Source organism: Chiloscyllium punctatum, chromosome 9 (assembly GCF_047496795.1).
Source record: "Chiloscyllium punctatum isolate Juve2018m chromosome 9, sChiPun1.3, whole genome shotgun sequence".
Lineage (NCBI taxonomy): Eukaryota > Metazoa > Chordata > Chondrichthyes > Orectolobiformes > Hemiscylliidae > Chiloscyllium > Chiloscyllium punctatum.
The window spans coordinates 9916420-10493135 of record NC_092747.1 but is presented as its reverse complement, the minus strand read 5'-3'; the positions used below and the strand labels follow the sequence as shown (position 1 = coordinate 10493135).

The window sequence follows — 576716 nt, the reverse complement described above, 5'->3', positions numbered from 1 at the left end:
GAATCATAGCAATGGATCTCTGTTAATTAAGCTGCAACTGAGCCACGGGATGAAGAAGAGCCCTAGTGGTCTTGGGAACTGTAAATCTAAGTTCACTCTCTTCATCTGAGCAATGCCCTACCAACAACGAGTCATGTGGCCATTGATGCTTCAGTATCACTTTAAGAGTGATGTTACTTTAAGAGCTCTGTTTTGCAACTCACCACCAAGTCTTAAACCTACACCAGCTGTTTAGATTAGATTACTTAGATTAGATTATTTACAGTGTGGAAATAGGCCCTTCGGCCCAACAAGTCCACACCGCCCCACCGAAGTGCAACCCACCCATACCCCTACATTTACCCCTTACCTAACACTATGGGCAATTTAGCATGGCCAATTCACCTGACCTGCACATCTTTGGACTGTGGAAGGAAACCGGAGCACCCAGAGGAAACCCACGCAGACACAGGGAGAATGTGCAAACTCCACACAGTCAGTCGCCTGAGGCAGGAATTGAACCTGGGTCTCTAGCGCTGTGAAGCAGCAGTGCTAACCACTGTGCCACCGTGCCGCCCTTAAGGGCAACTAGGGACAAGCAATAAGTACTGGCCCAGCCAGTGATGCCCACATCCAGTGCAATCAACCTGAAAAGGATGATTCAAGGACCAGGATGTCATCAGGCAACCAAATGCATTTTATTGTGTTATCGACTAGACCAGAACCCCTCAAAATATTTTAAGAAGGAAACCTAGACCCTAACCTTTTCTTATTTTAAAGGGAAATGTAAAGTACTGTGTTCCAGATGGAAAGCAACTGATCAAACTACTCAACGTCAAGCAAAATGCAATTTATTTGGGGCGGCAAAGTGGCTCAGTGATTAGCACTGCTGCCTCACAGCACCAGGGATCCAGGTTCAATTCCTACTTTGGGCCATTGCTTGTGTGGAGTTTGCACATTCTCCCCATGTCTGCATGGGTTTGCTCCCATTTCCTCTCACAATCCAAAGATGTGCAAGTCAGGTAAATTGTTAGGTGCATTAGTCAGGGATAAATATAGGGTAGGGGAATGGGTGTGGGTGAGTTACTCTTTGGAATGTCGGTGTGCACTTGTTGGGCCAATTGGTCTGTTTCCACACTGCAGGGAATCTAAACTAAGTTAAAATGCAAACGAAAGAAAGAGAATCATTGAGTAACTTAGTTCTTTTGGAAAACCTTTTAGAATAATAGATATTTAATTAACTGTTCCAATCCAGTGACATCCCATAACCACACCCCTTGGCGAAAAGGCAAATTCAGAAATCAGATTTTCTCACACTCAACCTAGCAACAGAGAGAGAGAAAAAAAAATCAAATGAAACCTCAGACAGAATAGCAGCCAGGAAACATTTACTGCAGCTTCCCTGTTGAGACTCCAACAGCAACTGATGCTGAATCTCAGCACTAAAAAACTAAATACTAGAAATCCTGGTCTGTGAGAGCAAGCCACACCCAGCCAGGATGCTTCAATTGTTCCAACTTTAAAAAATATCCTGAGGTTTTACAAGCTGTTTACTTTACTGGCACTCTGTACCTCTGTCTTAAAACCTCTCTTTAAAAGAAACTAGGAAAACATAATCTCTGAAAAATAGAGCATGGTCATAATTGCATCACCCTGGACTAATGATATGTCTAGAGATCACGCTGTATTGTGTGGACTAGTTATAGCTGCAAATAAACCCACAAGAGATCTTCATGTAAACAGAATCCATGTATCTCACCTTAGTTGCATGTAAATAGAAAAGGAAGATGGTGCATGGTATACAGCCAGGATTGCCTCTTACAAGGTGCGAAGAAGGTAATGATACAGTGTGGAGATAACAGGTAGAAGCAGCTAACAAGGTCCAAAATCAGTCTCAAAGTCAGAAGTTCCAACAAAGCAAAAATCAGAAGAAAATACCAGCTTTTTTCACAAAGCTGTGAGCTGGCCAAACCTGGCCAGGCAGCCAATCGGTTTGAAACCACTCTATTTAAAGTTTAAGGGACCATTAGATGTCAGCTCTATTGTGAATAAAGGGGAAGTACATTTGTATTCAAACAAAGAGCAAAGAGTGAGCTGCAATTGGGAACAGTGCAGAGCCAATAGAAGTTTGAAAACAAATACAGAAAGAAAGACACTAAACATACAAGGCAGATAGAATGGGTGGCACGGTGGCACGGTGGTTAGCACTGCTGCTTCACAGCGCCAGAGACCTGGGTTCAATTCCTGCCTCAGGCGACTCTCTGTGCGGAGTTTGCACATTCTCCCCGTGTCTGCGTGGGTTTCCTCCGGGTGCTCCGGTTTCCTCCCACACTCCAAAGATGTGCAGGTCAGGTGAATTGGCCATGCTAAATTGCCCGTAGTGTTAGGTAAGGGGTGGATGTAGGGGTATGGGTGGGTTGCGCTTCGGCAGGGCAGTGTGGACTTGTTGGGCCGAAGGGCCTGTTTCCACACTGTAAGTAATCTAATCTAAGAACATAGAACACAGAACAGTACAGCGCAGTACAGGCCCTTCGGCCCTCGATGTTGCCCCAACCTGTGAAACCAAGTTGAAGCCTATCTATCCTACACTGTTCCATTTTCATCCATATGTTTATCTAATGACCATTAAAATCCCCTTAAAGTTGGCAAGTCTACTACAATCACAGGCAGGGCATTCCACACCCCTATTATTATTGGGGCGGCATGGTGGCTCAGTGGTTAGCACAGCTGCTTCACAGCACCAGGGACCTGGGTTTGATTCCTGCATCAGGCAACTGTCTCTGTGGAGTCTCCCCATGTCTGCTTGGGTTTCCTCTGGGTGCTTTGGTTTCCTCCCACAAAACTAAAGATGTGCAGGAGAGGTGGATTGGCCATACTAAATTGCCCATAGTGTTAGGTCCATTAGTCAGGGGTAAATATAGAATAGGGGGATGGGTCTTGGTGGGTTACTCTTCGGAGGGTTAGTGTGGACTTGTTGGGCCAAGGGGCTTGTTTCCACACTGTAGGGAATCTAATCTACTCGCTGAGTAACGAAACCAACTCTGACATCTGTCCTATGTCTATCACGCCTCAATTTAAAGCAACGTCCCTTGTGCTAGCCATCACCATCCGAGGAAAAAGGCTCTCACTATCCACCCTATCTAACCCTCTGATTATATGTCTCAATTAAGTCACCTCTCAACTTTCTTCTCTCTAATGAAAACAGCCTCAAGTCCCTCAGCCTTTCTTCATAAGTCCTTACCTCCATACCAGGCAACATCCAAGTAAATCGCCTCTGAACCCCTTTCCAAAGCTTCCACATCCTTCCTGTAATACAGTGACCAGAAATGTACACAACACTCCAAGTCTGGCCGCCCCAGAGATTTGTGCAGCTGCAACATAACCTCGTGGCTCTGAAACTCAGTCCCTCTACCAATAAAAGCTAACATAACCCTATCAACCTGGGTGGCAACTTTCAGGGATCCATGTAACTGGACACCGAGATTAGTTTGCCACTTCTCAGCCCAGTTCTGCAGCTTATCTATGTCCCTCTGTACCTACAACATGCTTTGTCACTATTCACAACTCTACCAATATTAGTGTCACCTGCAAATTTACTACCCATCCTTCTACACCCTCATCCAGATCATTTATAAAAATGACAAACGGCAGTGGCCCCAAAACAGAACCTTGCGACACACCACTGGTAACTGAACTCCAGGGAATTTATCCATTTTCATAATTTCCAGAATTGCTAATTGCTAATTGCTTCCTCCTTGTGAACCTCAATCCCATCTAGTCTAGTAACCTACATCTCATTGTTCTCTTCGACAACACTTTTTTTTTCCATTGTGAATATCGACTAAAAATATTCATTTAGCACTTCTCCTTATCTTTTTGGACTCCACGCACAACTTCCCACTACTATCCTTAATTAGCACTAATCTTATTCCAGTAATGGGGAGAGGGTGAACAGGCTGGGGCTATTTCCCTGGAGCGTCGGAGGCTGAGGGGTGACCTTAAAGAGGTTGACAAGATTATGAGGAGCATGGATAGGATAAATAGACAAAGTCTTTTCCCTGGGGTGGGGGAGTCCAGAAGTAGAGGGAATAGGTTTAGGGTGAGAGGGGAAAGATATAAAAGAGACCTAAGCAGCAACTTTTTCACACAGAGGGTGGTACGGGTATGGAATGAGCTGTCAGAGGAAGTGGTGGAGCTTGGTACAATTGCAACATTTAAGAGGCATTTGGATGGGTATATGAATAGGAAGGGTTTGGAGGGATAGGGATCGGGTGGTGGCAGGTGGGACTAGATTGAGTTGGGATATCTGGTCGGCATGGACGGGTTGGACCGAAGGATCTGTTTCCATGCTGTACACCTCTCTGACTCTATGACTTTTTCTGCCAACAACTTCTCATGTCCCCTCTTGGCTCTTCTTAGTTCTCTTTTTAGGTCTTTCTTGGCTAACCTGTAACTCTCAAGTGCCCTTACTGAGCCTTCATGTCTCATCCCAACATAAGCCTTCTTCTTCTTCCTCTTGACAAGAGATTCATCTTCCTTAGTAAACCACAGCTACCTCACTCAACCACTTCTCCCCTGCCTAACAAGTACATACTTATCAAGGACACACAGTAAATGTTCCTTGAATTGTTTCAATTGCACCCATCCCCTGCAGTTTCCTTCCCCATCCTATGCATCCTAAATCTTGCCTAATCGCATCATAATTGTCTTCCCCCAAGCAATAACTCTTGCCCTGCGGTTTATACCTATCCCTGTCCATCGCTCAAGTAAACATAACCAAATGGGGAGATTCAAGATGGCAGCAGTCTGAGAAGTTGGCTCTGTGCCATACCCTAAACAAGATGGGCTTCTACCCTCACCCCTCCATTAGCCACCTCTAAGAAAAATTATCAGTGTAAAACAAGCCGTACACCCAGAACCTTTTTAATTTGCATTTGGAGGCTTTGGAGCCGAGACGAAGGCAAACAAGGGAAAGGGAGCAAGGGGAGCACAGCAGGCAGGGCATCCTCCTACTTTGTGGGTACGCCTGCAGCAGCTGCTTCGATCCCCGTGGTGGCGCTGCTGAGCTCGGTGGAGCAGCACCTACTCAGCGAGTCTCCATGAAAAAAAATCAAAATGGCGCTAGAACCGCTTTCTGCCATGCTGGTAAAGCATGACCAGAAGATTTGGTCATTAGATCAACGAGCAGAAGCCTTGCTAGATGAGGCAGGCGACTTCATAAATTGAGGTCGGAGAAAAAAACCTACGTGTAGTGGGTCCTCTGGAGCCCGAGGAAGGCAAAAATCTGGCAGAGTTCCTGGAGAAGTGGCTCCTGGAGTTTCTGGGGCTGGAGATCGAGTTGGGCCGGGTGAGTGTGGAGCAGGCCCACGATGCACAGGTCTGGGTCGGATCAGCGACCCTGCCCAGTCCTTGTTCGAATCCAGCGCTACAAAGACAAGCAGTTTATAACTGAAACATCCAGAAGACTAGGACAAAACCTACAGGTTCTGGTATACAAAGATTCAAAAATAATATTTTTTCAGAACTTTTCTGGTGCTGTAATTAGGAAGGTGAAGACTTTTGATGATGTCAAGAAAAAATTAAGAGACTTAAATATTCAATATTCTCTGAGGTACCTGGCAGTACTACGTTTTAATTACAGGGGATCTGTCGATAACTTCGACACAGTGGAAAAAGCAAAAGAATTTGTGAACTTGCTGAAAAAAATGGACTTGGACCAAGGGGGAAAGAGAAAGGGGAAGAGATGTTTGTGGATAATGGCATAATATCTTGTTTTTAATCTTCTCTTTCTTTGTTCTTTTCCCTTTTGTGGTTTCTGTCCTTACAGGCTTGGTATTGCTTTGGTGTAAAATCTGGTTTATTTCATATGATATCCATTTGGCAGTTATCTGTTATTGTACTGTTCTGTTTTTCTGGGTGAAAGAGTGGTTACTTCTTTGGTGTAAAGATGTATGGGGTTGAGATGTAGAGGGGGTGGGGAGGGCATCCATTGTTATTTTGCATGAGTGTAAATAACATGTTTTTTCCCCATTGTCTGGGTTTGGGGTGCAGGCTTAATTAGAAGGTACCAGGACAGCTTTAAGATTGGGAGTGAATGCCCCCTGTGAGCAAGGCGGGAAATCTCTGGAGATCTGTGGGTTTTGTGTTTATATGTGTAAGTTAGGAGTACTGGTTAGTTTTTTTTAGTTTTAGTAGTGTTTGTAGGAATAGTTTTCAGATTTGATAAAGTCTGTGCTTTTTCCACTTGCTACACATTGATTGGGCTTTTTCCTCTCGGGGGACGGCGGGCTGTAGTGTGTGGTCGTGGCTAGCGATCTGTTCAGGTAGTGCATCTGGAATATAAAGGGGAGTCATTTGCCATTAAAAGGAAAAAGGTGCTCTCAAATCTTAAGAAGGAAAGGGTTAGCAAAAAAAAAAGATAAACAGGGGATTACGTCCAAGCCCAAGTACCTCTGGAGAAGGAGCACGCGGTGTCCACCAACACCCTGGAGTTGTGACTGGCCACTTGAGTGTTTCCTTCCCTTCTGGAGAGATTGGAAAAAAGAAAAAAAAAGAAGGAAAGGGTTGACATTACTCTATTGCAAGAGACACATTTAACTGATAGGGGACATTCGAAGTTACAACAGTGGGAGGGAATACGATAGGATATGCTTCTCCTCCTTTATCTCCAAAAGCAGAGAGGTGGCCAAACTGGTACAAAGGAACTTCCCATTTCAGGTGATAGCTGGGGGGATGGTTCATTATTCTCAAGGCTCAGGTGCACGGAGGAGAGTATGGCATCCTGAATGTTTACTGTCCCCCCAGTGCATCCTCTCAAATTTTTAGTTGACTCAATCTCTAAATTAATGGCTCTTGGGGCGTGCCGTATGATTATAGGAGAAGACTTTAATCGTCTCATGGACCATGGGGTAGACCGGATGCCATGGGGTCTGTCGTACACCTCTACAGTCTAGACAGCTAGTGGACTAGTGTGAGGAATTGGGGCTAGTGGATGTGTGGAGGTGTCTCCACCCTAATGGAAGAGATTTTACCTTTTACTCCAACTCACACAAGTGCCACAGAAGAATTGATATGTTCTGTGTTCCATGGTTAGTTTGGACTTGATGTTGGCCTGCAGGATTGGGAACATAACTATTTCGAGCCATGCAGCAGCGTACTTGGATGTTAAGACCAAGGGTAGTGGGGCAGACACATGGCACTGGTGCATGGATCCGTTTCTGTTGAAGGATGGCAACTTTGTACAGTAACATTACAAGAGAGTTGAGGGCTTTTTGGGACATCAATTGGGGTACGGCCAGTAATCCATTGGTGCTTTGGAAGACCACCAAGATGTTTTTAAGAGTTCTGATTATTTCATATTCAACAACGAGAAAGAGGCAGAAATAGAGCAGCTGCAGATGCTTGAGGCCCGGCTGAAGGTACCCAAGTCGGCATATTATCCCAGACCATCCGTGGTCAGGTTACAACGGATCACGGCTCTCCGGGCTCTCCGGGTAGGTACCTGGCTTATTTGGCTAGGACAAAAAGTGCTCCGCAGTCCATTGTGCCTATTAGGGAGAGAACTGGCAATGTCACTCGCAAGATGAAAAAAATTAATGCCAGGTTTCAGGAATCTTATGCAGAGTTATACCGGCCAGAGGGCCATGGGGCTGGAGTAGTGGGAATGGAATCCTTTTTTGAAAATCTGAACCTCTCTGACATAAACACAGATCAGGCCTCCCTTTTAAATGCATCTCTGATGATACAAGAGGTGCAAGAGGCAGTAAGGCAGCTTCAAGGTGGCAAGGCACCTGGTCCAGACAGGCTTCCGAGTGAGTTTCACAAGATGTTTACACAATATGATGACTGAACCACTCCTGGAACTGTGGCATAACCAGGACTGACTTCTGTCCTCTCTTAGGGAGGTCAGTATTGTACAGACCTATCACATCGTTGAATTTAGACTTTAAAACTTTAAAAGGTGCTGGTGCTGAGGTTAGAGAAGGTGCTACCAATTTATTGTAAAAGAGGACCAGATGGGTTTTATCAAGGGCCGTAGCTCCCGCAACGATATCAGGCAGGTATTGAACATCGTGCAAGTATGTCAACAGAGATTGATTCCAGGTTTGGTGGTCTCTCTGGCTTTTGATCGAATGGAATGGTCTTATCTCTTTGATGTTCTTGATCGCTATGGTCTTTGGTGGGGGGATGGTGGTGGTCCTTTGCCAGGTGGGTGGCAGTGTTAGATAGAGACCCCAAAGTGGCAGTTATCACAAATGGTGTCAAACTGAGAAATTTAATTGGGGAGAGGCAGCTGACAGGGATGTCCTCTCTCACCACTGCTATTTACCTTGATAAATGAGGCCATTCGCAAGGACCCTGAAATAGTGGCCCCAAAGGTGGGAATTGGGGAACACAAAATCACTCTTTATGTGGATGATGTCCTTCTGTTTATGGCCAACCTGGAAAAGTCTATACCCCTGTTAATACAAAAATGTAACCAAATTGGCAATTTTTCAGGATACAGGATTAAGTTTGCGAAGTTGGGACTCATGGCTGTGGGGGTATTGGTGGAAGCACCGAAGCTGGTCCTTTTCAGTGGTCTCAGAAAGGGTTCCTCTACCTGGGAATTTTTATTACCCCTATCTTCCATCAGCTGCACAGAGCTAACTTTATACAATTGTTTGAGAGAATAAAACAGGACTTGCAGTGGTGTGAGGGGCTACCCATATCGTGGGGTAGATTAAAATGAATGTTCTTCCTTGGTTATTATATCCCATGAGGACGCTCCCGTTGTTGTTACCCTGACAGGTGCTGCGAGGTTTGCGGGATGGCTTGGATCTTTTATTGAGTGTCGTGAGCACTCCCTAATCAAATGTACCAAGCTGCAATTTCCGAGGGATATGGGGATGTGGACCTCCCAGATTTGAAGAGATACCAAATAGGCGCCTGTTGTCATATGTGGTCGATTTGACACCATTTGTGATAACCGCCACTTTGGGGTCTTCTATATAACAAGGTCGATATGGCTGGATGTTGAGGCATCGTAGGTGAGATGTCCCCTCATCAACTTACTGTTTAAGGACAAGGTGAGATCGGTGTCTGAGTACTATGAGAGCCCAATTATTTTAAATACAGTGAAAGTATGGAGGATGATGCATCAGGGAAAGCGCAATTTGCTGAAGACTTCACGGTTCGCCCATTAGTGGGAGCCAATGAACATCCGAGCATGGGAGGGTAAGGGAATCTCCTCAGGGAATCCTTAGAGTATGGGAAGGTAAGGAAATTTATTTGAAGTAGAGGTCTTGATATCTTTCAACCAAGTAAGTCAGAAATACAGGATTCCTAATAGGAACTTTTTCCAATACTTCCAGGTTAGGGATTATATACAGAAGAAGACCCTGCTCTTGGCTCAGCACTACAAGTCAGATATAGAGAGAAGAGTGCTCTGGTGTGGGGACGCTCTCTTAGTTAGTACCATGTACCATCTGCAGAGGGGGAACGCCTTGGGGAAATATGTAGAGACTCTATGGGATCTGGAATCAGGAGTTAGGGAAGAAATTTTGTTGGAAACATGGGAGGATATATGGGGGAATGTAAAGAAAATTTCAATATGCAATAAAGCACAAGCTATGCAATTGAAGGTCCTTCACAGGGCCCATATGGCACAGGGAGGTTAGCAAAGTTTAAGAAAGGATCTTCTCTGGAATGTCCCAAGTGTAAAATCAGCACCAGCACCCTCACACATTGCTTTTGGACCCGCTACAAGATTCGCAGATCTTGGGGTGCCATAGTGAATGAGCTGAAGAGGATCCTGGGGATGGAGGTTAAGGTGGATCCAGTATCCCTTCTTTTGGGATTACCAAATCTGCCCCCTCTGGGTAAGCACAGGAAGAGGTTATTTAACATTCTTACACACTGTGCTAGGAAGAATATTTTAATGAATTAGATATCAGAAAAACTTCCAGATCTTGCAGTGTGCATAGACTTGTGATGGAGCAGGTCACCCAAGATTATTTGATGAGTATGGTGCACCATGGAACATGACGGCCATATCTAAATTCCATGGACAGATCTATTGGTGGTATTGATTAGGGCCTTTATATAGCTGTGGGGGCCATGCATGGTGATCCGGTGATCCCCGGAGTGGGGGGACAGGGGAGGCCTAGTGAATATGGGTATTATAACTGTCACTCCTGTGGACAGGATCTTCGATGTAGGTGCAGCAAGTGGTGTAGAGTAGCGTAGTGTAATGTATGGTAATTTAATTTTATTGGTTTTAATTTAATTTAATACTATTTTATTTAATTTTAACTTGAGTTAAGTAAGTGAGAGATGACTGTATCTTGAAGATTAGTAATTTGTTTATTATTAACATTACTGAAATATAAAATGCGGTATTATTTCTACTTTTCTACATTTTTTGTACTTTTATAGCTTTTGGATTTTTTTGTTTGTAAAATGGTCAAAAATTGTTTTAATAAATCAATTTTTAAAAAATTAATTTTAGTCATGATCACCAAAGTGCTCACCTACCTCCAAATCTAACACCTGGCCGGGTTCATTACCCAGTACCAAATCCAATGTGACCTCGCACCTTGTTGACTTGCCTACGCACTGTGTTAGGAAACTATCCTGCACACATTGGGTGAAAACTGACCCATCTAAAGTACTTCAACTATAGTATTTCCAGTCAATATTTGGAAAGTTAAAGTCCCGCATAGCAACTACCCTGTTACTCTCACTCCTATCCAGAATCATCTTTGCTATCCTTTCCTCTACATCTCTGGAACTATTCAGAGGCCTATAGAAAACTCCCAACAGGGTAACCTCTCCTTTCCTGTTTCTAACCTCAGTGGATGAATCCTCAAACGTCCTTTCTGCCACCGTAATATTGTCTTTGAGTAACAATGCCACACCTCCCCTCTTTTACCATACTTTCTGTTCTTACTGAAACATCTGAATCCCAAAACCTGCAATAACCATTCCAGTCCCTGCTCTATCCATCTCTCTGAAATGGCCACAGCATCGAAGTCCCATGTACCAACCCATGCTGCAAGGTCACCCACCTTATTCCGGATGCTCCTGGCGTTGAAGTAGACACACTTCAAACCGACCTCTTGCTTGCCAGTGCCTTCTTGCGATCTTGAAATCTTAGTTTCTGACTTCACTATTCTCAACCTCCCGTATATTCAAACTACAATTTCAGTTCCCAACCCCCCCCCCTGCTGAATTAGTTTAAAACCTCACGAAAAGCATTAGCAAATTCCCTTCCTGAATATTGGTACCCCTCTGGTTCAGGTGTAGACCATCCTGTTTGTAGAGGTCCCACTTACCCCAGAATGAGCCCCAATTAGCCAGGAGTCCAAAACCCTCCCTCCTGCACCATCCCTGTAGCCATGTGTTCAACTCCTCTCTCTCCAAACTCCTCGCCTCGCTAGCACATGGCATGGGTAACAAACCAGAGATAACAACACTGTTTGTTCTAGCTCTAAGCTTCTACCCTAGCTCCCTGAATTTCTGCCTTAAATCCCCATCCCTTTTCCTGCCTGTGTCGTTAGTGCCTATGTGAACCACAACTTTGGGCTGCTCCCCCTCCCCCTCAAGGATCCCGAAAGCATGATCTGAAACATAATGAACTCTGGCACCTGGGAGGCAACACACCAAATGTGGGTCTCTCTCATTCTCCTAGAACATCCTATCTATCCCCCTAAATGTGGAGCCCCAATGACTAATGTAAGGTAAAATATAAATAATATATGAATTAGCAAGATAATGCAAAATGCAGTCAACACAACAGAAACATTGCTGAAGGCACATATGGACCTTCCCTATTGTACGATCACTCCAGAAAATGCCTGCACATCAGTTGTATCTGAAAAAGGAAAGTAAAAGCAGAAGGATGAATACCAAATCCCCCAGCATGAACTGGAAGATCTCTGACTTCCTATCTGAATTGACAATATTTGAACAAAGTGTTCCATCTCACTGGAATCTGAACCATATTATTCCCAGAGTCATCACAATAGTTAAAGATTATATTAATTACATGAAGTTAAAAATCACACAACACCAGGTTACAGTCCAACAGGTTTAACTGGAAGCACTGGCTTTCGGAGCGCTGCTCCTTCATCAGGTGATTGTGGCGGAGTGGCGCTCCGAAAGCTAGTGCTTCCAATTAAACCGGTTGGACTATAACCTGGTGTTGTGTGATTTTTAACTTTGTACACCCCAGTCCAACACCAGCATCTCCAAATCTTAATTGTATGAAGTTCAACAATTTACGTAACTCTCAGACCCAGGTGGTCAAAAATACAGACCTGGTTTCTTTACTGAATAAGAATTATTATTTTTATAACTAATTAGATTTTATCTATAACTAAAGTGTATAAACTGTCAGTATATAACACGACAATTTAAAATTCTAATCTCCTAACAAAATCCCTCTTACATACACGTACAAGCAGACAAAAAGGACAGGAATAGGTGGAAAATTGTAAAGATGTATTAATTGCCTTTGTTCCCAGGTTCCGCTGTTGACATGGTCTTTATGATTCCCCTGCTGGCCAATACATTGCTTTGTAGACATCTTTCTCTGAATGGTCCCACTGGTAGGTAAGAGAAACGAGGTGGTTAGTACACTCATAAAAAGTCTCTGACTTATCAGCTCAGAGTCATAATTGAAAAAGACTATTGCAGGAAAGATAAACTGGCTTTCTTCAAGTTTGAAGTTAGTTTGGGATACAAAGAACTGAGAGAATACTCCCCAAGCTGGATCCACAGCAGCTGATAGCATCTCTCCCATCTCCTCTTGTGTAAATGGCTCCCCTCAATAACCAGCACTCCTCAAACATTCCAGAAGATTCCCCCCCCCCGGTCTCTGGAACTGCTCGGACGCCATTAGCCATGTGGCTGGAACAGCTACCATCCCCATGGTGATCGATGACATCACTTCCGCCCCCATCATGGCCACGTCCGCCCCTCACGATTCCTCATGCACCATTACTTGCCATTGATAACTGGTCACTAGTCCATAGACCAACGATTTCTTGTTGCCACCAAAGTCTGTATTTGCACACCCCCTCATCTCTGAATCATCTTTAACTCCAACTTAAATTGCTACTTTTTCAAACAGTTGTTCCCATGATACCTAGCACTGGGTGTCAAGTTATTTGGTTTCAAAACATACACCCACCCTGTCAAACATGGTTTTTAAAACAGCTCATTCTCATTTCAATCCACGATCTTTTTAAAAATGCAAAAACAAACACTGGAGATTATGTAGTACCAATGGAGTGGTTGATGTGAAGAGGAATCAAAGGACCTCTTAAAGATTTGGAAAGTGCAAGAAAATCAGTTTTTGCGGTGAAAATAAATTTTCACCACAACAATCGATTTGTCAGTAAATGCAGCAGCAAGGGCAATTAGATTAGATTCCCTACAGTGTGGAAACAGGCCCTTCAGCCCAACAAGTCCACACCGACCCTCCGAACAGTAACCCACCCCCCTCTGACTAATGTACCTAACACTATGAGCAATTTAACATGGCCAATTCACTTAACCAGCACATCTTTGGACTGTGGGAGGAAACCAGAGCACCCAGAAGAAACCCACGCAGACATGAGGAGAATGTGCAAACTCCACACAGACAGCTACCCGAGGCTGGAATCGAACCTGGGACCCTGGTGCTGTGAGGCAGCAGTGCGAACCACTGTGCCACCATGCCACCCTTTCAAGAGATCATGGCAGCAGGCAGGATATCTGACGCAAGCTCCATTAATGTGATTTTTCTGAGACCGAACTGTCAGAGTGGTGAGTGAAGTTGGTGATTCCTTCAAAGCATTTCAGAAACCTTGTGGGATAAATAGAAAGATTTTCTGCTAGAAGACAGCAGGACATATTGTAAACAGAAACATCAGTTGCAGCTAACTGTATTAATGCTGTAGCCAAGACATTGGAAAGCAAGCAGTTGGGTAAATGTGGTTTGTCCCACCTAGAGCGAGGTTGCACTGCATTCCATGGTTTGTATAAGATGTGAGGTACAAAAGACCCATGCAAGAAACCTGATACAAAAGATGCAGCTATGTACCAACAGCAGCAAAGAGTACATTAGAGACCTAGTGAAATGTAAGCTGCCACACAAATTTCCTGAAGAAGATCTTATGCCCGAAATGTCAATTCTCCTGCTCCTCGGATGCTGCCTGACCGGCTGTGCTTTTCCAGCACCACACTTTCGACTCTGATCTCCAGCATCTGCAGACCTCAATTTCTCCTCAGTCCTCAACGGAGCACACAGTCTCCCATTTGGACCAGAAGGTGATTTTACTCGATCATTTTGGACCAAATGCTACTTTTCTGGGGATTGGGTCCAAATCCGACCAGGGCAGATGGTGAAATTTTATTCCAATAAATTCTGGGTTTAAATCTGCGTTTCTCACACCAGTGCTACATGTGACTCCAGGCCAGAGGGCAGTTGAGAGTCAGCCACGAGCTTTGGCCTGGAGTCACATGTAGCACTGGTGTGAGAAACGCAGATTTAAACCCACAATTTATTGGAATAAAATTTCACCATCTGCCCTGGTAGGATTTGGACCCAAACCTCCAGGCCAAAGCTCGTGGCTGACTCTCACATGCCCTCTGGGCGATTAGGAAGGGAGAACTGAAGCAGCAGGAACCTACACTTAAAGAGGACAGTGGAGGCAATGTTCATCAGGAGCAGTTGTGCAATGAGCTGATTAGCTCACACAATAAACATAGCACTCTCTCAGGGTGGCAAACGTAGTCAATATGTGCATTCAACTGTGGGCACACCTTCCCTCTAAGGTGCCTTCCTTCTAAGGTCCCTGCACCACTTCAGTAGCAGTAGTGCGTACTATCTACAAGGTGCACTGCAGAAATTCTCCAAACATCCTCAGACAGCACCTTCCAAACCCACGACCACTTCCATCTAGAAGGACAAGGGCAGCAGATACATGGGAGCACCACCACCTTCAAGTTCCTCTCCAAGCCACCCACCATCTTGACTTGGAAATATATCGGCGTTCCTTCACTGTCACTGGGTCAAAGTCCTGGAATTCCCTCCTTAAGGCATTGTGGGTCTACCCACAGCAGGTGGACTACAGCAGCTTAAGAAGGCAGCTCAGGCCCATCTTCTCAAGGGGCAACTAGGGATGGGCAATAAATGCTGGCCCAGCCAGCGATGCCCACATCCCACAAATGAATAGAAAAAAGTAAAAGATTCCCATAATACTATTTCAAATGGTACCCAATCAATATTTATCCCTCAACCAATGTTCACAAAGACAGATTGCCTGGTCACCAACACATCATGTTTGTGGGAGCTTGCTATGCACAAACTGGTTGGTGTGTTCCATGCATGAGAACAAAAATGGGCCAAAACTCAGCTGTGGCAGAAATGGCTTTTTGCATCATTCCAGAGCATCATCGAAGACATCAAACACACTCGCTGGTCCAAGGATACTCCTGTGCTCTGAGCAGCCAAAAGCTGGAAGACTTGTATGGGAACGCATCGAAAGCATTGAGACTCTTCACCGACGACTCGTAGAGGCAAAGTCGAGGCTTCAGATGGAGATTTCAAGACAACCCTCGCCAACGACCCACCTTTCCAATGCTTCAAGCACTAACCACTCTAGGTGTGGCAGAATCTGCTGACCGCGCAATGGATTTACTGTCAGTCTCTAAAATCACTGAACCCAGAGTGAAAGAACATTGTCCTCCATCCCAGGCATCTGCACAAGAAAAGACAACATCAATCATGCTTCAAAAAGCACTTCATCAGTTATGAACCTCCATTAGTTACTGAAACTTGAAAGGGTTCAGAAAAGATTTACTAGGATGTGACCAGGGTTGGAGGGTTTGAGCTATAAGGAGAGCCTGAATTGACTGAAGCTATTTTCCCCGGAGCGTCGGAGGCTGAGGGGTGACCTTATAGAGATTTATAAAATCAAGAGGGGCATGGATAGTATGAATAGACAAGGTCTTTTCCCCAGGGTAGGTGAGTCCAAAACTAGAGAGCACAGGTTTAAGATGAGAGGGGAGAGATTTAAAAGGGACCTGAGGGGCAACGTTTTCACGCAGAGGGTGGTGCTTGTATGGAATGAGCTGCCAGAGAAAGTGGTGGAGGCTGGTACAATGGCAACATTTAAAAGGCATCTGGATGGGTATATGAATAGGAAGGGTTTAGAGGGATATGGGCCAAATGCTGGCAAATGGGACAAGATTAATTTAGGATATCTGGTGGGCACGGACGAGTTGGACTGAAGGGTCTGTTTCCATGCTGTCCATCTCTATGACTCTATGACTCTAAGCCCTTACAGGCTGATGCTACATAAATGCAAATCTTTCTTTTTTTGCCACACTGGTGTGCAAACATTGATTATGGATTTTTTTTTCTCAAATTTCCCAGTGTTAAGTAATTCTTCATTAGTCTGTTGCACAAAACAGTAAATTATTATTTTTTTATTAGAGATGGTGCCTCAAGGGTACACGGTGCTTCAATTGTTGGTCATTAAAAAGCTAAAGTGGTTTTTAAATATTTTAAGAGACGTGACAACTTAATAACGAGTTTGACAAATAAGCAGTGGTATACAATTTGAGGTGTTGTAAATCATAGCTCTTTGCTTCATCTGGCCTGCTATAATTATCATTGAGAGTGAAGCTTTTGTTTCCTGAGACTAATGCGGTCACTGGCTACAGGGATTCCAGAAACTTCTAGAACTTGCCTGAATATGTTTTTAAACATTGGCTGTTTCTGCTTCTACTCGGACTGGTTAACATAACATTAAGCAACAGATATCTAATTTGATTGTCAGATCAAGGTTAAAGGCTGGTTCGGGGTCATTCCAACGGAGGAGGTTAAGGGTCAGGTTTGTACAATGGGGTATTGTTGAGGATTACAACAGAGGAACAGGAGGAAGCCATTGAGCCTGCTCTGCATCATCCAATTGGGCTATCATTGACCTTAACTCCATTTACTCTTGGTTTTCCAACTCCTAATCACCTTGACTAACAAAATCTCAATTTTGAAATTTCCAGCTGACTCCCAGACTTTGAGGGGGTTTCCATGATTCCCTGCGCGTAGAGGAACTTCATGACCATCAGCCTTGAATGAAGTTATGCCGCAGGGTCAGGATGGAGAAAGTGAGGACTGCAGATGCTGGAGATCAGAGCTGAAAAATGTGTCGCTGGAAAAGCGCAGCAGGTCAGGCAGCATCCAAGGAGCAGGAGAATTGATGTTTCGGGCATAAACCCTTCTTCAGGAATGAGGAAGGTGTGCCAAGCAGGCTAAGATAAAAGGTAGGGAGGAGGGACTTTGGCAAGGGGCATTGGGAATGCAATAGGTGGAGGGTCAGGATGTCAATATGCCTTCAAGAGACACGGTCTTGATATCATCAATGCGATCTCATACACTATCTTACCTTGGGATCCCTTGAAGCAGGGCACTGGAATTGTGCTCCTCGGTTTTAATCTAGTGATGCAGACGTCACTTGCTGGGCCTACATTTATTGTCCATCCCTAATTGGGTGATTAAGATCCAATCACATTGCTGTGGGTCTGGAGTCACATGTAGGCGAGAGCAGGTAAGAAGGAGTTCAGAGTTCTGAGGTTCTGAGGAAGGGGTCACTTGGCCCAAAATGTTAACTCTGATTTCTCTCCACAGATGCTGTCAGACTTGCTGAGTTTTTCCGGCAATTTGAGTTTCTGGAACAGTTTCTCTGTAATGACTCTGTCGAATCTGTAACCATCTGAAAGATGGAAAAGCAGTTCACCTTCTGAGGTAAAATCCAATAGCTTAACAGGTGATTCAATAGCATGGGCTCTCCTAGCCTTCTGTGCCCAGCATCAAGTTGCTAATCACTCTGAACAAACTCTGGTGCTCAAGACCTGATGCTCATATACCTTACAGTGAATCCTGAAGCAACGTTGAACCTTGTCACATCTGGGTACCACCTCTCCACCCCCCCCCGAAATTAAGGAGAGCGGTAACATGTTGGGAGTGTCTTAAAAGCTTCCCTGCAGTGGCCAAGCCTCCCTGCCAACTCAAGGGAGAAAGTGAGCACTGCAGATACTGGAGATCAGAGTCAAAACGTGCAGTGCTGGAAAAGCACAGCAGATCAGGCAGCATCCAAGGAGCAGGAGAGCCGATCTTTCGAGCATAAGCTCTTCACCAGGAATGGGCCCATTGCTGATGAAGAGCTTGTGCTCAAAACATCAACTCTCCTGCTCCTAGGATGCTGCCTGACTGGCTGTGCTTTCCCAGCGCTGCATGTCTCAGTCAGGGGGAGATCCTGCCTTGGCACCAATCAAAATCGTTCCTGAAAGTACTGCGCATGACGAGAGATTTCGTCAGAGGCACGCAGAGGCCAAGTCAGGAGAATCGGGGACAAAGCACAACTCCCCCTCAAAAGGCAGCCCATCCCCCAACCCTTCAAGCACCAGCTGTCCTGCACATGTTGGAATGTGCAGGCCAAAGAGTGACCCTACCAGCCCATTCCAGAACCCATCAAACCAGAGGGACTGTGGGTCATTCTCCATCTCAAGTGACTGTCTAAGAAGAGGAGACATGTGAGAGCTGACCGCAATAGCATAAACAGAGATAAAAACAGCAACAACTTGCATTCTTATGTCATCGTTAACAATAGTGAAGATGTCCCTGCCCATTCCACAACAGCTTTTCTTCTCAAATAAATTTTGACATTTAACCATCTGAGCGGATATTAAGTCAGATGACCGACAGGTTGATCAAAGTGGTTGATTTTAGAAGCATCTTAAAGGAGGTGTGGGATGTGGGAAGGGGCATCTTAAAGGAGGTATGGGATGTGGAAAGGCATTCCAGAGCTGAGGGCCTAGGCATCTCAAGTCAAAACTACTGGAAGTGCAGCAAAGAAAATGGGCACTCTCGAGGGGCCAGAATTGGAAGGTTATAGCTGGGATGGAAGAGGTTACAAAGATGTGGCAGAGAGAGAGCGATCATTGAGTGGATTTGAAAACAACAGGAGGAGAGTTTACAAAACAATGTCTTGCCAGACAATAGCAAATTACTGTGTTTAAGATAGGTCAGTCTGGTCTGTCGGAATTCCAAGTGTGAATTAGGCTCTTTCCGCGGGGAGAAACATCCTTCAGCCATTCCAAGGACACTTTGAATCATCATGTCAGGAATATTGGCGTTAATAATAACTGTGTTGAAGTCCCCAGTGATTTGTACTGCCCTCCAATTTCAAATAAGTATCCCTCTACATTGATCAAATAAGACCATCGCTGATCTAAAATGATCGCACTGGATGCTATTAACTTGCAGCTTTTTATATTCAGATATTAAACAGAATGAATCAAGCAAAAATGAACAACTCTGCTCAAGTGCAGTCTTATTTGCTGATACATTTAATATTCTAATGTACCAAACATTTAAGCTTCCAATTCGATTGACTCCTATCCCAACGAGATTCCAATATGACACCATCATACACATACCCCTCCACCCCCCAACCTTGTCCTCCATTGCTCAGGAACAAGAGCGTTGTGACAATATTGCTAAACTAACACTCAAGATGCTGAGACTGTTATTCTCATGAGATGTGCATTCAAATTGCAGCTAAGGAAATCTAATTAAATAAACATGATATTAAAATGCTTCCACCGTTAATGGGGTCACTGAGCTGAATATTAGTTTAATTTTGAGCTCGTTGGGAGTTGCGTTTTAGTTTTTTGGAGGGTTTGTCACCACGAGGTTGAGTGAGTTCTGACCAAACTCACCTCATTAATGACCTACCCTACCCCCTTGATGTCTCTTCCATCTGATCTCTGCCCACGTGCTATTCCCAGAATAATGCACTCTTCCCTGGGCACAGGTGCCATCTTTAAGAGCCTGTAGTGCACCCGGACATGTATTCCCAGTCTGGGGCTGCCCTGGCATAAACCCCAGATGCGACAGATAGTGGAGGGAACTTGTGCCTGGAGTCGGAGGAGGTAGGGAATGTTCTTAGTGAATACTTTGCTTTAGTATTCATGACTGAGAGGGATTTTTATGTTTGTGAGGACAGCGTGAAACAGGCTGATGTGCTCAAACAGGTTGATGATAAGATGGAGGATGTGCTGAAAATTTTGAAAAACATATGGATGGATAAGTCCACTGGGCTAGATGGGATATGCCCTAGGTTGCTACAGGAAGTGAGAGAAGAGATTGCTGCGCCTTTGGTGATGACCTTTGCATCCTCACTGTCCAATGGAGTAGTGCCAGATGATTGGAGGGGGGCAAATGTTATTCCCTAGAAAGGGAATAGGGGTAATCCTGGGAATTACCGACCAATCAGTCTTACATTTACGGTAGGTAAATTATTGAAGTGATTCTGAGAGACATGATTTATGATTACTTGGAAAACCATAACTTAATTAGAGATAGTCAGCATGGCTTTGTGACGTGCCTCACAAACTTTATTGAATTCTTTGAGGATGTGACAAAACACGTTGATGAAGGTAGAGCAGTGGATCTGGTGTACATGGATTTTAGCAAGGCATTTGATAGGCTTCCCTGTGGTAGGCTCATTCATAAAATAAGGAAGCATGGGGTATTGGGAAACCTGTCTGTCTGGATACAAAATTGGCTGGCCCAAAGAAGACAGAATATGGTAGTAGATGGAAAGTATTCAGCCTGGAGCTGGGTGACCAGTGGTGTTCCACAGGGATCTGTTCTGGGACCTCTGCTCTTTGTAATTTTTATAAATGACTTGGATGAGGAAGTGACTGGGTGGGTTTGCAGATGACACGAAGTTTAATAGAGTGGTAGACAGTGTGGAGGACAGTTGTAGGTTGCAACAGGACATTGACAGGATGCAGAAGTAGGCTGTTAAATGGTAGATGGAACTCAACCTGGAAAAGTGTGAAGTGATTCATTTTGGAAGGTCAAATTTGAATGCAGAATACAGGGTTAAAGGCAGGATTCTTGGCAGTGTGGAGGAACAGAGGTTTATTGGGGTCCACTTCCATCGATCCCTCAAAGTTGCCACCAAAGTTGCTAGGGTTGTTAAGAAGGCATATGGTGTGTTGGCCTTCATTCACAGAGGAAGTAAGTTTAAGAGCTGTGGGGTTATACTGCAGCTCCATAGAACCTTGGTTAGATCACACATGCAATGCTGTGTTCAGTTCTGGTTGCCTCATTATAGGAAGGATGTGGATGCTTTAGAGAGGGTGCAGAGGAGATTTACCAGGGTGTTGTCTGCACTGGAGGGCATGTCTTATGAAGAAAGTTTGAGGGAGCTAAGGCTTTTCTCATTGGGGCAAAGAAGGATGAGAGGTGACTTGATAGAGGTGTACAAGATGATAAGAGGCATAGATAGAGTGGACAGAGATTTTTTCCCCAGGGCAAAAATATCTATCATGAGGGGCATAATTTTAAGGTGATTGGAGGAAGGTTTAGGGGAGATGTCAGAGGTAGGTTCTTTACTCAGAGAGTGGTGGGTCCGTGGATTGCACTGCCAGCGGTGGGAGTAGAGTCAGATATATTAGGAACATTTAAACGACTCTTGGATAGGCACATTGATGATAGCAAATTGAAGGGTATGTAGGTTAGTCTGATCTTAGAGTAGGATAAAAGGTTGGTACAACATCCGAGGGCCGAAGGGCCTGTACTGTGCTGTACTGTTCCATGTTCTATGAGATATGAGAGGTAAATCTTTTACACAATGCCTTCCAGAGGGGTTGGTGGAGGCAGATAATAATACCAACATTTAAGAGGCATCTTGACAGATACAGGAATAGGCAGGGCATAGAGGGATATGGATTGCGTAGAGGCAAAAGGTTTGCAGTTCAGAAAGACATCATGTGTCAACACAGTCTCTGTGGGCCAAAGGGCCTGTTTCTGTGCTGTACTGTCCTTTACTGTTCTTCTTGTTTAAAGTTGTTTCAGTAATGGCTGCCTACAAGTGAGCATGTGATATTCTCATTCAGTAGATGGCCTCCTTCTTCAAAGACCGCAATTTCCCCCCAGACGTGATCGACGATGCTCTCCACCGCATCTCCTCCACTTCCTGCTCCTCCACCCTTGAGCACCACCCCTCCAATCGCCACCAGGACAGAACCCCACTGGTCCTCACCTACCACCCCACCAACCTCCATATACATTGTATCATCCGTCGTCATTTCCACCACCTCCAAATGGAGCCCACCACCAGGGATATAGTTCCCCCCCCCTCCCCTATCAGCGTTCCGAAAAGACCACTCCCTCCATGACTCTCTCATCAGGTCCACACACCCCACCAACCCAACCTCCGCTCCCGGCACCTTCCCCTGCAACCGCAAGAAATGCAAAACTTGCGCCCACACCTCCCCCCTTACTTCCCTCCAAGGCCCCAAGGGATCCTTCCATATCCACCACAAGTTCACCTGCACCTCCACACACATCATTTACTGCATCCACTGCACCCAATGTGGCCTCCTCTATATTGGGGAGACAGGCCGCCTACTTGCGGAACGTTTCAGAGAACACCTCTGGGACACCCGGACCAACCAACCCAACCATCCTGTGGCTCAACACTTCAACTCCCCCTCCCACTCCACCAAGGACATGCAGGTCCTTGGACTCCTCCATCGCCAGACCATAGCAATACAACGGTTGGAGGAGGAGCGCCTCATCTTCCACCTAGGAACCCTCCAACCACTTAGATTTCCTCAATTTCCTCATTTCCCCTCCCCCCACCTTGTCTCAGTCAAATCCCTCGAACTCAGCACCACCTTTCTAACCTGCAATATTCTTCCTGACCTCTCCGCACCCCCTCCCCCCACCCCCACTCAGGCCTATCACCCTCATCTTGACCTCCTTCCACCTCTTGCATTTCCAACGCCCCTCCCCCAAGACCCTTCCCTACCTTTTATCTTAGCCTGCTGGGCACACTTTCTTCATTCCTGAAGAAGGGCTCATGCCCGAAACGTTGATTCTCCTGCTCCTTGGATACTGCCTGACCTGCTGCGCTTTTCCAGCAACACATTTTCAGCTGAAAGTAGAGGGTGCCAAAGATGGGATGAAACTTTCTTTCGGATTTCAGTTGAGAAACAAAGGACTAAGCAACATTGTGTTCAGATTTTGAAAGTTCCTAAAGTTGAGGACGTTTGAGCAGTTTGAAGGATTGTCCTGTGTGCATGTGCTATTGAGGTACACGGTGAGACAGCACCACATATAATTGAAACTAAAATATCCGTGAATGTTCATCGGAGGACGATGGGTGAATTCAACCTGAACAAAGAGCTCTGGTAGACTCATAAAAGAAGGTTACACACTTATCTGAAAGGGAACACAAGAAGTGATCACAATAAAGTACAGGGTGACTGCCGTACCCATGGGTCCAGTTACTGGGGTTTCAGTTGCTGCAGTTTATCACCGCCCGAGCATATTACATGGAACATTCCAGAACCAGGGACCGGGGGGCTGCTGGGGAGGTAAATGAATGGGTTCATTACTATCCACGGTTTCGAGCTTCCGCGATAGGTCTTGGATCCGCGTGTATCCCCTGTGGTTACGGTGGTCGCTCTGTATATGTTTTCCTGACCACGTTGGAGCTTTTGAGATTGTGTCATAAGACATAGGAGCAGCAGTCGGCCATTCTGCCCATCGGGTCTGTTCCACCATTCAGCACATGGCTGATCTGATAATCCTCAACTCCACTTTCCTAGCTTTACTCACATCCCTTGATTCCATTCCTGATTAAAAATCTATCTCAGCCTTGAATATACTTAACATATCTACCCAATGTTGCCCATAACATCACAGGAGTACACACTTGGCTGAATATGATGAGATTCTAGACTCAAACTACAGTCCTCATGAGAAAGAGGTGATTAGTGCGGCGGTGAATGATCCATAGACCAAGCTTGATCTGAATCTCACCAAGTCAAATGATGTCAGAATGGTACAACTTTGATAGGCTGAAGGCCGTCTTCTGTATTGTCTCATTCCATGACACGGTGCCCCAGTGAGAAAGAGATGACAGAGAGTTGCATTAGATTACTTTACAGTGTGGAAACAGGCCCTTCGGCCCAACAAGTCCACACCGACCCACCGAAGCGCAACCCACCCATACCCCTACATTTACCCCTTACCTAACACTATGGACAATTTACCATGGCCAATTCACCTGATCTACACATCTTTGGACTATGGGAGGAAACCGGAGCAAACCCACGCAGACACAGGGAGAACATGCAAACTCCACACAGACAGTCGCCTGAGGCAGGAATTGAACCCGGGTCTCTGGCGCCGTGAGGCAGCAGTGCTAACAACTGTGCCACCGTGCCGCATTCTCTGGAACAAAGCAGTTACCAAGTGAGGCTGTTGCTAATTACACTCCCGAGTTAAAGAAACCCCCTCTACATATGGAATATGGCACAAACATAGAAGTTTCCTCCTTCTCTGATTTTCCCAATACACTATACTTCCAGTTCCCCAGCAACTAAACAGTCAGCAGGCAATCTGAATGCCCAGGTGCTGTGTATTTTGTGCGGGGAGCAGTGATAGTGGCAAAGTTGAGAATTCTCCTGACCACCAACCCCCAACTGAGAAGGAAGAAAATGAAGATTACAGTGGTGCTGGAAAAGCGCAGCAGGTCAGACAGCATCCGAAGAGCAGTAAAATTGACGTCTCAGGTAAAAGCATCACTTTCCGTTGGCCAACACCGTCACAATCCCATCAACACCAGCTTCCAGCACTGGCCAATGTTGGGACTATGAGTGGCCCATGGACAATCAGAGTCTATAAAGCCTGGACTTCAGAGTAAGTCCAGGGTATGAACTGGGATAACAGGCCTCAGCAGGGTGGGTGGGCTTGGAGAGGATGGAGGGGTCACAACCATCAATGGACGGCGAGAACTCCCTTTCATCCATCCAATGGAAGCCAGCTCCCCCCTGCCCAACACCATCCCATGGAGTAAACATGCCGGGCTATTCCCATGGTGTGGATCTCTCTCTGTAGGTAAAGTGATGACAAGGATGAATTAAGGCTCTCAAGTAACCTAAGGGTGGCTGGGTGCGCTGACAAACCCCTTCACATCAGCCACCAACCCCTCAACCCCCCTCGCCCAACAGAATGGACAATGGTTCTGGGGGCAAGTGGGAAGTCAAAAGTTGCACTTTATCAGTGCATCCCCCTTCAAAAGCTAGCATGCAGAAGCAAAGCCCGAACATTCTCCTACCCTTTTGGTGTATTCCATTTCCAAATTTCACTTTGGAAAGATCTGACTCTAATGTTTGAGTCCTGGACTCCTCAGCTAATGGAAAAAGCTTCTCTCCATCCTATCTGCTCCCCTTATATAGCTTGGGATGTTGGACCAACTTAGCCCCTTAACTTTCCGAAATTCCAGGGAATACAAACCGGGCTCAAGTAATCCCACCTCACACTGGAATCCAGAGTATCACTGGCAAATCCACACAGCAGTCCCTCCGAGACCACAATTCTTCTCCAAGCAACAGGCCTGAGGATCTGTGGGTCACTGAGACACAAGACTCCAATCAGATGGAATGGGAATCGAACCCTGATACTGTTTGTTACTTCATTGTGTGCCATGTTTTGAGCCTGCAGAGCTAACTGCACCCCATTCTATTCCCAGGACTGTGCACAGGAATCCAGGCATGTCCATACCAGGAATTTGTGATTCTGAAGAATGACTACCTCCCAGCAGCACTCGGATCATCCCAATAGTTAATTAGCTCTTTTGATTACTTTCTACAACTGCTCATGTCATCTAAGGGTTGTATAAGAACATCGGAACTAGGAACAGGAATACGACATTCAGCCACTCAAGCCTGCTCCACTATTTAAGACAATGATCTCATCTCAGCTTTGACCCCACTTTTCCGCCATCTCTCCATAACCCTTAAGGTTCTGTCCATCTCCTCCTTAAATTCATTCACAGTTCCAGTTTCCACTGCACTCTGGGGGAGTGAATTCCACAGATTCATGACCGTTTGAGAGACTTAATTCTGTTTTAACTCCACTACCCCTTTCCTAAAGCTTGGCCTATTGCCTGGAATGCTGCACATGAGGAAACATCCTCTCTACATCCACTTTGTTACTTCCCTTTAGCAACTTATACACCTTAATTTTATCAAACTTAAGCCCCTCATCTCTGGAATCAATCGAGTAAACCTCCTCTCAACTGCCTCGAATGCAATTACACACCTCCCCAAGTAAGGAACCAAAATTTCATGCAATACTCCGGGTGTGGTCTCACTAAGTGCCTTGAGCAGTTGAAGCAATAATTCCATACTTTTATATTCTATTTAGCGTCATTGAGCTGCACAGCATGGAAACACACCCTTCAATCCAACTCATCCATGCTGACCAGATATCCAACATGAATCTAGTCCCATTTGCCACCACTTGGTCCATATCCCTCTATACCCTGCCTATTCATATTCCCATCCAGATGCCTTTTAACTGTTGCAATTGTACCAGCTTCCAGTATTTCCTCTGGCAGCTTATTCCATACACACACCACCCTATGTGTGAAGAAGTTGCCCCTTAGGTCTCTTTTATATCTTTCCCCTCTCACTCTCAACCTATGCTCTGTAGTTCTGGACACCCCCACTCTAGGGAAAAGACCTTGTCTATTTATCCTATCCATGCTCCTCATGACTTTATAAACCTCTAAAAGGTTACCCCTCAGTCTCCGTCACTCCAGGGAAAATAACCCCAGCCGATTCAATCTCTCCCAACAACCCTGGCAATATTAAGTTTCACAACATCATTCCCAAAGCAGAGAGACCAGAACTCATTAAGCCACCACTGTCTATTGGTGCTTGATTTGAGGGACAACTAGGGGAGGGAAAGGTGTAGGAAAGCCAGAAGTATTGTCAATGGGTAAATTATAATGCTGCAAACAGGAAAAGATAGTGGCGTAGTGATAATGTCATTGGTGCCAGTAATATGGAAGCCCAGACTCTGGGGGCAGTGATTTAAGCCTCACCCCCTCCACAGCTGTGGGGCTATTCAAATTGAATTAGGAGTAGGAAAATAGTCTTGATGATAGTGACCATGTCAACAGCTGTTTTTAAAAAAGTTCACGAATGGGGCATTCATGAAGGAAAACCTAATGTTCCGGCCTACATGTGACTCCAGACCCACAGCAATATGGTTAACTCTTATCTTCCCTTTGTGCATTAAATGCTGGCCACATGATGCTGACATCCAACATGAATGAATGCAGAAAGAAATTCAGAGGGCAGTTCATGGTCCACTTCCAATGCCACTAATCAATATTTACATTCGTGAGCATGTGCATATTTACATCAATTGAATTCTCTCAGATGCTTGTATGAGATTTACGTACTGCTAGTCAGAATCTTTCAGACAGTAATTATTTAAGCTAGATACTGTTATTGCATTAGTGAGTGTAACACCCTCCTGCCAAGCAACCATTTACACTCGACATGGGAATGACTATTAACAGCAATATCAATTAAAACCAACCAGTTATAATTAGGAAATGAAGTGATGGGGAATAAAGCCATGACACTCACTACGAAAGCAGTAGTTGTCTTGAAATCATCTTCCAAGCCTTTGTGAATTTCTGCAGTGCATCTTGTAGATGAGGCACACTGCTGTTATTAAATGTCGGTGGTGGAGGGAGTGGATGTCTATGGATGTGGTACCAATCAAGCAGGCTGCTTTGTCCTGGATGGTGTCAAGTTTCTTGAGTGTTGTTGGAGCTGCACCCATCCAGGCAAGTGGGGAGTATTCCATCACATTCTTGAGTTTCATCTTGTAGATGATGGACAGACTTTGGGGAGACAGGAGGAGAGTTACTCGTCACAGTATTTCCACCCTGACCTTAAATTTACCTGGACCATCTCTGACATCTCCCTCCCCTTCCTGGACCTCTCCATCTCCATTAATGATGACCGACTTGATACCGACATTTTTTGCAAACCCACCGACTCCACAGCTACCTGGATTACACCTCTTCCCACCCTACCTCTTGCAAAAATGCCATCCCGTATTCCCAATTCCTCTGTCTCCACCATATCTACTCCCAGGAGGACCAGTTCCACCACAGAACACACCAGATGGCCTCCTTCTTTAGAGACCGCAATTTCCCTTTCCACGTGGTTAAAGATGCTCTCCAACGCATTTCATCCACATCCCGCACCTCCGCCCTCAGACCCCACCCCTCCAACCGTAACAAGGACAGAACGCCCCTGGTGCTCACCTTCCACTCTACCAACCTTCGCATAAACCAAATCATCCGCCGACATTTCCTCCACCTCCAAACAGACCCCACCACCAGGGATATATTTCCCTCCCCACCCCTTTCCGTCTTCCACAAAGACCGTTCCCTCCGTGACTACCTGGTCAGGTCCACGCCCCCCAACAACCCACCCTCCCATCCTGGCACCTTCCCCTGCCACTGCAGGAATTGCAAAACCTGCACCCACACCTCCTCCCTCACCTCCATCCAAGGCCCTAAAGGAGCCTTCCACATCCATCAAAGTTTTACCTGCACATCCACCAATATCATTTATTGTATCCGTTGCTCCCAATGCGGTCTCCTCTACATTGGGGAGACTGGACGCCTCCTAGCAGAGCGCTTTAGGGAACATCTCCGGGACACCCACACCAATCAACCACACCACCCTGTGGCCCAACATTTCAACTCTCCCTCCCACTCAGCTGAGGACATGGAGGTCCTGGGCCTCCTTCACCGCCGCTCCCTCACCACCCGACGCCTGAAGGAAGAATGCCTCATCTTCCGCCTCGGAACACTTCAACCCCAGGGCATCAACGTGGACTTCAACAGTTTCCTCATTTCCCCTTCCCCCACCTCACCCTAGTTCCAAACTTCCAGCTCAGCATTGTCCCCATGACTTGTCCTACCTGCCTATCTTCTTTCCCACCTATCCACCCCCCTGCCCCCAACCTATCACCTTCATCCCCTCCCCACTCACTTATTGTACTCTGTGCTACTTTCTCCCCACCCCCACCCTCCTCTAGCTTATCTCTCCACCATTCAGGCTCTCTACCTTTATTTCTGATGAAGGGCTTTTGCCCGAAACGTCGATTTTACTGCTCCTCAGATGCTGCCTGATCTGCTGTGCTCTTCCAGCACCACTAATCCAGAACAGTATTCCTAGCCTCTTGCAGCCACTGTGTTAATATGGCTAGTCCAGTTCAGTTTCTGATCAATGGTAACCCTAGGATGTTTGATAGTCTAACACCCAGTGGCGATATTTGAATGAGACATAGAGCCATAGAGTCACATAGCGTGGAAACAAACCCTTCGGTCCAACTCAAACACGTCGCCCTGACATCCCAATTAATCTCGTCCCATCTGCCAGCATTTGGCCCATATCCCTCTGAACCCTTCCTATTCATGTACCTATACAGATGCCTTTTAAATATTTTAATACTACCAGCTTCCACCACTTCCTCTGGCAGTTTGTTCCATACCACCCTCTGTGTGAAGAAGTTGCCCCTTAAGTCCCTTTTAAATCTTTCCCCTCCAAATTAAGCCTATGCCCTCTAGTTTTGGATTCTCCTACCCTGTGGAAAAAATCTTGACTCTTCACCTTATCTATACAGCATATGATTTTGTACATTTTTGTATGGTCACCCCTCAGCCTCCGACGCTCCAGGGAAAACAGCCCCAGTCTATTCAGTCTCTCCCTATAGCTCAAGCCCTCCAACCCTGGCAACATCCTTGTAAATCTTTTCTGAGCCCTTTCAAGTTTCACAAGTTTCCTATAGCAGGGAAACCACAATTGAACATAGTATTCCAAAAGTGGCCTAACCAACTCATAACATGACCTCCCAACTCCTATACTCAATGCAGTGACCAATAAAGGTGAGCATACCAAAAGCCTTCTTCACTATCCTACCTACCTGTGACCCCACCTTTAAGTAACCATGAACCTGTACTCTAAGGTCTCTTTGTTTGGTGACACTCTCCAGGACCTTACCATTAAGTGTCTAAGTCCTGTCCTGATTTGCCTTTCCAAAATGCATTACCTCACATTTATCTAAATTCAACTCCATCTGCCACCCCTTGGCCCATCAGCCCATCTGATCAAGGCCCTATTGTTCTTGAAGATAATCTTCTTCACTGCCTATTACACCTCCAATTTTGGTGTCACCTGCAAATTTACTAACCATACCTCCTATGAACACATCCAAATCATTTATATAAATGACAAAAAGCGGTGGACCCAACACCAATCCTTGCAGCACACCACTCGTCATGGGCCAATACCCTCTGTCTCCTACTTTTGAGCCAGTGCTGTACCCAAATGGCTAATTCCCCTTGTATTCCATGTGATCTAACCTTGTTAACCAATCTCCCATGCAGAAGCTTATCGAGCACCTTATTGAAGTCCGTATAGACCACATCCACTTCTCCACCTTTATCAATCCTCTTTGTCCCTTCTTCAAAAAATCTGATTAAGTTAGTGAGACATGATTTTGCAATCACAAAGTCATTTTGACTGTCCCTAATCAGTCTTTTCCTTTTCCAATCCATGCAAATCCTATTCCTCAGAATCCCCTCCAACAACTTACCCAATACTGATGTTAAGCTTTCTAAACTACAAACCATTTGTCCTCTGCATTGTGGTATCCATCTATTCCCTGCCTTTTCATATATCTGTCAAAATGTCCACTAAATGTTGCTCCTGTATCTGCCTTCACCACCATCTCTAACAGTGCATTCCAAGCATGAACCACCCTCTGTGTAAAAACCTGCTTCTCACACCTTCTTTAAACTTACTCCCTTTTACCTTAAATCTACATAGGCAGCTAATTACCCTATATACTGGTGTAAAAGTCGATATCATGTAAAGATTGACCCCTTATTTTTTTGGCCAAAAAATCTTGTATTTTCCATATATCTCGTGTAAAAGTCAACCATACTGTCACATTATAAACCGCTTACAAAGGAAACTGCATGTTTCCATTAATCCCCTGAAACAAAATCTCACTCAGTCATTCACACCGATAACTCTATTCATTGCTCTTTGTTTACTATACTGCATCTCTATTCATTCATTCATTTATTCATTCATTCATTCATAACTCCACTTAGCCCATTTGGTTTACGACCACACAGTTTGATTCATTCATTCATTCAGACTGGTACTAAGTTTATCGGTACTTATCACACTTTGTTCACTATACATCCAAAAGTTAATATAGTTAAAAAGTTAATCATTTTAATTGTGCCATTATATCTGAATAAAAGTGAGATATATTAGCTACATATATCTTTAATTCTTTGACAACTTTGTTACTGTTGCTAAGGTTCATGACATACAAGAGCAAATGGGAGGGAAATGGAAGAATTTGGTGGGCAAGTTCAAGATGTTTACACATGCAGAATTTAATTTTAAGTGTGCCATTATACCAGGCCATGACGAGGTTGAACAGTGTGAATTTGCAGGATTTCAATGAATACTTGACAGGTTAAATTTTTGTACTGGTATGTATAAATAAAATTTACTCTCAGTAATTTATTCTTGTTCCTCTTGCTTTTATCCAGTAATTACCTTTACCATAATTCATTGTGTTTTTCTTCTTTACCCGGGATTAGTTGAGCGATCAAATCGACTTCTGCTAATAATGAGGCATTTTGGACTGCAGCATCAATTTCAACCCCTCAAAACTAGTGCCCATGTGATAGTCGACCCTATAAATTGAACCTTTAAAAATAACCTAAATAATTTGACTTTTACACGCGTATATACGGTACCATTTCTACCCTGAGACACTGACTGCGTACTCTATCTTTCCTCTCATAATTTTATAAATGTCTATCAGTTACCCCTCATCCTTCGACATTTAAGTGAAAACAAATCAAGTCTGTTCAACCTCTTCTCATAGTTATTACATTCCAAACCAGGCAACGTCCTGGTAAACTGTTTCTGCATCTTCGTCCATACCCTTCTGGTAATATGGTGATCAGAATTGTACACAACATGCTTCCTCGCCTACTCTAATTCTTTTAGCTATTGACTACATTCTGTCTCATCTTCTGACCTGCCATTTGTCTTTTTACCATTATTCTTACTTTAATCAACCTATTCAAGTATGCTGTGATAAACCTCAGGGCCTTGAACTCAGATCCTCTGCCTCAGAGGCAGGAATGCTGCCACTATGCTGCACAACAAGATGCTTTTTGTTTTATTTTGATGCTATCCTTAATATTTCGAGCTAACCATGGGTGGTGAGTCATCCCCTTCAAATTTGTATTACTTATTGGAATCAATCTATTCTGAAACGTCCCCTTTAATATTTGCCACAGCATCCCTATCGCATCCTTTAACCTTATTTGCCAACTCAGTTTAATCAGTTCTGCTCTCATACCCTCATAATTGACTTTATCTTTTTTTTTAAATGGTCTCAGACTCACTGCTCTCTCCTCAAATGGAATTTAAAATTCAAGGATGTTAGAGGTGCTGTTACTGAGGGTGCCTACACAAAGGCATTATTAATTAATCCTACTACATGGCACAATACTAGATCTCTTCCAGCCTGTTCTCTGGTTAACTCTGCAGCATGATCTTCTAAGAAACAATTCTGAAAACATTTGATGAGCTTTGCAGCTAGGCCACCTTTGCTCACCTGACATTTCCAGTCAATGTGTAGATTAAAACGTCCCAGAGTTATGGTTGTGCATAATAAGCTTGCATTATTTCTTCCTCCACACCCTACCTCACTCTGTGATTACTCTACAGCATTGCCACAAGTGACGTTTTGACTCTACCGCTCTTCATTTCAACTCAACCCTGTTTCCATATCTTGGTGAACTTAGGGTCATCTCTCTTTCTGTTGTGCTAATTCCATCATTAACTGACAGGGCCACACTCACACCTCCATCTTTTCCTACTTCCATGACACTCCTAAATGTTCTGTCCCCTTAATGATTCAGGTCTCAGTGAACATCATCCTGCAGTCACATCTCTGTAATAGCAACCAGACCATATTTATTCACTAAAGACATATTCATTACAGATGCCTCTTTCACTGAGACGGATCACCGCCAGGAGTTCCTCAGTGTAGATATTTTCCTAATCAAATATTATTACATTTCTCTGGACCTAGTAGGACTTGAACTCAGGTCTCCCTCCTCAGAGATAGGGGCACTACCACTGCACAACAAGGGCCCAAACTTCCTGAGGATTTTTTATTTCTTACACCTCTGCAGTTCAGAGGTAGGGACACTGCCACTGTACCAGAACAGGTTGTGGTTTATTATTATTATTATTTTTTCCCTGTGTCTTCTTCACTTAAGTTTTCCCCAAATCACCCGTGATTATATATATTTTTCTGTATACAGTAAGACAGAGAAAAGGAGACACTGATCCTAGGCCCAATTATCCTCAGCTGCTTCACCACCGACCTCACCTCAGTCATAAGGTTAGAAGTAGGAATGTGCGTTGATGCTTTGACAATCTTCAGCACCATCTGGGGTCCCTCAGATACTGAAACAGTCAATGTCCAATCGCAGCAAGACCTGGATGTTATCTAGCTTTGAATTGACATGCGCTGTGAAGACCGACATACCACTTGCTTGCACCTGCATGTTTACTTTCAGCGATGGTGTGTGAGGGACACACAAATCTCACTGCACCTCTCCCTTCCCCTATCTCTTACCATTCAGATAATAATCTGCCTTCCTGTTTTTGCTACCAAAGTAATAACCTTAGATTTATCCACATAATCCATCGTGCATTTGCCCACCCACTCAACTTGTCAAACTCACACTGAAACATCTCCACATCCTCCTTGAAGTTCACCCTCCCATCCATTCTCTCTGTAAACTTGGAGATATTAAACTAAGTTCCCTCATCTGAATCATATTATACAGGAATCTTGATTATCCAAACGACAGGGGCAGAGAGGATTTTGTTCAGATAATTGAATGGCGGCTAACACAGTTTCGTCAAGCATCGAGACCTTGTGATCTTGTCTGGATAACCTGAAATTCGGATAATCGAATGCTGGATAATTGAGGTTCCTCTGTATTTATAGTGAACAGCTGAGATCCAAGCACTGATCCCTTCAGTACCTCAGTGACTGCCTCTCAGAAAAGCACCCATTTATTCCTCATCATGATTTCCTGTCTACCAAACAGTTCTCCATCCACGCCAGAGGATATACCCAATCCTTTAATTTTACAGGCTCATCTTTTATCAAAAGTCTTCTGGAAATCCAAGCCCCCTCAGTAATTCGATTGATTGAAACATTCCAGTCGGTTTCTCAAGCATGGGTTCCTTTTCATAAATCCAACATTCTAACTCTGTCTGATCCTGTCTCTGTTTTCCAAGATGGGAAATCTTTCATAATGGGCGTTTAGCTTTGTCCCCGACAGGCCGCCTACTTGCGGAGCGTTTCAGAGAACACCTCTGGGACACCCGGACCAACCAACCCAACCACCCCGTAGCTCAACACTTCAACACCCCCTCCCACTCCACCAAGGACATGCAGGTCCTTGGACTCCTCCATCGCCAGACCATAGCAACACAACGGTTGGAGGAAGAGCGCCTCATTTTCCACCTAGGAACCCTCCAACCATAAGGGATGAACTCAGATTTCTCCTGTTTCCTCATTTCCCCTCCCCCCACCTTGTCTCAGTCAAATCCCTCAAACTCAGCACCGCCTTCCTAACCTGCAATCTTCTTCCTGACCTCTCCGCCCCCACCCCACTCCGGCCTATCACCCTCACCTTGACCTCCTTCCACATATCGCATTTCCAACGCCCCTCCCCCAAGTCCCTCCTCCCTACCTTTTATCTTAGCCTGCTGGACACACTTTCCTCATTCCTGAAGAAGGGCTTATGCCCGAAACTTCGATTCTCCTGTTCCTTGGATGCTGCCTGACCTGCTGCGCTTTTCCAGCAACACATTTTCAGCTCTGATCTCCAGCATCTGCAGTCCTCACTTTCCCCCCGCTACTAATGTCAGCCTAAGTGATTTCCAATCCCTTGTTTTCTCTCTACCTCCTTTTGTTAAACTCTGGGGTTACATTAGCTACTCTACAGCGTGACATCCTTATACCTTATCCATCATCCACTTAGCATCTACCAAATCTATGTGGCATCCGATCCCTACCCACTTGGCATCCTATCCCACCTGGCACCCTACCCATAGAAAATTAACTTCATACTAACCTTAGGTACTTATCATTTGACAACAGCTGTCAAAGTGACTGTCTGTGGCATTTGATCTTTACATTTCAGAATCAGCAACTGGCTGAAAAAGGGACACAGTTTTGCCTTCCCCAAGTGTTCTGCACTACAAGAGAACACAGGAGAGAGATTCGGAATTTCCAGTCAAAAAGGTGGAGCATTCTCATTTAGTAAAAAAGATGAGGTAGATGCCAATCTAGATGAGATTGCCAATGCTGCCAAAAGTTCAACCCATTTTTTATCTTGTCATTATTGGGATGAGCATAATTAGAAACCACTCATATCAGATAGTCACCAAGAAACTCCGTGGGAAATTCAGCAGAAATGTCTTTGCATTAAAAGCGATGGGGAAGGAGCACCATAGGTAATTGCTGAGATGTATCAAGTAAATGTATTTAAGAGGAAATTAGAGAAGTGTTTTGGAGAGAAGGAAATTCGATGCTACATTTGAATATGAAAATGTTGGATGAAACGCATCAAGAGCTTAAACACCAGTATGACTAGTTGGGCCAAATGGCCTGTTGCTGTGCCTTGTTTCTTCTGTAATGCAGCAAAAAGATGAAATAAATCTCAATGAGACAAGAAATGAGGACAAACTTTAACCACTCATTTCACAATCTGAGTAATATTTTGTCATTTCATCAATTCCATTACTGCATCTGTCACTCTGACCCTTGGGAACCGCTGTTTTCAATTTCTTTCCTGAAAATAACTAGCTTTGCTCATTTTTACATTATTTATAGGCAAATATTAACTTCTAAATTATATTTTCCTTTCTATCAAATTAAACTCAGTGTACTCTATTGGTTTTCAATACGGAATGTCAAGCTCACTCTCTGTCTTTCTCATTCCAGCATTGATGTCCAGTGATGCTACCGAGATAGTTGATTCTCCCATATACCTTTAGCCCTCCAGCACTAAAAGGAAATCCAGAACTAGAGGAATATGGATCGCAAAGATAATTCTAGATAGGAGCAAGAGTAACAGGGTATTGTTATGGGGGCTTTAACTTTCCAAATATTGACTGGAAATATAGTTTGAGTACTTTAGATGGGTCAGTTTTTGTCCAATGTGTGTAGTAGGATGGTTTCTGACACAGTATGTAGACCAGCCAAAAGGAGCGAGGCCACATTGGATTTGGTATGAACCTGGCAAGATGTTAGATTTGGAGGTAGACGAGCACTTTGGTGATCATGACCACAATTCACTTATGCTTACTTTAGCAATGGAAAGGGATAGGTATATACCGCAGAGCAAGAGTTATTGCTGGGGGAAAGGCAATTATGATGTGATTAGACAAGATTTAGGGTGTATAGGATGGGGAAGGAAACTGCAGAGGATGGGCACGATTGAAATGTGGAGTTTACTTGAGGATCAGCATGTCCTTGTTAAGTGTGTACCTGTCAGGCGGGGAGGTAGTTGTCGAGCGAGGGAGCCATAGCTTACTAAGAAGTTGAATCTCTTGTCAAGAGGAAGAAGAAGGATGAGACATGAAGGCTCAGTTCGGATGCTTGAGAGTTACAAGTTAGCCAGGAAAGACCTAAAGAGAGAACTAAGAAGAGCCAGGAGAGGACATGAGAAGTCATTAGCAGATAGGATCAAGGAAAACCCTCAAGCTCTTTCGAGGTATTTCAGGAATAAAAGAATGACTATGGTAAGGTTCGGGCTAATCAAGGATAGTGGTGGGAAGTTGTGCATGGAGTCTGAGGAGATGGGGAAGCACTAAATGAATATTTTTCTTCAGTATTCACACTGGAAAAAGACAATGTTGTTGAGAGCACGGAGATACAGACGACTAGACTAGACGGGATTGAGGTAAAAACAATGACTGCAAGATGCTGGAAACCAGATTCTGGATAAGTGGTGCTGGAAGAGCACAGCAGTTCAGGCAGCATCCAAGGAGCAGCGAAATCAACGTTTCGAGCCTGAAACGTCGATTTCGCTGCTCCTTGGATGCTGCCTGAACTGCTGTGCTCTTCCAGCACCACTAATCCAGAACCTAGACGAGATTGAGGTTCACAAGGAGGAGATGCTAGCATTTCTGGAAAGTGTGAAAATAGATAAGTCTCCTGGGCCGGATGGGATTTATCCTAGGATTCTCTGGGAAGCCTAGGAGGAGATTGTGGAGCCTTTGGCTTTGATCTTTATGTCGCATTGTCTACAGGAATAGTGCCAGAAGACTGGAGGATAGCAAATGTTGCCCCCTGTTCAAGAAGGGGAGTAGAGATTATCCTGGTAATTATAGACCAGTGAGCCTTACTTCAGTTGTTGTTAAAGTGTTGGGAAGGGTTATAAGAGATAGGATTTATAATAAGCTAGAAAGGAATAATTTGATTAGGAAAGTCAACACAGTTTTGTGAAGGGTAGGTTGTGCCTAACTAACCTTATTGAGTTCTTTGCGAAGGTGACCAAACAGGTGGATGAGGGTAAAGCGGTTGATGTGGTGTATATGGATTTCAGTAAGGTGTTTGATAAGGTTCCCCATGGTAGGCTATTGCACAAAATACAGAGGCATGGGATTGAGGGTGACTTAATGGTTTGGATCACAAATTGGCTAGCTGAAAGAGACAGAGGGTGAGGGTTGATGGGAAATGTTCATCCTGGAGTTCAGTTACTAGTGGTGTGCTGCAAGGATCTGTTTTGGGGCCACTGCTGTTTGTCATTTTTATAAATGACCTGGATGAGGGCGTAGAAGGATGGGTCAGTAAATTTGCATATGACACTAAGGTCAGTGACTTGTGGTTAGTACCAAAGGATGCTGCAGGTTACAGAGGGACATAAATAAGCTGCAGAGCTGAGTTGAGAGATGTCAAATGGAGTTTAATGCGGAAAAGTGTGAGGTGATTCATTTCAGAATGAACGACAGGAATAAAGAGTACTGGACTAATGGTAAGTTTCTTGATTTGGAGATGCTGGTGTGGACTGCTATGGACAAAGTTAAAAATCACACAACAGCAGGTTATAGTCCAACAGGTTTATTTGGAAACACTAACTTTTGGAACATTGTCACCTGATGAAGGAGCAGCGCTCCGAGAGCTGGTGCTTCCAAATAAACCCATTGGACTATAACCTGGTGCTGTGTGATTTTTAACTTGGCAAGATTGTTGGTAGTGTAAATGAGCAGAGAGATCTCGGAGTCCATCTACATAGATCCCTGAAAGTTGCAACCCAGGTTGATAGGGTTGTTAAGAAGTTCAAGGAGAAAGTGAGGACTGCAGATGCTGGAGATCAGAGCTGAAAATGTGTTGCTGGAAAAGCGCAGCAGGTCAGGCAGCATCCAAGGAGCAGGAGAATCGACGTTTCGGGCATGAGCCCTTCTTCAGGAATGAGGAAAGTGTGCCAAGCAGGCTAAGATAAAAGGTAGGAAGGGGGGACTTGGGGGAGGGACGTTGGAAATGCGATAGGTGGAAGGAGGTTAAGGTGAGGGTGATAGGCCGGAGTGGGGGTGGGGGCGGAGAGGTCAGGAAGAAGATTGCAGGTTAGGAAGGTGGTGCTGAGTTCGAGGGCTGGGACTGAGACAAGGTGGGGGGAGGGGAAATGAGGAAACTGGAGAAATCCGAATTCATCCCTTGTGGTTGAAGGGCTCCTAGGCGGAAGATGAGGCGCTCTTCCTCCAGCTGTCGTGTTGCTATGGTCTGGCAAAGGAGGAGTCCACCACCAGGGAAATATTTCCCTCCCCTCCCCTATCAGTGTTCCGAAAAGACCACTCCCTCCGTGACTCCCTCGTCAGGTCCACACCGCCCACCAACCCTACCTCCACTCCCAGCACCTTCCCCTGCAACTGCAAGAAATGCAAAACTTGCGCCCACACCTCTCCCCTTACTTCCCTCCAAGGCCCCAAGGGATCCTTCCATATCTGCCACAAATTCACCTGCACCTCCACACACATCATTTACTGCATCCGCTGCACCCATTGTGGCCTCCTCTACATTGGGGAGACAGGTCACCTCCTTGCGGAACGTTTCAGAGAACACCTCTGGAACACCCAGACCAACCAACCCAACCACCTCGTGGCTCAACACTTCAACTCCCCCTCCCACTCCACCAAGGACATGTAGGTCCTTGGACTCCTCCATCACCAGACCATAGCAACACGACGGCTGGAGGAAGAGCGCCTCATCTTCCGCCTAAGAACCCTCCAACCACAAGGGATGAACTCAGATTTCTCCAGTTTCCTCATTTCCCCTCCCCCCACCTTGTCTCAGTCCCAACCCTCGAACTCAGCACCGCCTTCCTAACCTGCAATCTTCTTCCTGACTTCCCCGCTCCCACCCCCACTCCGGCCTATCACCCTCACCTTAACCTCCTTCCACCTATCACATTTCCAACGCCCCTCCCCCAAGTCCCTCCTCCCTACCTTTTATCTTAGCCTGCTTGGCACACTTTCCTCATTCCTGAAGAAGGGCTCATGCCCGAAACATCGATTCTCCTGTTCCTTGGATGCTGCCTGACCTGCTGCGCTTTTCTAGCAACACAGTTTCAGGGTTGTTAAGAAGCCATACAGCGTGTTAGCTTTTATTGGTAGAGGGCTACAAGGTCATGCTGCAGCTGTACAAAGCTCTATTGCAGCCGCACTTGGAGTATTGTGTCCAGTTCTGGTCACTGCATTATAGGAAGGACATGGAAGTTTTGGAAAGGATTCAGAGGTGATTTACGAGGATGTAGCCTGGTATGGAGGGAAGATCTTATGAGAAAAGACTGAGGGACTTGAAGCTATTTTCATTCAAAAGAAGAAAGTTGAGAGGTGACTTAATTGAGATGTATAAGATAATCAGAGGATTAGATAGAGTGATAGCATTTTTCCTCAGATTTTGATGGCTAGCATGAGGGGACATAGCTTTAAATTCAGAGGTGATAGATATAGGACAGATGTCAGAGGTAGTTTCTTTAAGCAAACAGTAGTGAAGGCATGGAACACACTGCCTGCAACAGTAGTCGACTCACCAACTGTAAGGGCATTTGAATAGTCATTAGATAAACATATGGGTGATAATGGAATAGTGTAGCCTAGATGGGTTTCAGATTGGTTTCACAGGTCAGCGCAACATTGAGGGCCGAAGGCCTTGTTCTGCGCTGTAATGTTCTACGTTCTATGGAGGAAGGCAATACCAGAGATACAACGCTGCAGAAATGATGCAAGGCAATAGCAATAACTTCAACTTGGTGTTCTATAGCAGCTCAAAGGTAGGGATAGCCCCCCAAACAGCCTCTCCAAGGTCTGATCAAAACATAATGAAACCAAAACCAAAGAGAGAGGCACAAAGAGAGGGCAGCATTGTGGAGGATATTAGATGATAACTGGATGGTGAAGAGGTGCAAGATTTCGGAAGAAATTGGAGTTTTTTTTTAATTTGTGCGCAGGATCAGGGCGTTGCTGGCTCAAGTCAACATTTATTGCAGATCCCTAATTGCCCAGAGGACAGTTAAGAGTCAACCACATTGCTGTGGGTCTGGAGTCACATGTCGTCCAGACCAGGTAAGGATGGCAGTTTCCTTCCCTGACGGAACTTAGTGAACCAACTGGGTTTTTCCAATCAACAACAGATTCATGATTATCATTAGATGCTTAATTACAGATTTTTTTTATTGAATTCAAATTCCACCACCTGCCATAGTGGGATTCAAAACCAGATCCAGGGAACATTACCTGGGCCTTTGGATCGATAGTCGAGTGATAATGACCACTCGGTCATCACCTCCACTATAACCATATAAGACATCGTATTGTATTTTTATCATATTATATAATGCATCAAGACCATAACTGGATGAAAGAACGGCTGTCACTGGTGAGGTGAACATACAGTATCCACAGTCAACCTATGAATATATTTTTTCTTTATTCATTCATGTGATGTGGACCTTTCCCAGCTCGGCCAGGATTTGTTGACTATCGTTAATTGCCTAAAGTGCAGTTGGATATTGACCATATTGCTGTGAATCTGGAGTCACATGGTGGTGCAGCTTAAACCAGAGTGGGTAAGATCAGCAGATTTCCTTCCCTTAACAAGACATTAGTGAATCTGATGGGGTTTTATCAACAATTGACTGTAGTCACCTGGTCACCATTAACTTGCCTTTAAATTTTGGATTTTCACTCAGTTTGAAGTTCACTAATTGTTGTGCTGGGATTCACACCCCTGAGCTTCAGGGCATTAACTGGTGTGCTGGGATTCCCACCCCTGAGCTTGAGGCATTAACTGGTGTGCTGGGATTCCCCCCCTTGGGCTCAGGGCATTGACTGGTGTGCTGAGAATCTCACTCCTGGGCTTCAGGACATTAACTGGTGTGCTAGGATTTACCCCCTTCGGCTCAGGGCATTGACTGGTGTGCTGGGATTCACACCCCTGGGGTGACGGTATTAACTGGTGTGCTGGGATTCACACCCCTGGGGTGACGGTATTAACTGGTGTGCTGGGATTCTCACTCCTGGGCTTCAGGGCATTAACCGCTATGGTGGATTTACACCCCCTGGACTCAGGGCATTAACTTGGCTTTCTGGATGACCAGCCCAGTGACATTCCCAGCATGCCACTGCATGCATGTAGGGTAAAAACATAGTTGTAATGCACATGTGTGCATGTGCCTTTGTATACAGCCCTATGAGATGGTGTCTTGGTTTTGCAACATTAAAGGTGTCATTATAATTCAAATTATTGTCTATGTGAATCGAAGTGGGTGAGGTGAGAAAAATTGCCTTGACATCAGGTCATATTTGATCAGTTCTGGGGAAGGGTCACTGGACCCAAAACGTTAGCTCTGATTTCTCTTCCCAGATGCTGCCAGACTTGCCGAGCTTTTCCAACAATTTCTGGCTTTGCACAGCATTCGAATAATCATATACCTTCCTATTTTGCTTCCAAAGTGAATAACCTCACATTTATCCACATTAACTGCATCTGCCGTGCGTTCACCCACTCCCTCAGCCTGTCCAAAGTACACTGCAACATCTCTGCATCCTCCTCACAGCTCACCCTTTCAGCCAGCTTTGTGTCATCTGCAAATTTTGCAATAGAACGTTTAATTCCCTCATCTAAATCATTGACATGTTTTGTGAATAGCTGAGACATATTGCCATTGTCCACTGTTGCTGGGTCAAAATCCTAGAACACTGGTTACGCCACTGTTAGAATATTGTGTGCAATTCTGGTCTCCTTCCTATCAGAAAGATGGTGTGAAACTTGAAAGGGTTCAGAAAAGATTTACAAGGATGTTGCCAGGGTTGGAGGATTTGAGCTACAGGGAGAGGCTGAACAGGCTGGGGCTGTTTTCCCTGGAGCATTGGAGGCTGAGGGGTGACATTATAGAGGTTTATAAAATCATGAAGCATAGGATAAATAGACAAGGTGTTTTCCCTAGGATGGAGAGTCCCGAACTAGAGGGCATATGTTTAGGGTGAGAGGGGAAAGATATAAAAGAGGCCTAAGGGGCAACCTTTTCACACAGAGGGCGGTACGTGTATGGAATGAGCTGCCAGAGGAAGTGGTGGAGGCTGGTACAATTGCAACATTTAAATGGCATCTGGATGGGCATATGAATAGGAAGGGTTTAGAGGGCTGTGGGCCAAGTGCTGGCAAATGGGGCTAGATTAGACTATGGCATCTGATTGGCATGGACGAGTTGGATCAAATGTTCTGTTTCCATACTGTACATCTCTATGACTCTATGCCCCTATCTCCCTCCCTAACAGCATCTGGATCTACCAAGTGGACTATAGTGATTCAAGAAGGCAGATCACTACCATCCTTTTTAGGTTGTGCCTATCTCTAACAGACAATAAGTGATGTCCTAGCCTGTGATGCCCACATTTTGGCGTCCCCTACCCTGGGGCAAAGAGCTTTGCTGTTCACCATAGGTATGCCCCCTATGACTTTATGAACGTCTATAAGGTCATCCCTCAGTACCTACGCTCCAGGGAAAACAGCCCCAGCCTGGAAATGAAAAAAGGTAAAAACAAGGACTGCAGATGCTGGAAACCAGATTCTGGATTGGAGCTGTGCTGGAAAAGCACAGCAGGTCAGGCAGCATCCGAGGAACAGGAAAATCGACATTTCGGGCAAAAGCCCTTCATGAGAAATGAAGGCAGTGAGCCTGGTCTCCCTCCATCTGCCATCACAGCCGTTGGTATCAGATGAGTATCTTCCACCTGGATTGCCGTTGAGGACTTGCTTTGCTTGGTTACTCCCCTCCGACCTTGCCATCATGGTGGCCCTGCCAGGGACTGAGAACTCCTGAGAGTATTGTTCTCAGGATCAATGGAATACACAAACCTCTCCATCTCAGCCAGCTGGCACTCCAGGGAAAGGTGTAGAGTAGTAGATTAACACCAAAAAGGTATTATATATTGATGTTGATATAATGATGTTAGAGTCACATGAATAAGGGTAGCATGGTGACTCAGTGCTTAGCACTGCTGCCTCACAGCACCAGGGACCTGGGTTTAAACCCATTCTCAGGTGACTGTGCCGATTTTGCACATTCTCCCTGTGTCTGCATGGGTTTCCTCCAGGTACACTGATTTCCTTCCATAGTCCAAAGATGTGCAGGTTAGGTGGATTGGCCACAATGTTCAGGGGTGTGAAGGCTGGGTGTATTAGCCATGGGAAATACAGGGTTACAAGGATGGAGTAAGGGGATGGGTCTGGGAGGGATGGTCTTCGGAGGGTCAGTGTGGACTTGTTGGGCTGAATGGCCTGCTTCTACACTAGAGACGTTCTAAGATTCAGTTCTATTCTAACCTCATGTGAAAAGATAGTTTATAAAAAGGGCCAAGCTGTCAATAAGATTTGATTTGAATTATTACTGTCACATGTACCGAGATACAGTGAAAAGTATTGTTTTGCATGCTAACTAGACAAATCATACTTTACATAAGTACATCAGGGTAATGGAACAGAATGCAGAATATAGTGTTCCAGCTACAGGGAAGGTACAGAGAAAGATCGATTCTAATACATGAGAGGTCTATTCAAAAGTCTGATAACAGCAGGGAAGAAGCTGTTCTCGAATCCATTGGTCTGTATTTTTCAAGCTTTTGTATCTTCTGCCCAATGGAAGAGTTTGTAAGAGAGTATAACCAGGGTGGGAGGGGTCTCTGATTATGTAGGTTGCTTTCCCAATGGAATCAATGGAAGGAGGGCTGGTTTGTGTGACAGACTGGACAGCACTCACTGTTCTCAGTCATTTCTTACAGCACTGGGAAGAGCAGATGCCATACCAAGCTGTGATGCATCTGGATTGGAAGCTTTCCATGGCGCACATATAAAAGTTGGGCCGAGCTCCCTGTGGACATGCCGAAGTTCCTTAGTCTTCTGAGGAAGTAGATACACTGGCGTGTTGACATATTTGAACCAGGATAGTTTGTTGGTGATCATCATGAACTTGGTGGTCTTGACCATTTCCACCTCAGCACCATGGATGAAGACAGGGCTGTGTCCTCCAATCAGCTTCCTGAAGTCAATGATCAGCTCCTTTGTAAAGAGTTCTTGCATAAAAAGAGCTTGCACTTCAGCAGCTTGGATTGGGGAGACTACAGAGCAAAGCAAACCGAGGTGTTCTCCTGGTCACCTGTTCAATAGTTATCCTTTGACCAAAATCCCGCAGAACATGATCTCGTCATTTACACACCTTTGTTTGTGGGAACTTGCAAATTGACTGCATTTTTCCATCATTACAACAGTGACCATACTTCAAAAGTATTTCACTGGCTGACAAATACACTGGGTGTCCTGAATTTTGGGAAAGGTGTTTTCTGAATTCAGGTCTTTCTTTGTTGGTCCTATCTAACTTAGGAAGAATGGCCATTTTGTTTCAAGGAACTTGCTGGTACTTTGTGAAACCACCAGGGGGAGTGCTCACAGAAGGGAAGAGGAGAATTAGCAAAGTGCTCAAGTACTCTCAGTCTGATAACAAGAAGCCCCATATTTCTAGATAAAATGCAGGACGTAATCTATCCTGTCTGATTAATGTTCATATATTGTGCAGAATTTGAATGTTTTTTTTGTTACAAACACAGACACATTGCTATATAAATCTCTTATAAGGAAAATTGTGTTTCTGTCCTTACTATGACTGTTCACAGTTGTCCTCAGATTTGTGCAAAGAATTCAAAGGCATTAAATATTTACCCAGCAATGTCTTTCTCCCTCTAAGGAATCACATTTCATTGAGCAAAATCTTTTTGCCTTTAATAAAGCCAAAGGACACGAAGAAGAGAATGTTAACGCGTGCATCTGGAAAACAATGCAGGTATCTGGCCAATGTTAGACAGAATAAGTTGTTGGTGGAATAAAAGAAATAATGCAAAATTGGAATCACAAAGAAAGATTATTTTACACGCAACATCAAACCATTTCTGCCTGTCATTTCCGAATGGGAATCGGCATTCGTTTCCAAATGAATATCTATTCAATGAAATGTCACAAATTCTTTATAGTTTTACCACCTGCATTCACACAAGAAACAAAGACAATTCAAAGCAGGAGTTCAATTATGAATCCGAGGGATTAAAGTGAACCAAAGCTTGTATAGCTCATGCCAATTTTTTACATGCCTGAGCATATTACTAATTGCACAGGGTATGAGACAGTGGGGCTAAACAGATTCACACAGAGCAGGGGGCAGTGTGAGTACAATAGCAAACTGCAGTCCTCAGCACAATACAGAGACAACATAGTCAAAAAAACAACTATGCAGGCATCATCAACAATGGCCTGTGCTTACAAAGTGCTTTTAACATTCCACGCTGCTTCACCATCAAACAGAGTTTGACACTGAGACAAAGAAGGAGGTATTAGGACAGGTAACAAAGTGCTTTGTCAAAGCCATAGTTTATAAGGAGCACTGTGAAGGAAGAGGGATGGGAGAGAGGCAGTAGCAATTAGAGATGGAATTCCAGGAGGGCTGTGGATAGGGTGGGGGGAAGGAGTTGGGATGGAAAGGTTTTGAAGGAGCTCAGAGTTACAAAGAGTCTAGTGTTGGTGGAATGCAGAGCTCCCAGACAGCTGCAGCAATGGAGGAGAATATGGAGATAAGGAGAGGCCATGGATGCATTTGGACACAAGGATGAACACTGGGGAAACCAAGAGTAAAGGAGCTCTGAAAGGGCAGCCTTTATTTATTTATTAATTTACTCATGTGATTGCTGACTGGGCCAACATTTATTGCCAATCTCGCGTTGCCCTTGAGAAGCTGGTGATGAACCTTCCTGAACCACTGCAGTCCATGTGCTGTAGGTTGACCCACAATGTCCTCAGGGAGGGAGTTCCAGGTGTGACCCAGCGACGCTAAAAGTACGGATACCTATTTCCAAGTCAGGGTGCTGAGTGGCTTGGAGGGGACCTTGCAGGTGGGTGGTGCTCCCATGTACCTGCTTCCCTCATCCTTCGAGATGAAAGTTGTTGTGGGTTTGGAAGGAGCTGTCTGAGGAGCCTTGGTGAAATTCTGCAGCGCATCTTGCCAGATAGTACATGTTGGTGCTACCAAGCGTTGGTGGCACAGGGAGTGGATGTGGTGCCAATCAAACGGGCAGCTTTATCCATGATGGTGTCAAGCTTTTTGACTGTTGTTGGAGCTGCACCCATCCAGGCAAGTTGTCCCTGTCTTCTGGGTGAGAAAGAAGGAGAGCATCAAACACATGGAGAGACTCTGCCAGACAGGGATAGGCTAGAAATTTATTGTCACATGTACTTTTAATGAAAAATACAGTGAAATGTTTTATCAATCGCCCCAGCACAGCACCTACTTCAATGACAGATGTCAGACATAATAATTTTTTAAAATTAACACTAAGCTCATCACAGCTCAGTTAATGTTGCCTAGGGCTTAGGGAAAGCTGCTTAAATAACAATGGAATACCCTGAAGACACAGCAAGGCTGAGACCGCCATGCCAGGACTACACCAAGAAAGACCACTATTCTGGGACAGGAGAGATGCTGCTAGCCCAGAGTGGCTGCTGCACTGCTGGAGTAGTTGGACACTGAAGGCGAATAGAATCTCCACATGGCACAGACCTCTACGATAGGACAAGACCGGCACACCAGGAAACCATCGCACCGGGAAACCATCACACTGGGAAACTGCCACAGCAGGAAACCATCACACCGGGAAACCGTCACACCTGGACACCGCCAAACCGGGAAACTGTCACACCGGGAAACCACCACTCCAGGAAACCATCACACCAGGAAACCGTCACATCGGGAAACGGTCCCACCAGGAAACCATCACACCAGGACACCATCAAGCCAGGAAACTGTCACACCGGGAAACCGCCACACCGGGAAAACATCACATCAAGAAACCGTCACACCGGGAAACCACCACACCAGGAAATCGTCACACCGGGAAACCGTCACACCTGGAAATCATCACACCAGGAAACTATTACACCAGGAAACCGTCACACGTGGAAACCACCACACCAGGAAACCGTCACACCGGGAAAATGCCACACCAGGAAACTGCCACACCAGGAAACCGTCACACCTGGAAACCACCACACCGGGAAACCGTCACACCTGGAAACTGTCACACCAGGAAACTGTCACATCTGGAAACCGCCACACCAGGAAACCGTCCAACCAGGAAACTGCCACACCGGGAAACCATCACAACGGGAAACTGCCACACCGGGAAACCATCACAACGGGAAACTGCCACACCGGGAAACCGTTACACAAGGAAACTGTCACACCAGGAAACCATCACCCCAGGAAACCGTCACACCGGGAAACTGCCACACCAGGAAACTGTGATACCAGGAAACCGTCAAACCGGGAAACGGTCACATCTGGAAAGTATCACACCGGGAAACCAGCACACATGGAAACCATCACACCAGGAAACTATCACATCAGGAAACCGTCACACCAGGAAACCATCACACCGGGAAACTGTCACACTGAGAAACCGTCACACCCGGAAACCGATACACCGAGAAACTGACACACCTGGGAACCGTCACACCAGGAAACTGTCACACCGGGAAACTGTCACACCAGGAAACTGTCACACGGGGAAACAGCCACACTGAGAAACCATCACACCAGGAAAGCATCACACCAGGAAACCACCATACCAGGAAACTGTTATACCGGGAAACCGTCACACTGGGAAACCATCATACCGGGAAACCACCACACCAGGAAACCATCACATCAGGAAACCGTCACACCAGGAAACCGTCACATCGGGAAATGATCCCACAAGGAAACCATCACACCAGAACACCATCAAGCCAGGAAACCGTCACACCGGGAAACCATCACACCAAGAAACCGTCACACTGGGAAACCAACACACTGGGAAACCGTCACACCAGGAAACCATAACACCGGGAGGCTGTCCAGCCAGGAAACCGTCACACTGGAAACCGCCCCACCGGGAAACTGCCACACCGAGAAGCCGTCACACTGAGAAACCGTCACACCAGGAAACTGTCACACCAGGAAACTGTCACACCAGGAAACCGTCACACCGGGAAACCGTCACAGCAGGAAAACATTACACCAGGAAACAGCCACACCGGGAATCCAGCACACCAGGAAACCGTCACACCAGGAAACCGCCACACCAAGAAACCATCACACTTGGAAACCGTCATACCGGGAAACCATCACACTGAGAAACCGTCACACCAGGCATCCATCACACCAGGAAACTGCCACACCAGGAAACCGCCACACCAAGAAACCATCACACTTGGAAACCGTCATACCGGGAAACCATCACATCTGGAAACCATCACACCAGGAAATCGTCACACTGGGAAACTGTCGCACTGGGAAACCGTCACACTGGGAAACTGTCGCACTGGGAAACTGTCACACTGGGAAACTGTCACACTGGGAAACCGTCACACCGGGTATCCAGCACACCAGAAAACCGTCACACCAGGAAACTGTCACACCGGGAAACCATCACACCAGGAAAGCATCACACCTGGAAACCATCACACCAGGAAACCGCCACATCAGGAAATCATCACACTGAGAAACTGACACACCTGGAAACTGCCACACCTAGAAATTGTCACACCAGGAAACAGCCACACCAGGAAACGATCATACTGGGAAACCACCACATCAGGAAACAGCCGCACTGCGAAACCATCACACCAGGAAACCGTCACACCAGGATACTGTCATACCGGGAAACTGTCATACCAGGAAACTGTCACATCAGAAAACCGCCACACTGAGAAACCACCGCACCGGGAAACTGCCACACCCTGGAAACCATCACACCTGGACACCGTCACACCCAGAAATCGCCACGCCAGGAAGCCTCCACACCAGGAAACCGGCACACCATAACATCACCACACTGGGAAACCGCCACACACACAAACTGCCACACCAGGAAACTGCCATACCAGGAAACCGCCACACCGGGAAACCGCCACACCCACAAACTGCCACACCAGGAAACCACCACACCCGGAAACTGCCACTCCAGGAAACCGCCAGATCGGGAAACTGCCACACCAGGAAACTGCCACACCGGGAAACTGCCACGCTGGGAAACTGCCACACCCAGAAATTGCCACACCAGGAAACTGTGATACTAGGAAACCGTCACACCGGGAAACCATCACACCAGGAAATCGTCACACTGGGAAACTGCCACATTGACAAACCATCACAACCAGAAACCACCACACCAGGAAATTGCCACACCTGGAAAGCGCCACACTGAGAAACTGTCATACCAGGAAACCACCACACCAGGAAAACAGCACACCAAGAAACTATCACCCCTGGAAAGCATCAAACCAGGAAACCGTCACACCGGAAAAATGTCACACCGAGAAACCGTCACACCTGGAAACCATCACACCAGGAAACCGTCGCTCTGGGAAAGCATCACTCCAGGAAACAGCCACACCAGGAAACTGTCACACCGGGAAACCGTCACACCGGGAAACTGCCACAACAGGAAACCGCAACACTGGGAAACCATAACACCAGGAAACCATCACACCGGGAAACTGTCACACCGGGAAACTGCCACAACAGGAAACCGCAACACTGGGAAACCGTCACACCAGGAAACTGTCACACCAGGAAACCGTCACACCGGGAAATCGTCACAGCAGGAAAATATTACACCAGGAAACAGCCATACCGGGAATCCAGCACACCAGGAAACCGTCACACCAGGAAACCGTCACACCTGGAAACCATCACACCAGAAAACCGTCACACTGGGAAACTGTCGCACTGGGAAACCGTCACACTGGGAAACTGCCACATCCGGATAGCATCCCACCTGGAAACCATCATACCTGGAAACCATCACACCAGGAAACCATCACACCAATAAACCATCACACCAGGAAACTGCCACATCGGGAAATCGTCACACTGAGAAACTGCCACACCTGGAAACCGCCACACCTGGAAACCGCCACACCTGGAAATTGTCACACCAGGAAACCGCCATACCAGGAAACTGTCACAACGGGAAACCATCACAGCAGGAAACAACCATACCAGGAAACAGCCACACCAGGAAACGATCATACTGGGAAACCACCACATCAGGAAACAGCCGCACTGCGAAACCGTCACACCAGGAAACCGTCACACCAGGATACTGTCACACCAGGACACTATCATACCGGGAAACCAACACAACAGGAAACTGTCACATCAGGAAACCGCCACACTGAGAAACCACCGCACCGGGAAACTGCCACACCGGGAAACAGTCACACCCTGGAAACCATCACACCTGGACACTGTCACACCCAGAAATCGCCACGCCAGGAAGCCTCCACACCAGGAAACCGGCACACCATAACATCACCACACTGGGAAACCGCCACACACACAAACTGCCACACCAGGAAACTGCCATACCAGGAAACCGCCACACCGGGAAACCGCCACACCCACAAACTGCCACACCAGGAAACCACCACACCCGGAAACTGCCACTCCAGGAAACCGCCAGATCGGGAAACTGCCACACCAGGAAACTGCCACACCGGGAAACTGCCACGCTGGGAAACTGCCACACCCAGAAATTGCCACACCAGGAAACTGTGATACTAGGAAACCGTCACACCGGGAAACCATCACACCAGGAAATCGTCACACTGGGAAACTGCCACATTGACAAACCATCACAACCAGAAACCACCACACCAGGAAATTGCCACACCTGGAAAGCGCCACACTGAGAAACTGTCATACCAGGAAACCACCACACCAGGAAAACAGCACACCAAGAAACTATCACCCCTGGAAAGCATCAAACCAGGAAACCGTCACACCGGAAAAATGTCACACCGAGAAACCGTCACACCTGGAAACCATCACACCAGGAAACCGTCGCTCTGGGAAAGCATCACTCCAGGAAACAGCCACACCAGGAAACTGTCACACCGGGAAACCGTCACACCGGGAAACTGCCACAACAGGAAACCGCAACACTGGGAAACCATAACACCAGGAAACCATCACACCGGGAAACTGTCACACCGGGAAACTGCCACAACAGGAAACCGCAACACTGGGAAACCGTCACACCAGGAAACTGTCACACCAGGAAACCGTCACACCGGGAAATCGTCACAGCAGGAAAATATTACACCAGGAAACAGCCATACCGGGAATCCAGCACACCAGGAAACCGTCACACCAGGAAACCGTCACACCTGGAAACCATCACACCAGAAAACCGTCACACTGGGAAACTGTCGCACTGGGAAACCGTCACACTGGGAAACTGCCACATCCGGATAGCATCCCACCTGGAAACCATCATACCTGGAAACCATCACACCAGGAAACCATCACACCAATAAACCATCACACCAGGAAACTGCCACATCGGGAAATCGTCACACTGAGAAACTGCCACACCTGGAAACCGCCACACCTGGAAACCGCCACACCTGGAAATTGTCACACCAGGAAACCGCCATACCAGGAAACTGTCACAACGGGAAACCATCACAGCAGGAAACAACCATACCAGGAAACAGCCACACCAGGAAACGATCATACTGGGAAACCACCACATCAGGAAACAGCCGCACTGCGAAACCGTCACACCAGGAAACCGTCACACCAGGATACTGTCACACCAGGACACTATCATACCGGGAAACCAACACAACAGGAAACTGTCACATCAGGAAACCGCCACACTGAGAAACCACCGCACCGGGAAACTGCCACACCGGGAAACAGTCACACCCTGGAAACCATCACACCTGGACACTGTCACACCCAGAAATCGCCACGCCAGGAAGCCTCCACACCAGGTAACCGGCACACCATAACATCACCACACTGGGAAACCGCCACACACACAAACTGCCACACCAGGAAACTGCCATACCAGGAAACCGCCACACCGGGAAGCCGCCACACCAGGAAACTGCCACACCTGAAAACCACCACTTCAGGAAACTGCCACGCCAGGAAACTGCCACACTGGGAAACTGCCACACCGGGAAACCCTCACAGCAAGAAACCACCACACCAGGCAACCGCCCCACCGGGAAACCATCACACCGGGAAACCGCCACATCGAGAAACCGTCACACCAGGAAACCATCACACTTGGAAACCATCACACCAGGAAACTGTCACACCAGGAAACCGCCACACCAGCAAACTACCACACCAGGAAACCGTCACACTTGGAAACCGTCACACCGGGAAACCGCCACACCAGGAAACTGCCACACTGGGAAACTGCCACACTGGGAACCTGCCACACCCAGAAATCGCCACACCAGGAAACAGCCACACCAGGAAACCGTCACACCAAGAAACCGTCACACTTGGAAACCGTCACACCGGGAAACCGTCACACCAGGAAACCGTCACACCGGAAATCCGTCACACCGGAAATCCATCACACCAGGAAACCGTCACACCAGGAAACCGCCACACCAGGAAACCACCACACCAGGATACCGCCACACCAGGAAACCACTACACCAGGAAACTGCCACACCGGGAAATCACCACACCAGGAAACAGCCACACCAGGAAACCATCACACTGAGAAACCGTCACACCAGGCATCCATCACACCAGGAAACTGCCACACCAGGAAACGGCCACACCAGGAAACCGCCATTCCAGGAAACCAGCACATCAGGAAACTGCCACACCAGGAAACGGCCACACCCGGAAATCGCCACACCAGGAAACCACCACACTGAGAAACCGTCACACCCGGAAACTGCCACACCAGGAAACCGTCACACCAAGAAACTGCTGCACCGGGAAACCGTCACACCAAGAAACCACCACACCAGGCAACCGCCCCACCAGTAAACCGTCACACCAGGAAACCATTACACTGGAAAACCATCACACTAGAAAACCATCACACCGGGAAGCTGTCACACCGGGAAACTGCCACACTGAGAAACCGCCACACCAGGAAACCGTCACACCGGGAAACCATCACACCGGGAAACCGTCACACTGAGAAACCGTCACACCAGGAAACCGTCACACCGGGAAACCGTCACACTGAGAAACCATCACACCAGGAAACCATTACACTGGAAAACCATCACACTAGAAAACCATCACACCGGGAAGCTGTCACACCGGGAAACTGCCACACTGAGAAACTACCACACCAGGAAACTGCCACACCAGGAAACCACCACACTTGGAAATTGTCACACCGGAAACCGTCACACCCGGAAACCGTCACACCGGGAAATTGTCACACCCGGAAACCATCATTCCAGAAGCCGCCACACTAGGAAACCGTCACACCAGGAAACCGTCACACCGGGAAACCATCACACCGGGAAACCATCACACAAGGAAACCATCACACCTGGAAACCGCCGCACCAGGAAGCTGTCACACCAGGAAACTTTCACACCAGAAAACCGTCACACCGGGAAACTGCCACACCAAGAAACTGTCATACCAGGAAACCGTCACACCGAGAAACTGTCACACCGGGTAACCATCACACCAGGAAGCCGTCACACCAGGAAACTGTCACACTGAGAAACTGCCACACCTGGAAACCGTCACACCGGGAAACCATCACACCAGGAAACCGCCACACCAGGACTCTGCCACACCTGGAAATTGTCACACCAGGAAACCGCCACACCAGGAAACTGTCACAATGGGAAACCGTCACACCAGGAATCCACCACACCAGGAAACAGCCACACCAGGAAACCATCATACTGGGAAACTACCACACCAGGAAACCATCATACTGGGAAACTACCACACCAGGAAACAGCCGCACTGCGAAACCGTCACACCAGGAAATCGTCACACCAGGACACTGTCATACCGGGAAACCAACACGACAGGAAACTGTCACATCAGGAAACCGCAACACTGAGAAACCGCCGCACCGGGAAACTGCCACACCGGAAAACAGTCATACCAGGAAACTGTCACACCCACAAACCGCCACACCAGGAAACTGCCGCACCCAGAAACCGCCACACCAGGAAACCGCCACACCAGGAAACTGCCACACTGGGAAACTGCCACACCGGGAGACCGCCACACCGAGGAACCGTCACAGCAGGAAACCGTCACACTGGGAAGCTGTCACATCAGGAAACCCTCACAGCAAGAAACCACCACACCAGGCAACTGCCCCACCGGGAAACTATCACACCGGGAAACCGCCACACCAGGAAACCATCACACCAGGAAACCGTCACACTGAAAAACTGCCACACTAGGAAACCACCACTCTTGGAAATTGCCACACCCAGAAACCATCACATCCGGAAACCGTCACACCAGGAAATCGTCACACCTGGAAATTGTCACGCCCGGAAATCTTCACACTGGGAAATCGTCACACCCAGAAACTGTCATTGCAGAAGTCGCTACCAGGAAATCGTCACACCGGGAAACCATCACACCGGGAAACCGCCACACCAAGAAACCATCACACCAGGAAACCATCACACCAGACAACCGTCATACCAGGAAGCTGTCACATCGGGAAACCGCCACACTGAGAAACTGCCACACCAGGAAACCATCACACCGGGAAACCACCACACTGGGAAACCATCACACCAGGAAACCGCCACACTGAGAAACTGCCACACCAGGAAACCGTCACACCGGGAAACCACCACACTGGGAAACCATCACAGAGAAACCATCACACCAGGAAACCGTCACACTGAGAAACTGCCACACTTGGAAATTGCCACACCCAAAAACCATCACACCCGGAAACTGCCACACCAGGAAACCGTCTCATCGGGAAATTGTCACACCCAGAAACCATCACACCGGGAAATTGTCACACCCAGAAACCTTCACACCAGGAAGTTGTCACACCCAGAAACTGCCATTCCGGAAGCCGCCACACCAGGAAACTGTCACACCAGGAAACCGTCACACCGGGAACCATCATACCAGGAAACCGCCACACTGAGAAATAGTCACACTGAGAAACCATCACACCGGGAAACCGCCACATCGGGAGGCTGCCACACTAGGAGGGTGCCGCACTGGGCTGAGTTTAACTTGCTCCTCCCATAGGCTCCCAGGCCTAGCTGCAGTCCTGGAGCCTGGGCCTAGCCTGCAAGTCCAAGCTGAGGGGCTGTCCAGCCAGAACCCTTTGCAGACAAAGCACAGGTGTCAAAGGATGTTCATAAACCACCAACAAACCCAACTCATTTAGCACCACATGCCACACGTGTGGCCAAGTCTGCATTTTGTGTAATGGGCCAATCAGTCTACCTAGACCCTGACCGAACCTGAGGGGAAACAAACAGTCCTCATTCCAGATGGACTGGCTGGGAGGAAGGGAAGTCAGCGAGTGCAAGAGCAAATAAACAAATCAGCTGACGCAGGATATTACCAGCATTCTCAACATTTTCACACTTTGAGAAATGTACCCAAGATGAGAGGCGTTGAGAATGAAGTCATGTATGCCTTTTAATGAAATTCAGGCAATTATTGAGAAGATATGAGTAACAATAGACAGGCTGTGAAGGTCAGAGTCATAGAGTCATAGAGATGTACAGCATGGAAACAGACCCTTCTGTCCAACCTGCCCATGCCGACCAGATATCCCAACCCAATCTAATCCCACCTGCTAGCACCCTGCCCATATCCCTCCAAACCCTTCCTATTCATATACCCATTCAGATGCCTCTTAAATGTTGCAATTGTATCAGCCTCCACCACATCCTCTGGCAGCTCATTCCATACACGTACCACCCTCTGAGTGGAAAAGTTGCCCCTTAGGTCTCTTTTATAGCTTTCTCCTCTCACCCTAAACCTATGCCCTCTAGTTCTGGACTCCCGACCCCAGGGAAAAGACTTTGTCTATTTACCCTATCCATGCCCCTCATAATTTTGTAAACCTCTATAAGGTCACCCCTCAGCCTCCAACACTCCAGGGAAAACAGCCCCAGCCTGTTCAACCTCTCCCTATAGCTCAAATTCTCCCACCCTGGCAACGTCCTTGTAAATCTTTTCTGAACCCTTTCACGTTTCACAACATTTTTCTGATAGGAAGGCGACCAGAATTGCACGCAATATTCCACCAGTCACCTAACCAATGTCCTGTACAGCCGCAACATGACCTCCCAACTCCTGTACTTAATACTCTGACCAATAAAGGAAAGCATACCAAACACCTTCTTCACTATCCTATCTACCTGCGACTCCACTTTCAAGGAGCTATGAATCTGCACTCCAAGGTCTCTTTGTTCAGCAACTCTCCCTAGGACCTTACCATTAAGGTTAGAGTGGTGCTGGAAAAGCACAGCAGGTCAGGAAGCATCCAAGGAGCAGGAAAATCAATGTTTCAGGCAAAAGCCCTTCATCAGGAATGCTGCCTGACCTGCTGTGCTTTTCCAGCACTATTCTAATCTTGACTCTGAACTCCAGCATCTGCAGTCCTCACTTTCTCTGGGCTGTGGAGGTCAGCCAGGCAGAAATGATAACAATCAGCCTTTGAAGGAAGTAATAGCTGCCGGAAAGCTGTGAGTAAATGCGATGAAATGGCCAAACCAGAAACTAGATTGACTTTAGCTCCTTTTCAATATACATCTGTGCTTTGAGCCCAATAAAGCAACCACTTAAACAGGTCATTAAAATTCTCCGCACGGTGTTCTGAAAGTAAAGACTGCCATTTAATCATTTTGATAATTTTACAAATCGTGGTTATCCGGGCAACACTCGAGGGACACAGATTTGAATCCGGGGCAAAAGTGAGAACTGCAGATGCTGGAGATCAGAGTCGAGAGTGTGGTGCTGGAAAAGCGCAGCAGGTCAGGCAGCATCCGAGGAGCAGGAGGCTCGAAGTTTCAGGCAAAAGCCCTTCATCAAGAATCCTGACGGGATATATCCTAGGATTATGTGGGAAGCAAGAGAGGAAATTGCAGTACCGTTGGCAATGATCTTCTCGTCTTCCTTGTCAACGGGGGTGGTACCAGGGGACTGGAGAGTAGCGAATGTTGTGCCCCTGTTCAAAAAAGGGAATAGGGATAACCCTGGGAATTACAGGCCAGTTATTTCTGTGGTAGGTAAAGTAATGGAAAGGGTACTGAGGGATAGGATTTATAGAGTATCTGGAAAGACACTGCTTGATTAGGGACAGCCAGCACGGATTTGTGAAGGGTAGGTCTTGCCTTACAAGTCTTATTGAATTCTTCGAGGAGGTGACCAAGCATGTGGATGAGGGTAGAGCAGTGGATGTAGTGTACATGGATTTTAGTAAGGCATTTGATAAGGTTCCCCATGGTAGGCTTATGCGGAAAGTCAGGAGGCATGGGATAGAGGGAAATTTGGCCAATTGGATAGAAAACTGGCTAACCGGTCGAAGTCAGAGAGTGGTGGTAGATGGTAAATATTCAGCCTGGAGCCCAGTTACAAGTGGAGTTCCGCAGGGATCAGTTCATGGTCCTCTGCTGTTTGTAATTTTTATTAATGACTTGGATGAGGGAGTCGAAGGGTGGGTCAGTAAATTTGCAGATGATACAAAGATAGGTGGAGTTGTGGACAGTGAGGAGGGCATTTGTCGTTTGCAAAGGGACTTAGATACGATGCAGAGCTGGGCTGAGGAGTGGCAGATGGAGTTCAACCCTGCCAAGTGTGAGGCTGTCCATTTTGGAAGAGCAAATAAGAATGCGGAATACAGGGTTCATGGTAGGGTTCTTGGTCAGGTGGAGGAACAGAGGGATCTTGGGGTCTATGTACATAGATCTTTGAAAGTTGCCACTCAGGTGGATAGAGTTTGTAAGAAGGCCTATGGAGTATTATCGTTCATTAGCAGAGGGATTGAATTCAGGAGTCGTGAAGTGATGTTGCAGCTGTACAGGACTTTGGTTAGGCTACATTTGGAGTACTGTGCAGTTCTGGTCGCCTAACTTTAGGAAAGATGTGGAAGCTTTGGAGAGGGTGCAGAGAAGATTTACCAGGATGTTGCCTGGAATGGAGAATAGGTCGTTCGAGGATAGGTTGAGAGTTCTCGGCCTTTTCTCGTTGGAACGGCGAAGGATGAGGGGTGACTTGATAGAGGTTTATAAGATGATCAGAGGAATAGATAGAGTAGACAGTCAGAAACTTTTCCCCCGGGTACAACAGAGTGTTACAAGGGGACATAAATTTAAGGTGAAGGGTGGAAGGTATAGGGGAGATGTCAGGGGTGGGTTCTTTACCCAGAGAGTGGTGGGGGCATGGAATGCGCTGCCCGTGGGAGTGGTAGAGTCAGAATCATTGGCGACCTTTAAGCAGCATTTGGATAGGTACATGGATGGGTGCTTAATCTAGGATAGAAGTTCGGCACAACATCGTGGGCCGAAGGGCCTGTTCTGTGCTGTATTGTTCTATGTTCTACGTTCTATACTTCTTTCATACAAGTAAGATATGCTTCCAATGGCTTGACCCCACAGGTTTATTTCAAATCACAAGCTTTCAGAGCCCTTTCATTAGGTGAAGTCAAGTAAATCTTTTGGACTATAACCTGGTATAGTCTGGTATTGTCTGACCTCTGACGTTGTCCACCTCAGTCCAACACTGGCACCTCCACATCATTGATATGGTCCTAGGGAGTGTTGCTGAACAAAGAGACCTTGGAGTGCAGGTTCATAGCTCCTTGAAAGTGGAGTCACAGATGGATAGGATAGTGAAGAAGGCATTTGGTTTGCTTTCCTTTATTGGTCAAAGTATTGAGTACAGGAGTTGGGAGGTCGTGTTATGGCTGCACAGGACATTGATTAGGCCATTGTTGGAATATTGCATGCAATTCTGGTCTCCTTCTTATCAGAAAGATGTTGTGAAACTTGAAAGGGTTCAGAAAAGATTTACAAGGATGTTGCCAGGGTTGGAGAATTGCAGCTACAGGGAGAGGCTAAACAGGCTGGGGCTGTTTTCCCTGGAGTGTCGGAGGCTGAGGGGTGACCTTATAGAGGTTTACAAAATTACCGGCATCTCCAAATCATTACAAAATTATGAGGGGCACGGATAGGTTAGATAGGCAAAGTCTTTTCCCTGGAGCAGGGGATTCCAGAACTAGAGGGCATAGGTTTTGGGTGAGAGGGGAAAGATATAAAAGAGACCTAAGGGGCAACTTTTTCACACAGATGGTGGTACAGGTATGGAATGAGCTGCCAGAGAGTGTGGTGGAGGCTGGTACAATTGCAACATTTAAGAGGCATTTGGATGGGTATATGAAAAGGAAGGGTTTGGTGGGATATGGGCCAGGTGCTGGCAGGTGGGACTAGATTGGGTTGGGATATCTGGTCGGCATGGACAGGTTGGACTGAAGGGTGTGTTTCCATGCTGTACATCTCTATGACTCTATGAATATAGTCTCCAGCAAATGATCAGTATGACACTGGAAAACATCACAGATATGTCATGCTTTCCACATCAGTTTGCAATGAACTCATTAAGAAATGTTTGTGTCTCCAGGGAAAGATACTTATCTCTTGCCTTTAACACATTTAACATCAAACCCAGCTTGTGCTCACTGTTAACCTCTTGTATGCCATCCAACCAACTTAGGATATTTGCACATCTCAATTTGACAATCACAAATTCAGCTGTTAAATAGTCCACATTATTACATCTGATTCACTGTGGCTGTTTTAAACCAAACTTCTGCTTTTTCAGAGTTAATCAGTCAGTTCAGTCCATTTTTGCTGAGCTGCAATGCCTCAGTCTAAATACACAGGCCTTACACAAACACTTTGAAAATCAGTCGCCTTTTTAACTATTAGGCATCATCAAGATTCACAAATTTTCTCCTTCTCCTTTCATTCATTTAACTTAATTTCAGCTAGCCCAGCATATTTTAGGTTGATATCTACATCTTTTAGGGAAATACATCTGCTGTCTTCATCCAGTCTGGTCCACGTGTCACTCCAAACCCAACAACAATGTGGTTGACCCTTGATAGTTCTTTGAAATGGCTGGGAGACCACTCAGTTGTATCAATCACTAAAACGTCTCAGAAGAGAAATGAAACTGAACAGATTGTATGGCATCGATCTAGGCACTGGAAACGATGACGGCAAACACAGCCCTACCAACTCTGTGAAGTTCTCCTTATTCACATCTGGGGTTAGTGCCAAAATTGGGAGGCTGGCTGTCAGACAAGTCAACTGTAAACGTGGAAATGAAATTATACCTGTGACGATGCTGTCATCTTAACAGGGTAATTGTGTCTTTGGTTATTTTTTTAAGAGGGGGTGTAAAGGTAGAGATGCCGAGGCGTCTAGAAAGAGTATAGTTTAACAATGGCAGGGGAGTGGCCAGTTCTCCTGGTTCAGCTTTGTTTCTAGTTTGGTTTAGTTGTAGCAGTCAGAAGATGTTAGAGTGCAGAAGATTCCTGACAGACTTTTCTCTCTGAAATCTCTCCGGATGTTGGTCCCTCCTGCCTATAAGAATTTGTGTTTGATTTTACCTTTTTGACAAGGGGTGTGTTTATGGGATGTTACTGGATTGGAATAGCTCCTTAGTTAAGTTGCTGCATCGGGTCGGTTAAATTTTCCAATTGTTAAGCTTTTCTAAAGTCCGTTTTCTTTTGTTCGTGTTTCAACTGGAGTGTTTAAATAAATTCTGATTTGCTTAAAGCCGAGTGGTTTGACCAGCAGCATCCCACCTGGAATATCCACTTTACAGCTGCCTTTAAAATAAGACAAAGTTAGAGTCTAGGCTACCTCCTTAAAATATTTTGAGGGGATCGGGCCTGGTCCATAACATGGGGGGCGTTTGGAACGCGTTGCCAGCAGAGGTGGTAGAGGCAGGCACGGTAGATTCATTTAAGATGCGTCTGTACAGATGCATGAGTAGGTGGGGAGCAGAGGGATACAAATGCATAGGAATTGACAGACAGGTTTAGACAGTACATTTGATCGGCTCAGGCTTGGAGGGCCGAAGGGCCTGTTCCTGGGCTATAAAATTTTCTTTGATCTCTTTGTTCTATACCTTATGGACAGTGGCCCAAACTTCATCGCCACCGCCCCCAGATTTGATCTGCCCAATCAGGAGGATAGACCCAGCAGAGATGACAGCACAGTTATAGACTATCAGGGAGTTACTCTGGGAGTCTTTAACATAGACTGATAGTATCAGGTCAAAGATCAGCAAGGAAACTTCCTTCTGATGGCTGCCTGCTGTACACCCTCAGTTGATGAATCGGTGTTCCTCCACGTTGAACAGAACATGTTGGAGGAAACACTGAGAGTGGTAAGGACACAGAATGTACTCTGGGTGGGGGATTTCAATGTCTACCATCAAGAGGAGCATTGTTATTAATCAAGCTGGTCAACACCTAAGGGACGTCACTGCTAGTTTGGGTCTGCAGCAGGGGATGAGGAAGCAACAAGAGAGAAAAACATACTTGACCTCATCCTTACCAATCCTTCAGGTGGAGCTGCATCTTCCCGTGACTATATCAGTAAGCCTGACCACCACACGGTCCTTATGGAGACAATGACCTGCCACAATATTGCAAATTTAATCCATTGGTTTCATAGAATCCCTACAGTGTGGAAACAGGCCCTTCTGCCCGACAAGTCCACACTGACCCTCTGAAGAATAACCCCCCCAGACCCATTCTCCTACCCTATATTTACCCCTGACTAATGCAACTAACCTACACATCCCTGAACACCATGGGCAATTTACATGGGCAATTCATCTGCCTGCACATCTTTGGACTGTGGGAGGAAACCCACACAAACACGGGGGAATGTGCAAACTCCACATAGACAGTCACTCGAGGTAGGGATCAAACTCAGGTCCCTGGCGCTGGGAGGCAGCAATACTAACCACTGAGCCACCATGCCAACCCGATTTGTGTGGCATTATCACCATACTACATGGGACGAGCTTCGAATAGGTCTAGCAACTTGAGACTGGGCATTGATGAAGCACAGTGGGCTGTCAACAGCAGCAGAATTGTATTTTATAGAATCCCCACAGTGTGGAAACAGGCCATTCAGCCCTTCGAACAGCATCTGACCCAGACCCACCTCCTACCCTATCCCTGTAATCTTGCATTTACTGTGGCCAATCCACCTAACCTGGACATCTTTGGAGTGTGGGAGGAAACTGGAGCACCCAGAGGAAACCTACACAGACAAGGGGAGTAATGTGCAAACACCACACAGACAGTCGCCCAAGGATGGAATCAAACCCAGATCAGGTCTGGCCATAACATACCTCATAGACAGTAGTGATGACCGCTGAGCCACTGTGCCACCTCTTTGAATTACAGTGTTTATGAATTACAGGACTTAAAATATAATGACTGTGGCAGTGACAAACATGCAATTATTTAACTATGAGCTCCCCAGTCTGTTGAAAGTGCGTTTAAATTTATTTTTATTAAGAAAATTCCTTTCTTCTTAACCGAACCTGTTGCGTGTGCGATTGAAATACTGCACAGTCCAAGAAACGAAGACTTTTCTTGTGTCTTGTGGCTTTAAGTCTAATGGATCAGTGATAATTATTGGGGATATTGATGTATTTGCCTAACTTGCTTTGGTGGGAATCCAAAGCCCCTATATATTGACGCAACAGTGAAAGGTTACCACATGAGTGCATTTCCTGATAAGCAAAGGCAGTAAGAGTGATAACGGAGCCCCTGAAAAACCAAAAGATCCCTCCCAAAAATCAACATGTCACCTTCAAGAAAATCTCAAGAGGAGCCCTCAAACAAAATTCATTATGACCCCTAATGTAGATATGATAAAGGAACTAAGCGCAGGAGTGGGCCATTCGGCCCCTTGACCCTGCTTTGTGATTCCACCACTGAGACTTTAACCACTACTTGAGTTCCAAAGCCTTTCACAGCTGGAGACACATCCTGCACATGTGATCAGCTAGGCACGTGACACTGCATGGGCGTCCCACACAGCCGAACTATCCTGCCATACCCTACTTTCATGCTGTTTACTTTAAGCTGAAGGTGTGATAGCAAAAAGAAAAAAATGCTCACCAGTCAGCTCCAATAAATCTGGGAGAAAGTGAACACTGCACTTACTGGAGAGTCAGAGTCGAAAGGTGTGGTGCTGGAAAACCACAGAAGGTCAGGGGGCATCCAAGAAGCAGGAGAATCGATGTTTCGGGCATAAGCCCTTCATGAGGAATGTGTCCAATAAATCTAGCCGTATCTCTAACTACTTGCCTTGGCACCCTTCTCTAACCCTCTCCTCTAGGTGTTGCTGACTGCCTGTTGTGGAGGTCTCCCTTGCCTACTCCTCTCCTGGACCTTGTCATCTGACTCTCACTGTCTGAACGACTGCTGATTTAAGCAAACAGTATATATCAGCTATAATGGAATCTGTCACATTGGTGTCTTTTTTAACTCTGCCTTAAAGCCTTTCACTTCCTGTGTAACCATCTAGAAACTCTGGATGTCTTCCTTGATTTCACTTAAGAAAGTAGTCTTTTTCGTGCTGGTCTTCATCTGTAATATCCTGGACATTTGTTCAGCCCAGGGCGTAGTTAATCTGTAGAACTCATTGCTCTAGAAGGCTGTGGAGAACAAGTCATTGGGTTCACGGAAGACAGAGATAGATCGATTAGCAAGGGGGATAAAGGGTTATGGGGAGAAGGCGGGAGAATGGGGTTGAGAAACATATGCCATGATTGAATGTGCGAAGTGGGCTAGTTCTGCTCCTCTATCTGATGGACATTTTCTTTTCCTAGAATATTCCTCTTCTCAGCAATTGGCACTTGTTGCTTTTGTAGTGATGATATACAATTAAGTCCAATGTCCCTTGGTGCCACATGCCTTCCAGATATCAAGAGAATTTGGGCAAGTGCATCAAAGTACAGCTATTATACTTTGGCACATGTTTCAAGCCATAGCAACCCTAGGTAGGCCGTGGCATAGTGATACCAGCACTGGGCTAATGGACCAGAGCCCCAGGCAATAGTGCTGGGAACATAGATTCACATCCCATCATGGCAATTCCTGATGTTTCAACTAAATAATTCTCTGGTTGGCAACCATATGGCTGCTGACGTTTGTCATTAAAACGCATCTGATTCTCTAATGTCCTATAGGGAAGGAACTCTGCCATCCTTACCTGGTCTGTCCTACAGGTGACTCTGGAAAGATAGCAATGCGATTGACTCTTAGCTACCCCATGAGTAATAAATTCTGGCTTAAACGCTGACACCCACATCCCATCAGCAAATAAAAATAATCACGTTGGCTGCATCTGAAGCACGTGACTGCTCTTAGTCTGTCACTATGGCTATATACGTGTATCCATCCACAGGTAAAGCATCAGTGGTTGGTCCCTCTTTTTTTGCCCAGAGTTCCTTGCATGAATTGAATTGCTGTAGAGATTAAATCAATGAGTCTGTCTGACTGTTCCATTTCCAAAAGTCACATTCAATCCCTTTGCTGCAGCACTTTTGAAAAGATCAATAGAATTTTGGGGTTGCTGTCTCTCTGACATAAGCTGCAGTCTATCAATTCTGAAGTTAATTTTTACCTGGACTTTGAGACGTTTCCAATTCATGTCTAGTTTTTTCTGATAATTGATGGAAAGACTGGGTGCCTTCATTTTGCAAAGTCTCTTCTTTCCAACATTAACAGAATCCCTACAGTATGGACACAGGACATTCGGCTCACTGAGGCCATGCTGACTCTCTGAGGAGCATCCCACCCAGACTCGCCACACCCAGAACCCTGCACTTCCCATGGTTAATCCACCTAGCTTGCACATCACTGGACACCCCAGGCAATTTAGCATAACCAATGTGGACTGTGGGAGGAAGCCAGAGCACCTGGAGGAAACTCAGACCCAGGGAGAATGTGCAAACTCCACACAGACAGTCACCCAAGGCTGGAATTGAACCTGGATATCTGGCGCTGTGAGGCAGCAGTGTCACAGAGCTATCACACTGCCCTACTCTCGATGACAAGAATGCTTTTCAGAACTCTTTTCTCTTTATTGTCTATCACTTCATCTGAACAACAAAACTGCGTTAGCAATTTTTGAGATTTGTAGCTCAGGATGATGATAAGTCTGTAAGTTAGCTCGCTGAGCTGGAAGGTTTGTTTTCAGACGCTTCATCACCGTACTGGGTCACATCACCAGTGAGAGTCTCCAGTGAAGCGCTGCTGGTATGTCCCACTTCTCTTGGTTTCTTAAGGTGGGTGATGTCATTTCCGGTCCTTTTTTTCAAGGGGAGGGAGATTGGATCTAAATTGATGTGTTTATTGATGGAGTTCTGATTAGAATACCATGCCTCTAAGAATTTGCGTGCGTGTCTTTGCTTCACCTAGGATGCGTGTGTTGTCCCAGTCAAAGTGGTGTCCTTCTTTGTCTGTATGTATAGAAACTTGTGATAGTGGCTCATGTCTTTTGGAGGCCAGTTGGTTTTCATGTATCTTGGTGGCAAGTTTCCTGCTGTTTGTCCGATGTGGTGTTTTTTAACAGTTCTTGCATGGTATCTTGTAAATGACATTAGTTTGCTGGTGGTGTCTATTGGATCCTTTAGGTTCATTAGTCACTGTTTAAGTGTGTTGGTAGGTTTGTGGGCTACCATGATGCCAAGGGGTCTGGGTAGTCTGAAAGTCATTTCTGAAATGTCTTTGATATAAGGTAATGTGGCTCCAGATGTTGGTTGTGTTGTGTCTGCTTGTTTGGGTTTGTTTCTGAGGAATCGGTGGATTGCGTTTATTGGATGCCCATTTTTCTTCATTGTATTTTTCTCATACTTTTTGTAGTTCTTAGGTGCTGCAGCATGATGTAGCTCATGAAATAATGTCTTGATGCAGGTCCATTTGTGGGTGTTGGGATGATTGCTTCTGAAGTTAAGTATTTGGTCTGTGTTTGTTGTTTTTTCTGTAATCGCCGGTTTGAAGCTCTCTGTTAACTGTACGTTCAACTGTCGCATCTAGGAATGGGAGTCTGTTGTCATTCTCCTCCTTTTTTATGAATTTTATGTCTGTCAGGATATTGATTTATGGTGTTGAATGTTTCCTCTAATTTGTTCCATTTTGTGATGACAAAGGTGTCATCTAAGTAGCAGACCCAAAGTTTGGGTTGGCTGGATGGGAGGGCAACTTGTTCAAGTCTCCACCTTACTGCTTCCACTATGAGCCCTGGAATTGGTGATCCCATACGTGCTCCGATGACTTGTTTGTAGGTTTTGCTATTGAATGTGAAGTGGGTGGTGAGGCACAGGTCCACTAGCTTGGGGATGTTGTCTTTGCTGAAGAGGTTGGTGCTGTCTGGTGGTTGTGGTCCTGGTTTTCCTTGTGGTGATGCCAGTGTTTCTTTGGCCAGGTCGATGTTAATTGATGTGAAAAGGGCTGTAACATCAAAGGACACCATTATTTCATCCTCTTCTATGTTGGTGTCTTTAATGATGTTCAGGAATTCTTGGGTGGAGTGAATGGAGTGGTGTGAATCTTCAATTAGGTGGTTTAGTTTTTGGTGGAGCTCTTTGGCTGCTCTGTATGTTGTTGTACCAGGTAGGGAGACTATGGGTCTGAGGGGGGCCCCAGGCTTGTGTACTTTTGGTAATCCATAGAGTGTGGTGTGTTGGTTCCATCTGGTTTCACATTTTGGAAGTCTGTCCTGTTTAATTCTCCTGGGGGGGGGAGTTATTTTAAGTCCTGTTAGAAAGGATGAGATTCTGTTTAGCAGTTGTGGGGGTCAGGTTTTTCGGCACCTGCTGGTAAGTGTCAGTATCTGCAAGCAGAGCAGTTACCTTTCTAAGGTGGTTGGATTTTTAAAAAATAACGGTCATGCATCTCTTGTCTGTAGGTAGGATAATGATGTTTTTGTCTTTTTTAAGATTTTCTAAGGCTTTATTTTCTTGAGCATTAAGTGTGTTTCCACCCTTTCTTGGCCTAACGTAGGTGCAATAGCTTGTCTTTATGGGCTTCTGTGTTTCTTCTGAAAGACTGTTATTTTATAGATTAGATTAGATTACTTACAGTGTGGAAACAGGCCCTTCAGCCCAACAAGTCCACACCGCCCCGCCGAAGCGCAACCCACCCATACCCCTACATCTACCCCTTACCTAACGCTACGGACAATTTAGCATGGCCAATTCACCTGCCCTGCACATCTTTGTGACTGTGGGAGGAAACCAGAGCACCCGGAGGAAACCCACGCAGACACAGGGAGAATGTGCAAACTCCACACAGTCAGTCGCCTGAGGCGGGAACCGAACCCAGGTCTCTGGCGCTGTGAGGCAGCAGTGCTAACCACTGTGCCACCGTGCCGCCCAATATGGATTCAAATGCTGCAAGGAAGTCCTTTCTACTCACATCTCTGTAATTGTAGTTTAATCCTCTGACTAGGACTGCTTTTTCTGTATCTGTTTCTATACATACAGACAAAGAAGGACACCACTTTGACTGGGACAACACACACATCCTAGGGCCGGCGAAACAAAGACATGCCCAAGAATTCTTAGAGGCGTGGCATTCTAACCAGAACTCCATCAATAAACACAGCGATTCAGACTCTGTCTACCTCCCCTTGAAAAGGAAAAAAAATGAACCCAAAATGACATCACCCACCTTTAAGAAAACCAAGACCTCTAAATAGAGAGGCGGGACATACCACCAGTGCTTCACCAGAGAGTCACACTGGTGATGTTACCTAGTGTGGTGACGAAACGTCTGAAACCAAACCTTCCAGCTCAGCGAGCTAACTTACATACTTATTGTTTGCAGTGTTGTAATTCAGTAAGTGTCACTATCTGCTGCTCAATCCAAAGCTAAGTGTTTGCTTTCCATTTATCATTTCAGACCTTAATATCATTTAGAAGGAGAGAGCAATGTTCACTTATTTCTTTTATTGGATCTGCATTTCTCTCCTTTTATTTTTCCATATTTAACTCTTAATTCCCTTTATGCTTGCCAATTCTTGACCCTTTAAAAATTTTAGTCTCGTCAATGCAGATCTCTGCCTGTAGCTGGTATTTGCACCAAATAGACAATAGATGCAGGAGTAGGCCATTCTGCCCTTCGAGCCTGCACCGCCATTCAATATGATCATGGCTGATCATTCCTAATCAGTATCCTGTTCCAGCCTTATCTCCTTACCCCTTGACTCCACTATCTTTAAGAGCTCTATCCAATTCTTTCTTAAATGAATCCAGAGACTGGGCCTCCACTGCCCTCTGGGGCAGAGCATTCCATACAGCCACCACTCTCTGGGTGAAGATGGTGTCATGCATGCTTTTTCGTTTCCTTTATGCATCAATTTAGAGAAAGAAATGATGGAATTGACAGACATCTGGACACAGGTAAGTCTTACTGAATGTAAAAAATATTCCTGCTTTTTTAGCGTTTAAAAGCTGCATTTTATTTCTGGAAACATTTGGAATTATGCGTTTAGGATCATTTAAAACTGCCTTTTTGAAAATGAATGTTAAATTAGCGGTCTCTCCTACATGTTATTTTTAAAGAGACAAAGAAATCCAGAATACCGTTCACTATAAAACGCTCGCCTTTAATTTTACCTGTACTTGTAACTTCAGACTTTTCATTTTTAAGAAAGGTAGTCTTAGAAATTTACTGTATCTTGAAATAACTTATATTGCAATCAAAAAGAAATGAGTTGTTTTTTTTGAGGTCAATGGCCCATCTAAGGTTTGTACAGCTGTCTCTACTCACAAAAAAACTGAGATTGCTGATTATCAGGTTCTCTTTTGTCCAGATAGTCTTCAATAAATTTTCTCAGTATCTGGCACCAAGATATTAGATGGTAGACAGGCAGGAGGCTGGAAGAACACAGCAAGCCAGGCAGCATCAGGAGGTGGAGAAGTCAAAGTTTTGGGTGTAACCCTTTTCCAGGACCAGGGCCGGATGTGGGAGGGGGGGGAGCTGCAGATAAAGGGGGTAGGGTACTGAAGTGGGGATAAGTAAAGACAAGTTCAGGTTATGACCTGGTTGGTCAAGGGGAGGAATGTATCTGGTTGGTGGCTGGGAGGAGTGGAAGGAAGAGGGAGGAGCTAGCAAGAGTTTCAAGGAAAGGGAAAGGAGGTTACTTGAGATTGGAAAACTCGGTATTGAGATTGTAGCCTCCTCACACCCCCCCCCCCCCCAACCAACCCCCCCCCACCCTTCCACACCTCCCAGCCACCAACAGGATTCCTCTCATTGACCAACCAGGTTGTACCCTCTACCTGTCTTCACCTATCCCCACTTCAACACCCCCTCCCTGCCACTCCCTTTATCTGTAGCTCCCCTTATAAGCTACCCCAGTCCTGAAGAAGAGATATCTCCAAAACACTGATTTCTCCACCTCCTGTTCCTGCCTGGCTTGCTGTGCACTTCCAGCCTCCTGCCTGTCTACTTTGGATTCCAATATCTGCAGTATTATTTCTGTCTCTAACCTAGACATTCTGGTCCTTTTGCAGACAACAACCACTGGCAACCACAATGTGGTTTTGTCTCCAGAAGGGTGTTTTACCTGATGCTTATGTCATCCCTCATGAGGTAAGAAACTGGACATGGATATTGTGGTACGAAAGAATCCGACAAATAGGTCTTACAGTTAATTATGACGTACAATTCTTCTCAGGCACCTAAATGTCTGGGCTAATATTAGGCTCATAGGTTACAACAGAGAAGGATGCTTTCAGCAGTGTGTCATGCTTCAATTGATCTCAGATAAAGTAGGACAACTTTATACTCTCAGATCATGTGCTATGATACAATGATAATGACATGAGTTTATCTCTTAAAAGCAAATAAATGTACTACCCTTGGGGTATAACACATCACATGCTGGTAGCTACAAGGAGGAGTGAAAATGTAGGGATTGTTAGATTGGCATGTATAGACAAATTATTCCCCTTCCCACCACCCCTGGCTCTCACCCTGTATCCCAACCACTGCCAACAATCACCCCTGACTCCAGCTCATACATACATGGCTGCCTTCATGGCCACTTCTGGGTCAATGGGTGAAATGTTCCTTATTTATGTTTTTAAGAGTTCATTATTGTGGGCACTCGGTGAATTGCTCTTGCATAGGGCCAGGGCAAACAAGATGGGCCAATTCGCTTCCTTCTGCACTGTAAACATTCTTGATACTATGATTAACTCTGCCAACATTCATACACAGAGGTAACACCACCTGGGTAAAGGACCAATTTGCTATACCACCAGTTGACTGCATCTAACATTTCTCAGTGGCCGGATCAATTCCTCCCTGCAATGTTGATTGATCTTGACTTGGTAACCGCTGCCTACACTGGGGTTTGCAATCTCTGCCTGTGCCAGGAATCTACTACAAGATGATCCAACCCACTACCACACACTATGAGGAGTATCTACCCCTTAAACCACTGACGGTGTTGGGGGAAAACTGTAAGGATGTAGCTGCAAAAGCTCTTTTTCAATCAGGATGTCAGTTCGAGTTTCCCTATGTGACAATGTTATGGCTTTAAGAGGTGTATTTGATCTTTTTTCTTATGAAGAAAGGTTCAGACAGAGGTACAAAGTGGTTTGCTCAAAGCGAATGAAGTACACAGCTTGCGAAACTTTGGCTTTTCTTTTCAAAGTTGGAACAATAGAAGCAGCCTGAATGGGGGCAGGGGGGTCAATCTCTCACAGAACCAGGGGCTTTAGTTTTAATTTGATGCAGTTGTTGGAGTCTTGAAGCTGAATGTGGAAACTTTTATTCCTCTGTCTGTTCTAGCTAAAAGCTGTGGTTCTCTTCCTGCTGCCAGAATTGTGTGTGAGACAATCTATTTCACTGAATTTGCCTTTGCCAAGGGGGTGTTTATAGGATGTTACTATGGTGGAAGAGTTAATTGCTAAAATATAAAAATGATTTTGTTAAGCATTTCAATAGAGTTACAGTTGAACCAATTATTTTATTTTTATTTTGCCTGTATTTTAACTGTAGTGCAAAAATAAAGTGTGTTTTGATTGAAGTCAAGTAGTTTGACCAATTGAATTGTAGCTGGAATGCAATGTCTTACACTTAACTTTAAAATAAGAAAAGGTTAGGGTCTTGGCTATCTTCTTAATATATTTTGAGGGGGTTTGATTTGGTCCATAGCATCTCGCAGAGAGAAAATGGATTGTTGGACCTCAAGGGAACATCAAGAGATTTGCAAACCATAGCAGGAGTCAGAATAAAGGATTCAGAATGGTGGAGGCTGGCAGTAACAAATGAGGAGACTGTGGTATTGTGCATGGCCACGCATTATAATTCGTATTGGCATTCGGGCCAAATTAGTAAGTTGAAAAAAAATCCATTCTTCCAACTCAGAGATGCACCATCACATTTCCCTCACTTCATTACTGCTCCCTAAGTGTGTTCTACCTCATGCACTGACTAATTTATTGAGTGACTATAAAATCACCCCAGCAGTCAATATAAAACGCTGTTTGATTAAGCGAGCCAGATTAAAATGGGGTTCATAAATCAGTTGGCTAACACAACACCATAGGTATTTAAAGCTCTGTCAAGGATGCTTAAGGTCTGTGTGCCCTCATTTGCATAAGATATTACATTCGTGAGATATTCATTAGATCACTTGCTTCAAGTTATCCTCATTGATGCAGTGTGCAGGGAAATGCTGCTGAAAACATACTAAAACCATCATTAATTCAACAAGTACATGGTAAAAAAAATTGAATCAACTTGCATGTGTTATTACCCAAGTCTGGAGTAGATGGGAATTGACCCCGGGCTTCCTGGCTCAGAGGTAGGGACAATACCACTGCATCACAACAAAAGGTAAGTGGTATATGGGCAGGATTTCTCATTACAGAGGATTATATAGAACGTATGGTATATATGACTACTCTAGTCACCTCTCTTTTCTTTCCTCTTGTAACTGACCACAATAACCTTCTGTTCCTTTCCCCCTCTCTTGAAGATTACAGCGTCTTTGGTCTATTTAATTCTGTAGATGATTACATCATTGGTGTAGAAATTTATCGCCTTGTGTAGAGTGGCATGTACAAGTCTGTTCCATTGTACTGTACTATTTTAGTTTGGCGACTGATAAAGGACCAGGAATATGAAGTTAGTCCTGGCACTTGTCCAGGATAATGAAGGGATCTTGCCCGAAACGTCGATTCTCCTGCTCCTCAGACGCTGCCTGACCTGCTGTGCTTTTCCAGCACCACACTCTTGACTCGGAGCTCCACCATCTGCAGTCCTCCCTTTCTCCTGCTTGTCCAGGATAAGTTTGATCATGGAACCAGAATGCCTCTTCTGTTTGGAGATCTGGTGGGTTGTATTTATCAGAGACAACAGTTGTAGATCCACTTTTTGGGGGGGTTGGTGAGCTCATTTGGCTGGATGGCTGGTTTATGACGCCAGCAGAGTGGGTTCAATATCTTCACCAGTTTTGGAGAGGGTACAGACAAGGTTTGCCAGGATTTTGCCTGGTATGGGGATTTTATCTATGAAGAAAGGTTGGATAGATTGGGTCGGTTTTCATTGGAACACGGGAGGTTGAGGGGAAATCTGATACAAATTTATAAGATTGTGACTGGCATGGGTAGAATAGAAAATATAAGACTTTTTCCCAGGATGGAGGGGTCAATTACTAGGAGATACATGTTCAATGTGCAGGGGGGATGTTTAACAGAGATGCGCAATGCAAGTTTTTCCACAAAGGGTGGTGAGTGCCTGGGACGCGCTGCCAGGGGTGGTGGTGGAAGCAGACACAATAGCAGCATTCAGGAAACACCTAGATGGATACATGAATAGGAAGGGAATATCATAGTACCATAGAACTCCTACAGTGTGGAAACAAGCCCATTGGCCCAACAAGTCCACACCGACCCTCTGAAGAGTAACTCACCCAGATCCATTCCCCTGACTTCTGCACCTAACCTACACATCCCTGAACACTATGGGCAATTAGCATGGCCAATTCACCTAACCTGCACATCCTTGGATTGTGGGAGGTAACCGGAGCATCCAGAGGAAACCCACGCAGACTGAGAAGATTGTGCAAACTCCACACAGACAGTGGGCCCAAGGGTGGAATTGAGTCTAGGTTTCTGGTGTAAAGAGGCAGTTGTGCTAACCACTGAGCCACTGGATAGAGGGATACGGATCCTGTAGGTGAAGACAGTTTTAGAATGGATGGGCAAAATGGGTCAGCACAGACTTAGAGGACCAAAGGGTCTCTTCTTGTACTGTATCATTCTTACTGTTCTTTGTTCACCAACTGATCTTAGATTAGATTAGATTCCCGATAGTATGGAAACAGGCCCTTCGGCCCAACAAGTCCACACCGACCCTCCAAAGAGTAACCCATCCATACCCATTTCCCTCTGACTAATGCACCTAACACTATGGGCAATTTAGCATGGCCAATTTACCCTGACCTGCACATCTTTGGGCTGTGGGAGGAAACCGGAGCACCCAGAGGAAACCCACGCAGACACAGGGAAAATGTGCAAACTCCATACAAACAGTTGCCCAAAGCTGGAATCAAACCAGGGACCCTGGCGCTGTGAGGTAGCAGTGCCAACCACAGTGCCATCATGCCACTCCATTGTGTGTTTATTGTGAAGGGCTCTCCTTCTCAACCTCTCCCCTTGCCTGCGGCACTCTCAGGTTAAACCATCACCAGTTGCCTCTATTCTTAATGAGAAAGCAGCTCTATAGTCCAGTAGGACTATGGCGACTTTACCATTATTTGGTTCATCTTTGACCTGAATAGTGCTCATGCTCTTCCTTCTTCGTGCCATCCAAGTCTTCTGTTGGAGCAGCAGGAATGCATTTGAGTGAATGGGGAGTTGAGCCTACAACCTCCTTCCCAATAACAATGCGTAGGGAGCTAAACCATTGTGAATTGGGGTTGAACGCTGACTCAGGAGTGTAAGATGGTCAACATTGCTTTTTGATAGTAACGTCGTTACCATTCACACTCTTGTTTCATCTTCACCATTAATTTGTGGGTATCTAGGTGAGCGAGTTATATGGCCAAAGTTGTGTGATAGTAAATTGCAAGAAACTCACAAATTTTGGCCCATGGCCCAATAAGATAAGGTGTGGGATCCATTAAATGTGAAGATCTCTTGCAACTGCACAATCACTATCTCCAATGAAACTTCCATCCCCTCGGTCCAGCCTTGGCACCAGGATCCACAACAAGATCTGGTAATTTCCATGCAGATAGTCTTTGCATCAAACCTCATTAATCTCAGTCAGAGTCTTGCTAATTCCATAGCATTCAACATAAGAATTAGGAGCAGGACTAGGCAAGTCAGCCCTTTCAGACTGCCCTGCTATTTCATATGATCTTGATGATCTTATCTCGGCCTTAACTTCACCTTCTTGCCTGCCCTCCTTAACCTTTTAATCTGTTACTAATTAAACTCTATTTCCTCCTTAAATTTATTAAGTGTCCCAGCATCCACTACACTTCGGTGCAGTGAATCCCACAGATTCATGGTTCTTTGAGGAAAGTAATTTCTCCTCATCTCTGTTTTAAATCTATCACTTCTTCACCTAAAGCTATGACAAGAGACCAACAAAGATTTGTGGCCTATTTAAATCATGAAGTGAAGACCATAGGTGTTCACAAACCTTTCACAAACCTGTGTCACAGCTAATGCCTCCTTTCTACGATTAGGTCCCTGTGATCAATCTGAGTCGGGAGGTTTAATAAACTTCTCTGCGGTGTTCGTCCCTCTGTATTTGCAAATAATGCATGATTTCCAGTTGTGTTGAAGTCACCTCTGCAATAGGTAAGTGGTGATGATAGTTGATAGTTCTAGTTGAGAAGGAGCAGATAAATTGGACTTAACTTTTCAAATAATCTTTACTGTGCTTCCTGCCAGTGCCAGACCTGGTCTTTCAAATGCAATAACATGGTGGCTCCTTCACAAAAGCTCAGGGAGGTGAGAATAGCCTAATTAAGTTCATGCCATTCTGGTCTCCCTCCTATTGGAAAGATGTGGTGAAACTTAAAAGGGTTCAAAAAAGGTTTACAAGGATGTTGCCAGGGTTGACAGGTTTGATCTATAAAGAGAGGCTGAACAGGTTGGGGCTGTTTTCCCTGGAGCATTGGAGGCTGAGGGGTGATCTTATAGAGGTTTATAAAAGTATGAGGGGCATGGATGGGGTAAATAGGCAAAGTCTTTTCCCTGGGGTCGGGGAGACCAGAACTAGGGGGCATAGGTTTAGGGTGAGAGGAGAAAGATTTAAAAGGGACCGAAGGGACAACTTTTTCACACAGAGGGCTGTGTGTGTATGGAATGAGCTGCCAGAGGAAGTTGTGGAGGCTGGTACAATTACAAGATTAAAAAGGCATCTGGATGGGTATATGAATAGGAAGGGTTTAGAGGGATATAAGCCAAATGTTGGCAAATGGGACTAGATTGGGTTGGGATATCTGGTCGGCATGGATGAGTTGGACTGAAGGGTTTGTTTCCGTACTGTACATCTCTATGACTCTAAGTCAGGGAATGTCTAGTGCTTGATGATGTCCTCAGGAGCCGGCCATTCCTTGATTGGTTGTCCTTTTGGGGATCACCTCTGGTCCTGAATACATGCATCATATGTCCTAAACTCTCAATAGCTGGCTGCAAGGATTGTAGGTTGGTGAGTCTATGCTAAGCTTCATGTAGGTCCTGAAGAAGGGCTGATGCCCGAAACGTCGATTCTCCTGCTCCTTGGATGCTGCCTGACCTGCTGCGCTTTTCCAGCAACACATTTTCAGCTCTGATCTCCAGCATCTGCAGTCCTCACTTTCTCCTCCTTCATGTAGGTGTTGCCATGCAACCAGAACACACATATCATACATCATCTCTGTGACATACAATCAGGTCCAATCCTTCTAGGACATGGACATTGCCACATTTCCTACGACGCCATACACTATTTCATTAGCATCTCATTGTTGGTTGTAACCTCTTGGGTAAAGACAAAGTGGCTGCATTGTTACCAGACAATAGAACTGCTCTCTCGTCAAAGAGAGATAAGTGAGAGTGGTTTAACCTAAGGATTACCACATCTCAGGTGAAGGGAGAGATTGAGAAGACAAATGCTTCATAGTAGTTCCAGCTGGTGGGGATTTGAACCCACCCTGATAGGATTATGCTGTGTTGCACGTAGAACTAACCAAGACTACTTGCCATGCTCTACAAGCCACATATTCTGTCGATGAATAGTTCACATTATGCAAATCCTCAGATGACGAACAAGTTGTTTAGAGTTAATTTACAAGCTTTGACATTTCCGGATCACCTTCCAGGAATGTCGGAAAAGTCTTGGAGACCCCTCAAGTCCCTGCAACAGCCTAGTTTCCCTCCATCCATTTCTCTAATTAAATCCCATCTGCTCTCCAGAGCACCCTCTGGACATAGAAACCTGCTTCAACATCTTTCACAAGATTTTAATTACCTCTCAGGAGGAAACCTTCACCTGATAACATTCAGAGAAACTGTAAGATAGAACATTCACACTGATGGAGACTCATTAGCCACCTTGGGGATTGCAGAAAGACATCGGAAATATTCCCCAATGCATTAAATCTCCATTTAACTCTTTCTGGCTTGTGAAAAAATTAGAACTCTTAAAAAGCTGGGTATAGAATAGATTTCATGAACTTAATTGGCACAGCATTGGCTTTCCATCTCTGGCTAGGTATGGACAATTCCGGAGAGTCAAGGATTGAGGTGAAGTAAACGTGAAGGTTACAATGATTGCATTCCCAGCATCAAGGTCTCTACATTCCTGACTGACGTCAGGAAATTGATGGCAAGAAAATGAGAAATTGCTGGAAAAGCTCAGCAGGTCTGGCAGCATCTGTGGGGATAAAGCAGAGTCAATATTTCGAGTCCAGTAACCCTTGATCAGAACTGAGGGTTCCTGTATGGCAGATTGGTTAAGAAGCTAAAAGTCCATGGGATCCTGAGAAATTTGGCAACCTGGGCCCAATATTGGATTGATGGCAGGGAGCAGAGGGTGACTCAAACCTGTGTTCGGTGATGGGCCACAGGGTTTGTGACCTGGACCTTTGCTGTTTGTCGCATATGTTAACGATTGAGGCATGGATGTAGGAAGTACGATCAGTATATTCACAGATGATACATAAATTGGTGGGGCTGCTATATAGGGAGGAGGAGATAACAGAGTTGTCAGATGGGCTGAACAGTGTCAAATGGAATTTAATCCTGAGAGGTGTGAAATGATGCATATTGGGAGGACTGATAAGGCAAGGGAGTGAGCATTCAATGGTAGGACCCTCAGGAGTACAAAGGGTCAGAGATACCTCAGTGTGCATGTCCATAGATCCTTGAAGGCAACAGGACATTTTAATAAAGTGGCAACTTGGACAGATATTTTTATTAGACTAGATTAGCTACAGTGTGGAAACAACAAGTCTCACCAACTCTCTGAAGAGTAACCTACCCAGACCCATTCCCCTACCCTATATTTACCCTTGACTACTGCACCTAACACTATGGGCGATTTCTCATGGTCAATTCACCTAAACTGCACATCTTTGGATTGTGGGAGGAAACCGGAGCACCTGGAGGAAACCCACACAGACACAAGGAGAATGTGCAAACTCCACACAGACAGTTGCCCAAAGCGGAAATCAAACTCAGGTCCCTGGCGCTGTGAGGCAACAGTGCTAACCACTGAGCCATCGTGCCACCCATTAATCAAGGCATTGAATACAACTGCAAGGAGGTTATAATGGAGCTGTCTACAACTTCAGTTATGTCATCACCTGGAGTATTGTATGCAATTCAGGCTCTGTGTGTTGAGGTGGGTTCATTAAGTATATTCGAGGCAGAGATAGTCATATTTTTAATCAGGAAAGGAATCGAAGGTTATGGAGAAAAGGCAGGAATGTAGAGTTGTGACTTATCAGATTAGCCATGATCTCATTGAATGGCAGAGCAGACTCAAGTAAGATCTGCTTCTGCTCCTACATTTTACAAGTCAGTTACAGTCACCACACTCTAGGACGGAGGTGATTAGATTACTGACAGTGTGGGAACAGGCCCTTCGGCCCAACAAGTCCACACCGACCCACCAAAGCGCACCCATCCACCCCCCTAAACCTAACACTACAGGCAATTTAGCATGGCCAATTCACCTAACCTGCACATTTTTGGACTGTGGGAAGAAACCAGAGCACCCGGAGGAAACCCACGCAGACACGGGGAGAATGTGCAAATTCCACACAGTCAGTTGCCTGAGGCAGGAATTGAACCCAGGTCTCTGGTGCTGTGAGGCAGCAGTGTTAACCACTGTGCCACCGTGCCGCCCACGCAGTAGAGAAGCTGCAGAAGAGATTCACAGGTTATTGTCTGATTGGTGCCAATCAGATATGAAAAGAGACTAGATAGAGAGTCTCGAGAGGTGATGGCTCCATGTTATTATCACTGGGCTGTTCATCCAGAGGCTCAATTAATGTTCTGGAGACTTGGCTTTGAATCCCAATGTGGCAGATTGTGGAATTTGAAATCAATACTTTTCTTAAAATATAGTATTAAAGGTCTATTGATAACCATTAAACCATCATAAATTGTTGTAAAAGCCTATCTAGTTCACTAATGTCCTTTTGGGAAGGAAATCTGCCATCCTTACCTGGTCTATCCTGCATGTGACTCCAGTCCCATAGCAATGTGGCTGATTCTTACCTGCCCTCTCGACAATTAGGGATCGGCAACAAACGCTGGTCTAGCCAGTGATGCCCTCATCCTGGGGTCACGTTCCTTAGATCAGAGAAGGCTGAGGAGGTGATCTGATTAAGGTTACAGAGAGATGAGGAGCACAGATAGTGTAGGTAGCGAGAACCATAATAGAGGACCCATAATGAGGGGACATAGTTTTAATCTAAGCAGCAGAAGATTTAGAACAGTTTTGACAAAAATTTGAGGGTGGTGGGTATCTGGAATTCACTGTCCAAAACAGTGGTAGAGGTGGGAACCCTGAAGGCATTTAATAACTATTTAAAGGAACACTTGAAACGCTATAGCACTCACAGCCAAGGCCAAGTGGTGGAAATGTGATTAGAACAGAGTTTGTTGACAGGCATGGACATGATGGGCTAAATGGCCTTTTTCAGTTCTGTAAAAACACTATGACTCTACGACTCCCTGACACTTAAATCCATCTCTGCCGCAGCTTCCTGCAGTCTTTCTCCATTTGAATTATATTCAGCTTATCTCTCCTTCCTCACAATAACTTCACATTTACCTGCATTATGTTTCATCAACCATGTTTTTGCCGACTCGATTAATCTGTCCCTATCCCTCCACAGATTCTTTGCGTCAAGCTCAGTATTTGTATTCCCACCTGTATCTGTGTCATCTGCAGCTTGACTGTAGGACATTCACATCTGTCATCCAAGTCATGTATATAATGGTGGCCCCAGCACTAATTCCTGTGACAGACCACTAGTTACAGGTTGTCATCCTGAAAATGTTCCTTTTATCCCAACGTTCTATCTTCTATTAGTTAGCTAAAAGTCTATTCATACTAATACAACCCCCAACACCAGGATTCTTAACACTCTACAGTGTCGTGTCTAAGACCTCCCTCTTCACATCACTTCACACCGGTGCCTTCCCCCTTATCAATATCAGAATTAGATGTTCAATTCAATTCATCATGATTTATATGAATCTCACTGCTTACACATTAGGACCCCATCGCCACCTGCCCCCTCATCCCCTCCCCCAACAAAACATTTTGCATCCAATACAGTGTAATTTTGAGGAAGGGTCGCACCAGACTCGAAACATTATTTCTCTCTCCACTGATTCTGCCGCAGTTTTCTCTGGCATTTTCTGTTCCTGTCTCAGAACTCCAGCATCCACAGCACTTCCCTTTCTTTACAATACAGGCGCTGTTGTTTTACAGTAAGATCCCACAAACAGCAACAACAAGAAAAGAAAACAGAGAAATTACCAACTATTTCAGAACATGCATGTATCTCTGACAGAAAGTCTCCCATGCTGATATTTCAATGCCCTTTGTAGTGTAGTGTATGCTTACACTACGCACATTAGACATTAAATAAAGGCCATTCCTAGCCCGTCAAAGGGATGGAAGACATCTTGCAGCGCAGCTTCTATAAGGAGTGAACAATCCCGCTACTGATGTGGTTAAAAGACCATAAGACCATAAGAGATAGGAACAGAAATTAGGCCATTCAGCCCATCAAGTCTGCTCCGCCATTCAATCCTGGCTGACAAGTTTCTCAACCCCATTCTCCCACTTTCTCCCCATAATCCTTGATCCCCTTGACAATCAAGAACCTATCTATCTCCATCTTAAATACAGAGGAACCCAATTATCTGAAGTACAGAGGCAGGGAGTATTTTGTTCGGTTAATAGAATTCTAGATAACCGAGTGCCGAATAACATAGTTCAGACAAGCATCTAGACATTGCATCTTGCTGGATAATCCAATATTTGGATAATTGAATGCCAGGTAATCAAGGTTCCTCTGTATACTCAATGACCTGGCCTCCACAGCCTTCTGTGGCAGTGAGTTACATAGATTCCCCACTCTCCGGCTGAAGAAGTTTCTTCTTATCTCCGTTCTAAAAGGACTTCCCTTTACTCTGAGGCTGTGCCCTTGGGTCTTAGTCTCTCCTACCAATGGAAACATCTTCCCAACATCCATTCCATCCAGGCCATTCAGTATTCAGTAAGTTTCAATTGGATCCCCCCCTCATCCTTCTAAACATCACCAAGTATAGAATCGTAATCCTCAAATGTTCTTCATATGTTAAGCTTTTCATTTCTGGGACCATTCACGTGAACCTCCTCTGAACCCGCTCCAGGGCCAGTATCTCCTTCCTGTGGTATGGTGCCCAAAACTGCGCACAATACTCCATAAAATGACCAGAGCATTACAGAATCTCAGAAGTATATCCCTGCTTTTATGTTCAAGTCCTTTCAAAATAAATATCATCATTTGCTTTCCTAACTACTGACTCAACCTGCAAGTTTACCTTGAGAGAACCTTAGACTAGAACTCCCAAGTCTCTTTGCCCTTCAGACTTCTGAATTTTCTCCCAGTTTAGAAAAATAGTCGATTTTTTTTACCAAAGTGCATGACCTCCCATTTCCCACATTGTATTCCACATCAGGCACTTCTTTGCCCACTCTCCTAACCTGTCTAAATACTTCTACAGCCTCCCTGCCTCCTCAATACTGCCTGTCTCTCTATCTATCTTTGTATCATCTACAGACTTAGCCAGAATGCCCTCGGTTCCTTCATTTAGATCATTAATGTGATCATTAAAGATATGATCACTTACCACAGTACTCTTTAATCAAATACAGTCATGGGACGTTGCTTTCATTGGCTAGTGCCACAAGAACTCATTGTTCATTTCTAATTATCCAAAGGGTCTATGGAATCCATACAGTGTGGAAGCAGGACATTCAGCCCATCAAATCCACACCAAACCTCCAAAGAGCCTCCCATCCAATCCCTGTATTTCCCATGGCTAACCCACCTAGCCTGCACATTCCTGAACACTACAGGTAATTTAGCATGGCCGATGCATCTAACCTGCACATCTTTGGACTGTAGGAGGAAACCAGAGCACCCAGAGAGGACCTACACAGACAGAGGGAGAACATGCAAACTCCACACAGACAGTTGGCTGAGGATGCAATTGAACCCAGGTTGCTAGCACAGTGAGGCAGCAGTGCTAACCACTGAGCTATCGTGCTACCCACATTAACTACATTGTTGTGGCTCTGGAGTTACATACAGGCCAGACGTGATGAGGAAGGCAGATTTCTGCTTCGCACAATGAGATTGATAAAGCAAACAATTTCTATGACACCCATCAGTGACCCCCTGGTCACCATTAGATGAGCATTTTAATGAATTCAATTTGCATCATCCTCCCTGGTGGGATCCAAATCCATATCCTTAGATCATCAGCCTGACTTTCAGGATTATAAATCTGGTGACATTACCATTACACCACTGAATCCCCTTGCGTGGGGGCTGGTTGACTGCCACGTTTCCTAAATTACAATGTAACACAAATTACAATTTGACCACAATTCCTAAAAAAAAAGACTTCATTGCCTGTTAAAGCCTTCTGAGATGCCCTGAGGTTGTGAAGGATGTTACTTAAATGCAAGTTTTAGTCCACAGAAAGCAGAAACATCCTTTCATGACTGACGCAGTTAATGGGCAAGTTAAACCCATGCTCTGTGCTCTTCCTCACATCTGATATAAATTGTAAATGAAAGATTAGACAAGCCCTGACAGGTATAATTCATTTTTACATCCCCTACTGATGCCAACAGGAGCCAGCTCCACAGCTTCCCACACATTCCTGAAATCATTTGGGATCAAGATAAATTACCACCTCTGCCACAGTGAATACACTTCATTTTCAAAATCGCTTCTTCAAAGAACAAAGCACTTCGACTGAAGTATTTGATTTACAGGGTCTGTGAGCATGAATGATTGATGAATGCGAGAGGCTAGCAATCTCCAGATTGCACCTAGTCAAAACATGCAGAAGTATTTACAACGAGCAAATACTCCGACTGTTAATATAACCCCACTGCTTTCGAAAAGCATTAAGATTGTACTCCTAATTATTATTTTTTTCCTTATATTTTAATGATAGAATATTGATCATGTAGTATGTATCCAAAAATTAAGTGCAAAATCCAGGATAACACTCCAGTGCAGTACCTGAGGGGTTGCTGCACTGTCTGAGTCTCAAATCTTTGGCTGCAATATTGAAAAAACACTGAAAGTAATTTATCTCAAAGGGTTTTGTTTGATAGTGATCCTTGAAGTATCGTCTTGCATCCTGCTACATAAAGGCAGCATGTTGTTGATACCAAGCTGTTTAAGATAATTTACAGATTATCCAGAGAGACAAAGATTGTAAACAAAAAATGCAGTAGATCACTATCATTCAGGCAGCATCCGTGGAGAGAGAGCAAGCTAACATTTTGAGTATAAATGACTGTTCACCAGGTCTGACAAAGAGTCAGCTAGGCTCGAAACATTAGCTTGCTCTCTCTCCACCGATGATGTCTGACCAATAATGATTTACAGCATTTTTTGTTCTCAGTATAGATTCCAACATCTACAGTAATTTGCTCCTATAGAGAGATGAAGAGTATTTGTTCTCACAGGGTAAGTTCATATGGTCTAGAATGCATTGCCAGATAGGGATCACTTAGATAGCTCTTTCAAAAAGCCAGCATAAACACAATGGGCCAAATGGACTGTTTCTGTGCTGAATGTTAATTCTGAGAAACATGTTAAATGATGTAGAAGGTCGCAGGTAGGATGAGTAAATACATAGATGACAGAGAAACTTGTGGTGTGGTAAACAGCGAGGAGGAAAACCTTAGACAGCAGCACAAAATAGACAGGCTGGTCAGATGAGCAAATGGAATTTAATTCTGAAAAGTGTGAGGCGACGCACATTGGGAGGACTAACAAAGCAAGGAAGCACACGTTGAATTGTCAAATCCTGGGAAGTACAGAGGATCAGACGGACCTTGGTATGCATGCCCATAGAAGAGGATATGTAGGCAAGATGTTTAGGAAGGCGTAAGGGGCGCTCTGGGTGGAATGCTGTTGGAAGATCAGTATAGGCTTGATGGGCCGAATGGCCTGCTTCCACACTGTAGGGATTCTATTTCTAAAAGAAAAAGTCAGTTGGGCCACAGCTGGAGTACTGTGTGCAGTTCTGGTCAGTGTGTGGTGACCCTCAGGTTAAATCACTACCAGTTGTCTCCCTCCAATGAGAAAGCAGCCCTAAGATTCAATCAGAATATGGTAATGTTCCCTTTTATGATAGGAAGGAGGTGATTTAACTAGAGGGGGATTCACCAGGATGATGTCTGGGCTGGAGTGATTCAGCGATGAAGAGAAACTCAATAGGCTGTTTTTTTTTCTAAGACAAGGAAAGCTGAGGGGGAATCTTACTGAGGGACACAAAATCATGAGGGACACAGAAAGTAAAAAGCTTTTCCCATGAGTGGAGGGGTCAATAACCGGGGGGTCATGTATATAGCTTCCAAAGCATGCAGGTATGTCACAGTGTAACCTTGGCTGTTAATGGTAAATGTTAATTTTAAACTGGCTGTAGTGAAATGCTCAGCACACTCAGATTATTCAGCAATTGCAGAATTGCATCTAATGTTGGACCCTGGTTTGAATTGTGAAACCATGACGGGTCAGTTACTCTTGCTGTGAATAGCCAGTCCAGTCTGTTTGGAAAGCTTTGTTAACTGTTGGAGCTACCACCAGAACCATTATTCACTCAAGGAGCTCAACCTCTGAGAAACTGTGGTCCATGCCCTCAGCACAACCTACTGAGAGACTGATCAATTGATTCTTGCAGCTGTTGCCTGTAAGACATCTGGACGATAAATTCCAAAATTCACAAAACTGTCTTCCATTTTTACCCATGATGTTGCTTCGGTCCATTTCAGTCAAGCCTGAAGTGTTCATTCTGTGCGATCCCTTGTTTTCCGTGTCTACCTTTATTTTCATTGCTTGCTTTTTTTGTTATTCATTGAAGGGATGAAGGCATCACTGGCTAGGCCAGCATTTATTGCTCAGAGGCCAGTTAAGGGTCAACTGCATCGCTGTGGTTCTGGAGTCACAAGAAGGCAGTTTTTTAACTTAAAGGACATCAGTGAACCAGATGGGTTTTCCGACAATTGATTATTCTTAATTCCAAAATTTTATTGAATTCAAATTCCACCATCTGCTGTGGCAGGATTTGAACCCAGGTCGCCAGAACATTTGAAGTTGTTGAAAAAGCTCAGCAGATCTGGCAGCATCTATGAAGAGAAATCAGAGTTAGGGAAATCAGTTTGGCAAAACGGAGACATGAGATAGCTTTGGCAAATAGAATTAAGGAGAATCCAAAGGGTCTTTACAAATATATTAAGGGCAAAAGGATAACTCGGGAGAGAATAGGGCCCCTCAAAGATCAGCAAGGTGGCCTTTGTGTGGAGCCACAGAAAATAGGGGAGATACTAAACGAGTAGTTTGCATCAGTACTTACAATGGAAAAGGATATGGAAGATATAGACTGTAGGGAAACAGATGGTGACATCTTGCAAAATGTCCAGATTACAGAGGAGGAAGTGCTGGATGTCTTGAAATGGGTAAAGGTGGATAAATCCCCAGGACCTGATCAGGTGTACCCTAGAACTCTGGGAAGCTAGAGAAGTGATTGCTGGGCCTCTTGCTGAGATATTTGTAACATCGATAGTCACAGGTGAGGTGCCGGAAGACTGGAGGTTGGCTGATGTGGTGCCACTGTTTAAGAAGGGTGGTAAGGGCAAGCCAGGGAACTATAGACCGGTGAGCCTGACCTCGGCGGTGGGCAAGTTGTTGAAGGGAATCCTGAGGGACAGGATGTACAAGTATTTGGAAAGGCAAGGACTGATTAGGGATAGTCAACATGGCTTTATGCGTGGGAAATCATGTCTCACAAACTTGATTGAGTTTTTTTGAAGATGTAACAAAGAGGATTGATGAGGGCAGAGTGGTGGATGTGATCTATATGGACTGCAGTAAGGCAGTTGACAAGGTTCCCCATGGGAGACTGATTAGCAAGGTTAGATCTCATGGAATACAGGGAGAACTAGACATTTGGATACAGAACTGGCTCAAAGATAGAAGGCAGAGGGTGGTGTTGGAGGGTTGTTTTTCAGATTGGAGGCCTGTGACCAGTGGAGTGCCACAAGGATCGGTGCTGGGTCCTCTACTTTTTGTCATTTATATAAATGATTTGGATGCGAGCATAAGAGGTAGAGTTAGTAAGTTTGCAGATGACTCCAAAATTGGAGGTATAGTGGACAGCGAAGAGAGTTACCTCACATTACAATAGGATCTTGACCAGATGTGCCAATGGGCTGAGAAGTGGCAGATGGAGTTTAATTCAGATAAATGTGAGGTGCTGCATTTTGGGAAAGCAAATCTTAGCAGGACTTATACATTTAATGGTAAGGTCCTAGGGAGTGTTGCTGAACAAAGAGACCTTGGAGTACAGGTTCATAGCTCCTTGAAAGTGGAGTCACAGGTAGATAGGATCGTGAAGAAAGCGTTTGGTATGCTTTCCTTTATTGGTCAGAGTATTGAGTTTAGGAGTTGGGAGGTCATGTTGTGATTGTACAGGACATTGGTTAGGACACTGTTGGAACATTGTGTGCAATTCTGGTCTCCTTCCTATCGGAAAGATGCTGTGAAACTTGAAAGGGTGCAGAAAATATTTACAAGGATGCTGCCAGGGTTGGAGGATCTGAGCTATAGGGAGAGGCTGAACAGGATGGGGCTGCTTTCCCTGGAGGCTGAGGGGTGACCTTATAGAGGTTTACAAAATTATGAGGGGCATGGATAGGGTAAATAGGCAAAACTTTTTCCTGGAGTGGGGGAGTCCAGAACTAGAGGGCATAGGTTTAGGGTGAGAGGGAAAAGATATAAAAGAGACATACGGGGCAACGTTTTCACACAGAGGGTGGTACGTGTATGGAATGAGCTGCCAGAGGAAGTGGTGGAGGCTGGTACAATTGCAACATTTAAAAGGTATTTGGATGGGTATATGAATAGGAAAGGTTTGGAGGGATATGGGCCGGGTGCTGGCAGGTGGGACTAGATTGGGTTGGGATGGTGCAGGAGGGAGGGTTTTGGATTCTTGGATAATTGGGGCTCATTCTGGGGGAGGTGCGACCTCTACAAGTAGGATGGTCTTCATCTGAACCAGAGGGGTATCAATATCCCGGGGGTGGGGGGGGGGGGGGGGGGGGGGGGGTGGAGATGCGCTAAGGCTATTGGAATGGGTTTAAACTAATCCAGCAGGGGGATGGCAACCAAAATTGTAGTTCGAGTATAGAAAAGGTTAAGAGTAGGGAGGTCCAAAATCAAGTTTCAGGCACACAAGATGGCACCGGCAGGCAAGAAGTTAGTTTGAAGTGTGTCTACTTCAACGCCAGGAGCATCCGGAATAATGAACTTGCAGCATGGGTTGGTACCTGGGACTTCGATGTTGTAGCTATTTCAGAGACATGGATAGAGCAGGGACAGGAATGGTTGTTGCAGATTCCAGGATTTAGATGTTTCAGTAAGAACAGAGAAGATGGTAAAAGAGGAGGTGTGGCATTGTTGGTCAAGGACAGTATTACAGTTGTAGAAAGGATGTTTAGGGACTCGTCAACTGAGGTAGTATGGGCTGACATTAGAAACAGGAAAGGAGAGGTTACCCTGTTGGGAGTTTTTTATAGGCCTCCGATTAGTTCCAGAGATATAGAGGAAAGGATAGCAAAGATTATTCTTGATAGGAGTGAGAAAGACAAGGTAGTCGTCATGGGGGACTTCAACTTTCCAAATATTGACTGGGAACACTATAATACGAGTACTGTAGATGGGTTCATCATTTTTATAAACAACCTGGGGAGGGCGTAGCAGGGTGGGTTAGTAAATTTACAGACGACACTAAGGTTGGTGGAGTTGTGGATAGTGACAAAGGATGTTAGAGGTTACAGATACACATAGATAAGCTGCAGAGCTGGGCTGAGAGGTGGCAAATGGAGTTTAATGCGGACAAGTGTGAGGTGATTCACTTTGGTCGGAGTAACCGGAATTCAGAGTACTGGGCTAATGGTAAGATTCTTGGTAGTGTAGATGAGCAGAGAGATCTCAGTGTCCATGTACATAGATCCTTGAAAGTTGCCACCCAGGTTGACAGGGTTGTAAAGAAGGCATACAGTGTTTTAGCTTTTATGAATACAGGGATCGAGTTCCGGAACCATGAGGTTATGCTGCAGCTGTACAAAGCTCTGGTACGGCCACACTTGGAGTATTGTGTATAGTTCTGGTCACCGCATGATAAGAAGGATGTGGAAGCTTTGGAAAGGGTGCAGAGGAGATTTACTAGGATGTTGCCTGGTATGGAGGGAAGGTCTTACAAGGAAAGGCTGAGGGACTTGAGGCTGTTTTTATTAGAGACAAGGTTGAGAGGTGACTTAATAGAGACATATAAGATAATCAGAGGGTTAGATAGGGTGGACAGGGAGAGCCTTTTTCCAAGTATGGTGATGGTGAGCACAAGGGGGCATAGCTTTAAATTGAGGGGTGATAGATAAAGGACAGATGTCAAAGGTAGTTTCTTTACTCAGAGAGTAGTAAGGGTATGGAATGCTTTGCCTGCAACAGTAGCAGATTCACCACCTTTAAGTACATTTAAGTTGTCATTGGACAAGCATATGGACGTACATGGAATAGTGTAGGTTAGATGGACTTCAGATTGATATGACAGGTCGGCGCAACATCGAGGGCCGAAGGGCCTGTACTGCGCTGTAATGTTCTATGTTCTATGTTCTATGTTCTATGGTCCGTATGGACGGGTTGGAATGAAGGGTCTGTTTCCATGCTGTATGTCTCTATGACTCTATAAGCGATGACTGGACCCCAACTGATTTCTCTTCACAGACCTGCTGAGCTTTTCCAGCAACTTCTATTTTTATTTCTGATTTACAGCATCCACAGTTCTTTCCCCAGAACGTTACCTGTGTCTCTGGAGTAACAACTCAGCGATAATACCACTAGGCCATTGCCTCCCCCTCCTCATCCCTTGCTCATCTGGTTCTGGAAGGGCTAAATCTACAAAGCATAATCTGTCCCATGTTAAATTAAGCTTGGACATCTGTGGTCTTCCGATTCATGCTGGGGAACTTAATTGACATCTTTGCGTTTTTCCCTGTCTTTTGTAAATGGTATCAAAGTGTGGGGGGGGGGGAAATTTACAGTAATAAGTCTTTAAAGCTACACTGGTGGGGATTCAGCAACAGCTGCTGTGTAGCTTTTACATTTCTCTGTTCAGCTTTCAGCTGTTTGGTTTTATCTCCCTTTTCCTTTGTGCATGGAACTCTCACACAAAGTTCTCTTGATGTTCCAGCAGGTTCTACAGCCCAATTTAAAAATAGCCAACCACTGAGACAGCCATCTGCTCACAATTTCTATGCTCACTGTTTAACCAGCACCTTATATGTAATGATAAGATTCTCTGGCATCCCAGTGTAAATGTAAGACCATAAGACAGTAAGACATAGGAGTGGAAATAAGGCCATTTGGCCCATTAAGTCCACTCCACCATTCAATCATGGCTGATGGGCATTTCAATGCCACTTACCTGCATTCTCCCCGTAGCCCTTAATTCCTTGCGAAATTAAGAATTTATCAATCTCTGCATTGTATATAACATCCTGGCCTCCGCTGCACTCCGTGGCAATGAACTCCACAAGCCCATCACTCTCTGGTTGAAGAAATATCTCCTCATGTCCATTCTAAATTGAGCCCCTCTAATTCTAAGTCTGTGCCCATAGGTCCTAGTATCCCTGCCTAACAGAATCAAATTCCTAGCGTCTGCCTTTTCTCAGCCTTGCATTATCTTGTAAGTTTCTATTAGATCTCCCTCAACCTTCTAAACTCTAATGAATATAACCCCAGGATCCTCAGCCGTTCCTCATATGTTAGACCTACCATTCCAGGGATCATCCGTGTGAATCTCTGCTGGACACGCTCCAGTGCCAATATGTCTTTCCTGAGGTGTGGGACCCAAAATTGGACACAGTACTCCAAATGGGGCCTAACCAGAGCCTTATAAAGTCTCAGTGGCACATCGCTGCTTTTATATTCCAACCCTCTTGAGATAAATGGCAACATTACATTTGCTTTCTTAACCATGGACTCAACCTGCAAGTCAACATTTAGAGAATCCTGGACTGGCACTCCCTTTGTATTTTGGCTTTATGAATTTTCTCACCATTTAGAAAATAGTCCAGGCCTGTATTTTTTTTTCCAAAGTGCAAGACCTTGCATTTGCTCCCGTTGAATTTCATCAGCCATTTTTTGGACCACTCTCCTATACTGTCTAAATCTTTCTGCAGCCTCTCCACCTCCTCAGAACTACCTGCCTGTCCACCTAACTTTGTATTATCAGTGAACTTCACCAGAATGCCCCTAGTCCCCTCATCCAGATCATTAATATATAAAGTGAACAGCTGCAGCCCCAACACTGAACCCTACGGGACACCACTTGTCACTAGCTGCCATTCCGAAAAAGAACCTTTTATCCCAACTCTCTGCCTTCTGTCAGACAGCCAATCCTCAATCCATGCCAGTAACTCACCTCGAACACCATGGGCCCTCACCTTACTCAGCAACCTCCCATGAGACACCTTATCAAAGGCCTTTTGGAAATGTTGGTAGATAACACCCATTGGGTTTCCCTGGTCTAACCTACTTGTTACCTCTTCAAAGAATTCTAACAGGTTTGTAAGGCACGACCTCCCCTTACTAACTCCATGCTGACTTGTTCTAAAATGACCCTCCACTTCCAAGAATTTAGAAATCTCATCCTTAACGATGGATTCTAGAATTTTACCCACAACCAAGGTTAGGCTAATCAGTCTATGATTTTCCATGTTTTGTCTTGATCCTTTCTTGAACAAGGGGGTTGACTTCTGTAATACCTCGAATCTTGTCTGAGACATTTCCCTGTGGTTTTCAAATTGCACTGCTGCCTTTGTATTTTTGTTACAAAATTTCTGCTGATTACCATGTCATATTCTTTGATTTGATTTGATTTATTGTTATCATACATACCTGAGTACAGTGAAAAGGTTTTTTGTTTTGTGAGCAGTACAGGCAGATCATAACATTCAAGGACATACATTTCAGAGGGTGTTCAGACAGAGTGAGGCATACAAAGTTACAGCTGCACAGGAGGTGCACAAAACAAGATCACTGTTATTTGAAATTAGGAAGTCATACAGCAGCCTAATAATGGCAGGGAAGGTACATGCTTTCAAGCTTCTGTACCTTCTGCCTAATGGATCATATTGGATTACCACTCTCATACTGGAGTGGTAATTCAGCTTAGGTTCAACTTACTTGAAAATTTCAAACTGATAGCTTAGAGTTACGGAACAATTTATATTCACATCTTTAGACCAGCATAGAGCTGTTTGGAGTCCTTATTTCTGCTGATCATTTGGTGTCTTCCTGATTCATGGCTCATTAATATTCCCATCTCTTAAAACAGTAAGACATCTTATCCCCATATTCCTCTGTCCCTTTAATATACTCAATGAAATTCCAGAAACTCACAGCCCTTAGGGTGAAACTTCTCATTCCAGTACGAAATAGCTCAACTCTTATTCTGAGGTTATGACTCTTAGTGGTAGCAATCTATTTAAAGATTAAGAATTATACAATTCATTGAGAATTGAGGGCACCATTCAGGGAGGCATGGTGGCTCAGTGATTAGCGCTGCTGCCTCACAACCTTATGTGTCTGTCTGTGCGGAGTTTGCACATTCTCCCCGTGTCTGCGCGGGTTTCCTCCGGGTGCTCCAAAGGTGTGCAGGTCAGGTGGATTGGCCATGGAAAGTTGCCCATAGTGTCTAGGGTTAGCTTTGGTAAACATGAGATTACAGGGATAGGGTGGGATACTCTTTGGAGGGTCATGCAGACTTGATGGGTTGAATGGCTTCATTCCACACCCACAGGGATGTTATGAAATCATGCATAAATTCCTGAGCAAGATCCATTCTCCTCATAGCACTATTGCCCCATATATCAATCTAGTCAGCCTTTGTTGTAGCCTCTTAAAGGCAAATATACCTTACCTTAAAGTTAAAAAAAGCATGCAGCACTTCTGGTGTGATCTCACTATAATGTTTTTTTCACCTATACTCCAAACACCTTACAATAAAGGTGTTTATAAAATTTGCTTGTCTACAGTCTTTGCCTCAGTACAAACAGCAGTGGACAAGCAGGAGGCTGGGAGAACACAGCAAATCAGGCAGCACCAGGAGGTGGAGACATTGACGTTTCAGGTGTAACCTTTCTTCACTATAAACAGCAGCTCACGTTTTCTAAACTTATAGTGTCTGAAATGTTTGCTCCCTGGGACTCTGTGTCAACGTGAGATTGAGTTTGGAGTTACTCCAGACTCCTGGCTCCTGACTCTGAGCATCAGATATCTTCCAACAGCCCTCACAACCCTCAAAGCTGACCTGTCCTGAACTTTGTGGTAAACTTTGTTGCTTATCTCTCAGCAGCCTAACATTAGAGCCTCGTTCAATTTTACTGATGGCCACAGCCATGTGTTCATGTTAACTCCACTGTGTGAAGAGATGTGTCAATTCCTGCTGTCACTTTGTTATACCAGTTAGACATGTAAGAAAAGTCCCTTCTACCTGTAAAGACAATCTCTCCTTATTTATTCTGTTCTCATGATTTGAGCACCTAAAGTAATAAAGGGGGAGGTGAAAACATAGTGGTATTGCTGGAGCGTTATTCCAGAGACTCAGGTCATGTTCTGGAGACCTGCCATCAAACCCTGTGATGATAGAATTTGAATTTAATCAAAAAAACAATCTGGGGTTAGCAGTCTAATGGTGACTGTAAATCCATTGCTTTTCCTTTTGTTATGAAAAACCCATTTGGTTCATTTAGGTTTCTTTAGGGAAGGAAACTGCAGTCCTTACTGCTCTGGCCCCATGTATGTCTCCAGACCCACAGCAATGTGGTTGACTCTTAACTGGTGGGATTATAAGTATCATTTGAATTGTTTATCTCCTGTGTTTGGGGAGGCAATGGCCTCAGTGGGATTATTGCTAGACTATTAATCAAGAAACTCAGCTCATGTTTTGGGAACCTGCGTTCAAATCCCATCTTGGCGATGGTGAAATTTAAACTCTATAAATGGAATTAAGAGTCTAATTAGATTAGATTACTTACAGTGTGGAAACAGGCCCTTCGGCCCAACAAGTCCACACCGCCCCGCCAAAGCGCAACCCACCCATACCCCTACATCTACCCCGTTACCTAACACTACGGGCAATTTAGCATGGCCAATTCACCTGACCTGCACATCTTTGGAGTGTGGGAGGAAACTGGAGCACCCGGAGGGAACCCACGCAGTCATGGGGAGAACACGCAAACTCCACACAGTCAGTCACCTGAGGCGGGAATTGAACCCGGGTCTCTGGCGCTGTGAGGCAGCAGTGCTAACCACTGTGCCACCGTGCCGCCCACAAATGATGACTGTGAAACCATTGTCAATTGTTGGAAAAGGCCATCTGGTTCACTACTGTCCTTTAGGGAAGGAAACTGCCTTCCTTACCTGGTCTGGCCTACATGTGACTCCAGACCCACAGCAATGTGGTTGACTCTTAACTGCCCTCTGAGCAATTAGGGATGGACAGTAAATGCTGGCCTAGCCAGAGATGCCCACAATCATTGAATGAATATTGAAAACAAATACAGAAAAGAAGGCCATTCAACCCATTATTCCTTTACTATCTCCTGAAAGATTTGCCCAGTCAGTCCTATTCTCCAGCCTCATCACCATGACCTTCTATTTCCGTCACATTCAAATAAATATCCAGCTCTCTTTTGAAACATCCTGCACTCTCCCAGGCAGCTCATTCCAAATCCTAATGACTCTCTGAGTAAAGATGTTTCTCCTCATCTCACTCCTAGCTTTCTTGCTGACAATCGTAAAACTGTGACCCATAGTTACTGACATACCAACCAGTGGAAACAGAAAGTCCTTCTTTACTCTGTCAAAATTGCTCATAATTTTGTACACATCAATTAGGTCACTTCTTCATCTTCCATGCTCCAAGAAGAACAAGCCCAATTTCTATAATCTTTCCTTATATCTAAAATCCATCATTCCTGTATCATTCCAGTAAACCTCTTTTGCACCCACTCCAAGGGTTTAACATCCTTCCTTAAATAAGTTGTCCAGAACTCAACACAATTTTCCAAATGTGGTCTGACCAAGGATTTGGAGCTATCTTGCATCTCTTGTGTTTATTCTCTATGTGTTTATTCTCAATGCCTTTATATATAAACGCAAGGATCCCATCAGCCTTCCCATAAACTTCTACCAAATCTTCTCTCCTCCAGCAAGGGCAGGCCCATCATCTTCCATCTTTTTTCTGCAACAGAAGTGCCTCATCCCTGGAGCCATTCTTGTGAATCTTTCCTACATCCTCTCCCTAGACTGGCTCAAAGGTAGAAGACAGAGGGTGGTGATGGAGGATTGTTTCTCAGACTGGAGGCCTGTGACCAGTGGAGTGCCACAAGGATCAGTGCTGGGTCCTCTACTTATTGTCATTTACATAAATGATTTGGATGCGAGCATAAGAGGTACAGTTAGTAAGTTTGCAGATGATACCAAAATTGGAGGTGTAGTGGACAGCGAAGAGGGTTACCTCAGATTACAACAGGATCTGGACCAGATGGGCCAATGGGCTGAGAAGTGGCAGATGGAGTTTAATTCAGATAACTATGAGGTGCTGCATTTTGGGAAAGCAAATCTTAGCAGGACTTATACATTTAATGGTAAGGTCCTAGGGAGTGTTGCTGAATAAAGAGACCTTGGAGTGCAGGTTCATAGCTCCTTGAAAGTGGAGTCGCAGGTAGATAGGATAGTGAAGAAGGTGTTTGATATGCTTTCCTTTATTGGTCAAAGTATTGAGTACAGGAGTTGGGAGGTCATGTTGTGGCTGTACAGGACATTGGTTAGGCCACTGTTGGAATATTGCATGCAATTCTGGTCTCCTTCCTATCAGAAAGATGTTGTGAACCTTTGAAAGGTTTTAGAAAAGATTCACAAGGATGTTGCCAGGATTGGAGGATTTGAGCTACAGGGAGAGGCTGAACAGGCTGGGGCTGTTTTCCCTGGAGCGTCAGAGGCTGACAGGTGACCTTATAGAGGTTTACAAAATTATGAGGGGCATGGATAGGATAAATAGACAAAGTCTTTTCCCTGGGGTGGGGGAGTCCAGAACTAAAGGGCATAGGTTTAGGGTGAAAGGGGAAAGATATAAAAGAGACCTAAGGGGCAACTTTTTCACGCAGAGGGTGGTACGTGTATGGAATGAGCTGCTAGAGGATGTGGTGGAGGCTGGTACAATTGCAACATTTAAAAGGCATTTGGATGGGTACATGAATAGGAAGGGTTGGAGGGGCATGGGCAGGGTGCTGGCAGGTGGGACTAGATTGGGTTGGGATATCTGGTCGGCATGGACGGGTTGGACCGAAAGGTCTGTTTCCGTGCTGTACATCTCTATGACTCTACTGCTTTCCTGTCTTTCCTAAAATGTGATGCCCAGAACTGGACTCGATTCTCTACTTGAGGCTGAACTCTACAAGTTAAACAGAACTTGCTTGCTTCCGGACATTATATTCTGTTACTAAAGTCACGGTACTGTATCCCAACTCCAGATGCTATCCAAGACTTCCCTTATGTTCCTTCACTTTTTGTCACATTTCTATTGTCATTCTGTCCTGAAGAAATCATATTCAATTTGAAATTTTAACTTTGTTTCTCTGTGTACATCAACTCTGTTTGTCTCTTCACAGATGAATTATAGAATCCCTACAGTGTGGAAGCGGGCCATTTGGCCCATTGAATCCACATCGACTTTCTGAAGATGATCACTCCTGGACCCACTCCCTTACTCTATCCCTGCAACCCTGCGTTTCCCATGGCCAGTCCACCTAACCCTCACATCTTTGGACTGTGGGAGGAAACTGGAGCACCCAGAGGGAACCTATGCAGACACGGGGAGAATGTGCAAACTCCACACAGGCAGTGGCCTGATGCTGGAATCGATTTCAGGTTACCAGGTTATGTTATGGAGAAAATATAGAGAACTACCAGGAGACACAGAGAGTTCTTCAAGAAGTAGGTCTTTTATTTGCAAACAAAAAACCGTGACACTGAGAAAGCAGATTCTCGAATGCCCACGAACCTCAGGGTCCGTGGATTTTAAAATTTTTTTAATCATGTTTGTGTTAGCTTATCAGCATCAGTATATTAATCAAAGTACCTCACTCTAACTACGCAATAAACCAGTGATGTTAGTTCCCGTTATCTCTTTAGTTCTACATTCTACTTAATGTTATTCAAATGTCATGGTTAGATAGTTATTGCTAACTAGGCTACAGTGATCTTCAATTTCAGCCTAACCTGTCATGATAGATATTTAGCTATTCCATCTGTTACAATAGGCTCCTGTCTCAAGCTGACTCGACTAACTATTAATTAGATATTTTAATGTCCTGTCCTAAATATTTATTGTACCAATCCTGTCATAATAACAGTTAACAGAGAACCTTGCTTTATTACGTGTGTTATCTCATCTCGCCATCGTGACCTTTCAGCCTTAACCTTACTCTGCTAATTGGTGTAAGAATGTTCCACTATGGTTATCCCATCCTGCCTTCCACACACCACAGATTGCCATTGGTCTTTATGCTTTAACCATCCCATGCTTTCATGCTCTTTATTTTCCATAGTTACCACTAACCACGCCACCCTCATGTTACCAGATGAGTTGCATTTCTCCAGCATGGTTGTTTTCCATTCACCATTACTGTCTGTTACTTGTCACCAGCCAATTTCATATCTATGCAGCGATAGTCCTGTTTATTCCCTGAACTTTAACTTTGTTCAGCATTTTGTCAAGTACCTTCTTACAGTGTTTGAAGTTGTCAGAGTGTGTTTGAACACCTTACAAAAAAAAAACCCAAGCTGACACATCTTCACTTCCCATGCAACCTGATTTTACATCAGTATGTTCCCTGTGGCTCAAGCAAAGGCTGCTGCTGAAATGTGCAATAAAGAGCTAATATCAGAATTTCAATATTTCTTAATCCTTAATCTTGTAAGGGGGCAAAATCCTACATAAACCTACGACCCATTGAAGCAGGAAGAAAAAGGTCACCCACAGTCCTCCTATTGTTAACGTACTCAATCGTCTCCTTCTATACCCCAAAGGAATCATACTAACTCAATTGTGAGAGGTTGCAGAGCTCTGAGATGCTGAGGGATCCGGGTGAACTAGTCCATGAATTGTAAACATTGGTATACAGGTACAGCAAGCAATTAGAGAAGCTAATAGAGTGCTGTTTATGCCTCAGCGTGGACTTCTGGTCTCAAGATGATTCCTTGAAGTGTGGCCCCACTTCTTCCCGTGAATGAATGCAAAAAGGTGGTGGAAGCAGCCTCTTAAAGCAGAGGTCGGCAGATACTTATTAAGAGAGGGGGTGAAAAGTTATCATGGGGTAGCTGCGAATGTGGAGTAATCAGATCAGCCATGAGTTTATGAGTTTAGGGTGGCACGGTGGCTCAGTGGTTAGCACTGCTGCCTCACAGCGCCAGGGACCTGGGTTCAATTCCCGTCTTGGGCAACTGTCTGTGTTGAGTTTGCACATTCTGCGTGGGTTTCCTCCTACAGTCCAAAAATGTGCAGGTTAGGTGAATTTGCTGGGCTAAATTGCCCATAGTGTTATGTGCATTAATCAGGGGTAAATGTAGGGGAATGGGTCTGGGTGGGTTGCTCTTCGGAGGGTTGGTGTGGACTTGTTGTGTTGAAGGGCCTGTTTCCACACTGTAGGGAATCTAATCTAATTGAGTGGCAGAGTGATGTTGGAAATGCACAGCAGGTCAGGCAGCATTCCTGATGATGGGCTCCTGCCTGAAACGTTGATTTTTCCTGCTCCTTGGACGCTGCCTGACCTGCTGTGCATTTCCAGCACCACTCTAATCTTGACTCTAATCTCCAGCATCTGCAATCCTCATTTTCGCCTGAGGGGCAGAGTGGTTTACTCCTGCTCCTGGTTTGTATGTTCCTCCTTCCTTCCTTTCCATCTGTTGGTTCAGATCCTAGGCTGCAGGATTTGTCCATTACAGTGCTCCCCTGCCTGTCTCGAAACTTCAATTCTCCAAAGCTGTCAGTACCTTCAAATTTCTAGTGGTCCTCTCCTTACTCAGGCCAACTTCGACTCAGCCGTTAACTTTGCGGACCCAGATTGGTTCCTTGTGTTGAGAATTCTCACCCTTGCGTAAAAATAGTTTCGCACTCTCCATCTTTGTATCTTTGTGTCACTGTCAATGCTTCTTGTGTAACCCTGCTACCTTTCTCTTTGATGCTCAGTTCCACATATAACCGGCAACTAGTGAGATAAAATATCTGCTTCATTTCATCACGGCATGAAGTATTTCCATCCTAATGCCTTGGTACCCAATTTTTTTTAGCTTCAATGAAATGTTTGGGGCATTTTTCTGCTTAGAGTCACGCGGCAAGGAAACAGACCCTTCCGTCCAACTTGTTCATGTTGACCAGACATCCCAGTCTGACCTGGTCCCATTTGCCAGTATTTGGCTCATATCACTCTAAACCCTTCCCATTATAAATACCCATTCAGCTGCCTTTTAAATGTTATAATTGTACCAACCTCCACCACTTCCTCTGGCAGCTCATTCCACACATGCACCACCCTCTGTATGAGAAAGTTTGCCCCTCAGGTCCTTTTTAAATCTATCCCCTCTCACCTTAAACCTCTGCCCTCCAGTTCTGGGCTCCCTCACCCTGGGAAAAATACCTTGTCTATTTAACCTATGCATGCCCCTCATGAGTTTATAAGCCTCCGAAAGGTTACTCTTCAGCCTCTGATGCTCGAAGGAGGGTAACTAGCAATGGGTAATAAATGCGGACCCAGCCAGCGACATCCACGTCCTATCCTAACAAATAAAAGAGATTGTTATTATATTCCTTAACCTTCACTGTCAAGTGGAAAGCTGTATGTGGAGGATTACTAGGCTTTAGCTGAGGTTGTGGATGAGGTCCTGGAGTTTGAATGGTGCCAACTGTTTGACTGGGAACCCTGATGACATATCCCCTTTTACAGGTTCGGGCCAATTGATTCACTCAAACCCTGTCATATAGTGAGAGTTTCCATCTCAAATACAGATCTCAATGGCACAGTCCCGTTTTGTAGATGCCAGTGATGTTCAGGAAGTAGAGTTCTCACCTCTGAGCTGATAGATTGAGGATTAAAATTCAACAGGTCAGGCAGCATCCAAGGAGCAGGAGAATCGACGTTTCGGGCATGAGCCCTTCTTCAGGAATCATTCCTGAAGAAGGGCTCATGCCCGAAACGTCGATTCTCCTGCTCCTTGGATGCTGCCTGACCTGCTGCGCTTTTCCAGCAACACATTTTCAGCTCTGATCTCCAGCATCTCAGTCCTCACTTTCTCCCCGGTTAAAATTCAACGTCAGCATGAGACAGCCGATGCAGTACACAAGGAATGCTGCCCTGTTGGGGGTGCTGTGTCTCTGAAGGACAGACTCTATGAGATCCTGCAGCCAGTCATTTGAATAAGGTGGAAATAAATGGCCTGGTCTTTGAAGACATTTCTGTTTTTGGGAGCTTTCCAGTTTCAGTTGTCTTCTTTTAGACAAAGACATGTACAAAAGCAAAAAAAAAGCTGTGCTTATAAAATTGCCTTTCACAACATCTCAAAATACTATAGGAAACAAGACAGCCAATTTGGTACATTTGAACTTAAGTATATAAGGATAAAGGTGGCAGATTTAAAACAGAGATATGGAGAAATTACGTCTCTCAAAGGGTTGTGAATCTGTGGAATTCGCTCCTCCAGATTGTGGTGGATACTGGGACATTGAGTAAGTTTAAGGGGGAGATGGATGTTTAATTAGTTTGGAGGATTATGGAGAATGAGCAGGAAAGTGGGGTTGAGGCCAACATGAAATCAGCCATGATCGTGTTAAATAGTGGAGCAGACTTGAAAGGCTGAATGGTCTATTCCCGCTCCTAGTTCTTACGTTCTATGTGCAAATTGTCTCCTTGTCTCCTATAGTACAACAGTGACTGCAAACTGCTTTGAGATGTTGTTAAAGGCACTTCATCAAACACAACTGTTTTTGTGTCTTTGCAAGTATCATTGCCAAAAAAATAAGACCCTTGAAACAGGAAAACAGACTGCGATCAACTGACATGTCTTCAAAAGTGTGAAAAACCGCACATACTTACAAAGAGGCACAGGCATATTAAAGCAGGCTTCAGAAGTCACTTCACTCTCGAACAAAGCATAATTTAAACCTTTATATGACTTGCACTGGGGTGAGACAGATCTGGTTAAGTTTCAGTCTTTGACCTTACAAACCTGTAGGTTTTGATGGAATGGTAGTCAGGATGGTGGAGCTGGGTTAGGTAGAGATACGGGGTCGTTCTGCAGAGTAGAAAAGCACAAGGGGGCATTTAATAGAAATGTTATGAATTTTGAGGGGTCAGTGTTTAATAAGCATAGATGGGGGCGTGCAGGGAATCTATTTTTAATGGCAGCAGAGTTGTTAACCTGAGGAAACACATTTAAAATAATTACAAGCCAGGGGTATATACGTTTCCTCACTGGGTTGCCATGGTAGGAAAGGGTGGTGAGATTAGCAATGGTAACTTTCAAAAGAGATATTTATTTAGAAGAGAAAAGTTGGAATGCTAAAGTAAAAGAGCAATTATTTGTTCAGATCTGGAATGCAAATGGAGACATCTGGACCAGATGGGCCAAGGGGCTGAGAAGTGGCAGATGGAGTTTAATTCAGATAAATGTGAGGTGCTGCATTTTGGGAAAGCAAATCTTAACAGGACTTATACACTTAATGGTAAGGTCCTAGGGGAATGTTGCTGAACAAAGAGACCTTGGAGTGCAGGTTCATAGCTGCTTGAAAGTGGAGTCACAGGTAGATAGGATAGTGAAGAAGGTATTTGGTATGCTTTCCTTCATTGGTCAGAGTATTGAGTACAGGAGTTGGGAGGTCATGTCGCGGCTGTACAGGATATTGGTTAGGCTACTGTTGGAATATTGCATGCAATTCTGGTCTCCTTCCAATCGGAAAGATGTTGTGAAACTTGAAAGGGTTCAGAAAAGATTTACAAGGATGTTGCCAGGGTTGGAGGATCTGAGCTACAGGGAGAGGCTGAACAGGCAGGGGCTGTTTTCCCTGGAGCGTCGGAGGCTAAGGGGTGACCTTATAGAGGTTTACAAATTACGAGGGGCATGGATAGGATAAAGAGACAAAGTCTTTTCCCTGTGGTCAGGGAGTCCAGAACTACAGGGCATAGGTTTAGGGTGAGAGGGGAAAGATATAAAAGGGGCAACTTTTTCACACAGAGGGTGGTGCATGTATGGAATGAGCTACCAGAGGATATGGTGGAGGCTGGTACAATTGCAACATTTAAGAGGCATTTGGATGGGTATATGAATAGGAAGGGTTTGGAGGGATATGGGCTGGGTGCTGGCAGGTGGGGCTAGATTAGATTGGGATATCTAGTTGGCATGGACGGGTTGGACCAAAGGGTCTGTTTCTGTGCTGTACATCTCTATGACTCTATGACTCTATGTTCAACTGAGGCAATCAAGAGGGCACTGGATGGTTATTTGCATAGTAATGGTGTGCAGGGAACAGACAGGAGATTTCCACTAGGTAACACAATTGAGGTGGTAGTGGGTCAAATGGCCTCCTTCTACACTACAATAATTCTGTGATTCTGGGTGTGTCAGTCAGATGGAACTAATTGGTGACTGTTTCAGAGATCTGGCGCAGGCTTAATAAACCAAATAGCCTCCTTCAGTCTTAGAGTCATAGAGTCATACAGAACGGAAACAGATCCTTCGGTCCAACCAGTCCCGAACATAATCCCAGACTAAACTAATCCTGCACTCACATCCACCACTTCTTCAGGAAGTTTATTCCACACGCGAATCACTTTTTGTGTAAAAGGTTTGCTCCCGTGTCTTTTTTAAACCTCTCTCCTCTCAGTCATTCTTTGATTTTTACAACCACCAATGGCTTTTGTAATCAGCACTTTTCAAGCTATTTTTAATTCAAGCTGATACCGTGTCAATCATATCGATGTCATACAATGAACAAGGGAAACAGCTGGGCAAATGATTTCAGAACTTGGGACCCAGGGCAGCTAAAGATCAGACCACTACTGGCAGGCTGTTGGACACAGGGATGTATACGGTGCCAAAGTGCTGACTTTAGATGTCATACACAAGTCTCGAGAGCAGGGCTTCAAACCACATGTTCTGACTCAGAACTAAAGTGCTAACAACTGAACCAAACCTGACAGGTTTCTCTAGGTGAAATGACAATTCATTTCCTGCTAGCCTTTGCTGCTTTTCCACAAATGACAACCTCAAGAGAAAGGGACATATGTCAACTCAACTATTTACCAGAATTTTTCCCCAGCTGGTCTCATTTCTTTACTTCCTTATTTTTCTAAGTTTCTTTTCCCTAAGAATTTGCACTTAAGAATCTGTACCTAGGCACCTTTGTTAGTGGTGACTTGTAATCTTTTCACAGCACTCAGTTGAATACATTTGACAATGAAATCTAACTCTAATTCATCTCGTAATGACAGGGTGGCTCAGTGGTTAGCACTGCTGCCTCACAGCACTCCAGTATTCCAGGTTCAATTCCAGCCTCAGGGGAATGTCTGTCTGGAGTTTGCACACTCTCCCTGTGTCTGCGTGGGTTTCCTCTGGTTTCCTCCCACAGTTCAACGATGCGCAGATCAGGTGAATTGGCCATGCTAAATTGCCCCTAGTGTTAGGAGCATTAGTCAGAAGGGAAATGGGTCTGGGCAGGTTACCCTTTGAAGGGTCGGTGTGGACTGGTTGGGCCGAAGAGCCTGCTTCCAAACTGAGGGGTAATCTAATATCCACAGCTGAAGTTCTTTGAAATTCTCATATTTTCTTGGGGTTAGCTACAGGTCACAAATGGTCCCGTTCTCACTGAGGTTGTGACCGGCGAAACTTGACCACAAAATTAATTGCATACATCAGTCAACACAAACTATTTCCAGTAGTATTTTCACTCATTTCCACAGTCTATTCTGAACCAGGGTAATGACTGTTTCTAGCTTGCAGTTTCCATTAGAGTCACCGTGGCTGCAAATACTTCCCATGGGAATGACTTTTGCTGAAAGTGCCATTCTTATTATGATGGCTTTTTCTACCGACCTGTCATAGGAAAAAGGCAAAATACTGCAGATGCTGGAAATCTGAAGCAAATGCAGAGAAATGCTGGAGAAACTCAGCAGCATCTGTGAAGAGAGAAACAGAGTTGATGTTTCGAGTCCAGGGCGACTCCTGTTCAGACTCTTTGATACAGAGAGCTTTTGCAGAAGTCATATCTGGCTCACAACATTATCACTGCTTCTCTCTCCACAGATAATGCTGGGTTACTCCAGCATTCTTTGGGTTTGGTTCATAGAGTCATAGTGTTGTTATAGCGCGGAAAGAGGTTCTTTGGCCCATCATTTCCGCACAAGTCATCAAACATCCATCTATTCTCATCCCATTTTCTGGCACTTGGCCCTTAGTCTTACATGCTATAGCAATTGATGCATCTAATTAATTAGCTCTTGCATATTTTAAGGATTCCCACCTCTACCACATTTGCAGGCAGTGAGCAAGAGATGCCCACAACACTTGTGTGAAATCTTTCTTTCTTAAATTCCCTTTAAAGCACTGGTGCCTGACCTTAAATCTATGACCGGATAACATAGTTTAGCCAAGCCTCTGGACATTGCAATCTTGCTGGATAATCCAATATTCGGATATTCAAATGCCAGGTAATCAAGGTTCCTCTTATACTCAATGACCTGGCCTCCACAGCGTTTTGTGACAATGAATCCCATAGATTCCCCACTCTTTGGCTGAAGAAGTTTCTCCTTATCTCCATTCTAAAAGGCTTTACTCTAAGGCTGTGCCCTCGGGTCCTAGTCTCTCCTACCAATGGAAACATCTTCCCAACATCTACTCTGTCCAGACCATTCAGTATTCTATATATTTCAATTTGATTCCCCCTCATCCTTCTAAACTTGATTGAGTATAAACCCTGAGTCATCAAACATTCCTCATATGTTAAGCTTTTCATTCCTGGGACCATTCTCGTGAACCTTATCTGAACTTGCTCCAGTGCCAGTACATCTTTCCTATGGTATGAGGCCCAAATCTGCGTACAATACTCCAAATGTGGCCTGACTAGAGCCTTATAGAGCCTCAGAAGTACATCCCTGCTTTATATTCAAGTCTTCACAAAATAAATGTCATCATTGCATTTGCCTTCCTATCTACTGACTCAACCTACAAGTTTACCTTGAGGGAATCCTGGACTAGAATCTCAAGTTTCTTTGCACTTCAGATTTCTGAATTTTCTCCCCATTAAGAAAATCCTCCATGCCTCTACTCTTCTTACCAAAGTGTATGACCTCACACTTTCCCACGTTGTACTACATCTGCCACTTCTTTGCCCACTCTCCTAACCTGTCCTTTTGCAGCTTCCCCGCCTCCTCAATGCCACCTGTCCGTCTGCCCACCTTTGTATCATCTGCAAACTTAGCCAGAATGCCCTTCGTTCCTTTATCTAGATCGTTAATGTATAACGTGAGAAGCTGTGGTCTCAGCACTGAGCCTTGAGGAACTCCACGTAGCATCAACTGCCATCCTGAGAAGGACTCTTTTTGTGCTTTGCTTTCTACCAGGCAGCAAAAAGGATTGTTAAACTAACATCAAACATTGGTAACACCACAATCAGAGGATTGTGAATAACTCAGGTCTCCATAGTTTAAAAGTGACTAACAGACACTGGAAAAGATCCAATAAAGATTCATTGGGATATATCAGAATGGTGAGGTAATAACTATTAAGAAATTTAGGGTGAGAGGGGAAAGATATAAAAGAGACCTAAGGGGCAACTTTTTCACGCAGAGGGTGGCACATGAATGGAATGAGCTGCCAGAGGAAGTGGTGGAGGCTGGTACAATTGCAACATTTAAGAGGCATTTGGATGGGTATATGAATAGGAAGGGTTTGGAGGGATATGGGCCGGGTGCTGGCAGGTGGGACTAGATTGGGTTGGGATATCTGGTCGGCATGGACGGGTTGGACCGAAGGGTCTGTTTCCGTGCTGTACATTTCTATGACTCTAAATACTGAACAGGTTTGGACTCTTTTATTCTAGAAAATGAAGACTAAGTGGTGACCTGATTGAAGTTATTGAAATTACAGATCAGTTTGATTGATCACAGTTGGAGAAGAAACTTCCAATTTTTGAGGAGACCCAAAATAGATGCCATCAATATGAGATGAACACCCCAATTACATCTAACAAGGGACACAGGAAAAATATCTTTACCCGGAGAGTTGCCACAAGGTTCCGTTGAGATGATTGCTTCACTGCCTGGCCCCGTGCTGTATGAGTCCTGCAAAGCACACCTTTACATATGCTTCCATAGCTAGCTTTCTCCAGGAGCAGTTCACTCATAGGTCACTGGAAACCGTTGATTGAGGGATACCACTCCACATCAAATGTGAACAACCAAGAGACACTCCCACTTTTGCCACATGCTGTAGCTGTATTGCAAGGATTAGCAGGTCAATAGTCACAGATTGGCTACATTGTGATCGCACCTCCTTAACCGTCAAGACCAGGACTGGGATTCGAATCCAATGTTTCCTTTCAGAGGCAGGAATGGTACCAACTGTTTCACAGTGCTTCCCACTGAGGTGAACAACAGAGACATATTCAAGTGAAAGGTTCAAGGGAGAAACAGAAGAACATGTTCAATAGCGTTATGTGGAATTGGGTGCAAGGAGGCATTGTTTTGTACTAACACCAGTATAGATCTGTTGTAATGGATCTTTTGGTCCAACGGGTCTGTGTTGGTGCTTATGCCAAGGTGATGGCCAAGTGGTACTGTCAATGGACTGTTAATCCAGAGACCCAGGCCATGTTCTGGGGACCCGGGTTTGAATCCCACCACAGCAGATGGTGGAATTTCAATTCAAAAGAAATCTGGAACTAAGAGTCTAATGGTGTCTCTGAATTGTTGGGAAAAGCCCATCTGATTCACTAGTGTCCTTTAGGGAAGGAAACTGCCATCCTTACCTGGTCTGGCCTACATGTGACTCCAGACCCACAGCAATGTAATTTACTCTTAACTGCCCTCTGGGCAATTAGGGGTAAGCAATAAATGCTGGCCTAGCATCTGTGAATGAATGAATGAATGAATTAGAAAAAAATACCGCACAACCCCTCACCCACTATGCTTTATCCAATACTGCCAGTATGGACTTTTGTACATTTCTCTCAAGTGGTCTCCTAACTTCCCTTCAAATGACTCTATGTCTTTCACCTTGACTACTCCTCGTTCCACGTGGTTATTACTATTAGACCACAAGACCGTACAATATAGGAGCAGGAGTAGGCTATTCATCCCTTTGAGCCTGCTCCACCATTCAATGGGATCATGGCTGTTTCGACATTCCTCACCTCCACTTTCCTGCCCTTTCCCCATAACCTTTTACTCACCAACTAATCAAGAATTTATCTCAGCTTTGAAAATACACGAGGAATCTGGAACTCCTTGCCACATAGAGTCATAGAGTCCTAGAGATGCACAGCACGGAAACAGACCCTTCGGTCCAACCCGTCCATGCCGACCAGATGTCCCAACCCAATCTAGTCCCACCTGCCAGCACCCGGCCCATGTCCCTCCAAACCCTTCCTATTCATATACCCATCCAAATGCCTCTTAAATGTTGCAATTGTACCAGCCCCCACCACATCCTCTGGCAGCTCACACGTACCACTCTCTGCATGAAAAAGTTGCCCCTTAGGTCTCTTTTATATCTTCCCCTCTCACCCTAAACCTATGCCCTCTAGTTCTGGACTCTCCCACTCCAGGGAAAAGACTTTACCTATTTATCCTATCCATGCCCCTCATAATTTTGTAAACCTCTATAAGGTCACCCCTCAGCCTCCCGACGCTCCAGGGAAAACAGCCCCAGCCTGATCAGCCTCTCCCTTGTAGCTGTGGGGGCAAAGACTCACAACCCTCTGAGAGAAGAAATTCCTCCTCAGCTCAGTCTTAAATTGATGCCCCTGTATTCTGAGACTGTGCCCTCTAGTCCTACACCCTCCCATGATGGGAAACATTCTCTCTCAGCATTTAACCTGCCAAATCCCTTAGGGATTCTATATGTTCCAATGAGGTCATCTCTCAGTCTTCTAACTCCACTGAGTCCCCATCTGTTTAGCCTTTGCTCATGAGACAGTCCCTCACTGGCAATCATCCTGCTCAACCTTCTTTGAAGTGCCTCCAATGAAATAATATCTTTCTTTAAATAAGGGGACCTGAACTGCTCACCGATGCGTTTCTGTATTGGATTTATTAATGGTTATCTCATGTTCAGGATGTCCAGCACAGATCTCCTCCACAAATGGAAATATCTTCTCTTCTTCTACCCTATCGAGCCTGTTCATTATTTGAAAGACCTCTATGAGGTCACCCCTCAACCTTCTCTGTTCTAGACAAATAAACCTCATCGTGTCCAGTTGAAGTTCCTCAGTTGTTGTGCAACCTCCGTGTTTTCTCACTTGTAAATGTTTTATTCTTCATCAGTGGAGACTTTTGACCCAGTAATTCTTAAATTATTGTTGCGAGCTTATAAATGCAAGCGGGAAATGCAAATCTTTTGAATTTTTGAGGCACTCCGTATGGTTTATGGGGAGTTGTGGTTCTCGCAAAATTAACCACTGGGAGACTGTGAGAAATCTTGAATCCAAAAGCAGATCTCATACTCTGCAGTGACAGAATGAATTATCTTTATATAAACCACATTTAGTTATGTGTTTATTTGATTTTACCACATTGCCACTGTGGTACTGATCAAGCTGTGTTTAAAAGTTTCTCAGCTCAGTTAGAAGCTGTTAAGTGAAATGGTAACACAGTGAGGGAAATTCTAAAAATTAACAGAAAGTTGGCAGGTTTGAGGAGACTGTGAGTCCTGAATAAATTTAGTAGAAGTCACGTTTCCTGACTCCGAAACATAATGCCAGTCCCTTCACTCTCACTGGGTCACATTCCTGGATTTATCTCTTTGACCCTCTTGAGGGTATCTCTACATACCCTGGCTGTGTCAGCTCAAATTGAAGAGAACTCATTGCCTTCTCTGGGGCAATAAGAGATGGGCAATAAATTGGAGCTTTGGCAATAGTGCCAACACCTCAGGAATAAATTTATTTTTGAAGAAATCACCTTGGAAATCGTTGGTTCAGCCTGCCACTCAGCAACACCATGCAGCAGCCTACATTGGTGAGTCCCTCATCTCAAAATATTGAGGGCACAAGTTCAGCTCACTGCATTGATCCCATGCCTTCAGTCATTCTTGCCATTCTGTGGTTTCACAATTAATCAGGTTGTTCCATTATCATGTCAAATTGTGACCTTTCAGTGACCTCCCCAGATTAGTTGAAATGTCAATGGGATCACAGCCCCTCCAGTGTGAGATAAGTAGAATTATGATCACTCTACTGCACTCATTAATCTCAAAGCCTGTCATCACCTCTCCTAACAATTCTTCATTCACAGCATGTGGGTGTCACCGGCTGGGTCAGTAGGTTTCCTCTGGGTGCTCCGGTTTCCTCCCACAGTCCAAAGATATGCAGGTTAGGGTGAATTGGCCATGCTAAATTGCCCGTAGTGTTAGGTACATTAGTCAGAAGGAAATGGGTCTGGGTGGGTTACTCCTCGGAGGGTCAGTGTGGACTTGGGGTGAAGGGCTTGTTTCCACACTGTACGGAATCTAATCTAAATTGCCCATAGTGTTCAGGGATGTGTAGGTTAGGGGTACATATAGAGTAATGGGGAATGGGTTTGGGTGGGATACTCTTCAGAGGGTTGGTGTGGACTTGTTGGGCCAAAGAGCTTGTTTCCATACCTTAGGGATTCTATGATTTATTGCCCATCCCTAATTGCCCAGAGGGCATTTATGAGTCAACCACATTGCTGTGGGCCTGGAGTCACATGTAGGCCAAACCAGGTTAAGATTGATTGATTGATTGTTTCGTGTATTTGTGACAAGTACAGTGAAAAATGTTGTATCAAGTCATTGCTCTATGGTGCCATCATAAAACACACAGATAAACCAGATGTAGACTGCAAAGTTAGAAATAAAGTTAAAAGGTTCAATGTTACAATCCTTCTGAAGTGCCGAGGCATGGGTCTGGATCCAAGCTCCTCCACCAAAATGAAGCAGTCAACCATCCTCGAGTCCCTTCGCTGCACAACCACCGCAGAACTGCATCACCATCCATTGGCACCATCTTGCCTCTATCGACAACGTCAACATCATGTGTCTGCACTTGGCCAATCCTGGCAATGCAGCCGCTGCATTGGCATCGGGCACTGGATCCGAATTCACCTCCCTCTGCAGGCAACTGGAACAAACCTTCCCTTTGAGGTACTGGACACTTCAATGTCATCCCAGCTCTCCACAGGAAGGTAAGTAAGTCAGGTTGAAGTTTATACAAAAAGCAAAGAAGGAAAAGGAAAGGAAAAACAGATGGAGAGGATGGGCTTTGCTGCTACCCGGCCAGCATCATGACCAAAAGATGGGATTCCTTTCCTAAAGGATGCCAGGAAAGCAGTAAGGTTTGTTTTCATCACAATCAGCTGCAGTTCCGTGGTCTTATTAGATTCTTAATGCCAAATATTTCACTGAATTCAAGTTCCCCAGCAGGGTCCCCAAAACATTACCTGGGTTTCTGGTTTATAAGTTGAGTGATTACACCACTAAGCCATTGCAACAGTTTCAGAATAAAACTGGAGTGGACAAAGTTAAAAATCACACAACACCAGGTTATAGTCCAACAGGCCTATTTGGAAACACTAGCTTTTGGAGCGTAATTTGGTATTAAATGGTGGAACAGACTTAAGGAGCTGAATGGCCTTTTCCTGCTCCCAGTTCTTGCATTCAATGATTTTTCATCCAGTTCCAATTCTCCAGTTTCACCCACTAAGCAATCAATGCTCAGTTCAGCTACTCTTTCCCTTTTCAGATACCTGTTCAAGATCTTACAGTCAGCTTTGATGTCTCTTGCTAGTTTTTCAATTTCTCCCCTTTATCTTCAGTCATCTGTTGCTGGCCTCTGAACACAAATAATTCATACCAGTGCAGAACAGATTTCTCTCTCGCCTTTTCTTGTCGTCTCACTACTCTCCCAGTCACAGCTCTTTGACTAGCCTCTGGAACATCACTCGTTGCTTCATACCACCAGTCGAGTTTCATTGCCTACCCACCATAGTTCAAGGGGAGGACAAGCCTGATAAAATCAGTTTCAGAACTCAGCAAATGCCTTTATGCCTTAACAAATAACCTTATCAGATTTTCCCTAACGCACTAATCATTCTAAGATTCTAACTACATTTAAGAACTGAGTAGCAGTGATAACTTGCAGAGACAATTGACAGCCCGGGAGTGAGGGTTCATTTAATTTTTTTAAAGACTAGGTTGACACCAGCAAAGCCACATTGATCGATAATCCTGAGTGACCCCTTAGATGGTAGGCTGCTGAGTCGTCTGTCCAGTCGACTGTCTTTATGGTGATGGTACACCTCATGGTGATGGGGATTTTTACCAGCTTTGAGATGCAGTGATCCAAGGTAGGTATTTCTTTTTCTCTCTCTTCTACAGTTGAAAGAAAGGAGGACACGGCAAATATATTAAGCTGGTCAGCATTTGTAAAGGCAGCAAAGGTGGGTTTGTGTTTTAGATTGCGCTGTGAAGGATAAAAGGTTACTTTGGCTGAACTGGAAACTGAGAGTGGGAGGACAGCCCACTAGTTGGTGGACTGGGAGCGTAGACATTGGAAGGAGGTGGGTGGGGTAATGAAAATATGGAATTCACTATCCCTTGAAGATGGACTTGCTGAGGCTCCAGGATTGTCCTAGACCCTTCGAGATTTTTAAAGTGGTGAATTATTTGCAGTCAAAGCCAGCAACAGATGACTTAAAAAGATATAAAGAGAGGAGAAATTGGAAAACCAGCAAGAAATATTAAAGCTGACTGTAAGAGCTTGAGTAGGTACATAAAAAGGAAAGGAAGAGCTGAACTCAGTACTGGTTGCTTAGCAGGTGAGACTGGAGAATTGGGACTGGATGAAAAATCATTGAACGCAATAACTAGGAAAAGCAACAGGCCATTCAGCCCCTCGGGTCTGCTCCGCCATTTAATATGATCATGGGTGATCTCATCTTGGCTTCAACTCCATTTTCCTGCCTGCTTTCCATAACCTTTCAACCAATTGCTAATTAACAATCTGTCTATCTCATTTAATTCACACAATGTCCCAGCATCCCCTGCAGTCTGGGTTATTAATCAATTGTAGTAATTAATTCATAACTATTAATTAATAATTGCTTTCCACCATTTTCTTTGAATATCTTTAATTACTCGGTATAAAACCGGGAGGCAGCTTTAGTGGGTGGATGGATGGTGAGGGGTTGGGCTGTTGTGAGGGGGTTAGCTAAGGAAGGACAAAGGTTCATAGGCATGCAATGGGTGCACTGGGGAGGGGCAGGATGGTGGAAAAGGGGAAAAAACAGCAAAGCAAAGACAAACTGCCTCAGGAGATTTGCCCCAATGCTCTCTCACCACTGGGGATGTTGGCTAGTCCAGGGCGTGAACAGATTGGCTGCCTGAGGGCAGGAGTAGGCCATTCGGCCCCTCCAGCTTGATCCACCGTCCAATTAGGTCATGTCTGATCTGACTGTGATCCCCCCCCCGCCCCGCAAGGCAATCAGCAGCCATTTGATAGAATGAAAGGCCCCTATAAAGGAGCAGCTAATGGACCTGCTGCAGGGGTGAGCATACAACTTTACAACGAAGGGCTCCTGTCTGAAACATCAATTCTCCTGCTCCTCGGATGTTGACTAACCTGCTATACGTTTCCAGCACCATACACCCTCGACTCTGATCTCCAGCATCTGCAGTCCTCACTTTCTCCTATACAACTTTATGGTGCCAGCCTCCCTGCAGATGGGGGCACCACCAGAGCCAGAGAGAGCTCCACATCTCAGAGAGGGACCCAGAGGGGGCAAGGAGGCATGACCACGCTCCCCGCTACACAAACACTCCCCCCATTCCGTTCCCTGGCCCCCTCCCCAAATGTCTTATTTTGGTCATTCATTTATCCAGAGACAATCAGTGTCTCTTGCCTGTCTCTCCTGATGTCACTGCTGAGGTCTCAGAGCTGCTTGTCACCCTGTTGGTTGGGCATCATCAATGAGGTAAAAACAATAACTGCAGTTGCTGAAAACCAAATACTGGGTTAGTGGTGCTGGAAGAGCACAGCAGTTCAGGCAGCATCCAACGAGCAGCAAAATCGACGTTTCGGGCAAACCCAAAACGTCGATTTTGCTGCTCGTTGGATGCTGCCTGAACTGCTGTGCTCTTCCAGCACCACTAATCTAGTATTGGGCATCATCAATGGTCTTGCCCTTGGAGATATGGGGTCTTTTACATCACACTCAAAACAGAAAGTTAGGGCCTTGGTGTCAGAAAGTTATTGCCACCTCATTTCCTGTTCTTCACTTAACTTCCTTCCTCTTTCCTAAAACAATGGCAGGGGAGCCATTTCTCATCCGTCTGAGATAGCAGAAAGAAACCCTCTGTTTTTTACCCCTCTCACACTGAGCTTGGAGCATTCGGTCAGTACTCCACCCTGCAGACAGTCGGCTGTTATCCATTGTACCTAAGACTTGCACAAAGAAGCATTGCCTATATCTTATTTGAGACTGGGGTGTCAGCTCTGTATTCAGGGACTTGGAAATCAATGCTGGTTTGCAAAGTCCCACTGATGTAGTAGCCAGTACTCCCAGGACCTGCACCAAAACTATCAAACCAGGTCAATCAGTCATAGAACCCCAGTGTGATTCAAACCATCAAGACTGCACTGACCATCTGAACAGCATCCTACCCTACCCATGTAACCCTACATTTCCCATGGCTAACACACCTAGCCTGTGCATCCCTGGACAGTACAGGGCAATTTCTAATGGATAATCCACCTAACCTGCACATCTTTGGACTGTAGGAGGAAACCGGAGCACCCAGAAGGAAACCCATGCAGACACGGGGAGAATGTGCAAATTCCGCACAGACAGTCACCCGAGGGTGGGATCGAACCTGGGTCCCTGGTGCTGTGAGGCATCACTACCAACCGCTGAGCCACCATGCCGCCCCAACTCATTGATAATGAAAACAAAAAAATGTTGGAGAAACTCATCAGGTCTGGCAGCATCTGTGGAGAGAGAGACTGGAGTTGGCTCAAATGACCATTCTCACATTGTGGCATCGTGTCATGTAGGACTTGAAATGTTGACTCTGTTTCTTTCTCCACTGATGTTGCCAAACCTACTGAGTTTCTCCAGCAGTTTCTATTTTAACATCACATCTCAAGCATTCATAATACTTTACTTCTATCATGTAAGTCACTTTATTAATTTGATCTCTGCCTGGACAAGGTTGAGGTTGTAAGAGGAGGTAGGAAGGGGAGGGGCTGTTGAAGAGGGGTATGGGAGAGAGTTGACGACAAAACAATCGACTGTGTTTCTAAATATGGAAACCTAAAAAATAAGACCAGGAGTAGGCCATTCACCCCTTCGAGCCTACTCCACAACTCAATATAATCATGGCTGAACAGCCTACTCAATCCCCTGTTCCTGCTTTCTCTCCACACCCTTTGATCCCTTTAGCCCTAAGAATTATTCCTAAATTCTTCTTTAAGACAAAAGGTGGTTCATCGGGTGTGTGATACTTTGGGAGCTACTGAGGACCAGGAAGCAGGCAAAACCTTCCAATATCTTGCATTTCCCCCACTGGAGAAATGAAGGGGAGCAATTAGGAGAATGAAACAAAATGGATATAAAGATTTCTCAATTGACAGTTATCAAGTTTTCTTTTTAACCAGTTTATTTATCTTGTTGCCAACACCAGTGTAATCACAGAAAGTGCACCTCCTAATCTGATTGAATTCTTTGTACACTGTTTTCTTGTGGTTAACAACAGATTAGACTCACTCCCCATCTCTGAATGTCAGCCACATGCTGAAAGAAACAGTTAATTACTTAACTGTTGACTCACAGTCTGGGCTGATTTTTGGTTCCAGTGTCATAATCCCAGCACTGAAGTTGGTTTTGGATCAGGAAGCAGGACGTGTTCTTGAATTTTCTGCTCCTGAACTCTCCATCCCACCTCTCCGTCTCCCAAACACACTGCCATCCTCTCTCCCTTAAACACTCTCCCCATATACACTGTCCTCTCTCTCCCACATCCAGACCACCCCCTCTCCATCACCAATTCCTCCTCTTTCTGTCTACTCCCTCTTCACTCCTTTCCCTTTATCCCTCCCACCCTTGTTTCCCCCTCTCCTGCACTCTCACTCTCTCTCCTACACCCTTCTATTGCCTCTCGTTCAACAGCCTCTCCCCTCCCTCCTCTTACAACCTCCCCCATTTGCCCCACTCCTCACTCTCTCCCCCTCCACCATTTGCTCTACTCATCTGCTCCTCCTCTTCATCGACCTGTCTCTTCCCTATCTCCTCTTACCACATGCTCCTCTTCCCCTTTGCCTCCCATCTCCCGCTCGACCACTCAACTCATTCCCCCACCCCACAGCCAACGCATGGTGTGTGTCATCTACAAAGGATACTGCAAAAACTCACCAAAGCTCTTTCAACTCTCACTTTCAAACCTTCAACCCTTGAAAGGTAAGGGCAGCAGATACATGGGAACAACACACCTTGCAAATTCCCCTCCAAGCACTCACCATCCTGACTTGGAAATATATCGTCGTTCCTTCAGTGTCACTGGGTTACAATCCTGGAATTCCCTGTTAGGGAATTGTGGATGTACGTGGACTGCAGCTGACCATCACCTTCTCACGGGACAACTAGGGACAGGCAATAAATGCTGACCCAGCCATGACAGCAGTGAATCAATAAAAGAAAAGGATCTTTGTTAATTTCTGGGACATGACCCACAATGCCCCAGGGATGGAATTCCAGGATTTTAACCAAGTGACAGTCAATATATTTCCAAGTTAAAAATCACACAACACCAGGTTATAGTCCAACAGGTTTAATTGGAAGCTTTCGGAGTGACACTCCTTCATCAGGTGGTAGTGGAGGACTGTACACCCCAGTCCAACACCGGCATCTCCAAATCATGAATATATTTCCAAGTCAAGATGATGAGTGACTTGGAAGGGAACTTGAAGGTGATGGAGTTCCCATCTATCTGCTGCCCTTGCCCTTCTAGACGGAAGTGGTCATGGGTTTGGAAGGTGCTGTCTGAGGATCGTTGGTGGAATTTTGCAGCACATCTTGTAGATAGTACACACTGCTGTAACTGAGCATCAGTGGTAGAGGAAGTAGATATTTGTGGATGTAGTGCCAATTAAGTGGGCTGCTTTGTCCTAGAAGGTGTCAAGCTTCTCGAGTGTTGTTGGAGCTTCCCCCATCCAGGCAAGTGATGAGTATTCCATCACATTCCTGACTTGTGCCTTCTAGATGGTGCACAGATTTTGGGAAATCAGGAGGTGCGTTAATCATCGCAGTATTCCTAGTCTCTGAACTGCTCTTGTTGCCACTGATTTTATTTGATGAGTTTGTTTGAGTTTCTGGTCAATGGTAACCCCCAGGATGTTGATAGTGGGGGAATCAGTGATGGTAACACCATTGGATGTCAAGGGGCAGTGGTTAGATTGTCTTTTATTAGTGATGGTCATAGCCTGACATTTCTGTGGTGTGAATGTTACATATTTTGCTGATTACTCTTCGCTGCTTGTAGCCGTTCCTACCAGGAAGTTTGATGTCATGTGACGCTGTTTCCATCTATCTAGTGCCATCCTCACTCATTCACTGCAGCTCATCTGTAACTGTTCTGTGACATCTATCATCCAACTATGTTACTGCCCTTCACTTTACCCTCTTGAAGAGAGCTCTTTGGCTTTTCAGCTCTGACAAGTGGTCAAAGTACTAACATTTATTTGCCTGGATATTCCGATATGTTCTTGCTGTTTTAAGTAGCTCCTTGTTTATCTTACGGTCTGCAAATCCAGCTCTGAACATTTTACAAAAACACCATTATTCCAATAGCGAGTCTTGCCTTTGGTGGAGAGTGCTTAGAAATATCGCAACAAAATACATCAAAGCTACTAAACACCTGGATGTTTTATTGGGCTTGGTAAATGTGGGTCAATTCTTCTGCCAGTCATTTCATTTCACTGCAGGTCGATTACTTTGACTTTTTTTGTTTTGCAATCTTTATCGCACGCTCATTACAATAACCTTTGATGTGACATTGATAGAACATGAGATAACAGTATCTGGGGCGTATATGTTAGAGCCCTTTCAGAGCTTACTCACGCTGAGATTGTCAAAAGAACGCGCTTAGAAAATAACAATCTGCATCTCTACCCTTGAACCAGATTCACTGCGTTCTAATCAAATTCATTATGTGGCAGGGAGGGTTAATAACCAATGTCCCAATGCTTTCTCCCAGTCTGCCGTGTGTGTGTGTGGATGAGATACTGTCAGTCATCCTTGATGCAGAGTGGTGTCCTTTAAGCCCTAACCCCTGAGTTCAGGTAATCTGTTCCAGGGAATTAGTGATAACCATGAGAAATAGGGGTAGACCATTCAGCCCTTCGAGCCTTCTCCACCATTCAATAGGACCGCAGCTGATCCAATCAATGGTGGATGTTGGCCTAACCAGGAAGGCTTGTTTTCATGAACAAGACAAACAAAAACAAGCTATAGCAAATAATTGCAACCAACTGCTTTCTGGCTGCTATGTATGGCTTTGTTTGCAACGGTCTTTGAAATCTACAATCTTCGCACCTCATCCAATTGGCTCTCAAATATTGAATGCCCAATATATTTCTTGCAAGTCAACTGCAACTCCTTACCTCATTGTAAAATCCCCCTCAGCTAGTCTCTTTGGCCCAAATAATTTCCTGTTTCTTTTATGTTCTCTTCTTATGGAACTACTTTTGTGTAGTATCAGCTTTTCTTACAGCCTTAGCTGATGTAATTCTGAACATCTCAGGTCCCAGAGTGAAATCTGTCTTGTTAGATCCTTACTAAAAACTGAAAGAACTGCAGATGCTGTAAATCAGAAACAAAAACAGAAATTGCTGGAAAATCTCAGCAGGTCTGGTGGCGTCTGTGGAGAGAAATCAGAGTTAACGTTTCTGTTCCGTTGACCCTTTCTCAGAACAGCTCTCGATCCTAACTTTATTTTCTAATGTAACCATGGAGGTTGGTAACTGAATGTATTGACAAGAGGCTGCCTGGTTAAGATCATATGACATAGGAGCATAATCACCCATTCAAATTATCCTGCCTGCTCCACCATTGAATGAGATCATAGCTAATCTAATAATCCACTTTCCGCCTTTTCCCATAACCCTCGATTCCCTTCCAGATTAAGACGCTGCCTATCAGTGAATGAAAATAAGTTAACATTCATATCCAGTAGGTAATAGAGAAGGCAATTGACTGTTGGCTTTTATTTCAGCCTTATCATCCCTCTGCAGATTCATGATTCTTTTAGAAATAGAATTCCTCCTAATCTCTGTTTTAAACAGATAATCCCTTATTCTGAAATGATGCCTTCTGGTTCCAGACTTTCCCACAAGGGAATTGACCTTCCCGTATCTAACCTGTCAATTTCCCTATGAATCTGATGTATTTTAACAAGGTCTCCTATCATTGTTGTAAATTCCAATGGATACAGGCCCAATCATCTCTCTTCAAAAGACAGTCTCTCCATACCTGGGATCAATCTAGTGACCTTCCCTGCCTCCACTGCCAGTATATCTTTCCTCAGATAAGATGAAAACTGTTCACAGTATGACCTGATTCATCCCATGTATTGTTTTAGTAAAAACTCATTATTTTTGAGGGAATTGGTTTAGCTCAGTTGGCTGGTTTGTTGGTTTACAGAGCAGTGTGATGCCAACAGTGTGGCTCAATTCCCTTCAATGATTTGGAGTTACCATGAAGGACTGTCTTTCTAAAACTCTTCCCTCACCTGAGGACTGGTGATCCTCAGGTTAAATCACGACCAGTTGCTTCTCTCTACTGAGAGAGCAGCCCCTATGATCTGGTAAGACTATGGTGACCCAACCAACCTTATTTTTGAACTCCAGTCCCAGTGAAATAAAAGCCAACATCACTAATTTGGTCATCATTTCTTACCCATCCCTAATTGCCCATGAATTGAGTGGATTGTTAGTGTACCAGAGTATCGGTTTCCTTAATTAAGGAAGGAGGTAAATGTTTTGGAGGGAGATTGGCAAATATTTATGAGATTAATACCTGGAACAGGTGTGTTCTCTTCTGAGTAATGGTTTGACAGACTGGAGTTTAGAAAGTAAGAGGGGGCCTATATGTGTGTTTCTGAGGGATTTGGAAGGGTAGATGTGGAAAGAATGGTTCCTCTTATGGGACAGTCTAGAATTAGGAAAAGTCAAAGGTCAGTTATTTAAAATAGAGATGAGGCATGGTGGCTCAGTGGTCAGCACTGCTGCCTCATAGCGCCAGGGACCCAGATTCCATCCCGCCCTCGAGTGACTGCCTGTGTGGAGTTTGCACAATCTCCCGTGTCTGTGTGGATTTCCTCCGGGTGCTCTGGTTTCCTCCCACAGTCCAAAGATGAGCAGGTTCGGTGGACTGACCATGCTTGTGCAGGTATAGTTGGATTGGAAATGTGGGGTTACAGGGGAGTAGGTCTGGAGGGATGCTGTTCAGAGGGCTGGTGTGGGATCAATGGGCTGAAGGACCTTCCCCCACGCTGCAGGGATCCTACGAAATGCTCTCCTTAAAGAGTTACAAGTGGTGTTGAACATTGTGCAATCATCAGCAAACATCTCCACTTCTGACCTTACGGTGAAGCAATTAAAGATGGCTGGAACTAGGACACTCCCCGAGCAGTTCAATAGGGCTCTTGTGGTGCTGTGATAGTGCCCTTACGTCTCAGCCAGGAGGCCTGGGTTGAGATGCCACCTACTTCAGAACTGCGTAACAGCATTGCTGAATATATTGATGAGGAAAATATCTGCTCTGAGGAACATCTGTGGTGGGTGTCCAAGGGATGAGATGAATGGCCTCCAACAATTGTAACCATCTTCCTTTGTGCCAGATGTAAGTCTGACCAGTAAAGAGGCTTCCCTCTCACTGACACTCATCCATTATTTTGTTAGGATTCCTTGATGCCACACTCGGTTGAATGCAGCCTTGATGTGAAGGGCTGTCACTCTCCCCTCCCCTCTGGAATTCAGCTCTTTTGTCCATGTTTGAACCAAGGCTGTAATGAGGTCAGGAGCTGAGTGGCCCTGGCAGAACCCTAACTGGGCAGGTTATTGCTGAGCAAGTGCTGCTTGATAACACAGCCTGTGATTCACTGCACCCAGCCGTTTTGTTCGGTTTTAGCAAGTCCTTTGTGGGGAAAAGGTGAAAACATTTATTTGTCACTGGGTGGCAGGTCAACAAGATTGCAAACAAGTAAACAATTTTTTTAATATATCATAAGAGAGGCCTACAAAACAATTTGTAGATAAATTAATACCTTTACTGCTTTAAATGCAGAGTATTTTGAATACTCCACCACCAAAGATTTATATGCTATGAAAACCTCTCGCTTTGGAAAGAGCTCTAAAATGTTGTGCACGTGTTAAAAATTGGCTGAGAATCATAAACATAAATTTTGTCAAGAGCCTAATGGTACTGGCTTCTAGCCATGGAACATGAAAATCTAATTGAGAAGTATTTTCTCCTGAGTTGAAAAGGCAGGTTTACGTCCGATGAGTTTGATACTATTTGAGGAATAAACGTAATATTTATGAAATCTACTTACTATACTTTTAGCCAGGAACATCAAAGTTCTACATTACGTAAAAGCTCTGAAGGATATAGTCCCCATTATTTCTCGCTTTTGCAAGTGTCTCCAAATAAATTCCCCACAATTTTCAGACCAATTGGGAACGGGAGCAAATGCCTTAACTTTGAGATACATTATTCTAACATTTAATGAAAATAATCACGGCAGAACTTTGCGTTTGTTCAACTGTATTTTGTTCTTTGTTTTCATTTCTACCAAGTGTGAGGTTAGAAGGAAGAAAAAGTTGAGGTTTCTCAGAATTTCACACTGCATTGTAGGGTTCCTTAACCAGAAAAAAGATTAAAAACCAGCAGTATACATTTTTATCATGTTGTTCATCTGAAAACAAAGACTAAAGTTTTCTTTTAATGCATTGGTCCGACTGCTTTTTGCAAACCTTTTCATTCAAATTGAGTGAGTCTTCGCAATCAGTGCAATAAACAATTTTAGAAACAACAGATAACATAAAGTTGTGGTGCAGTGGTAGTGCGTCCCTATTTCTAGACCCAGATAGGCCTGGGTTCAAATCCCACCTACTCCAGAGGTATGTAATAATGTCTTGGAACAAGTTGCTGAGAAAAATAGGTTAGATTAAAATCAATTTTTCTGACAATTAAGTAACACTTAACCAATTCCATCATCTCTGCCATCCCTCCCAGGCTATTCTATCCTTCCCATGAAATTCCTCCTCGCAGTCCCTATCATCTAATTCCTTCGCCACCCCATCTCCCCATCCCCATCTCTCCTTCACCACCCCATCCCCCATCTCCATCTCTCCTTCACCACCCCATCCCCCATCCCCATCTCTCCTTCACCACCCCATCCCCCATCTCCATCCCTCCTTCGCCACCCAAAACGCTCCCATTCATCCCCCATGGAATCACTCAACTGACATTTACTAAACATTAGATAGATGTATCTGTGGATGGTTTCCCTCCATTGGCTTGAGTGAGTTATCCCACCCGATCCTCCAGCCCTCGCCTCATTGTGCACTTCTACAGTGTCCCACACCTGCCATCGTATGCCCACTGACAGCAGAAATACTAGCCACTACCAGTTCCTCCCAGGATTGCCAGCACCGATGCCATTTTCCAAGTCCAGCATGTGCCAGGTCAAATTCTGCCAACTCGGGGCTGCCCTCCACTGCATTCATAGTGGAAGAGGAATGAAAAAGAAAAGCCTTTGAAGACACATCGGTGGCAGAGCTGACATTGCACTGCAAATACAAGCTCACATTCATAAACACATCGCTACTTTATATCACCAGCTGTCTGATTGACTGACATTCTGCTTTATTCATTTACAGGATGTAGACATCTTTGGTTAGGCCACCATCTGTTGCCTGTCGCTAATCAGGCAGTTGCCCCACAGTGGCTCAGTGTTTAGCACTGCTGCCTCACAGCGCCAGGGACCCGGGTTTGATTCCAGCCTCCTGTCTGTGTGGAGTGTGCACATTCTCCCCGTGTCTTTGTGGGTTTCCTTCGGGGTTTCCAGTTTCTTCCCACAATCCAAAGAAGTACAGGTTAGGTAAACTGGCCATGCTAAAATGCCCCATGGTGTTCAGGGATTTGTAAGCTAAGTGCATTAGTCACGGGTAAATGTAGGATAATAGGGTAGGGTGAATGGGTTTGGGTGGGTTACTCTCCAGAGAGTCAGTGTGAACTTGTTAGGCCAAAGGGTCTGTTTCCACACTGTAGGGATTCTATGAAGTACAGTTAAAACCAGTCACATTGCTGTAGGTCTGGAGACACATGTAGGCCACGCCAGGTAGGGATGATAGCCTGTTTCCTGAGGGCCATTAGTGAACCAGATAGGATGCTCCCCAGGACTCAATAAGAAATTCATGGCCATCGTGAGACTGTCAATTCCAGAAATTTTATTGAATAAACTTTCTGATATCTGCCATGACAGGATTTAAAACCAGGTCTCTGGATTATTGCCCAAACCACTTGGTTTGTTGGAGTCATAGAGTCATAGAGATGTACAGCATGGAAACAGACCCTTTGGTCCAACCCGTCCATGCCGACCAGATATCCCAACCCAATCTAGTCCCGCCTGCCAGCACCCAGCCCATATCCCTCCAAACCCTTCTTATTCATACACCCATCCAAATGCCTTTTCAATGTTGCAATTGTATCAGCCTCCACCACTTCCTCTGGTAGCTCATTCCATACACGTACCACTCTCTGTGTGAAAAGGTTGCTCCTTAGGTCCCTTTTATATCTTTCCCCTCTCACCCTAAACCTAAGCCCTCTAGTTCTGGACTCCCCAACCCCAGGGAAAAGACTTTGTCTATTTACCCTATCCATGCCCCTCATAATTTTGTAAACCTCTAAAAGGTCACCCCTCAGCCTCCGACGCTCCAGGGAAAACAGCCCCAGCCTGTTCAGCCTCTCCCTATAGCTCAAATCCTCCAACCCTGGCAACATTCTTGTAAATCTTTTCTGAACCCTTTCAAGTTTCACAGCATCTTTCTGATACGAAGGAGGCCAGAATTGCATGCAATGTTCCAACAGTGGCCTAACCAATGTCCTGTACAACCGCAACATGACCTCCCAACTCCTGTACTCAATACTCTGACCAATAAAGGAAAGCATACCAAACGCCTTCTTCACTATCCTATCTATCTATGACTCCACTTTCAAGGATCTATGAACCTGCACACCAAGGTCTCTTTGTTCAGCAACTCTCCCTAGGACCTTACCATTAAGTGTATAAGTCCTGCTAAGATTTGCTTTCCCAAAAAGCAGCACCTCGCATTTATCTGAATTAAATTCTATCTGCCACTTCTCAGCTCACTGGCCCACCTGGTCAAGATCTAGTTGTAATCTGAGGTAATCCTCTTCGCTGTCCACTACACCTCCAATTTTTGTGTCATCTGCCAACTTACTAACTGTACCTCTTATGCTTGTATCCAAATCATTTATATAAATGACGAAAAGTAGAGGACCCAGCACCGATCCTTGTGGCACTCCACTGGTCACAGGCCTCCAGTCTGAAAAACAACCCTCCACCGCCACCCTCTGTCTTCTACCTTTGAGCCAGTTCTGTATCCAAATGGCTAGTTCTCCCTGTATTCCGTGAGATCTAACCTTGCTAATCAGTCTCCCATGGGGGACCTTGTCGAATGCCTTACTGAAGTCCATATAGATCACATCTACCGCTCTGCCCTCATCAATCCTCTTTGTTACTTCCTCAAAAAACTCAATTAAGTTTGTGAGACATGATTTCCCACGCACAAAGCCATGTTGACTATCCCTAATCAGTCCTTGCCTTTCCAAATACATGTACATCCTGTCCCTCTTAACTGCCCTATGGGACTTTTAGGGATGGGCAATAAATGCTGGCACAGCCAGTGATAACTTTATCTTAAGGATGAATAAAAACAACTATCTATTCATGCATAGTTAGGCCAGCATTCATTCCCCATGAAGTGAGTGGGCTGCTCAATGAGACTCATTACTCCCTGACAATGGCCATTATTAAACTCTGAATCCAGACTTTTATTGAACTCAAATTCAGCCACAGTGGGAATTGAACCCAGGATCTCCAGAACACTTACTCAGCTTATATGTCAACACCACTAGGCCACCACCTTCCCAAATGACATCACCCCTACAGGAATCAAATAACAAAGACTACCCATCCTTAGCACCACACCATGTTCAGACTGTGTGTAAACAAGTGCTACACTTCTCCCAAAACCCAGCGCAGGCAGGCATCTTCTCCTAGTTCAATATGGAAGCATCACATGCTGGAAAGCCTAACAAACAGTTGGTTAATCACATTCTGGAACCTTTACTGACTGAAAACATTCATTTTTATTTGACAACACCAAAAGTGAGAAAGACCAAACATACAAAAAGTGGCATTTGCTTCTGGGAACGGAAACAACCGCTTGCCTTTTGATCAAATTTACTGTCAGTGAGTAATTACTGCACCCAGCTCACATCAGTTGGAATTGGGTGCTCTGACGTTCCGAGAAGCACAGACACAGGAGTCTAAACATTAACCCTGCTTCTCCCTCCACACCTGCTGAGTTTCTCCAGCAATTTCTGTTTTTGTTTGCTACACTGAGCCTTTTAGTTATGAATAAGAACATTGCATAAGAACTAGGAGCAGGAGTAGGCTATCCAGCCCATCGAGCCTGCTCTGTCACTCAATAAGATCATGGTTGATCTTTTCATGGACTCAGCTTCACTTACCCGTGTTTTCACCATATCCTTCAATTCCTTTATTTTCCAAAAAAAGTATCTACCTTAGCTTTAAAAGCGAGGTAGAATGAGGCAGCAAAGTACATAAAGAAGGTAAGACAGGGCAAGGTAGAAATGCTGTGAGAATCCGAGTAGGTGCAGCACTACAAGAACAAGTGAGGAGTCCTGAGATGTAGCCTGGTCCAATCGATGAGGTGGGCTTCTCCCTGGCAGCAGCAGGACAATTCTAGGCACAGGTACACAAAGTGCAGCATTGAAAGTGAGAATGATATTCTCCATCCACTGAGTTGAAGCTACGCCATGTTGATGGGGTAAGGCTGGTGCATGTCTGATGCCAATCTCTATGGATGGGCTGGTGCAGCCAGCTGCTCACTCTGACCTCCCTGTCAGGAAATGCCCTTCTTCCCGGCTTCACACCAATGAGGTGAGATTAGGGATGGATGGCATGTTACTAGGGTCCCTCACCTCTCCCCAGCCAGCTCCTCATCTCGCTGGTCAAAGCCTCCTTTCAAAATCGAACTTCTTCTTTTTCTGATCCACCATATTTTCTCAATCCACCCTGCCACTGGCCGCATTGTGCAGGGATTAGGAATATTCAGCCCCAGGTTGGCCTTCTGTTGAGGTTCCTGACCTCCCCCTGCTCCTGATCTCAACCAACAACCCCACCCTCCACCCCACCACCATTTGCTTCCACCCTCAATCCCCTCCACCTATGGACCAGCATGGGCACTTCACTCCTCCGATGCATCCCCTGAATGGAACTCTGTGTGCCTGCAAATGAAAACCGCTAACAGATGCACACATTAGACAGATCCATCAAGATAATCCAGACAGAAATAAGCAAATTATTTTTATACATTCTAACTATCCTTGAATGTAATCGAACAAATAATAATCCTAATAAATCAACCTTCTACAATTAAAGCAGGTCAGAATTGTCCCCCTGTAATAAAACCATAAGACACTGTAACAGAAGTTGACCATTCAGTCCATCAGAGTCGAGAGTGTGGTGCTGGAAAAGCACAGCAGGTCAGGCAGCATCTGAGGAGCAGGAGAATCGATGTTTCGGGCATAAGCCCTTCATCAGATGCTGCCTGACCTGCTGTGCTTTTCCAGCACCACATTCTCGACTCTGATCTCCAGCATCTGCAGTCCTCGCTTTCTCCATTCAGCCCATCAACAGTGCTCTGTCGTTCAATGTGATCACGGCTGGTCCACTTCCTTGCCTTTACTTCCATAATTCTCAATTCTCTTCCTGATTAAAAATCTATCTCAGCCTCAAATACGTTTTATGAACCAGCCTGAACAACCCTCTGGGGTAAGGAATTCCACAGGTTTACCATGTTCTGAGAGACAAAATTCCTCCTCATCTTTGTCTTCAATGGACGGAGTTAAAAATCACACAATACCAGGTTACAGTCCAACAGTTTTACTTGGAAGCACTGGCTTTCGGAGCGCTGCTCCTTCATCAGGTGGTTGTGGAGTATAAGATTGTAAGACACAGAATTTATAGAAAAAGTTTACAGTGTGATGTAACTGAAATTATATATTTGAAAATGAACGTGTTAGTTTCACTTCTTTCATATGTAAATTGCAAAACTTTTTTTTAAAAGTTACATTCTCAAGTGAACTTTAACAATTGGTGTCAGCCCAGCCAATGTATTGGGTATTAGCAACGCTCTGTGCTGCTGTTTGTGCCATAATGTTTAGACTGATTCTAATCTAAAAAATGGATGAACCCTTATTCTGATGCCCTCTGGTCCTAGATTCTCTCAAAAGGGGAAACAACCTCTCTATATCTACCTTAAGGTCCAAGAAAGAATAATCATTGTGCAGATCAGTAATTATATGCTTGTGTACATAGACAATGCACCTTTCTCTGTTTAGGTCAGAGTGGTGTTGGAAAAGCACAGCAGGTCAGGCAGCGTCCAAGGAGTAGGAAAATCAAGAATGAAGGGCTTTTGCCCAAAATGTCGATTTTCCTGCTCCTCGGGTGCTGCCTGACCTGCTGTGCTTTTCCAGAACCACTCTGATCTAAACTCTGGTTTCCAGCATCTGCAGTCCTCACTTTTGTCTAATGCACCTTTCTCCTACATCCCTGTTCAAAATAATTCAGATAATTGCTCTCAACGGATTTTAACATATCCATTTTTTCGTTGAGTTTTCAACTGATTTTTTTTTCTCTCCTGGAAAGGAAATGACTGACCACAAAGAGATCTTTTGCGAATACTGAAACTGATCACTCTCAGTGTCTCGGTGTCTGAAGACAAGCACCTTCGAACTTGACAGATTGCTCGGGAAGAGAAGGAAACCTTCTATTAGCCATGCATCCCTTCAAGTGGTCACTTCCGCTGATGGTTGCGTTTACATGCTGGGCAGGTAAAAGGATATTCCCGCTTTCTTGCATCGCTATGCACCTGCAATAGACCTGTTGAGTTTTCTAGTTGAATTGAGAGGGCACCTAACCCTCGCAAGGAGCAGCAGGATTCCAGGAGAGGTTCTTAGTGGAGAGCAGGAGCTTTCAAACAGCTGGAATGTCAGTCAGGATCTAACTGATAGCTGAATGGGTAAAAACAATGACTCCTCTATTCCTATGCCACAGAGCCGACTTCAATGTTAAATGAATAAGAGTTGCCTTATTGAAATTCATTTGCATGACACTCATAAATTCCTTTCCATAAAATGAATGAGCTTGGGAGTTTAAATGTCTTCCTCTCAAAGTGTTTTCCTTTGCAGTGTAATGAGGAATTTCTCATTGTTCTCTTAGTTCTACTTAGCAAGTTTTGAGAAGTTTTCAACTGTTTGATGTTTCAGCTCTGTCTGAATATATAACTCTCATACATTTCACCCACGTAATAAGCCACCAAACACCAAGAGTAAATTGATTGAGTGAAGGAAATCATAGAATAAATTGAGGTATAATAATTCAATATTAACAAGAACAAATTAACAAAACTAGAAATCTTGTTTTTATTAAAAAGCTAAGCAAATATGAAGAATTTTAAGATTTCATTAAATAATTACAATAGCATAAATGCCAAACTGTATTTTCTGTTACTTTGTTAATCTTGTTTTATTTGAATAAATTCATAAACCTTTAAAGTGATATAACATTTTGAAAATTCTTGATGTAAATAACTTTTTATTGTTTCTCCTTTAACATTATTTGAAGAGTTGCGATCAAAACCAACTTTTCAGATCAAAAAATACGAGGACCAATTCTCTATTATTTCATGAGATGGGGTGTCGCTGGCAAGATCAGTATTTGTTGTCTTTCTCCCGTTACCCCTGAACTGAGTGACTTGCTCAGACCAGTTCAGAGGCAAGTTAATTATCAATCACATTCGTGTCACATGTAAGCCAGACCATGTAGGGACAGAAGATTTCCTTCACTAAAGGACTTTAAATGAGCCAGATGGATTTTTATAACCATCAATGATTCATAACCACGATCACCAGGACTAGCTCTGAATTCCAGTTTTATTAACCAGATTCAAATTCCCAATTCAAATCCTCTGGCTTTGTCTGAGAAACGGTTTGCAGTTACTGAGCGCATTTGGTGTCAAAATTGTCCCAAACACCTTACAAGAGCTTCCCACACCGGCTCAGGTTTTCATAAAGATCTCATCTTCTCAATCTCACCCCTCCTCTGCAGCATAGTGACCCTCAGGTTAAACCAACTACCAGTTGTTTCTCTCTCTCTCTCTCTCTCATGAGAAAGCAGCCTCACAGACTCTGGGACCATGGTGAATTTTAACAGCGCTATGAGAACAATAGATGGACAGGCGCAGAAAAATACATTCTAGAAGGAAGAGTGATCAAATTCTTGATTGAGGAGCGTTTGCAAGGAGGGTCTTGTAGTGGAGAGGGAGCTGGAGGGGCAGAGGACTTTAGGGCAGGACTTCCAAAGTTTGGGATATTGCTTGTTGAAGGTGCAGTCATGAACTAGCTGCATAAAAGGAGAAATGGGAACATGTAGGAGATTGAAGTTGGAGTAATGAGGGGTTTCGCAGCTTTGTAGGAGTGGAGGATGTTCCAAAGATAAATAGGACAAGGCATTTCAAACATGAGGATGATAAAGAAATGTTAAAAATGCTTGAAACGTGGAAGACTTGGAGAAATTACAGGTTACAAGTCACAGTGGTTGAGTTAAAATAGGTTTATTGAGAAATAGCCCAAACAGTAAAAAGCAGAGTGAGACTCAGTGATCTAGTTCAACTTCTCTCAGTGGTCTAACAGGACTTTGAAAACATTCAGAGGGAAAGACATCTGAGTGCTTCCACAAAATACTACACATCTCAAAATATAAGTTCAAGGAATATTTTATGCTTCACAAACGCCTTCAAAAAATAACTTTACCGAAATAGATTTGTGTTAAGTATGACAAATATACAGTTTAATCTCCTTGAGAAGGCAGGAGAATGAGGTTGAGAAACACATAAGCCGTAATCAAATGGAGGAGCAGACTCAGTGGGCCGAATGGTAGAATTCTGCTCCGATCTCTTCTGGTCTTAATTTCTAACAATTTAAATTCACAGAAAATTGCGTTTCAAGTCAATTTAAATTCGTGCTACATCCAATAAACTTCAAATCACTCGAATTCAGAGAAAATTGAAATACAAGCCAGTTGAAATTCATGTGACACACAATAAATTTCAAATCACATAATTTAAATTCACACTGAATTTAAAATTGAGCTGCATTTGAACGATGCAAATTTCAATCCAGGTTAGATTAAATTCCTAATTTAAATTTACAGATAACGCAAAATATTAATTGGCAGATGTGATTTCTGAATTTGAATTAATATAATATGGATGTTATAAGGAATGTCATACATTTAAAATGAAAATAATAAGACCAGTGAGATAATGCAGTAAAGTCTTCTTTCTAAACGGAAAGAAATGTTTCAGAAGATTTGAGCCAATTGAGATTACAGTTTATGAAATACTGGGGTAAATTTGTCTTTGATACAATTGTGTACAAAATGGGTGACAATCAACCTCTAGCCCCTTTTCATATCCCCTCTTACATTTAACTCAATCGAAGTGAACAAAAATCAAAATGGCAATAAATGTTAAGCAAAGCTGTTACCACACCAAGTCTAGATTTACCCCAGTGCCCTTTATTTACTACGGCTAGAGAATAGGAAATAAATTAAAATTTACTAGACTTTCAGTGCGTAGGTGGGGTGGCATTTTAACACAGTCAATTTACTTAGAGGATGACAAAAATCCAGAGTTGAGTAATCTCTAGAGTGCTTGGGTAGAAAGAAACTCTGAGTGTCTGGAGGGAGAGAACTGTATGAGGCAAGGGTGAAATGTTGGCGGTTGAAGGTGCCAGTCTGGGCACAATAAATCAAGACAGTATTAGAGGAATGTTGAACACACAGATTGTAAATAATGGCAGCGATTCACAAAATAACCTCCAGAAGTCTCTAGAAGAGCAACTCCAGCTAGTCTCAGTCCCTCGCTTTTTCCCTGTAGTACTCTGAGTTAACGTTCAAATTCTTAATTGAATTGACCTCTGTTTCATTCCCAGGCAGTCTGTTCCAGATCCTAACCATCTGGGGCATCAATGGGTTTTTTTCCCACAAGTTATTGTCAGAGTCATACAGCACAGAAACAGGCCATTCGGCCCACCGGATCTGTGCCAACCAACAAATTGCACTGATCCCATTTACCTGCTAATGTTATTGAACCAATGTTCTCAATCCTTCTGCAACTGGGACCAATTTCTCCCCTTTTCCTCTCGTTAGACTCACCATCTTTGGTCACAGAATCATGGAAGTGTTACAGCACAAGATGGAGACCATTCAGCCCATCCAAATGAGCGTGATTGTCTAGCGCCTTCACCCAACACCCTTCCACGCCATTTCTATTTAAATAACCATCCAATTAAATTTGCTTTTCTCAAACAGCTTCACCAGTCAAATTGAAATACCTGAAGGAATTCTCAAAAATCCTTTCCACATCCTCTTCATTTATTATGCCAATTCGAGTGTTCCCAGCTCCCCACCAAAGATTGCATATTGGACAGGACATTGGTTCGGCCACTTTTGGAATACTGCCTTCAGTTCTGGTCTCCCTCCTTTAGGAATGATGATTTTCAACTTGAAAGGGCTCAGAAAAAGTTTACAAGGATTTGCCAGGGGTTGGAAGATTTGAGCTTAAGGGAAAGGCTGAATAGGCTGACATCTGAAGAAGGAGCAGCGCTCCGAACGCTTGTGATTTCAAACAAACCTGTTGGACTATAACCTGGTGCAGTGTGATTTCTGACCTTGTCCACCCGTATCCAACACTGGCTCCTGCACATCACGGGAGAGGTGCCAGAGGACTACAGGATAGCCAAAGTGGTATCGTTATTTTAGAAGGGAGGTAGACATATACCAGGAAATTACAGGCCGGTCAGTGTAACCTCAGTGATGGAGACACTTGTGAAAGAAATTCTGAGAGACAGGATTAATCTGCTCTTCCAAGGCAGGGGTTAATCAAGATCAGCATGGTTTTGCTAAAGGGAGATCATGTGAGATCAACTTGAAGGAACGTTTTGAAGAAGTGATTAGATGCAGAGATTTGGTCTACTTGGACTTCAGTAAGGTTATTGATAAGGTTCCACATGGCAGACTGATCGTGAATGTAAGAGCCTGTGGCCAGTGAGATCCACAGAGCTCAGGCTTGGGGCCCTTGCTGTTTGTGGCTTATATACAGCGCAGTGGCTCAGTGGTTAGCACTGCTGCCTCGCAGCACCAAGGACCCAGGTTTAATTCTAGCCTCGGGCGACTGTCTGTGTGAGGTTTGCACATTTCTTCGGTGCTCTGGTTTCTTCCCACAAACCAAAGATGTGCAGGTTAGGTGGATTGGCTGTGTTAAATTGACCATAGTGTTGAGGGATGTGTAGGTTAGGTGCATTAGTCAGGGGTAAATGTAGAGTGATTAGGGGAATCAGTCTGGGTGGGCTGCTCTTCGGAGGGTTGGTGTGGACATGCTATGCTGAAGGGCCTGTTTCCACACTATAGGGATTCTATGTAGATTTGAATGTAGCAAGGTTTATCAGTAAGTTCACAGATGATACAAAAATTGGTAGGGTCTAAATAGCGAGCAGGATAGCCTTAGATTACAGGAGCATAGTAGACAGGCTGGTTAGATGGGCTGATCAATAGCAAATGGAATTTCATCTGGGTGAGTGTGAAATAATGCACTTGAATAATACAAACAAAGCAAAGGAATACATGATGAACTTTGGCACCCTGGGAAATACTTTGGATCAGTGGTCCCTTAAGGCAGCAGGATAGGTTGATAAAGTGGTTAAGAAGGCACATGGAATTCCTGCCTTTATTAGCCAAGGCACAGAGTTTAAGAGCAGGAAGGTTGTGCTGGAACTGTATAAAATGTTGGTTAGGCCCCAGGTGGAGAATCCTCATTCTAGAGACCTCATTATCAAGAGGGAGATTTGCCAGGACTGGAGAGTTTCAGTTACAAGGGGATATTGGACAGATTGGGTTTGATTATCTTGGAGCAGAGGGGAGACATGATTGAGATGTTGAACATGATGAGGGGGTTAGATAGGGTAGACAGGATGAAGCTTTCCCCTTGCTGGAGGCCTCAATGACTACAGGACATAGATTTAAGGTAAGGGGCAGGAGGTTAACAGGGGAATGTAAGGATAATGAGAATCTGGAACCCACTGCCTTTAAGGGCTGGTAGAGGCAGAAATTCTCATAGCACTGCACTCGCAATGTCAAGGCAAACACAGCTATGGGCCAAAATAGGATGAGAATAATTTTAGATGGTTGTTTTTGACTGGAGCAGACTTGATGGACTGGTGGGCCTGTTTCTGGGCTATGACTCGAAACTTCAGTTATGAAGATCAATTGAACAAGTTGGGATTGTTCTCCCTGGAGAGGATGAAGTGAAAAAGAGGTCTGATAGAGATTTTCAAAACCATGAGTGGGATGGACTGAGTAGACAGCATGAATTGTTTCCACTTGTAAAGGATACAAAAACAAAAGAGCACAGATTTAAAGTGATATGTAAATGGAGCAAGGGTGATGAGAGAAAAAGCGTTCTCACACAGTGAGTAGTGAGGGTCTGGAAGGCACTGCCTGATGCCAGGTTCAGTTGGGGCATTGAAGAGGGCACTGGACAGTTTTTTGTTTGGTTAGGAATGGTGTGCAGGGATTTGGGGAAAAGGTTGGCACTAGTAATGGAGCTGGTCCAGTCATGATGAGCTGAATGGCCTCCATCTGAATCATAGTCATTCTGTGATCAAATAAAGATTCAGAGAGGATTCATTTTCACCAGCAATGTCAGTAAAGGAATACCATCCGAGCTCTTATAGCGAAACAAAACATCTCAAAGTGGTTCACAGCAATGCTACCAAACAATATTGGATACCGAGCCACTGAAGGTGGAGTCAGCAGGTGAATGAGAACTTGGTCAAGGGGGTGGATGCTAACAAGAAAGAGAAGACTTGCAATTTCTATCCAGCCGTACAAAACCACAGGATGTTCAAAAGCATTCCACAACCGGTGAAACAATTCTGTTCTACCGTAGCAAATGCAACAGCCAATTTGGATACAGTAAGCTCTCCCAAGCAGCAATGTGCCCTTTACTGATGAGGGGTCAGTGTTGGCTGAGGCAATTGGAAGATCTTACGAATTGAGCCCGGGAGGACAGTTGGAACCTCAGTTCAAATTTGCATCCAAAGGTTGGCCCCCTCTGACAGCTCAGCATCCTGTCAGCCGTGCGTTAGAGTGCCAGTCCTTGGACTGGGAATTAAAATTGCAACTGTCTGACTGCAAGAGAAGAAAATGAACAATGGAGCCACTGCAATATCCTAAAAAGGAGATCAAAAATGAAGTGACACCAGATTATAGTCCAATGGGTTTATATAAAATCACATGACCTGAGGAAGGAACAGAACTTCTGAAAGCTTGCAATTTCAAATAAACCCATTGGACTATAACTTGGTGTGGTTTGAGTTTTGACCCTTTCCACCCTGGTCCAACACCAAGCATCTCCACGTCATGGCTAAAAAAGGAGAGAGAGGCAAGGCGAGGATTAGGGAAATGATTTATTGTCCATCAATTGGCTCGGTTTGCAAATGTTGAGAATAAATTAACATCTAGGGGCTGAATTTTGTTACCTTGAAACATTGGCATTTGGAATTTGGTTCCTCAAGCAGGACCTCCTTATAAATCAGAGGAACACCTTTAAAAACAGACATAGAAATGTCCAAAATAGGAACAGGAGTAGCTTATTCTGCACTTAAAGCCTGCTCTGCCATTCCATAAAATAATGGCAGATCATCCAACTCAGTCCCTGCTTTCTCTTTGATCCTTTAATCCCTTAAGAACTATCTCTAACCTTTTCTTGACTCCTTCAACTGCTTTTTGTGGTGGTGAATTCCACAGCTCCCCACTCTCGGGATGAAGAAATTTCTCCTCATTGCAATCTTAAATGGCCTACTCCCCTGTACCCTGTGACGCCTGGTTCGAGACACCCAAGTCATCAGGAAAATCCTTCCTGCATTTATCCTGTCTAGTCTTGTGAGAATTTTTGTAGGTTTTCTCGAGATAACCCTCATTCCTCTAAAGTCCAGTGGATACAATCTGAACCGATCCACTTCCACTTCATACATCAGTGCTGTCATCCCAGGGATCAGTCTGGAAAACCTTCATTGCACTCTCTCCATCATCAGAACGTCCTCAGATAAGGCGACCACAATCTGCACAGAGCTTGCATTGTTATCTTTCTGATGAAGGGTTTATGCCCGAAACGTCGACTCTCCTGCTCCTCGGATGCTGTCTGACCAGCTTGCTTTTCCAGCGCCACATTTGTTTGACTATGATCTCCAGCATCTGCAGTCCTCATGTTCTCCTGTATTAACTTCCTTGTCAGTTGAACTATATTAATTCAATGGGGTTTATTTTGACTTGGCGATGGTATGAAAACTGAGGTCTTGTGGTGCACTGGGTAGCAATACTAGCTGGCATTGCCAACAATGTTCATAAAATGAATGAATTGAACAAAATGTGGCTTCTGCATTTGACAGGTTACAGCTGGGACTGCACCTGAAAAGCACTGAATTGGTAGTGAGGTCTCTTCTGGAGTGTTGTGTCCAGTTCTGTTATAAGAAGGATATTATTAAGCTGGAGAGGATTCAGAAAAGATTTACCAGGTTGTTGACAGGAATGGAGAGTTTGAGTTACAAAAATAGACTGGAAAGGCTGGACTTTTTACTGGAGTATAGGAGGTTGAGGGGTGACCTGACAGAGGTTTATAAAATCATGAGGGTGTAATGAGGATATGCTGTCCTTTTTTTTTTCAAAGAGATCATAAAAGCAGCGATTCTAGAAAGTCTGGGTAATAGTTAAGTGTGCTTTCAAGTTAAAAAAAAATACACCTGTACAATGAAAGGGGAGTGGCTAGTTCTCCCAGCTCAGATTTCTCTGTTTTGGTTTGGTATTAGCAAGCAGTCAGCTTTTTGAGGTTGCTGGTCAAGGGAAACAGCTCCACGGAAGGAGGTGTTCCATACTGAATCTCTCTCTGCCATCTCTCTCTCACATAAAAGCCTGTGTTTGATTTTATCTTTTGTGCCAAGGGGGTGTTTATGAGGTTTGATGTAGGCATTTGGAACAGCGTCATTAAATTGGGATAGTCTTGGGTTTTCGGAGAGGTTAAGTTGTTTTATATTCTCTTCTCTTTGTTTGTGTCTCTTTCGGTGACCTTGCAAATAAATTCTACTTTGTTTAAAACTAAGTGGTTGGGCGAGCTGCATCCCTCATGAAACATTCACTGTACACCTGCTTAAAACAACTAGCAAAGTTCGGGTCTGGGATACTGTCCTGAAATGTTTTGAGGAGGTCTGGCCTGGTCTATAACAAAGGGTACACATAAGGTGAGTCACGGGTGCCTTTTCCCTGGGCGGGGGATTTCAAGACTAGGGGGCATATTTTTAAGGTGAGGGGATGAAGATTTTAAAAAGACATGAGGGGCAAATGTTTTACACAGAGACTGGCTCACAATTAGAATGAACTTCCAGATGTGGGTAGAGTTACAACATTTCAAAGGTACTTAGATAAATACATGAATAGGAAAGGTTTGGAGGGATATGGACCAAGTGCAGGCAGGTGGGACCAGCTTATGGTCGGCATGGACTGGTTGGACTCCATGCTATGACTCTATGACACTTTGGGACATCTTAAGCACATGACTGATGCAGTACGAATGGTAATGATAATAAGAGATATATCAGAAGCACTGAATCTAATCTCGCCTTCTTTACACCATCACTTGGAGCCAAAGTTGACTCTAATGTCTTGGCAATGGGCAGCATAAGTGGACCCCATTCAAATCCCCACAAACCATAGATATCTAAAACCATAAGATGCAGACCATTCAGCCAATCAAGTCTGCTCCACCATTAATGAGATCATGGTTTTTTTTCTTCATTCTTAATTTTTTTAAAATTCATTCACAGGATGAAGGCATCATTGGTTAGGTCAGCATTTATTGCCCATCCCTAATTGCCCAGAGGGCAGTTAAGAGTCGAGAGTGTGGTGCTGGAAAAGCACGGCAGGTCAGACAGCATCCGAGGAGCAGGAGAGTTGGCGTTTCAAGGCCTTATGCCCAAAACGTCGATTCTCCTGCTCCTCAGATGCTGCCTGACCTGCTGCGTTTTTTCAGCAACACACTCTCAACTCTGATCTGCAGTCCTCACTTTCACCTAGACGGCAGTTTAGAGTCAACCACATTGCTGTGGGTCTGGAGTCACATATAGGTCACACCAGGTAAGGATAGCAGCTTCCTTCCCTGAAGGACATGAGTGAACCAGATAGGTTTTGCCTCCAACAATCAACAATGGATTCACGGCCATCAGTAAGCTCTTCAAACCAGATTTTTGTTTGAATTCAAATTCCACCATCTGCCATGGCAGGATTTGAACCCAGGTCCCCAGAACATTACCTGGGTCTTTGGATCAATGTAGACTTCACCAGTTTCCTCATTTCTCCTCCCCTCACCTTATCCCAGTTCCAACCTGCCAGCTCAGCACCATCCCATGACCTGTCCTACCTGCTAATCCCCCTTTCCATCTATCCGCTCCACCCTCCTCTCCGATCTATCACCTTCATCCTCACCTCCATCAACGTATTGCACTCTCAGCTACCCCACCTCTCTCCCATTTATTTCTCCACCCTGGAGGTTCTCTGCCTCATTCCTGATGAAGGGCTTTTGCCCGAAACATCGATTTTCCTGCTCCTCGGATGCTGCCTGACCTGCTGTGCTTTTCTAGGACCACTCTAATCTTGACTTTGGATTAACAGTCCAACAATAATACCACTAGGCCATTGCCTCCCGTGACCTTATGATCCTCAACTCCACTTTACGACATTTTCCCGTAACCCTTGACTCCCTTCCTGATTAAAAATCTGTCTATCTCAGTCTCAATGTCCCAGCCTCAATAGCTCTTTGTGGTAATGAATTCCACAGATTCCCTCCCCCCCGAGACAAGAAATTCATCCTCATCTCTGTTTTAAATGTGCAAAACATACAGCAGAAGAGGAGGCCATTCATTCATTATGTCTGTGCTAGCCCTTTGGAAGAGCTATCTAATTCAGTACCAATCCTCCTCCCTCCCACACACAATTTCCTGTGTGTGCCCACTGCCCACAGTTTAGATTACTTACAGTGTGGAAACAGGCCCTTCGGCCCAACAAGTCCACACCGACCTGCCAAAACGCAACCCACCCAGACCCATTCCCCTACATTTACCCCATCACTTAACATTATGGGCAATTTAACTTGGCCAATTCACCTAACCTGCACATTTTTGGACTGTGGGAGGAAACCCACGCAGATACTGGGAGAATGGGCAAACTCTACACAGAGAGTCGCCTGAGGCGGGAATTGAACCCGGGTCTCTGGCGCTGTGAGGCAGCAGTGCTAACCACTGTGCCACCGTGCCGCCCTCAAAAATATATGGCACTATCCCACACCACAGTTAATTCCCCAGGAAGCAAACCCATTTTTCTTTTGTTTTCAACATCAATACAGTGGAGACCAAAACAGCATTTTAACAAGCTGCAGCGTTGGAGTTGATCAGCAGAAATGGTAGTGGCGGGATACAAACCCAAGCCCCTTTCGGGACTGGAACCTGGATCCAGTGCCTTAGACTGCTCGGCCACACTACCAGTTGCTTCCTGTTCCATTATAAAATGAGTCAAAGTTTCACCATTGAGGTAATGACTCATTCATAATATTAAGGAGACCCTCGTTTGAGGCTTGAAGTATCAGCCACGTACGTGCCTGTAGTGATGGAATTAGATCATACCAGCTCAATCAGGATTTTATGTCCACCCATTCTCTCTCACCCACTCTACTGTGACTCCCTACAAAGCGAGAGACAATGGGAATATCTAAAACAAATAGTGTGACTAATCGGATACGGCTGCAATAAAGCTGGTAAGGATCATAGAGTCATCGGGTCATAAAGCCATACTGCGCAGGAACAGACCTTTTGATCCAACCGGTCCATGCCAAACATAATTTCAAATTAAACTGGTCCCAACTGACTGCACTTGGCCCGTGTCGCTCTAAACATTTCTTATCCATGTCAAATTGGCCTAATAGTCTCCTTCTGTGGTTGACTTGTATGATGCTTTGCTAATCTCCCTGCCCTGTGGGGAGGAATTGACCTTCATTTTTAGGTGAAGATGGTCCATTTGAAGGAATATGGGGGCCTGTTCCCTTAGTGATGTGTGTTATCCCTGACCAGATGTTGCCACCTCAGTTACGAAAGGTGCCATATTCATTTACTCCACCACGGAGGAAGAAGCCGAGTGGGATTACCATGGCAACTTCTGTGGCCTTGTACTTTTGAAACCAAAACCATTCTTTTCACTTGTGGTTTAGTTCTTGATTTGTTTGGAAGATGTCAGACGTACCTGTGGTAAGTTAGGATCACTTTTCGTATTAGGACATACAGCACAGAAACTGGCCATTTGGCTCAAATGGTTAATTCTGCAAACGGATCTCTTCCCACTCTACTTTGCCCCACACACTCTCTCCCAACCACTTTCTCCCTTACGTAGTTCTCCAGCATCCTCCTTAAAAGCATCCAAGTTATTTGCCTCCATTATTCCTTATCACAGAGGGTTCTACATTCCAAACACTTTAACTTTTCACTTTAATTACATACTGGATTTCCAGGTGAAATTTCCTTTGTTGCTCTTTGCCTGAAATAGGTTGTGTTGTTGAAAGTAATTATTGGGAAAGGATTAATATTTGGATTACACTGAGCACTGCTAGGTCAGACATTGTCACACTGCCTTTAGGTGGAGAATCAATCGACAGAGCTCTGACGTGTCGCCTCACAAAGACACAGCATGTCTTCTTTACGTCATGTCAAAAGTTGTTAAAATGCTTCAGAGTTGATGTAATCTGTGTATAATTACTTTTATGTGAACACTGCATCTTGTTAACAAAGACAAGAGGCCCTTCAGCTCAGACTTACTCATGGTGAATCCTTCACCACACACAATTTGAAAACTTCTAGAGTCATAGAGATTTACAGCACAGAGAAAGGCCTCTTGGCCCATCATGGCTGCACCACAGAATCAGAGAGACATAGAGATAATAGAGATATAGTGAATTTTCAGAAGATTTGTCGCTCAGGTTGAGGTTCTGGATGTAAGTTTGCTCACTGAGCTAGAAGGTTTGTTTTCAGACATTCGTCACCAAACTAGGTAACATGATCAGTGAGCCTCTGGTGAAGCACTGGTGGTATGGCTCACTTTTTACTTATGCGTTTAGGTTCCTTGGGTTGGTGACATCATTTCCTGTAGTGATGTCATTTCTGGTTCTTTTTCTCAGGGGGTGGTAAATGGGATCCAAGTCGATGTGTTTGTTGATAGAGTTCTGGTTGGAATGCCATGCTTCTAGGAATTCTTGTACATGTCTCTGTTTGGCTTGTCCTATGATGGATGTGTTGTCCCAGTCGAAGTGATGTCCTTCCTCATTTATATGTAAGGACACTAGTGAGAGTGGGTTATGTCTTTTTGCAGCTAGTTGATGTTCATGTATTCTGGTGGCTAGCTTCCTGCCTGTTTGTCCAATGTAGTGTTTGTTACAGTTCTTGCATGGTATTTTGTAAATGACATTAGTTTTGTTTGTTGTGTGTATCGGGTCTTTCAAGTTCATTAGCTGCTGTTTTAGTGTGTCGGTGGGTTCTGTGTTCATTGGGCACCTGTTCTTTTTGAATACACCATATTGGTGATTTTCCTCTGCTCTAAAGCTCTAAAATGCCTCTGCTCCAAAATCACTGATACAGTGTATTCAAAAAGAATGGGATCCGAATTAGAGGAGGCTTGGGGTTGTAATATTCCTTAACTAAATCCGTCAGTTTTTGAAAGGTTTTAGTATCTGGTGCCTCAGGGAAAGTTAAGCTCCAAATAACTAAAAAGGCTGCAGGTACACAAACTGTCAGGAGAGTTACTCATTACATTTAATCTGCCCCAATGATACTTGCCTGGAAAGAATAATATATTCTTTCTACATTCTGGGCCCAGTTTTGATAGCAGGATTAAATGAGTCAAATAACAGCATGATGCCATAACTCAAAGACAACTGTTGTGAGTGAATTTCTTCAGGAGCATGCTTTGCTCTCGTTGCCACTTCACAAATGACAGTAATCTATCACCAAGTCACCCTTTATTTACATGTGGAGAATCCTTCACACTGATCCAGCTCTCAGAGTGAGCAGTGTCTGACACTCTTATTTATATCTGTCAGCCAGGACTCCCTGACTGGACTAGAATAACAGCCCCAAACAGGGAACTCATAATCTATGAGGTCCACCTGGCTGACCTTGTTACAGTCACTACATGTGCCAAACACCTTAAAACAACTATTTAATTATTCCAATCCCATTTTCCAGCACTCGACCCAAAGCCTTGAATGCTTTTGCATCGTAAGTGTATATCTGAATACAGCTTAAATATTAAGAGAGTTTCTGCCTCTCCCATCCTTAAAGGCAATGAGTTCCAGATTCCCACCACCCTCTGGGTGAAAAAAGGTTTCCCTCACATCCCCTCTAAACCTTCTGCCCCTTTGCCCCTTCCCTTAAACAGATGAGTCTCAAAGAAGGATGTGTGACAACATTTTAAGGTACGTGGGGACCAGAATATAACATAGTGGCAGTGCTGGGCATTACAACATAGTACAACAGATAGATTTTTGTTAGATAAGGGAGTCAAAGGGGTGCTGACAAGAAAGTGGAGTTGACATCAGCCATGATCCCATTGTATGTAGACAAGCAGGAGGCTGGAAGAACACAGCCAAACCAGACAGCCTCAATAGGAAAAAATGAGGACTGTAGATGCTGGAGGTCAGAGTCAAGAGTGTGGTGCTGGAAAAGCACAGCAGGTGAGGCAGTATCCAAGCAGCAGGAGATTGACGATTCAGGCATAAGCCCTTCATGGGGAATGAAGCTCATTCCTCATGAAGGACTTATGCCCGAAATGCCATTCTTCTGCTCCGTAGATGCTGCATGACCTGCTGTGCTTTTCCAGCACCACACTCTCATGCAGCATTAGGAGGTGGAGAAGTCGACGATTTGGCTGTAAATCTTCTTCAGGACCTGAAGAAGGATTACACCCAAGACGCCAACTTCTCCACCTCCTGATGCTGCCTGGCTTGCTGTGTTCTTCCAGCCTCCTGTTTTTTTGTCACTAGTCATGATCCTGTTGAATGGCAGATAAGTCTTAAGGGCTACATCAGCTCCTGAAGACCTATATTCCTACTGATGTGAGAGGTTTAGGTAGAAGTGCATTTTAAAAAGAAATACAATTCCTTTCTAATGTAATGAGTTGTTATCTGGAAGGCACTGCTGAAAATATGATGAGTGTAGATTCAAGAACAGCTTTTAAAAGGGAATTGAACTCATATTTAAAATGAAGACAGAGCTCCTCAGCAAGAATTGGGGCTAATTGGTTGGCTCATTCAAAAGCTAGAATATTGAGCCAGGTTCATTTGTAATGTCAGAGGTCACACGACAAGTTATAGTCCAAAAGGTTTGTCTGAAATCAAAGACCTGATGAAAATATCTAAGGGTGAGAAAATAAAATGCTGTAATTCATTCAGATGTATCTACTTAAGAGTGAACCTTTAATGATCTCTCACTTTAGAACTGAAACCCTTTGCTTCAGTTTTCATTGTTGGGAGCTTGTACCCTTTTACTCAAGTGTATCATCCAGTCTGACTCTCCCATTTTTTATTCATTTATGGGATGTGGGCAACACCCACTAGACCAGCATTTATTGCCCAATAGCAGATAAGGGTCAACCACATTACTATTGATCTGGAGTCTTATGTAGGACAGGACATTTAGAACATAGAATTCCCACAGTGCAGAAAGAGGCCATTTAGCCCATCAAGTCTGCACCGACCCTCTGAATATTATCCCAAACCCGACTCAGCTCCCACCCCTCACCATATCCCAATACCCCTGCATTTCCCATGGCTAATCCATTCAACCTTCACATCACTGGACACTATGGACAATTTAGCATGGTCAAGTTACCTAACCTGCATATCTACGGACTGTGGGAGGAAGCCTGAGCACCCAGAGGAAAAGCACAGCCAGTCAGGCAGCATCCAAGGAACAAGAAAATTGACATTTCAAGCATAAGCTGTCCATCAGAAATGAAGGGGCGGCCCAAGGGGGCTGAGGGATAAATGGGAGGGAGTTGGAACGGGGGGGGGAAGGTAGCTGGGATGAAGGTGGGGGAGAAGTTGATAGGTCGGAAAGGAAGGTGGAGCAGATAGGTGGGAAGGAAGATGGACAAGTAGGACATTTCAAGAGGGCAGTGCTGAGTTGGAAGGTTGGCTCTGGGATAAGGTGGGGGGAGGGGAAATGAAGAAACTGGTGAAATCGACATTGATCCCCTGTGATTGGAAGATGAGGTGTTCTTTCTCTATCTACCAATCGCATTCCCAGCTACCTTCCCCCAAGGGGAAAGTGAGGACTGCAGATGCTGGAGATCAGAGCTGAAAATGTGAAGAAGGGCTCATGCCCGAAACGTCGATTCTCTTGCTCCTTGGATGTTGCCTGACCTGCTGCGCTTTTCCAGCAACACATTTTCAGCTACCTTCCCCCAAGCCCCACCCCGTCCCATTTATCGCTCAGCCCCCTTGAGCCATCCCCTCATTCCTGATAAAGAGCTTATGCTTGAAATGTCATCTCTCCTGCTCCTCAGATGCTGCCTAACTAGCTGTGTTTTTCCAGCACCACACTCTTTGACTCTGATCTCCAGTATCTGCAGTCCTCACTTTCTCCTACATTAGTGGGTTAGGTGGGTTCACATGACAATAAATGATGGTTGCTTTTTGGCTAGCTTTTTAATTCTAAATTTTTATTGAATTCACATTTCACCATCTGCCAATGGCGTGATTTGAACCTTTGTCCCAGAACATGAGTGTAGAATCCTGGATTATGAATCCAGTGACATCGAGTCTGCCATTGACTGGGGGCCATAAAAGGCCAGATGGAAACACAGGAACAGGAGTAGGCCATTCAACCCTGCTAAGCCATTCAACATAATCGTGACTGAAAATCCAACCCAGTCCCCTGTTCCCATTTCCACCCATTACTTTTGATCCCTTTAACTGTATGAACCATATCTATCTCCTTGGAAACATGGCATTACTTTGAAGGAGGCTGTTTCCTGGTGTCCTGGACATCATCCACTTAATATTACTTTCACATTACCATTTGTGGGAGCTTGCTGTGTGTGACTTGGCAGCTGTATCACAACAGTGACTTTCAGCACAACAGAAAGTACTTCATTGGCCCCACAGCATGTTGGGTGGTCCTGAGGTGATGAAAGGTGCTACATGAAGGCAGGTCCTTCCTTTCCTCTTTCAGGCTGCAATTGTAAATCAAGACAGGCTCTAGTTAGAAACTGAAGTTGCTGGAGAAACTCAGGTCTGGCAGTATTTGTGGAGAGAGAGAAACAGAGTTAACTTTTCAAGTCCAGTGACCCTTCATCAGAATTTAGCAGGCACTGGGTATCTGCCCATTAGATGCCACTGTTTGATTGGAAACATTGATATAAACCCTTAATTAACTCTGCATGTTAATGAAACGATTGGAAACATGGACGACCTGTTGTGGTAAATTAATAAATGAAAATTATCCCAGAAAAATAGCATGGGAAATCCAGGATTATGGGGAAGATTCAAGAAAGTGGATGTGAGGAACATCAAAACAGGGTCAAGGAGTTGAATGGCCTACTCCTGTTCCTATTCCTATTCCAGTCTCATGGGCGATTTGATGGTGGGAAGAGGCATTCTGGTGTGTCTGTGCGCACGTGTTTGTGTGTGAGAGACTGTGTATATGTGAGAGAGAGGGAGAAAGTGTGAGAGAGATAAAAAGGTAGAGCCTACTCAGAGTTCCTTTCCTGTCTCCACTGCCCACCTTCTCAGGTGACCAAGGCAAGGTTTCGGTGTCACAGCATCCCGGAGAAATCAACGTGTCGGTTGGAATGACGGCTGTGATTGCCTGTGAGGCGAACTATCACAGAGGGACCCCTGAACACACAGACATGTACTGGTACAAAGGTAACAGACGGGATCAGCCAATCCTGGCCTTTTCAAAGGACTCCAAATCTCTGTCCAGTCAAGATGACCACTTGTATGTGCGTGGCAATCTCTCCAAAGTTTACAGCATCCTCGTCATCAACAACCTGACAGTGAATGACTCTGGAGTTTATGTTTGTGAGGTATTAGTCTCTCTACCTCCGCCTCATGTGAGTGGATATGGACATGGAACCAGATTAACAGTCCATGGTGAGTAAAGCAGAGAGCGGAATGACTTCTCTATGTGTTTATTCAGAGCACGTTTCACTTTTGATAAATCTTCAGTGCCATCATTATCAAGAGTAAAGGGTGAAGAACCAGTGCACCATATTGTAAAGAGTCCACCAACAACAGAAACTGGATTTATATAGCGGTCCAGCTGTAGAAACATTACCCAAGGCTCAATTGGGCCATAACAACAATACCATATATTTAGGCAGCATTTACAACAGAATAAAATAATCAACACAGTGCTTCAAAAGGGTCATGAAACAAAATATGACCCTGAGCCAAGGAAGGAGACATTAGATCAGATGACTAATAGCTTGGTTAAAGAGGTAGGATTTTGGACACCATCTCAAAGGAAGAATGTGAGGTAGCGAGGCTGGAAGGTATAGATAGGGTATTCCAAAGCATTGGATCAAGGCAACAGGATTTATGGTGGGCCGACTAAATTTGGAAACGCTCAAGATGCCAAACTTAGAGGAGAGCAGAAATCTCAGAAGGCAATGGGACTGGAGGTTATAATTGAGGGAAAAGGTATTAAAAACTGAGAGGTCATAGTTTTAGGCTAAGGGGTCATGGGCTTAAAGCAGAGATAATGAGGAATTACTTACAGTCATAGAGACATAGAGATGTACAGCATGGAAACAGACCCTTCAGCCCAACCCATCCATGCTGACCAGATATCCCAACCCAATCTAGTCCCACCTATCAGCACCCGGCCCATATTCCTCCAAACCCTTCCTATTCATATACCCATCCAGATGCCTTTTAAATGCTGCAATTGTACCAGCCTCCACCACTTCCTCTGGCAGCTCATTCCATACACGTACCACTCTCTGCATGAAAAAGTTGCCTCTTAGGTCTCTTTCATATCTTTCCCTTCTCACCTTAAACCTATGCCCCTTAGTTCTGGACTCCCCCACCCCAGGGAAGAGACTTTGTCTATTTACCCTTTCAAGGAAAATAGACAAAATCCTTGTCTATTTACCCTATCCATGCCCCTCGTAATTTTATAAACCTCTATAAGATCACCCCTCAGCTTCCGATGCTCCAGGGAAAACAGCCCCAGCCTACTCAGCCTCTCCCTATACCTCAAATCCTCCAACCCTGGCAACATCCTTGTAAATGTTTTCTGAACCCTTTCAAGTTTCCCTACATCCTTCCGATAGGAAGGAGATCAGAATTGCACGCAATATTCCAAAAGTGGCCTAACCACTAGCCGCAACATGACTTCCCAAATTCTCACAAAGAGTCATGAATCTGTAAAACTCACTATCCCAGAATGCAATGGACGCCGAGACACAATAAGTTTAAGGAGGAGATAGCCAGATTTTTAATTAGTAATGGTTTGAAGGTTTATGGAGAGCAGACAGGAGAGTGGAGTGAGACCGAGATGAGATCAGCCATGATCGTATTAAATGGCAGAACAGGCTCAAGGGGCTGAATGGCCTCCTCCTGCTCCTTGTTCTTTTGCTCTAAACAGAAGCGAGAACATAGAGGGATGTAAAAATAGGGATTCAAATTTTAACCTCAAGTCTGGGAAGCAATTTAGATCAATAAAAATGGGGAAGATAGGTGATTGGGATCTGATGCAAAGTGAAGACACTAGCAGCAGGATTTTGGGCACCCACAAATTAACGAAGGTAGAATATAAAAGGCAAGGACTGCAGGAATAGTTAGATACTGTGGTAATGAAGGCCTAAATGAGGAAAGAAAGTGGAGGTATCAAGAGTGGTGACAAAATGTTTCATCTATGAGTAACTGAGGGGATCTGAAAGGAAGGTGGTGGTAGAATTAAAGAAGTGATGGAGTTCAAACAAGGAATTTTGAAATGGGGCCTAGGTCAATGAAAACACCAATAGTGACAGAGAAAAACTGAACAATGCACAAGAAGGCAGAGACAGAGAAATGCAGAGTACGTGGGAGTTTGTCAGGTTATCAGGACCTACAGAGACAGGTAGGGGGTCACGTGAGTCCATAAAAGGAGAGTCCATTTAACCTAACAATTCAACCAGTGAAAAAATCAGTAAAACTGCAGAATGATTCTCTCAGGAAGGTTGTTAAAGTGAATAAGTCAAGATCAAGTGCAAACTCCCACAAATATCAGAAATCTAAAAAAAAAATGGAAAATGCTAGAAATTCTCTGTTGGTCGAGCAGCACCTGTGGAGGGAGAAAGAGAGTTAACATTTCAACAGTTCAAAAGAGAATTAACCACTCTTCTAGCTGAGAACAATTGAGGGGAATAGTTACTGATAGATGAAACATTTAGTCACAAATCTTTAACTCCACTTTCTTTCCTCATTTTTGCCTTCATTACCACCGTATCTAACTATTCCTGCAGTCCCTGCCTTTCATATTCTATCCCCGTTAGTTTGAGGGCACCCAAAAGTCTGCTGCCTGTATCTTCACTTTACACCAGATCCCGTTCACCTATCTTCCCCACGTTTGGTGATCCAAACTGCTTCCCAGACTTGAGGTTAACATTTCAAGGGTTGCAGGTGTCACTGGCTTGGCCTGACTCTGTTGGACATCTTTAAACTTCTCTGGAAAACCGTGGTGGTGAGCTGTCCTCTTGAACCGCTACAGTCCATGTGCTGTAGGTAGACCCTCAATGCCCTATGGAGGGAATTCCAGGATTTTGACCCAGCAATGCTGAAAGAACAGCGGTATATTTCCAAATGAAGATGGAGTCATAGAGTCGCATAGCATAGAAACAGAATCTTTGGTCCAACTCATCCAATGTGACCAGGTTTTCCAAACTAAACTCGTCAAACCTGTCCGTGTTTAGTCCATATCCCTTTAAACCTTTCCTATCCACGTACCTGTCCAAATGGCTTTTAAATGTTGCAACTGTACCTGCATCAACCACTTCCTCTGGTAGTTTATTCTATGTATGAACCACCCACTCTGTGAAAATATTCCCCCTCAGGTCCCTCTTAAATCTTTCCCCTCTCACCTTAAAAATATGCCCCCTAATTTTGAACTCCCCCACCTAAAGGAAAAGACCTTTGCTATTCACCTCATCTATACCCCTAAGATGTTATAACCCTTTATAAGATCACCTCTCAACCTCCTACGCTCTAGTAAAACAAGTCCCAGGCTATCCAGCCAATCCTTATAACTCAAACTCTCCATTCCTAGCAACATCCTGGTAAATCTTTTCTGAGCCCTCTCCAGTTTAATAATATGCTTCCTATAGCAGGGTGACTAGAACTGAACACAGTTGGGAGAGGAATTTAAATGTAGTAGAACTCCCATTGTACTTACTGTCCTATCTTCTAATGTCATTATTGACAATTGCTAACGAATTTGATTGTCCATGTAGGAAATTCCAGCTATTTCTATGTAGGTCTCCTAGATTAGAGGTCACATACTTGGAAGGGTTGTCTCCAATTTCAAATAACTTCCCTTCCCATACCCCAACTCCCTTTCCTGCCCCTCCTCCTCCCTTCCATTACACTTACCAACCCTTCCTTCCAGCCAATTGGATTCCTTCCTCCCATCGACCAACCAGGTTGCACCTTCTAAATGTATTCACCAATCACTGCCTCACCACTCCGCCCCTCTCCCCATCCTAAACCCTTCCCCATGTTCCCCCAACCCTTTGTCTGCAGCTCCCCTCATCCCCACCCCCAGGCCTGAAGAAGTGTTACACCTGAAATGTTGACTTCTCCATCTCCTGATGTTGCCTGGCTTGTTGTGTTCTTCCAGCCTCCTGCTTATTCCAGCATCTGCAGTTTTTTTTTTGTCTCTAAGTTTGTCTTTATAAGGTGGCAAGTTTATGGGGCATAATGCCTGCTTCTGATGCTAAAGTCTCTTACAATTTATTTCCAGAGTCAAATTCATGTCAGACATCGAAGGCCCCGCAAGAGGTGTGGAAACATACTGTTTTTCTCGCCATTTTAGCTTATAGCCTAGCTGTCACTATTACAACGGTCTTACTTGGTGTAAGTAATTTAAAACAAATTATCACAATTGTTCATAGTGTTATCAAACATCCATGTGTTGTTAGCAGGGGATAATAGTCAACATGGATCATTGCCCATAATAGAATTACATACAATTCACAGCAGAGTGACAATTCCTTTATGTCTAATTACCTGTGGTGCTGTTGGTAGCAGTCTTACGTCTGAATCACAAGTTTCTAGGTTCATAATCCTCCAAACTGGGGCTTGAATGCCAATAAAAACATGAACTCAAGTGAAGGAGTGCTGCAGTGCTGAAGGTGCCATATTTTTGACGAGCCATTGAACTGAGCTCCTGAGTGGCTGCTCAGGGAATTGCCAAAGGTCATTCCACGGTACAATTTAAAATTCTTCCCAATGTCTTGATGAACATTTATCCCTCAATCCATATCCCAAAACAAGTCACCTGATCATTATCACATTGCAGTTTGCGGGAGCTTTTTGTGCAAATTCACTGCTGTGTTTCCGACACCAATCGCTTCAGAAAAAGCACTTTATTGTTTGCAAAGTGCTTCTTGGGATATTTGGTTGATGTAAATTCAAGCTTTTCATGACGTATTTTGTTTCGGCTGGGGTTTCTACTCCACATGGGCTCCTACCTGCCTTATCGAAAACTGGCTGAGGCTAAAACATTGATTGCTTCCAAGAAGGAGTTAGATATAGTTCTTGGACTAAAGGGATCAAAGGGGACAGGGACGAAGCAGGAACATTGGACTGAGTTGGATGACCAGCCATGATCACATAGAAAATGGAGCTGCTTGAAGGGCCAAATGGCCTACTCCTGCGCCTATTTTCCACGTTATGTCATCTCACACAAACAACATTATCTTCTATTCCTTTCTCCCTCATGTATTTAGCCATTTTCTAAAATAAAAGGGAAGTAAAGCTATTCTCTCCCTAGCCCCAGGTGATTTAACTTGAGGGTCACCACACTTCAGATGCAGGGAGAGGTTGAGGAGGACAGTCATTCAAGATAACCTCAGCCAGTGCGGGAATTGAACCCACGCTATGTAGCAATGCTCTGCACTGCAAACCAGCCATCCACCCAACTGAGCTGCCTGATCCCCAGTTTCTTCAGTACATCTGTGCTAATTGTTTTTATTCATTCACAGGATGAGGGTATCGCTGGCTAAGCCAGCATGTATTACCCATCCCTAATGGTCCAGAGGGTAGTGAAGAGTTAACCACTTTTCTGTGGGCCTGGAGTCACATGTATGAAGGCAGTTTCCTTTCCTAAAGGGCATTAGTGAAACAGATGGGTTTTTCCAACAATTGACAATGAATTCATGGTCCTCGTTAGACTCTTAGTTCCATAATGTTTTAAAAATTAAATTCAAATTCCACCATCTATCGTGCTAGGATTCAAACGCAGTCCCCAGTGCCTTACCAGGGTCTCCAGATCACACACACAGTTCATCGAGTCTTTCCACCATTCAATATGATCATAGCCAATCTTGGCCATCCACTCCCCTTATCCTTTAATTCCTCATGAGATCAGGCTGCAGCCTATCTTAGTCTTAAACATATTAAATGACAGTGTAGTCACAACCTCTAGAGAATTCCAAAGATTTACAACTTGGAACTTGGTAAGGAGCAGGAGATTTAGAGAGGAGTTGAGGAAATATTTTTGAATGCAAAACTCTCCTGTCTTAAAGCTGTGTCTCCTAATTCCCATCTCCCCTAGAAAAGGAAACACTCTTTCAGCCATCTACTCGTCAAGTTGGCATGGTGGCTCAGTGGTTAGCACTGCTGTCTCACAGTGTCAGGGACCTGGGTTCAATTCCAGGCTGGGATGACTCTCTGTGTGGAGTTTGCACATTCTCCCTGTGTCTGTGAGAGTTTCCTCTGGGTGCTCTGGTTTCCTCCCACAGTCCAAAGATGTGAAGGTTAGGTGGATTGGCCGTGCTAAATTTGGGGTTATGGGGATAGGGTGTGGGTCTGGGTGGGATGCTCTTCAGAGGGTTGGTGCAGACCTGATGGGCCAAATGGGCTCTTTCGTCACTATAGGATTCTATTAAGTCCCCTCAGTATCTCATATGTGATTGAACCTCATTCTTGGAAACTCCAGTGGATACTCCTTGAGGCTGTGAAGAATAGAAGGTTTGATGGTAATATTGTACTGACCCTGCAATTGACATTCATTCTAGGTTTTCATGTGCGTCCATAAACGTTCTAAGGGCAGACCGAATTCTAAAGAAGCACTCAGAAGCCAAGAGGAATCCAGCCTAACTTCTTCCAGAAAACGTGCATTAGCTCTGAATACAGACCGGACCAGAGAAGCACAGAATCAGGAGTATGAAGACATGGCACTCATCAGAACTATCAGTCAGATACCGAGATAATGCAGGAATGCAAGTTAATGATGCAAATTCTATAGTACGTAGAACTAAGCTACCTGCAACAAGTGTTGGTTGGTACTTTAGATATATTTGCAGAAGAAAATTCCCTCTGTAGAATTTCAGTTGTACTGCATAAATTTTTATTTGGTATGGGTTGCTGAACATTAGTGTGAGGTGTCTTAGTTTGGAAACATATTGTGCTCAAATCATGGAATCACTACATGCAGGAAAAGGCTGGAATAGCAAAGAACTAAAATTAGACAGCACTGGAGGCTGCTTGAAAGAACTGCCTAATTAATCTAACTCCTCCTCAGAAAGGATTTACAAGGATGTTACCAGAGTTGGAGGGTTTGATCTATACGGAGAGGCTGGGACTGTTTTTTTTCTGGAATGTTGGAGGCTGAGGGGGCGACCTTATAAAATCATGAGTACCATAGGTAGTGTGAATAGCCAAGGGTAGGGGTGTGCAAAACTAGACGGCATCAATTTAAGGTGAGATGGGAAAGATTTAAAAGGGAACTGAGGGGCAACTTTTTCACACAGAGGGTGGTGCGTATGTGGGAATGAGCTGCCAGAGGAAGTGGTGGACGCTGGTACAATTACAACATTTAAAAGGCACCTGGATGGGTTTAGAGGGATATGAGCCAAATACTGGCAAATGCGACTAGATTAGTTTAAGATATCTGGTCGGCATAGACAACGTGGAACGAAGGGTCTGTACATCTCTACGAGTCTTTGACTCTGCTTTTACTACAGAATCATCAAATATGTACAGAATGGAAAAGGAACCCTGCAGCCCACCATGTCTGTGCCGGTCTATCTACTCTAGTCTCATTTTCCAGGACACAAACAGAAGTTGCTGGAGAAACTCAGCAGGTCAAACAGCATCTGTGGAGACAAAAAGCCGAGTTAACATTTCGGATCCAGTGATCCTTCCTCAGAGCTGTCCGAAGAAGGGTCAGTGGATCTGAAACATTAACTCTGTTTCTCTCTCCATGGATGCAGCCAGACTTGCTGAGTTTCTCCAGCAATTTCTGTTTTTGTTTCAGATTTCCAACATCCACAGCTTTTTCTCCCCCCAGTTTCTCGCACTTGGCCTGTAGCCTTGTGTGCTACGGTACATCAAAAGTGATCACTTAAATATGGCATTTTGAAAGAGCAATTCATCGAGTGCCAACCAGATAATGAAACAACTCTCCTTTGAAAATCAGTTTCCACCAACACCCTTGAGGTATTATGAGACAGATTGACACCATGGGGGCTGAGATATATTATTTCCCCTGCCAACTCCATTTTGATTTAGCTCCTCTCTCGTTCCCTACCCTACCCTTTTCTTATTGTTTTTAAAAACCCTAATGTGCTTAGAAAGGCAATTTGCCATCCTTACCTGGTCTGGCTGGCATGTAATTCCAGATCCACGGTAACGAGGCTCAATCTTAACTGCGCTCTGGACCTACCAGTTCAAGGGCAATTAGGGATGGCCCACATAAACTGACAGGTGAGTGGGCCACCATCACCTCTCCAGTGCTCTCTACTCCACTCCCTCGATAGGTGAGGCAAGGACAGATAGGCATTGGAGCAGACAGGGCACTACATTTTATGATCCCCACCCATAAACCACTTGGGAGGGTTCATGAAATTAGAGTTAAGACAAAGAAGATTTTATTTTGAGACAAAGAGCAATAAATGATTGGATTGTCCAGCTAGGAAGGGTTAGAGAGGGAAAAGCAGTAGAAACATTCAGGGAGAGGAGCTCCTCCAGAGTGTCCTACGCAATATAAATGTATTGCAAAGATATAGTTACCATATGAGAAATACAAGGTTTAATAAACTAAACATTTTGACCCTTGGGTGTGATAATCACAGCCCCACAAAGGGTCTAAAACCTGTTTCCGGTCATCTTTATTAAATGGTAGGCAGGATGGTGAAGAAGGCTTTTGGCACGTTTGCCTTCATTGGTCAGAGTATTGAGTATAGGAGTTGGGAAATCATTGTTGCAGCTGTAAAAGATATTGGTAAAGCCACATTTGGAGTACTGCATACAATTCTGGTCGCTGTGCTATAGCAAGGATATTATTCAATTGGAAAGGATGCAAAAAAGAATTATAAGAATGTTACCCGAGACTGGAAGGTTTGAGTCATAAGGAGAGAATGGATAGGCTGGAACATTTTCTCACTGGAGCGTCAGAGGCTGAGGGGTGACCTTAAAGAGGTTTATAAAATCATGAGGGGCATGGTTAGGGTAAATAGACAAGGTCTTTTCCTCAGGGTAGGAGAGTTCAAAACTAGAAGGCATAGGTTCAAAGTGAGAGGGGAAAGATTTAAAAGGGACCTAAGGGGCAACGTTTTCACACAGAGGGTGGTGCGTGTATGGAATGAGCTGCCACAGGAAGTGGTTGAGGCTAGTACAATTACAACATATAAAAGATATTTACAATTGCAATCCCACACCTGATGTAATTTAAAGATCCGACATATGAAAGTTTCCTGTCTGTACATATGGCTACTGTATATTTTGCTAAATTGCATTGAGATTTGAATACAAATTGACTTGTGAACAGACTCCAGAATGGAACCCTTTTACAACCTGGAGACTGCCTGTAGTGAGAGATATCAATTACTGAGACAATCTTAACAAAATAAAATATCGGGTAAGAGAAATAAAGAGTTAAACAAAACAGAACTTTTCATTTTTAAGAAGTTAGCTTAATGTTATGCACATGCTTGGCCGCAATCATAACGGCTTTTGCCCAAAACATCAATTTTCCTGCTCCTCGGATGCTGCCTGACCTGCTGTGCTTTTCCAGCACCATTCTAATCTTGACCGCAATCATTCCTGGTTGCATTGGTGTCAGCGAATGCATCATTCAATAATATGCTGCTTTCCTACTCCTCCTGCCAAAATGGACAAGTTAATGTTTACCTACATTGTATTCCACCTGCTGAGTTTTCACCCACTCACCCAACCTCCCTAAACCCCTCTGCTGCAGACTTCCTAGCTCTACTAGCACACGCCTGCTTTGGTAAAATCGGCAATATAGGCCAGTTCAGCCCTACGTTCAGCCAGCCACGCCTGCTCTGTCACTCGATTTGATTTGGTGTCAGCCGTGCCTCGGGGTCACTACTCCCACTTCAGAGCCACTGGGCTTATAATCCTACTCCCGGGGACTTGAGTAAATCCACTCAGTCGCTCCAGTGCAATACTGAGGGAATTACTGTGGGAGCATCACCTGGAGGATGAGATCTTAAACCAGGGACTCTGCCTTCTGACATGGATATAAAGATTCCACGGCAACAATACAAAGACTGGGAAGTGTTCATGGACAATACTTATCACACAGAATCACAGTAGCTGGCTGTTCCGTCCATCATGCCTACACTGGTTCTGTTATCTGGTGTTAATCTCCTGCCTTTACTCCCATATCCCTGCACATCATTTCTACTCAAACAATCATCCAATGTCCATTTTGAATGTCCCAACTGAACCTGTCTCCCCCCAGATTTCCAGGCAACGTATTCCATACCTTTAACCACGCGCTGCATTAAAGTGTTTTTTTTTCTCAAATCAGACTTGTTTCATTTGTTTACCATAGTCATACAACATGGACCCTTCAGTCCAAATAATCCACACTGACAATGTTCCCAAACTAAACTACTCCCACCTGGCTGCACTTGGTCCATAACCCTCTAATCCTTTTCTATTTATGTACTTATCCATATGTCCTTTAAGCGTTGTAACTGTACACACATCTACCACTTCCTCTGGCAGTTCATTCCACACACAAATCACTCTCTGTGTAAAAGAAAACGTTGTTTCTCGTGCCCTTTTTAAATCTTTCTCGTCTCACCTTAAAAAATATGTCCCCTAGCTTTGAACTCTCCGGGGAAAAGATCCTTGTGGTAGGCTTCAACCTCTTTATCTTTGCCCCTCATGATTCTTTAACCTCTCCAAGTTCACCCCTCAATCTCCTACATTCCAGTGAAAAATGTCCCAGCCCTTTCGGTCTATTTTTATATCTCAAACCCTCCATTCCTGGCAACATCCTGATAAATATTTTCTGAACCCTCTCCAGTTTATCAACATCCTTCCTATAACGGGGTGACCAGAACTGCGCACAGTACTGCAGAAGAGGCCTCACCAATGTCCTCTACAACCTCAACATGACGTCCCAATTCTATACTCAAAGGCCTCAGCAATGAAGGTAAGCGTGCGAAACACCTTCTTAACCACCGGTCTACATATGACACAAACGTCCCTCTAAATCTGTGCCCTTTCAATCTCATTTCTTTTACAAGCTTATCCAGTGGTTTAGACAGTGGGTTTGGATCAGCTCAGGCTTTCAGGGCCAAAGGGCCTGTTCCTGGACTGTAAATTTTCTTTGTTCTACACCCAATATCTCTAAAACGGTTCACATATTCATCAATATGTTGCTGCTTGTGGGATCTTGCCGTGCGTAAATTGGCTGCTGTGACTCCTCCATTAGCAGAGCAATTGCACTTCAAACATACGTCACTGACTGTAAAATACTTTGGAATGTCATGTAGTCATCGAAGGAGTGAGGTAAGTCATCCTTTCTGTTAGATTCTGGTGGACCTGTATCTCGATTCCATCTCCCTCAGTCATGAAGTTGTCCCTCAATTGTGTCAACTGCCTTTTGTGCAAAAGAGCTCCAAATTTCTACCACATCCTGTTTGTGAAAAAAGCTGTTCCTCAAACCCCTGAAAGGCCTGCCTCTCGAGTTCGGATTATTTCCCCTTGTTGTCTCCCACCGGGGGGAAATAGGCTGTCCGTCTTACTGCAGACTTTAATTTTGTATTATCACAAAAGTAGCCAGCTAAATCATACAGGCTGTCACATTACTGGAGGCTTCCACCACAGAAATGCCTTAGCAGAGGTAATCTTTTATTCAAAGGTTACCCTTGAGTGCACTAGGTAGCTGCTGCAATTTGTCACTGTCAGAAGTAGCTCAGCAGCAACAGAAACTCTCACCATTCGGGTTGATGGACCAGCAGAGAATAGATTTCTCCAGCATCTTAAGGTGTATGAGGATCTTCAGAACCTATTCCTTTCTCCCTAAGCAAGTCGGTCAAGAGCTACCTTCTCAGTAAATCTCTATCCCACCTCTGTCAGAGAAAACAGAACATTACAACGTGCGCTGGTGTAGCCTTCAAATGCCCAACTGCACTTCACAGCAACATTGACAAACACAGTCAAGCGCTATTCCATCAGATGACCTAAATGCTTATTTAAAGAGATGAGTCCTGAGGGAGGAAAGACCAGAGAGAGAGATTTAGGGCCATTAACTGTACAGAGTGGGTGAGTGGAACAATTGGAACAACATAGTGGCATTATCACTGGACTGTTAATCTGAAGACCCAGATAACATTCTGGAGACAATGGTCGAAACCTGCCATGGCAGATGGTGGAATTTGAATTCAATTAAAGAAAAAATCTGGGATTAAGAGTCTGCCGATGACCATGAATCCATTGCTGATTGTTGAAAAACCTATCTTGTTCATCAATGCCCTTCAGGGAAGGAAACTACCATCCTTACCTGGTCTGGCCTACACATTGACTCCAGACCCACGGCAATGTGATTGACTCTTAACTGGGCAATAAATACTGGCCTAGCCAGTGACACTGTCATCCTGCCACAGGCGAGAATTGGAGGAGCAGAGAGAGTAATGCAGTGGGGTGAAGTTACAAGGATAGGGAGGAAATATGTACCACTGTGTAACGATCAGGAATGGCTGCTGCCTCTTTACCAGAAACACTACCCTGACCAAAATTACACATCTCACCACAAACACTGGCTTTGATTTGTGATTTCATACCGAGGGATTATCATTGCTCCTGCAGCTTTAAACATAAAGGTATGAACTGATTAATTCTTTCTCCCCCTACGATCATATTCTTACATTAACTTCACAAAACACCTTGTCAAGGGGTGAGGGAAAAGCCATACTGTGCTGATAATGACACTCAGGGATTGCCATCTCAATACTCAATGGGCCAAAGGGCCTTTTTCCGCGTCTTAAACCTCCATGACTCACTGACTCTTTGGAGGTGCCTTGCTGCATCACCTCCCTCAGGTGGGACCCAAACACCTCCAACAGCAGAGGGCATGGAGGGTTGTACCTGTGTGGGAAATCCTCAGCAGGACAGAGGACTGCAAATCCTGGACCGCCAAGGGATACCTGCAGCAAGATCAGCACATTTCCCCAATTGCAGCATCACAGGCCTAGTGCTGCCTCCCAATCTCCAAAGCAGCCAAGCAGGAGGCGGTAAACATTGGTAATGGTTTTCCTCAGCATGAGGACGCGCGGCCTTACACTCACACTGCCTCTGTCAGTACACTGCTCACTGACACTGAAGACACTGTTTCTCATTGAACCCTACAGTGTGGAGCCAGGCCATTCTGTCCATACCGACCCTCCGAAGAGCATCACAGCCCAGACCAACCCCTGTACCCCTAATCCTGCATTTCCTATGGCTAGCCCACATAGTCTGCACATCCGTGGACACTATGGGCTTTTAAACATGGCTATTCCACCTGACCTGCACATCTTTGGACTGTCAGAGAAAACCCACGCAGACACAGGAAAGAATGTGCAAATTCCACACAGACAGACTCCCCGAGGGTGGAATTGAACCCGGGTTGCTGGCGTTGTGAGGCAGCAGTGCTAACCACTGAGCTAATGTGTCAGCTGACTTTCCCTCCCCTATCGCTGGCAATGGCTTCTCTTTTTCTCTGATGTTCCCCTTTGTCTTTCTTCCATCCTCCACCTGACGTTTGGCCCTCTCAATGTTCCTGCTCTTTCCCTGATCCTATTCCCATCCAGATGCCGACACCTGGCCTCACCCCAGCTACACTGCCCATTTTCACTTCACCCTCTTGTCCAGTTATGTTTGCCCCGTAATGCTCCCTGCCTTAAATACACAGCTCCCACCCTTCCTTCTCCCCCTTGCCCCAGGCATTGTGAGTCCCCTCTGCATCCCAGTTTTCTCCTTTCGTTTACCCAGAAGCCTACTACAAAACACGCCATTTCAGTTCCATTCCCCACCATTCCTTTATTGCCCTGCCCAACCCCCTTTTGCTGACACCCAGTTTCACACCAAAGCCCATTTCCAGTTCAGCCCCACTCGCTTGCCCCTGCTTAGGTTTATCAGGTGGCTGCTCCCCACTTTCGGCAGGTCAATGCATAGGGCTTGTACTATGTTGTACTGTAAGCATTTAACTATGACCGTTTCTATCCAAGTTATCATACAATAAATACCTCAGTTGAACTTGCTTTCGCCACATTTCCAGGCAGCAAACTCCATATCCTAACTATTCACTGTGTGAAAAGGTTTATATAGAAATGATGTGTGGGTATATAGGGATAAAACTGCTTTTTTGCTTTTAGAAGTGACTCACTGGTTAGCACTGCTGTTGCCTCACAGTGTCAGGGAACCAGGTTTGATTCCAATCTCTGGTGACTGCGCGTGGTGTTTGCACATTCTCCCTGTGTTTATGTGGGATTCCTCCGGGTGACGTGGTTTCCTTCCACAGTCCAAAGATGTAGAGGTTAGGTGGATTGGCCATGGTAAATTGCCCATTGTTTCCAGCGATGTGTAGGTGAGGTGAATTAGCCATGGGAAATGCAGGGCTATGGGGATCAAGTGGGACTGGGTGGGATGCTCTTCAGAGGGACAGTGCAGGTTCGATGGGCCAAATGGCCTGCCCTGTAGGAATTCTCAGAAAAGGTAATGGATTGGCACTGGAGAGTGCAGGTACAATGGGCCAGTGTTTCTGTTTTCTTTGCTTTGTTTGCAAATCATTTTAAATCCTTCATTTTCTTTCTCCCTTTAATGAGCGGGAAAAGCTTCTCCCTGTCGACTCTATTCAGCCCGCTCATGATTTTGAAAACCTCTTCCAGATCGTCTCTCAGCCTTCTTCTCTCCAAAGGGAACAAACCCCAGCTTCTCTGACCAAACTCAGAGCAAAAACTCAGTGATTCCTCATACCCTTCCCGAAATGCGATGATCAGTGCAGGTTTGCAGGAGTCAGTCAAACTAACAGTAGAGACAGATTTTTAACCTCAATTATTCTACTTTAGGGGAACCAGCAAACTTTCTCAGGCTGGACGTTCGTTGGTACCACGACTTCCATTCCCTCTTCTTCCCCCTCCCGTTAGTCAGGAGCTAACAACAAAACCAGCTCCTCTTATAGACAAGAGGAAGAAGATATGAATACAGAACTTACAGTTTTCATTCATTCATTGACGAGATGTGGGGGCCACTGGCTGGGTCAGCATTAATTGCTCGTCCCTAGTTCCCCTAAAGAAGGTGATGGCTAGCAGCCCTTTCTCATTCATTCACAAGATGAGGGCATACTGGCTAGGAGAAAGTGAGGACTATAGCTGCTGGAGATCAGAGTCAAGAGTGCAGTGCTGGAAAAGCACAGCAGATCAGACCTCATCAGAGGAACAGGAGAATTGACGTTTCGGGCATCAGTCCTTCATCAAGGCTCATTCCCAAAACATCAATTCTCCTGCTCCTCAGATGCTGCCTGATCTGCTGCGCTTTTCCAGTACCACGCTCTCATGTATTGGCTGGGCCAGCATTTATTGCCCATCTCTAATTGCCCAGAGGGCAGTTAAACGTCAACCATATTGCTGTGGGTCTGGAGTCACATGTAGACCAGACCAGGTAAGTTTGGCAGCTTCCTTCCCTAAAGGACATTAGTGAACCAGGTGGGTTTTCCGACAATCAACAACAGGCCATCATTAGACTCTTAACTCCAGATTTTGTTTCTTTATTGAATTTAAATCATCATATTATACTCAAAAGCAACACAAACCTGATCCATACAAACTGCCAACATTTAATGTCTGGATACACAAACAAACAATGACAGTTTTGTATCTGCAGGTGATTGACAGAGCTACAGAATAATTCGGTCCCTTTATTCAAAAAGAGGAGAAGAATGGAAACACTTTGTGCTATCAATGGCAGACTGAATGATTCCTCTCAAGTCTGATGTTCAATGGTTTCATCAGCATTAAACTTGGATGAAACACCACAGAAGCAACTAGTAATATAACAAAGGGAAGGTTACAGTTTAAGTATAATTACCTCCAGCAATTTAACTTTTAACAGGATTGTAGATAGCAAGGTTTGCTCAAATACAAAAGAATGCTGTTAAAATGCATTAAGGCAGCAGGCAGCAATTTTACAAGGCAGTGATACTCCTGATAGGAATGACCTTCGAAGGCAAGGAAAATGTGTAATAAACTAACACATTATAATGTATCTTTTTAGAGGAGAATAGTTTATTAGAGGCAGAACCCTAAAAGGACAAGCCTTCGATTGGAGGTCATAATGAATGTGTCATATGAGCAGTGAAACCTAGGCTGGCATTTCAGTGAGTAATGTGGGAGTACATTTGGTTGAGATATTAAATCAAAGCCCTGATACTACTCGGAGGTACAATTGTGAATTCAGCCATAAGTTATCCCCAGTTCCCAAATCAATTTTTATCCCCCAAAACAACATCACAAACGCAGGTGATCTGGACATTGTCTGAAATGGATTTATTTTAATGTTAAGAGTATGCGTTAGTACATGGAACATAGAACGTTACAGCGCAGTGAGGGCAACTTAATATTCCAGGATTTTACATGCTTCAGGCGAGATAGAAAGGAGTAACCAGCAGGAGATAGAGGGATAGATATGTAATCAAATCAAGGAAAGGTGTAAAAAGAACAGGGTTGTTGTAGTGGATGATTTTAACTTCCCCAATCTTGACTGGGTCTCCCTTAGTTCCAGGGGCAGAATTTGTTAGATGCATCCAGGAGGATTTCTTGAAACAATATCCAGATAATCCACTTGGAAAGCGGCCGTACTCAAACTTGTATTGGGGAATAAGCTAGGCCAGGTGGTCAAAGTTGCAGTGAGGCACATTTTGGGAACAATGCTCATAATTCGGTAGGTTTTAAGATAGTTACAGATAAGACTGGCCCTCGGGTGCAAAAGCCAGATTGGAGAAGGCAATCTACAACAGTATTAGGTGGAACTGGAGAAATAAGACTGTTTGAGGGTAACATGTGGGAGTCTTTTAAAGCCTAGTTGCTCAAAGTTCAGGATCTTGATCGGTGAGCCAATGGACCGAGGATTCACAGAAGAAGTTTTAATTTAGATAAATGTGAGGTGCTGCATTTTGGAAAGGCAATTCAGGGTAGAACTTGTATTCTTTATGATGTGGTCCTGGGGAGTGTTGCTGAACAAAGAGACCATGGAGTGCAGTTCACAGTTCCTTGAAAGTGGAGTCACAGATAGATAGGACAGTGAAAAGAAGGTGTTCAGTGTGCTTGCCTTTATAGGTCAGAGTTTTGAGTAGAGGTGTTGGGAGGTCATGTTGTGGCTATTCAGGACATTGGTTAGGCCACTTTTGGAGTACTATGTGCAATTCTGGTCTCCCTGCTTTCAGGAGGATATTGTGAAACTTGAAAGAGTTCAAAAAAGATTTATGAGGATGTTGCCAGGGTTGGAGGATTTAAGCTATAGGGAGAGGCTGAATAAGCTAGGGCTATTATCCCTGGAGAGGCTGAGGGGTGACTTTATAGAGGTTTATAAAATCATGAGGGTCATGGATAGGGTAAATGGGCAAGATTTTTTCCCCAGGGTGGGAGAGTCCAAAATTAGATGGCATAGGTTTAGGGTGAGAGGGGAAAGATATAAAAGGGAGCTAAGGGGCAACTTCTTCACGCAGAGGGTGGTACGTGTATGGAATAAACTGCCAGAGGAAGTGGTGGAGGCTGGTACAATTACAATATTTAAAAGGCATCTGGATGGGTATATGAATAGGAAGGATTTAGAGGGATATGGGCCATGTGCAGGCAAATGGGATTAGATTTATATAGAATATCTGGTAGGCATAGACGAATTGGACCGAAGGGTCTGTTTCCGTGCTGTATATATCGAAGACTCTATGACCAGCATGATCCTGTATAGATGAAAGATAAGGATGGCAAAATTCAAGAACCGTGGATGACAAGTGATATTGAAAGTTTAGTTAAGAGTAAAAAGGAAGTATATGTAAGGATTAGGAAGCTGAAAACAGACATAAAGAGGAATGAGGGGGGCTAAAATGGGCCATGAATCCTTGGCAAGTAGGACAAAGGATAATTCCAAGACATATGTCAGGAGCAAGACAGTAGCTAGGGAAAGGGCAGGTCCACTCAAGGACAAATGAGGGAATCAATGCATGGATCCAGAGCCGACAGGTAAATGGATAGGACTGTGGGAGGAAACCAGAGCACCCAGCAGAAATCCACACCGACACAGGGAGAAAGTGCAAACTCCAGACAAGACAATCACCAAAGAAGAAAGTGAGGACTGAAAATGCTGGAGCTCAGAGTCAGAGTGTAGTGCTGGAAAAGCACAGCAGGTCAGGCAGCATCCGAGGAGCAGGAAAATCGATGTTTCGGGCATAAGCCCTTCCGGCTGGGTTGATAAGACCTGATGGAATCTATCCCAGGATACTGAGGGAGACAAAAGAGATCGCTGGGGCCTTGACAGAGATCTTTGTATTCCCTTTGGCCATAGGTGAGGTTCCAAAAGACTGAAGAATAGCTAACACTACTCCTTTTTTTAAAAAAAACAAAGGCCAACAGGATTAGTAAGGTTGCAGACAACATGAAAATTGGAGGAGTTATGGATAGTAAGGAAGGCTGTCAAAGAATGCAGCAGGATTCAGATCAGTTGGAAAGCTAGAATTATAGAATCCTTACAGTGCAGAAAGAGGCCCATTGAGTCTGCACCAATCCCTGAAGAGCATCCCACCCAGACCCAACCACCATCCTCTCCCCAAAACACGCATTTCCCATGGCTAATACAAACAACCTGCACATCTCTGGATACCACAGGGCAATTTAGCATGGTCAATCCATCTGACCTGCACATCTTTGGACTGTGGGAGGAAACCGGAGCACACGGAGGAAACCCACGCAGACACGGGGAGAATGTGCAAACTCCACACAATCAACCGAGATTGGAGTTAAGCCTGGGGTCCTGGCGCTAACGACTGTTCCACCGTGTTCCCCGCCCCCCCGGTGGAGAAAGGTGAGTGGAGAAATGGCGGATGAAGTTTAACCCAGACAAAGGTGAGGTGATGCATTTTGGGAGGTCAAGCGCAAGAAGAAAATATACAGTAAATAGCAGGATCGATATACAGAGGGATTTTGGATGCAAGTCCATAGCTCCCTGAAAGTAGCAACACAAGTGGATAAGGTGGTGAAGAAGGGGTACGGGATGTTTGCCTTTGGTGGTAGGGGCTTGGAGTATAAAAGTTGGCAAGTCATGTTGCAGTTGTGTCACACTTTAGTTAGCAGATTTGAAGTTTTATATTTAGTCCAATGATGGAAAAAGACTTGGAGCCTCTACCATCACCATTTACAGTTCCATAAAACTACGGACATGCAAAAGGGCACACTGCTCCACAGCAACTCGGGGGGGGGGAGGAGTGTGGGGTGTCAGTTAACTTGGGCAGCCAGTGGTCAATAGGATCCATGCCAACAGCAATAGCTCTGACCCTTGTTTTGCTGAGGTGAATTTGGGATCTACCTCCTTGCACTAACCATGCGTTGACAGTCAGGCACAGAACATAAGAACAACCACCAATATTCCCTTCCATCTGTCTGCCCAATTTCCAAACACATTCAAACCTTACAGTTGTAGCTTCTCTTGTTCATCTTTGGAGTCTATGTCCAACAACAACTTTGTTAGTAGAAGTTAAAACTAACTTCAATGATTTATCAATGATCAAAACAATTTTAACACCAGCTCTGAGGAAGACCTTTTTATTGAATGTTTTACTGGGGAGTCAACAAGGGATTGTCAGTGCCTGACAGTTGGGCCACGGTTAACATCATGTACACACAGGTCAGGTATAACATAGGTTAGAGTCAATGACCTTACATTTTTAACTTGCTGCCCAAGTATAAAACAGGTGTTGCGGAACAGGCACATCTCATCCAACAATAATACCAGCTTCCTTGTTTAAAGCAAAAACTAACTCATTTTCAAGCCTGACACGTATTTGGTATTTTGAGAGATTGCTGTGGGAGGTTTCTATAATGAATGGGGATGGGGGGGGGGGAGCAGTAATTCAGAATTCCAGACTAATGTTCCGACATGGCTTCAAATCAAATCATAATATCTGAAATTCGATACAACTTTTACAAACCTGGAATGAAAAGCTAGTGATGTCAACCATGGAATGTTACCTGTTGCAAGAAATACCCATCTGCCTCATCAACGGCCTTTAGAGTCATAGAGCCATAGAGTCAGAGATGTACAGCATGGAAACCGACCCTTCAGTCCAAACCATCCACGCCGACCAGATTCCCAACCCAATCTAGTCCCACCTGCCAGCACCCGGCCCATATCCCTCCAAACCCTTCCTATTCATATACCCACCCAAATGCCTTTTAAATGTTGCAATTATACCAGCCTCCAACACTTCCCCTGGCAACTCATTCCATAACTTACCTGGACTGTTCCACATGAGACTCCGTACCTACAGCAACCTACACCTGACGAAGGAACAGCTCTCCAAAAGCTTGTGATTTCAAATAAACCTATTGGACTATACTCTAATGTCATGTGGCCTCTGACTTTGATTCTTCAAGGCACTCAAATAGCTGAGCAATGCACTCAATTTAAGGCTGCTTAGGAGTGGGTAATAAATGCTAGCCATATCAGTGAGGAACATATACAAGTGGCAAAAGGAGAACCTGCTACTCCAGTTTTACACCCAGCCCACAAGATGAAAATCTTCCCCAGCTCAGTCTCCTCTATACTTCCAACCCCAACAATATACATTCAATCTAACCTCCGAAAAGCAATTTCCCCTGCAAGCTATTATACGCTCTTCCTTATGTGATTAGATTAGATTCGACTCCCTACAGTGTGGAAACAGGCCCTTTGGCCCAACAAGTCCACACCAACCCTCCAAAGAGTAACCCACCAAGATCCATTCCCCTACTCCCTACTAATGCACCTAACACTACGGGCAATTTAGCATGGCCAATTCACCTGACCTTTGGACTGAGGGAGGAAACCGGAGCACCCGAAGGAAACCCACGCAGACACGGGGAGAATGTGCAAACTCCACACAGACAGTTGCCCAAGGCTGGAAATGAACCTGGGACCCTGGTGCTGTGAGGCAGCAGTGCTAACCACTGAGCCACTGTGCCATCCACGTCCTCGGACTTATGCTCGTTATGAACCGGGCTAACACTGATTGTTTTCAAACATTTAATCCTTGTAGCCAAACTGGATTCTTTCACCCGTGACTCGCAGCACAGATCCTCGAGATAAAAGTACATTGATCTAAAGTAGGACATAACTAGTTCAGTTTTAAATCTGACACTGAAACCTGTAGCAGCATTTTAATCCATGCTTTTCATTCATGGTTGCAGCTCAGTAAGAGTGCTGTCATCATTAAACGTCTCTGTTTTCCTTGCTAATTTTAAAACGTGTGTGTAATAGTAACATCAGAAGCGATTTAGAAAAAACACATTTAGTCACCTACAACAGGCTGAATCTTAAGTTTTCTCGGTTAAATGCAGGTTGCATAGAGTTCTTTGGAAGGATTTTTGCCACAGAGCCTAAAGAACTTCCTTGCTGTATCTTATCTCATTAACTACCTACTTTATTCCTAAGGTGAATGGCAGATCGGAATCTATCCCCATCTCACCAACCGCTGTTCCCCGAACTCTCCAATCAGCGACTGTCCATGAAAGACCAGCAACCCTTGTATTTGCACCATTTTAAATGGATACTGTGCACCCAGATCAGCACTGACATTACAAAGCTGCCTGCTCAGTTCAGAGCATTTCCAGCAGGTGTCGAAGGAGGGGAAGATGGAACCACGATTTCTGACAGGGAGCTACTGGTTTTATTCAAAGGGGTGGTGCAAAGCAGTGGAGTCCTCTTCCTGGAAGACCAGCAGAGGTAGCCATGATACTAGAACCCAGCGGCCTGTTCTTCGGTCACTGCCCTGGTCAGTGCCATCTCTGTGGTCCAAAGAAACACCTAGACCTTCTCTTCTGAACCAGGGTAACTCTCTGCCACTTCGCACTCACCCTGTCTCTGCAACTGTCCCCACTTCCCACCAAGGCTCACATTCTCTCACTCTCACTACTGCCTCTTGCCTCACTTGCTTTCAACACCCCCTACTCCCAATCTCCCACATCCCCAACCCTAAAAGTTGCCTCTGCAGCTGGTTCTGGAAGAAACAGCCCAATCCTGAGGGCTGCCCAAGACCAGGCTGCTGCTCAGTCCTGGCAGGAGAGGACCCTGTGGTGTGGACAATCAATGACTCTAACCAGACACACAGGGAGGAACAGGAGCAGCAGACTAGCATGTGGGAGGCAATAGCACCCATTGCCCCAAGGCTGTGGCAATGCAGCAAACCATTGGACTGTCCACCATGAACACGTTGATGGCTACCACGCCCAGGGTCCTCTGCTGGAGAGGCACTCACACACCTGCACTTCATTGGCCCAGCCAGTGGTCCTCAGGACTGGAGGCATGGTGACAGGGGGATAGGAAGATGGTGAGTACCTCAAGTAGCTTTTCCTCACAAGGACACAGGGCAGTGCCAGGATGGGCTCTAAGCCATACCTAGGCTTCTCAGAGGTCCTCACTCACAACACTCCTACCATTCTCTATGCTGTCTGATCCCTCTGTTTATGCTAAGGAAGGTTCACTTGTACCTGCCAAGACCACCCCTGGCACGAGTGGGCCGTCTAGCCACAAATCCCACCCGAGAGTTGCCTGACCAAACCTCTAACGACATTGGGTTCCAGTGCTGAGCAGGTTCCCTCCACCCCAGCTGCAAAACCAAGGGATTACATGGGAGGGGGAGGAGATGAAAACATATCGAGAGCACTTCAATGAGACAGTGACAATGCATCAATACTTGGTCAGGTCTCCATGTGACTCCAGACACACAGCAATGCGGCTGACTCTGAACTGGTCTCTGAAATGGCCCAGCAAGCCACTCAGCTCAAGGAAAATCAGGGATGGTAACAAACGCTGGCCACGCCAGTGACACCCAGATACAAAGGAAGAGCTAGCAATAAAAATATGATCTCCAAAACTCAAAATCCCATCCATTAAAAACAAGACTTGAACTTAGTCATTCTTAATATCACACTTTTATCGATTTACAATGCAGCATTCAGACAGGTGACATTAAGACAACGGTTGGAAATTGTCTTTACTCTGTAGAAACCTCAAAGTGTCGCTGAATCCTTTGTGATACAGGGACTCCATCGTGGCTTGCCCTGGTGGAAACAGTGCCTGTCTGAGCCTCACAAAATTTGCAACAGACAACTGTAGTTGGAATAAGGGGAGGGCAGTGTGAAAGAGAGGAAGAAACAAAAGAAAACAAAGAATTATTAAGACAGCACACATAGTGTCAAACGCAGGAATTGATGACCTGCTTACTAAAGTCAACAGCCCTGACACAAAGGATTATCTGCAAGAAATGGAATATTTGCAGTCAGCAAAAGATCACAGAATGAAATCACAGCACCTTATTACAGTAATGGCAATGAAGGAAGCCATTTGGCCTTCTTAAGAAACAGTTCACCTCGTGCCTCTGTCCTACCCTTTCCCTCCAGCACTATATATTTTTCATTTCAGATAATGATCCAACTCTCACATGAAAGTTTTGAGTGCATCTGCCCTCACCACAATCTCAGACAGGGTATTACAGATCCTAACCACTTCCTTCCACTCGAGGAAGATTCGCTTCATTTTGCCTTTGCTTTTCTTCTGTCAATCCCTAATATCTTTGCCCCCAAGTCTCGATCCTTCCACCCTCACATCTACTCTGTTTGCACCCCATACGGTTTAATTACCTGTATCGAATCTTCTCTCAACCTCCTCATCTCCAGAGAAACTGTCCCAACTGCTCCTGTAACATGACACCCCAACACATCTACTCAATGCTCTGACTAATGAAGGTATGCGTGCCAAATGCATCCTTCACCACCCTGTCTACCATTTAATAAACAGGTCTTAGATTCAAAGCATAGTCCTTACAGTTTGTTTTCGGCAGTTGGATATTTTTCAGGCTTTCTCTAGGAAACCAGTCACGGAAGCCTTGGAGTTGACCCCATCATGCTGAAATCCCATCACCAATCACCCTTCATTAACAAATGCATTGCCTTTGACAATAGCTCTGCCTCTCACTGAGTCAGGCACTCAATATACCTAACATTCACCCATTCATGTCAGCCGGGGCTCCCTGATTAAACCAGATTAAGAGCCCTAATGAGGGAACTCAGATTGAGGTCCAGCTGCCTGCCCTCTGTACAATCACTACACATGCCCATCTTCAGATCAATTTATATTCCTCAATCGCCAAAGTATATGAGAAGACATTGGGATATTAACACCAACCCAGATTTGGAGAAAAGCCAGAGCATAGCTTTGGCACAAAGATCACTTTGCTTTGATACACCGTCAAATAGGGAAGCAATAGCTAGTGGTATTATCGCTAGACAACTCAGCTAGTGTTCTGGAGACCCAAGATCGAATCCCACCACGGTAGATGGTGGAATTTGAATTCAATAAAGAATCTGGAATTAAGGATCCAATGACGACCATGTAATCATTGCCAATTGTTGGGAAAACCCATCTGGTTCACCAATTTCCTTTAGAGAAGGAAACTGCCATCCTTGCCTGGTCTGGCTGACATGGGACTCCATACCCACAGCAATGTGGTTGATTCATAATCACCTTTTGGGCAATAAATGCTGGCCAAGCCAGCGCTGCCCACATCCTGTGAGTAATTTTTTTTTAAATCAGGGCCTAATTGTACATTGAGGTCACAGCCAGGTCAATAAATGCATCATCAGTGCAAACAACATTATGGTTTCAATGGCCGTTGCAAAACCGCACTGTTAAGGTGCAGGTACTTAAACAATGGAAAATATTTAAATCAACATCTTTGAAATAAGGAAACTGTTGTTTTTAAGCACTTGACCAAAAAGCTCACTTTGAAAAGCACTTACGATAAACTCTTGCTTAGCAATCATGACATATAGATTGCTTTGGGACCTGTCTTGAGGGCAGATATCCAATTTCCCACTGAAAGGGGAAACAGTCACAGTCTGTCCAGTGGATAAGAGTGGAAGTCTGTTTGTTAATCCACCATCAATCCACATCTAGCAACAAAAAAAAGCAAGGTTTTAGATTGAGATCCCTGTTCAGAGGGTCAGAGTGAATAAAGCAGAACCAATAAATCTTTCAGTATACACAGCAACAAAACTGTTAACACACCTAATTTTTCATTTAAGAACTAGTGACCCTGCTCCAGTCATCACACTGAAATTTTCCCCATTTTATTTATGATTGCAACATTTATAACCAGAGTTTTACTTTATAGTAGTGTTTATTTATACATCACCTTCCACGACCACTGGGCATCCCGAAGTGCTTTACCGTCACTGAAGTACTTGTGAATTGAAATGGCAATAATAAGATTTCACTGAACATCATAACACAGAAAACACAGCAAAGCCATAGAGGTGAACAACACAGAAACAGACACTTCAGTCCAACTCGTCCATACTGACTAGATACCCTAAATTAATCTAGTCCTGGGAATCGGTTCAGCTCAATTGGCTGAATTGTTAGTTTACTGAGCAGTGTGATGCCAACAGCGTGGATTCAGTTCCTGTCACCGGTTTGAGGTTAATCATGAAGGATTCTCTTTCTCAACCTCTTCCCTCAGCTGAGGTCTGGTAGTCCTCAGGTTAAATCACCACCAGTCGCTTCTCTCAAATGAGAGAACAGCCCCTATGGTCTGGTAAGACTGTGGTGACACAACAACTTATCTAGTCCCATTTGCCAACATTTGGCACATACCCCTCCAAACCCTTCCTATTCATGTATCCTTTTAAATGACATACACACACAAGTTGCCTGTTATGTCCCTTTTAAATCTTTCCCCTTTCACCTGAAACCATTTGATCCAGCAAGGTTCCATAAGGTGTTACCAGATCAGCACCAAGTAAAGAACAGAGGGAAAATCCGGCAAACCAGGTAGCGTGTATGAGGAGATTCAGAGTTAGCATTTCCAGTTGTTGGTCTAATGAAAGGCCATTGACCTGAAATGTTTAGAGTTTCTCTCTCTAGATGCTGTCCGACCAGTTGAGCTTTTCCAGCTCTTTCTATTCTTATTCCAGATTCCTAACATCTGCAGAATTTTGCTTCTGTATCTGTGAGAACCAGGTAAGTTGTTTTTATGACGTTGCATGGGAAATCCGTGTTGGTCTGGACACCATCACTTCTGTGATATCATGCAATGGAATATTTTACATGCACTGGAGAGGGAACCAAGTCTCAATTTACATTCCCTTCTAACAGCTCTGGCAGTGCTTCATTGGAGTGTCAGCCAAGGTGCAGGGCTCAATTTTCTGCAGGACAACATTGGACTTGCTGATTCTGAAACAGGAATGCATCCACTGATACTTAACAGTGACAGAAAAGGCCAGTCTGGCAGGGGAGGAGAGAATTAGACACACAAACATACAAATTAGGAGCAGAAGTAGACTATTCAATCTCATGAGCCTTCTCTGGCATTTAATAAGACCTTCACTGGTTCACTGTCTGTGTTTTAATTCCTTTAGGTTAGGACTGGGTTTCGAATCCACCTCAAATTGATGCAATGAGCATCTCTGTTCCATCCTTAGCACAAGCAATACATAAACATAACTCAGGCAACCAAAACTAATTCCCCAATGTTAAGTTCCTAGCATTTGTAATCTAGGAACCTTGGGAACAATACATTAGTCCTTTTGGTCAGATGTAATAACCCTCTCATAGACTGCCAATTTGGCCCATTCAGCTCCTGACCTCATTAAAGCTCTGGTTCAAATTTGGACAAAAGAGCTGAATTGCAAAGGTGAGATGAGATTGACTGCCTTTAATGTCAAGGCAGTACATAACAGACTGGGGCATCAAGGAGTCCTGGCAAAACTGAAGACAATGGGATTTGAGGAAACCTCACTGCTGGTTGGAGTCACACCTAACACAAAAAAAAGTTTGTAGTTGTTGGAGATCAGTCAGCTCGAGGACATCTCTGCAGGAGGTTCTCAGAGCAGGGTCCGAGGCCATCTTCAACTGCTTCATCAACAACCTTCCCTCCATCATAAGACGGGGAGGGTATGTTCACTGATGACTGCACAATTTTCAGCACCATTCACTACTCCGCAGATACTGAAGCAGTCCACGTTCAAATGCAGCAGCTCAGGGACAGGTTCCAGGCTTGCCATGATACATGACAAATAATGTGGCATCTCAAGCTACAGGAGGACCAGGCAATGTTCATTTCCAACAAGAGACAATGTCACCACACTGTTCCGTCGCTGAGACAGTACGATAGCCAGCTCCGTCACCGAGACGGTACAATATCCAGCTCCATCGCTGAGACAGTACGATACCCAGCTCCGTCACTGAGACAGTACAATATCCAGCTCCGTCACTGAGACAGTACAATATCCAGCTCCGTCACTGAGACAGTACGATATCCAGCTCCGTCACTGAGACAGTACGATATCCAGCTCCGTCACTGAGACAGTACGATATCCAGCTCCGTCACTGAGACAGTACGATATCCAGCTCCGTCACTGAGACAGTACGATATCCAGCTCCGTCACTGAGACAGTACGATATCCAGCTCCGTCACTGAGACAGTACGATATCCAGCTCCGTCACTGAGACAGTACGATATCCAGCTCCGTCACTGAGACAGTACGATATCCAGCTCCGTCACTGAGACAGTACGATATCCAGCTCCGTCACTGAGACAGTACGATATCCAGCTCCGTCACTGAGACAGTACGATATCCAGCTCCGTCACTGAGACAGTACGATATCCAGCTCCGTCACTGAGACAGTACAATATCCAGCTCCGTCACTGAGACAGTACAATATCCAGCTCCGTCACTGAGACAGTACAATATCCAGCTCCGTCACTGAGACAGTACGATACCCAGCTCCGTCGCTGAGACAGTACGATACCCAGCTCCGTCACTGAGACAGTACAATACCCAGCTCCGTCACTGAGACAGTACAATACCCAGCTCCGTCACTGAGACAGTACAATACCCAGCTCCATCACTGAGACAATACAATACCCAGCTCCGTCACTGAGACTGTATAATACCCAGCTCCGTCACTGAGACAGTACAATATCCAGCTCCGTCACCGAGACAGTACGATACCCAGTTCCGTCACCGAGACAGTACGATACCCAGCTCAGTCACTGAGACAGTACAATACCCAGCTCCGTCACCGAGACAGTACGATACCCAGTTCCGTCACCAAGACAGTACAATACCCAGCTCCGTCACTGAGACTGTACGATACCCAGCTCCGTCACCGAGACTATACGATACCCAGCTCCGTCACCGAGACAGTACAATATCCAGTTCCATCACTGAGACTGTACAATATCCAAATGGTATTGAAGGTTTATAAAGTAAGGTTGGATAAGCTGGGGATTTTTTTCACTGGAGCATAGGAGGTTCTTGTATAGTTTATAAAATCATAAGGGGTATAGATGGAATTAATGGCAGTTATCTTTTCCCTAGGATATAGGATTTCAAGACACAGTTTTAAGAAGAGGAAAGATATTTTCAAAAGACATGAGGGGCAAAATTTTAACACAGAAGGTGGTTTGCGTGTGGAATGAACTTCCAGAGGAAGTGGTAGATATTGGTACAATTACAATGTTAAGATGACATTTGGATAAGCACATGATTAAGAAATGTTTGGAGGGATATGGACCAGGGGCTGGCAGGTGGGGCTAGTTCAATTTGGAATTACGGTCAGCATGGACCGGTTGGACCAAAGGGTCTGTATTTGCGCTATATGTCCCTATGGCCTCATTAATTGCTCCCAATGTTTTACCTTATTTGCAGTATTAACAGAATACAGCTCTACACCACTGCCATATTTATTCTTCATCTTAGACCGCCACTCGGGTTTGGGAAATTACAATAGGTTGTGAGGTAATTGTGTCATATGTGGGAGGCAGGATTGGATAGAAAACCTGTCAACCCCTCCAATCTCGCGGCGCTGCCTCTGCAGGTTTCTAACAAAGTTTCCTGATATGTTTTCTCCCATTCAGATGAACCTTGCCCTGTATTGACCAGTCTCAATCCAGACTTTCCCACGAGTTGGGAGAGATGATTGACCTTTTCAGGGAAGCATTGATGATATTTGTTTTCACAAAGTTCCTATTCTGCTATTCATGGAATCCTATGCTCCATTGCTGCAGATTTAGAAACATAGACAATAGGAGCAGGAGTAGGCCATTCAGCCCTTCGAGCCTGCTCCACCATTCTATATAATCATCTCAGTACCCCATTCCTGCTTTCTCTCCATACTCCTTGATCTTTTAAGCTACAAGGGCCACATCCAGCTTCCTCTTGAATCTATCTCGTGAACTTGCCCCAATAGCTTTCTGTGGGAGAGAATTCCACAGGCTCTCACCTCTCTGAGTGAAGAAACTCTTCCTCATCTCACTCCTGAATGACTTACCCCTTACTCTTAGACTGTGACCTCAAGTTCTAGACTTCCCCTACATTAGGAACATTCTTCCCACGTCTAGCCTGTCCAGTCCCACCAGGATTCTATGTGTTTCTCTGAGATCCCCCTCATTCTTCTGAATTCCAAGGATTACAAGTCCAGTTGATCCAGTTTTTCTTCATTTGTCAGTCCTGCCATCCCGGGAATCAGTCTGGTGAACCTTTGCTGGATTCCCTCAAGAGCAAGAAAGTCCTTTCTCAGACTGGGAAATCAAAACTGCACATAATACTTGAGGTGTAGCTTCACCAAGGTCCTGTATCACTGCTGTAAGACATCCCTGCTCCTATACTCAAATCCTCTTACGATGAAGACCAGCGTGCTATTAGCTTTCCTCACTGTATTCTGAACGTGCATGCAAACATTCAGCGACTCCTCCACCATGACACCCAGGTCTTGGTGCCCCTCACCTCATCCTATACAGCCACCGTTCAGAAATAATCTGCCTTTCTGTTCTTTTGCCACCAACGTGGATAATCTCATACACAGTACTCCTCGGTTCAGGAATGATGCAAACATAAATCAGCCATAATTCCCCCTTGCTGATTGCTCCTGTTGCAAACTGCTCATTGCAGGATCAGTCTGCTCTATGCTGCCAATTAATCACCAGATCCTGAACAACTGCAACACTCTGAGCTATCACAATTCCATAATAAAATTGGAAGAGAAACAGCAAAAAAAGAATTAAATGTGAATCTGACACAGTTAATTATCTTAACCCTAACAATAATGTAATTCTATGGCAGCAAGAGCTGAAAGCAGCAATTCATAAAGATTCCTAAAGATATTTTTACCAGTGTTTTTACTGAGCTTCAATCATCTGTCTAATGCTGACTAATCTATTTGAATAATATTCCACCGTATACCCATTCTTGCACAACAGTTTATTTTCCACTAAAGAAAATTAATATTGATGTGAATAAGCTTTGCATAGTAAACATAGGCAGTAAATAGTTTTTTTTGGCTTCAGGACTATAGTTGGAGATTACTAATCTACAACTTGAGACATGTTACATGACTTGGGGACAGTTATTGATTTTATGTTTTAATTTCTCTCTTCATTCGGCCAATTTCTTTTGTCCCGTTACATTTGAACTTGTGCAATGTGCATCAACAATTTGACAAACTCAGCATAGCTCCATGCCAAGAGCTCAGATGAGTTAACAGTACCATGTCATTCAAGCTCCTGAACACTGCTCCATCTCAGCTCATTTCATCATTCTTTCATTACTCTCCAGGACAGAATTCACAAATACACTGCTTAATTGTTTCACTGGCTCTGCTTTTCAGATATTTCAGCTCAGATCACGGATCCCGGCACCCTCCTGCCAAGTACCATCAGCTCCTTGTCTCTCTACAATTTAAGTAAAGGTCCTTCTTCTCAACTTCACATCTTCATCTGAGCTGTGAATATCTCCAGCCACTTGTCAAACTTTACCTGATTACCCTCCTGAGAAGCAGCTTGTGACAACACAGGGGATACACAAATGCAAGTTGCTGTTGAGCAGAGACTTTGGAATGGTTTTCCCATCAGTGTAATGAGAGGGTCGGCTACAAATCAGCTGCATAATTGCGAGCTCAACGGCAGTCTGCAACACTTCAAACGTGTTGCATGCAGACTTCCAGCACCCCAGCTGATGCTAGCGAACCCTGGTGTGCCACCATCTGCTCAATCGTTGTCAGAGGCAACAAGGATCTGGTGTTGACACTACAGTTTTGACACACTTCCTATCGCAACAAACCACTATTGCAGAACTGAACAGTGACAGCATATTAACCATCCATTGTGATCCACAACTGTGTTCATGTCCCACATTTCCTTTTGGAAAATAGAATGATGGAAATTTTGTACAAGCAAACTTTTTATTAACCAGTATCTATGGGACCAGGAGTGTGCCAGCTAGTCAAGAGGTCCACGTAATCAATGTAAAAACACACACTGTGTAACAGAAACATATTGCGGGGGATATACACATCACTCTTACATTTTACTAACAGAATAAATCACTTAAGTAATAATGCAACTTTGCCTTAAATAAAACTTACTGGCAGAGAGCTTTCTCACCTGCAGCCTCAACTGACTACTCGGTATTTCAGGTATATCATTTTTACCGGTTTATCAAGAATGCTGGTTCATAAGATACTGGTCAAAGTTTACTGGAATAATATTTTTGGATGTACCCTCCATCTCAAATGGAGGGTAGTGTTGTTGGTTGATGTGAGGTTCTGTTAGTTAATGCAGGCTCAGAGGAGTACCACCAACGAAACAATGACTGAGGAAGGCAAGGCAGTGTACAGCCTAGTTCACAAGTTCACAGCCAGAAACAATAACAAGTGAGAGTAAATTGATAAATATATGAATGAGAAACATTTGGAGGAATAGGGGCCAACTGCAGGCAAATGGGACTAGTTTATTTGGGATTATGATCAGTGTGGACTGGTTGGACCAAAAGGTCTGTTTCTGTGACTCTTACCCTTCTCCATTATCTGGGATCTGAAAGCACAAATAAAGAGAAACCCTCACTAGCTGGGGAGTCAGTAACCAGAAAACAAGATTTCAGATCATTAGTAAAAATCCTGGAGGTAAGATGAAGAGTGAGTTAGATTTGCGAAGTCTGGCCTCTTCAGACTGCTCCCCGATTCAATAAGATCCTGACTGCCTGGAAAAGTGGCAGAAGAGTTGTTAGTAACTCTCATAAAAGAGAATTTGATAAATATTTGAAAGTGAAAAATGTACAGGACTTTGGGGACAGAGATGGAAAGTGGAACTAATTGGATGTGGTAGCTCTTTTGAAGAAAAGGAAAGATTAACATTTATACACAAGCGATTTTGACAACAGAGGAATGCTTCAATGATTTTACAGTCAATAAAGTGTTCCTGAAGTTTAGTCACTGCTGCAATATAGGAAATGCAGCGACCAATTTGCACCAAGCAAGTACCCATGGAGAGCAATGTGATAAGGAATAGGTGATTTGCTTTTGTAAGTGATAAGTTATGGCAGTCCCTGCTCTTTGAGGTAGTTCCACGAGATTTCTCACCCACTTGCAAAGGGTACTTTGGTTGACAAGTTGTGAAAGTAGCTGTGTTTGTGACAGTGCAGCATCAGACAGACAGCCCTGAGTTTGGTGCTCAAGCCCTGTAGGGGAGGCTTGAATCCAGAGCCTTGAGACTCAAAAGGTGAGAGGCTTCCAGGTGAGTCAACCCCCAAACTGCTGATGATATCATACATCAAATGATGTCAAACTGCGCTGTATTCTTAAAAACATATTCACAGGATGACGGCAGCACTAACTAGGCCAGGATTTATTGCCCACCCCTGAACGAGGTTGAGAGGCAACCACATTGCTGTGGGTCTAGAGTCACATGTAGGCCAGAATAGGTAAGGATGGCAGTTTCCTTCCCTAAAGGAATTAGCAAACCACAAGGGATTTTTCAGCAATTGGTAATCGTCATCATCTGGGCGACCAACACGAGATTCCCCAATCAGATGCTCTACTCCCAGCTTCAAAACAGCAGGCAAACCCCAGATGGACAGAGGAAAGACTTCAGGTATACCCTCAAGGTCTCACTGGTGAAGTGCAGCATTCCCATCAACACCTGAGAATCACTGGCCCGAGACCACCCAAAGTGGAGCAGCAGCATCCAGGAAGGGGTCGAGCACCTCGAGACTTGTTGTCGGAAAGAAGCAGAAGCCAGGGGAAAACAGCATAAGGAGTGTGCTCCCACACCCACCCACCTGTGGTAGCTGTATTGGTCTGTGCAGCCACCTACAGACTCACCCTGAGAGCAGGAGAGAGTCATCCTCATCTGCGGGGGACTGCTGATGGTGATAGATTCTTAATTCCAGGTTTTCACTGAATTCAAATTGCACCATCTGCCGTGGCGGGATTCAAACCCAGGTCTCCAGAACCTTATCTGGGTCTCTAGATATCTAACACTGTCCTAAATCAAAAGAAATCCATTTGCTTCAGATACAAGAGTTGGAACTGAATTGACCTCTCCTACCTTTTGTTACAAGGCTGTTTGTAAATTAAGTACAGTCACGGACTGCGGTGTAAACTAATGGATTAGTTCAATCCTGAATTGTACAGTGTTTATCGCACTATCACAATGAATAGTTCAGGCGAATGATATGGATGTATTTATTTATTTTTATTAATTCACTGGATGTGGTCCTCTGGCTGTGACAGCATTTATTGCCCATTTCTTACCTGGCACCTACTCCTCAAACTCATCTGTACCCTTGTGGAGTTCTATACTGCCCTCACAGTTCACAATTCTTCCAAGTTTTGTCTTGTCTGCAAATTTTGAAATATCTCCCTGATTGCCAAGATCTAAGTCATTCATTTGGATCAGGAAAAGCAAGCACGCCAATATCGTCCCCTGGGAAATTCCACTAGAAACCATTTCTCCAGCCCGAAAAATATCCATTGACCATTACTCTCTGTTTCTTACCACTCAGTTAATTTTGTATCCTTGTTGTTAATGTCCCTATTACATCATGACCTATAACCTTCCTCACATCTATTGTGTGGTACTGTATCAAACCCTGGACAGCACGGTGGCACAGTGGTTAACACTGCTGCCTCACAGCGCCAGAGACCCAGGTTCAATTCCCGCCTGAGGTGACTCTCTGTGTGGAGTTTGCACATTCTCCCCGTGACTGCATGGGTTTCCTCCCACAATCCAAAAATGTGCAGGTTAGGTGGATTGGCCACGCTAAATTGCCCATGGTGTTAGATGAAGGGGTAAATGTAGGGGAATGAGTCTGGGTGGGTTGCGCTTCGGCGGGTCGGTATGGACTTGTTGGGCCAAAGGGCCTGTTTCCACACTGTAAGTAATCTAATCTAATCTACTTTTTGAACATCCGTGTCCACCATATCACTGAGCCTGTTACCTCTTCAAAATACTCCAGCTAGCTAGTTAAACATGATTTCTCCTTTACAGATCCATGCTGACTCTTCCTAATCAACCCACCTTTTCCATGTAACTGCTAATTCTATCCCCCAAATTGTTTCCAAAAGCTTCTCCACCACTGAACTTAACCTTACTGATTTGTAATTGTTGGGCTTATCCTGAAAACCTTTCTTAAGTTTGCCAAGGTAACAACGCCACCACCACCACCACCACCACCACTGGTGGGTCGGTGTTATCAATGGGACAGGACATACCAGGGCCAAATGGAATATAGACAAAAGTGAGGACTGCAGATGTTGGAGATCAGAGTCAAGATTAGAGTGGTGCTGGAAAAGCACAGCAGGTCAGGCAGCATCCGAAGAGCAGGAAAATTGACGTTTCGTGCAAAAGCCCTTCATCAGGAATGAGGCAGGCAGCCTCTGGGGTGGAGGCTCCCTGAATCATTCCTGACAAAGGGCTTTTGCCCCACATGCAATGGACACTAGGTTGTTAACAGAAGCCAGGGCTCTGAGGAAGGGTCACTCAACCCGAAACATTGACTCTGATCTCACCACAGATGCTGCCAGACTGCTAAACTTGTCCAGCAATTTCTGTTTTTGTTTCCGGTTTACAGCATCGGCAGTTTTTTTCTTGGTTTTCATTAAGAATGAGCAGCGAGAAGGGGACATGAAAAGTCCTTAGTTGGTAGGATTAGGGAAAACCCACAGGCTTTCTATAGGTATGTCAGGAATAAAAGGATGACTAGGGTAGGTATCGGTCCAGTCAAGGACAGTAGTGGGAAGTTGTGCGTGGAGGCGGAGGAGATTGGTGAGACACTAAATCAATACTTTTCGTCAGTATTCACTCAGGAACAGGACACGTACGTAGGGAAGAGGTCCGGGGAATACTGGAAAGGGTGAAAATAGATAAGTCCCCTGGGCCTGATGGCATTTATCCTAGGATCCTCTGGGAAGCTAGGGAGGAGATAGCGGAGCCATTGGCCTTGATTTTTAGGTCGTCGTTGTCTTCGGGAACAGTGCCAGAAGACTGGAGGATAGCGAATGTGGTCCCCTTGTTCAAGAAGGGGAGCAGGGATAGCCCGAGTAACTATAGGCCAGTGAGTCTCACTTCTGTTGTGGGCAAAGTCTTAGAGAGAATTGTAAGGGATAGGATTTATGAACATCTGGATAGGAATAATGTGATCAAGGATAGTCAGCATGGTTTTGTGAAGGGCAGATCGTGCCTCACAAACCTTATTGAATTCTTTGAGAAGGTGACCAAGGAAGTGAACGAGGGTAAAGCAGTAGATGTGGTGTATATGGATTTTAGCAAGGCGTTCAATAAGGTACCCCATGGCAGGCTAATGCAAAAACTACGGAGGTATGGCATTGAGGGTGAGTTGGAGGTTTGGATTAGGAATTGGCTGGCTGGAAGGAGACAGAGGGTAGTAGTTGATGGTATAGGTTCATCTTGGAGCGCAGTTACTAGCGGCGTTCCACGAGGATCTGTTTTGGGACCATTGCTGTTTGTCATTTTTATAAATGACCTGGAGGAGGGGCTTGAAGGCCGGGTGAGCAAGTTTGCGGATGACACGAAAGTCGGTGGAGTTGTGAACAGCGAAGAAGGATGTGTCAGGTTACAGCGGGATATAGATAAGTTGCAGAGCTGGGCAGTAAGGTGGCAAATGGAATTCAATGTAGCTAAGTGTGAAGTCATTCACTTTGGTAGGAGTAACAAGAAGATGGATTACTGGGCTAATGGTAGACTACTTGGTAGTGTGGATGAGCAGAGGGATCTTGGTGTCCATGTACACAGATCTTTGAAAGTTGCCACCCAGGTAAATAGTGCTGTGAAGAAGGCATATGGTGTACTGGGCTTTATTGGTAGAGGAATTGAGTTCCGGAGTCCTGAGGTCATGTTGCAGTTGTATAAAACTCTGGTGCGGCCTCATCTGGAGTATTGTGTGCAGTTTTGGTCGCCATACTATAGGAAGGATGTGGAGGCATTGGAATGAGTGCAGAGGAGGTTTACCAGGATGTTGCCTGGCATGGTAGGAAGATCGTATGAGGAAAGGCTGAGGCACTCGGGACTTTTCTCATTAGAGAAAAGAAGGTTTAGGGGAGATTTGATAGCGGTGTACAAGATGATTAGGGGTTTAGATAGGATTGACAGTGAGAACCTTTTTCCGCTAATGAAGTCAGCTGTTACTAGGGGACACAGCTTTAAATTAAGGGGTGGTAGGTATAGGACAGATGTTAGGGGTAGATTTTTTACTCAGCGGGTTGAGTGTTCATGGAATGCCCTGCCAGTAGCAGTGGTGGACTCTCCCTCTTTATGCTCATTTAAGCGGGCATTGGACAAGCATATGGAGGTTATTGGGCTAGTGTAGGTTAGGTAGGCTTCGGTCGGCGCAACATCGAGGGCCGAAGGGCCTGTACTGCACTGTATTTTTCTATGTTCTATGTTAAGATGTGACCGTCAATTTTCCAGTCCTCACTGTATACAGGTGCTGTGCTGGAGGACAACTGATGGTATACCTTTGTTTAAAAAAGGGATGATTTGGAGGTGCCAGTGTCGGACTGGGATGTACACCAGGTTATAGTCCAATAGGTTTATTTGGAATCCCTAGCTTTCGGAGCGATATGTGCGAACTTCTTGGAGGTCCTCCATAAGCAAGTGCTTCCAAATAAACCTGTTGAACTATAACCTGGTATTTTGTGTGTTCTAACTTTAAAAAGGGAGCACAAGATAGACCAAATAATTATGTATCAGTTGGGCCTAACTTCATCAGTGGGCAAATTATTGGAATGCTTTCTGAGAGACAGGCTACACTTAAAGGGACAGAATAATCAAGCACAGTCGAGATGAATTCATTAAAAGAAGATCATGTCTGACTCACTCAACTGAATTCTTTTGAAGGGAGATTCAAAGAAAGTTGATGAAGGTAGTTGATGTAGTTGACATGGATTCAGCAAGGTTTTTGATAAAATCCCAGAAGGCCGACTAATTAAAAAAAGGGGATCTAGGGATTAGATCCAGCGCAGTGGCAGGAAACAAAAGGCAATTTTTGCCAGGTGCTTTTGCACCTTAGAAGCCCGTTACTTATTGAAGGTGCAATATTTGGCCCTCTGCATTTTCCATAAATTGGATGTCAATGTAATGGGGTATGACCAAGAAGTCTGTCAACAAGACAAAAACTGACTGACGGTTGACAGTGAGGAGGGTAGCTGTACGCAACAGCAAGATATCAATGGTGGCAGAAAAGTGGCAATTGGAATTCAACCTGGAGACATCTGAGGTGATACACTTGAGAAGTCAAACAAAGGCAAAGCAATGCACAATTAATGGGAGAATATTGAGAAGTGTAAAGAAAGTGAGAAACTTTGGAATGAATGTCCACTGACTTCTAAAGGTGGTAATGTTAGTAAGATAGCTAAGCAGGCATAAGGAATCTTTTCTTTTATTGGCCATGGCATTGGATTCAAGAACAGGGAAGTTATGCTGGCTCTGTACAAATGATTAGTTAAGCCACAATTTGAGTTACGGGTAGGGTTCTGAACTCCTCATTATTGAAAGGATGTAATTGTGGTAGAGGAGGTTCAGGGGAGATGTAGCAGGATATTGACAGGACTTGTAAAAAGCCGCTAACAAGAGACAGTTGGATAAGCTGGGGATATTCTGCTCAGAATAGACCTCATTGATGTGTTCAAAATTGAGAGGGGCTGGACAGAGTGGGTGGGAAGCATCGATTTACCCGAACAGAGCTGTCGGTGACCAGGAAGCACTGATTTCCAGAAATTTATAAAAGGTTTAGAGAGTAGATAGAGTCATAGAGAAACACAGCACTGAAACAGACCCTTTGGTCAACTCGTCCATGCCGATCAGTAATCCTAAATTAATCTAATCCCATTTGCCAGCATTTGGCCCATATCCCTCTAAATCCTTTCTATTCATAGACTCATCCAGATTCCTTTTAAATGTTGTAATTGTACCAGCCTCCACCACTTCCTCTGGTGGCCCATTCCATACACATACCACCCTCTGCATGAAAATGTTGCCCCTTAGGTCCCTTTATATCTTTCTCCTCTCACCCTAAACCTATGCCCTCTAGTTCTGGACTCCCCCAACCCATGGGGAAAAAAAGCTTGTCTATTTACCCTATCCATGCCTCTCATGATTTTATAAGGAAAATATTTTGACACAGAGAATGGCAGTGGTCCTGAAGGGTAGTAAAGGCAACAATTTTTGACTCATTTAAAAGGGTTGTCTGGAAGTACACCTCAAATGCAGTAACCTGCAGGGATATAGATCAAATGCTGGAAAAAGGAATCAGGCTAAGTCAGAGAAAGAACTGCGGTCTCCTTCTGTCCTGTAACAGTTCAATGATTCTGTGTTGGAAATTATGTTATGAAATTGAAGGCCAATACACTGAGGCAGTTCTGCACTGTCAGTGATGTTGCCTGTTTGTGCATTGAGGAACAATCTGCTTGAGCAATTAAGTACCTGTGAGCTGGCTATATATAAGCTGGAAAAGCCCTGCACATTCTAACATGCACAGCTTGCTGGGTAATGCAATGGGCAGCCTTAGATTCAAACACCATTGAAAGTCAAGGTTTCCAGGGCCAAAGGATGGGGAAGGAAGGTATTCAGAACTTATAAAGGAGTGGAAGGGAAAAGTTTATAAAATATGGAGGTACTGAATTTGAAGTTCTCTTGTTTGGATTACTCTGTAATCAATTGGGTCAAGGTGGCCTGGTGCACTACTGCAACAACAATGTGATAAGTACCACCTCAATGATGTGGTGGTCCATGTTTTGCCTTCATGTTAATTCCAATCTCAGCCTTAAGGCCAGCAATTTAATTTGTCCTGGGAATGAAGGAATAGTAGTCATCCCTTCAAAAGTAGGATCAGATCAATACCTGAAAGACACCTGGGACTGGGTCACATATAGATTCAATAGCAAGCTTCAAAACAGAATTGGATAAATACTTGAAAGCAAAGAAAAACATTTGAGACAATGAGCTGGGAGTTGCACTAAATAGACCTAAATAGGCTTGTTCAAAACAGCCAGCACTGATTTAATGGGCTGACAGGTTTCCTCCTGTGCTGAGGGATTTAACAACGCTGTGATCAAATAAAATATTTATAAAACAAACATTTACAAACTATTTATCAAACAAAATACAAATGTACTTGCCCTTAAATACAAGTGATAATAAATCATTCAATTAAACAGAGATTGAGGGATGGCAGGATAGAAGACCAGTTTGATTACAAACAGACTAAAGTGAGATGCAATACACGTCATCCTGTGCTATAACAGCAAGCAGGTTAAGACCTCCATCAAACTGCAGATAAAGGAACTTCCTCAGTACAAGCAACAGTTTTGTTATTAATTAATTGCACCGTATGATCCTGGCCTGAAATTTATTCCTTACCACCCAGTGGAGCCAATCTACTGACAGCTTCCTCATGTTACATTTTGGCAATGTCTGCAAGGTTTCACCCTACTTCTTGCTTCAATTTTCTCAGCTCCTGCTCTAAACTGCCATGCGTCTGCCCTCAAGTGTCCACTTCCATAGTAACTGCTGTCAGTTTTGCAGCAAGCACAGGTCCTCGTGTGCAAGTTACACATTATACTTCTAAATGAAGTTTGAACAGAAAACACACAGAACAAAGCATTGCTATTATAGAAAAGTCAATGCATACTCACTTCACCTCTATACTCCACTGCCTTAATCCCAGCATAGAACGGCACAAAGCTACTGGCAAGAAGAACCTGTTGAGAAATAGCAATTGTCAGCTTTCAAATATAAATCTGCAAAGATAACATTTTGCTCTCTACAGATGACTTAATGTACATCCCATGTGATAGCGTCAAAAACAAAGCACCTCTCAGTTTGACTCTAGCCAGTTGTGGGGGCTTGCTCTGAGAAAATTAGTTGCTGTATTTCTGACATTACATATACTAACTACATTTTGAAAAGTGCTTCATCAGCTGTGAACTACTTTCAGGCCATCAAGGTAGCAAAAAGGCACCCTTTCTTTTTCAAATATCCCTACAGTATTGGTAATCTCTATGTTGTGCTGGAAATTAATCTTTGATTCTCGGTGATTCCAGGGCGATACTGTCAAATGAGTTAAGCTGATATGGATCTGCTACCTGACCCAGTCTAAACAGGCCAATCATGGGTCTAGGATGCAGAGAATCCCATAGGGCTGTATCAATGGCTCGCTTCTCCTTCACTGTGTGACTCCCACGATAGGCAGCCCACTCTCAGTGCTGGTTCTCCTGCCTGACAGTAAACTCAATGTCCATGCCCTTGGTTCCACGGGTTTATGATCAAGCAAGCCTAAAATGATCCAAAGCAACTGAGGGAAATTGATAAAAGAGTTGACGCGTTCAGTGTGTAGCTTGTCAAGTCAAGTGTCAGGAAGTCAAGTTTGCATCTTGGTGGGATTAAATGACTTTGCTCTATTCTTTCACGGGAAGTGGTCATTGCTGGCAAGGTCAGAACTTGCTGTCTATCCCTAATTGCCTCTGAACTGAATGGCTTGTTAAGTTATTTCAGACAGGAGTTAAGAGGTAGCCAAATGTGTCTACTCTGAGCCAGAAGGCCTGGGTTCAAGTTTCACCTGCTCCAGAACATTTCTGAACAGGTTGATTTAAAAAACAGAGGCAACCACAATGCTATTAGCCTGGAGTTACATATAGGCCAGCCCAGTTCCTTAAAGGACATTAGTAAATCAGATGAATTTTTTACAGTGATCGACGATAGTTTAATGATCACCACTTCTGAAATTCAAATGGGATTTGATTAAAGGAGTAATAATGTCTTGCTGCAGTTTTATAAAACCTTGATTTGACTTCCACTTATTAAAGGAGAGATATGTTTGCCATAGAGGGATTTGAAAGGTTCACCAGATTAATCCCTGGGATGGAGGGATTGAGAAGGCTGGCTCTCTGGTCCCTGGAGTGCTGTAGGTTAAAGGTGACCTCACTGAATCTTGTCAAATTCTCAAAGGGCATGAGAGCGTGGATGTAAATTTTCTCCTGGTTAGCAAATTGACATAACCTCAGGGTAAGGTGGCCATTTAAGACTGCAATGAGGAGGAATTTCTTCACTTAAAGGGCAGCAAATCTTTGGATTACTGTGCAGACTAAAGACATTGGGAGGTTGGGCAGCACCGTGGCACAGTGGTTAGCACTGCTACCTCACAGTGCCAAGTACCCAGGTTCGATTCCAATCTTGGCTAACTGTCTGTGTGGAATTTGCACATTATCCCAATGTCTGCGTGGGTTTCCTCCGGATGCTCTGGTTTCATATAATGATGTGCAGATTAGGTGGATTGGCCATGCTAAATTGTCCACTTGTATCCAGGGATGTGCAGGTATTAGCCAATGGCAAATGCGGGGTCGGAGGATGGGTGGTGGAGTTCGGTCTAGGTGAGATGATCTTTGGAGGGTCAGTGCAGACTCCATGAGTCAAATGACCTCTACTGCACCACAGGGATTCTATAATTCTACAATATCAAGACTGAGCCCACTCCTGCTTCCTATGTTCAATTCCAGATTTATTAATTGAATGCACAATACCACAGTCCTTTGACCCGATATCCCCAAACTCCAGGTTACTAACTTAGTAACATTATCATTGCCACCATCTGCCATTCATTAACACAAATGGAAAAGGAAGACATAAGAATGTTACAACTTCAGCTTTATCTCCCTAGGGAATCACACCTCAGTAAGCCATGAATGTCTTCAGGTTACCAAAAAGAGATGTCAAAGTAGGGAATTTTTTTTTAAGAAACATAAATAGGCTGGGTATACTTATCTGCAATCTTCCAATAAGTGAAATTCTATTGCCTGCTTATCTCCAAAAGGCAAGAAAAAAAAAGGTAATTTACATATTGGAGACTCGAGATCTAATCTGCAAAGTCACAAGTAAATCTAAATTAAGACACTTTGCGAGAACAAAATATGACATTAGTAAGAATTTGTTGGTATTGATAGAAAGCCAATGGTAATAAATCTCAGGGCACTGCAATAATAAAACACCAGTAAGCTACAATAGGATTAGAGTCAGCTTTATAATAAAATTTCCAGTCAGTCATAGAGTCATATAGCATGGAAACAGACCCTTCGGGCCAACCAGCATATACCAACCAAAATCCCAAACCAAACTAATACCACTGCCTGCCCCTGGCCCATATTCTTCCAAACATTTCTTATTCATGTACTTATCCAAATATCTTTTAAACATTGTAACTGTACCCTATCCAACACTTCCTTTGGAGGTTCATTCCAAACACAAACCACACTCTGTGTAAAAAGATTGTCCCTCATGTCTTATTAAAATCTTTTTCCTCTTACTTTAAAAATACGTATTGAAATCCTTCATCCTAGAGAAAATACCCTTGCCATTCACCTTTTCTATACCCCTCATGATTTTATAAACCTCTGTAAGGTCACCCCTCAACCTCCTATGCTTTAATGAGAGAATTCCCAGCCTCTCCTTATAACTCAACCAGCCATTTCTGTCAACATCCTGGTAAATCTTGTCTGAAACCTCTCCAACTTAACAATATTCTTCCGAAAACTGGACAACCAGAACTGGACACAGTACTCCAGAAGAGGCCTCACCAACATCCTATACAACCTCAACACAATATCATAACTCCTACACTCGAAGGTGTGAGTAATGAAGGCAAGCACGCTAAACGCCTTCTTAACCACCCCGTCGACCTGTGATGCAAACTTCAAAGAATTATGTACCCTAAGTGTCTCTGTTCTACAAAACTAACCAAGACCCCACTTCTAACTGTTTAAATCCCACCCTTGTTTGTTTTACCAAAATGCAAGACTCTCCTTCTCAACCTCTTGCCTCACCTGAGGTCTGGTAGCCCTCAGGTTAAATCACCACCAGTCGCTTCTCTCTAATGGTAAGACTATGGCAACATAACAATAACTTCTCATTTATCCAAATTAAACTCCAGCTGCCATTCCTCAGCCCACTGACCCAATTGATCAAGAGCTCTTTGTAATCATCTTCACTGTCTACCACCAATTTTGGTGTCATCCGCAAACTTACTAACCAGCATCAGTAATCTCATGAATTTTAGTACTGTCATGCTTAATAGCTACTGCAACTAAACAATGAGAAATTGCTGAGTTCTGAGATGTAAAGGGATCTCTGTGTGTTGTAGTGCATGAATTGCAAAAGGTTAGAATCCATCTACAGCAGGTAATTAGGAAATCGAGCAAAATATTATCATTAATTGCAAGAGAAATTGGATACAAAAGTAAAATAATTAGGATTCTGTTACACAGGTGAGACTCAGACTGAGTACTGAGTTGGTGACCTTCTTTAGGGAAGGATATCAATGACTTGGAAGTCGTTCTGAGAAGGTTTACCAGGCTAATTCCTGGAACATGATAATCATGCATCTACGCGAGTTTAGGAGAATAAGAGGCAACTTTATTGAGACATATAAGATCCAGAGGGGTGTTGACAAGGTGATGTGGAGAGGATATTTCCTCTTATTGAAGAATCTACAAGTAGTGGTATTTGTTTACAAATAAAATTTTGGACCGAGTTTCAGAGAATTGTTTTCTCACAGGGTTGACGGTCTTTGGAACTGTCTTCCTCAAATGAATAGAGGAAGTAGAGTTTTTGACTATTTTTAAGACAGAGGTAAATAGATTCTAGCTAAGCATGACTGAATGATGAAAGGTTATCGGGTTAGGTGGAAATATGGAATAATCAGATCAAGTATGATCTTAATGAATAGTGCAGCGTGTTCAAAGGGCCAAGGGGCCAACACCGGCTCCTCATTCAAATGCTTATGACTAATTGATTGAACAGATGGGAGCCACTTTCTGATCATTTGTGCTTATTCCCTAAGCATGATCCACGTCTGGTCCACTGGAGTTCCTTCCTAGCTTTTGGACCTACAATTAACTTCTAAGGGAGCTCCTGAAGGACTGAAGGAAAGGGAGGAAGGAAAGAAAGAATGTGACAGGGTGTGAATTAGAAGTTTAGTGGCCTTCACTTTCAGGGTTAGTGAGACGGAGTGTAAAATTAGTGCGCACAATCGGAATCTGTATAAAACCTTAGTAAGATCACCATGAACAGTTTATGGCTCTACACTACAGGTGGGATGCCAAAGTAAAACAAAACTACAGTGCAGATTCATCAAGGTTAAGTTTGTTGTCAATAATTATATATGGCAAATTAGAAAACTGTAGCTCTCTTCACTGGAACAGATCACCAGTGATATGATACACGTTAAAATAACGAAGATTTGAGCAAAGTACAGAGGAACCTCGATTATCCGGCATTCAAGTATCCAAATTTCAGATTATCCAGACAAGACCGCAAGGTCTCGGTGCTTGGCTAAACTGTGTTATCTGGCATTCGATTATCCGAATAAAATCCTCCCCGCCCATGTTGGGTTAGCTTTTGGACCTCCAATCAACTTCTAAAGGAATTCCTGAAGGACTGAGGGAAGGGGAGGAAGGAAAGAAAGAATGCAACAGAGAGTGAATTAGTGATGTAGTGGATCATCCGAACGACACAGGCAGGGAGTATTTTGTTCGAATAATCAAATGTTTGGATAACACAGTATCGGGCCCTTGCGATCTTGTCTGGATAATCAAAAATTTGGATAGCAGAGGTTCCTTTGTAGATAAAATCAGTTTGTTTGTAATAAGAAAGAGGCCAAGAGCAAGGGGTCAGAGATAATAGTAGAGGTAAGTAAGAGGTTGTTTTTTCTTTGCAGAGTGGGTTGAGATTGTGGAGTGAACCAAGGTTAGAGCTGACGTGGCATGGGACAAGTTGCAACAGCGAATGGACTTCTCAGAGAAAGAGCTGTGTAGAGTCACAGAGATCTACAGCACAGAAAAAGACCCGATTGGCTCATTGAGTCTGCCCCAGTCAAAAATAACCACCCAATCGCATCAGCACTTCACAGAATCACAGAAACCCTACAGAGTGGAAGCAGGCCATTCGGCCCTCCAAAGAACACTCCACCCAGACCTACGCCACCCCATTCTATCCCTGTAACCCCACGCTTCCCAAGGTTAACCCACCTAGCCTGCACACCCCTGGACATAATGGACAATTTAGCATGGCAAACCCCCCTAACCTGCAAATTTCTGGACTGTGGAAGGAAACCTGAAGGAAACACATGCAGTCACAAAGAGAAAACGCACACTTAAACAGTCAGTCACTCACGGGCGGAATCAAACCTGGGATCCTGGTGTTGCGAGGCAGCAGTGGTAACCTCTGAGCCACCGTGCCACCCAAGAGCCTTGAATGCCTTGGCATTGCAAGCACATATCTAAATACTTAAATGTTACGAGGGCTCCAGCCTCTATCATCCTTCGTGGCAAAGTGTTGCAGATTCCCACCGCCTTCGTTGGCTGCAAAATGCTTCAGGGTCCCCTTGATCATAAATGGTGCTGTACCAGTGCCTGCTTTTATTTTCTTTCTCACTCAACATTTGGGAGGTAAATCCAAAAACGCATCACGACATAATCTGAAATGAGTTACCGTTATGAGGTCCTCTCTGGTCGGAAACGAGGAGATCAAACAATTTTTCAGCGTCTTAACATTTGTGATTGACACATGGAGTCTCTCATGGGCTTTCTTATGGGCATCAGCAGAAAGAATTGACTCCATCCCCTCCCTTAGGAGTAAAAGCACAAACCACATTACTTGCTTTCAAATGTTCAGCTATGCTGACCTGTCTAGAGCACTACTATTATTGAAATGGAACAGCAAAATTGATGTGACTCACACACAAGCTTGGTCCAAACTCTACCTCAATTATGTTCAACATTTGCAGTAACATTTTGATAAAATTAGATCTGCCAAAGAAGTCCACACCGACCCTCCAAAAAGTAATCCACCCAGATCCATTTCCCTCTGACTAATGCACCTAACATTATGGGCAATTTCGCATGGCCAATTCACTTGACCTGCACATCTTTGGACTGTGGGAGGAAACCCACACAGACACAGGGAGAATGTGCAGACTCCATACAGACAGTCACCCAAGGCCGGTATTGAACCCAGGACCCTGGTGCTGTGAGGCAGCAGTGCTAACTACTGAGCCACCCTAACTTGTAACAGTATTTATTGCAATCCCAATTAGACATTCCAATTTGACCTCATCTCATTTGCCAGTGTTTGAACCATACGCCTCTAGCCCCTTCCTATTCATATACCCATCTCAGATGCCTTTTAAATGTTGTAATTGTACCAGCCTCCACTACTTCCTTTGGCAGCTCACTCCCACATGCACCTTCCTCTGTGAAAAAGTTGCCCCTTAGGTCCCTTTTAAATCTTTCCCCTCTCACCCAAACCCTATGCCTTCTACTTCCTTACTTTTATGATCTCTGCCATTGAGCCTGGATTGTGTCTCAGTGCTTCTTCGACTGAAATGAATTGCCTCACATTTTGCAGCACTGGGGGCAGCACAGTGGCTCAGCGGTTAGCACTGCTGCCTCACAGCACCAGTGACCTAGGTTCAATTCCAGCCTTGGGTCACTGTCTGTGTGGAATGTGCACATTCGCCCCGAGCCTGTGTGGGTTTCCTCTGGGTGCTCCAGTTGCCTCCCACAATCCAAAGATATGCTGGTTAGGTGAATTGGTAATGTTAAATTGCCCGTCGTGTTCAGGGATGTATAGATTAGGTGCATTAGTCATAGGAAATGTAGAGTAATAGGGTAAGGGACTAGATCTGGGTGGGTTACTCTTTGAACGGTCGGTGTGGATTTGTTGGGCCGAATGGCCTGTTACCACACTAAGGATTCAATGATACTCATTTAACATGTGTCTACTCATTTGGCCAACTTGTCAATGGCTCTCTGAAGTTGCTCAGTGTCATCCTTGCAACTCACTATTCTCCCTAGCTTAATATCATCTGCAAATATAGAGGTTTTGCCCTCAACACCCATTTCCAATCTGTTTATATAAATAGGAAAAAGCATGGGTCCCAACATTAATCCCTGGGGAACACCACTCTCAGCTTGGGTACTGTCTGAGAAATGCCCATCCATACCTACCCTCCATCTCCAATCTTTCGGCAACTTTCAGATCTATGTTGCCATTCATATCCAAACGTTTCTAATTTGCTGACCAACCTTCCATGTGGCACCATTAAGGGGCAACTTTTTCACACAGAGGGTGGTACATGTATGGAATGAACTGCCAGAGGAAGTGGTGGAGGCTGGTACAATTACAACATTTAACAGGCATCTGGATGGGTACCTGAATAGGAAGGGTTTAGAGGGATATGGGCCAAATGTTGGTTCAAAGGATCTCTTTCTTTACACTACATCTCTATAGGAATTCTTTCTGAAAGTCCAAACATACAGATATGAGGGGTGATGGTGGAGGCAGATACGAAAGGAGTGTTTAAGTGACTTCTAGATAAGTACATGAATATGCAAGGAATGGAGACTTTTGGACTAAGGGCAGGCTGAAAGGATTAGTTAATTTGGCGTCATGTTCGTCAGAACATCTTGGGCTGCAGCGGACAATTCCTGCGCTTCATTATTCAATGTTCTACAACATCTAAAGCACTACCCTCATCTGCTGTGTCACCGCATCAAAGAACTCACTTTGAGCTGAAAAATGTGTTGCTGGAAAAGCGCAGGTCAGGCAGCAACCAAGGAGCAGGAGAATCGACGTTTCGGGCATAAGCCCTTCTTCAGGAATGAGGAAGGTGTGCCAAGCAGGCTAAGATAAAAGGTAGGGAGGAGGGACTTGGGGGAGGGGCGTTGGGAATGCGATAGGTGGAGGGAGGTTAAGGTGAGGGTGATAGGTCGGAGAGGTCGGGAAGAAGATTGCAAGTCAAGAAGGCAGTGCTGAGTCCGAGGGTTGGGACTAAGATAAAGGTGGGAGGAGGGGAAAATGAGGAAGCTGGAGAAATCTGCATTCATCCCTTGGGGTTGGAGGGTTCCTAGGCGGAAGATGAGGCGCTCTTCCTCCTAGCGTCGTGTTGCCATGGTCTGGCGATGGAGGAGGCCAAGGACCTGTATGTCCTTGGCGGAGTGGGAGGGGGAGTTAAAGTGTTCAGCCACAGGGCGGTTAGGTTAGTTGGTGCGGGCGTCCCAGAGGTGTTCTCTGAAATGTTCCACAAGTAAGCGGCCTGTCTCCCCAATGTAGAGGAGGCCTCATCGGGTGCAGCAGATGCAGTAAGTGATGTGTGTGGAGGTGCAAGTGAATTTGTGATGGATATGGAAGGATCCCTTGGGGCCTTGGAGGGAAATGAGAGGGGGGTGGGGGGGTGTGTGGGCGCAAGTTTTGCATTTCTTGCGGTTGCAGGGGAAGGTGCCGGGAGTGGAGGTTGGGTTGGTCAGGGGTGTGGACCTGACGAGGGAGTGGCAGAGGCAGTGGTCTTTCTGTGCAGGTCCTGGGCCTCCTCCATCGCCAGACCATGGCAACATGACACCTGGAGGAAGAGCGCCTCATCTTCCACCTATGAACCCTCCAACCACAAGGGATGAATGCAGATTTCTCCAGCTTCCTCATTTCCCCTCCCCCCAGCTTATCTCAGTCCCAACCCTCGGACTCAGCACCGCCTTCTTCACCTGCAATCTTCTTCCTGACCTCTCCGCCCCCACCCCCTCTCCGGCCTATCACCCTCACCTTAACCTCCTTCCACCTATCGCATTCCCAACGCCCCTCCCCCAAGTCCCTCCTTCCTACCTTTTATCTTAGCCTGCTTGGCACATCTTCCTCATTCCTGAAGAAGGGCTTATGCCCGGAACGTCGATTCTCCTGCTCCTTGGATGCTGCCTGACCTGCTGCGCTTTTCCAGCAACACATTTTTCAGCTCTGATCTCCAGCATCTGCAGTCCTCACTTTCTCCTAAAGAACTCACATGACCTGCCCTTGACGTTGACTGTCTACTATTAACTTATTGTTCTCGAAGTGTTTATTTATCTTATCCTGCATTGTAGCCTCCATCAGTTTTCCCACTACTGACATCACACTGACAGACCTGTTGTTTCCTGGACATGGAAACTGCTGGAAAAACTCAGCAGGTCTAGCAGCATCTGTTCTGAGGAAGGGTCACTAAACTTGAAGCTTGAACTCTGCTTTTTCTCCACAGATGCTGCAAAACCTACTGAGTTTTTCCAGCGATTTCTGTTTTTGCTTTTGTTTTTTTTTATTTCTTTGGGGTATCTGTAGTTTCCCGGGTTATGCTTTGCCCCTTTCTGAAATAACTGTGCCAACTGTGACCAATCCTGTATTCAGAGAAGCCTTCACAACCTTCCCAAAAAATGTAGGCCACAGGATTGGACACACATTCCAGAGTTTTATAAAGGCTATTGCAACATCCTTTGGTATTCTATGCCTCTACTTATAAGTCTCAGGATTCCATTTGCATTTTAAACCACTTTCTCAATCGGCCCTGCAGCCTTCAAATATTGCTTTTTCTTAACTTATTTTCTAATTAAGCCTGTTCAGAGATGTTACCACAAACCTCTGAAGCAGGTGGGACTTGGATGCAGGTTTCCTAGTCCAGGGTGGGGACACTACCACTGTACCAGTCCTGCAGCCTTCAACCTATTTTTTTTAATCAACCCGTTTAGAGACGTAATTACACATGCCTGGAGCAGGTGGAACTTGAACCCAGACCTCCCAGTTCCATGGCAGGGACATTACCACTGTGCCACAAGACAGCCCATTCTGCAGCCTTCAACGATCTGTGTACAAATACCTACAAACATTTCTCCTATACTCCATTTAGAGTCACAACCTATAGGACCCTCTTGTGATGCAGCGGTGGTGAACTGAGAGGCCGGGTTCATGTCCCACCTACTCCAGAGTTGGGTATAATTACATTTCTGAACAGGATGATTAGAAAAATAGGTTAAAAAAAGTTATAACCTTTAATTTATATTGCCTCAATTTGCTTTCTCTCACAAAATATATCACTCCATACTTCTCTGCGTTGAATTTCACCTGCTATCTGTCTGCCCATTTCACCAGCCTGTCCATGTCTCTCTGAAGTTAATCAGTCCTTTTTTTTAATAACAGTTCCTCAAAGTCACAAGCCTATGTCATTAGCAAATTTTGAAATAGTATGCGGTATGCCTAGGTCTACATCATTAATGTAGATCAGGAAAGGCAACAGTGCTCACAATGATGCCTGGGAAATGCTACTATAGAACAATACAGCACAGTACAGGCCCTTCGGCCCTCGATGTTGCTCCTACCTGTGAAACCAATCTGAAGCCTATCTAACCTACACTATGGACATTCCTCCAGGCCATTAAAGAAGGCCTCACGACTACTCTCTATTTCCTGTCACTCATTAATTTTGCTCTTACGACTTGCTTTTCCATATGCTGCAGCTTTGCTGAAAATTCCATTTCGTGGAAAAAATTAGAAGCAGAATTGCCTTCTGGGAAGTCCATGTGCACCATAGCAACCACTTTGTGTTACTTCATCAAAAGATTTAATCGAGTTACTTAAACACGATTGACCTTTAACACAGTTGTACTGGATTTTCATTCTCACACGCTTATGCAAAACACGGTCAACTTTGCCCTGGATAATTACTTTTCCCTCCATACACTACTGTATCTGCTGGGTTTATCCTTCCACCCAACCTTTTGAACAGTGGTGCAATGTTCGCAATTCTCCAGTCTTCTAGCACCACTTCAGCATACAGGAGTTTCAGAAAATTACAGCCCAACGTCCTTCCCGACTCCTCTCGGTATTTTGGACACTTCTCATCCAGATAATGACAACCTTACTAACTTTCAGATCAGCCAGTTTATCAAATGCCTCCTCCCTTGTGTCATCTTTAACACTAACACTGTTGTCACTAAGCTTACACAACTTGGCTGTTAGCATAAGATACAGGGGATATAAAATAATTAAACTGATCAACCTTTTTATTCGTTAAAATTCTTTTATTCGTTTATAGTACAGTATCAGGGAGGAAACCAAGAGATTATGAGGAATGCAGATACAGCGACTACAATTAAACAGAGGCACTAATGGGTTTAATAGTCCGTGAAATTTCTCTTAAAAAGAATGGAAAATTGTGGGAACTGCTGGGTAAAATTCATGCTTGGAATTTTACATTTAAATGCTACTTGGGGGAGATGTTTAATCCTCATAAATGACAGGCCAGTTAACACTGATTCTCAGCCTCAGAAAGGGAGTTCTCCATCAGTGATTAATATTGAAATCTTAAACTACATTGACTTTAATACTGTTATTCTGCCAGAAATATTTACATGAAGACCTTTCCCTTGTATTTACAATGTTACTAATATATAATAAAGTAAATAATGAAATGTTATGTTAGAATAAGAAATAGGAGCATGCCAAACTATCCCTCAAGCCTGTTCCACCAGCCAATAAGATCAAGGTTACTCTTCTACCTCAATTTCCCTGCCTACGTCTCCTATTCCATGATTCCCTCAGTGCCCAAACTGTCCCTAATTACAGCCTCAGGATGTCTTCAACCTCACATATCCCAGGAACTCGAGTTTGAATCCTGCCACTGTTGTTGGAGTTCAAATTCAATAAATATCTAGGTTTCTGAGTCTAATGATGACTATGAATCCATCGTTGATTGTTGGAAAAATCCATCTGGCTAATCCATCTAGTTTGGACAACCCCTGGACACAATGGACAATTGAGGATTAGATTAGGTTACTTACAGTGTGGAAACGGGCCCTTCGGCCCAACAAGTCCACACCGACCCGCCGAAGCGCAACCCACCCTGACCCATTCCCCTACATCTACCCCTTCACCTAACACTACGGGCAATTTAGCATGGCCAATTCACCTGACCTGCACATTTTTGTTGGACTGTGGGAGGAAACCAGAGCACCCGGAGGAAACCCACACAGACACGGGGAGAATGTGCAAACTCCACACAGTCAGTCGCCTGAGGCGGGAATTGAACCCGGATCTCTGGTGCTGTGAGGCAGCAGTGCTAACCACTGTGCCGCCACAGTGAGGTCTGCAGATGTCGGAGATCAGAGTTGGGAGTGTATTGCTGGAAAAGCACAGGAGGTCAGGCAGCATTTGAGGAGCAGGAAAATCGATATTTTGGGCCAGACCCCTTTATCAGGAAGCGTGCAGCCTGAAGTGTCGATTTTCCTGCTCCTCCGATGCTGCCTGACCTGCTGTGCTTTTCCAGCAACACACTCCCAACAATGGACAATTTAGCACAGCCAATTGACTTAACCATCTTTAGATTGTGGGAGGAAACCGGGGCACCAGGAGGAAACCCACGCATACACGGGGAGAATGTGCAAATCCACACAGTCGCCAATGACAATCAAACCCAGATTCCTGGCACTGAGAGGCAACAGTACTAACCACTGAGCCACCATGCCACTCAAGCAGACAGCGTAGAAGCTAGCAATGGTTTTTCAGGACTCTTGTGGAGCCAAGAAACATTCAGGTAATCATTTAGCATTCAGAAAGAGCCCTTCAGGGAAAACAACACATAAAAATTCAGGGCAGACCAATTTCAGGAAGGAGTTCTGAAACAAGGTTTGGGACCTACATTTCAAATGAAAATGACCTACCCGTACAAATGTGCAGAAAGCCCTGGATGCCTATAATGGACCCACAGCAAGCAGCACATCTCTGACATCAAATGTTCACATACCCACTTCCACCAAAATGATCCCTTTGTTAAAATAATAGAAAGAACCTGCGGATGCTGGAGATCTGAAACAAAAACAGAAATTGTTGGTGAAACGCGACAGATCTGGCAGGATCTACAGGAAGAAGGCAGAGTTAACACCTGGTGACCAGACTCAAAAGGCTTTCTTTCCACAGATGCTGCCAGACTTGCTGAGTTTCACAATTTCTATTTTTGTTTTTTTTTTAAATTCATTTGTGGGATGTCACCACTGCCGGTTGGGCCAGCATTTATTGCCTGTTCCTAGCTGCCCTTGAGAAGGTGGTGGTGAGCTGCCTTCTTGAACCGCTGCAGTTCACCTGTTGTTTGTTGATCCACAATGCTGATAGGGAGGGAATGTGGTCCCTAAGGTGTCTGTTTTACACCGAGAATATAAGGAGTGGAGTCACTGAGTCCCTCAGCCAAGATGTTTCTGTTTAAGTCACATAAACAACCAAAGTGGAAGGGTAAGTTTCCTGCTCAACTCAAACTTTATTAAAAATACTTTTGTGACAGTAAGAAGCCTCAGGAAAAATAATTGGGCAAAACATTTGAATTTGAGCTCAGCGTTTTGGTTGTATTGTCAGGAAGCACATCTTCACAGGATGGACATCTGGAAGTCTCACACCTGAAAAGGATTATGGAATCACAGAGTTGTACAACACGGAAACAGACCCTTCTGTCCAACTCGTCTATGCCAACCAGATTAAGCTAGTCCCATCTGCCAGCATTTGGCCTATATCCCTCCAGTTCTGGACTCCCCCACCCGAGGGAAACGACCTTGCCTATTCACCCTATCCATGCCCCTCATGATTTTATAAGCCCTCTAGAAGGTCCCGGTTCAGTTTCCAACGCTCCAGAGAGGCTATGCAGCCTCTCCCTACAGTTTAAACCCTCCAACCCTGGCAACATCCTTGTAAATCTTTTCTGAACCCTTTCGAGTTTCACAACACCCTTCCTATAGCAGGGAGACCAGATTTGCATGCGATATTCCAAACTTTGCTGAGGTTGGGAATTTGCCAGAGTTGTCTGTGAAAAGGATATCAAACTGGACACTAAATCAGCCATGAGCTAAGTGACTGCCAGTACAAGTTTGAGAGTGTGAATGGCTTCCTCTATTCTTACATTCTTCTCTTACCTCAACTGCTTCATGAAGTTATAACCTGGTGTCAATGCTCCAAATTTCTGTTTCCGGACATCAGCTGCAAATCCATAAGCAAATTCCTTGCATTGCTGAGGGGACAGACAAAGAGAAATCAGAAATTAATAAGGCTTTCCTATAATCTTTTCATGGGTGGGGGGGCTAATTAAAGCATACAGAATATTTTAGTTGCTACAGTCTTAGTGGGAGGCACGGTGGCACAGTGGTTAGCACTGCTGCCTCACAGCGCCAGAGATCCGGGTTCAATTCCCGCCTCAGGCGACTGACTGTGTGGAGTTTGCACGTTCTCCCCGTGTCTGCGTGGGTTTCCTCCGGGTGCTCCGGTTTCCTCCCACAGTCCAAAGATGTGCAGGTCAGGTGAATTGGCCATGCTAAATTGCCCGTAGTGTTAGGTAGGGGTAAATGTAGGGGTATGGGTGGGTTGCGCATCGGCGGGGCGGTGTGGACTTGTTGGGCCGAAGGGCCTGTTTCCACACTGTAAGTAATCTAATCTAATCTAAAAAAAAAGTCTTGGCAGAACGTGCCGGAGGAATACAGGTCTGTCAATACCAATGGAGTGAGAAACAGAGTTAACAAATCTTCTTCAGAACAGTATTCTCTGTTTTTCAGTTTTGCCTTCATAAGAAAAAGTAGCAGTTTGTTCAGTTTTAATATAGCTTTTAGGGTCAGAGAGTCATACTGCACGGAAACAGACCCTTTGGTAGAACCAGTCCACACCGTCCATACTCCCAAACTAATCTATTCCTGGCCCATATCTCTTCAAACCTTTCCTATTCATGTATTTATCCAAATGTCTTTTAAATGTTGTAATTGTGCCCACATCCACCACTTCCTCAGGAAGTTCATTCCACACTCTAACTACCCTCTGTGCAAAAACATTTGCACCTCATGTCTTTTTTTAATCTCTCTCCTCTCACCTTAAAAATATGCCGCCAGTCTTGAAATCTGCCATCCTAGAGAAAAGATACCTACCGTTAATTGTTTCCATAAACCTCATAATTTTATTAATCTTTATAAGGTCACCTCTCAACCTCCACACTGATGTAAAATAGAAGTCCCATCCTATCCAGCATTTCTCTATAACTCAAATCTTTCATACCTGGCAACATCCTGATAAATCTCTTCTGAACCCTCTCTAGTCTCATGATATTCTTCCTATACCAGGGAGACCAGAAATGGACACAGTATTCCAGAATGGCGCTCACCAATATCCGGTACAACATCAACACAACTTCCCAATTCCAATATTCAAAGATCTGAGCAATGAAAGCAAACATGTCAGGTATAGACAAGATAGACCGAATGAATCCTTAAAACAGTATAAAGGTAGTACAGCATACTCAAGAGGGAAATCAGGAGGGCAAAAAGAGGACCTGAATAGCTTTGGCAAATGGAGTTAAGGAGAATCCAAAGGGGTTTTACAAATACATTAAGGACAAAAGGATAACTAGGCAGAGAATAGGCAGTCTTTGTGTGGAACTGCAGGAGATGGGGGAAGACACTAAATGAACATTTTGTATCAGTGTTTACTGTGGAAAAGGACATGGAAGATATAGAATGTAGGGAATTAGATGGTGACATCTTGAAAAATATCCATATTACAGAGGAGGAAGTGCTGGATGCCTTGAAACACATAAAAGTGGATACATCCCCAAAACCTGATCAGGTGTACCCTAGAACTCTGTGGGAAGCTACAGAAGTGATTGCTGGGCCTCTTGCTGAAATATTTGTATCACGATAGTCACAGGTGAGGTGCCGGAAGACTGGAAGTTGGCTAACTGTTTAAGAAGGGTGGTAAGGACAAGCCAGGGAACTATAGACCGGTGAGCCTGACATTGGTGGTGGGCAAGTTGTTGGAGGGAATCCTGAGGGACAGGATGTACATGTATTTGGAAAGGCAAGGACTGATTAGGGATAGTCAACATGGCTTTGTGCATGGGAAATCATGTCTCACAAACTTGATTGTTACTTCTTCAAAAAAATTCAAAGAGGATTGATGAGGGCAGAGCAGTAGATGAGATCGATATGGACTTCAGTATGGCGTTCGACAAGGTTCCCCATGGGAGACTGATTAGCAAGGTTAGATCTCATGGAATACAGGGAGAACTAGCCATTGGATACAGAACTGGTTCAAAGGTAGAAGACAGAGGGTTGTGGTGGAGGGTTGTTTTTCAGACTGGAGGCCTGTGACCAGTGGAGTGCCACAAGGATCAGTGCTGGGTCCTCTACTTTTCGTCCTTTATATAAATGATTTGGATGTGAGCATAAGAGGTACAGTTAGTAAGTTTGCAGATGACACAAAATTTGGAGGTGTAGTGGACAGCGAAGAGGGTTACCTCAGATTACAACAGGATCTGATGTGCCAATGGGCTAAGAAGTGGCAGATGGGGTTTAATTTCGATAAATGCCAGGTGCTGCATTTTGGGAAGGACTTATACACTTAATGAGGGTGGCACGGTGACTTAGTGGTTAGCACTGCTGCCTCACAGCACCGGGACCAGGACTGATACTTGCCTTGGGTAACTGCCTGTTTGGTGTTTGCACATTCTCCTCGTGTCTGCTTAGGTTTCCTCAGAGTGCTCCAGTTTCCTCCCACAATCCAAAGATGTGCACGTCAGGTGAAGTGGCCATGCTAAATTGCCCATAGTGCTAGGCGCATTAGTCAGTGGTAAATATAGAGTAGGAGAATGGGTCTGGGTGGGTTACTCTTTGGAGATCGGTGTGACCTGTTTCGATACTATAGGGCGTCTAATCTAATCTTTATGGTAAGGTCCTTGGGAGTGTTGCTGAACAAAGAGACCTTGGCGTGCAGGTTTATAGCTCTTTGAAAGTGGACTCGCTGGTAGATAGGATAGTGAAGAAGGTGTTTGGAATGCTTTCCTTTATTGGTCAGAGTATCGAGTACAGGCATTGGGAGGTCATGTTGCGGCTATACAGGACATTGGCTAGACCACTAATGGAATATTGCGTGCAATTCTAGTCTCCTTCCTATCGGAAAGATGTTGTGAAACTTGAAAGGGTTCAGAAAAGATTTACAAGGATGTTGCCAGGGTTAGAGGATTTGAGCTTTAGTGAGAGCTACAGGGGCTGTATTCCCTGGAGCGTTGGAGGCGGAGGAGTGACCTTATAAAGGTTTATAAAATCATGAGGGGCATGGATAGGGTAAATATACAAAGTCTTTTCCCTGGGGTGAGGGAGTCCTGAAATAGAGGGCATAGGTTTAAGATGAGAGGGAAAAGATATAAGAGAGATCTATGGGGCAACTCTTTCACACAGAGGGTGGTACATGGAATGAGCTGCCAGAGGAAATGGTGGAGTCTGGTACAACTGCAACATTTAGACAATAGACAATAGGTGCAGGAGTAGGCCATTCAGCCCTTCGAGCCTGCACCACCATTCAATATGATCATTCCTAATCAGTATCCTCTTCCTGCCTTATCTCCATAACCCTTGATTCCATTATCTTTGAGAGCTCTATCCAACTCTTTCTTAAATGAATCTAGAGACTGGGCCTCCACTGCCCTCTGGGGCAGAGCATTCCACACAGCCACCACTCTCTGGGTGAAGAAGTTTCTCCTCATCTCTGTCCTAAATGGTCTACCCCGTATTTTTAAGCTGTGTCCTCTGGTTCGGCACTCACCCATCAGCGGAAATATGTTTCCTGCTGCCAGAGTGTCCAATCCTTTCATAATCTTATATGTCTCAATCAGATCCCCTCTCAGTCTTCTAAACTCAAGGTTATACAAGCCCAGTCGCTTCAGTCTTTCAGTGTAAGGTAATCCCGCCATTCCAGGAATTGACCTCGTGAACCTACGCTGCACTCCCTCAATAGCCAGAAGGTCTTTCCTCAAATTTGGAGACCAGAACTGCACACAGTACTCCAGGTGTGGTCTCACCAGGGCCCTGTACAGCTGCAGAAGCACCTCTTTGCTTCTATACTCAATTCCTCTTGTTATGAAGGCCAGCATGCTATTAGCCTTCTTCACTACCTACTGTACCTGTATGCTTGCCTTCACTGACTAGTGTACAAGAACACCCAGATCTATTTGTACTGCCCCTTTACCTAAATTGATTCCATTGAGGTAGTAATCTGCCTTCCTGTTCTTGCCACCAAAGTGGATAACCATACATTTATCCACATTAAACTGCATCTGCCATGCATCTGCCCACTCACCTAACTTGTCCAGGTCACCCTGTAATCTCCTAACATCTTCATCACATTTCACCCTGCCACCCAGCTTTGTATCATCAGCAAATTTGCTAATGTTATTGCTGATACCATCTTCTATATCATAAACATATATTGTAAAAAGCTGCGGTCCCGGCACAGATCCCTGCGGTACCCCACTGGTCACTGCCTGCCATTCCAAAATGGAGCCGTTTATCACTACCCTTTGTTTCCTATCAGCCAACCAATTTTCAATCCAATCTAGTACTTTTCCCCCAATACCATGCGCCCTAATTTTACTCACTAACCTCCTGTGTGGGACTTTATCAAAAGCTTTCTGAAAGTCCAGGTACACTACATCTACTGGATCTCCCTCGTCCATCTTCAGAGTTATATCCTCAAAAAATTCAAGATTAGTCAAGCATGATTTCCCCTTCATAAATCCATGCTGACTCTGTCCTATCCTGTTACTGCTATCCAGATGTGTTGTAATTTCATCCTTTATAATAGACTCCAGCATCTTTCCCACCACTGAGGTCAGACTAACTGGTCTATAATTTCCTGCTTTCTCTCTCCCACCTTTCTGAAAAAGTGGTATAACATTAGCCACCCTCCAATCCTCAGGAACCAACCCCAAATCTATTGAACTCTGGAAAATAATCACCAACGCATCCACGATTTCCCGAGCCACCTCCTTCAGTACCCTGGGATGAGGACCATCAAGCCCTGGAGACTTATCAACCTTCAGACCTAACAGTCTCTCCAACACCAAATCCTGGCAAATATAGATTCCCTTAATTTCAGGTCCTTCAGCCACTGTTACCTCAGGGAGATTGCTTGTGTCTTCCCCAGTGAACACAGATCTGAAGTACCCATTTAATTCTTCTGTCATTTCTTTGTTCCCCGTAATATATTCCCCTGTTTCTGTCTTCAAGGGCCCAATTTTAGTCCTAACCATTTTTTTTGCCTTGCACATACTTAAAAAAGCTTTTACTATCCTCCTTTATATTATTGGCCAGTTTACCTTCATACCTCATTTTTCCTCTGCATATTTCCTTCTTACTAATCCTCTGTTGCTCTTTAAAAGCTTCCCAGTCCTCCGTTTTCCCACTTATCTTTGCTATGTTATACTTTTTCTCTTTTAACTTTATATGTTTCTTAACTTCCCTCGTCAGCCACGGCCGCCCATGCCTCCTCCTAGGATCTTTCTTCCTTTTAGGAATGAACTGATCCTGCAACTTCTGCATTATACACAGAAATATCTGCCGTTGTTCCTCCACGGTCATCCCTGCTAAGGTATTGCACCATTGAACTTTGGCCAGCTCCTCCCTCATAGCTCCATAGTTTCCTTTATTCAACAAAGGTACTGTCACTTCCGACTGTACCCTCTCCCTCTCAAATTGCAGATTGAAGCTTAATGTATTATGGTCACTACTTCCCAATGGCTCCTTCACTTTGAAGGTCTCTGACCAATTCTGGTTCGTTACACAATACCAGATCCAGAATTGCCTTCTCCCTGGTCGGCTCCAGCACCAGCTGCTCTAAGAATCCATCTCTGAGGCACTCCACAAAGTCTCTTTCTCGAGGTCCAATACCATCCTGATTCTCCCAGTCTACCTGCATGTTAAAATCCCCCATAACAACTGTAGTAACATCTTTGCGACAGGCCAATTTCAGCTCCTGATTCAACTTACATCTGACATCCAGACTACTGTTTGGGGGCCTGTAGATGACTCCCAAGAGGGTCTTTTTACCCTTAGTATTTCGCAGCTCTATCCACACTGACTCTACATCCCCTGATCTAGGTCCCCCCCCCCCCGTGCAAGGGACCGAATATCCTCCCTTACCAACAAGGCCACCCCACCCCCTCTGCCCATCAGTCTGTCCTTACGATAGCAAGTGTAGCCTTAAATATTCATTTCCCAGGCCCTGTCCACTTGAAGTCACGTCTCAGTTATCCCCACAATATCGTATCTGCCAATTTTCAGAAGAGCCTCAAGCTCATCCGTCTTATGTCTAATACTTCGTGCATTCATATATAGTATTTTTAATTTGTTACTGCTCTCACCCTTCCCATCAACCCCTGTTTCACTCAACCTTACAGCATGATCCCTTTCTGAGTTTTCTGCCTCATTGATACAGTTGTCTTTCATGACTTCTCTTGTTCTAACTTTCCCTTCAATTTCCTTTTTAAACATCCAGTTTGTCCCCTCCCCCCCACTACTTAGTTTAAACGTAGCGGTGTTGCAGTAGAAAACCTGCCTGCCAGAAAGCTGGTCCCTAACCTATTAAGGTGCAAACCGTCTCTCTTGTAGAATTTATGCTTACCACAAAACATACCCCAGTGAGCCAAGAACTTAAATCCTTGCTTCCTGCACCAGTTCCCCAACCACACGTTCAAGTCCATTATCTCCCTGTTTCTGGCCACACCAGCCCGAGGAACTGGAAGCAAACCGGAGATAACCACCTTGGATGTCCTGCTTTTCAGCCTTCTTCCTAGTTCTCCGAAGTCCCACTGTAGTATGTTCCTCCTCTTCTTCCTGACATCATTTGTGCCGACATGTACCACCACCTCTGGCCCTTCACCCTCGTCCACGAGAATTTCCTGCACTCTGTCCGCGATGTCTTTCACCCTGGCACCAGGAAGGCAACACACCATCCTTAAATCCCGTCTGCTGCCACAAAAACCCTGGTCAGTTCCTCTGACTATGGAGTCCCCTATTACCACGGCTCTGTGCGATGTCCGACTCTTCCGCTCTGCCTCTGCGCCAACTTTTGATTGACAGACCTGGCCGCCTTGCGAACTGGCAGTGTCATCAGTCTCTACTGTTTCAAAAAGCTTCAACTTGTTCCTGACTGGTACTTCTCCCGGGGTCTCTTGCACCTGTCTCCTCTCTGCCTTCCTCATCGTCTGCTCTCTTCTGGCATGATTGGTGTTATAACCTCGCTGAAGGACTTGTCCAGAAAGATCCTGTTCTCTCGGATGAGCCCAAGGTCCTCATTTGGATGGGTATATGAATAGGAAAGTTTTGGACGGATATGGGTCGAGTACTGGCAGGTGGGACTAGATTGGGTTGGGAGATTTGGTCAGTATGGACGAGTTGGACCGAAGGGTCTGTTTCCATGCTGTACATCTTTATGACTCGGTGACTCTATGCTAAATGCGAGGTAATGTAAAAGCTTTGAACAGGTTTCTTGAGTTTTTTATTTCACTCTCAAGTGCACAGGAGTGAGAGACATATTGAATAAGTTACATTTTTTGCAACTTCATAATATTCCCTGAAGTCTGTCCATTACAGGTACCAGGCGAATTGGCATTGAGTGTCTAAAAGTGGGTGGGTGTTGGAGCATGGAGGTATACGAGGAATCAAGGGGATTGGTCAGAGGATGAGTTGGCATTGGGTTGGCATGCAAGGTATGAGCACTCTTAGGGTGTGGGTGAGTGGCTGAGTAGCTGAGTGATTGAGAGTGCGAAAGGACCTACAACGTATGAAACACTGGGATGATGTCCTGGGGAATTGAGGGAGTTAGTCCCTAAACACTTGCTTTTCCCGAGTAGCAGAGGTCTGCTTCTGGAGTCAGTGTGCCAAATTGCATCCATTCGAATGACCTGCCTCTGTGACTATAATCTGGTCTATGTCTCAGTTTAGAAATCCAGGTACATGCTGTACTGGTGTTTCCCCCCCCCCTCCTTACCCCCTCTTCTGCGCCGCCCCCAACCCCCCACGTAGCCGTGGGTGATAAGTTCCAAGACCTACCGCGGATGCCCAAAACCACAGATAGTAGCGATCCCTATCATTTAAATGGGAAACATACCTCCCCCGCAGCCCCCTGGAATTCTCTCTGGAATGTTCCACGTAATAGTTTCAGACTGTGGCAACCTGCAGATAACTGAAACCGCGGAAACCGAACTCGCGGATACGGGGGTTCTACTGTATTTCAAAAGCAGGTACATGGACATTAAGCAAGAATGAGATTTAAAAGTGGTACTTGCTCTGCACTAAACGATAACAGCTAGCCAATGCAGTAGCACACTCTTGTGGTCATTTGTGCATGTACGTGTTTATTTTTAAAAATTCTAAACCAACCTGTTGAGAGACAGTACTACACATCTCAAATCCTCTGGCTCAGTAGGGACACTATCACTGCACCACAAGACCTTCTCTGTGTGTGTATTTAAAGAGATGTTTGTAATCAACCAATCTAGTGATGTGTCCTAACAGGTAGGACTTGAACCCAGGCACCCTGGCTCAGAGAGAGGGGACATTACCACGGCACCTAAAGTGCATTTGAATTCAAACTGGCATAAACCAGTTTAGATGGGCTCTTAACCTTTCCATTTGCACACTGTCTTTTCTCTGTTATATAAAGATAACAATCAATGTCAGGGCTTATGGCATGCAGAAAGAAACAGTCAAGCGTCTTTGGGACTGCGTTAGTCACCAGGTCTAGGACTGCAGACCAGAAAATAAAGCACTGCAAACAGCGGGCCAGGTCTGACACCTAACAGCATTAAAAGTATACTAGTAGGCATTAGATTTTACTTCCTGCAAGAGCTTCCAACCCCATTACATACTTTCTGATGAACCTGTTCAGTGATGTGATGTCACACTTTTGGAACAGGTGGGGCTTGAACCGGGCCTAGTGGCTCAGAGGTAGGGACACTCCACCTCCACCAAACCGACAATCACATTAAAAAACTGTACAACACAGCCGTCAACGTTGGAATTCTGACACAGCTCAGGCACCTTAAAAAGAAAGAAACAAAAGAACCGTGAACGCTGGAAATCTGTAGCAAAAACAGAAATTGCCAGAAGATCTCGGCAGCATCTGTGGAGAGTTAACGTTTCGGTCTGTTATAGAATCATAGAGATGTACAGCATGGAAACAGACCCTTCGGTCCAACCCGTCTATGCTGACCAGGTATCCCAATCCAATCTAGTCCCACCTGCCAGCACTTGGCCCATATCCCTCCAAACCCTTCCCATTCACATACCCATCCAAATACCTTTTAAATGTTGCAACTGCACCAGCCTCCACCACCTCCTCCGGCAGCTCACTCCATACCCGTACCACCCTCTGAGCGAAAAAGCTGCCCCCCAGGTCTCCTCCATATCCTTCCCCTCTCACCCTCTCTAGTTCTGGACTCACCGACCCCAGGGAAAAGACTTTGTCTATTTATTCTATCCATGCTCCTCATGATTTTATAAACCTCTATAAGGTCACTCCTCAGCCTCTGACGCTCCAGGGAAAACAGCCCCAGCCTGTTCGGCCTCTTCCTATAGCTCAAATCCTCCAACCCTGGCAACATCCTGTTAAAATGTTAACTCTGATTTCTCTCCACAGATGCTGCCAGGCCTGCCTGAGATCTTCCAGCAATTTGGGTTTCAGTTGTCCAAGGAGAAGACAGATTGCTGCTGCCTTGGAAATTGGGCCATGCTTTATCCACCATCTAAACAGCTTCTCTGGCAAATGATGTGAAACTTGGAAGGGTACAAAAAAGATATACAAGCATGTTGTTGGTGTTGGATGGTTTGAGCAATGGGGAGAGGCTGAATAGGTTGTGGCTATTTTCCCTGGAGCATCAGAGGCTGAGGGGTGATCTCATAGAGGTTTATAAAATCATGAGGGGCATGGATAATGTAAATAGCCAAGGTCTCTTCCCTGTGGTTGAGGATTCCAAACCTAGAGGGCGCAGGTTTAAGGTGAGAGGCAAAAGATTTAAAAAGGGACCTAAGGGGCAACTTTTTCCACACAGAGGATGGTGTGTGTATGGAACGAGCTGCCAGACAAAGTGGTGGAAGTGGATACAATTACAATACTTAAAAGGTATCTGGATGGGTATATGAATAGCAAGGGTAGAGGGATTTGGGCCAAGTGCCAGCAAGTGGGACTAGATTAATTTAGGATAACTGGACGGCACAGATGAGTTGGACTGAAGGGTCTGTTTCAATAGAGGATAGGTGGAGTAGGCCATTCAACCCTTCGAGCCAGCACCACCATTCATTATGATCATGGCTAATCATCCACAATCAACATGCTGTTCCTGCCTTATCTCCATAACCCTTGATTCCACTATCTTTAAGAACTCTATCCATCTCTTTCTTGAAGGTATCCTGAGACTTGGCCTCCACTGCCTTCTGGGGCAGAGCATTCCATATATTCACCACCCCTCAACTCTGTTTTTAATGGCCTCCCCCTTATTTTTCCAACCGGTACATCTCTATGACACTATGATTCTATAACTGGAAGGAAAAGGGACACTAGGACCAATCAAAATGAAGAGTGAAGGGAGAGGGTATAACCTCAAATAATGGTCAACAGCAACAAAATATTGCCAAACAGTATCCAATCGGGCCTTGGTTAATGTAAGGGCCTCTGGACAGATTTCACAGAAGATCTAGAAAATACTGCGCAAAATTAACTGAAATGCAAATCTCGTCAAGTGATAGCAGGTGTAGATAGAAAAGTGAGAGTAAAATTCACTGGGTGAAACAGCAGTGTAACAGATAGACACCAGCAGGAGCCTCACCCACCACAGCTCAGAGAAAACCTCAGCACAAGAACAAAAGGGCCACATATCAGACACTTGGATGCAGGAAGTATGCTGCTTTAAAAAACAAGTTGTTGCATTCACATAGCATCTTTGATGTAGAAAACTATTCCAGGAAATTTCAGAAAATCATAAATAGATTGTCCTTTTGTTTTAAATTAATACTTATTCAAAGATGGAAACATTAGGACTGGTGACAAAAGATTACGTCAGAGATGGGTTTTTAAAAAGAGATTAGAGTCCCTACAGCCCAACAAGCCTACACCAACCGTCTGAACAGTAACCTACCCAGACCCATTCCCCTACCCCACAGTCCAAAGATGTGCAGGTCAGGTGAATTGGCCATGCTAAATTGCCCGTAGTGTTAGGTAAGGGGTAAATGTAGGGGTATGGTGTGGGTTGCGTTTCGGTGGGGCGGTGTGGACTTGTTGGGCCGAAGGGCCTGTTTCCACACTGTAAGTAATCTAATCTAATCTAATTTACCTCTGACTAATGCACCTGACACTATGGCCAATTTAGCATGGCTAATTCACCAAACCTGCACATCTTTGGATTGTGGGATGAAACCGGAGCATCCGGAAGAACCCCATGCAGACACGGGGAGAATGTGCAAACTCCACATGGACGATCGCCCAAGGCTGGAATCGAACCCAAGTCCCTGGCGCTGTGAGGCAGCAGTGCTCACCACTGAGCCACCCATCAAAGACAGTATCAAAATGCAGAAAGAGGCTTGGAACAGAATTCCACAGTTCAGGGCATAACCTGCAGTGAGGAAGCCCTGTTCAGTGTAGCATTAGGGGGTTGTGGCACCTGGGTAAACAGAGAAATCTTCACCGTCTGCCTAATGCACTGCACTTGACCTACCAGTTGGAAGTCACCTCCATGTGGTTAAACCTACATCTTCCACCCTACCCCAAAATCACAGGGACTTGAAGGAGCAATGGGAATATTCAGCCCTAATCATTGACCTGAATGGACCCTTACCAAGCAAAGTTGTCCATTCACCACCCACCCACCCCCACCACCCCTCACTCACCCCACACCATCTTCCCAAACACGCGACATGCCCCACTGTCCCCTTTCCCCACACTCACCTCTACATATCCCCATTCATTCCACCCCTCGGTCACCCCGCACCCTTCACCCACCCCACCAAATATACACACACACACACACACTCTTGCACTCCGCTCACCCTTCCACCCCCCAAATGCACCCCAACCCCTCCCTCAGTCCGCCCACACCCTGGCCTGCCACACCCCACTCACCTTCATGAGCTCCCCCACTATTCACACCCCACCTAATGCCCCACCCCCTACCCACATCTGCACAAACAGCTCTGGGGCGAGATGGTTCTGTTGAGCTAGGGCAGTCTCCCAACCTCCCTCATTCCTGTCCAACTAGGGGCTATCAATCCTGTCCCATGTCTCTGGTGAGAGGACATTTAAGCAGGATCAGCAGGTTTAGTTACTGCAACGCTTCTAATTTGAGCCCAATTCTGTCAACTCTTGTGACCAATGACAAGTTAAAACACATAGGAATCCCTTTAACCCCTTGTCTCTCTGGTTATGTGTATCAATGTTCCGGCATTAATATGTAACTCATTCACCTCATTACAGAAAAGTTATTGCTGCACTACAGAGAGTAGAGTGAAGATCTACAGTGAAGGTGCCTAGAATGATAAAGTATAGCTCTGGGGAAAGTTTGGATCGGCCAAATTGTTCTATTTGCAACAGAGGAGGCTGAGACAGAGATTTAGAAAGATTAGAGAGAAAATGAGGAAAAATCTTTGCACCCAGACGGAGTTAGAGATCTGGAGCTCACTGTGTGAAAAGAAAGTTGAAGGGAAACCCTCAGCTGATTTAACAAGTGTCTGAGTGAGCACCAAGTGCTGTAACCTGGAGGACAATGCACCAAGTGCAGGAAAATAGGATGTGGCTAGTTGGTTCATTTTTCAGGCAGCACAGAGACAAAGGGCTGAGTGGCCTCATTTTTTTTTAAAACCGTTTTTTTTCTGTAGTATGATAGAGACACAGCTCGGTTCTGGCTCAGTCAGGGAGCAAGGCCTTTTTAAAGCCAATGTATTTCTCTATTTGCAGCTTTTCTGTAGTGTTTCTGTAACTGCTCCACTCAGAAACCTTGGATAAATGGCTAAAGCCGCCTTCACCACAAGAGGAGATGACTTGGGAAGGATGCCAAGTTTGACTTCTAAGAGAAAGCCAAAAAAAAAGTTTATTTATAAAGTACCTTTCATAGAGCTTTAGATAACTACTCCTTTCAAATATAGACGTTATTGAAATTGTGGCAGCTGATGTACGCACAACAAACTCCTACAAATAACAATGCAAGAATAAAAAAATACTGTCTTCATGACATGGACCAATAAATAAATTGCTTTTATTCATTCAAGGGATGTGGATGTCACTGGCTGGGCAAGCTTTTATTGCCGATCTCTATCTGTCCTTGAGATGGCACTTGAGAGCTTTTTTTCTTGAACCAGTGCAGTCCGTAGGGAGACCCACAATGCCCTGAGGGAGAGAATTCCAGAAATCTGACCTAGCGACACTGCAATAGATTTCCAAGTCAGGGTGGTGAATGTCTTGGATGGAAACTTGCAGGTGGTGGCATTCCAATCTACTGCCCTTGGCCTTCCAGATGGCAGTGGTCATGAGTTGGAAGGTGCTGTCTGAGGAGCCTTGGTGAACTTCCGCAGTGCATCTTGTCCATGGTGTGCACTGCTGCTACCATTATTACCACAAATTCAAAAACAATTTATCTGACTTGAACAGAAAGGCTAAACAGACTCTCACCTCACTTCAAAATTCCCCTAGTGTCATCAAATCTAATAGATGTGAGCAATTGTATCAGGGTATAATTAGACTATGTTTGGAGTATTGTGTGCAGTTCTGGTCGCCACATTACAAGAAAGATGTGGAGGCTTTGAACAGGGTGCAGAAGAGGTTTACCAGAATGTTGCCTGGATTAATGGTTCAACTGTATGGACAGGTTGGACAAATTGGGATCATTTTCGCATTGGAGTTGAGGGCAACCTGACAGAAGTATATAAAATTATGACAGGTAGCAACAGAATGGTTCGTCAGAATCTTTTACCCACAGTGCAAATCTCAAATACTAGATGGTTTAGGTTTAAGGTGAGAGAGGGAAAAGTTAAAAGGAGAGATGCAAGACAAGCTTTTATGCAGGTGCCTGGAACATGTTGCCAGGGCAGGTGGTAGAAGCAGATTCTATAGCAACACTTAAGAGCCATTTAGACAGACATGTGAATAGAGGGGATGTGGACCATAGGCAGACAGATGGGATTAGTTTAGATGAACATCGTGATCAGCACAGACCTGGTGAGCTGAAGGGCCTGTTCCCGTGCTGTACATTTCACTGTCTTATGTTCTAACTTTCCAGATGGTTAAAATAGTGACAAATATGTCTCCACTGACTAGTGTTGAACATTACATTATCTGGGATATTTAACAGATCTATGCAAACCCAGTCTAGTTTAGATTAGATTCCCTACAGTGTGGAAACAGGCCCTTCGGTCCAACAAGTCCACACCGACCCTCCGAAGAGTAACCCACCTGCCCTGTTATTCCTGATGAAGGGCTTTTGCCCGAAACGTCGATTTCGAAGCTACTCGGATGCTGCCTGAACTGCTGTGCTCTTCCAGCATCACTAATCCAGAATCTGGTTTCCAGCATCTGCAGTCATTGTTTTTACCTCTGACTAATGCAGCTAACAACTATGGACAATTTAACATGGACAATTCGCCGAACCTGCACATCTGTGGAATGTGGGAGGAAACTGGAGCACCCGGAGGAAACCCACGCACACACGGGGAGAATGTGCAAAACACAGACAGTCGCTCAAAGCTAGAATCGAACCTGGGACCCTGACGCTGTGAGGCAGCAGTGCTAACCACTGAGCCACTGTGCCGCCCGGATTTCCAAAATTTTATTGAAATACTCAAGGAGTTTATATAATAGAAGATTACGTAAACTCCTTGGAAGATTTACTAAGTACAATCATCACATTTTCCAAGATATAAGAATCAAACCAGCTAGATATTAATGTAAGCAGAAACATATCTCCAGGTACCCAGTAAGAATAAAGGTAACCATCAGATTAAATAGCCTATTTCACCAAAGTATTCTCACAGACAGCAAACTAGGAAGTTAAAAGCACATATTGTCCTTTCAATATACTAGTTTATACAGAATAAATAAAGATTGGGACATAAATATGGGATTCCGGTCAAAATAATATAACCAAACTATTTTTAAAGCAAAAGAAGATTAAACATCATCTTTTATCATCTTGGAAAAATTCAATATTTCACAAGCATAAAATTAGTGAGTTTTGAGAAGATTTGTAGCTCAGGTTGAGGTTTTCGATGTAGGTTTGCTCGCTGGGCTGGAAGGTTCATTTCCAGATGTTTTGTCACCATACCAGGTAACATCTTCAGTGGGCCTCAGGCAAAGCACTGCTGTTAATTCCTGCTTTTTATTTATATAATCAGAAAGCAGGAATTATCAGCAGTGCTCTTCCTGAGGCCCACTGAAGTTGTTACCGAGCAGGGTGACAAAACGTCTGGAAATGAACCTTCCAGTTCAGAGAGTAAACCTACATCCATAAAATTAGTTTATTCATTTAGAGAAGCTATTTAAAATTTGTAAATTACTTCTTTGTTGAAAGCTCTATAATACCTTATTCACCTCATTCAACAAGGAGCTTTCAAGAATAATTTACAGCAAAGGCTAAAGTGCATGCTCCCATCAGTTCAGGGATTTCTGGTTAACTACAAACTCCAAGGATGTTAACAGTGTGCCCAAAAGGGAAACTTAGAAACAGCAACTACTTGATTTCTGCATCTTTTAATGACTGCATGTGAACAGACTCCAGAAGTCAGTTTCAAAGGAGATGGTGGAATGTTGACAGCTTTGCTGTCATTACTGCCACAAAATTCAAGACCGCTGTTTCACATAGACAGTTATTAAAAGATGCAGTGCCTTGTCACAATTACAGAATCTAAGAGGGAATCAACACAAATCTATTTCATATAAGAAAGCGTTCCAAACTGTTTCATAAAATCAAAATAAGATACCAAGCAAGATCAGCAGGTATTAGGTCACATGGCTAAAAAGAGATAGGCTTTAAGACTGCCATCAAGGAGAGAAACAATGCAAAGAGGGACAAAGGTGTAAGCAAAGAATTCCAAAGCTTAGTTTGAAGACTTGACCATGATTAGCAGAATGTCTAAAATCAAGGATGTTCCAAGAAGCCAGAATTAGAAAAGGACATATATCTTTGAGGATTGTAGGACTAGAGGAGATGACAGAGACAGGGAGGGACAACAGCATGGAGGGATTTGGAAACGAGGATGACAATTTTTAAAAGTCAAGCCATAATTTGACCAATCTAGTATGAAGTAGGTCAGCAAGTAAGGCGGTTGATGACTGAACAGCACTTGCTACAAGTTAAAGCATGCAAAGTAGATTTTTGAATGACCTCAATGTTATACAGGATGGAATAGGGGGCCAGTCTAGAGGGCATGGGAATACAGGAATGTGGTTACAAGGCACATTTCATCAATGCAAATTTGCTGTAACGCGATTGACACTGTTCCTACAGCAGAAACCTTTAAAACGTGTTGGCTGTAACATGCTTACAGCACTAACACATTAAGCACAGGTTTCAAAGCTCAATTTTTCTATAACAAGAGGTCACGCATGAACATAATCATCACGTTATAGAAGAATGACTGTATCAGAGAATCCTTACAGTGTGAAAACAGGCCCTTCAGCCCAATAAGTCCATACCAACTCTCCGAAAAGTAACCCACTCAGACCCATTCCCCTACCCTATTATCCTATATTTACCCCTGAACAATGCACCTAACCTACACATCGCTGAATACTATGGAAAATTTAGCATGGTCAATTTACCTAACCTGCACATCTTTGGACTGTGGGAGGAAACTAGTGCACCCAGCAGAAACCCACGCAGATACGGGGAGAATGTGCAAACTCCACACAGACAGTTGCCCCTGGCGTTATGAGACAGCAGTGCTAACGACTGAGCCACCGTGCCATATTTCTGTTCTAGCTCTGTTATTGTAATTCAATGGAACTCAACACAAGCTGGAGAAACAACACATTAATTTTCACTTAGGCATCTTGCAGCTCTAAGACTCAATATGGTATTCCACAACCTCTGAAGATGACCTCTCTCCTCCACTTTTCTTACATCCAATCCCTCATCCCCAGACAGCCATGTGTTTGTCTCTCATTGACTTTGCTTTCAGCAGAGTGGACCGATTTTCTCCTTTTCACACTTATCATTTACACACCCATTTTACATCTCTAACCCTTCTTTACCATCATTAACACTCCATTTATATCTTACTCTGGGCATCTTCAGCACCTGTTCAACTCGCTCCTCCTTCCCCCCTCTGCCTACAGGATGAAAACCACCACTTACCAGCCCCCTTCAGTTCTGAAAGTTTGAGTTCCTATTGGACACAAAACGCTAATTATGTCTCTCACTCCACGGATGCTGCCAGACCTGCTGAGTTTCCCCAGCACTTTCTGCTTTAATTTCACATATTCCAGCATCCGCAGTATTCCATTATATTACTGGAATAGTAACATCTGGCATCAGATTAATGCTTGAAAAGGAAGAAAAAAAAATGCACGAGGTTTTTAGATTAGATTAGATTAGATTACTTACAGTGTGGAAACAGGCCCTTCGGCCCAACAAGTCCACACCGCCCCGCCGAAGCGTACCCACCCATACCCCTACATCTACATCGACCCCTTCACCTAACACTACGGGCAATTTAGCATGGCCAATTCACCTAACCTGCACATCTTTGGACTGTGGGAGGAAACCGGAGCACCCGGAGGAAACCCACGCAGACACGGGGAGAACGTGCAAACTCCACACAGTCAGTCGCCTGAGGCGGGAATTGAACCCGGGTCTCCGGCGCTGTGAGGCAGCAGTGCTAACCACTGTGCCACCGTGCCGCCCACAAGGGGTGAGGGCTGGGAAGTGAGATTAAACAGCATTAAATGTACAGATGTGGCAATATCATGTGGAAATTCTGATTTGCTTGCAAAAGTCTACCTAATGAAAATCCTGATTGCAGATAATCCATGGCTGTGCACTCATTATAATTCCTATTTTACTCACCTCCAGTGTTTCAGGTTGTGATAGCAGAACAGCAGCAACTAAAGCTCCCCCAGAGGCTCCTGCGTAGTTCTGTATTTTACTGAGTAACTTGTTCCCATGTCTGTGAAGAGCAACTGCTGCTCCCAAGTGGTAAATTCCCAAAAATCCACAGGCACTAAAAGTCAGGTTCAGGGGACACATAGTTAACTGTGTGAATGGAAAGAAAAAAACAAGACAAAATCATACAAGGAAGCCCCCACCCCGGGCCACGTTCCAGTGACAAGCTGCCGTTAAACAACAAATAACTGCAGATGCTGGAAATCTGGAACAGAAACAGAAATAGCTGGAGAAACTCAGCAAGTCTGAGAGAAAGCAGAGTCGCTGCGAAGGAAGGGTCACCCCGGGATACGAAAGATGAACTCTGCTTTCTTTCTGCAGACGCTGCCAGACGTGCTGAGTTTCTCCAACTTGTTGCCAAGAAACAACTCTCAGCATTGGTGAGACTTACTGTGTAATGCAACGCAGGCTGGTGGCCTCTCTGCGGTCCTTCCAATGTTGTTTTTCTCAGTGAATACTAGTTGTACCAACAACAGGAGGTCTTGAGGATCGAATTTGTAACTTAGCTCCAAGAGCCTGCTAGAACCATTAGCAAATGCAGGTTCAAAGACACTGTGGAAGGTTATAGAACTTTGAATCATAGAAGGTCGCTATTCAGATGCTCATTAGTTTCACTCCCCTGCTCTTTCTCCCACAGCACTGCAATTTATTCCTTTTTTTGGTATTTTTCATTTCTCCATTGAAACGTATTACTCATTATGTCAGACAATGCATTCCACATGGTAATAACTCAATGCAATGAACTGTCTGTGGACAAAGTGACTGTAAACAGATCCAGGCAGTAGATGGTTGAAGGGGCTGCTCATTGCAATTGCCTGTCTCTCTTCTACAGGTGCCCTTGGGGAGGAAGTCAGTACATTTGAGATCTTGAGTGGCCAGTGGGTGCCTCAGGAGTTGCAGTGCAACACTAGCCCTGGAAATGACACTGACTTATGTTGAAGCTTTTGTTATAGCAGCAGCGGCTTTCAACAGACAGGTCATTAATTAATTAGTCCTTCTCATTTACTCAGAAAAGGGTGTGAAACGAAACTCCACAATCCAGTTATTTTGCCAATTATTTTAAATGCATTTAGCTCTGGTCTCCCTGTTTTAGGAAAGATGTTGGGAGACAGTAAGGACCGCAGATGCTGGAAGTCAGAGTCAGTAGATGTGTGAGCTGGAAAAGCACAGCATGTCAGACAGCATCCGAGGAGCAGGAAAGTCAACGCTTCGGGCCAAAACCCATTGTCAGGATTTCCAGCTTCACATCTATTGACATCGGAAAGATGTTAAAATCAACGAGGTAAAAACAATAACTGCAGATGCTGGAAACCAAATTCTGGATTAGTGGTGCTGGAAGAGCACAGCAGTTCAGGCAACATCCAACGAGCAGCGAAATCAACGTTTTGGGCAAAGAAGGGTTTCTGCCCAAACCGTTGATTTCGCTGCTCGTTGGATGCTGCCTGAACTGCTGTGCTCTTCCAGCACCACTAATCCAGAATCGGAAAGATGTTGTTAACCTTGAAGGAGGTCAGAAAAGATTTACAAGGATGCAGCTGGGGTTGGAGAGCTTGACCTTTAGGGAGAGGCTGTGGCTGTTTTCCCTTGAGCATCTAAGACTGAAGGGTGACCTTACAGAGGTTTATAAAGTCATGAGGGACATGGATAGGGTGAATAGTCAAGATCTTTTCCCCAAGGTAGGTGAATCCAAAACTAGAGGCCACAGGTTTAGGGTGAGAGGAGCAAGATTTAAAAAGGATGTAAGGAACAACTTTTTCGTGCAGAGGGTGGTATGTGTATGGAATGAGCTGTCACAAGAAGTGGTGGAGGCTGGTGCAATTACAAAATTTAAAAGGCATCTGGATGGGTTCAAGAATAGGAAGGGTTTAGAGGGATGTGGGCCAAGTGCTGGCAAATGTGCTGGACTTGATTAATTTAGAATATCTGGTCAGCATAGATGGGTTGAGCCGAAAGGTCGTATTTCGTGAGCTGTACATCTCGATGTCCCCGAGTCCTATGATTGGTGACGTTTGTCAACGGAAACAGTTTCTCCCTACATATCATGAAACCCCGATTATATTTGGGGCTTTCCATTAAATTGACTCAGAATTCACCGGATTCCAAGGAGAACAATCCCAACTTTTCTGGTCTCTCCATATAACCACCCCAGAGACAGTCAGGTCAAACCTTGACATTTTACCAAAGCCATGGCACCCAGAATTGGCCACAATTGGACACTGGTACCTACCAGCGATTAGTAAAGGTCTAGCAGAATTTTCTATCTTTTGTACTCCACACCTCTATGAACTCAGCCCAGGATTGTTACTTCTTCAAACAACCTGTTGAATAGCATAATACAGAATGTTAATTAGTGTGAAGTACAGGAAACAGAGGAAACATTAAAGTTTTAATGAATACATGTACATGTTAGGCCAATGGAAAAATTAGGTGCAAAACTTAATAATGGTTCAAGGATGGGTCAAGACTTTGCAAATGACATTCAACCCAGATAAGCACAAAGGAGGACCAAGGCTGAATATACTCATATTTTACAGGGAACATTTCTGAAATCAGAAGCTTGTAAAAGATCTTAGCATTACACTTCATAATTCTCTGAAGGACCATAACCCATGCTGAGAAGCAGTAATGGTTCACACATTTATACACCACCTTTCAGGACTTCAGGATGTGCCAAAGCATCTCATGGCAAATTAAGCACTTAAGTGTAGTCACTGTTCTAAAGCAGGAACAGCTGCAATGGATTGCTTGCAATAACCTCCTGCAACAAGGAGATAATCACAAGGGAATGTTTTCAGTTGAAGTACACAATGGCCCAAACACAAGTTCTACTATTCTTCTTCAAACTGTGACATGGGATCTTTAACATTCCCATATAGGAGGACATGACATAGATCTGACTGCTCATTCAAAGGGCTGCAGCCAAGTCAAAGGGGTGATCAAGTTCCATTGACAGGGCTCCTCGATAGAGGACAAAACATATCAATGTGAAACAAAGTACAGCACATTGTCCTGATTACAGCCAGAATAATGTGTGCAGCTTTCGTTGGTATCATGGAGGATTTGGAAAATGTTCAAAGGTGGGCTACAAGAGTAGCTCCCAAAACCTTAGTGCGTCAGATAGATTGGAAAAAATCTCAGGTTATTAGTTCTGGGGAAGGGTCACCAGACCCAAAAGGTTAATTCTGATTTCTCTCCACAGTCCTGCTGAGCTTTTCAAGCCATTTTTAAAAAAAATCTCAGTGTACTAATTCGTTTTTCAAGAAATCTACCACCAAAACACTCAATCACCAAACAAGTGACAATTGACAAACACTGCTCACCAGGGGCAGTGCAACAGAAACAAGAATCAAAAAGGTGGGGGGAAACAGGATAGCGTTAGGAGAGCGAGATGAGACACCCCAGCACCTGCAGTACCCAGCTCTCTCTAAAGGCTTTGAGGGTATTGGTGGACACCCCTTACTGCTCCTCGGATGCTGCCTGAACTGCTGTGCTCTTCCAGCACCACGAATCCAGAATCTGGCTTCCAGCATCTGCAGGGAAAAAAAGTGAGGACTGCAGATCGGTGCTGAAAACCCTTGGATGTTGCCTGACCTGCTGCGCTTTTCCAGCAACACATTTTCAGTTCCAGCATCTGCGGTCATTGTTTTTACCCCTTACTCCCTCTCCGAGGATTGTCCAGGGGCGAACACAGCTGTGAAGGAGGGGCAGCCAGTTAGGACTGATGTCCCCCTTTCCACCGCCCGCAGACAAGGAGGTTCTCTGACCTACCTGACACCCTCCACAGTGATGACCATCAATCACGGCATGAGGCTGAAGTGCTACAAAGAGACTTTGCAGGTAACTAAAAGGGGTATTGTGCTGGGAAGAGTCCTCGAACCACCTTAACCTACGAACATAGGAGACCGTGTGTATGCATCACCTTCCATCCCAGGTCCCCCAATCAAACACACACACACATTCAGACACATCAATGTTATTTTCTAATGAGCCTGTACCGGGATGTTATTACACACCTCTAGAGGAGGTGAGGCTTGAACCCAGGCTTCCTGGCTCAGAGGTAGGGACACTACCATTGAGGCACATCATATAGTTCAATGGTCAATCGCTGTTATATTAACCAATTAATTCTCAAAGAGCAGTTCCCTTGCCTGAGGCACAACATTATTTAAATCCTACTCTCAACATTACAGTGTAAACTGGGCTCAAATACTGTGATGTGATCGCGGAGGCGCTATATCAATGCAGCTGTTGCTGAAAGGCTGTGTTCTGTGAAACTTACCGGGAGTGGGCCATGGGGGGTGTGCGGTTTATGGGGGGGGACCCCCGGACCCCCGGACCCCCGGACCCGGTCTCTGCCCCCGCCCCCGGTGACCCGCAGGCCGCCCTTAGCAACCCCGGGGCCCGGGCCCTGATCCACACACGGCCCTGGGCCCGGGGCCTCCCTCTCCCACACACGGCCCGGGGAGTGGGGAGTGGGGGGGGAGCTGGCTGCACGGTCCCCGGGGCCGGTTTGATGATCAGGAATACTCCCGTCTGCGGACTCCACCGTTTCCCCTCCAGCACGAGCTACCCCGCTCAAATATTACACCTCCCAGGCTACAGGGGGCTCTGTGACCTGACAGTTACACCTCCCAGGCTACAGGGGGCACTGTGACCTGACAGTTACACCTCCCAGGCTACAGGGGGCGCCGTGACTGACAATTACACCTCCCAGACTATAGGGGGCGCTGTGTCTTGACAATTACACCTCCCAGACTATAGGGGGCGCTGTGCCCTGACAATTACACCTCCCAGGCTACTGGGGATGTTGTGTCCTGACAATCAGACCTCCCAGGCTACAGGGGACACTGTGTCCTGACAATTACACCTCCCAGACTACAGAAGGCGCTGTGACCTAACAAACAGACCTCCTAGACTACAGGTGGCGCTGCAGCCCAACAATCGGACCTCACAGAGTACAGAGGGTGTTCTGTCCCAACAATTACACCTCCCAGTCAAAAGGGGTGCTGTGTCCTGACAATTACACTCCCAGACTACAGGTGGCAGTGTTCCAACAGTTACGCTTCCCAGACAGGGGAATGGAGAGATTAAGCGCTGTGTCCCAACAATTATACCTCCTGTACTAGAGGAGGAGCTGTGTACTAACAATTGTACTAACAAATCTCTTTATTTCAAACTGCCGCCACTGGGACATTGACTGCTTCAACCTGTCCACCCCCCGATCACCCACTCCACCTCTCACCCTCGCAATGCACAGCCTTCCACACCCAACCTCACAATCAAACCAGCAGACAAGTGTGGGGAGGAGGGGTGGGTTGGCAGTGGTAGTTTGGCATACTGGCCTGTACAACGCTGAAGCAGGGCACCAATTTGAAGACACCTCCTCCTCTTGGTCCCTTGACCATGACCTCAACTCCCATCACCAAACCATCATCTCCCAGACCAGAAGCAACCTCATTGCCTCAGGGGAACTCCCACCCACAACTTCCAACCTTGTAGTCCGGGAACCCCGCACCGCCCGATTCTGCTCCTGCCTCACCAAATTCATCTCCACCTACCTTGATACTATCCTATCCCCTCTCAGTCCAGGAACTCCCCAACTTTGTTCAGGACACCACCAACACCCTTCACCTCCTCCAAGACTTTCGTTTCCCTGGACTCCAACACTTCATCTTCACCATGGACCCTATACATCTCCATGACGAAGGCCTCCAGGCCCTCCATTTCTTCCTCTCCCGGTGTTCCCTTCCACTGACACTCATTCGTTTGGCTGAACTGGTCCTCACCCTCAATAATTTCTCCTTTGAATCCTCCCACTTCCTCCAGACAAAAGGGGTAGCCATGGGCACCCACATGCGCCCCAGCTAAGCCTGTCATTTAACGGTTACTTGGAACAGTCCATCTTCTGCAGTTGCACCAAACCATTCCCTACCCTTTCCTCTGCTACATAGATGACTGTATCGACGCCACCTCATGCTCCCACAAGGACGTTGAACAATTCATCAACTTCACCAACACATTCCACTCTGACCTTAAGTTTTCAATCTCAGACATCTTGCTTCCCTTCCTGCACCTCTCCATTGCGATCAATGGTGACCAACTCAATACAGACATCTTCTACAAACCCACTGACTCCAACAGTTACCTGGACTACATCTCTCCTCCCACCCTGCCTCCTGTAAAAACGTTATCCATCTGCCTCGACCGCATCTGCTCCCAGGAGGGCAAACTCCATCACAGAACACAACAGACTGCAACTTGCTCTCCCATGTAGTCGATGATGCCCTCCAATGTATCTCATCCATTTCCAGCACCTCTACCCTCGAACCCCACCCCTCCAACTGCAACAAAGACAGAACCCTCCCCCCGGTCCACACTTCCACCCCACCAATCTCCAGATACAACACATCATCCTCGCCATTTCTGCCACTAACTAAGGACCTCACCACCAGAGATATATTTTCCTCCCCACCCCTGTCCGCTTTTCATAAAGACCATTCCCTCCACGACTCCCTTGTTAGGTCCACACCCCCTAACAGCCCACCATCCCCTCACGACACCTTCCCCTGTCACCGCAGGAAATCCTGCACCAACACCTCCTCCCTCACCACCATCCAAGGCCCCAAAGGAGCTTTCCAAATCCATCAGAGTTTTGCCTGTACTTCCATATGTCACAAAGTAGTCCGTCTTTTCCAAAAGCTGTTCCTTTTCTCAAGGATACTGTGTCCTTGGTTTCTTTCAGAGGGGTTGTGAACATCTCTCGGCTCCAATTCGACTGGTTTGGTACCGAGATTAAAGGATATTGAGAGGCCTTTTTGTTTATATGTAAACAGATGAGACTTCAGGCCAAAGTGGTCATGTTTTAGAAGTGATCTGTATAATGAAAGGGGAGGGGTCAGCTCTCTAACTGAGCAGTTCAGTCCAGAACTAGTTAGGAGAACAGCAGTGTGGAAACAGGTTGTGAAACTCTCACTCTCCTGCTTTTACAACTTCAACCTGTAAGCATTTGTTCCATTTGTTTTTAAGAGAGTGTGTTTATTGGGACTGTTGTGTGTATTTGGAACAGCATAATGAATTCTAGTTTGGATAGATTGAGTTCTGTAAGGATTCTTTATTCTGTCCTGTCTTTCATTGTATAGTTTCGTGAATAAATTTTTGTTTGTTTTAAAACCTGGTAGTCAACCTAGCTAACTTACTCCAGGAAATTCTCACTGTACACTTAACAAAACAAGTTTCAAACTTATGGTCTGGGCTGCCTCTGGCCTAGTCCATAACAGACACATAATTTACTGTATCCGTTGCTCCCAATGTGGTCTCCTCTACATTGGGGAGACAGGACGTCTACTTGCAGAGCACTTCAGTGAACATCTCCTGGACACCCACACCAACCAACCCCACCCATGGCTGAACACTTCAACTCCCCCTCCCACTCCGCCAAGGACATGCAGGTCCTGGGCCTCCTTCATTACTACATCCTAACCACCCAACATCTGAAGGAAGAACATCTCATCTTCCACCTTGGGACCCTCCAACCACACAGCATCAATGTGGATTTCACCAGTTTCCTCATTTCCCCCTCCCCCACCTTATCCCAGATCCAACCTTCTAACTCGCACCACCCTCACAACCTGTCCTACCTGACCATCTTCCTTCCCACCTGTCCACTCCACCTTCCTTTCTGACCTGTCACCATTACCCCCACCTCCACCCACCTATTGCACTCTAGCCACCTTCCCCCCCAGCCCTACCCCCTCCCATTTATCTCTTCACCTCCCAGCCCACAAGCTTCATTCCTGATGATGGGATTTTGTACAAAACGTTGATTCTCATGCTTCTTGGATGCTGCCTGACCTGCTGTGCTTTTCCAGCATTACACTCTCATCTAATCTCCAGCTTCTGCAGACCTTACTTTCTCTCAGTTAGACATCCTGGCCTACAGAGGACTCTGTGTGCTAACAATTACACAAAGATACAAGGTGTGTTGTATTCTGACAATTACACATCCCAGACTACAGGAGGAGCTGTGCTGTGCCATAATAATTGCATATAGAATCATAAGGATGTACAGCACAGAAATAGATGCTTCAATCCAACTTATCCATGCCAACCAGATCTCTTAAGAGAAAGTGAGGACTGCAGATTCTGGAGAGTCAGAGTCAAAAAGTGTGGAGCTGGAAAAGCACAGCCAGTCAGGCAGCATCTGAGGAGCAGGAGAATCCACGTTTCGAACATAAGCTGTTCATCAGGAATGTGGGGTGGTGGGGGGGCTAGGGGGTTGAGAGAGAAATGAGAGAGGTGTGGGGCTGGGGGGGAAGAGATCTTAGAATGCGATAGGTGGATGAAGTTAGGGAGTGATGATGATAGCTCAGGGTGGAGGGTGCAGTGGATAGGTGGGAAGGAAGATGGACAGGTAGGACAGTTCAAGAGGGTGATGCCGAGTTGGAGGATTGAATCTGGGATAAGGAGTGGGGGAGGGGAGATCAGGAAACTTGACGTACTCTTAGGAAATAAGGCAGGGCAGGTGACTGAGGGATTCAGTGGGGGAGCACTTTGGGGTCAACGACCATAATTCTATTAGTTTTAAAATATTGATGGTAAAGGATAGACCAGATCTAAAAGTTGAAGTGCTAAATTAGAGAAAGGCCAATATTGATGGTGTTAGGCAACAACTTTCAAAAGCTGACTGGGGGCAAATGTTCACAGGTAAAGAGACAGCTGGAAAACAGGAAGCCTTCAGAAATGAGATAACAAGAATCCAGAGAAAGTATATTTCTGGTAGGGTGAAAGGAAAAGTTGGTAGATGTAGGGAATGCAGGATGACTAAAGAAATTAAGGGTTTTGTTAAGAAAAAGAAGGAAGCATATGTCAGGTATAGATTGAGTAAATCCTTAGAAGAGTATAAAGGCAGTAGGAGTATACTTAAGAGGGAAACCAGGAGGGCAAAAAAGGGGACATGAGATAGCTTTGGCAAATGGAGTTAAGGAGAATCCAAAAGGTTTTTACAAATACATTAAGGAGAGAATAGGGCCCCTTAAAGATCAGCAAGGCAGCCCCACAGGAGATGGGGCAGATACTAAATGAGTATTTTGCATCAGTATTTACTGTGGAAAAGGACATGGAAGATATACAATGTGGGGAAATAGATGGTGACATCTTGAAAAATGTCCATATTTCAGAGGAGGAAGTGCTGGATGTCTTGAAACGCATAAAAGAGGATAAATCCCTTGTACCTGATCAGGTGTACCCTAGAACTCTGTGGGAAGCTAGGGAAGTGCTCTTGCTGAGGTATTTGTATCATTGATAGTCACGGGTGAGGTGCTAGAAGACTGGAGGTTGGCTAACATGGTACCACTGTTTAAGAAAGGTGGTAAGGGCAAGCCAGGTAACTATAGACCAGTGGGAGCCTGGTTAGCAAGGTTAGATCTCATGGCATACAGGGAGAACTAGCTATTTGGATACAGAACTGGCTCAAAGGTAGAAGACAGAGGGTGGTGGTGGAGGGTTGTTTTTCAAACTGGAGGCCTGTGACCAGTGGAGTGCCACAAGGATCGGTGCTGGGTCCATATTTTTCATCATTTATATAAATGATTTGGATGTGAGCATAAGAGGTACAGTTAGTAAGTTTGCATATGACACCAAAATTGGAGGTGCAGTGGACAGCAAAGAGGGTTACCTCAGATTACAACAGGATCTTGACCAGATGTGCCAATGGGCCGAGAAGTAGCAGATGGAGTTTAATTCAGATAAATATGAGGTGCTGCATTTTGGGAAGGCAAATCTTAGCAGGACTTATACACTTAATGGTAAGGTCCTAGGGAGAGTTGCTGAAAAAAGAGACCTTGGAGTGCAGGTTCATAGCTCCTTGTAAGTGGAGTCACAGGTAGATAGGATAGTGAAGAAAGCGTTTGCTATGCTTCCTTCAGAGTATTGAGCACAGGAGTTGGGAGATCATGTTGCGGCTGTACAGGACATTGGTTACGCCACTGTTAGAATATTGTGTGCAATTCTGGTCTCCTTCCTATTGGAAAGATGTTGTGAAACTTGAAAGGGTTCAGAAAAGATTTACAAGGATGTTGCCAGGTTGGAGGATTTGAGCTACAGGGAGAGGCTGAACAGGCTGGGGCTGTTTTCCCAGGAGCATTGGAGGCTGAGGGGTGACCTTATAGAAGTTAATAAAATCATGAGGGGCATGGATAGGGTAAATAGGCAAAGTCTTTTCCCTGGGGTCGGGGAGTTCAGAACTAGAGGGCATAGGTTTAGGGTGAGAGGGGAAAAATATAAAAGAGACCCAAGGAGCAACTTTTTCACTCAGAAGGTGGTACATGTATGGAATGAGCTGCCAGAGGAAGTGGTGGAGGCTGGTACAATTGCAACATTTAAAAGGCATCTAGATGGGTATATGAATAGGAAGGGTTTGGAGGGATATGGGCCGGGTGCTGGCAGATGGGACTAGATTGGGTTGGGATATCTGTTCAGCATGGACAAGTTGGACCGAAGGGTCTGTTTCTATGCTGTACATCTCTATGACTCTTGTGGCTTTATGATCCCGTGGTGTTGGAAGGTCCCAAGGTGGAAGGCTCCACCACCTCCTCTGGCAGCTTATTCCATACACGCACCACCTTCTGGGAGAAAACGTATCCCCTTAGGTCACTTTTTAATTTTTCCCGTCTCACCCAAAACTTTTGCCCTCTAGTTCTGACTCTCCCGATCCAGGGAAACGACCTTATCTATTTCCCTTAACCATGCCCCTTATCATTTTATAAACCTCTATAAGGTCATCCCTCAGCCTCCAACGCTCCATGGAAAACAGCCCCAGCCTATTCAGCCTCTCCCCATAGCTCAAACCCTCATCTTGGACTACAGGAGTTGCTCTGTATTTACAATTCCACATGGCTGACAATTGCACATCCTGACCTATAAAGGACATTATAACCATGGAAGCAGGCCACTTGGCCCATTGAGTCCACCCTACCTTATCCCTGCATCCCTGCATTTCCCATGGCTAATCCACCTAAACTGTACATCCCTGGACACTATGGGGCAATTTAACATGACCAATCCACCCTAGCCTGCACATCTTTGGAGTGTGGGAAAAAATTGGAGAAACCCACACAGACACAGGGAGAACATGCAAACTCCATGCAGACAGTCATCCTACGGTGAAATTGAGCCTGGGTTTCTGACGCGGCGAAGCAGTCGTGCTAAACACTAAGCCACCATGCCACCCAAAGATCAGATGGTGATGGAAGCTGCATCACAGAAACTTGCCTCTAGCTGTAAGGAATGTGGCCTCCTGCTCACCCTCTCATTTTATTTTAACCAGTTCATGGAGCTTGCAGGGCCATTGAATGAAGGGTACAAAGTCCCAACAATTACACAGCTAGGACAACAGGGGGTGCCATGTCACAACAATTACACATCCCAGCCTACAGAAGACACTGTGCCCTGACAAATACACATCCCAAACAACAGGAGATTCTATAAAATAACATTCCAACATGTAATTTAATTCCCTGTGTCCTTTAAAACGCTTAATGGTGTAATTGCATTATATTCAGTTACACTTGGAACAAAGAAATAGACAGCATTGGAAAATTTGACTTAGAAGCAGGAATTGGCCATTCAGTTCTTCAAGCCTGCTTCACATTTAATTCGAAACAAAAACAAAATCGCCCAAAACGTTAAGTCTGATTTCTCTTCACAGGTGCTGCCAGACCTGCTGAACTTTTCTAGCAACTTCTGTTCTTGTTTCTGATGTACAGCATCCACAGCTCTTTTGGTTGACATTTAATTAGGTCATGGCCAATTCAATTATGGTCTTAACTCCACTTGGGCTCTTGCCCAAAACGTTGATTCCCCTGCTCCTCGGATGCTGCCTGACCTGCTGTGCTTTTCCAGCACCTCACTCTCGACTCTGATCTCCAGCATCTGCAGTCCTCCACTTTCTTCTAGTTGATTTATTCCTCCCTTAACTCCACTTCCTGCCTGACCCCCAGATAACACTTGATTCTTTGACTGTAAAAAAACTATCTAAAATAAAAGCAGAAAGTTCAGGAGAAGCTCAACACTTCTGGCAGCACCATTGGAAATAGAAACAGTGTTTCAAATTCAACATGAGTCTTTTTCAAGAAAAAATTATTTGACTCTACCTTGAATCAATTTAACGGCATGGTTTCCATTGGTTTCTGGGCAAGAGAATGCTATAGACTAAAGACACTGCAAATGAAAATATTAGGTAAGAATCTCACCTCCAGCTTAAAAGGAAAGCCTCATGTTTAAATGTATACCCTACTCTTCTCCCCGAGATCAAAGATGCTCCCAGCATCAATCCTATTAAGTACCCTGTATTGTTCAATAAGATCACCACTCATTCTTCTAAACTCCATTGAGTGTAGGCCCAACGTGTTCGACCTTTCTTCATAACATAAGCCCTTCATTACAGGAATGAGTCAAGTGAACCTTCTCCGGACTGTAAAAGAAAAGCGCTTTTATTTTTCTTTCAAATCGGAAGATCAAAACTGCACACATGTTGTCTCACAAACTCCCTGTATAGGTGCAGTAAAACTTACAATATTATATTTCAACCTCTTTGCCATAAATGTCAGCATTCCATATGCCTTCCTGAGAACTTGCAGAAAGGACAGACTAAGTCCATTCTAGAAAGGTGGGTTAAGTTATCTCTCATGGTTCTTTTGATTTTAGCAATAATGACAGACAGTTGTATGCAAAGTCATGGTCATTTTTAAAAATGTATTTATTCATTTGCGGGATATAGCTGTCGCTGACTGGCCAGCATTTTATTGCCTGTCCCTAGTTGTCCTTGAGGAGGTGGTGGTGAGCTGCCTCTTGAACTGTTGCAGTCCATCTGCTGTGGGTTGACCCATAATGCAATTAGAAAGGGAATTCCAGGATTTTGACCCAACAACAGTAAGGAATGGCGATATATTTCCAAGTCAGGATAGTGAATGGTTTGGAGGGCAACTTGAAGGTGTTCCTATATATCTGCTGCCCATGTCTTTCTGGATAGAAGTGTTCCTGAGTTTGGAAGGTGTTGTCTGACGACCTTTGGTGAATGTCTTGGACTTAATACCTGATCGGTGGACCTAGCTATTTCTTGTATTGGAATTGTTCTGTTTTAAGTCCCTGGTTGTTTCTGTCTTTTCACTCGTACAGACAGAATGTAAAGGCAGATGTGTCTGTGTGCTCGGTCTGGATGTTTCTGATTGCATAGCGCTCACAGATCTGTCGTGACCTGTAACTGGACCAAACCAAGGGCAATCATCAGGCAGTTTTCCCTTAACTCAAAACTTCCTACTGCAGTTGTGTCTCAATATGTAACAACCTCACTGTTCCAAAAGCAACATAGCTTTTTTACAACTAAAAATGTGCACTACTTGATTTTCAAATTGCAAAACTCCCTTGATGTTTTAGCTGAATAGCTGTGTTCAACTTCCATTCCAGTTTATAGTCTAAACACGAAAATCTATGTGGTCGCTTCGTCTCAGAACAAAGATCAAAGAGTGGCTCTTCCATCATTTCTCTGTCGGTTCAAGACTTGAAGAATCTACCAGCACAAAGCATTCCATGAAAAATATAAAATGAAGAATATCAGGTGCAGGAAATCTGAAACAAACAAAATCAGAAATTGTTGGAGAAGTTCAGATCTTTCAGCATCTGTAGAGAGAAAACAGCGTTAACACTTTGAGTACTGCGACTGTTCTTCTGAACAAGAAGCAGCAAGCAAAGGTGATTTTATGCTGTAGGTGGGGGATGAAGGGGAAATGGAGTGAGTGGATGGGTAGAGAGGGAATCCAGAGAGGCAAAAAAAAATATAGGGTCTGTTTCCCTGCTGTATGACCCTATAACTATTGGGGGTCCTATAGTACAATCCCATCAGCATGATCATCCCCTTTTTATTTCTCAGGTTCACCCATATAGCTTCACTGAATGAGTATAATGACTTAAACATTTTACACTGTATCTTTATTTCATAAAAGTATAAATGATAATAAATTACTATTCTATTCCGTTGTGTTCAGAAAATCCACATCATATCATCAACTCACTCTTCAATGACAATAAAAAGCATTACTTTCCAGCCACATTCATGATAAAAATAAAACCATATTGGACTCATAGAACATAGAACATAGAACATAGAACAATACAGCACAGAACAGGCCCTTCGGCCCACGATGTTGTGCCGAACTTCTATCCTAGATTAAGCACCCATCCATGTACCTATCCAAATGCCGCTTAAAGGTCGCCAATGAATCTGACTCTACCACTCCCTCGGGCAGCGCACTCCATGCCCCCACCACTCTCTGGGTAAAGAACCCACCCCTGACATCTCCCCTATACCTTCCACCCTTCACCTTAAATTTATGTCCCCTTGTAACACTCTGTTGTACCCGGGGAAAAAGTTTCTGACTGTCTACTCTATCTATTCCTCTGATCATCTTATAAACCTCTATCAAGTCACCCCTCATCCTTCGCCGTTCCAACGAGAAAAGGCCGAGAACTCTCAACCTATCCTCGTACGACCTACTCTCCATTCCAGGCAACATCCTGGTAAATCTTCTCTGCACCCTCTCCAAAGCTTCCACATCTTTCCTAAAGTGAGGCGACCAGAACTGCACACAGTACTCCAAATGTGGCCTAACCAGAGTCCTGTACAGCTGCAACATCACCTCACGACTCTTGAATTCAATCCCACTGCTAATGAACGATAATACTCCATAGGCCTTCTTACAAACTCTATCCACCTGAGTGGCAACCTTCAAAGATCTATGTACATAGACCCCAAGATCCCTCTGTTCCTCCACCTGACTCAAAACATTATGTTTTGGTTGGCAGTCAATGGCTGGAGGTGTGCCTCAGGGATCAGTGTTGGGTCCTCAATTGTTTACAATTTACATAGATAATTTAGAGTTGGGGACCAAGGGTAGAGTGTCAAAGTTTGCAGATGACACTGACATAAATGGTAGAACAAAGTGGGCAGAGGACACTGAAAGTCTGTGGAGTAATATAGATAGGTGAAGTGAGTGGGCAAGGGTCTGGTAGATGGGAGTACAATGTTGGTAAATGTGAAGTCATCTATTTTGGTCGGAATAACACCAAAATGGATAATTTTTTTAAATGGTGAAAAATTGTAGCATGCTGCTGTGCAAAGGGACCTGGGTGTCCTTGTGCATGAATCACAGAAAGTTTGTTTGCAGGTGCAGGAGACAATTAAGAAGGCAAATGGAGTATTGTCCTTCATTGCTAGAAGAATGGAATTTTAAAACCGGGAGGGAGCTGCAGCTTTATAGGGTGTTGGTGAGGCCGCACCTGGAGTATTGTGCACACGTTTGGTCTCCTTACGTGGGAAAGGATGTACTGGCTCTGGAGGGGGTGAAGAGGAGGTTCACTGGGTTGATTTGGAGAGTTGGCTTATAAGGAGAGGCTGAGTAGACTAAGACTATACTTATTTGAATTTTGAAGAATGGGGGGGGAATCTTACAGAAAGATATAAAATGACGAAGAACATAGGTAAGATAGAAGCAAGGGAGGTTGTTTCCACTGGCAGTGAAACTAGAACGAGGGAGCAGAGCCTCAAAATTAAGGGGAGCAGATTTAGGAATGAGTTGAGAAGGAACTTCTTCACCCAAAGGGTTTTGAATCAGTAGAATTCCTTGCCGAGTAAAGAGGTTGAGACTACCTTGTTGAATATTTTTAAGGCAAAGTTAGATAGATTTCTAAAGGCTAAAGGAATTTCGGGTTATGGTGGAGCTGAGTCCACAAAAAGATCGGCCATGATCTTATTGAATGGTGGAGCATGCTCAAAGGGCCAGATGCCGACTGCTCCTATTTCTTCTAAGTTGTTCTGTTTCTCTTTCTATAGATGGTGTGACCTTCTGACTTTCTCCAGAATGTTCTGCATTGATTTGAGATGTGCCATAATGATCCCTTCAGTGTGTGGGAGGCGCTGTATCATTGTCACTGCACTAATGGGGATATGTTTCAATGATCCCTCCATGCCACAGGGGGTGCTGTGTGGCAGTCACTACACCATTCGTGATATGTTGTAATGATTCCTCCAGTGCACAGGCGGCGCTGTAACAGATCATTGCTGCAGTAGTGATGCGTTGTAATGATCCCTCCAGGCCGCGAGAGGCGCTGTAACACGTCACCGTACCAATGGCGATGTGTTGTAATAATCCCTCCAGGCAGCAGGAGGCGCTGTGAGCTACCGGAAGCGGGTGCCGGTTGCTTGGTGACGGTATCCGGTGGCTGGTCTGGGCCTGAGTGAGCGGGAGCCGCATGGAGAGTTCAGGGTGAGCGGCAGAGGCAGAGTCCGAGTACTGGGACCCCGCAGCTGCAGGGTCTCCGCCGCCTGCTGGCCCCAATGGTTTTCCTCAGGTGTTTCCCGCCCCCGGCCGAGGGAGTCCGGCTCCAACAGCCCGAGATTGCAGCGGTGCTTGACGGCAAGGGCCTGGGCACAGGCACCTTGTACATCGCCGAGAGGTGGGAGTGGGAACCGGCCACTCGAAATACTGGGGGGGGGGCGAGGCGAGTGGGGGTGAAGCGAGGGGGGAGGGGGGGGAGGGGGAGGGTGCGAGGTGGGGGGGAGGGTGCGGGGGGGGGGGTATGAGGTGGAATGTGAGGGGGAGGGGGAGGGGGGTATGAGGTGGAATGTGAGGGGGAGGGGGGTATGAGGTGGAATGTGAGGGGGAGGGGGGTATGAGGTGGAATGTGAGGGGGAGGGGGGTATGAGGTGGAATGTGAGGGGGAGGGGGGTATGAGGTGGAATGTGAGGGGGAGGGGGGTATGAGGTGGAATGTGAGGGGGAGGGGGTGCGAGGTGGAATGTGAGGGGGAGGGGGGTGCGAGGGGGAGGGGGGTATGAGGTGGAATGTGAGGAGTAGGGGGGCGCAGGAGGGAAAGTTTTGACAATGTGGGGAGGAGAAAGAGTGTAGGGCCAGGGAGAGGACAGTTGGGTTGTGGGAAGGGGAGGGAGGTTGAGGGTATGGGGAGTGATGAGTTGTAGGGAAGGGAATTATAGAATCTTTACAGTGTCAAAACAGGCCACTTGGCCCAGCAGGTCCACACCAAATCTCTGAAGAGTATTCCTACCCTATTACTCTACATTTACCCTGGATGAATGTGCCTAATTTATTCCTGAACACTCTGGGCAATTTAGCATGGCAATTCACCTGGGAAAGGGTGCGAGTGTCAAGAGAGTGGGGGTGTGGTGAAGGGAGTGAGCTGGAAGGGGGCGTGGAGAGGGGAAAGATTGAGGGGGAGTGGAACAGTGGTAAGGATGGAGGGGTGAGTGTGAGCGGGAGGGGAGGTGTGAGGAGAGGGGAAGGGTGTGAGGATAGGAAAAAGTTGAGAAAGGAGTGAGGGAAGTTGGATTGTGGGAAGGGATGTGAGAGTAAATGGAGCGAAATGTTGTGGGAGGTAGGGTGAGGGGAAGGGAGGGTGTGGGAGAATAGGAGAAAAGTGATGAAGGGGGCAGAAAAAGTCAGAACATTTTAAATTTGGTGTTGAAGGGAGATAGTGAGGACTGCAGAAGAATAGTGGAAAGGGGTTTGGGGACAAAGACTGGAGGGAAGGCAGGGAATAAAGGGTGTTGGAGGGAAACATGGATTGAATTGATTGTAAATGGTTTTGAGTGAACTGAGGGGGAAGCAATGGTGTTGAGTGAGTATGGAAGGTCATAGAGATGTACAGCATGGAAATTGACCCTTGGGTCCAACTCGTCCACGTCAATCAGATATCCTAAATTAATCTAGTCCCATTTGCCAGCATTTGGCCCATATTCCTTTAAACACCACCTATTCATATAAGGATTCAGATGCCTTTTAAATGTTGTAATTATGCCAGCCTTCATCACTTCCTCTGGCAGCTCATTCCATACATGCACCAACTTCTGTGTGAAAACATTGTCCCTTAGGTCCCTTTTAAATCTTTCCACTCTCACCCTAAACCTATGCCTTCTAGTTCTGGTCTCTCCCACCCCTTGTCTATTTATCCTATCCATGCCCCTCATGATTTTATAAACCTCTAGTCGCCCCTCAGCCTCCAGTGCCTCAGGGAAAACAGCCCCAGTCTCTTCATCCTCTCCCTGTAGCTCCAACCCTGGCAACATCCTTATAAATCTTCTCTGAACTCTTCCAAGCTTCACAACATCCTTCCAAAAGGAAGGAGACCAGAATTGCATGCAATAAGCGGGAGTAAGGAGAAGGAAATTTTGAGAGTGGAAGGAAAACAGGGAGAGATAGAAGAGGGTGCAAGTAGGGACAGTTGGAAAAGGACAGAGGAGACACAAACTTCCAAAATGACCTGTCTACTCCAAGCTTTGTCACATCAAGCTGTTACCAGAAGGACAGAGGAAATGCCTCAAGGACATTCTCAAAGCAATATCTACACTGACTTACCAGGAATTCTTTGCCCAAGCTCTGGAGAAGAAAAACCTACAAAAAGTCCAGTCATTTTAAAGTCTTCCAGTTGGAGGCCAAATGCAAACAGCAGAAGGAGGGTGCAAAAATTTGAGCATCCCACCACTTTACTCCTGCAGTTTCTTCATTCTGCTACAGAATGTGCAGATCCAACATTGGACTGGTTAGTTACTTCAGGACCCACAATATCAAAGAAGTAAGTCATCCTTAATCCCAAGGAAGAAATACGAAGAAACCTACGAAGAAATACCAAGGAAGACAGGAAAAGGGTCGCGGTTGGGAGGTACTTCACAGGAACATTATCAAAAATTTGAAGAAATTGGGTCAGGTTCCAATAACTGAGACAGAGCTTTTAAGAAGTGCATTGAAGATTTGGAGGGAGAGAATTCCAGAGCTTGGGTATAATGGACTGCAGGCACAGCTGCCAGTGGTGCAGTATTTATAATTAGGCATGCAGAAATCTCAGTGGGTTTTGAGGCTGGAGATTAGAGATGGGGAGAGACAAATGCATGGAGGGACTAAAGTGAATATCTTGTTTGACTGGAAACCAATGAGTGTGGTTGATAGGTGAAGGGCATTTGTTATGAGTTTTCACATGAGTGGCAGAGTTTTGACTGACCTTATTTATGGAAGTTAGAATGTAGTTGTCCAACTGGAATGTATTGGAAAAGTTGAATATTTGGGTAACTTGGCACAGATTACAGTTTCAGCAGTAGATGATCTGAGACGGGGATGAATTCAGGTAATGGTACAAAGATGGAAGGAGCTGGTCATTACAAACAGCACAAATTTGAAGTTGGAAGTTCACCTTTAGAGACCAGGATTGGAAACAGACTGGTTCAATATCTGACCTTTGCCAAGAGAGGGAGGAATGGGAGCAGTAGCTAAGGAATAGCATTTGGAATGGGGGACAAAAACAACAAGGGCCCTCTACATTTTGTCATTTAATTAAATGATTAGGATGCGAGCATAAGAGGTACAGTTAGAAAGTTTGCACATGCCACCAAAATTGGAGGTGTCGTGGACAGCGAAGAGAGTTACCTCCGATTACAACAGGATCTGGACCAGATGGGCCAATGGGCTAAGAAGTGGCAGATGGAGTTTAATTCAGATAAATGCAAGGTGCTGCATTTTTGGAAAGCAAATCTTAGCAGGACTTATACACTTAATGGTAAGGTCCTAGGGAGTGTTGCTGAACAAAGAGACCTTGGAGCGCAGGTTCATAGCGCCTTGAAAGTGAAGTCGCAGGTAGATAGGGTAGTGAAGAAAGCGTTTGGTATGCTTTCCTTTATTGGTCAGAGTATTGAGTACAGGAGTTGGGAGGTCATGTTGCAGCTGTACAGGACATTGGTTAGGCCACTGTTAGAATATTGCGTGCAATTCTGGTCTCCTTCCTATCAGAAAGATGTTGCAAAACTTGAAAGGGTTCAGAAAAGATTTACAAAGATGCTGCGGGGCTGGAGGATCTGAGCTACAGGGAGAGGCTGAACAGGCTGGGGCTGTTTTCCCTGGAGCGTCGGAGGCTGAGGGGTGACCTTATGGAGGTTTACAAAATTGAGGAGCATGGATAGGATAAATAGGCAAAGTCTTTTCCCTGGCATCAGGGAGTCCAAAACTAGAGGGCATAGGTTTAGGGTGAGAGGGGAAAGATATACAAGAGATCTAAGGGGCAACTTTTTCACACAGAGGGTGGTATGTGTATGGAATGAGCTGCCAGAGGAAGTAGTGGAGGCTGGTCCAATTGCAACATTTAAGAGGCATTTGGATGGGTATATGAATAGGAAGGATTTGGAGGGATATGGGCCGGGTGCTGGCAGATGGGACTAGATTGGGATGGGATATCTGGTAGGCATGGACGGGTTGGACCGAAGGGTCTGTTTCCATGCTTTACATCTCTGACTCTATGACCTGAATGTCAGGTAAACAGTCCAAAAATGTTAACAGTCCAGGAAGTGTATGATGAATGGGATGTTGCCAGTTTACATGCAGAATTCAAAACGTTGCGCCTTTGGGCAATGTCTGTGAGGGGTAACGTATAGAAAATTGGGGTGGGGATTAAAGGTAATTCTTGGGGATACCACAGCATAAAGATGTGGGAGCAGGAAGGGAAATGAGCGCAACAAGTGATTTGCTGGCTTAATTTGGTAGATAGGACTTGAGCTGAAAATGTGTTGCTGGAAAAGCGCAGCAAGTCAGGCAGCATCCAAGGAACAGGAGAATTGGCATTTCGGGCTCATGCCCTTCTCGTCGATTCTCCTGTTCCTTGGATGCTGCCTGACCTGCTGCGCTTTTTCAGCTCAGATCTCCAGCATCTGCAGTCCTCACTTCCTCCTCCTAGATAGGACTTGACCCTGGTAAGAACAGTCCCACCCAGAGAGACAGTAGAGGAGGTGGGTTATGGTCAAGAACTGCAGTTTTGATGAGTAGGAAAGGTCTCACAGAATGTCATTTGTAACTTTGATAATTTTGCTATTGCATTGGAGCATAGTACAGTACAGGCTCTTCGGCCCTTGGTATTGTGCTAACTTTTTATCCTACTCTAAGACCCAACTAATGTACATACCCTTCATTTTACTATTATCCATGTGCCTGTCCAAGAGTCATTTAAATGTCTGCGTGGGTTTCCTCCGGGTGCTCCGGTTTCCTCCCACAGTCCAAAAATGTGCAGGTTAGGTGAATTGGCCGGGCTAAATTGCCCGTAGTGTTAGGTGCATTAATCAGGGGTGAATGTAGGGGAATGGGTCTGGGTGGGTTGGTCTTCAGGTCGGTGTGGACTTGTTGGGCCGAAGGGCCTGTTTCCACACTGTAGGGAATCTAATCAATGTATCTGATTCTCTATTACCAGCACTGGTAGTGCATTGCACACACTCATCACTCTGTAAAGAACCAACCTCTGACACCTCCCCTAAACCTTCCTCCAAACGCCTTAAAATTATCCCCCCTTGTGATAGCCATTTTTGTTCTGGGAAAAAGGTCTCTGACTATTCACTGTCTATGCCTCTCATCATCTTGTACACCTCTATCAAGTTGCCTTCCACCCTCCTTTGCTCCAATGAGAAAAGCCTTAGCTTCCTCAACCTTTCAACATAAGACATGCCGTCCAGTCCAGGTAGCGTACTGGTAAATCTCCTTTCCTCCCATCTCTAAAGCTTCCATATCGTCCTCATAATGAGGCGTCCAGAACTGAACACAGTGTTCCAAGTGTGGTCTCATCAGCGCTCTATAGAGCTGCAGCATAACCTCACAGCTCTTAAACTCAATCCCCCTGCTAATGAAAGCCAACACACCTATCAACTTGGTTGGCAACTTTGAGGGATCTGAGGATATGGACCCCAAGTTTCCTCTGTTCCTCCACACTGCCACTGAGCTCCAGGCTGAATACTTTGCATCTGCTGCCACCCTCTGTCTTCTCTGGGCCAGCCAGTTCTGTATCCAGACAGATAGGTTTCCCCTTATCCCATGTCTCCTTATTTTCTGAATGAGCCTACCATGGGAAACCTTATCAAATGCCTTGCTAAAATCCATGTACACCAAATCCACTGCTCTACCTTCATCAGTGTGTTTTGTCACATCTCAAAGAACTCAATCAGGTTTGTGAGGCATGACCTGCCCCTCAAAGCCATGCTGACTATCTCTAATCAAACTATGGTTTTCCAAGTAATCATAAATCCTGTTTATCAAAATCCTCTCCAATAATTTGTCCACCACAAATGTAAGACTGACTGGTCTGTAATTCCCAGACTTATCTCTATTCCCTTTCTTGAACAAGGGAATAACATTTGCCACCCTCCAATCATCTGGCACTACTGCAGTGGACAGTGAGGACACAAAGATTATCGCCAAAGGCATAGCAATCTCTGCCCTTGCTTCCTGTAATAACTGGAGGTATATACCATTTGGCCTTATCTTCTTAACGTCAACCTGTTCTAGCATACCACCTATTTCACACTGTCTTCACAAACGACAAGGTCCCTCTCAGTGAATACTGAAATAATGTATTCATTAAGGACCTCCCGTAACTACTCCGCTCCGGGCACAAGTTTCTTCCACTATTCCTGATCGGCCCTACCCTCACTTTGGCCATCCTGTTGTTCTTCACAAAGGGAGCAAAAGGATTCCAACTTGGACCTCTGGGAAAGGGTGTTAAAATGGGGCACGAAGAGCAATCAAGGAAAGTAAGAGGGCATAAAAAGCAGGGGTAATAGGTGGGTTTAGAATGGCAGGTTCAAAGTAGGATAGAGAATAGAAAAAGATAGAATTCCTAGAAACAGTCCCCTTGGCCCAACAAGTCCACGCCAACCCTCCAAAGAGTAACCCATCCAGACCCATTCCCCGAACCTATTAACTCTATATTTATCTCTAACTAATGCCCCTAACTTACACATCCCTGAACACTATCCGCAATTTAGCATTGCCAATTCACTTAAATTGCGCATCTTTGGATTATGGGAGGGAACTCAAAGAGAGTCAGGGAGAATGTGCAAACTCCACACACAGTCGTCTAAGGCTGGAATTGAACCCGGGTCCCTGGCGTTGAGGCAGCAGTGCTAAGCACCGAGCCACCGTGCAGCCAGGAGAGGTTCAATAGTAATGGAGTGAGTCGAGTTGGTTGCTGCGAGAAGAGAGGTGGTGGTATTGGAGTGGTTGTCAGCGGTGCCTTGTGCAGTACATTATTCAGTTTTTGTTTCCAGATTATACAAAGATTAAGATGTGTGTAGGAAGTTGTTGCCTTCCTACAGTACTGACATGTGCTTCAGTTTTGAGTCTCAACTCCTTGGCCTGTTATATGGCGAAATTCTGTTCTGACCAGCTTTAATTTGAGAACAGGAGGAAGTCCTGTTCAACCTGACAAATGGCTGTACTTAATCTTAACTACATTGCCTGATCAAAGTCGTCTCAGTTTTGAAATTTTCAATTAACCCCTGGATTCAGCAATTTTTCAGGGCAGACAGTTCCAAATTTCCACTCCTCTTTGTAAAGAAGTGCTTCCTGACATTACTTTGAATGGCCAAGTTGTAATTTAACATTATGCCCCCCCTTGTTCTAGACTCCCTCACTAAGCAAAATGGTATGCATCAAACATGAGGTCACTCCTTTCTCTACTCCAGAACACACAAGTAATTTGTTTACAACCTGTCCTTGTCATTTAATCCTGTTAGCCTCTGTGATATTCTGGTGAACTTTGCTTTCTTATTGGCTTAGAATTTAAATGCAAATTACCATTTAAATCAAAGATTCTCTTTAAAAATAAGAGGGGCTTTAAAATCTCGGTGTGTTCCTGTCTGTCGGCCGCTTCAATTTTCCGTGTTTAGAGACAAAAACAATTGTAGATGCTGGAATCCAGCGTAGATAGGACCAGCAAGCCAAGCAACGTAGTGAGGTGGAGAAGTCAACATTTCAGGTGTAACCCTTCAGTTTGGCAGGCATCACTACAATTGAAAATTTGCACTTGATATTCAGACCTGTGCGCAGCTGTTATCTATCTATACATTTTCATCCTCTGTTTCTTTGCTTAATGGATCAGGCACTTGACTCTACAGAGTTTGTGTGGGGTTAGTAGGTTGCTGCTTGATCATGGTCATCTGATTGGGAGTTTCTATGTGAATAACTTGTCTCTGTTCTGCTATATCCCAGCTCCTAGCATATGCAATGCATGCATAACAGTGCAGCTTCTTGCCCTAGGCAATTGTCTTTGGACCAATTTTCACACTAAAACCAGGGAATGGGATGCTGTCCTGTTCTTGGAATCTGTCCAGACTGTACAGTTTACCATAACTCTTGTGTAAAGGTTAAATGGATTCTTATTTGGCCTGGAGACTAGGTTCACATTTTGCTGTTCAGAGGCTCATGCAACTCTCAGCTGATGGAAGTCCAGTAAAGATCCTCCTTTTGAATGCTAATGTTGTTCGAGGACACAGTGCAATCTGCATGAGTTTCCCACAGTCTGCAATACCCCTCTTCCTGCCCAATTTTCTCTCCAAATGTGAGTAGACTGCAGCATTGCCCCCTCCTCTGTTGTATAGACCCAAGCAGTGTGAATTAACAAGCAATTTCACCATATCTCATCCTTACCTTAATCTCTCACAATCCCACGTTGTGCCATGTCACTCCAATTTTGCGTATCCATAACCCGGGTTTCCATCTGTTTGGTGGCATTGGCCACAAATGGAGCCCCAAAACCAATGTAGATCGAGGCTTACATCACCAAGAAAAGTCGTTCAGCTCATCCATGCCGTCATCTGTTGGAGTTCAAGACTTTGTGCTTTATGAGTGAGTGTGTATTGATATTTCACCCCCCCCCCCAACTGTCACTTTAGGGAGGTATGTCTGACATCCTGTACCTTATCCAGTAACCCTAACTGTTCTCTCATCTTCCGACTGGTTTCTGTTAACTGGCCATGTTCCACTTGATTTAAGTTCAGTCACGTTTGGTGAATATCATTGACATTTGGTGGTTTGTATTTTTCTTTCCCCACATCTCAATACCCAGGACCTACACCATAACAGCAACTTTGCCTTTCATCCTGGTCTGTGTAGAAATCTTTTTGTTGCACACAGTTAGTGACACGTGAGCGTCAGCTTTGCGTTTAAATTGACAGTTGCTATTTGAAAGCTGTTCTTTTTACCTTCGTGTATTTTTTCCTCTTCATTTGAAGTGAAAGATATTCACACTAAAGAATGAAAAAAATTTTTTTTCAAGGCAGCCATTGCCAACATCAAATGCAGGTTATGTGTAAGCATGTGTATACTCCCCGTTATATTCCTAAATCAGGTCAGTGGTTATGCTGGTTCCCATTGTGCTGACTATGCCTGATTTGGTGTTCAATAGCAGCGAATTATACAAAAGCAGTGAGTGTGTATTTTGCCAATTTGGCTGTCAGCATTATTGAACGTCAAAGCCTGTACAGGACAACATTGCCAAAAATACCTTTACCTCTTCACCAACTTGTAATGACCCGTGTGTCCCCAAGTAAATACAGAATGACAGGTGACATTAAATGCCATTGAGGTGAGCAGCCTACCTTTGTGCCTTAATAGCAACCAGCTTCAACCATGAATTATAAAATCTGTATGGTATAAGATAGTCATTCTGTGACTTGATCTCCAGACTGCTTAAGAACCCCAATTCTTCCAAATGACTGCCTCTAGTTTCTTCACGTCAGTGTTTAATGAAGAGTTTTTTTTGGCACTAGGTAGTTCTCCACTGGGAATTTAAGATTGCTGTTGTATACACTCAGAACAATCAGAATGCCATTATGGATCATACAGTACAGACAGGTCTTCTAAAGTGTTTGGAGAAAATGACTGTGATCTGGGAACTTTATGCCAAAATGGAAGAAAGTTCTACATCTCTTTAGTGCCTTTCGCAACCTCCAGTCATCCTGAAAGGACCTAATAGCTAATGAAGTATTTTTGAAGTGTGGTTACTTTGGCGAAGTCTGTAGGAAATGCAGCAACCTAGTTTATGTTGAAATTATGATGTAATTATCACGCAGGTAATTAGTTTTAAATGATATTGGCTGAGGAATAAATTGGCCAGGATGCTGGGGTGTACTTCTATGCTCTTCAAAACAGTTTGAGAGGTCAGATGGAGCATGACTGATGAAGGTAGTACCTCTGACAGTGCAGCACTCTCTCAGTATACTGTGCTCCCAGTTATATGTCCATTTTTCTTTGCAATTGGAATTGTAAGGTATTTTTTATCAAAATAAATTTACACTTTATGGCAAACTGGATAGCAGTTTTCAGGAATCCAGACTAAACTTTCCTTTCTCATTTAGTCCAGTTTATACCTCATCTGCAATCAAGGCAGTTTAGTCAGTGCATCCATAGCAAAGTCTCTTCGATCTTAATGAATGGTGAAGTAGGCTTGAGGGGCTGACTGGCCCTCCTATTCCTATTTCTTATGGTCTCATGCTACACAAAGGATAATAGTGAACCTATCTGGCCACAGCTGTCCACTACCTGACTATACTATTCCATTGGTAATTCTGGACAAAATCATGTTGTTTAATCTCAGAACAATGCAGCGCAGAACGAGGCCTGACAGTTCATCATGACTGTGCCAGCACGTTTGGAGAGCAATCGAGCTAGTGTCACTCTTGTTTTCGTCACACGTCCCTGGTATTTTTGCTCCTTCAGGTATTTATTCAATATATTTGAAGTCTGTCATATCCATTACCTGTTTTGGCACTACATTCCAAACCCTAACCGTTCCTCACATGAAATACTTTCCTCTTGTCATTTCTGGTTCTTATGCTATTTAATAGTGAGCTGAGCCCTATAGTTATTAAGTTGGTGGCGACAGTTTGATTTATTCAATTCTGCTAACTGTGTGGAGTTTGCACGTTCTCCTCGTGTCTGTGTAGTTTATGCTGGTTGCAGCAGTTTCCTCGCACAGTCCAAAGAACTGGTCATGCTATATTACCCATAGTGTTCAGAAATGTGTCAGATGGGTGGATAATGGTAAACATGGGAATAAGGTAGGAGACTGAATTTGGGTGGGATGCTCTTCAGAGTGTCAGTGCAGAATCCATGTACCAAATGACCTATTTCTGCACTGTAGGGATTCTATTGAGTCTATCCAACCTAATTTAAATCCTATATGGTTTTAAATACTACTATCAAATCTCCTCTTAGCCTCCAAGTTTTTAACGTGAGTAGATCTAGTTTCTCCAGTCTAAGGGTGTAACTGTAATCCTGCTTTGAAGGTATTGTGATAAAACTCTTCCGTGACCATTCTCAGCTTTTTAATGCCTCTACTAGAAATACTTTGGACCACTATAGGGATTGGAGGTTTTGCATTGCTGCTGGAGACATGCTGTCTGCAACCGAGCATCAATGGCTCAGAATCGATCTTACCATTTGACTGAATGAAAACGAAGTCCTTGCAATGCCAATATTGATAACAAAACATGAGCACTGCCAAGGGCTGTTGTAAAAGGATTATTATCATTAAAGCAGCTAGCCCACTATCCTGAAGGTCACCCAACAGGATTGAAAAGTGGGGGGAGAAAGCTGAGTAAATCAAGAGAGATGTACTCTGTCCATTTTGGGTTTTTAAGATTGCAGCTTAGAGTTTTATAGGAACATCCACCGTTTCAGGGACTGAAAAAGAATGACTTGGAATAAGACCCAGTGCAATGAGTATTGACCAGTTTAGGATAGGTGTCCTGCTTCACTATCTTAGCAAAAGAATAATTCTGTCTCTGGTGCTAAAACTGGCCTTTTATGCTGGGGTTTTAGGGGCATTAGTTGCTGTTTGAGTAGGCCCTTCTCTGTGCCCATAATGCAAAATCTCATACACCATTTCTAGAATGGTGTATGATACTTTGCATGTTACAGAATGAGCATCACTAATAAAACGGACTTGCATTTATGTGACACTGTTTAATGTCTTGCAAGATATAGAAAATATGGAATTGAGAAAATTGCAGTAAGCTCCCACAAACAGCAATCTGCTCTTCAGTATGATTTATTTTTGTCCTGTTGTTGAGACCAGGACATTGACGTTCAGTCCCTACTCCTCTTCAAAATAGTGTCCTGCAATCACATGCCCACCTGAGGGGACAGACTGGTCTTTACTTAATACCTCAACCAACAAGTGACACTTCTGATAGTGCCACACTCCTTCAGCACTGTACTTGGAATGTCAACCTAGATGTAGGTCAAGGTTAGAGTGGTGCTGGAAAAGCACAGCAGGTCAGGAGGGCTTTTGCCCAAAACATCAATTTTCCTGCTCCTTGGATGCTGCCTGACCTACTGTGCTTTTCCAGCACCACTCTAATCTTGAGTCTAATCTCCAGCATCTGCAGTACCCACTTCAACCTAGATGTATACTCAAGTCCTCGAATGGAACTTTGAACTCTCAAACTTCTGACTTGGAGGCAAGAATGTTACCAACTGAGCTATGGTAGGATTCACTCCCAGGTCTCGAGAACATTGCCTGGTTCTCTGGTTTACTAATCCAGGAATAATACCATTAAACTTTCATCTCCCTAGCGTGCATTAACTCAGAGGTAATAGTTTGCCCTTTCAGGAAAATAGTAACATTATTCTGTTCTCATAGTTTGTTATTTCCAAAACCTCGAGTCATAAACTTGTAACTTGTTGATTTATGGAATCACTGTAAAACCTGACACTAACTTTGAACACTCCTTAGGTTTTTTTTTGTAGAAACATTTTGCTTGCTGTACTTCTCTGTGCAACCTGTTGGATCAACACACCTGCCCTTATTTTAAAATTCTATTTTATTCTGATTTTTCAGCCGACTGTCTTGGTTTGATGGGTCTGGAATGGGATTTTCTTTGGAATATCCAACCATTAGCTTACACGCTGTGTCTAGAGATGTGACTGTCTATCCACAGGAGCACTTGTATGTGATGGTGAATGCCAAGTTAGGAGGTGAGACTTGTCTTTGTTTTTTTAATCGGGGTGGGGTGGGGTGGGGTGGGGGGGGGGGGGGGAGATATTTGGTAACTTTGTCTCTAGAATTCAGTGACAGGATTCCAGTAATTGTTCTGAACAATTCTCGATGTTTGAACATGGTGAGAGTTGCAGCTTAACGCATCTTTCCTCCTGCTGTGATGACGTTTCAGACTGGAGAAGGCTTTCTAGTCTAGCAATTTCCAACTTCCGTCCCAATGGGTGTGCCTTATCTGGTTTAAGTCTACCTTTCTAATTTGTCCAATCACCTGGTGTGGATCATGTGTCTGGTGGCACTGGTATCTCACTGGTGAGTAAACTCTAAATCTAATAATCCACACTGATTCCTGGGATGAAGGGTGAAATCCTCCTCCTGGGATGGAGGCCAGTATCTCATCGCCAAGTCACCCTTTGTTTACATGTGCACTGTACACTGGCTGTGGCCAGCCAGCTCAGAGTCAGTCTCTTAACTGAGGAGAATCCCCTATTGGTTTTTCTTGTGTAGGTGTCAGACACAGTGAAAAACAACATGTATAAAGCTTTATTTATATTCCACCACCAGAAAGAAAGGAAACACCTAAGTGGCCAGTGACGAACAGTGCCCTTAATCCCCTGTTGTATTTTTTCTTTTTGTTTCACAGTGTCCTAAACTGAGGAGACTCTAAATCTCCTGGTTATTTTTTTCCTCTGTCTCCCCCACACTACCTCCTAATAGCAATGGTGTTTAAAATTTCCTCAGCACTCGTGATGTGTGTATGTACGGGTGTGAGACACAGTGAAAGACAACAGGTGTACAAATCTTTATTCAGTTTCCACCATCAGTAAGAAAGGAAACACCCAAGTGGCCAGTGATAAGCAGTGCTCTTAATACCCGTGTGTTTTCTTTTACCCGCACTACTGCCTAACAGCAGTAGTGCTTATTTATTCCCCAGCACCCATGTTGTGTGTGTGCAGGTGAAAGACACAAGGTGCACGAATCTTTATTCAGTTTCCACCACCAGGAATAAAGGAAACACGCAAGTGGCCAGTGACAAGCAATGATCTTAATCCCCGTTTTTCCTTCTTCTCCGCCGCAGAGCACACTGGATGTGGGCAGCTAGGTCAGGGTTTGACCTCTCCTCTTGATACAAACAAAGGAGAGTCCTTCCACACATTGGTCCAGCTTCCTCAGAGGCAGCTCTGAGTGAATAGAATCTCTGATGCTCATTTTTTTTTCCTTTTTTTTAAAAAGAGTGAACAGAACCTTTGACACTCCTGTTTTTTAATTTTTTTTTTATTTTTACTTTTGATAACCCCCACACTACTGCCTAACCGCAGTAGTGCTTTTTTTTCCCCCAGCACCCATGTTGTGTGTGTGGATGTGAGAGTGAGACACAAGGTGCACCAATCTTTATTAAGTTTCCACCACCAGGAAGAAAGCAAATACCCGAGTGGCCAGTGTCAAGCAATGATCTTCATCCCCGTTCGTTTTTTTGTTTTGTTTTTTTTTCCCCCCAGCACCCATGTTGTGTGTGCATAGGTGTGAGACACACAGTGAGAGAGACAAGGTGCATGAATCTTTATTCAAATTTCCACCACCAGGAAGAAAAGAAACACCCGAGTGGCCAGTGACAAGCTGTGCTCTTAATCCCTGTTTGCTTTATTTCCTACATTCACTCCTATTTATTTATTTTAAAAGAAAAATTTTTCCACACCACTGCCTAACTGCGGTAGTGCTTATATTTCCCCAGCACCCATGTTGTGTGTGCGCAGGTGTGAGACAGTGAAAGACACAAGGTGCACGAATCTTTATTCAATTTCCACCACCAGGAAGAAAGGAAACACCCAAATGGCCAGTGACAAGCTGTGCTCTTAATCCCTATTTGTTTTCTTTTAAGAACCAATCGAGGTAGAATTCTTCTGCACATTGTATACCTTACATCATGAGAGCTGTCCTCTCGGAATCTCCTTTTGCTGAAGACACTCTGTATGAGTAAGAGTCTTCCTATTGCAAACCTTGGGATTCATCCCTTTCAGTGAACGGATCATGTCAACTCTACTTTTCAAAGTTTGATAATATATGAATTTTGTAGATGCAGAAAAGATTGTTTCCCCTTGTGGGAAAGTTGAGGAAATGAGGGCATAATCGCAGAAAAAGGGCACATTTAAGACAGTGATGTGAAATAAACTCCACAGAGTCCTGTCAGCAATCATTTTTTATTTACACATGGAGAACCCATGACATTGATCCAGCTCCCTCAGAGCCAGCTGTCAGAGTGAACAGGATGTCTGACACTCCAGTTTTTTTTGCAGGTGTGAGACACAGTGAGAGACACAAGATGTACGAATCTTTATTCAAATTTCCACCACCAGGAAGAAAGGAAACACCCGAATGGCCAGTGACATTCTTAATCCCCGTTTGTTTTTGTCAGCCTGGCCTTCCTCGTTGGCCCAGGTTAACAGCCACAATCAGGAATCTTAGTCAATGAGATCCACCTGGTTCCAATCACTACAAAGGGGTTGATGGGGAATGGTTGAGCAAGTTGGACTTATCCTTATCAGTGTATAAAAAAATGGGAAGCTCTGAGGAGATTTAACAGGGTAGATGCTGGGAGAATGTTCCCTTTCATAGGACAACCTAGAACTAAGGGCCATCACTTAAAAGTAGGAGGTCTCCCACTTAATGAGGAAATGCGTAGGAATCCCTTTCTCAAAGGGCTGAGAGTCCTGAGAATTCTCCTTGGGCAACAGTGAAGGGTGTGACACTCAATGTATTCAAGCAGAGTTTGACAGATTAACAAGGGAGAAGACAGGAAAGTGGAACTGAAGCGTAGTTCAGCTATGATTTCATTTAGCGGTGGAACAGTTTTGATTCGTTGAAAATCTGTTCATGCTCCAGTTTTGATGGGAGGTTATGCACCACCTATCCTACATTGATAGAAAGCTCTTCATTGGCTATACAGCCCTTCGTAGATGTCTCAAGCTTGTGAAAATTTGTAAATTTTATCAGATGCATAAAGTGGAATACGTAACTCCATGTTATGTACACTATGGGCACCAAAAGTTCACAGATTGAACATCCCTGAGGAAACTTCTCCATCATACCATCTGCTTTCTCGACAAAAATAACTCAAAGAATTGTGGATGCTGGAAATCAGAAGCAAAAATAGAAATTATTGGAAAGACTAAGCAAATCCGGCAGATTCTGTGGCGAGAAAGTAGTGTTAACTTTTCAGGTCCAATGACCCTTCTTCAGAGAACAGAGAAATTAACTCCGCTTTCTCTCCGCAGATGCTACCAAACCTACTGACTTTTTCCAGCAATTTGTTTTTGTTTGCTTCCTCTTCCTCGGCAAACATTTTTATTAAAAAGAAGTCAAGTTGGGTCAGTACTTCGGGTCAATAACCTTCCACACGCCCCACAAAAGTCATTAGCTAAAATATTGACCTGTCCTCTTGACCTACTAAATGGATTCCAGCTGTTTACAGTTTCAGTTTGTCAAATTTGATCATTAAAACAACTGCTAAAACAGTGAAACCTTTGAAATAATGGTGCTTACTTTGCATGCAGCTGAGGAATGTAAAGAAGCAAACATGGATGAAAAGGCACCTGATGGGGTGGAGGTAGAAGATGATGATGATACTGATCCAATCACAGAGGTTCGGTTTGTGCCACTGGATAAATCAGCACGTGAGTATAAAGTTCGAGCAAAAGCCCGCTCCTTTTTCCAATTCTGAAGATGAGTCACATTGGACTCGAAACATTAATTCTCTCTTTCTTGCCACCTATGCTACAGGCCTGCTGATTTTCTCTGTTTCTTTGAGGTCTTTTACCCCATTCCTTTTGATGTCCACCCTATATGGAGAAGTCTTTCTGCCACATCCCCTAAACAGGCTTGTCACCAGTTTGAACCAGTTTTACCCACCTCTGCCCTGCTATATGGTCAAGAGCTTGACTTTACTTTTTTCATTGTTTTTCCAATCTTTTAGCTGCTTTAAATCCCTTCGATTAGATGAGATTTCCTACAGTGTGGACACAGGCACTTTGGCCCAACCAGTCCACACCGACCCTCCCAAGAGTAACCCACCCAGATCCATTTCCCCTCTGACTAATGCATCTGACATTATGGGCAATTTAGCATGGCTAATTCACCTGACTTGCACATCTTTGGACCGTGGGAGGAAACCGGAGCACCAGGAGGAAACCTGCACAGACACGGGGAGAACGTGCAAACTCCACACAGACAGTCACCTGAGGCTGGAATCGAACCTGGGACCCTGGTGCTGTGTGGCAGCAGTGCTAACCACTGAGCCACCATGCTGCACAGTCCATTGTGTCTGCGCTTGTTCTTTAACAGCATATTTTCAATTCGTACCTCTACCATGGTCTCTCCCCATATTCCTATACCTCTGCTTCGCAACCTAAAATTAAAGTATGTAGTGATATTTGTCCTGATCAGTCTCTGCAGCAAAGCACTCTAGTCTTCAAGCCTCCACATAAAATAAGTATCTCCTAATTCTTTGGTTGACTTGTGCTACCATTTTCAATGGATGTTTGCAAGTCCATAACTCCTGAAATGGAGAAATTTGCCTTTATGTGCTTACTCTATCATTAGCTAATCACAACTTTAAAAATGTCTATTACAAAGAAATTGCATTTATAGAATGTATTTTACATTCCCATGTCTTCCCAAATTATTTTTCTAGCTGATTAAGAACTTTGAAGTATAGATACTATCATTAACTAGGCAAAGATCGAACAGCTAGTCTGTCAAACAGAGTTACACAAAGAAAAACAAACTGGACAATGAGATAACTAATACAAAAGTAAAATATTGCAGATGGTAGAAATCCAAAATTTTTTAAATATGTTGGGAAATACTCAAGTCATAGATTCATACAGAGCAAGAAGCATCTGCTGAGAGATACGGAGTTAACATGTCAGATTAAAACGTTAGCATTGTTTCCCTCTGTTGCTGCCTGATCTGTTGAATTTCTCCAACATTTTCTTTTGTCGTTATTTCAATGAGCCATTAGCTTGTCATTGTCACACTGGTGTACCTTGGACTTTGCTGTGTGCGAGTTGCTGTGTGCTGTGGTTCCTGAAGTACTTAATTGGATGTAAAACGCTTTGAGAAGTGCTGAAAGGTTCCATGTAAATGCAAACTGTTTACTGTTCCTTTGCAGTGGAGCCGATGTTTACTGCAATGTGTGACTGCCAAGCCCTACACCCTGACCCAGATGACACTGACTCTGAGAATGATTTTGAAGAGGATGACGAGGAGGGAGAGGAGTATGACGTTGAGGCACATGGTAAGTAAATACTTCCTTCAAGAAAACCAGCTATTTTAGTAATCGAACCAGAAGTATAATTTTCTCTGACTTGTCATTTATGAGGATTTAAAGAACAAAAACCTTGTAGGGTGCAACTTATTGTTTAGCCTTGTCTCATGTTTGTAGCCAGTGCTGTATTATGGAGGCTTGTTACATTTTGGACTATCATTTGCTGAAACTTTTAAAAGCGTTTTTAATTGTCCTTTGGATTTCAAATGTGAGCTGTGTTGCAGTGCATGTGCTGCACTGTGGCACTAAATTACACAAAGTAGTTGGGATTATGGGTCTTTCTGTCACCCTTTCCACTCTGTCACATTCAACCGTAGCTCAAGGGGTAGCCCTCTCACCTGTGCTGCTCTTTCTGGAAGTTGGCAATCTGTTAATTGGCTGCCAAGTTTCCTGATTTGCAACCATAACTGTGTATGGATATAAAATGCTACAGAAATGCAGACCTGTCTGCCTGGTGTGTTATATCTGCAACCAATGTTGTCCATTGTCCACCCTGGTTATAGCAGAGTTTTGCCCAGAGGCTGAATTTTCAGCCAGCAGTGGATAGTGAGGCGAGAGCAAAGGCACTGATTACAAAGACCATTCCCTCATTCACTCCGAGAGTGAGTTTCTCTCGGAAGTTCAGTATTTTCCACGGTGCCTCAGTTCACTCTGCCAATGTGGTGAGTTGGTCAGTAAGAGTGTGCTGTCTGGTCTGTATTCAGTGGGTTAGCCTCCAGTGGGGAGCTGGTTGGAGAACTGCAGTCAAACAAATAACTTCCACCAAGCCAATTTTTAAGTGACATCTAGAAACAAAGTTCTAGAAATACGCAGCAGGCATCTTTAAGGGACAGCTAATGTTATGGAAAGCTGAACAATACATGTCAAAATAGATGGGGGGGGGAATTGGTAAAAATATGAAGGCAGCAGCTCCAGTTCTAGACAGGGACTTGGAGGCATGCAGATTGCTTCATGGTTCACTGTTAGATTGTCCCTTAAACCCCAGTACCTTTTGTCCCTCTTGTTTTTGTTTTTCATCACCATTCCTTTTTTTGTTGGTCTTGGGTTTGTCTGCAGTTTAGAGCACAATGGATGTTTTGCTAGCAAGTTCAATGAAAGCTCAATTGAGGGAGGAATTCCAATCAGGCAAGAGACAACACCAACTGTTGTTTCTGAGTGAGTGGGTTATGTGGTGAACTATTGGCAGCTTTTACTGACTGTCGTGCTGTTGACGAGATTGATTTCTTTTTTCTTCTTTGTCCCCTTGCAGGGCTGCCTGGCTTTCTGCCTCAACCCATTGCTCCGAGTTCTGACTGTCTGTATCAAAGATTTTGAATGGCAGCATAGTTTTATAATAATCATCTCAGTTTGCCAAAGTATGGTCCACAAAGATACAAATATTACAGGAAGAAAACTGACCAGTTGTTGTTAAAGTGACTTGGGAGTGGGGTGATGATCCTGGCACTGTGTTTAACCAAGGGGGCACTGAATTCTGTTTTTAAGTCCTTTTGTCCCTCAGGCAGCATCCATCCATCAGGTAGTCCAGGCTGAGTACCACCACATTGCAACAGTACTTCACTGTTGAGCAGCCAGGGATTTAAGGATGGGGCAGGGAGAGAACAATTGCTCATAACTGTGGAAAATGGATGAGAGCACCTTGAATAATGATTGGATAATTGTGTTTTTAAAGAATATTTGGATGTTTTTACTTCATACAATTCTTTTTAAAAAGCCTGCCTTTGCCAAAAAACAAGATTGCAAGACTTGTCAATCTGCAAGAGTGTGATTTCCTCTTTTGAAGTAAGAATACTTTTAACAGCAATGTTTGGTACTCATCGATGATTTTTTTTTACTAACACAAACTGCTGCTCATTAGCAAATTAATTTCCCAAATAACTCCAAGCTGTTAAAAATGTCAGTGAATGCAGACAGTTGTGTATCATTGAGAATATTTACCATATGAAGTCAGAATTCAGAATTAGAACTTAAGATGAGAAGTTTCTTTTCTCAGAAGGTCAGGAAGCTTTGGTACTTTTTATCCAAGACAGCCATGAAAGCTGAGTTGCAGAAAGCACCAAGACTGAGTCAGACAGATGTTTGGACTATTAGTGATTTGGGGGTTATGTAGAGCAGGCATGGAAGTGGAGCTGGGTCCATGGTCAGATCAGCCAGAATCCTTCTGAATGGCAGAGCCATGACAGCTTCGATCCTGACTGAGATGAGGAATTTCTTCTTGGAAGGTTGAGTGTCTTTGGAACTCCTTGCTACAGAGAACTGAGGCAGAGTCTTTGTATATATTTAATAAATAGGTTCTTCATCAATGGAGGAATCTAGGATTGGGGAAAATGCAGGAAAGTGGACATTAAGAAATATTGGATCAACCATGATCCTATTGAAAGGTGGAGCCAGTCAAATGATCTACTGATATTCCTATTTCTTATGGTCTTATGGAGGCCAAGGGCAGCAGGTACATGGGAAGACTAGCATCTGTAGGTTCTCCTCCACACTATTCACTACCCTGACTCGGTCACCGTTGCATCACCTTCAGAATTGGGCTTGGAACTTGGTCAGAAAATACATAAGTGGATAAATGAGAATGGCATAAGTGCAGTATAGTGACAACAGATCTCCTGGCAGGAGTAGCAACGTTGGAGAAGAACAAATGTGTTGCCTTTAGTTTTAAATCTGCAGCAATGCAATGTAACCTGATGTCTATAAAGTTTTCTCCATCAGGTTTAAGGGCAACCTCATGAGGGCAGTGCCGAATTGGAAGGTTGGAACTCTGATAAAGTGGGTGGAGAGGAAATGAGGAAACTGGTGAAATCCACATTGATGCCCTGTGGTTGGAGGGTCCAAAGGCGTCAGGTGGTAAGAGTTGCAATGGAGGAGACCCCGGGACTGCATGTCCTTGGCAGAGTGGGAGGGGGTGTTGAAGCATTCGGCCATGGGATGGTGGGGTTGGTTGGTGCATGTGTCCTGCAGATGTTCTTTGCCCCCCATGAGTAGGCGTCCTGTCTCTCCAATGTAGAGGCAACCACATCAGGAACAATGGATACAGTAAATGAAGTGTAGAAATGCAGAGAACACTCTCATGCATGTGGAAAGCTCCTTTGGGGCCTTGGATGGAGGTGAGGGGGGAGAGAATGTATGGGCACAGGTTTTGCATTTCCTGCCGTGGCTGGGGAAGGTGCTGGATGGCGAGGGTGACTTGGTGGGAGGGTGTCGACCATTTCCACCACAGAACACACTAGATGGCCGCCTCCTTCTTTAACGACCACAATTTCCCCTCCCTCGTGGTTGATGATGCCCTCCAACACATCTCATCCACTTCCCGCACCTCCACCCTCTAATCCCACGCCTCAGCAAGGACAGAACCCCCCAGTCCTCACCTCCCATCCCAATAGCATCCGTATATATTGCCTCATCCTTCGCTACCTACAAATGGACCCCACCACCAGAGATCTATTTCCCTCCCCACCACTATCCATTTCCATAAAGACCATTCCCTCCATGACTCCCTTGTCAGGTCCATGCCCCACCACCATCACCAACAACAACTCACCCTCCCCTCTCAGCACCTTCCCCTGCCACCGCAGGAATTGCAGACTTGCATTCATACCTTCCCCCTCGCCTCCGTCCAAGGCCCCAAAGGAGCCTTCCACATCCATCACAGTTTTACCTGCCCTTCCACATGTGTCATTTACTGTATCCATTGCTCCCGATGCGGCCTCCTCTACATTGGAGACAGGATGTCTATTTGCAGAGCGGTTCAGAGAATGTCTTTGGGACACCTGCATCAACCAATCCCAACGTCCTGTGGCTGAACACTCCCTAACCACCTGACGCCTGGGGGAAGAACGCCTCATCTTCTGCCTTGGGGCCCTCCAACCACATGTCATCAATGTGGATTTCACCAGTTTCCTCACTTCCCCTCCCCCCCCATCTTTCCAAGTTCCACCCTTCCAACTCAGCACCACCGTCATGACCTATCCATCTTCCTTCCCACCTACCCCATCCACCCTCCTCTCTGACCTATCCCGATTTGCCCCATGTCATGTATCTATCGTGCTCTGAGCTACCCTCCACCCCCTCCTTCCGTTTTATCTCACCATCCCCTTGGCGCTCAGCCCCATTCCTGATGAAGGGCCTTTGCTGAGAATATAGAGTTTTCTGCTCCTTGGATGCTGCCTGACCTGCTGTGTTTTTCCAGCACCGCTCTCTTGACTCTAATCTCCAGCATCTGCACCTCGCTGTAGAGGCTGAGTCAGTTTTTTTAACATTGAGAGAATAGAGATCAGTAGATCAGGTATGATCTTATTGAATATCTCAAGGTCTAACTGGTGTATTTTGCTCTTAATTTTCATTTTTGATACTTTGCTGAGGTTCCAGTGACTGGTTTTTGCTTTCACTGTGATTTCAACCACAGGGTGGCAGTGTTTGATCAGAAACGTTTATTCTCTGGTAGTTTCTTGCCAGTAGAAATTCCTAACCTTTGTGCAATTCGAAACAATTAGTGTCAACCCCAGTGACTTATATGACTTGTTCATACTGCTTCCATAGTAGTGTTTAAAACAGTCACCCTAACTCCTGTTCTCTCAAATCTAAGATATTCGCAAAAGAAACAGATGGGCGATGAGGATATCCTTTCCTCAAATTGTTGTGATCAGGAATTCAGTGGCAGAGAGGATAACGAAGTATTCAGAACTAACTTTCAATGTGGAATTGAACATGAACTTGCTAAGATTTTCTGAGCTACAGCGTGAGGCTTATTGGATAGCTGTCTGATAAAAGCACTAGAGGCTCAGTGGACTGAGCGTTGTAATCTTTGATGATAAGCTAAATACAGAGTCTTCAGACTGGTTTTGAGTAAAGAAAGAAGCCTTAAGTTTGCAGACAGAATTAACAGATCAGAGAAATATCTCTATCACGATTTGAATTCTGTGCAGTCACTTTGCTGTTGAAATGGTCTCCAGCTCTGCCTCTCTGCCAGTCTGTTATCTGGAATTAGCTACATGGGGCAGGTGATTGTGGTGTACTGTAAATGTATCTGGTCTATTAACCCAGAGGCTCAGGTTGGGGCTGTAGGAACAACAAATCTCACCAATGGAATTTAAATTGAATCGATTAAAATCTAAGTTGTAAAAGTTCATCTTAGTAATGATGATCTTGCAAATGATCATTAATTTTTTTGGTTCACTTAGATCCTGTAGGATAAGAAATCTGCCATCCTTGTCTGGGTCTGATCTACATGTGATTCCAAATCTATAGCAATGCGGTTGTTTGGTATGCTTGCCTTTACTGATCAGTGCATAGAGTACAGGACTTGGGTGGTCATGTTGTAGCATTACAGGACATTGGTTCGGCCACTTTTGGAACACTGCGTGCAATTCTTGTCTCCCAGCTGTAGGAAGGATGTTGTGAAACTTGAAAGCGTGCAGAAAAGGTTTGCAAGTATATATCCAGGTGTGGAGGGTTTGAGCAATAGGGAGAGGCTGAGGCTGAATAGGCTGGGGCTATTTTCCCTGGAGTGTCAGAGGCTGAGGGGTGACCTTATAGAGGTTTATAAAATCGAGGCGCAAGGATAGTGTAAATATGCAAGGTCTTTTCCCCAGGGTGGTGAGTGGGGGAGGGGAGGGGAAGGGTCCAAAACCAGAGAGCATAGGCTTAAGGTCAGAGAGGAAAGATTTAAAAGGGATTTGAGGGGCAACATTTTCCTGCAGAGGGTGGTATATGGATAGAATGTGCTACCAGAGGAATTGGTGGAGGCTGGTACAATTACAACATTTAAAAGGCATTGGATGGGTGCATGAATAGGAAGGGTTTAGAGGGAGGCCAAATGCTGGCAAATGAGACTAGATTAATTTAGAATATCTAATTTAGGCATAGACGAGTAGGACTGAAGAGTCTGTTTCTGTGCTATACATCTTTATGACTCCAAGACTTAACAGCCTTGTGAAATGGCACAGAGGGCTAATCATTTCAAAGGCAATTAGGGGTGGGCAACGAATGCTTGCCTTTCCAGAAATGCTTACATCCAATATAAGAATGCAGAAAAGTAAAGTTTCCCATGGACTGACACTGCGCTGCATGTTGGACAGTTTCCACATTGATTTAGAATTGGCAGCTTCCTGCAACGATGTTACATGTAATTGCACATCATTGACAAAACCAATTTATTTTTAGAGTCAGAGTCATACAGCATGGCAGCCGTCCCTTTGGTCCAACTTGTCTGCTTCAACCAGATACACCAATTTGATCTAGTCCCATTTGCGAGCATTTGGCCCATATCCCCCTCAACGCTTCCTATTCATATACCTGTCCAGTTGCCTTTTAAATGTTGAAATTGTACCCACCTCCACGACTTTCTCTGGCAGCTCAGCAGATATGCACCACTCTCTACATAAGGTCGCCCTCAGATCATTTTTAAAACTTTCACCTCTCACCTTAGACCTGTGTCCAATAGGTTTGGTCTCCCTCACTCGTGTTAAAAGGTATTGTCAATTGACGCTATCCCTGCCGCTCATGCTTTTATAAACCTTTATAAGGTCACTCCTTGGCCTCCCAATGCTCCGGGGAAATAAGTCCCAGCCTATTCAGCCCCTCCCTATAACTCAAACCTTTCAGTCCCGGCAGCATCCATGTAAATCTTTTCTGCACCCTCTCAAGTTTATCAATATCCTTCCAATGGCTGGATGATTAGGATTGTACTCAGTATTCTAAAATTGGCTTCACTGATGTCCTGTACAGCCACAAATGGCATTCCTACTCCTTGACTCAATGTTCTGACCAATAACAGCAAGTGTACCTAACACCACCTTCATCACCCTGTCTCCCTATGACTCCACTTTCAAGTGCCTGCACCCTTAGGTCTCTTTGCTCAGTAATCCTGCTCAGCACCCCTCCCCAGGACCCTACCATTGACGGTGTAAGTCCTGCTTTGGTTTGCCTGACCAAAATGTGACACTTTGCATTTATCTAATTTAAACGCCAAAAATAATAAAAGAGCCTGCTGACTATTTGGGCTTTTACTCCATTCAGCATGTGCTACGCTGCTTTTACTGAAGCTTGTTGCCCTTTTGAAAGCCAATCCTCCAATTTTGCCTTCATTTCCAACAGAGCGAGGACAAGGAGATGTTCCCACCTTCTACACGTATGAAGAAGGCTTCTCCCATTTGAACCCTGAAGGACAGGCAACTCTGCAAAGACTTGAAGGCATGTTAGCTCAGTCCGTCAGCCAGCAGGCCTTTCATATGGCTGGTGTGCGGACTGAATCTTCAGTTGACAATGAAGGTGAAGTATCTCAGCCTTTTTAAGCTTAATTCTCTATTTTTTAAAAAGTGGTTGAAAGCTCAGTGTCTGGTAGCATCACATCCAATATGACACTTCAGAATGAAGCTTAGGATGGGCACATCAACTTAAAATGGGCAGGCAATGACAAAGCTTGAAAATGCAATCAGTGAGGAGACAAGGAGGACTTTGGAGAACTGCTGAAATGGGTAGATGTGAAATTTAATGCAGAAAAAAAATAAAATGATATATCTTGGAAGAAAGAATGAGATGGGGGCGAGACAAATAAATGGTATAATGTTAATGTGGCTGCAGAAATAGAGCAACACGAGGTGAGGGTTTCTATGTCTATGTATGTTTTGATGGTAACATCTTCAGCACCCCATCCTGTTCCCTAGCCAACATCGCTGTCTCAGCCTTGATACAGTGCTCCAACAAAGCTCCCCGCAAGCTGGAAGATCAGCACTTAATTTTCCACTAGGGAATTCTATAGCATTCTGGACTCTATCAAGTGCACCAACTTTAGGGTTTGAGCTTCTCCTATGTCCTTACCCCAACCCCCACACTCCAGGCATTGTTATCACATAGTCTGCTATTACATGCAATCCATTGTTAGCCACTAACGCTATTAATAGCTATTCACCCTCCTAACCGGATCATTTATCTGTTTGGGCTTTATCCCCACTTATCATTTACTCCTTTACCACAACCAACATTTCCCCCACCCCGCCCAGTCCAGCCCAAACTGCCAACAGTTCTGAGGAAGAGTCACTGGACTTGAAATGTTAACTCCAATGTCTTTCCATAGATGCTACCAGACCTGCTCAGCTTTTTCAGTAATTTCTATTATTGTTAATATCATTATGGCTGTATCTTCAAGTTCAGATCATTAATTTAAATTGAAAAAAACTGTGGCCATCGTGCAACACTGTTTGTACCCAGTCAGTCTGGAAAAATAACCATTAAGCAGAATATTCTGCTTTCTATTTCTCAGCTAAATTCATATATCTTTGCTGTCCGTGTCTTTTTAATTACGTGGGCTTTAATTTTAGTAATATGTCTATTACATGGAGCTTTATCAGTTGATATTGAAACATATATACAACAGGCACTGCACTACCTTTATGGATTGTTATCTTTCGGCACATCATGTGAGTTCTAGTTTTTTAAAATAGTAATCTGATTCGTTACCCCCCACTTTAATCCTGCTCTATCCAGTTATCTCTGCATATTTTTCCCTTTTTGAATATAATCTAATTTCCGAGTAAGTAGTTCAAGGTTGTAAATGGCATTGGTGGAATGGAATAAGATGGAGGTGGTAGAACGGGTGACATGGGGATAACGTGAGGATTGATAGGAATGGGATAACTATAGCATTAGTGACATGGCATGGGATGGGGATTTAAAGAAGTATCAAAGAAAGAAAGATCCTGATTTCACTGCGCATGTTTTGCAGTCTCTGCTCGTATATTGTATATAAAAATGCAGATATAGATTATTTAGGGGAGTTATCCGTGACACACTATTTCTTGTGGAATGTATTTTATCACATGCCAAGTGTATTGTAACCTTATACCAAACCCATAATTGTCTGTGTGACTGCTGCATCTCACTGCTAACCACATAATCTGTTTTTACTGCCTTCATACCTGTGAAATCTACTGGTTGACTCTGTTACTTCATCAAAGAACACAGTTCTTTCGCTACTCTAAGTTGGCGCAATACGCTAGTGTCCCCATGATTATTGCTAATCTTTTTTCAGCCAAGTTCTTTGCCCCAATTTTCTCCCCTTCAGTTCCCTACTGCCCACTCTGTATTTGGTATGATTTTGTGCTATATTTTGAACTTGTTTTCATAAGCCTCGTTTTTGTGTTTCATTGAGATCTCTCGATCTTTAGTCATCGAAGCAGCTGCAGCTTTGATTGTCCTTTTCTCCTTCAAAGGTATGTGGTAAAGCAAGAATATCCCACTGTTGATGTGATGAGGCTTTATGTTTTAGTTTGTTCCTTGTTAGATCCATTGTGAAGCTATTGAGCTGGGTGTAATAACGGTGAGGTAATTTTGATTATGGATGTTGCTGACCTTTGCTGTCTGTCTGCCAGCTTCATGCCAGTTACAAGTATGCTGAGCCAAGGTTAAACTGTAACACAAACTGTGCTTTCTCCCTACTGTTCTTTATTTCTGTAAATGGAAACCTTTTTCTTATTCACCCTGAAGTAACCAAATGCCTTTGGAATACTCACCATGCTGATCTAAAGTGAGGTCTGTCAGTATGTTTTGAACATGGGAGCCACAGGGAATTGGAAGTACAAAGTATCAACCACCAGGAGAGGGTCAGATCAAGCAATGATCTAAATAATGCTTATTAGGAATTGAAGTGCGATATTCAGTCCCTCAAGCCTGATCACCACTATTCAGTTAGATCACCTCCAACTTCATACTGCCTAAATTTAAAAAAAACTCATCAATTTCAGTCACGCAAAATCCATTTAATCTCTAGCATCACAGCTTTCTGGGAGAGAGAATTCCAGATTTCTTCTTCTATTATGTCAGCAAGGGATTCCTGGTGTCAGTTGTAAAGACAACAAACAGGTCAGCCATGATTTTAATGATTGGTAGATCAAGGTCAAAGGACTAAATGGAAAATCCTGTTTCTAAGTTTTGTGTTCCAAGATCACCTTGCTGTCATTTAAGGATTATGGCAGTGGAAGAGTTAATTTAGTACCTTTGTGGAGTTTTACTCTGAATGCAGCCTAGACTTGTTGACTTTATGTACTGGATGATGAATCACAATTGTTAATTCACAAGCATTCATAACACACAGAAGGAGGCTATTTGGCCCATTACATCTGTGCCAGTCAACAAAGATCTGACTACACTAATCTCATTTTACGCTTGGCCTATAGCCCTAAAGGCTGTGTAACTGGAAGTGAGTATCTTAAGACTGCTTAAATATTACAAGAGATTCTGACTGAATTGGCCTATCCTTTCAGAGAATTTCTTCTCAACTCTGCTTTTAGTCTTTTACTACACTCCAGTTTCTGGGGAACATTTATGTAACCACTGTTCATTAAACATTCCTCATGATGAGTTAACATGGGGGACAGAACAGGAATCATATTTGACGAAGTTATTAAAATATCAATGATGGTATCTATTCGCTGAGCTCTTGTGGGAAGATTCATAGTGATTGGTTGAAGAACTAGTGGCGACGTGAGGAAAACCGTTTAATCCTAAAGGTGGTGGGCGTATGGAATTTGCTGCCCAATTTCGTAGTTGAGATGGAAACCTTGAACTCTTTAAAAAGAAGTCTGGATCTGCACCTGAAGTGCTGTAGGCTGCAAGGCTACAGACCAGGTGCTAGATTGGATGGCTAGTTTATTCAGCCAACATAGACACGATGTTTCTGGCTGTAATGTTTCTATGGTTTTATGGAAGTTTTTGTGCTCTTGAAAAGCAATAGCTATTTTAAGATTTCACTATTGTGGGGCTAAGCTTAAGAGTGTTATTTGTGGATTTAAGTAGTTTGTGTTTATGTAGCACTTATTGCAACCTTTAAACATCACAAAGCATTTAACCACCAGTGAATGTTTTGAAGCCTAGTCATTAGTAAACTATAGATTGTACACACTATCACTAACACCACCAAATTCCACCTCTAACATTGCCTGACATAATGTAGGAATTAGGAGAGGATGCAGGCAATTCAGCCCTTCCTCCCTGCACCCCATAGCCTTTTATCCTGCTTTTCATCAGAAACCTTTGTTTCTTTTTGAATCTATTGATGTGATTCTGTCTCCATTGCTGTCTGGGGCAGAGAGTTCCACAGATCTACAACCCTCTCAGAGAAGTAGTTCCTCCTCCTCTCGGTTTTGAGCCTATCTCCCCTCAATCTCTATGACTCTATATCTATGATCTCTTGTCCAAGACTGTCCCACAAAGAGAACGACTGTTCAACATCCACCTTATCAATCCCCTTTAGCATTTTCTATACCTCAATCAGATCCACCCTAATTCTTCTGAATTCCAGCGAATGGAAGCCCAAGCTCTTCAACTGCTCTTCGTATGACAGCCCTTTCATCCCTGGGGTCAACCTGGTGAACCTCCTCTGAATTGCCACCTCCAGTGCCACCACATCCTCAAGTAAGGAAACCTAGACTGGACAGTGCTGTAGGTGTGGTCTCACCAGCGCCTTAAATAATTGTAACAACATTACATTTATAATCCCGTCCTTTTGCAATAAATGCCAGGATTCCATTTGCTTCACCCTTGTCATTCAACTTCTCTTTCATTCCTGTGTTACCTCTATACTTGGTTGTTCAAAGTTACTGCTGAGAGGTTTCCCACAGTCCATCTAGATGAATTGAAGGTCATAAAATATTCTGCTTAACTCAGAGTTCCCATATAATCCCTGTACTGGCTGACTTGATATCGACTCTCTTCCAGTAACATCTATTTTAAATGTTTCAAATCTGTTTTATCGATGTCACTGGCTAGGCCAGTATATTTTGTTGTCTTTAATCCCTCCTGAGGGGGTGGTGGTGAACTTTAGTCCTTGCGTCGCTGCAATCTTTGTCCACAATAAAATATTCTGATCAATTATCTAAATAAATTTCAAATCTTTCTGTTGCCTCTGTTTGTAATCTCCTCCAATTCCACAGCCCTCTGAGGTAGCTTTGCTTCTTTAGTGTAGGGTTGCTAAGCTCTCCTGATTTTAATTGCTGCACCGTGCTTTCAGTTGTTAGGGCGCGAGCTCTGGAATGATGTGACAACCAGTGTGTGCACAATGTTGCTGTGCAAGCAGAACCGTGTTGTTTGAAAGATAAATACAGGCTATTAAATCAGAACCAAGTCTCTAGACAAATAGGGCTTTGGTCTAATGTGCAAAAATAGCATTTGGAGCAGTGCTGGATTGCTACCGTAGCTGATGTGAAATCAGTGCAGCCCTGTGAAACTTTGGATCTAATTGTAATATCTCTTTGCAGATGGGATGGAGGTGGACGTTGCTCCAGTGGAAGCCGGACAGTTTGATGATGCTGATGTTGAGCACTGGTAAGTGCTGATTGAACGGTCTAATCAAGCACAGCATTCTTTGGGTTGTATAATAAAACCTGTTGTGGGAATTTAATGAAAGGCGCTTGAACGAGAATATTCATTGATTAGCTGAAATTTGTAGATCAGTTGGAACATCTTTTCAAAACAAAAACAAGCGGCTGGACCACAAATTTGGACCTTGCTCTATGCTCACGGTGATGGGAGCATCGTGACTAAATGCTTTCTACTTCCTCTCCCAGCAACCACATAATCGTATGGAAGAGACTAAAAAGGGAGAAAGACTTTGAAAATCTCCTGTCTGACATCCTCAAATAAGCAAAACCAATCCCAAAAGTCATGCACGCTTAGTGTTCTCTGTAAGGATACTTGCTTTCAACTTCAGACTGTGCTGGCAGGCTGGAGGGTGGCAAATCTTTAGAAAAGAAGGGAGGGAGAAAATTGGGAATTACAGACCAGTCAACATAGCATCAGTAGTGGGTGAAGTGATGGTGTCTGTTATAAAGGATGTAATAACAGGGCGCTTAATAAAAGAACAGTATAACAAAGTCAGCAGAGATTTATTAAAAGAGAGATGTGATTGTCAAACCTACTTGAGTTGTTTTTGAAGATCTAAAGTAGTACAAATAAATGAAGGAGAGCCAGCGGATGTGTTTTTGGAGCTTCAGAAAGCTTTTGATAAAATCCCACACGAGGTTATTGTGCAAAATCAAAGCAAATGGGGTTTGTGGTAATATACTGGCATGGATTGAGACTTGGTTAGCAAGCTAAAACCAAGTACAAATAAATTGGCTGATTTCAGAGTGGAAGGCTGAGAGTTACCAGGATGGGTACCCTAGAGATCAGTGCTTCGGCCCCAACAATTCAAAATATATATAAAAGATTTTTGAGGAAATAGTATAATGTTCTCTAGTTTGTGATGACACAAAATATAAAGAGGCTTCAAGGCAATTTAAACCAGTTGAGTCAGTGGGCAAATATGAAGTTATCAGTGGCAGAGTTTCTTTTTAAATGGTGATGAATTAGGAAACATTGATGTACGAAGGGAACCTGGTGTCCTTGTACACTCCTTGTGTAAAACAAGCATGCAAGTGCAGAATGCAAGATAGGGCACATTGTATGTTGGTTTTAATTGCAACAGGGTTTGAGTATAGGTGCAAGAAAATCTTACTAGAGCTGTACGGTGCCTTGGTGAGACCACACGTGGAGTATTGTGTGCGGTTTGGGTCCCCTTGCCTAAGGAAATATATACTTGCCATGGAGAGCGTTCAGAGGAGGTTTAGATCCCTGGGGTGGCTGGGAGATTGGGTTGACTAGCTATGCATTCACTGAAGTTCAGTGAGAGAGGATCTCACTTAAAAGTATAACATTTAACAACAGGACTGGACAGATTGGATGCAGGAATGATGTATTCCCCTTGCCGGGGGTCAACCAGGACAGGAGGCCACAGTCTGAGACGAAGATGAGAAATGTCTTCAGAGTATAGTAAACCTGAGGGATTTCCACCACAGAAGGCGGAGATGACTAGGTCACTTAATAAATTTCAAGAAAGAAATCGCTAGATATCACAAAACTAAAGGTATTGACAAGGTTGGAGGAGAGTGGGAGAATGAGATCATGATCATGTTGAATGGCAAAGTGAGCTTGATGGGCCAAATGGCCTGCTTCCATACTGTTTGGATTCTCCAGTTTTCTAGGTGTCCATTGTATTATCATTTTCATAAGGTGTTAGTAAACTATCTCTCAAGTTGACAGTTGAAGAACTTATATTGATTTGTTGCAGTGATGATCTACTTAATACTAATTCGTCTCAACAATACTATCACTGACAGAAACAATTAGCATTGGAAACAGTCCCAAACTTGAACAAACGTGAAGGAACTATGTGTGGTCATGTGTCTGGAAATAAGCCACTAAATTAATCACGTGAGCAGCGATCAAGTCCATCTCATTTCTAAGCAAACTCCTGATTATTATTGATGTCAGGCTCCCTGGCAAATCCTATCCCTAATTGCTGTGGGGAAAATGGTGGTGAGCCATAACTTCAAGCCATTTCAGTCTTTAGATGTAGAGACAGGCACAGGAATGTTAAGGAACGTGTTCCAACATAGTGACTTAATGACAGTGAAGGAATGATGATACACTTTGGAGTCAGGTGGTGTTGCTCAGGCGAACTTGCATCGTGTGGTGGTGTTGTGTAGCTTATGCCCTTGTCCTTCTGAGAACTCTCTGGTCTGGATGTCTTGTTGGCAGTACACACTAAGGTCAGTTGGCTGTAGAGCTGGTTTGCGAATCAGTGATGCCAACTGTATGAATTCATAGAATCGCAACAGTATGAAATCGTGCCATTTGGCCCATCAAGTCCACACCGACCCTCCAATTCCACCCAGCCAACAGCTTCCCCCCCACCCACCCCCAATCCTGTCCCTATAGCTAACCCACATGTCCTGCACATCCCTGGACATGTTGGGCAATTTAGCATAGCTAAGCCTCCTAACCTACACTGTGGAAGGAAACCAGAGCACCCAGACACAGGGAGAACATCCACACAAACAGTCACCTAAGGCTGGAATCCCTCTGTAGTCTGGTAAGACTGTGGTAACTTTACTTTGAATGCTACTGTTACTGAGAATCAGTGGTGCAGAGAGTGGATGTGATACCAATCAAAGAGGCTGCTTTGACCGAGATGGTGTCTTGAGTATGTGGGACCTGTGTGGGGAGTATTCCATCATATTCCTGATTTGTGCCTTGGACAGGCTGAGTCAGTCATTGCAGGATTTCTAGTGTCTGACTTGCCCTTGCATCTGCAGTATTTATATGGCCAGTCCAGTTCAATTTTTGTGTGTGGGGGTGGTGATGTGAAGTTTCTCTCAGTCACAGCCAGTCAATTCTCATCCACATTCTGCACTTTGACAAGAGGGGAGTCTGTGCACATGCAATTAGTAACAGAAATCTGTTTCTGCACTGCTTCTGACTAGAGATGCCAGGTCCCTTATACTGCCCCTTTGCTTGCAGCAGCTAACTCCATGTAAACAAGGGTGGATACTTGCTAGTCCGTGTCTCTGCTAAGTCACTGTGGTAACCCAGTAAATGCTTATGTTTCTTTCAAATTTGTAATGTGTTATCTATCTCAAATCATATTGCAGCTTTGTACATCTCTGACCTGCATTGTCTTCTGTGACCAAAGAGTAAAAGAAGTTCCTGTATGGTACAACTTTCTCTTTGTCTAAAGAGACTCTTTATTTGAAGGCTGCAGGTCATCAGAGCGTCACTTGAATCATGCCAAAGTCAGCACCTCACAGGCAAAGCCTGACTTGATTCCTTTTCTTGTTGCCTTTTTCCTATTTCGGATTGTCCCAAGGCAGACTTAGCTGGGTGAGTGCACGCCAACAAACTGAAGAAGCTTGGCATTATCCAGGACAAAGAACCTGCTTGATTGGCACCAGATCCATCAGCATTCATTCCCTCTTCCACTAATGCTCCGTAGTAGCAGCGTATGCTATCTACAAGATGCACTGCAGAAATTTGCCAAAGATCCTTGACAGCATCTTCCAAACCCACGGCTTCTTTCATATAGATCACCACCACTTGCAAGCTTCTTCCCAACCCACTCACCACACTGCCTTGGAAATATATTGCTCTTCCTTTACTGTTGCTGCATCAAATCCTTGCATTACTCCCTAATAGCATTGTAGGGCTCCCTACAGCACATGAACTGCACAAGTTCAACAAGGCAGGTCACCACTAGGGCAATTAGGGACTGTCATATAAAGGCTGGCCCAGTCAGTGATGCCCACGCGCCTCAAGAGAAAGAGTTAATGACATAGACGTTGAAATTGCAGTGAAAATGTCTTGCTATCCTTGAGTGTAATTAAATCAGTGAGTATATGATTATTGAGAAATCAACTACAACCACAATAGAAAGGAAATTAGGTATTTGAGAAAAGCACAATGTTAATCAAAGAGGGAGAACTGCATTCATCTAGCTGCTCTTCAAAAGCACTGAATCCCTCAGCAATTTATACTTCCTGTAGTTGCTGTTGTGATATAGGAAAGCCAGTAACTGGACAAGCGAAGCAAATATCCGCCAACCGCGGTGATCAGATCCAGCTCTTTTTTGAGACACTGCCATGGATTATTTTTTGTACTCTCTGAACAGGCAGGTTGATACTCAGTCATTCAAAAGTTTTCACCTCTGATGGTACAGTGTTTTCTCTGGGTAGTCACTTGCACTCGATTGTCAGTTTTGATTTCTGGACCCAAGTCTTGGAATGGGACTTGAACAAGCATCCTGTGGCTTCAGGAGCAAGTGTTCGAACTGAACCACAGTTGACACACTTCACAGCCAGGCAACCAAAGGACAATCAGTTCTGAGAGGAAATACATAGTTCTTGCTGTGTATTTTAAGAATTCCCATCCTGCATTCAAACTCCTTTGACCCTGTCACCACCCTCTGCGATTTCTGTGTTCCTCCAATTCAGGATTATTTTCATTGCTTCTACCATCTGAAGCTATGCCTTCAGTTACTTGGGTCTAGAGTTCTGATACTGCTTCTGCAAACCTCCCAATTCTCCACCTCTCATCCATCCTGAATGCCTTTTGGCTCAGTATCCAGTTCTGCTTGATTTGATTCCTGTGTGGCACTTTTGGGATGTTATGCCCAATTAAAGGCACTGTAGAAATGTTGATTGTCTCGATTAGCTGCAGGGATTGGAAGGCAGACAAACGAATACAAAATAGAGTTGAACAACTTGTTCACTCAGTAACTTCCCTGAGGAGATGCTGAGTCTCAGATGTGGTACAGTACCACACGTGTCAGTTCAGTATCTGCACTCTCACCAGTATCTTTTTATTATTCACAGTTGAGGTCTAACAGGCAGTTTTTCTGAGTGTTGTTGCAGTCACATCCAGTGCTGTCTTGTTGAAAGTCAAACGGCTAACTTGGTACAGAATAAAATCTGAACTTTGGACCTTCTGACCTTTACAAATTAGACATTCATTGACTGAATGTGCTGTGTCCTGAGATAAAATCATATGAAAAGCTGGCAGTGAATAAGAATGCAGTCACTTAAACTCATTAAACATTCTTCACCTCTGTCAATAATAAATAATTTTAAAAATCCACTTGCGAAAGAAAGTGAGTCATTGGGTAATCAAGATAAAGTACTTATTCTTGAACTGTGATAAAGGAACGTGGTGCTTGTTCAGTTATTTTAGTATTATATTAGTCTATTCCAGATTGTGTAACCTTATTGCTGTAATGTTGGTATCTGTTTGAGTCTGTCTGAACTGAAATCTCAAAACCAGTTAATCTGGGACAGAGTTCCTTCAAAGTTGGCAGTCTATGGATAAATCCATTGTGACCTCGTTGTTGGAATATGTCTATTAGGAACAAAAATTTTTATATTTTGTTCCCTTTGAAGGGGAAGACCAGGTTCTTGTTTCATTTTTAGAGTATGTTTGAGTTTACTACTGATCGATCTTGAAGCCAGTTTGAATATATGCATTTATAAATGAGGTTTACAACCGTTCGAGTGAAGAGGAAGGGAATGGTGGTCGTGTCCATAATGAAAAGAAACTGGTATCGCCTAGCAACATGAGCCCAGTATAAACTATTTCCACTGAATTCTGGAACTGGTGGCATAGACTGAGAATTAGGGCCAGACCATTCGGAAGAGATGTTAAGAAGCACTTCTACACACACAGGGTGGTAGATGTTTGGTACTCTTCCACAAGCAGCAGTGGATACAGGATAAGTTGTTAATTTTAAGTCTGAGGAAGGTAAATATTCCTTAAGGATTTGGACTAAAAAGGTAGGTATCTGGAGTTAGGCTACAGGCCAGTCATTGAATGGTGGAACCGGCTTGAGGGTGCTGAATGGCCTACTCCTGTTCTTATGAGCCAAAGAAACACAATGTGTGTGTGTGTGTGTATGCCAGAGATTGGAAGCAAGAGTGACTCTAGTAAGAAGCCCTGCCAGGCTACTGAAATTTGAGTTTAGGGAATTGTTTGCTCTGAAGTGAGTTTGTAGTTGGTTTCAGGTGTCTTGGGGAGACATACTAGCTGGGGGGGGAAAAACTGTAATGAATGCACAGAAATTGACCAGAAAGAAACCAGCCTGTGCCAGCCTGAGTAAGAAACGTCTGTGTGAAGATAGCAGCGAATCCTCATTGGGGTGTTGCTGTTGATAAGAATAATCCTCAGATAAGGGATAGTGAAAGGTTGAATTCTTTTCTGGCGTTTGTAACGAAATCTTTCCAATCTTTGGTCTAATATAGTTCATGTTGCTCTGGTTTTTATTTGTTAAAGTACATTGCTAGACTTGTGTGATTGTGTCCAGAAAGTGACCCTCCATTGTGGTTTTTTTTTTAAAAAGTTGGGTTCTATCAAGCCAGATTCCAATCTGACTTGCCCAGTATTGACACATCTGGGATCATAACCTCACTCTGTAATTTCAGACATGATCCCTTAAAAATTACTGCTACATCTCTCTCAACCTACTCTTTGACCAAATTTACCAGTTTGTTTTAGCTATGCCCTCGCACTTGCCATTATTGAAGTTTAAGATACTAGTCTTGGACCCACTCTTCTCTCCCTCAGATTGAATGTAAACTTAAATCATTTTACGATTGCTTTTACCTATGGGTGTCTTTGCTGTGTGGTCATGAATCTTGTCCCACTGGATAATGCTAGGTCTTGTTTTGCCTACTCTCTGGCTCAAGAATATGCTACTGTAAGAAATTTGCAAAAACATTCTATTTCCTCCTTTATGGTCTATCCCACTATGTGCTTACTTTTGGGAGGGCCCTCTCACATACCTTTGTCATTTCTCACAGCTTTCCCAAGCTGCTTCAACATCCTGGTTTCCTCAACTTGGGTATTCCTCCTCAACTTGGGTATTCCTTCTCAACTGTGCTAATCCCATCACTAATTAACAGAGCCAGTTTTTCCTCGTGTTGCATCCTTCCTAATTTCACACAACCCTCAAAATTCAGGTCCCAATCCATGTCAATCTGAATGGCTTAAATCATATGGTACAGGTAATGGCTATTTGTTCCATTCAAAATGCTATTTGTATTCAGATACAGGGCCTTTAGTTTTATCCTTTTTTTAATCTCTAGCCTTATTTGTGGATTTACTCTTAGATTTGTATTCTATTGCTTTTTTTTTAAAGTCACGGGGAGGAGATGGGTGGATGTCGGAATCGCTGGCTGCCAGCGTTTTTATTGCATGTGCTAATTCCCCTCGACATGGTGGTGGTGAACTGCCTTCGTGAACTGATCGTCCTCGTACTGGAGGTCGATCTGTGATGCCCTTGTGATGGCAAATCCAGGATTTTGTCCCAGCAACACTGAAGGAACAGCGATATATTTCCAAGTCAGGATGGTGACTTGTGGGTGGTGGTGTTCCCATGTATCTGCTGCCCTTATCCTTCTAGATGGAAGTGGGTTGTGGGTGTGCAATGTGCTTCTTCAGAAGCGTTGTTGAATTTCTAATTGAGCAGGCTGCTTTGTCCAGGATGCTGTTGAGTTTCTTGAGTTGTTGGAGATTCCCCCATCCAGTCAATTGGGGAGTGCTCCATCACCCTTCCAATTTGTGCCTCTCATCCATCATCATCCATGTTGATACCTTTCCCTCTTGCCTTGTCTCTACTCTTTAATTTTGCACATTTTTCCAAATTTGATTTGTTGCCCCCATAATTTAGTTTAAAATCCTAACCACATTACTAGTTATGCAATTCACAGGAACACCAACCCCAATATGGTTTAAGTGTTGGCCATCCCAATAGCAGAATTATAAAATCCCTACAGTGTGGAAACAAGCCATTTGACCCATCAAGTCCACACCAAACCTCCAAAGATCATCCCACCCCCCACTTCCCTGTCACCCTGCATTTCCCATGGTTAATCCATTTTGCTTACTGGGTCCAGGGATATGTAAGCTATTTAGCATGGTCAGTCCGCCTAAACTGCACACTTTTGGACTGTGGGAGAAAACTAGAGCACCTGAAGGAAACCCACACAGGCATGGGGAGAATGTAAAAATTCTACGTAGTTGTCCAAGCCTGGAACTGAATCCAGGTCTCTGGTGCTGTGAGGTAGCAGTGCTAACCTCCATGAAGCCCGAGTACTTCCCCTGTATTGGTGCTGCTTTCTCCACAAACTGGAACACACTTCAATCGTGATGGAACCTCTATTTAAATGTGTAATCATTTTAATGTGTACTTCTATTTGTATTGTAGACGGGCCTCAATCGAATGGAATATCTAACTTGTGAACTCTGCATCCCATTGTGACGCCGACAGTGGGTCAACCTGAATAACGGAAGCTTAATAATTAACATTTGGAAGAAAACACGAAAAGGACAGCTGCCTAACCTGGTTTATATGTAACAAAACTGTTGTGTGGGGGAGGGGTTCAAACATGTCCTGTATTGACAGCTACCACTTAAATTGCTCAATATAAGTTGGGATGCGATGCTTTGTGTAGTGCTGTCCCCTTATTGTGTACGTCACGTTTTGTGTCAACGAATGTTGCAAGATTATGATGTTAAGTAAAACCTCTTTTGTACTGAGTGGATAACTGATTTCAGCTACTTTGAGTTTCCTATTTGGGGGACCTGGGGGAAGTGCTGATGGTTAGAACTGGATGGCGTCCCAGTAAGTTTCGGGGCATATTTGCTGATTGTATTTTTTTTGCCATGTAACAAGGGCACAATAATATAGTTCAAAAATGTTTTAAAACTAAGATGTTAACCCTGATAGTTGTAATAGCTGGTCAATAATTGCAGACTTTTTTAGGGAATAAATAAATAAATTGCTAAATTTGTACCTCCGCAACTGAAGTTGAATCAAAAGAGAAAATACTTCATTATTACAGTCCATTTCTGGCTTTTGTCACTTCGTATAGGCTGGTGAGCACCAATACAGCACCAGCATTCCTGTCATTCTCGTTGCCAGACCCAACCAGCAATCCAATGGAGGAATGGAGTTGGCTGTAAGTGATTCTGTAGAAAGACAGCGTGAAGTTGCTTGCTTGTTTGTATACACCCGACAGAATCCTCCTAAAGAGAGGGATAATATCCAAAAGCAAGAGAGCTAGAGGACCCCATAAAATTGCCGGCTAGCATTCTGAATTTTCAGTATCTCTTCTAATTCTGGGCACCACAGTGAAGGAAGAATTTTATGGCATTGGAGAGGGTGCAGAGGAGATTTACCAGCATGGTAACGGAGATGAGGGGCTTCAGTCTTGTAGAGAGCATAGAGAAGTTGTTCTCCTGTAGACCAAAGAAGGTTGACCAGAGAGCTATAAAGGATGTGCAAACTTTTGAGCAGTTTTGCTGAGTCAATTAGTTTACCAGCTGGTAACTAAAGATGTTTGAGCAGAGAAAAGCTACTTGGAAAGAGCCAGCACAAACTCAGTGGACCAAAAAGCCACCTGCAGTGCTCTGACTCTATTCAGGTGTTCAAAAAGAAAAGTTCTATTTGTGGCCTGGTAAATATAAATGTACTCTGTTCTTCTCAGCTAATTACGGAGACTAGCACCAAAACAATAGGCCTCCGTTCCAACATAAAATCATTTAGGTTTCCTTAGCACGATCCTTTCTTTTCCACACTAAATGCATGTTGGGATAACCATGCAGCAGCGTCTACATCCAGTATTAATATAAAAGAATTGACTTGTCTAATCATCCCTATAGTCCTGGAATAGCTAATACACACTGTCGTAACACTAGGTGACGAGTAGATACTTGGACAAACTATTGAAGGAAACTTAGAACACACGGTACTGCTTTTAGAAAAAGCCAGCTTCTCTGTCATATGAGAGTGAGGGATTTCTCCTTTTTCACAAGGAGTTGACATGGAACATACCAGAAAGGGGCATGTCTTACACAAGTCTTATACAATGGTGGAGCAGGCTTGAGGGACCGAATGGCCGCCTCATAATTCATGTACTTATATGAAACCAGGTTCAACAGTAGCTTTCAACAGGGATTCACAGAGGAACCTCAGTTATCTGAATGACACAGGTGGGGAGTGTTTTGTTCGGATAATCACACGCTGGGTAATACAATTTAGACAAGCATTGAGACCTTGCAATTTTGTTTGGATAATCCGAAATTCAGATAATTGATGTTCTCCGGTAGATAGGTTTCTAAAAGAGAGGTCCAGAGCTGTAACTGCAATTATGTCTTGCATCACAAGGACAGAATACCCAAAATCTTATTGCAAGTGTTGGGTTTTAAAGAAGCCTTTCAAGTGAGAGTGAATGGGTGATAAGTAGATACCTCTTTCAGAGCTAGTATTGTTATCGTGGGCTGAATTACCCCTTTCTTTGTAGCATAATGTTATGACTAGATCACATTTCTTTATGCAGTCATCTGAACGTAGTCGTTTATTATCATGGCTGACCAGGAGTGGAACCTAACATCTCGGACTTTCTCGAGCTGTCAAGTTCTATTATTACTGGATGGAAAGACTGATGCATAGTCTTTGAGCATTTAATCCCTAGGTTTGGGTTTTTAGTACAAAAGCTTCAATAGGCTTTGGGTAATAGTGTTACATTCTTGCACAAGGTCTCGATGCTGGAATGGCTCCTTTAACTCACTGAGAAGTGAGCACTGACTGCCCTCAGAAGTCACTTCTCATCCTCCCGCTGTCTGGAGAGCTGTCTCATGTTGGTCTTCATCTAGTCAGCAAATGAGCCTGACCTCACTCGGACTCCTAACTGCTCTCTCCATCCAGGCATTACTGAAGTAAAGCTCAACTAATATGATAAACAAACTATTATCCCTTTGTAAATTAGTGGTGGTGAGGATTTTATGGGTTTTCTTTCCCCCCAGGAATTGTTTTGGAAAAAGCTGCACTGAAAGATGATGTGAGCTTAAGTCCCACTTTGGCAGCTTACGTTCAGTTAGTTAAACCTCAAATGGAAGGTGAATTTCTGTAAGGGTGACTATGAAGCTATCCGATCTGGTTTACAGATTTGAAGTAAAGGAAGCAAAATATGACCTGAAGCCATTTTTAGATAAAGTTGGGGTATCTAACACACTGCCTGAGGTGGTGGTAGAGGCAGGTTTAATTGAGGATTTCAAAAGGATATTAGCAGTTATTTGAAAAGTGATATGCAGTGTACTGGGAGAAAGCTATAGAATGGCTTGTTTGAGATGCTCTTCTGGAGAGTTGGCACACAAATAATGGGCTGAATGGCTATCTACTGTGATTTCAAATTCTTTAGGCAAAGAAATCTTTTGTCCTCACCTGAGGTGGTCTACGTGTGACTCGTGACCCACAGTGCTGTTTTTGGCTTTTAACTGCCTTATGAAATAGTGCAGTCACTAAGTCTTAGAATTTCAGACATAGCCCCTGCCTGGTCCTGAAACTACTCCTGTGTGTATCTCATCTCAACAGCCCACTGTGATAAAAGAATCCCATAGATTCACTATCCTGTCTTAAATGTGCACCCTCTTATTCTGACAAGGGGAAAACAATCTTTCAGCATATGACCTAACAAGTCCCCTAAGTATGTTTCAACAAGGCCATCTCTCGTTCTCAAATTTCTGAGTGCAGGCTTAACACACACAACCTCTCCTCATAAGGCAGTTTCCCCCCCCCCCATACCTGCTATCAACCTTGTGGACATTCTCTCGACTGCCTCCAATGCCAGTAGTGTATCTTTGCACAATTAAAGATCCCAAAATTGATCCCAGTATTCCAGGTGTGGATGCTGCAATTTTCTTTCACAAAACCTCCCTATTTTTATGCCCAGTCTGTCTGAGATAAAGGCTGACATTCCATTTTCCTTCCCTATTATGTCTGAACTTGGATGGTAACATTTTGTGACTTATACACAGGAACTCCAAAATCCCCTGTGGTGTAGCTTCCTGCAGTCTTTCTCCAGTTAAATAATATTCAGCTCTTCTATTCTTCCTGCTAAAAGTGTATGAATTTTAAATTTAGATTTAGGTGTTATTGTCATGTACTCAAGTATGGGGTACAAGAGTACAGTGAAAAGTCTACAACGTCACCACAAACAGTGCTATCTTAGGTAGAGACTACCTCAACAACAATCTTCGTTATAGTGTAGAAAAATAAATAAATAAAAGGTTCACTACAGTTTTAAGTGTAAAAGTAGAAAGGTAAAGAAATAATGTTTAAAATATCAAACCTTGAGTCCTTTCCTAAGCCATGGGCCTCAGACACTCTGAGCTTGCCTTTCCCCATGAGGGGTGTGGTTGCATTGGAGACAACTCAGAGGAGATTCACTAGATTGATTCCAGAGATAAGGTGTTTGTCTAATGAAGAGAGATCGGGCAGCTACACGAGAGGAGTTGTAATTGAGGCATATAAGATGTAAAAGGGGATTGACAAAGTAGACATGTAGAGGATGTTTCTTCGTGTGGGGCCATCTGGAATGAGAGGTCATCGTTTTAAGAGAAGGGATAGCAGATTTAAAACAGGGGAGAGAAGAAATTACTCTGCGGGGTGGGAGTGAATGCTGGGAAACTGAATAAATTTAAGGAGGAGATAGATTTCTCGAATAATAGGATGAAAGGTTATAGGGAGTGGGCAGGATGAGATCAGCCATGATGGTAATAACGGACAGAGCAGGCTGGAGGGGCTGAATGGCCAATTCCTATTCCCTGTTCTTGTGTAATCATTCTTACATATATTAGGAAGGTTTCCTCTATGTCCAGCTACAATACACACACAGCCATTCAAATTGTGTCTAAAAGCAGAACTCCAACTATAGTGATTGTAATTAGGTCAGCCAGGTGGACCTTGTACAGTATGAGTTCCCTGATTGGGTCTATTTGTCTGGTCGAATCAGGGAGGAGAAAGTGAGGACTGCAGATGCTGGAGATTTTGCTGCCTGACTTGCTGCGCTTTTCCAGCAACACATTTTCAGCTCGAATCAGGGAGCCCTGGCTGACAGATAAAGACAGGAGTGTCAGATGTCCTGCTCACTCTGAGGGAGCTGGATCAGTGTCAAGTACTATGCACATATAAATAAAGGGTAACTTGGTGATGGGTTACCAGCGTCTGGCGTTATTTCACAAACCACAAACCAACATTAATACCTAATTCTGACACAAAGAACAGTACAGCACAGGAACAGACCCTTCAGCCCACCAAGCACTAAGCTTAAAACCATTTGCCTTTACATGGTCTGTATCCTTCTAGTCCCTGCCTATTCATACATCTGTCAAGATGCTTCTTAAGGGTTGCTACTGTATCCACCTACATCTCCTCAGGCAGTGCATTCCAGGCATTTACCATCCTCTGTGTAAAAAAGGTGCTCTCACATCTCTTTTAAATTTTCCCCTATATCCCCCAGTAATTGACATTTCTGTTCTGGGAAGATGACTCTGACTATCCATTCTATCTATGCATCTCATCATTTAGTAAACTTCGATCAGGTTGCCTCCTCACTTTCAAAATTCAAGTGAAAACAAACCAAGTTTGTCCAATCTCTCCTCATAACCAAGAGTCTCCAAACCAGACGATATCCTGGTAAAACTTTCTTTAACCTCTCCAAAGTCTCCACATTCTTCTGGTCGTGTGATAGCCAGAACATAATCTTCAAAATGTGGCCTTCAGTTCTATACAGCTGCAATATCACTTCCCAATTTTTATACCCTACTCCCCATTGACCACATTATCCACATGTCGCCACTTTCAGGGAACTATGGACCTATAGGTCTAGATCCTTCTGTATGTTAATGCTTCTAGTAGTTCTGCCATTCACTGATATTTTCCTTCTGTATTAGACTTTCCAAAATAACCTTGCATTTGTCCAGACTAAATTCTATCTGCCATTTCTCCGCCCAAGCCTCCAGCCTATATATATATCCTCCTATATCCTTTGACAATCTTCCTCACTATCCACAGCTCCCCAACCAATGTGTCATGTGCAAACATACTGATCAGGCCATGTGCATTCTCCATCCAAATCATTTACGTATGTTACAAACCACAGGGGTCCCAGAATTAATCCCTGTGGACCACTAGTCACAGACCTCCTGTCTGAAAAATACCCTTCCACCACTACCCTCTGTCTTCTGTGACCAAGCCAGTTCTGTATCCACTTATCAGCTCACCGAGGATCCTATGTGATTTCACCTTTTGTATCAGCCTGCCATGAAGGACTTTGTCAACGGTCCTGCTAAAGTCTATAAAGACAACGAGGTAAAAACAATAACTGCAGATGCTGGAAACCAAATACTGGATTAGTGGTGCTGGAAGAGCACAGCAGTTCAGGCAGCATCCAACGAGCATTGAAATCGACGTTCCTGATGAAGGGCTTTTGCCCGAAACGTCGATTTCGCTGCTCGTTGGATGCTGCCTGAACTGCTGTGCACTTCCAGCACCACTAATCCAGTATTCTATAAAGACAAAATCTACTGCCCTGTCCACATCAATGCTCTTTGTCACTGCCTCAAAAAACTCAATCAAGTTTGTGAGGCATGACCTCCCTGCATAGGGTCATGCTGCCTGTAGATATAAGTCCATATTTTTGCAAATGTGAGTAAATCCTGTACCTAAGAATCTTCTCCAATAATTTCCCTATCACTAACATAAATCTCATCGGCTGTATTTTTCCATATTATCCCTGTTGCCCTTATTAAACAAAGGAACGACATTGGCTATTCTCCAGTCCTCTGGGACCTCAACTGTGATTAAAAAGGATACAAAGATTTTGTACACGGCTCCAGCAATTTCCTCCCTCATCTCCCACATATTCTGGGATAGATCCTATCTGGTCCTGCCTTGATCTTTTCAAAACATCCAACACCTTTTTTATATCGACATACCCTAGAATATCAACAGACCCCTCTCTAGACTCACCATTCACTTTGTCCTTCTCCTTTGTGAATACTGATGCAACATATTTGTTAAAGACCTCACCCACTTCCACTGGCTCCACATAAATTCCCTCCTTTGTCCTTGCATGGACCTACCCTTTCCCTAGCTAGCCTTTTGCTCCTTGTATATGTATAAAAAGCCTTGGGATTTTCTTTAATCCTATTTGCCTAGTACATTTCATGGCCCCTTTTAGCCCTTCTAACTCATTATTGAAGTTCTTTCCTGCTTACTTTATAATCCTCAAGGACTCTGTTCAGTTTCTAATGATTTGGAGGTGCCAGTGTTGGACTGGATTGTACAAAGTTAAAAATGACACAACACCAGGTTATAGTCCAACAGGTTTATTTGGAAGCACTAGTTTTCAGAGCGCTGCTCCTTCATCAGTTAGTTTGGAGTATACCATCGCAAGACATAGACTTTTTAGCAAAAGTTTACAGTGTGATGCAACTGAAATTATATGTTGAAAAAGACCTGGATTGTTTAAGTCTCTCATCTTTTAGAATGACCATGTTGGTTTCAGTGTCTTTCACACACTCCTACAGACCCATACACTCACACAGACCCTCTCATATGCTCACACACACACACGCATCAACACACACCCACACACGCACCTTCTCACAGACTTATACTGCTTTACACTCACACTCACACTCACATTTACACATACACACATTCTCACAGACATTCATAACTCATATCCCCGTTCCCACGCGCGCACACATATAAGTTTGTGGGGTAAATTTGTATTTGCAGAATTACATTTTATTTTGCTCAAAAACTGCATGAATCCATGTAAGATTCCATAAATCCCTTTTTTAGAAATAGAATCAGTTTGAACATTGTGGAAGGTGATATTAAAGGAACTTGGATTGTTGATGCTGGGCATCTAACAAATGATGGATACTACAGTCACATTGGTGGAGGGAGTGAATGTTTCAGCTGGGGGAGTTTTGTAATAAGGCAGCATCCAAGGAGCAGTAAAATCCTGAACTGCTGTGCTCTTCCAGCACCACTAATCCAGAATCTGGTTTCCAGCATCTGCAGTCTTTTTTTTTAACCGAGTTTTGTAATAAGTTGAGTTATAGGGAGAGGGACTTCTTTCACTGGAGTGTAGGAGCTTATGGGGTGACCTGACCGAGGTTTATAAAATAATGAGGGGGGGGTATAGATAAGGTGAGTGGCAGGTAACCTTTCCCTAGCGTGAGGTATTTCAAGACTGGGGATATTTTAAGGTGAGAAGAAAAAGAATTTGAAAGACAGAGAAGCAATTTTTTTTACACAGAGAGTGGTTCATGTGTGGAATGAACTTCCAGAAAAGGTGGTGAATGCAGTTACAGTCACAACATGTAAACGATATTTGGATAAGTACATGAATAGGAAATATTTGTAGAGATATAGGCCAAGCATAGGGAGGTGGAACTATCCATAGAATCCCTAGTGTGGAAACAGGCCATTCGGCCCACCAACTCCACATTGATCCTCCAATGGGCATTCCACCCAGACTGACCCCATCCCATAAACCTGCATTTCCCACAGCTGATCCACCACACCTTAACATCCCCAGATACTATGGGGCAGTTTAACATGACCAGTCCACCTAACCTGCACATCATTGAACTGTGGGAGGAAATTAGGGCAACCGGAGAGACCCACACAGACATGGAGAGAATGTGCAAACTCCACCCGAGGCTGGAATCAAACCAGGTCCATGGCGCTGTGAGGCAGCAGTGCTAACCACTGAGCCACCATGCTGACTAGCTTAGTTTGGGATTATGTTTGGCATGCACAAGGGGTCTGTTTCCGTGCTGTATGACTATAATATTCCAGATGTTGGCACGATATTCGATAGACTATCATGCCATATTTTCTAAGATATATACTAAGAAGTACAACATTATCAGAGGCACCACCTTATGGACAAGGTTTCTTTGTTTGAAGAGATTAAAGGGTAGCCACATTAGATTCCATTACATTTTTTGAGTGGAACTTGATAAAAGTAGTGCTGCCAAGGATTTCAGCTCCTGTGTAATTGTGGAGTGTCATCAACATCCCAGGCTGATCATCCTAATGGCTTTCTGTATTTGTATGTTGTAAATATTGCTTATATTATCCAGTCAGATTCTTATCAAACTGAAATCCTGTTATTATAAGTGCTAAAACACAGCACATTATGTACATTAGCAGTTCGGTTTGTCTTGCTGTAAAACACAAGGTGGAATTGTCAGTTTACACTTATGTAAGTCCTGCAAAGGCAGAATTCTATTTTTGCTTACTTATTTCTTTCAGTAATTCATTTCATGCTCTTAAAAAGGAATTTATTGAGTCATAGAATCATAATGCGCGAAAACAGACTCTTCAGTTCAACTTGTCCATGCCGACCAAGTTTCCCAAACTAAACTCGTCCCATTTGCCTGCATTTGCACCATATGTCTCCAAACCTTTCCTACTCGTGTACCTGTCCAAATGTGTTTTAAATGTTGTAATTGTACCTGCATCTACCACTTCCTCTAGTACTTCATTCCATGTACAAACTACCCTCTGTGTGAAAAAGTTGCCCCTCAGGTCCATTTTAAACCCTTCTCCTCTCACTTTAAAAATACGCCCATTAGTTTTGAATTCCCCAACCCTAAGGAAAAGACATTTGCTATTCACCTTATCTATATCCCTCATGATCTTATAAACTTCTATAAGGTCACCCCTCAACCTCCTACACTCCAAAGAAAACAATCCCAGCCTATCCAACCTCTCCTTATAATGCAAACCCTCCATTCCCGGCAACATCCTGGTAAATCTTTTTTGAACCTCTCCAATTTAATAATATCCTTCCAATAGCAGGTGACTAGAACCGTACACCGTACTCCAAATGTGACCTCAACAACATCCTGTACAACCTCAGAATGACATCCCAACTCCTATATTCAGTGGTCTGAGCAATGAAGGCAAGCGTACTAAGTGCCTTCTTAACTACCCAGTCTGCTTATAACACAAATTTCAAAGAATATGTGCCTGACCCCTTGGTCTCTCTGTTCGACAACACAACCCAGGGCCCTACCAATAACTGTAGAGGTCTGAGTACCAATCCCTGTGGAACACTAACTAGTCACAATCTTCCATTTTGAAAAGCATGCTTTCATGTCTTCTATGACTAAGCCAGTTCTAGATCCACCTTACCAGCTTACCCCTGATACCATGTGACTTCAACTTTTGTATCAGTCTGCCATGAGGGGCCTTGGCAAAGGCTTTGCGGAAGTCCATGTTGACAACATTAACTGCTCTTCCCTCATCAACCATCTTTTTCACCTCCTCAAAAAACTCAGTCAAGTTAGTGAGGCACGACCTCCCCCACACAAAACCACACTGTCTACCACTAATAAGTCCATTTGCTTTGAAATGCATATAGATCTTGTCTCTTGAGACTCTTTTCCAATAATTTCCCCACCGCACGCATGAGATCCACAGGCCTGTGATTTCCAGGATTATCCCTGTTATCCTTCTTAGACAATGGGACAACATTGCCTCTTCTCCAGTCCTCTGGGACTTCTATGGCCAAAGAGGAAACAAAGGTGTCTGTCAATGCTCCAGCAATTTGTTCACCTTGCCTCCCTCAAAATTCTGGGATAGATTCCATCAGGACCTGGAGATTTATCTACCTTAATACTTTGTAAGACGCACACCACCTCTTCCTTTTTAATATCAACTTGGCTTAGAAATTCGACACTCCCTTCCCTGAGATCATCCTCCACCAATTCCTTCCTTTTTGGTGAGCACTGTCACAAAGAGTAGTGAGAGTGGTAATAAAGCATACAGAATTCTTGGTTTCGTTAATAGGGGTAAAGAGTACAAGACCAGGAAGGTTATGCTGAACTTATGTCGGAAACTGGTTAGACCTAGGATGGACTATTGTCTCCAATTCTGGGCACCACAGTTTAGGAAGGACGTGAATGTATGGGTGTGTAAATTAGCTAGAAGAGAATTGTTCCAGGGATGAGAGGCTTCATTTATGTGGAAAGATTGGAGAAGTTGCGACTGTTTTCCTTGGAGGAGGAGGCCTGATATACGTTCTCAAAATCATATGGGATCTGGACAGAGTAGATAGGGAGAAAGTATTCCCACTTGGAAGAGGAGCAAGAATCACAGGGCATAGATTTTAATGTTTTGAAAAAGAAGCAAATACAGGGTGAGAAGCAAATACAGGGTGAGAAGCAAATACAGGGTGAGAAGCAAATACAGGGTGAGAAAAAATCTGTTTCGCAGTGAGTGGTTTGGGTCTGGAATGCACTGCCATTGTGTGGTGAAGGCAGGCTCAGTTGAAGCTTTTCAGAGGGCATTAGAACAACATGCAGCATTACAGAGAGGAAGAGAACGGCAATAATTCAAAACGCTCAGGGAACTGACACTGATGTGATTGGCTGAACAGCTTCCTTCTGCATCATTACAAACAATGACAGGGATAAGGGGTTCCTTTTTTCAAGTTGGCAACTGGTAACCGGTGGAATTCTACAGGGATTAGTGCTGGGACTGCAAATGTTCACAATATATTAGACTTGGAGGAAGAAAATAAATGCACTGCAGTCAAATTTGCACACAATGCAAAAATAGGTAGAAAGGCAAGTCGTGAGAGAAATACCCTGTACACAGTTTACACAGAAATATTGATATAAGTGGGGAGAAAGTTTCAAATGGAGTATAATGTGGGAAAATGTGAAGTTGTTCATTTTGGAAGGGAGAACAGAAGAGTATAATTTAAATGGAGAAAAACTGCACAAAGCTGCAACATAAAGGAACTTGGGATATTTCTGCACGAAACACAGAAAGCTAGCACACGGGATGATCAAGAAGGCTAATGCAATGTTGGCCCTTATTTCAAGGGGTTTGGAGTATAAACTTAGGGAAGTCTTGCTGCAACTGTACAAGGTGTTGGTGAGACCACATCTAGGCGTTCTGGTCTTCTTATTTAAGTAAAGGTATTATTTAATTGGAGTAAGTTCACTGGAATGATCCCCAGCACAAAGCGTTGTCTTATGAGCAAAGTCTAAACGGGTCCAACTCCGCTTGCTGGAGTTTAGAAGAATGAGAGGTGATCTCATTGAAACATCCAGGATTCTTAAGGGAATTCACAGGGTAAATTCTCAGAGGATATTTCCACTCATGTAAGAGTCTAGGACCAGAGGGCATAGTCTCAGAATAAAGGGGTATCAATTTAAGACTGAGATGAGGAGGAATTTCTTCTCAAATATGTTTGAGTTTTTAGAACTCCTTGCCACAGTGAGCTGTGGGGGGCAGAGTCCTTCTGTACAATTAAGACAGAGATTGATAGATCCTTGATCAGCAGGGGAATCAAGAGCTATGGAGAAAATATGGAGCTCTGCTTGAGTGGGTGTGGCTATAGGGTGGGTAGTGATGTCACTAAAGGAAGTGATGCTCACAAAGGGGGCGGAGGTAGTGCTTAAAGCTGTGTTAATGGGAGCGGAAAAAGTGGACATCAGGAATGCTGGTCAGCCATGTTCTATTGAATGGTGGAGCAGGCTCAAGGGGTCGACACCTGTTCCTATTTCTTCTGGTCTTTTCTGTGTTCTGCAGTGATGCTCTTCATTGACCAAAACCAATGTGTGTTAGCAATTCAGAGTTAGATTCATTCTGCCAGTGACCTGGATGTGCTTGATGCTGTCTAGCCCAGATTTCAACAAGGAGAAAGTGAGGATAGTCAACAAACATAAGACATAGGAGCAGCAATAGGCCATTCAGCCCATCAAGTCTGCTCCATTAATCGATGAGTTCACAAGGTCAAGGCAAACAATGTTGGTGGTGATGAATTCTATTTTGGACACCCAATCCTTTGATTTTAATCTACCTTGTTTAACAAGGTGGGTTTGGGTCAGAATTCTGTTCTGAAGTCAGTAGGATATAGTGAGCAGGCAGCAAAATAGGTTTCTGACCCAAAGCCTTTCAATTCCTCCTTATTCATCAGTGTGGTTTGGTTAAATTCAGGGCTAAGAGTGTGGTGCTGGAAAAGGCAGCAGATGGGGAGCAGGAGAATTGACATTTCGGGCATAAGCCCTTCATCAGGAATGAGGCTTGTGGGTTGGGGCTGAGAGATAAATGGGAGGGGGTGGGGTTGGGGAAAGGTAGCTGGGAAAGGGATCGGTGGATGAAGGTGAGGGAGAAGATGATAGGTCTGAGGGGGCAGTGATGGACAGGTCCGGAGAGCGGTGCCAAGTTGGAGGCTTGGGACTGGGATAGTGTGGGGGGAGGGGAAATGAGGAAGCTGTTGAAATCCATATTTGTCCTGTGTGGTTGCAGGGTCCCACGGCAGAATATGAGGCGTTCCTCCCCCAGGCATCAGGTGGTAATGGTTCAGCAGTGGAGAAGGCCCAAGACCTGCATGTCCTTGACGGTGTGGGAGGGGGAGTTGAAGTGTTCAGCCACGGGGCGGTGGGGTTGGTGGGTGCGGGTGTCCCAGAGATGTTCTCTGAAATGATCCGCAAGAAGGTGTCCTGTCTCCCTGATGTAGAGGATACCACACCGGGCGCAACGGATACAGTAGATGATTTTGGCAAAGGTGGTGATGGCGGAAGAAACAGAGACAGTTGCTTGAGTGGGTGTGGCTATAGGGTCAGTAGTGATGTCACCAAAGGAAGTGATGCTCACAAAGGGGGCGGAGGTAGTGCTTAAGGCTGTGTTAATGGGAGCAGAAGTGGTGTCATGGACGGCAAGGGCAGTGTTACTGTTGGGTACTCGGCAAGTGACCTCACTGGCGGTGGAAGTGACTGCCACAGTGGCAGCTGCGAGGGCGGAAGTGCCGTTCAAGTAGGTATTATCTGTTACTGCCCCCACCTCGAACTCCAGACCCGCTCCAGGACCCCTAGCTCCCATTCCTGCCGTGTCTTCACCAATCCCCCAGACCTCCCCTTCACTGAGGATGAACGTTTAGTCCTCAGTAAAGGCCTCACCTTCATCCCTCTACGCTCCCAGATTAATGAGTTTGAACATTTCTTCCGCCACCACTACCCCTGTGCCTACTTTTTTCACCAAGACACCCGCCCTTCCACTGAGGACCTCTTCTCTCACCTCCAACAAAGCCCATCTACCTGGACGCCCTGTGCTGGCCTGTTAACCGCCCTCAATCTCTTCATTTCTAACTGCCGCCGTGACATCGACTGCCTCAACCTGTTCACCCCCTCACTCACTCCAACCTCTCGCCCTCACAACGCACAGCCCTCCACTCCCTTGGCTCCAATCCTAACCTCATCATCAAACCCACAGACATGGGGGGGGGGGGGGGGGGGGGTGCAATAGTCATTTGGCGCACCAACCTCTACTCTGCTGAAGCCAGGTGCCAACTCAGACACCTCCTCCTACTGCCCCCTTGATCACGATCTCACCTCCGATCACCAAACCAACATCTCCCAGACCATCCACAACCTCATCACCTCTGGGGATCTCCCATTCACAGCCTCCAACTTCATTGTCTGTGAATCCTGCACTGTCCAATTCTACCTCCTGCCGAAGATTCACAAACCTGACTTCCCTGGTTGACCCATTGTCTCAGCCTGCACCTGTCCAACTGAACTCATCTCTTCCTACCTCGACACCTTCCTGTCCCCCTTAGTCCAGGCACTCCCTACCTACGTTTGTGACACCACCCATGTCCTTCACCTCCTTCAAGATTTTCATTACCCTCGCCCCCAACACCTCATCTTCACCAAGGACATCCAATCCCTGTATACATCTATCTACCATGATGAAGGTCTCCAAGCCCTCTATTTCTTCCTCTCACGCCGTCCCAACTTCCGCACTTATACCGGCACCACCCCTCACCTGTTTCTCTGTTACATCGATGACTGTATCGGCACCGCCTTGTGCTCCCATGAGGAGGTTGAACAGTTCATCAACTTTACCAACATTTTTCACTCCAACCTCAAATTCACCTGGACCGTCTTGGTAACCTCCCTTCCCTTCCTGGACCTCTCCATCACCATCTCCAGTGACAGACATGTACTCCAAGCCCACTAACTTCCACAGCTACCTAGACCACACCTCCTCCCATCTTACCTCCTGTAAAAATGCCATCCTTTATTCCAAATTCCGCTGCCTCCGCTGCATCTGTTCCCAGGATGACCAATTCCACCTCAAAGTCCCAGATGGCCTCCTTCTTCCACGATCGCAACTTCCCACGTGGTTGACAATGCCCTCCGCATATCTCCTCCACTTCACACTGCACCACCCTTGAACCCCATCCCTCCCAATACAACAAGGACAGAACCCCCTGGTTCACCTTCCACCCACCAACTCCTGCATAGAATGCATCATCCTCTGGCACTTCTGCCACCTCCAAATGGACCCCACCACCAGAAATATATTTCCCTCCCCACCCCTATCAACGTTCCAAAAAGACCATTCCCTCCTCGACTCCCACGTCAGATCCACATACCCTCCCCCACCCCCCCCCACCAGCCCACACCCCACCCCACCAGCCCACACCCCACTCCTGGAACCTTTCCCTGCCACTGCAGGAAGTGCAAAACCTGTATCCACACCACTCCCCTCACCTCCTTCCAAGGCCCCAAGGGATCCTTCCACATCCGTCAGAAATTCACCTGTACCTCTCCCAATGTCATCTACTGCATCCATTGCGGTCTCCTCTACACTGGGAAGACAGGACGCCTTCTTGTGGATCATTTCAGAGAACATCTCTGGGACACCCGCACCCACCAACCCCATCGCCCCGTGGCTGAACACTTCAACTCTCACTCCTACTCCATCAAGGACATGCAGGTCTTGGGCCTTCTCCACTGCCGAACCATTACCACCTGATGCCTGGGGGAGGAACGCCTCATATTCTGCCTTGGGACCCTGCAACCACACAGGACAAATATGGATTTCAACAGCTTCCTCATTTCCCCTCTCCCCACATTATCCCAGTCCCAAGCCTCCAACTTGGCACCGCTCTCTGGACCTGTCCATCACTGCCCCCTCAGACCTATCATCTTCTCCCTCACCTTCATCCACTGATCCCTTTCCCAGCTACCTTTCCCCAACCCCACCCCCTCCCATTTATCTCTCAGCCCCAACCTACAAGCCTCATTCCTGATGAAGGGCTTATGCCCGAAATGTCAATTCTCCTGCTCCCCATCTGCTGCCTTTTCCAGCACCACACTCTTAGCCCTGAATTTAACCAAACCACACTGATGAATAAGGAGGAATTGAAAGGCTTTGGGTCAGAAACCTATTTTGCTGCCTGCTCACTATATCCTACTGACTTCAGAACAGAATTCTGACCCAAACCCACCTTGTTAAACAAGGTAGATTAAAATCAAAGGATTGGGTGTCCAAAATAGAATTCATCACCACCAACATTGTTTGCCTTGACCTCATTAACTCATTGATTAATTGAGCAGACTTGATGGGCTGAATGGCCTATTGCTGCTCCTATGTCTTATGTTTGTTGAATATCTGAACCCCAGAACAGTGCCAGGTAAGGGGCACTGTTGAAAAAACCTCATTGTCTAGATTGTCAGTTTGCTCACTGAGCTGGTAGGTTTGTTCTCAGACATTTCATCACCATGCTAGGTGACATCATCAGTGAGCCTCCATTGAAGAACTTCATTGTCCTCTAGACATAAGTATTGCCAAGCTCAATAGTGGGGTCATGACATTTGGTCAATAAACTGTTAACTAAGAACAGGCCACCATTTTACCAGGCACAAATACTGCCCTCACCCATAACCTGAGAAACAATTTTACAAATTACTCAGAAATAATGGGCAAAGTAGATTAAGTCAATCATAATGATTTATTTTTACTTATACATCAACATTTCTTCACAATTTCAAGGAATGTTTAATAATCAGAATGTGCTGCGTAAATTGTAGATCAGAAGCTGAAAGGCAGCTTGGCCAAATTAGACTAATACCTCACAATGCCATCCTGTTCTTGTTCACAGCACCTTTCCAAATAGAAAATGTCACTGTTCACCAAGAGCTCTTGCAGCTAACAGATCTTCATATTGCTACCTGAGAAATGATTTTCTGCCGCTTTCTCCCCCCATGCCCCCCCCCCCCAACCCAATCTCCAAAGGGTGCTGACTCAGGCTGATCTCCAGTTCTCTGAGCACCGAGAGATATCCCACACATTGTTCAAGTGATCATCCTGCGTGTACAAGCCTAGACAGTGAGTGTTGACAAAGCCGAGCCCAGCTATGTTTCCTCACTACTGCCATACACGTATCCTTGGAGTGGGATCATCACATAATAGAGGGTGTGAGTTTGTCTTGTCTTTGTGGCTCAGGGATCCAGTTACCCAAGTGGCTCAGCACAGAGCTGCAGATTTCCTGTTCTGTGGAGTCCAGTGTGAGACAGGGGAACTGTGTGCCTGCTGTGACATTGCAGGGTGCTTTATGGTTCACAATCCTAATTGGAGAATAAACTTCTGGATGTGAGCTCAGATTGTCCTTGCATGTAATCAGCTGATGAAAAACATTCAGGTTCTTCAGAAGTTACGTAACTCAAAAAAGGGACCCTGGGTCTTTTGAGATGCTGGTGATCATTGTACAAACTTTTTATTACCTTGCCCTAATATTCATTGTTAAAAGCTCTTCATTTGAAGGATGAATTCACTCAGATATCAAAGCATCAACCGAGCTGGTAAGTGCCACAGATGCTTCAATGTTAGTGATGCCAGCAATTTTATTACTGTGTACTCGATGGCCACAAGTTTTGTTTGTCACACCCTCCTTTATTTTGATTCATGCCCCTGTAGGACAAGGAGTGGCCTGAAGGCTTGTGAATGGATCTACTCGTAATTTTCTGTCAGTATAACTCTAAAGTTATCCACTAAGATGGTACGTTCCCTCGCAAACTTGGAACACCACCACATGCAATGGGATTCCACCACCATCACTCCCCCCTCTCCCAACTCCAGGTCAGACAACTTCCAGACTTGGAATTCTATCAGCATTCATTCACTGTCACGACATTAAAATCCAAGATAACCTTCCCCACTAGCATACCCAATCAGTTCCTAACACTGAGTTATTGGGATTGACGTCCATACAATCTGCAGCAAATCACTTGCTCGTTTTCTTTCTCACACATTCTGAGAACTTCATTAAACTTCATTAAATGGTTTTTCTTCAGGGCAGGGGTGGGGGGGGGGGGGGGGGGGAGAGGGGGGGGGGAAGGTTGGGGGGTGGGTGGGGTGATGCTGTTTGAGTTGTGCCCACTTGTGAAATACTGGTGTCTGAATAAAAGCAATGGCTTCACTTTTTACATTAAGATGTAAATTCTTCTTCAGTTGCTATTAGTTTGATTTGTGTCACCTCCAGCATCAGACCTTACAGGGAGGAACTCAACCAACACTCAGATAATCAATAAAAAGTATTTAAAATTTGTCCTCGGCTGCTTCTAAATTATTGCTTTTGCTTTCTTCCCCCCCCACCCCCCCCAAAAAAAGGAGTAATGGCTGGAATGCTCACTCCTAAAATTGAGGTGACACTAAATTGATTAACAATGCTTGTTATGGTCCCTTGTCGTTTGAAACTAAAAAAAATGAAACAACTTCCTTTCCCTCCAAGGTCTTCAGAAGGTGATAAGGTCCATGGTTCAATTGTACGACTCCAGTGCAGCAAGGATACTGCTTCAGGATCTCTTCTCCTTAGTCTCCCCTGTTGTTGATCTCGTATCAGCATCATCTACAGATTTCCTCTCAAACAACAAGACAGCAGTCATTGCACCTGGAGGAATAGGGAAGGGACAAAACAGGAGGAAATGAGACAAGAGCACACAACCTTCATGTCCAAAGATTGTGAAATGTAGCAGGACAGATGGATAAATTGGTTAAGGCAGCATACGGGAGACAGTCACTTATCAGGTGCAGCGTACGTAGGGAGCTCACACTTGCACACTAATGAATAAACATTAGTGAGGTCACAGCCAGAGTATTGTGTACAGTTCTGGTCACCACATTACAAGAACAATATGACTGCATGACAGAGGGTACACACAGGAGATTGATGTTGCCAGGAATTGAGAATTTTAGTACTGAGGAAAGATTGGGTCAATTGCTGGTGAAAGTGAGGACTGCAGATGGAGATTAGAGGGTATGGTGCTGGAAAAGCACAGCAGGTCAGGCAGCATCCAAGGAGCAGGAAAATCAACATTTTGGGCAAAAGCCCTTCATCAGGAATGAGGCTGGGAGCCTCAAGGGTGGAGAGATATCTTTGTACACCCAGTGCAACTCTGGCATCTCCAAATCACAAAAAATATTTAGTTATGCATTGAAGGGCAGTCACCTCCAGGGTTACAAACAAGGTTGAAAATTGGGATTAGACTGGATAGTGTTATGTCTGGTACAGATACAATGGATAAAATTACTTCCTGCAGTGCTGCAATTTTACCAATTATTAACCTGTGAAAATTCAGTCCCTAATCAGTGATCGCCAACATTTTCAAAGCACAAAGTCACTTTCTAAATTTAAAGTCTCAGGATTTACTTCAATGAAAAGATAAAATAAACAGTCCGTCTATTTTTAATGAATGCTATAAAGTCAAGGATATATCATTACATATTTCGTCCTCTAGTCAGCTGTAAGTCAGTGTGACTTCTGTGACAGCACATTAGCTTGCCATTTCCTTGAAGTCAGAATTGTCATCTTCAGACCAAGATTCTGTTCGTCTTGCTACTGTGGAAACACTAAAGGGTATTTCTGGAATGCTGTTATTATTTACTTGCTCTTAAAGTTGTTGAATAAAGAATCAGTAGCAGCACTCATTGCTTCTTTAATTACTTTGCCACCTGTGAACACTTTGTTTTGCCAGAGTGTTTGTAGTGCTGTAAACTTGTAAACTCATTTCTTTATTTTTGTATCTCTGCAACTAAGATTCTTTAACTAGGTAGTTTGTCCCTAAGATAGTGTCGTGTGTGGAGCTTTTGTACACTTTTCATTGTACTCCTGCACCCTGTACTTGAATACATATGACAATAAAATCTAAATCTTAAACAAATCTCAACCTAAATAAAAATGGCAATTGCAAAATGATACTTCAGTGCAGGTCCTATCTTTGGCTACTGACTATTAAGCTTTCAAAACAGCCTTAGTTTGTCACCTTTGTATGAAGCATGCTGATTGAGGGAATGCTATCCTCAAATTTACTGTAAATTGTTGTGTGGTGTCATCCCAAATTCCCCATTTTACTAAACAATGTACTTTGGGACAAGCAAATGTTATCTCGCATAGCCATAAACAGAAGTTAATTTTATCATTCACACGAAAGCTGTATATTTTCAGTTTTGTTTTAGATGGCCCGGGTTCATTACTCATCATTTTCGCTAGCCAGGGATAAATGTTTTAGTTAAAATAAACACCAAGCCACTTGCCTACAAACTGAGAACACATCTTCAGCTAGAAATGTGCAGTGTGTGAGATAAACAACCAAATGTAAAGGCTTTCTTTTAAACCATGTTTAATAGCATGTTCACACTGACTGGGCATGGCATACTTTACCAGTGGGCTGCTTTGGTTAAACTGAAATAAATGATATTTAATTAGTTTAACAATAATACCAACACTAAAGATTGTTGTATCTGTAAGTGCAATGTGAACTAACCTTAAAATCACTAATTCTTGTCAATTCTGCACTTGCAACAACTCAAGTGATGTTTGAAATGAGGGTATGGAGGCTGTTTCAAATTTGTAACCTGTCACATTGGCAGTAGTTGGCAGATACAACAAACTGGCCACACAATGAAACGATTTGAAAGGTTTCAGTTCAGTCATGCAGCTGTGTGTCAGCTCAAAAATAAAATGAGGCAAAGGACAGAGACTGAGATCAACGGTTATAAACTCCACATATGAATGGAACCAGGGTTGGAGACCACCATCTGAACTGTTCAAACAACAGATGCTGGGTCATCAAAGTGGTTCATTGTATAGCCTCCACACCTCTAAGCCAGGGGTTTATGCATTGAACTTCCACTCCATGGTCTTGAGTACGAGACCTAGGCTAACACCTGCAGTGCAGTACTAAGCAAATGATGCACTATTGAAGGTGCTGTCCAACTTTATCACTGAACCAATGATAATCTTCTGCTGATAGCCAGGAAGAGAATTCCTGGAAACTGAGGTGACAATAATGAAGGGGTGGCGACATACTCCTAACTCATGGAAACTGAGCTCACAGTGTGACTGGGGAAGTCAGCGTTGTTGAAGTAACCCGAGTTAGTTGCTGAAGTGAATCCTGCAGTTCTGGAGGAACATTAAACAGATGTTATTTTATCATTTAACAACTAAATTTAACAATTTCAATCTCTTCCATCAAACCTAAACTGGTTAGATATAAAGACCACAGCATGAATGCTGGGAATATTCTCTGCTGTTGATGAACACACATTAATACCCAAATGGCAAATAATGTTCCATCCCAGACTCAACTTGTAGAGGTTGGATGAGTTAGGAGGTATCACCTCTTACACGTTATTCAGTCTCAGGCATGCTTCGAAATGCATTGCGCTGATATAGATGGCTTTTTCACATTTTGGCTGCTCCTAGCTCCTAGTGATGGTGGTACCATGGAAGGTGATGGGGAGTCACCCAGCATATTTCCTTATATAACCTGTGTCACTTGTCAACCCCAGCCTGAAGGTTATCTAGCTCCTGTTGGAAACTGGCACAAGTTGGTTGCGAATAGAGGTGAATATGCCAGTGAACAGTCCATTTTTGAATTTCTGATGTAGGAAAGCTCATGCATGCAAGATGATTCATCGCTGCTATGTCATGGGCCAGTGATGCTTTAAGACTGTTGTGATTAACATTCAGTAGCTGTGACTGTCATGTTCAGGTATGACTTGAGCCATTGGAAGGGTTTCCCCTTGAACCTGATGATCAGGATTCCTTGGTACCTTACCAAGTATAATCTTGTCTCAATGTTGGAGGCAGCCACTCCTCTGGCATCAGCTCACATCCTTGTCTTGATTAAGGCTGCAGTAAGAGTGCAGTGATTCTGGCTGGGCCTGAATGAAGCAATAGTGAGGCTATTGGGGTTAGTACACACTTGTGGAGCAGTGGGACTTGAACCTGGGCTTCCTGGCTCAGAGGTAGGGACACTACCACGAGACCTCCATCTGTTGGTGAATTGAAGTATTGATCACCACAGTAATTACTGAAAGAAAGTTGATAAGGTGGCAAGTGCCTCGGAGAGGTGAGATGGCAATCTGCCACACAGATGGATAGATGTCAGCATTACTAAACGCCATTCAAGGTCATTCTATCATACGACAGGTGGGTAGGTTGCCAATTTCCCATTTGTAGACACATAATTAAGGATTGATTCAGTTATCATGGCTGATTTGGTTCCATTTTCTTCTTTCTAATTCTAGGGCAACCGAACAATCCCCAACAGACCAATTCAGACCTCCAGTCCAAAATCCCCACTTCCCCAATACATCGATCATCTTCCTTCCTTGCACCCCACACCTTTTTGACTACATTTCTGATCCCCATTCACAGGGTCACAAAAGACGGTCAATAAATGCCAACGGTGTCATCTGCACCCACATCTTACAAAGTTTTTTACTTTAGAAAAAGTTCTTGGGGTGCCTTGTTTCTACATTAAACATATGTTATTTTATCATTTAACAACTGAATTTAACAATTCCAATCTCCTCCCATCAAACTCAATAATACCGTTGTCGTATCTTTAAGCACAGGAGTGAAAAAATACAAGAAATAGGTTCACATTTCCTTCACACGTTTTGAAGTTATCCAACAATCAAAACCCACACAGCCCAGTCCAAAAACAACCCAGTGAAAATACAACTGTTCCCTTCCCCACACAAGATGAAGATAGTGTTAAACCTCAACAGGACATTGATAGGCCGGTAAATGGGCAGATGTGTGACAAGTGAAATAGAAGAGAGACATGTGAAATGATACAAGGAGATACAACCTAAAATGAAGTGCACGACTTTAAAGGAGGTGTAGAAACAATGTGCCCTGGGGTTATATGAACATAAATCATTGAAGGTACAACAATTCACAAAGCATTAGGATCCCAGGCTTTATCATTTGTGGTATAGAGTACAAAAGGAAGGCTGTTATGATGACCTGTATTAATCACTGTTTGGCCTCAAATGGAGCATGGGCAGCTTGTGAAAACATTGAATGAGAGAGAGGAGACAGAGACAGACAGTGAGACAGAAACAAAGAGAAAGGCACTGAACTGATTTAGATGAACAGCTCCAGGGATGAGGAATTGCAATTGATAGAACGGAAAGTTTGGTATTGGAATTTTCCTGGGAAAGGAGAAGGTTGAGAGGAGATTTGACAGTGGTGTGCAAATGAAGGGGCCAGGAAACTCAGATAGGGAGAAACTGTTCCCAATGGGAGAGGGCACATATGTAAGATGCATGGCAAAAGCAGCAATGGGGATAAAGGTTTTCATGTAGCAAGTGGTGAAGGATCTGGAATGTACTGTCCTAGTGCGTGGTGGAGAGAGATTCAACTGAGAATTCCAGAAGGAAACTGGATAATTAACTGGACAGAAAATATTTGAAGCTCTACAGGAAAAAGCAAAAGGGTGACACTGGACAAGGGCTGTTGCAGAGAGTCAGCATTATAAAACAGGCCGAGCGGCCTCTTTCTGTGCCATCACTATTCTTTGATTCATGTCTCCTTACCCATCAAGGGTCCAAGCCAGTAAACGAAACAGTATTCCGGATACGTGTTTCCTTCGCAGTTGAAAGTGATAGAGTAAGCCAGAGCTGGGTTAAACACAGCACCCGTCAGGTCTCCAGCTGTACAACGCAAAAAGAGGGAAATCAGGTTATCCAAAATCATTGAGTGTATAGTGACAATTTCACTGGACAAGTAATGCAGAGGTCTGGACTAATAACTCTGAGGTGCAATGCTGGCTGAGAATGACAATTTAGTTTATTAAATAAACATAGAAAGAAGGCTTCATAAAACTACCCGACCATCATAAAAACCTGTTTAATCCACTGATGTCCTTTAGGAAGAAAGTCAATCATGCTTACCTGGTTTGGACTTTTTGCAACCACAAAAAGTAAATGCCTCTGATGGCCCTTTGAGATGACCTTATAAGTTATTTGGCCTTAAAGGAAGAGACTTGCATTCTCACAGACAATTAGGGATGGGTAATAAATATCAGCAGTGCTCAGTCTGCGAACGAAGAAAGAAAACTCTCCAGAACACAAAAACCATTCAGAACAGAAAAAGGCCATTAGGGACAAAAACAAAAGGTCCAACCATTTTTAGAACACCCAACACATTAATCCTCAATCTCTTCTGCCTCCAGAAACACATCAAATGTATCAAACTTGATGAGGGAGGCTATGATGCAGTGGTAATGTCACTGGATTAATAAAATAGAGGCCCAGGTCTGGGGACACACATTCAAATCTCACTTGGACCTGGAAATGAAGGCTGTCTCAATGATGGCGACCATGAAACTATCAATGGTCATTAAAACCTCACGTGCTTCACTAATGTCCCTTTAGTGAAAGATATTTACTGTCTATACCTGGCCTAGCTACATGCAACACCAGACCCACTGAAATAGAGTTTAGTATTAACTGACCTCTGAAATGGTCAAGTATTCAGTTCGGGATGGGCAATAAATGATTTTGCTGCTCATTGGATGCTGCCTGAACTGCTGTGCTCTTCCAGCACCACTAATCCAGAATTTGGTTTCCAGCATCTGCAGTTATTGTTTTTACCCCAATAAATGTTGACCCACAACCCATCAAAAAATAATTTTAAAATAATTATCTTGTCTGCCTTACTAGTTCTTTCTGGTAATTTATTCCAAAATACAAGAAAGATAGTGACAGAAGGAAGTACATAGCAATCGTTCTCAACTACAAATGACCCAAAACACTTCACAGTATTTTTGAGCAGAGAATTTCATGATACAGGAAAATGTATCAGCCTAGTAGCATCCTGCAAAAATCCTACAAACAGTAACATGATGACTACCCGATAAGTCTATTTTGTTTTTTGTTATGTCAGTTCAGAAATAAATATTTGCTAGAACATCAGATACCACCTGTGTTCTTCAAATAATGCTAGGTCTTTTGAAAAAGTTTGAGCATCAGTTTAATGTCTCATCTGAAAGGTGACACTTGTGGAGGGGCTAGGGGATCCTTTTTCCTGCATTCACTGGTGGAACATTGGATGTGGACACGACTGGCTGGGTCAGCGTTTATTAACCATTCCAAGTTACACTTGAGGTGGTGGTAGTGAGCTTCCTTCTTGAACTGCTATACTCGTTATGTTATAGGCAGGCCCATAATGCTGTTCGAGAGGAAGTTCAAGAATTTATCCCAGATCAATAATATATTTTCAAGTCAGGATGGTGAGTGGCTTGGGGAGAACTCGGAAGGGTATTCCTCTGTATCTGCTGCCCTTGCCCTTCTAGATGGAAATAGCTGTACATTTAGAAAGTGCTGTCTAAGGATTTTTGGTGAATCATTGCAGTGTATCTTGTAGATGGTATGCATTGTTGCTACTGAATGCTGGTGGTACATGTTTGTGCATGTGGTGCCAATCAAGTGAGCTGCTTTGCTCTGAGTGGTGTAAAGCTTCTTGAGTTGTACTCAGCCAGGCAAGTGGGGAGTATTCCATCACACTCTTGACTTGTGCCTTGTAGATGGAGGACAGGCTTTGGGGGGTGAGGAGGTGAATTATTCGTTGCAGCATCCCTAACCTCTGACTTGCTCGTGTGATACTATTTATATGGCTATTCCAGTTCAGTTTCTTGTCAAAGGTAACTCCTGGGGTGTTGACAGTGGGGGATTCAGTGATGGTAATACCATTGCATGTCAAGGAATGATGGCAAGATTATCGTTGTTATCTTTGCCTGGCATTTGCATGGTGTGCATATTACTTACTACTTTTTAGCTCAACCCTGGATATTATTCAGGGCTTGCCACATATGGACATGGGCTGCTTTGATACCTGTGTTACAAATGATGCTGAATATTGTGCAGTCTTTGCAGAACATCCCTACTTCAGAGAGAAACTGCAAATGCTGGAGATCAAGAGTTGAAATGTGTGATGCTGGAAAAGCATAATAGGTCAGGCATTGCTGAGACTCAAGGAGTCACTGACTGCTGCAAATCCTGGTGGTGGTGGTGATCGGGCGGGGGCAGAGGATGCTGGCAGCTGAACAAATTGTGAAGCCCATGTTGTAGAATACCTTGCCAACACTCTCATACAAAGAGCAACTCCTCCATATAAGATGGGAAGAAAATGTGCAGGTATAAGATACAAATCTGCACTTTTCCAATCCTGCCGTGTGAATCAGCTTCTCACTAATCTAAGGATGATGGCAACACAGACAGGCAGGTATACAGAAGCTTGGTTAAATAAGCACAGGATGTTGCAGTACAAAGGAATTGTAGGATAACACTTAGGGACAACAAGCCCTTTAAAATCCAAACCAATTGGTTTTTGATGGATTGGACGCTCTGCCTCTCAGCACCAATACAACAGTGCACCCTCTATCTAACAAACTCTCTCAGTGATTAATCACAGCAAGTAGGGATGAACTCCCCTGCCACCCCTCCATGGTACAGCTGCTACACCAGTTTGCAAAAATCAAATGTTTTTTAGATGGCACAAGTAGGGCTTTGGAGCCAAAACCAAAAAGGTACAGCCGGCACTTTCAAAACGTCAATAACAAAGAAATACTCATCGTGGTTTCCCTGCCAAACATGATGCTGACCAACGTAGCTTCAAGTTGGATTCCTCTGCACAAGTTCTCTACTCAGTGTTGTTATGGACGAGGCCAGACTCCCTCAAAACATTTCAAGAAGGGAGCCCAAAGCCTAAAGTTTCCAGTTGTTTTGTGCAGGTGTAAGTGTATATTCCAGGAATGATACAGCTGGTCAAAACCCCTCAGTTTTAAACCCCTCAAATTTATTCAGAGAACCGAACAAAACAAACAAAAAAGAACAGAATACAGAATAATACTATTCAAAAACCCAACTTAACGATGCTGTTCTAAATGCCTGCAACAGTCCCCATAAACACCCCCTTGGCAAAGAGATAAAATCAGACACAGGTTCTTACAGGAGAGAGATGTCAGATTCAGCATGGAACATCTTCCATCTCACTGTTTCTTTCATATTCCCAGCTAACAACTGACCAGCAGCTCTGAGCAGCTCCAAAAGCTTGCGGTTTCAAATAAACCTGTGGGACTATAACCTGGTGTCGTGTGATTTTTGAGTATAATGATTGGCATTGACTAGTTTGGTTATGCTGTATACTCTCCATAATTCTGATTGCCGGACATAACAAGAGCCAAACCCCACATTATTCTTCAGAACCTTCACTGTGCTCGAAATACTATTGCAACAATGTCTAGCAAACAGAGCGGCCACAAATCGAGGGACTCCGGGATTCCTGAGAGGATCTAGGTCAGCAGCCACACTCTTCATGTATACAAATGGTCTGGCTGTTCTAATGAACGCTGACAGCTCTGCACTGAATCAGTTCATTTTGATTTGAAGTGTACGAAGCAGGATTCAGGTAAGACAAAAAAAAACACTGGCCCCTTCTGCCCTTGCAGAAGGGCAGAATGCAACTCTACTTTTTGAAGAGGAAGGATGCCTTCCCAACTGTCCTCAGGAAAGTTTATCATCTGGCTAACATCACATAAAGAAATTATCGGCTCATTATCACATCAAAGTTTGTGGGAGCTTGCTGTGTCCCTATTTGTTTCCCCCACTAACACGGACTTCAATTAGAAGATGTTAATTGACTGTGAAAGAGATTTGAGATGTATGAAATAATGAAAGACACCAGATAAATGTCAAATCTACTTTCCTTTAAGAATTATGTTTCCATCAATCTTTCAAAATATATTCCATTCCATCAACCTTCAATACATAACCACTAGTTTCGCAGGCGAAAGCAGTTGTGTGTGCATGCATGTGGAACCTGTAACATTCACATCAGAATATTTGTTCAAACAGCCAGTGGGTGCATTAGTTCAGTTGGCTGGATGGTTGGTGTGTAATACAGAGTCATGCCAACAATGTGAGTTCAGTTCCAGCACTGGCTGAGGTTACCATGAAGGACTCACTTTCTCAATTTCTCCCCTGTGCCGAGGCATAGTGACTCTCAAATTAAAGTACCAAATTTATCTCTCTTTCTCTAATGCAAGAACAGCCAGGACTATGGCAATTTTATCTTTTCCTTTATAGGTGTTCAAATCTTCAGGGTGGAGGTTGAATTACAAGTCTGGTTGGGAATGATTAGATTAGCAACTGATCATTCTATAAACTAGACTTTAATCTTTCAACATTGCATACCTTTAACCTCGTACAGTAATAGATACTGTTAACCAATGCATTTCCCCCAATTACTTAACTTAGATTTACAAGAGCAACTTTTATTTGAAAGAGCTGCAAATGATACTTTATAACAAAGAAATAATTTTTACAGCAATTATCTTTAGCTTCACAAACTGTAATTTTCTCTTTTACAAATGCACGTTTTCTAACTACTTTTTTGAGCATTGATAGTATAAATTTTATTAATAATTACATTTTGCACTAAAGGTTACAGAACCAATGCAGATAGATGGAATTGAGATACAAATGGCAGAACATTCTTGAAAGGCTGAATGGCCTTTTGTTTTATTTCTGTGATCCTCCAAGCTTTATGAGAAGGTTATCTCATGCCACCTCTCTCAGATTTTAGAAACATTACTGCACCTCCTCCAGCTCAGAAATCTTTGCATCAGCTCAGGAAGTGCTGGGAGGGTATTCAACAATTCTCTGCTCCAACACCCAAGTCCTTACACCTCAGGCAAACATTATTGCCAGGTGCTGGGAACATTGTCTGGCATTCTTGAAGCCAAACAAAGGTCAGCTCACTCCCTGGCCCTTTGATTTTACCCAGCAGGCAGCCAAGACGCACACATCAATAAGGTACTGGCCATGTGATTCGCGGGGCTGTGTTGGGACCATTGACCTCAGCCAAAGCTGATGAGCTGGGGCGATCCTACATTCAATCAATGTATCCCTCAGGAAATGAGGGGACCAGACAACGAAGACTGCCATTTTGGTACAGTAACAAGGGAGCACTGCAGAGTCTGTGATGGCACCTTTCAGGTTAAACTTTAAACCAAGCTGCTGGTACCAGAAGGATATAAAGGACGCCAATATTTTGAAGGGCAGTAGGGCGTTCACACCACGGAAATATGAAGAAATGACCACCTTTAACTAGAGAGAAAATCTCACCATTGCTCCTTGACATTCAATAGTATTATTGTCACTGAATTCCCCATTGTCAACATGCTTTTTCTTGAGGTGGTGTGGGATTTGTGTGCTATTGACCAGAAACTGAACTGGACCAGCGATATGAATACAGTGAACACAAGAGCAGGTCAGAGACTCAAAATCCTGGCGGGACGAACTTGCCTCTTGACTGCCAAAATCCTGCTCTTCATCTACAAGGTACAAGTCAGGAATGTGATGGAACATTCCCCACTTGCCTGGATAAGTGGAGGCCTAAAAACACTCAAGCAGCTTCACAGTATCAAAGACAAAGCAGCCGCTTCATTGGCACCTCATCCACCAATATACACTACCTCCACCACTGAACCTCGGGAACATTGCAGATGCACTCCAGAAGTTCACCAAAAATTCCTCAGATAGCAACTTCCAAACCCAAAACCACTACTACCACCATCACAAAGGACAGAAGCTCTTGACTTATGGAACACCACCACCTTAAAGCCCTCCTCCATTCTTACTTGGAAATTTATTGCAAATCAGAGTGTGTTATGGGGTCAGAATTCTGTAATTCCCTCTCTAAAGGCATTGTGGGTACCGTTATACCCCAAGAACTGCAGTGGTTCAAGAAGGCAGTTCACCACAACCTCCTTCAGAGCAATGAAGAACGGACAATAAATGCTAGCAACACCCACATGCCCATGAACAAATTTAAAAATTCCTTCAATGAAGATCAAAAAACAGATTATCTGGCTATTTGCAAATTACTGGTTGGTGGAGCTTGCTGAGGACAGAATTGTGTTTCATACTTGACAACAATGTCAACTCTCAGGTCACTGTAGAGATCACTTTTTCTCAACCTCTTCTTTCACCTGAGGCAGGGTACCCCTCCTGAGAGAGACGCCCCATGGTTGCCTGAAACTGCGGTGATTTTACTTTTCACCCCAAACGTATGTTATTGGCTCCAAAGTGCAATCCAAATAAGATACGACGGGCTGAATGCCTTCCCATGCTCCGTAACAATTCTGCGATTTAAAAGCACTTTCTTTATTGAATGGGTCCGGTTCTGAAATGCCCTCCAAATGTGACTGGCTCACCAGTTGTTGGCTAAAATAGCTGCACCCACTGGGGGCAAATCACTGATGGAGGTGACAACAGCAGACCATGCCAGCAATGCCCATTTCCTGAGGAACATGAATAGGAGTAGCCATCCCTCGAACCTGGTCAGCGACACAACACAATCAACTTCACTTTCCTGCCCGCTTTCCATAAACCTTTAACCCGTTAACTAATTAAAAATCCATCTATCTCCTACTTAAAACCACCGCACTCTGGCGTACTGAATTCCACCGATTCACGACTCTTTGAGAGGCACAGATGCAAGGAGAAATAAAACTAACAGTGATGGTGTTGGGAAGACATTGATCAGTTATGCGACGTGTGTGTTTCTTACTGGACCCACCTGCATACACGAAGAACGTGATCAATGTAGCCACCATATGGATCTTGTGCCTCTGGTTCAGCAAGTGAAACCTGAAGAGTGCAGCCCTCAGAATGAAGGCACAGGTGAACTCAGCGACCAGCCCGTTTCCAGCAGTGGTGTTCAGCGCTGAGGTACACTTGTACTGGTGCTGGTGGTGATACCAGTGCAGGTCCGACATTTCCAGGGCCCACACCAACTCCACCAGCCTGCGAGCCACCGAGGCTGCAGTGAGCTGTGCCAACAACTTGGCAGCTGTTATCTGCCCATTGCTCTGTCCATACAGGTAGCGCTCCAGGCAGCTCACCGGGTTGCAGGTGGCACAGCCAAAGGTGCTGACGTGGACCAGGGTGACAAGGTAGGTGAGGGCGAGACCCAGGGTCGAACCCAGCAGCCCTGAGCTCCCCAGGAGCCGCAGTTCGTGTGTGCAGATGCACAGCTGCAGGGTGGAGAACAGCTCCACTGCCACTTCGAGGTTAGGGGGCTCGGCCCCCGGGATGCGGCTCAGCCTCCCCTTTGCGCGCCCCCACCGAGGCCACAGCAGCTGCCTCGCTATGTGGCGCAGCACCTCGCACACAGTCACGGTGCCAGCCAGGACACTGAATGAAACCAGGACATTCTCCATCACCTGCCCGCTGCCAGACTTCCCTGATGGATGGGCTGGCACACTGTTTTGGGGGTGGGCTCACTGTGGGGAGAGCGTGGGCTGCAGGATCGGGTTGGGTGGGGGCGTTAGCAAGGCAGGCCTCAATTCAGTCTTGTGGGCAAACAAGATGGAAAGAACTGGCAGCAAACTGGGAGGATAAGGGTGAGCAGGAGAGATGTGTGTGGAAGAGTAGGGAATGTCTTAGCTAAGGGTTAGCAGCAACAGGGTGGAGTCTCCTGGGGTGGGGGGAATGGGGAATAGAAGAGAGACAGTAAATGATGAGTCTGGGGTGAGTATATGTAGAGGTAGTGAGTCTGTGATGATGGGGTTGAGTCTATGGAGGAGTTCTCGGAGAGGGTGAGTGTGTGGGGGGGTCTCCAAGGGGTTCTTGTTCAGATGGAACTCTGTGGAGGCACAGGTCTCTGTGGGCAGAGTCTGAGCAGGGGCGGGGGGAGAGGGGAAGTCTGTGCAGGGGTCTATGCAGGGAAGAGTCTGTGAGGGGAGATTGTGTGGGGGGTGTGTCAGCGTGGTGGGGGGGAGAAGAGACTGCGTGGGGGGGAGAAGAGACTGCGTGGGGGGGGGGAAGAAGAGACTGCGTGGGGGGGAGAAGAGACTGCGTGGGGGGGGGAAGAGACTGCGTGGGGGGGGGAAGAGACTGCGTGGGGGGGGGAAGAGACTGCGTGGGGGGGGGAAGAGACTGCGTGGGGGGGGGAAGAGACTGCGTGGGGGGGGTGTCGGTGTGGGGGGTGGGGGTGTCGGTGTGGGGGGTGGGGGTGTCTGCGGGGGGGGGTGGGAGTGTCTGTGGGTGGTGGAGTTGGGGGAGTCTCTGGGAATTTCTGTGTGGGGTGGGGGGGGGTGTGCAGGGGTGCCTGTGTGTGGGGGGAATGTCTGTGCGTGTGGGGGGTGTCTGTGAGTGGGGGGTGGGGGTGTCTGTGAGTGGGGGGTGGGGGTGTCTGAGAGTGGGGGGTGGGGGTGTCTGAGAGTGGGGGGGTCTGTGTGTGGGGGTTGGGGTGTCTGTGTGTGGGGGGTGGGGGATGTCTGTGTGTGGGGGGTGTCTGCGTGTGGGGTGGGGGGTGTCTGTGTGTGGAGTGTCTGTGTGTGGGGTGGGGGTGTCTGTGTTTGGGGTGGGGGGTGTCTGTGCGTCTGGGGTGGGGGGTGTGTGTGTCTGTGGTGGGGTGTGTGTGTGTTTGTGTGGTGTCTGTGGGATGGGGGGGTGTCTGTGTCTGGGGTGGGGGGTGTCTGTGGGTGGGGGTGTCTGTGGGTGGGGGGTGTCTGTGGGTGGGGGGGGGTGTCTGTGGGGGGTGTCTGTGTGTGGGGGGTGTCTGTGGGTGGGGGTGTCTGTGGGTGGGGGTGTCTGTGTCTGGGGTGGGGGGTGTCTGTGTGTGTGGGGGGGTGTCTGTGGGTGGGGGTGTCTGTGTCTGGGGTGGGGGGGTGTCTGTGGGTGGGGGGGGTGTCTGTGTCTGGGGTGGGGGGTGTCTGTGGGTGGGGGGGGTGTCTGTGTGTGTGTGTGTGGGGGGGGGGTGTCTGTGTCTGGGGTGGGGGGGTGTCTGTGTGTGAGGGGGGGGGGGGGGGTGTCTGTGAGAGACCTGCCTGTAGGAGCTGGTCCTGGAGGCTCCGGTCTCCCGCTGCCTGTCCCCCTCAGCTCGGAGCTGCTCAATACCGGCCTTGGGTCGCGGTTCTGCCGCAACACTCCGCTCCGTCTCCCTCCGCCGCTGTCACTGAGCTCGGGCCGGAGCGAGGGGGGGGGGGGGAACCGCAGCATCGCCAGCGACACGTGGAGAGGGGGGCGGGGCTCCGGGGAGATGGGCGGGGCTCCGGGGAGATGGGCGGGGCTCCAAGGCACATGGGGGCGGGGCCTTGCTGGGGAACACAGTAACTGAGGTGTAAGTGGGGACTGCAGATGCTGGAGATCAGAGCTGAAAATGTGTTGCTGGAAAAGTGCAGCAGGTCAGGCAGCATCAAAGGAGCAGGAGAATCGACATTTAGGGCATCAGCCCTTCTTCAGGAATCATTCAGGAATGATGGTGCATCCTCCTCATTCCTGAAGAAGGGCCTCATGCCCGAAATGTCGATTCTCCTGCTCCTTTGATGCTGCCTGACCTGCTGCACTTTTCCAGCAACACATTTTCAACACAGTAGCTGATATTGGTAAGAGGTTGGTCACAGAGTCAAGGGTTTGGGAGCAGGGGCTGGGGATGACAACTACTTGAGAGGGTGAAAAGCAGTGGGCAGAGGACAAAACACTCCTGGGGTAAATGGAATGGTCTTGGATCGTGGGCCAATCCTTGGAGAGGGTGGAATGGGAGTGGTCAAACCCCGAGGGGCAATCAAATGGGTTTGGATAGTGGTCGAACCTCGGTAGGTGGGGGTGGTGGTGGAATACGAGTGGTCAAACCCCTATGGGTGTGAAATGGGTTTGGGTAGTGGGCAAATCCCTGTGGAGGGTGGGAGAGAAAATCGGAGTGCTTCATCTCCTAAGTAGGATGGAGTGGGTTTGGATAGTGGCTAAGTGCTGTTGAATATAGAACAATACAGCGCACTACAGGCCCTTTGGCCCTCTGTGTTGCGCCAATCCAAGCCCACCTAACCTACACTAGCCCACTATCCTCCATATGCCTATCCAATGCCCGTTTAAATGCCCATAAAGAGGGAGACTCCACCACTGCTACTGGCAGGGCATTCCATGATGTCACGACTCGCTGAGTAAAGAACCTACCCCTAACATCTGTCCTATACCTACCACCCCTTAATTTAAAGCTGTGCCCCCTCGTAATAGCTGACTCCATAAGTGGAAAATGGTTCTCATGGTCGACCCTATCGAAACCCCTAATCATCTTGTACACCTCTATCAAGTCACTCCTAAACCTTCTTTTCTCCAATGAAAACAGCCCCAAGTGCCTCAGCCTTTCCTGATACGATCTTCCTACCATACCAGGCAACATCCTGGTAAACCTCCTCTGCACCCGTTCCAGTGCCTCCGCATCCTTCCTATAGTATGGCGACCAAAACTGCACACAATACTCCAGATGCGGCCACAACAGAGTCTTATACAACTGCAACATGACCTCAGGACTCCGGAACTCAATTCCTCTACCAATAAAAGCCAGTACGCCATATGCCTTCTTCACTGCACTATTTACCTGGGTGGCAACATTCAGAGATCGCACTATTTACCTGGTGGCAACTTTCAGAGATATAACCTTCAAATTACTAGCAGTAAAACTCTCAGAATGACATGTAATGTAAATGTAATTATCAAAGAAGACTAGCATTTTTTAAAACTAATTTTTATGGGTATTGTTGGCTGGCCAACATTTATTGCCTGTCCCTAGTTGCCCTTGAGAAGGTGGTGGTGAGCTGCCTTCTTGTTTCCTTGAGACCTTGTAGCAGATGGTACAACTGAATGGCTTGTTGGGCCATTTCAGAGGGCAAGTGAGAGTCAACCACATTGCCGTGGGTCTGGAGTCACATGTAGGCCATACCAGGTAAGCACGGTAGATTTTCTTCCCTGAAGGACATTAGTGAACCAGATGGGCTTTCCTGACAATTAACAATAGTTTCGTGGTCATCATTACACCCTTAATTCCAGAATTTTTTTATTGAATTTAAATTCCACCATCTGCTGTGGTGGAATTTGAACCTGGGTCCCCAAAACATTATCTGGGTCTCCGGATTAATAAAACCAGCAATAAACCTGCTAGGCCATCACCAGATGTCACGACTCGCTGAGTAAAGAATCTACCCAGACAATGAGCATATCTTTGAAATGGAGTAATTATTGTATGGTAAGAAAAGGCTAATTTAAGGGAAAGAAGCTCCCATGAACAGCAATGAGATATTGGCATGGTAATGGTCCAGATCTTACAATGGGAAGGTGGTCATTGCAGCAGTGTAGACTGGAATGTCAGTACAGTTCAGGTGACCCAATGCAGCTGACCCACATGGAATTGCCCTGGAAATTGAAACCTCCAATGTGCAAATTCTGATGTTTGGAAACCTCCAAAAAAAAAGTCCCAACTGTGAGTTAGGATTGGAGACTTGGGGGTCTCTTCCTGAATTCACAGGCAAGGCAGAGATTGTGGAAGGATTTGTGATAAGCTGGAGAGAGGCTGGATAAGCTTGGGTTATTTTCTTTGCAACAGAGAAGGCTAAGAGGGGACCTGACTGAGGTGTATTAGATTATGAGGGTATGACCATGACAGAGAGGAAGCAGCTGTGCCATTAGTTGAAAGGTCAAAAACAATTTTAAGTGAAAAGTAGAAGAATTAGGGGGATTTGAGGAAAATATCTCTCACCTAGAGGGTGGTGGGTGTCTGGAATGCTCTGCCTGATGGGTAGTTGAGGTGAAAAACCTCACAACCTTTATAAAGTACTTGGATGAGCTCTTGAAATGTAATAACATAAATGGGTATGGGCAAATGCTGAAAAGTGGGATTAATAGATTTGCCTTGTATTCTGATGAAGAGTCACTAGATCTGAAGTGTTAACTGTGATTTCTCCCCACAGATACTGCCAAATCTGAGCTTTTCCAGCAATTTCTATTTTAGTTTGTATGTGTGTGTTAACAGATTTACAGGGCAACCTTGATTATCCGAACGACACAGGCAGGGAGTATCTTGTTCACATAATCTAATGTTCGGATAATCGAGTGTTTGGATAACATAGTTTACCCAAGCATCCGGACCTTGAGATCTTGTTTGGATAATCTGAAATTGGGATAATCAATGTCCGAGGTTGTACTGTACAGTAGCTTTTTTGTTGGTGCAGACTTGATAGCATTATCTTGAGAGTTTGGAATATGAAATCTTATGACATCAGGTCAAACATGAATGAGCAAACCTCCTGCTAATTAGCTCGTGCTACCCTCCCTTGGCTGATGAATCAGTACTTCTCTGTGTTGAGCAGGAGGTTCAGTGTCCATTATCAAGAGTAGCTCAGTAACATCACCACCAATCAATCATTTATTACTCATTTCTAATTGCTCAGTGGGCAGTTAAGAGTCAACCACATTTCTGTGGGTCTGGAGTCACATGCAGGCGTATCCAGGTAAGGATGGCAGATTTTCTTCCTTAAAGGACATCTGTAATGTCAGAAGGACAGATGGGGTTTTATGACAATTGACAGTGTTTAGAAGATTGACATTACCCTGGATTACTAGTCCAGTGTCATAGCTGCTAGACAGAGCTGCAGCAGGTGGTGTGAGAACCAACAAGAGAGAAAAACATATTTGACCTCATCCTTATCACTCTGCCTTCTAAGGATGCATTTCCTTGTGGAAACGAAGTCCCATCTTCATATTGACATTGTGTTTTGTGGTACTGTCACCATGTGAAATGGGATGGACTTGATACAGATGTAGCTCTCAATCTGGGCATCCATGAGGCACTGCGGGCCATTAGAAGCAGTTAAATTGTACTCCAACATAATTCAATTGTGATTTTTTATTTATTATTGTCACGTATACCGAGGTACAGTGAAAAGTTTTGTTTTGCATGCAGTAAAGGCACATCATACCATACAGGGTGCTTTAGGGTAATAGAACAAAGCTGCAGTGAGGCATACAAAGATTGAGAGATCAGCATTAAATTTGAAATTTGACAGATCCATTCAGAATTGGGAAAAAAGCTATTTTTGAATCTGATAGTACGTGTGTTTAAACTTTTGTATCTTCTGCCTAGTGGAAGAGGTTAGAAGAGATTATAAACAGGGTGAGAGAGGTCTTTGATTATGTTAGCTGCCTTCCTGAAATAGTGAGAAGTACAGATGGAATCCCTGGATGGAAAGTTGGCTTGCATGACGGACTGGGCTGTGTTCATGACTCTCTGTATTTTCTTACAGTCCTGGGCAAAGCAGTTGCTATACCAAGCCATGATGCATCCCGAGAGAATACTTCCTATGGTGCAACGACAAAAATTGGTAAGAGTCTTTACAGACATGCTGAATCTCCTTACCTCCAGAGAAAGTCAAGGTGTTGTGTGCTTTCTTGACCATTGCATCAATGTGGCGGACCAGGACAGATTGTTGGTGATCAACACTCCTTGAACTTGACGCTCATGACCATCTCTACCTCAGCACCATTGATATAGACAAGGAAGTGCTCTCCACCTTGGTTCCTGAAGTCAATGACCAGCTCTTTCATTTTGTTGACGTTGAGGGAGAGATTGCCACCAAGCATTTTATCTCCTCCCTCATTATTGTTAGGGGTCAGCTTACATCAGTAGTGTTATCAGTGAAGGTATAGAAGGAGTTAGGATCAAATTTGGCCACACAGTCGTGAATGTGTAGGGAGTCCAGTAAAGGGTTGAGTAGGGAGGCAGTGTTGAGGATTATCACGGAGGAACTGTTGTTGCCTATTCCCACTGATTACTGTCTATGGATCAGGAAGTTGAGGATCTAATTGCAGAGAGCAAAGCAGAAACCTAGGTCTCAGAGTTTGGAGATTACTTTGGTTGGAATTAAAGCATTGAACGCAGAGCTGTAGTCAATAAGTAGGAGCCTGTAATCTGAAAGCTCATAGCCTGGCATATTCTCTCATCAACCACTACCACCAAGTCAGAGGATCAGCTGTGGTTCAATGCAGGAGGGTATTCCAGGAGCAGCACCAGATATACCTTAAAATGAGACGTGAAGCTACAAAACAGAACTACTTGTGTGTCAAATGCATAAGCAACAAGAGAGAGCTACAACAGTTCAAAAATTTCTTCAATTTTGACAGTGGACTAAAATGAGCAAAGAAATCTTTTAAACCCAAGGGCAGTGGAAGGAATTTAAAAACAACTTACTGAAATTCATCGTGTATTGTGTTTATACTGCTACTCTGCTCAAGCAGTGGAGGAACAGAGATAAGATTCCAAAGCAGCAGGGTATGTGTACAGACTGAGCTAAGTCCAGTGACAGATTGCTGATTGGTTTGTGCAATTATGATCAGTTGTGGCTGCTGGAAGTCGTCAGCCTGATGACCACTCTGTGACTGGCACATGGGCAGACGACAAGCTCACCAGCTCATATATTTTCAATAGAGTCAGAGGAACCTCCGGGCTGCTGAAAAATCAGGTGCTGTGTATGTCTCTGCAAAGTACCTAAAGGCTAAAGAAAACCAATTATTTTCTACCAGCTGCTGTAAGCTGTTGCAATTACCAGTAAATCAAAAGGTTTGCTGTTAATTTACTAATTGCCCCACCTCCTGCAGAGAAGTATAAAAACCTGGAGAAGGACATTGGGAACAGAAACTTGTGGAAAGTAAAGGGAACATCTCAGCAAATCCTTATAGAGTTAAATATTTATCATCCATAGTTTTGTTTTGCCCATGGTATTTATTTGTAACAAAAGATAAGGCTGAAACATATGCAATAATAATCTTCAGCCAATAATACTGAGTGGAAGATTTATCTCTGGCTCCTCCAGAGATTCCCAGTGTCACAGCTGCCAGTCTTCAGCCAATTTAATTCACTCCAGATGATATTAAGAAAGAGCTGGAGACATTGGATACTGCAAAGGCAATGAATGGTCCCTGACAACATACCATCAATTGTACTCAAAACCTGTGCTCAATACCTTGCTGTGTTCCCAGCCAAGCTGTTCTAGTACAGCTACAAGACTGGTTTTACCTGACAGTGTGAAAAATTGCACAGGTATGTCCTGTACACAAAAAGCAGGACAATTTCAACCAGTCCAAATACCACCCCATCAGTTTAATCTCGATCATCAGGAAAGTAATGAAAATTGTTATCAACATGTTATCAAACAGCATAGACTTAGCAATAAACTGTTCACTGATGCTCAGTTCTGGTTCCACCAAGGCCACTCAGCTCTTGATTCCAGCTTTAATTCAAAGAGCTGAATTTCAGGTCTCAAGATTAAATCAAGGACATATTTGAACGAGTGTGGCATCAATGAGCCCTAGAACAACTGGAGTCGAGGCAATTAGAGGAAAACTCTCAACTGGTTGGACACATACTTGCTACAAAGGACATGGTTGTGGTAATTGGAGGTCAATCACCTCTGCTTCAGAATATCACTGCAGATGTTGCACACCGTCATGTTATCAGCTCAACCATCTCACTAATTTTTCCAATGAGCTTCCCTCTACCGAAAAGTCAAAAGTGGGGATGTTCACTGACAATTGCACAATTTTCACCATATTGATGATTCTCAGTTAGTGAAGCAGTCCATGTCCAAATGCAGCAAGACTTGGACTTTGGGCTGACATTGTGTAAGTGACATTCATGCCACAGAAGTGCCAGGTAATGGCCATCTCCAACAAGAGAGAATATAAGAATATAACTATTATCCCTTGACATTCCATGGCATTATCATTGCTGAAGCCATTACTATCAACACAATGCCAAGGACCTGAGTTCGATTCCAGCCTTGGGCAACCGACTATGTGGAGTTTGCACATTCTCCCCGTGTCTGCGTGGGTTTCTGCCAGGTGCTCCGGTTTCCTCCTATAGTCCAAAAATGTGCAGGTTAGGTGGATTGGCCAGGCTAAATTGCCCATTGTGTCCAGGGATGTGCAAACTAGGTGGATTAGCCATTGGAGACATGTTGAGTTTCTTTGGCAATTTTTGTTTGTTTAGTAGTTTGGGCCTGGAATTAGTCCTGAAACTCATTGGAGTTTAGAAGAATGAGAGGCTATCTTGAATTATTGCATCATATAAAATTCTTAGGTTGATGCTGAGAGTTTGTTTCCCTTTGTGGAAGAGTCTGGGAGCAGAAGGCATAATTTCTGAATAATGATCATCCATTTAGGATAGAGATGAAATCAGCTTGACCCCCTGATCTGTGTAGACAGCTGGACCCCAACAACCCCCAACACCTGTGACTGTGTCCCATTCCCCAAACCATCCCCCAGAAACGATTCCCTCTTTCCCCTGCTGGAACCATCCAAACCCAATCCATTAATCCATTTGGGTGCAATATGACCAAAGTCTCCTGATCCGTCCTCAGACCCAACAAATCCCATTCTCTCTACCTAGGGATTCTACCCTTAACTCCCACCACCCTCATTCTCAAAACTAGTAACCCCCTGACAGGCTTACCATCACAGACTCAAACTCCACCCCCACTTACCATCTTACCCATGTGGTCCCGAACCCCTCAACCATCTGCCATGCCTCTCCTCCCTGTCCATAGACGCTTACCTTCTCTTAGTAGCTGTGAAAGTGGTTGCAGAATCTTTAAATCCTGGAATATGGCAAGAAAAAGGGTGCAGTTTCAATGCCAATCCACTCCGCTGTTGACTGGGGGAGTTTCCTGAACTTTAGCATTCTTGAGGCTCACATGGACAACTTCTCTGAATGTCGGTGTTTATTTTACTATCTTATGAGAAAGAAAATAGAGTTTCTAATCCTGTTGGATATCATTGGTGCTGCTTCCCTCTATCGTCTGGAATTGGAAGAGTTAATTGATTTCACATCCAATTTGTACCCTCCCCTCACTTTCACCTAATCTATCTCTGATTCCTCCCTTCCCTTCCTCAATATCTGTTCTTATTTCTGGGGATAGACTGGCCACTAATATCCACTATAAACCCACCGACTCCCACAGATACCTGGACTGTACATCCCCGCAGCCTGCTTCCTGTAAAGACTCCATTCCATTCTCCCAGTTCTTCCATCTCCGACGCATATGTTGAGGATGCCCCGGTTGAGGAAGAAGGTGGACAGAGCCCTCAGCCGGGTCCGACTCATCTCCCACACTTCCGCAGTCACCCCCTTTATTCCCCTCCCACAACAGCAATAATGCAGGTAAGGACAACACCCTCTTGTCCTTACCTGCATTCCTACCAGCATCTACATTCAGAAGAACTAGACAACTAGACACCTATGCCCTCTCCTCCCTCGACCGCCTTCCACAGAGATTGTTCCCTCCGGGACTCCCTGGTTCACTCTTCCTTCACTCCCAACATCCCCTCCCCCAGAGCCCTGCAACTGCAGAAACTGTAACACTTGCCCATTTATCTCCTTCCTCCTCAGCATCTAAGGGCCCAAACATTCCTTTCAGGTGAAGCAGTACTTTACCTGCACTTCACACAATCTCGACTACTGCTTTCTCTGCTTACAATGTGGTCTCTTCTACATTGGGGAAACAAAGCAGAGACTGAGTGACCACTCTGCAGAATATAAGCAAATCTTAGCAGGACTTTTACACTTAAAGGTAAGGTCCTAGGGTGTGTTGCTGAACAAAGAGACCTTGGAGTGCAGGTTCATAGCTCCTTGAAAGTGGAGTCACAGGTAGATAGGATAGTGAAGAAGGCATTTGGTATGCTTTCCTTTATTGGTCAGAGTATTGAGTACAGGTGTTGGGAGGTCATGTTGCGGCTGTACAGGACATTGGTTAGGCCACTGTTGGAATATTGCGTGCAATTCTGGTCTCCTTCCTATCGGAAAGATGTTGTGAAACTTTAAAGCGTTCAGAAAAGATTTACAAGGATGTTGCCAGGGTTAAGGATTTGAGCTATAGGGAGAGGCTGAACAGGCTGGGGCTGTTTTCCCTGGAGCGTCGGAGGCTGAGGGGTGACCTTTTAGAGGTTTACAAAATTATGAGGGGCATGGATAGGGTAAATGGGCAAAGTCTTTTCCCTGAGGTCGGGGAGTGCAGAACTAGAAGGCATAGGTTTAGGGTGAGAGGGGAAAGATATAAAAGAGACCTAAGGAGCAACTTTTTCACGCAGAGGCTGGTATGGAATGAGCTGCCAGAGGAAGTGGTGGAGGTTGGTCCAATTGCAACATTTAAGGGACATTTGGATGGGTATATGAATAGGAAGGGTTTGGAGGGATATGGGCCGGGTGCTGGCAGGTGGGATTAGATTGGGTTGGGATATCTGGTCGGCATGGACGGGTTGGACCGAATGGTCTGTTTCCATGCTGTACATCTCTATGATTCTATATCTATAGTCTGCCTGCAAAAAAAGACCCTGAGCTTCCAGTTGCCTGCCACTTTAAATATTTCCTGGTCAATATCTCTGTCTCAGACTTGCTGCATGTTCCAGTGAAGCTCAGCACAAGCTGGAAGAACAACACCTCTCTGCTTAGGGACCTCGCAGCCCTCTGGACTGATATCAAGTTCAATAATGTTAGGACCTGAACTCTGCCATGCCCTTATCCCTAACCCCACACACCAGGCCTTGTTATCACATAGAACAGTACAGCACAGGAACACGCCCTTCGGCCTACAATGATGTGCCGAACATGATGCGAAATTAAACTAATCCCTTTTGCCCGCTTGGTCAATCTTCCTCTATTCCTTGCTTATTCATGTGCTTATGTCAAAGTCCCTTAAATGCTCTTATGGTATCTTCCTCAACCACCATTGCTGGCAGTGCGTTCCACATTCCTAACACTCTGTGTAAACGAACTTGCCCCTTACATCTCCTTTGAACTTTTCCCCCTCTCACCTTAAATGCATGCCCCTTGGTATTAGACATTTCAGCTCTGGGAAAAAGATTCTGACCGTCTGCCCTACCTATGCACCCTGTAAGTTTCTAGAATTCTATCAAGTTTCCCTTCAGCTTCCACCACTCAAGAGAGAAACAAACAAAGTTTTTCTCACCTCTCCTTAGAGCTTATACCCTTTAATCCAGGCAGTATCCTGGTAAACCTCTTCTGCACCCTCTCCAAAGCCTCCACATCCTTCCTGTAATGTGGCGAGCAGGACTGAATGCAATACTCTAAGTATGGCCAAAGCAAAGTCTTATAAAAGCAAGTATCCCATACGTCTTCTTTAGCACCCTATCTACTTGTGTAACCACTTTCAAGGAGCTGTAGACTTGAACCCCAAGATCCTAATAATCTGCCATTACATGGTACTTATAACAGCCTTCATCAACAGCTATTCACTGTCCCAGCGAGATCGTTATCCACTTCGATGTCTGCCCAATTATCTTTGGGTTCTATCCCACATATTATTTACTCCTTACCCCTTCCCCACCCCATCTTCTGCTTATAAACTGACATTTTCCTAGCTACCATCAGTTCTGAGGAAGGGTCACCGGACCCGAAACGTTAACTCTGATTTCTCTTCATAGATGCTGCTGACCTGCTGAGCTTTACCAGCAACTTCTGTTTTTGTTTCCAATCCTGTTGGTTAGATCTGGGCCAATATGTTTTGCTTATGTTTTTACAAGATAAGTATTGACCAGGATACTAAGGAAAACTCACCTACACTTCTCCGAATAACATTACGGGATCTTTTCCACACACCTCAGTTTAATGTCTCATGAAAAGTAGCATCTCTTGACAGTGCTGCACAAGCTCAGTACACCCAGCAGTCAGCCTCGAGTTTCTGCTCAAGTCTCTGGAGTGGTCCTTTAGCCTGTTTGGTGGATGAGCATATCACCAACTGAGCCACTGCTGATCCTGCTGTGATCTCCTCTGTGGAATGAATAATTTTACTGTTATATCTTAGAAAATCCTTAGATTCAATGTGAATAATTCTGACAGGAGTGAAAATAGAAGTGATATTAAAAGGGGCTATAAAGAAGACTCTTGTGGTGCACTGGTAATGTTCTCACCTCTGGACCAGAAGACATCGGTTCAAGTCCCACCTGCTCCAGATATTTCCTAACATGTCTGAACAAGGTGATTAAAAGTAACTATAAAAAAAGGGATTTGAACATACAACCAGGCATTGATATGGACAAGCTACTTAGGATCAACAGAGGCCATTTGGCTCATCGGGTCTTATTGTCAAAAATATACTATTAACTACAACAGTCCCATTCTCCAGCACTAGGCCCACAGCCTTGAATGTTATGATGCTTCAAGAATTCATCCAAGCAATCTTTAAAATTTGTCAGGATACCCATCACAATTACTCTCCCAGGCAGTGTATTCCAGATCCCCACCACCCTCTGGGTGAAAAAGCTTTTCCTCAAATTCCTTATAGCCTTCTGCCTTTGACTTTAAAAGTGTGTTCTCTTGTTTTTGACCCTTCAACTGAGGGGAGCAGTTGTTTTGTATTCACGCTGTCCATGCCCCTCAATCTTATACACCTGTTACCCCCTCAACCTTCTCTGCTCCAAGGAAAACAACCTGAGCTTATCCAGCCTCTCCGAATAACTGAAATGCTCCAACCCAAGCAAAATCCTGATGAATCTCCTTTGCAGCACCACGCCAAGACAAGTGCATCGACCAGAACTGCACACAGTACTTCACCTGAGGCCTATCCAAAGTCCTGTACAGCTCCAACATGATCTCCCTGCTTATAAAATCTTCTGCTCGGAGATATACTGTCATCTTATGTCTGACTCGTCTGTCTTGTACAATCTTCACTGAAGTTCATCTGTAACCACTCTGTGATGTCCATCATCCAATTATGCTGAGGTGAACCCCCTCCTTTCTGCTGCACTCCTTTTTGCCCTTTAGATGTGATCTCGGCAGCCTTTCACACCTGATTTAATGGCTGAAATTATGACTTGGTGTCTTTTTACAAGAGTTATTTATACTCTTGCAATTTCAGGCTGGAGGTCCTCCTTGGATTGAATTACAGTGCCAGGTGAGAGCACTCAACTTCAAAATACACAATCAGTGCAGCATTTCTTCAAATACCAAGTTAAAAAGATAGACCATCCTCAACCACAGGTTGCAGCAATGGAAAAGAAAACTGAGATGGAAATTAAGTGGTCTTTCCATTCGACACAAACCCATTTTGCCTCACAGGAACATCAGTTAGATGAGAGGTTAAAAACAAAAGGACCTATATGTCCTTGAGGGTGAACCGTGATTCCCACAGCATTATTTTAAACAGTAGGTGAGTTCTCACCAGCACCACCTGGCCATTATTTGGCCTTCAGGCAACAGCATGAAAAGATACATTATTGGCTCGTTGTCCTGGTGCATGTCTGTGGGATCTTGCTTTGCATTAATTGGTTGCTGTCTTACTTACTACAGTGACTGCACTTCAAAAGTCTTTCAGGGCAATGGGACTATTTAAATAACTCTTTTAAAGGCCTTGTGCAGGAACAATAGACCAAATTGCCTCCTTCTGTGTATGAATCTAGGGTTTCTGCGATAGGAAGGGGATCAGAAATGTGAAATCTGGGTGACTGTTCCCTTATTATCCTAATTTAATGATTGAAGCAAACTACAAAATCAACTAACCTGATAGGCATTAGTGACTAAGGTTAAAAACAATGACTGCAGATGCTGAAAACCAAATACTGGATTAGTGGTGCTGGAAGAGCACAGCAGTTCAGGCAGCATCCAACGAGCAGCGAAATCAACGTTTCGGGCAAAAGCCCTTCAGTGACTAAACCAATACTGTGCCAAACAGTATGGCTCAGTACTGCTCTGTATAGAGTCATAGAAATGTACAGCACGGAAACAGAGCCATTAGTCCAACTCATCCATGAAGACCAGATATCAGAACCTAATCCAGTCCCATTTGCCAGCACTTGGCCCATATCCCTCTAAATCCTTCCTCTTCATATACCCATCCAGATGCCTTTTAAATCTTGTAATTGTACCAGCCTCCACCACTTCCTCTGGCAGCTCATTCCATAGACGGCATCACCTTCTGTGTGAAAAGGTTATCCCTTAGGCCCTTTTATATCTTTCCCCTCTCACCCTAAACCTATGCCCTCTAGTTCTGGACTCCCCCACCCCAGGGAAAAGACTTTGTCTATTTATCCTATCCATGACCCTCATGATTTTATAAACCTCTATTAGGTTGCCCCTCAGCCTCCGATGCTCCAGAGAAAATAGCCCCAGCCTATTCAGCCTCTTCCTGCAGTTCAAATCCTCCAACCCTGGCAATATCCTTGTAAATCTATTTATTGGCTGGGTTTTGTCAAGATCAATCGATCCTGTTGGAAAGGGTATGTGTAGTTAAAATAAAACAACTTGCATTTGCATAGTGCTTTGTGCAACCTCGGGGCATCCTAAAGCACTTTACAGCCAATGAATCTTAACTGCCTTCTGTAATAGAAAGCTACACAGTTCAAGGGAAATTTGGGAGGAGCAATAAAAGCTAGCCTTGCCAGTGACACTCTCATTCCATGAAAGAATAGAGAAGGGCTGGAGTTTCCAAGAATTGGCTGCCTCACCCACTTTGACACTCTGGCCCATCTTTTTTTACAAAAGAAAGGAGCTCAGCATTTCTGAAAATACATTCTACTCAGGGTTTCCTCTGAAATGCAGAGTAGTACTGATCTTCTAACAGTTCTTCTGTGGTGCAAAACTGTTGGAGGAAGGTAATCTATGTCTTTTTTTACATTTGCTATGTTCTGACATTTAAAGGTCCAGAGAGCCACTTTGGCAGGTGGTAACAATGGGTAAATACAAAAGGTAAGTAGTATGTTCAGGTGCTGGAAGAACAAGGTGTCAGGCAGGGGGTAGGCTGCCGGGAAAATAGGGCAGTAGGAGGTGAGTAGGATGCCAGAATAGTAGGTGCCAGCTGAGTAGTGTGCCAGGAGTAAGGTGCCAGCCCTAGATGGGGGTTACAGTGCCAGGTAAGTTAGCTGACAAGGGAGAGGGTTGTCATGATGCAAGGTGGCAAGGGGTTAAGGTAAGCGATGTAGCGTTTATGGCAGACCAGGGTGAGTGCACAAAATTGGGTCAGGTGGGAGATAGGTAGAGTGGGTCTGGGGATAGTGGCCAACTCTTGGATGTGGTGATGATGGTATAGGGTCAATGGTCTGGAGCAGGGTGGTTGGCAGTCAAGTGGAGAGGGGTTGTATCAGGTCTGAGGGCAGTGGTGGAGAGTGTCGAGTCACCAGTTATGGGGTCTGCCAGTAGTGGCAGGAGGGGTGTTGATAGTCAGGCCTGCCCTCAGCAGTGGAAGGACTGATGATATGGGGGTTGGGTCTGCAATGGAGTTGGGTGAGGAGTGGGTTAGGTGTATTGAGTCCCACAGATTGGTGGTTGGTTCAGGGTCTACAAAGTTAAAAATCACACAACACCAGGTTATAGTCCAACAGGTTTATTTGGAAGCACGAGCTTTCAGAGCGCTGCTGATTCATCAGGTGGTTGTGAAGTATAAGACACAGTATTTATAGCCAAAATTTACAGTGTGATGCAACTGAAATTATATATTGAAAAAGACCTGGATTGTTTGTTAAGTCTCTCATTTTTTAGAATGAACATGTTGGTTTCAGTTCTTTCATATGTAAATCACAGAACATTTAAGAATTACATTCTCAAGTGAACTTTAACAATTGGTGTCATGTCGGCCCAGATAAAGCACTTAAGGTGTGAGCTGCCCTCTGTGAGACTGTGCCACAATGGTCAGGCTGATTCTAACCTAAAAATTGGATTTACAGAATCTTACATGGATTCATGCAGTTTTCGAGCAAAGTAAAGTGTAATTCTGCAAGTACAAATTCACCCCACAAACACATATAAATCTGTTATCCCCCTTTACACTCACACTCACACACATACACACACTCAGTCTCACAGACACTCATAACCCCTGCACCCCCTACACAAACCCACATGCACACATACACATATAAGTTTGTGAGGTGAATTTGTACTTGCAGAATTACATTTTACTTTGCTTAAAAACTGCAGGAATCCATGTAAGATTCTGTAAATCAATTTTTTAGATTAGAATCAGTCTGACCATTGTGGCACAGACAGACTCACACAGGTCTCACCCCAGTCCAACACCGGCATCTCCAAATCATGATTTAACTGGAGACTTTCAGAGAGTTCCAAGCATAGAGGAATTGCCCTGTGAAAAATACAATTCCGAGACAATTCCTTCAGAGTAATCTATGATGGGGATTCTGCAGGGTGCTCATGTGCATCGCTGGAATAACAACTGTCTGGATATCAAATTATCTAGGCCAAAATATTTTAAACTTAGAATTTTTTTAACTTAGAATCCCTACAGTGTGGAAATAGGCCATTTAGCCCAACAATTCCACACCAACCCTCCAAAGAATAACCCACCCAGACCCATTCCCCTACCCTATTACTCTACATTTACCCCTAACTGATTAATCCATTGTAGTGACTGGAACCAGGACCAAGTGGATGTCATTGACTATGAGATCCTCGATTGGAGTTGTTCACCTGGGCTAATAAGGGACCTCTGGCTGACAGATAATAAACAGGAGTGTCAGAGAGTCTGTTCATTTCAGGGACTGGCTCTGAGCTGGTTGGTCAGAGCCCATGTACTGTGCGCATGTAAATAATGAGTGACTTGGTGACGGGATACCTACCTCTTTGGAGTTATTTCAAAACTAATTGTTCAACTTCCAAATTACAAAATGACCATCTTTGTTGCTTTGTGTTCACTATTAACAAAATGTACAGCATCCTTTAATTGAGAAAATAATCTCAAGATGCCTCTCAGAAGTGATTATGAAACAGATTTTGACACTAAGCTACAGAAAAAGATATCAGGATCATCAAACGGGCATATTTTAAGAAGTACCTTAAAGCAAGAGACAGAGGTTTAGGAAGAAAGTTCCAAAGCTTAGACAATATGCAAGAGGCATTGCAGAGGGGAACAGAAATTTCAAACTGTCGTAGGGTTGGAGGAGGTTACAGGGATGGCGCAGAATTCCTTGAGGGATTTGAAAACACATTGGGAATGGCTGTAGGGTTATTAATAGGGCAATTATGGCAAATTATGTATCCTTGTATTTGATTGCTCAGACTTTTTTTGTCACCTTTCAACTTTCACATTAGTGTCTTTCCAAATATATTTGGTAACGTACCACATTTAGGCCTGTTAACAAAATTGAAGTCCATGGGACAAAAGGGACATGAGAAACATAGATGTACAATTGGTTAAAGGCCATAAAACAGGGAGTCATGATGAAAGCTTTTGGAATTGACAAATACATGATAGATGAAATTTAACTCAGGAATGTCCAAAGTGTAACAATTTTAATGAAGTTAAAAATCACACAACACCAGGTTATAGTCCAACAGGTTTATTTGGAAGCACTAGCTTTCGAAGTGCTGCTCCTTCATCAGGTGGTTGACAATTAACCTGTTGGACTATAACCTGGTGTTGTGTGATTTTTAACTTTGTACACCCCAGTCCAACACTGGCATCTCCAAATCAATTTTAATGAAGGAGAAGTAAATAGCTGTTTCCGAAGGCTGAAGAGTCGACAAATAGACAACACAGATTAAAGATTCCAGGCAAAAGGACAAGAGGTTACATGAGGAAAACCTTTTTTAAGCAGTGAGTGGTAGGATTTGGAATAGACTACCCAGTGGAATGGTAGATCGTAGCCTTCAAAAGAGAATTGGGTAAACATGTGGAAGGAACAAAATCAATGAAATAGATTTAAAAAAAGGGGATTGGACTAAACAGCAGAAATGTGAATTAATTGGGTTATTCTTTGAAAGAGACAGATTGCCTCTTGCAGAGTACGTTTTGAAACAAATAGTCTTCTGTATGGAAACGAGTTCTGTCTTGTTTGGCATTGTAAGCTAACCAACTGAGATGGCCATTGAAAACTTTGGCTGCTTTTCCTCTGCTGTTGCTTTCATCTGTACTGTTGACAGAATTAAAATATTATTCAGCCAGATAAAAGATTCCGTACCTTGCTTGTCCCTTTCCACTTGATCTGGTTTCTTGCTGTCTTCTGCCTGTTATACTTTGAATGTTGATTAAAGTTATTCTGAGCCAACTGCTAATGACTTCTGTAAGCTTGCAACAGGATTGAAAAGTTAGTCAAGTGCTATCTTCTTAACAGTCTAGAAATTAATTCCTTTGTTAAAACTGTCTCAAGATTTCTCAGAACTACTTGGCAGTTTTGCTAGTTCTCTAAAAGGCAGAGTTAACCTTTGTAGCTCACTTTAGTCTCAGTTTAATTCTAACCTTGTTGGTCTCATCAAAGTTTCTTGATATGTGAGTTGATTAAGTGATATTCAGGTTTAACCCATCTAACACCTGAAGCCTAATAAGATCAACAGATTTCCAGTGCTTCCAACTTGTGCTTTCTCATCAACTTACACATCCTTGTGCTTGGCACTTTATTAACGTATTAATTCCCGGGATGTGGGCATTACCAATCAGCATTTATTGACCATCCCTAATTGCCCAGAGGGCATTGAGAGTCAACCACATCGTTGTGGGTCTTGGAGTCACATGTAGGTCAGACCAGGTAAAGATGGCAGTTTCCTTACCTAAAGGACATTAGTGAACCAGATGGCGTTTTCCATTAATCGGCAATGGATTTGTGGTCATCATTAAATTCTTAATTCCAAATTTTTTTTTTACTCTGAATTCAATCTCCACCATCTGATGTAGCGAGATTTGAACCCAGGTCCGCCAAACATTACCTGGGTCCCCAGATTAATAGTCAGAATAGTACCACTGGGCTACCATATCCCCATGCGAAATATCAAGAGCTCAATATCAGCTGAGAATTAAATCTGGAGAAGCATGACATAATGCATTTGAGGAGGGCAAACAAGGCAAGGGAATGCATAATTAATGGTAGGAAACTGAGAAGCGAGAAGAACAGAGGGACATTAAAGACTGCCCAGATTCCTGAAGGTAGCAGGACAGACAGCTAACGTACTCACACAGGACACTTCCCTTCATCAGCCCAAACATAAAATATAAGAAGGTTACATTAGAATTACATAAAACATTGGTTAGAGCACAGCTAGAGTACTGTGCAGAATTGATGTGGTCACATTAGAGACACTTTATGAAGATGTTTCCATTGTAGCATTTTAGCTATTAGGAAGATTTGATAGGGAAGGATTGTTGTTTCTTTAGAATAAAGGAAACTAAGTGGAAATGTAATTGAAATGCATAAAATTACAAGGAACCTGGATAGAGTGACTAAGAAGGATCTAAGATAGTGTGGGAAAATTACGTTGAGGTGGAGGATCAGCCATTATTTTATTGAATGAAGATGCAGACTCAAAGGGCCACATGGCCTATTTTCTGTGTTTCTATGACCTATTCCCTTTCAAGAGATCAAGATTAGAGAGATATCCATTTAAAGTACTGAGCAGGAGGATTCAATGGGATTTTGGAGTTATTTCTTCAACTAGACAGAGAAGAGAATCAAGAATTCACTAACTAGTCACACCTTAGGTCAAAGAAGGTAGGTGGGTTACCGTCAGGGGACAGAAAGGGAACCAGCAGACAGTACAGGGATCCCCTGTGGCCGTTCCCTCAACAACAAGTATACTGCTTTGGATACTGTTTTGGGGGGTGGAGGAGCAAGCGTGACTTACCAGGGGTAAGCAATGAGGCATAGGTCTCTGGCACAGAATCTGTCCCTGTTGCTCAGAAGGGAAGGGGGAAGAGGAGCAGAGCATTAGTCATTGGGGACTCCATAGTTAGGGGGACAGATAGGAGGTTTTGTGGGAATGAGAGAGACTCACGGTTGTGTGTTGCCTCCCAGGTGCCAGGGTTTGTGTTGTCTCTGATCGTGTTTTTGGGATCCTTGTGGGGGAGGGAAGTAGCCCCAAATTGTGGCCAACATAGGCACTCACAACATAGGTAGGAAGAGAGATGGGGATTTAAAGTAGAAATTCAGGGAGCTAGAATGGAAGCTTAGAACTAGAACAAACAGAGTGATCATTTCTGGTTTGTTGCCTGTGCCACGTGCTAACGAGGCAAGGAATAGGGACAGAGAGGAGTTGAACATGTGGCTGCAGGGATGGTGCAGGAAGGAGGGTTTTGGATTCCTGGATAATTGGGGCTCATTCTGGGGTAGGTGGAACCAGAACCAGAGGGATACCAATATCCTGGGGAGGAAATTTGCTTATGCTGTTCGGGAGGGTTTAAACTAATTCAGCAGGGGGATGGCAACCAAAATTGTAGTTTGAGTATACGGGAGGTTGAGAATAGTGAAGTCAGAACTAAGATTTCAAGATCGCAAGAAGGCACTGGCAAGCAAGAGGTTGGTTTGAAGTATATCTACTTCAATGCAAGGATCATCCGGAATACAGTGGGAGAACTTGCAGCATGGGTTGGTACCTGGGATTTCAATGTTGTGACCATTTCAGAGACATGGGTAGAGCAGGGATAGGAATGGTTATTGCAGGTTCTGGGATTTAAATGTTTCAGTAAGAACAGGGAAAGTGGTAAACGAGGGGTGGTGTGGCACTGTTAGCCAAGGACAGTATTATGGTTGCTGAAAGGACGTTTGAGGACACATCTACTGAGGTAGAATGGGCTGAGATTAGAATCAGGAAAGGAGAGGTTAGCCTGTTGGGAGGTTTTTATATAGGCCTCCAAATAGTTATAGAGTCATAGAGATGTACGGCATAGAAACAGACCTCCAGTCCAATCTGTCCATGCCAACCAGATATCCCAACCCAAACTAGTCCCACCTGACCCATATCCCTCTAAACCCTTCCTATTTGGATATCTTTTAAATGTTGCAATTGTACCAGCCTCTACCACTTCCTCTGGCAGCTCATTCCATACATGTACCACCCTCTGCATGAAAATGTTGCCCCTTAGATCTATTTTATATCTTTCCCCTCTCACCCTAAACCTATGCCCTCCAGTTCTGGACTCCCCCACCCCGGGGAAGATACTTTGTCTCTTCACCCTGTCCACGCCCCTCATGATTTTATAACCCTCTATAAGGTCACTCCTCAGCCGCTGATGCTTCAGGGAAAACAGCCCAAGCCTATTCAACCTCTCCCTATAGCTCAAATCCTCCAACCCTGGCAACATCCTTGTAAATCTTTTCTGAACCGTTTCAATCTTCAGAACATCCTTCTGATAGGAAGGAGACCAGAACTGCATGCAATATTCCAAAAGTGGCCTCAGCAATGTCCTGTACAACTGCAACATGACTGCCCAAGTCCTATACTCAATACTCTGACCAATAAAGGAAAGCATACCAAATGCTGCCTTCACTAGCCTATCTACCTGTAACTCCACTTTCAAGGAGCTATGAACCTGCACACCAAGGTCTCTTTGTTTAGCAACACTCCCTAGGACCTTACCATTCGGTGTATAAGTCCTGCTAAGATTTGCTTTCCCAAAATGCAGCACCTCGCATTTATCTGAATTAAACTCCATCTGCCAATTCTCAGCCCATTGGCCCATCTGATCAAGATCCTGTTGTAATCTGAGGTAACCTTCTTTGCTGTCCACTACACCTCCAATTTTGGTGTCATTAGCAAACTTACTAACTGTACCTCTTATGCTCACATCCAAATCATTTATATAAATGACAAAAAGTAATGGACCCAGCACTGATCCTTGTGGCACTCCACTGGTCACAGGCCTCCAGTCTGAAAAACAACCCTCCACCACCACCCTCTGTCTTCTACCTTTGAGCCAGTTCTGTATCCAAATGGCTAGTTCTCCCTGTATTCCGTGAGATCTAACCTTACTAACCAGACTCCCATGGGGAACCTTGTTGAATGCCTTACTAAGCTCTGTATAGATCACATCCACTGCTCTGCCCTCATCAATCCTCTTTGTTACTTCTTCAAAAATCTCAATCAAGTTTGTGAGACATGATTTCCCACGCACAAAGCCATGTTGACTAACCCTAATCAGTCCTTGCCTTTCCAAATACATGTACATCCTGTCCCTCACGATTTCCTCTCACAATCTGCTCACCACCAATGTCAGGCTCATTGGTTTATAGTTCCCTGGCTTGTCCTTACCATCCTTCTTAAACAGTGGCACCACGTAAGCCAACCATTCCACAGATGTAGAGGAGAGGATAGCAAAGATGATCCTCGAAAGGCGTGAGAGTGTCAGGGTAGTTGTTATGCGGGACTTTAACTTTCCAAATATTGACCGGGAGTACGATAGTTCAAGTACTTTGGATGGGTCAATTTTTGTCCAAAGTCTACAGGAGGGTTTCCTGACACAGTATGTAGACAGGCCAACAAGGTGCGAGGCCACATTAGATTTGGTACTGGGTAATGAACCCAGCCAGGTGTTGGATTTGGAGGTAGGTGAGCACTTTGGTGATAGTGACCACAATCTGGTTACGTTTACTTAAGCGATGGAAAGGAATAGGTATATACTGCAGGGCAAAAGTTATAGCTGAGGAAAGGCAATTCCAATGCAATTCGGCAAGATTTAGCATGTATAGCATGGGAAGGAAACTGCAAGGGATGGGCACAGCTGAAATGTGGAGCTTATTCAAGGGCCAGCTATTGCGGGTCCTTGATAAGTATGTAGCAGTCAGGCAGGGAGGAAGTTGTTGAGCGCTCCTCCCATCAATTCTCCTGCCCATTGTTAAATTCCAGGCCATCTAGGAATCCTGGCATCCAAACTCACCATGCAGGTTTGGTTGTATTTTCCATTTTCCTCCTTAACATTTAAGAAGGAAAATCTAAAGCATGTCAAGCAGCTTAAAATGTGGACCAAAAGATTACTTAATCAAACCAATGCTGGCCACATGCCCAGTAGGGGCATAGATAGGATAAATAAGCAAAGTCTTTTCCCTGGGTCGGGGAGTCCAGAACTAGAAGGCATAGGTTTAGGGTGCGAGGGGAAAGATATAAAAGAGACCTAAGGGGCAACATTTTCATGCAGAGGGTGGTACGTGTATGGAATGAGCTGCCAGAGGACGTGGTGGAGGCTAGTACAATTGCAACATTTAAGAGGCATTTGGATGGGTATATGAATAGGAAGGGTTTGGAAAGATATGGGCCAGGCGCTGGCAGGTGGGACTAGATTGGTTTGGGATATCTGGTCGGCATGGACGGGTTGGACCGAATGGTCTGTTTCCATGCTGTACATCTCTATGACTCTAGAAGTTTGGGCATAGAAAAGTTGCTTTCATTACAATACTTAGTTTCTTGGCCATTGATATCAGCTCTCACCCTGGCCAACTGGCAGATATAGAGCCCGACTGTTCTTAAAATTGGTGTTTTGTTTAAGGAATCCCAGTATTACTATCCAGCTTCAGGACATCACCTAACTCCAGCCTTTCTTCAGTTCATTTTTAGTCTTTTTCATGAACTGCTGTAGTCCATGTGGTGTAGGTACACTCGCAATATGGTTAGGAAGAATGTTTCAGGATTTTGATCCAAAGACACTGAAGAAATAGTGTTATATTTCAGGTGAGGATGGTGAGTAGCTCAGAGAGGAAATTGCAGGTGGTGGTTCTCCCTGGTATCTGCTTCCCTTGACTTTCTAGATGATAAAGTTCATGGGTTTGGAAGAAGTTGTTGAAGATGAATTACTGCAATACATCTCATAGATGGTACACATACAGCTGGCACTGTGCATCAGTGGTGAAGGGAATGAATAATGTAGGTGGTGAATGAGTTCCCAATCAAGTGTGCCGCTTTATCCGGATGATGTTGAGCGTCTTCAGTGCTAGATTCGTCTAGGCAAGTAGAGGATATCTTATCACATTTCCGAAATATGACTTGTCAATAGTGGAGTGGCTCTGCAGAGTCAGGCGTTATGTTACTTGCCAGAAGTATTGATCTTAAAATTCCTCCTTGCTAAAATCTGGGGGCTTGTACCTAAATTGGGAGAGTCTTCTCATAGACTAGTCAAGCTAGATAATTACCATGCCAGACACTCACTGTTTAAAAGTCAGGGTCACCATTTAAAATAGAGATAAGGTGAATTTTATTCTCTCAGAAGGTTGAGAGTCTTTGAAACTCTCTTACTGACGAGATGGTGGAAGCAAGATTCATGGACATTTTTCAGTCAGATATAGACAGATACTTTTTTTTTGTAAATATTTTATTGAAAAAAAGGTTTTTAGGTTTTTTTACAAAACTAGTTCAAAATATTGTAAGCACTTTACAATATAATAGCAACAATAATCTAAATAAAGAAAACCGGCTACTAATCTGCTCTACAAACTACCAAAACACAAAAGAGGATATAAAAAAAGAAAGCTCTATACATAAAACAGAAACTACAGTGCAGCAAATAATTACCAAAAAAGAAAAAATAAAAAAATAAACATTTAAAATAGAATTATGCCAAGTCATAATAAGATAGCTTAATTTACATTCAATAAAGGTACAACACTCAACACACTCTCATTGCAGCTCCCCATCAGTGGGAGCAATAATGAGTAGACCCATATTTATATGGGATTCTTCCTCCCAGGGGTCCCTGAACCTACAGGCATCATCCTCACAGCCAGACAAAGGCCCTAGATAATTTGGCCGATATATCTACATCTATAACTCAAGAAGGGCCGCCTGTTTTCTGCTGCACTATATTCATAAGGAAGTCCAGGGGAATATGTTCCATAACTATCCGAAGCCAGTTTGAGAGTCCTGGGGGACTTTCCGATATCTAGCTCACTAAAATGTTTTTCCTTGCACAAAAAGAGAAGATAGTAAACAGTTTCTTCCCATGTACATCTAGAGAGAGAAAATTTGGAAAACCCAAAAGGAGAGACACCGGATCCAACCCGATCTCGGTTCCCAAGATCTTTGCCAAGGCATTCGCTACACTGTCCCGGTACCAGCGGATCTCCCAGCATGCCCACAAATGAGTGAGAGTACCGACTTCTATTTTGCACTTAGGGCAAACTGGGTACGCTCCTATCTTAAACTTTGTAAGCCATTCTGGAGCCATGTGGGCCCTATGAAGTATCTTCAATTGAATAGCTTGAGTTCTATTACAGATAGAGATCTTCCTAGCATTTTCCCAGATGTCCTCCCACATCTCTGAGGAGATTTCCACCCCTAATTCTTGAGTCCAGGTTTTATATAGTCGTTCCATGTCCTTCAACACATTATTACCATGCAAGTGATAGAGAGTACTGACCAAGGGGGCACCCACTGACCAAACCACTTTCCTCTCCATATCCAATTTATAAGGGTTAACCATTAATGTGGTCTTTTTTTGTATCATGTCTTGTACTTGAAAATATTGGAAGAGGTCCTTGCTAGGTAGCCCAAACTTCTGACGCAACTGTTTGAAGGACATCATGACCTCCCATCAAATAGGTCTCCCAAGCAGGAGACTCCTCTGGACTCCCAAAGTTTAAAACCAGCGTCTATCAAACCTGGCTGAAATCCCGACATTCCCACTATAGGAATGAAGGGGGAGAATTTCTGTAAATTACCCTCATCCTGTTGCATCATCCTCCAAGCTTTGACTGTGTTTAGGACAATTGGGCTTTTACAATGATCCGTGACAGTTCTCATCTTGTCCATAAACAACGGGTTGATGAGGAGGCATTTTGCCTGGGAAGCCTCGATGTCCAACCAAATTGATCATGGATTACGAGAGGCCCAATCAACCACATATGATAACAAGGAGCTCAGTTGGTACTTCCTAAAGTCCGGAAAATCTAGACCCCCCCTTTCTTGTGAGAGCTGCAGATTATCTAATTTGATAAGGGGCCGTCCATGATGCCAAATAAAGGATTCAAGCCAGGCATAAAGCCTATTAAAGGAAGCATTCTCATGTGCTATAATAGGTGAGGGAGAACATTCATCTTGACCAGAGCTTTTCTTCCCAACCAGGATATCGGAAGATCTTCCTAGCGCCGAAGGTTCTGCCTTATTTTCTCTAACAACTGCACATAGTTAGCTTTATATAGCTGATTGAAAGCTGGGGTAATAAAGATACCTAAGTATAGAAAACCTCCCTGTGACCACAGAAAGGGGAAACGGGTTCCATCTTCAAAGTTGAATATGTTGATAAGACCTCCCAACAGCATGACTTCTGATTTCATGAAATTAATTTTGTACCCTGAAAACCACCAAATAAATTAACTACTTGTATTAAGCAGGGCAAAGATGTCAATGAATCAGTTAAGAAAAGAAGGATATCATCTGCATAAAGAGTAATTTTATGCTTGCCTGATCCTACCTCCGGGGCCGATATATTGGGGTCCATCCGAATGTATGAAGCACAGTCTTCTGGGGTTTTCCCTTTCTTCAGAATGAGACAGATATTTGCTTCTCTCAAAGAGGATGGGAGACTACCCTGACTAAATGAATAGTTGTACATGTCCATAAGTGGTCCAGTCAGTTCATCTATAAACTCCTTATAGAACTCAGTTTGGAATCCATCCGGCCCGGGCACTTTACTGCTCTGGAGCAGCCTCACCACCTCCTGCACTTCCTGAGTTATCAAGGGGGCACTCAAAAAGGACACTTGCTCCGAGGTTACACCCGAGAGGTCCAAGTTCTTACAAAAGGACTCTATCCATTCTCACAGTCCTCCGACCGATATAGCTTAAAATAGAATTTTCTAACTGCTGCATTGATCTTTTTAGGATCACAGGTCAAAGTGCCAGCACTCCCTCTAATAGATGTAATAAATTGGGTAGCCTTCTTCTTTCTGGCAAATTAATCAGGAGCAGGAATAGGGCATTCAGCCCCTTGAGCTATTCTGCCATTCAATAACATCATGCCTGATCTGATTGTAATTTTAATTTCACAATCCTGCCTAATCCAGTAACCATTCATCCACTTGCTTAACAAGTATCTGTCTGGGGATTCAAGATGGCGGTGACCCAGTAGGGGTCTGCTGAGGTCTGCCCAGGACCGAGACAAAGTGGGGCACCTACCCTCCCTTCACCTCTTAAATTACCAAAAACAGTTTTTTTCTCAGCTGCTATAGCCACTTTAACATGACCAAAGGCAAAGGAGCACGGAACTCGCAACTGACAGGGACCCCCCCTGCCACATACCTGCCCAGCTTATCACCGTACTCAAATAATCTCTGCTTTGCAAATAGTATCTCCCTCTTTGCTGTTTGAGTAAGTGCAGCATTCAAAGTAGCCCTGAGGGTTGTATTCCGCTGTAATTTGGTTATGGACGGCCTATCAACATACGCTGACTCAACTGCCTTCAGGCGAGCCTCGAGCAGACATTGTTGTTCTCCCCTCTGTCGTTTCTGGGTCGCAGAATACGAGAGAATCAAGCCCCGTGCATAGGCCTTGCAGTCTCCCACATCACCGACAGGTTGCTGACTGTACCTAAGTTAATATCCCAGAAAGCTTTAAATTCCTGCTAAAAGTATTCTATAAACTTACTATCTTTCAGTAGGAAAGGGTCCATACGCCACCACCAGCCTTAACCTCCATATACATTGCCATGCGATCAGAAACAGCTATATTCCCTATTTTGCAGGACAGTACTGAGTTCAAAAAGGTCAAAGGGACAAAAAACATATCAATTCTGGGATGGCACTTATGTGGGTTAGAATAAAAGGTAAAATCTCTACCCTCAGGGTGAAGACATCTCCACACATTTACCAGTCCCAACTCCCTATTCAAATCCACCAACTGCCTAGATTGCAGAGATATACCCGCAGAGCCCCTAGGCATCCTGTCCACCTCGGGGTCAATGATACGGTTGAAATCTCCCACTATAATTGTATGATGCGTCCCAAGGGCCATCAATCTGGAGAGCGCATCCATTATAAATTTAAAAGAATGTGCCGGAGGGCAATATACATTCAGGATCCTGTACTTCTGGCCATGTATTAGAGCTTTAAGTATTATAAAACGTCCGGACTCATCCTTCACTTGGCTTAACATTTGAAACGAAAGATTCTTCCAAATGAGAATGGCCACTCCTCTACTTTTTGAGTTAAAAGGTGAGAAGAACACCTAGCCAAACCCTCCCTGTTGCAGCTTCAAATGCCCCTTGTCAGTTAGGTGTGTTTCCTGTATTGGGCTACATTGGACCTTCTCTTTTTTAAGACTTGGCAGTATCTTTTTCCTTTTAATTGGTGAGTGACTCCCTTTAACAAGGGGGCATAGCTTTAAATTAAGGGGGGGTAGATATAGGACTGATGTTAGGGGTAGGTTCTTCACTCAGCGAGTTGTAAGTTCATGGAATGCCCTGCCAGTAGCAGTAGTGGACTCTCCCTCTTTATGGGTATTTAAGCGGGCATTGGATAGGTATATGCAGGATAGTGGCTTAGTGTAGGTTAGGGGTGCTTTGATCGGCGCAACATCGAGGGCCGAAGGGCCTGTACTGCGCTGTAATGTTCTATGTTCTATGTTCTATTCCAGGTGCACCATTTAAACGAATGCCTAGTCCTGATGGTCCAGGAGAGTCCGAAATCCCCTCACAAGGAAGAACCCCACTCATAGAGTACTGAGTAAAAACCGTAAACAGTTTACATAGATTTAAAAATACAACCCTTAAAACTACTAAATCAGAACTGCTAAAAACCATTCCTAAGAAATAACAACGTAAAACATAACTAAAAGGAGATTTCCCCCTTGTCCACAGGGAATACTCCTACCATCCAATAATCTCACCATGACTCCTTCAACCTGGAGCCATGCCCTCACCCCAGACATCACAAAGTAAGATAAACAAACACCAATATCTTATAACAAGGAAGTTAAAGGTGGGTGCCCAACTCATCCCTTCCATACTACTACCCTAGGCATTCTTGTCAAAGCAGCAACATGAGATAAAATATATTAAATTATAATCCTGACAGATATTAAAAGAAAAATCAAAAGCACCCCCCAACAACCAGGTAAACCAAGCAGATTACAAATAAAGATAAGAAAAAGAAAGAAAAAAAGGGGGAAGGGTGAAAGAAGGGTAAAATAGAATAATTGTCCATATAATTCAGGCCATTCAGTCTATTTTACAGCGTCCAAAAATTATTTTGCCTTTTCCAGCGATCCAAAGTTAAACACAGACTCTCTGTGGCTGAAGTGCAGTGTTGCCAGATATCTGAAGAAATACTGAATATTCAGATTCCCTCAGACGCTTCTTTACCTCATCAAACACCTTCCTCTTGCAGAAGTCCTGAAAGAGCATTATTCTTGATCCCTTGTACACCACAGCCTGGGGATCCTTCCCCAGTGCTCTGGAAGCCTCCAGCAAAATTTGTTTGTCTCTGTAGTGCTGGAGTTGCATTAGGAATGGGTGGGGGCGATGGTCCGATCTGGGCCTGCGCATTGCGACCTGGTGGGCCCACTCGACCTGCACCCTGCCTACTTCAGACTCCAGCCTCAGCAGTTGTGGGAGCCATTGCTCCAGAAAATTACTGAGCTGGCCTTCTTCCTCCCGTTTGGGTAGTCCCAGCAACCGGATGTTCTTTCAACGACCTTGATTTTCGAGGTTGTCGATCTGCTCCTCCAAGGCCCACACTTGGCACTCCAAGGCCTGGACCTGGCTCACAAAAGATTCTGCCACAGTCTTGGAGGCTGCAGCCCGTTGCTCCACTCCTCCAATATGCTGCCCGAGAGTCTGGATCTCCAGATCATGCTTTTTCAGCATGACTGAGATCGATTCCCACCTGGCCCAGGTCTCTTTTATCAATGCATACAAACTCCAAGATCAAGCTCGCCTCTGACGGTAAGTCCCTTGGGACGGCCACGGATACATCTGTTGCAGTGGCGGAGGTGGGGGTGGTCCCTGTCAGTTGCGAGTTCCGTGCTCCTTTGCCTTTGGTCATGTTAAAGTGGCTATAGCAGCTGAGAAAAAAACTGTTTTTGGTAATTTAAGAGGTGAAGGGAGGGTAGGTGCCCCACTTTGTCTCGGTCCTGGGCAGAGCTCAGCAGACCCCTACTGGGTCACCGCCATCTTGAATCCCCAGACAGATACTTGTTAAGCAAGTGGATGAATGGTTACTGGATTAGGCAGGATTGTGAAATTAAAATTACAATCAGATCAGGCATGATTTTATTGAATGGCAGAATAGCTCAAGGGGCTGAATGCCCTATTCCTGCTCCTGATTAATTTGTTCACGGATGTTAATTGAGCCAGTGAAGGTGCCAGTTTTGTCAGCATCCTCTTACATCCCATTAATGAAACAGTCGCATATATTTTGTTCATTCATAGGATGTGTGGGCATTGCTGATGAGGTCAGCATTCACTGACCATCCCTAATTGCCCAGAGGGCAGTTGAGAATCAATCATACTGCTGTGGGTTAGGAGTCGTATAGAACATAGAACATAGAACAATACAGCGCAGAACAGGCCCTTTGGCCCTCGATGTTGTGCCGACCTGTGAAGGATTCGCAGCTCGTCCTCCTACACTATCCCAAAATCATCCATACACTTATCTAAGGATTATTTAAATCCCCCTAATGTGGCTGAGTTGACTACATTACCAGGTAGGGCATTCCATGCCCTTACCACTCTCTGCGTAAAGGACCTGCCTCTGACATCTGTCTTCAATCTATCACCCCTCAATTTGTAGTTATGCCCCCTCGTGCACGCTGACGTCATCATCCGAGGAAAAACACTTTCACTGTCTACCTATCTAATCCTCTGGTCATCTTGTATGTCTCTATCAAATCCCCTCTTAGCCTTCTTCTTTCCAATGAGAACAGACCCAAGTCTCTCAGCCTCCCCTCATAAGACCTTCCCTCCAGACCATGCAACATCCTGGTAAATCTCCTCTGCTCCTTTTCCAATGCTTCCACATCCTTCCTGAAATATGGCAACCAGAACTGTACACAGTATTCCAAGTGTGGCCGCACCAGCATTTTGTATAGTTGCAGCATGATATTGCGGCTCTGGAACTCTATCCCTCTACCAATGAAACCTAACACACCATATGCCTTCTTAACAGCACTATCCTCCTAGGTGGCAACTTTCAGGGATCTACGTACATGGACTCCAAGATCCCTCTGCACATCCACAATACCAAGAATCTTTCCATTGACCCAGTACTCTGTCTTCCTGTTATTCTTCCCAAAGTGCATCACCTCACATTTAGCTGTAGTGAACTCCATTTGCCACCTCTCAGCCCAATTCTGCAGTTTATCCAAGTCCCCCTGCAACCTGTTATGTTCTTTCAAACTGTCCACTACTCCACTGACTTTAGTGTCGTCCGCAAATTTGCTAATCCATCCACCTATGCCTGATTCTAAGTCATTTATAAAAATGACAAACAGCAGTGGTCCCAAAACAGATCCTTGTTGCACACCACTAGTAACCAGACTCCAGGCTGAATATTTTCCATCAACCAACACTCACTGCCTTCCTTCAGAAAGTCAGTTTCTAATCCAAACTGCTAAATCACCCTCAATTCCATGCTTCTGCATTTTCTCCAACAGCCTACCATGTGGAACCTTATCAAAGGCTTTTCTGAAGTCCACGTCAACTGCCCTACCCTCATCTACAGGCTTGGTCACCTTCTCAAAAAACTCAATGAGGTTTATGAGACACGACCTGCCCTTGATGAAACCATATTAACTATCTGAAATCAAATATGTAGGCCAAATCAGATAAGGATGGCAGTTTTCTTTCCTAAAGAACATGAGTGAACCAGATGGGTTTTTCCTGACAATCAACAATGGTTTCATGGTCACCTTTGGACTTTTAATTCCAGATGTTTTTTCACAAATTCCAGTTCTATTACTTGACATCCTTAAGTAAGGACAGATTGGATTTAATCAGTATTCTTTGCCAATAAAGTATAGGCCATGAGGTGGCAGCACTCACAAAACTAAACTTCTTAATGCACTTATTTTTACATAAAATGGTATGATAACACCAGAGATTATTCTCATCTTTAACTGCCTTTGAGATGGCATTAACTTGCCTTCTTGAATACAACTTGATGGCTTGCTATGATATTTCAGGGGGCAGTTCAGAGCAACCCTATTGTCGTGGGTCTTCAGTCATATCAACCTCATTTAAGAATGCAGCCTACCTCCATGGCACTGCCCTTGTGCAATCTTATACTCAACAGTGGCAGAAATGCTCACTGGTGCTGAAACCTTATATTGCTCTGGCTATAAGTGTCATATTTAAACCCTAGCTGCGCTCCATTCCAAATGCTGCCAGCCTAGTCTGAAGTTTCCACTAGGATTAGTGTGGTGTCCAGAGCCTGGAGGAACATACAATTCTGCAAGGAGACAATGACCTTCGGCTCTGTATAAGGATAAGTATCATCATCTTCTCCCTGTTACTTCACACTCATCTTAACTCTGCTACTTCTCCCACTGCCACCAAGTCACATGGTCTACCAAGCTTACTTTTGCATGCAGCATTTTCCCTCAATGACTCTCACCTATCCCATTTCCCCTATTACAGAGTAGCTCAGTAGGTTTTCAGCTGGTTTGTGATGTTGAGTGACACCAACAGCATGGGTTCAATTCCTATACTGACTGAGGTACCATGAAGGAATCTCCATCTCAAGCTCTCTCCTTGTCTGAGGCAAGTGACTCTCAGTTTAGATGACTACCGTTGAGAGAGCAGACCTATGCACTGGTATGAGTATGGCAACTTTACATTTCACTGGAAGGATTGTACCAGTTTGGAACACTTTTCCACAAACAGTATTTCATTTTAGATTAATCATTGATTTTAAAATTGCTAGGGTTTTGTTAGGTGGGCATTTGGAGATAGGAGAAAGTGAGGACTGCAGATGCTGGAGATCAGAGCTGAAAATGTGTTGCTGGAAAAGCGCAGCAGGTCAGGCAGCATCCAAGGAGCAGGAGAATCGACATTTCGGGTATAAGCCCTTCTTCAGGAATCAGGCATTTGGAGATAGGTCCCAGATGTGAAGGTATTGAAGAATGGAACAGCTTTAAAGAGCTTCATGACTTTCTCCTGGTGCTATGCTATGAACATATGTACAGACATATGAATTAGGAGCAGGAGGCCATCTGACTGTGGCCTCAACTTCACATTACTTGCTACCAACACCCTTGGACACCCCTGATAGTCAAGAAGCTATCTAGCACTGCCTTAAAGATATTCAATGACCCCATCTTCACTGCTGTCTTGGGAAAGAGAGGCTCACAAACCCACACCCCTTTGAGAAAAAAGATTCCTCCTCATCTCTGTCATCAATGGAGGACCCCTTATTTTTAAATTGTGTTCCCTAGTCCCAGTCCCACCCACAAGGGGAAGCATCCTTTCAGCATTCACTCTGTCAAGTCCCCAATATCTTGCCTTCGTCTCATTCTTCTAAACTCCAACGGACACAAGCCTGTTTGTCCAATTTTTCCTGATGACTTAACCTCCTCCTCTTCAGAAGATATTGGATTTGAAACATTACCTTTTTCTCCACTCCACAGATGCTGCCAGACCTGCTGAGTTTCTCTCGCATTTTCTGTTTTTATTACTTTCCTATCTATTTTTGTGTGAGTGGAAAATTTTGCAGGGATACATTTGGTCTCTTCATAAGAACATGACATAAGAACACAAGAACGAGCAGCATAATTTATACAAATTATACATAATTGAGCCTCCAGCAGTTGATCCATGTGGTACACAACTAATCATATACTGCCTGTTCAAAAACCTTCCAATTATGTCAACCCTATGTTTCCTATTTGCTTTTTCTCCCCACAGTAATATTTTACTGTCTACCGTGAGCTCTCATTTTGCATAGTAACTTTTGAAATGGCACTTTGACTAATGCCTTCTGGAAATCTAAATACAGTATATCTACTAGTTGCCCTTTATTGGCCCTGCTTGTAACTTCCTCAGAGAACTCTAATAAATTAATCATGCTTTATTTCCCCTTCACATGTTGACTCTTCTTTAACTCCTTTCATTTTCTTCAGATCAAAGGTGTGGCTGTGGGTATCTGCATTAGCCCCAGTTACATTGTCTCTTTATGGGGCCCAAGGTACATTCCTTGTTCCGATCCTACTCACGTCCCTCCCCACGGCTCTTTATCCAGCACATCAATGAAATCATTGGTGCTCCTTCCCTCTCATCTGAAATTGGAAAGATTTCCAATTTTCAATTTACAATCTACACTCATCTTCACCTCATCCATCTCTGACTCCTTCCTTTCTTCCTAAATATGTCTGTTTCTGTTTCTGGGGATGGACTGTCTACTAATATACAAACCCACTGACTTCCACAATTACCTGTACAGGGCTATAAAATCTCACACCCTGCTTTCTATAAAGACCTCATTCCATTTGCCCAGTTTCTCCATCTCCATCACATTGTTCTACAGAAGGTCCTTAAAAATAGAATTATAGAATCATACAGTACAGAGGAGGCCCTTTGGCCCATTACATTTATACTGACAAAAATCCACTACTACATAGTCCCACTTTCCCACAGTAGGCCCATTACTTCGCATTTTATGACACTTCAAGTGCTCATTTATGAGTTTACCTGCCTCAACTACACTCCCAGGCAGTGCATTCTAGACTTCCCTACGACTCTCTGGGTAAAACATGTTTTCCCAAATTGCCTCTAACCCTGTTTTCCAGGCTCAGAAAATGCTGCAGAAACTGAGCAGGTTTAGCAGCATCTGTGGATGTCCACCTTTTTCCTCAACTGAGGATTCCCAGCCACTATGGTTGACAGGGCCTTTAGTTATGTCCAACCAAATTCTTGCATTTCTGCCTTCACCTCTTCTCTTCTCTCTCACAACAATTATAGGGTTCCCCAGTCCTCACTTGCCACCCCACAACAACTGCATTCAAAGGATTGCAAGGCATCATTTCAGCCACCTCCAGTGGGATGCCATCACCAGAGTCAAATTCCCTTCCCCTCCCTTGTCAACATTCTGCAGGGATAGTTCCCTCTGGAACATGTTAATTGACTCCTTCTCCACTCCCAACACCTCCCTACACCGCCACGGCACCTTGCTATGCCATTGCAGGAAGTGTACTATCTGCCCATTCATTTCCTCCCTCCTCACTGAACCAAGGCTTCAGACACACCTTCCAGATAGATGAAGCAGTGATTTACCTTCACTTCATTCAATCTCATCTACTGCACTCACCGCTCACAACTTGGTCTCCTCTACACTAAAGAGACAAAATGAAGCTGGGCAATTACTTTGCAGAACATCGAAATTCCATTGGTAAAAAGGACCCCAAGGTTCCAGTTCCCTGCCACTTCAACACACCACTGAGTTGTCTGGCCATAATTTCTATCTCGAGGCTGTGAATGCTCTCCTGAACCCCACCCCCCAAGCCTTGTCATCACATGGGCTATTTTCAGCACAGCAAACCCATGTTCTCCTATGAATGGTGCTCATTATCAGTGGTTCTTATTTCCTGGTATACCATTATCCATTCCATAATTTGTTTAACTGTGTATCTCCGCCTATCCACTCACTCCTTCAAGCACTCCTCCTCAACCTCTGTCTTCAGCATAGATTACCACTTTTCTCCCCTCCTACTAGAGTCATAGAGATGTACAACACAGAAGCAGACCCTTCGATCCAACTCATCCATGCTGACCAGATAACCTAATCCAATCTAATCTCATTTGCCAGCACTTGGTCCATATCTCTATAAATCCCTCCTACTCATATATCCATCCCAATGCCTTTTAAATATTGTAATTGTACCACCCTCCACCACTTCCTCTGGCAGCTCATTCCATTCAGACTCCACCCTTTACATGAAAACATTGCCCATTAGGTCCCTTTTAAATTTTTCCCCTCTCACCCTGAACCTATGTCCTGTGGTTCTGAACTCCCCCATCCCAAGGAAAATACCTTGTCTATTTACGCTTTCCATGACCCTCATGATTTTATAAACCTCTATAAGGTCAGCCCTCAGTCTCCGACACTCCAGGGAAAACAGCACCAGCCTATTCAACCCCTCCCTTTAGCTCAAATCCTCCAACCTTGGCAACATTCTTATAAATATTTTCTGAACCCTTTCAAGTTTCACATTATCCTTCCAATAGGAAGGAGATCAGAATTGCACACAATATTCCAAAAGTGGCCTCACCAATGTCCTGTACAGTCGCAACATGACCTCCTAACTCCTGTACTTAATACTCTGATCAATAAAAGAAAGCATACCAAATGTCTTCTCCACTATCCTATCTACCTGCGACTGCATGTCTCAAGGCAACCTTTGTGTGTAGCTGCAGGAGATGGGGGGGATACTAAACGAGCAATTTGCATCAGTGTTTACTGTGGAGAAGGACATGGAAGATATAGAATGTGGTGAAATAGATGGTGACATCTTGAAAAATGTCCATATGAACTTTCACTCCAAGATCTGTACAGGGCCCTGGTGAGACCACACCTGGAGTACTGTGTACAGTTCTGGTCTCCAAATTTGAGGAAAGACATTCTGGCTATTGAGGGAGTGCAGCGTAGGTTTACGAGGTCAATTCCTGGAATGGCAGGATTGCCTTACACGGAAAGACTGAAGCGACTGGGCTTGTATACCCTTGAGTTTAGAAGACTGAGAGGGGATCTGATTGAAACGTATAGGATTATGAAAGGATTGGACACTCTGGCAGGAGGAAACATATTTCCGCTGATGGGGGAGTGCCGAACCAGAGGACACAACTTAAAAATACGGGGTAGACCATTTAGGACAGAGATGAGGAGAAACTACTTCACCCAGAGAGTGGTGGCTGTGTGGAATGCTCTGCCCCAGAGGGCAGTGGAGGCCCAGTCTCTGGATTCATTTAAGAAAGAATTGGATAGAGCTCTTAAAGATAGTGGAGTCAAGGGTTATGGAGATAAGGCTGGAACAGGATACTGATTGGGAATGATCAGCCATGATCATATTGAATGGCGGTGCAGGCTCAAAGGGCTGAATGGCCTACTCCTGCATCTATTGTCTATTGTCTATTGTCTATTATCTCTTTGTTTAGCAACACTCCCCAGGACCTTACCATTAAGTGTGTAAGTCCTGCTTTGATTTGCCTTTCAAAAATGCAGCACATCACATTTACCTAAGTTAAACTCCATCTGCCACTCCTCAGCCATTAGCCCATCTGATCAAGATCCTGTTGTAATCTGAGATAACTTTCTTTGCTGTCCAATACGCCTCCAATGTTGGTGTCATCTGCCAACTTACTATGTTCAGATCCAAATCAGCACCAATTCTTGTGGCACACCATGGGTCACAGGCCTCCAGTCTAAAAAGCAACCCTCTACCACCACCCACTGTCTTCTACCTTTGAGCCAGTTTTGTATCCAAATGGCGAGTTCTCCCTCTTTTCCATGAGGTTTCTAGGGTTAAAAGGAACAAAGGATATGGGGAAAAAGTGGGAACGAGGACTGAATTCGATGCTCAGCCATGACCATAATGAGAGATGCAGCTCTCTCAAGGGGCCAGCAACCATTAATTCTATGAGTTTTAAAATAGTGATGGAATAGGATAGACTGGATCTAAAAGTTGAAGTTCTAAATTGGAGGAAGGCTTATTTTGATGGTATTAGCCAAGAACTTTCTAAGACTGATTGGGGACAGATGTTCACAGATAAAGAGATGGCTGGAAAATGGGAAGTCTTCAGAAATGAGATAATGAGAGTCCAGATTCAGTATGTTTCTGTTAGGGTGAAAGAAATGAGATAATGAGAGTCCAGATTCAGTATATTCCTGTTGGGTGAAAGGAAAGGCTCGTCAGTGTAGGGAATGATGGATGACTAGAGAAATGGAGGGTTTGGTTAAGAAAAAGAAGGAAGCATATGTCAGGTATAGACATATGTCAGGAGAGATCGAGTGCATCCTTAGAAGAGTATAAAGGCAGTATGAGTATACTTAAGAGAGAAATCAGCAGGGCAAAAAGGAGACATGAGATAGCTTTGGCAAGTAGGATTAAGGAGAATCCAATGGGGTTTTACAAATACATTAAGGACAAAAGTGTAATGAGGGAGCAAATAGGGTCCCTCAAAGATCAGCAAGGCAGCCTTTGTATGGAACAAGTATTTGCATCAGTATTTACTGTGGAGAAGGGCATGGAGGATATTGAATGTGGAGAAAGTGACATCTTGAAAAATGTCCATATTATAGATGAGGAAGTGCTGGATGTCTTGAAATGCATAAAGTTGAATAAATCCCCAGGACCTGATCAGGCGTACCCTTGAACTCTGTAGGAAGCTTGGGAAGTGATTGCTGAGCCCCCTGCTGAGATATCTGTATCATCGATAATCACAGGTAAGCTGCCAGAAGTATGGTGGTTGGCTAATGTGGTACCATTATTTCAGAAAGGTGGTAAGGACAAGCCAGGGAACTATAGACCGGTGAGCCTGATGTTCCTGGTGGACAAGTTGTTGGAATGAATCCTGAGGGACAGGATTTATACATATTTGGAAAGGCAAGGACTGATTCGGGATAGTCAACATGGCTTTGTGCGTGGGAAATCATGTCTCACAAACTTGATTGTGTTTTTTGAAAAAGTAACAAAGAGGATTGATGAGGGCAGAGCGGTGGATGTGATCTATATGGACTTCAGTAAGGCATTCAACAAGGTTCCCCATGGGAGACTGGTTAGCAAGGTTAGATATTATGGAATACGGGGAGAACTAGCCATTGGCATACAGAACTGGCTCAAAGGTAGAAGACAGAGGGTGGTGGTGGAGGATTGATTTTCAAACTGGAGGCCTGTGACCAGTGGATTGCCACAAGGAGTGGTGCTGGATCCACTACTTTTTGACATTTATATAAATGATTTGGATATGAACATAGGAGGTATAGTGGATAGCGAAGAGGGTTACCTCAGATTACAACAGGATCTTGATCCAATGGGCCAATGGACTGAGAAGTGGCAGATGGTGTTTAATTTAGACAAATGAGAGGTGCTGCATTTTGGGAAAGCAAATCTTAGTAGGACTTATACACTTAATGGTAAGGTCCTAGGGAATGTTGCTGAACAAAGAGACCTTGGAGTGTAGGTTCATTGGTCCTTGAAAGTAGAGTTGCAGGTAGATAGGATAATGAAGAAGGTGTTTGATATGCTTTCCTTTATTGGTCACAGCATTGAGTACAGGAGTTGGGAGGTCATATTGTGGATGTACAGATGTTGGTTAGGCCACTTTTGGAATATTGCTTGCAAATCTGGTCTCCCTCCTATTGGAAATTTGTTGTGAAACTTGAAAGGGTTCAGAAAAGATTTACAAGGATGTTGCCAGGGTTGGAGGATTTGAACTATTGGGAGAAGTTGAACAAGCTGAGGCTGTTTTCTCTGGGGCATCAAAGGCAGAGGGGTGACCTCATAAAAGTTTATAAAATCATGAGGGGCATGGATAGGATAAGTAGACAAAGTCTTTTCCCTGAGGTGGGGGAGTTCAGAACTAGACGGCATAGGTCTAGATTGAGAGGGGAAAGACATAAATGGGATCTAAGAGGCCCATACCCATAGGGAGGGCCTCAACCAGGACCTTGGGTTCATGTCACACTACAGGTAACCACACACACACATACACACAGACACATGTATACACAGACACTCACACACACTCCCACACTCACACATACATCCTCTCATAGACTTAGACCACTTTACACTCTCACACATACACACACATATACACTCTCTCTCACAGACACTCACAACCCCCACCCCAGACACACACACACACTCCTACAGACAGACACAATCCCACACTCACACATGTACCCTCTCACAGATTTGACACTTTACACTCACATACACACACACATATACACTCTCCCTCACACTCACAACCCCCCACCTCAGGCAGACACACACACACAAAAACCCACATGCAAACATATACATACACGTTTGTGGGGTGAATTTGTACTTGCAGAGTTACATTGTACTTGCTCAAAAACTGCATGAATCCATGTAAGACTCTGTTAACTCACTTTTTAGATTAGAATCAGTCTAAACATTATGGCACAAACAGGGAACATAGGGGGCTAAAACACATTATCTGGCTGATACCAATTGTTACAGTTAACCTGAGTTAACTTTTAAAAAAGGTTTTGTGATTTACATGTGAAAGAAGTGAAACTCTCATGGTCATTCTAACAGATGAAAGACTCAACAAATAATCAAGGTATTTTTCAATGTATAATTTCAGTTACATCACACTGTAAACGTTTGCTATAAATTCTGTGTCTTACAATTGTGTACTTCACAACCACCTGATGAAGGAGCGGCGCTCTGAAAGCTAGTGCTTCCAATTAAACCTGTTGGACTATAACCTGATGTTGTGTGATTTTTGTACATCCCAGTCCAGCACCGGCATCTCCAAATCATGACCTAAGGGGCAACTTTTTAATGCAGAGGGTAGTGCTTGTATGGAATGAGCTGTCGGAGGGAGTGGTGGAGGCTGGTACAATTGCAATATTTAAAAGGCATCTGGACGGGTATATGAATAGGAAGGGTTTACAGGGATATGGACCAAGTGCTGGTAAATGGGACCAGATTAGGTTGGGATATCTGATTGGCATGGACTAATTGGACCAAAGGGTCTGTTTCTGTGCTGTACATCTCTATGACTACGACTATGACCTGCTGAGTTTCTCTAGCATTTCTATTTTTATGCCAAGTTGATTTCTAAATGTCCTGCTATAACCTCGATTGACTTATTCTTAGTCTGAGAAATTGTTTGTTGAAGAAAATAAAATTTGCAAGTCCCTCATGTATATGCGTATGCTGTTTACATTTCCTCCTCCAGTAACACAGTTTTGGACAATTTTACAAATCATTACACCCTCTGGACATGGTCTCAGGATAACATCTTAGCCAAAACAAGGTAAATTTGAAAAAGAAGCAACACCTCAGCACTAAATGCAGGCTGAAAAAATATAACTGTTGGCGATTTTAAAAATAGAACTATTGGAAAATACTCTGCAAATTTACTGAAGAAAGTCACATGTTGCCAAAATTTGGCATTCTTCTTTTGTATTTGGATATGGTTGTTGCTGGCTGGACCAGCATTTATTGCCCTTGAGAAGATAGTGAAGAAATGACTTCTTGAATCATTGCTAGTCTTGAGGTGTAGACCTGATTGGCAGGGAATTTAAGGATTTTGACCCAGTAACAGTGAAGGAAGAGCAATATAGGTCTAAATCAGCATAGTGTTTGATTGGTGGAGAACTCATAGGAACAGGAATTGGCCATTCAGCCCCTTGGGCCTGCTCCCCATTCAATAATGTGGAGATACACCATGATCTTTTGCTATAAATTCAGTGTCCTATGATCCTACTCCACAAACTACCTGATGAAGTAGCAGCACTCCGAAAGCTTGTACTTCCAAATAAACCTGTTGGACTATAACCTGGTGTTGTATGATTTTTAACTTTGGCCATTTAGTGAGATCATGGATCTTCTGTGATTTAACTCCATATGCCTGCCTTTGGCCCATATCCCTCGGTACTCTTGCTTAATAAAAATTTGTCTATCTCAGATTTAAATCTAATAGCTGAATTAGCATCAACTGCCGCTTAAGAAAGAGAGTTCTAAACCTCTTTGCATGTAGAAGTGCTTTCAACCATCTCTCCTGAATGGCCAACTCTTAATTTTTAGAATATGCCACCTGGTTCTAGAATCTTCAACTAGCAGAAGTAGTTTGTCTTTACTTACCCTGTTTTTCCCTGTTAGAATCCTGAAAACCTCAATTAGATCACCCTGATCCTCTAAATTCTACAGAATATAGGCTTAATTTATCTAATCTCTCCTCATAACTTAACCCCTGAAGTACAGGCATCATCCTTGGAAACATGCATTGACTAGGTCCAAAACATCCTTTCTCAGGTGTGGAGGCCAGATCTGCTCACAGTAATCTAAATGGGTCTCACTAGGGTTTTATATAACTACAGCGTAACATCTGCTCCTTATACGTCAGCCTTTTCAATATGAAGGCCAACACTACATTGGCTTTATTGACTATTTTCTGCACTTGTTCATGGCATTTTAAAAAGCTATGCACCTGAACCTCCAACTCCTGTTGGATGTCCTCTTTATTTAACCTTGTGCCTTAAAAAAAACCTCGATCTATCCATTTTTCAGTCCAAACTGGTGGTGGTATCACATGTATCTGTTTATCCTGATGAGGGCAATAAAAAGCTTTGGTAATGTGTCTCTCTTTACAACAACCTTCAGGTTCTGAGTGAAGTTAAAAATCACACCACACCAGGTTATAATCCAACAGGTTTATTTGGAAGCACTAGCTTTCGGAGCGCCGCTCTTTCATCATGTAACTGTGAAACGGGATCATAAGATCCCTGTGTTTTATGATCCTGTTCCACAGCTGCCTGATGAAGGAGCAGTGCTCCGAAACCTCGTGCCTCTGTTGGACTATAACCTGGTGTCCACTCCAGTCCAAAGCCAGCTCCTCCACATCACAGGTTCTGAGCGACTAACTGTAAAGTTAACAGAATTGACTGGCTTATACAAGAGCTCAACAGGGGGCAGTATTTGCCAAGACTAAAACGTGGGGAATTTGGAAATCCGTCTTAATGTCAGCATTTCTATTAAACATTCTCCCTATGAGAAGTAATGAGAAAAACAATTTACATGAAAGTTATTTGAACTATATATATTTTTACCTTTCCATCAGGAAGGACTTGGTTTTTCTACTATGTCTTGCAGAACATCATCCCAATTTCCTTTATGAACAACAAGGTATATTTGAAGGCCTGTTTACATCACTTGTGCTGTGGTATAAATAACTGAACTGAAACCATTATGCACAGGTAGCTCCCACAAACTGTAGTTTGTCTCAAGCGATGTCTCCACGCTTCAGGCTCACTGCCTTTATTCCTGATGAAGGGCTTTTGCCCGAAACGTCGATTTCGCTGCTCGTTGGATGCTGCCTGAACTGCTGTGCTCTTCCAGCACCACTAATCCAGATGTTGGTTAAGTGCTGAGTCGTGAGGGTGAACACATAATATACTCGTAAAATACTGAACACAAAAGACAGTGAAAGTGAGTTCTTGAATATTTTTAAGACAGAAGTAGGTAGATTCTTGATAAGCAAAGGGATGACATTTTATCCAGAGTAGGTGGGAATATGGGACAATCAGATCAGAAACAATCTTATTGAATGGCAGAACAGGCTCGAGGCATGAATGGCCTACACTTGTATGGTCATATATAGCACATGCTAGAAGTTGAAAATGAAAACGAAATATGTTGGAAACACACCAGGCCAGGCAACTTTAGTGGAACAAAACAGTTATACATCAGGTTGGTAACTACTGCTCAAAGAGATCTTCTAGGATGAACTCCCCAGTTCCTTTGCAAAATAGTACCAAGGTATCTGTCAGGTTCACAAGAGAGCAGATAGCGCATTGATTTGATATCTGATCTGAAAGATAACACCTTCCACATTACCTGTCGGCTGAAAAGTCAGCCTAGACACTTTGGGTATAGAAGCAAAAAGTGATCCTCATTCAAGAAGGATTTTTATCTGTTGTACAGTCATGGCAAGAACCTGCATCTATATATTTTTTAAAAACAAGGTGAGACTGTTGCATGACAGCTACCAGATAGTTCTGGATGACCAGGACACTGTCCTGCTTTGGCTGCCCTAGGTGCATTGGAAGGATTTGTAAACTGATACTCAAACCTATTTGGTCTGGCAGGAATATACCATCATCAGCCATCAAGCCCTGGAGTATGACTTGACACTGGAGCTTCTAGCTCAGAAGCAGGGAGGTCAGCAGTGCAGAATGTGGTTTTTGTCTAACTGATTTCAAATGCAGATTCGAACCAGCCAACCAACTAGCTACTGGAAAACTGACTTGGACCTACAGCATCCAACAATAGCCCAGCTCTGCTGACCATTGCTCCGTCCCGCAGATCTTCCACCGTGATGATGCAGGGTTATCGATGAAATGTCAACTCTGTTGCTTTCTCAATACATGTTGCCTGACGTAGTGATGAATTCTGTTCCAAACTGTTCTCACATCAAATTTTAATTTTTTTATTCACATGTGCTGGCCAGCATTTATTGGCCATCCCTTGTTTCCCTTCACAAGATGGTGGTGAGGTGCAAAATCATGAAGGGTATAGACAGGGTAGATAGAGATAAGTTTTTTCCCAGGGTGAAGGATTCAATGGTGAGAGGTCATGCTTTCAAGGTAAGAGGTCAAAAGTTTAAGGGGGATAGATGCAGCAAGTACTTTACACAGAAGTTGGGTAGATGCCGGCAACACATTGCCAGCAGAGGTAGTAGAGGCAGTTATGGTAAATTCACTTAAGATGCATCTGGACAGATGCATGAGTAGGTGGGGAGCACAGGGATACAGATGCTTAGGAATTGGGAGACAGGTTTAGACAGTGGATTTGGATCAGGTCAGGCTTGGAGGGCTGGAGGGCCTGTTCCTGGGCCGTAAATTTTCTTTGTTCTTTGCTTTCTTGAACCACTACAGTTCATCTTTTGTAGCTTGATCCACAATGATATTAAGGAAAGAATCCCAGGATTTTGACCCAGTGATTTTTAAGGAACAGGAATAAATTTATGAATCAGGATGGTGCATGGCTTAGAGGGGAACTTGCAGGTGATGGTTTTACCACGTATCTGTTGCCCTTGTCCTTCTAGCGGTCATGGGCTTTGAAGGAACAAGCACAGACTGTTCTGAAGGAGGGTCACTGGACCCGAAATGTGAACAGAAATTACTGGAAAAGCTCAGTAGGTCAGGCTGCAGCCGTGTAGAGAAATCAGAGTTAATGTTTCAGGTCCAGTGACCCTTCTTCAGAATTGAGGTGGACCCCAAACGTTAACTCTTGATTTATCTCCACAGCTGCTGCCTGACCTGCTGAGCTTTGTTTTTGTTTCTGATTTTCAATGTCTGCAGCTCCTTGGTATTTTTGTAGGTTTTGGAGGTGCAGTTTAAGGATCTTTGGCAAATTTCTGCAGTGTTCTGGTTTTACCCTAAATCCTTTCAGAGAGGAACAGTTTTAAAACACACCCACTGCCATGGCCCTTTAAGGAATTGCAATGATGTAATGCACTGAGATCATGAAGGGAAGCCACTTCCGGTCCACACGTCAATCAAACCTGAGCGACGCGGGGGTGTGGCTGGCCTTTGACTGACGTATGCTGCAGCCAATTGAACCCGGAGTTAGGATCGTTGTGTCCAATAGGAGGCAGGGGCACGTGGGGCGGACCTAGGCAGGTTAGGTTGAGCCGACCGGCCTGAGAACGGGAGGAATAGCGGCCGGCCAGTTGGGGAGGGAGGGCTAGAGATAGACAGCAGGCAAGCAAGCAAGCAGCGCCACCAGAATCACAGCAACATCGTGGGAGAATAAATTTGGAGGTGAACGAGCCCACTTACCCAGCTTCTCGTCAGCGGGCGGCGGGAGGTGAGGAACGTGTTTTTTCGCTTCCCTCCTTCACCCTAACTAATTTCGAAAGGCACATTCGAACCGTCCAACCAAGCAACCGTCCAACCAAGCGACGTTGGTGAACCGGCCCCGCCTCGCGCCTGCTGGCGACCGTCTCCGGGACAACCGCGCGCTCCTTGGGAGCCGTCGCCAGGGTAACGGCACGCTCCTGGCAACCATCACTGGGCAACCGCGCGCGGTCACTTCCACCCCTTTTCCCCCTTCCCCGTTCCTTGGCGACTGTCACCATGGAAACGGCGCGCGGGCCGCCATCGTGCGCTTCTCTAAACCATTGCTGTTCGGCCCACCCCTGCTGTACTAACCCTTCGATGGAGTTATCCAATTTGTCCTGGTCTCCCTGTTCTTCCTACATGGCCATTTTCTTTTGACCCACTCATTTGTGAATTTATCCCGTTTCTTTATAATTTTACGGGAAAAATCCTTTCACCATTCTCTTTTTTGTTGAATTTTTAAGTTGTCAATTGTTCAGGTGTCAAATCCGTGCCTCATGCTTAATCATCATTCTTACTCCTGGAGGCGCTTTCTCCTTATTGCCTCTGTAAAAACTATTTAATAACTTTTATATTTCTGCTGGCTGCATCTACTCAGGCATGCAATCATAGTTTCTCCAGTTATTCCACAGAACTAGATTCACTGATTTGGTCGCATTCCTCTACATATTCTTAACCTGACCAACAAACTCAACATTCGTCTGTACCTGTGTTTTTGTTTTTGCTGCTGTTTACCTGTTATTTACTTATCTACGCTACTTAACTCTGTGATCTGCCTGTATTGCTCACAAGACAAAGCTTTTCACTGTGCCACTGTACGTGTGACAATAAATTCAATTCCATTCAATTCAATTCAGTTCTCCGAAGCCTTGGTGCCTTTCCTAAAGTGCGGTCCTTGGATTTGCTGAACAGAGTACCGTAGCCCTACCTAACCAGTGATTTATAAAAGATTTTATGTAATGTCTTTGATCGCATGTTTTTGTTCAAACAGCTTGGCCATTTGTCCTGAATTTCATTTGAAATGGCACTGTTTTGGTTTGTGGCAAGTTACAATAGCTACAGTACAGAAGTAGGCTATGTAGCTTGGTAGTGCTCGCCTGCCTTTTCCAAAGTAGCCCTGCAAATAGTATCTGAACAGGAACAAACCTATTCCAATATGAAATGGACAATTTGAACGTGCCTCTGCCACACTCGGATGGTGACTTCTAGGTTGTTTTATTTTTCTTCCAACATGCATAATTGATTTATGAGGTTACAATTAGTTTCATGGTCTAATATTTTTGGGTGAATGTACATATTCAAATATATTGCTGGCTCCCATATTAAGGTCTGTTCCAGAGTGCTGATTGTGATTTTATTGATTTGCTGAGCCCATCTTTTTGTAGTTGGAAAGTAAAACTCTTCTTGATGTGACTGTTATTAATTGATGATACAGTACTCTGGTTCCAGACACATTGCTGCACAACATGCTGTGGTACCTCATCCATTTGTGTCCCACACCCCCTTGCTACATGACTTTGAATGCCATTAGTGGAGAGCATCTTCACAGTTAAGAATGTTAACATTTTTCAGGGTGAAGCCTTGAAATGTCTCAATGTTTGGACCGTTTGATTTTTCTTTTATTCTTTTTTCCTTTTTTTTCTCTGATGAATGAAACTACAAAATAATGTCCCTTTTGTCACTTGTTTTACACTCTTGAATTCTTTAGATGGGGACATTGTTATAGCAAATATGCAAGTCCAGATTTCGCAGTTAGTTAATTGTCTGCCACTTTGCATTATTAATGTATTGGGGGAGGATGGACTAGTGAATCCTTTCTATTGTGACAGATAATGCAGCTACTTCTGTAGATGCTCTCCTGCCAAATCTCATTCACTTCAATAAGATTCACTCTGTCACTTTTTAAATGATTTGCTGCTTTTGAATTGAATTTGTATCTGTTATCATATGGCACAGAAGGAAGCCATTCACTCTTTAAAAGGCTATCTAACTAGTCTCACTTCCCTGCTCTATTCCTGAAGCCTTACATTTTTTATTTTTGAAGTATTTATCCAATACAAAGTTGAAAATTGCCATTTAGTCTGCTTCCAGTCTACTGTCATTGCTTGGATCACTGTTTTCCACCATTGTGATATATGATCTCTGTCTCAACCTTTATGCAAACATATGATTAGGAGCAAGAGTACATCCCTCAGCTGGTCATGTCTGCTCTGCCAGTTAATAGTTCTGATTTGCTCCACCTTCCCTGAATAATGTCTCTTTTCCCCCCTACCCTGCTTCCCCTTACCCTGAACAACCTATCCACCTCTGTCCTAAGAAGTTTCAGAAACTCTCTTCCTTGAAAAGCTATGGAAGGAGACTTCCAAAAACCCATGAGTTAAAGAGAAAATATTTCTCCTTGTCTCTATCTTAAAGGGGTGGCATGGTGGCTCAGCAGCGAGCACCACTGCCTCACAGTGCCAGGAACCTATGTTTGATTATAGCTTCAGGGAACTCTGCAAACTCATCACAGACATTCTCCTTTGACAGTTGGATTTCCACCGGGTGCTCTGGTTTCCCTCCCTCAGTCCAAAGATGTGCAGGTTAGGTGGGTTAGCCATGCTGAATTGCTCTGTGTCCAAAGAAGTGTAGGCTAGGTGGATTAGTCATGGGAAGTGTGGAGTTACAGGGATAGTGTAGGCAGCTGAGTCTAGGTTGGATGCTCTTCAGAGAGTCAGCGTGGACTTGATGGGCTGAATGGCCTGTTTTCCAGACTATAAGAAAACTATGATCCTCTATGAAGGGGTGACCTTGAATCTTTAAACAGGCGGCCCCTTATTTTTAAATTCTCCCATGAGAAAACATTCTTTCCACATCACCCTGTAAAAATCTCTTTGTTATTTCTAGACATTTTGATTCCAATGTAGGCTGGTCTCATACTATTTTCTAATCAATCTTTTAGCATATTTCTCGAGCAGATGTGACTTGAACCTGGGCCTTCTAGTCTAGAGGTATGAAAACTACCACAAAGCCATGTCTCCCAGCTTCTGTGCCCTGAAAAACCTGCTTCATCTGTTAACTTGCAGAAAGTCACATTCCCCTTTCAATTTCATGTTTGCTGAAACAAAAGCAAAATATTATGGATACTGGAAATCTGAAATAAATGCAAATATAACCTCAGCCAGTCTGGCAGTAGCTGTGGAGAGAGAAACAGTAAAAGTTTTAGATACAATATGAGTCCCTTACGGGTGGCATGGTGGCTCAGTGGTTAGCACTGATGTCTCACAGCACCAGGGTCCCAGGTTCGATTCCAGCCTCTGGCTACTGTCTGTGTGGAGTTTGCACATTCTCCCCATGTCTGGGTGCTCTGGTTTCCTCCCACAATCCAAAGATGTGCAGGTCAGGTGAATTGACCACGCTAAATTGCCCATAGTGTTAGGTGCATTAATCAGAGGGGAACGGGTCTGGGTGGGTCAGTGTGGACTGGTTGGGCCAAAGGCGCTCTCTCTCTCTCTCTCTCTCTCTCTCTCTCTCTCTCTCTCTCTCTCTCTCTCTCTCTCTCTCTCTCTCTCTCTCTCTCTCTCTCTCTCTCTCTCTCTCTCTCTCTCTCTCTCTCTCTCTCCCTCTCTCCCTCTCTCTCCCTCCCCCCGCAACATCCATCCAGAGATGCTGCCAGACCTGTCTCGTTTCTCCAGCTTGTTTTTTTATTTATACTCACTGACCTAAATTGACTGATGGGGAGAAAGTCAAATTACATTCTGTTTTTAACGTTCCATCCTTGTTTTCAAATCCCTCCAGGGACTCCTCACGTATTCCTACCTCTGCAATCACGTCCCAGTCCGCGAATACTCAAGATTTCTGCACCTTTCCAATTCTGACGTCTTGATGATCACTGTTTTTAATCGCTTTAGAGAGGTGATCTCTGGGGCTCCCTAAACCTCTCCCCACCTCCCTTCCATTCTTCACACAATACCAAAAGCAAACTTCTTTGACCATGCTTTTAGTCATCTAACCTATTTCCTTAAGTGACGTAATATCATAGTAAGCCATCTTGGCATGTTTTATCATGTTAAAAGTGAACTTTTAAAAAAGTATAAATAAGAGTTGATATTGTTAGGAAGTGAATTCTAAGAATTGGTGGCAGGATGAACAGCTTTAGTCATGTGGGAGCAGAGAAGGTTAAGAGAAATTTTAAAAGATGACCATCGTCATGAAAGTTTTTTTTATTATAGAGTCATAGAGATATACAGCATGGAAACAGAGACCCTTCGGTCCAACTTGTCCATGTCGACCAGATATCCCAACCCAATCTAGTCCCACCTGCCAGCATCTGGCCCATATCCCTCCAAACTCTTCCTATTCATATACCCATCCAAATGCTTCTTAAATATTGCAATTGTATCAGCCTCCACCACTTCCTCTGGCAGCCCATTCCATACTTTTCCCTCTGAGTGAAAAGTTGCCCCATAGGTCTCTTTTATATCTTGTTTCGTTCATAGTGAAGAAGATAATTAGATTAGATTAGATTACTTACAGTGTGGAAACAGGCCCTTCGGCCCAACAAGTCCACACCGCCCCGCCGAAGCGTAACCCACCCATACCCCTACATCTACATTTACCCCTTACCTAACACTACGGGCAATTTAGCATGGCCAATTCACCTGGCCTGCACATCTTTGGACTGTGGGAGGAAACCGGAGCACCCGGAGGAAACCCACGCAGACACGGGGAGAACGTGCAAACTCCACACAGTCAGTCGCCTGAGGCAGGAATTGAACCCGGGTCTCAGGCGCTGTGAGGCAGCAGTGCTAACCACTGTGCCACCGTGCCGCCCATAATCTTACTGCATAAGTAACAGGGGAAGAATTCTCTGTTTTACCACAATAAAATTTCTCCCCCTTACTTACCCAATGGAAGCATTTTCATCTTTTTTAAGTTTTGCATTTCTCTCAACCTTCTCTGTTCCCAAATGAGGGAAGCTGATCATCCCTGAAACCAAAGGAAGACAGTTGACGAACAATGGCAGATGTTTAAGAAAATCTTTCATGGCTCTCAGCAGAAATGTAGATTAGGCAAAAACACAGACCAAGATGGTATGCATTTTAAGATATTAAAGGACGTAGCTACAGAGACAACGAATGCACGGGTCATAATCTTCCAGGAATCCTTAGATTCTGGAAAAATCCCAAAAAATTGTAGAACTGCCAGTATAACACATTCCTTCAAAAGGGGAAGAAGACAAAAACAAGTCAATGTAGACCAATTAGCCTAACATCTGTTCTTGGGGAAAATGTTAGTCTATTGTAAAAAGAGCATTCAGGAGTACATATGATTAAGAACAATCAGCCTGGCTTCATGAAGGGTAAATCATGCCTGATAAATTTACCAGAATTTGTTCGAGGAGGACAAGCAAAATAGATAAAGTGGAAGCAGTGAATGTAATATATATGGGTTTTCAGAAGACATTTTATAAACTACCACACATTAACTGACTTAAGACAGCATGATGTTTGGGAGGAGCATATTTGCATGGAGAGAGAATTGGTTAATTGACAACAGTTCAGATATGGGGAGCATTTTCAGGACGGCATTAAGCAACATGTGGTGTGCCAGGGATTAGTGGGTTCACAATATCTATTCAAGACTTGGCTGAGGAAAGTGAATGTAGTATAGCTAAGTTTGCAGATGACACACAAATATGTGGGAGGGGAAGTGGTGATGATGATGCACAGATTCTGCAGAAAGATATGACCAAGATTAAGGGAGTAGGCAAAAACTTGGCAGATGGAATATAATGTGGGCAGTGAGGTTCTGAGCTTTTGGCAGGAAGCGTAGAAGAGCTGAATGTTATTTAAATAGGGACGGCTGCAGAAAGCTACTGACCAGAGAGGTTTGGGAGTCATCGTCCATGAATCACAGAAAACTGCCATCGGAGTTCAGCAAATAATAGCTACAGCAAATGGAACGTTGGCCTTTATTTTAATGCGAATGGAGAGTAAAAATAGGGTGGTTTGCTAAAACTGTACAAGGTACTGGTTAGACCCCATTTGGAATATTGGGCACAATTTTGGCCTGGTTTTGGAGACAGTGCAGAGGAGGTTCACCAGGTTGATCCCAGGTATGGAGGGACTGCCTTATATGGAGATGTTTAGGAGATTGGGCTGACACTAATTGCAGTTTAGAAGAATGATAGGAAACCTCATTAAGACAAACAAGATTCTGAGGGGATCTTTACAGGATAGATGCAGAGAGATTACTTCTCCTTGGTGGACAGTCTAGGACCAGAAGGCATCATCTCAGAATAATAGGTCGCCCATTTAAAACTAAAACAAGGAGGAATTTATTCTGAGGGTAGAGAATCTACCACAAGACCTGTTAAGACTGTCTTGAAGTACGTTCAGTACTGAGATAGATATTTTTAATCAGTAAGGGAATGAGGGATATGGGAGGAACATGAAGTTGAAGGTTATCCGATCAGTCATGATCTCACTGATGCAGGAGCAGAGGCAAAGAGCTGGATGTCCTACTTTTGCTCTTATATTTTGGATAAATCTCTACAATGCCTTGATCTACATGTGCAAATCTGCATTCGAAAAAAAAACTTGTTAAAAAGAAGTCATAAACATTCTTTTTCACTGTTATTTGTGTTGTTATCTGCATTGATATTTTAGGCACTTCGAGTATCTGCAAATTTGAAATTGATTTGTTTTGTACCACCTGAATTTTGATTTATGTTCTTACGTAGTGCAAGAGGTACCCAGGGAGCCTAACTAACCACTTCTGTATGTCTGATGTTATTGTTTTTCTCAAGTATTTGTTTTGGATGTAATTCAATTTGAGTTTGATTTATTGTTGTCACATGTACAGAGATACAGTGAAAAGAGTTGTTTTGCTACATGGGCAGACTATACCATACAATGTGCATCAGGATAACAGAACAGAATGCAGAATATAGTGTTGTCGCAGCAGAGAAGGTGCAGAGAGATCAACATTTATATTTTGAAAGGTACATTCATAAGTCTGATAAGTGTGGGGGGAAAAAGCTGTTACATAGAACATAGAACATAGAACAATACAGCGCAGTACAGGCCCTTCGGCCCTCGATGTTGCGCCGATCAAAGCCCACCTAACCTACACTAACCCACTATCCTCCATATACCTATCCAATGCCCGCTTAAATACCCATAAAGAGGGAGAGTCCACTACTGCTACTGGCAGGGCATTCCATGATCTTACGACTCGCTGAGTGAAGAACCTACCCCTAACATCAGTCCTATATCTACCCCCCCTTAATTTAAAGCTATGCCCCCTTGTAATAGCTGACTCCATACGCGGAAAAAGGTTCTCACTGTCAACCCTATCTAACCCCCTAATCATCTTGTACACCTCTATCAAGTCACCCCTAAACCTTCTTTTCTCCAAAGAAAACAACCCCAAGTGCCTCAGCCTTTCCTCATAGGATCTTCCTACCATACCAGGCAACATCCTGGTAAACTTCCTCTGCACCCGTTCCAGTGCCTCCACATCCTTCCTATAGTATGGCGACCAAAACTGCACACAATATTCCAGAAGCGGCCGCACCAGAGTCTTATACAACTGCAGCATGACCTCAGGACTCCGGAACTCAATTCCTCTACCAATAAAAGCCAGTACGCCATATGCCTTCTTCACTGCACTATTTACCTGGGTGGCAACTTTCAGAGATCTGTGTACATGGACACCAAGATCCCTCTGCTCTTCCACACTACCAAGTAGTCTACCATTAGCCCAGTAATCCATCTTTTTATTACTCTTAGTTCTTGAAACTGTTTGGATGTCTATTCAACCTCTTATCTTCTGCCCAAAGGAGGAGGATGGAAGAGAGGATAACAGGGACGGGAGGGAGGTCTTTCATTATGTTGGTTGCTTTTCCCGAGGCAACAGAAAGTACAGATGGAGTCAGTGGATAGAAGGCTGGTTTGCAATTTAGAATCGATTATATCATTGTTGGAATGAGCGGGGCAAAAATGCATTTACACTGAATGCTGTGTCTCAGCCATGTTGCTGAATGGTTTCCCTGTCTTGGCTGTTTCACTGACAAGAGTTAGTATTTGAGTCTCTTTCAGCAGTCTTATCTGAAGCTCCATTCTTTTGTCAAGTTCAGCAATATGCTTGAAACTAATAATTAGAGATTTTCGAATCCACTTGATAGTGATTTGTCAACTAGTCAGTTTTGCCACTTATCCTCATTTTCTTTTAGCCACAAAGGTCAGGAGTTGAGACCCAAATCTTGTGTCTGTTTTTAGAATTGCCAAGTCGTTATTTAGCATCCAGGACTAACTCAGTCTATTTTTGTTAACGGTGGAGCATGAGAATGATGGGGAGACAATGGCTTGGTGGTATTATCGCTGGACTGTTAATCCAGAGACCCATGTAATGTTGTAGGGAACTGCATTCAAATTCTGCCATGGTACGTGGTGAAATTTGAATCCAATAAATATTGAAAATTTAGAAGCTAATGGATGTGAATCATTTCTGGTGGTCAGAAAACCCATTTGATACACTGATGTCCTTTTAGGGAAGGAAACTGCCATCCTTACCTAGTCTGGCCTATGAGTGACTCCAGTCCCACAGCAACATAGCTGGACATTTGGGATGGACAACAAATGCTGATCTAGCCAGCGGCGCCCACCTCCCATGACTGACTAAAAGAAAAATAAAACATCAGGTGTTTTGAAGATGTCAGGGATTCTTCAGTGGCACTTTTAATTCACTTCCAATTCCTTCATTGTGAAATTTTTGATAAGGGATAGCATTACAGCCGTACTGAGGGAGGATATTCCCGGAAATCCATCCAGGGAAGTTATTTGAGTTGAACTGAGAAATAAGAAAGGGGTGATCACCTTTTTGGGATTGTATTATAGACCCCCTAATAGTTGGAGGGAAATTGAGAAACAAATTTGTAAGGAGATCTCAGTATTGTGTAAGAATAATAGGGTGGTTATGGTATGGGATTTTAACTTTCCAAACGTAGACTGGGACTTCCATAGTGTTAAAGGTTTAGATGGAGAGGAATTTAAGTGTGTACAGGAAATTTTTCTGAATCAGTATGTGGATGCTCCTACTGGAGAAGGAGCAAAACTTGATGTAGTCTTGGGAAATAAGGCAGGGCAGGTGACCTGAGGTGTCAGTGGGGGAGCACTTTGGGGTCAGCAATCACAATTCTATTAGCTTCCAAATACTGATGGAAAAGGACAGACCAGATCTAAAAGTTGAAGTTCTAAATTGGAGAAAGGCCAATTTTGACGGAATTAGGCAAGAACTTTCAAAAGCTGATTGGGGGCAGATGTTCACGGGTAAAGGGTCAGCTGGAAAATGGGAAGACTTCAGAACTGAGATAATGAGAGTCCAGAGACAGTATATTCCTATTAGGTTGAAAGGAAAGGCTGGTAGATGGAGGGATTGCTGGATGACTAAACAAACTGAGGGTTTGATTAAGAAAAAGAAGGAAGCATATGTCAGGTATTGACCAGATAGATCAAATGAATCCTCAGAAGAGTATAAAGGCAGTAGGAGTATACTTAAGAGATTAACCAGGAGGGCAAAAAGGGGACATGAGATAGCTTTGGCAAATAGTAATGGAGAATTCATAGGGTTTTAACAAATGCATTAAGGACAAAAGGGTAACGAGGGAAAGAATAGGGCCTGTTGAAGATCAGCAAGGCAGCCTTTGTGTGGAGTCGCAGGAGATGTGGCAGATGCTAAATGAGTATTTTGCAACAGTGTTTATTGTGGGAAAAGTACATGGAAGATATAGAATGTAGGGAAATAGATGGTGACATCTTGAAAAATATCCATATTACAGAGGAGGAAGTGCTGGATGTCTTGAAACACAGAAAAGTGGATAAATCCTCAGGACCTGGTCAGGTGTACCCGAGAACTCTGTAGTAAGGTAGGGGAGTGATTGTTGGGCCCCTTGCTGAGATATTTGTATTATTTATAATCACAGGTGAGGTGCTGGAAGACTGGAGGTTGGCTAATGTGGTGCCACTGTTTAAGAAGGGTGGTAAGGACAAGCCAGGGAACTATAGACCGGTGAGCCTGACGTTGGTGGTGGGCAAGTTGTTGGAGGGAATCCTGAGGGACAGGATGCACATGTATTTGGAAAGGCAAGGACTGATTAAGGATAGTCAACATGGTTTTGTGCATGGGAAATCATGTCTCACAAACTTGATTGAGTTTTTTGAAGAAGTAACAAAGAGGATTGATGAGGGCAGAACAGTGGACTTCAGTAAGGTGTTCGACAAGGTCCCCCATTGGAGACTGGGTAGCAAGGTTAGATCTCATAGAATACATGGAGAACTGGCTCAAAGGTAGAAGACAGAGGGTGGTGGTGGAGGGTTGTTTTTCAGACTGGAGGCCTATGACCAGTGGAATGCCACAAGGATCGGTGCTGGGTCCACTACTTTTTGTCATTTATATAAATGATTTGGATGTGAGCATAAGAGGTATAGTAAGTAAGTTTGCAGATGACGCTGAAATTGGAGGTATGGTGGACAGCAAAGAAAGTTTCCTCAGATTATGGCATCTTGATCAGGTGGACCAATGGACTGAGGAGTGGCAGATGGAGTTTAATTCAGGTAAATGCGAGGTGCTGCATTTTGGAAAAGCAAATCTTAGCAGGACTTATACACTTAATGGTAAGGTCCTAGGGAGAGTTGCTGAACAAAGAGACCTTGGAGTGCAGGTTCATAGCTCCTTGAAAGTGGAATCGCAGGTTGATAGGATAGTGAAGAAGGCATTTGGTATGCTTTCCTTTATTGGTCAGAGTATTGAGTACAGGAGTTGGGACATCATGTTGCGGCTGTACAGGACATTGGTTCGGCCACTGTTGGAATATTGTGTGCAATTCTGGTCCCCTTCCTATCGGAAAGATGTTCTGAAGCTTGAGAGAGTTCAGAAAAGGTTTGCAAGGATGTTTGCAGGGTTGGAGGATTTGAATGAGAGGGAGAGGTTGAATAGGCTGGGACTGTTTTTCCTGGAGAGTCTGAGGCTGAGTGGTTACCTTATAGAGGTTTATAAGATCATGAGGTGCATGGATAGGATAAATAGACAAAGTCTTTTCCCTGGGGTGGGGGAATCCAGAACTAGAGGGCGTAGGTTCAGGGTGAGAGGGGAAAGATATAAAAGAGACCTAAGGGGCAACGTTTTTACGCAGAGGGTGGTTTGTGTATGGAATGAGCTGCCAGAGGAAGTGGTGGAGGCTGGTACAATTGCAATATTTAAAAGGCATTTGGATGGGTAAATGAGTAGGAAGGGTTTGGAGGGATATGGGCCGGGTGCTGGCAGGTGGGACTAGATTGGGTTGGGGTATCTGGTTGGCAGGATCTGTTTCCGTGCTGTACATCTCTATGACTCTAAATTAGTACACTGCTTTTGCAAAATGGAAACCATTAGCTCTTCTACCAGGCTGGCTACATAGCTCAAAACACTTGCTCTGTGCTAAGTCATAGAAGCTTGCAGCACAGATGAGGGCCTTTTTGTCCATCATATGCATGCCAATCTTCTGTTGGGACAAAGACTTGGCCCATTCTTTTTTGCCATATCCACTGCTCTATTTCAATGATTTATCGAAATTTCCCTTTCAAGCTACAGTGGTCTGTGCTTTCCCTACTGTGGCTAGGCATTCCTTACTGCAACATCCCTCTGCATCAAAAATATTGCCTAACATATATCCTTACTACAACCATTTTTAGTTGTTCATTCCTCACCCATGACAATTTCTTTCTTTGTGTGCTATCAAGCTTTTTATAATTTTAAAGAAACTTTTGTTCTGTAAGTAGTCTCTCAGTGTAGTCTCTCTTGGAAAAATAGTGTCAGTACTCATGCTGCTTGGAATTTCCTACATTTTGGTGAATGAGAATAAAAACAAAAAGGTCTGCACTTGAGATCTTAATAATGAAAGAAGTGTGTGTATTCATTCCTCCTGGAGGAATACGTTCAGTTTTGATGGTCAGGAACTATCTGGCTTGGGCTGTTTACAGTTTGCTTGAGATGGTGCTTCTTTCACTTCCAAGTTTGTTGATTCAAGGATCAATCAACATGACTTAGTTTAATGTCATGTGAACTTGAAAATTAGGACCAGGTGTAGGTCATTTGATCCTGTTCTGCCATTCAATAAGATCATGGCTGATCTATTTACAACTTTGAACCTGCATTGCCACCAACTCCTCATAAATTTTCATCCCTTGCTTAATAAGAATCTACCTGCCTCTGTCATAAAAACATTTCAAGGATTGTGCTTTCTTTTTGAGGAAGTGAGTACCAAAGACCCATGATCCTCTGACAGAATTTTGCTTTGGCCCATTTCTGTTTTAAATGGGTGAACCCTTATTTCTAATGACCTCGCTAGTTCCAGATCCTCCCATAAGGGGAAACCTCCCACCCTTCCAAGATCCCTCAGGAATACGTGTTTCAATCAAATCCCCTCCATTGTCTTCTAAACTTCAGCGAATATGAACCTTGACTGTCCAACCTTTCCTCAAAGGACAGCAACCCTTTTTCCAAATATTAGTTTAATATACCTCCCATGCATTTTAATCCTTCTTTAAATGAACCATCGGGGATGTGGGCATCACAACTCAGGCCAGTGTTTATTAAAATTGCCTAAAAGTCAACCACATTACTGGATCTGGGTCTGGTGTTGCTTGTAGGCCAGACCGGTAAGGATGGAAGATTTTTACTGGCAGCACGGTGGCACAGTGGTTAGCACTGTTGCCTCACAGCGCCAGTGACCCGGGTTCAATTCCCGCCTCAGGCGACTGACTGTGTGGAGTTTGCACATTCTCCCCATGTATGCGTGGGTTTCCTCCGGGTGCTCCGGTTTCCTCCCACAATCCAAAAAATGTGCAGGTTAGGTGAATTGGCCATGCTAAATTGCCCGTAGTGTTAGGTAAAGGGGTAAATGTAGGGGAATGGATCTGGGTGGGTTACGCTTTGGCGGGTCGGTGTGGACTTGTTGGGCCGAAGGGCCTGTTTCCACACTGTAAGTAATCTAATCTAATCTTTAAAAAAGTGGATTAATTTGCTATTTGCCCCGTTACTTAAACACATATAGTTATCATTTAGCACGTGCCAAGATTCTGCAAACAGCAAAGAAAAATTTCTTGAGGATACCATTGACCAGACACTGAACAGGGCTAGCTATTTTTGTTAATCATTCCTGAATACAGTGCCCATAACTCCAGTTATGGTCCCACTAATACCCTGCAGTCTTCATTGCTGGTGATACAAGCCCAAATCCTGATGGAGGGGAGGGGTCCCTTATGTAACTGATTGCTGGTCTCTAGGTAGTTCTCTGCAGTTTTCCTGATAACTGACAGTAGTTATATAGTCACCAAATATTTATATTGTGGTTAGGAAAAAACAGGTCAGAGGTGGGGAATCCAGCAGTAAGCAACTTGCCACCTGTCTCCCCAATTCCTTTTCACCATCTACAGGAACAATTTGGGAATACATGTACTTGACACTTGCCTGGATGTATGCATCTCCAGTAGCATTTGAAGAAACACATTATGATCCAGGACAAAAAGCCCATTTGTTTAGTATCTCATTCACCATTTCTAACATGTCTTTTGCTACAAAAGCACAGTGTCCGCAGTGTGTATCATCTGCAAGAGGCTCTGCAGTAACTCACCAGAGCCCCTTCAATAGCACCTTCGAAGCCCTTGACCTCCATCGTATAAAAGAAGGGCAGCCAATGTATGCAATGTCACTATTGCAAGTTCTCCTCCAAAGGATAAATCTATGATATATGGTAAGGGAATCATTAAGAGGGAAAAACACACTTGACCTCATCCTTATCAATCTGCCAGCTGCAGATGCGTCAGTATGAGTAACCATTGCGTAGTGACTTCATATTTGGAGTAGCTTCAATCCTGTTGTGCACTATCACTCTGCTAAATTGGACAGAAGTCAGACAGATCTAGCAACTCAAGACACGGCATTGTGAGGTGCTGTGGGCCATCAATAACAGGATTGTACTTCAACATAGTCTGCAAACTCATGGCCCAGCATATCCCTCATTCAACCATTACCATTAAGCCAAGGATTCGCTCCTAGTTCAATGGAGAGTGCAGAAGAGAATGCTCGGAGCAGCATCGGGTATACCTAAAAATGAAGCAACCAAACAGGATTACCTGTGTGCCAGGTAGCATAAGTGGCAAATGATAGACAAAGCTAAGCAATGCCACAACAAATGAATAAGATGTAAGCTTTACAGTTCTGTCATGTATACACGATGGACACTTGAACAACCTACTTGAGGGTGAGGCTCTGCATGCATCCTCATTCTCAATGATTGAAGACCCCAGTATATCAGTGCAAAAGATAAAGCTGTAGCATTTTCAACAATCTTCAGCCAGAAGATCTGTCTTGGCCTCCTCCCAGTGATCCCCACCATTGCAAATGCCAGTCTCCAGCCAATTTGATTCACTTTATGTGATATGAAGAAATGTTGGAGACACTGGATACTGCAAAGACTATAGGCCCTGCCAACATTCTGGCAATAGTTCTGAAGGCTCTGCTGCAGCACTTGCCACTCCCCTAACCAAGCACTTCCAGTCCACCTACAACACTGGCATCGACCCAACAATCTGGAAAATTGGGAGAAAGTGAGCTCTGTAGATGCTGAAGATCAGAGTCAGATAGTGTGGTGCTGGAAAAGCACAGCCAGCAAGAGAGTCAACATTTTGAGCATTAGCTCTCATTAAAAATTCCTGATGAAGAGCTTATGCTTGATTGTGGAAAATTGCTCAGGTATGTCTTGTACACACAAAGCAGGATAAATCCAATCTGTTCAATTAATACCTCATCAGTCTGCTCTCAAAGTGATGAAAGTGTTATCAAAAATGTGATCAAGCAGCACCTGCTCAGTGACACCCAGTTTGAGTTCCGCTTGTCCACTCCGTTCCTGAACTCATTACAACCTTGGTTCAGGTATAGACAAACGAGCTGAATTCCAGAGGTGAAGTGACAGCCCTTACCATGACTTCTACATTTGACCAAGTGGGGATCAAGGATACCGAACAAAACTGGAATCAATGGAAATTGGGGGGAAAAGCTCTGGTTGGAATCATATCTGGCACAGAGGAAGATCGTTGTGGTTGTTGGAGCTCCAGGGCATCTCTGCAGGCATTCCACAAGGTGGTATCCTTGGCCAAACCATCTTCAGCTGCTTCATCAGTGACACCCCCTCCTTCATAAGGTCAGAAGTGGGGATGTTCACCAATGATTGCACAATTTTCAGCAACATTCGTGATAATGCCGATATTGAAGCAGCCCATGTTCACAAACAAGCAACAAACTCTAGGCAGTGCGACCAGGCTTGGACTGATAAGTAGCAAGTAATATTTGTGTCCTGCAAATGCCAGGCAATAGCTATCTCAGTAAGAGACAATCTAACCGCTTCACCTTGACATTCGTTGACATTCCCATCACTGAAGTTCCCACTATCTGCATCCAGAGGGTTACCACTGATCAGAAACTGAAATGGACTCACCGTGTAAATATAGTAGCTACAAGAATAGGTCAGAAGCTAGGAATACTGCAATGAGTAACTCTCTCCTTTTGACTCCCCAAAGCCTTCCCACCAGAAGGCACAAGTCCAGAAGTGTAGTGGAATATTCCCCACTTGCCTGAATGAGGGCAGCTCCAAGAACACTCCAGCTTGACACCATTTAGGATAAAGCAGCCAGCTTGATTGACTCCCTCCACCACCAACATTCAGTGGCAGAAAAGTATACCATCTACAAGATATACTGTAGATATTCATCAAAGATCATTGGACAGATTGTGGCATTCAACTTTCTGACTTGGACGCAAGAGTGTTACCCACGAAGCCACAGCTGACACCATCAGATGGCTGTCTTGTTCAAGTATTTTTATTGTGTACGGTCTTGTTAGAAAGCTGGAACTCATTAGAGCCAAATTGTCTTCACGTACTGATAGGAGTTCTGCAACATTTCCCAGACATACAAACAGGGGTTTTGTAAACATCTCAGCCATGATGATCGAAAAGTCAGTCCTCCCCCAGTGATGTCTATAGGGTCTCAGTAGAAAAAATGAGAATGAATGGTATTTCAATACTCTGATTACTTGAAAAACATTCAGCAGTACAGTCATTTACTGACTTTCCAAATGTGTATCGTGGTTAGTGATATTGCTTAAGACTCTTAAGTTGCCGTTTTTACCAAACTGTTACGGCTGGAGTAACTAATTCTCAAACTAAAGTAATATGAATGAAGTAGTCCAGTGTACTCACTCTAAGTGCATTTTTCCGATTCACGTGCAGCAGTGTGTTAACAGTAGGTGTGCTCCAGGAAGCTTGGGAAGAAATTTGTCTTCCAAGCTTTTTCACCTCATCCAGAACAGTAGAACCAGAGGACTTATCCTATGCTTGGAGGGTAAATTAAAATGTGTGGAAGCATGATTTCCAGTGAATGCGTCATCAATGTATGAGACAGATGCTGTGGGAAGATTATGTTCTGGAAGAAATCCAGTTTTTATTAATATTTTGTTACAGTATATGACCACTAAGCCATGACATGTAGTGAGTATTATGTACTACAGACCTATTGTGTCTAAAGTTCGCGACCAGTAGGAATTTTGCTCACCTCCTGTCTGTCTCTATTTACTGGCTGAAAGAGATTGATGGCTATGATTTAGACAGCATCTCCATTGTCATGTATTATTGATTACCAGGGTGATCAAAGATTTAGCCATTCCTTTTTTTTTTCCCTGTGACCACAGATGGTGCCTCAATAGTCAGATACGCAGACCTTTTGCATAATTGTCAGTGGAAGTTTTGCACTTTGCAAACTGCTGCTGAGGGGCTTGCCATAAATAGTCAAAAAGTAATTTTACTGGATTTGATTATGTTTGGCTGTTGGAACATGTATTCTTCCTTTAAACCAAGATCCCCTGTGGTCAAATTAAATGCATTAGGTAAGCTTTCACAGCAGGGATGAGTTGGTGTGATGTAAACCACAGCTCAGTGATACCACACTTGCTTTGGAGTCAGAAGGCGATAGTTTTAAATGGCTGACACTCCACTACTGCACTACCCCAGTGCTGCACTCCTTGACGTTTTATCTTTGGCAAGAGATGTGGAGTTGAAGATCCCGTGGCACTATTTTGTGAAAAAGCAAGGGTGTTTTTTCTTAGCATCGTAGCCAATATTTATTTCAGCCACGTGACTGAAACATTATCTGGTCATTATTTCATTGCTGTTGTGAAAACTTGCTGTGTGCAAATTGGCTCACTGTGTTTTCTACATCAGTACCTTCACTTCAAGCACCTCATTGCTCACGAAGTACTCTGGGACGTGAGGTCAGGAAATGCATTCTTTTCTACTGCTGACTAAATATAACCTTCCCATATAAAATCAATTACAAATGCTTGTCATATTTCCCAGCTGAACCCTAAAATAAATAGACAAAGGACAAGTGAGAAAAACTAACGTTCTCTCAAAGCCCATTTTCTCATTATTAAACTTTCTCCACCTCGCTAGCAGACATTTAAAAAAAAATGCTTGTGACTCACAACAAAATTCTATCCCAGTGAGGAAGAAGGATTTTATGAAGTCGATAAACCAACTATGGTTAACCAGGGAAGTCAAGGATAGTATCAAATTGAAAGAAAAAACATTCATTGTGGCAGAGATTAGTGGTAAGCCAGAGGATTGGGAAAGTTCTAAAAACAATCAAAAGATGACCAAGAAATCAAGTATAGACTGAGAAGATAGAAATAGACAAGAGCTACATTCAAAGTATAAAAAGGAAGAGAGAGACCAGAGTCAACAGGCACCCCCTAGAAAGTGAGGCTGTGGAAATAGTAGGGAACCAGGAAATGGACAAGGAATTGAATAAATGTTTCACATCAGATTTCCAGGTAAAAGACATTAATAATGTTAAAAAAATATCAAATCAAGGGGCAAGGAGGGTGACAAGGGACTAAATCAAATAACTATCGCTAGAGGAAAAAGTTCTAGGAAAGCTAATAGGGCTCAAGGCCAGTAAAGTTCCTGGACCTGATGGTTGCCTTCTCTGGTATTAAAGAAAGTAGCTACAGAGATTGTGGATGCACTAAATCCTTAGATTCTGGAAAAAGGCTCCGAGGATTGGGGAAATTGCCATTGTGACAACTTTTCTCAAAAGGAAACCAAAAACACAAATAACTATAGGCAGATTTTGTTGGACTCGAACCTTTTCCCAGTGATTAAATTTTATTGTAAAGGACATAATATCAGAACAAGCGTCGAGAGTGTTGCTGGGAAAGCACAGCAGGTCAGGCAGTGTCTGATGAACAGGAAAATCGATGTTTTGGGTAAAAGCCCTTCATCAGGAATGGATATAGGTTAAGTGAGTGGGCAAAATATTGGCAGATGAAATATAATATAGGAAAATGTGAGGTTGTGAACTTTGGCAATAAGAATAGAGGAGCTGAATGTTATTTAAATGGAGAAATGCTGCAGCACAAAAGGATTAGGAGTTCTCATGCATGAATCACAATGAGATAGTTTGAGTTCAATATGTCATAGGGAAGGCAAATGGAATGTTGGCCATTAATTCAAAGACAGTGGTGTATAAGAAAGTTTAGCTGAATTTAGTTTAAAAATCACACAACACTAGGTTATACTCCAACAGATTTATTTGGAAGTACAAGCAAGTGATGCTCCTTCGTCGGGTAGCTACCGGCACCTCCACATCATAGCTGAATTTAAACAAGACACTCGTTAGACCATGTCTGGAATACTGTGCATAATTTTGATTGTCTTGTCTGAGCAAAGATGTCCTGGCCTTGGATACAATCCAGAGAAAGTTCACTAGGTTTAGCCCAGGTATGGAGTGATTGTCTCATCAGGAAAAGTTGAGTTAATTGCCCCCATTGGAATTCAGAAGAATGAAGAGTGACCTTGTTGAAACATACAAGGTTCTTGGGAGTCTTTGACAGTGCAGATGCAAAGAGGTGTTTCCCTTTGTGGGAAATGCTGAGACCAGAGGGAATAATCTCAGTTACAGCCACTGCTTTTAAGACAGATAAGGAGGTATTTCTTCTGAGGGTAATAGTTAACCTATGGAATTCTTTACTGCAAAGAGCTGTCAAGGTTGTGTCTATTCCTATATTCAAGGCTGAAATAGGCTTTTAATCAGTAAGAGAATCTGGTGTATGGGGGTAAGGCAAGAAAATGGAATTTAGGATTGAGATTAGTCACCATCTAATAGAATCAGAAGTCACACAACACCAGGTTATAGTCCAACAAGTTTATTTGAAATCACAAGCTTTTGGAGCATGGCCCCTTTGTCAGATGCTGTTTGACCTGCTACTGTCTTGTGGACAGCATTTCCCTCCCCACTGGCATGCGCACACCGAACATCGTTTTCAGCTGGCAATGTAAAAGATGCGCACACAAATTACTGCTTTGCCTCTTGCTGCTAACAGCCAATTGCATTTTCCAAATCTTTCTCCACCCCTCTTCCACTTCCACAGCATTACCTGATGTTAGCAAATCTATAAAGTAGCTGCAGTATTATTACGAAGTCCAGTTTGAAATTCGTGTTTCTGCCTAAATGTTACAGGAGGAGTTGCCCTCCTTCAGGTTTAAACCTGATCTTTACTATCTTGCAGCATCAGCAGCTTTCATTGCCTGTTTTGCATTCTCTCTGAACTGGCTGATTATGGCATCCTGTCGTATTTGTAAAAATTAATAATTCATAAGGTTTTAATGATGGTAGCGCCTGTCCTCTTGGCTCTGTCTGTCTGGGTAACTTGATAAATTTTTAAAGGACCATTGTCTTCCTGATGAAAACGTTTTGATAAACATTTTCCCTTGTGGCAGGAGTAAACACATTGACTAGCTTGCATCACCATGTTTAATTTGGTTTGAGAGATAATAGTGCTCTGAGGAGATGGTAGGGATCTGTTTTGCACAGAATTGATGCCTAAAATCATAGAATCCCAACAGGCCCTTCAGCCTAACAAGTCCACACCAAGCCTCCAAAGAGTAAACCATGCGAACCATTCCCCTACCCTACTACTCTACATTTACCCCTGACTAATGCACCAAACCTACATATCCCTGAACACTATGGGCAATTTAGCTTGGCCAATTCACCTAACCTGCGCATCTCTGGAGTACCTGGAGGAAAACCACGCAGACACTAAGCGCCCCAGGCTGGAATCGAACCCCGGGTTCCTGGTGATGTGAGGCAGCAGTGCTAACCACTGAGCCAACCTGCCACCCTAAATGTATGTATTTTCTAAAAGTGTTTACTTCAATGCCATTTAGATAGCATTTTTATTGTTGAAACCTCACTTTGAATCATCAAAATGTTACAGTGGCTATTTGAAAGAGGCTATTTGATGCATTATACCAATGTTGGCTCCTTTTACCTGAGCATTGTTACCTAGTGTCCATCTGCTGCTTTTGGCCCCATACCCATGCACATTACTTTTATCCAAATAATCGTCCAATGTCCTTTTGAATGTGTCAATTGACCCTGTCTACATTGTACATAGAGGCAAAGGAAAGGTTGAAGCTACAAGTAATGAACTTCTTCATGCAGAGGTGAGTGAATTGAATTCTGTTTTAATCCCATTAGATCCTCTATTGAAGTTGCAGTTACCTTCCTCAAAATCAAAATGTAGGGTATGACAGTTCTGATAAGTATTCCTTTAGTGTATAGGAACCATATGTCAAAACTGTTGGTGATCTCTGTCGGCCTTCCTGATCATAGTATTTTTTTTTCTATTACATTATATCCTCTCTAAGTTGGAAGTATTTTATGTTGTTAATTTCCTATACTGGTGAATGAAAAAACTTCTAAACCAAAATAAGCTTAAATCGTAAAACAATGTAACTTTCTACCTGCTTCTCACTGATGCATTTTATCAACTAGTTGCAATTCCAGGCTGTCACCCCAAACTGTTAAGTTCCCTCACTTGGTTGTAATAAGCTTAATTTCAAAAGGCTTCATTCGCTTGTTGGCACCTTTCTCCACTTTTGTTTTGACCATGATTGAATTCCAGCATTCAAGATCAAAGATAGTCCTTTATTGTTCTGTTTTCTTTAACTGGTTTGCAGCATGTCTGTGTAAGATAGTGTCTTTACTTGCAGGAGTAACTAGGGGACTGTGATCTTCCTAGTACGAGAAAGTGAGGACTGAAGAAGGGCTTATGCCCGAAACGTTGATTCTCCTGCTCCTCGGATGCTGCCTGGCCTGCTGTGTTTTTCCAGCACCACATTTTTCATCATGTATGCTCATGTTCAAACTCTGGCTAATACACACAAGAACATCCAGTCTGATGAGTTGATTGTAGTAGAGTGAAGGTAAAAACAAGGAGTGCAGATGCTGGAAACTAGAGTCTAGATTAGAGTGGTGCTGGAAAAGCACAGCAGGTCAGGCAGCATCCGAGGAGCAGGAGAATCGACGTTTGGGGCATAAGCCCTTCTTCAGTCCTCACTTTCTCGTACTAGGATGATCACAGTCCCCTAGTCACTCCTGTTAACCTGTCTATATCTCTGAGAAGACTCTCTCACCTTTGCACCTATTTTTGTCATCCACAAAAGTGGATAATGGAAATAAATGTGCTATTGCCATGTGTATTGTAAGCTATTATGGTCCCAGCACTGATCCCTGCTACATTTCACTGGTTGCAGGTTGGCATCCTGAAAATGCCCCTATTATCCCAACTGACTGTGTCTTCCCAATCACAGGTATTAAGCCAACTAGTCTGGAGTTACCTGTTTTTTGTCTCCCTCCCTTTTTGAATAAGGCTGTTCCATTGGCAGTTTTCCAATCTTCTGGGACTTTTCCAAAATCTAAGCACTCTTGGGGTACTACCAGTGCTTTAACTACCTCGATAGTTACTTCCTTTAATATCCTAGGATACAACCTACCAGGGGACTTGCTGTCGTTTCGTCTCATTAGCTTTACTAGTGTATTTGCTCTAGCAATATTTACTGCTTATTCCCTGCTTCTCATACTTCTACCCTTGCCATTAGCACCTTCAGTATTTAGTGTGTTTTGGATGCTGTTTGTAACCTGTTTGCAATGAACATTGGTGTGAAGTGTTAGTTAAATTCCTGCCACTTCTTGGCTCCCCGTCATAACTTTCCCATCACCATGCTAACACCCAGTTTTCACTGTTACCCCTTTCGTCCTTTCTATATGTTTTAAGAAATTCTTACAGTCTGTTTTCTTTGATAATGTAACCTGCTAGCTTTCCCTCTGTTTGTTTTCTCCCTATTTAGATTACTTACTTGAGTAGGAGCCAGTAGCTCATTAAGCATAGAGCTGACTGGTGAATGGGACTTGGTGTTAATTGTGACATGGGCAGCAGGGTTCTAGATGATTTCAGTTTGTGGAGGTTGGAATGTGTGAAGTTTCCCCAGACTATCAGACTAGTCAAGCTCTGAGGAAAGAACAGTAGAGAAGAGGGTTTTAGCTGTGAATGAGTTGAGGCAGGTGCAGAATCAGGCAATGGCATGTGTGGATCAATGGTCAAAGATGCCCGAGAAGTCAGTTTTAGTTATGAATGCCATAATAGTGGTTTTGCAATATCTTTGTAGTCGTCTTAGCTGTTTCACTGAGTAGAGGCTGACAGAAACTGGCTGTCAGAAAGTTATCTATTTGTATTAATAGCCATCAGAGTTAATTGCCCAACAGATACAGTGATCACTGGTATGTACCAAGCTTGTGAGACAATGTTAATTATTATGGGAATTGTTCTTTTGCTTAAATCTGGAATTGGTTTTATTTCCCTTTAATGTGGCCAATTTCTGTGTGCAAAGTTTTTGCATCTAAAACTTATTTTTCTAATTCGAGGGAGAGTACAGCATATCATACTGAAAGACAGCTTTGTTCTTTTTGCTGAAAGAATCTTGTCATTAGCCAGTTTTGTCAAGGAATGATTGTATTGCCATTTCCATGAACATTTGAACTAAGAGCAAGCGTAACCTTTTCAGCCCCGCAAGTCTGCTCTGCACTTTGATAAGATTATGGCTGATCTGATTGTAGCTTATGCTTTCTTCCTTATACGCTTAGATTCCTGACTGACAATGGAGTCAGTCAAGAATCTACCTTCAAAGTATTAAAATATTTTAAAAATTCAATGACCTTGCCTCCACTGCTTTATATGGGAAAGAATTCTGCAAGGTTTGTGAAGATTTGTAGCTTAATTCTGTAGATTAATGACCCTCTGAGATTTGAAAAAATCTTTTCTCCACCTTAAATCTTTTAAACTACTCCCCTTAGTCCTAGACCCTCAACAAGAGGACTCTTTCAGCATCCACATAAGTACCCTCAAGGTCTTGTGTACAATGTGATCATCTTGTGATGCAATGGCAGTGCATCTAATTCCAGGTGAGCAGGTTGTGTCTTCAATCATGTCAGGCTCACAGAGGTCAATTCAAGTCCCACCTGCCTGGGAAGTGTGTCATAACATGTTTGAACAAGCTTATTAAAAGAACTAACTTTCTTAAGTCTAATGAATATAGACACAACCATGTCTAACCTTTCCTCATAAGTAACCCCTTCAACTCAAGAACCAGTTAAGTTGGGCCTTCTCTGTATTGCTTCTAATCCAATTATATTATTTTATAAATAACACCAAAGCTCTGCATAGTTGTGGTCTCATCACGTATACACTTTTTGCTGCTTTAATATTCCATTTCTCTTGAATGAATTATTGTCATTTATCTGTGTTCCTAACCACTTGCTGTATGCATATAACTTTTTTGTAGTTCATATTCCAAGATTCCCATGCCCCTCTGTACTGCAATCTCTCTCAATTTAAATAACATACCGTTTTCCTGCTTTTCCTGCTAAGGTGGGTAGGTTCACAATTTCCAACATGGTATTCCATCTCCTAAATTTTTGTTAACTCACTTTTTGTAAACTCCTTTTATGTCCTCTTCTCACTAACTAACTCTTCTCTCACTTCAGTAACATACATTGTCCCTTTGATCCTGTTGAAGTTCCCGGCTGATTTCTGTAACACTTCATAGAGTCTGTTTCCATGCTCTACATCTCTTGAATCCAACATGTCCATGCCGACCAGATATCCTAAACTAATCTAGCCCAATTTCATTCATTACAAGTAGAAAATGGCCCATTTCTCCCTATTTTTGCTCCTATTAGCTTGCAGAAACTGGGGAACTATAGACTGTGAGTCTGACTTCTGTTGTGGGTAAATTGTTGGCAGTTATTATAAAAGATAGGAGTTATGGACAGTTAGAGAGGCAAAAATTGATTAAGGATAGTCAGCTTGGCTTTGAGCGAGGAAAGTCTTGTTTCACAAACTTAATTTGCATTTTTTTTAAGTTCTCAAAGATTGGCAGAGCAGTAGACGCTGTTTATTTGGATTTTAATAAAGCCTTTGACACGGTTCTGCATGGTAGACTAATTAGTAAAACTAGGTCATCTGGGATTCAGGGTGAGCTTGCCAGTTGGATACCAAATTGGCTTAACAGCAGGAGACAGTAATGGTGGAGGATTGCTTTTTGGACTGGAGGCCTGTGACCAATGGTGTTCCACAGGGATTGGTTCTGGGTCTTCTTGTTTGTCATTTCTATAAATGATTTGGATGACAATATAGAAGACCTAGCTAGTAAGTTTGCATATGACACCAACATTGATGGCACATTAGAGAGTGGAGAAGGTTTTCTAGAATTACAAAGGGATCTTGATCAAATGGGTCAATGGGCTTAAAAATGGCAGATAGAGGTCAGTATGGATAAATGTGTGGTATTGCATTTCGGTCCAACAAATAAGCGTAGGACTGAAACAATTAATGGTATGGCCCTGAGTAGTGTTGTAGAACAGAGACCTAGGGGTGCAGGTCCATAATTCTTTTGAAGTTTGCATCACTTTTAGCCAGGGTGGTTTAAAAAGACATTTGGCACGCTTGCCTTCATTGCTCAATCCTTTTGAGTATAGGAGTTGGGAACTCCTGTTGAGGAAGTATAGGACATTGGTGTGGCCTCTTCTGGAATACTGTGTCCAGTTCTGGTCGCCTAGTTATGGGAAGAATATTATCAAGCTGGAGAGAGTTCAGCAGAGATTTACCAGGATGTTGCTGGGTTTGGAAGGTTTAAGCTATAAAGAAAGGCTAGGACTTTTGTCACTGAAGTGGAGAAGGTTGAGAGGCGATCTGATTGAAATTACTAAACATCTGAGGGGTATAGCTGGAGATAATGGTAGTTGTCTTTTCTCTAGGATAGGAGATTTCTAGATTGGGGGAATATTTTTAAGGTGAATGGAGAGAGGTTTAAAATGACATGAGACAATGTTTTTTACATGGGAGGTGGTTTTCATGTGGAATGAACTCCTGAGAAAGTGGCGGATGCAGGTACAATTACAGCATTTAAAAGATTTTTGAATAGATACATGAATAGGAAGGGTTTGAGGGGATATTGGCCAGGAGCAGGCAGGTGGGACTATGTTCAGCATGGACTGGTTGGACCAAAGGGTCTGTTTCTGTGCCATCTGACTCTATAACTGCTTCTTACTCATGCAGATATTTCACCACAAAGCCTTTTTTATTTTGTTGCCTCTTCAAACATCATCTTGAATCCAAGTAGGTGAATCTTTTTCTTTTGTTCTTGCATATTCAGTGCCTTTTGCTGTATTTTGTGAATTACATGAAGCACTGAAGAGATTGTTACATAAGTATGACTTGGTGCATTGAAAGCAGTGCAGTCTGAGAAACCATTCTTAAGTTGAGTGCTTCACACAAGATTAAGGCCAATTGATTTATCATCACCTCAAACTACTCCCAACACAACTATTACCAGGAGTCTACCTATAACTGCCAAGTGTATACAAGTCAAAATCCACAGAGTGCAACTATAGGAGAACAAAATCTTTAATTTTACAATGTGGTGTTTGAGGAAGGCATTCTGTAAAGATTGTAGATTCTTGTAGATAGAGGAATTTTCTTCTGAAAGATTGATTATTTAGGCTTGTATTCTTTAGAGTTCAGATAAATGAGAAGAGATCTTGCTGAAACATTGAAGGTTCCTAGCAGGGTTGACGAGGCAGATGTGGATAAGTTGTTTCCCTTTTTGAGAGAGTCTAGGACCAGTGGGCATCATACCAACACATTCCACCCTGACCTTAAATTTACCTGGACTATCTCTGACACCTCGCTCCCCTTCCTGGACCTCTCCATCTCCATTAGTGACGACCGACTTGACACTGACATTTTTTACAAACCCACTGACTCCCACAGCTACCTGGATTACACCTCTTCCCACCCTATCTCTTGCAAAAATGCCATCCCGTATTCCCAATTTCTCCGCCTCCGCCGTATCTGCTCCCAGGAGGACCAGTTCCACCACAGAACACACCAGATGGCCTCCTTCTTTAGAGACCGCAATTTCCCTTCCCACGTGGTTAAAAATGCCCTCCAACGCATCTCGTCCACATCCTGCACCTCCGCCCTCAGACCCCACCCCTCCAACCGTAACAAGGACAGAACGCCCCTGGTGCTCACCTTCCACCCTACAAACCTTCGCATCAACCAAATCATCCACCGACACTTCCGCCACCTCCAAAAAGACCCCACCACCAGGGATATATTTCCCTCCCCACCCCTTTCCGCCTTCCGCAAAGACCGTTCCCTCCGTGACTACCTGGTCAGGTCCACACCCCCCTACGACCCACCCTCCCATTCTGGCACTTTCCCCTGCCACCGCAGGAACTGTAAAACCTGTGCCCACACCACCTCCCTCACCTCTATCCAAGGCCCTAAAGGAGCCTTCCACATCCATCAAAGTTTCACCTGCACATCCACCAATATCATTTATTGTATCCGTTGCTCCCGATGTGGTCTCCTCTACATTGGGGAGACTGGGCGCCTCCTAGCAGAGCGCTTTAGGGAACATCTCCGAGACACCCGCACCAATCAACCAAACCGCCCCGTGGCCCAACATTTCAACTCCCCCTCCCACTCTGCCGAGGACATGGAGGTCCTGGGCCTCCTTCACCGTCGCTCCCTCACCACCAGACGCCTGGAGGAAGAACGCCTCATCTTCCGCCTCGGAACACTTCAACCCCAGGGCATCAATGTGGACTTCAACAGCTTCCTCATCTCCCCTTCCCCCACCTCATCCTAGTTTCAAGCTTCCAGCTCAGTTACTGTCTCCTTGACTTGTCCTACCTGCCTATCTTCTTTTCCACCTATCCACTCCACCCTCTCCTCCTTGACCTATCACCTTCATCTCCTCCCCCACTCACCCATTGTACTCTATGCTACTCTCTCCCCACCCCCACCCTCCTCTAGCTTATCTCTCCACGCTTCAGGCTCACTGCCTTTATTCCTGATGAAGGGCTTTTGCCCGAAACGTTGATTTCGCTGCTCGTTGGATGCTGCCTGAACTGCTGTGCTCTTCCAGCACCACTAATCCAGTATATCATCTGAGTAAAAGTCCTCCATTCAAGACCAATGACAAGGATTTTTTTCTGAGGGATGTGAACATGTGGAATTCTTTATCACAGAGGATGGCAAGACTGGCTTGTTAAATATATTCAAGACAGAGATTTTTAATCAAAAAACTGAAAGAACTGTGGATGGTAGAAATCTGAAGCAAAAACAGAAATTGCTGCAAAATCTCAGCAGGTCTGGCAGCATCTGTGAGGAGAAATCAGTTAACGTTTTGGGTTGAATGACCCTTCTTCAGAATTTTGAATCCGTAAGGGAGTCAAGGATCATAGAGATGATTTCATTGAATAGTAGAGTGTACTTGAGGAACCGAATGGCTTACTGCTTTCTGTTCCTGCATCCTTTTGATCTTATGGTTTTATTTAACAATGCAATGCGCAGTTATTGACCTATCAGTATATATCTCATATTGAGGTGAATGTCAGTATGTCCCAGCTCCCTTTTAAAAGAAAGAAATGGTAATTTTAACACTTTAGCACTAACTGTTTCAGGGCTCTTTACACCTGCTCAATTCCATCATCTTGTTGCTTGCTGATTATATTTCCAAACTTGGATACGTTCCTATTCTTTATAAATATCTAGAATATCTTTTTCTATTTGACAATGTAGGGTAACAGGGCTGAGTCCAATGAAGTGGGCTGCTTTGTTCTGAATTGTGTAAAGCTTCTTAAGTGCTTTTGGAGCTGCTGTCATCCAGGCTATTGAGGAATATTCCATCACACTCCTGACATGTGCCTTGTAGATGATGGTAAGACTTTGGGAAATCAGGAAGTGAGTGACTTGCTGCAGTATTCCTAGCCCCAGCCTGGTCTTGTCACTGTATTTATATGGCTCATCCAGTAGACTTACTGGTCAATGGTAACCCACAGCATGTTGGTGATAGTAGTGCCATTGAATGTCAAGGGGTGATGGTTAGATCTCTGAGTGCAGATGATAGTTGCCTGGCATTTCTGTCATGTGAATGTTACTTGTCACTTGTCAGCCCAAACATGGATATTGTCCAGGTCTTGCTGCATTTGGCCAATGACTGCTTCAGTATCTGAGGATCATGAATGGTGCTGAAAACTGTGCAATCATCAGCAAACATTATTAACCTTTGACTGACTTATGAAGGTCAAAGGCCATTGAAGAAGCTGTATATGTTTGGTAAAAACTGAAAGAACTGCAGATGCTATACATCAGAGACAATAACAAATTGCTGGAAAAGCTCAGCAAGTCTGTCTCTGAAGAAGAGTCGCTTGACCTGAAACATTAACTCTGATTTCTCTTCACAGATGCTGCCAGACCTACTGAGCTTTTCTGTTTTTGTGTTTGTGTATGGTTTGGCCTTGGGCACTGCTCCAAGGAACCTACACTGGAGGTGAGATGGCTGACCTCCAACAACCACAATCACCTTCCTTTATGCTAAATATAAATACAACCAGAGAGATTTTCTCCCAATTCTCACTGACTCTCTGGTTTTGCTTGGATACTGTGATGCCACACTTGCTGCAAATGTGGCCTTGATATCAAGTACAATTGCACTCCCTTTACCCTTTTATTGGTCCATGTTTTAAGCCAAGGCTTTAAGAGGTTAGGAACTGAGTGGCTCTGGTGGAGCCCAAACTGTCAGTGAGTACGTTTTGGCGAGCAAGTGCTGCTCATTAACTGTCAGTGACACCTTCCATCGAGAGTAAACTGATAGGGTTGGTCTGGTTGCATTTGTCCTGCTTTTTGTGTGCAGGATCTACTTGAGCCACGTGCCACATTACAATGCTGGCATTTACCAAACAATGTTGTTGACGCATGGGCAACAGAGGTTGGTGAATGAATGGAAAACTGTAGGATAGAAAACTTTTGGCTGACTACAAGAATATTGTAATACTCCAGACTTGAGGTAACAAAAGCATGCACAAGAATCTCAGCCAATGAGTTGAGACAAGGTGCACTTGGGTGAGCCTGACGTATGCAGTATTTTGTTGCCTCCACTGGATCCTCTAAAATAATTTGGGCATTTGAAATTGAAACATATAGGAAGTGCTGTTTTCTTGCAGTGTATTAGCCACAATGCAAATGTTATTGTGGCTCATTTAGTGGTATGCTCACCACCTTCGAGTTAAGAGACCATGGGTTCAACTTTAAAAATCACACAACACCAGGTTATAGTCCATCAGGTTATTTGGAAGCACTAGCTTTCAGACCACTGCTCCTTCATCAGGTGGCTGTGGACTTACCTTGGGAGTCTGGCCTGATTTTTAATTATTCACTATTGGTTACTGTTCCTATTGGTTAACTGGATGTTAAACTTTTGGAATTCCCCAACCCTATGCCACTCTTGCTCTCTTTCCCCCTTCTTTAAGCTACTGATTTAAAATATTCCTTTTTGGGGGTGTTGTGAGGTGCTGTCAACTACTGATTTTCAGTTTAAACTGATCCTATGCTCCAGCACTTTATGTAGAAATAATCCTCTTACTGAGTTAGTATTCCCTTTAAAATCCCATCTTGTGTCTGTAGCACTGTGTATCGGATTTTCTTTTTGGGCAGCTTGTTTTATTTTATTGAATTAACTCTGCTTACAGTAATCTGTCCTGTTGGATAACCTGCAGCAAGTGAAATAGAAGTTGACATTTTGACAATTTGTATTATTGTAAATCCCTTGGCATATTAAGCAGCTGAACTAGATCCGAAATGCTATACTTCTGTCACTGGCTCTCACTTGCTCTCTGACCCACTGGCTCATTCCCTGTCCATGTTTTGGCTGTAAAGGGAGAATGCTGCATTACGAAGCATGTTGTCTTTCAGAAGAGATACTGGAAACAAACTTCTGAGTTTTCAAGAGGATGTAAAAAAAAATCCTAAGTAGCATGCATTCCTCTGTCATTACCACCAAAAACAGACTGATTGTTTATCCCTGAGTAATTCATTGGACCTTGCTGTGCATAATTGGCTACTGCGTTTGCTTTCAAAAGAAATTGCTGGCTCTGAAATACTGCATGACATCTTAAGGATGTGAGAGGCACTATAATTATAGAAAGTGCTTGTTTTCCTAGGTTCTAGGAGGGTCAGGGCATCAAATGCTGAGTCAGATCTGTTGTTTTAATTGTTTTATGAAACTCTAAAATTTAAGCGTGATTTGACATAAATCCAAAAATCTTGCTCGAAGTCTGAATGCTTACACTGTAACTGCACAACACAACCCGAACTGTTGCTTTCTACTCACAGTAGCCAATGATCTTATAACTTTAATTCCACGTGAAAGTTTTGCTGCTCATGCTGTGAAAATGGTATTTTTAAACTTAATTCCATTTTATTGTTTTAATTTTTATCTATTAATTTGCATTAATTGACTCTGACTCTGAATTGAATGCACCAGTCTGTTTCTCTGTCATTGTTTCATTCTCAAAAAGGTTTAGTTGATCAGTCTGTTCAAATATTCATTTTTCATGTTGCTATTTCACAGGTTTAATTTGTTCACTTAATATTGTGGTAATCATTTTTGAGACTGGTTCCCTTTGGGTTCATGGATGCCTCATTCCGTGTGCATAGAGAAATTTTGGCAAAGCAAATTTAAACTCTCATTTGTGAGCTGAATGGGCAGTATTTATCCATGTTTTGATTTACAAATGTGCCCTCTGGGCATGTTCAATATAAGTTATTCAACCTTCTTCCTCATGGGGCCTGTGTTGATTAAAATGCAGAAGATGAGAGTCTATTTTCAGCTGAAGGAAGGATAATGTAACACGCTTCAGTTGGGATGACTTGGCTATGGATAGAACTCTGGGTAAATTATGCAAATAACATAGGTGGTGCAACTTCAAGCGCAGGTTGGGGAGCTTAGAGAGATTAGAGAAAGACATTTAGCATCTTTCACAACGTTCTGAAATTCCCGCTGTTCAGACAGTGAAGAACATTTTGAAACATTGACATTGGCTGCTGTATTTCCTGCATTGCAATTTACAGACAACAAGATTCCAATAACACCAGAATGATAGTAATTCGATTAATCTGAAGTGAAATATGTTGGCAAAAGGAATCTTGGCACCAGTTGTAAAGAGCACTTGATTATTTTTGTTAATTTCTAAGCCACTGCAGTTTTGACTAACTTACCACTTACACTTGGCTTTGCACCTACCCAGAGATCGTAATCCACTGCAGTTCAATTTTGTCCATTTGGACTGATTCATCTCTGGACGCAAAGCTCGTCAACCCTTCTCCGACCCAAACCAAATTTGGGAGTTTTTCTGGGTTTCATATTGCACTTTAATGTATCAAAACTCCCTGAGGAGCTTCAGAGCAGTATTGTAAAACAATGCTTGTGAGGTATCGGTCAGATGACCAAAAGCTTAGTCAAAGATGGAGATTTGAAGTGGTGCTTTATAGTAGGAAATTAAGTTGCAGGGAAAGAATTTCAAAGCTTGCAGTGGTGCTTTCAAAACCCTTTTTTCCCATTCTTAGGCTTGAAAACTCCCACAGCTTCTCACTGAGTGTTGTTAGAGAGGGTGAGAAGGTGTGGAACAGTGTTTGGCTGTTGCTTCCTTTGCAGCCTGTGACTCCAGGCTTTCCACTTATGACTCCACTTGGGCCCCTGACCCCCACTTTGGAAGTCCAGGAATGGGCAAATTAAACATGGCTGCCAATGGAGGGATTAAAATTGGGTGGACCAAAGACTGGAGTTAGAATGCAGAAGGGTTGTGGGGCCTGGGGAGATTAGATATAGGGAGGGATTTGAACGCCAGGGTGAGCTTTTAATACTGAGATGTTGTTTGCCTATGTAGGAAAGAGAACAGGGGGATAGTGGGGCAATAGAATCCGAGTTAAGACGTGGGAAGGAGAAAGTGAGGACTGCAGATGCTGGAGATCAGTGTCGAAAACTGTGGCGCTGGAAAAACATAGCAGGTCAGGCAGCATCTGAGGAGCAGAGAATTAACGTTTCAGGCATAAAGCCCTCCATCAGAAATTAGGACGTGGGCAACAGAATTTTGGATGCTTGAAATTTATGATGGTTAAATGTGGGAGACCAATCAGGATTGCGAAGGAGTCATCCAGTTTAAAAGTAATAAAGGCATGAGCTTTCAGCAGCAGATGAGCTGAGACCGGTGCATTTGGTTATTAGAGGCATAAATAGCCAATCTCAAAAAGACGTCAATATGATTGAAGTGTTTATTCTTCCTAATTATTATACACTCTGTAGCTTCATGCTCAGCATGAACTTATTTTCTGAGTGAGGATAGGATTAATGCAGAGAAAATTACTCTGACACAAAGGAAAGTTGGGTCTTAACAGCAAGAGTTTGAGGTCAAGATATCAAAAGGGTGAGCTTGCTAGACTGCCCACAGCAGGAGCATACTTTACTGTAACTTGCAGTTATACAGCATCTTCAGAGTGCTACTTCTTCAGAGGTGTATATGTGGAAACAAAAATGGGCACCAAGATGTATTGGCCATTATAATTCCTAATAATTTAATCCTTTTTTTTTAAAAGGAAGAAATAGGGTAGAGAGAGAGAGAGAGAGAGAGAGACGGGATTTAGAGAGTGCCAGTACGTGCCGATTAAATGGCTGAAAGCATGGCTGGTGGTTATTGTGAGAAGTTGCAGGAAGAATATACAAAGCAGTCCAAGTCCGATTCAGGGCATTGTGGAGCTTGAATAGCTTACAGTTGAAGATTTAAACTGAATTTGTGACAGTGTCAGGTTTCACTGTATATTTAAGCTAGAATTGCATGAATCTTTGTATGTGCACTCCAATTTTGTATCTAATCTTTGCTGTAACTGCAAGACAAGTTTGCTGTTGTGCTACATTCACAGAGGAGATTGTGCTGAATAACTTAAGACCTGTAACCTGCCATGAGTCATTTTTTTATTTTTTTGGCTTCAAAATGTTTACAGTTATTTTTAAATAGAAGCAAGTCACTGAATGATGTCAGTGTGCCTGTTCCATATGTTGTTCATAAAATCTTTCTTCAGTTTATTCATGTAGATTTCTGTGATTTTTTTTAGTTTAAAGTTAGTTTAATCAAATCTAGACTTCTAGACTTTTTTTTTCTACAAATTCCAAGATCTGAAATTGGATATTTTTCTGATTTGAAGTGAAATTCGTCTCATGTTGACTACTGATCTAGAAAAAATCTATAGTAACTACATCCACTGCCTGGTATACAAATTTGTTGCAAACATAAATTTTGTGCACAGAACTTGAATTAATCCTTTACCAGACTAGACATTCCCCTTAATAGTTGAGTTGACCTTTCTTAACATTTTTTTTGACCTTGTGTTTCTCTTGCTTATTTTAGTCAATGTGATCTCGATGTTGAAGGGATTCACTATTTGCATTAGAATGGAGATAGAATAGGAGCAAGAGTAGGCCATTCAGTCCCTCTAGCCCACCCCCATAATTCTATAAGATTATTGCTAATCTGGCTTAAGCCTCAACTCTTTCATGCCAGCTCCCCATAGCCCTCAATCCTTTCAAAAAAAGGATCTACCTCAACTTTAAATACATTGTGGTTTAGCCTACGCACTACTCTGGAGTATAGAATTCCAGGCATCATTAATCTGAGAACTCTGTCCCCTGGTTTGTGATTTCTCCACTAGTGGAAACATTTTCTCAACATCTATGCTCCTCAGAATCTCATGTGTTTCAATAAGGTCAGCCTTCATTTTTCAAAACTCTCAGCCAGGGTTGGAGGATTTGAGCTATAGGGAGAGGCTGAATAGACTGGGGCTGTTTTCCCTGGAGTATTGGAGGCTGAGGGGTAACCTTGTAGAGGTTTATAAAATCATGAGAGGCATGAATAGGATAAATAGACAAGGTCTTTTCCCTGGGATGGGGAGTCCAGAACTAGAGAGCATAGGTTTTGGGTGAGAGGGGAAAGATTTAAAAGGGACCTAAAGGGCAACTTTTTTTTTCATGCAGAGGGTGGTGCATGTCTGGAATGAGCTTCCAGAAGATATGGTGGGGGCTGGTACAATTGCAACATTTTAAAACACATCTGTATGGGTATATGAATAGGAAGGGTTTAGAGGGATATGGGCCAAGTGCTGCCAAATGGGACTAGATTGGATTAGGATATCTGGTCGGCATGGGTGGGTTGGACCGAAGGGTCTGTTTCCATGCTGTACATCTCTATGAATAAAGGCCGAATCTGTTTGACTGCTCTTGATGAGTAAAACCGTTCATCCTTGGAATCTGGCTAGTGAATCTTTTTTGAGATGCCTCCAATGCCAATAAATCCATCTTAAATACAGGGTCCAAAACTGTATGCAGCCCTCTAGCTGTGGTCTCACCATCACCCTGTACAGTTATAACAACTTTGCCCTTTTTAAACTCAAAACCCTAGCAATAAAGACAAAATTTAATTCATTACTTGCTGCACCTGCACACTAACTTTGTATTTCATGCATAAGTACACCACAATCTCTCTGTGCTGCACATTTTGGAGTCTCTCCATTTAAAAAATAGTCTTCCTAGGAATTCTTCTTCAAGTTCATGATCACATACTTTCCTATAATAAACTTCATTTGCCAAGATTTTGTCCAATTACTTAAACCTAGCCACATTCCCTTGCAGATTCCTTATGTCCTTATCACAACATGCCCTCCTGCCTATTGTTATATCATCAGCAAAGTGGATACATTACATTCTGCTCTCTCTTTCCAATCATTGAAACAGATAGGAAATAGTTGAGGCCTGGGACTTATCTGTGTGCCACTTCACCAATTATGAATTCCCCCCCCCCCCCCCAATCTGTCTCATGTGTGTAAACTAGTCATCAATCCATGCTGATTCATTACCCCAATACCATGAGCTCCTATCTTGTGCAATAGTGTTTTATATGAACACCTTCTGGAAATCCAAACCCCTTGCACCTACAGCTTCCTCTTTACTAACCTTGCTTATCATATCCTCAAACACCTCTAGCAAATTTGTCAAATATGTTTTCCCTTTCACAAAATCATGTTGATTCTGTTAGTTGTGTTAAGATTTTCTGAATGTGCTGCTTTTTCTTCCTTGGAAAAATGCTTGAGCTAATTACTAACAATAGACATTTAGGCGAACTGTGCTACAGTTTCTTGCTTTCTGTTTCCCTTCCTTCTTGAACAAGGTCATCCCATTTGTGGTTTTCTGATCGACTGATACGCTCCCAGAATCCAGCGAATTCTGAAGCATTTTGACCAATGGAGTCACTTCCTTTTAAAACCCTTATATGCAGGACACCAGATCCTGCTTTTAGTCCCATTAGTTTGTCAAATTCATTTGTCCCTTGTGATGAACACTGTTACATGACCTTTTCTCATGTTAGCATGATGCTTATCTTTTACTTCTAAAATCATAGAATCCCTACGGTGTGGAAGCAGGCCATTGGGTCTTTCGAGTCCATGCTGACCTTCCGAAGAATGTCCAACCCTGACCTCTCCGCCCTCCTCCTAATCACCACCCCCACCTTATCCCTGGAGCCCTGCATTCCCCAGTCCACCTAACCTGCACATCTTTGGACTGTGGGAAGAAACTGGAGCACTCAGAGGAAACCCACATAGATAGAGGGAGAATGTACAAACTTCACACAGTCACCCGAGGATGGAATCAAACCCGCATCCCTGGTGCTGTGAGGCAGCAGTGCTAACTAGTGATGTTTATGATCTCCACCATGAAGACCGATGCGTGACATTGGTTTAAAGTATCTGCCATTTCACTATTCCCTGATATCAATTCCCCAGTTGCATTTTCCAAGGGTTTCTCACTTGCTTAAGCTACCCTTTCTTTTTATATGCTCTGATAAGCTTATGCTGTTGGTTTTTATATTTCTTGCCAATTTGCTTTCCTAATCAATTTTGTTTTTTTTTAGTAATCTGCTGCTTGTTTCTTTTGGCAGAAAAAGAATTCCCAATCCTCTGGCTTACCATTAGTTGTCATTGCTTTGTACGCCTTTGCTTTTGATTGGATACTCTCCCTTACTCACTGTGTAGACCACGGATGGTTCTTCTTATTGAGCCCTCTTTTTGGCCAGAATAAATTTCTGCTGAGTATTTATGAAATATATGTTTAAATGTCTGTCACTGCTTGGCTGCAAATGTTCCTCTTAGTCTGTCTTCCCAACTTGCTTTAGACAATTCTTTGTTTGTACCTCTGTCGATAGAAATATAGAAACTAGGAGCGGAAGTAGGCTATTTGCCCTTTTAGATTAGATTACTTACAGTATGGAAACAGGCCCTTCGGCCCAACAAGTCCACACCGCCCTGCTGAAGCGCAACCCACCCATACCCCTACATCTACCCCTTACCTAACACTATGGGCAATTTAGCATGGCCAGTTCACCTGACCTGCACATCTTTGGACTGTGGGAGGAAACCAGAGCACCTGGAGGGGACCCACGCAGACACAGGGAGAATGTGCAAATTCCACACAAACAATCACCTGAGACTGGAATCAAACCTGGGACCCTGGTGCTGTGAGGCAGCAGAGCTTACCACTGAGTTACCGTGCTGCCCTTATTTCCCTTCCTGTTCCTTTTTTCCACCCGATCTGATTCAACATCACAATGTCTTTTTTTTTAATTCATTCATGGAATGAAGACATCCCTGCCACATTGCTGTGGGTCTGGGGTGACATGTAGTGCCAGACCTGGTAAGGATGGCAATTTCCTTCCCTAAAGGACGTTAGTGAACCAGATGGGTTTTTTTCTGACAATCAACAATTGGCTCATGGTCATCACATACACTCAACTCTCGATTGTTTGTTTGTTTAAAAATCACTTGCCCCATACCACTAATGAAGCTAGATCCTATGATATTATGATCTTGCACCCGAGCTAAATTGTATGTTGCAAACAACAGTTTATTGTACTTTGTGTTGGAATATTGCGTGGGTTTCAGCTGGGTGCTCTGGTTTCTCCCCACAGTTCAAAGATGTGCAGGTTACGGTGGATTGGCCGTGCTAAATTGCCCATAGTGTCGTCCCCCCCCCAATTCTGTGTATTTCTCTTTTCGTTCTGTGAAAATAGAGAGTGAATCAGTATTGTCCACCTGATCAGTAAATAGTGAGGATTGAGATTCGAGCTTGCCAGTGTATATCTCATTTTGGGAGTGCATTCAGCCTAAGCTTTCAGAGGGATATCACTATCTATTTTGATTGCTAATCTTCCTTTCTCCCTCCAGCATAAGACCCGGCTGCATATACTTAACAGACTGGTTACCAAGCTGACTGAAGAAACAGCACCTGTGCTAGTAATCGGAGATGAATTGTCAGATATTTCTCAAATTCTGAATTTAGTCCACGGACGCCAGCTCCCTTTGTTCAGTGCAATGCATTTTGCAAAACTCTGAAAGCTCCAGTTCAACAGACCAGTTTCATGTATGTGTTTATCTATGTCAGAACAAGCAGTAATCAAGACAAGTGCCTTTCTGGAGACACTTTACTAAGATGACTTGTGCAGAAAGTTGAAAAACACTTTTCCAAGGTCAGTAAATTGTGTTGTATCACAGGGCTCAGTAAGGCTTCACAACACCTACGTTGGCAACATATTTTATTTTCAGAGACCACTCATGCTGCCTGTGGTGTTGTGGTAACAATGGTTTCTTTATGCTGAGTCTACAGCTTGTCCAATTATCAGTGGCAGAGAATAAACCACTGGTGAGTCTAAACAAGAAGTGCTTATTTTTATAACAAGGTAGTTTACTGAATGATAGCAGTAGGTACAGTTTACTTTAATTTGCTAGGCATAAATACTAAGGATTCTTGGGAGTTGTTAGCAGATTGGGTGGAGCTCAATGTACCATGAACATTAACTCCACAACTATGTCTTGTACAACAAGCTGCTCTTAAAAATAACTTCAACTCTGCAACCTTGTTAGGCCCTCATCATCTGACTTCACAATCTCTAGACTACCTATTTATCCAATCCCTGTTGGTTTATTCTATTGTATACCAGGTCCTTTGGTAATATTGACCCTTCTCTCGCTGACCTTTCATTTAGACCCTAGCCTTTCCATACCTCAAATTATAAATGTCCATTCTTCTGAAGATCCTTATTTCTGGAACTCATCCAGCCCAGGCATAAGGAAATACAAAGAAAGACTTGAAGAACGGGTTGTTTTTGATTTAATTAGAAAATGAAGTTAGGAGAAAGTGAGGACTGCAGATGGTGGAGATCAGAGTCAAGAGTGTGGCACTGGAAAAGCACAGCAAGTCAGGCAGCATCTGAGGAGCTGGAGAATCAACGTTTCGGCCATAAGCCCTTCATCAGGAATGAGGTTTGTGAGCCAAGGGGGTTGGGGGGTGATGGTAAGGTATCTGAGAGTGTAAAAGTGAGAGTAGATGAAGGTGGGGGTAATGATGACAGTTCAGAGAAGAGCATGGAGTGGATAAGTGGGAAGGAAGATGGGCAGGTCTTGAGGGCGGTGCTGAGTTGGAAGTTTGGATCTGGGATAAGGTGGGGGGAGGGGAAATGAGAAAACTAGTGAAATCCACATTAATCCTGTGGGGTTGGTGGGTCCCAAGGCAAGAGAAGATGAGGCGTTCTTCCTCCAGGCATCAGGTGATTAGGGTTTGGCAATGGAGGAAGCTCAGCACCTGCATGTCCTTGGTGGAGTGGGAGGGGAACTTAGTGTTCAGCCACAAGGCGGTGGGGTGGCTTCATGTGTGTGTGTGTGTGTGTGTGTGTGTGTGTACCAGAGATGTTCTCTGAAGCATTCTGCAAGTAGGCATCCTGTCTCCCCAATGTAGAGGAATGTGTAAATATTTCATGTTTTGAAAGAATGGACCAAGGGAGATCAAACCAGGTTGCTTTCGGTCATTGTCTGAAAGAACAAAGGGCCATACATACAATTTCAATTCCAGTGGTCTAGAACTGAAGACAGGAGTTCTGGGTGCGACTTAAACCAAAGCTTCTTCTGTTCCCTTGGATGAATGTAAAACATCTCATGATCTCACCAATATTTATCTCCTAATCAGCATTAATGTACGAGGCGATGGCGTTGTGATAATGTAGCAGTGTTATTTACCCACTAAAGTTCTGGTGACTTGATTCAAATCCCACAGTGGTAGGTGATTTGAATTTGCATTCCATTTTAAAGAAATTTGGAATTGAGTCTTTTGATGACTGTGAAGCCATTGTCAATTGTTGGAAAAACCCATTTAACTCACTAATGTCCTTATAGGGAAGGAAATCTGCCAACCTTGGTGACTTTGCCACTCTGGACTGCCCTCTAAAATGGTCTAACAAGGTACTCTGTTGTATCAGTGGCTAGGATGTCTCAAAAACATGGGGAAATGACTGTGGCGAACAGCCCCGTTAATCCTGCAGGGCAAGTGCCAAAATTGGGAGTACAGTTTCATAGACTAATCTTGCAACAGCCTGACCTAATTATAAGTAGGGAATCGTACCTCCAAACACAATGTCCCAGATACCACTATAAGTAGAGGTACTGGCACAATGATATTGGGAAGGAGGGAGCTATCTTGGGAATCATAATTTCATACCCCATGAAAATTCATGCTGTCAGGTCAGGCTTGGGCAAAGAAACCTCAGCTGATTTACTGCCTGCTGCTCCTTTCAACTGATGAATCAGTGCTCCACGCTTAAAACCACCTGGAAGAAGCAATGAAGGTGGCAAGGACACTCTGGGTGGGGGAACTACAATGTTCACCAAGAGTGCAGGTAGTTCTTCCACAACACGATGTTTTGCGTTCTTGTGCAACCCCTCATTAATGAAAATTTATGCTTTAGAAATAGCGCTTAAAGTGTTGGCGATTGTAATCACCATTACAACTGATACATTTTAAAAGTTCGTGTTTTAGAAACAGCATCCTCAATTTGTCAAGTGTGTTACGATTTGCTTTAACAAAATGCACTGTAGCAGAATGACCTGTAGTTTGGCAGCAACGCAACTGATTAGAGTTGGTTGAGTTCATCACAGATGCTAGACTTCTGCCACTTCAATTCACTCCAGGTGATATAAAGAAGTAATTGGAGGCACTACATGCTGCAAAGGCTATGGGCCCTGACAACATTCCAGCAATAGTACTGAAAACTTGTGCTTCAGAGCTCACAGCTCCCCTCGCCAAATTATTCCTGTCCAGTTATAACACTGGCATCTACCCAACAATGTGGAAACTTACTGAGATATATCCTGTACACAAAGTAGGACAAGTCTGATCCAGTCAGTTACTGCCCCATCAGTCTACTCTCAATTATCAGTAAAGTGATGGAAAGTGCTATCAAACAGAACCTGCTCAGCAATAATCTGCTCAGTGACACCCAGTTTGTATTCTGCCAGGGCCACTCGGCTCCTGATGCCATGACAATCTTGGTTCAAACATGGACAAAAAAAAACTAAATTCCAGTGGTGAGATGGGAGTGACAACCCTTTGACGTCAAGGCTACATTCGACTGAATGTGGCACCAAGGAGCCCAAGCCAAACCGAAGTCAATGGGAATCAGGAGAAAAGCACTCTTCATGGGTTGGAATCATAAAGGCATAAAGGAAGATGTTGTGGTTGTTGGAAGTCTGTCATTCTCACCTCCAGGACATCTCTGCAGGAGTACCACAGGATAGAGTCCCAGAGCCAACCATCTTCAGCTGCTTCATCAATTACTTTCCCTCTATCATAAGGTCAGAAGTGGGGATTTCACTGATTGCACAAAATTCAGCACCATTCGCGACTCCTCATGGGTAGGTTCTGAATCAATCCATGTCCAAATGCAACAAGATGATAACCAGACAAGTAGCAAGCAACATTTGCTGCGCACGCACGTGAGGCAATGACTGTCTCCAAAAAGAGAGAATCTATCAAAAGCCTCTTGACAGTTTTATATCCCCCATTATCAACGTCCTGGAAGTTGCCATTGACTAGAAACTGAATTGGACTAACCATATGAATTCGGAGACTACAAGAGCAAGCCAGAGGCTAGGGGTCTTGTAGCGAGTAACTGTCCTCCTGACTCACCAAAGCCTGTCCACAATCTACAGGGCAGAAGTCAGGAGTGTGATAGAGTGCTCACTTACCTGGATGAGTGCAGTTCCAATAACACTCAAGCTCATCATTTATCAAGGGCAAAGCAACCTGCTTGATTGGCACCACTTTGACAACACCAATGCTTAGGAACAGCAGTGTGTACCATCTAAAAATCACTAAAGATCCTCTGACAGCAACTTCCAAATCCAGATCACTTCCATCCAAAAGGACAAGGATGGCAGATACATGTGAATGTCACCCCCTGCAAATTTTCCTCCATGCCACTCTCACCATCCTGACTTGGCAGTATAATATATCGCTGTTTCTTCAGTGGCATTGGGTCAAAATCCTGGGATTCTCGCCCTCTTGGCATTGTGGGTCTATCCACATAGACTTCAGCAGTTCAAGAAGGCAGCTCACCATTACCTACCACCCCAAAGGCAACTAGGGGTGGGTAATAAGTGCTGTCTCTGCAGGTGGTACTGTCATTATTGTTTGTGGGGTCATGCTGTAAGCAAAGTGACTGATGCTTTTCACATTTGAAAAGTGACTATGCCTGAAAAGTAGTTTCTTGGTTATGTAGTACTTTTGGGGCATTTTCAGGTTGTGAAATAGCTTCTATGAATGTAGGCCTTCTATTTTGTTCCTATCTGAATGAAAACTCGGGCACAGCTTGTTTGCTTGCTTATTGCCGTTGTTAATTTTTCCAACTGCCAGCAATGTTGTTACTTTTTGCCCTTCCCAGATGCATGACACAGAAAACCAAGCCCAGCTGGGGTTGCTGGGCAATCATTAGCACTGGACTGCCTTAGTTTCCTGTAAAAACGACTGCAGATGCTGGAAACCAGATTCTGGATTAGTGGTGCTGGAAGAGCACAGCAGTTCACGCAGCATCCAAGTAGAGAAGGGCTTTAGTTTCCTGTAGACAGTTTTATTCCCCACACAGTCAAATTGCTTCTGGTCTTTTCCACAGATATGCATGTATCCTCCCACTTGTGACAGGGTGAGATTGAGAGTGTAAAATGGGGAGGGGAGGGGTGGGGAGAGAAGAGAGAGAGAGAATAAGAGTATGGAAGGAACAGCGAAAACATTGGAGGGAATCTGTGGGACGAATGGAGTGGGATATGTGAAGAAGGGTGGGTGGGAGAGAAGGGGAGTGGGAAGATTGAGAAATTGTGGACGCAAGTGGTGGAAAGAAGTGGATATAGAGAGGGAAAGAGTATGGGGAACATATGGAAAGTATGAAGTGTTTATATCTGTGTGAGAGAGTGAGAATGAGAAGAAAAGGGAGTGAGAGGGTGAGAATGTGTTGTGAGCTCACAACAACAATCTGGCTTGTACTGTGATTCTATTGAAGCTGCTGAAGACTGAGCTAAATTCGGAATCCAGCCAGGCAGAAATGTTTCCTTGCAGAAGTATTTGTATTATCTATAACCATGGGTGAGGTGCCAGATGACTGGAGAGTGGTTAATGTTGTACCTTTGTTTAAGAAAGGATGTAAGGAGAACCCTGGGAACTATAGACCAGTGAGCCTGACTTCAGTGGTGGCTATGTCATTGGAGGTGATTCTGATGGATAGGATTTATATGCATTTAGAGAAGCAAGGAATGATTAGTCAGCATGGTTTTGTGTGAGAGAAATAGTCTCTCAAATTTTGAGTTTCTTTGTAGAAGTAACCATGAAGATTGAAGGAAGAATGGTAGACATTCTTCTTGGAGTTTACTTGGAGTTTTTAGTAAAGCCTTTGACAACGTTCTACATGATAGACTAATTAGTAAAGTTAAATCACATGAAATTCAGGATGAGCTTGCCAATTGGACAAAATAAAAGTTGACAACAACAGGAAGCAGAGTGGAGGTGGAGGCTTGTTTTTCTGACTGGAGGCCTGTGACCAGTGGTGTTCTGTAAGGCTCAGTGCTGGGTCCACTTTTGTTTGTCATTTACATAAATGATTTAGATGAGAATGTAGAAGGCATGTTTAATAAGCTTGCTGGTGACACTAAAATTGGTGGTATAGGGGACAGTGAAGAAGATTTAACTAAGATTACAATGAGATCTTGATCCATTGGGTTAATGGGCTGAGGAGCAGCAGATGGAGTTTAATTTGGATAAGTGCAAGGTATTGCATTTCGGTAAAACCAAACAAGTGCAGGTCTTCTACAATTAAAAGTGGGGCCTTGGATAATGTTGTAGAACAGAGAGACCTGGGGGTTCAGGCACATATTTTTTGAAATTTGCATCACACATGGACAGGTTGGTGAAGGAGGTATTTAGCACGCTTGCCTTCATCACTCAGAAGTTTCAGTACAGGAGTTGGGGCATCACTTTGAGGTTGTACAGGATGCTGGCAAAACCTCTTCTGGAGTACTGTGTCCAGTTCAGTTACACTTTTATAGGAAGGATATTATTAAGCTGGAAAGGGTCCAGAAGAGATTTACCAGGATGTTGGTTGGGAATGGAAAGTTTGATTTATAAGGGGAAGCTGGATTGACAGAGTCCTCTTTCACTGGAGCGTAGGAGCTTGGGGGGTAACCTTATAGAGGGTTATAAAGGGATATAGATAAGGTGAATGGCAGATGTCTCATCCCTCAGGTGGGGGATTTCAAGACTAGGGAACATCTATTTAAGATGATAAATATTTTTAAACAAGCACAAGGGGCAATTTTTTTGTTTACACAGTGGTTCGTGTGTGGAATAAACTTCCAGAGGAAGTGGTGCATGTGGGTACAGTTGCAACATTTGAAAGACATTTGGATAAGTACATGAATAGGAAATGGTTGGAGGGATATGGGCCAAGTGCAGGCAGGTGTGACTAGTTTAGTTTGGGGTTACGGTTGCGTGGACTGGTTGGACCGAAGGATCTGTTTCTGTGCTGTATGTCTCTATGATTCTGTGTATAATTGAGTTACTGAGTGATACAATTCTAGCAATGGTTGAAGCATTTTTTTTTTCCCCCCAACATTCAACGTTAGATTGACTGGACAAATGAACGAAAAATGACTTGAGAATAGAATCTCTCGTTTTCCAGTAGGAATAAGCATGAATCGGTAATTAGTCCGGTCATTGATTTGTAATATTAACCCAGATTCTGTGAAGGCCTGAAAAAAAAACTTGAACACATGATGAGTCATGGCAGACAATTAGGAAAATATTTTTAACCAAGTTATTGTCCCAGTGAGGAAGAAGGATTCAAGGAAGAAAGATTCTAGGAAGGAGATAAACCAACCATGGCTAACCAAGAAAGCTAAGGATTGTATCAAATTGAAAGAAAAAAACACAAAACTAATGAGATGAGCAAAAAAGAAAGTAGAGGGAGAACGAACACAAACTTGAGGGTAAGCTAATGAGCAATATTAAAATAGACTTTAAAACCTACAAAAGATATATTAAGAACGAGATATACCAAACTGAACGTAGGCTCCTTGGAGACTAAAACAGGGGAATATGGCAGAGGACTGGATGAGGCAGGTGCATGTGCTAACAGTAAGTTTGTAAATGATCCCAAAATAGGTGAGAAGACAAGTGGTGAGGATGATAGAAAGAAAGAGTCTGATGGGAGGTGGATGGATTATACGAGTGGACAAAACCTTGGCAGATGCAATACGATGTGGGGAAAATATTAGATTCTGCACTTTGCAGGAAGATTTGACAAGCTAATATTTTTTGAATGGACAAAGACTGCAGAAAGCTGCAGCACAGAGGAATTTAGAGGTTTCCATGCATGAATCACAAAGGCCAGAGCCCAAGTTTAGTCGGTAATAGGGAAGACAAATGGAATATTGACTTGTACTTCAAAGCAAATGGAGTATAAAAAGAGAGAAGTCTTGCTCAAATTCTACAAGGCAGTTGAGGCCCCTTTACCAAGGAAAGACATACTGGTAGTAGAGGCAATCTAAAGAAAGATTACCAGGTTGACCCTGGACACTAATTTTCTTCCGAGGAGACATTTGAATAGGTCAAACCTGTACTTATTGTATTTAAAATGGGGATAACTCTTGGAATATTCTAAAGGGGCCTGACAGAATGATTTCCCTTTGCTGGAGATCTAGGTCCAAAGGGCTTCAATTTCTTAGTGAGGGGTTGCCCATTCAAGACCGTAATGAGGACGAATTTGTTCTCTTGGAAGATAGTTATCACAGAGGTCTGGAGAGGCTGGACCATGAATTATATTCAGATTTTTAATCAGTAATGGAATTGAAAGTTGTGGAAAAGGCATGAAAACGGACTTGAGGACTATCCGATAAGCCATAATCTCATTTGTATGGTGAAGCAAAGTGAATGGCTGGAATGGCCTCCTTCTGCTCCAGTCTTGTGAGTTTCTGAACCTGAGGTATGAGTGCTGTCACGGAGCACAGCCAACACCTTGTGTTGTAATAATTAGAGATGGAAGAGTTGAGAGTTTTGTTTTGAAAGAACAAAGGGAGGAAATGTTTAGTGTTAGGGGGTGGGGAAGGAACTTAATCCATCACAATGCTCCCTTTTAGCAACATCTGTGCAGGCCTCATTGAATTAAAATTACTTGGAATTAAATGCCTGAAAGCACATTCAACCATTACTGTAAAGAAATCAAAATGGCGATTTGTTTTTCTCTGCTTTTCATGACCCTGTTGATTTATTTAATGGTGGAGCAGATAGGCATGCTCAGATTTTGAAAGAGATACTTTATGAATGATAAATTAGTAAGGACCAGCTGAGTTGACAGCAGAAATATTTACATCAGACCTCTGCCCAAGGAATGGATAAATCATAGTATCCTGTCAAAATCCTGAACACATTTAATTTAAGCTGTTGCCTGAGCTACAAATCTTTACATAAACCTTGAATATCTACTTTAAGTCACTTCCAGTTGTGTGAGCTCTGGGGTTCCCTCTCTATACCTGCTGTTCTCGCGTGCTCTCTCTCTCGCTCTCTCTCGCGCTCGCTCTCTCTCTGTCTCTCTCTCTCTCTGACCCAAACGTTAACTCTGTTTCTCTCTCTACAGATGCTGCCAGACTAGCTGAGTTTCTCCAGCAGTTTCTGTTAATGTTATCTTCTCTATGACAGATGTTAAACTAACAAACCTGTTGTTTCCTGCTTTGTCTCCCATTTTGAAGAAAGGAATGATATTTGCTATTTTCCATTCTAATGGAACCGTCCCCAAATCGAGGCATATTGGAAAATTTGAAGAATTAAATTTGATCATTGATGCATTGGTTGTAAAGGTCAAAGGACCTGTAGCTTAGTAGAATATGGTGGATCTGACTGTGTGTGGTGGGTGAAACCTGGTAACCAGTGCTTCTTTCTCTCATTGGTATACAGCTTCATCCCTTCATGAAGTTTTCTGTTGAAACTAATTGATTTTGTTACCCAACTGACAGATAAAATCACAGAAACACTTTAACTACTCCTCCCAGTCCGACATGCAGGTCCTGGGCCTCCTACATCGCCATTCCTTTACCACCCGATAACTGGAGGAAGAACACCTCACCTTCTATCTCGGGATCCTCCAATGTGGATTTTGCCAGTTACCTCATTTCCCCTCTTTTCTACCCCCCACCCCCCAACCTTATCCCTGATCCAACCTTCCAGCTCAGCATCGCCCTCATGACCTGTCCCACCTGTCCACCTTCCTTTCCTCCTTTCTACTCCACCTTCTCCTCTGACCTATCACTTTTACTGCCACTTCCATCCACCTATTGCATTCTCAGCTACCTCTTCCACCTCCCATCCCCCTCCCACTTCACCTCCAAGGCTCCCAGCCTCATTCCTGATGAAGTGCTTTTGCCTGAAACGTTAATTCATTTTCCCTGCTCCTCGGATGCTGCCTGACCTGCTGTGCTTTTCCAGCACTACGCTCTTGACTAATTTCCAGCATCTGCAGTCCTCCCCTTCGCCTAGATAAAATCACAAGCCTATCTCTTACTCTCCAGAGGAAGGATTTGTAGCTGCATTTCTGACATATTTTGTTGTTGATAACCATATCTGCTCCAAAATATTTTCTGGCAGATGCTTCAGTGTCTTGGGGTCTGTTGTTGCTTTCTGTTACTTTCCTCTGAAAAGGGTGCTTGATATTTTTGAGTAACTGCCATATCATGGTTGACTGTCACATCAGGGTATTCACTTTGCTGGATGTTTTTAAGGATAGAGGTGAGAAGGATTCTGTACCCTTCTGGCTGCTCCCAGCATTTCTCAAACCAGCAGCATGTTCTCGTCCTTCTGATATAATGACATTGTGTTCAAACGTATTACCTTCAAACTACTGCACTGACGTAACCTCAGGATGCTCTGCAGGGTAGTTGCCTTTTATTGGGATGTAGGTGTAAATTTGGGGCTGTGGTTTATGATGTAAATGACTCTGGTTTTGAAATGGTTGTGTCTAGATAGGAAACTAAATCCCTGTGAAAAAACAAGTTTTTGCTCTTCCTTTGCCACAGATCTTTGTATTATGACAGTTGAGGTGCACACTTTGTCTCATTTATTCACTTGCTCTTTTCCTCTACCTCTGGCTGTCCACGCCTCAGTCTCTTGCTCTCTATCTTGCTCATTATTTGCTGTTTCCATTTATGATGTTGCTTGATCAATCTTTCTTCCTCTCTCCCTCTTTGCTCCTTTCTGGCCTTTTTCTTTCTCTCCATTGTATTTGCATCACTTTCTTTTCGCCATCTGCTCTTGCACGCAGCATACAGAGCTGGTGGGGGACTTCTTTCATGTCACACATGAGACATTGGCTTCTGCTTAATTGACAACTTCCAACAATAACATTTCTCCTGTATAGTGTTGATGAGCTTTTCCTCTGGGAAACAGTCATGGATTCAGTGGCTGAATATAACAGATGCAGTATGTTACTAAACATTAACATCTCTTGTAAGCCCACAAGTTTAACAAAAGTCTAAACGTGCAGATAGCAATACGTTGTTACCACCAGGAAAGGATAGCAAGTAACATAATGTTCATATTTATGTTGCATTTTCATCAAGTAATTTATTTTTAAGTGACCAGAGATTGAGATTCATTGAAGTAAAGTGAGATGCCACCTTACTGAATGTATATCTATTTCCTATCTTTTTAAAAATATCTATCCATAACATGTAGTTGAAAAGATAGAAACTAGGAGCAGGGGAAGGCCATTTGGCCCTTCCAACATGCTCTACTATTCAATGGGATCATGCCTGAGCCTCATCATGCCGTATTCCCGTTTTCTTCCCATGCCACTTCATACTTTTTAAAATCTAGCAATTTATCAATCTCTTTCTTGATTTTTATAGTCAGTGACTTGGCCTTTGGCAGTAGAGAATTCCACAGGTTCACTGTCCTTTTTAAATAAAGAAATTTGGGACAGCTGCTCTGACTGATCATTGGGCACATGTACTTGTGAACTGTGCCACACAGTTAAGGAAGGCCCAGGCTTGAACCCTGGCCTGTGCTACCTTGGCTAATTTTTAACTTGATCAGTGCCTGATGCAATAATCAGAGGCCCTGTATAGGAGCAAAGTACTGCAGATGCTGAAATCTGTATCGAAAACAAAAAAATGCTGGCGATCACAGGGGGTCAGGCAGATCCATGGAGATAGAAAAAGCTAACGTTTCGAATCTAGATGACTCTTCATTTTTTCTTTTAAGATTCCCTACAATGTGGAAACAGGCCCTTTGGCCCAACATGTCCACACCAACCCTCCGAAGAGTAACCCATCCAGACCCATTTCCCTCTGACTAATGCACCTAACACTATGGACAATTTAAGCATGGCCAATTTACCTAACCAGCACATCTTTGGACTGTGGGAGGAAACCGGAGCACCCAGAGGAAACCCAACGGACATAGGGAGAATGTGCAAACTCCACACAGACAGTCGCCCAGGGCTGGAATCGAACCTGGGACCCTGGTGCTGTGAGGCTGCAGTACTAACCAGTGAGCCACCGTGCCACATTCATTTGGAATGTGGGAATGGCAGAACAATGGTGTGTCTAACTGCCAAACTGGAAAAACTGTATATGTATCTCTGTGTATATATTACTGAATGATGTTCAGTTTTTCAGTTTGCTTCATGTTTTCTGCATTGCTGAATGTTGTGACTACTTTATCTCTTTCAATGGCATTCATGTAACACATGCCGCCCATCATTTTCTTCCTATGTGTGATGCTTTCCACTTGTCTGTGTTAAAACTCCATGAATGGTTGCTTTGCCACTCCATGTTTTGTCTACCATGCTCAGCCATTCTCAAGCTTCCTTGTCATGTAGTACTGTCAGTGAGTTTGACAGTTTGTCATTGAGTTTCTGAATTTAATCAATGCAAATTAGAAACGAGCAGATTTCCAATGCTGATATCTATGCATCCTTATCAGTGCTCACGAAAGCTCTTACCTTGTCTGCTGCCACTTCTGCCAATGTTTTATCCATTCTTTGCTTAGACTTCTGTTCCCCACAACTTACTGAATGGTCTTTTGTGTCGAATCTTAAATGGAAGCTTTTCTGGAAATGGAAAAAAAAATTCACATGAATAGTGCAGTCGTTCTTAATTGTTGTGATTTAGATTATATTTGTTTTTCTTCAAAAATAGGGTTTCTCCAAGCAATACTGCTTTTCTGCTGACTCAATGGGCCTTGTGCATAGCACCGAGTCACTCATGAATATGGCTGTAATCTCAGCTGATGTGTTTTCTGTCTTTGGAGTTATTAGTTGTAACTGAATGTATCCCTGTCTACAGCTAGTGTCACCCTTGACTACCAATCCTCATTAAGGAAATGTAACTTGATTGAGTTTTTTGAAGACGTAATAAAGTGGATTGATGAAGGCAGAGCAGTGGACATGGACTATATGGACTTCAGTAAGGCTTTTGACAAGGTTTCTCTTGGTAGACTGGTTAGCAAGGTTAGGTCACATGGAATAGAGGGAGAACTAGCCATTTGGGTATAGAACTGGCCCAAAGATAGGATACAGGATGATGGTGGAAGGTTGCTTTTCATTCTGGAGGCCAGTAACCAATGGTGTACCTCAAGGATCGGTTCTGCATCCACTGTTTTTTGTCATTATGTAAGTGATTTGGTTGTGAACATTGGTATATTTAGTAAGTTTGCAGGTGACACTAAAATTGGAGGTGTAATATCAGAGGACAACTTGATCAAATGGACCAATGGGCTGAGCAGTGGCAGATGGCATTTAATTTCGATAAATGTGAGGTGTTGCATTTTGGAAAGGCAAATCAGGGCAGGACTTTATACACTTTAATGGTAAGATCCTGATGAGTGTTGCTGAATAAAGAAACCTTGGAGTGCAGGGTCATTGCTTTTTGAAAGTGGGGTAACAGGTGGATAGGATCGTGAAGAAGAAATTAGGTATACTTTCCTTTATTGTTGAGAGGTTGTGTTGGGGCTGTATAGGGCAATGGTTAGGCCAGTTTTGGAATACTGCCTGCAATTCTGGTCTCCCTCCTATCGGAAGGATGTTGTGAAACTTGAAAGGGTTTAGAAAAGATTTACAAGGATGTTGCCAGGGTTGGAGGATTTTGAGCTATAGGGAGAGGCTGAACAGGCTGGGGCTATTTTCCTGGAGTGTCGAAAGCTGAGGGGTGACCTCATAGAGGTTTATAAACTCATGAGGGGCATGGATAGGGTTAATGGACGAGGTCTTTTCCCTGGGGTTGGGGGAGTCCAGAATTAGAGAGCATAGTTTTAGGGTGAGGGGGAAAGATATAAAATGGACCGAGGGGGCAATATTTTCACACAGAGGATGGTATGTGTATGGAATGAGTTGCCAGAGGAAGTGGTGGAGGCTGGTACAATTGCAACATTTAAGAGACATCAGGGTGGGTACATGAATAGGAAAGGTTTGGTGGGATGTGGGCAAAGGGCTGGCAAATGACACTAGATTAGGTTAGGATATCTGTTTTGGCATGGACAAGTTGGACCAAAGGGTTTGTTTCCGTGCTGTACACCTCTCTGAATCTGTGACTGTACTAATGCGATACAAAACAGCACAGGAACAGGCCCTTCGGTCCACAAAGTTTGTGCCAATTCGTAATCCTTATTTAGACCCTCTGCCTGGTTCCTATCCCTCTGTTTACCCCCCACCCCTGCCATGTGTCTATCAAAATACAGTTGGTTCTGCTGTAAAATGTTTCTTTAACACTAATTGGCTTTAATGTGATTGCAGAATTTAGACTGTTATTTGTACGACGCTAATTTGGCTTTATGGCGATTCTGCCCCCATAAGTTTAAATTACGCTTCTATTACGTGGTTTTCCTATAGTGCAGAATCGCAAGGGAACAGAACAGAACAGTTATATCAGAACTGACTGAATGCCTTAAACATTGCTAATGTGCCTGCTTTCAACACCTCCACTGGCATTGTGCTCCAGACACCCATCATCCTCTGTGTGAAAAATTCTCCCCATACTTCTCCTCTAAACTTCCCCTTTCACCTTTGAATTTGTGTCCTCTTGTAGTTGACTTTTCCACCCTGCGGAAAAAGTGTCATGACTGTCCACCCTATCTTTAACTCTCATAATTTTGAAAAACCTCTGTCAGGTTGCCCCTCTGCCTCCATCTTTCCAATGAAAATAATCTGAGTTTATTCAACTTCTCTTCATTGCTACAACCCTCCTGACCAGGCAGCGTCCTGGTAAACCTTTTCTGCACCCTCTCCACATCCTTCTAGTGGTGTGACGACCAGAACTGCACGCAATGTTCCAAATATGGCCTAACTAAAGTTTAAACAGCTGTAACATAACTTGCCAACTTTTAGATCTGATGCCTTGGCCAATGAAGGCAATTGTACCGCATGCCTTCTTTTAATTAACCAATTTGATGAATTTATCCAGGAATGGGTGTTTGCTGGCCAGCTGTACAGAACAGCTGCTTCCTATCAATCAATAGCACCATCAATTTTTAAACGCCTGTTTGTAAAATGGTTGCTTAAGTCAAAATGTTTACCAACAAGTATTGTTCAAACAAAATGTCCAACATTAAAGAACAGCTTATGTGGTGGTGGTGGTGGTGGGGGGGATGTTTTTATTTCAGTTTCTGAATTTTGAAAGTTAAACTAATCAATGTCTTTAGCTGACTTGACTTCTCAAGGTTACTGTCCATGGTGTTTAGTTCCACTAGGCCCTATGATTGTAACTAGTTCTGCAATTCAACTCCACTGATCAGGTTAAGGTGAACATAAGGGTGACTGGGAAGGAGAAATCATAGAATTTGGTTGTGTAATACGTACTTGTTGGTTGAAGGGATAAAGAGACTTGTATAATTGATGATATGGTTCTGGATAGTGTTGCAAAGCAGAGACCTAGGGGTTCAGGTACATAATTCTTTGAAGTTTGTGTCTTGGATAGAGAGGATGGTTAAGAAGGCTTGCTTGCTTTCATTGTTCAGTCAATTGAGTAAAGGAGTTGGGATGTCACGTTGAGGTTGAACAGATGTTGGTGAGGCCTGTTCTGAATTACTGTGTACAGTTCTGTTTGCCCTGTTATAGGAAGGGTATTGTTAAAACTTCTCTGAGGCCTCTCCAATTTATCAGGGTATTGCTGGGACTGAAGAGTTTGATTTATAAATGTAGGCTGGGATTGTTTTTCACTAGAGCCTAGGAGGTTGAGGGGTGACCTTTACAGAGGTTTATAAAATCATGAGGTACATAGCAAGGGTCTTCTCCCTTGGATTGGGGAGTTCAAAACTAGGGAGTATATTTTTAAGGTGAGAGGAAGAAGATTTAAAAGGGACATGACGGGTAACTTTTTCTACATAGTGGTTCATGTGTGAAATGAACTGCCAGAGGAAGTGGAGGATGAGGGTACAGTTACAACATTTAAAAGACATTGGGATAGGTACGTGAATAGGAAAGATTTGGAGGGATGTAGGCCAAATACAGGTAAGTGGGACTAGTTTAATTTGGGAACGTGGTCAACGTGGATTGTTGGACTGAAAGGTCTGTTTCCATGATGTAAGACTCTGACTTTATGATGAGCAGAATCTTAAAGTGCTCTGAAGCACAAATCTGCCCAACACGAACAAATTAGGTTACTTCAATAAAATAAAAACTCTCGATGTGGAAACAAAATTGGAAATTGCTGGAAAAACTCAGCAGGTCAGGTAGCATCTGTGGAGACAAAGTAGAGTTAACATATCAAGTCCAGCTACTGATGGTAGCTAGGAAAAGACTGGTGTAAATGCTAGAGAAGGGTTCCAGGGAGGTGGAAGCAATAAACAATAGGTGGAGCCAGAGCCCAGAGAGAGAGGGAAACAGGCAGACAATGGACTGGGTAAAGATCAACCTGGGAAAATTAATAGCTGCTAATGGGGATCATTAGTAGCTAAGATGCATTGTAAATGGTAGTAGCCCATGTGATGACAAGGCCTGGTGTGTGGGGGTTGGCGTAAGGACATGGGAGAAGGTTCTCAGGCTCTATAATTATTGAACTTGCGATTGAGCCCAGAAGGCTGTAGGGTTCCCAAGTGGAAAATGAGGTGCTGTTCTTCCAGCTTGTACTGAGCTTCACTGGAGCACTGCAGCAAGCCAGAGACAGGGATGTTGGCTAGGGAACATAATGATGTGTTGAAATGGCAGGCAACTGGGACTGAGGGTTCAGATGTGGGATTGTTAGGCAAGAAATGTGGAGCGTTTCAATGGAAGTGGCCTCAGAAAGGTAGTACTAGGCTATGTTCTTGAACCACTTGTTGGTTTCATGTAACTGCATTCTGTGTTAAGCTACTACAGAAGATAGTTAAGAATGAATCACAATAGTGTGGGACTAGAATCACATTCATGTCCAAGAAGATTTAAAAACAGCAAACTTTCTTCCCTAAAGGACACTTGTGAACCTGTTGGACTTTTACATCAATTTGTAAGGATTTTACTTATTCATTCATGAGGTGTGGGTGTCATTGACTGGACCAGCATTATTGCTCAACCCTTCTTGCCTTGGAGGTGGTCGGAAGCTGCTACCTTGACTTGCTACTATCTACTTTGTGTAGGTACACCCCCAAAGTCATTATGGTGGGAGTTCTAAGGTTCTCGGTGGAGGTGGATACTGCAGATGCTGGAGATCAGAGTCTAGAGTGGTGCTGGAAAAGCGCAGCAGGTCAGGCAGCATCAGAGGAGCAGGCAAATCAACATTTTGGGCAAAAGCCCTTTATTGGGAAAGGATTCTCACCCAGCAGCTCTAAAGACTGTTTCCAAGTCAGGATAATCAGTAATCAATGGTTTAGACTGGAACTTGTAGAGAGTGGTGTTTCCCTGTATCTCCTGCCCTTGTCCATCTAGCTGGTAGTGGTTGTGCATTTGGAAGGTTCTGTCCAAGGAGCCTTGCAGAGCATTTAGTAGGTGGCACACTGCTGCTACTGAGCATCAGTGGGGGAGGGAGTAAATATTTGAAGATGTGGTACCCATCAAGTAGGTTGCTTTGTGTGAAGCTTCTGGAGTGTTGTTGGAGCTGCACCCATCCAGGCAAGTGGGGAGTATTCCATCATGCTCCTGACTTGTGCCTTGTAGATGGTGAACATAATCTGGGGAGTCAGGAGGTAATTTACTTGCTCCAGGATTCCTATCCTTTGACCTTTTCTTGTGGCCACAGTATTTAAATACCTAGACCAGTTATGGTTCTGTTCATTGGTGACCCTCCTGATGTTGAAAGTGCGCTTTAGCAATGATACTGCCACTGCATGTCATGTGGTGGTAGTTAGATTCTCCCTTGTTGGAGATGGTCCTTGATACTTAAGTGGCATGAATATCACTTGCCATTTGTCAGGAGAGGTTTTACACTTTAGATCACACTATCTGTTGTGAGATTTTAACCTGCGATCCCAGAACATAACCCAGGTCTCTGGACCATAGTGCAGTGGTAATATTACTTGGTCATCACCTCCCCCTGATTTTGGTCATTTTTCCTAAAATGTCGTTGGGTACTTAAGAGCTGGGGCATTTGGAGTAAGAACTTTAGTGGTTCCTGCACTGTCTTAGCTGAGATGCTAGCTGGGGTGTAATGCATGATGACCTAATGCTTCTGGGTTAGGGACAAGTTTCTTCATCTTCATCATGGTCTTGTGATCCCTGTCTATCCATGTGATCACAACTGTTAGATTGGAGTAGATTGGTTTCCCTCACGACAGTTGAACATGAGAACAAGAGTAAGCTATTCAAATTCGATCATGACTACTTTGTATCTTAATTCCATCTGCCTGTATTGGTTCCACGATCCTTTTTAATATCCAAGACAGCTGCATTCCTATTCACCATGAGGAACAGACTTTGTTGGGAGGGATTGGCTGGTTGTAGGCCTCATTCCATTACCAAATTGCACGTTGCCCCTCACCTGAAGCATCGTGCAGGGGAAGGTCAAGGAGCCACAACCTTCCTTGCCTTCTACCTCTGGGCCAAGACTAACAAGACATTTCACAACTGGAATTTGCCCTGGAGCAAATTATCAGTACATTTCCAAGAGTCTCAATGGACTTGGATAAACCAGTCATGACAACCCTTTTGAACAAATGAGACCTCCACATGGTTAGTGCAATGAATAATTCTCTTCTACTTTTAAAGGTTTGAATTGTCATTGAGGTTTTGCCAGAATCTGCATTGTGAATTGTAAGATATATGACTCTTATGTTTAATTTTTGTAATAAGTTGATTTAGCAGAAAGATTTTCCCATTGACCTGCATGCTGAGTTTTCTAATGTATGTAATGTTGCAGTTTAATTCAGGTTTCTTGTGTATCCTAGATTTTAATCACTGTACCATTTGATGGCTATGTTTTTATCTGCATTGGACCTGAACTCTCAAATTCCCTCCCCCAACCTCTGCACCTATTTGCCTCTCTTCTTTCAAGATGTTTCTTTAAAATTTATCATTTTGATCAAGTTTCTGATATCTCATTTATAATCTTAGATGATCCTTTGTTATGAAGGACCATCCTTTAAGGGGAGATCAACCAAGAAGGAAATAACTTCTGCAAACAGGAAGTTTTCCTCAACACTTTTTTTCTCTCTGTGAAGCTTTGGTCACATAAGCAACTGAATGTTTTGGATTCTCTTGTACAAGTCCTGACAGTGTACCTGTTATTATCTTGTTCTCAGTATGTAGTCTGGCTGGAATGAGTTTATGCTCTTGGGGAAAACAATGTTGTAGTTACTAAGTGACTCCTGCTTATCAGAGTGTTTGTGAATGACTGAATTTTTTTTTGTTGGTGAAATGTTCCCGTTATTTGGAGGAAAGCTATTTGACGGATGCTTCCCAATTTTGTAAAATGGTCTTCAAGAAATTCAGCTGTATAGAACATCCGTTAGGCCATATTTGGAATATTGTGTACCATTCTGGTCGCCCACCCTACCAGAAGAATGTGGAGGCTTTGAAGAGAGTACAGAAACTGTTTACCAGGATGTTGGAGGGTATCAACTTCAAAGAGAAATTGGCCAAATTTGGTTTGTTTTCACTTGAATGTCGCAGCGCGAGGGTGACCTGTAAAGTGTATAAAACTGAGAGACATGGATAGAGTAGACTTTGGAGCCTTTTTCCCAGGGTGGAAATATCAATTTTGAGGGTACAGAGGTTTAAGGCAAAAGGGGGTAAGTTTAAAGGAGATGTGAGAGGCATGTTTTTTCCACAGAGGGTGTCAAAACTCTGGAATGCACTGCCACAGGAGGTGTAGAGTCAAAAGGTTTTAGCTTCGAAAGAACATAGAACATAGAACATAGAAGAATACAGCGCAGTACAGGCCCTTCGGCCCTCGATGTTGCGCCGATCAAAGCCCACCTAACCTACACTAACCCACTATCCTCCATATACCTATCCAATGCCCGCTTAAATACCCATAAAGAGGGAGAGTCCACTACTGCAACTAGCAGGGCATTCCATGAACGAAAGGTATCATGTGTCAGTGCAGTCTTGTTGGGCCAAGGGGCTTGTTCCTATGCTGTACTGAACTTTGTTCTTTGTTCATATCTGGACATTGATGCCATTACTTGATTTTATTTCTTTATTAGATTTTCATCTTCTCCCTTTCCTGACGATCAGTTATGTTGATTATGGTCACAGTACTTTGCCAACATATATTGTGCAATTCTTTGATTGTAAAATTCTTATCTTTATTTTCAATTTCCTCTAGCCTCGCCCTGCCTATTCCTTTTTATGTTTTGACTGACTATTCTTAGAAACTTCTACAATCTTCCAAATTTTGCCTTCTACACATTCCTAATTTCCACCATTTTGTCAGTGGCAAACGTACCTTCAGCTGCCTGAAGCCAAGTCTTCCCTCTCTGCCTACTCACTACTGTGGTCAGGTATAACTGATTGGTGCAAACATTTGGTGATGGGCTGTAATATTGCCTGAGTGTCCGATGCTGTTTAGTAATCAATCCTGTCAAATGCCTAGGAGTACGTTAGCGAGTTAGAGGCACCATATAAACACAGATTATGTTCGATTTAAATGGTTTGGCAGCCAATTCAACCTTCAGGGGTCTGCATTAAAAGCGATCTTGACGCCATCAACTAGTGGAAACCACTTGGTTTTACATTGCTGTAAAAGATGTTACCTCTGATATTCCACTCCCCTGCCAATGAGAGACTGAAATGCCAGTGTCGATTATGTGCTCAGGGCCTAGGAGTGAGACTCAAGACTTCATATCTGCTGACTGTGGAAGTGGTGCCAACTGAACAATGGCTAGCACAGAAGAAACTATTGAATTTAGTAAATGGCACAACTGCAGTTTCTACCTAGATGGGTGAGCCAAAATAGTGAATTGTGTTCCTCTTCGGGACTTCTCTTAAGTGTGGGTAATGATCACCGGCAATCACTGAACTATCAAATCCATCACAGTTAGGCTGCTCTTGCACAGTGATTTTCAGCAAGGTAGTCACTAGTGGGAATTCCACCAGGTTTTTTTATTTACTTTTGTTTTTCTCTTTCCTGATTCAACTATCTTTCAGTCGGCAAGGCAAACGATGCACATTACTGTGAACCAGCTGTTCCACAAGGGAATGTTTCAGAAAATTCTTTGAATTGTGAATCTACTGAGAGACTAGATTGCCACATTGGGCAACAAAACACTTAATGTGTTGTCTCTAAATATGATTCATAGATGCTTTGCCATGTATCTGTTTTGTACCCATTGCTTATCCATGAATACCTGCTTGGAAATTTACATTTGATTGGATGTTGGTTTTTTTGTCAAGTGCAGTGTGAACCGAATTATTGCTTCTGTAGACTTTTTTTGAAATTTCTGAAATATTTGAGTTTTACTGCATAGTTCTATGTAAAGCATGTTTCATTCTCATTCCCAGTATGCTTTATTGCCATATGGCACTGCAGAATCCCACTGCTCTGGGACCTGAACAGAAAAATCTTAAACTGTCCATGCAGTACCAAGGGAATCACAGGATTGATCCAGTGCAGAGGAAGCTATTTGGCTCATCATGGCACCACCACTTCAATGAGCTGGTTAATTACTGCAGTTTTGTATGATAAGATTGCCTGTGATGGTGTCTGGAGGATAAATAGAGGCCAGGGTGTTGACAATCTGGAGATCCAGCTTTTGAGACAGTGCATGGGATATTTTTACATTAACCTTGTGTTTAGCATTTCACACAACATCTCAAATAGTGTGGTGTTAATACTGCACTAAAGTGTCCATGCGGTTCCTCTTCTCAAGAGTTTAGGGATGTGGCTTGAAATGTCAACCTCTGGCTCAAGGTGAGAATGTGATGACAGAGCCACGGCTGACATTTGCTGTCTTGTGCCCTGTCATGCAACACCGAGTCATTCAGCACGGATACAAACTCTTCGGTGCAACCACTCCACGCCGAACACAACCCCAAACTAAACTAGTCCCACCTGTCTGATCCCAACCCATAGCTCTCCACACCCTTCCTATTCATGCATCTATCCAAATGCCTTTTAAATGTTGTAATTGTACACACATCTACTACTTTCTCAGGGGGTTCATTCCACATTTGAACCACCCTGAATGTAAAACAATTTGCCTCTTATGTCTTTTATAAATCTCTTAAATCATTCCTGTTTGATTAACTTTCACAACTTTCACAAAAAAGAACAATTGTACCACACAAGTCTCGAGTCCTGGAAAATGCTTCTTTTTGTGACTTTTAAATGACTATTTCAGGCCAACAATATCATTTTGCACTCAGGGATATTATTTCTCAACATTAAAATGTCTGCAGTGTAAAGCAGGCCATTCAGCCCATTGAGTCCACACTGACCCTCTGAAGGACATCCCACCTGGCCCATCCACCTACTGTGCACCTAATCTGCACATCCCTGGACACTAGGGGACATGGCCAATCCACCTAACCTGCACATCTTTGGACTGTGGAAGGAAACCCATGCAGATACTGGGAGAATGTGCAAACTCCACATATAGTCACCTGAGGGTGGAATCGAACCCAGGTCCTTGGTGCTGTGAGGCAGCAGTATTAACCACTGTCCCACTATGCTGCTTGTCAGTAAAATACACAGCATCTCATTGGGTGAGTGCAACATACTGAACATGTACATTGGAAATGCTAATATTCCCTTAGAGCTAACAACCTGCCAAAATCTAGCTGGATGTGTAATACACACAGAATATTTTAAAAACTGGGTGGGTGAGATGTACTGATTTTGCTCTGGACCTGTGACTTTAAACGTGGGTGTTCTGATAAAGCTGCAGCTGCGTATTCCCAATCCCTCGCTGTTTGACCTGGACGCTGTTCAGAAGTGGAAACAATGCCGAACTGTTGAGAAATCTTTTCAGCTACTTGAGTTTGTTGTGGCAGAATGAGTTAGTGCGGTGCAGTCTGAAGGTAAAAAGGCAAGAGCTGCTTGATCTACATTGTGATGGCTTTACTCCCTGAACCACTGGGGAGTTTGTACAACTCGGGCCTATGCAGTTATTGATACCTAGCATGCAGGTAAATAAATCAAAATTGCTGACAAATCCCAGCAGGTTTGGTAGCATCTATGGGGAGAAAGCAGATCAGTTATGATAAAGACTCACTGGATTCAAAACTAACTCTGCTTTCTTCCCACGGATACTACCAGACCTGCTGAGTTTCACCGGCAATTAGATCATCAGCATCCAAAGTTGTTTGTTTTGTCTTCTGCAGTAACATAGCCATGTTAACATGTGGTCCTATATTTGTGTGTTCTTTAGATAAACAATTCCCTCTGACCATGTACTTTAAGAGGCCCAGTTAACATTCTGGGGACTTGGGTTCTAATCCTACCACGGCAGATAGTAGAATTTGAATTCAATAAATATCTGGAATTAAGAATCTAGTCATGACCATGAATCCATTGTCGATTGCCTGAAAAACCCATCTGGTTCACTAATGTCCTTCAGGGAAGCAAACTGCCATCTTTATGTGGTCTGGCTTACATGTGACTCCAGACCCACAGCAATGTGGTTGACTCTTAGTTGCCCTGTGTGGACAATTAGGGATGGACAATAAATGCTGGCTGAGCCAGCAACGCCCTCGTCCTGTGAATGAATAAAGTAGAAATAAATAAATTTAGGATCTCAAATGTATCAAAGTACTTTCTAGCTACCTAAGTACTTTCTGAACATACCTAACATGAGTTAGGAGCAGAAGTAGACCCTTCACCCCTTTAAAGTCTGCTCTACCATTCAGCCTGATCATGGCTGTGAGATCTTTGTTCTGAATTCCCTGTTCCCATCCATCCCCAAAATCCTTTTGTTTCTTGTTAGGCAACACATCAATCTCCTCCACCTTAAAAATAATCCATGACCACCCCACCATCCCTTTGCTGCCTTCTGAGGCAGAGAGTTCCAAAGTCACATTACCCTCTGAGAAAAGAACTTCCCTCCTTCTGTCCTACAGAAGGTGATTCCTAATTGTAAATCACTATCACCTAATTCTGGACTTGCCCACAAGAGGAAATGTTCTTTCCATGTCCACCTGTCAAGACTGTTCAGGGTCTTCGAAATCATATCCTCCTTGCACCCCTTCGAAACCCCAATGGGAGATAACCCAATCTTTCAGCTAAGACAACCTTCTTATTCCAGGTATCAATCTAATAAATCTCCTCGGAACCTCTTCCAAATCATTTGCATTAAATAAGGAGACCAAACCTGCACAGGTTCTGTGAACTGCATTGAAATAACGATTGGATCTTTTTTGTAGTGCCATTTAATAGAAAGTAGTTCACGAGCAAAGGAAATCCAGTAGGAGCATGAGTAGACCATCCATCCCATTGAGCTGGTATTCAGTACCATCATGGCTGGTCTTGGCAGCAACTCTACTCTTCTGTCCACTCCCTGTGTTTCCCTGGAAAATCAAAGATCAATTTTTCCCAGCTCTCTATACTCCATGATAAAGCATCCCCATCCTTAGGGCTGGACATGCTGCTCCTCTTTGGAATACTGCTGTTGGATCTTCCTTAGCCACCTGAGGGGGCAGAGGGGCTCCAAGTTTAACTACTTCTTCAAATGACATTTCCTTCAATTGTGCAGTACTCCCTCAGTGCTGCATTGGATTGTCACCTGGAATTTCACTGCGAATAAGTCTTTGGAATAGGACTTTGCCATCTTCTGTCTCATCTTCTAGCTCAAAAAAACAATGAATGGTCAGGTCTTAATGTAGTGGACTGGAGTGATGGTTGGCTTTTTTTTTGTGATCTTGGAGCTTCTCTTACCTTTTGTGGAAATTGAGATGAACAGAGACTACAGAAAAGTGATTTAGAGTCTGAGTCATACAGCACAGAAAAAGACCCTTTGGTCCAAGTTGTTCATGCTGACCACGTTTCCTAAACTGAACTAGTCCCATTTGCTTGTGTTTGGTTCATATCCCTCTAAGCCTTTCCTGTTCTTGTACCTGTCCAGATGTCTCTTAAATGTTGTAACTCTACCTGCATTGACCATTTCCTCTGGCAGTTCATTCCACATACTAACCATCCTCTAAAAAAGTTGCCTCTTGGGTCTGTTTTAAATCCTTCTTCTCTCGCTTAAAATTATGCCCTCTAGCTTTGAGTCCCCTACCCCATGCCCTTCACGATTTTATAAATCTCTATAAGGTCACCCGTCAACTTCTTTCACTCCACTGGAAAAAGGTCCCAGCCTATTGTCACAAAGCTGGTTTATTTTTATATAAATGCTGTTCTTTTTCTCAAGGATTTGATGTCCTTGTTTTTTTTTCAGCGGGGTAATAGACCGCGCTCAGTGCCAATTTAGACTGGTTTGGTACAGAGATTAAAGGATATTGAGAGGCCTTTTTGTTTATATGTAAACAGATGAGATTTCAGGCCGAAGTGACCTGTATAATGAAAGAGGCATGGTCAGCTATGGCTGAGTGGTTCAGTTCAGTCCAGAAGTAGTTGGGAGTTTTACAGTGAGCTGTGTGGAAACAATCTCTCTCACGCTCTTTCGCTCTTGCTCTCGCTCTCGCTCTCTTGTGCTTTTTTTTTTCTCTCTCGCGCTCGCTCTCTCTCTCGCTCTCTCTCCATTTGTAGCGGTTTTTAAGGGGGTTTGTTGGGACTGTTGTGTATATTCAGAAAAGCATAATGAAGTCTAGTTTGGATAGACTGTGTTCTATAGGCGTTCTTTATTCTGTTCTTGTGTTTCATTGTGTAATTTTGTGAGTACATTTGTCTGTTTTAAAACCAACTTACTCCAGGTAATTCTGACTGTACACTTAACAAAACAAGTTGCAAACTTATGGTCTGGGTTGCCTGCTGAAGAATGTTTTGAGTGGTCTAGCCTAGTCCATAACACTATCCAGCCTCTCCTTCTAACTCAAACTCTCCATTCTAGGTAACATCCTTGCAAATCTTTTCTGAACCTCCTCAAATTTAATAAAATCCTTCGTGTAGCAGGACAACCAAAACTTTATACAGTATTCCAAAAGTGGCCTTGCTAACGTCTTGCACAATCTGAAGTTCCAGCTCTTGTCCGCAAAGGACTGAGTAGCAAATGGGAGTAGATTAATTTGGGGTATCAGACTGACATGCACGGGTTGGACTGAAGAATCTGTCTCTAAGCTGTAAAACTATGATGCTATGCCTTATGACTCAATGAAGGTTGTTGGGGGGGGGGGGGTGGGGGGGGGGGTTGAGCGTAGCTGGGTGATGAACAAGATGAGATGACACACACTCTTCCAGTGCCATGAGGTGTTTGTGCATGCAGATTGAGCTTTACCCAGTGACAGTTTGTTGGTTGGCTTTGTACAGCTGAGTCTACTTGTGAATGCCTGAAGTCATCAGTATGACAGCAGCCCTGGCTTCTGGGCATTTGAATGGATTATGTATTTACGATAAAGAAGAGAAGCTTCCAGACTACAGAAAAGTCAAGGCTACTCCCTCTCCCTGTCAAAAACTGAAATTGTTGGCAAAATTCAGCAGGTCCGGCAGCATCATTTCAAGTTCATTAACCCTTCATCAGAATAACTCTGATGACTTAAGTGTTAACTGTTGATTGTTAAGAATCAATCACCATTGCTGTGGATTTAGAGTCTGGTCAGATTGGGTAAGGATGGCAGATTTCCTTCCCTAACTTCCCTATGCTGTGTGTAATGGTGTGAGAAGCAAAATCTCTCATAATATTTAAGACCTATTTAGATGTGTAGTTCTGTGCCAAGACATAGTTGGCCATTGACCATTGGGATTAGAATAGTCAAGTGATTGTTTTTGAGAGATGCGATGGGCCTTTTCTGTGTTGTAGATTTCTGACTCTCTGATATCAGTGAACCAACTTTTATTTTTATAATGATCAATGAGAGAAGCTTTCAATTCCAGAATTATTAATCAAGTTTTCAGGTGAGATTTGAACCCATGTTCTGTGAGCATTTGCATGAGCCTCTGGATAAACAGTTCCACTGCACCACCAACAACCCCTCTGCTTCTGCACACACTGGTTCAGAGATTGAAAGGAGGCTGTCTGACCGTGGGACAGAGTTGTGTATGGGGAGAAGTGAGTAGGAGAGCTTGTGGCTCCAGTGATCACACTTGCTGCTCATCTGAAGTTACTGGGTGTGAACAGAATAGTCGGTTCAGTTTGTTGAAATTGTAGAATTTTACAACACGAAAGGAGGCCATTCAGCTCATGGATGCTCGATTTTCCAAAGAGTTGCTCAGTAAGTCCCTGCTTTTCCTCAATAGTGTTTGAACGATCAAGCACATGTTTAATTCCTTTTGAAATATTGTTTTGTATCTGGAGATCTGTCTTTACTTTGAGTCAAAGCAGATTGTTTTGATATTGTGCTGAGAATTCATAACTTAGCAATGTTATGACAAGTTGAAAATGTCTCTTCCTTCGTGGAAGCATTGACTCTTTTGCTGTAGGAGATGATGGATGACTGGGGGGGGTGGGTTTGGGAAAAATATTGTTTTCTAATCAACCTGTTTAGAGGTGTTACTACATACCTCTGGAACAGATGGGACTTGAACCCAGGTTTCCTAGCTTGGAGGTAGGGATACTAGTGCTGCACTACAAGACCCTTTGAATAACTTGAAACTTTTTAAAAAAAATACTAACCATTATCTATAACCACCAAGGAGGAGAAAGTGAGGATTGCAGGTGCTGGAGATCAGAGTCGAGAGTGTGGTGTTGGAACGACACAGCAGGTCAGGCAGCATCTGAGGAGCAGGAGAATCAACGTTAGGGCAAAAGCTCTTGATCAGGAATGAGGCTTGTTGGCTGGGGGGCTGAGAAATAAATGGGAGGGGGATGGGTTTGGGGAGGGAAGGTAGCTGAGAAAGCGATAGGTAGATGAAGGTGGGGGAGAAGGGGATAGGTTGGAGAGGAGGGTGGAGCGGATAGATGGGAAAGGTGATGGACAGGTCAAGAGGGTGGTACCAAGTTGGATGCTTGGGACTGGGATAATGTTGGGAGCGGGGGCAGTGAGGAAAATGGTGAAATCCACATTAAGACACTTAACTCCCTCTCCCACTCCATCCAGTCCTGGGCCTCCTCCATCACCAAACCCTTACCAACTAACACCTGGAGGAAGAAAGTCTCATCTTCTGCCTTGGGATCCTACAAGCACATGAGATTAATGTGGATTTCACCATTTTCATCATTCCCCTCCCCACACATTATCCCAGTCCCAAACCTACAACTCGGCACCACCCTCTTGACCTGTCCATCCACTTTCCCAACTATTTGCTCCACCCTCCTCTCCGACCTATCACCTTCTCCCCCACCTTCATCCACCTTCATCGCGTTCTCAGCTAACTTCCCCCACTCCTCCTCCTCCCCACCCCCCTCCCAACACAAAAATGGCTTGTAATACTTCACAGACCTGGTGGCATTTCAGAGTAAAGAAACACCATTAACATTGCAGGTCAATAACTTTTCAACAAAATGTGTACTAAATATTGCTTTCTACCTTCTAAAATCTCCAGCTGTCCAACCTACTCAAGTCAATGTCCAGCATGCAACTAAATGAGTTGAGACGAGCGAGGTTTCATTATGATTTGGCATCATCCTGAAACTTGGTTTTTGTCCCACTCCTAAGAAGAAGCTCTCTCCCATTTATCTCTCAGCCCCCTATCCAACAAGCCTCATGAAGGGCTTATGCTCAAAACGTCTATTTTCCTGCTCTGCAGGTGCTGCCTGACCTGCTGTGCTTTTCCAGCACAACATTGTCGACTTTACAACCACCAAATCTTTTCGATATTTCTAATTGATCTGTTCAGACATGTTATTACACACCTCAGGAGCAGTGGGACTTGTTCTGAGGCACACTACCACTGCACCAAAAGAGGGCCTGAATAACTTGAATAATGCCTTGCCTTAATGGATATCACTTGGCTTATTATCTGTGCTGATTAGTTGCTTTGATTCACAGGTATGAACGTTTTGAGCAGGAACCCTAAGTGACTGGTTTTGACTGACACTGCAAAGATTACCCTGTTTGTTAAACTTCTTACTTTCTGGTGTGAATGTCTAACCTCGGAAAAGGGTGGTATAACTGGAGTGCTGTCTTGATTACTAATGCACATCCCAGCTTCCTGAGGCAGCCAGCAAGCTGTGACAAGTGAACACTCTCCATATCCAATTTCACATAAATCTGGCATACAAGAGGTGTTGATCCAAATTAAGCATGCTCATTCAAGGCTTATGGAACTTTTTAAATATATTGTTTTGTAACAGCTTCTTGAAGCTAAGAGGTTTATCTCTGTGCTTTATTCAACATTTTGCTTATGTTAATTTGTTCAGTAATCATAACCTGGCAGAGACTGTCAGTTTATTTCACCGAGATGCCTAGAATTACTATCTCCGATGTATTTCTTGATTGTAAACAAGGTTATTGTTCACCCGGGGTATGCTGTGTCTTCGATTACTCTGCGGATAAACTCAAGTTTCGGATCATAATGTCTGGGCTTGCCTGTGAGAGAGCTTCTTCTTAGGAGTGGGACAAAAACCAAGTTTCAGGATGATGCCAAATCATAATGAAACCTCGCTAGTCTCAACTCATTTAGTTGCATGCTGGACATTGACTTGAGTAGGTTGGACAGCTGGAGATTTTAGAAGGTAGAAAGCAATATTTAGTACACATTTTGTTGAAAAGTTATTGACCTGCAATGTTAATGGTGTTTCTTTACTCTGAAATGCCACCAGGCCTGTGAAGTATTACAAGCCATTTTTGTGTACATTCCTCATTTATTAATGTACATTCCTCATTTATTAATGCATTTCATGACATTGTGATGTTGCACAGGGCTTTACAACAGTGAAGCACTTTTGAAATGTGCTGTATTCCATCAGTGAGCAAAGGTGACAATTTGCTGTATTTACTTTAGATAAAGTGTGTAAGCGACTTTCCGGTAACGTCTGTCTGTAAGACCTGGTTTCCTCCTTGAGAGGTCAGAAGAATCTTGGTTTTAGCACCTCTGATAATACACTGTTTTCTCAGTGTTTGCCTGGATCAGCTAAAGTTGCTGTGCTTGTTTCTATTTACTGGAGGTTTGTGTGTGTGAACATCACACAAGGATATTATTAAACATGGTGCTCTTGTGGTGAATCATAGGAAAGGAGTTTGCCTTTCAGTTCATTGAGCCTACTCCACCATTCAGTAGTGTCATGGCTGATCGAGCATTTTAATACCTCTTACTCACCCCATCACCATAGCCCTTTAAATCATTGGTGATCAGAATTCTGTTCATGTCTACTTCAAATGTGCTTAAAGACTGAGCTGCCACACCCCTCAGGGCTAGAGAATTCTGCCACCCTCTGAATTTAAAAATAATTAATTCTACTTAGAATATAGAACAGTACAGCACAGAACAGGTCCTTCAGCCCATGATGATGTGCCGACCATTGATCCTCATGTAAGGTAAACCTAATGTATGCACCCTCAAATTTCTGTGACCATATGCATGTCCAGCAGTCTCTAATATCCCCAATGACCTCGCTTCCGCAACTGCTGCTGGCAACGCATTCCATGCTCTCTCAACTCTCTGCGTAAGGAACCCGCCTCTGACATCCCCTCTATACTTTCTGCCAAGCAGCTTAAAACTATGTCCCCTCGTGTTAACAATTTCTGCCCTGGGAAAAAATCTCTGGCTATCAACTCTATCTATGCCTCTCATTATCTTGTATACCTCAATTAGGTCCCCTCTCTTCCTTTTTCCAATGATAAAAATCCGAGCTCAGTCAACCTCTCTTCATAAGATAAGCCCTCCAATCCAGGCAGCATCCTGGCAACCTCCTCTGAACCCTCTCCAAAGCATCCACATCTTTCCTATAATAGGGCTACCAGAACTGGATGCAGTATTCCAAGTGCGGTCTAACCAAACTTTTATAGAGCTGCAACAAGATCTCACGACTCAAACTCAATCCCCCTGTTAATGAAAGCCAAAACACCATATGCTTTTTTAACAACCCTGTCCACTTGGGTGGCCATTTTAAGGGATCTGTGTACCTGCACACCAAGATCCCTCTGTTCCTCCACACTGCCAAGAATCCTGTCTTTAATCCTGTAATCAACTTTCAAGTTTGGCCTTCCAAAATGCATCACTTCGCATTTATCCAGGTTGAACTCCATCTGCCACTTTTCAGCCCAGCTCTGCATCCTGTCAATGTCACGCTGCAGCCTACAACAGTCCTCTATACTGTCAACGACACTTCCAACCTTGTGTCATCTACAAACTTGCTAACCCATCCTTCAATCTCCTCATCCAAGTCATTAATAAAAATTACAAAGCGTAGAGGCCCAAGAACAAAGCCCTGTGGAACACCACTCACCACTGACTTCCAGGCAGAACACTTTCCTTCCACTACCACTTGCTGTCTTCTGTTGACCAGCCAATTCTGTATCCAGACAGCTAAATTTCCCTGTATCCCATTCCTCCTGACCTTCTGAACGAGCCTGTCATGGGGAACCTTATCAAATGCCTTGCTGAAGTACTTATCTTGGTACTAAATGGCCCAAGTAGAACAAACACCTCACTTGCACCTACTGTTTGTCTCTTTTAAGTATTTTGTAGGTTTCAACGAATTTTTCTTTGAAACTATTGAGAAAACAGAAATAAAAACAGAAATTTCTGGAAAAATTCAGCAGGTCTGACAGCATGTGTGAAAACAGAAGTAAAGGCAGCATTTTGAGTCCAGTGTGTCATCATCATCTGAACTGAACAGTGTTGATCAATGTGTTTTTATATTATTTTGACAGAGACAGAGGCCCAATGGAAAAGACAAAGGAAATATTAGTGTTGTGGGAATGTTTAAAGCTAAGAGATCTAAAATCAATGTAGATCAAGGTGTGAAAGGGGTCCACTCCACTGAGAGCAAAATAGTCAAGACTGTTCTGAAGACCAGTCATACTGACCTGAAATGTTGACTATATTTCTCTCTGCAGTTGTTGCCAGACCTGGTGAGATTCTCCAGAATTCTGTATTTGCTTCACTACTCTGGAAATGTGAGGGAGATTTAGGGAGGTGAGATGCCAGAGGAACTAAAATACCACCCCTCGGTTTTTGAAGCTGGCTATCTGAATGCATTGATTCAAGATCATTCTTGTGTCCTTTTGTTGAAAAGAGTTATTTTTATGTTATGGCTATCTCGAGAGCAGGCAGTTTATGGGGTTTCTGCTTCCACATTAGTTTCATTTCTTGATTAGATAGTTGCACTGCATAATTTCTTATGAAATTCTTCTAATTGCATTCCCTACAAATATGTTGGTGTTTCTTTTGCAAGTGAGTGCTAGCCATCTTTGAAAACTGAGTAAGTGTTCAAGAAATGGGATATATAGTAAGCAGGAGTAGGCCATTTAGCCTTAGAGTCTGCTCCCCCATTCAATATGATCATGGCTGATCATCCAACTCAGTCCCCTGTTCCTGCTTTCTATCTCATATCCTTTGATCCCTTTAGCCCGAAGAACTATATCTAACTCCATCTTGAAAACATTCAGTGTTTTATCCTCAACTGTTTTCTGTGATAAAGAATTCCACAGGCTCCCCACTCGCTGGGTGAAGACATATCTCCTCATTTAAAGGGCATTTCATGTCAAAAGAATGACTTTAAGTGCAGTCACTGCTATGTCAGCAAGCATAACAAACAAACCGTTGTGAACCATTTCTTTTAATGTAAGTGAGCACACCTTCCCCCCGCCTTGGTTGTCCTGTTCTTCAATCGTCTACCTAGTATTGTACTGAGTCGTACATATAGCTCTAGTGTTCCTGGGGCACAGCAGGGGAAAGGATAGCTAGGATTCCTGCTTCTACTCATTATTAAGTGATTTGTGCTAGGATTTGCATAAGTGTGAACATTCCATTCACTTCTGCGCACTGAGTCTTTGAGAACGTAAGTGGAAGAGGGACCTGTCGGCATTTTTCAGTCTGAATTTCTGTCGCTGCTGTCTCCCTCGACTTTAATAATGCTGTAAAGCTAACATTGCCACATTCCTGTCTGAAATAAGCATAGCAGGTAATCGCTGAGCCAGGCTGATTTATTGATCTGTTCATTCTTGATCTAATTAAGTTCCTTTTTGACCTGAACCTGCTCGGTCATCTGTGTGTGTTTCTTTTTCAACACTTCATTGATCACTTTATCACTTTCTTTTTTACTCTTGTGTCTAATGTGAATAAACCTTTCCATTTGAATTTGGTTTAGCCATATCGAAAGATTATCATTGAATGCAAATTATTCTTTTTTATTGAAGTCCCTCTTTCTTGAAACTAATTAATCTTCTCACTCTGTCTGAAGGCACTGAACTACTGCCGGGGCAATTCTATGATTCTAGTTGATCAGCTAATTGATTTATTCTCTACTTCTAAATTCTCAAATTGTGGGTAAGGTCGGGGTAGGACTGGTGTGGGAGCGAGTTGAAGAAGAGATTTTTATCTGAGATTTTGTCTTCAACATCCACACATTCTCACTTGATAAGAAATGGTGTCTAGAAATTGATCAATGGGATTTGCTGTTCAGGAGACCCTGATTAAATTCCCTTCCATTAGCTGGTACCAGTCAAAAGCCTAAGATTTTTCTGTTTAAACATTTGCAGTAGATGAGCTATTTAGAAAGAGAAGAGATCCAGTGTGAGAACTAACCACAAAGAGCTATCCAGTCTGGCAGATGGAGTACAATGTTAGTAAATGTGAAGTCATCCATTTTGATAGGAATATAAGTAAAAAGGATTATTACTTGAATGGTAAAAAGTTGCAGCATGCTGCTGTGCAGAGGGACCTGGGTGTCCTTGTGCACAAATCACAGAAGGTTGGTCTGTAGGTACAAAAGTAATTAAGAAGGCAAATGGAATGTTGTCCTTCGTTGTGAAAGGACAAAGTACATTACAACGCAGGAACAGATCATTTGGTCCTCCAAGCTTGTGCCAATCTATATCCTCAATCTAAACCTGTCACCTATTTTCTAAGGATCTGTATCCCTTTGCTCCCTGCCCATTCATGTATCTGTCCAGATACATCTTAAATGACACTATCGCTACCACCTCCGCTGGCAACGCATTCCAGGCACCCACCACCCTCTGCGTAAAGAACTTTCCACATATCTCTCCCCTAAACTTTTCCCCTCTCACTTTGAACACAGGACCTGTAGGAATTGAGTCCCCGATTCTGGGAAAAAGTTTCTTGCTATCCACCCTGTCTAAGCCTCTCATGATTTTGTAGGCCTCAATCACGTCCCCCCTCAACTGCCTTTTTTCCAATGAAAATAATCCTAATCTACTCAACCTGTCCTCATAGCTAGCACCCTCCATATTAAGCAATATCCTGGTGAACCTCCACTGCACCCTCTCCAAAACATCCATATCCTTTTGGTAATGTGGCGACCAGAACTCTGCACAGTATTCCAAATGTGGCCAAACCAAAGTCTTATACAATTGTAACATGAACTGCCAACTCTTATACTCAATACCCAGTCCGAGAAAGGAACGCATGCTGTATGCCTTCTTGACCACTACTGACCTGTGTTACCACCTTCAGGGAACAATGGACCTGAATACCAAGATCTCTCTGTACATCAGTTTTTCCCAGGACTGGATGTATGTTTGTTTGCTGAGCTGGAAGGTTCGTTTCTAGACATTTCATCAGCCTACTAGGTGACATCTTCAGTGGGCCTCTAGTCAAAGCACTGCTGCTGATTCCTGCTTTCTATTTATATGTTTGGGTTTCTTTGGGTTAGTGATGTCATTTCCTGTGGCCATGTCATTTTCTGATCTTTTTCTCAAAGGGGTGGTAGATGGGGTCTAACTTGATGTGTTTGTTGGTAGAGGTCTGGTTAGAATGCCATGCTTCTAGGAATTCTCGTGTGTCTCTCTGTTTGGCTTGTCCTAAGGTGGATGTATTGTCCCAGTCAAAGTGGTGTCCTTCCTTATATCTGTATGTAAGGATACGAGTGAGAGAGGGTCATGTCGTTTTGTGGCTAGTTGATGTGCATGTATCCTGGTGGCTAGTTTTCTGCCTGTTTGTCCAATGTAGTGTTTGTTGCAGTTTTTGTACAGTATTTTGTAAGTGACATTAGTTTTGCTTGTCTGTATGGGGTCTTTCAAGTTGATTAGCAGCTGTGTAAATGTGTTGCTGGGTTTGTGGGCTACCATGATGCCAAGGGGTCGGAGTAGTCTGGCAGTCATTTCCGAGATGAGTTTGATGTAGGGGAGAGTGGCGAGCATTTCTGGCCGTGTTTTGTCTGCTTGTTTGGGTTTGTTGCTGAGAAATCGGCGGACTGTGTTTATTGGGTACCCATTCTTTTTGAATACATGGTATAGGTAATTTTCCTCTGCTCTGCGTAGTTCCTGCAGTGTGTTGGCTTATTGAAATAATGTTCTGATGCAGCTTCTTTTGTGGATGTTGGGATGATTTGCTTCTGTGGTTCAATACTTGTCCGTATATGTTGTTTTCCTGTCGACGCTGGTTTCAAGTTCCCGATTAGCTGTTCGCTCTCCTGTGACAACTAGGAATGGCAGTTTGTTGTTGTTTTCCTCCTCTTTAGTGAATTTTATGCCAATAAGGGTATTATTGATGGTCTTGAAGGTTTCCTCTAATTTGTTTTGTTTAGTGAAGACAAAGGTGTCATCTACTTAGCGGATCCAAAGTTTGGGTTGGATGGTTGGCAGAGCTGTTTGTTTGAATCTTTGCATTACTGCCTCTGCTAAGAACCCTGATATCGAACATTCAATAATACCCTTACTGGCATAAAATTCACTAAAGTGGATGCTTATTGATCAAAACTTCTTAAAAGCTGTTGAGAGAAAGTTGACTCTCTTGATGGTTGGGATACTGGATGTGGTTATCTTATACGGCATGCATGGATAGGCTGGACCTGGATCCATTGCAGAACAGGAGAATGAGGATGATCTTGTTGATGTTGCACAAGATTGTAAAGGGGTTTTACAGGTTGGATACTGAAAAGATGCTTCCTGCTTTGGGAGAGACAAGAAGTAGGGGCATTATTTAAAAATAAAGTTTTTCAATTTAAGACTCCCGTGAGAACATTTTTCTGTCAAGGTTGTGAATCTTGGAATTCTGTTTCCCAGAGAGGTGTTGCGGCAGGATCATGGAATTTGTTTTAAGGTAGTAGAAGTGAGATCCTTGATCAATAAGGGAGATCACTGGTATTGGGCTAGGCAGCAAAGCGGAATTGAGGCCACAATTACATCAGCCATGATGTTATTTAATGGCTGGGCAGACCTGAAGGGCAGAATGATCTGTTCCTGCTCATAATTTGTCGAAGGCAATAAGATTCTGTAATCTGTTGCCTTATTTGAAGTATTTTCAGAATATAATGGCCCAAAGGTATTTTAGTGGTGGAATTTTATGACTCTTGAGGTGGCTTTGGGTGTAACCAGGTAAACACATAGTAGCAAGTCGGTAAGCAATCCATACATTCTTCTGTGGAGAGCTGGGACATGCATTGGCAACGCTTCCTTGAAATAGGTGCAATCTCAGCACTTGGAAAAGAATGTATGAAAAACAAAACAAAAACTTGGTGCTCTATGCTTCTGTCTGTATCGCAAAAATTGCCGGAGGGAATGCCAATTACGTTGACTTCTGCACAGTAGCCAATGCAAAGGCCAGACATAACGTAGAATCAATGTGACTCTGTGAGCTGTTGTCTCCAGCAAAGGAGAATCTAAATGAAGGTACATTGGGATTTCTGTTTTAATGTCCTCAAATTTACAATCTTTAGTTGTTTGCCTTTCATCCCACTTGGGACACCAAACTGTTCATCAAAAATTTGTACCTTTTCCTGTTATAGTCATAAATTTATTATAACCATTATACCTCTGGGCACTCTATATCTTTTCCTTTGTTCTATTCCTGATGGTGCTGATTTGTGCTGAGGTACGAATGGCTTCAGGGGCTGTCATCCTCTGACTGAAGGAGCATTGAACTAGAAGCAACTGGAAGGGGATTGTCGCTCCTGACTTATTGCACATAATTGGATCTTTGATTGACAGTTCAGTCAATCCAAATTAAATTACAATCTACCTCTTATGTGGTACAGCTTCAGAAATAGCTTGAGCTTCCTGCACTGAGGAGTGAGGGGAAAGAATAAGCACACAGTTGTAAGTCAGAAATGAGCAAGAATGACCTGCTGGACAGAACAAAACCACTTCTTGGGCCCTTTTGCATAAACTCTCTTCCCATTGCCTTACTAAAGACCAAGTTCTAACATGTGAATTGATTTGGCTGTGTTTTGTTGGAATCAAGGCTCCATTTTTAAAAAAAAACTGTAATTCCTCTCATTATTGAGGTGGGGGTGAAGAAGCAAGTTCATGCAAGTACAAAATGAATTACCCAATCTAGACACTGCACGAATTAGCGACAGAGCGCAATCTACCTGCATTTAATTTATGGAAAAGGCCACAAACTTGGCATAAAAAATGTAATTATTTTTTGACAAAAATTACAATTAAACTTCTTGAATGCTCATTTTATGTTTTAGTTGGTTAATAAAAACTTATAATTTATCAATTCCATTTTGCTGTATTCCTTCTCTCTGTCTCTTGCACTTTTCTGATGGTGTTGGTGGTTCATACTGAGTTAGACTTAGATGAGTGGGGGATTGCTGGTGTTCCTCCTTTAGTATCCTGGTCAACTGGAGACCTGATGCATACTCTGACGGGTCTTAGAATTTATTGAATACTCATTTGTGCCCTTTGCTCAGTCTCATTCTTCTCTTGAATATGGTTGCTGTGTTTTCTTACTAATTTGGGACACTGTTTTCGAAGTGCCCAATTATCAGGTACTTTTTTTAACTGGTATTTTTCTGATTTGCCAACCTCCTACTAACTCCTCTGTAGTTCACCATTTTCTTTCTTCCTCCTGTTTTAATTAAGAGTGTTACATTGGCAAGTAGTCAATGCGCAGTACAATAATTGTTTGGGAATCTATAGAATGCTGTAAGATGACTGCCAATACTTCTGCTATTTCTATAGCCTCCTCTTTCAACAACATCCTAATGGTATGTGTCCTGTCAATCCCATGAATTTGTTCAGTGCTAGCTTTTTAAACTAATGCTGATTTTTCTTTTCAGTTCCCCAATTTCGCTGATCCCTTGGATCGCTTTTTCTGGAAGATTTCTTGTATCTTCCTCCATGAAGACAAACACACTTATTTAACTTATCTGCTATTTTCCATTATTATCTTTTTCTTTTCTCCCTGTACTGGGCTCATCTTTGTCTTGGCTACTTTTTTCCCCCTTTTTTCCATGTATCTAGATACTTTTATAATCTGTGTTTTTTAAGATGATTTTTGCTAGTTGATATTCTAATTTCTTTATTAGTTTTTTGGTTATCCTTTTGATTTCTAAAATGCTCCCAGTTCTTGGGGTTTCTACCTTTTTGACAATTTTATAAGACTTTCTTTTGATCCAGTACAATCTATAAATTCCTTTCCTGAAGAAGGGTCATTGAACGTGAAATGTTAACTCTGCTTTCTCTCCACAGATGTTGCTATATCCGATGAGTTTCTCCAGCAATTTCTGTTTGTGAGTCTTTAAATTCCTTTTCGTAACCACTGTTGACTCAATTTTCCTGTTGGGTTTTCTGTCTTAATGTATTAACCATTTTTTAATTGATGAAATACTGTCCCATTACCTGTCTACTACTGTCAAACTTTCAATATACCATCCCAATGGGCAGCACGGTGACTCAATGGTTAGAACTGCTGCTCACAGTGCCAGGACCCAAGTTCAATTCCACCCCCTGTGACTGTCTGTGTGGAGTTGTGTTGCACATTCTCCCTGTGTTTGCATGGGTTTCCTCCCACAGTCCAGGGATGCACAGGTTAGAGGGATTGTCATGCCCACAGTGTCCAGTGTTGTGCAGGCTAGGTGGTTAGCTATGGGGAAATGCAGGGTTAGAGGGATAGGCTGATGTGGGGAGGATGCTCTTTGGAAGGGCGGTGTAATCCTGCTTCGATACTGTAGGGATTCTATGATGTACCAGAACATAGAACATAGAAAAATACAGCGCAGTACAGGCCCTTTGGCCCTCGATGTTGCGCCAATCCAAGCCCACCTAACCTACACTAGCCCACTATCCTCGCTATGCCTATCCAATGCCCGTTTAAATGTCCATAAAGAGGTAGAGTCCACCACTGCTACTGGCAGGGCATTCCATGAACTCACGACTCTGAGTAAAGAATCTACCCCTAACATCTGTCCTATACCTACCACCCCTTAATTTAAAGCTATGACCCCTCATAATAGCTGACTCCATACGTGGAAAAAGGTTCTCATGGTCAACCTTATCTAAACCCCTAATCATCTTGTACACCTCTATCAAGTCACCCCTAAACCTTCTTTTCTCCAATGAAAACAGCCCCAAGTGCCTCAGCCTTTCCTCATACGATCTTCCTACCATACCAGGCAACATCCTGGTAAACCTCCTCTGCACCCGTTCCAGTGCCTCCACATCCTTCCTATAGTATGGCGACCAAAACTTCACACAATACTCCAGATGCGGCCGCACCAGAGTCTTATATAACTGCAACATGACCTCAGGACTCCGGAACTCAATTCCTTTACCAATAAAAGCCAGTACGCCATATGCCTTCTTCACTGCACTATTTACCTGGGTGGCAACTTTCAGAGATCTGTGTACATGGACACCAAGATCCCTCTGCTCATCCACACTACCAAGTATCCAACCATTAGCCCAGTACCCCATCTTTTTGTTACTCATACCAAAGTGAATCACCTCACACTTACCCACATTGAACTCCATTTGCCACCTTTCTGCCCAGCTCTGCAGCTTATCTATATCCCGCTGTAACCTGACACATCCTTCCTCACTGTAAACAACTCCACCGACTTTTGTATCATCTGCAAACCTGCTCACCCAACCTTCTAGCCCCTCCTCCAGGTCATTTATAAAAATGACAAACAGCAATGGTCCCAAAACAGATCCTTGCGGAACACCGCTAGTGACGGCACTCCAAGATGAACCTTTACCATCAACTACTACCCTCTGTCTTCTTCCAGCCAACCAATTCCTAATCCAAACCTCCAACTCGCCCTCAATGCCATACCTCCGTATGTTTTGCAGGAGCCTACCATGGGGAACCTTATCAAACGCCTTACTAGAATCTATATACACCACATCTACCGCTTTACCCTCATCCACCTCCTTAGTCACCTTCTCAAAGAATTCAATAAGGTTTGTGAGGCACGATTTGCCCTTCACAAAACCATGCTGACTATCCTTGATCGCATTATTTCTATCCAGATGTTCATAAATCCTATCCCTTACAATTCTCTCTAAAACTTTGCCCACAGCAGAAGTGAGGCTCACCAGCCTATAGTTACTAGGGTTATCCCTACTCCCCTTCTTGAACAAGGGAACGACATTTGCTATCCTCCAGTCTTCTGGCACTATTCCTGTAGACAACGAGGACATAAAAATCAAGGCCAATGGCTCTGCAATCTCTTCCCTTGCTTCCCAGAGAATCCTAGGATAAATTCCATCAGGCCCAGGGGACTTATCTATTTTCACCCTTTCCAGAATTTCCAACACCTCTTCCCTACATACCTCAAAGCCGTCCATTCTAATTAATTGTGACTCAGTATTCACATCGGCAACAATGTCCTGTTCCTGAGTGAATACTGACTAAAAGTATTCATTCAGTGTCTCCCCAATCTCTTCAGCCTCCACACGCAACTTCCCACTACTATCCTTGACCGGACCTATTCCTACCCTAGTCATTCTTTTATTCCTGGACTTTTGTTTGTTCTCCATACCTTCACTAAACGTCAAGAATTAGTGCCATTCTTTTGCTCTTCTTCCCATAAACTTGAGAATTGTTTAGATAGAAACCGAAACATAAATGTAAAGTTGCAATGGTCATACCGGACCATGGGGTTGCTATTTCGTTAGCAAAACAGGTGGTGGTATAACCTGAGGGTCACAGTGTCTTAGGTGAGGGCAGAGAGTGAAAAGGAGGGTCCTTCAGGGTAACCTCAGTTGGTGTAGAAATTGACCCCACACTGGCATCATTCTGTATTGCAAATGAGCTGTCCAGCCAACTGAGCTAACTGACCCTCTTTCTGCCTGAATCAAATCTACCTCCACCGTAATTCCGTGTGGTGCACATCAGGCCTGAACCACTTTTATGAGCTTTCTTTTTTTCACATCATTTGTTACTTTTGCAAATCACTTTAATGTGATTCATTCTTCTCATTCTTCATTCATGCGGGAGCAGTTATTTCCCTATCTATCTAGCCACTTCTTATATTTTAAAAACTTCTAGCAGATCTCTTCTTTAGCTGCCTTTTCTCCAATCTCTCCTCATAACCATTCTTGCAATTCTCTTATGTAGTTTGTATTAATTTGGATATACCCAGTTTTATGTACATTCAATTCCCCCATAATTACCCTTTTTACATGTAGTTCTAATCTCTTGGTTTAGTACCATGCCTCTCCCTATCACTGCTGTTTGACGACCTATAATTAATTCCTGCAAACGTTTTGCTGATTCTTCGCTTCACCCATACTCATTCTATGTCTTGTTCCCACTTCCTGTTGTCTGCACTACCATTGCCTCCTTTCTTCATTTTTGCCTGCCCTTTCTAAATGCAGAATATCTTTTAATATTCCATTCCCACCATTAGTCCTCCTGCAGCCATGTCTCAGTAATGCAATTACTCCATGTCCATTTGACTTCAAATTTTGCTCTCAGTTTATCTCGATAGAATCTAAATAGCTGAAGTCATTGCTGCTAATGATGGAATGGGCAAATGAGGGATGAGCAAAGGTGGGAGTTGGAGGAACGCGGGGTCCTTAGAGAGCTCAGAGAGGTTGCAGAGTTGCATAGAACCAAGCCACAGATTTCACCATGAGGGTCAGAATTTTAAAATTGAGGCATTATTGGAATGAGAAGCAATGTGGTTGAATTAACACAAAGGTGTTGGTAAAACAATGATGTTGAGGTGTTGGTGTTGGACTGGGGTGGACAAAGTCAGAAGTCACACGACACCAGGTTATTCTCGAAATCACGAGCTTTCGGAGCACAGTCCCTGCGTCAGGTGCAGTCCACTCTCTGCATCTGATGAAGAGCTGTGCTCTGAAAGCATGTGTGATTTCTTACTTTGGTCAAACAGGACTTGGTCTGAGGTGGAAGACAAACAGCAGAATTTTGACTAAAGTCTTTGGGAAGATGGAGAATGTGGCAGCTTTAGAAATAATGATCTTAATGATTCCACCTCATTGGAACATTGCGTCGTTTAAATCTTTCCAGAGTCATTGCTTACTTTATCCACAAATCCCTTGTCTGCTGACTTGCGCGATGTGTGAAGAATGTCTTTGTCTTTGTTAACTTACTCTGACAATACTCATGCCTCCACATCAGAAGGTCAGTGGCTCAAACTTCACAGATTTTAAACAGTTAGACATCCCAGTATTGGTGTGTTTTGAGGGAGGAAGGAGTCATCAACATGAAACCCTTCAGGTGAATGCAAAAGATTCCACAACAACTGCTGACGAATAAGGAAACAGTTTGGGGTATCCCAGTTAGTCACGAGCTAATGAGCCTATTTGATTTTACAAGAATAGTGTCTGCACTTGGAAAGTTGACTATTGTTTGCGCAGCATTTTTATAAAAGCCTGAAGATGGGACCAGGTGCTGTCGAAGTGTAAATTCTTTTGTTGTTTTCTTACCTTCCCCCAACCTTGCGAGGCCAGGAGAGGAGGGATGGATTTTTAGGTTAACTTGGACCCCTGTTTACTATTCTCCTTATATCTATGGTTGTTGGTAAAGAAAGAATGTGCTTGCAGTTATGTACTGCCTGGCATGAATTCAGGATGTCCAAAAATACGTCGCAGTAAATGAAGCACTCCTTGAAGTGTGTTCTTTGCAATGTAGGAAATCGTTCTGTCCATCCCTTCATAAAGGTTCCAGGGAAGTTGATCTGCTTTTAGTAATTTTGTTTGAGAGATAATGATTAGCAATGACACTTGTATGGTGGCTTAGTGGTTAGCACTGCTGCCTCACAGTGCCAGGGACCTGGGTTCAATTCCCGCCTCGGGCAGCTGGCTGTGTGAAGTTTGCACATTCTCCCCGTGTCTGCCTGGGTTTCCTCTGTGTGCTCCGGTTTCCTCCCACTGTCCAAAGATGTGCAGGTTAGGTGAATTGGCCATGCTAAATTGCCCATAGTGTTAGGTGCATTAGTCAGGAGTGAATGTAGGGGAATGGGTCTGGGTGGGTAGCTCTTCGGAAGGTCAGTGTAGACTTGTTGGGCCGAAGGACCTGTTTCCACACTGTAGGGAATCCTAATCTAATCTAATCAAAATAGTCTTGATGTGCCGAAACGCCTACTTCTATGTCACAAATGACACTGTAGTCAATTCTGATATAACATGATAGTACTGTTCTCATGCAACATAGTGTTATAAGAAGATTGTGCAATAGCCATGCCATTTAAACTCATGGGGCTGGAATCATGTTATAGCCAATACAGGTAAGGAAAGTTCCTTACAAATAATGGTCTAAATTCTTCAATCTTGTTAAAACTAATTCGTATTGAAGAATCGCGCATTATAGCAGAACCGATTATATAGTGCATTAGGGTCTTTCTTATCCACTGAAAGGGAAGATGCTGTCGTAGTACGTAATTGCGTATGGGAAAGCTGCTCCATGAAGAAGTCATACATAAAATACGAACCTGTCTGTCAAGTATTTATTCAGCCCTGAATGCTTTTAATTTTCTTGAACTTTTGGAAGTGCTTGAAACTGGGGAAGTTCTTCAATTTAAAATTGCATTTTGGTGGAAGTCCTTTGGTTGTGTAACCTGGGCTTGTTTCGCATTCTTATCTCTGTTCAGGAAAAGCCACGTCACTCTGTGTAAACATTACAGCTCAATGTAGCATGGACTTTGGCATCTTCATTGAAGTGAGGGATTGCACAAAGTTTATTTCTTCAAACAACTGCCTTAAACTATTTTTTTTAAAAAGTACTTTGACATTAAATATGATTTTAAAATTTTTAAAGTTATAGTTTGACAAGTAGTATTGAAAGTTAGGATTGTAAAATCATTCAGTTTGTCCTGCACAGGTTTGAACTTCTGAGGTGACTCTTATGTGAAAGCACGGTTTGGTCTTGGAATATGAGTAATTGCTGATGGGAAAAGAACAACTTAACTTGTTTTGCCTTTTATTCATAGAATTGTCAGCAATGATTTCATGCTTGTGTCAGAGCCTGTTGGAGTTCATGTCCCATGTTATTCCCCTTTTCTCAAATTACATTCTACATGATGTGGAGGTGCCAGTTTTGGACTGGGGTGGGCAAAGTTAGAAGTCACGCACCATAGGGTTATGGTTCAACAGGTTTATTTGAAATCACAAGTTTTCGGAGCACTGCTCCTTTGTCAGGTTGGACTATAACCTGGTGTTGTGTGACTTGTAAATTGTACATGAGCATCAGGTGACTCTGTGTTAGCTTGTTGCACTTCACTTTGATTCTCTTTCCAATTTTCCTCATCTTTCCTCAAAGGTTGAGGATGTTTCGGTGGGAATAGCAGAGGTTGCCATCGCCACTTTGCCGAGTGGCTGTTTAGTTTATGAAAACAAATGCCAGCAGATTATTTTCAATGAGGTGCAAAGTAAACCAACATTGCAGTAGGGCCATCATTAGTCCTTTCTTCGTTTCAACTGAAAAAAATCCAGTAGAATTAGCTGCTGACATTTTTCTATCTTAAACATTATATACACAAATGCAAGTTGTTCCTGGGTCATGAGCAGGAACATCCTTGGCTTGGTAATAGAATCTGAGACTGTTACAGTGGGGCACTGTTTAAAAAGGGAGTTGGTGGTAATTGAGTGTAGGCAAGAATGCATAGTTGGGGCTATAATAAGGTAACCGAAGTTTTCCCATCACCCTGTAAAACTAAAGGGGCTGAATGGTCCACTCCTCCTAATTTACAAGTTAGTATCTACGTAATTCCTCACTTTTAAAAATGTCATCCTGGTTTTCAAATTTCTCTATGCCCTTATCCAAACCTAGCTAACATTCTCCAGCCTGTACAGGCCCCAGTGAATTGGCCTTATGCATATTTCTGAATTTTACTCACTCCATCGTTGATAGCCGTACCTTCAGCTTTCTAAGCACTGAGCTCCAGAACTTCCTCCCTAAAGCTCAGCAGTATTGTAGCTCATTGTTATGATGCTCTATAAACCCCAGTTCTTTGATTAAGCTTTTTGCTGCCCTGATGTTGCCATATGTAACTCTTAAATTTTTGTTTGTCCTGTGGATGTCATAAGATATTATATTGCATTCAAAGAACTAAAAATATGAATACAAATTATTGTGCTGTTTCCATGCCTTAGATCTTGCTAAGCTTGGTTAGCTTAGCACCCACAGCACAATTCCGTCTAGGAGCCGGGAGCTGTTGGCTGGTCTCCTGATAAATATTTGTCCCTCAGCCAACATCATCTTTAAGAAAAAAAACACATTTGGTCATTGTCACATATATGTTTTTGAAACGTTTCTGGCAAATTAATCACTGCAGTTCTGTTGTTACATCATTAACTGCATGAATACATTTAAAATTACTTAAATGGCTGTAAAGTTCTTTTGAGAATTCCAGAGGTCATAATGCCAGCAAGTCATTCAGCACAGAAACAGACCCTTTGGTCCAACAAGTCCATGTGGGACATAATCTGAAATTAAACTAGCCCACCTGCCTGCTCCTGGCCCATATCCCTCCAAACCTTTCCTATTCATGTACTTAGGGGAAAGTGTGGACTGCAGATGCTGGAGATCAGAGCTGAAAATGTGTTGCTGGAAAAGCGCAGCAGGTCAGGCAGCATCCAAGGAGCAGGAGAATCGACGTTTCAGGCATGATCCTGAAGAAGGGCTCCCTGAAGAAGAGCTCATGCCCGAAACGTCGATTCTCCTGCTCCTTGGATGCTGCCTGACTTGCTGCACTTTTCCAGCAACACATTTTCAGCACTATTCATGTACTTATCCAAGTTCCTTTTGAACGTTGTAATTGTCCTGATAGGTACTGTATGAATACAACTTTCTTGTGTCCTGACTATATCTCCTCTCTTTAAATGTCTTTAAGTTTCTCGCAGACCCTCCACATGGCTTTCCTTCATTGAAGCGCTCCTTAAAAGCATGCCTCTTTACTGAAGCCCCACCTATTCCTCTGACTTAGTACTCTAACTCCTTACATAGCTCAGTGACATACTTTATTTTATACTCCTGCTGTAAAATGCCCACAAATGTTCCATTACACTAAAGATACTTTTTTGGTTTTTGTTGCCTGCCCTCAGGGCAATTGATTCCTGTAAGCTGCCTAGGTTCTTTTAACCCCTTTTTTACAGTGGAAAAAGTGCCTTTGGTTTTGGACTGCACACCAGCCTATTGCCAAGGCAGCAGTTATAAACTGCGCAGCACTGAAATAGTTGGCCTACCCCATTAAAATGTGATTAGTTGGTGTTCCAATGCATCATACCACCCTACCCTTTCAAATGGCCCAACTTTTCCCCGAGATGAAAAGTATTCCTCGAATTTAGGTGTTAAAAGGGGATTGCCTTCTTTCTCGAAGAAGATGGTTTGCAATTATCTTTTTGTAATGATTAGTGTGATTATTGTGCAGTTCAGTTAGGCCCTGAGCTATAATAAAATGCCAGATGGATCATCTCCACACACAATATGCCCAAGGGATTGGGTTAAATTTACTGCAACGAGCGGGGCTCTTCAGAACTCCTAGTAATGTGGAGAAAAATTGATGATTTTATTCTAAGATCGATTGAGTTGAGTTAACTGTGTGCATGAGGGCTAAATTCCGAGAACCTGGAATCAGGAGAGTAAGGGAAATCAGGGTTCCCATCCTATTCGCTACCCAGTAACTGATGTATTGACAGGTGGGCAGAGTGGCCAGGAAAATAACCGGAATAGGTGGGTTGGATTAATTGAATGATGGGATGTTCAGGGATTGCAGATGAGAGTGAGGAATAATGAGTCTGGGAATTAAAGGGAGTGAGAGAGGGGAAGTTAAAGGATGGTAGGGAGCAGTAAGATGCTCTGTCTGAGCTATTTCAGTACAAAGGTTTAAATTTCAAAGGTAGTCTGCTTAGGAGTTACCTGAAGCTTCAGTTCAGCTTCAAGGATTGTGTGTTGTATCATACATTATAAATATGCTGTTAAATAATACGCTTTCCCTTGATCCACATTATTAACCAGCAATTAGATTAGAACAAAGCCAATCCCGGCTTGCTCAGAGCATGACTCTGTTAAATAGGAGTCAGGCGAGATGTCTGCATTGGTTTCTTTCTCTCTCCCTCTCTCTCCCTCTCTCTCTCTTTCCGCAACCAATCTGAGTCACTCAGAATATGACATCATGTCTGGGAGGTCCCAGGCACTGTGTGCAGTTACTTATGTTATACACCAGTATCAGATAATTGTGGCACGAGAGGGAGAGAGAAGAGCAGCTTAGAGAAACAGTCCTTAAAATTTAGATGAGGTCTTGTATCTTTCAGAAGGAGCTTGTGTGTGTTTGTGGGAAGGTTGTGGAATAGGTGAACAGTTACACAGCAGTGTGAAGATTCAGCCTTTGTTGAGGTAAGGCTCATGTTCTGAGGCAGTACTGTGTGAGTGTTTGTATTGTCTGATCTAGCTGTCAGTGCTAAGCTACCGTTGGGGGCTGGGGTAGGAGCAATGATGTATGTTGCTGTGATTAATAAGCAATTGCTTCATGTGACAAATGAGGAAAGGGTGCTGGTCATGCAGGTGATCACTGTCTGGGCGAGAGGACAATCTTCATTTGTACTATGTGATGTTGAATCTCAGTGCCTGACTTAGGTGGCCTAGCACTGAAGGTCTAGTAGAAAGATTCTCATTGATCATAAATATTATGTAGATTTGTTTATTGTTATGCTTTTACCAGTAGCTGGAGTAATGTGTATGCTGCTTAAAAATGTAATAAAAATTGTTAGTGTCTCATACAGAATTGCTTTGTCAAACTCTGCTCCTGAACTTCGGTGATTTTTAGCATGAGGGAATTTGAATTGATTTCCTGATCCTGAACTTGATTGAGCAGTTTAGCACACAAAGTTCTGTAATTTACCCTCTCGCCGTAGGCCACACTTCAAGGAATGCAGCTGCTTATTTTTGGCCTCTTGCAAATGCAGTGCAAAGGAATAATTAGAAGGAATATTTGGGTGTTTTCACATTTACGTCTGTCTGTTTCTGTTTATGTGGTTCATGTTTTGAAATATGTTTATTTTAAACAGTTAAATTCATTTTCTACAGTTTGCTGTATAACGATTCGCTGAAGCTATAATGAAAATGCTAACACTGTATCACAATAATTAGTATTGCAGGTTGAAACATGTTTTGCTTGTGAATACTTCTCCATTTGCCCGTCCCACCTCACCCCGTTTCTCTCTCTCTCTCTCTCTCTCTCTCTCTTCTCTCTGCATATTCCACGTCTATTTCCTTTTTTCCCCATTTTTCACTTCCTCGCTTTCGTCACCTTTTGCTCCTTTTTGTTCCCCTTTAGTTTTCCTGTCCCTTTTCTCTCCCTCTCACTTTGCTTCTCACCTCACTTTTCTTCCCCTTATCTCCCTCTCTTTTCTCTTCCCTATTCTCCTCCTCCTTTCACTCTTCTCTTCTCCACATCCCATCTCCTGGATCTGCACTTGTTTCCCACAATCTGAATAAAAACAGGAGCATATCCACAAGATGTGTATGTGCAGACACAAATGAACCCGCTTTAATACAATGTTTTATCAAGCCAAATTGTTTGTGTTAATTCTTAACATCAGGCTGTGTATGCAGCTATCTTTCTATTCGGATACTGGTTGGAAACTGGATTGGTTTGTTTTGTGGAGTGTTTGCATTTTCTTGGAGAAGGAATTTAGACAAACATTTCTCCATATGCTGGTCTATTGTGTTAATTCATTGCCTGTATTGTGCAAAGTTGTATCTTTGCAATGTCTATGAAACAAAGAAAATATTTGTATTTATATAGCAGCTTTCATGTTCAGAAAGTGTTCACAAACAGTCTACAGCCAATCCTGTAATGGTTTTGTCAAGGAGGTTTACATATTTTTAATCAACCGCTCCAGCCAGGTTAGGGCACACCTCTAGAGTAGGTGGGAGTTGTAAGTGAGGATTCTTGGTCCAGAGATCGGGACATAGCCAACGTCCTACGTGAGCTGTCAGCCAATCTGTACTTTAGAAACTTTTATCAAGAAAACCTGGCACAGATTGTATGTTTCTTACAGTGGTATTGTCGTTGGACTAATAATCCAGTGACCCAGACGAATGCTCTCGGGACATTGGTTGAAATCCCACTATAGCAGATGGTGCATTCAATAAATAAATCTGGAATTAAAAGGTTACAGTGTTGTTGTTTTGTCATTAAAAATACCATCTGGCTCACAAATGTCTTTTTAGGAAAGAAAAATCTGACATCCTCACCTGGTCTGCACTGAGTGTCCAGACCCACCCAGCACTCTCCTTAAATGCTCTTTGAAATAGCCTGGCAAGCCATTCAATTCTATTCCATTGGTATTGAGTCTTACAAAAAGAATAAAGCTGGTGACCACCCAGGAATGACCAAGACATCAGAAGCACAAAGGCACAAGGCCCTGTTGGCCTGCTGTGTCCCCCTTACTAATATCTGGGTCCTTGTGTCACAATTGGTAGGGTTGTCCCACCGATAAGTCAAGAAACAATTTGATATTTGTAAGGTCTGACTCTGAGAATGGCTATCTCCTATGTGCTGCCATCACCATCCATGGATATGCCTGGAAATGGGACCCCAGTCAGGAAAGAATTGTTCTTGGAGTCTTCATTATCTCCAGAATCCATGAAATCTTAAGACATCTGTCCAAGTACAGCCAAGGAAACTACCAGCTGATTTACTATTTAACACCACTTCCAAGCTGATGAATTAGTTTTTCTCCAGGTGAAACATCACTTGGAAGTATGCACTCAGGGTGACAAGGGCACAGGGCTGTTGGTTGGAGAATTCAACATCCACTATGACAAGTGTTTCAGGAGTACCATTACTGACCAAGCTTGTCAAGTCTGAAAGGACTTAGCTGCTCAATGGGGCCCATGCCATGGCCAGTAGTAAGGGAGCTAACAAAAGGGGAAAATATACTTGACCTCATCCTCCCCAATCTTCCTGGAGCAAATGTAACTGTCTGTGACTGTTGGTAGGAGTGATCATTGCACAGTGGTTGTGGAGATGAAATCATGCCTTCACATTGAGAATACCTGCTGAAATGTTGCACTACCTCCATGCTAAGTAGATAGATTTTGACAGTCCTAGCATCTTGACTGGGCATCTGTGTGATGTTGCGAGCATCATCAGCAGAAATGCATTTAGCCACATTTAAGTTCATGGAACATGAATGCTGAAATGCTGACCCATGTCCTGTGAGTGAATTTTTAAAAAGTGACATCTTGGCAGATCCCTCATGCTACCATTTCCACCAATTCGATGGAGACTGCAGGAAGGCATGTCAAGGGCGGCAGTAGGCTTACCTAGCAAGAGGTGTCAACCTGGTGAAGCTACTACACAGGACTGTATGTGTGTCACTTCGCTCAATTGGTTGGACAGCTGGTTTGTGAAGCCAACAGTATGGATAAAATTCCTATACTGGCTGAGGTCACAATGGAGGTCCTGCCTTCTTGACCTCCCACCTTAACTGAGGTGTGGTGTCATGTAGGCTAACCTCATCATCAGAGGCTGCTTGCTCATTGGAGAGACAGTGGCCCTTTGGGACTATGGTGACTTAACTTATTCACATTCCAAACCGCAAAAGCAGCATGCGTTACGTGTTCCCACAATAACTGATCACATTTAAGCTCTGCAGTTCTGTCCAGGTGTAAAAAGTTTGATAATTAAAGAACTCACTGGAGGAAGAGATTGCACAGATCTTTCTATCCTCAATGATGTTTCAGTCCTCAGCATTTCCATGCAAAGCCAAGGTGGAAGTACTTGCAAGCTTCTTGGGGCCAGAAGGCTGAGTTTAAGAATCATCATGGCCTCCTCCTAATCCATTGTAAATATTTAAAGTTCCCAACTACCTGCACGGTGGCTCACTGATTAACACTGTTGCCTCTAGCGCCAGGATAGAGCCTGATTCTAGCCTCAGACAACTGTCTGTGTGCAGTTTGCACATTTGTCCAGGTACTCTGGTTTCCTCCTGCAGTTCAAAGTTGTGTCAATCGGTGGATTAGCCATGCTTTAAAAAAACTTTGCCCCTTAGTGTCGAGGGATGTGTAGGTTAGATGGGTAACCATGGTTCCAAAAAAAAACCACGTGAGGTTAAGGGGAAGGGGCGGGGTGGGGGGGGGGGTGAGGAGGGCAGCCTGTGGGATGCTCTTCAGAGGGTTGGTGCAGACCCAATGGGCCGAATGGTTTCTCTACACTGTAGGGATTCTATGAAGTGATTGATTTCTTTTTGTTTCAACAACTATCTGAATTTGGTTGTTATTTGATGTAGCAAAATGGATCAAAGTGGTTCACATGAGGTGATGTGGAGGTGCCGGTATTGGACTGGGGTGGACAAAGTCAGAAGTCCCAACACCAGGTTATAGTCCAACAGGTTTATTTGAAATCGTAAGCTTTCGGAACACTGCTCCTTCATCAGGTGATGTGAAGGAGCCAAGCTCCGAAAGCTTGAGATTCCAAATAAACCTGTTGGACTATAACCTGGTGTTGTGTGACTTCTGACTTTACTCACAATGGAGCAATTAGACAAGAGCACTTAGTGCTGAACTGGTGAAGGAGTTATGAGGGCAGAGGATTAAATTTGGTCAAAGACTTAGGTTTTAAGGAGCATCTCGCAGGAGGAGAGCAATGTCAAGAGGGCCTTCTGGAGTCCAGACAACGGAAGGCAAGGTTGTCAACGGAGATGAGGGAAGTGGTGCATGTACGGGAGACCAGAATTGGAAGGAAGAGTTCTGATAGGATTGTAATGTAGGAGGTTATGGAGTTGGGCTGGGATAAGCCATGGTGAAATTTGAACACATCGATGATCTTTTGTTAAATCTAGCTCCTGTTACACCAATACCTCCAATGTGCATCAGCATGCCTAAGGATTTACACACAATTTTTAAAATGTAACCATAGAATGAAAAGTATTTTCCTGATGACAGTTATACAATTGCACTCTGATTTAATTCTTTTCAATTCATTCATGAGATTTAGCCACCACTGATTGGACTGATTTATTTATGGCCAATCCCTAATTGCCCTGGAGAATGGAAATTTTTTTGAGTTGAACTTTGAGGTCGTGTCAACTATCTTGTTGGTGCCGAGAGTCTGAAGCCAGCCAGGTGGGCTTTGTGTTTACATAAAAAAAACCAAAGAACTGCAGATGTTGAAGATCTAAAATAAAAACATAAATTGCTGGAGAAACTCAACAGATCTGGCAGCATTTGTGGTGAGAAAGCAGAGTTAATGTTTTGAGTCCAGTGACCCTTCTTCAGACCACTGAAGACTTTCTGCTATGCTGTCATCTGGCTGACCAATTAAGCTCAACTGCTGTATATAATTCAGTGGAATCAGATTAAATCCTGGCTATCCTTGGTTATTTTGCTGGTTAATCAGATGACTTACATTGTTTCTGCTTTTACTTTGGTTATGTTGGTATTGCAGGCTAACATCTATATTCTGCCAACACCATTTTTAAATAATGAAGGTGGTGAACAATGTGATCATGCACATAGTCGTACAGCACAGAAACAGACCCTTTGGTCCAATTTGTCCATGCCGACCAGGTATCCCAAACGTAACTAGTCCCACTTGCCTGCATTTGGTCCATATCCCTCTAAACCTTTCCTATTCGTGTACCTATCCAAATGTCTTTTAAACTTTTGTAATTGTACCTGCATCAACCACTTCCTCTGGCAGCTCATTTCATTTTGAAAAAGTTGCCTCTTGTGTCTGTTTTAAATCTTTCCCCTCTCACCTTAAATGTATGCCCTCTAGTTTTGGGCTCCTCTACCCTGGGGGAAAAAACCTTGGCTATTCACTCTATCTGTGCCCGTCATGATTTTGTAAGCCTCTATAAGGTCACCTCCCTCAGTCTCAGATGCTCCAGTAGATGAACAACCTATCCAGTCTCTCCTCATAATCCAAACCCTTCAGTCCCAACAGCATCTCTCTCAATTTTTTTCCCGCACCTTTTTTAGTTTAACCATATCTTACTAAAGCAGGGTGACCAGCATTGTGCACAGTATTCCAAAAGTGGCGTCACCAATGTACTGTACAGCCACAGCTTGCCATCTCAACTACTGTACTCAATGTTCTGACCAATGAAGGCAAATGTGCCAAACTCCACCTTCACCACTCTGTCTACCTGCGACTCCACTTCCAAGATAATCTGTTTTCATTATGTTGAATGGCAGGTAGGTATTGGCAGGATGACCGAGATAATTCCCTTTTTTTTTTAGATTACTTAGTGTGGAAACAGGCCCTTCAGCCCAAAAAGTCCACACCGACCCGCCGAAGCGTATACCACCCAGACCCATTTACCCCTTCACCCAACACTACGGACAATTTAGCATGGTCAATTCACCTAACCTGCACATTTTTGGATTGTCGGAGGAAACCCACGCAGACACTGGGAGAATGTGCAAACTCCACACAGTCGCCTGAGGCAGGAATTGAACCCGGGTCTCTGGCGCTGTGAGGCAGCATTGCATCTATGCTGCAATATTTGACACGGGACCTATTCCATCTGCCTGTGCAGCCAGATGCACCTCGGTTTAACATCTCTTTTAAAAGACAGCACCTCTAACTAGGCAGTGCTCCAACACTGGAATGTCAGCCCTGGATTTTGTCTGCTTAAGCCTAGAGTTAAACTCAAGACTTGGTGGCTCAGATATTAGAGTTGTGCCAGTTGAGTACTTGATCCTGGTTCTTGGTTGTTGCAGTGTCATTTTCACAAAACGAGAGCATCACTGGCTCAGCCAGCATTTATTGCTCAGAGGGCAGTTAAAACTCAACCACATTACTATGCGTTTGGAGTCACATGTAGACCAGACCAGATAGGGAGAGCAGTTTCCTTCCCTGAAGGACATTAATTTTGAATTCAGTTTGACTTGAATAATATCCTATTGTAGTACCTCTTGATGCAGATCTTGCCTACCAAGAATATATCAATTGCATTCATAACTATTTTATTTTATCCAACATCACCAGCCTTTTGGAAGGGAGAATTCCAGATATTTACTTCCCCTTTCCTAAGTATTTCCTAATTTTATTCCTGGATGGCTTAGTACTTCTGCACTTGCTTTGTGCAGTTCTGGCCTCCATATTGTAAAAAAGATGTGCAGGCATTGTAGGAGAAAAAGTAATTCCAAGAATGATGTGAGAACTGAAAAGATATAACAAGCTCTCTAGCTGTTTTCTTGAAGAGGGGGGAGTAGATGAGACCTGAAAATGGTGAGGGGTTTGATAAGGTAGATCTGGGTCAATATGTCCACTTGCCAGTGAGATCAGAATGAGGGACCATAATTACAAAATAGTTTACAATAAAGAATTTTGTAGCATCCTGTTAGCAAGAAAGTGGGTAGAATGTGGAGTTGCTACCACATGGGGTAGTTGAAGTAAATAGATTTATTTTCAGGGAAAACTGCACAAAGGTGAGGGGAAGAGTTGATGAGTTATGCTAATAGTGTGAGCTGGAGAGTGATGTAGGGAGCTCCTGTGGCACATGAGCGCCAGCATGATTGTACCCAGGAGATTAGCAACTCTGCATAGTTCCATAGGTGCTAGCATTACTTCGACAAATGTTTTGGCAAAGTATCAATCAGCAAGGTAGTGAGTGCTGAAGCTTCTTAGTCATCAGATGGTTTCATTATCAAATGCTATTGTTGCTGGAGCATCAGAGGAGCGGTGACCTTATAGAGGTTTATAAAATCATGAGTGGCATGGATAGGGTAAATAGGGTCTTTTTGCCAGTGTAGGGGAATCCAAAAAAAGGACATTGGTTTAGGGTGAGAGGGGAAGGATTTGAAAGGGACCTGAAGGGCATCTTTTTCACGCAGAGGGTGGTGCATGTATGGAATGAGCTGCTAGAGGAAATAGTGGAGGCTGGTACATTTACAACATTCAAAAGGCATCTGGATGGATATATGAATAGGAAAGGTTTAGAGGGATTGAGCCTAATGCTTGTAAATGGGACTAGGTTAATGTAGAATATCTGTTCGGCATGGACGGGTTGAACTGAAGGGTCTGTTTCTGTGCTGTACATCTGCGACTACATCAGGTTTGTCCCTGGAGTATAAGTCAGGGTCAGGAATCCTGACTTAGCTTTTATTTTCTCTTTTCTTCAGCTGCTAGACAACTCCTAAGGGGAAATGCAGACTAAGTTTAGAACCTAATTAGTAGCTTGACACCCTGAATCTGGTGCTTTCCAATCTGTGTCTCTTGCTTGTGAATGTGAAAAAGAATGGTGGTCTGAAGTAGATTTTGCACTCTGCACAGAAAACCTGTTTTGAGAGTGCAGCAGGAGATTCGCTCAGTTAAAATTTTCAAGGCTGCGATCAATTTTACCGAGTATGATACTGATGAATAGGGTGGGTAAATGAATTTGAGGTTCAGATTAGCAATGTTGTTAATGAATGATAGAATGAGCTTGACAGGCTGAATGTATGTTCTGGAGGGAGAAGTGTAGCACATTGATAGAACTCACTACAATAATGAGGCTCTGCTCTCTTGGACAGCAAGCTTCCATACATTGAGTGGGATTGGGTGGGTAAGGGGAACTGTTCAGGCATTCTCTCTGTGAATATATTAACTGCTTTTCAAGGTTTTTTTTGGCCAATTGCACAAATCTAGAGTCATTCAGCATAAAACCTAAAACACATACCAAGCTACATTCCAACAGACACAAATCAGGAAGCTCCCAAATCCATTAATTCTTGATTACGTTAAACCACTTTCATTTGCTGCAAGACTACATCCGGCTCAAAATCCGTGAGTCATCATAGACTAATGAATTCTTTTGAATGCTAAGATAGAATGCAATACAATGCATCTCTTTTTAAGAAGACTGGATTAAAAATCAAATGATAGGAACTCAATATTTTTCTGTTTCTCTTATGGAGGTCCTTCATTCCAGGGTGTAGTTGTATTGACAACTCACTCAACTAACCGTTATTCCTGCATTATCGTACTCGTTCTGACCAACCATTCTATCAGTTTTATTTTTGATGCGCTGGTCAAAGGTAACCATCTAACTATTCTAATCCCATTTTGCAGCACTTAGCCCATAGCCTTGTATGCCTTGATATCATAAGTGCACATATAAATATGACTTGACTGTTATGAAGGTTTCTTCCTCTCCCACTCTTACAGGCACCTCTGCGTGAAAATGGTTTCCCTCACATCCCCTATAAACCTCCTGCCCCTTACCTTAAAACTGTGCCTCCTGGTCATTGGTCCCTCCAAGTGACAAAGTTTCTTCATATTTATGCCCCTCATAATTTTATGCATCTCAAACATATCCCCTCAATTTTCTCTGCTCTAACGAAAAAACCCTGGTCTGTCCGATCTGTCTTCGTGACTGTAATTCTTCAGCCCAGGCACCATTCTGGTAAATCTACTCTTGAGTGCTATTGCCTCTCTCCTATAATGTGGGTTCCACAATTGCATACAGTTCTCTAGCTGTGGCCTATCCAAAATTTTATATTATTCAATCATAACCTCCCTGTTCTTGAACTTCATCCTTTGACTAATAGAGGCAAGTTTACCATATGTTTTCATAACCATTTAATCCACCTGCCCTGATATCTTGAGGGGCTGGTGTACATGCGCACATGTTCCTCAGAACTACTCAGGGCTCTACCATTCTTCATATATTCCCTGTCTTGTTTGTCCTCGACCTTATGGGAGCAGATTCAGCCATGCCACCCATCGAATCTGCTCCGTCATTTGATTGTGGCTGATATGTTTCTCAATCCCATTCTTCTGTTTTCTCCCTTATTAAGAATCTACCATCTCTGTCTTAAATGCACTCAAAGACTTTGCCTCTGCAGCCTTCTACGGCAATGAGTTCCACAGATTGACCACCCTCTGGCTACTCTCTTGCCCAACGACATCACCTCACGTTTGTTTGGATTGAATTCTATTTACCGCTGATCATCCTATCTGACTAGCATGGCTATATTCTCCTCTACTCTAAAGCTATTTTCCTCACTATTTACCACCCCACCAATTTTTGTGTTATCTTCAAAATTACTGATCAACCCTTGGACATTCAAGTCTAAATCCTTTATATAAGTCACAAAAAGCAAGGGCCTTAACACTGACCCCTGTGCGATCCCACTTGACAAAGATTTCCAGGCACAAAAACATCCCTCAACCACCACCCTCTGCTTTCTGCCACTCAGCCAATTGTGGATCCAGTTTGCCAAATTGCCTTGGATCCTATAGGCTCTTCCCTCTGCTATCCATCTCCCTTATGGAACCTTATCAAAAACCTTGCTGAAATCCAAGTAAACTACATCAAAAGCATTATCCTACTCTGCACACCTGGTCACCTCTACGGAAAATTCAGTCAAGTTAGACATTACTTCCCCCTAACAAAACCATGCTGCCTGTTCTTGCTTAATCTTTACCTGTCAAATGCTGATTCAGTCTGTCCCTGAACTACTTCCAGTAGTTGCCCAAACACAGGTTAGACTTACTGGCTTGCCTATTCCTGGTTTATCCTTTGCTGCTGTCTTGAGTAATGGTACCACGTTGACTATCTTCTGCCACCTCTCCTGTAGCCAGAGAGGAATTGAAATTTTTTGCTAGTGCCCCTTCCTTTGCCTTACCCAACAATCTGTGATATGTTTCATCCGGCCCTCAGGAAATTTATGCTTTTAAACCTGTCAGCCCATTCGGAACCTCCTCTATCTCTGCTAATTTATTTAATTTTGTCACTTTCTCCCTGGACTCTGTACCCACATTGGCACACTCATTAGTGAGCACTGATCCCCAAGTATTTTATGTTTGGAAACAGGCTGCCATGCTTCCTATGTTATCATGTGACAAACTTCAAAAGTACTCCATTAATTATAAAACCGTCCAGGTCTGGAGAGCTGCTGTTGCAAATGCCAGTGGTGCTTTATACATTTAAGGTGACCCAGGTAATGTTCTGGGGTCCTGGGGTCAAATCCTGCCATGGTAGATGGTGGAATTTGAATTCATTTTTTTAAAAGTCTGGAATTAAGAGTCTAACAGTGACTATGAAACCATTGTCAATTAGGGAAAGGAAATGGTCTGGCCTACACGTCACTCCAGACCCACAGCACTGTTGTATCTTAATTAGGGAAGGGCAATAAAATTCTGGCCTAGCTTGTCCACATCACGTGAATGAATAAACAAGAAATTCTGGATTGGCAACTGTAAGGGGCCAATGTGCAAAATCGAAAGAGTTTCAGCTAGAAACCATGTTGTTTCCTAGTTGTCAGCTCGCAGTCCTTTTAAATGTTAAAACACAAGTCGGTTGTGGTAATTGGAAGCTACAAAAAAGGGACAGAGTAGGATTCTCAGTCAACACTGAATTAATATTGAATTATGGTAGCTGTCTCTGAGAACAAAATCCAGATATTATTCTCCTACTTTGTCAATGTACAGTTGTTGATTGGCCCATGCTTGCTGGTTGTTAGATAGGAGTAAAACTGGTAAATAGCAAAATACTGCACAGGCATGAGAGAACGCTGAACCGAACTCACTAGGTTAGGTGGTGTGCCTCTAGGAAACAAGGAGATATTTTCCCACCTCCAAACTGAACAGTATGTGGATTGACTATACCCTCCAACATGGTCACCAGAATGGAGGGATGTTGAGAGTAAGAGAGAAGACATGTGAACAGTGTGGAGAAGGGCAGGTAGGAAAGGCTTTACGAAAGCTGTGGGATTGCTGCAGTGGGAGGTGGCTGTGCAGCGACCACCCAGGATCGGCTTCAGCCCGAGGGGAGAGAATACAGTTTCTGGGCTTCAGTCATATGGTGACAGCAGAGACACAGACCGCCAGCTGGAATGTTCTGTTAGAACAATGCTATTCAGCTGGATCAGGCCCAACTATACCTGTCCTGAGAGAGTTTGATGGTGGAGAGCAGTCTAAAGGAAGCTTCGTCCCTTATCTAAGGAAAGATGTACCGACATTGGAGGCAGGTGAAGGAAGGCTCACTAGGTTAGAGGGTTTATGAAGAGAGGTTGAGTTGGTTGGACTTGTACTCACTGGAATTTAGAAGAATGAGAAGAGACCTTATTGAAGTAAACAAGATTCATAGTGGACCTGACAGGTAGACGCAGAAAGGTTATTTCTCTTTGTGGGAGAGCCTAAAACTATAGGGCATAATCTCAGAGTAAGGTGTTGTCTGTTTAAAACAGATGAGTTACTTCTCTCAAATTGGAGCTGGTTAGTGAATCTGTGGAATTCTTTGCTGAGCGGGCTGTCAAGGTAGGTTGGTTAAGTATTTTCAAGGCTTAGATAGATGTTTAATGTTTCAGGGAATTAACGGTTAGAGACAAAACACAGGAAAGTTGAGTTGAGGATTATCAGCTCAGCCGTGGCCTCATTGGTGAAGCAGATGTATTAAGCTGAACGGCACAGTTCTGCTCTCACGTCTTCTGGTCCAACACTCTACTGCGGCTGAGCTAAAGGTTTTCCATTGGACAGAGTAGGAGGGGCTTTACTCAATCTAACTCTGCTGTATTGGTCACTGAAGTCATAGAGTCAGAGATGTACAGTAGGTTGTGGGCTTTAGAGAAATTGGAGAGCAAGGGGTGAAGTCATGGCACAGTTTGTCAGCTAAGGTTTCAAATTGAGTTTGTGTCCTGAATTGGGTAAATACAGGAGTAATTGAGTGTGAATTTACTGTGGTCTCTTTGAATGATTGAGCAGACTCAATGGACCGAATGGCTTGCTTCTTTTCCATTATGGTCTTCTGAAATAAATTGATAGTGCTAAGCTTCCACGTAGGCTTTCAGCATCTTGTGCAGATTGAAACTTTAACAATGCCTGTGAATGTTTATTAGAGTCGTCAATTTCAGGACAGAAACTCTTTGTCGTTGACAGTCAGTTGGTAGCAGTCACCACTCCGTTTGAATCTTGAGGGTTTAAATCCCACACTTTGCACTTTGGCAGAAGAATCTCTGGTCGAATGCAATGCCATATTTGGAGGGTGATGCATTGTTACACATTTTTTAAAATTAGGCATTAAACCAAGGCCATGTCTCTCAAGTGAAAGTAAAAGATTCCATAGCATTCAAAGAAGAGCAAGGAGTTATCAGCAATCTCCAGACCAATTTAAATTCTCTAATCAGTCTGACTGTTATCATATTTCCTTTTTTGGGAACTTACTGTGTGCAAATTGGCTATCATTATCTATCTTCCAACACTTCTAAAATATCCCTGTGGCTGTAAAATGCTTTGAGATCATGAAAGACACTATAGATGTGAAGCCATTCATTTGCTTTTAATTAGAACAGTTGTCGCGTATACTTTTGCAAATAGCTTTTAGACTGTCTTAGTTGTGTAGCTACAGCCAAGCTAGAATTATTCCTGAACAGGAATACCTGTACATGTATTGTGCATTAATCTGCAATATGCTAGGCTCTTGCGGATTTCAATCTGATATTCCACATATCTGTCATTCCAAACCTTAACCCAGGCAAGGGTCTCAGTAACCTAACTGATATCTCAGAGCATCCAAATTCAAACAGCATAGTCCTATTTCAAAAATGTTGCTTTTTCCTCTTCTCAAAATCTTCCAGATGTTACACCATACCAGTGTACGTAGCAGGTTTTGGAGGAAAAATGCTTTCTTTGATTAGGCGGCAAGTTGAAGGAGGCACTGAAACTTGATCTGGATTTTGCAATAATGATAAGAGCAACATTGAAACTGAAGGCATTTACTTTTGTTATGCCTCTGAAATTAACATCAGTTTCTGGGCATGCATAAATGACAGAATCCATAATTTGGGGGCAGTAATTCTGTGCTTCTTTAAAAGGTGTACAGATTGAAGTACGTGTAATCCATTAGAAATCACTGAGGTGACCCATATTCGCCTTTTTGTACTACTCAGCTCAACTTTGTGAATGAGTTGTCACTTGCTTTTTAACAATTGGCTAGGTTCATAATTGGTGCTGAAAATCTCACTGGCTCTGAAAAGGTAATGGAATGTCAAGTTTTTCCACTATGATAAATATTCCACTAACTTTTAATTGTCTTTTCGTTAAACTGTGAGATTTCAGCTTCTCCTTTAATACCATGTCCATCTTCCCATCTTCATGTTCAGTGAAATGATAAACGATGCTTGTAAATTTCTGATTTTGTGCCAATGAGAAAACTTGATGTGCGATTGGCTGCTAGCCTGTTTAATGTCATTCTTGCTAGGTACCCAGAGAACCCCCTCATTGGTGCTCGATTCAAACCAGCATCAGGAGATGTGAAATCCATACGATAGGTGTTAGTTTGTTGTATGCATTTTTCCTTCAAGGTCAGTGGGCACCATTTCGTCACCATTGACTGGGAAGAACAGACTCTGCTGTACATTAAAGATGCATAGAAAAGTGATGGCCTCGTGGTATTATCGCTAGACTCCGAGGAGCAGAAGAGTCGACATATCTGGCAAAACCCTTCAACAGGATGAAGGGCTTTTGCCCGAAACATTGATTCTCCTACTTCTCAAATGCTGCCTGACCTTCTGTACTTTTCCAGCACCACACTCTCGACTCTAATCTCATGCATCTGCAGTCCTCACTTTTGCCTAATTAATGCTGGTCTAGCTGGTGACATCTGCATCTCATGAATAAAAAAACGTCTAGATCTGTTGCTGATTGGTTTTACCTTCAATTTCAGAGTCATAGTTTTAATACCTGAATTGAACACTAGCAGATGAAGTGGGAGTCTTTGCAGACCTGGGTATGGACCGAGATGACAAATCTTGAGCGGCTGCTTTTAAAATCCACATTTTTGTAGTTTTTTTATGACTTCAAGTAGTGTTTGGTTTGCAAGCCTAAAGTTGTAGATATTTTTAATTAACATTTTCAGGCATGTAATGACACATGTTTGGAATGGATGGGACATAAATTTGAACTCTGGTGTTAGTTACCATCTCTCCTGTTGTGCCACAAGACCGTTAAGCCCAATAGTGTATGATTTCTCTACTGTGTAATAGTGCTTATAAAAATGTTAACTCAGTTGAATTATTGATTTTTGTCCTTCTAGTTATGCTTGGAGTGAGTATTTTAAATTGAATAACACTAACTGGTGAATTATTAATTAGATTAATTTGTGGTGATGAATGTCATGCATCACAGATGGAACACATTACATGACATTTAGGATTAAATTGGTGATTTTTATTCCCCCTATAAAGTATTGGTGGCAACAAGCTAAATAAACCTAATGAGCAGCATCAAATCATTGAAATGATAATCTTTTCTGTGCTGATGATATATATTAATGATTCCACGTAAGCTGAAGTATTAGTTGTACCAAAGTTATGTAGGACTTATTGCTGAAATTGGAATTTTGAGAATTGTTCTGCCAGCTCAATTGTGACAGTGATTTATTTTTGATACTTTTTCATGGGATGTGGGCATTGCTGGCATAACAACATATATTGCTAATCCTTAATTGTCCTTGAGAAGGTGATGATGAGATTTTTGAACACTGTAGTCTGAATTGTGTGTGCAGGCAACGGATATGCCTCTGAATGATGAGCTGAGCAGTGAATTAAATACTTTTAAAATAATAAATTAGGCTGAGTAAACTAAACAAAGTTATATTCAGATCACATTTAATCGTATTGCATTTCTTAGTAAAAGAATCTAGTGAAGAGATTTGGAGGCTTTATCGTTACCGTTCAAAAATGAATTAATACATTTTGCAAGAGAGTTGCCAGCTAGCTAATGTGATTTGTATATTTGAGAAAACCATGTCCAGTAAATGATTGACTAGTCAATTTAATATTGGTGGGAGAATGAATGAATGAAATGCTTACTAAGAGGCAGGATATAATAGAATAACATTGAGAAATGAGAAATAAAATAATAAATGGTATTGATTTCAAAAGAGAACAATTCAACTAACCTTCTTAAATTTTTTTAAGGCAACACTAGACAATGGTAATGTGGTAATTGTAATCTGTCTAGATTTTCAAAAGGCTGTTTATAGGATATAGGGTTTAGAATCAAAGACACTTATTTCTAAATTCATAAATAAGACAATTAGATGATTGTGAGGGCAAAATATCCAATACTGAGGATGCAAAATAGCCAATTACTGGAGGACATTAATTAACTTGCACAATAGGCAAATATTTGAGGAATTCAGTTCAACACTGAGGTTGTGCTTTTGGTAGGAAGAATAAACAGGTCACTTATAACTTAGATCCAAGAATTCCTATATAGGATTCAGATAAAACTACTTAGATTCATGAGAATATGGAATTGACAAGCAGAGGAGAAGTCATTCAAGTGAATGCTATAGATGCATCTGAGTGGAAAGTCATATGAAGGAGAAGGGAATGGATGGCTACAATGGTAGATTTAGATGAGTAAAGATAAGGAGATTTGAATAGCACATAAATGTAGGCATTGACTGGTTGGGCTGAATGCCCTATTTCTGTGCCATGTATCTTTTATAATCCTATAAAATTGCAACACATTGTCAAGATTGAGAAGATGGGAATGAAAGTTGGATGTGAAGAAATATTGATTAATGATAAGCTTAGTGTCTAAAAGTGTCTGGATTACAGATTATAAATTTTATTCATAGATACAGTCTTGACAGAATGCATTTAACTTTGAGATGAGCCCTTATTTCAACACACATTGTATTTCATTGACTGTTTTTTTTCCCCCACCCTTGTTTCCAAGAGTTAGGCCTTTGAATTCCATTGGATTGATCTGTGCTTGCAGGCAAAGTACGACATTGGCTTGTGATTCCTTCCGCAAGAAATTATTTTCTGTTCTTACTACCTGCAATTCGGCATATTGGAAGGAATTGCATGCTGACAAATATCCTGTTAGATTGTGTTATGAATGCATCTTCCATGGCCAACCATTTCTGGCATAAGACATAGAAATGGAATTTCTGGGCAAGAGGTGAGGGGCATTGCACTGAGCCACGAGACCTACTGGAGAGGGCGCAGAAAAGATTTACAGCTATGTTACTGGGATTGGAGGGTTGGATTAAAAGGAGGCTGGATAGGTTGGGGCTATTTTCCCTGAAGTGTAAGGGGTGGAGGAGTGACCTTACACAGGTTTATAAAATCATGAGGGACATAGATAAGGTGAGTAGCAAAGGTTCTTTCTGTAGGATTGGGGAGTTTAAAACAAGAAGGTACGATTTTAAAGGTGAGAAGTCAAAGAAATAAAAAAACTCTTGGGAAATAAGGCAAGGCAGGTGACGGAGGTATCAGTGGGGGAGCACTTTGGAGCCAGCAGCCATAATTCTGTTAGTTTTAAAATAGTAATGGAAAAGGATAGGCCAGGTCTAAAAGTTGAAGTTCTAAATTGGAGAAAGGCCAATTTTGACGGTATTGGGCAAGATCTTTCAAAAACTGATTGATTGGGCTTAGATGTTCGCAGGTAAAGGGACAGCTGGAAAATGGGAAGCCATCAGAAATGAGATAATGAGAGCCCAGAGACAGTATATTCCTGTTAGGGTGAAAGGAAAGGCTGATAGGTATAGGGAAAGCTGGATGACAAAAGAAATTGAGAGTTTGGTTAAGAAAAAGAAGGAAGCATATGTCAGGTATAGACTGGATAGATTGAGTGAATCCTTAGAAGAGTGTAAATGCAGTAGGAGTATACTTAAGAGAGAAATCAGCAGGGCAAAAAGGGGACATGAGAAAGCTTTGGCAAATAGAGTTAAGGAGAATCCAAAGAGTTTTTACAAATACATTAAGGACAAAAAGGTAACTAGGGAGAGAATAGGGCCCCTCAAAGATCAGCAAGGTGGCCTTTCTGTGTAGCTGCAAGAGATGGGGGCGATGCTAAATGAGTATTTTGCATTAGTGTTTACTGTGGAAAAAGACATGGGAGGTATAGAGTGTAGGGAAATAGATGGTGACATCTTGAAAAATGTCCATCGTACAGAGGAGGAATTGGTGTAGTGGACAGTGAAGAAGGTTACCTTGGATTACAATGGGATTTTGATCAGATGGGCCAATGGGCCGCAAAGTGGCAGATGGGGTTTAACTCCAATAAATGCGAGGTGCTGCATTTTGGGAAAGCAAATCCTAGCAGGAGTTAATGGTAAGGTCCTCGAGAATGTTGCTGAACAAAGAGACCTTGGAGTGCAGGTTCATAGCTCCTTGAACGTAGAGTCGCAAGCAGATAGGATAGTGAAGAAAGCGTTTGGTTGAGTATTGGGTACAGGAGTTGGGAGGTCATGTTGCGGCTATACAGGGCATTGGTTAGGTCACTTTTGGAAAAATGCGTACAATTCTGGCCTCCTTCCTATCGGAAGGATATTGTGAAACTTGAAAGGATTCAGAAAAGATTTACAAGGATGTTGCCAGGTTGCAGGAGTTGAGTTATAAGGAGAGGTTGAATAGGCTGGGGCTGTTTTCCCTGGAGTATCGAAGGCCGAGGGGTGATCTCCTAGAGGTTTATAAAACCATGAGGGGCGTGAATAGGGTAAATAGACAAGGTCTTTTCCCTGGGGTGTGGGAGTCCAAAAATAGAGGGCATAGGTTTAGGGTGAGAGGGGAAAGATATAAATGGGACCTAAGGGGCAATCTTTTCACACTGAGTGTATGGAATGAGCTGCCAGAGGAAGTGGTGGAGGCTGGTACAATTGCAACGTTTAAAAGGCATCTGGATGGGTATATGAATAAGAAGGGTTTAGAGGGATATGGGTCGGGTGCTGACAGGTGGGATAGGTTGGGATATCTGGTCGGCATGGACGAGTTGGACTGAAGGGTCTGTTTCTGTGCTGTACATCTCTATGATTCTAATTAGAATCATATTTTATTGTCACATGTACTCAAGTATAGCAATACATGAATGCAGTGAAAAGTGTACAAAGTCACCATTATCCGGCACCATCTTGGTTACAAAACCAGACTTTTAAAAAAAATTTAACATGAGCCAAAAGGTCAGAGAATGCCCATTTTTTAAAGTCTAACATATTATCTCCATAAATAAGTTTGGAATGCTCAACCATGATGCAGGCAGCTGGGCCTATCCATATCCTGGAGTCCAGGTCAGCCTGTGAGTCACTCATTAGTTGCCAAGAAGAGCCATGTAGTTGTTGCTGTTGATGATTGGAGGCAGCAGCATCATCAGGAGGAGGTTTGCCACCTCCGACCCAGAACGCTGGAAGGAGCCATGTCATTACTGCCTCTGTCGCTGCTGCTTCCAATCGCCTCGATGTCTCCATTATGCGAAAGGCCTCTCAGTTGTCCATGTCGTGATGCAGCTGCCAACGATCGTTGAGCAGAGCCTGAGAGGAACCACAACCTCCACCACCTCAGTGGCCCACTCTCGCTGCAGATGCTGTGCAACCATCTCCTCTGATTGCCAAGAGGAGCCAGAGGCAGCTGTCTCTGATTCTGCCGCCACCTCCAACTGCCAGGAGGCTGCCCTCATTCCGCAAGTAGCCCCTTCTGACTGCTGTGCCAATGTCACCGAATCGCTGCAAAAGGCTTCAAAGAGAAAGGGGAAAAAGAGCGAAAGTAAAAAGCAGAAAAGGGTGGGGAGTGGGGGGCGGCAAGAAAGCAGCTGGAGCAGACAAGCTCTGGTCTCAGCCCTCTACTCCATTGCCATCTTGGATCTGAGGGGCAGCTAGTTCACAAGAGTGTCGTATGAACGTGATATTAAAGGCCAGAGGAAGTGGTAGATGCAGGTACTGTTACAACATTTAGGAGACATTTGGATAGGTATATAACAAAGGTTTAGAGGATCTCCTGGTGCCTTATAGCACTTTAGGTGTAGTCAGTCTTTTTAGTGCCCCTTCCTAATCAATTTTAAACCCTTCAAGTATTTACATGAACTTCTTTTATACTACAGTATGGGCAGCGAGTCATCTTTGGTGAAGACTAATCCAAAGAATTCACTTGATAGCTCAGTCATAGTGCTTGTTCCACTTGTAAAATTCCTTTCTGTTCCTATTTTGCCACACTCATTCTCTTGCCACTTACAGGTCATTCTGCTATAATGCATGTTTCATTAACACAAATTTGCTTTCATGCGATTGACAAGTTGGGGCACTGTTTCTAAAACATGTGTTGGCTATAACAGTGTGATTTTCCTGTAACATGGGGTTACATAAGAAAGCAACCATCACGTAATAGAAGAACTACTTGTATTGTTCACATGTTACAGAACAATTTTGGACTCTCATCTCCTACTCTCTACTCTTATTTCATTTTCATTTTCCCCCTCAATCTTTTACATGTGACCTGGTTCTGAATTGTATTATGAAGGGCTTATGCCCTAAATTTTGATTCTCCTCCTCTGATGCTGCCTGACCTCTGCTGTGCTTTTCCAATGCCACACTATTTGACTCTGAATTGTATTATCTGTCTGACATCTGGTGTACACATCTTCTTTCTGCTTCATCTCAATCTCAGTCTCTATCTCTCTCGTCATCCTGAGAGATCTCCAGCATCCCCAGTTTCAAGACTGCTTAGAATCACAGGAGGGGTACAGCATGGAAGCAGACCATTCAGCCCAACAAGTCCACACCAACTCTCCAACGAGCATCCTATTCGGACCCAGTTGTCCTCCCCTATCCCTTTAACCATCTGCAGGTGATGGTGGGTGGACGCCTATTCCATGGAGTTAACATATGCATGATGGATCAAATGTCTTCCTTCTGTGCTATAAAATTTGAATTTTGTGATACTAGATGTTTAATTTATTAAATTTTGTTTACTGTTTCTACTATTTTACCTATTATTTGCTTATTTGACCTGTATCTACATCCATCTTCTTGAGTTCAAATTACTAGAATTAGAATTTGCCTCTTGGTGCAGCTAATGTGATTTTGATAAATACTGCAGTAATTTTTTTATCCCTATGAGGTGGACAAAGATCTTTTTGATTGCAACACATTGGTACAGCCAATGAAGACTTTCTTGAAATATAATCGCTGTTAGTGTCAGAACTTTGGTGTCCAATTTACACACACACAAGATTTCAAAAGCAAATGAGGTAAACTGTTTGGATGTTCGTAACAGGTTAAATTTTGGCTAGGATACAGAGAGAAACCCTTGCACTTTTTAAAAAATAAGACACCCTGGGTGTTTTGTACATAAGCCTTGTTTCTCATGTATCACCTGAAAGGCAGCATCTAGGTACAGAAAGAAAATAGCACAGGTAATGGAGATCTGAAATAAATGTGCAAAATTCTAGAAATAATCGGGTCAGGCAGCATCAGTGAGGAGAAGTAAGAATTATTGACCTGAAACATCTGTCTTGCGTGCTCTAGACTCTGTTGCTGAACTTGAGCCCACAGTCTTCTGGCTCAAAGTCGAGCATGTTACAAGCTGAGTCATAGCCAGCTGAGTCATCCCTAAAATGACCAGGGTATATATTACAAAACATGGGTGTTCTGTTCATTATGCAATATCCATAATAAAATTTTAATTGCCTTTATAAAAGTGCATTTTGGTCTTTGAGTTCTCACATTTTGCATACCAGATGTTTGTTTGTATTACTCAAAATAATGCAAGCAGATTTTTGATCATTTTTATGTAACTTCCACTGCTGCTATTCATTTCACTGTTTCATTTCCAGTTTTGATCACTCGTTTCTTGAGGAAGTTGACCCAAGCAAATCATTTCATAGACATTAAAAGCTTTCCGGTATTGAGCCTGATCCCATTGCTGGCAACTCTACAACAGTGCTCTCGTTCAGTTTACAAACAGCAATCAGTAGTCAGTACCTTCTAATTTATCCGCTGTTACCCCTCCGTCCAGAACCAAAATCTCTTTCCCCCTTCCTGCCATCACTCTGGCTGAGATTAGTTTTTATTATAATAGACTTGAGATAGTTATGGCTCAATATAACACATAGATGACGAATCGACTGAGGTGAATGATGGCATTTCCTTCAGTTACTTGCTAAGTGCCTGAGAGATTACGTTCACAGGCTTGTGCTGATCTGACAACCTTTTGCATGAATATAGATGACTCTGGTAGGATGGAATGCATTGAAAGAGAGGATTTATTTTATCATGGTCAGGGTTTGCCAGTACACTGTGTTGCCAGAATCTTTTTTGTTTTTTCTCAATATTACATTGCAACTTTATCTGCAACTGTTGTCTCACCTTAAGTCTACAAATCTGTGTCACTCCGTTTCTTCTGAAGTGTTTCATGCAAGTGCCATTTGGCCTGAAATGGCAGTCTCATTCAAAGTGTAATTACTGTCCTCAAGATTCTGGTTGGTTGCAGCTGATCTGCAGGTTGTGTTTGTCTAGATTTTCTCCACGCCCAGACTGGAGCATGCAGATTCAGTTTGTTAGATTTGTTCTTCCATCACATGTCGCTGTCTTGTACAATACAGAAGGAAAATGCAGTAGGCACTCTGCTTTTCTCTTTTCATCTAGATATTAATTCCAGATTCTGAGTGAGTTTGTTGTTGTAGAATCCTGCTTTCTTGCAGCTCAGAGTGGCTATTTGGCCCAACCTGTGCCAGCACTTTCCTAGGTCCTGTTCTCTAGCTTTTTTTCTATGACATGATAATTTAGTCCTCTTTCAGTCCCCCTGCCTTTTTTGCAAATGTGGCTTTGGAATATTAAGTTAAGAATCACACAACACCAGTTTATAGTCCCACAGGTTTATTTGGAAGCACTAGCCTTTGGAGCGCCGCTCCTTTTTCAGGTGGTTGTGGAGCAGGATCATAAGACACAGTATTTATAGCAAAAGATTAGTGTCATGCAAGTGAAATGATCTACTTAACAAACCTAGATTGTTTTTCAGTCTTCCACCTTTGCGAATCAGTTACAAGTTTCGGTTCATTAATACGTAAATTCCAGAACTACTTTTAAGTCACACTCTCAAGATAACTTAAGGTCTTATTTAAAAAAAAATGACATCTCAGCTCAGACAATGCATTAAAGTTGTGAAGTCAGAGTCTGTCTGCATGCCAATCTCAAATCTGGTTCTATTTCAAAAGTAGCAATTTATAAAAAATTGCGTGGATTGTCGGTCTGCATTGACCACCTACAGGTTGTACATTTTTTTTTGAGTGAAATAGAACATATCTGCAAATACAAATTCACCCCATAGACTTGTGTGTGTGCGTGCAGGAAAGAGCGAGAGTGTGTGCATCTGAGTGCATGTGAGAGAGTGTGTTTGCATGTGTGCAAGCTTGGTAAAGTGTGTGTAGATGTAGTGGGGTCACCTGTAGTGTGAAATGAACCCAAAGTCTTGGTTGAGGCCATCCCCATGGGTACCGAACTTGGCTATCAGCCTCTGCTCAGCCACTTTGTGTTGCTGCCTGTCCCGAAGTCTGCCTTGGAGGATGGTCACCCAAAGATCTGAGACTGAATCTCCCTGACCACTGAAGTGTTCTCCAACTGGGAGGGAACACCCTTGCCTGGTGATTGTTATGTGGTGTCCATTCATCTATTGTCGTAGCATCTGCTCAGTCTCACCAATGTACCATGCCTCTGAGCAATCTTGCCTGCAGCGTATGAGATAGACAACATTGGCTGAGTCAAATGAGTACCTGCTGCGTACTTGGTGGGTGGTGTCCCCACGTATAATGGTGGTATCCATGTCAGCACTCATGTCTTGCAGTGGTTGCCATGACAGGATTGTACAGTGTTATGGTCAATGTTGTCCTGAAGAATGATCTGTTTAAGGTTTGGTGGTTGTTTAAAGGTGAGAAGTGGAGGTGTGGGAAAGGTCTTGGCGAGGTGCTCATCCTCATCGATAATGTATTGCAGGCTGCAAAGAACATGGCGTAATTTGTCAGCTCCTGGGAAGTACTGGACAACGGATACCCTATCGGTTGCAACCTGTGCCTGCCTTCTGAGGAGATCAATACAGTATCTTGCTGTGGCACGTCGAAACTGGTGGTCGATGAGTTGAGCCGTGTACCCTGTTGGTATTAGGGCATCCTTGAGTACCTTCAGGTGTCAGTCACTTTCCTCCTCATCAGAACAGATCCTGTTTGTGCGAAGGAAATGTCCGTAGGGGATGGTTGTTTTAATATGTTTCAGGTGGAAGCTAGAGAAGTGCAGCATTGAGGTTTTCCGTGCGTTTGCAGTAAAATGAGGTGCTGAAGTGCCCATCCTTGATGGAGATGCATGTGTCCAAGAATGAGACCGATCTGAAGAGTAGTCTGTGGTGAGTTTGATGGTGGGATGAAACTTGTTGATATCACTGAAGTTGTTTCAGTGACTCCTTGCCATGGGTCCAGAGAAAGAAAATGTCATCAGTATATCAGGTGTATAATGTTGGTTGGAGGTCCTGTGCAGCAAAGAAGTCTTGTTCAAACCTGTGCATGAAATTGTTGGCATATTGGGGTGCAAATTTGGTCACCATGGCTGTTCCGTATGTCTGGATGAAGAACTGGTTGTCAAAGGTGGTTGAGGATGAGGCAGATTTGTTGTAGGATGGTGCTCAGAGATTGGCAGTTGTTGGTATCGGTGTTGAGGCTGTTGCCCCGATGCCATCATTATGGAGGATGCAGATGTAGAATGCTGAAACTTCCATTATGACGAGGAATATTCCCAGTTTGACTGGTCTGTGGGTGCTGAGTTTCTGTAAGAAATCTATAGTGTCGTGACAGAAACTGGGGTCCCTTATACAATAGATTTCAAGATGCCTTTGACATAGCCAGAGAAGTTTGGAATATGAGGTTAATTAAGATCAAAAAGGCATTAATTTGAGAGTTAGTGGAATCAGAGTGGTGGGGCGGCCGATGGGTGGATGGCGGGCTGTCTTGTCTCTTCCCCTTAATTATTTTAAATCTGGAATCTCTGAGACTGGTGTTTCTAGCCTACCAGTCAGACCAAAAACTAGGAACAGGAGTAGGCCATTCAACTCTTCAAGTCTGCTGTGCCATCCAATATGATCATCCAACTTCGTCTCCATACCTTTTTGATTCCTTTAACCGTAAGGACTATGTCTAACTCCTTCTTGAAAATATTCAGTATTTTGGCATCAACTATTTTCTGTGACAGAAAGTTCCACTGGCTCACTACTTTCTGGATGAAGAAATTCCTCCTCATCTCAGTCCTAAACAGGCTACCCTGTATCCTTGGATTGTTACCCTTCACTCCACAGTCATTGGAAACAACCTTCCTATGTTTGCCCTGTCCAGTTTTTAGAATTTGATAGATTTCTGTGTGATCCCTCTTCATTCTTCAAAATGCCAGTGAATATAGTCCTAAACAATCCACTGTCTCTTCATAAGTCAGTCCTGCTATCCCAGGATTCAGTCTGGTAAACTTTTGCTACATTCCCTCTATAGCTAGACATCCATCTTTTGGCAAGGAGATGGAAACAAACTCAATACTTCAGGTGTGGTCTCATCAAGTTCCTGTATAATTGCAGCAATCCATTCCTGATCATGTCCTCGAATAGTCTTGTGATGAAGGCCAATATACCTTTTGCCACTTCCATTGCCTGCTGCACCTATATGCTTACTTTCAGCTACTGATGTACATGAACACCCAGGTCCCATTGTATATTTCCCTCTCTTAATTTATAGCCATTTAGATGATGATCTGCCTTCCTGAATTTGCTTCCAAAGTGGGTAACTTCACATTTGTCCACGTTATACTTCATCTGTCATGCATTTTCCCATTCACTCAACTTGTCCAAACCACAGTGAAGCATCTCTGCGTCCACTTCACAGCTCACTGTCCCACTCAGCTTTGTGTCATCTGCAAACTTGGAGTGAAGTAAGAGATCCTCCTTACTTTTATCAAAATCCCTGCAATTTCAAGGTAGGTATCCCTCCCTGTTTTAAGGAGAGTAAACCCAGCTTCACTAGTATCTCTATCTAGCTGAAGCCACTCATTTCTGGTATCACACAGGCAGAACCATCTCTAGAGTCTTAACATTCTTCTTAAAATGTGATGTCCAAGGCTGATATGTGGTACTCCCACTGAGGTCCAATAAGACCTTTGTAAAGTTCTCACTCCTGCTTTGTTCCATTTCTTTCTAATTTATCTGTGGTAGAGAAGTGCATGTATTGAGGATATCTTGAGTTCTTGATAACTGAAGAAGAAAACAGCAATCATGTCCTAGTTTATCTCCCCTAAAGTGCTTTTCTATGGTGTTACTATGATTAAACAGAGCCAGATCTTGGACGTGAGCTAGGTTCACACTGACCCCTTGAGACTTGAAAATGCATTCTTTTTGTCCAAATTAAGTTGAGCCCAAGTATTTTCTGACCTGACTCCCCAAAGCCTGTGTCCACCACCTGCAAGGTTCAAGTCAGGAGTGTAATGGAATACTCCCCACTTGCCTGGAGGATTGTAGTTCCAACAACACTCGAGAAGCTTCACACCAGTGATTGTAATGAGGTCAGCCAGGTGGATCTCATGCCATATGAGTTAACCTGGCCCAATCAGGGAGCCCTGGCTGATTGATATAAACAAGAGTGATAAAGGTTCTGTTCACTGACAGCTGGCTCTGAGGAAGCCAGATCAGTGTCAAGGATGATGCATGTGTAAATAAAGAGTAACTTGGTGATGGGATTCTGGCCTCTGTGGTATTATTTCAGACACCGTCCAGAATAAAGCTGCCTGCTTGATTGGCACAACATCCACTCCCTCCACCACCTATGCTCAGTAGTAGCAGTGTGTACTATCTCCAAGATGTACTGCAGAAATTCATGGAACATCCTCAGATGGCACCTTCCGAATTCAGACCCACTTCCATCTCGAAGGACAAGGACAACAGATGTATGGGAACATCATCATTTCCAAGTTCCCTTCTGAGCTACTCAACATCTTAACTTGGAAATATATCACCATTCCTTTACAGTCACTAGGTCATAAATCCTGGAGCTCCATCCCTAATGGTGTTGTGGATGTGCCTATATTATGTGAACTGAAGCCGTTCAAGATGGTAGTTCACAATCACCTCCTCAAGCACAATTAGGGATGGGCAATAAATACGGCCAGCCAGTGACACCCATGTCCCAGGCACCAATTGGGACCCAAAGCAATGATGAACCTGTACATTGACATTTTCTGTAAAAAGCAAGAAAGGAATGTTGGCCACGTGAAATACAGATAGGAAATGCTGGAGATACTTGGCCTGTGAGATCACTCTATTCTGATAACAGGACGTCAACTTCAAATACTAACTCTGTTTCTCTCTCCTTAACCTACTGAGTTTTTTGTTCTTACTGTTTGTTTGTTTGTCTCCAATTTAACATTTAATTTTCAATGCATTACTTTAATTTTAAGCATCATTCATGCACATTGCATGCAGTATGTTTAGTCGGGGAAGCTTTTCCGTTTTAATGGGACTTGAATTTGTACCAGGAAAACATTGAAACAAAAATACAGAGCGGCTCTGTGAGGAGAGATTGAATAATAATACAGATTGAAAGTTGAAAAGTGATGGGTGAATCACTTCTGAATTCAGTGTGCTCTGTTTTGAGGTCCATGTCGGCGGTAATTTGTTCACAGATGGATTCAGTGGGCAGATGTAAAAGGTCAAGCAGATTTAAGGTTGTGTGGGTAACTTGCTTGTAACCAAAGTTCCTTTAGATCATGCCTCCAAAGCAGAAGAAACTCTATTCCGTTATGCCCAATTTAATTGTAGCATTGGGGCGGCGTGGTGGCTCAGTGGTTAGTACTGTTGCCTCTCAGCGCCAGGGACCTGGGTTCAATTCTACCCTGTGGTGACTGTCTGTGTGGAGTTTGCACATTCTCTCCATGTCTGTGTGGGTTTCCTCTGGGTGCTCTGGTTTCCTCCCACAGTCCAAAGACGGGCAATTCACCTGACCTGCACGTAGTGTTAAGTGCATTAGTCAAAGGGAAATGGGTCTGCGTGGGTTACTCTTCGGAGGGTGGGTGTGGACTTGTTGGGCTGAAGGGCCTGTTTCCATACTGTAGGGAATCAAATCTAATCATAACTTGAGCTTTCTGAGCTTTGAGACTAGATAGAATAAATGTGGGTGGCTTTGTTAGTGAACAGTTTGAAGATACAGTCACAGTATTGCACAGTCCTGGCTGGTTTAAGTATAACATTTTTTAATTGTCCCACGGACTGTTACTAATAAATCTATTAACGATGGACTATCGTGGGAACATTTTAAAAAGCTCTGGTTTAATCTCTTTGCAGCAGACCTGAGCCAGGAGGATGGGGACAAGTGTTTTATTTAATTAAAGTGAAATCAATTTAGTGGAAATGTGATGTGATCCTTAGTGCCATAAATAGCAGACTGAGTAACTTTCCTGACTAGGTTGCTGAAACTATGATCTACTGGTGTATCATGCAGAATGAAAATGTTCACAAATTGTGCCTGTGTTGGCATTTTTGGTACAGCTATCTAATTAATCCTAGTCTTCAATTCTTCTTTCTCAACCCCCTGAACAGAATTTAGATAAATACTTGAAGTGGGGAAAAAAATTAAAGTTACACTTGAATCTGCTTCCTCACTCTCTTTCAGGCAATGTTTTCCAAATCACTAAATCTCATTTTGTTTATGCCATCTCTGTTTTTGATCCTCTGTTCCTGACTTGAGGAAAAAAATTAGATTATTAAAGTATACTGTCTGACTTGATGTCAGATAATTTTAAAATGGCGTACTGTTGTGATGAACAGGCCATTTGGCCACAATCAGGTGACAGTAGACCAATTCATTTGTTTTTTCTGAGTGATGCTGGGAGGCATGGTGGCTCAGTGGACAGCACTTCCACTCTCAATTCCACTCTTGGGTGATTAGGTAGAGTTCGCACGTTCTCCTGGTGTTAGGTGGATTGGCCATGCTAAATTGCCCATTATGTCCAGGGATGTGTCGGCTAGGTCGGTTAGTCATAAGAAATGCAGGGTACAGGGATAGAGTAGGGGTGGTTCTGAATGGGATGCTCTTCAGAGGGTGGTGTGCACTTGGGCTGAATGGCCTGCTTCCACACTGTTGGGATTCTATGATTCTATGAAATATCAGGATAGCTCCCCAGTTCTTCACAAAAGTGCCTTCTGCCCAAGTGGGTAGTGGGCACCTGAAGTGCTGTCACCTTAATTGGTGCAGTACTTTCTGTATATTGTGCTGTGCCAACTTAGCTTTTTGTGTTCATGTTCCTGTCTAAGGTAATGAAGGGGTGAGTTGACTATGCCCATCTAATTGATCTCCACCATACAGATGATGATGAGGCATTCTACTCTAGCTTTTGGAGGGAGCAATGTCTCTGTACCAACTCCCTAAGGTGCCAGATAATTATTCCTGGCACAACATACAGTAGTTGATTTAATGCTATCATGCAATAAACCCTGTGGTTATCCAAAGACAATGCCTGTTTTGTAGATATTCTTGAGTGATGTATCCTCCACCCCCAGTGAGTAGATAGGTCCAAAAGGAAGCCAATTTAAAAGAGCATGAATGGCAGTGAACTAGCTCAAATAACCCTTCTGGGAACATACTAGTATGGGTGAAAAACACTACAAGCTGTTTGCCATCTGGGAAGCTATTATCTGTGTCGCTGGAGTGTGAATTAGTCCAACAGTCTTTTGACTTTGAAGATGTGCTTGTGGTCTTGTTTAGTGCTTTTTCTCCCCCTTCAGTTTGCATTATTTTGAAATCATGGTCTCATCTCCAACAGCAACTTTCCCACATCATGCCACTGCCATTTCTTTGTCCTGTTTTTGTCAGGTATATTCTCTCCAAGCGGTAAATGAACTACCTCTGCCATTACATAAAAAGAAGTCCTCAGATGCAAAGCATTGCATTTTGGATCTAGGTTGATGTGCAATTTTATATGATTGTGTACCATACCTGTGTAACATTTCTGCTTTGTTATCACCTGTGACTCAGTGTGTAGTATCTCTGAGTCAGAAGGTGAAGAGTTTTTTAAGTCCTAATCAAGAGACCTGCAAGTATGAATATAGGCTGATACTCCAGTGAAGTGCTGCCTTGTCAGAGGTGCCATTTTTTTCAGATAAATGTATTCAATCAAGACCTTGTCTACCTCATTTAGATGGACATTGAAAGGTTTCCTGGAGCTAGTTTGGAGAACAAAAAAGCTCTCCCTGCTGTTCTGACAAATATTAGTCTCTCAAGTGCCATAATTTAAATCTTTGAGTTTATGGTGGCTTATAAAGCACATTTTAGAGGTGGTTGTTCCTGCAGCAGTGATGTGGAGGTGCCAGTGTTGGACTGGAGTAGACAAAGTCAGAAGTCACACAACACCAGGTTATAGTCCAACAGGTTTATTTGAAAACGCTAGCTTTCGGAGCTCTGCTCCTTATTAGGTGCTAGTGAGAAAGGAAGACCTTAGACATGGAATTTGTGAGGAAAGATCAAAGGGTCATCTAACTCATGCGAATGAATTGAACACACGTAAGATGGCTCTTAAATCTTTAATCAGTTAGAATGGAAGTGTAGGTTTTAATTGATTAATATGCAAATCCCAAAATTTCTTTCAAGTCACTGCCCAGAGATAACTCCAGGTGTTACCAATATAAAGGAGGCGACCACTCCGGTCAGATGATGCATTTTAAGTGTGAGGTCTTGTTTGGAGTCTGTCTGTGTCTCAACTTGGAGTCAGACTTCCTGCAGCAGAACAGTGACTACAATTCAAATGTTCACTGTTAGTTTTTGAGCACTTTTGGGACATCTGGAGGTAATGTAACACTCTCTATATAAGTGCAAGCTCTTCCTTCCTTTCTACATCATTTCTCAAATCAGAGACTTTCGCTACACAGAAGGAAAGCATCTGACCCGTTATGGTTGTGATCATTCTCTGAAAATTGTTTCGACTTAACCATATTCCCTGTCTTCTCATCACTCATTGAGTTTCTTCTTCAAAAGCTTGTTCTCTTCACTTAAACAGATTTTCCTTCTGACACTCTTTCTTATGAGGCATTCCACACCTTGACAGTTATTTTCACAAAAAAATTCTTCTAAATTCTCCCTTTGTTCTCTTGGTGATAATTTTAAATTAATTTGGATCATTGGAATCTCTTCTGAGGTAGAAGTGACCTGTACAAGAAGGACAGATTGCACCTAAATTGGAAGGGGACTAATATACTGACAGGGAGATTTGCTACAGCTGCTCAGGAGGATTTAAACTATTAAGGTGGGGGGTGGGACCCAGGGAGATAGTGAGGAAAGAGATCAATCTGAGACTGCTACAGTTGAGAAAAGAAACGAGTCAAACAGGGCAGGCAGGGACAAAGCAGAGAACAAGGGAGGACTGATAAATTAAACTGCATTTATTTCAATGCAAGAAGCCTAACGGAGAAGGCAGGTGAACTCAGGGCATGGTTAGGAACATGGGACTGGGATATCATAGCAATTACAGAAACATGGCTCGGGGATGGACAGGACTGGCAGCTTAATGTTCCAGGATACAAATGCTACAGGAAGGATAGAAAGGGAGGCAAGAGAGGAGGGGGAGTGGTATTTTTGATAAGGAATAGTATTATAGCTGTGCTGAGGGAGGATATTCCCAGAAATACATCCAGGGAAGTTATTTGGGTGGAACTGAGAAATAAGAAAGGGATGATCACCTTATTGGGATTGTATTATAGACCCCCTAATAGTCGGAGGGAAATTGAGAAACACATTTGTAAGGAGATCTAGGTTATCTGTAAGAATAATAGGGTGGTTATGGTAGGGGATTTTAACTTTCCAAACATAGACTTGGACTGCCATAGTGTTAAAGGTTTAGATGGAGGAGAATTTGTTAAGCGTGTACAAGAAAATTTTCTGATTCGGTATGTGGATGTACCTACGAGAGAAGGTGCAAAACCTGATCTAATCTTGGAAAATAAGGCAGGGCAGGTGACTGTGATGTCTGTGTGGGAGCACTTTGGTACCAGCGACCATACTTTTATTAGTTTTAAAATAGTGATGGAAAAGGATAGACCAGATCTAAAAGTTGAAGTTCTAAATTGGAGAAAGGCCAATTTTGACGGTACTAGGCAAGAACTTTCGAAAGCTGATTGGGGGCAGATGTTCACGGGTAAAGGGACGGCTGGAAAATGGGAAGCCTTCAGAAATGAGATTACGAGGGTCCAGAGAAAGTATATTCCTATTAAGGTGAAAGGAAAGGCTGGTAGGTACAGGGAATGCTGGATGACTAAAGAAATTGAGGGTTTGATTAAGAAAAAGAAGGAAGCATACGTCAGGCATGGACAGGATAGATCGAGTGGATCCTTAGAGAATAAAGGCAGTAGGAGTATACTTAAGAGGGAAACCAGGAAGGCAACAAGGGGACATGAGCTTTGGCAAATAGAGTTAAAGAGAATCCAAAGGGTTTTTACAAATACATTAAGGACAAAAGGGTAACTAGGGAGAGAATAGGGCCCCTCAAAGATCAGCAAGGCGGCCTTTGTGTGGAACCGCAGAAAATGGGAGAGATACTAAATGAATATTTTGCATTAGTGGAAAAGGACATGGAAGGTAGAGAATGTAGGGAAATAGATGGTGATATGTTGCAAAATGTCCATATTACAGAGGAGGAAGTGCTGGATGTCTAGAAATGCATAAAGCTGGATAAATCCCCAGGATCTAACCGGATATATCCTCGAACTCTGTGGGAAGCTAGGGAAGTGATTGCTGGGTCCTTTGCTGAGATGTTTGTATCATTGATAGTCACAGGTGAGGTGCCGGAAGACTTGGCTGACGTGGTGCCACTGTGTAACAAAGGTGATAAGGACAAGCCAGGGAACTATAGACCAGTGAGCCTGATGTCGGTGGTGGGCATGCTGTTAGAAGGAATCCTGAGGGACAGGATGTACGTGTGTTTGGAAAGGCAAGGACTAATTAGGGATAGTCAACATGGCTTTGTGTGTGGAAGATCATGTCTCACAAACTTGATTGAGTTTTTTTTGAAGAAGAAGTAACCAAGAGGATTGATGAAGGTAGAGCAGCGGACCTGATCTATATGGACTTAAGTAAGGCATTCGACAAGGTTAGATCTCATGGAATACATGGAGAACTAGCCATTTGGATACAGAACTGGCTCAAAGGTAGATGTCAGATGTTGGTGGCAGATTGGTTTTCAGACTGGAGGCCTGTGACCAATGGAGTGCCACAAGGATGGGTGCTGGGTCCACTACTTTTCGTCATTTGTATAAATGATTTGAATGTGAACATAAGAGGTACAGTTCGTAGGTTTGCAGATGACACCCAAAATTGGAGGTGTAATGGACAGCAAAGCAGGTTACCTCAGATTACAACAGGATCTTGACCAGATGGGCTAATAGGCTGATGAGTGGCAGATGGAGTTTAATTTAGGTAAATGTGAGGTGCTGCATTTTAGGAAAGCAAATCTTAGCAGGACTTCTACACTTAATGGTGAGGTCCTAGGGAGTGTTGCTGAACAAAGAGACCTTGGAGTGCAGGTTCATAGCTCCTTGAAAGTGGAGTCGCAGATGGATAGGATAGTGAAGAAGGCATTTGGTACGCTTTCCTTTATTGGTCAGAATATTGAGTACACAAGATGGGAGGTCATGTTGTGGCTGTACAGGTCATTGGTTAGGCCCCTTTTGGAATATTGTGTGTAATTCTGGTCTCCTTCCTATTGGAAGGATAATGTGAAACTTGAAAGGGTTCAGAAAAGACTTACAAGGATGTTGCCAGGGTTGGAGGATTTGAGCTATTGGGAGACGTTGAACAGGCTGGGGCTTTTTTCCCTGGAGCGTCGGAGGCTGAGGGGTGACCTTTATAGAGGTTAATAAAATCATGAGGGGTGTGGATAGGATAAATAGACAAAGTCTCTTCCCTGAGGTCAGGGAGTCCAGAACTAGAGGGCATAGGTTTAGGGTGAGAGCGCAAAGATATAAAAGAGACCCAAGGGGCAATTTTTTCATGCAATGGGTGGTACGTGTATGGAATGAGCTGTCAGAGGAAGTGGTGGAGGCTGGTACTTTTGCAACATTTAAGGGGCATTTGGATGGGTATATGAATAGGAAGGGTATGGAGGGATATGTGCTGGGTATTGGCAGGGGGAACTAGATTGGTTTGGGATATCTGCTTGGCATGGATGAGTTGGACCGAATGGTCTGTTTCCATGCTGTACATGTCTATGACTCTGACTTGCTGACTCGCCAAGCCGTGGCAGTAGATTTTCTTAATTTACTCTAGTGTCAATCATTTTTCTTGCACAAAGAGAAAGATTTGATTTTTTTTTAATGTATTAATGGCTTGGAACTGATCTTGTCTACTATTTGGTGTAATTCACCACAAATTTGCCATTACAATGTGTTAAGTTGAAGTATTTTTCAAATGCATTTTATTTAAGATTCTCATGGTTGTTGGAGAATGGAACATTCCCTTCTGCCAAACTAATTCAAATTCAAATTCAAAGTCCTGGAGTTATATATGGTGGAGACAGAGATGGTTGGGTAGGGAGTTTTAAAAAAAACATTGTGAGGCCACTTACCCAATATCTAGTGTGGTGCCCATGTTACTAGACTGCCGCCAAGCAGATATAAAATAAGTACTTCAGACACGATCCAGGTATGGTAACGTGAACCAGGTGAAAATTATTCAAGTTTGTTGTTAAAGTTTACACAGGGTGTAATGCTGTTTCTCTCTCTCTCTCTCTCTCTCTCTCTCTCTCTCTCTCTCTCTCTCTCTCTCTCTCTCTCTCTCTCTCTCTCTCTCTCTCTCTCTCTCTCTCTCTCTCTCTCTCTCTCTGTGTTTGTCTCCTGCCTCTTCCCCTCTCTCTATCCCTTTTTTATTTGGGGAGGAAAAGCAATCCTAAATCTCCAATCTTGCTGTCTTTGTTTTCACAGTGACAGGTAGTGGCAACTGAAGATGTCAGATAATGGTGAAGTGGAAGACAAGCCTCCAGCTCCGCCCATGAGGAACACCAGCACCATGATTGGTGGGGGCAGCAAAGACCCTGGGAACCTAAACCATGGCTCCAAACCACTTCCCTTGGCTCCTGAAGAAAAGAAAAGGAAAGACCGGCTCAGGTTCTTCCCTGGAGCAGGAGACAAAAGTAACTAAGTTCTGTTTATTTACTTTCTAAACATTTTTATTTGTATTGTATTTTGTGAAAACACAGTTTCGGAATTTTTTTTTCCATTATACTGAATTTTCTGTTTCATTATACTGAATTTGTTTGGTACGCAAGGGTAGTGAGACAAGTTACACTGTATCTACACTGGATTGCAGACGCTGGAAACCAGAGTCTAGATTAGAGTGGTGCTGGAAAAGCACAGCAGGTCAGGCAGCAACTGAGGAGCAGGATAATCGACGTTTCTGGCAAAAGCCCTCCATCAGGAACAGAGGGCTTTTGCTTGAAATGTTGAATTTCCTGCTCCTCGGATGCTGCCTGACCTGCTGTGCTTTTCCAGCACCACTCTAATCTGCACTGTATCTAAATAATTTCTTCAACATGAACAAGAGTAGTCCATTCCTTTTGCTCCTAGCTGCTCCATTTCCCATCAACAATTTGGAGATATTATTGGCTATGGTGAAGGACTCTGAGATTCAGTCCTTCTGGAGTGGGAATAAATTAGGTGGAGTTGTATTCAATTTGATGATGACTGACCAGGCGTTTTGATTCCATTTACTCAACTTTCTTCAAGTCTTTACTCATCTCAGTCCTGAAAGTACCAATTGATTACCAGTGCCCCAAACCTCTAGATTTTCATTGTCCTTTTGTGTGATGTTTCCTTCAGAAAGACCCTTGTTCTCATTTTAAGGTTGGTTCTTTGCTCTTTACTAGTAGAGTGAAGGTTTCCTGCCTTTATCCTGTTGAATCCTTTTAGTACTTTGAGCAACCTCATTGGATTGCTCTTCAAAACATTAATATATGAGAGAATACAAACCAAGTTTGTGCAATTGTGCTGGTTTGATTCAGATTAAGTACCATAAACCAAGTTATAAAGAATAAGAATGTTCAGACACTGTGTCCCTCAGTCCAACTCCTGCCAACTCTACTCTCAATAATGCCGAATACCTCATTAGCCTATTAATGCTATTTGTTAAGAGTGACCTTACAAGGTATTTCAGCATCGTCATATTTTTAATGAACATTCCAATTGATTTGATTTATCGTTACTTTTTGCCTGGATACAGTGAAAAGTTGTTTTGTGTGCAGTACAGGCAGATCATACCATGCAAAGAACATAAGGCTGATTGAACAGGGCAAGGGATACGAAGTTAAGTCATATAGAACTGGGGCTGGTTGGTTTTCCCTCTGTTGAATGAGCTGTCACTACTTGGGGATCTGGATCCCAATGTGAATGGGTGAATACAAAATCCTCTGTTTAAAGCAGTTAAATCATTCACAACAGTAATGCAGAGAGTCTTGCTATAGACACTCCATGCTTGACATCCCACTGGAAGCACAAAGAACATAGATTTGACAAAAATTCCTATGCAGTTCTCAACTCATTGCTCTGTTACAACATAGTGGAAGACCAGTCCCACCTGGGAATCATATCCCTGGCCATTTCCAGCCCCACATCCCTGAGAGAGGAAGACCCAAGATAGTGAAAGAGAAAATAAATATATAAGTTTGCAATGTTTTTGTTGCTCAATTTTGATACCAATTAGAAGTAGCTTGTTTCTTGATTGAAAAGCTGTAAAATGCGTGCAGTGCTATTGCAATTACAAAAGCATATTCTTATCCATCCACCTTCACCCTGCCTTGGAAACAAAACTTTACACCAACTCAGAAAAGAGTGGGGAAAATTTGAATGAGACATTAAATCAAAAGAAAAAAAGAATATGCTTTTGAATGGGATAAGCATTTTTTGTTTTAGGAAGTGATTGCAGCAATATTGAAACCATTTTTATCCTCTGGGGGCTTGCATAACTCCACAATGGGAACAAAAGTATAGGCTTTTTTTTTGTCATTATAGATGAAGTCATAAGACCATGAGACATTGCAGCTTGATAGTGCAAGGAGTACTGTATTCAAAGCTAATTTCATAATGTGTATTGATTATTGCTTGCCCTAGAACAAACCCTTTGTTTCTTGTAACTCTGTTTCAAATTGTCCTGACTTTATTTGATCAATTCCTGCTGCTGCAGTCATTGATTTTCTGAACTTTTGTCTCCTGTTCTTTCTAAGCTCCAAATATGCACATGATCCTCTTTGTGTCTCCTACTCATTCTTGCCGATGCTGTAAAGTTTGTATTCTTTCTTCAAGTACTCTTTCCATTGTTAAGGCTGAAGCTTGTAACACTTAAACATTGATTCATCGAACTACTACTCAAATTAGTTTGTTTCTCTTTCTTTTTTCAATCTTCATGGATCACAACTCACTGCCCACTATAGATGTGATTTATAAAAGCCAAATAACTGGTAGCAATTGGCTCAACTTCAAAGGTTAATAGATTTTTGCATAGTATGCTGGTGTTCCTCATTGCTATATCAGAGTGTACACCGATACAGTGATTATTACCAGGTCAGCCAGATGGACCTCAGAAAGTGAGTTCCCTGATGGGGCTCTTCATCCAGTCCAAATCAGGGAGCCCTGGCTGACAGGTAAGAACAAGGGTGTCAGGCTCTGAGGGAGCTGTATCAGTGTCAAGGACTCTCCATGTATAAATAAAGGGTGACTTGGCGATGGAATATTGGCTTCTGTGGAGTTATTTCAATCTGTATTGGAAGTTTTCCCAATCTTCTTGTTCCTGGAACTGTCCAATGGGATGTAGTACATGGAATGAATCACTCAAAGGGGTATTGGGAAGGGAGAAAGTCCTCCATAGATTTCCTAATAGCTGAGCCATTGCTGCAGAGATCAGGGGCCTATTTCTCTTGCCCATCCCATCTGCCGATCGTGGAAAACTTTGAAGGAAGTTAATGGTTTTTGCTATGCAACTATGATAGCAGTTAGAATCTTTCACACTCGCTTCTCGTTTGAGAGCCACTATCTTTGTACAGTACTGGGTAGGATTTTTTGATTAGAGTGATTGCTAACCAATCAATTGGCACTGTGCTCTGTGGACATTTTATGATTTAATATTCATAGTAATTTGCGCATCTTTTCCAACTAGTTGCTAAGACATTTTTGCAAAGTAAAGATTAATTTGGGCTTGGATAAAGATCCTGCAGTGGGTCAATGCAGAAAAATGAACCAGGCACCAGAAATTCTAGTTTCTTAATTTGGCTTTCTCTTCCTAGCCCAGGTTTTTTTTGAAGAAGCTCAATAACATAAGAATCGCAATTATTCTGTAATTTGCTTTGTGGTGTTATATGTTGATTAATTTGGGAAGTCCTATGTACATTTTAGCACCAGGGATGAAAATGAAAGTTTTGCATATGCTGTGCCATTCACCATCTTGCTGCTTCAGCATTATCTGATGTTATATGCTCGGTTTCTTAGTGCTGTCGAACCTGTACAGCCAAATGTGAACATTAAATGAAATGCGTCAGTTTATAAACTGGTCTTTTAGGTAGTTGGAGAAATTGAGAATGCAGGGATGGGTGGGTGGAAGAAAGCTGAAATAGTTGGATAGGAATATGCAGTAGATCTGGCAGGAGGTTAACATTTCAGAAGGGGACTCTGTCATTTGCGTTGGTCTTTGGATTTCTGTTTCGCTTCTGTTTCCTTCGGGTCTTTTGAGGTAAACAAGGCCCAGATCCTTATTTAAGTTAAAAGGTTGCCCGGTCTCTGATATCTTGGTAGCATTCATAGCTGGTGCAAGAAAACAGAAATAGAGTCGTCTTTTTTTCAATCTAGATTATTATTACCCCAAAATGTGCCTCCAAAGTATACTGCAAGCTTTCAGAAGGCCTTACACAAGATCCCAAGAAAACAATTTACAATGTTTGAGTTAAGCTGCGGTGTTGTTGCTTTTTGCATATCTTTCTTTTTAGTACTTTTTCCACCTAGATTGGAAATTTAGTTAGTTAACTGAAGTTGTACTGTAAGCAGATGGGACAGAGGAAGTGGTTTGGGGAAATGAATAAAAAGAAAATCCAAGATGCATGCTAAAATCTATTGTCAAATGACTATGTATTTTGGAACTCGAGCATTTGTTTGTTCGCTGGTCAAGCAGGACCAATGCTACATGAGATGTCTGTAAGGGGCTCTGTGCCACTCTGATCACTGCACAACAGCAGAGCCAAGTTTCAGGCCCATCTGAACACTATTATCATGTACTGCTGGTCAAATACTGTCAAATATCCAGGTATCCTTCCTGAAGAAACTATGTTCTGCACGTGTCTCTCTGACCCGAGATTTTGAGCAAACACTTCCTCATAATCACTTGACAAGTAGAACTTGACCTGTCGTAATGTTGATGGCATCTTGCTTGTGGCCACAGATAGGATTGTCTGTTGATCACCTTGTCATGTATTACTTTGTACAAATCCCTTAAAAAATACTAATTACTAATGCTTCCATAAAAGCACCCTTATTCAGGTATTCACCTGCCCTGCCGGACATCTGCTGTTTCTACCAGAGTATGAAAATCACACTGGATGTGCTGAGGGAGGGCTGCACTGTTGGAGGTGCTATCTTTTGGCTGACTCCTTAAGTAAACAGATGGGGCATTGGTTTGTGCAGGTGAAAAAGATTCCAATGCGCAATTTGGATGACAAGCCAATGAGTCATCCCCAGGGTGTTGGCCAATATTTATCCTCTATCAATATCCCAAAATAAAAGTGGACATCCTTCTCACTAACGTATTCCTGTTTGTGTGAGCTTGCTGCATGAGTATTAGCTGCTATGCTTCCTGCATTGTAACAAGACTACATTTTTAAAAAAACTAAACTGGCTTTGAACTGGAAGACTTCCTTGACCTTTTTTGGGCTGTGTTTTAAAGAGGAAGATTCCTGCTGATCCCAGTATCGGTGCTTGAAGAATCATAGATTTCACATACAGGCTCTTGTGGAGACTGAGAGCGGCAATAGAGAAAGAAAGGCAAACTATTAAAATATGGCTAAAATGTAAGTAGCATTAGCTTGCTGTGCCCTTTACATGACCTCCAGATACTTAACACCACCCACCAACTCTTTATAATTGGCAAATTTGGTGTTGGCATCCTGAATGGCATCAATAATCCACATGCCAACAAATTTAAATACAATGCAAGTGCTGGCCTGTATGTAATATGGTTCCAACACATGTTCAGCACAATGTGTTGGATGTGATTCATTTCATAGCCAGCAGACTGGAGGGTGTTCTATCCTGTGAGTCTGAACTGAATGTGAACCCAGGACGCCAGCAGTGAAACAAAACCCTTACTTTCAAGAACTGTTTAGTTCCATTATCTGCTAACAAGCCAGAAAGTTGTTTTGATCAGTTCAACCAGCCTTCCTGCTTCTCTGTGAATAATTGAGAGCAGGAGGGACGTTGGATGGCTCACGATGTTGTTGGATTGTACATGGTGTTTGAGATGGTGTTTGCAAGCTGCTCTTCTCGCCCACAAAGAATGGGCTGTTAACAACAAGCTTCTTTCTCACTTGTGAATCAGTCAGTAACAGGGACATGTAAATGGGAAAACTATATTTAGAGCATGTGACAATTGCTGCCTCTCCGTCCTTAAAAATGGGATTTGAGTTTTATTTGAGTCAGAAAACTTGCCGCTGTTTACCTATTGTTTGCTTCTTATTTACATATCTATGCTGCTGAACTCTGTGATCTGCCTGTATTGCTCGCAAGACAAAGCTTTTCACTGTGCCTCAGTACATGTGACAATGAATTCAATTTGAATCGATTCAATTCGATTTGTAAAATAGGACAAATGGTAACAGCCATAAAAATTAAGATACCAGGATAATTGGGGCTCATTCTGGGGTGGGTGGGATCTCTACAAATGGGATGGGTCTACACCTGAACCAGAGGCGTACCGATATTCTGAGGGGGATATTCGCTAATGCTGTTCGGGAGGGTTTAAACTAATTCAGCAGAGGGATGGGAACATGAATTATAGCTCCAGTGTACAGTAGCTTGAGAGTAATGAGGTCATAAATAAATTTCAAGGTTGCAAGATTGTACCAGCAGGCTGGAAGTTGGTTTGAAGCATCTGGAATAAGGTGGGTGAACTTGCAGCATGGGGTGGTGCCTGGGACTTTGATGTTGTGGCCATTTTGGAGACATGAATGGAGCAGGGACAGGAATGGTTGTTGCAGGTTCCAGGATTCAGTAAAAACAGGAAAGAGGGGGGAGGTGTGGCAGTGTTAGTCAAGGGCAGTATTACAGTGGCAGAAAGGAGTTTTGATGAGGACTTGTCTACTGAGGTAGTATGGGCTGAGGTTAGAAACAGGAAAGGAGAGGTCACCCTCTTGGGAGCTTTCTATAGGCCTCTAAATATTTCTTGAGATGTAGAGGAAAGGATTGGAAAGATAATTCTGGATAGGAGTGCAAGTGACAGGGTTGTTATGGGGAACTTTAACTTTCCAATTGTTGACTGGAAATGCTATAGCGTGAGTACTTTAGATGGGTCAGTTTTTGACCAATGTATTGAGAAGGGTTTCTGGACACAGTATGTAGATAGGCCAACAAAAGGCGAGGTCACATTGGATTTGGTCCTGGGTAACGAACCAGATTAGATTTGGAGGTAGATGAGCACTTTGGTGATGGTGACCACAATTTGGTTATGTTTACTTTAGCGATGGAAAGAGATAGGTATATACCGCAGGGCAAGAGTTATTGCTTGGGGGGAAAAAGGCAATTATGATGTGATTAGGCAAGATTTGGGATGCATAGGTTGTGGAAGGAAACTGCAGAGGATGGACACAATTGAAAGGTTGAACTTGTTCAATGAACGGCTACTGCGTGTCTTTGATAAGTATGTACCTGTCAGGCAGGGAGGACGTTGCTGAATGAGGGAGCTATGGTTTACTAAAGAAGTTGAATCTCTTGTCAAGAGGAAGAAGGAGGCTTAAGTAAAGATGAGATGTGATGCTCAGTTAGGGCGCTTGAGAGTTACAAGTTAGCCAGGGAAGACCTAAAGAGAGAGGTAATGAGTCGGAAGGGGATATGAGAAGTCGTTGGTTGGTATGATCGGGGAAAACCCTAAAGTTTTCTATCGGTATGTCAGGAACAAAAGAATGGCTAGAGTAAGATGAGGACTAGTCAAGGACAGTAGCGGAAAGTTGTGCGTGGAGTCAGAGGAGAGAGGAGAGGCGCTAAATGAATATTTTTCGTCAGTATTCACATAGAACATAGAACAGTACAGCACAGAACAGGCCCTTCAGCCCACGATGTTGTGCCGACCATTGATCCTCATGTATGCACCCTCAAATTTCTGTGACCATATGCATGTCCAGCAGTCTCTTAAAAGTCCCCAATGACCTCGCTTCCACAACTGCTGCTGGCAACGCATTCAATGCTCTCACAACTCTGTGTAAAGAACCCGCCTCTGACATCCCCTCTATACTTTCCTCCAACCAGCTTAAAACTATGACCCCTCGTGTTAGTCATTTCTGCCCTGGGAAATAATCTCTGGCTGTCGACTCTATCTATGCCTCTCATTATCTTGTATACCTCAATTAGGTCCCCTCTCCTCCTCCTTTTCTCCAATGAAAAAAGTCCGAGCTCAGTCAACCTCTCTTCATAAGATAAGCCCTCCAGTCCAGGCAGCATCCTGGTAAACCTCCTTTGAACCCTCTCCAAAGCATCCACATCTTTCCTATAATAGGGTGACCAGAACTGGACGCAGTATTCCAAGTGCAGTCTAACCAAAGTTTTATAGAGCTGCAGCAAGATGTCACAACTCTTAAACTCAATCCCCCTGTTAATGAAAGCCAAAACACCATATGCTTTCTTAACAACCCTGTCCACTTGAGTGGCCATTTTAAGGAATCTATGTACCTGCACACCAAGATCCCTCTGTTCCTCCATACTCCCAAGAATCCTATCCTTAATCCTGTACTCAGCTTTCAAGTTCAACCTTCCAAAATGCACCACCTCGCAACAGACCATAGCAACACGACGGTTGGAGGAAGAGCGCCTCATCTTCCGCCTAGGAACTCTCCAACAGCAAGGGATGAACTCAGATTTCTCCAGTTTCCTCATTTCCCCTCCCCCCCCGCCATCTTGTCTCAGTCCCAACCCTCGAACTCAGCATCACCTTCCTAACCTGCAATCTTCTTCCTGACCTCTCCGCCCCCTCCCCACTCCGGCCTATCACCCTCACCTTGACCTCCTTCCACCTATCGCATTTCCAATGCTCCTTCCCCAAGTCCCTCCTCCCTATCTTTTATCTTAGCCTGCTGGACAAACTTTTCTCACTCCTGAAGAAGGGCTTATGCCCGAAACGTCGATTCTCCTGTTCCTTGGATGCTGCCTGACTTGCTGCGCTTTTCCAGCAACACATTTTCAGCTCTGATCTCCAGCATCTGCAGTCCTCACTTTTTCCAGCCAATTCTGTATCCAGACAGCTAAGTTCCCCTGTATCCCATTCCTCCTGACCTTCTGAATGAGCCTACCATGGGGAACCTTATCGAATGCCTTGCTGAAGTCCATATACACCACATCCACAGCCCAACCCTCATCAACTTTTCTAGTCACATCCTCAAAGAACTCTAAGGTTTGTGAGCCATGACCTGCCCCTCACAAAGCCGTGTTGACTGCGTTTGATCAAGCCATGCTCTTCCAGATGGTCATAAATCCTATCCCTCAGAATCCTTTCTAACACCTTGCAGATGACAGACGTGAGACTTACTGGTCTGTAATTGCCGGGGATTTCCCTATTGCCTTTCTTGAAGAGAGGAATTAAATTTGCCTCTCTCCAGTCCTCAGGTACAACTCTAGTGGAGAGCGAGGATGCAAAGATCTTCGCAAGTAGCGAAGCAATTGCATTTCTCATTTCCCAAAGCAGCCAAGGACAAATCTGGTCTGGGCCTGGCAACTTGTCAATCTTAATGTTTGACAAAATTTTCAGCACATCAGCTTCCTCTATCTCTGTCCATTCCAGTATGCACACCTGCTCTTCAAAGGTTTCATTCACTACAAAGTTCATTTCTTTCGTATAGATAGAAGCAAAAATCTCATTTAGGGCTTTCACTACCTCCTCAGACTCCACACACAAGTTCCCTATGCGATCCCTGATCGGCCCTACTCTTTCTTTGACCATTCTCTTATTCCTCACATAAGTGTAAAATGCCTTTGTGTTCTCCCTAATCCATTCTGCCAAGCCTTTCTCATGCCCCCTCCGAACTCTCTTCAGACCATTTTTGAGCTCCTTCCTTGCCTGCCTGTAATCCTCTAGAGCTGAGCTTGACCCTAGCTGCCTCCACCTTATGTAAGCTACCTTCTTCCTTTTGACGAGAAGCTCCACCTCTCTAGTCAACCAAGGTTCCTTTATCTTGCCCCTTGCCTGTCTCAGTGGGACATATTTATTCATCACTTGCAACAGCTGTTCCTTAAACAGTCTCCACATGTCTATAGTGCCTTTACCATGGAACAATTGCTCCCAGTCCATGCTTCCTAACTCATGTCTAATCGCATTATAGTTTCCTCTTCCCTAATTAAATATCCTCCCATTTTGCCTAATCCTCTCCTTCTCCATAGCTGTGTAGAATGTGAGGCAGTTGTGGTCACTATCACCAAAATGCTCTCCCACCACAACATCTGATACCTGCCCCGGCTCGTTTCCGAGCACCAAGTCTAAAATGGCCTCTCCCCTCGTCGGCCTGTCAACGTACTGAGTTAGAAAACCCTCCTGAACACACCTTACAAAAACAGCTCCATTCCAATCTTCTGCTTGAAGGAGGTTCCAATCAATATTGGGAAAGTTAAAGTCACCCATTACAACAACCCTACTACGTCCACACTTTTCCAAAATCTGCTGACCTACGCTTTCTTCCATCTCCCTGCTGCTATTGGGGGGCCTGTAGTAAACCCCTAACGAGGTGACTGCTCCCTTGCTGTTCCTAATTTCCACCCTTACTGACTCTGAAGGCAGATCTTCCTCGACAATGGAAGCTTCTGTAGCTGTGATACCCTCTCTGATTAGTAGTGCTACACCCCCTACTCTTTTTTTTTACCCCCCCTCCCTATTCTTTTTAAATGCTCTAAACCCTGGAATATCCAGCAACCATTCCTGCCCCTGAGAAACCCATGTCTCTGTTATAGCCACAACATCATAGCACCAGATATTGCTCCATGCTCTAAGTTCATCACTTTTATTCTTGATACTCCTTGCGTTAAAGCAAACACACTTTAGCTGATCCCGTTCCTTCCCAGGAAAATCCTTCCCACTAGCTGGTCTACCTCTTGCTATTGCCTCATCTGCATCAACTCTCATCTCCGGTATACAGCTCATAGGAAAAAGACCATGTTGTCGAGAAAACATACTGTGATACAGGCTACTAGACTAGACTAGATTGAGGTTCATAACGAGCAGGTGTTAGCAATTCTGGAAAGTGTGAAAATAGATAAATCCCCTGGGACGGATGGGATTTATCCTAGGATTCTTTGGGAAGCTAGGGAAGAGATTGCAGAACCTTTGGCTTTGATCTTTGTTGTTATTGTCTACAGGAATAATGCCAGAAGCCTGGAGGATAGCAAATGTTGTTCCCTTTTATAAGAACGGGAGTAGAGAGAATCTTGGTAATTACAGACCAGTGGGCTTTACTTCAGTTGTGGGTAAAGTGTTGGAAAGGATTATAAAAGTTAGGATTTATAATCCTCTGGAAAGGAATAATTTGATTAGGGATAGTCAACACGATTTTGTGAAGGGTAGGTCGTGCCTCACAAACGTTATTGAGTTCTTTGAGAAGGTGATCAAACAGGTGGATGAGGGTAAAGCGGTTGATGTGGTGTAAAGTGTTTGATAAGGTTCACCATGGTAGGCTATTTCAGAAAATACGGAGGCAAGGGATTGAGGGTGATTTAACGGTTTGGATCAGAAATTAGCAAACTGAGGGTGGTGGTTGATGAGGAATGTTCACTGTGGAGCTCAGTTACCAGTGGAGTACCGTACAGATCTGTTTTGGGCCCACTGTTTGTCATTTTTATAAATTATCTGGATGAGGTCATAGAAGGATGGGTTAGTATTTTGAAGATGACAGTACGGTCTGTAGAGTTGTGGACAGTGCTGAAGGATGTTGCAGGTTACAGAGGGACATAGATAAACTGCAGAGCTGGTATGAGAGGTGCCAAATGGAGTTTAATGCAGAAAAGTGTGAGGTGATTCACTCTGGAAGGAGTAACAGGAACACTGAGTACTGTGCTAATGATAAGATTCTTACACAACACTAGGTTATAGTCTAACAGGTTGATTTGGAAGCACTAGCTTTCGGGGCACTGCTCCTTCATTAGGTGGTTGTGGAGCAGGAGCATAAGACACAGAGTTTATAGTGAAAGCTTACAGTGTCATGCGGCTGAAATATATTAAACAAACTTAGATTAAGTCTTTCATCTTTTCGAATGGTTTTGCTAGTTTAGGTTTGTTAATATGTAAATCCCAAACTTGCTTTAAGTCACATTCTCAAGATAACTTCAGGTTTTGTAACAAAATGTGTCATCTCAGCTCAGACAATGCATTAAAGGTGTGAGGTTAAAGTCAGTTTGTATCCCAATCTTGAGTCAGAATGGTTCTATTTCTAAAGTGGGATTTGCAGAATCTGACATGGATTCACTGTAGTGAGCAAACTGAAGTATAATTTGGCAAATGCAGATTCACCTCATAAACTTGTGCACGTGCAGGAAGACTTTTCCCCACGCCTCCATTTCTCGTCTATAAACAACCGCCAAACCTTAAACAGATCATTATTCACAGCAAACTGGCCAGCCTTCAGGACAACATAGACCACAACACCGTAAGACCCTGTCACGGCAACCACTGCAAGACGTGTCCATGTCGATACAGACACCACCATGACACGCGGGGATGCCTCCCACCATGTATGCGGCAGGTACTAACATAACTCAACCAATGTTGTCTATCTCATACGCTGCAGGCAAGGATGCCCTGAGGCATGGTACATTGGCAAGACTGAGCAGATGCTACAACAACAGATGAATGGACACCACACAATATTCGACTGATAGGAGTGTTCCCTCCCAATCGGGGAACACTTAAGCAGTCCAGGACATTCTGCCTCAGACTTTCAGGTGACCATCCTCCAAGGTGGACTTCAGGCCAAGCAACAATGCAAAGTGCCTAGAAGAGGCTGATAGCCAAGTTCAGTACCCATGGGGATGACCTCAACCGGGACCTTGGGTTCATGTCACACTACAGGTGACCCCAGTGCACTATAGACGCGCGCGCGCGCGCGCGCACTCTGTCTCTTGCACGCACTCTGTCTCTCACTAACACAGACTCTCTCTCATATGCACATGCCCCCCACCCCCCCCCCACACTCTCAGCCATGCACGCACCCTCTCACAGGCTTGTACCCCATCACACTCGCACACATACTTTACCAAGCATGCGCACACTTACTCTTCTCTCCTGCATAAATATAAGTTTATGCGGTGAATCTGCATTTGCCAAATTATATTTTATTTTGCTCAATAACCTACTGTCAATCAATGTAAGATTTTGGAAATAGAACCATTCTCACTCAAGATTGGGACACAGACAGACTTTAACCTCACATCTTGAATGCATTGTCTGAGCTGAGATGACACATTTTGTTAGTAAATCTGAAGTTATCTGAAGAATGGGACTTAAAAAGAGTTCTTGGATTTATATATTAACGAACTGAAACTAGCAAAAGCATTCAAAAAGATGAAAGCCTTGATCTAAGTTTGTTTAATATATTTCAGCCACATGACACTGTAACATTTTGCTATAAATTCTGTGTCTTATGCTCCTGCTCCAGAACCACCTGATGAAGGAGCAGTGCCCTGAAAGCTAGAGCTTCCAGATAAGTGTTGTGTGATTTTTAACTTTGTCCACCCCAGTCCAACACCAGCTTCTCCAAATCATGGCTAAGATTCTTGGTAGTGTGAATGAGCAGAGAGATCTCAGTGTACATATAGATCTCTGAAAGTTGCAACCCAGGTTGATAGGGTTGTTAAGAAGGTGTACGGTGTGTTAGCTTTTATTGGTAGAGGGATTGAGGATCCATGAGGTCATGTTGCAGCTGTAGAAAACTCTGGTGCAGCCGCACTTGGAGTATTGCATACGTTTCTGGTCACTGCAATAATAGGAAGGATATGGAAGCATTGAAAAGGGTTCAGAGGTGATTTACCAACATGTTACCTGGTATATAGAGAGAAGGTCTTATGAGGAAATGCTGAGGGACGTGAGGCTGTTTTTGTTACAGAGAAGAAGGTTCAGAAGTGACTTAGTTGAGACAGGTCAGATAATCAGAGGGTGAGAGAGGGTGAACAGTGAGAGCCTTTTTCCTCAGATGGCATGAGGGGTCACAGCTTTAAATTGAGGGGTGATAGATATAAGACAGATGTCAAATGTAGGTTCTTTATCCAGAGAGTAATAAGGGTGTAGAATGCCCTGCCTGCAGTAGCAGTTGACTTGCCATCTTTAAGGGCATTTAAATGGTCATTGGATAAACATATGGATGAAAATTGAATAGTGCAGGTTAGGTGGGCTTCAGATTGGTTTGACAGGTTGGCGCAACATTGAGGGCCTGAGGGCCAAAGGGCCTTTACTGTGCTGTAATGTTCTATGTTCTATCTCTCTCACCACTAGGTAATCTTCTGAAATTTTCCTTCACCCTCTTGTGTGAAGACAGTAATGATGTAAGTTTGTAATTTCAGATTTTCTTTAAATTCATGTAAGGCCGCCCTTGAGTACTCATGCAACAACTAACTGTTAGTTGATCACTGAAACAACAATTTCGGTTTGAAAAGCTCAGCATCTGTGGAGAGAAATCAGAGTTAATGCTTCGGGTTCAGTGACCCTTCCTCAGAACTCAGGATCAGAACAGTCGTAAAGCTCTAAGTGAGAGAGGTGTAATATGAGATTGGAGAGAGAGAAAATCCAAATGCTTTAAAATACAGTATTTTAATCTATTTTAAGAATCTTGCAAAGTTGTTTTGTGAAGTACCGTTGACCAACGTGAGCTAATTCTCACATACACAACTGTGTTTTTTGCTTTTCAAAGTTAAATTGCTATTTTTTAAAAAATCTAATGGATTCTCAAAGCAGTATTCATTCTTTTTCTTCTAATCAATGCTTTTTCAAATGCTTCCAATTCTTGCTCTTAAACTTTCCTCAAAAACATGCTGCTTTAAGTTGAGATATGTTTGTTTCAATTGGCATTATGTAGCCCATTGGATTTAAATAGAATTTACGTCTGAGTTTAAAGTAGTGTGCTTAATGGTGAAAAGGCATCAGATCAATCTAATCCCACATTGATGTGTATACTCGTGTAGTGGGAACTCTGAGTAGCAAGCAGATGGGGCAGGAACTCCTCTTCACTGTTCCTATCATTTCGAGCTCAGGATACCAGAGTTGATGGTGATATCTGTAACTGTTGCCAAAATGATGTCAGCTAATTTGGCCAAGGATTGGTGTTCCATCAAATAATGCCAACATTTATTTACACATCAGGACAATGGCTAGAAGACTTGTAGTCAATAATAATCACTCTGAGAAAGAAAGAAAAGGCATTCTGATGTTCTGATTTTCATACAAATAATCTGATTTTCCCATTTATCAAAGGCTGTGTTGACAATGGGTGAGAAGGTACACTACATAAGATACTACCTTATGCATCTCTTGTCTTTTCTCCTTCCGAAAATTCAATCAACATTATCAGATAACAGAGTGACTGCAATTTAAAGTTGGCCAGGAATTGTGTGTTTATTTGGGAGACTTTAGAAAAGCTTTCACTGTGTGGTGGACTGCCTTTAGCTCTTCACAGGGCTGAAAAGCATTGATCTAGACTGAATTTGGAGGTGCCAGTATTGGACTGGGGTGGACAAAGTTAAAAATCACATGACACCAGGTTATAGTCCAACAGGTTTATTTGGAAGTACAAGCTTTCGGAGTACTGCTCCTTCATCAGGTAGCTAGTGGGGCAGGCTTCTGTGTCCTATGATCCTGCCCACTAGCTACCTAACAAAGGAGCAGTGCTCCAAAAGCTTATACTTCCAAAAAAACCTGTTGGACTATAACCTGGTGTCGTGTGATTTTTAACTTAATCTAGGCTAGAGACAAAGATGACTCATAAGAAACCTGTACATGGGACTAACAGCAGCAATGAGAGTAGCTGATGGGGATTTGGGATGACTGTGTAATTGGAAGAGAATTTCAACGGGGACTTTTTTTATCACCAGTCTCTTCAATGGCTATGTAATCAATGATCAAACAATCATTTGAAGACTCAGAATCTGGTGTTAAGATTGGGGGCAAATGAAAACCTCAGTTAGATTTGCAGATGACCAAGCACAAAAATGACTGTGAGCATTGGTTTTATAAAAGTTTTATCAAAATCACCAAGAAATATTCAGAGAAAGAAAGGGACTGGAAGATGCAGGAATTCCGGTGTATCTGCAATATTATCTGCAGGCATAAGGCGACAGAGAAATAATAATGAGAATAGCAATGGGGAAGGCCATATTTGGTGAGAAGAGATGCTGCTAACCATAAGGCTAAATGAACAACTTTAGAACGGTGCTAGAAAAGCACAGCAGTTCAGGCAGCATCCGAGGAGCAGGAAAATCGACATGTCGGGCAAAAGCCCTTCATCATTCCTCACTTCTGCCTAACTTAACAACTTGATGAGGCTAATTGATCTGGAGTGTATCAATTTGATATGTGAACCTTCCAGAAGGAGACCAAGTTGCTAAATAGTTCTGAAATCTGTTTTTGGAGGACAATAAAAGGGTGTGCCGATCAGAAGAAGCAAAAAATGAAGCACTGTGGTGGATGAATGAACAAAGAAATTCGTTGAACGTAAACAGAAAAAGCCAAAAGCCTGGGACAGTGGTGTTTTAAGAGGAAATGGACTTGTAGGAATCTTATATTTGAAGCGTTCGAAGTAGAGAGACAGCATCAGTGTTGGTTGGCTTGAAAATTGACAGAGGTTATAATGAATGAAAAGAATGATGGAAGATATAGAGATATGGATAGACTCCTCTAAGCCAGAAACCTGTCTTTGGGCGGAGCACGGATCATAATTAGTGCCTTTTAAACATTGCTTCAGCCATTTAATTGAGCAATTTATTTTTCTAATACTTGAAGTTTCCTTTGCTCCTCCAAGCTTTCTAACTGCAACATTAGACCAACTCTACCTCTCCACTTCCAAACACTCAGTCACATTTATCAGGGCGGCACGGTGGCACAGTGGTTAGCACTGCTGCCTCACAGCGCCAGAGACCCGGGTTCAATTCACGCCTCAGGCAACTGTCTGTGTGGAGTTTGCACATTCTCCCCGAGTCTGCGTGGGTTTCCTCCGGGTGCTCCGGTTTCCTCCCACAATCCAGAGATGTGCAGGTCAGGTGAATTGGCCATGCGAAGTTGCCCGTAGTGTTAGGTAAGGGGTAGATGTAGGGGTATGGGTGGGTTGCGCTTCAGCGGGGCGGGGCGGTGTGGACTTGTTGGGCCGAAGGGCCTGTTTCCACACTGTAAGTAATCTAATCTATCACATTCTGCCCAGAGTGTCATCAAAGTCTGTGAAATACAAATATTTTCATGAAGGAGATTTAACCTTTAACTTGGTTTGTCTGGCACGAAATTATCCAGTTTTTGCAGACCCCTTCCAATCAAGTGCCCATGTTTAAGGGCTCATGTGTGATGGTTACTTTTTTTATTAAAAATAACACTGAATATCAGTTATTCAGTATGAAATTTTCATTTGTTGTCTTGAATTTATTTCCACATAGGCTGACTGGGATAAGGTAAAATGAGGTTAGCGTTTGCACTTTACAAGGGAATTGTGTACAATTTGTTGTTTTTCTAAATTAGTGTTGGATTCAAGGGTTCTGAAGTCCTCGTGCTGTCTTAAATAACATGGCCATTTTGAAAGATTATTTTTACAAGGTAAGGGGTAGAAACTTTGCAAGATGCAAACTGGCTGAAAAGCATATGGAATGGATAAAATGAACAAAGATTTTTTTGAAAAATCTTGCACAGTAGGCTAGAAATGTCAAGAAGGCATCCCTGAAAGAGGAAATGAAATTAAATGCAACTAGTATTTTCAGACAAGATGTTGATTCATGAGCCAGATGTAGCTTGGGTGAAAACAGAACTTGGTATAATCCACAGAAGATTAATTTCTGTTTTATTTACAAAAGCATTCTGTTCTCTCCTTCCTTGTTTCTCCTTCTCAGTTTTTTTCAACCTCATTCTGACACCGAAATATTAACAACCATTTATAGGTCAGGAAGCCTTGTGTAGGCTTAATGCCTCTTCTTATTCATTCATGGGATGTGGGTCTCTGGGCCAGCATGTATTGTCCCTCCCTTGTTGCCCTAGAGAAGGTGGTGATGAGCTGACTTCTTGAACCACTGCAGTCCATTTGGTGTAGGTAGGCCCAGAATGATGTAAGTGATGGAATTTGACCTAGCAATACTGAAGGAACAGCGATGGTTTCCAAGTCAGGATGGTACCTTCCCAATATTTGATGCAAGACTGGCGACAGCAAAGTAGTGACTCAAAAAGATTACCGAATTCACTCAAAATTAAGTGCAAAAAGGAAATGATCATTAGTACTCTTTCAATATAAAATTACTTTCTTTAAACCTACAGTTCATAAAGATTGCAAAGTATTCGATGGCATGCAGTATAACTATGCAGGTTCTGTTCTTCCCGATTGATCACTGTGTGCACATTTATATAGCAATATTTATATAGCAATGTAGCAGTTTTGAATGGGGTGCTGAATATAGTACATATTTACTTGTTTTCTACCTTATTCTTGCCTTCATCCATCCATGAAAATTCAATTAAAATGTTGCACTTCCAAATTGTTCCAGGCTGTTGTGATCTGGAATTCGCTACCCAAAGGAATGATGGAAGTGAAGGCAATTTTCGAAGGTGAATTGATTATACACTTGAAAAAGATAAATTTGCTTAATTATGGGCAGATATCGCAGGAAGAGGAACACATTAAGTATTCCATTAAGTTGGCCAGTAATGTTACTGTGTGAAAGGGACGAAAAACATTTATTAAGACAGGTTGGCTTGCAATCTGTTGCAGCAATAATATTGATGCTAAAACCATAGGTTAAGCAATTGTTCATTCTGATCCTCCAATGGCAAATGTGCAAGGTTTGCTCGAGGAATAAAGCAAACCTTTCATGTATGTAACAACTTTGAGCAGAGGACTACACTTGCTCCCGCTCCCCCTCTTCCCCCCCCCCCCCCCCCCCCCCCCCCCCCCCCCCCCCCAATCAAAAGAAGCGCTTAACAACCAATTAAGCAGCCTATGACAAAAAGACTATGTAGGTAAGATTAGATTAGGAAGTTAGTACAGAGAAGCTGTTAAAGGCACTTTGTTTGAATGCTCAGAGTTCATAATAATGGATGAATTGAAAGCCCAAATGGAAAGAAAGGAGTACAATATGGTAGCAATTATTTGGTTACAAGGTGACCAAGGGCGTGACATGGCTATTTGATGTTTCTGCAGGACAAAAAGAAAGCAAAGGAGGTAGGACATCCCTGTCAAGGAAGCATAACATCAGTACAATGGTGAGAAATGATCTTGATTTGGAAGGTCAAGATGTAGTGTAGGTAGAGATGAGGAATAGTGAAAGAAATGTCACTAGTGACAGTTGTTTATTGAATCATTCACAATTCCTGCACTGTTATACACGATGCATTCAAAAAAAAGGACCTTGTAAGAAAGGCACCGCATTAGTCAATGGTAATTTTAAGCTTCATTTAGATTAGAAGATTCTAATTAGCAAAGGTAGCTTGGAGGATGAGTTCAAAATAGACAGGCAGACAAGTTCAGACAGTGCAGTCAGGACAGTTCAAATTATATGATAAGGTACCAATAGGAAGCAGGCTATTTTAGATTTGTAATGAGATCGGATTAATTAATGTCCTCATAGTAAAATACTGTCTATGCAAGTGTGTTCTTAACTTATGGAATTTCACATTTAGTATTACAGTGAGAAATGTGGGTCTGAAGCTATTGTTTAAAGCTTGAATAAAGGCATTTACAAGGGTATTGTCATAAAGGCTCGTGATGTATTATTATTTGGTAATAGATGTTTTATAGTGAACAGAATCGCTTGAAGTTTGATTTGTATTTCCATTTTGTATGGATTAGGAGGGGAGGACATGATTATGGTTTCATTTTTGACTTCTGCGAATGTTGCAGGATTGTCTGGACTTTTTCCCTCATGTATTTAAGTGAAGTATTTGGGGGGGAAAAATAACCCTGAGCTGAACAGTTCAGTACTTCAGAAAACAAGGTGGTACTCTGTGACACAGGGAGACAGAAACAAGTTTCCTTTTCAGAAAGCTGCTGAGCTTTCAGATTTGTTTTCGAAAGAAGCAGGACATTCAGAGATAAGATGTGTAAGAGCAGCAGTCAAGGCAGAAGTGACTTTTTAAAGTAGGTTAGATTAAAGTTTCAAAAGCAAAAGGTATTGAAGTGTCAGAGAGGAAGACTCCTTAAAAGACTAATAAGTTTAATGAATGCATTTAAGGAATAACTGAGTTAACAGTTTAAGGTTTTCAGAAAGAGACATTAGCCAAAAACATAGCATTAAGTGACTGCAAAATTTGCTAGAGAGAAACCAAGTGTAACAGTGCCTACTGAACAAAGACCATCAAAGTGAAAACATCTGTAAGGTGGTTGTTGAGATTAAAAAGGTTTAATCTTTTGATATTTGTAAGAAGACTGTTTCAAATAATTCTTGTATAGCATAAGGCAATAATTTAAAACTCTATTTTATCTGTGATGTTATTTTGTTAAAAGTACATTGGCAGCCTCTTGTGAATATGGTCAGTGGCTGACTGCAATAATAATCAAAGTTCATAAATAAAACTTGTGGTGTATCAAGCCAGATTTCACTCTGAGCTTATCCAGTATTAATTTCAGTTGGGATCAGAACAGTATGAAGACAGAATTGGATAAAGTGCACCGTGAAAATAGGTTAAAAGAGTAGAAAAATGTTGACAGACATTTTAAGGATACATTTCAAAGTTCTCAAAATATAAAAAATTCATTGAGAAAGAAAGAGATTGTGAGAAGAATGCACCATCAGTAACTAACCAAGGATGATATCCTATTGCAAGAATGATGTGAAGGTTGGGGATATGGAAGAAGACTTTTCTAAAGTAACAAAGGTTTACTTTTTTTAAAAAAAAGTTCAAGGTTTGAAGGTAAAAGCTGTCAAATATTTTTACAAATAGTGAAAACTTTTACATTTATACAAACAAAGGAGTTTCAGAAGTGAGCTTTGATCCTTTGGTCATGACCTCCATTGGGTCAAAGAGAAGTTGTATAGATTGCTTTTGGAGATAGCAATGCCAACTGTGGAGAGGAGATTGCTGAGTTGGGAGACTGTAGCGAGATTACACTGAGTCCATTGAATCCCTGTCACCAAACTGTGAGATGCAGATAGTGAGCCCCAGTTGCCCTTAAGTATCAAAAACCATTTTTAGGTAGCAGTTTGAGTGGATGTAGTTGTATGCACAGCTGGGCTGGGCAGAGTAGCTGATACGACCTAACCAAAAAACCTCTTAATCTCTTTCCATCTTTGGTTTTCTTGCTTGTCCAGCAAATGATATTAGAATGAGCAGGATTTTCTATTTTGATTTGAATTATCTATTGGCTCATGTATTTTGTTACGAAATACAGTGAAAAGTGTTGTATGCTGTTGCCACTCTTTTGCACTATCTTAAAGCACAGAAAAATAAATCCAAACAGAATGTAAAGGCACAAGAGTAAAGAAAAGTATTCAACTTTATTGTCCTTATTCTTAAGTGCTCCACCATGGTTGATGGGCCTAATGGCCAGGAACGTTCTTCCCATCAAATATAAGGAATAGTAAAACCATTGTCTATGGTCAGGGAAGGGGAATTCAGTCCATGGCTAAGGACCACTGCCTGAGGCCAGATTAGACTAACTTTGGAGTTCTATTTGACCCTGAGCTGAACTTGTTAGCATATGTACACTCCCCTCAATAAGACTGCCTACTTTCCAGCTCTGAAAGATCATCCAGATATAACTCAGCCTGTCGACTATTGAAACCCCTCACTTGTGGCTTTCCAGAAACTGCTGGTTTTATACTGTGAAATAAAACAAAGACCTGTGGATGATGGAGATCTGAAGCACATAAACAGCAATTGCTGGAGAAACTCAGCAGGCCTGGCAGCATCTGTGGAGAGAAAAACAGTTATCATTTCCAATCTCTTCCCTTTTGAAGAACGGTCATTAGACTCAAAATGTTAACTGTGTTTCTCTCTCCACAGATGCTACCAGGTCTGCTGAGTTTCTCCAGCCATTTCTGTTTTTGTTCGTTATTTCCATATCACCTGGCTGGGCTACATTGTGATAATCTAAATGTACTGACTTCTGTCTAACATACAGCTTGTCTTCTTTACAAATGATCTTAAGCTCACTGACTTTCATTAGGTGCACATAACAGTTCTTCAATTTGGAAATTGAAGAGCAAATTCAGGTATCCCAATGAAATGAATGATGCTGAGTAATTGTAAGTTCTTCAATCTTCAATTGTCATAGATAGCAGCCTTTGTTTCACAGTCCTGTGACAAATGAAGTATGTTTTCAGATCTCTTGAAATACAAATGAGAACATTGGATCAAGTCTGCCTTTGAAGGGAATCTGTCAATAATTGCTTAGATGCCAAGTGTCCAGTAACGAGCTACTTGGATGCTGCCTGAACTGCTGTGCTCTTGCAGCACCACTAATCCAGAACCTGATACTTCCTGTCCATGCTTGAATTTTCATGACTCTTTTCTATGTATTTGAGTCCAAAATTAGTAATAACTGGTTACTTTTCAGGCTTTAAAGCTTCAGAACTAACTTGGCATTTATTGGAGAAGTGTGGTGACAAAATCTGGCTTTAAATTTAACTCGAGCATGTTTTTGATCAGGTATGCTGTGATATATATGTTTTGGGTTGATCCTTTTTTTTTTCTCCAGCATTTCTGATTTAATACCAATTTGCATGTTTTGCCCTATAATATGTACAAATGTGTGTTGCCACACATTTGATGGATTGTTTGGAGAATGTGTTTGCTTTGAAAGTCTGCCTTTTAGGGTCTCTGTACATGACAATGTACTCTTTTGAATCACATTGGCAGACTTAGAAAAGAAGAGGAGGAGAAGGCCACTTTGTCATTCAAGGCGATCGTGACCGATCGTACAACTCAGTACCTGGTTACTGTTTTCTCTCCAAACCTTTTGATCCATTTAGCCTGAGGAACTATATCTGGAGTCATGGAGCTCTACAGCACAGAGATAGGCCCTTTTGGTCTAAACTGTTCCATACTGACCAAAATGGCAACCTACACTAACTCCATTTCCCTGCACTCGGCCCAAATCCTTCTGATTCTTTCCTATTCATGTATTTGACCAAATGCCTTTTAAATGTTGTTAATGTACCCGCCTCAACCACTTCCACTGGCAGCTCAACTCATTCCATATGTGTACCACCCTCTGTGTAAAAAAGAAAGTAGTTGCCTCTCTGGTTCCCTTTTTATTCTTTCTATTCTAATCTTAAGCTGATCCCTCTAGCCCACGATTCCCCAACCTCGGAAAAAGACTAAGCGCATTCACCCTATCCATGTCTCTCATGATCATATACACTTCTATAAGATCCCCCCTCTGTTTCCTACGCTCTAAAGAAAAAAGGTTTTAGCTTGTCCAACCTCTCCCTATAACTCCGACAATTGATTCCTGGCAACATCCTTGTAAATTTCTTCTGCACTCTTTCCAGTTTAATAACCTCCTTCCTATAACAAGGTGACCAAAACTGAACACAATACTCCCAAGTTTGGCCTCACCAATTTCCTGTACAACTGCAATATAACTTCCCAACTTCTATACTCAGTGCCCTGACTGATGAAGGCCAGTGTGCCAAAAGCCACCTTCACTGCCCTGTCTACCTGTGACACCACTTTCAGAGAACCATGCACCTGAACTCCAATATCCCTCTATTCCACTACACTCCTTATGACCTTATCATTCATCCTGAAACTCCTACCATGATTTGGCTTTCCAAAGTGCAAGCCTTCACACTTTAATATATTAAACTCCATTTGCCATTTCTCAGCCCATTTTCCCCATCTGATTAAGGGCCTGCTACAATTATGGTAATCTTCTTCACTGTCCATAGTACAGCCTATCTTCGTGTCGTCTGTAAACTCATTCATGCATGGTACATTCTCATCCAAATCATTGATATAGGTAACAAATAGCAATGGGCCCAGTACCAACCCCTGAGGCACTCCACTAGTCACAGGCCTCCAATCCAACAAGCATCCTTCCACTATTACCTTCTGCTTCCTACAATCAAGCCAGTTGTGTATCCAATTCACTTGCTCACCCTGGATTCCATCTGATCTAACTTTGCAGAGCAGCCTACCATGTGGAACCTTATCAAACCTTCCTGAAATCCACATAGACTAGTCCACTGCCTTTGTCCACACCTTCCATCTAATGCCTTCTTAAAAACATTCTATGGCAGTGATTTCCAAGGTTCAGCACACTCTGGATAAAGACATTTCTCTTCCTGTCAGTTCTAAATGACCTGCCTTGTACTCTTAAACTGTGAGCCCTGGGTCTGGACTTCCCAATCATCAGGAATAAGCTTCCGATGTTTCCCCTGTATAATCCTGTTAGAATATTATAGGTTTCTATGAGGTTTCCTCCTCATACATCTATAGTCTAGTGAATAAAGCATGACTCAACAGAAATGAGTTACTTTAGTTATGACAATGTATCTTGACTCCTAACTAATACCTTGCAAACTGGCTTTCTAAAGACTTGGAGTCATTAAAATAACAATTTCTAGTTTTCTTTTTAACCAGCTGTGATGTATTTGTGTTTGCTGTTAGTTTGCAGTGTTTATAGTATTATTCATCTATGTGGCCCTGTGCTGGTCTCTACAATTGCTTAACACGTTATAAGCCAAGGGTGTATTGGAAGAGATCTGCTTCTAAAATGAGTTGAATGTGAACACTCTGAAATCAAACTCGCTACCAATACATGAACGTCTGTTTAATGTTTAAAAATTGGAAGCACACCCATCAGTTATGGGCACAGGCATAGTGGTGATAGGGTGGTTAGGGGAGGTCAGAGGTCAAGGGTTGGGGCGGTGGATTTGTGTGGGGACAATAACAGCGAATTGAATACCGATGTTTTATAGTATTCTCCTAGGACTTTGTATATTTAAGTCTCTTGCAATTCTTCTCCTTTAGTTCTTCATTGATAACCCTGAGCTGCATTACTTTGCTGAGGTCAGAAAGAGCTCTAGCATCGGCTGTGTTGTTTTCTTTATGTTGACTATTTCTTGTCAGGATTGACAAGGACCAACCAGTTGTGTGGCACAGGGATCAGTGCTGGGCCGACAGATATTAGAAACATGTATTCATGACTTGGATAACTGAAGTGAATACATTATCACCAAGTTTGCAGATGTTGTAAAACTAGGTGGGAAGGCAAGTTGTGAGGCTGACAAGAGTCTGAAGAGGGATGTAGAGTGAGAGGGTTGAGTGAGTGGGCAAAAAGTTGGCAGATGGAATGTAATGCAAGAAAATGGGAAGTTATGCACAATGACAGGAAGAATAGAAGAGTTGAATATCCTTTAAATAGGGGAGGGATTAATGGCTCCTTGTGCATAAATCACAAAAAACTGACCAGTTCAATGGGTAATAAACGAGGGCAAACAAAGTTTACTTTATTTCAAAGGAAATGGGGTATGAAAATAGGGAGGTCTTGTAGAAGCTATACAAGGTCAAACCACATCTGGAATGCTGTGAACAGTTTTGGTCCCCTTTATCTAAGGAAAGATATACTGACATTGGAGGCAGTCAGAGAAGTTTCACGAAGTTGGTCCTGGATATGGAAGGATTGCTTATGGTGAGCAGTTGAGTAGGTTGGCCTTCTTCTCCTTGGAATTTAGATGAATGTGAAGAAACCTTATTGATCCTTTTGCAAATCAACCATTTCTCCCCCTCCACTCTATCAAGTGCACCCATAATTTTGAACATTTCTGTTAGATCTTTTGGTTAGCCTTATTCTTTCCAAAAACAGTTCCAACCTCTCAGAATCCATCCTTTTAATTGAAGTTTGTCACCCTTGTCCCGTTGTTGTCTATCTCTGCTATACTCCATACAATGTATTCACCACCTTCCTACAATAGGATGCCCAGAACTGTACACACAAGTGCAGCAGCAGCCTAGCAAGTATATTATATAGGTTTAGCATAACCTCCTTGATCTTCTATTCTATGTCTCTCTTAAGAAAGCTGAGGACACCATATTCTTTATTACCTACTCTCTCCACCTTTAGTGATCTGTACTCCTATATACCTCTGCCGTATTCCTTTTATTTTATGTTATCTATCCAAGTTCTTCCTGTGAAAATACATCACCTCAGATTCTATCAGCAAATGCGACTTTATTTAATCTGATTTTGTTGCATTTTCATTAATTTATTTGGGATATGGTATCACTTTCTTTGTTGCTGACTCTAATTGCCCTCTAGGAGGTGGTGTTGAGCTATCTTCTTGGACCATTGGATTCAACATAATGATAATGATTCTCCCGTACTCCTATTAGCTCTGTAGTTCTAGAATTTTGACCCAGTGATAACGAAGGAATGGTAATATTTTTCCACATCTGGGAAGACGTGTGATCTGGAAATGGCCATGTTCCCATGTACCTGCTGGCCTTAATGCGTTGCTGCATTGCATCTTGTAGCTGGTGAATGTTTGTGAAAATATTCAAAGAAACCAGATGATGACAGGCACAGATAAAGTGGATATCCAAAGACTCTTTCCCAGGGCGGAAATGGCTATCACGAGGGGGTATAATTTTAAGGTGACTGGAGGAAGGTTTAGGGGAGATGTCAGAGGTAGCTTCTTCACACAGTATGGTGGGTGCGTGGAATGCACTGTCAGTGGTGGTAGTAGAGTCAGATATATTAGGAACATTTAAACGACTCTTGGATAGGTACGTGGAAGATAGTACAATGAAGGGTATGTAGGTTAGTCTGATTTTAGAGTAGGGTAAGAAGTCGGCACAACATCAAGGGCCGAAGAGCCTGTACTGTTCTATGTTCTAACTACATGTAGTGCTATCTAGATATGTTTGTTAGTGTTGTTAAGGGATTTATGGGAGGAAAAAATCAATTAGGCTGCTATATCGTCTTTGCTTTTGCTTTATCGTCTTCGTTTGTTCTGTAACTGATGACTTTGGTGAAAAGGATCTTTGTGACATTATCCTAAAGCTGATGGTTCAAATGCAAATACAGCCTGAGTTTGGGAAAAAAAATCAAAACCTATATTCATCCTGTGGTTTTTCACATTTCAAATCAACATAACACAAGAACTTCACACATTCATCATCTGACTTCACAGAAATCTCAGTAACAGCACTGACTTAAAAAAAAAATTCTTGTCTTTGGGGGAAAATAGATTTCAAGTGACTATCAATTTATACTTTATGATCATAGGCTGAGACATTGCCATGATCCCTCATTAGAGAAAATTATTCCAGTGCCTGTAAAATCACAGACATGGTGAGGCACAATCATTTTGAAGACCCATGACTCGTGAGCTGCAGTTCTCCAATGAATTATGAGTTGTCTTTTCATCTGACCAAAAGTAGATTGGGAATTGTAATGCCACCACAGGAGTGCATGAGGTTCATAATGCTTCAGATCCTTTGTTGAATAATATATGGTGCCTATGCAGTGAGCTAGTTACCAAATGATTGAGTGATCTTTTAAATTAAAGTAGCTATTTACACTGTAGCCTCAAGTTGAAAGTTCAATGAGGTTGTGAAAATAATAAAGTGGTGAGAACAGAACAATGTGAGCTTCTTAGGGCTCTCTCCCCTTCAGCTGGTTTCATATTGCACTGTCATTAAGTTCAGCAGTTTATTGAAATATGTCTAATATACGTTAACAGCTGTGGGTAACACTTTTTCCTCTGATTGTGGTTTGGTTTGATTTGATTTACTGTGGTCACATGTACTTAGTTACAATGAAAAGTTTTGTTTTGCTAGTGGTACAGGCAGATCATAACAAACAATACATACAGGTCATTGGGGCTATAGGGCAAGGCATACAAAGTTATGGCTGCACGGGAGGTGTGCAAAACAAGATCAACATTATTTAAAATTTGGCAGATCCATTCAACAATCTACTAATAGCAGGGAAGAAGCTGATCTTGAACCTGTTGGTGTATGTGTTCAAGAACAGTATTACAGAGTGGGAGGGGTCTTTGATGTTGGGAGCCATTCCGGGGTAATGAGAAGTGTAAATGGAGTGCATGGAAGGAAGGTTGGCTTCCGTGATGGTCTGGGCTTTGCACGCAACTTTCTGCAGTTCCTTATGGTCCTGGGCAGAGCCCAGAGCTTCCTGGAGTCCCACTTCAGAAACATGAACACGCAATCTAGGCTGAGGTTCTAAGCGCACTACTGATAGAGTACTGCGCACTCAGAATTGCCAATTTTTAGATGAGATATGAACCAGGTTTCAGATTAGATTACTTACAGTGTGGAAACAGGCCCTTCGGCCCAACAAGTCCACACCAACCCGCCGAAGCGTAACCCACCCATTCCTGTACATTTACCCCTTTACCTAACATTATGGGCAATTTAGCATGGCCAATTCACCTGACGTGCACATCTTTGGACTGTGAGAGGAAAGCGGAGCACCCGGAGGAAACCCACACAGACACGGGGAGAACGTGCAAACTCCACACAGACAGTTGCCTGAGTCGGGAATTGAACCCGGGTCTCTGGCGCTGTGAGGCAGCAGTGCTAACCACTGTGCCACCATGCCGCCCATCTGTCCTACTGTGTGATGGCATGAAATTATTTTGAACAAGAGCAGGGAAACACTCCCTGGTCAGAAGTGGGTACTGCTGATGCTAGAGATCAGAGTCAAGATTCGAGTGGTGCTGGGAAAGCACAGCCGGTCAGGCAATATCCGAAGAGCAGCAGGAAAATTGACATTTCCTGTAATGCCACCACAGGAGTGCATGAGGTTCATAATGTTTCAGGTCCTTTGTTGAATAATATACGGTGCCTATGCAGTGAGCTAGTTACCAAATCTTCATCAGGAATACACTTCATCAGTTGGGAGTTCTCTGTAACTCATACTTTTAACACATTACAGGGTGAGGTAAGCTTTTCTGGGTGTTTGGTTTAATTAGCAGAAGGGTTCACTGCCGTGTCAGAACACTTCGATAAGATGATGAATACCATACTCAATAATGAACTGTATAATTGAAGCATAATCACTCACCTTTTGTATTCAGTTCCCCTTGATTGTTGTGATCTGGAGATAGCAAGCCAGACCAAACCAGACTTGTAAACACTAGATTCACAACACAGTAAAATTAAAACGTTCAATGACCCTCAAAATTGCTCAATTGTTCCTCACCAGGTTTTACAAAACAAGTGATCTTGGGCACCAAGTTTATATTTTAACCAAAAATTAACAATTAATCCTTAATAATGTAGCCAGGGAGGGAGCTGTGCTGGATCTGGTCATAAGAAATGAGGCAGGGCAAGTGTGGAATGTCAGATGGGGAAACATTTGGGAAATTCCGATGATCATATAAGGTTAAGTTGGAATAAAAAACACTTAGTCTATGATTAAAATCCCAGACTAGAAAAGGCTTATTTAAAGGGTCTAAAAGTTGAATAGAGCACATTGATTGGAAATGCATTTTGCTGGATGAAAAATGAGAGAAATTCAAAAGAGAGATGGATAGGGTGCAAACTCGTTACATACCCATGAGAGACAAATAACAGGGTATTCAAAGCTATAATAGCCTGAATGACTATTGATGAGAAAATAAGGAAGAGAAAGGAAACATATGATGCATTCTGGAATAAAAGTAGCAATAGAAATCAGCAGGATTATCTCCGATGTAGCAGAGATTCTAAGACTAGAATATGGAAGGTTACGAGGAAGCATGAGCCAAGGCCAGCAGTCTAGGCTGTGCTAAAATAAATATTACTATGTTTGAAGAACATTTTACTTGTAAAACATTAGTGAAGCATAGCGAGGGGCCCGTAGGAACACGCAAAGTAAGCTGCCTCTGAACAAAGGGTATGGCGGAGATGTTAAATGAGTACTTTGTAATTAGGTAAAGACAGAAGCAAAATGGTGGCAGCAGTGGCTCAATTGAACTGTGGGCGTTGAGCAACTGAGCAGTATAGTGATCAACAAAGAGGTACTAAAAAAAGGCTGTCAGGCCTGGATGGGATGCTTTCGAGATCGCTGAAAGAGGCGAGGGAGCAAATTGTGGAGCTGTTGACAGAAATTTTCAGCGAACACCAAATTAGTCCCTCAGGATGAATCCTGATTGTAATGTTTCAGAACGAGGCAAGGGATAACCCAAGAAACTACTGAACAGTCAGCTTGATATCAATCGAAGGAACACTGATGGAGGCTATAACATGGGATAAGGTAAATATACAATGAGAGAAAAATAATTTAGTACTAGACAACCAACATGGCTTTGTCAAGGACAAGTTATGTCTAACAAATTTACTTGAGTTTTTTGACGAGGTGACACAGGCAGTGAATGAGAGTAGTGCTGTGGGTGTTGTAAGTTTGGACTTTTGGTTCAGTGCCACGTGACAGGTCATTTAGCATGTTAGAAATGTTTGGGATTGAGAGATCCTTGGTGAACGATGATTACCAAGCCTTCATATTACAGGCACAGAGCACTCTATCTTGGTTGAATTCTGAAGTCACCAGTCAATGCAAGCAGTTCCTGCAGCAATGCGGAGGTTTTCTTGCTTTTTTTCCTAGTTTGGGGTTCTTTTCTCAGGTGTTTCAACAAATTGATAACCGGAGAATAACTACAGAGAGCAAAACCAGAAAGCCCAGTGCTGCAGTTTCCAAAGCAACACCGCCCCCTGACCAAAAAACTCCATTCAGATCCAACCCACCCTTTGATTTCTCTTCCTTTCTTCAACGTTCTCTGTGGTTAGTTGGCTGGTTGGCCAGCACTGGTTCTCCCTTGAATGACCAATTCAATATCCAATTAGCTGCCAAGCCCTGAGCGTCAATCTTGGTTTGTCCATAGTGTTCCTAGAGTAGTTAGTAACCTACGATACCTTTCCAGGTTCGTTCCCAACAGCACACATCAGTCTATTGTTCCCTTTTTTTTGATCAAACAAGTTGCTATTCGGAGTGCAGTTCTCAATTGCATTAGCTGCTTGCAGCAGTTCAAGACCGCAGGGTGGAGGAGCAGAAGTAGGTTATTCAGCCCGTCAAGCCTTAATACTTTCTCTGGATTCTTGTTATCTCAGTTCTGAAGGCTTCCCATTTTCCAGCCGTCCCTTTACCTGTGAACATCTGCCTCCAATCAGCTTTTGAAAGTTCTTGCCTAAAACCGTCAAAATTGGCCTTTCTCCAATTTAGAACTTCAACTTTTAGATCTGGTCTATCCTTTTCCATCACTATTTTAAAATGAATAGAATTATGGTCGCTGGCCCCAAAGTGCTCCCCCACTGACACCTCAGTCACCTGCCCTGCCTTATTTCCCAAGAGTACCTTCTCTAGTAGGTACATCCACATACTGAATCAGAAAATTGTCTTGTACGTACATAAGAAATTCCTCTCCATCTAAACCTTTAACACTATGGCAGTCCCAGTCGATGTTTGGAAAGTTAAAATCCCCTACCATAACTACCCTATTATTCTTACAGATAGCTGAGATCTCCTTACAAGTTTGTTTCTCAATTTCCCTCTGACTACTGGGTGCTCTATAATACAATCCCAATAAGGTGATCAAACCTTTCTTATTTCTCAGTTCCACCCAAATAACTTCCATGGATGTATTTCTGGGAATATCCTCCCTCAGCACAGCTGTAATGCTATCCCTGACCAAAAATGCCACTCCCCCTCCTCTCTTGCCTCCCTTTCTATCCTTCCTGTAGCATTTGTATCCTGGAACATCAGCTGCCAGTCCTGCCAATCCCTGAGCCATGTTTCTGTAATTGCTATGATATCCCAGTCCCATGTCCCTAACCATGCCCTGAGTTCATCTGCCTTCCCTGTTAGGCCCCTGCAAGTATATTAGTCCCCTTCCAATTTAAGAGGGATGGTAAGGACAAGCCAGGGAACTATAGACCAGTGAGCCTGACCTCGGTGGTGGGCAAGTTGTTGGAGGGAATCATGAGGGACAGAATGTACATGTATTTGGAAAGGCAAGGACTGATTTGGGATAGTTAACATGGCTTTGTGCGTGGGAAATCATGTCTCACAAACTTGATTGAGTTTTTTGATGAAGTAACAAAGAGGATTGATGAGGGCAGAGCAGTAGATGTGATCTATATGGACTTCAGTAAGGCGTTCGACAAGGTTCCCCATGGGAGACTGATTAGCAAGGTTAGATCTCATGGAATACAGGGAGAACTAGCCATTTGGATACAGAACTGGCTCAAAGGTAGAAGACAGAGGGTGGTGGCGGAGGGTTGTTTTTCAGATGGGAGACCTGTGACCAGTGGAGTACCACAAGGATCGGTGCTGGGCCCTCTACTTTTTGTCATTTACATAGATAATTTGGATGTGAGCATAAGAGGTACAGTTAATAAGTTTGCAGATGACACCAAAATTGGAAGAGTAGTGGACCGTGAAGAGGGTTACCTCAGATTACAACGGGATCTGGACCAGATGGGCCAATGGGCTGAGAAGTGGCAGATGGAGTTTAATTCAGATAAATGCGAGGTGCTGCATTTTGGGAAAGCAAATCTTAGCAGGACTTATACACTTAATGGTAAGGTCCTAGGGAGAGTTGCTGAACAAAGAGACCTTGGAGTGCTGGTTCATAGCTCCTTGAACGTGGAGTCGCAGGTAGATAGGATAGTGAAGGCAGCTTTGGTATGCTTTTCTTTATTGGATAGAGTATTGAGTACAGGAGTTGGGAGGTCATGTTGCGGCTGTACAGGACATTGGTTAGGCCACTGTCGGAATATTTGCGTGCAATTCTGGTCTCCTTCCTATTGGAAAGATGTGCAACTTGAAAATGTTCAGAAAAGATTTACAAGGATATTGCCAGTGTTGGGGGATCTGAGCGACAGGGAGAGGCTGAACAGGCTGGGGCTGTTTTCCCTGGAGCGTCGGAGGCTGAGGGGTGACCTTATAGAGGTTTACAAAATTGAGGGGCATGGGTAGGATAAATAGGCAAAGTCTTTTCCCTGGGGTCTGGGAGTCCAGAACTAGAGGGCATAGGTTTAGGGCGAGAGGGGAAAGATATAAAAGAGACCTAAAGGGCAACCTTTTCACGCAGAGGGTGGTGCGTTTATGTAATGAGCTGCCAGAGGATGTGGTGGAAGCTGGTACAATTGCAACATTTAAGAGGCATTTGGATGTGTATATGAATAGGAAGGGTTTGGAGGGATATGGGCCGGGTGCTGGCAGGTGGGACTAGATTGGGTTGGGATATCTGGTCGGCATGGACGGGTTGGACCGAATGGTCTGTTTCCATGCTGTACATCTCTATGACTATGACTCTAAGTCTACTAGCTGTTCATTGTTATCATAGCTGATCTGATAGTCCTCAACTCCACTTTCCTGTCGTGTAGAATCATAGAGATGTACAGCATGGAAACAGACCCTTCGGTCCAACCTGTCCATGCCGACCAGATATCCCAACCCAATCTAGTTCCACCTGGCAGCACCTGGCCTGTATCCCTCCAAATCCTTCCTATTCATATACTCATCCAGATTCCTTTTAAATGTTGCAATTGTACCAACCTCCACCACTTCCGTGGTCTTGATGCTTAAAAGTCTGACTGAGGGTGCAGAAAAGATTTACAAGGATGCTGCCGAGCTTGGAGGGTTTAAGCATAGGGAGAGGCCAAATAGGCTGGGGCTATTTTCTCTGGAGCATCAGAAGTTAAGGGGGTGACCTTTTCAGATGTTTATAAAATCATGAGGGACATAGGTTGAACAGACGAGGTATTTTTCTGAGGGTAGGGGAGTCCAAAACCAGAGGGGACATATTTAAAAGGGACCCTAGAGGAAAGATTTAAAAGGGCGTAAGGAGTAACATTTTCACGCAGAGGATGGTGTGTATGTGGAATGAGTTGGCAGAGAAAGTAGTGGAAGCAGGTACAATTACAACACTTAAAAGGCATCTGGATGGATATATGAATAGGAAGGGTTTGAAGGGATACGAACCAATAAAATCATGAGGGGCATGAATAGGTTAAATAGACAAGGTATTTTCCCTGGGGTGGGGAATCCAGAGCTAGAGGGCATAGGTTTAGGGTGAGAGGGGAAACATTTAAAAGGGACCGAAGGGGCAACATTTCACACAGAGGGTGGTGAGGGTATGGAATGAGCTGCCAGAGGACGTGGTGGAGGCTGGTACAGTCACAACATTTTAAAAGTCATCTGGATGGGTGTATGAATAGGAAGGGTTTGGGGGGATATGGGCCAAATGCTGGCAAATGGGACTAGATTAGGTTAGGATGTCCGGTCGGCATGGACAAGTTAGACTGCTGGTCTGTTTCCGTGCTGTAATCTCTATAGCTCTAAATGCTGGCAAATAGGACTAGATTAATTTATGATATCTGGTCAGCGTGGGCGAGTTGGAACAAAGGGTCTGCCAGCACCCGGCCCATATCCCTCCAAACCCTTCCTATTCATATACCCATCCAAATGCCTTTTAGATGTTGCAATTGTACCAGCCTTCACCACATCTGGCAGCTTATTCCATATACGTACCACCCTCTGCGTGAAAAGGTTGCCCTTTAGGTTTCTTTTATATCTTTCCCCTCTCACTCTCAGTCTACCTCACCCTTTAAGAATCTGGCTTGCCATCGCCTTTTCAAGGACAGCTTGTGTAAGATAACAAATGCTGGCCAATGCTGTGACCCCCTACATCCCATGACAGATTTTTAAAAAAAAAGTCAGTGACTGTGCTTCAGAAGCATTTAATTAGTTAAGTGTTGGGATGTCCCATTTGTGAAAAGTGCAGTCTGAATGCCGGTTCTTATTTGATGACTGTAGTGCTGCAGTCAGCAGCCTAGGCACGGAAAGTCGCAGTGCCTTAATTTGGTGAACAGCAGAGGCTGGAGCCTGGTTCATAGATGGGGAATAAAAGTTTGTGTATGTACTCCTGCAGATTTCCAGGTTTTAAGTGTGCTTTAAAGAAGAAAATTGCTGATTTCTGGTGGGTGTAGGCTGGTCGGAACATCTTTCTGTCAGCAGTTGCAGTGTTCTATTTGCATTTATCATGCTGGCAGTGTGCTGCACTTACAGTTCAAAGCTGGTGTCACCACTGACGTCAAGTTGAAAAGTGAGCCAGTGAATGTTGTGCTTTTCCATTGTCGATCTCTAGGTTTTGCAGCAGTGCCGCTCCCCCATCCCTCTGCCTTCCCCCTCTTCCAAAGGTGCTTTTGGTTAGAGAGCTGTGTTCCATTTCCTGCAGCAGACATTGAGACTCGAACCTTGTCAGCTGGCTCTGCTGTATGCTGCTGGAGTCAGAATTGCTGCAGCAATGTTTCAGTGACTGGGGTAACTTCGCTTCTGTCATCCTCAGGTATCTGCCAAGTTGTCAAGGCCTCAGTTTGGCCTCTGAGGAGATATGTTAGATTAAGGGGTTTCAATTACATGGCGAAATGATGCACGTTGCAGTTGTTCCCCTTTATCACAGTAAATTTAAGTTGTACAAAATCAAGTAAGATTTGAATAGAGTAAATGAGGAGCAATTTTCTGCAATGGCAGAAGGGTCAGTAAACAAAACACAAATTTTTAACGTAATTAGCACCGAACCTGAATGGAGGTGGACATCAATGAGGAGAAAGTTTTAACCTGGTTGATGATAATCTGGAATGTACTTTCTCAAAGGGTGATAGGAACAGATTCCTTTTCCTTTTAAAAGAGAATTGAATAAACACTTAAGGAAACAAATATTGCAGCGCTGAGGAGAAAGAACAAATAGTATTTTTTCAAAGACTTGCTCAAACACTTACTCTGGCATAAAGTTTTTTTTGATTTGTGGTCTGAGGGATAAAAAGCCTAATCTGAAACAAACTGAAAATGATAAATAATTTATATGCACCTTCATTACTAACAAAACCCAACGATTGTAATGTACGCTAAGTTTGAAAGGAGAAATTAAAATAAGTCAGTCGGTTTTTGAGAAATGACACAAGGAAGAGAAGGTTAAAGAGGACGGTGACAACAAGAATGAGATAGGTGAAGAATGTACAAGGTAAGGGGAGGTTTAGTTATCACACAAGTGTGCTGGAATTCCTCAAATGGGCAGAATCTTGAGAGGTTCTGGTTGTGCAACTTTCAAGTGACCCAAAAAGAACTAGAGTTCAAATTTAAATGGTTTAGTTATGATGTACAACAAATTAATAGTTACTGTTATTGCTAGAATATGTCTGAGCACGTGACTTGCTGTATGCTTTACCTTAAACCTTGTCTGTGTACAGTTGTATGTATTTTACATATTGCTATCTGCACTGTGCTCTCTGTTGTGTTATGGTGATGTCATCCAGTTTATTTGGATCGAGGTTCCAGGTGTTTAAATATTTTCTTCCTGAAGTGATGAATGTGGGCTGTATATTTTGGAGGATTATTCAGTAAGAAAATTGGAAAGTGTACATATTAATTGTGATGTGATTATAGCCAAGCAAGGGAAAAATGCTTAATTTGTTAATTTGGTAGCATTCTTTTTCTAACCCTAACTCTTTACTCCATAATCATTCTCTTAATCTGAGCTGTGTTTCCACTAATCTGTGTAGCATATGCAGGCAGTCTACCTGCTGTTAAAGACTTATTTTGGGTTTGGGGAAAGGGGCAGAAGGCCCAGAGACAGTCACCAGCAAAAAAAAGTACAAGAACGATGGGGAGCAGACACCAGATTAGCTATGCAAGGAGGGAGGAAAGAAGTCTCTGAGGGACATTGCAGGAAACCCGTGAGTTGAGCAGCCATTATTAAAGATTGCGTTTCAACTCCAAACGTTTTGAAAAACATACATTTCTAAACTAACATGGAAATAAATAATTTATAAACACAGCATTAGGGAGAAAATTTGAGATTAAGGACAAAGACCTTCCACTTTCTACTAATCTGTGATACAAGAGTAAATTAATATAATTCAAGTTTCAGTTGATAGTGATTTAAAAGTGCGAGTTATGTTATGGAAGGACAACTCCGCCAAGCAGAACGCCTGTCCTGTATTATGTGGGAAGTTGTGAACTCCTCTCACGAACTAGTCAACTCCATCACTGGTTACAAAGCTTAAACTCTGGGCTTTAGAGCTTGAGCAATGGCTAAAGTCATTGAAGAGTGTCCATAAAGCAGAGAACAATGTCGTTAAAACATTCAGAGTTGTTCTCGCTGCATCTTAGGATCAAGTGGGCAGCCAGGCAGTGGGTACCTGCCAGGCAGGTTATGTGGCAGTCTCCTGAGATCATGCTTACTAAACCATTTTACATTTTGGCTATCAGTGGCGAATCCTAGAAGGAGTGCCTAAAGAACCAAGACCATGGTACCAGGGGAGTCCCGACTGTACTAGAGGGGAGCAAGAAGAGTAGAGGGTTGAAGTTGGGGAATTCTTTAGTTGTAGGAGCAGACAGGTGTTTTCTGCAATTATCAATACAGGTTGGTTTGTTTCCTTCCTGGTGCGTGGGTCAGGGTTGTCACAGAGCCATAGCCAAAGATCATGGTCCATGTTGGTACCTAACATCTTAGGTAGGAAGGAGATTTGGTCCAGTCATCAGAATTTAGGGAGCTAGACAGAAGATTTGCAAGCAGGATCTGTAAAGAATTAATCGCTGGATAATTCCCAACACCATGTGCAAGTGAGTGCAGAAATAGAGGGATAAGACAGATAAACGTGTGGCTGCAGAGATCATGGGGCGGGAGTTCACTGGGATACTTGGACTGGCTTTGGAGGAGTTGGTACCTGTACCAAGCCAGATAAATTGAATCTGAGCAGAGTTTGGACTGAATTCCTTGTGGGACATTTTGCTAGTGCTGTTGGTGTTAACTCTACAGAAATGTGGAAATTAACAGTGAATATGAACAAATGATACCAGGCTGAATGAACTACTGGGAGAGATGGATAGCAGTGAAACAGAATAGTAATTTAGTAGATGGACTGGACTAAGGGAGAAAGTAATGAAGTCTAAATCAGGGTTGTACTGTGTGTATATGTATGTATGCATGAGTAAAGTAACTAAAATTGAGGAGTTACAGGACTGCCTTTGGGGATTATAATGGTGTGATATTAACTCGGTTTAAGGAAATGCAGAGTTGAAAAGTGTGATGCTGGACACTCACAAGCTGATGAGCATAAGCTCTTCAGCATCGACTGTCCTGCTCCTCAGATGCTGCCTGACCTGCTGTGCTTTTCCAGCACCGCACTTTTTGACTGAGTCTCCAGGACCTGCAGTTCTCACTTTCTCCTTCAGGAAGGGCAGATCTGGATATTATATATTCCTGGTTCTACAGTATTCAGCAAAACAAAGGAAAAGATAAAAAGACGGAAGGGTGGCATTTTTTGATTAAGAGCATTACAGTGCTGGACAAAGAGGACGTTTTAGGATACTGCCTGACCGGCGCTGTTTTTTCAGCACCACACTCTCAACTCTGATCTTGAGCATCTGCAATTCTCTCTTTCTCCTGTTTAAGGGGGCTGAATTATATAAACATTAGAATGAGGAGACATAAGCCCTTCAGCTCAGTCATTCAAAATGATCATGATTGATTGTAACCTTAAGTCTGCATTCCTGCCTGGCCATTATAACCTTTCATCCCCTTGCTTAACAAGACTCAAGATTCTGCTTCCAACTTCTTTCCATGAAGAACTCCAAAAACCTGCAACTCTCTGGCAGAAAAAAAATCATCTAATCTCTCTATTTTAAATAGATGACCCCTGAATTTTTAAACAATAATCCAGTTGAAACAATTTTGTTAGAGTTGAGGGATAAGAAGGCTGCAGTTTTATTGCTCCGTGTAACATACAGACCACTAGCAAATGGAACAAAGGAACAAATAGAGGAACACCTCTTCAAGGAAATTACAGATGCATAAATGTCATTCATTGTTTTAATGGGGTTATTCAATTGTCTGTATGTCAACTGGAATAGTAGTGTAAGGGATAATCCAGCGTATGTAGATTGTGTTTAGGAGAATTTCTTACATCAGTGTGGCTCCCGAATATATTTTGGGGTATCAGGTGGACCAAGTAGATCAAGTGACATTGGAGAAATATATGAAGGACAGTGTCTACTGTCTACTGTCCTTGTAAACCTTCTATCACAATGTAGGTCTATCCAGAGTAAGAATAACTAACTGGTCAAAGTGGTTTTCAATGGAATGAGGATGGAACTGTGCCAGAGTGACTGGAGCCAGTCATTAGCAGAAAAAGAATGGCTGAACAATGGACTATCTTCAAAAGGTGATGGCTTGGGCACAGTAAAGGTACGTCTCCTCTAAAACGAAAAATAGTTCAAACAAATCCATAGTTTGCTGGATGACAACAGAGATAGACTGTAAGTTAAATATGAAAAGAATGTTGTAAAGTTGTTGGTGTCAATGCAACTGAGTACAGAGCGAGATGAAAAGCAATGAAAAGTTATTTAAAAAACAGACTGGCAAAAGGAAATCCCAGAATCTTCTGGAGTACGTCAATAGTAAAAGTGTTAAAAATAGGAGTAGGGGATTTACATAAAAGCAAGAGGCATGGCTGAAATGTTAAATGAATATCTTGCGCCTGTCTTTGCCCACATGGCAGATATTGCGCAGTCCATGGTGACAGGCAGAAACTCCCCCATTTGAAAGATTTAAAAGGAATAAGGAGGCTGTTTTGGACAAGCTGCTTCATCTTAAATCTGATAAGGCAGGATATTGGAGGAAGTGAGATTGGAAATTGCAAACACAATTATCTTTTAACTCTTCTCTGGATTCGGTAGTGGTATTGAAGGATTGGTGAATTACAACCATTTAAATCTTGTTCAAACAGCTCGTAAATATCAGCCCAGCAATCTCAGTCAGTTTGACTTTGATAGTGGGCAAACCTCCAGAAAGTTATTTGGGATAGAATTTGTAATAGTCACTAGTGGTTTGATTTGGAAAAGTCAGTGTGGATTTTCTAAGTGAAAATCTACATAACTTGCTGGAGTTTTGTTTTAAGCAGTAGCAGAGAGATTGAGTTTTTGGATTATTTTCAGCTTTTTGAATGGTAGTCACATGAAGGCTAGCCATAAAAGTCTTTTAGTGATGATTTGGCAACAGAAGGAGAGAATTGTGAGCAGAGTTCAGTGATGACATTGGAGGTTAGAAAGAAAGTTGTTATACTGCAGATATAAGGAGGCAACTGAACTCTGTGTGGGATGGTGTAGAGTGTTGAATAAGATTCTAATTTTCTGAGCTTTAGAGAACCATGGGGGTGGAGAGTTTATTGGATCAGTGGCTGAAGGTGCTGCACTATTAATGGGGATTAAATGCATGCTCTTGATTTGTCCCCATCTAGCTGCAGGAACTTTAAGTCTACTAGGTGACTTAAGTGTGGCTAGAATCTGTGTTGTAAAGGTGACTACCCCTCCACACAGTGAGAAGCATAGTTGTTGTAGCAAAGTGGAGCAAGTGAAAGGTTTAGAAATCAGCCTGGGATCAGAAACAGAGGACAAAAAATGCTGGAAATTACGGTGGGTCACACAGCATCTATGGAGAGAGAGAGCAAGTTAACCTTTCATGTTGAGTTGAAGAGTGACCTGTGCTGTGATTTCCAGCATTTCCTGTTTTCAGTACAGATTTCAGCATCTGCATTAATTGCTCCTACTTGGATCAAGAAATATTCCAACTGTTTGATAATGGAACTGAACGAAACGGAATAAAATCAAAACACTGGCATTGTGAGTTTAACGGTCCAATTCTGCTCCCAACTGTGTATTTGCTAACAACTCAGTTGTGCAGAGGCAGTGTGGGAATGAGTTATTTTTGTTTGAACACCAGCCTTGTGAATGACGTGAATGACCACGTTGGTGTTTTTGCTGGTGAAACTGGAGGTGTACATGGATGAATATCAAGTTGCGACTAAACTCTCACTCAGAAATAACTTGGTGATTTGCTGTCTGAAATGAAAAAGCTCAAATAGGTGACAATTGAATTGACATTTTTTAAAAAATAAGATCTTTCTCACTGAGATTTTTTTAAGGAAGGGACTATGCAATCCTTATGCAATCCTTATGCAATCTGACATAATCTGTCTCTCAGCCCTCAGGAATAAAGTTAACTCTTTACTGTCCTCTGAAATGTGATGGCAGGTATCTCAGTGTCAAAGAGGCCTACAACAACAGAAAAATGGCCTTCAACCCATCAAATTTGCACCAGTGAAAACAAGCAACTATCTATTCCAATGATATTTTCCAACACTTGGCCCATAGCCTTGTGTGCTTTGGCATTGAAAGTGCGCACCTAAATACTACTTTTAAATGTTGAGGGTTTCTGCCACTTCCACCCTTACAACAGATGAGTTCCAGATTCTCACCACCCTTTGGATGAAAAACCTTTTCCTCTCATCCCCTTATAAAGTTCCTGCCCCTTCCTTGAAGTCTATGCCACCAGTAATTGATCCCTCAATTGAAACCATCTCAATCTGTCTCAACTCTCTTCATAACTGAAATTCTCCAGTTCAGGGAACATCCTGGTAAACCTCCTCTGTACCCTCTCCAGTGCTTTCATATCCTTTCTATAATGTGGATTCCAGAACTAAGCACAATACTCGAACTGTGACCTAACCAATGTTTTATACAGGCCCATCATAACCTTCCTGCTCTTAAACACTATGCCTCAGTTAATAAAGATCATGATTTGGAGATGCCAGTGTTGGACTGGGGTGTACAAAATTAAAAATCACACAACACCAGTTTATCGTCCAACAGGTTAATAAAGGCAAGGATTCCATATGCCAACTTATCTGACTTATGCCACTTTATCTGACTTATGCCTCATTGCATCTCTGAGTCCGACTATTTATCATGTATTTATAGTCATACAGTACAGGAGCAGACCCCTTGGTCCAATTTGCCAATGCTGACCAAGTTTCCTAAACTAAACTTGTCCCACTTGTCTGCGCTTGGCCCATATCCGTCTAAACCGTTCCTATCCATGTACCTGTCCAAATATCTTTTAAATGTTGTAGCTATACCTGTATATGTCACTTCCTCTGGTTTATTCCCTTTGTGTGAAAATGTATTCCCTTTTAAATCATTCTCCCCTCACCTTAAAAATATGCCCCCTAGTTTTAAACTCCCCGGGGAAAAGGTCTTCTCTATGCTCCTCATGATTTTATAAATCTCTAAGGTCACTCCTCAACCTCCTATACTTCAGTGAAAAAAAAGTCCTCGGCTATCCAGCAACTCCTCCTAACCTAAATCGTCCAGTCCCAGCAAGATACCAAATAAATCATTTCCGAACCCCCTCCAATTCAATAATTTCCTTCTATAGAACAGTGATCAGAACTGTACACAGTACTCCAAAGTGGCCTCACCAATGTCCTGCTCAAATGCATCACTTCACACTTATCTGGATTGAATTCCATCTTCTCTCATGAACCTATCTGACCAGCCCACCTATATTCTCCTGTAATATAAAGCTCTCCTCCTTACTATTCACGAATCCACCAATTTTCATATCATCCACAGACTTATAAATCAACCCCCATACAGGAGTATTCACGAAATGGATCACTACCTCCTTTTACCGAGATATTTAGAGATAGGTAATTTTGGCATTGCCAGAAGTAAGCACATTCTGTGAAAGAATAAATCATAGAATTGTCATTGTGCACGAGAAGGGTATGCCTAATGCAAAGGCGCTCTCTGACTGGGCTAAATGACTTGCTTGTTTTGGTTTGAATTTTACTGCGGCGTTTGAGACCCTGACCTTGGTGCTGGCTCAGGTCTCACCTTCAACTCCAAGAGCTGATCCAATTGGCCACCTGTTGACCCACCATCCAGTTAAGGATGGCAGGCAGCACTGAAGCTTTGGCATTGCCACAATGGTCACTGCTGAGATAGACAGGAAACCCTGGGAGCTCAAGTAGGTACATTTATGTTAATAAATGAAAAAGGTCAGTTGGTCCATGGTCATTGGGGAAATATCTAGGGTCAGGGGGCATGGTTGGTGAGAGGGGTGGGTGTGGATTGGGTTTGCAAGGGATCCCTGCCCACAGCTCCTCTTTAAGCCTGATGTTGAGCTACCATAGGTAGGCTGACCCCAGTGGCTAGGGGCTTCCCCTTGTAGTGAGAAGCTACTCTGCTATTAACAAAAGGCTTTATAAAATGGACATTACTTCATAGATTTTAATAGGTATGGAAATTAGCTACTCATCTGGTGAAGTGTGACGATGCTGCTCCTTTAGCAAGGTTATGTTGTCCTTGAGTTTTTTTTCCCCCCAAGTGTGGTCGTAAATGCAGAGGTTCTGGGGTATCTAGTTTGGATGGGTTTTGGGGCCAGTTTGATTACAGCTAATAGATATTGCCTCAGGGAAAAGGCTTTTTAAAAAAAACACCTGTACAATGAAAGGGGAGTGGCCAGTTCTTCCAGCTCAGCTTTTCACTCAGTCAGTTGTTTTGAGGTTGTTGGTCAAAGCAACAACTACATGGAAGAAGGTGGTCCATGCTGAATCTCTCTGCCATCTCTCTCTGTCCTGGAAGACCCGGTGTTTGATTTAACCTTCTGTGCCAAGCGATGTTTATGGGAATTGTTGCAGGAATTCGGAACAGCATCATTAAGTTAAGTTATTCCGTTCCTTTTTTTGATTTGGTACTCTGTAAATAGGGAATCTGTTTAGCTCAGTTGGCTGGATTGTTGGTTTACAGAGCAGTGTGATGCCAACAGCGTGGATTCAGTTCCTGTCACCAGTTTGAGGTTATAATGAAGGATTCTCCTACTCAACCTCTTTCCTTGCCCTCAGGTTAAATCACCACCAATTGCTTCTCTCTAATGAGAACCCCCTATGGTCTGGTAAGATTATGGCAACACAACAACAACTGTGTAAATAAATTATTTTGTTTAAAACTGAGGGGTTTTGAGCAGCTGCATCAGTCCTGGAATATCCACTCTATACGTGCCCAAAACAACTGGAAAAATTAGGGTCCAGGCAACTTTCTTGAAATGTTTTGTTGGGGGTGGGGGGGTGGGGGGAGGGTGTCTGGCCTGGCCCATAACAGAAGGCATTTGTCTCCTAACTCATTAGATTAGATTACTTACAGTCTGCAATGCACTATGGAAATTCAGACCAGGAGTAGACCACTTCAACCTACTGCATTATTCAATCTGATCGTGCATGATCTTCTGTCTCAAGGTCATGCTCCTGTATTCTCTCCATATGCAACAAGCTAGTTTTGTTTTGATGATATAGATTTAACAAGTAAATGTTGGGGAAAACATCTTGAATCATGAGAAAGGGGTCTTTTGCATCTCAGTGAAAAGCTAAAGGGCCCTCAGTTTGAAAGTTCATCTACTAACCAGTAGTTCAGCATAATACTCCCAACTGTACAAGGTCCTGGGGAGACCACATCGGGGCTACTATGGGCCGCTTTGATCTCCTTATTTAAGGAAAGATGCAATTTCATTGAAGGTAGTTCAGAGAAGGTTCACTAGGGTGATCCCTGATACGGAGGGATTGTCTTATGAGCAAAGGCTAAACAAGTTGGGACTATATTCACTGGAGTTTAGAAGAATGAGAGGTGTTCACATTGAAGCATTTAGGTTCCTTAAGGTGCTTGAAAGGGTCAATGCTGAGAGCATGTTTCCCCTCATAGGAGAGTCTAGGACTAGAAGGCTTCATCTCAGAATAAAGGGGCACCAATTTACGACTGAGATGAGGAGGAATTTCTTCTGAGGGTTGAGAGTCTTTGGCATTTCTTGCCACAAAAAGCTGTAGGGCACAGTCCTTGTGTGTATTTAAGACTGGAATAGATAGTTGCTTGATCAGTCGGGGAATCTAGGAAAGGGCTGGAAAGTGGATATGAGGAATGTCAGATCAGCCATGGTCCTATCGAATGGCAGAGCAAGCTCAATGGACCGAACGGTCTACTCCTGTTGCTATTTCTTATGGTCTTTTGGTCTCAGTGATGCACTGAAGTGTTGGCCTTTTGCCTTGTGTACAAGCCCTGCCACGAGGTTTAATCCAACCTGGTTTGAATTCAAGATTTCTCTCATTCACCAAAGTTAATTTTAATTTAAAAGTAATTTTTTCACAAAATCCTGCAAATGTGGAATGGCTGTAAATGTCAATGCCTGTAATGAGTAAAGGTAGTTGTGTGACATTTTTAGTTGCTAACCTTTCATCAGTTTTTCATATTCTCCTTTGTGAAATTTATGTTTGTGAGAATTGTGTGAATGAACAAGTTCATTTATCATCTGCCTGTGTAATCTTAGGGACACTTAATTTATGCTTGCAATTTGACATGTAATTTACTCACTGTCCAATATGTTTTGCAGTTATTTTGCAGGATGGTTGGTTTGATTGGTAGCACTTTATCCTTTTGTTATTCAAACTGGTGTTTCTGTTCTTGCGGCTTCATTTATTTTTATTTATTGTTCTGACTCCACCGTTCTATCTTTGATTTCTGTCATTGATTTCTGTCTTGTTCAATTTCTCTGATCAGCTATTGTTGAGTCCTTGTGACACTTTTCCTTGAATGTTTTCATTTTATACAGCAAAGAACTTCAATGCATTCAGTGCCTTTCATGATTTCGGGATGTCCCAAACACAGCACCAAGTTTGCTGGATTGTTTCCTGAGCTGAATAGATTTTCCAATGAGGACAGATTGAGCAGAATGAACCAATACCTTTCTGAAGTTTTAAAAAAAAAAGTGGGAGAACTGATCTTATTGAAGTTTAAAGTTCTGAGGAGGCTTAACAGGATAGATGCCCAGAGACTGGTTCCTATAGCTGGAGATGCAAGAAAGAGCGGTTGATGCTGTGGTGTAACAGATCAGTCAAGGAATTTTTCTCTGCTGTCTGAATCTCTGCCATCATCTACTTCAGATGGCTGTGAACGCTTGCTTATTGAATACATTGAAAGCTGTGATAGACTTTGGAGGGTATTGAGGGATGTGGGGATGGTGCAGCAAGAAGGGATTGATGTACAAGATCATGAAAGGCACAGCCAACTTGAAATAACCACACAGAGGGCGGTATCGTGCCAACAAGTCACCTTTTATTTACAATGAAAAGAGAAAATGCTGGAAAATCTCAGCAGGTCTGACAGCATCTGTAAGGAGAGAAAAAAGCTGACGTTTCGAGTCTAACTGACCCTTTGTGAAAGCTGGAAGGAAAGCAGTGAAGGTGGACGGGGGAGAGAGACAAATGAAAATCCTGTCGGAGAGAAGAGCAGTACTACTTCAGGGTAGGCATTCCTGGAAGAGAGGTGGCAGTAGGTTAAACACTGGATAAAAGCAAATTACTGCAGATTTCAGGATCCCGTCGTAATTTGCTTTTATCCACATTTTATTTACATGTGCAAAGTCTACTGGCTGTGGTCAGCCAGCTCTGAGTCGGTCCCTGAAGTGAGGAGATTCTAAATATCCTATTCATATCTTTAAGCCAGGGCCTCCTGATCAGGGTTGTTAACCTGGACAAATTAAGGATCTCGTAGTCCATGAGATCCACCTGGTTCCAATCACTACAAAGCTTAGCTGGCCAAATGGTCTACTCTTCCTGTTTCTTCTACATTTCTGAAAGTGTACTTACTATGTTTCCAAGGTAACCAGAATACCTGATTGCACTCAATAAGGTCCTTCAAACAGCAATGACATGATGACCTTATAATAATCTTACTTTAGTGGTCTTACTTGAGTGATAAATATTGGCCAAACACCAGGGAAATTACCCTTGCTATTCTTCAGATGATGTCTTTGGATCTGTAGACTGGAAGAATGGAACCTGGCTCCCTAGGAAGCATGAGCCTTTAAACTCCTGCTTCACTGTCAATATGGAGCACAGGGATGCAGTGACCATTTGTTTTGTAAGGCTTTCAGAAACCTGGAGCCACTTTGTGATGATGTCATGGAGTTGCAGATTACTGAGCAAATATAACATGGGTGGAGTTGGAACATGCTAGAAAGACACTTTGGAAGACACAAATGAGACTGTTTGTTTGGAAGAAGCACAGAGTACATAGATGGGAGCATATAAAGGAAGATAGACTGGCAAAACAAAAAGATTGAAACAAAATCTGAAGACTGTCCCCAACTTTGTCTTCTGTTCAAACCAGTCTGCCCTGAACCCAAAATTGGAATATGTCATCAAACTACATATTAAGAGTTTGTGACCAAACATTTTTTAAAAAATGACATAAAGGACAGTGATCAGACCAGACAAAAGCTGCACTGCTGTGTAGAAAATCGAGCAAAGGTCCATGCTATTGGGTGAACTGTGCTGAAGTGTCACTGACAAAGAAACAGGTGAAAGTTAGATACACTGAAGAGCACTTTGGCCAATAATTATCTTCAGGCAAAATCACTAAAACAGATGAGTTGATTGTTTCTGTTTTGTGGGACTTTGTTTTGTCATCACTGCATTTCCAGCATTAGTAAAACCATGGTCGTCCTGGAGGACTGTAGGACTGTTTCTGACACTACAATGGCGACTACGTTCCAATAAACTTAATTGACTGTAAAGCTCTTTTTTTGTATTGCAATAATGAAACCTTTTTAAAAATTTCCTTGGATCTGAGTTGAATAGAAGAGTTTGAATTCTAACCAATCCTGAAAAGTGTGTTTCGAGAATCCTTAACAAAAATTTTACATTACATGAGGGGTATGCACAGTTGATGTTATAGTACAGACTTCACTCTCAAAGAGACTGAAGAGATGCTGTACAGAGTCAGCACTGCACATAGGTGCAAGCTAGGACCAAGTCAAGGTTAATTTTAAATCTCCTCAATCCACGTGAATATCACCAAGGCCACCTTTTGAGACCTCAGCAAAAAGAGAATTATTGAAATGTAAAAGGTTTTTAAAGATACTTTTCAGTTGTGCAATTTGCCATTCCATAAAGTGTCATGTGAATTCTAATAATGCCACTGCAGGAGCTGTGGAGGAAATATAAGATGAACCCTGTCCGAACTTTGTCTCAGTTGTTTCTATTTATAATTTCTGTAATTAAAATGGAGTTGAATGGTGGCACCTTCTACACATTTTCATAAATACAATGACAATAAATTGTAATTCTACTCCATTGTATGACTCAAGTACAAAATGTTCTGTGCAAATGACACCATCTAGTGGCAGTCATTGTGTTTCAGAGCAATGTGTTTCAAGTGCCATACGATTTCCCAAGAACCATTCTGAGACAGAAATAAAAAGGCTTGTTCAGGTGGTGGGGGAGGGTGGAAGTTGAAATTAAAATGTTAATTTATGGTTTCAAGATTGCAGGGTAATTTTTTTTCCCTCCCATAATCAATGTTTGAAAATGTAAGTATGTAATGTCAGATGAGGACAGCATAAGATTGGGCCTTCTATCAACAACTTGCAATTACGTAGTGCCCCAGAAAAGCCCCAAAAGCAAATCACTAGAACTTTTCTTTTAATTCACACATGGGATGTGGGCAGTGGTGGCACGGCTGACATTTCTTGCCCATTCCTAATTGCCTTTGAAATAAAAACAAAGTGGTAGAGAAACTCAGCAGGTTAGCAGCATCTGTGCCAAGGTTAACAATTCAATCTCGCTGAAAAAGTTGCAAGGCTATTTCAAATGGTAGTTAAAAGTCATCATTGCTGTGGGAATGGGGTGACGTGTCATCCGCTCCAAGCAAGGATGTCTGTTTTCAGTCTTAAAGAAAAGGAATTTTGCAACAAATGATGGTTTCGTGGTCATCGTGACTGAGAGAATTAGTTTCATTTTCTGGATTCCCAGTAAGGTTACCACACCTAAACTGCTGTAAGCTCATAAGATGCAGGAGTAGAAGTAGGACATTCAGCCCACTGAGCTTGCTCTGTCATTCAGAGATCACGATGTGGAGGTGCCAGTGTTCGACTAGTCAACAAAGTCAAAAATCACACACCAGGTTATTGTGATTTCACATAAACGTGTTGGACTATAACCTGGTGTCGAGTGACTTTTGAATCTGAGATCATGGATAATCTGAGAATCATCAACTTCGCTAGCCTGCCTGATTCCCCTAGGGATTAGAAATATACCTCATCTACTTAATGGCACAGTCTCAATAGTCCTCTATGGGAAATAATTCGACAGATTCATTGCACTTAGAAGAAGTTATTCCTCATTTCAGCCTTAATTGGATTACTCTGACCCTGTGATTATGTTTTCTGGTCCCAGATTCTCCACAAGGTGAAACCACTTCTCAGCATTTACCCTATCATTATGATCAAACAATTTCTCACCAGGTTTGTTTGATTAATGAGGTAATTTTAAGGAGTGACCATGGAAAAGAAAGAGAGAGCGCTTAAGAAAGAAATCACAGAATGCTGAGGCATGAGCAGATGAGAGCATACCTGCCCAGTGGTGTAGTCATGACAATTACTGCAAGAACTGAAGGAGCACAAACAGAATTATGGATCTATAAGTAGCAGTTCTGAAGAGAATTGAAAAAAAATTGTTTCGAAGTGAACTGTTGGGTCTCTGTGCTGAAAATATCAGGACATATCGGCCTTTAGGGGGTGTGTGCAGAGCGAGAGCGAGCCCTGCCTCCCAAGCAATGGCAGCGAGAGTCGGCTCCTCAGAGACAGCAAGCCCAGAGTGGAGGAGAGCAACCCTTCAAGAGCTCACAAAAGCAGTGTGTGTGGGCACAGCAGCAAGAGAGATGGCACTAGAACTCTGATTGGTGGGCCAAGCAGTGCAAGATGCGAGGCGGTGTTGGCAGCACCGGCTTTCAAGAAGGTGGCAGTGGCAGGGTGGCCTCTGTGGTTGGCGGAGAAGATGGCATCTGGGGTTGGACATTAAACTCTAGCCACGGCGATGCAGTAGGCCGGTTTGGGCACTCCTGGCAGATCGACATGAGCAGTGGTAGGATTGCTGATGGGGCTGTAGACCCAGTGTGGCCCTCCTTGAATGCAGGAGTGGTGACGGTGGCCCCAGAGTGAGGCTCCTGGACTAGACTGTGACGTGGGAGGGTCTTGCTGGGCCTGAAGCCCATTGTGAAGACCCTCCACCCCACCCCTGATGTTGAACAGAGCACAAGGGAGGAAAAACTCTATTTTCAGTCAAATTCTAGTTATATCTTAATATCATCTGTAACTCTCAAAATGGCGCTGGATATTGGCGACCTCTTACACTTTTTACTATTTATTTGTTAAATACAAGTGACAATAAATCAATTCAATTCAATTCAATCCAACATGACTCTTGTCAGTTAGCAGCAGGATTGGAAGTCAGGCAGAACGTTTTCACATGAAAGCTGTGTGTGAATGGATTATAAATTTTAATGTGCAGTTCTAAAAAGTAAACAAAGAACCTGGGGCTTGCGGTTTATGTGCAGCCCTTTGAAGGTGACAGAGTGTATAGAGAGTAACTACCAATGCACATGTAATTCTGGGCTTCATATATAGAGATACAAAAGATATTTGGAGACGGTGGCAACTACTTCAACGGCTACAAAATGAGTTAGTATGTAGTGGTTCGTGTCATCCATTACCTGAGCATTTTTGCTTCTATCTTCCATACGATTCTGTGTCTTTCCAAAATCTCTAACCAGACAGACATGAAAGAAGGAACCTGGCAAACGTAGGGAATAGATGGATTTCCTCAAACTGGTGTAATGCAGAACCCTGGTCTGCCCAGAGGACTGCATCCGGTTGTGGTCACCACATTTTAAGAAAGCTGTAGAGGCCCTTGAGAGTGTGCAGAGAAGATTTCACAGAATGGTTCTAGCATGAAACATTTTAGTTACAAATTAAGTTTAAAAGCTGAGCCTGTTCCTTGGGGCATAGGAGACTGAGGGGAGTTTTGACAGGCATTCCCATTAATTTGGTAAAAGGGCTAGGGCAGGACTTTTTTATGTAGCGAGTAGTAATGACCTGTGTTCAAGAGTGGTTGAAGAAGCGATGTCAATGATAGCGAGTTTTGAGGAGATTTGTAGCTCAGGTTGAGGTTTTGGATGTAGGTTTGCTCGCTGAGCTGGAAGGTTCATTTCCAGATGTTTCGTCACCCTACTAGGTAACAACTTCATTGGGCCTCAGGCGAAGCACTGCTGATAATTCCTGCATTCTATTTATATGTTTGGGTTGGTGATGTAATTTCCGGTGGTAATGTCACTTCCTGTTCTTTTTGTCAGTGGGTGGTAGATGGGGTCTATCTAACTCGATGTGTTTATTGGTAGACTTGCTTCTAGGAATTCTCGTGCATGTCTTTGTTTGGCTTGTCCTAGGATGGATGTGTTGTCCCGGTCGAAGTGGTGTCCTTTCTCATCCATATGTAAGGATACTAGTGACAGGGAGTCATGTCGTTTTGTGGCTAGTTGGTGTTCATATATCCTGGTGACTAGTTTTCTGCCTGTTTGTCCAATGTAGTGTTTGTTACAGTCCTTGCATGATTTTTTGTAAATGACATTAGTTTTGCTTGTTGTCTGTATAGGGTCTTTCAGGTTCATTAGCTGCTGTTTTAGTGTGTCGGTGGGTTTGTGGGCTACCATGATGCCAAGGGGTCTGAGTAGTCTGACAGTCATTTCCAAGGTGTCTTTGGTGTAGGGGAGAGTGGCTAGGGTTTCTGGTCGTGTTTTGTCTGCTTGTTTGGGTTTGTTGCTGGGAAATCAGTGGACTGTGTTCATTGGGTACCCATTCTTTTTGAATACAAACACTGCATTGGACAAACAGGCAGAAAACTAGCCAGCAGGATACATGAACAGCAACGAGCCACAAAACGACATGACCCTCTCTTACTAGTATCCTCACATATGGATGAGGAAGGACACCACTTCAACTGGGGCAACAACATCCATCCCAGGACAAGCCAAACAAAGGCATGCACAAGAATTCCTAGAAGCATGGCATTCCAACCAGAACTCTATCAACAAACACATCGAGTGAGACCCTATCTACCACTCCCTGAGAAAAAAAAAGGAAGTGACATCACTACCGGAAATGACATTACCAACCCAAAGGAACCTAAACATATAAATAGAAAGCAGGAGTCATCAGCAGTGCTTCGCCTGAGGCCCACTGAAGATGTTACCTAGTAGGGTGACGAAACATCTGGAAATTAACCTTCCAGCTCAGCGAGCAAACCTACAGCCAAGATATCAATAATTTTTTTAAAAATTGATCAGCCCGAGGACAAGAAGCTCAGAGTAGAGACACTGAGGAGTAAAATAGAATTGGTAGGATAGCTCGACAGAGCCAGCATAGACTTAATGGTGGTATTCTGTGACTTGATGTGTATTCTGTGACTTAATGACTCTATCTCCTAAACTGTTGTACGAACTTTGTCTACGGTTGGCTTCCCTGAATTAGCAATGTATTTGATCAAAAAAATATTTGCAGTTATACATTTATTTACCTTTTGTGACTTAAATTTCACTGATTGTAGGTTCTTTTAAGTAGATGTTGCACAGCACTTTCTAGGTGAAGTGGTCTGCTGGTGGTTTCTATTAATTTGATAGTGCTAACATTTTTCTGCTCACTCCTGTTGTATCCATGGGGACTGCCCATGAGAGGGTGAAGCAGAACAAAGTGAACATAATTGAAGCTTAAAGTACACCTACGTTACTGTCATCTACATGACTGGCTCCTACGTAAATCTCTTTTACCCACTGTCAGGCTCACAACTTAAAGTTCATTTTCCCTGGCGTCATCCATACTTCATGCTCAGAAAATTATTAACGGAGTGGGAGAGAGGCCAAGGTTCTACGGTGAATCTTGCAGGAAGCACTTTCGCCTAAGTTAGAGTGTGGAGGTTTGACCCTTGCTCCAGAAGTAGACAATAGCACTGTGTCAATTGCAGTATTGGGAAGATGCACAAGATCAGAGGAGTTAGCTTTCGATGAGAGGTTGCATTAGGTCAGCCTGATCGTACAGCTCAGTTGGATGTTGAACATTCCAATCCTCCTTCACAGCATAGGAAAGATGTGGATGCTTTGGAGAGGTTTCAGAGGAGGTTTACCAGGATGCTGCCTGGAATGGAGGGCTTACGAAGAGAGGTTGACTGAGCTTGGACTTTATCATTGGAAAAAAGAAGGAAGAGAGGGGACCTAATTGAGGTATACAAGATAATGAGAGGCATAGATAGAGTTGATAGCCAGAAACATTTTCCCAGGGCAGAAATTGTTAACACGAGGGGACATAGTTTTAAGCTGCTTGACAGAAAGTATAGAGGGGATGTCAGAGGCGGGTTCTTTACACAGAGAGTTGTGAGAGCATGGAATGCGTTGCCAGCAGCAGTTGTGGAAGCGAGGTCATTGGGGATATTTAAGAGACTGCTAGACATGCATATGGTCACAGAAATTTGAGGGTTCTTACATTAGGTTTTCCTCACATGAGGATCAATGGTCGGCACATCATCATGGGCTGAAGGGCCTGTTCTGTGCTGTACTGTTCTATGTTCTAATAGCAGGAGGTTTTCCCATCGTTCACGCTGTAATCCTTTTGCGAACAAAATCATCAAAACAGTTCAATGAGCCTAACTGCTTATTGTGGGGTCTTGCTGTGATAAATAACTACTGTCCTGCCAAGTTTATACAATGACTTGAAAGCAGTACATTGTATGGAAAGGTGCCTTGAAATATTTGTGCTGTATAAATGCACTTTATTTTCCCTTTACATTTGCCTAATTTTTTCCTCTTGTGTTCTTCATATTTGCTCCTTTTCCCTTTTTTTTCTCACTTGATGGCTATATTCACAATTACATGCTTACCGTTTCTGCACTTTTTTGACACCTTTTTCTTTTTCATTCACACTCTCTTGCTTTCTTACTCCTCCTTTTCCTCTTTTTTTTTCCCCCCCCTTCCCAGTTTCCCCTTCTCCTCTTTCTCTCCTCCCCACTTCCTTTTCCTCAAGCCCTCCCCCTTTTCAATCCTCCTTCCTCTCCCTCACCTCCCCACCTCCTCCCCATCACTAACTCTCTTTCCCACTCCCCTTCCTGTCTCCCCGTTCCCCTCCACTTTCTGTACCCTCCAGTCAATAATTATTAAAATCCATGTCACCAGGAGTGAAAAAGCATTAATTATCAGTGCTAAGGATATTCAGCAGGAAAGGTGAAGAGTAATCCAAGTTAAGGCATATAAACTGTTCAGAGTTTTGACTAAATAAATTTGATGTTTTGTCCATTAATGAGGCTCCTCTTGGTCATAGCTGACCATGGGTTGCATCCTCATTGTTCTGGCTTTCTGCTTTCCTGAAGCAACGTCGTTTGTGACTGAACAGACAATGCTGGAGTGCAGGTCCCCGGTTGCAGAGATCACATCTGTATGTGGTCATTGATCTGTTAGAATTGCTGCATTCCTTCCCTCGTGCCCATCCATTGGTACTGAGTCAGTAGCTAGTGGGTACAAATTGAAGATTTATGAATGAACTAAATGGATTCTGAACACATGGAAGGCTCAACCAGAAATGATGATGGAAGCACAATTCATAAAAGGCTTCTAAAAGATAAACAGTTGACTATTTGGTAATTTGCCATCACAGGCCTGGAAAGCCAGTTGTGTGCTGTGCTGTACAATTGTCCAATTCTGGGATGTGAGAGAGATATAAAGGACGCTCATGAAGTATAGTAAACAGAGTTGCATAACGTTTACAGCCAGAATTGAACCGTCAAATCCCAAGTGTGAGTTGTCCAATCAAGAGCCCAGTCCTCGGGGATTGTTGAACAAAAACATCATCACAGTTGAGCATCAAGCTGAGCCTGTGATGAACTGCGATAGATGGCATCTGGATCATTTTACTCCTGTCCCTCTTTTCATTGCTTTATGTTCTTATTTTATTGCTTGTTGTATTTCTCCCTTGAATTTTTGAATATTCTCTCCTTTGGGAAGGCCTTGATGATGCTGAAGCTAGTCCAGCTTTCTAAGCATCAGCAAAAAACCTCTGTTTGAACCTAATCATTTGAACAGAAGATTTTCACCATTGCTAAGAGTTCTGGGCTTTGCCTGTTGTGTTCTACCTGCTTTCTCTCCAGTACTGTAAGGATCATACTGGGAGGAGGGACGATGACTACAAAGGTTTCAGGTGTGGGAGATTGTTGGCCTGCAGTTGTAAGGGTATGATCCTCGTGCTTCCCCAGCCATTTGTGGGAAAGTGGTAAGCCCAAACTTCAAAGATTGAACGTTCATTAACACTAGGTGAACACTATACAGTTAATAGAACCATGCGCTTTTATTTGTCCGGACTTTACATTCTCCAACTTTTCAAAAGCTATGTCGGGGGTGGAGAGCCATTATACCGTCAGAGAAAATTGCTGAAGCTGTTTACGTGACAGTGGTGTAATTGAGTGAGTGCATTTTAAGAGGGCTTAAACATCATGAGTCATGAGTCTTGTCATGATTAATTTAATTTCTGTTCCTGTCCAGTTAACTGCAGTGATCATAAAACTTTGATGCCTGCTTGCTTTCCTCTGTAGTGCAGTATATAAATTGCTGCACTTTTCTGTTATGTTGCTCTCATTCTTTTATTGCTCACTGTTTTGGAGGTTGCATTTCTGACTCTGCCCCTTTTACGTTAAAAGCCTGTCCAGTTTTTGATGATTTTTCCCATTTAAGATGTTTCCCCTGCTGCTGTTCATGTCATTCACAAATAATCTCTCTGCTGACAGCCAACAGGAAAAAAGAACGGGAACGACCAGAAATCTCACTGCCCTCTGATTTCGAGCACACAATACATGTTGGATTCGATGCTGTCACAGGGGAGTTCACAGTAAGTAATTGTACACTTTATAATGGATGGGCGTAAGGGAAGAAACATCCAAAATTTCAGTATCTTAATGTGAAGTTTAATTTGCAGATAATAAGTAACGTAAACTTGATAGTATTGGATAGGTCCATGTTGGAATTGTGCTCCATGTGAACTGTGTCCCCTTTACTTGATCTTACCTAGTCAATTTATTCTTCTATTCCTTTCTCCATAATATGTTTATCTGCTTACTCTTGACTTGTCTCAACCTAGTAGAGTACGAGACAAGCAAAGCTTGTTCTTCCATCTGTTTCCACAGCTCGTTTCTCCTGAAACAATTTACTGGCCAGTTGCCAGAGGTTGTACTGAGTTGAGCCAGTCCTCATTGAGTATGGTTGGCCAGGTGACTCATTTTTGCGTATTGGATGTTTACAAGTTGATAACCAGTTTGTGTGGCCATATTATGAACGGGCATTCTGGGGGTTGGTTAGCTCAGTTGGCTGCATGCTGTTTTGCAATGCAAAATGACGGCAACAATGCAGACAAATGGGACTGTTTCAGTTTAGGAAAACTGGTCAACATGGACGAGTTGGGCTGAAGGGTCTGTTTCCGTGCTGTATGACTAACAGTAGGGTCAATTCCCACACGGCTGAGGTCACCTGGCAGGTTCGGCCTTCTCAGCCTTGTTTGAGTCTCAGGTCAGACTCACCACCAGTTCTCTCTCGAACAAGAGAATAGCCTATGGTCCTCTGGGAGGAGGCAGCTTTCACTTTGATCACATTCTGGATTAGAATTTGAACCCAGAGTTTCTGGCTCTGAGAAAGAGCAGCAATGCATGGCAACACACAGCCTCCGTTTTGTACCTATTTAGTTTCCCCTGAAATGAATTGTACTTCTGTCACAACTACTTAACGTGGTAGCTCGTTTCTACAAAGTAGAAAAAGAAAAATGAATCAAAGTAAGTGGGTATGTTATGAAGACCAAGACAGAGCAGCCTCTGTGTTTGGACTGCAGCCAAATGCTGCCTGCGGGCAGCAATACTTATCCTGAGTGAGTATCATAAGACCACACGCTGTGGAAGCAGAAGTAGACCATTTGATGAGATCATGGCAGATCTGATAATCTTCACCTCCACTTTCCTGCCTTATCCCCATGACACTTCCTGATTAAAAATCTGTCTATCTTAGCTTTGCTTTTAATTAATGACACAGCCTCCGACACCTCTGTGGTGAAGAATTCTCCACCCTCTCAGAAGAAGCTCCTCCTCAACTCTGTCCTAACTGGATGATGCTTTGAATTTTATGCCCTCTGGTCCTACGTTCTCCCAAATGGGAAAACCACTTCTCCACTTTAACTCTGTCAAGCCCCCTAAGAATTTTGTGTTTGAAAAAGGTTGCCTCTCATTCTCCTAAACTGAAGTGAGTATGAACCCTACCTGTCCTCATAAGAAAATCCCTCTATGTCAGGTATCAGGTAAAACTTCTCTGGACTGCCTCCAATATCAATATACCGTTCCCTCAATGACAGGAAAAAAACTGTTATATTTCAGGTGTGCTCTGACTAGTGCCTAGTATAGATTTAGCAATAACTCTCCATTTCTTTACTTCATCCCTTGTGAAGTGACGGCCAATGGTCCATTTCCTGTCCTTTTACAGTTGTCTATCTTCAATGCTAGTTTTTTTTTGTTATTCATTCATGAGGGCCCCCAAATGCCTCTGTACTCAGACATTATGAGCTGGAGTGAGAGTTGGAGATTCTCCACCTTGTAAGAGAGAGTGCAAAATGTCTCACCAGTGCTCCATACCTCAGTGACCCCTTGTGACAAGATACTGATTCAGTAGAGGGTTGCTGGGTGTGTGTTTTTGGAGAACATCATGAACAAGGATCTATACTGAGGAACTGGGCCTGGAGGGTTATAGCCTCTGGATTATTAACTGAGCCACCTGCAAATTGTGGGACGGATTATGAAAGTGAGCATAACGTGAGGTGTGAGAGGGATTTGGGTTTATAGACCATGTGGTGAAAATGGTAGCACATACAGCTCCAGGTCAGAAAGCAGCATGTGCAAACTATCATTGTGGCCACGGTTTCTTTCAATATTTTACACTTCCAGAGTTGATCACATTAATCTCCCCAGGTACTACGACCAGGCTTTGCATTTCTGGGACTTCCAATCCAGCCTCTTCAGAAATGCGGGCTGTATTCTTCTTCATAATGGGGGTCAGGGGAGACAAATCATGGCTATTTTTACAGCCCTGGCTTCCATGTTCTGGTAAGCCTTCATTCAGTTGACTAAAATAACTGCACAGAGGCTGGTATCCTGTCAACAAGTCATCCTTTATTTACATGTGCACAGTATACAGGCTGTGGCCAGCCAGCTCTGAGTCAGTCCTCGAAGTGAGGGGATTCTGAATCCCTGTTCCTTTTTCTTTAATTTAACTTAACTTATTCTTCTAATCAACCTGTTCAAGGATGCTATTACATAGCTCTGGAGCAGGTGGGACTTGAACCCAGCTCTCTCAGTTCTACACCACAGAACTACCCACCCTTGTTTATATATTTTTTCTTTTGTCCCTTACCCCTGCACTACTGCCTGACTGCAGTAGTGCTTATTTTTCCCCAACACCCCTTGTTTACGTATTTTTTCCCCCCACCACCAGGAAGAAAGGAAACACCCGAATGGCCAGTGACAAGCAATGCCATTCTCACCCCTTGTTTATTTTTTTTTCAGAACCTCTGACAGTTGTTTATTTTTTTTTCAGAAGGGGGGAAGACACCCGAGTGGCCAGTCACAACTCCAGGGTGTTGGTGGACACCGCGTGACAGTTGTTTATTTTTTTTTCCTTACCCCCACACTACCGCCTAACTGCGGTAGTGCTTATTTTTTTCCCAGCACCCATGGTGTGTATGTGTGTACATGTGCGACACAGTGAAAGACACACACTCCGGTTTATTTTTTTTTCCAAAGTGCACAAATCTTTATTCAATTGCCACCACCAGGAAGATAGGAAAAACACCCGAGTGGCCAGTGACGAGCACTGCCATTCTCACCCCTTGTTTATTTTTTTTTTATTTTTTTAAATTTTTTTCTCTTTACTCCCACACTACCGCTTAACTGCGGTAGTGCTTATTTTTTCCCCAGCACCCATGGTGTGTGTGTGTGTGTAGATGTGAGACACAGTGAAAGACACAAAGTGCACGAATCTTTATTCAATTTCCACCACCAGGAAGAAAGGAAACACCCGAGTGGCCAGTGACGAGCACTGCCCTTCTCACCCCTTGTTTATTTATTTTTTTTTTTAACCCCCACACTACCGCCTAAGTGCGGTAGTGCTTATTTTTTCCCCCAGCACCCATGGTGTATGTGTGTGTGTGTAGATGTGAGACACAGTGAAAGACACAAAGTGCACGAATCTTTATTCAATTTCCACCACCAGGAAGAAAGGAAACACACCCGAGTGGCCAGTGACGAGCACTGCCCTTCTCACCCCTTGTTTATTTTTTTTTTTTTATTTTTTTTTTATTTTTCTTTTTTTTTGGGAAGGAAACACTCGAGTGGCCTCACCCCTTGTTTATTTTTTTTTTATTATTTTTTTTTTCTTTTTCTTTTTTTTTTGGGAAGGAAACACTCGAGTGGCCTCACCCCTTGTTTATTTGGTGTGCCAGGGCTCCCTGATTTGGTCCAGGTTAACAACCCCAATCAAGGATTTCATATTCAATCAGATCCACCTGGTTTCAATCACTATACTAACACACTCAAAAAGCTTTGGATAATTTAAATAGCTCTGTGTTAGTGAATGAATGTGGGTGGATAATTGGATAAGTTGACAGCAGGATAGGGTGGCCTGGCCTGGCCTGTTTCAGAGGTGGTTGTGAGGTTTGTGGATGTTAGTTGTATAGTTACCCTGCCTTTGAGCATGACTTTAATACAATTCACATTTTCTGGAAGTCGGTGCTTTGGGACTTCCAAGTGGTTTCAACACATTTCTTTGAGGATGTGTTGGTTTTCAGTTATTCAGATCTGGGCCAGTGTTTCCTTGGTAAAAATTGTGATGGCTTAAGCGACTTTGGGTGGGAAGTGGGAGGTATGTAAAGGTAGAATGTGATGTAAAGGTATGGAAAATAACAAAAGTTAATTGAAAGGTGGCACTTGTATGGAGAGGGCTGGAATACTAGGAATTAGAAACCATGCTTCAGCTGTGTGTGGAAAAGATAACATTGATCTTTCAGAGGAACTATTGTACAGTTTACCACAGTGATATCTGGGCTGTAAGTCTTAAACTGTGAGGAAAAGTTACCGACATTTGTGGAATTTAGAGGGTTATGGTGTGATTTTTGTCAGTTCAACATCATGGAATTCCATGCAAAACAACACTGCATGTGTCCCAACACCCATGGGCTGTGGCAGCTTACCACTGTCACCAAGAACCGTTGGCAATGGGATGGCCTACCAGTGAAGCCCACATCGTTTGAATTAATTTTTAAAAATGTTTTAATTTTGAAGCTGTTAAGAGGGACAGATATGGCAGACAGGAACTATTTTCATTGATCAGTGTGTCTGGGAGTGGGTGTCAAGCAATTGGTCAAATTTTTCAAGACTGAAATTAGGAAACATTTCGACACACACTTTTTGTAGAAGTTTGAAAGTTTTCCACAAGTGTTAATTGATACTAGGAGAAAGTAAGGACTGCAGATGCTGGAGATCAGAGCTGAAAATGTGTTGCTGGAAAAGCGCAGCAGGTCAGGCAGCATCCAAGGAGCGGGAGAATCGACGTTTCGGGCATGAGCCCTTCTTCAGGAAAGGCTTAATTGATACTAGGCCAATTACTGAGAATTGTGAACGCAGCCCAGTCCATCACGTAAGCCAGCCTTCCTTCCACTCACTCCACCTACACTTCCTGCTGCCTTGGGAATGCAGCCAATATAATCAAAGCCCCCTCCCATTTCGGTTATACTCTCTTCCACTCTCTCCCATCGGGCAGAAGATATAAAAGTTTGAAAACGTACCAACAGATTTCAGAACAGCTTTTTCATTGCAGTAGTCAAATTAATGAACAACCGTCTCTTAAAGTTGATTTTTCTCTGTACCTTCTCTTTAGCTGGAACACTATTTTCTGCATTCAGTTCTATTACCCTGATGTACTTAGGTAAAGTGTTATTGGCCTGCTTAGCATCCAAACCAATATTTTCCACTGTATCTTGGTACATGTGACAATAATAAAGCAAATCAAAAGTTGCTAAATTTAAATGGTTATTGACCTTTTCTATGAACTAAAGACACCAAGGGCAAAGGTGGATATGAGAGTCAGGGAGCAGATTCTTTATTGTCTCAATGAATGACCAAACAGGCTTTGGATACTAAATGGCTTACTCCTTTTAAAATTTTTTAAAGGTTGTATCAGGTCATTCCTCAGTCTATTTTTTTTTTCCTGAGAGAAAAGAGTCCCAACCTGTTCAAAACTTGCTGATCATTATAGTTACTTTAAGCAAACTGTTAAGGCACGGGTCCAGGATATAGAGTCATAGAGATGTGCAGCTTGAAACAGACCCTTCGGTCCAACCTGTCCATGCCAACCAGAAAACCCAACCCAATCTAGTCCCATCTGCCAGCAGCCGTCCCTTATCCCTCCAAACCCTTCCTATTCATATACCCATCCAAATGCCTCTTAAATGTTGCAATTGTACCAGCCTCCACCACTTTCTCTGGCAGTTCATTCCATCCATGCACCACCCTCTGTGTGAAAAGTTGTCCCATAGGTCTTTTTTAATATCTTTCCCCTCTCATCCTAAACCTATGCCCTCTAGTTCTGGACTCCCTGACCCCAGGGAAAAGACTTGGTCCATTTATCCTATCCATAATTTTGTAAACTTCTATAAGGTCACCCCACAGCTTCCGATGCTTCAGGGAAAACAGCCCCAGCCTGTTCAGCCTCTCCCTGTAGTTCAGATCCTCCAACCCTGGCAACATCCTTGTAAATCTTTTCTGAACCCTTTCAAGTTTCACAACATCTTTCCGATAGGAAGGAGACCAGAATTGCACATGATACTCCAACAGTGGCCTAACCAATGTCCTGTACAGCCGCAACATGACCTCCCAACTCCTGTACTCGATACTCTGACCCATAAGGGAAAGCATACCAAACGCCACCTTCACTATCCTATCCTATGTGGGGACTTGAACCCATGTCTACTGGTTCAGAGATAGGGACACTACCACTGACCTATCATCATTATCTCCGATCTGATATTGGCCTGCTAGTACACCACCCCTCTCACCTCCATCCCAGGGTCCCAAACAGTCCTTCCAGGTGAGACAGAGATTCACCTGTCTCTCCTCTAGTTTACTGCATCAGGTGCTCCCAATATGGTCTTCTCTACATCGGGGAGACTGAATGTAAACTCCAGGAACGGTTCACCAAGCATCGCAGGTGGGTCCTCATGGGCTGATTGGACTTCCCAATCACCGCCTGTTTCAATTCCCTCAACGACTCCCTTTCCAACATGACCATCCTTGGCCTCCTCCATTACTAAAACAAACCACAGCTCCTATTGGCGGAACAGCATGTTATCTTCCGCCTGGGAACCAGACAGCTCAGAGGGCTGAACATTGAGTTCTCCAATTTCAAATAACCTCCCTCCTCATCCCCTGCCCCTGCCCCTCCCCCCTTGCTTCCACTGCTTCCTGCCACCAACTGGTTGTGCCATTAACCAACCAGGTCGTGCCCTCTACGTGTCTTCACCTATCCCCACTTCTCCCACCCTGATCCCACGTCCCCTTTTATCTGCAACTCCCCCCACACACCCCCAATCCTGAAGAAGGGTTATGCCTGAAACATCAACTTCTGTACCTCCTGATGCTGCCTGGTATGCTGTGTTCTTCAGCCTCCTGCCTGTCTACTTTCGATTCCAGCATCTGCAGTTTTTCTCCATCATCCTAATAAGACCAGTCCTGTGCATATTTTAGTTTTATAAAATAACACAGCTAAAAAAGGTGAAAAAAAATTTAGAACAGCTGTCAGAGTTCTTCACGCAATGCGCTATCATTGCTTGGAATCTGTAACTGTGAAGGGGTTGAATTATGTGATAGATCACCTTCATCGCAGAATCCCTACAGTATGGAAACAGCCCATTTGGCCCAACAAGTCCACACCGACCCTCTAAAGAGTAACCCACCCAGGCTCATTCCCTAGACTCTATATTTCCTCTGACTAATGCACCTAACCTGCACATCCCTGAACACTATAGGCAATTTAGCATGGCCAATTCACCTAACCTGCACATCTTTGGACTGTGGAAGGAAACCCATGCAGATGCAGGGAGAATGTCTATGTGGAGTTTGCACAGTTGCCCGAGGCTGGAATCGAACCCAGGTCCCTGGCGTTGTGAGGCAGCAGTGCTAACCAATGAGCCACTGTGCTACCCCAAGAACCCTATCTGAGCTTATTCAGTAAATCACTGAACCACAGTTGGTTTAGTCTCTGATCTGTGATGAGTTAATACATGTCCATATTTCAGTGGGGATTTTTAACTGATGCCTGCTCTTAGGTTATTGCAAGGAAATTGGGCAGAATTTTGTCATCAGTCATTGCAATCCAGTGGAATCTTGTTGGGAGTTGATGTTGGAGGTCCAGCACAATATTGAGTCCAAAAGGTTTTAAAGAAAATTAATAATAGACTGATGAAATTTGCTGCTGCTGGAAATTGTTTCATGTAATCCTGAGTGGATTTTAGGGTTAAATTTATTCTTTTCTTTTGTCTCTTTTTTTTCCCCCCACCTCCATCCCAGGGCATGCCAGAGCAATGGGCTCGGTTACTACAGACATCAAATATCACCAAATTAGAGCAGAAAAAGAATCCACAAGCAGTGTTGGATGTTTTGAAATTCTACGATTCAAAAGAAACTTCAAATAGTCAAAAATATATGAGCTTCACAGGTAAGAGGCAATTTATTTATTTTTTCCATTCTAGTTTTCTTAATGTTCCTTTATCTTTCTCTCCTCCTCCTCCCATGCAGCAAGACAAGATGGTCTGGGTTGTAACCTGATATACAACTGTTGTTCATTGACTTGCAAGATGTAGGGGGTGATGGACTCTTAGTGGAATGTGGCACTGACAGCCAGGTTTCTGGTACAGAGACTAGTTCTATCGTTGGTGGGGCGGGGAGCTGGTGCAGGAGCAAAGGATTCATATTTTTGGAATCTCTTCTGGGGTAAAAGTGACCTTTACAAGAAGGACTGATTGCACCTGAATTAGAAGGGGGCTAATGTACTGGTGGGGAGATTTGCTAGAGCTGCTTGAGAGGATTTAAACTAGTAAGGTGGCGCAGGTGGGAGGTAGTGAGGAAAGCGATCAGTCTGAGATTGGTATAGTTGGGGAAAGGAGTAAATAAAATAGTCAGGGCAGGCAGGAACAAAGCAGAGAATGAGTTAGGACTGATAAATTAAACTGCATTTATTTAAATGCAAGAGGCCCAACAGGTAAGGCATTTGAAGTGAGGACATGGTTAAGAACCTGGTACTGGGATATCATAGCAATTATGGTTCAGGGATGGACAGGACTGGCAGTTTAATGTTCGAGGGTATAGATGGTATGGGCAGAATAGAAAGTGGATGGGTGGTGGTGGCAAGAGAAAAGGGTGAGTGACATTTTTGATGAGGGATAACACTACGGCTATATTTATGGGGGATATTCCTGTGATTACTCACAGGGAAGTTATTTGGGTGGAACTGAGAAATAAAAAAGGGATGATTGCTTTATTAGGATTGTAGACCCCCAATAGTCAGCGGGAAATTGAGAAACAAATTTGTCAGGAGATTTCAGTTATCTGTAAGAATAATAGGGTGGTTATGGTGGGGGATTTCAATTTTCCAAATATAGACTGGGACTGCCATAGTGTTAAGGGTGTAGATGGAGAGGAATTTAAGTGTGTATAGGAAAGTTTTCTGATTCAGTATGTGGATGTACCTACTAAAGGAGGTGCAAAACTTGACCTACTCTTGGGAAAGATTGCATGGCAAGTGACTGAGGTGTCATTGGGGGAGCACTTTTTGGCCAGTGACCATGATTCTATTGATTTTTAAAATAGTGATTGACAAAGATAAGCCGGATCTAAAAGTTTTTAAAAGTATTAGCATAAAAGAATTTTCAAAAGTTGACTGGGAGCAGATGTTTGCAGGTAAAGGGATGACTGGAAAATGGGAAGCCTTCAGAAATGAGATAGCGAGAGTCCAGAAACAGTGTGTTCCTGTTATAGTGAAGGACAAGGCTAGTAGGTGTAGGGAATGCTGGATGACTAGAGTAATTGAGATTCTCGTCCAGAATAAGAAAAGAACAGATATCATGTATAGAAGCAGGGGTCGGGTAAATGCTTAGAGTATAAAGGTAGGAGTATACTTGAGAGTGAAATCAGGAGGGCAAAAAGTGGACATGAGCGAGTTTTAGAAAATCGGGTTAAGGAGAATCCAAAGGGATTCTGCACAGATGTGAAGGACAAAAGGGTAACTAGGGAGAGAATAGAGCCCCTTAAAGATCAGCAAGGCCACCTTTGTGTGGAACCGCAGAAGATAATAGATGAGTGTTTTGCATCAGTGTTTACTGTGGAGAAGCATATGGAAGATAGAGAACATGGGCAAATAAATAACCACTTCTTGAAAAATATCCATATTACAGAGGTGGTGGTACTGGATGTCTAAAAATGCATAAAGATGGATAAATTCCCAGGACCTGATCAGGTATACTCTAGGACTGAAGCTGGGATTGCTGGTCCCTTGCTGAGATATTTATGTCATCGATAGCCACAGGTGAGGTGCCAGAAGATGGGAGTTTGGCTAACGTGGTGCCACTATTTAAGAAAAGTGGAAAGGGAAAGCCAGGGAACCATAGACCAATGAGCCTGACATCAATGGTTGGCAAATTAATGGAGGGTATCCTGAGGGACAGGATTTACATGTATTTGGAGAGGCAAGGACTGATTAAGGATAGAAAACATGGTTTTGAGCATGGGAAATAGGCGCTTCGGCCCAACAAATTCATGTGATCCTCCAATCAGTATCCCACCAACACTCATTCCCCTACCCGATTACTCTATATTTGCCCTGACTAATGCACCTAACCTATAGGTCCCCAAACACTGTGGGCAATTTAACATGGCCAGTTCATCTAATCTGCACATCTTTGGATTGTGGGAGGAAACTGGAGCACTCAGAGGAAATCCATGTAGACATAGGGAGAATGTGCAAACTCCACACAGACAGTTGCCAGAGGCTGGAATCGAACCCCAGGTCCCTGGTGCTGTGAGGCAGCAGTGCTCGCCACTGAGCCACCATGCTGCCCACATGACTGAGTCTTTTTTTTGGCAGAAGTACTGATGAGGATTGATGAGAGCAGTTTGGTGGAGTGATCGATATAGACCTCGGTAAGGTGTTTGATATGGTTCCTGGAATACAGGGAGATCTAGCTATTTGGATACAGAACTGGGTTGAAGGTAGAAGACAGAGTGGTGGAGGGTTGCTTTTCGGGCTGGAGACCAGTGGTGTGCCTCAAGGATCAGTGCTGGTTCCACTGTTTTTTGTCATTTATATAAATTATTTGGATGTGAACGTAAGAGGTGTGATTAATAAGTTTGCAGATGACACCAAAATTGGAGGTGTAATGGACAACATAGGTTACCTCAGAGTACAGTGGGATCTTGATTAGATGGGCCAGTGGGCCGAGGAGTGTCAGATGGAGTTTAATTTAGATAAACATAAGATGTTGCATTTTGGAAAGGCAAATCAGGACAGGGCTTTTACACTTAGTAGTAAAGTCCTGGGAGTGTTGCTGAACAAAACTTGGAGTGCAAGTTCATAGCTACTTGAAAGTAGCGTTGCAGGTAGATAGGATAGTGAATGGGGTGTTTGATATGCTTTCCTTTATTGGTCATTGCATTGAGCATAGGAGTTGGAAAGTCATGTTGCGGCTATACAGGACATTGGCTAGGCCACTGTTGGAGTATTACATGCAATTCTGGTCTCCTTCCTATCAGAAAGATGTTGTGAAAATTGAAAGGGTTCAGAAAATATTTACAAGGATGTTGCCAGGGTTGGAGGATTTGAGCTAAAGGAGAAGCTGAATGGATTTGGGCTATTTTCCTTTGAGCTTCAGAGGCTGAGGGGTGACATTTATAGAGATTTATAAAATCATGAGAAGTACGGATAGGGTAAATAGACAAAGCATTTTCCTGAGGGTGGGGAAGTCTGAAACTAAAGAGCATATGTTTAAGGTGAGAGGGGAAAGATTTAAAGGGACCTAAAGGGCAACATTTTCATGCAGAGGGTGGTTGTGTGTATGATATAAGCTGCTGGAGGAAGTGATGGAGGTTGGTGCAATTACAACATTTAAAAGGCATCTTGGATGGGTATATGAATAGGAAGGGTTTAGAAGGGTATGGGCCAAGTGCTGGCAAATGGGACTAGCTTTATTTCTGATATCTGGTCAGCATGGACGAAGTTGCATCGAAGTGTCTGTTTCTGTGCTGTATATCTCTGTGATTCTTTGGTTGAGAGCTGTGTTCTTTGGCGTCAGTCATGTCTCTCTCCGTCTCTCTCCGTCTCTCTCTCTTCCCCCCCCCCCCCCGGCTCTCTCTCTTTCCCCCCCCCCCGTCTCTCTCTCTCTCTCTCTCTCCCCGTGTGTGTGTCTCTCTCTCTCTTCTCTTCTCCCCCCCCCCTCAAACTGCACAACGTACCGATTGTCCAATTCTGACCTCTTATAAACTTCAAGATTTCATTCAGTGCACAATACCGACTCTTTCTTCTGCCACCTTGAACATTCCTTTAAGATCCTTTTTTTTTTCGAAAGTCATTGATCCCTTTACTCTCCTTGAAATTACAAAATTAAAACTGTTCAACAGCAATTTATGTTAAGTTTGAAAATGTTTCAGTTCATTTAAAAGCTAATCTTAAACCTAAACAAAGGAAGCTGAGAGATGCAGCTTGGCTATTGAGAAACTGCATTAAAAGGTACGTCCATAGAGAGACAATGGGTTTCATGACAGGAAGCATACGTAGTGTACGGTGGTTGTAGAGTTAGTAGATGCACTGATGGTTATCTTCCAAAATTCTATGGACTCTGGAACAGACTGTGGAGACTGAATAAATGGTTGCAAATGTAACTCCAATATTTAATATTGGAGGAAGAGAGAAAACTGGAAACTATAAACCTGTTTGCCTGACCTCCTTCAGAGGAAAATTGCAAGAACACATGATTAAAATATGGTAACAGAATGTTTGGATGTACAGGTAATGGTAAAATTGCACAGAATAAACTATGAAAGGGAAATAATGGTTTGCAAAATTTTAGTAGCTTTTTGAGATTCTGATTAGTAGAGTAGTTAACGGGTTACAAGTTCCTTAAAGGTTTTGATGCAGTCCCTCACAAGAATTTAATACAATTAGAGCATATGAATTTGCTAGGAGTGTACTGGAATGATTGACTACTGTTTAACAGACAGAAAGCAGAGTCGGAATACCTGAATAATTTTTCAGGTTGGCAGGCTGTGGTTACTGGGATGCTGCAAGGATCAGTACTTGGCTTATTCACAATCTGTTTGGATGTGGTGTTTAATTTTGCAAGTGACACAAACTAAGTGGAACTGGGAATTAGGAGGAGGATTGCAGGGATATATCAAAAGGCTTTGGAGAAGCTAAGTGTATTGCGTCTGTTGATTTTTTTTTGCCCATTCGGTGAGGCAAAATGTGACATTACCCACTTTGGTGGAAAAAAACAGAAGTACAAGAATACTTGAATGGTGAGAGGCTGGAATTGTTGAACATCAAAGGGTTTTAGATGTTCAGAAGTTACTGAAATTTAACATGCAGGTCCAGCAAGCAATTAGGAAAGCAAATAGTATGTTGACCTTTTATTACAAAAGGGTTTTAAGGATGTTTTGATCCTGGACAAGACCGCCAACTTGTGTTTCAATATGGTTAGGGATGGCTAACTTCACTTTTAAAGTAGACCAAGTGGGAGGTCCAAGGGGCTGAATATGAAAATAAAGCCACATTGTTCCACAGCTTTGAACATTCAATAATAAAGTTCACTATGCTTGGTAGGACATAACTTCATCATTGCTAAATGGAGACTAGCAATTGAAGCTTTCTGCCTTACACTTATCAGTGCTAGGATGCAGGAAGCCGATTTGGGAAAAAAGGCACAATCGCTGCATGCAGTGGGTGTTGCTTCCCCCCACCACCAAGTCTATTTCTTGTATCCTAGTTCCAATGAACTTCTAGCCTCCTTTTAATAACATTTAAACTTTACAACATTAGAACAGCAATACAATTTATAATTCATTCTTGTATTCTAACCCAGAATTAACGTGGTAAATATTGATAGTAAATTACGATGGAACATCATATAGTGCACAGCAAATCAACCTGCGAACAATACAGATCCGAAGGTTTTCTCAATAATACTTCCCCAGACGTTAATGATGTAATAGGGTCATCATAACCCATTAAACAGTTCTTCTCTTTTTTTTCCCATCTGGCCTCAACTCTCGACTGTGTTCTATCCTGTTGTGGTTGATTACTCTCCTTTTCCTGAGTCAATGTTCATATGAGATCCAGATGCTGAACTCCACTACTTTCTCTCAGATAACAACTCAGACTTTATTCTATGAATATCTAGTTCCATCAAGCTACAGTGACCTGGGCTTTTCCTTGAACTGTAATCTTGTTCAATTTCATCAAGTACTTACTGCTGTGAGCTTTTTAACCTACACATTTAGTTGTACTGAAATGTTGGCAACACATTCTGAGCTCCCACAGATCCCAGCACTTTTCCAGACCCCTGCCCACTAACACCTACAACTTCTGCCTGATATCCAACAGCATAGAGCTATCCAATGCTCTTGACATGTAAATTAAAACAAAAAACTGCCAATGCTGGAAATCTGAAATAAAAACAGAAATTGCTGGAGAAACTCAGCAGGTCTGGCACCATCTGTGGAGAGACAGCAGAGTTAGCATTTCAAATCCAATGGCCGCCTTAAGAATTAAGTCTGAAGGTCTTTGAGGAAAGATTAAATGCATTAAGCCTACATAGGCCAGATTTTTGAAAAATGGGAGCTGTTGGATCTCATTCAAACAAAATCAAGTTCTTGCGGGGATTCAGAAGAAAAATGTTTGCCTTGGCTGACTAATGGTCTAGGACCAGAAGAAACTGCCTCAGAATATGGCACAGCTGAAAAATGTGTTGCTGGAAAAACACAGCAGGTCAGGCAGCATCAAAGGAGCAGGAGAATTGACATTTCGGGCATAAGCCCTTCTTCAGGAATGAGGAGGGTGTGCCAAGCAGGCTAAGATAAAAGGTAGGGAGGAGGGACTTGGGGGAGGGGCGTTGGGAATGCGATAGGTGGAAGGAGGTTAAGGTTAAGGTGAGGGTGATAGTCCGGAGAGAGGGTGGGGGCGGAGAGATCGGGAAGAAGATTGCGGGTCAAGAAGGCGGTGCTGAGTCTGAGGGTTGGGACTGAGATAAGGTGGGGGGAGGGGAAAATGAGGAAGCTGGAGAAATCTGCATTCATCCCTTGTGGTTGGAGGGTTCCTAGGTGGAAGATGAGGCTGTCTTCCTCCAGGTGTCGTGTTGCCATGGTCTGGCGATGGAGGATGCCAAGGACCTGCATGTCCTTGGCGGAGTGGGAGGGGGAGTTAAAGTGTTCAGCCACAGGGCAGTTGGGTTGGTTGGTGCGGGTGTCCCGGCCGACCCATTGTCTCGGCCTGCTCCTGCCCCACCAAATTCATCTCTGCATACCTTGACACTGTCCTGTCCCCCTTAGCCCAAGAACTCCCCACCTACGTTCGGGACACCACCCACACCCTCCACCTCATCCATGATTTTCGCTTCCCTGGCTCCCAACGCCTTATCTTCACCATGGACATCCAGTCCCTATATGCCTCCATCCCCCATCATGAAGGCCTCAGCCCTCCGCATCTTCCTTTCCCGCCGATCCAACCAGTACCCTTCCATTGACACCCTCCTTCGACTGACTAAACTGGTCCCCACTCTGAACAACTTCTCTTTCCAATCCTCCCACTTCCTCCAAACTAAAGGAGTAGCCATGGGCACCTGCATGGGCCCCAGCTATGCCTGCCGCTTCGTCGGATATGTGGAACAGTCCATCTTCTGCAGCCACACTGGCACCACCCCCCACCTTTTCCTCCGTTACATCGATGACTGTATCGGTGCTACCTCGTGCTCCCACAAGGAGGTTGAACGGTTCATCCACTTTACTAACACCTTCCACCCTAACCTCAAATTTACCTGGACCGTCTCAGACTCCTCCCTCCCCTTCCTAGACCTCTCCATTTCTATCTCGGGCAACCGACTCAACACAGACATTTACTATAAACCGACCGACTCCCACAGCTACCTAGGCTACATCTCCTCCCACCCTGCCCCCTGTAAAAACACCATCCCATATTCCAAATTCCTTCACCTCCGCCGCATCTGCTCCCAGGAGGACCAATTCCAATACCAAACAGCCCAGATGGCCTCCTTTTTCAAAGACCGCAATTTCCCCTCTGGCGTGGTTGATGATGCATCTCCTCCACTTCCCACTCCTCTGCCCTTGAACCGCGCCCCTCCAATCACCACCAGGACAGAACCCCACTGGTCCTCGTCTACCACCCCATCAACCTCCAGATACATCGTATCATCCTTTGTCATTTCCGCCACCTCCAAACAAACCCCACCACCAAGGATATATTTCCCTTCGCTCCCCTCCCCTATCAGCATTCTGGAAAGACCACTCCCTCTGCGACTCCCTTGTCAGGTCCACAAACCCCACCAACTCAACCTCCACTCCCAGCACCTTTCCCTGCAACCGCAAGGAATGCAAAACTTGCGCCCACACCTCCCCCCTCACTTCCCTCCAAGGCCCCAAGGGATCCTTCTATATCTGTCACAAATTCACCTGCACCTCCACACACATCATTTACTGCATCCGCTGCACCCGATGTGGCCTCCTCTATATTGGGGAGACAGGCCGCCTACTTGTGGAACGTTTCAGAGAACACCTCTGGGGCACCCGGACCAACCAACCCAACCACCCCGTGGCTCAACACTTCAACTCCCCCTCCCACTCCACCAAGGACATGCAGGTCCTTGGACTCCTCCATCGCCAGACCATGGCAACACGACGGCTGGAGGAAGAGCACCTCATCTTCCGCCTAGGAACCCTCCAACCACAAGAGATGAATGCAGATTTCTCCAGCTTCCTCATTTTCCCCTCCCCCCCCCCCCCCCACCTTTATCTCAGTCCCAACCCTCGGACTCAGCACCGCCTTCTTGACCTGCAATCTTCTTCCCGACCTCTCCGCCCCCACCCCCTCTCTGACCTATCACCCTCACCTTAACCTCATTCCACCTATCGCATTCCCAACACCTCTCCCCTAAGACACCCCTCCCTGTTTTTTTATCTTAGCCTGCTTGGCACACCTTCCTCATTCCTGAAGAAGGGCTTATGCCCGAAACTTCGATTCTCCTGCTCCTTGGATGCTGTCTGACCTGCTGTGCTTTTCCAACAACATGTTTTTCAGCTCTGATCACCACCATCTGCAGTTCTCACTTTCTCCTTTCAGAATATGGCACAGGCCATTTAGATTGAGATGAGGAGGAATTCATCAGCAGATGGTGAATCTTTGGAATTCTAATTCCAGAGGACTCTGGATGCTCAGTCATTGAGCATGTTCGAGACTAAGATTAACATGTTGTACATCTTGAAAGTATTAAGAGTTAAGGACAAAATGCAGGAAAATAGTGTTGAAGTAGATGATCATCTGGTTGAATGGTGGAGCCATCTCTGTCGGCCTGTGTGGTTGACTCTTGCTCCATTTTAAAAAATATTATGTTTATTCTTTGAAGCCTATGTCTCTGGATGTACTTTTAGGCAACTGTCCCAACATCTCTACTCGGCTTGCTGTCAAATCTTGACCTCATGCCTTAGTAGATTGCTTGTTATAGGATGTCCAAGCTGTAAGTAAGTTTATAAAAATATTCCTGTCTTTGGACATTTGGTATGCTACACCATCCTTTTATTAATTATTTTAATTTAATCATTTTATCGCATTTCCTCTTAGCCTCAAATAGTAAGACCTATCTTGCTTTGCTGCATCCTTTGTGTTCCCATAGTGCTGCTAGATAGAGTTCCAGGTTGGGTGAGTTGCAGAGCATAGGAGTGCATGCAACTTGAGTGATTTGAGCCCCACAAACTCTGGCAATATTTTATGATGTTCTGAATTTTTGTTCCAGTAGTACACTTGTAACACAAATCTGTCCTCTGTTTTCTGCAGATAAAACAACAGATGGGTATGCTTCTTCAAATGCACTGGTAAGTTATTTTATTCAAATCGTTGTGTTAATGGTGGTTTGGAAATGGTTTCTTTTACAATTGGCATCACTGATAAGTGGTGCTCATGGTCAAAAGCTTTTATTGTCCTTTTCTCTGACCGCTGCTGCTCTGGAAATTAGAGACTAGAATCCATTTGTGGGATTCTAGGGATTTGTATGTCAAGAACATTTCAGAACAGTGTTCCCTCGTTTACTTTGCACGGTCAAACTGCATGGTCTCAAGAGTACTGAGCACCTTTGGGGTATTGCTGTGTGCAGCTTGTTTGATCTGCATGGAAAATTCCCAGTTGCTGCTTAGTGATGCACCTTTGTGTTGTTTACGGGTGAGATACAGGTTAAGATCTTAACAAAATGTTTAGGTGCTTGATTTGTAGAATAACGCAATATCTAGGAGAGTATTTCAGAAACTACTTGTGTGTTTTAAGAATGGAATATACATGTTTGAACAAAATATCTGAGCCAAGTAATGTGCTTTGTGAAAATGTAATATCAAAAGCTGTGCTAGTCCAGTTAGTTTGCAAATACACTGAGTTGTAAAAATACAAAAATGAGAATTTTTCCAGAATTTGATATTATTAGATTACAGAGTTAATCTGGATTTACTGTATAAACACACAAGCTGTTGGAGAAGAAAAGACCAAGATGCACTTAGCTGATTTGTGCCATTCTGATAGTCATAATAGAGTCACAGAGAAAGGTCATTTGACTTAGCACATCTGCACTGGTCAAAAACACCAACCTAATTATTTTAATCTCAAGAACGTTACTGGGTCTTTAGATTTCTGGACCAGCAGCAGTACCACTCGACCTTCACTTATCCTGATTTGTATCGTAGACTATTAACTATATTAACATGATGTTGATCAACTCTTGATATAATGGAGTTGTTGACTAACTAGAGCAATTGATCTGCAACAGACCCAGATGTGAAGTGAGGAAAATCATGGTGACAGAGAGCTTTGGGAATCATAAGTTGAAAAATCACTTGTTCTTTCCTAGAACAAGTTATTCCTATTTTAATGATGATCTGAATTGTCTTTCAAGCATCTCTAGCTTGTAATGTGTAAATACTCATGTACCAATTTCCAAAGCACTGGTGTAGTCTATATTACCACTTTTCTTCAGAACTTTAGTATCCATATTGCATTTCCTGTGTCAGTGTTGACGTTTCAAAGTACTCCTCTTATTCCGACCCTTTATTCCCTCAATCGCTCTGAATGTTCTCTACTGATTCCTCTGAATTGCTACTTTACCTTTTCCTAGCAAACCAAGAATGTGGCTGATGGGTCTTTTAACAGTTGTAAATTAAGGGCCCCTAAGGAATAAACCAGGGTATTAAAATGGCATATTTTTAACTCAAAGAAATCTCCAAGGGACACAGAGGCATAGTGATAATGTCTAGTCAGCCTAAGGCCTTGGCTAAGCTTTAGGGAATACAGCTTCATATCCTACCATGGCAACTAGTGGAATTTAAATTCAATCAATAAATCGGAATATAAAGCTAATCTCGTTCATAGTGACTGTGTGAACTATCATAGTTTCTTAAAACAATGGTTTATCTGGTTTAGTGAAGTAATGTCTTTTAGGGAAGGTATTCTACCAACCTTACCGGGTCTGACCTATTCATGACTCCATATCCACAGCAATGTGGTTGATTCTTAAGTGCTGTCTGAAATGGTTAAGATACTTAGTTCAAGGCCATTTAGGAATGATTAAGGGGACCAAGGATTACGGAGAGAAGCCAGGAGAACGGGGCTGGGAGATACATCAGCCATGATCGAATGGCAAAGCAGACCTGATGGGTCAAATGACCTAATTCTGTCCCAAAACTTATGATCCAAGGCAACAAATACTTGTACTGCTATAAATCTAGAGTTCCTCCATGACTGAAGTTCCACACTCATGGTAATGGTCTAATAAAATGAAGTACATTTGGTAAAAGCAAAGTATGTTATTTGAGTAACCATGCCTTTATCTGCAGAGTACAAAGAATGTGTCAGAATCTCCAGCTGTGCCTCCAGTGTCGGAAGACGATGATGAAGATGAAAGTGTTCCTCCGCCTGCAATTGCACCACGACCAGAACACACCAAATCGGTCAGTATACCTTATAACACAAGGAGTAGGAGAGGGGTATTCAATAACATCTTGGCTGAATGTTTACATGAATGCCACTTATCCACCTTATCAACATTCAGTATCTTAAAAATGTACTTATTGTACCTTTTAATGTATTCATTGATTGAGTATCCACAAACTCGAGTAGAGAATTTCCAAAGATTAACAGCCCTTCTCAGCTCAACAGTCTGAGACAAAGACCCTTAATTCTCCGCTGTTCAGCCCTGAAGAGATTTCAATTAGACCATCTCTCCTCATTCTTCTCAATTCCAGAAAATATAAGCGCTTAGTTCTCCTTGGGGGAGATCTCTTATTGTAGAAATGTAGGAATCAATCTGGCACCTGCCAAGGAGCAGCACAAGAGAATTTTTAATTGACTAACTATTGCATATTGCAGGCACAGACCTCTTTGAGGTGCTAAACTAACTGTATTATAATGGTTTCCCCACCTGAGAGAAGTTCAAAATGGTTTCCCCACCTGAGAGAAGTTCCTTATTGTCTATGATTTTGTTCTTTCCTGTACATTAACACCAAAAAGAATGTTTCTGTAGTGGTGTTAGCTTCTAATGCCTTGCTGAAATAATCAACTGAGGCTGCAGGTGTCATCAGACTGTCAATCCCTGTGTGACTTTCCATTCATGGTGCTGGACAGTAATGAGGCAGACTGACCCTGGTTAGAACCATGCCCTGCCTTGTCTTGCCCACCTGCCATTTGCAGGACCCAAGTGCCTTGCTACCACCTCTAGTTCAAAGTGGCTGACTCTGCGCAGATGGACTTTTGACATCTTATTGGTATTATGACTGAAGGGCAACATTTTTATTTATATGGCTGGAAGTGCAGTTATAACTTAATGTCAAGGTTGGTCATTTTTTACAGTCACTAGGGTGGTGAGGTTGATCTGTTATCAGTCTGAAGGAGGTGGAGAAACAAAGAAATTAGAGAATGAGAGAAAGCAAGCTACAAAGCTAAAAACAGATAGCGAGAGTTTCTATAGCTGTTTAAAAGGTAAATGTGTAGCCGATTTGAGTCTTGGTCTTCTGAAGCAGAAGATTTTTTTAAAAAAAAACAAAAGATGACCAAAAAAAAGGAGAAAATAGACTTTGAGGGTAAACCAGCAATTGAAATAAAAATTGACCTTTAGAGTTATAAATATATAAGAGAAAGGCCAAAGTGAACATTGGCCCTGGAGAACAAGGTTAGGGAAATGATGGGGAATCAGAAGATGGCAGAGGAGTTGAGTAAATATTTTGCATCAGTCTTCACAGTAGAAGGCATTACAAAAATACTAAATAATGAAGGTAAAAGGAATATAATAACTATCACCAGACAAAAGATGCCCCAGAAACTAATGAGGCTAAAGGCTAATGAGTCAGTTAGCCCTGATGGATTGCAGCCTAGCATTTTAAAAGAAGTGGCTACAGAGTGGTTGCATTAGTAACAATCTTACAAGAATCTTTCAACTTTGGAAAAGTCCCAGAGAATTGAAAAACTCCAACGTAATACCTTTAGTTTAAAAAGTGAGAGACTCAAAAGCAGATGATTGTAGGGCAGTTAGCTTATCACTTGTTGGGAGAATATTGGATTCTATAGTAAAGGATGTGATAGCAGAGCATTTACAAACACACAATATAAGCATGGAGGGGAAATCATGCCTGATTGATTAATTAGAATTCATTGATTAGCAAGCAGGATAGTTAGAGTAAAAAGTGGATGTAATATATTTAGGTTTCCAAAAGATGCTCAATAAGGCACCATGCATAAGATTGTTTGACAACATAGGAGCTTATGGTGTTAGGACAGCATATTACTATGGGTAGAGGATTGGCTAACTAGTAGAAAATGGAGTTAGGTTAAGAGTGTCATCCTAAAAATGCCAATCTAACAAGTGTTGGGGTTACAGTTATTTACAATATGTGTTAATGACCTGGATGATGGAAGTGAATGTATCACCGTGTTTGTAGATGACACAAAAGATCAAGTGAATAGACAAAAGCTAGGCAGATAGATTATAATTGTCGGAAAAGGTGAGGTTATTCACAGCAGGTAGGATAGAGGAGCTGAATATTGCTTAAATGGAATGGAGGAAGACTGCAAGACATTAAATGCTGAGAAGTTGTTTTTCTTTATGGGAGAGTCAAGACCAGTGGGCACAACCTGAGTAAAGATGGCCTATTAAGACAGAGGTGAAGAGGAAATTTTTCGACGGGTAGTGAATCTGTGGAATTTTTTTATTGCAGAGGCTGGATTGTTAAGTATATTCGAGGGTAAGATGGATACTTAATCATTTACAGAATCAAGAGTCGTATGGAAAATGCAGGAAAGTGGATTAGAGGGTTACCAGATCAGCCATGATCTCACTGAAAGGTGGAGCAGACTGCATGGGCTATATGGCTTACTTCTGCTCCTTCGTCTGATGGTCACAGTTGAGATCTGCATTATCTGGAAAACTCTTCTAAATTTAAAAGCTTGCAACTGTCCAGTAAAGTGATTTGACTTTTCTTCAGAGTCGATGTAGAGAAGTGTATGCAAATGGGTGAAAATTATGGGAGTTCCATAATTCCAAATGCAGAAATGCCAATGAAAACAAATGAAAGTCATAACCCTGAGACATTAGTGAATCAATGCACTACAACCCCATCAGCCCAGCGATAACAATGTAATCGACAATGCACATCAGTGTGTGAGAGATGTTCTAACGGGAAATAATTTTGAGTCTGAAATATGTTCAAAGACTAGCCTCTGTGTAGTGCAGCCACAAGTGATAAACAGCAATGAGTTGTAATCGTAAGTGGTTGCCTCCCAAGTGTCTGTTTTGATCTATAATTAAAACATTTTTGTCCATCAATTAAAATGGCTTTTACTAAAGCGAATGCATTGTGATTTTATACAGATAAACAAAATGTGGTTCAGTCAGCTGGAGCATCCTGTACAATCAAACTTAAATGGCAATTAATTTTTATCTCTCTGCACTACAAGGAGAGATGAATTAGAAATTATTTGCACTTGTCAAAAAAGTAATAGGAATGATTTTCTTTTTATGTAATATCACTTCCAAGATGAAGAGCATTTATCTCATGAGTTTGCTAATGAAAAGTTTGAATCTATTTTGTAAACCCTGTTCTCATTTTCCCTAACATCTCTTGGAAAAATCTGTTTGGTAAACAAAGTAAGATTCTTCTTGTCAAGATATCACCCATTCTAATCTCTGTTTAATATCTCTGGCTTGGATATGCAGTTGACTGTAGCCAGAATAAAAATATTGTTGGAGAAATTAACATCTGTGGCAAGAGAAACATAGTGAACGTTTCCAGATTTGAAGAACTGGCCCTTCAGCCCATTGAGTATGTGCTGCCAAAATTATACTACTACCTACATTAGTCCCATTTTCCCACATGAGGCCCATATGCTTGAACGTTATGACACTTCAAGAGCTCATCCGAGTACTTTTTAAAGGTTGTGAAGTTTCCTGCCTCAACTACCCTCCCAGGCAGTGCATTCCAGACCCCCACCACCTTGTGGCTGAAACATTTTTTCCTCAAACCCCCTCTAAACCTCCTGCCTTTCCGCTCACAAGTGTGTCCCCTTGTTTTTGACCCTTCAGCTAAGGGGAACAGCTGCTTTCTGTCCATCCTTCCATACCCCTCATTGTCCTACATACCTCTGTTAGGCTTCTCTCGACCTTCTCTGCTCCAAAGAAAACATACCAGGCTCAATGTTAATTCTATTTATAGCCCTTTAGGTTCTGCTGGACCCTGCAGAGTTTCTCCAGCACTTTCTGTTTATATTTCAGATTTCCAGCATCCACAGTATTTTGCTTTTGTTGGAGTGTGACTCAAGTGTTTTATTTCCAGTTGAATTACCCCATTTTGCTTACTGCCTGGATGAACATATTTGGAGTAGTACTTATGTAGGATACAACAATATAATCAGCTATAGGATTGTATGTTGTCAGGATGAGTTGCCTTCTTCAGGAGAGGAGAAAACTGAACCAATTCTTCATTGATCAAGTGCGACATGCAAGTACTTACCTTGCGTCACAAAGCTTGCTATGAATACCACAGCTAATTTTTTTGTTTTTATTCATGTCATTTTCTTTCCTTTCAAGTTTGTCCCTTTTATCCTGAGCCTTATGCCTCTTTCCTTTCTTCCCTTTCCTGTAGATGTATACAAGGTCTGTGATAGACCCTATCCCTCTTCCACCCACCAAAGATGCAGCCACGTCTCCCATCTCCTCGCCCTCTGAGAATAACACCACCCCTTCGAACACCCTAACGAGGAATGCAGAGAAACAAAAGAAAAAGACCAAAATGACAGATGAAGAGATATTGGAAAAATTGAGTATGTTAACCATCGAACTTAACCTTGCTTCATGTTTGCACACTGAACTGAGTTGGAAACCGGCCTCTTTTTTTGCTACAGAAGGTGTGAGTTCAAATCTAGCTCAGACTGGTCAGATGCAAGTCTCCTTTCTGCGAGTCACAGCATCAGCCAAGTGGATATGGCCCCAGTTTGACTGACCTGACTTGATAATGATTTGGTACTAAATGGGAAACTTGCTTGGAGAAGCCACTAGGTCAACTAGTGTGGATATACAAGTATCACAGTGGTGGGATTGAGGGATGGACAGGCGGGAGTTCTGTCCTGCACCTGATGCTTGCTAATGCCAGTTATTTAGTACTTCACAGCAGGGCCAGGTAAAAGTGAGTTGTTCATTGCTCTGTGGTATAGTATTGCTTTTTAGTGTTCGTTCACCCCTACCATTATTTTCTCTCCATATACTCTTGTTAAAATTGATTCTTTGTAAGGGTGTTATTACATCGGCATCAGTCCTCTATACCTGTATACCCACCTTACAATCTGCCAAAATGGTGTTCCCATAATGTGAGTGACAGTGACCAGTCCACTGACTATTACCCCATCTGTAGTTTCCCTGAGATCCTGGGTTAGATTTTATTGTTATGAACTGGTTTATTAGGGCACTTCAGTGGTCAGTGAGTTCATTATAGAGTGGTCTGAAGTCAAGTTTTGATTATTACAGTGGTGGCAAGTTTAGTAAAGCTTAATGTTTCGACAATAACCCAGAAGCTTTCATGGTTGGTTTTGCTAGTGGCCAATCCCCAAACCAGATTTATTGGTTTAATTATTTGCCCTGGTGGGAATTAAAAAAAACATTATCTGGTTGTTGCTGGAAAAGGTGACCTACAAGTTATTCCAGTCCCACAGCAACGAAGCTGATTTTTAATTCCCCACTTTAAAGTCAAGGTTGTGTTATGAGAAGAGGTTGTACAAATTAGAAGGTCAAGTTTGATCTGATGGAAGTCTTCAAGATATTAACAGGAAAAGACAGGGTAGAAAAGATAAACAGTTTGCACTGGTTGGGGATTCCAGAACTAGGGGCGTTTGGGAATTAGGAATTAGACTATTCGGGAGAGATATTAGGACGCACACAGGGTGGTTGATTTTGGAACTCTTCTGTACAAATGGCTGTGGATGCTGGATCAGTTGTTAACTTTAAGTCTGAGATAAATTTTTGTTAAGCAAAGGGATTAATGGACATGGGCCAAAGGCAGGTTTATGGAGTCAGGACACAAATCAGCCATGATTTCATTGAATCGTGGAACAAGCTGAGGGACTGAATGGCCTACTCCCTTTCTTATGTGGAATGACAAAGAAATGTTATTCTGATTGGCAAAGTCCTGATTCTGTTAATTAAATAACGGAAGGTAATCTACTAAAATATCGCAGCCTTTATGTATTCCATATGTGTTTTCCCCCTTTTTTTAAAATGGAAGTTTGTAGTTTTTTAAAACACCTTCCAATCCATGGTTTGCCAAGAGATTGGGCAGTTGACATGTTTACGTTTACATAAGTTTTATTTTACGTTGTTTCCCGTTTTTAAACATTGACTTTCTGAACAATGAGAATCTCTAACATCCTTTTCCCAATCTCCTAGGGAGTATCGTAACAGTGGGTGATCCGAAAAAGAAGTACTCAAGATTTGAGAAAATTGGACAGGGGTTAGTATAAAGTTGTGTGTTTGATGTTGTGCAATCTAAAATGCATTGCATTTATGCTTGTAAAACTATGGATTACAACATTGGAACCTATTTCACTATAATTCGTGATATCACAGGCTGTCTGTTTAACATGTTGTAGTTCCATTATGTCATTGAATCTGTTGAGTGCACTGAACACCCGGTGTTACCTTTCTAACATTGTAAACTTGGTGATGATTCAAAGAACATTGATTTCTGAGTCCTCTGAAATGGTAGTTAATTGTTTTTAAACTGCCACTGACCAAGTTTGTTCGTCTGACCTTTGATGTCCTTGTGTGACTCAGATTTTAATTTATTTTATACTGTTCCTGTGAAGCGAAGGTGCTTTACACTACAAGTTGCTAATTAAAATGAACCGTGTGCTACAGTGGCAAATGATTCTTTCGTTTCAAATATTTTAAACATATTATTTGCTCTCCACCAACAGAGCTTCGGGCACAGTATACACAGCAATTGATATAGCCACAGGGCAAGAGGTAAGTTCAGCTAAATAAATCACTTGTGTGCAACCATGATATGGCTTTTCTAAACTAAATCCAGGGATGACTTTTTTGTTTCTTATTGTTGTTTTCAGGTTGCAATTAAACAGATGAATTTACAACAACAACCCAAGAAAGAGTTGATTATTAATGAGATTCTGGTCATGAGGGAAAATAAAAATCCAAATATTGTTAATTATTTAGACAGGTGAGTAATTTCTACGTTCCAGCACCTGTCTGTCTCTCTGTGTCTGTCGCTCGCGCTCTCGCTCTCTCTCGCTCTCTCTGTGTTTTATATGCTCTAGTTGCAAGCACCTCAGCATAGAATGTCTCCCACGATTGTGTCTAATCTGACAATTTGTGTCCTGTCTGACTGGGTTGTGTAGATCTGTCGTTATGCCAGATTCCAAGTACAATATTGAGTATTTATCCCCATGATTTGTGATCCATTGTGTCATTGTCAATAGATTATAATTCTTTAAAAAAGCTTTGAATCAAAATAATATTGTGTTTGCTGTGGTCAAGTTTTCATCTGTTGTACAAAAAAGTGTGCAATGTTACAATACAGAAATGAAGACTGGTGTGATATCATGTGTGCTTAAGCTTGTTCTCTCTGACAGCATCTCTGTTTCCCTGCCTTTTAGTAGAGCCAAGTTAGAAAAAGAATCTTTAAATTTTTATTGAATAATCATACACATTTATACCACTGACAGTAAAATTATGCTCTAAGATTATGTTTTAAATCACTGTTATATGTTGGACAATAGACAATAGGTGCAGGAGTAGGCCATTCTGCCCTTCGAGCCTGCACCACCATTCAATATGATCATGGCTGATCATCCGTAATCAGTATCCTGTTCCTGCCCTATTTCCATAACCCTTGATTCCACTATCCTTGAGAGCTCTATCCAACTCTTTCTTAAGTGAATCCAGAGACTGGGCCTCCACTGCCCTCTGGGGCAGTGTGTTACTTTGTGAAAAAAATAAATACTGAAACCCAAAATAAATGTAGACCCCAAAGAAGCTCAAAACTATTTGTTAATTAAAGCAAAGTGGAGAAACAGGGCACACCTCCTGATCAAAGAAAATTAATTTTCCAAAATACCCAACCCATAACCATGAGAATCTCTCATTTCATTTCCCAGCAACATTGGTATCTATTTGGCCTTTTGTTCAGAATTGCTCTCCCTATCAGTTTTGCTCTGTGAATTAGTTTTTTTTTAAAATCCTTTCTACAGTGCTGTGATGGTGGTGTTGCTGAACTAAAAGTCCAGAGGTCTGGACTCTCAAAATAAAAGTTGAATGCCATCTTAGCAGTTTTAGAATTGGAATTAAGGTTTTAAGCGGTTAGATTGTCATCAAAGATTCAACTGATTCATTTAATTTAGGAAGGAAACTTGCTGTTAATGTCCTATCTAATCACTGTTTTGTTTGAATCTCTCATCAATGTAATTAACTCTCTGCACCCTGTCAAGTGCCTAACAAGCTACTCCATTGTTGAAAGTGGGCAATAAGGTCCTTGATGCGGTGGTGATGTCCCGACCATCGGGGACAGAAGGCCCAATTTCAAATTCTGTTGACCACATAGATGTCTCATAATATCTCCCTGAATCGGTTGATCCAAAAAATAAATTTGTTGATGCGTGCCCACGTTTTGGGTATTCATTAATGTACTACGTTTCACACCTTCCATCGATGTGACAGTAGTGTGTGAAGGGGTGCTTCATTAGACCTCCTCTTCAATTCAGAACTCGATTACACTTTAATCGATCTGAATGTTAGCATGGAGATGCCTCACACTACAGATGGGGAAGGAGTCTTCCATAGTTCAGTTGCACATTATATCCAGTGATGAAGTTCTGAGTAGAAGCAGTGGGTGGCACGGTGGTTAGCACTGCTGCCTCACAGCACCAGAGACCTGGGTTCAATTCCCACCTCAGGTTACTGACTGTATGGAGTTTGCACGTTCTCCCTGTGTCTGCGTGGGTTTCCTCCGGGTGCTCCGGTTTCTTCCCACAGTCCAAAGATGTGCAGGTCAGGTAAATTGGCCACGCTAAATTGCCCATAGTGTTAGGTAAGGGGTAAATGTAGGGGTATGGGTGGATTGCGCTTCGGCGGGGCGGTGTGGACTTGTTGGGCTGAAGGGCCTGTTTCCACACTGTAAGTAATCTAAGTAATCTAATCTAAAAAATTTCTTGGCGAGTTTTCAGAGGGGCTAAAATAGGAGGGTGTGTAAATCAACACGTACATTCATTTAGCAATAGCATTTAAACATTTGTGTTTCTTCACTGTGGATACTAAGTGAGACAGATGACAAAAATCAGTTTGGCAGAAGTAAATGTCCTAGCCAATTGGCAGCATGGTGGCTCAGTGGTTAGCACTGCTGCCTCACAGCACCAAGGACCTGGTTTGATTCCAGCCTCATAAGCTGTCTGTGTGGAGTTTGCACATTCTCCCTGTATTTGCATGGGTTTCCTCCAGGTGTTCCAGTTTTCTCCCACAATCCAAGGATGTGCAGATTCGATGGATTGGCCATGATAATTTGCCCATAGTGTCCAGGAATGTGCATGCTTGGTGGCTTAGCCATGGGAAATGCAGGATTACAGGGATAGGGTGGGGGCTGGGTTTGGGTAGGATGCTCTTTGGAGGATCAGTGCAGACTTGATTAGGTGGAGGAATGATTCAATAGTAAATATTATATTGCAAGGCAGAAAGAAATTAGTGTAGGGTCAGTGTTTGTATACATCGGATACAGTGATAATGTCAGTGGATTAGTAATCTAAAGGCCCAGGCTTTGGGGAAAGTGGTTCAAATCCTACCATGGCAACTACTATACTGCAATTTAAATTCAATCAATAAGTTTGCAACTGAAAACTAGTTTCAGTAATGGTGACCGTGAAAATATCATTGATGTGAAAACCCATCTATTTCACTAATGCCCTTAGCAGAGAGAAATCCCCCTTTGTTTCCCAATCTGGCCTACATATGACTCCAGACTCCTAGAACTGTGATTGACTCTTAACTACCCTTTGAAACAGCCCTAGCAAGCTATTCCGTTAAAGAGAAATTGGGAATGAGCAACAAATGTTGGCCTTGCCAGTGATGTCCACAGCCCACGACACCATAGTGTTTCAGTGGTTAGCACTGTTGCCTCACAGCGCCAGGGACCCAGGTTTGATTCCACCCTTGGGCAACTGTGAAGAGCTTATGCTCAAAACAGCAACTCTCCTCCTCAGATGCTGCCTGACCAGCTGTGCTTTTCCAGCACCACCGTTTTTGACTCTGATCTCCAGCATCTGCAGTCCTCACTTTCTCCTTGGGCAGCTGTGCAAACGCCACACAGGTATTCTCCCTGTTTCTGTGTGGGTTTCCTCTGGGTGCTCCGGCTCCCTCCCATAGGCACAGGTTAGATAGATTGGCCATACTAAATTGCCCGTAGTGTCCAGGGATGTAGAGGCTAAGTGGGTTGGCCATGGGAAATGCAGGGTTACGGGGACCGATTAGGGGGATTGGTTGGGGTGGGATGCTTTTCGGAGGGTCAGTGTGACTGATGGGCCAATTGGCCTGCTTCCACACTGCAGAGATTCTATGATAGTAAAGGAAAAAACTTCTTTAAATAAAGATCGCCTCTACCATTCTCCAGTTCTGAAGAAAGCTCATGGGCCTGAAATGTTAATGCTGTCTAACATATGCTGGCTGACTGGCAATTCCAACTTTTTACCACTTTACTGGTTAGTGAATAAAATGGCTGAGTTTTTCTGCAGGTTTTAGACCATTCACTGAGTTTTTCTTCCTGCTAGTTACCTCGTAGGAGATGAATTATGGGTGGTGATGGAGTACCTGGCAGGCGGTTCACTAACTGATGTCGTCACGGAAACCTGTATGGATGAAGGACAGATAGCGGCTGTCTGTAGAGAGGTGAGTCTTACAGGCTGACATGAAGAACTTGATTTATGTAGCACCTTTCATGCCCTTGGTACATCCAAAGGAAAGCCATCAATGTACCATTCAAATATAGTCAATGTTGTAATCATCTAGCAATGGTATGGGGAAAAAAGAGACTGCAAATAAGATGTTCTGAAAGATACCCTTTGTTGTAGAATCTCAAAGCATTGAAGAAGGTCCATTGTGTTTGTGCCAATCCTATTGAGGTCTGTACATACCCAATTGTTAACTTATTATAGTTTCCAAGAACTTGGGGTTGACAGCATACTAGGAGAATATGAGCTAATTTTTTTTTAAAAAAAATCAAGCATTTGTACTGTGATCCCTTCAAACTTGGACCAGTGCTGGAGAAGTTAAAAAGTATGATAAACTGGAACAAGAGAGTTGGGGCTGCACCGCTTGCCCCTAAGCTCAATCACAAGCCTGTGAATGAGAAGCTTTCGCTGTAGATGCAGGCTCAGCTCTGCTCTGCCCATTCCTGTCCCTGAACTTGGAGAAGCCTCTAAAATCCTATATAGTCAGTTATGCTAATTGAAGAATTTATGCTAATTAATTAACGCAATTGAAGAACTTAGACCATTATTTGTAGAACGTGAACCTTCCTTACCTATCTTGATTATAATATGATTCCAGTCCCATTAGTTTAAATGGCGAGACTGTTGCGTGACTTTCTTATAGCCTGAGATTGCACAACAAAGCTGTCCCATTATATCAGAACTGACTACTGTAGGGTGATGATCAATTGAAACTGACTTAATACTTGAAGAAAAGCAACAGGAGCACATTTTATTTTAAATTAAAGTAATGGAAGTTATTTGACACGTTTTGTCAAAACTTTTTGTTTTGCAGTCATCGGGATTTTTTGTTAGGAATACTAATGTAAAGGGGAGGGAGCAACACTTTACATAGTCTGAGAGGAGTTCTGATTTGATTGGTTAATGGGCTGTGATTGTAGAAGTGTAACCATAGAGAATGCACCATGCAACAACTTAAAATTCATTCATGGGTGTCACTGGCTGGGCTGATAGTTATTGCCCATATCAAGATGCTCTTGAGAAGACAGTTGCAAGCTGGTACCTTGAACCGCTGCAGTCCATTTGTTTTAGTTAAACCCATAATGCTGATAGGTTGGGCATTCTGGTTGATTGACCAGCTCTACTGAAAACTAAATTAGGCAAGCTAACTCTGGTCGAGGTATTATCCGAGCAATTCACCAAAGAATTGGTATCTCACATTTTGTAAAATTAAATCAGGTTTCACGTGTATACATAATTATCAAAGCAAAATATTGCAGATGCTGGGAATCTGAAATGAAAACAGACACTGCTGGAAAATCTTGGCAGGTCTAGCAGTGAGTGTGAAATGAGGAATGTGTCCAGTATATTCCTGCATGTAATTTCCAGTGAATGCAAGTGCACAACAGTGCAAGCCAATGCATTGGTTGTCTCTGTTATTCTTGGCACAATCAGGATTTAGCAAATGCTGTCCATTCATTATTTATATGATGTATTGTCAAGAGAAGGTTATAATAAGACTAAGCAGAGCTGTTCATTATTGTTTGATTTTATTAAAAGTAAAGCATGGGGGGGAAGATGTGTTTTCACTGGCAGGTGGATTTGTGATCAGCAGATATGGATTTTAGCAAAAAAAAAACTTTTTTTTCATGTAATGGGTTATGTGAAAGTGCTGTCATAAAGGGTGGCAAAAACAAATGTGACAGTCATTATCGAAAAGGAATTTGATAAATGCACAAGTGAAAAAAACCTACAAGGCCTCTTGGGGAAAGCAGGGAAATCACAACTCCCTTCACTCCAGCACAGAGTCAGCATCAGCAGGATGGATAATTGGCCACCTTCTACACAACTCTGATTCTAACCTACCAGCTCTCTGTAATTATTAATATAGCTCATCACTTAGATGGACATCAACATTAGCATATTATTTAAAGCCTCCTTTTTAAAAAAACTGAGCAATTTTGAGATTCTGTTTAGAGCAAACAGTCACTTGTTGAATACTGCACTTATTTCTGGTCTCCCTGCTATAGGAAAAATGTTCTGAAACTTGAATGGGTTCAGAAAAGATTTACAAGAATGTCGTCTGGATTAGAGGGTTTGAGCTACATGGAGAGGCTGAATAGGCTGGGGTTGTTTTCCCTGGAGCATTGGAGGCTGAGGGGTGACATTATAGAGGTTTACAAAATCATGAGGGGCATGTCTCTGGTGAAGAGGCAAGGTCTTTTTCCCAGAATATGGGAATCCAAAACTAGAAGGCAATGGTTTAAGGTGAGATGGGCAAGGTGTAGAAGGGACCTAAAGGGCAACTTTTTCCCACAGAGGGTGGTGCGTGTATGGAATGAACTGCCAGAGGAAGTGGTGGAGGCTGGTACAATTACAACGTTTAAAAGGCATCTGAATGTGTATATGAATAGGAAGGGTTTAGAGGGTTATGGGCCAAGTGCTGGCAAATGGGACTAGATTAATTGAGGATATCTGGTTGGCACGGACAAGTTGGACCAAAGGGTATGTTTCCATGCTATATACCTCTATGACACGATAACTTGTGTTTTAAGGAGAATAAAGGATAGGGTTCTCAGTTAGACCTGAAGATGATGCAGATCCCTTTATATATAAAAAAAACGAAAGTGCATCATGTTTCTCTTTCTCTGATGTGATTTGATACAGTGAATGAACATTAGTGACCACAGCACAAGAGTCATGGAGTCATAGAGATGTACAGCACGGAAACAGTCCCTTTGGTCCAACTCGTCCATGCCAACCAGATATCCCAAACCAATCTAGTTCCCCCTGCCAGCACCCGGCCCATATCCCTCCAAACCCTTCCAATTCATATACCCATCCAGATGCCTTTTAAATATTGCAATTGTACTAGCCTCCACCACTTCCTCTGGCAGTTCATTCCATACATGTACCACCCTCTGCGTGAAAAAGTTGTCCCTTAGGTCTCTTTTATATCTTTCCCCTCTCACCCTAAACCTATGCCCTCTAGTTCTGGGCTCCCCCACCCCGTGGAAAATACCTTGTCTATTTATCCTATCCATGCCCCTTATGATTTTATAAACCTCGATAAGGTCACCCCTCAGCCTCTGCGCTCCAGGGAAAACAGCCCCAGCCTATTCAGCCTCTCCCTATAACTCAAACCCTCCAACCCTGGCAATATCCTTGTAAATCTTTTCTGAACCCTTTCAAGTTTCACAACATCTTTCTGGTAGGAAGGAGACCAGAATTGCACGCAATATTCCAAAGTGTCCTAACCAATGTCCTGTACAGCTGCATCATGACCTCCCAATTCCTATACTCAATACTCTGACCAATAAAGGAAAGCATACCAAACGCCACCTTCACTATCCTATCTACCTGTGACTCTACTTTCAAGGAGCTATGAAACTGCACGCCAAGGTCTCTTTGTTCAACAACACTTCCTAGGACCTTATCATTAAATGTATCAGTCCTGCTAAGATTTACTTTCCCAAAATGCAGCACCTCACATTTATCTAAATTAAACTCCATCTGCCAAGCCCATTGGCCCGTCTGATCAAGATCCCATTGTAATCTGAGATAACCTTCTTTGCTGTCCACTACACCTCCAATTTTGGTATCATCAGCAAACTTACTAAATATACCTCCTTTATGTTCATATACAAATCATTTACTTAAATGATAAAAAGTAGAGGACACAGCACCGATCCTTGTGGCACTCCACTGGTCACAGGCCTCCAGTCTGAAACCCTCCACCCCACCCTCTATCAGCCAGTTCTGTATAAAAATGGCGAGTTCTCCCTGTATTCCATGAGATCTGGAAGTATTGGATATGATTCAATCCCACTTGACTTTTGATAAGAATACAGTGTAAATGTTTAGGAGATTTCTTTCAACATTCAGGAGGATCAATGTAGACAAAATGTTGCCTTGAGGGGAGAATGACTGGCCTTATCTCAATGCTCGCCTAGTATGTTCCCTAAGATTTTATTTATAGGTTTTCCTTTAAAATTATTTATATATTTCAAGGAAGGCACTCTATTCTGGCATATAACAAAATGAGAGCAGTTCAACCAAAAGGTTACAAGGATTAGAGCACCCAGATTTAATGTCTTGGGTAAGGGTCACAGGGGTTTGTAAGAAAGAATGTTTGTTTATATGCACAATTGGAACTTACAAAATGTTGATGCTGTGAGAGACTTTGTTGTATGAGGAGCAGAGCAAGTTATCATGCCAGTAAATAAGAACAGGAGAAGGCCATTCAACCCAGAAAAAAGTGAGGACTGCAGATGCTGGAGATCAGAGCTGAAAAATATGTTGCTGGAAAAGTGCAGCAGGTCAGGCAGCATCCAAGGAGCAGGAGAATTGATGTTTCGGGCATGAACCCTTCTTCAGGAATGATTCCTGAAGACGGACTAATGCCTGAAACGTCAATTCTCCTGCTCCTTGGATGCTGCCTGACCTGCTGCACTTTTCCCAGCAACACATTTTTCATTCAGCCCAGAAGCCATTCTGAGCATTGTAAATTATTGAGTGCAGTGCCATATCCTGTTAGCCCTGTTTCCATATCACCTTGATGTCACTGATAACTCAACTCAATCTATCGATCTTTGTCTTCAACTTACTAAATGACTGAAGCTCCACAGCCCTTGGGGGAAATGAATTCCAAAGATTTGCTCATCTCTCATTCTTTTAAACTCCAGGCAATGTAGGGTTGATCTCTCCTCATAGTCTCGCCATCGCAGGAGTCCATTTGTTGAACCTTTGCTACATGCTGTCCTTGTTTCTACAAAGGAACCAGAGCTATAGACAAAACTCCAGATGTGGTCTCACCAGTACTCAATACAACTGAAACAAGATTTCTTTGTTCTTGGTACTCAAAACCACCTGTCATAAAGGCTAACATGCTGTTTGCCTTCCACATTGCTTGCTGCACATGCATGCTAGCTTTGTGACTTGTGAAGAGTGGGCAAGAGAAGGACCCCTGAGAGAGCAAGCAATCAGGAAGGCAAATTATATGTTGGCCTTTATTGCAAGGGATCAGAGTGTAATTATAAGGAAGTCTTACTACAGTTATATAGGGCTTTGGCGAGCCCACAAATAGAATGCTATGTACTGTTTTGCACTCTGCTTTCAGGAAGGAAGTACTTGCTTTGTGGGCAGTTCAGTGAAGATTCACAAGATTGATCCCTGGGAGGAGAGGGTTATTATGACAAGCTGCATAAATTGGGCCTAAATTCTCTGGGGTTTAGAAGAATGAGAGGTGATCTTGTTGAAACATGGAAGATTTGAAGGAACTTGACAGGATAGACAGTGAGAAATTGTTACAGCTGTCTGAGCAATGCAGGAAACCAGTCGTCTGAAGAGAAGGGGCTAATCATTTAGGTCTGAGATGAGGAAAAATTCACTTGTGCAAACGGTTGTGAATCTTATTTTACTCAGAGGTGCAGCAGGTAATTGGGAAGGCGAATGGATTGTGGGCTCTTACTTCAGGAGAGTTGGAAGTCTTACTGCAACTGTACAAGATACTGGTGAGATCACATCTGGACCACTGCGAGCAGTTCTGTTCCCTTATTTAAGGGAATATGTTATTTCATTGGAGGCAGTTCAAAGAAGGATCGCTAGGGTGATCCTGGTATGGAGAAATTATTTTATTAGCAAAGGCTAAACTAGAATTTAGAAGAATGACAGATGATCTCATTAAAACATATAAATTTCTTAAGGGACTTGACAGCGTAAATGTTGAGAGGATATTTCCCCGCTTGGGAGAGTCTAAGACCAGAGGGCATAATCTCAGAATAAAGGGTTACCGATTTAAGACTGAGATGAGGAAGAATTTCTTCTGAGAATTGAGAATGCTGAGAGTGGTGGACGTGATCTATATGGACTTCAGTAAGGGATTCAACAAGGTACCCTATGAGAGACTGGTTAGCAAGGCTGGATCTCATGGAATACAGGGAGAACTAGCCATTTGGATATAGAACTGGCTCAAAGGTAGAAGACAGAGGGTGGTGGAGGAGGGTTGTTTTTCAGACTGGAGGCCTGTGACCAGTGGAGTGCCACAAAGATCAGTGCTGGGTCCTCTACTTTTCACCATTTATGCAAATGATTTGGATATGAACATAAGAGGTATAGTTAGTAAGTTTGCTGATGACAGCAAAGAAGATAATCTCAGATTACAATGGGATCTTGATCAGATGGGCTAATGGGCTGACGAGTGGCAGACGGAGTTTAATTCAGATAAATGCGAGGTGCTGCATTTTGGGAAAGCAAATCTTAGCAGGACTTATACACTTAATGATAAGGTCCTAGGGAGTGCTGCTGAACAAAGAGACCTTGGAGTGCAGATTCATAGCTCCTAGAAAGTGGAGTCGCAGCTAGTTAGGTTAGTGAAGAAGGGGTTTGGTATGCTTTCCTTTATTGGTCAGAGTATTGAATATAGGAGTTGGGAGGTCATGTTGTGGCTGTACAGGACATTGGTTAGGCCATTTTTGGAATATTGCATGCAATTCTGGTCTCCTTCCAATGGAAGGATGTTGTGAAACTTGAAAAGGTTCAGAAAAGATGTGCAAGGATGTTGCCAGGATTGGAGGGTTTGAGTTATAGGGAGAGGCTGAATAGGCTGGGGCTGTTTTCCCTGGAGCGCAGAGGCTGTTTCCATGCTGTACATCTCTGTGGCTCTAATTAAGAGTCTTAGAAATTCTTGCCACAGAGCTCTGTGGGGACAGAGCCCTTATGTTTCTTCAGGGTTGAGATAGAAAGATTCTTGATCAGTTGGGGAATCGAGGGTTATGGGGAAAGGTCAGGAAAGTGGGTGTGGGATGATGGTCCGGAACCTGCTGCCCACTAGGATGTTACAAAGGTAAGAACATCGGTGATTTCAAAGAGAAGTTGGATGGTCATTTGAAGCAAACTTGCAGGACAATAGGGATAGAACTGGGGAATAGGACAAAGTAGCTTAATCTGCAGAAAGCTGGAATGGCATTGATGGGCTGAATGACTGCCTCTTGTGTTATAATGGCTGTGTGAACTGTTTGAATTGAAACAGGGTCAAGGGGCTGAATTAGGCGAAAGTGGCTACTACAGATGCTGGAGATTAGAGTGGTGCTGGAAAAACACAGCAGGTCAGGCAGCATCCGAGGAGCAGGAACATCGATATTTCGGGCAAAAGCCTTTACCAACTCTCGGGGCTGAATTGCCTAGTCCTGTTCGTATGTTCCAAACCAAAAAGCTCTGGGAGAGATGGGAATGGGATGGAGTAGATAGTTGAAGCAAGAGAGCAGGCAAACTGACTGAGGCAAGCTGCCTTCTCTTGTATAATTCTATAAAGACTCAATGCCCCTACAACCAGTTGTAAATGGCTAATAGTACATATCTGGTTCTATAATAACATTTTCTGCATCTGCTCAATCACTGACCTGATGATTCTTGAGGAGTGTAGCTCTACAGTGTAATACTGAGAAACTGTTGGTGTACATCGATTTCCAATTTGTGAAAATTGACAAATGAACTGCCTTCTGTCGCCAGGCTGTAAAACAGGAAATGTGTTTCATTTGAAATAAAAATGCGTAGAAATAACAGGTCAACCTTGAGGTCGAGGAATTCATGGAGACTGAACCATCTGTAAACAAAAGCCTTATGTTACATGAGGGAATATTTGTCCAGAATTGATGCAGGGAGTGATGGCCACTACCAGGAGGTTTACAACTTGAGTTGAAAGGACAGAAAAGGGGAGGGGTGACGGTGTTGGTATTGCTATGATTAGATACAAGAGGTAGAAGGGAAAACAGTGGATTTGAATAATTTCCTGAATCTGTGTTACTGTTGATTATCCAGAAAACGGCTTATTGATGTAATCCTGTCAGATATTGATGTTCTTGTAAATTGGAAGTGGTTCTTTTGGATGAGGGAATTATATCGTTGCTGCTTCCCTCTTTGTTTTTGTCCTCCCCAATATAGAGGAGGCCACATCGGGTGCAGCGGATGCAGTAAATGTGTGTGGAGGTGCAGGTGAATTTGTGGCGGAGGGCTTTGAGTCCTTCGTGATGGGGGATGGAGGTGTACAGGGACTGGATGTCCATGGAGAAGATAAGGTGTTGGGGACCGGGGAAGCGAAAATCATGGAGGAGGTGGAGGGCGTGGGTAGTGTCCCAAACGTAGGTGGGGAGTTCTTGGACTAAGGGGGACAGGGCTGTGTCAAGGTATGCAGAGATGAGTTTGGTGGGGCAGGAGCAGGCTGAGTCAATGGGTCGGCCGGGGCAGTCAGGTTTGTAGATTTTGGGCAGGAGGTAGAAACGGGCGGTGCGGGGTTGTGGGACTATGAGGTTGGAGACGGTGGATGGGAGATCCCCTGAGGTGGTGATGTTATGGATGGTCTGGGAGATGATGGTTTGGCGGTGGGAGGTGGGGTCATGGTCAAGGGGGCAGTAGGAGGAGGTGTCCATGAGCTGGCGTTTAGCCTCAGCGGTGTAAAGATCGGTGCGCCAAACTACCACTCCGCCTCCCTTGTCTGCCAGTTTGATGGTGAGGTTGGAGTTGGAACGGAGGGAGTGGAGGGCTGCATGTTCCGAAGGTGAGAGGTTGGAGTGGGTGAGAGGGGTGGAGAGGTTGAGGCGGTTAATGTCGCAGCGGCAGTTAGCTATGAAGAGATCAAGGGCAGGTAAGAGGCCAGCACGGGGTGTCCAGGTGGATGGCGTGTGTTGGAGGTGGGAGAAGGGGTCGTCAGAGGGTGGGCGAGAATCCTGGTTCAAGAAGTAGGCGCAAAGGTGGCGGAAGAATTGTTCGATGTCTCACAGCGTGTTGAACTCGTTAATCTGAGAGTGTAGGGGAATGACCCCTTCTCCCACATGGACCCCAGCTATGCCTGCCTCTTCATAGGATATGTGGAACAGTCCATCTTCCGCAGCTACACTGGCACCACCCCCCATCTTTTCCTCTGCTACATCGATGACTGTATTGGCGCTGCCTCGTGCTCCCATGAAGAGGTTGAACAGTTCATCCACTTTACCAACACCTTCCACCCCGACCTCAAATTTACCTGGACCGTCTCAGACTCCTCCCTCCCCTTCCTAGACCTCTCCATTTCTATCTCAGGCGACTGAATCAACACGGACTTTTACTATAAACCGACCGTCTCCCACAGCCACCTAGACTACACCTCCTCCCATCCTGCCCCCTGTAAAAACGCCATCCCATATTCCCAATTCCTTCATCTCCGCTGCATCTGCTCCTGGGAGGACCAGTTCCAATACCGTACAACCCAGATGGCCTCCTTCTTCAAAGACCGCAATTTCCCCCCATCGCATCTCCTCTACATCCCGCTCCTCCGCCCTTGAGCCCCACCCCTCCAATCGCCACCAGGACAGAACCCCATTGGTCCTCACCTACCACCCCACCAACCTCCATATACATCGTATCATCCGTAGTCATTTCCGCCACCTCCAAACGGACCCCACCACCAGGGATATATTTCCCTCCCCTCCCCTCCCCTATCAGTGTTCCGAAAAGACCACTCCCTCCGTGACTCCCTCGTCAGGTCCACACCCCCCACCAACCCAACCTCCAGTCCCGGCACCTTCCCCTGCAACCGCAAGAAATGCAAAAGTTGCACCCACACCTCCCCTCTTACTTCCCTCCAAGGCCCCAAGGGATCCTTCCATATCCACCACAAATTCACCTGCACCTCCACACACATCATTTACTACATGCGCTGCACCCGATGCGGTCTCCTCTATATTGGGGAGACAGGCCGCCTACTTGCGGAACATTTCAGAGAACACCTCTGGGACACCCGGACCAACCAACCCAACCACCCCGTGGCTCAACACTTCAACTCCCCCTCCCACTCCACCAAGGACATGCAGGTCCTTGGACTCCTCCATCGCCAGACCATAGCAACACGATGGCTGGAGGAAGAGCGCCCCATCTTCCGCCTAGGAACCCTCCAACCACAAGGGATGAATGCAGATTTCTCCAGTTTTCTCATTTCCCCTCTCCCCACCTTGTCTCAGTCCCAACCCTCGAACTCAGCACCACCTTCCTAACCTGCAATCTTCTTCCTGACCTCTTCGCCCCCACCCCCACTCCGGCCTATCACCCTGCCCTTAACCTCCTTCCACCTATTGCATTTCCAACGCCCCTCCCCCAAGTCCCCCCTCCCTACCTTTTAGCCTGCTTGGCACACCTTTCTCATTCCTGAAGAAGGGCTCATGCCCAAAACGTCGATTCTCCTGCTCCTTGGATGCTGCCTGACCTGCTGCGCTTTTCCAGCAACACATTTTCAGCTCTGATCTCCAGCATCTGCAGTCCTTACTTTCTCCTGCTGCTTTTCCTAGCCTATTTGTTCTGTAGAGGAGTTGAAGATCACAGTACCGGGCAGTCACCTTTTGGGCTAACTGCATGTACTGAATTTGCAACTTGAAAGCTTGCCCTGGAACCTTACCCCTGCTGTCATGTGTTTGGTTTCATGTGACTGACACCATGATAGATTGAGAACTGTGCTGGTCGTGTAATGGACCAAGAGCTGGTCACATCCACCTTGAGAGCAGAAATAAAGACCAAGGTGGCACCGGGGTCTTTAAATAAAACACAAAATTGTGGATGCTGGAGATCTGAAACAAAAGCAGAATTTGCTGGAGAAACTCAGCACCTGTGGGTAGACAACAGAGTTAGTGTTTCAAGTGTGGTAGTCACCATACTCGAAACGTTAATTGTTGTCTTCCCACAGATGCTGCTGAGTTTCTCTGGCAAACTCTGCTTTTTGTTTCAGGATCTTTAAATGCTTAGCCATGGAGTGCTGAGGGCAAGATCAACTCTACAATACAAATGGAGCCTGAAAATAAATTGATGTAGCAAATTTAGCAAGTTTGTTTCCTCCACAGTGCTTCACAAACAATGAAATGCTTTTTTGAATTTATCAGTGTTGGAAGACAGGATAAGTGGCACCCAGATGCACACCGTGAGCTTCAATAATGCTCACTGAGCTAATACTCCACGATCTGTTTTAGTGATGTTTGTTGAAGGATAATTATTGGTCAAGCCACCGGGAGGCTGCTCTTCAAATTAGTGCAAGAGGATCCTTTAAATCTCCATCTGAGAGGTTAAACAGGACCTCAGCTGTGACACAGTAGAACCACAAATGTTACAACATAGACAGGGGGAGCCATTCAACCCATGTTGTTCATGCTGACCCAGTTACCCTTCCTAATCCCATCTCCCTGCACACAGCCTATAGGCCTGCAGTTTACAGCACTTAAGGTGCAGATCCAGGTACCTGTTAAAAATAGTTTCAGGTCTCTGCCTCCACCACCAGCTCAGGTAGTGAATGTCAGACACCCACCACCCTCAGCACTTTTCTTCATTTCCCCTCTAATGCTTCTGCCATTGAGCTTGAATCTATCATCCCTAGTTTTTGAAGTCTCTGTGAAGAGAGGCAGGTTCTTCTTGTCTACTCTATCTCTACTCATCACAACCTTGTATCCTTCCATCATGTCACCCCTCAGCCTTCTCTGTAGCAAAGTAAGCAACCACAATCTCTCCTCATAACTACGCCTCACCTTAAAAAACACCACCACCAACAGTGCAGCATTCCCTCGGGATTGAACTGGGCAATTATTCTCTAGGGTCTGTGCTGAAGCTCTTGAAGTGTGACTTGAACTCCATGTGAGCCAGATTCAAGAATGTTAACAATTAAACTTTGACTAACACCATGGGGATGGAATTTAGCCATTTGGTGCAACAATGTTTAATTTCCTTGTTTTTTTAAAAAGAAAATTGCAGTGTGGAAGCAGGCCATTTGGCCCATTGAGTCTACTTCAAACTTCTGAAGTACATCTCCCCCTGAACCTATCCTTGACCCTTACATTCCCCATGGCTAACCCACCTAGCCTGCACACCTTTGGACTGTGCAAGGAAACCAGAGCACCTGGTGGAAACCAATGCAGACACAGGGCGAATGTGCAAATTTCATACAGACAGTCACCTGAGGCTGAAGTTGAACCCGGGTCCCTGGCACCGTGAGACAGCTGTGCTTACCACTGAGCCACTGTGCTGCCCTTTCTTCCTTCCTAATGTGCAGACACCTGTCAACATCATGTAACCTGACAGCATGAGTCCAATTGGGACTTCTGTTGGATTTGCTCTTTTCAATGTTTTATGTCTTTTTATTTTTTTTAGTGTCTACAAGCTCTGGAGTTCCTACATTCAAACCAGGTCATCCACAGGGATATAAAGAGTGACAATATCCTACTGGGAATGGATGGCTCTGTCAAGCTAAGTATGTATTTAAACTTGGAAAATTATACTCCAGCAACTTAACTGCAATACTATTTTGGCAGTACAGTCAGTCCTTCTGTAACACGCTTTTCTTCAAAGTGCATTGGCTATAACACAATTGAGGAATTTAGGCCATTATTTGCAGAACATGAAATTTTCCTTACTTATATTGGCTATAACGTGATTCTGGCCCTGTTAATTTAAATAGTGCTGATATTATGTGATTTTCTTACAATGCAGGATCTCACAGGAGCCGAACTATCATGTTACATCAGAACTGACTGTATTGCAATGTTTACATGCCTCATTCTGAACAGAGCCCTAGAGCTCAGTTTGTGTTTAGAAGGTGGAATTTAGACAAAGTTTTAAAATGTGACAGGATTGACACTGGGAGTCTGGTTTCCCCAATGTATAGAGCCTGGCACTGGACAGGGGTGTGTCATTGTCTTATGATAATCTTCTGCTATTGAAGGCTGAGATGAGGGGTGTTTCTCCAGATGGTGGTTCTTTGGGATTATCTATCCCCCAGAGGCTGGGGTATATTGAAGGCTGAGATCTATAGATTTCTGGGCACTGCCATGGAGTCAGAGGTGTACAGCATGGAAACAGACCCTTTGGTCCAACTCGCCCATCACCAGATATCCTAAATAAATCTAGTCCCACTTGCCAGCATTTGGCCCATATCCCTCCAAACCCTTCCTATTCATATACCCATCCAGATGCCTTTTAAATGCTACAATTGTACTAGCCTCCACCACTTCCTCTGGCAGCTCATTCCATACATGCACCACCCTCTGCATGAAAAAGTTGTCCCTTATGTCCCTTATAAATCTTTCCCCTTTCAACATAAACCTATGTCCTCTAGTTTTGGATTTCCCCACCCTGGGAAAGTACGTGCAACCTTTCAAGTTTCACAACATTCTTCCTGTCTCAGGGAGACCTGAATCGTTCCAGTACTCCAAAAGTGACCTAAGGCATGTCCTGTACAGCTGCAACATGACCTCCCAACTCCTAACTAAATGCACTGACCAATTAAGGCAAGCATATCAAATGCTGCCTTCACTATTTCTGACTACCTGAGACTCCACTTTCGAGGAACTTGCACTTCAAGATCTCTTTGTTCAGCAACACTTCCCAGGACTTTACCATTAAGTGTCTAAGTCCTGCCTTGACTTATTAAACTCCATCTGTCATTCCTCAGCCCAATGGCCCATCTGATCAAGGTCCCATTGTAATCTGAGGTGACCTTCGTTGTCCAGTACACCTCCAATTTTGGTGTCATCTGCAAACTTATTAACTATACCTCCTATGTTCACATCCAAATCATTTATATAAATGAGGAAAAGCAGTGAACCCAGTGCTGATTCTTGTGGTACACCACTGGTCACAGGCCTCCAGCCTGAAAGGCAACCTTCCATCCTCTGATTTCTACCTTTTGAGCCAGTTCTGTGTCCGAATGGCTAGTTCTCCCTGTATTCCATGTCAGTGGAACAACAGGTAAGTGTGTTGAGCAGCAAGGTGGAATTGACTAAAAAAATCAGCTACTAAAGCTTTTGGCCAAAGTTGTTCAGTGGCTCAAACCCGTGTTACTCAGCCCTGAGGAAATTTGTGTCGAGGTGCTCAGGTGTAGAGTAGGCTTCCATGAACAGATGCCATTTTTGACAGAATCACATCCTGCCTCGGGTCCTGTGTCCCCGCGTTGTGAGCCGCCTTGAGGAAATTCTCTCTGTTCCTTGTGTAGAGGAGTTTCCCATGTAGTCTGCTATTGCACACTCTGCCCCCATCTGCCATCTGGATGTACCACTTTGCCACCCAGTGGCTGATGAAATCCCTGGTATTTCAGTGGGAGCCCTCACCCTGACCATTGGGCTCCAAGAGTGAAGGATGCTGCATGTAGCTGTCCCATGGTTCAGTCGGTTCATGGATTCTGAGAGTCCATGATCCATGAACTTTTAAAGGCTTTGTCTGCTTTTTGTCTTTTGAAGGTGCCTCTACTAATTCCTATGTGTTACACAAAGGTGACAGCTGTTGCCCTATGGGGAGGAGAGTGTTTTCTGAGTGTGACACGTGTAACCTCCTGTCCTCTGGAGTAACTTGTCCTCCCAGATTGACAGAGTGCCCTTGACTTCACTTGCTGCATGCAGCAAAGTAGAAATTCTACGTAACCCCCTCAAAGACGAACTACATAACAAATGAAACTTTGGAGTTTGTCCTTCTGCCAGAGATAGTGTGTACCTGTAATGTAGTGCAATGGTTACATTACTGGATCAGTACCATGTGATCCAGGCTAATAAAGCAGAAAAAAAAGAGTTTAAAGCCATACCCCTGTTATCCTCTCCCACCTTCCCATTCATGCTTAGACATTTTATTTTCCTTTGCAAAGTCTTGCTATGTCTAAGAGTATGGGCTGTCCAATTGACATTAAAAATCCAACTGGTTGACGAATGGAAGAAAATCTTTCTTACCTGAGCTGCTCTCTGTGATCTTGGAATTCAGTCAAATACATATGTACGACTGGCATTGTGGGAGCAACACTGTCACCAGGACTGCAGAGGTTCAAGGAAGTCAACCACAGCCCAAGATTGTCTAGGTATGCCCCAATACGTTGCCAGAAATACGCAAGTGAATTAAACACAGCTTCTAAATTACATGCATTAATGAACGCTGTTGTAAACTTTAGTGGCAGATTTCTGGTGTGTCCCCTCCATGTCCAAGACAATGCAGCAAGCCTGCATACCTCTCTGTTCTGCAGCGAGAGCCCAGTATTCTGCCCAGCAGCCGTGCAGGAAGATCAACTGTTGTGTGCACTCTCAGATGAATTTAGAACCAGTGAACAGTAAACAAATTTGTTTTTACTGACTGCACTGTCTACATTTGTAACACAAGATGGCGCTTTTACCATTCCTGGTGTGAAACATTTATTTTGGATGTTCATGAATACATTGACCCAGTCTGTGTGGTCAGTCTGCCTTCGTGGATAGTAAGGAAACCGACTGTTCGGTCCAACTCGTCCATGCTGACCAAGTTTCCTAAACTAAACTTATCCCACTTGCCAGTGTTTGCCCCATATCCCTCTAAACCTTTCCTATTCATGTACTTATCCAAATATTGTTTAAATGCTGAAACTGTATGTGCACACCCCCACTTCCTCTGGCAGTTCATTCCACATACAAATCACCCTCAATTGTGAAAACATTGCCCCCCCACCCCAAGTCCTTTTTAAAACTTTCTCCTCCCACCTTAAAACTATGCCCACTGGTTTTGAATTCTCACACCCTAGGGAAATTACCTTTGTCATTCACCTTAACTGTGCTGCTCATGATATTATAAACCTCTATACAGTCACCCTTCAGCCTCCTACACTCCAGTGGAAAAGTCCCAGTCTATCCAGCCTCTCTTTATAACTCAAACCCATCATTCCTGGCAACATCCTGGTAAATCTTTGCTTGAACCCTCTCCAATTTAATAATATCTATCCTATTGTAGGGTAACCAGAACTGTATACAGTACTCCCAAAGTAGCCTCAAAAACCTCTTGTACAATTACAACATGAATGTGCCAGTGGCTGACTAATTTTAAACTGTTCACTTACCATTTTATGCTGGAGCCTTTGCATGGTCTGACCTTGGGATCCAATGGCGAGCAGAGTTGGGATTCCAAGTGGCAAGTTTAGCACCCTGCCAGTGCTGATGCTGCTCATGGTATCCCACCCCCTGTCAATGTTCCCAACGCCCCTTCCCCATCACTTCTCTCACCTTAGATAATGTTCACTACCCACTCCTGCCAACCTTCACCCCATCCTGACAAGTGTATCATGGGATTGAAAAGACGCCCTTTCAAGATGTTTCTTCAGTTTGTTCACTTGCACAGATTGTAAGAGGGGTCACCAATAATGTTCACGCTCTTGCCTCTGACCAATGTTCATCACTGACCATGCTAACTCTGTCTCGCGTGACAGTGCTCACACCTTCCAACTCCAAGCAGTCCCCCCCCATCCCACTGTTTTTTTTCAACTCACTCCTCTCACAGCCGTACTCCCCCTCTCACTTCCCATTCCAGCAATGTTGACCCTGTCCACCCAATGAGCAGCAGTGTCTGCCTGTGGATGAGGGGAGGATCAATCGTCATTGCCCCCCTCCCTGCAGCAGGGCTGACCTCCTCGACATTGACTAGACAGGAGCCAGAGATTCTAGAAGGTGAATTGTCAGGATGGGGTGAAGGTTGGCAGGAGTGGGTAGTGAACATTATCTGAGGTGAGGTGACAACAGATCCTGCAGTGAGTGAAATAATTGGCTCTATGCATTGATTTCCGTGTGAAAGGTTCAGCCTCTGGCGACTGTCTATGCAGAGTTTGCACGTTCTCCCCGTGTCAGCGTGGGTTTCCTCTGGGTGCTCCAGTTTCCTCCCACAGTCCGAAGATGTGCAGGTCAGGTGAATTGGCCATGCTAAATTGCTCATAGTTTTAGGTGCATTAGTCAGAGGGAAATGGGTCTGGGTGGGTTACTCTTCGGAGGGTTGGTGTAGACTTGTTGGGCCGAAGGGCCTGTTTCCACACTATCGGGAATCTAATTTTTACATTCTTCTCAGTACTTGGAGGAAAACATTATACTGGCCAGATCCTAAAATGGGAAACAGACATTGGGTATGGAAGCCTGAAAGGCTCAAGGTTATTCTAAGGCAGTGTTGGGGTATTTCTGATTCTGGATATTTGTGACCAAAATTGCTGCTCAGTTTACAGAGTATGCCTTGATCAGTGATTGGTTGACTACAGGAACACGCAGTATTTACATAGGATGATGTAGGACTTACAGCGCAGAAGTGGGTCCGTGCTGGAATTTATTCTCGATACCAGCGTCCTCCTATTCTCCTCCATTTCACCCCATCAATACTGTATAGCAGGTTGTTATGCTATAACGCAACAGCAGCATTCCTCTGCAATGCCATGCTAGAGAAAATCGTGCTATGGAAAACCACTATAGAGAGAATTGCACTGTAGAAGATTGCTGTAGAAAACCACTATATCTGTTCAGTCGAAAGTTTGTGTTATCCATACAGCACTCACAATTCATCAGTCGTATTATAGCCAATTTGTGGTAACAAGCCATACATTATATCAGAACAATCTGTACGCCGATTCCAAATAAAATATAAATTATGTCTGAAAGCCCTAATCCTTATTATTGGCCTCCCCGATCAGATAAACTAATTGCGTTAATACTGTTGAAATATTCTGGAACTAGTTATCGCTGCCTTGAAATTAGGGGGTCACCCATTTTAAGACAGATTTAATTTTTTTTCTCCGACGGTTTGAGTTTTTGAAATTCTGTTCCTTTAGAAGACAGTGAAACAGAGCTCTTGAATTTACGTAATGTAGACGTAGATAAACTTTCACCTCTTCCACATCAAGAATTTATTGCACGTAGGTGGGAGTGTGGAATAATTGATGATCCATTTAATATGGATATGTTTTCTGAGGAGCGATTGATATTTTTTCCCCAGTGAGGAAAGTCTCTATTAGGCTGACAATACAGGGCAGTAATAGAGTGAAAAACAGATGGGAAGGGATGAGGGAAGTCAGTTTATATTTTTTCTTGTATTTCCAGGACAGAAACAGGATACTGAACCACCTTGTTCATACTGGTTTTTAACCTCCCATAAAACTCCTCCCACCTCTTTTCAACAATCTCATCTATTGATCCCAGCCTTGGAAAATTATGAGAAGGAGAATTGAAGAGAAATATGACATGAACATTTCAGGGCAATATTGGCCATAGTTATGTGATAAATGGGTAAATGAGAGAGTGGGATAGGATTCATGATTATGGCTACAAAGTGCAACAGCTGAGTGTGCTGACAGAGCATTAGGGCACCCCGGGGTCTGTGCACTCTTAAAAATCTGTTCACGGCAGAGTGTCATCCTTAACAGAAGTGAACTTGCTATGCTCTGGATAACAAAATGGAATAAACAAGGCTTCAGACCAAAGCAGTCACATCTCCAAGGTCCTCTGATATGGCATGGCAAGATACTCCGTACTTAATGCCAATTTCTTGAGGAGAACCTGGGATGGTCAATAAGTACCAGCCCTGCCAAAAGTGCCAACACACTGTGAATGAATTGGATCAGTCCAAAGAATGTCTTAGTCCTGCTTTGTCCTGAAGGGAGAGACACTGTTGGAAATGACCTGTGTCTTTACTTTGTCAGGCTTTTCTTTAATATATGGAGATCATGTTTTGTACATGGTATGTTGCGAAACCTTAGTTTTCTTGAAGAAATGTGTGAATGGTGGGAAAATGAGCCTGATTTTCAGGATTTTGCAACTAGCATCTGTTCATCTGAAACAAATCCAGTTGGCAATATGCTGTGTGCCAGACTTCACAACATGCACATCCTGTGGCATGTCCCTTATGGAAGTACATGCAAGTGCAATGATTAGATGCAGGAGTAGGCCTTCTCCGTTATTTAATAAAATCATTGTTGTTCCGATTGTGACCCCAAAACTAAAAGCCTACCTATCCCTGACAGTGCTGCCTTGTTTGGCAAGGACCTGTCAAAAATATTCAATGACCTGCCCCCACTGCTATCGGGCAAAGAGATTTCCAAAGTGTCTCAACACTGAAAAACATTTGTCCTCATCTTTGTCTTAGATGTGAGACCCCTTAGTTTTAAACTTGTCCGCTAATACCAGCCTCTGCCACAAGTTGACAATCAGTACTTTGCCTGATACATTTTAATCATTGGGCACATTCCTGTTCTCCAGATAAACTACTTTTTTTTTCATTTTATGACCAATTCAATCAATTACTGGTCATCCAGTTACAACCACAGCCCACCAAGAATCTGTGTCAAAATAAAAATTGGAAAGGTTAAGAAACAAAGGAGGAACTAAACCAAGATGGAGTTGGAGGAGACAATGCACTTCAGCTCCAAGGGTCCCCACCTCCCTCCCAAAGCTTTGACTGTACCAGTGGGGTGCTCCCTCTCCCAGGACAACTGAACACAAAGGTTGGGAATTATGACCTCCTCTACAAGCTGCTGCCTCAACATGTTGCTGGCTTCTTTAGCCTGGCCCTGGAACAAACCCACAAGGAGATCCTCCTGACCAGACCACACTGGGTAAATGTAAAAATATCACAGAGCTTGACCTGACTACAGTCTTTCCCTAAATGTTTCAGCTAATTGGTGAATAGCCAGGGTCTTTTTCCAAGGGTGGAGGAGGACTTAAGGCGAAAGGGGAAAGATTTAAAAGGGACCTAAGGGGCAACTTTTTTATACAGAGGGTGGTGCGTGTATGGAGTGAGCTGCCAGAGGAAGTGGTAGAGGCTGGTACAATTAAAACATTTAAAGGCATCTGGATGGGCATATGAATAGGAAGGGTTTAGAGGGATATGGGCCAAATGCTGGCAAATGGGACTCAGTCAGATTGGGATATCTGGTCAGCATGGACGAGTTGGACTGAAGGGTCTAATTCCATGTTGCATGACTCTGCTTGTATTGTGTAGCTGGGGTAGGAAGTAGTTATAAAAAATGTCTAGTCATGATGCATCAGCCATTGGTAACACAACAGACTCTGTGGAGCAGCTGACCTTTTCCTGCCCATCTTTTCATACACTCAACATGCCAGTTGCTTGCTATTGAGTAATGTGACACTAATCTCTAGCTCTTGTTTTCTTTCCCTCAGCCGACTTTGGCTTCTGTGCTCAGATTACGCCAGAGCAGAGTAAGCGGAGCACGATGGTGGGGACACCATACTGGATGGCCCCTGAAGTGGTCACCCGAAAAGCATATGGCCCCAAAGTAGACATTTGGTCACTGGGAATCATGGCAATTGAAATGATTGAGGGAGAGCCTCCCTACCTGAATGAGAACCCCCTCCGGGTAAGGCTGTGTTTATTTAATTTGAGTGATTTAAAAACATTAACAAAATGCTGAAATACAATAGCTTGAGAGAGCTACTTTCATGAGCAGCTTCCTGATCTATCTGGTGTAGGTGCTAGGTTTTATTGCTGAGACCTCCTGGTATATGTTCAGACTTGAACTCCTGCCCAGAGCTAATGGGAATTGATATCCTAGCGAGCAGTGGGCACTTGGCTGACTGAGTCCATAATGACACCATTCAAGCCAACCTTGTGACTCCTCATTCTTTTAGGGAGAGTATTCTCTTGCTGAGTAGAGTTTAAATTTGCAAACAGTCAAATCATAGTGGAATATGGGTGGCCAACATCACCAAATCCACACCCACTCCTACCCCTCACACACCCACGCGACACGTGCACACATACCACTCAGTCACCCACTCCGTCATTTCTTAAGGGGGTTGGCTAAGATCAGAAATTGAGGCCTAATTTATTTAACATTTCGTACATTTTTTTAATCCAATTTTTCAGTGGGTGCAATTTATCAATTCTCGACATTTATCAGTTTTCACAGCAAATTGTGGCCTTTGTATTCTAAGTGTATCTTCTCAACCAATTCAATGTCACAGCTCAGTGGTTTAGAATCACATAAATCATGAAAAGAAATTTTTGGCAATAACTTCAAGCAGGACCTAAGTCAACTACAGTTGTTTTTGTTTTCTATTGATGACCTATTAATTGTATTTTTTTTTGGTTATTTCACTTCACTAGGCATTGTATCTGATAGCAACAAATGGCACGCCAGAGCTACAGAATCCTGAAAGGCTATCTCCTGTATTCAGGGATTTCCTGAACCGTTGCTTGGAGATGGATGTCGAGAAGAGGGGTTCATCCAAGGAGTTGCTTCAGGTTAGTTAGGTGTTAATGTTAGCGGTTACAGAGCATTCAGGGAGTCTCGCTTTTAGCCAGGGCAAATGCAAGAATACCAAACTTCAAATGAGCACGACAATTTATCAGAGAGTAATTGGATGGCTCTTGAAACAGCTAATAGAAACATGATAGAACAAATTAGATTAGATTACATTACAGTGTGGAAACAGGCCCTTCGGCCCAACAAGTCCACACCGACCCGCCGAAGCGCAACCCACCCATTACCCTACATTTACCCCTTACCTAACACTACGGGCAACTTAGCATGGCCAATTCACCTGACCTGCACATCTTTTGGACGGTGGGATGAAACCAGAGCACCTGGAGGAAACCCACGCAGACACGGGGAGAACATGCAAACTCCACACAGTCAGTCACCTGAGGTGGGAATTGAACCCGGGTCTCGGGCGCTGTGAGGCAGCAGTGCTAATCACTGTGCCGCCGTGCCACCCACTATTCAGTAAGCTTAAAAGAGTAACATTGAGGATGGGTTACAGAACTTGAATTATGACTAGAAACAAGATCAGGATGAAGGGCTTTTGCCCAAAACGTCGATTTTCCTGCTCCTCTGATAATTCCTGACCTGCTGTGCTTTTCCAGCACCACTCTAATCTTGACCCTGATCCCCAGCGTCTGCAGTCCTCACTTTTGCCTTATGATTAGAAAGCTAAGCGGTTATCTCATTGTCTTGTGTAAAGTGAGAAGACGTTTGATTGGACAGATACAGAAAAGCCATTTCTGGCAGCAGTGGAATTCCAAACACATCTTCAAATGAGAAGACAATCTTGTGTCATGTTCATAGAGCATTGACAACAGCTTTATTAATTTACTTTTTAAGTTAAAGATAAAGTTACTATAGTCCTATCAGGCAGTAGAGCTGGTCTTTCATGAGCAAGAGACAACTGGTGGTGGTTTAATCTGAGGGTCACCACACCTCCGGTGAGGAAAGAGATAGAGGAGAAGAGTCTTTCATGGTCCCCTCAGCTGATGTGGGAATTGAACCCATGCAGTTGGCATCACCCTGCATCACAAACCAGCCATCTAACTAATTGAAAATCCTCCTCATCTGTTTTGGAAGTACAGCTAGTTTTAATGAAGGAATTTGGACGCAGCAAACTTACCAAAAAATCCATAATAAAGTAATAAAAGTGGGCCACACAACAGTGGTAACTCCCCTTTCTGTTCCATGAACAGTGCTATGGGTCTCTTTTCTGCCTGCCAGACAGGGCAGACAGTTACTTGGTTTCATACCTCATCCGAAAGATTACACCTCCAATAGGGCAGCAGTCCCTCAGTGCTGCATTAGATATGTAGGCCTAAAGTTTGTGTTTTGGTATTTGGAGCAGTTTTTAAGATGCTAAAGGGGATTGTCAAAGTATACATAGAGCATGCGTTTTCCTTTGTAGTGCAATCTACAACAAAAGGTCATGGTTTTCGGGTAAAGGGCACTGAATAAATTTGAGGAGACTGACAGACAGACAGATTTTTTTTAATTAGTAAAGGGTTAAAGGGTTATGGAGAGCAGACAGGAGAGTGAAGTAGAGGCTGAGATGGGATCAACCGTGATCCTCTTAAATGGTAGAGCAGGCTTAAGGAGCTGAATTGCCTACTCCTGCTCCTACTTCTTATACCAATAACTATGTGATTCAAAGGGCAGAGTGGTACAACTGAGTCGTGGATTCTTGTAGATTGGGTAGGAGGCTTTGTGTGTTATAAATAGACAGGCAAAACACGTCCATCGTGCTTTAGGAAAAAAAACACATCTGAAAGTGGAGTCGCAGGCGGATAGGATAGTGAAGAAGGTAAAAACAATGACTGCAGATGCTGGAAACCAGATTCTGGATTAAGTGGTGCTGGAAGAGCACAGCAGTTCAGGCAGCATCCAAGGAGCTTCGAAGGCGTTTGCTATGCTTTCCTTTATTGGTCAGAGTATTGAGTATAGGAGTTGGGAGGTCACGTTGCGGCTGTACAGGACATTGGTTAGGCCACTGTTGCAATATTGTGTGCAATTCTGGTCTCCTTCCTATTGGAAAGATGTTGTGAAACTTGAAAGGGTTCAGAAAAGATTTACAAGGATGTTGCCAGGGTTGGAGGATCTGAGCTATAGGGAGAGGCTGAACAGGCTGGGGTTGTTTTCCCTGGAGTGTCGGAGGCTGAGGGGTGACCTTTATAGAGGTTACAAAATCATGAGGGGCATGGATAAGATAAATAGACAAAGTCTTCCCTGGGGTCGGAGAGTCCAGAACTAGAGGGCATAGGTTTGGGGTGAGAGGGGAAAGATATAAAAGAGACCTAAAGGGCAACTTTTTCACATAGAGGGTGGTACATGTATGGAATGAGCTGCCAGAGGAAGTGGTGAAGGGTGGCATAATTGCAACATTTAAGAGGCATTTGGATGGGTATATGAATAGGAAAGGTTTGGAGGGATATGGGCTGGGTGCTGGCAGGTGGGACTAGATTGGGTTGGGTCAGCATGGACGGGTTGGACAGAAGGGTCTGTTTCTGTGCTGTACATCTCTCTGACTCGATGATTAATTATTTTTCCCCACTTTATTCTCTTGTACCCATAGCACCAGTTCCTGAAGCTAGCGAAGCCACTGTCCAGCCTGACCCCACTGATCATTGCTGCAAAGGATGCAGCCAAGAACAATCGTTAGCACCATGTGGGATCAAGCAGAGACCCCCTTGTCCATCTCGATTTGCATATCAGAGCGGCCCGCTCTCCACGACTGAACCATTCCTGAACCCTACAATGCAACCATTCCTGACCCAGAGCTCCTCCACTTCAACCCTTTCATCGCCAAATTCCAGGAAAGGGGGTGGGAGGTGGGTGGGCTGGGTGAGAACTGAGGGGAGGGAGGGGGGGGGGAAGAGGGGGAGAGAGGGCGAGCGAGCGAGAGCACTGTCAGGTTGTATCTCTGCCATGCACTCCAGTGCATCAGTTAACACATGGGTGAAATTCCTCTCTTGTCTGAAATGGATGTAATGATCTCTCTGAAGTACTGGATAATAGTGCATTGCACCTTTCAGATTGTAGTGTTGGATAATTGAGTGGGGTGCTGGTTGTGACAGAGAGCGAGCCTGTGAATTATTCCATCTGAACAATAAACTGTTGACTTGTACCCAACAAATGAGAGGTACTAGCTGCTGGGTATTGTTTTTGTACGTTTCTGAAGCATGGTTTCTCGACATGTCGACAACGAAATGCTTTCAATCTTTTTGTTTCTTCGTCACGTCAATCAATAAGTTTTGCTTCTCTCCCTCTCTTTCACTTTGATTTATCAATCAGCTCGCTGGCTTTGGTTCAAGGCTATTCCTAAATCACTGAGAATGTACAACAGGCTGTTTATTAATTATGTAAATGGAGTAGTGATTGAGACTGTAGTTTTAATGCACTCAGTGCAGTCTGACATGTAGTTTCTTTCTCTTTTGTGTGTGCCTCTCTCTCCCTTCCCCATTAAATATTTGTTTGTACCAGTCTTCTGAACACTACGACCCCAAAAAGTGGTGCCATACATCTGCCTTGAGTGACTTTCATGCTGCTAAATTTTGAAAATGTCTATAGTGTACAAAACTATGGAATTTTAATTCCTGGGGGATAAAGAAATAAAAGGGTGTGTTATAATAATTCTGACATTGTTTTTCCATTTTTGGGGAGAGTGATTTGGGTGCAATGATCTACAGCAAATTGCTAAATGATTTACACAAGAACAATCGTGCCATTCAGTGAGCCTTTCAAATTGATGGGAAGTTTGGTCATCTCATTGAAGCAAGGGTTGAAATTAAATTCCTTTTTAATGCAGATGATAATGATGTGATTGTACAGCCTTGAGAGTGTTGTAGCAACAGATTGAATAATGATTTTCAAAAGGGAATTGTATAATTACACAAAGAAGGAAATA

General features: G+C 43.5%; 5 protein-coding genes and 1 long non-coding RNA gene across 22 annotated transcripts; 3 read left to right on the top strand and 3 right to left on the bottom strand.

Moving 5' to 3' along the window:
* Positions 1-126761: 126761 nt before the first annotated feature.
* On the top strand, positions 126762-150691 carry LOC140481139 (T-cell-specific surface glycoprotein CD28-like). The gene is made up of 4 exons (XM_072576878.1): positions 126762-126822; positions 143931-144293; positions 148144-148256; positions 150422-150691. Exons 1-4 carry the CDS (start codon positions 126768-126770, stop codon positions 150614-150616), a joined length of 726 nt encoding a protein of 241 aa, XP_072432979.1. The 5' UTR covers positions 126762-126767; the 3' UTR covers positions 150617-150691.
* Positions 142660-220620, bottom strand: pnpla4 (patatin-like phospholipase domain containing 4). 13 transcript variants are annotated; one of them, XM_072576866.1, is made up of 10 exons: positions 220305-220619; positions 218253-218343; positions 216417-216577; positions 215930-216115; positions 198926-198961; positions 197985-198079; positions 189727-189862; positions 183882-183947; positions 168689-168841; positions 166804-167000 (listed from the first exon to the last, which is right to left on the bottom strand). In XM_072576866.1, exons 4-10 carry the CDS (start codon positions 216107-216109, stop codon positions 166860-166862), a joined length of 807 nt encoding a protein of 268 aa, XP_072432967.1. In that variant the 5' UTR covers positions 216110-216115; positions 216417-216577; positions 218253-218343; positions 220305-220619; the 3' UTR covers positions 166804-166859. The 13 variants fall into 13 exon arrangements, with proteins under 13 accessions (XP_072432970.1, XP_072432969.1, XP_072432967.1 ...); XM_072576869.1 differs by lacking the exons at positions 166804-167000; positions 216417-216577 and adding an exon at positions 142660-143371 and having other exon boundaries at positions 220305-220620; XM_072576868.1 differs by lacking the exons at positions 166804-167000; positions 216417-216577 and adding an exon at positions 144070-146469 and having other exon boundaries at positions 220305-220620.
* An 11668-nt stretch (positions 220621-232288) lies between these two features.
* clns1a (chloride channel, nucleotide-sensitive, 1A) lies at positions 232289-271366 on the top strand. The gene is made up of 7 exons (XM_072576863.1): positions 232289-232531; positions 244735-244871; positions 248442-248561; positions 250058-250183; positions 257309-257482; positions 262465-262531; positions 270774-271366. Coding segments are annotated over exons 1-7 (744 nt in total). The 5' UTR covers positions 232289-232412; the 3' UTR covers positions 270775-271366.
* A 17211-nt stretch (positions 271367-288577) lies between these two features.
* Positions 288578-302326, bottom strand: aqp11 (aquaporin 11). The gene is made up of 3 exons (XM_072576862.1): positions 301120-302326; positions 294072-294188; positions 288578-289131 (listed from the first exon to the last, which is right to left on the bottom strand). The coding sequence occupies exons 1-3, from the start codon at positions 301760-301762 to the stop codon at positions 289037-289039; spliced, it is 855 nt and encodes a 284-aa protein (XP_072432963.1). The 5' UTR covers positions 301763-302326; the 3' UTR covers positions 288578-289036.
* A 4896-nt stretch (positions 302327-307222) lies between these two features.
* On the bottom strand, positions 307223-347741 carry LOC140481135 (uncharacterized). Its single transcript, XR_011961473.1, has 3 exons — positions 347552-347741; positions 313945-314157; positions 307223-307676 (listed from the first exon to the last, which is right to left on the bottom strand). It is a non-coding gene; the product is annotated as an uncharacterized lncRNA (long non-coding RNA).
* On the top strand, positions 347405-576442 carry pak1 (p21 protein (Cdc42/Rac)-activated kinase 1). 5 transcript variants are annotated; one of them, XM_072576856.1, is made up of 15 exons: positions 347405-347579; positions 466745-466953; positions 521703-521803; positions 529566-529713; positions 539107-539144; positions 541146-541259; positions 545442-545619; positions 547235-547298; positions 547765-547813; positions 547912-548024; positions 551617-551734; positions 563932-564031; positions 571710-571906; positions 572656-572793; positions 575385-576442. In XM_072576856.1, exons 2-15 carry the CDS (start codon positions 466767-466769, stop codon positions 575469-575471), a joined length of 1632 nt encoding a protein of 543 aa, XP_072432957.1. In that variant the 5' UTR covers positions 347405-347579; positions 466745-466766; the 3' UTR covers positions 575472-576442. The 5 variants fall into 5 exon arrangements, with proteins under 5 accessions (XP_072432957.1, XP_072432960.1, XP_072432961.1 ...); XM_072576859.1 differs by having other exon boundaries at positions 347416-347533; XM_072576860.1 differs by lacking the exon at positions 347405-347579 and adding an exon at positions 347659-347755.
* The last annotated feature ends 274 nt before the right edge of the window (positions 576443-576716 follow it).

Bases quoted from the DNA above. Each gene is read 5' to 3' on its own strand.
- pnpla4 (XM_072576866.1), bottom strand. From the start codon at position 216,109: ATGTGTCCCCTGAACCTGACTTTTAGTGCCTGTGGATTTTTGGGAATT. The intron at 189,863-197,984 runs GTAAGAGAAGAA...TTTACTCCTAAG, and splicing joins AACTTCATGAAGCAGTTGAG to GGAGGGGATGGAGTCAATTC. The intron at 167,001-168,688 runs GTAAGTGCTTTT...TTCCAACTACAG, and splicing joins TTGCTAAGCAAGAGTTTATC to TTGTCTGTTGCAAATTTTGT.
- LOC140481139 (XM_072576878.1), top strand. From the start codon at position 126,768: ATGCATCCCTTCAAGTGGTCACTTCCGCTGATGGTTGCGTTTACATGC. The intron at 126,823-143,930 runs GTAAAAGGATAT...CCACCTTCTCAG, and splicing joins TGCGTTTACATGCTGGGCAG to GTGACCAAGGCAAGGTTTCG. The intron at 148,257-150,421 runs GTAAGTAATTTA...CATTCATTCTAG, and splicing joins TTACAACGGTCTTACTTGGT to GTTTTCATGTGCGTCCATAA.
- pak1 (XM_072576856.1), top strand. From the start codon at position 466,767: ATGTCAGATAATGGTGAAGTGGAAGACAAGCCTCCAGCTCCGCCCATG. The intron at 466,954-521,702 runs GTAACTAAGTTC...CTCTGCTGACAG, and splicing joins CCCTGGAGCAGGAGACAAAA to CCAACAGGAAAAAAGAACGG. The intron at 541,260-545,441 runs GTCAGTATACCT...CCTTTCCTGTAG, and splicing joins GACCAGAACACACCAAATCG to ATGTATACAAGGTCTGTGAT.
- clns1a (XM_072576863.1), top strand. From the start codon at position 232,413: ATGGTTTTCCTCAGGTGTTTCCCGCCCCCGGCCGAGGGAGTCCGGCTC. The intron at 232,532-244,734 runs GTGGGAGTGGGA...CTGATTTTTCAG, and splicing joins ACCTTGTACATCGCCGAGAG to CCGACTGTCTTGGTTTGATG. The intron at 248,562-250,057 runs GTGAGTATAAAG...GTTCCTTTGCAG, and splicing joins GCCACTGGATAAATCAGCAC to TGGAGCCGATGTTTACTGCA.
- aqp11 (XM_072576862.1), bottom strand. From the start codon at position 301,762: ATGGAGAATGTCCTGGTTTCATTCAGTGTCCTGGCTGGCACCGTGACT. The intron at 294,189-301,119 runs GTGGGTCCAGTA...TGCGTTGTACAG, and splicing joins CACGTTCTTCGTGTATGCAG to CTGGAGACCTGACGGGTGCT. The intron at 289,132-294,071 runs GTAAGGAGACAT...CTATTCCTCCAG, and splicing joins CTGGCTTGGACCCTTGATGG to GTGCAATGACTGCTGTCTTG.